Source organism: Ischnura elegans, chromosome X (assembly GCF_921293095.1).
Source record: "Ischnura elegans chromosome X, ioIscEleg1.1, whole genome shotgun sequence".
In the NCBI taxonomy this organism is placed as follows: domain Eukaryota; kingdom Metazoa; phylum Arthropoda; class Insecta; order Odonata; family Coenagrionidae; genus Ischnura; species Ischnura elegans.
The window spans coordinates 71,629,784-72,206,499 of NC_060259.1; the positions used below are offsets into that span (position 1 = coordinate 71,629,784).

General features: G+C 38.3%; 11 protein-coding genes and 1 long non-coding RNA gene across 17 annotated transcripts in view; 6 read left to right on the forward strand and 6 right to left on the reverse strand.

Moving 5' to 3' along the window:
* The first annotated feature begins 74,736 nt into the window (after positions 1–74,736).
* On the forward strand, positions 74,737–84,178 carry LOC124170994 (endoribonuclease ZC3H12A-like). The gene is made up of 6 exons (XM_046550106.1): positions 74,737–74,928; positions 75,660–76,291; positions 77,946–78,085; positions 79,906–80,140; positions 81,079–81,332; positions 82,214–84,178. Exons 1-6 carry the CDS (start codon positions 74,884–74,886, stop codon positions 83,395–83,397), a joined length of 2,490 nt encoding a protein of 829 aa, XP_046406062.1. The 5' UTR covers positions 74,737–74,883; the 3' UTR covers positions 83,398–84,178.
* Positions 84,179–86,083: 1,905 nt separating this feature from the next.
* LOC124171462 lies at positions 86,084–99,495 on the forward strand. 2 transcript variants are annotated; one of them, XM_046550634.1, is made up of 7 exons: positions 86,084–86,337; positions 90,268–90,312; positions 90,385–90,525; positions 91,006–91,222; positions 92,485–92,785; positions 97,928–98,217; positions 98,759–99,495. In XM_046550634.1, exons 1-7 carry the CDS (start codon positions 86,225–86,227, stop codon positions 98,843–98,845), a joined length of 1,194 nt encoding a protein of 397 aa, XP_046406590.1. In that variant the 5' UTR covers positions 86,084–86,224; the 3' UTR covers positions 98,846–99,495. The 2 variants fall into 2 exon arrangements, with proteins under 2 accessions (XP_046406590.1, XP_046406591.1); XM_046550635.1 differs by having other exon boundaries at positions 97,928–98,205.
* Positions 99,496–102,862: 3,367 nt separating this feature from the next.
* Positions 102,863–112,092, forward strand: LOC124171452 (estradiol 17-beta-dehydrogenase 8). The gene is made up of 6 exons (XM_046550626.1): positions 102,863–103,240; positions 103,325–103,441; positions 109,358–109,551; positions 110,997–111,181; positions 111,298–111,425; positions 111,929–112,092. Exons 1-6 carry the CDS (start codon positions 103,198–103,200, stop codon positions 112,018–112,020), a joined length of 759 nt encoding a protein of 252 aa, XP_046406582.1. The 5' UTR covers positions 102,863–103,197; the 3' UTR covers positions 112,021–112,092.
* A 3,495-nt stretch (positions 112,093–115,587) lies between these two features.
* On the forward strand, positions 115,588–198,648 carry LOC124171020 (xaa-Pro aminopeptidase ApepP-like). Of its 4 annotated transcripts, none has more exons than XM_046550155.1 (14): positions 142,471–142,560; positions 168,375–168,601; positions 172,795–172,974; positions 177,339–177,450; positions 183,834–183,956; positions 186,862–187,144; positions 187,997–188,117; positions 189,774–189,920; positions 190,417–190,630; positions 192,501–192,743; positions 193,117–193,158; positions 194,213–194,286; positions 196,735–196,830; positions 197,729–198,647. In XM_046550155.1, exons 2-14 carry the CDS (start codon positions 168,380–168,382, stop codon positions 197,855–197,857), a joined length of 1,986 nt encoding a protein of 661 aa, XP_046406111.1. In that variant the 5' UTR covers positions 142,471–142,560; positions 168,375–168,379; the 3' UTR covers positions 197,858–198,647. The 4 variants fall into 4 exon arrangements, with proteins under 4 accessions (XP_046406110.1, XP_046406108.1, XP_046406111.1 ...); XM_046550153.1 differs by lacking the exon at positions 142,471–142,560 and adding an exon at positions 158,785–158,891 and having other exon boundaries at positions 197,729–198,648; XM_046550154.1 differs by lacking the exons at positions 172,795–172,974; positions 177,339–177,450; positions 183,834–183,956; ... (7 more) ...; positions 196,735–196,830; positions 197,729–198,647 and adding exons at positions 115,588–116,086; positions 116,223–116,393; positions 118,998–119,274; ... (2 more) ...; positions 129,156–129,396; positions 136,274–136,603 and having other exon boundaries at positions 142,361–142,560; positions 168,375–168,491.
* Positions 198,649–199,917: 1,269 nt separating this feature from the next.
* On the forward strand, positions 199,918–200,544 carry LOC124171184 (tigger transposable element-derived protein 4-like). The gene has a single exon (XM_046550323.1). The coding sequence runs from the start codon at positions 199,918–199,920 to the stop codon at positions 200,542–200,544; it is 627 nt and encodes a 208-aa protein (XP_046406279.1).
* Positions 200,545–206,432: 5,888 nt separating this feature from the next.
* On the reverse strand, positions 206,433–368,486 carry LOC124170686 (sialin). The gene is made up of 11 exons (XM_046549587.1): positions 368,289–368,486; positions 321,531–321,607; positions 269,657–269,868; positions 251,600–251,848; positions 230,621–230,705; positions 222,534–222,757; positions 222,036–222,185; positions 220,228–220,360; positions 212,564–212,719; positions 210,272–210,357; positions 206,433–208,091 (listed from the first exon to the last, which is right to left on the reverse strand). The coding sequence occupies exons 2-11, from the start codon at positions 321,580–321,582 to the stop codon at positions 207,876–207,878; spliced, it is 1,563 nt and encodes a 520-aa protein (XP_046405543.1). The 5' UTR covers positions 321,583–321,607; positions 368,289–368,486; the 3' UTR covers positions 206,433–207,875.
* Positions 368,487–462,780: 94,294 nt separating this feature from the next.
* On the forward strand, positions 462,781–486,617 carry LOC124171734. Of its 2 annotated transcripts, XM_046551010.1 has the most exons (5): positions 462,781–462,868; positions 463,053–463,269; positions 480,716–481,003; positions 481,496–481,822; positions 485,971–486,617. In XM_046551010.1, exons 3-4 carry the CDS (start codon positions 480,716–480,718, stop codon positions 481,817–481,819), a joined length of 612 nt encoding a protein of 203 aa, XP_046406966.1. In that variant the 5' UTR covers positions 462,781–462,868; positions 463,053–463,269; the 3' UTR covers positions 481,820–481,822; positions 485,971–486,617. The 2 variants fall into 2 exon arrangements, with proteins under 2 accessions (XP_046406966.1, XP_046406965.1); XM_046551009.1 differs by lacking the exons at positions 462,781–462,868; positions 463,053–463,269 and adding an exon at positions 479,952–480,108.
* Positions 469,721–474,187, reverse strand: LOC124171733 (torsin-1A-like). Its single transcript, XM_046551008.1, has 6 exons — positions 473,960–474,187; positions 473,407–473,681; positions 472,401–472,528; positions 472,180–472,328; positions 471,997–472,099; positions 469,721–470,724 (listed from the first exon to the last, which is right to left on the reverse strand). Exons 1-6 carry the CDS (start codon positions 474,129–474,131, stop codon positions 470,607–470,609), a joined length of 945 nt encoding a protein of 314 aa, XP_046406964.1. The 5' UTR covers positions 474,132–474,187; the 3' UTR covers positions 469,721–470,606.
* Positions 476,567–479,721, reverse strand: LOC124171735. Its single transcript, XR_006867940.1, has 3 exons — positions 479,623–479,721; positions 477,133–477,334; positions 476,567–476,708 (listed from the first exon to the last, which is right to left on the reverse strand). It is a non-coding gene; the product is annotated as an uncharacterized LOC124171735 (long non-coding RNA).
* A 6,608-nt stretch (positions 486,618–493,225) lies between the features above and the next one.
* On the reverse strand, positions 493,226–497,413 carry LOC124171689 (torsin-1A-like). Its single transcript, XM_046550932.1, has 6 exons — positions 497,175–497,413; positions 496,448–496,722; positions 495,421–495,548; positions 495,192–495,340; positions 495,011–495,113; positions 493,226–493,563 (listed from the first exon to the last, which is right to left on the reverse strand). Exons 1-6 carry the CDS (start codon positions 497,344–497,346, stop codon positions 493,452–493,454), a joined length of 939 nt encoding a protein of 312 aa, XP_046406888.1. The 5' UTR covers positions 497,347–497,413; the 3' UTR covers positions 493,226–493,451.
* An 8,416-nt stretch (positions 497,414–505,829) lies between these two features.
* On the reverse strand, positions 505,830–546,392 carry LOC124170943 (kinesin-associated protein 3-like). Its single transcript, XM_046550018.1, has 14 exons — positions 545,932–546,392; positions 543,484–543,612; positions 539,449–539,568; positions 539,109–539,222; positions 538,383–538,503; positions 532,107–532,285; positions 531,753–532,022; positions 528,699–529,016; positions 521,188–521,353; positions 519,885–520,016; positions 519,588–519,686; positions 514,377–514,465; positions 511,887–512,057; positions 505,830–507,352 (listed from the first exon to the last, which is right to left on the reverse strand). The coding sequence occupies exons 1-14, from the start codon at positions 546,100–546,102 to the stop codon at positions 507,308–507,310; spliced, it is 2,124 nt and encodes a 707-aa protein (XP_046405974.1). The 5' UTR covers positions 546,103–546,392; the 3' UTR covers positions 505,830–507,307.
* A 9,138-nt stretch (positions 546,393–555,530) lies between these two features.
* Positions 555,531–576,716, reverse strand: part of LOC124171185 (serine/arginine repetitive matrix protein 1-like) — a 22,887-nt gene continuing 1,701 nt past the window's right edge. Inside the window, exons 2-11 of the mRNA XM_046550324.1 lie at positions 572,289–572,448; positions 569,302–569,417; positions 565,886–565,990; positions 560,919–561,059; positions 557,864–557,995; positions 556,992–557,117; positions 556,644–556,781; positions 556,217–556,351; positions 555,936–556,064; positions 555,531–555,620 (exon numbers count right to left, since the gene is read on the reverse strand). Of these exons, the coding sequence (XP_046406280.1) occupies positions 555,531–555,620; positions 555,936–556,064; positions 556,217–556,351; positions 556,644–556,781; positions 556,992–557,117; positions 557,864–557,995; positions 560,919–561,059; positions 565,886–565,990; positions 569,302–569,417; positions 572,289–572,448 (1,272 nt within the window). The remainder of the gene's footprint in view (positions 555,621–555,935; positions 556,065–556,216; positions 556,352–556,643; positions 556,782–556,991; positions 557,118–557,863; positions 557,996–560,918; positions 561,060–565,885; positions 565,991–569,301; positions 569,418–572,288; positions 572,449–576,716) is intronic.

The following is a 576,716-nucleotide window of genomic DNA, read 5'->3' on the forward strand; positions in this document are numbered from 1 at the left end:
TGTAATGATTCACACACACTGAAACTCATATTTTAAAAAATCAACGAAACAACAATGCACAAGGTAACACATAGAAATTAACATTGATGTTGCATTCATATGTATAGATATATATGTATATAGCAACACTTTTTGCGGAGAGATGTCGTGGAACAACGTATCTAATGATGAACTAAGATATCTTATTCCTCACAAATTTTATTATAACAGATTACTACTCGTGCTTCGATTGTTACACAATCATCATCAGGTACTAACGTAAAAGCTATTTAACATTTGAAGCCTATTCCATGAGAACGCCTAATCATGTTTTATGTACATTTTAGTGGTTTGTACTTGATATCGCCGATGGATTTCATTTGGCAGGAACCGCCATACTGAACATTTTACTGAACTTCGAGCGAAAGCGATTTCAGAATTTAAATGAAATTCAGTATTCGTTAATTCGCTGTCGGATTTGAAAGAGGGGGTGAAGATGGCATAGTATTGATGATAACTAGTCTTGTCTAGCCAGCTATCTGTTGGCTGCCTACTAGTTCCTCGTCAGTTACGAATTTATGACCTCTGTTTTTGTCCATTCCTCAATAATTCGATACTGTAAGGATAGCACAACAGCGATATAGTGTAGTGCTAAACAGGTTTCAGCAGTTGAGTGCAATTGAAAATGGAATCGCGCGTCATTTAGGAAGATACTTTCCCTTTCTGCCTTTGGTAGAGCTGGAAGACATTTCTCCAAAAATATCTTCAGTATTGTACTTATTGACCACTGTTATTGACTTTCAATAGCAAATATTAAGACCTACGCATTAGTGGATGCATTTGCTTGACCGGTCTTTTTCGTGACGTTGTAATTGTTTAAAATGTTATGCTTTCATCTTGAAATATTTAGGGTAGATAAAAAGTACATTCTAATATTAGAGCATTTTATCTCTTTATTTTTTCAGTTTTAACATTTATTTAGCAGAGGTACAGACAAATGTTGACTATAGTGTATTTTATATCCCTTGAAAATTTTTGAATGATAACTAAATTTGTAAATTAGTGCGTCACCAAAAAAAGACAAATTACACCTGATTGAGAAGGAGTGATGCGTCGTATTAAGATTTACTTGTAATGCTAAAAAAATTATCGCAAGTTAAGGCTGTACTCCCGTTTGTCTCACGCAATCCAACGGGTGACTTCAGTGGTTCGGAACTTGACCGTCGTAGGACCACTTACTGTCCTGGTTCTATTTCCGAATTTTCGGGTGGCGTCTTAGGCTAGGTTCGCTATTCGCGGATGGGATACGCGTTCTGTGAAGTCCACGATGAGAGAAGTTATTTTCTTGGACTGAGATTCGAACCCGGATGTTCTCTCAGCGCCAACCGGTTTTACAGTTCAGGCAACCCAAGGTTCGATTTCGAATGGTAATTATTCAAAGGGCGCTTTTAACGAAGAAGTAGTTTTAAGTTTTCGTTTTACTTTCCGTCTCAGAATTATAGATTGCACTATTTTGCTGTAAATGAAATTAGAAATATTTTTATCTCACTTTCCAGAATAGCTAATTTACTTCTCTTTCTTAAAATAAACCATTTCATCCCCCGTATTCGTAATTTTTACCTTTCAGTACGTTGTCAAATTAAGCTGTCATTAATATTTCTCTTCTCCTCCTGCTCGCTTTTCCCGGATTTGTCATTTACATTTACGTTGTCATTTTCATACCCGGTGTGACCTAGTTCTCAAGTAATTCATGATCCAATTTTACCATTATTAGAAAAATTTTGCTTCTAAAAGGTTAAAAAATAAGTCAGCAAAAATGTTTCATATTCTAAGTATTAATTTACAAATGTTTAAAACAGTCATGTAATAAAAATATTTTTAATTGCGTTTAATAGCAGATTATAGCATAGCAATAGAACAAATTTGAGAGGATTCAGTATTCATGATAGTTCAATTGTACTGTGAGGGGATATTAAAGTAATTTAAACCCAATTTTTTTGTTAAGTATATTTTAATAGTGCCTTTTGTGCTGGGATAGATTTTTAAACTATTTTATTTTTTTAGATAAATAAACTACAATAAATTATGATATTATGCTATTTGGATAATTTAATGCACTTATTATCAATCAGTATATATTTTTCACTTCTCTCATGGAGAATTATATTATGTTTATAATTATTGTTTAACAGTGTTGGATCTATCATTGTATATGTTATTGTAAATAATCCATGTTATATATGCAAATTTACAAATGATGATATTTAATTTCACTAATTCTTGATTTACTTTGTGGTATTCCATTATAAGTAATTGTCTGATATCCAGGAAAACTAATATTTAATTTTAAAGAAAAAGTTCATTTGATGCTACTATAGTTATAAATTCGTCATCCATAACTCAGTACGTGTGTTCATTTTTATCGCGGCTTTCACGGCCTATGCTTTCCTTCAGCATGCGCTTTTTTCCAACCTTCCCATAGTGTCAGGGTTACTCCATCAGTTGATCCAGATCTCCTAGCAGCTGTCAATAACTATGTTGTGTAATAATCTGGTATAATTGCCCTTGTAGAACTTCGGACCGGCAGCACTGAGGAAAGCACTGAAAGTAGGTCGTGTTATTGACATATCATTTAGACCCTCTTGCCGAATTAATTTTGCTTGATGTCCTGATCCGTTTGACGTCAGTTCGTGATAATGTATTTGTGTTGTATCACCCGTTCTTATTCAGAATCTCTATAAAGTGTGGGAGTTTTTATCTAGCTAGCTTCGGATGGTCAGGTCTTCATACTAGTACTTGGTTCATAACTTCATACTATCGAAACGAAATTATTTTGCCGGAACAGGTGACTTCACCGTCCGTTGTGGCTGAGTAGTTCTTTTAACTAGCTTCCCTTTTGCGTCACGAGCAGTGATACTATGAGCTCAAGTGTACCGCCGAGCAAGGTCGTTACTACTTATAACTATTGGGTGAATAAATGTTTCACACCGAACAACATTTTTATACAAAAAAGTTTTTCCACGGAAGTAGTGCTTTTTTGTTTATTGCTGTTTCCCCTTGTACCATTTTTTATCGCAAGACCACTTCTAGTCCCAAGACGGCGTTGTCAATGAAATGGAGATATACTGCACGTGGCTTGCTTAATCAGAAAAGAATGGTCAGTCCATTATGTTTTCCGTTCTAATCTCATAGCGAATTCCCCCTCGTTCTCATGTAATCTCCTACGAATTCCCCTTTCCTCGCTATTTTTTCACTCTTTCCGGAAAGTCGATAACGTAGTTATCAACCCGGAAAGAGCAAACCAACTTTGTAGTCTTCGCGGTGTAATTTTCTCCTGGTCGACTGGTTTCGTCACGTAAACGACATTAGGTGGTGAATATACCTAATGATATCGAATTCGCAACGAAACCGGTCCCCAAGTTAACCGTGAAAATTACAAAATTAGCTCAATTTTTTCATCCAACTGAACCATAAGAGGAGAAAATAAAATTCCCAGTTCTTCAATATTTTCTCAGCTTATATTCTCCTCATGTATGTGCATCATATTTTATGTCTTGTTCCCGACCCATGGGACTGATATAAAAAGAAATCTTGTGTCAAGTAACCACCAAGGTCTCTGAAAAGATTAATTTTGGCGCAAAAAATAAACTTCAATTGGAACTTTACCGGGGCTAGCTATCCATGGTGATGAATATACGGAGTCACCCGTAGTGCACAGATTGTGGGAAAAATTCACATAGAATCATTCGCATTGTCCGGGATTCGAACCCGGATCTCTCGATTTCCGATCAAGTGCTTTTGCCAGTTAAGCTACCGAGGCGTGATTCTCGTCTGTGGAACCTCCTCCACTGCGGAGCATGACGCCTCGGTGCCCTGTCTGAAGCACTCGACCGGAAATCGGGAGATCCGGGTTCGAATCTCGGTCAAGGCGAATGATTTTTTTTCTGTGTGGACTTATCGCAGAACTTAAGTTGAGATAATTTAAGCTTAAAAATAATTATCCTGACAATGATTATTCTCTCCTAAATTCCTTTCTTTTTCCAATATGCTTAAAATTATGAAAACTTCATTATTTATACAAAATTCATCAGTGATGTTTGTCTTGTCCTGAATAGCATATCCGTCTAGAGTTTTTCAAAATTGACCACAGGAGAAAGATCTATATCGATTAAAAATGTTAGCCCATCCGTCGCATTGCCCAAGATTCCACTTCTTCTTTCCTTCTAATAATAATATTCTCTAGCCCAGCCACTGGAATGTCTCTGTATGTAACTCATTTAAGCTCTAAACACTTCACTATAACTTGATTTTCCTTTGCCTCCGCTAGTTTTTAATTTCTGTGTAGATTTATACGCCACGTGTGTATGCGTGTAATAGAATTATTTACGAAATTTTTATTGCGTCCGCAGTTGATTGAGCTGGAAATCGTTTGACTTCCTTTCGTTTAGTCGTGATCGGAAGGAAGTCGGGTTGGTGAGATTCTTTGAGAGTTGGCTTACCACCCTGAGGGCGGGGGTTCGAACCCCGGCGGTGGCGGAGATTTTTCAGTGCCCAGCCTCACCGTAAGTGCTTCGTTGAGGGCACTGAAGATCACCTCGCCGTCCGTAGGATGGGACGTTAAGACGTTTAAGAAGATATTTTCAGGTACCATAGGTTTCTGAAAACATTTATTGGCTGTTAAAAAAATAAGTTTTTCAAGCTTGCGTTTCAATTATTTAAGAAATGTATTTTATTTTCATTGAAAATGTCCACGCACGGCAATATTGTCAATTTACAGCGGCCTAATAACGAGCAAATACATTAAATATAACGAGAATCTAAAGCATAAAATATAATGAGAATAAAATGTCTAAAATACCGAAAACAGGTGCATAAACATGAAGAGAATCGGAATATTTGTTGTAAATTTATGGAAAGCTATTGATGATCATAGAGGTAAGATAGAGCCGAGTTTGTAAACATGTTCGGAGATCGAGAAAAAGGATGAACACTTGGAGAAATGGACCAAGACTTGGCGACAATAGTGTGTACTATTAATATTTTTGCAATAGCCAAAATAGTTATCCCGATGCAATACTACGTACATGCAAGAGTTGCGTAAAGTGTTGAGTATTTACATCCACCCCCTTATGTACTCATTTTAATAATTCGAAAATAATGTTGGAAGTGTTACTAAATGGGGAAAGCAAATACAACTAACGTTAGTTTCATAGATTAGGTTTTCCGAGTGTTAAGCGCTACCGTATTTAGTCCTCATTAAAGCACAGGAAACGGAAATCGTTTTAATTAAACCACTGTCCGAGAAAATATTAATCAGATCACATATTTTTGCGTCGGATCCCATGTATGCTCTTCTATATAGCATTCGAGGTGCAGCCTAACGAGCGCAATGCGTCTCATCTCTTCCACGTTTTCGTCTGAGGATTTTCCCGATATCCGCCAATGACATTTGTGAGAGCACAATAAACTATGTGTTTTCGTTTTCATCAGGAATGCAATTCCACCAAGAAACGCGTGAGAGACTTAGGAGTTGATGGGAATCAGTGGGATGGGAAGTTGGATGTGCGTTTTCAGCGACGTCTTTCAGTGGTCCGGCGTGGGCTTGGGACGCCGAGTGGAAAGGTGAAGAGGAGGATACCTTCGAAGCGGAAGCTCGCTTTCAAGATGGAGTCGAGGAATTCGGTGTCAGAGGTCAGGCAGAGGTGGGGGGAGGCGTGCTGGCCGAAGGGAACGCAAAATATCTTCTCCGCGTCGAGTGTGAGCGTGATGGTCGAAGAGGAGTCGATTGAGCAAGTTTAACTTGGCGGGACGGACAGTTGGCCTTATGGGTATTGTTATGGGAACACGTAGCGCGCGTTATCTCCCCTCACGCCTTTCCCTTTGGTCGGAGGCGTAGTCGAAGTTCTCATTTCCTCGTGTTGAGTATGGGAAACCTTTTTTAAGCGATCGAGCTTGCATTATATTGTAAATAATTACGTTATAACGCATTTAATTCGAATAAAATTCGATAGTTCCATGAAATGGAGCGTTGAAATATATATTGTCGCCTCGAGTTCCGCTTTTGGTGGTTGCGTTAAGATTTCATAGATATCCATTTTTATCGGGTTATATTTGTTATAATTGATTTTTAGTACCTATTTTTCCATATTCGACCTTAAATGGCAACACTGCTGTATGTGGTTATCAACCTTAAACAAATAAATAATACTTATAATAATTTCGTGGTAATGTATTAAATTCATAAGATATTTTTCAATATCTCGAATCATTTCCACAATCAGTGCATTCTTCGACTTTATCCGGATTGCCGATATTCTTATCACTGGGTTACAATTACTTTAAAATAAAAATTAAAAAGAAGTTATAAAGAATACATTTACAATTCTACGTTTTTGTCATGGAAACAAGTGATTTCTTAGCAGCCATACAACTTCGGATGAAAGCTTCATAATTTTTCAGAGCTGCTGCCTTAATTGGTATCGGGTAGAATTTTTTTTTTTAAACGACTGGTCGTTTCAGTGAATATAATGTGGCGTTGAAAAATTTATTTTTATTCGGACAATGGAATAATTTCTTGTAGTAGAGCATGGTAATGTCGCTATCCTGTGGCTTCAAGTGCCTATTTTGGTTGTAGCATGATGATCTCATTATAGTGAACTTGCTATCTGGTAATGTTCCATGCATAATTAATTTTTAGAAATTTTGTGTATGTGTTTGATAATATGACGGACACAAGCGTTGTTTGGAATGTTTCATGGAAAGTAAGTAATCGATCAGATTGATCGGTTAATACAAGTTTCCATGGTGTTTCTGCCGTTTTACTTCTCCTTGGCGGTTGCAAATCGTCATCTTCTAATTAATTTTCATTCTTGAGGTTCTGTTACGTTCTATCCATCCTCCCATCTATGCTCCTCCTTTTACTCCGCTTTCCGAACATCTTCGCTTTTCTCGTATTACTGCCTTCAGCAGTCTTTCGTCCATTATTATCGCCTTCGTCAACCAACCCTTCCTTATTTCACATTAATTCTTTCTTTTTGCGCGAATCGGTTCACACAGTCTCGCACCAGGTACACCTCTTTTCCCATTTCCGCCCACCGCGGTGCACCGTAGCCATATGGCTACATCCTTCCATTCTGAGTATGTGAGGCTCTTTATGAAAAACTATGCTCTATTTTGTTTTCAAATTGCTACAAATGTGCTTCTAAATGCTTTGTTGACCTTATCCATATATTAGTTTATTTTTGAAGCTGGTACAAGTAATCCCACTTGCTTGAAAATATGGGTTCAAATAGGAATTTCAGACATTATTCTGGGCGGAAATGGGTTAAATCTTAAGGCACGATTTCTGTCTTTCCCCTTTATATAAGCAGAGAGACGCATTATATTGTTGTGTATAATTTTTCGGAGCAGTAATCTCTGTTTCGTTTCATCACACAATAATATATTCATTTCTTTATCCCTCCTATTTTAATCACGAGTGAATTTTAGATATTCATTCGTGGATAGTTTTATTCACCAGGCATTTTGGGTCACTCTTGATTCTGTAAATTGTTGCCGAAACTTTCTAATACATATCAATACTTATTCCCTAAAGATTCTCACGGTTATATTTCCAATATTTAATTATCGAAACTCTTGGTTCAGTGTACGCAGCGACACGAATGATTTAGTTAGTCGCCCCAGAACTCGTTGAAATATTTTGAGCGATAAACTCGTTATCGCCTCCCATCCAAAACGATTAATTGCTTGCTGAGGATATTTTTGGACCAGTTCTTGGTTTACTGGGACTTGAAGCCTACTCTTCAAGATGTGACAAGGGCACGTCGTGTTATCTATGTATTTTTTTACTTTTTGCTTGGCATCTGGCCAGGCTTGTGTTATCAGTGACTAAACTGAAGTTATTGCCTCGTTACTTCCCCCAAGTGGTATTGGGTTGTCCTTAAGAGAGTACCTTTTATTATTGCAATTCTATGCAGCAATGGTGAACTCGATTGCTGTTTGGTATATTTAACATACCTTGTTATCATTGGTGATAGGTTAGATAATAATTATATCCGTTAATAGCCCATTTATTCGATAATACATCCGTTGAATAGCCCATTTTCGCTGCCCTTATATTGAAGTTTGTCTATGCAATTTTAATTTTGTTAAATTTAGTACCGAAAATCTGTGTAGTGCTTCTGTCTGCTTTTATATCCTATTACGGAAGAGAAGTCATGTAAAGTATACTAGTTGAATTGCCCATGTTCACTGTTTTTATACTGAAGTTAGTCGGTAGAGTTTTTATTTTGCTAAATTTACTAGCGAGAATCTGGCGTGCAATGCTTCTGTCGTCCGGCTTATCCTGGGAAAAATAGTTTGATACTATTTTTAATCGAGCCGCGTGAAGTTTATGTACTGGCTTTTATACGTCACCTACTTCATCACGCACTTAGTTGATAAGTTCAGTTGATAAGTAAGATGAGTTTGGAAGTAACAAGTATTCAACATAACGTATTTTAATAATTTTCTATCTTCGGAATCCTTAGTGCACTTGCTCTTATGGTTTCCGGGTTTCCACCACGTTGATTGATTCCTGATGGCGACAGTTATGCCGGAAATCCCGGCAGCATCTTCTGGTCAGAATGCTTTGGTGAAAGTGGAAGTGTCGATAGTTACACTCATGAGATATCTTGGCCTATTGCTTTTTTAGTGATGTAATGACATTTCGTGTGACTAGTTTAGCAAGGGAGATAAAAAGTTCATTTATCGTGTAATATTTTGAAGTTCGAACTCATGAATTTTTTGTGCAATATTCAAGTGGTATCAGTGAATTTATATTGCATTCCTTCGCTAGCAAGTGTTGTTAATCTCAACCTTTTTAACGCATAGTTTCTATTAATATCACCATATATTCTGCACATTTATTCTCTTTTTTTACACGCTGAGTCCAAATATTGAGAATTCTCTCAAAGCGTGTATGGTATTCCTCAGGGAAAATTGACGCACCTGTGTGGGAATGGATGGATGAATGATAGTATGAAAACATTTAGTCCTCTATGTACAGAATCAGAGGGCTGAATATGGCTACATGTCTGAAATGCCCTTAAATCGTGTTGATTAATAAAAATCTTGTAAGCGAGGATTATGTAAGTGACGTGATTGCTGGAAAATAGTCAATGGGAATGAATATTTATCAGTTATTTTGCATAATTATCGACGAGTCCTTTATATCTTCTATGTTGTTGTGCCCCATAAATTATGCCTAAATATCAACGAAGGAATTCGTAAACTGTAAATTTTGGAAGATCACATTTGTAGGCAGGCTTAGAGATATGCGGATATTTCATTATGTGAAGTAATCGAATCGGGTGTACGACTCACTTAAGGTCATGGGTGAATCGTTCACCCAAGGCATGTTCTTGATCTGGAACGTTCGTAAACTCGTTCTCCTTATCAATCTGTTGTCCTGCTTTTGCGTGCAGAGAGTGATTCCGCCATAAAATTTTGATGGTGCGTCGTTTCACTCGTCTGTAGGTATCTCTTTTGGAGAGCCCTTGTGGCCATTGTTTCCGTCATGGAAGGAATAATCCGGTCGCGTTCGCACTGGTTTCAAGCAGGAAAGAGAAACTGCGAGAATGAGGAATACGGAAAATGTTTTAGTCAATGGCTCCCAGAACTCGAATGGGAAAACACACGGATTTTATGGTATTAGAATCTCAAATCATGTCGTTCGCAATAGTCTAATTTTAAAACGAATTTCATATAATAGGGTAGTTTCCTTCATCAAAGAAAACGAAAGGCATTGATTGCGATTCATTACCCACCATTAGTGTATTCATAATACACAAATTATTTGGTTTTTGAAATACCGGTTTAGACGAATGGCAAGGGTCAAATTTTATCCTCATTTGAAAAAGGCCAGATTGGCGCCCATGCGATTCCACTCCGCGTGACGTCACAGGGACCTAGTTTCTACACGAGAGGATAGGAGTTATACATCGTCTGAGGTTACCAATGCGTGCATGAGGCACAGAGCTCAGGGAAACATGTCTTAATAATCACCTAGTAAAACTGGCTAAGGTCGGAAAGTTTTCTTCGTTTGATAAGGTATTGATAAACCTTTTTTAAGCCAAGCGCTACCAGACAGCAAGGTACTCAGCTACCCGCTGGCAGCCTGCGACGTATCAGCGCTAAGCCTCGCCTCAAGGTCACCTCACCGGGCGGGAGGGGGAACCAGAAATACGACGTACGGAGATATTTCCCGGCATTCATACTTGAGCGTCGCGTTTTCGCGCGCTTGAAAATTTTCACTTTTCATTTAATCGCGAAAAATAGATATTCTCATTTAAAAATCTAAAAGCGTGAAATACGTACTCCAGGAGTAATAATCTTTCGATTAAGGCAATAAAAAAATTATAGGAAACCACCCTATTATCCTAAGATCCTATCCTACTAAAACAGTTAGTGCATTACTGTCTTTTGCGCCTAGTATGCCTCCATGGCAGTCCTTCAACTTGTCGTTCGAGGTTTTTATGTATATTTGGATGATATGTATCGGTGTATTGCGTGTCCTGATGCATGGTACGTGGTACCACGTAATGAACCAACGCATTGATTTTTCTACAGTCAATATCCATCTTTTTACTCGTGTTAAAAGCTTCGATACCGTCTCAATCTTAAAATTTTATGATTAAGCAAGTTTTGGACCGCCGTAAATATGTGCGCTATAAAAATCAAACTGGCTTTCGGAGGTGGAGAATTTTAGTAAATTTATGTTTATACACATTACCGTAAATATTATAGGTTTCTTTTTGCTCTCCTCTTCTATTGGCTTGATTATATGCGAAGATCAGAAAATAACGTATGAGCTGAGGGATGGACTAAAAGTAGCGGTACGCGTGGTAATTCCCCCTTTGGCAGAAGGCTATGAGTGTGAGTTTGTAAGACAGAAAAACATGAAGGAGAGGAGGCGAACACCTTTTTAAACACTTTTATAGCGAACAGTGTGAGTAGAATTACTGATGGATGAAATAGATAAGGAGCCGCGGGTACTCGCTAGAATTTTTGAGGCACGAGGAAACCATCGGGTTTGTCATCAGTATTGGCTTAAATCATGAGCTATATCTATGGATCTGATTAAGCTGTTATAATTGAGAAGGATAAAATACTGAACTGGGAGGAATTTAAGTAACACTTCTTTCTAAACTATATTTCTTGAAATGTTAAGCAACCAGATCTCGAAAAGTATTGTCGATTATTTTCAAGTAATCAGCACTTAAAATGTTGGTATCAACGTGTGCGTGTGTGGTAGGTTGAAGATTTAGGTTACTTATATTGACTATACATTATATTATTATATTGACCGTGCGGTGTGCATGTGGCGGTCCTCTTGCATGCTGCATGTTGGCGATTTGTCACCCCCTGCCAAACACCTTAGAGGTGACTCGCAGGGAATTATGTAGATGTATATCCTGCGGTTTACCTCAAGTTTAATCCCCTAATTGAATATCATCATTGGTAAAATATTTTTTATTATATAATGTTTTACTTACGACATAAAGGTATCTTCCCTTTGGATTTATGATCTAAAGTACATTATAAATATTTACAAAAATATTTTTTTAACCCTGCCTATGTGGGAAAGCAGGCTTTACGTTAAGTTAGTTGTCCACAAAATTGTGCAGATTGAACTCTTAAAAAATTTGGGCTGCTCGCAAGAGGCATTGGGCTGTCACACGAATATTAAGAGGTGTTAAACGTTGCCGAAGGATACAAGAATTGCCATGAGAAAAAATTTTCTTGTATATTTCACCGCCGTTCACGCGGCAGGGTTTGAAATATTACACGTTGCCGAAGGAGGCAACAATGAACAGGGAACCGTTTAGGATAAGGTCGTGGTATAAGAATGAATGCGAATATTGTGTAGGAGTGAGAGATTAAGTATGGGGATACTCTTATTCAGAAGCAAATGCTATGGCGCAACGAGGCTGCACAAATTTAAGTATATCCCCGCTTGGAGTCGCCCGCAATTTTTTGACCAAAAAATCCACAGTGAAAAAAACATTCGCCTTTGCCGGGATTCAAACCCGGACCCGGTCGAGTTCTGTAGCCAGTTAAGCTACCAAGGCGTCATTCTTCGCTGTGAAAATTTGAAGGCAGGACAATTTGTGCATTGCGTGTGACTCCGTAAAGTTATCACCGTGGCTAGTCCCGGTATAATTAAATTAGTCAATAGCGAACACCTCTATGTGTTCAAAGTTCGGGCTTTGCTCTCCGGCTGTGGCACTGTGCGCACAATTTGGACTGCTATGCTCAGCAGTCCAGACTATCTGGTCCGTTATAGTTCATAAATTTCCACAGAGGGGAATGACGCCTCAATAGCTTAACTGGCTAAAGTATTTGACCGGAAATCGGAGGCATCAGGGTTCGAATCCCGTTTAAGGCGAATGATCTTTTTCTATGTAGAATTTTCTCACAATTTGTTGCAATGTTTACTAATTGTAAGTTGGTTGAATCGGCGGAAGTACGTTCCGATGGCTGGTTGCTGGATCGCTTGCGTCACTGCGGAGGTTTTGGGCTCGCAGTCTGTTATTAGCTGTATGATAGGCTCTTTCTATGTGCATTGGCTCGTGGTTCATTCACCGCACTGATTGTGAGCATGGATGACTGAAAATCTTCGATTCGCCGGGAAGTGAAGAAAAGGGCGTCCGGGGAGGACGCTAGCGGAAATTGGGAGTTGTGCCGAAGTGGAGGAGAGCGGCCGAGCATATTAATGAGCGTCAAGGCCGTCGTGGCGGTAGTGGGGCAGGCGGCGGGCGCCCACACCCATGCCCCCGAGGGGTCGCGGCGACGCCCCAAGGCCGCCCCCGGGGGCCGCGTGGGTAGGAGCGCGGCAGGGATGGTCCGCCCAGCCCAAGGGTTTTCCCCAAGGACTGCCTTTCCCGCCGATAACCTTCGCATCGGATAACTCCTGCAGACTACACGCTCAATTATTATTTGCGTTATTGTCTTATAGGGGATGCTATGCCTTTTATGAGATCCTGGGAATAACTGCGATAAGGGAATTGTGCAACTCAACGGTGTAAGTCAGTGTTTTTTCCTAGCGTCGCGTCGTGCCTTGTCAGTCGGGCTTGCTGCGTACGCGCCAAACGTGGTGACCATGTGCAGGCTGCAGTGCAAATGTAGACGACGATTCACTGCCTCTTGGCCAATCGTATATTTTTTGTTACATATCACTCGTTTATATCTGACGTAATCATATTGAAAATTTCAAGATATGAACGAGTAGACCTTCATCAACTTTTAATGCCTCTTTAATATAAAAATATGGCTAGGGTCTACTATATATATTTCCTGACCATGTCAAGCTGGTAGCGCAAGTTTTAAGCTAGTAATACGCCACTTAAAAGACCGGTAGAGCGGGTGATGCTTCCTCTCCATTTGCATTGCGATTCACCCAATTACGGTGAACTATGCTTTTGTAAATTCAGGGACGTAGGAACACCCGAAAGCGAGGGGATGGGCAAACACGTTGAGAAATATATATAATAATGCTGAGCCTCTTGGGGAGGTTTTTATATCGGGAAGTGTTCATTTAAAATTGATACAAAAAAAACTTTTTAGTCCCTACCCCACAATCAGGGTTGGGGGAGTACTGCTTTCCCCAAAGAAAGGAGCGAAGGAAGAGGAATACTACTTACTAATTTAGTTAATGTCGCAGTTGTTGGCTCATTGCATTGACTGGAGAAACTATAAATATTCTTTCCGTATGTGTAATAATTCGGCCGCGTGAACGGCGGCGAAATTACATGAATTACCGTGAGAAAAGGATACCCTGGACCGGAAATCGAACCACGGATAATTGCCATACTAGTTCAGGACACTGGATAGCTTAGTGGTCTGCGCAGTGGTCCGAAAGCCTAAGGTCCGTGGTTCGATTCCCAGATCAGGGATTTTTTTCTCCTGGCAATACATGTATATACTTTATGTAGTTGAAACGAATTTTAATGTTATTTGATTAATTGTTCATGACTATTTTAGGTACCGCCCGTGCCCACGCCAATCTCTACACTCTCTCCTCCGTTCCTCGCGCAACCCTTTTCTTGACAGCTTACCCAGCTATCCTTAATGACATCAGTGACCTCGGCTTTTGGTCGCCTCCCCAAACAACCAACCAAATAAGGATTGGTCGTCCATCATGTTTGACCCGATGTTGAAATGGCCAGCGAATATTCCTGCTCGGTCTCCGCCCTTGTTGTCCATTCACCAGTGACGCAAACGGCCGTGGTAATCGGCCGCGGTCTCTGATAACAGCTTGCGTTTTGTCTGTCACGCCAGGGCACGCCGCGTCGGGTCCACCCGAAGAACGAAACGTGGTTTTGAGAATTCATCGCAAGAAACTGAGCGACAACGCGTTGAGAGAACACATCTTTCCCACTCGAATGGTCTTTTTTGTCACTTATTGCTCGTTCAAGATTTAAGCTATAATCTTGTTATACACATGTTTATTTGAATTCATAAAATGTTTTATAAATTTTTGTAATGTAGGCCCTGGTCAACATTTTCTTGTATTGGTGGAAGAAAATAAGTTAGCTCTTTTTCCACGAGTTTTACTTGGTATCATATGCCATGTGTGAGTCATCTTGTTTTCTTCAACCAAAATGTATTCTTTCCACTACACTTCGCCTGCTTCGTTCAATTTTATTTGCTTCTATCTCAAATTTGAAATTTTACCGCAGTATTTTCTCAGATAGGTAAAAAATGTTTGTTACTCAGATACATGAGATTTTTCACAAAGTTCGGCTGCATATACCCTGAAATTTTCATATGATAGCTCGAGCCCGATTTAAGAAAGCGTCCGGGTTACATAAAAATCTATAAAAACAAATTCTTTTGTTTACGTAGAACACTAAATACTGTAGAATAAATACCATTTCATTAGAAGTGATAAACATTAATGTAATATCCATTAAAGAGTGAAACTAACTCAAAATATTATATGCAAGCATTTTTACATGGGATTAGAGATAGGGATAAGAAGTGAAACTGCGTTAAGTTCAAGTCACTCATTGAGACCACAGGGCTTCAGAAAAATTCTGAAATTATAACGAGACATAGAAAAACTGTTTAAATAGTCTTGAAATGTCATTCAAATCATAAGTGTGGCACTTCTCTATCGTTAATTCTAAATTTGATGGAAAGCTGGTGGTATTGACTTCTTTGAAGTTAAGCTGCTTGATAGTCTTTTTCATCCTCTCTAGTTTAATAAAACTGTGAGAACGCCACTGCGTCCATATTTAAGACATCTTAAGTCCCTTGCATAGATTCCTTTCTGCGTTTCTGAATTCGGGTGGTGCCAGCAAATCTTAATGTGCGCTTGTTTGAATGCATTCAAAATATTTCTCAGTTGATTCTTTACCATTGCAGTAATTATTTCCATTAAATTGAGCATGATCGTAAGGGGAATCTAACGTCCTAATGTGCAATCTGTCCACAATTATGGACATTGAGCACAAAATTTACCCCGCGAAAAATAGCCAAACGTTGTGGCTCAAGTGTTCATAAGAACATAATGAAGGTTACATAACACAAAAATAGTTTACATCGACGTGGAGAAAAATGCATTACTGAAATGGTTAATCTTTTCTTTAATCGACGTCACCTTGGTTATTTTTTTAGACCGTCTCAATCCCTTGCCTTTGTTTAATTGAAAAACGTCGAGCTTAAATTTAGTTCTCTGCTTTTGTCGAGTTCGCCGAATCGATCTTTTTTATCCATCCCATCCATGCAGAGGCGGCAATTTCGGGACTTTATATCCTGAATGCACGCACAGAAGCCAATCACAACTCTTGCCCATCCTTAGTCCGAGGAAAAAATGCAAGGTCAAATCATTGTGACGCTCGCTAATGCGGTTTCCCCGTGCATCTAATCCGTAGGAGGAATTTCCCCAAGATTTCTCTTGGGAGGAAAGTGGGATTTAGAAGCTTCAAACTGCGTGAAACCCTAGCCAACGTGCGGATTGCGAAACAACTAGTTTTGCTATTACCTGTGTGAAATTATCCTAGAATTTTCCGCACGTTCAGTTACACGCCGTGGTGTCCAGGTGGCGCCTCGTTTTGCGAGGTAGCTTAAAAGGTAGACATTTTTGCCCTTCAACGCTTCGTGCAGTAATGACATCACCTTGATTTTTGTCTATTATGACCTCTCCGTTCCAATGTCACTATTTATCACGGTGACTCGGCCCCCGAGCACTCACCAAAATGACGCAACGTTCTCGGAATGTTCTCTCAAAATTCATGCATCGCTTTTTCCTTCGCGGGTGTGAGATAAGCGTCAAATAAATGGTGCGAAAATAGTGAAGGGAGCTCAGTGTATGTTAGCAGGCTTCATGGGTGATTGGATGATCAAACAATCTCACTGCATTGAAAACGAAGATATGCATTGATGGAGTAACAGCCTACACCCGAGGATGACTTTTTTTTCGATTATCTCCCTCTTCCATCATCATTACGGCATCCTTTCGGGAAGAAATTACATATTTTCTCTCCGATTATCTCCTTAGGTAATTAATTTCATTTTCAGTGCGTACCAAAATTGTCCCTCTTTGCTAACGCTGCTTTTTTTACTGCTTTCCAATCCTACTTAATCGTAGTCTCTTCATCTTCAGTAATTCGAGGATTGATTCGACAAAGCTCTCCAATCCATTCACTTCTCTTATAATATTTCCCTGTCCATAAATTTTATGTTACATTTCTCAACAACAATGTCTTCTAATTGTGCTTTCCGCTTTAGAGCGTAACTTCTTATTTGCAAAATGTATTTAAAATTTACTTAATATGCTTAGTTCCAAACACTCATAAAATTTTATTTTTCGGAACTAATTATTAAGTCAGATAAATGTGTTTTAAATGCAAAATAGTAATATCGATTCAAAATATTCTTACGTAATGTATTTTATTGTGATTAAATATTTTTTAAAATTATACGATATATCTCCAATGTCAAAAAATGCCGCGATAGTGATACAGATTTGTGAATGCTTGCTTCATCAATATGCGTTACTCTGCTGTCGTCTGAATAGAATATAAGTAATACTTCAAATTACTTCAACTCCCTCTTTAGCAGAGTACTTGACGATTTTATTCGATTGAAAAATTTAATTAGGAAGTAGGTGAGTGGTGTCTAGTGGGGTAATCGGAAACATATTTTATTTTGCGTTTACTTGAAAATTAAATGTACTTTTTTAGTATATTTTATTTGAAAACATGCTCAGGCAACACGTTTCCGAACAAGTTGCAATCTACAATTTAATTGAAAATTCGTGTTTCAATTCTTTTTATGTCGATGCTGACCCTCTCAGCAGGTAGGTTGGCATAGTTGGATGATGTGGCCGATTTGGAGTCAGTCGTTGCTAATCAGGCATTTGCAGCGTCACACAGTGTGCGAAAAAAGCGATTGGAGGCCTTTTGTGTCTGATACTCGTTCAATCTCATGTGGTACCTTTCTTTGCCTGCCTTCGGCAATTTACCCGCGTTTTATTCTTCGACGAAAGGATTGTTTGGGGAAGATTAAGATCCCAAGGTGATTGAGACAGGTTACGCGAGTCTAAAAGACTGATGCATCCGAAATGGGCAATTAAGGAGATGCCATGGCGGATATTGTTGGGAAGGAAATTCATTTGTTTGTTATAGTGCCTGTTCCCCCATTTCGAGGAATCTGGTTTTCATCGCTAAGTTTTTCTGTTGAAGTCTTATTTAAAATATCACAGGGTTTTCAAGTTCTGCACATGGGATGATGATTGAAATGGCAAACCCCGATTCACGTTATGGTCTGACGAGTCTGATTGGTTGGCTACGACGATAGCATTTTTTTCAATTTGTATATTTCGATTTTAAATTTTATTACCGTTAAATTGAATATTCACAATGGAGTAGCATCTGTATTTTAATGTAATGTATTTTTAAGAATTCACTTCGGTACATTTTTCAATTCCCCTTATTCATACTGAATTTGGGGTTTCAATGTTGGCCTGCTTCCTTGGTTACTGCATAGTTATACATTTTTAAGCTGTAATTCCTTTAATCTTTTGCTGTTCACGCGGCAGCATTGAAATTATCGCAATGAAAGCCAAGTAAGACTTCTGCAATGGTAGTGGATTTAAAAACAACCGTGGCTTTGTAATGGCCTGTAATTCCATGAAAAAGATCTCGTGATGTGCCGCAGGGTCATGGGTTTTAGCACCACGTGTCCTCGATTTAACACCAAGAAAATCGAAATTTCTGGAGAGCGTAGTGATCAATGTATTGGCCCGGATCGCATAAGGGTCGCGGTTCGATTTCCAGTCTAGGTGATTTTTTTCTCATTTATAAATGTGAAATTCATTTGAAGTAACATATGTGTGCGTATTAAAATGTTAGCAAGGGGCTCTAGTGAACGATATACGCTTTTGGGAGTCAGTATCCAACGTTTGGCTGGATATTCACCGCGTGAAGGTTTAAAAATATGCATGTGTCCCAAAACACGAAATCAAGACTGCGATTCAAAGTCAGATTGACACGTTGAGGTAGACTATTTACATCATAGTACTGGGTCAAGAACGACATCTCGCAATTGTCATCTACACAGACTTGTCCCTTGCGTCCCAATGCACTTCATGATGGCATAGGTGGAAAAACAAAGGAAGTGGTAGTTCCGAAGTAGAAATAATTTTATCTCCTCTTCTTTTTGAGGAAATAAATCTTAGTTTGGCTTACCTTTGATCCCTAATAAGAAATTAGTCGAAAAAACTCGATTTATATTATTTGCCTGCGTAATTACATCAACGATTTCTGCTGACGATATATTAATGGGCATCGATTTCTACTGTGTTCAAAGTTGATCTTCTTCAACTTCGGTGATAGATCGAATCAAGACCTCAATCGATTCTTGATCTCTTCGCGGTGCTTCGCAGTCACTGTCCACACGCACTTGTCGAGCCTCTTACGTTATGTAAACCCAGCTTAGTACTGTCTGGATTGAATAGGAGCAAGTGGAACAGTTTTCATATCCAGGAAATATCGTGATCTAGTATCCATTGAGAGTGATAAATTAAGTGCTGATTGTGGGTGGGGTGGAAAGGAGATTCCTTGAGGGAGATACAAAGGAGACTATGAAGTGGATAGAGGTCGTATACGGAGAAACGTAATTGCTTGATGATGATTATGGCGGGAAAGATTCATCGGTGAGCGGGATGAGAAATAAGACTTCTGCTTCCACATGATAATCTTTTTGCTTGCTGCCGGTTTTTGGCAGGGGGTGAGTGATACCCTACGAGCTATAAGCAAGTGTATCTACTCACAGTGTTAATACTCGCATCTTAATCTTCATACCTTTTCTTCGTTTGTCGTTGATGCTGACGCACTTTTAACCTTCACTATATTCTGACGAAAGTATGAATCCTCGTATTGATAACACGGATTTGTTCATTTTGGCGCTGATTTTGATTCTTAAAATTATCGTATTTTCTCCATTTTAGAATTTTCTATCCTTAAAAAAATAATTTTTAAGGTTTTAAGTCTTTTAATAGCTTTAAAGATTTGATAAACAATGTATATCGGATGTTATGAATTTAAAGCTAGGGTATGGAATACAGGAACACGTTTTGAGTTTTTCCAGTGGTTCATCAGCGTTTAAAAAATGTGAAATAAACGTTCGTACATTCTCTTCTGCGAATGGATTTGATGAATGCAGCACTACATAGTTTTTTTCTGCTATGAATAAAATCGCTGGATTTACTTTTCGACCTTTACGCTTTCCACGGACCCAGTGTTACCCTCAATAATTTTATTGCGAAGAACGAAGTATATGTCATTCTCATAAAGTTTTCAAAATAATCGCTACTAACTGTATTTCATCGTCTCACGCCGACAAAAAGCATGGTCACTGTGCTATATATTATGGAAATTGCGTTTGAAAATCTGGAAATAACATACAGGCACTAACGACGTTATTAGGGATGGGATGGTAATCTTTTTATTTCTTTAATTGTAAGATATTACATCTATGGGTGTAGATTCAATATGAAGTTTTATCCAAAGCAAATTGATCGAAATATTCACTAATTTAGTCGTGAACTTTACTAAATTAGCTTAATAGTTGTTCCATGAATCCCTAAAATGAGTCGTCACTTTACATAGATGTGATGGATTAAGGGATCATTAAGAATCAGACTTCAACGTTTCAGCCATATGGGGAGATGAATGTGTCAGTGAGTGATTCTTATGCAGTTAAACAGGACTTATAATCCTTCGTAGTATAATTTTAGGATGTGTCTTTTGTACGGTGAATTCTGTTTGAGGGTGGGTGTTGTTTACTGTGATTTTAGCGGATCCTGCAGCTCGCTGAACCAGATGAGCTGTCGGAAACATCAAGCCATGCTGGAAGAGCATTCTTTTATTTGGTCTCGAAGACTGGACGAAAGAATTCCAAAAAAATGGTGGGAAACGGGGGAAGGACGTTTTATTGGCGATCGGAAACGAATCAAACGTGCTGAAAGGATTGCCAAGGGATGCCTACCTCCGATAAAAGTGAGAATATGATGAATAAAAGTCCGAGAGACAAATTTACTAGAGTCCTCTGCCACATGGCATTCTCTTGGAAACACCATCGGTCGAGAAAAAAAAGAAAACAAGAGGGAAGGATTGCCCGGGCAGCCCAAGCATGGAATACATCAGGCTGGAGGCAGACGTGTGAATGAATACTTATGAAGGAATAAAACGGCTAGCGGAGCGGAGAGCGGAATGGTAAACTCGCGGCAGACAAGTGGACGAATTGATGAGTGTGGATTGTCAAGTGTGGGAACGTTAAAGGCGAGCCTCGAAATACTGCAGTTGTCGTGATCATAAAAACCTGCCAATGAGTTGGTTGAATGCTTAACGATAGGTATGCGTGCGTCTATCCTTGTGTCTGGTGTTTCCGGCCGCCAAGTGCGCGACCTTCGGGGCCTTCAGTCCACGGCCTCGTCGAAGCGAAGGGGAACCACCGCTCCCCTCGCTTTCAATTCTAAAACACTGTTCTTGAGATCAGCGATTCTTGATTTTATGGTTCTACCGCCTCTAAGCAGTAGATAACAACTAATTCTGAATTGGCTCGTCCGCTGTTTTTTTTTGTTGACTCTGATAGATTGGATAATAGAGGGACCATTATTTGTCCTTTTCCTTCGCCTTCTTCTCGTGCTATTTGCGGCGATGAATCGACGGCATCAGCCCTTTTGCAGATGAGTTGATGCAGTGGCATAGCTAGGAATAGGTTTTTTGGGTGGGGGATGGCTCAGATTACATTGCACACCACACCGGATAATATTACACCAAATTTTGCTCTATAAATTGAATTTATTTTGTATTAACAAAAGATAACTGTTAGAATTTGTTAATTATGGAAATGGACTGGTAATTTGTTTAAATTAGAGGTGCGAGGCAAAAGAGAAAGCATATAATTACTCTAATTCAAACAATTAGGACTATTATGGTACGAAATATTTTTATTTTTAGGGATCAATGGAGGTTCTAACCCGCTCATACCCCCACACATATTCTACTGAATTGATGGCGTCACGAGCTCATGACGAGCGGGTCAGCGCTTCCCTGCTACTACTCGGCTTGCGCATCGAGTGGTTCTTTGTTGTCAACACCCTTGTGAGCGATTCCTTCTCTCAATGAAAGGTCCTCCTTTAACGAGTTAATGTATCAGAACTCCAATGACAACACCAACTTATGAAAAGTGGGCGGCAACTTTTGCTTATTTTCATTGGTTACTTGTGAGAAAATGGCTGAATCAGTAAGATATTTTTCTTAGTAACTTGTCCTTCCCTTCCACCCATCGAATTCTTTTATTAAATTGCCATTTTGGGTTTTGTTTGGACAAAATTTCCTGGCCAGGACCCCTCTCCTAGGTCCTGTGTACTACTTGGAAAAATCTTCTCTCTCCGTAATTGCCTTGGTTCCTCAGCTGCTCACATTGGGTATTATCCACGCTTTGTCACTTTCCTAGCATTCATATCACAGAGAGCTCTCTCGATTTCTGCTTCTAAGAATGAATGACTCTATTTTGTTATGGACGGATGGTCAAATCAAACTCGTAATTTCTTAACCTTCGCGAAACGTTTCACTTTTTAATCAGAGCATCTTCAGTGCTTCAGTTTCAGAATTTGGTACACATGAAACTGTAACATGTGTATATTCTGGAACTGAAGCCTCAAAGTTCCTCAGACTGAAGAGTGATAGGTTAGTTGAAGGTAAATAAGTTAATAATTTGGTTTTACCAACCTACCATAATTCTGTATGTTAAAGAGTAACTCAAAGAAACGAATAATTCATTCCATATTTCTCTTACACCATTAAAATATAATGCTTTCTTCTATATCCTCCTTCGACTTTGAATTAATACCGAAACCTAAAAATCTGTATGAGAATTTACAATTTTAATTTTATATAGCCCATTTATTTAAAATCGATTTGAATGATGCCATTACATTATGAGCACCAAAGGGAGAAATTCGCTCTGAAAATCATTTATATTGGCCGTGTACGAACCCGGATATCCCGATTTCATTTGTTTATATTCGTTATAAATAATCATTTCCTCATATAAATCAATAATTTATCAATACCCTTATTAGTAAACTCTACCATGAAATGTGTTTAGGAAATACATTCGTTTAAAATGAAGTGGTTGTCTTAGGTAACATCTTAAAGTTTCAAATAGCATATTTCGAAATTATGAAGCTAAATTAAGGCAAATGTAATGTAGATCTATCAATAAATATTTTAAATGAGCACTTCTTCGAGAAATTTTCTGTTGACTTTATCGGCATTTTCATTTAACTTGCGTATTTTATCAGAATTTTCTGTTAATAACGTTTGCACTCAAGCTTTTTTCCGATTTTTTTTCAGCATCAGCAATCATTGTATTAAATTACCAAGGAAATTTTCCGTTTTGAAATTTCATGCTAAAATTACCACGTGCCTAATTATTTTAATTGCTGTCGAATAAGTTGAGCGTAGAAGGGAATATTTTGGAATTTTCACGAAAATAGCATTTTCTTCACATCTCGGTTGGAGTTAGTTGAGCCGAGACCTCGGGAAAAGCAGTGCGAAAGTGGATATTTTTAGCGGCTAGCACTCTCTTCTTTGAAGGGCGTGGTGGCATAGTGGGTTTAGCGCTTCGCTTTAGGCAAGGTTCCGGGTTCAAATCCGGTTGGAGGCTCTGGCAACTGAACCGTAAAGCTATCGCGTTACGATTTTCGTATTGGTAAAACTATCATAAGTTATAACTGGCGGCTCGGGTTATGTAATACATTGGCTTAGTATGTGGTGATCTCGATCTTAACCTATCACCTTACCTTTCGGTTGAAATAATTAGTACAATTGATTCGATCTTTGCATATTTGGTCGCCAATGGGGTAGTTTCCTTCATCAATGAAAACGAAAGGCATTGATTGCGATTCGTTACCCATTATTATTGTATTCATAACGTACAAATTATTTGGTTTTAGAAATCCCAGTTTAGACAAATGCTAATGGTTACTTTTAACCTCATTTGAAAAAGGCCAGATTGAAGCCCATTCGATACCACTCCACGTGACGTCACTGGGACCTAGATGCCATACGAGTATATAGGAGTTTTACATCGTCTGAGATTACCAAAGCATGCATGAGGCACGGAGCTCAGGGGAACATCTCTTAATAATCACCTATTAAAATTGCCTAAGGTCGGAAAGTTTCCTTCGTTTGATAGGGTATTGATAATCCTTATTTAAGACAAGCGCTACCTGCCAGCAGGGTAGTCTACGCTACCGCCATGCTCGGTAGCAAGCAGCCTGTATCGTAGCGGCGTTCATAGCCTCGCACCCAGGTGGCCTCACACAGCAGCATCCAGACGTCACACGGGCATTTCCCAGCATTCATACTTAGCCGTCGCCTTTTCGCGCGCTTGAAAATTTTCACTTTTCAGTTAATCGCGAAAAATAGATATCGTCATTTGAAAATCTAAAAGCGTGAAATACGTACTCCAGGAGTAATAATCTTTCGATTTAGGCAATAAAAAATAATAGGAAACCACCGTATTAACGGGAAATTAACGCTGATTTTTATTGTTTTTACGAATTACGGTGGCCCTAATCCCGCTTCAGGCTACTCTAACATATGTAATGGAGGGAATTTCTTTGGCGTCCAATCTGCCTCAAGCTAATCTCGTGGTGTGGCTTGGGTCTCCAGGAGGAGGTATAATTTACTATTTAGCGTACATGTTGAAAATTTAACCAAGTTCCCCTCGAAAACACATGGAATCTTAATTCGAGCAGAAGTAATTAACTCTCCCTCTTAAAATGAATTTATATGATTTAAATACGCATTTCTTTTGGATTCTTAGCTTTGTTTCACCTTGTGCTTTTAACCCTGGGACTCTTATTACTCCATTACTATTCAACTGTCCTGTAAGTGTCATAAATTATTCTATAGCTGGTATTTTGGCATTATGCTTCGTAGCTTTGGTGTTGCCTGGAGGCATGCGTAGTCATTGGATAGAAAAAGTGAAAAATAGGCTCAATCGCTCTTGACAACTTCAAGTATTGAGAAAATAACGGTCACTTGACATCCAACCAAGAATTGCATGCATAAAATCAGTGAAATTGTGAATAGAATTCAGAATTTTCCGTAATAAATAAGAGGAAATGAACATAATTCCGCTATTAAGGTACTTGGAACTACAGATAAATCGAATGTATCACACCTGCTAGACTATTTTATGAGGTTGTCCATAGAAAACGCCGTAGGAAAACTAGCTAGTAAGGAATTTTAAGTGCTTCGAATACCACTCCTATTTGACTAATAAGGTTGTACCAGAAAAAGTCTGCTTTTATTGGTATAAGGAATGTAATGTGCCAAAACAATTATTCTGCGACTTGCTGCGTATATCATTCGAATACGATCTATCTGGAGGAATACCATTCCCTAGTTGTGTCTAGTTAGAAAAGTAAAGGAATATTTTTAATAAGGCGCCTGCATTTTGTGGACCAAATTAATGTAATTAATTCGTTGTGCGAATTTCTGTGATTGCATGGACCGTAATGCGGATACGGGTCTAATGTTTTTACCTTATCTAATATAATTTTTTCCCGAAATAAGTTGCTTCTTTTGGCGTTTTAGTTCGGGAAACGTAAGCAAATAACGAAAGTACATGCCGAAAAATTTTGTTCAGCATAGGGGCCTCAGAGATCTTCTGGAGCTGCAGATCCGAGTTTTCAAATCCGTTACTGATCATAATGACAATAAAAAGAATGAAATGACTTAATGTATGACATGTGTATCCTTTTTTCATGTAAGTCTCGGCTACCGTTAATGTGCAATTACTCTTATGGAATGGTTTATGAACTAAGTTACCGTTATAATTGTTTTTCGCCATTCCCCTCTTTGGTGACGACGGATGAATTTTTCCCTCTCCTACCAATAAATAGTCCCTTGTTACCTATTATACTTTCGATTTATTACTTTTTAAATTTTGTTCTAACTGCTGCAAGAGTAAATTTAACTTTCCCAGCCAGTAAGAGTCATAATATTTCTTTGTAATTCCTCTGAGGGACAGGCACTTGATAGTGACATAAGGCGTAAGTTGAAACTACTACTTCATCGTTACTATGAAAACTGGAAAAAAGTTAGCCAATGAAGTACTTACAAGTACAATAAAGTTTTCTCGGGTTTCGCACCGGGCCAGGTCCTCCTCATTTCCTCCTTACGTTTCCATGAACAACTCGCCCATCGTCATCAGGGATCCAGGAATCCAATGAAGTTGGATTCGTGGATGAGGAGGTGTGCCAAATGGATTTTGTGACCTCATCAGGGATCCAGGAATTCCGTGGATCCAAGGCCATGGATTCCTGGATCCCTGTTGACGATGGGCGAGTCGTTCATCGAAACGTAGGAAGGAGAGGGAGGACCTGGCCCGGTGCGAAACCCGAGAAACTTTTCTGCAACTGATACGCCGGGGAAACCTAAGATCATACTGTACTGCAATTGTTCGCCGGGGAAAAAAACAAATATTTTATTACCTGCAAATAAATTTTATCGAAATCCTGCTATTTCTCTGTTTTCGGAAGTATTAAATTTATTGGAAAAAACATAATGTATCTGTTCGAAATAAACAACATCAAAACCAACGCTTCGCTTCCTTTGAAGTCAGCGAGACCCATCATATCCGTTAGGTGTCTTGGGTTTTGCCATTTTAATCTTGCTCCCTTGGCGAGAGGCTAAAAAACGCTCTTTTACATTGTGAATATTGGGTGCCAACACTAATTTATTAATTATTTTGCAGAATAAACGGTTTTAATTTCTCCAGGTGAATAATATTGAGGAACTCTTCTTGGGTTCTCAACCAGGTTACAACTCGATACCTATATTAGACCGATAGGACTCAGTTAACCCTATTGAGAACCCGAGAAGAATTTCTCAATGTTTTGCAGAAATTTGCCATTTGTTTTTATTTTTGGCTCACACCTCAACACGTAGGTTTGTTGGGTTTGGTGAGGGTAGATTATACCCCAGACAAGCGTGCGAATTGACAAACTAGATGTGGCCAGTGACTTTACCTGGGTCACCTCGCACTTAGAGGATTTTTCAGTGGGATGCCCAAAGGCTTCACCCGAGATGTGAATCCGCGACCTTTCGGTCAGCTGTCGTGATCGACACGATCAAGGAGGGAGACTCGAGTGGCTGCGTCTCCCGAAACCGGGTTTAGGGCACCAAAGAATTGAAATCCACGCGAATCAGATCTCAGAGAAGTTTTAATGACTGAGGTTGGTGGTGATTTTACAAATGTAACTGCGACGGGCAGGCACACCCCGTCGCTCTCGTGTCTACCCGCAGATTGCCCCAAATTCCCGCGCTCGTGTCGTCAGGGCACCGGTCAACACCTCCAAGACCAAGCTTTACTTGACCCATCCTAGGAAATGAGCAACTTATCTTCGTCAGCGAGATAATGACCATTTGTCCAGAAAATTCAGACGTTTACGACTGGTCGAGGAGACGCTGACTACATATGCCTCGACGACCGATGACCCAAATTTATGAGCGGAAACCCTTGCCTTCGACGAATATGGTGACGAGACGACAGCTCGAAGGATCGTCTCGCACCTTGGGACAAGAACATACCATGCACATTGAAAATATCTGACCCTTCGTCATACACATAACATTAATGATACACAGAACACAGTCAAAGACACACAGTCATTACACAGAAGCTAAGCGATTTACCCATTTTCGGAAACGCGATTCCTATCCTGGTGGGTAAAGCACTTGGTTGCAGAGTCCCAGGTTCAAATCTCGTGTGAAGCCTTCGGACACCCCCAAACATAAATGTTGGAGGTGCGAGGTGGCTCTGGGGATAGGAACTGGCTCCCTACCTTGGCTGTGCAAATTTCTCACGCTTCTGGGTAAGTCCGAGTTGAGCGTTAACCAATGGCGGATTTAGGGGGGATCACAGGGGTCATGACCTCCCCAATTGTTAACATATATTTAAATTTTTATTGATTAACTAGTTTTTCTATCTGTAAATGTCCAAAATTGTTCACTTACATCTGTCGTTAAGAATAAAAATGAAATTTTCGGCTCCAAAATCCGAAAAAATAGGTATATTAAAATATATTACAAGGGAAAACGCCCCTCTCCCGGTGGGTATTCCATACGCCCCGAACCCAGGTCATGACCCCTCCGAATTTCATGCTGAATCCGCCCCTGGCTCTACCCTCTTCTCTCCAAACCAACCTTGGGGTTGAATCACTGAGTGCGTGAGTTAGTTTTAATTTGGGCATGGACGCTAATAATTTCCTCAATAAAGAGCCTAGTTCACCTTTACGCATGCGATTTCGGCTCGAGGCGTTTCACGCACGGGCCCAAACGAAGTGTGTGTGTATCCGGAGAAGGATGGAGTGAGGTAGGTGAGTCAGCATTGGCCAAAAAAGAGTATCCCGCATGGGGCAAGGCCAGGGGGCGGGGCGGGGAGGGCAGCGATGGTGAGGGGAGGGGGATTTGAGTGCGACACGGCCCAGTTTATTGGGCGCGCCTTCGTCGGATTATGTTGTGGTCCATTGGTGTGAGCGAAGGAGCTTTGGTCGGCCGTCTAGGGTGGAACAGGGTGCGGACATAAGGAATCGGATACTTTTCAGTTTGAGGTGTGCCAAAAGTAGATCATCACTCTTTGCTATTTGAGTAACATAATGATTTCTTGGTTACTCTCTTGATTGCTGAAGTACATGATTGAATACATAATTACCCCAAATTTATTCAATACGACTATTTTGACGTAATTCTATCATGAAGTTGTTAACTGGGGACTCGAGGTATTTTATATTCTGTGCATTATTGGTCTGTAACTGTAATTTGAGAGAAAATTTTGATTTTCATTCCGTAGATACTCTGAGCACATGTAATAACCTAAAAAGATTACTAATAACGTCCGAATGTGTTTTATTCTGTTATATTATTTTTGTATTGTCGTATTTAATAAACCTATTCTATTATTTGTCTATTTTAAATACTGTAGACACAAAATTTTCACGTATTGGAGAATTTCTTTGCATCTTATTGACTCACTAAATCGTTCATGAACGAATATTATGGTTTGTAAATAACAAATGTTTTTGACCTAGGTTGTTTCGCAACATTATTTACTTAAGAAAGAAATCATTCTTTAATGCCTGGTTATTTTTTAAATTACTGTTTATTTTAATTTGCAGGATTGGCTTGAGTTTTTAATTTTTCACCATTGTAATGCGTTTGGCTGTGAAGATATTGTTGATTAAGGAGAGGTTTCGTTGCTGTATTTGTGGGAATGGAAGAGATAGTGTGACGGTACAAATCTCGGGATTTTTAAAGTTATTAATTAATCACTTCAAAGTCACTGCCAAGTTTGAATACCAAAGAAAGAGAGAAAATATGGGTTTATTTGTCTAGTTTTGATTACTAACCTAGTAATTTTAATGAAGCAGCGTAATGGTAATAAATGATAGAGAGTGGTATAAATATCTGGTATAAATAAATGGAATATTGGTAGAGAGTGTTCGAATAACTCCTGGCTTTTAATTATTGCAGTCCTTTATTTTCCTTGAACCAATGCTTACTAGGAATATTTCCACCACATTACCTCACATGTTTTACGGTTACGCGTTTAACCATTTTTTAAGGCCTAGTGATAAGCGCATCTTGAGGGTTATGAAATTGAAGGAGAAACAATTATCTGTATGACCTCGAATCTGCTCACCTACGGTTAATGCCGTGCATAAATTTTCTACGCCCATCGGCTGCTAAAAACCATCAACTGCAGTTCCTTCTGTTAGATTTTTCAATGTAAAAGAACCGAGCCCTTTAATCAGTTTTGGTCATTTATAGCCGATGTTCAGATGCTTGAAAACACGACGTGAGCGTGACGTCACGGTACGGTATCCAATAATTACAGACTGACGAAGTGGAAAGGAAATCGGTCTATGCAGGGGCTCAAACGCAAATTTGGCGAAAACAATTGCTCTTTTTACTTCGATATCTTGCATCCAAGGCTCTACCGCTCTACTCTTAGCAAATTGAATGTTGTACCGTCCGATGACGTCATAAGGCGTTTCAGGTCACGTGACTTCAAGCGATATTCGAGCACATTTAATTATCATTTAGTGACGTTTGTGGAATACTAGGAGAGTTTTGGCTTATATATTTTGACTCGTGAGATAACTGTCTATTCAGTGAGACTTACTAGCCTGATGAACAAATTTCATTCATGTTCCCCATTCATAATCAGAATTCAGTTCAATAATAGCCTCAAACTAACTCTGGTAGCAAGAATTCAGCGTGAGAGTGATGCGTGCATTTTGAAAAGGCGGAGAAAGTTCCAGGCTATGGAAGGATGGGAATGAAAGAGTTCTTGGCTTGGTATGTGTGGAAAGAAAGTCCCTCGGGGAAAATCGTGCGGAGGTGAAGTAAGTTCTATTGTGCTGGTGTTTAGTTAGTACCCTGAGAGGATGTAAAGTATGTGCCACGCATGGTGCACTCTAATCACGAAGCAGACTACCTGTGTTTTCACTTCTGGTTAGTTTGCTGTTTCACATACATCATCAGCAACGAACTAGAAGCATATGTACCTAATTGGATCGAAGTTAGGATTGTTGGCGCATTTCCAATTTCCTGTTTTATTTCTTGCTTTGGATGAAATGTCCAAATTTTAACTTTAAGGAAATTTATGGAAGGATTTTTTTCTTTCGAAGCAGGTTATTTCTTGGTTAAGGAATGGTGCTCGAAGTCTCGTATCATTGGTGGACTTAACTAAATAGATCACGCCTGCGTTAAGAATACGATAATGTTCTTGCCTATTGAGTAGTTACTGTTTCGTGTATTTTTTATTTCATTTGCGTTTCAACAAATGCCACTAGTGAAAAACAAGCCAGAGTATGGAGTTATTCTGCAGCTGCGTTCCATGTATATAACAGCTGCACCTCTTTCATTTAGAAATTGCACTTCCAAATAACTATTTTGAATTTCGCATTCTTCATCACTTCGCTTTAATTATATCTACTAGTACTTCTTACTTTGAATTTTATACCTCCTCTTACTACTCGCTTTATGAGTGGTTTATGGGTCACCCTATTAGGTTTGCTAAATTTTTTTTTTGATGAGCTTATCCACGAGGTAGCCTTATCTTGGGATTTTAAAGTTCCTGAACTAACTTCTTTGACTTCTGACTAACTGCCGAGCAGCACATCATGCTAACGACTACTCCATTGCGATTCCTGTATTTTTGGGAAAAGTATGGCATTTCAGCCTATTTTTATTTTATAAATTTTTATCCAGTGTTTGAGGTAGGTAATTCCTATTCAATTCTTGTGCATTTTAATCTCATTGTAGGTGTTAAAATATGAATAAATTCTGCTGATTCTGTAGCATATGACCTAATCATTTGGCGAAAATTCTATTCTTTTTGCAGTACCTTATGTTTTACGAGATAATTATTCTTATTGATTGAAGCCGAGCATTAGGTCTTATTTTTGTAACGCATAATAACCCTTAAGGCATCACATAATGATAGTGTGAATTTTTATTCTATAATTCAGGGATCGTAGCGAGGGACATGACATCGTTTTGAATGCACCCAGCGCGGCGACGGACACGAGGGGTCTGGGTTCGAATCCCTGTGGTGTCGCCGTTGTCCCTTGGCTGTAGTCCAAACCCTCGGGACCATTCGGACGCCAGTGCTCCGCTGGACACCGCTGCTGGCTCGGAGGATGGAATCATTACAACCTGAGTCGATTACGGTGAAAGTGAGTATCCCATATAAATCATATTATTTTTGTTGAATTCATTTCAAATGCTTATCCGTATATGTAGCTAAATATAAACAGCTCGGAAAGAGGGGTTGAAGACTCGAAATAGTTCCGTCTTTTTCGCGGGTATATATTCGCTACTATGGAGCATCCCTGCTTTCCCCCCTTCTACATGAGGAAAATTAAGTAGCGATATCTAAAAATGTCTTTGATGTGCGGCATGATGTAGTGGAAGTTCTAAATATTAGTTAAATAAAACATTGCAATATTTCCCCAGGATTTATTCAAACACGACGCGTTTAGTTGTTACAGCAGCATAATAAAGCTCTTTACATAATAAGTAATGTTGTAACAGCGAAACGCGTGTTATTCGAGTAAATCCAGTGGAAATATTATAAAGTTTCATTTAAATAAAATTATCTGAAATAGTTCAAGGAATTATGTACTTGGGCATGGCCACTGTATTTAGTGGTACTCCGTAATAAACGTTTGCCGTTTCTATTTAAATATTAATTATCATAGCGTGTGGGGATCGGGTTGATGTGGTGTCCATAGTGTTGCCTTCCCTCGTAGTAGGTTCGGGTTCGAATCCCGGCCGTGGCAGAGATTCGTCACAGACTGTCAGATCCCTGATTGAGTGCTTTTTGGAGGGTATTTCAAGAACATCACTCTGTCCGTCGGGTGGGACGTTGAACCATGGTCCACTTTCTTTAAGAGCAGTCGAACAACGACGCCGGGTTTCTATCCACCCTTTCGTCCCTACCCTACCCTCATAGCGCCAAATACATCAGCTGTCGGTCGCCTTCTCCAAAAATGAACTTATCACGGCGTGCCACAATTCAAAATAAAGTTAACCTCATCATACATTGATCTTGGCCCCCAACTATAATTTACTGATTGAGTGAGCGCCAACGTTATCGTTTTCTTATTTTAAAATTACGAGAGAATGGCTGAAGGGAAAGATTTTTGCTGCATAATTTACCTTTCAAATTTACTTACCGATTTCTTGTAACGATTTGCGAAATTAGCTCTTTATAAACGACTCCATTATGAATGATAGTTTGGGAAATTATTATTTTGTCTAACTGCACTCTTATTTAAATAATGTAACCCTGTGTGCTCGTGGTTTCCCGTCGAAATAATGTACCGTATATTATCATGTATGCACCTAATACCTTATGTACGGTAAACGTCTTTTTTTCTCTAGAATTTTAGGGAAAATACTTTTTCGAAAGAGATGCTGAGAAGATAATTGTTAATGATGAATGTAATTAGAGGAGCTCGAATCCAGAGGAAGGTACCTTTCTTTTATGCTAAACGAGTAGACCAATGTATTTGGACATAGGTAACGATTTAGGTCCATGATTAGTTTACATATTTACGATTGATTTCCATATCTACATCGCAAACCCAATTGTTTACGCAAATATGAGTTTTATTATTTTAAAAGTTTTTTATATGGAAAAATATATCAATTAAGAATTCTAAAGAAATATTTCAGCCTGAAATACCATTTAATTTTATGTTCTGGTGTGCTTCACTAGCACAATATGACGACGATATATATTTTCGGTGAGGCTGTAACGAGCTCGGGAAATATGAGTTGAAAAAAAATGCAGCAGAGCTGCTGGACGTTCGAGGAATGACGGATGACGCAACTTGGTGACCGTGCCAAACCAATCGCCAACTGCCAACCAAAATGGCAGCTAAGCGTCAATTTGAATTTAAAGCGTTTCTCTCCGGCCAGGGGGCTATATAGCGGAGGCCCCAGTCCGTCCCGTGGTAGCTTCATGTATGTTGCCACTTACGGCGCATTTTAATCGGTTTGCAGTAATGTCCGCAGCGCGGCGTTGCATGTGTATTTATTCTCCTTTTATTGTATTCCATTTATTCATGTTAAAATAGTTCTTGGAGTGTAGGTCAATATATGTTATGCAATAAAGTTTTAGCCAACGTTTCTGTTTATTTTAAACTGTCATCAGGGCTTAACTTTGTACATATTTATTGATATTAGTAAATAATAATAATAATATCAATATATATGTACAAAGTTAAGCTCTGATGATAGTTTAAAATAAACAAAAACGTTGGCTAAAACTTTTTTGCATAACATATATTGACCTACACTCCAAGAACTATTTTAACATGAATTAAACGAGGCCAAGATAAGGATAAAAAATAATTCCATTTATTCTCAATATATTCCATGAAGTATTTGAACTGTTGAGGGATAGGATTGAAAGGTTATGAAGATGATAATTTCTATTATCGTGAACAAAAATGTTCGTTAACAGCCATAATTATGGCTTATTTTCCTGTCGAATTCAGATCGCTCTGCTGTCAGCGACGTAGGTGGCGACTTTATAAATCCATGTAAATGCGCGGTAGGTGAAAACACATTTAGTTGCCAAATGGATCCATTACTGTTATATTCTTGCCCTCGAGCTTAGTTCGAGCCTTAGTTCGCTCCGTGGTAGCAGTTCCAATTGAGTGAGTTTATAGTGTACCAGTAGCCAGTGGCGGATCCAGGATGGGGACAAGAGGAGTATAAGTGGGGGTCGAAAAAAATCACCATTCTATCTAGTGTAAATTGCTAGCGGGCATTCTATCTAGTGTAGCTAAGGGGGCTATTGCCCCCTTAGCCCCCTCCCCCATAGATCCGTCACTGCCAGAAGGAACTGAATGTAATTTGTAGACCAGGGGTGGTTCTACAAGTTTTTAAAGGGGTTATTTGTGGGGAGTATGGAATACCCCTTGAGAAACGTGGGCCCGGGAATCCTCTCGTGAAATCATTTTCACCCTCACCGGCCTACAGTATTAAGATTGGCGTCAAGTCTCCTATCAGCTATCCTTTTCATATTTAGTAGTGTCTAGTTTTTCCTTGATGCTTTCTCTCTTCGATCAAATACAGATATTCCCTTTGATACACCTTTCTGTTGGGACAGTGGGTCCCAAAGTCAACGGAGGATACTGACGTCACACTGGTTATATTTTCATCTGAGGGTATCATTCATGACATGTTCGCTTTTTTTGGGTCGCGAATGAGCAGCGTGACCTTAAGCTGCGTTTGCACTGTGTAACATGTTTTATAAAACAAGTTGCATTTAACATTTTTTACGAAAAAGTTAAAAATCCGTGTAACATATTACCATGTTTCCCACACGAAGCGGGAAACCAAAAACTTTTTGTATAACACGATATTTTGTTTTAGAACACAATGTTACATGGTATATGTTACGCGGATTTATAACTTTTTCGTAAAACATGGAAAATGTAACCTGTTTATATAACATGTTACTCAATATGAACGCACCATAAGACACATTTTAAAGGCAAGCTCCTCACAAAACGTCATGTAAAAGTTTGCTTGTGATTTTAAGACCAATACTAAGCCATGGCAACGCTTCTGCTATATACATGATCGAATACTTGGTGTGTGTATACCTAAAATTTCCTATCTTAAAATGTTGTGTGTGATTAATGTTCTCATAGTGGCTGTAATGAGACTATAAATTTTATTTTCTACTACTTAATGTGGGCTAGATAATCCATGGGCATCGAATATTAAGCCCTGAGTTAATCGTAGTGGAAATTCTGGTCTCGCACTTGTATGTTGCATTCTCTGATACCCGAGCCACGATGAGGAAAATCCTGCTTATTGTCGTTGTGAAGTCATCGCTCATATCAGCGATGGATGTCACTACCTCTCAGTGGCGTTCTTAGCCCTGTTCCCTTCAGCGTAGACACATTGGATGGTCGCAAATGCTTTTAAAATAGTCTTTCCGACTCTTAAGTGCGTATAAATCGATAAAATGGCTCTAATGAGTAGTTCAACCATAGTATATTTCCAGGTGAGAGTACATAGTATAGCGCTGATGTACGGTGTATTGTAGCATGTGATTGGTATGAATTTAATATATAATTACTGAAGCAGATTTCAATTCAATAATGGAGAATTTAAAACCATTGACTCAGCTTTCATCTTGTGGAATTTTTCTATCATGCTAATGGAAGAAAAATACTTTAAACTTTTCTCGTCGGTAATTACTAAAGACGGTTTTTTCGTCAATTATTAAATTGTGAATTGATGGCGCTAATGCGTACATTCTTCGGGTGGTGTGTTTTGAATGTTTACTATTCGCTTTTAGTGTCACTTGATTAAGTCCAAACCCTGATTTCTCAATTGCCTGTCAGGTAGGCTACCTGGTACTCCGTCGGGTTGTCACTGGTTGCATACATCCAGGGCCGCCGTGTTCACCGCGCTTCCAAAGCTCGCCAGCAATTACTTGCGCCCGATATCGCGCACCCCATATCTCGCAGCGGACCTCAATAACTGACCGGGATACCCGTCTTCGTATCCCAATCAGTGGTGGAATAAAGGGGGCCTCCCGTCTCCTCAATAATTTGTGGAGCATTTGATAAAGTAATCTTTGAGGTATGGCATGGTATTTGGAGGAGGCGACCGACAGCCGAGGTCATTTGCGCCATGAGGGAAGGGTATGGAAGGAAGAGTGGAGAGACACCCGGCGTCGGCATTAGCCTGCTCCTAAGGAAAGACGCCTAGGGGACCAAGGCTTAACGTCCCATCCGAGGGACGGAGCGCTGCACTTGGAGTACCCTCCACAAAGCACTCAAGAAGGTATAGGGCAGCATCTGAAAAATGTCTGCCACTGTCGGGATTTGAACTGTGAGAAGCTAACACTTTTTCCACCTAATCTATTCGATCACCTAAAGTGTCTTTCTGATCATTTTTTTTCACCTGCTCAAATAGTGATGTTTTAAAATTATTGATGAATATATACAATCAATTAAGCATCGCGTATGAGACCTATCATTGCTAAGTGAGACATGCTGCATACCACCAAGGAGTTTTGAAAAGTAATGAACAACCCCCAAAACAACGACCTTAATCCGCTCCTGATCCCGATCTGTTCAAATGATTTTTCACTCTGAACCTTATCTTTGGTGTCTAAATATGTGCACGCTTGCACTTGAGAGCGTACAGTCATTTTTCATGCAATGTTTTAAGAGAAATTGATTATTTTGTGTTATTGGAGTGTTGATAGGTTTCATTGTGAATGTTGATTATCGCATATCGTCTGTGAACTCGTCGATCTCTGCTGTGAAGGCGTGTATGATTCGTTTAACGTAAATAAATTCATTGTTGTCACAAATTTCATACGCAGGATGTATTGCCATGTGGCAAGGTCATAAATATTTTACGTAAAAGATACTTAAATGCATATGCAAAAGATAATTAAATGCATAAACTACGCTGAAACTCTGACGAAGAGAAATTATCGACACGTGGTGAGGTTTGTCAATCTAAGCGCTTGGCAAAGAAATGCCATATGAGCAGAGCATGCTGCTCCTTTGCCAGAGAAAATTCATGTTAATAATTTATTGAGTATATCAGAAACTATATTTCAGAAGTTGCCAACTGAAAATGAATAAAAATGCAGTACCTAAGCTGGAACTACTCATTCAGCGTAATGGTAGTTTTATTGTTTCTTTTTACAACATCGTACCTTCGAGCGAACCCCATGTGATCCCTTGAAAATGAAACGCTCTTCAGGATTTGCTGGGAGCTATCAGGAAGCTATAAGAGTGCTAATTTTGCAGCTCACCTAGAAGCTCAGTGAGTGTATAGACCAGTTCTTAATTACTACTCGGAAGGCTCTTTTTTACACGACTGATTATAGGAAACAACCGCGGGCTATCCTTGGGTGACCTGTAGGAAATCATTCTCACCCGCCGGCGAGCTCTAAATACATGCATGACGTAGAGCTGTTAATCGAGCAGTAAGTTGTTAAAATCAAAAATAATTACCTTATATGACGTCACGAGTACGCATATTTCATTCAGGGATGGTGAACTCCGTGATTAAATGGGGGAACTCCAATTTCAAATTCTACCAATTCCAATCGCGTGTCCAAAAGAAGGTGACACAGGAAGATGCATTTTGCTCCGGTGACCAACCCCAAGCATTTGAGGCAGTGGCGTTACTATGGGGGGAATTAGGGGCATAGTTCCCCCCAAAGTCTCAGAGAAATAAAAATAATATTCAAAACCATTCTCTAGTTTTGACTCGTAGTAAATTTCAACGCAAACTTTTAATGAAACCCTAATTTTAAGGGCTTAAATTGTGTAAAATGTATTTGCAGCCAAGTATTTTTTCAAAATTTTCCTAAAAGGGGGGTGGGAGATCGCCCTCCGCCCATCCCCTCTCATCCCCCCCCCCCCCACCAGAACATATTCCTAGTTACGCCGCTGATCGGAGGGTTAGCCAATATCACCTCTATTAACTGCATACTCTAAGGGTTTACTCGTAGTGTTAATGGGATCGAGTTGATGTGGCGGCTACAGTGCCGGCTCCCCCACCCCGTGGGCCTGGCTTCAAATCCTGGCGTGGGTGGAGATTTTTTCGGAGATCGTCCAGTCACCGCGTAAGTTCTTAATGGAGAGCATTTCATGCACAGCACTCCGTCCGTCGGATGGGACGTTAATCCGAGGTCTCCTCGGCGCCGTTCGTTATACTAGGAGAGTAGACTAATGCCGCCGTCGGGTTTCTCTCCTCCCTTCTTTTCCTTACACTTCCCTCATGGCACTAATGACCTCAGATGTCGGCCGCCGCATCCAAATACTATACATTGAAACCTCGGTTAGCGAACGCCTCTGATAACGAACAATTCGGATAACGACCAAATATTTCGCTAAACATTTGCCTGGGATAGCGAACAATATTTCGGTTAGCGAACAGATGTGTAGCGGTCATGTTTGTGTTCGGTGCTGTGCGATCCCAAATGGATACAAAAGTAATACCTCCATCCACTCACGCCATCACATGGCAGTAACAACGGTTAGTGTTCCTATGTTTCCTTATGTTTAAGTGCTTTCTATAATGTTTTATTTATATTTAACTCAATTTGTACCGTATTATAACAATTCTCATTTAAAAAAGCATACCTATTTAGCCTGTAACATTCATGTAATAGCGAGTCAATAGGAGCTAGGAACCAATTATTCCTATTTCCTTCATTTCTTATGGGGAAAATTGTTTCGGATAGCGAACATTTCGGATAACGACCAGCTTTCTGGAACGAATTGTGGTCGTTATCAGAGGTTCTGCTGTACTATCGAAGTCTGAGCATGTTGTCTTGATCTAATCTCGTACCAGGATACCCCAAAGTCGCTTCGAGTCCTTCGCCGTTGGTAGATGAAGCGATCAGAGCACTATATGCGGATTCTATGGATCCTAGTTCGAGTCTAGGTCAAGGAAAATCATCTCTGTGGAATTTTCGCTTTTCGTTGGAACGACTGGAATGCTATCACATCCTTTGGCTGGGCATTATGTCGCCTGTGACTGTCTTTGCGAATGCAAAGCGCGATTTTCAAATGACTGCCCACCCGATGGTCGTAAAAGAATATGAACTGCCTCAAACTTTCAAGTACGAGAGAGTGGTGATGGGATCTTGGATAGCTTCCAGAAGATTGCCAGCGTGCGAGATGCGGAGCAAAGACTAGCCAGGAATAGTAGAGTGAGGAAGAATGCGGGGAGTGCACGGGGATGGGCAGTGGCCGAGTTGTAGAAAGTTCGAAGTACACACTTGGGATGACAATGGTAGAGAATTTGCTGTTGCTCCCGAGGCGTATATTTATTTAATCCAGTCCAAAAACAGCACGAGGCCAATGGGGTAGTATCCTTCATCAAAGAAAACGAAATGCATTGATTGCGATTCCTTACCCACCATTAGTGTATTCATAAAATACAAATTATTAGGTTTTAGAAATCCCAGTTTAGACGAAGGGCAATGGTCAAATTCATCCTCATTTGAAAAAGGCCAGATTGGCGCCCATGCGATTCCACTCCACGTGACGTCACAGGGACCTAGTTTCTATACGAGTTGATAGAAGTTTTACATCGTCGGAGATTACCAATTCATGCATGAGGCAAATAGCTCAGGGAAACATCTCTTTATGATCGGCTATTAAAATTTTCCATGGGCGGAAAGTTTCCTGCGTTTGATAGGGTATTAATAATCCTTATTAAAGCCAAGCGCTACCTGCTAGCAGGGTAATCTGCTACCTGCTAGCAGCCTGCATCGTAGCGGCGCTCAAAGCCCTGCACCAAGGTCACCTCACAAGGCGGCAGCGGGACCAGAATGACGTCACACGGGCTTTTCCCAGCATTCAAACTTAGCCGTCGCGTTTTCGCGCGCTTGAAAATTTTCACTTTTCATTTAATCGCGAAAAATAGATGTCGTCATTTAAAAATCTAAAAGCGTGAAATACGTACTTCAGGAGTAATAATCTTTCGATTTAGGCAATAAAAAATAATAGGGAACCACCTTATTAGGTTAGGGCGACAGTTGATTTCCCAGAGCCACCTCTCACTTAAGAGGATTTTGCTGGAGCGTTTCCTAAGGCTTCACCCGGGCTTCGAACCTGGGAACCCTTGATCAGCAGTCTATTTAAGTGTAGTTATTTTGCCCAACATCATAGCCTAATTCACTCTGAATCACGAAAATGTGCCGCAGAATTGATCACAGGTCGTGGCTATGCGCATTTGCGTAGGCGTGACTTTGGAACCATGATGTGAATGTGACTGAAGCTAGAAAAAAATGACCGATTCTCGTCCTTCTAGTTGCTGGCAAACTCCCATCCTCATAGTGTAAAATCTGTCATGTCTTAAGACCACGCATCACTCCCGCTCAACCTGTTGTCATTGCAGTTACTATATGGAAATCAAATGACTAACATGAAGATAAGAATGGATAGTAGATATGGTTATGTTTGATTTATAAGTTTTCTCGGTCTTCCATCCTGTCTAAATACCTATTTCATGAGCGTTTTAATGACCGTCTTCGCGATCAACCTGAAGGAATGAACTTTTATATTACCTTGTTCACTCTCGCGGACGAGTTCCCCGAATTTTATGGCGTCAAAGTGGAGGCAAGTTTTCCTCTTGCAGTGGCTCTGTTCTGATGAGTGCTTCATTATCCAGCAGTACATCCTTGTCGCTTATCGTGTCTGCGTCTGATAGTGCGTAATCTTTTCATTGTCAAGGTCGTGGCTGTGCGCATGTGCGTAGGCGTGACTGTGGAACCATAATCTGAAATGTTAACATGAATGGACTCGGTCGGGACTTCGTGGAAGGACAGCACTATTATCTATCTAATAAATACACTGCATAACGTCTGCAATCTCGTTCACAGCATGTATTAACTCGTGATTTTAACTAGTTTTGCTGGCTTGGCATCACCCAGTACATGCATCTCTTGATTCATTTGCATTTTGTGCTTAAAAAAAGTGAAAGTTAGTTTATTTCTTTGATGGCTTATTAGTATTTAAGTGCTTAGTCGTTAATCTCAGGTTTTCTCATCTATTCCATCCATCTCGCCAGTCTATTTATGACGAGTTACAGCAATTTATATTATATTCCCCCTATTATTTTTCGTCCCGCGGTTAGTTGAAAAATCACTGAAAGTGTCTCCATTAAATATTTTTCAATTAGGTAATTTTTGATTTTTATGTAGGTATTTTATTGATAAGTAGTCAAAATTCAAATTAAATTATATAGCTCATTAAAGAGAATATTTTCATTACAGCCTTGCCTCAACTCTGTTTTGCATGGGTATTGTTTAGTACAGCACTCTGCTTTATTAAAAATTATGGAAGTTAACTTAGAATATTATATTTTGAGTGAGATCTCTATCTTTCCCGAGTAGAAGACGAAGAATACGTTTTAAATGAAAGGTATTATGGGTTCATGTATGGTTTTGTTGAGTTTCAGGCTTAGAGATTGGTCCCTGAAAAAGTTTTCTGGCTAAAGGCAAATGAAGAAGGAATATTGAATCAGTTGTTTCGGAAGTTATGTGGTATGTAAAACAAAATTTAGTGTTGATTTTGGTATCTATCTGCTACAAGTTATGCGTGTGAGTTATCACTCGCGTATTTCCTGTATTCTTTCCCATCGAAATCCGTGCTAAAATTTTGTTACTAATCTTTACAGCAATCCAACTTCAGGGAAAGAATGTGTTTCGCCCATAATTTTTTATTATTTCCTTGAACTGTTTAGTTTTTAAAATGAACGTTTGTAATTTAAGTAAATTTAAATGCTGGTTGAGTGAATATATAAGCAAGTTGAGGGTATAACAAATTCTAAATAGAAGTCCACATTGTGGATTTCTCCTCTTTCATAGTTGGGTTGGAGCTTCATGCCTAATGACTAATAATTTATTTGTATATTTCAGTGAATTGTTACGCATATTACGGTTTTATTAACGCCTTAGTTTTGGCTGCAATGATGGATAGTTTGAATGTCTGGCAGTACCTTGGCGTCAAGTAAATAGTAATCAAATTATAAGTGCATTATGTTTCTTGAATCGCATAAAGTTTCACCTCCTAGAGGGACAGGACAATCGATCGTCTTTTGATCGTCGTTTGTTTTGCCCTCATCAAGTGAGAATCGTATTCCACTCTACCCGCTTTCCTCATTACTGCCTCAAGTTATTAAGACAAGCGTTAATCAGAGTTATGGTGCACGCAGGTAATTTAATGGAGCACAGGCAGATTGCCGCATAACATTTAATGTCAAGTGTTGATTACATTCAAGAAACTATAGGTTATTTATTGAGTTTCAATTGAAAGAATATCAGTTGTCTTACCTGCATTTGTGCTCATGGGCGTAATTATGATTTGTAGGTATTTTATTCCCATTTCAATATTCAATCGGCCATTGAAGACATTAATCGAAGGAAAAGTGGAAGGGAAGAACGGCCGAGTGAGAAAAAAAGATCTAGTGATGAAGAGTTTATAATAGAGGGATTGTGCTAGTGTTAACAAATTAGCTAATAAAACATTTGTGAGAAAAGCTGCGTTAAACCAATCTTTGGTTTGCTGACTGTTGATGATAATGCTATTATTCGATGAATTTATTTATTTGAATGCTTTATATCCATAATTTCAGAGACAATGGTTTAATTTTCTCTGTTGATTTGAATCCAGAAGTTCTAGGCATAGGTCCTGTGTCTTCGTGTGTCTCCAGGAATATTTTTGGTGTACGTCATTTTAGTACATGCTAGACTATTATTCAGAAGTTACTATAAATATTTATGGAATGGTTGTGTACCGTGAATTATAAGAATAGTGCTGCTTATGTCACTTCTAGAAAATAGATTTTAGTGACTGATGCTGCACTTAATTTCGTCAATCAAAGGCCGTTCGTGTTGTTTACTTTTTGCCTTATCACTCATTTAACACAGCACTTTTTGCGGGTTTGTTTACCTCTGAAACGATTGGCCTTTGCGTGTCGTTAATGATTACTCTTAAGCAAATATTAGTAGGTCAAATCGGTATCTTTGGTTACGCTCTTCGATTTTATTTGAAGTCGCATTGCTGTGGAAGTGCCTCAAGCAGATTTTAACATAGGTATGGGACAGGTATATTGTCTTAATTGTTTCAGTAAGAGCAAGTTTTTACTTCTTTAATACTTTGAAGGCACTCTAGGAATTGCGGTCTCTTCAGACAGTTTCGAGTTTTCGTTCAACGTGACCGATAACGGTAGTGAGTGTTAATTATATTTGTGGGATTCGAAAATGTGTTTCCATTGCCTTATACGGATTCTCTTTTTGGAAGATGTATCGTAAATATCTCTTCGTAATTATTGTATTACACTTTTTTCCCGGAATATCGTTAGCATTGTAGTGTCGTCTGCCGGCTGATACGTTCACACGCTAAGAGGCTATCCTATATCTCGTCCTCCAGCAAACATTTTTCAACTGCACCTATCGAGAGAATTAATATCTGGAATGGTCAGCTTTTCTTCTTTGCGTGGTAGATATTGCTGCATTGAGCCGTTGAGTTGAACAGTAACATTCGATATCCGATAACGCTAATTTCAAGTAATGAATGCTTAATGCGCTGTTTTGTAGAAGTTCCTCTTTTCTATGCGGAGTCAGTTTTCTTTGCAAATCCTCTCACTGGTAAACTGTACGCACAGCCATTCACGGTCACTCTTAATGGGGTACATCCGCACTATGGTATGTTATTTCGCATATTACGTGATCTATGATTATGACGTCATAAATAGGCAAACAGTTTATTTATTTTTTATCGATCGTTGGTGATTTATTGACCCTCGTGTCACACGTGATATGTGGGAGTGATCAGTCGTTCACTTTTACGCAAATCTTTGCTTATCTAGGGATGTTAAAATAAGCACACACAATCGCTCTCTTCCCTCTCTCTACCAAAATACTTATATCTCTTACTAACTTTGCTATTGTAAAAATAGCAAGTACGTGTATTCAATGTGGTATCAACAATAAAAATTATTTGGGAATCCTTTTTTTAATACTTTCTGTTATGGAAGCAGAATATTTATTAGAATTAAACTTTGTAATTCCAATTTCGTCTTTATTTATTTGGTTGCATGTATTTCCCACCATTTTTACTCCGTTTACATTCCATAACTTCACATTTGTTTATTTTTTATCTACTCGTATAATTTATTCCCATTTTCGAATCGAAAATAATTCTGCTTCCATATGGTCTTGATTATCCTTTTATTCCACTCTTATTTCTATGAGTTTCCTACTCTGTAGTTAAGTTTTGTCACCTATTCACTTCGATAAAACCGATTATTTTGTCATAATTTAGACAGCGATGAGGCATTAAGTGACCGAAGTATTGAACCTCTCATTTCCTTTGCTGGTTGGGCCTGTGAGATCGCATATCTTCAGGCATGGTTCGACAGTCAAAGGCGTGTTTAGGAATGCGATTGCTTCGCACGCGCCTCACCCCCTTTTCAAAATGCCGCAATTCATCGCAACCGGTTTTGTTTTATGTAATTGATTAGTCGTAGGATTAAGTTTCCTTTTTCATTATCCCCTTGTTAAGATCATCATAGGTCAGTGGTTTTAGAGCTGAGATATGTTTTAGTATCTTGCGCTGCATTGATGATTCCGTAGGTGGTCTATTGCCTCCCGGATATTCCCTAGCTTATTTTATGAGCTAGTTGCCAGGAGATAATCCATATGCAATTAATTTTAATACATTTCATCATAAATTAGAAAATTATTATAGCCAAGTTCTTTCATTTTTTGCAGCTGTTCTACCGCTGCCCCTTATATTTGAAGTTGTGGATAATTATTTATTTGAATGCATGCGGCTTTGTTATTTTTACATCAGGTTTTAACGTATACCAACGTGTCTTTGTTTTCCATGACTGCTATTTTTACCAAGCTTTGCCTAATTTATCCGCATGTTTTAATCCTAGTTTAATTTCTCTGAAGAATGGCCACACGTTATTCATCTTTCTCCTCTTTCGTGAAAGTATTCTGTTAAATTTGGGAGATATATTTTTCGCTGGAAGCGCTCAGTCGAATCCATTCCAAATTACCATAAATTCTAATCCGAAAAGGTCATGGAAAGGAGAGGCTCGTATAAAGGCTCCTATTATGGAAGCATTGTTTGAAGCTGCTCGTAATCGCCTGAACGGCCTGATTCAGAACGGCCTTCCGAGATTTTAAGACCGTTCCCGGATACGCGTTAGTTGCTGTGTTTTCACATGCTAATTTTGAAGGAAATAGGTGGTATATCAGTGAATCAATGTGAAACATGTCAGTGAATTGATGTATTATCATTTGTTGTGTATATTCAAATGATTTTAAAAATATTTTTCGATTATAAATAACCGATGGAAGAACTAAACCTATGCAGTGGTCAGATTCAGGTTAATAAGTGCAATATGACCTCCCCTGTTTCATGTAGCATTATTTGGTTACCATGAGTCTTATGAGAGTTTTTGATTGTAACTCTTAACTAATACATGCGTTACCAAGTAGATAAAACTATCCTAAGAAGACGACATTGATGTTACGTTATTTATGATGTGAAGAGAATAATGTCCATTTTATTCGCACAAATTCAATGTCATTAGTTCGCTTATTTCGTGTGGCCATGGTTGGGTGCATAAAGCCGTTCGTTCTCCGCACGCGCATACCGGCACCGGGCGCACTGGTCCAAGTGCGAGGTTGGGAAAGAAGTGTTTAGCTCATCTCCGCTCCGCTGACCCAGTTGCTAGCATCCGCCGCCGCCGGGAGAGCAGCAGCACCAGCTCCCCTTGTTCCGGGATCTACGTACGTGTCCCTCCCCTCCTCCTCTCTCTTTTCGTCCCCCTCCACCGCGCGCACCCACGAGCCAAGCCTCCCCTCCCCCCGCATTCCTCGGGGCCACCTCCCCTCCCCTCCCGCCCGCCCACGGAGCGCCCGCGCTTCCGGATCCTCTTGCCGCGGGAGGGGAAGGGATGGAGGGGGGGATCCTCCTTCCCCTATTCCCTTTGTCCCTTTCGGTGGCGCCGCGAGAGATAAGCGGATGGACCTCAGAATAAATCTGTGCGCCCGTCTAGCGTCATTTGTCCAAGGAGTGGAGTGACAGGTCGCCGCAACGTGTCACTAGTTGTCGTTATCGCCATCCAATCGCATCGATTGGCGTTTGAAGTATTTCAATTGATGGAAAATTAGAGAATTTCACTTTATGACGTTCGCTCGTGTGTATGAGGCGCGAACTGGGTTTCATAATATGCTACGTGCGTGTTAAATGTGCATGCTTTCACTAAATGTAGTTATTTAGTTCCCGTAAGGGAAGGTTCCCCTTAGATGAGCTTGAAGGTATCAGTGATGTTTTAATTGATTTGCCATTTCCATGATTTTAGCAGATTTTTATGGGCATGTTGTGGCTATGACCCTCGTCTTGCCGGACCATTTACATGTGTTTACACTACTTACCTGGTTGAGTGATTTCTTGTCTTCTCGTAATTGTCAAGGAAATGGTAAATTTTTATTTGAAATGTTTGGTTTGAAAATTCAATCTGATTATTCACAGCTGTAATTCTCTCCAATTATAAACAGTACGTAACTAAGGTCGTGTTACCTTTGCGTATTCATTTTAAACTCTACGCGGTACCCAAACGGGTGGCACCATGACTTTCGTTAACGATAAACATCCCATGAAAGAGGTTTTTCTTTACATACATTTATTTACTGATTATAATCGTGCTTGTATTATATCACTTGGAATATGGATTCTGTCCATGTGAAAGGTGTGAAGAAAAAGGTTTAAGAAAAGTAATTCTTCCTGACTTCCTAGCGGTCCATTGGACCAATCATGAAACATTTTTACTGCTGGCAAGCGAAGCCTCAAATATCTATTGCTTAAGCTATTTTGCTCGTGATTATCACTGATCTGGTTCAGTGTCTAACATTTTTATCGTAAATCTTTACGGTAACGAAATGTTGCTTTTAATACTCAAGCAGAACTGATGCGCTGTGTCAATTGGACAAAAATGCCTCAACGAATCTTTCGCGGCTATCGGCTCGTATTTTTCATCATATTTGGTCTCTTTCTTCGGATCTGCTCACATCCTGTCTTCTTTCCAACCGCGAAGTTTCTCTTTTTATTCCCACTCCACCGTTTCCCCACGTCATCCCTCGATCGCGACCTTCAGTATCCCATCCGCACTTCATATGTGCTTCCTAAAGTTGCCTTGCCCTCTCCTATTGTCTCCGGCTGCTTGCTCAAAGGTAGAACATTCTATCGACTTAAATTTTTCTGGCAAAGAAAGTCTAGTGCATTCCAAGCCACTAAGTTATCAATAATTGGGTCTTTCCTGTACGAAATTAAGTCTGTATAGACATTACCTACCTGAATCCCACCGAGCATGGAAAGAAAATAACACTAGAATCAGATTTTAAGGTATTAATTTAATTAGTACTGAACGGTGCCTCCAGAAAATCTAGTGTGTTCCAAGCCACTTAGGTATCAATAATTGAGTCTTTCCTGTGTAAAATTTAGCTGCGTTGACATTTCCCGCCTGATTCTCTTTGAACATGGACAGAAAATAACATTTCAATCAAAATATAAGGCAGTTTTCTAATTAGTACTGAATACTGGCTCCATCAAGGGTCTAAACTTGAAAGTTCTGTACTTAGCCCTTCAGTGAGAACTGAAGCATTTGGCTAACCGTGTTCATGTTGATGGATTCTTTGGCCTGTTTATGTTAACTAAATCCACCTATAAAATCCAATCATATCTCACTTGAAGTATTTATATGTATTTGAGAAAGCCATGTTTTTCTCCAAAGTTGCAAGTTGTTTTGCTGGGCCGCATAAAATATGCACTGCTACCAGCAAAAAATAATTCAATTGTTTGTTAAAATCATATTATCCGTAAATATCCTTTATGCTGTTTTACCAATAGGTATCATTCTATATATATTGAGTAAGAAATAGAGAATTTTATTCAGATAGCAAGAGAATTTTCTGCTGGTGGAGTTAACTATAAATGAGCCGATATATTCTATAGGTAAAAGGCCGCCCAAAATTTAGCTAATGGTTTGGAGAAACTCGGGCTTAACGCGGTACTTAATTAGTTGGCCTAACTTGTTCTTCTTTAAATTTATATTTTACAGATTTATATTTATATAGACCCTAGCGTTTTTCTTTAGATGTCATAGTTTTATGATACATATTCAAGTTATCCATATCGTTGTGAATTAGATGAATGCTAACTCGATGCAATATTCTTTTTTACTTACCTGCGTTTTGTTAACCTGGCGAATTTGGTGCGCTGTTCTTTATCCTCATGTTGTTGCAATTTCTTCTTGATTTAGCTCGTCATCTATAAATATTCCTTATGTTTGTGTTGTAGATGCGTGGGTCATAAAATTGTATTCACCGTTCCTATTTCGTTGTGTCTGAAGCTCCCGGATGAAGAAATGCATGAGAAAGTGTTTGACTCAAATAGCCAGACGCGTGACCCAAATAGTGCCGTTTCTACCGGATTCTCATCGATTTTTATTCTTGCCTTTATTACTCGGTCGTTCCGCCTACTGCAGTACTCGCATTGAAGTTTTTTCTTCAAACAATACCCTCACTGCTCCCGTAGCGTACATTTATAAAGATAGAAGTTTTTCATTATCCGTTGGACTTCCCGGCATGTCTCGGGTGAAAGATTCGAATCTGTGTTGAAAATATCTTCTATTTTATTGGGGAGCCGGAAAGTTAGTGCGTGGGATGGGAAGGCGATGTACTGTGGTGCAAATAAAGTTGACGGTGTGATGGGCATAGTTGGACCGCCGCTGGATCCGGCTTGGCTCCTAGATCTCTCGGCGATAAACGCAGCCCGTTGCTTACCTCAGTTGCTGTGCCCATCCTTTGAGCAGCAGCCTCGAGGTCTTCGGCGCATCGCTCTTCAAGGTTTTATGTAATACGAAAAGTGTTGCTAGAAGCAATCCCTGTCAGTGCTTAATATATAAAGTGTAGGTACCGGGACACATACCAGCACATTTTATACATCCTATTTTCAAATATAAGCCGATTCCCTTATATATAGAGCCTTTATAACTTCCGATATAAGCCGATATAACCCTTATAAATTCCGACTTTTTAAAACTTGTTATAAAAGAAACAATAAGGAATCATGTTTTACCAATTATAAAAAATGCGATAAAATTTTTCTACGAAGGCCAAATTTCCCGATATGCAAACGCCGCGGCGTCCCGGCCGAAATGATCTCTATCATTGATTCAATTAGGCATTGTGTAATATTGAAAAAAATATTTCTGCACGACCCGTTTCGTTATCACTACAACATTCTCAATCTAATTTAATCAAAGTTAATAATTTCCACCTCATCGCCCCACAAATCGTACATAACGTTTTGGTGAGTTCACCACCGACGTTGCGGAAAATACCAAGCTTAACCAATTTAAAGCCAAATCAATTGTCTTCGCCCCGAAGTATTGCCATGTGCCATTGGTTTCAATTTGATATAAATTTACCAGATACTCGGTTTCCTAATCATATCTGCTGCTTGAGGTTTAGGCACTCATTACTAAACGTGGATTCTTGAATTAATATGTATAAATTATGAATCTAATCTCAGGATTCCAGTAGAATTTTAGTCTTTCTTTATAGTCTAGTGTAACTGATAGATGACGTAAAAATTATGCTGTTTAATTCTCGATTAGTATTCTTGTTAGTTACATTTCCGCATCTGTGTGTGCATATTTACGGGATGCTTCGGATAAATGGGTGTGAAGCTTAATCGAAGCATTATGTACCTACCGGTCACGCTGTGGCCCAATTCACCGGAATGTACTGTAATTACGAAATAAATGAAGATTTTGTTCTCTTCTCTAATATTTTAATAAACCCCGGCCTGGATATCGAAGTGAGTCGTTTCTCAAGTCTTAAAATATGATCATAAAACTCTTGATATGTTCTCAATGGGAAGAAAATGTTATTTCTTTTTTCGTTCGTTTCGTTCTGGCAATCGCAATTTTCTGCCCACGCGGAGTGATTGACGCGCATACATTTTAAGCGCGTCACATCTCTCGGTTAACTGCGGAAGACAGGAAAATGGAGGCCAATAGGTAGAAGTGAAGATCACGAAGAGGTCAAAATCGCTTTGTGAAGCATTGCCGCACGAGATCCGGGTACCGGGGACAGCGGACGGTAAGTCCAGCCGGATTGAACCCCGGCGGTGGCCTGGGTCATGCCTCCTTGCCGCCTATGCGTACGCCACTTTCTAATAGTGCAGAATTAAAAATGCACGAGTATATAAAATGACGTTTGCACCAATATTCGATATCAATACATGTACTCTGACACAGTTTCGCTGATCCCCGTGAAAGTTCTCTGATCCCCAGTGATGCATATTTTAGGACGTTTTTAAACAATCTAATTTGTCGTAATTACCTGTCAGGTCCCTCGAATCCCCCCTTCCTTGCTGGTTCATATGCGAAGTATTAGGTTCACTGAAGTGATTAAAATTTTCGCTTTATGAAAGTGCTATAGTTCCTGATTTAGGTTTGGGGTCTTTTATTGAATTGCTGAATAAATAAAGTTTCTACTTCTTTTGCGCGTAGCATTTTTCTGCAAAAATCATTTTATCTGAAAAATCACGCATTTCTTTCTTAAATGAACAAACGATATTTCCTTTACAATCGGATATGACAATAATAATAAATTGTGATTGAAACTTTGAAATATCATAATTTTTCCCCTCCGAATTTTTTGGCTGATATATTCTGGCCACCCTATCTTGATACTTGGCAATCAATGTATGCACATGTTTAGCAGACGACGATCGTAGAAGTTGGGTTTCAGCTAGAATTGCTGGTACTTCAACGTGTACTTCAATTTTTTCCCTGTGATTGAATTTCGATTGTTAATTATATAAAGTTAATACGTTAATTTCCTTTAACCCGGTTTTTTCTCCATCGTATTTATTAACCGACCGTAAAAACATTTGGGATAACATTGATGATTTCATAAATTGTTATTTGTCGAGGTATTGAAGCTTTAATGAAAGATGGAATGCATTCTAAACTGTTGGAGAAACGTCGATGAATATATACTTCTACGTTAATTTCGTCTTATGTGGGGGATGGCAATATCTTTAGCTGGATCGAATCTCGAATGAGTGCATTTCGTTAAAGATGATTATGGCCGATACCTCGTGCAACCTTCGTAAATTGTACCTGTTATATCTGCCATGTTGATTGTTTATTTTGCTGGGTACGTTTTTTTATCTGTTGTACCCTAGACAAATATTGAAGATTTGAATAGCAGATTTTACAATTTGAGCTTCTTGAATACGATAATCAATGTAATACTTTAAGTCATGCGCAAATTAGTCGTGGCATTGTTATTATCATTATTGCTTTTCAAATTACTTGCCAAACTCTCCGCTTCACGATTTCTTTTCACGATGACGATGTCCTTGAAGAACGACAAAACTTGATTCAAAGAGATATATCGCGATACGTGCAATATTTCGCGGGTAATACAATTTTATTGCTAAAATTACGGTAGTTTATTGGATAACAATCAGATTATCGCTTAAACCATTTGTCTGCATTTACTTTTGGAAATACGAAGCAAATAGGAAAGTTTGAGTGTTATATCGTAGGGCGCCAAGTTTTGTTTTACTTTAGCGTAGATTTTCAGGAACGCCACAGTAAAAATTAAGGTAAGTGAAATCAGTTCTAGTACTACCCACCTCACTTAGGTTTAGAGGCACCGTGACGTCTGCTGCAACCGAAGAGCTTGTGTAATCCAGCATTCGATTGGTCGTTGGTTTCAGTGCCCTAATGTCAAATTCCTTCTCTTTTCCGTGCCCTAATGTCAAGTTCCGTCTCTTCCTTTTTTATTTTTTATATTTATACTGAGGTAAAGAAACATACCCTGGCTGGACAACCCCTGCCAGGGTTGGCTGATGAAGCATGGATAGTAACGGTGTTGCTTGACAAATCTTATACTCCATCCTTTTATTTTAGTTTTATTAATGAAATGACCGGTCTTCACAAAGAATTTTTGCATATTCGATGGTTAACCTGTAATGGATTTGTAAGAAGTACCCAGTGAAACATAAATGGGGTATGTTTCTCTAATGGACAAAGAATATCTCTTTCCTATTCGTCAGAATGAAAACAGGCTGTTTTACATTCGCCGGTGATATTCTTAGAATTGTCTCAAATTTTCAAGTAAAGACTTTAATATTGTGTTCTGAAGCTATCTAATTAAACGTGAAGCATTTGTGGGAACAGTGTACCTTTTTATGCACGATATGAGTTGTAGAGGGTAGTAGAATACTACATAATAATTTCTGTATTAGGGCGTTAAATATTCCAGTCTGTTTTGCTCCAATCATGGTCTCGACAATATTTGTCGTTGCTTTGTGAGATCCGGGTCGAAGCGCGTTCAACCTCCTGCTGATCTTCACCTCTACTCATCGGCCTCTATTTTCTCGTCTTCAGCTGTTGACCGAGAAATGCGACGTGCGAAAAATGCATACGTGTAAATCTTTCTCTGTGAGGAGAACAATGACATTTCCATGGAGAAGTAAAATAAATTTATAGCCCTTAATGTCCACGATGATTGTTGAAACCATGTTAGGAAGTAGCTCCTCGGAATATTGAAAGTGTAAGTACCTATTAATGGGCAGAAGTAAAAAATAGGGAAGAAATGAATGCTAAGATTGCATTTTGGGTAACTTTTACTTGTAATTTATCTTCCTTTGATAAATTACTTGTAATTTGAACCTAATTCAACGAGAATAATTATTAAATTTAACCTGGTAAGGCACTTTGCTTTACAACTCAATTACTAGTTATGCGGATAGGAATTGTTGGTACGTGCTCATTCTCAGTTTTCACGAGCGTTGCTAGTCAAACAATGGGAGAAGTACTGACCTGCTCCTCCTGAAGTAAGGTGTATAGTCTGAACAATGTTTTTCATTTTCAAAATTAGTTTTATGTAATACCTTGCTGTTAATGTTGCGGTAATACTTGTATAATAATCCCGAGAGTAAACATTTTACGTTTGGCTGGTGGAAATTAAACAGAGTTCCGTCGAAATAATCCGTCGAGATCCTTAAAAATTTCCCACCATTTCAAGTTAGTAAGAGAATTGAGATTAGAAAAATGCTGCTATAAGTTGGGAAATTGAACAAGTAATCCAACTTCTTAAGGGAAGTGCAGTGTCGCTATGTTGAGTCGAGAACCCTCACTTTCATTGCAAGACACTTCCTAGACGTCCGTGGCGGACGTGGGGGATATTTATTGACATTTCGTGTGTTCTGCAGGTGAATGCCTCTCGTGACATTTTGTGTATCTCTAATGCTCCGCGGGTGAAAACTCGGAGAGACAGTTCCGGCTGCGGTTTGCTGGAGAGCGTGCCAGCGGCCTTGAGGTGTGTCTACCTCTTATTGTTAGCTATATCGTCACAAATACTGTGGATCAGCAGGGTGCGTGGAGCCGGTATATTTGCAAATCCGCTCCATTAAGAGGAATCATCTCTCCATTGAGACCGGTGGTACTTATTTTATCCTTTTTCGAGGAACTACTCGTTCTTAATATATTTCATCAACTCCAAATGTTAAGGGTGCTAAGTTACGCATTCCAAAATTTTCCTGCAATCAAATACATATATAAAAAATAGCTGACCCGGCGAACTTCGTACCGCCTAGTAAGCAATGAACAGTTAAGTTATACCATTTATAAATCATGGGTGGCTGTACTGATTTTAATAACGTTTAACTTATTATTATAAATTAAGAAAGAACAATAAAACTAAAAATAATAAGCATTAAAATGGCTTGTTAAAAATATATTTTCTTTATTCAATCTGCATAGGGTAGACCGGGGCACGTATACGCAGACTTTTTTCATCGAACTACCTAATTTTTATGCCTTATCAGGAAATTTTTGACATTTTAGTTTTATAAAGCAGCAAATTAAGTCAAAATTTTATGCATTCAGTTGTTGCCCAATTTGTGTTTTTAACCGTAAAAAACTTGCCCCGGTCTTGGGGCAAGTATACGCAACAAAGTTGGTTTAGTTTATATTTAAAATCGGTATAGTCGTTCTCGAGTTGTAAAGGGTGTAACTAACGCGATTTTTGACGTTGTTTTATACATGTTTAGATTGTGCTTGACAAAATACTGAGGTTAAATTTCCATTTAATCGAAACTTGAAGCACGTACGTGGTGTAAGGGCTCCATATTAATAACGAAAGACACTTTCATTATTAATATGGAGCCCTTACTGATTTGACATTGGTGTAATAGCCGAAACCGGTAATAAAATAGAAATTTTTATAAACTTGTGGAAGAAACAAAGTGCTTTTCATTATTGATAAAATTTCCGTATTTGAGATTCAGGTGTAGGTTAATACTGTGGTGTACATCCTGGTATAGGGTACTACTGTGCTCGATATACACGGTGTAACTTACAAGATGATATCGTAAGTTGTGGATGAGTAGCACATCACAGGTAATGGTGAAAAAATATGGCCGGTCGAGAGTGAGTGACGTGTACACTAAAGGAGGCACCACCACCGAGAAAGGAAGTAAATTTCATGTTCGTAAAAATTTCTTAGTATGCTTTCCTAATTTTCCTAAATACTTGATAGACTGCGGATTGAAAATATGAATTATTTATTGCCGTGATCTAATAATTTGATTTATCGCCAAAATATAATTACCTTTTTGATGAAAGAACTTATATCAAATGCGTCAAAACATAAAAATAACGAAAAAAATAACGCTTAAGCACCTAACTATACTATTTTAGTTTTCATCAAATTAATGTCTTAATTTAGTTCAAAAATACATTTTTCTATGAATTAGACTTTATTATTTATTCATGCTGTAGGAAAAGTATGGATCGGAAAACATATTCGTTGGCTAATCAGCATGCTTCGTTAGTCTAGTTTTAACATCCAATGATGTAAGATGTATTATTTTTCAATTTTTAATTACAGGAAGGTGGAATCAAGCATTTGATTTGAAGCGCTTAGGCTCGACTGAAATTCTTTAACGGCACGTAGTGAAATTCTCGCGAACGGCCACGCTATAATATTTACCTACTAGTTGGCCACACCTTGACGGCCCCCAACGGTCTACGGGTTTTCCATTCGTAGATATATTTGCTAACTCAGCTTCCTGAAGGATTGTTTTTCATGGTAACAGCCCAGTAAATCAGTAATGCCCTTTGTTTTTTACGGAATTCTATTTCGACTATGCTGATACGTCACTTTAATGTCAGCCAAATCCTTTGTCATAAGATCGTGGACGGGATGAAAATTACGATCAAAAGATTACTAGAGTAATGGTAAAAAACAAAACATTGGCTCTTCACCTGGGCCCAAGCTATATTGTGCATTAGTAGGTAATTAATGTTGGTATTTAAGTCAATGAGTTTCAGTGAACTAAACGGCCCTCAGAAAATCGAATTTATCAGTTTAAAATTTTGTTGATATTAATCACCTTCGGCGAAGCTTTTTGTATGTGATTTTCATGGTGAGTCATCATCTTGCTTTAATCCGTGAATTTAACAATTTAAAACTGGCCATATTTAAAGTATCAACGTACAATCATCGCGGTATCAAATATAAATTAACTCACTACGGTTAAGTTGTACGCTATACTCTTCAATTTTGCTTTTTATTTTATACTTATTTCATCTATGATGCTCCTTGCTTATTCACAGGACAGTGACTACCGATTACTATATTATTTCGAGAATGGCTTTCAGTAATTTTCATTTAGGATCCCGGGTTAGGCCTTCGGAATCTCCTAAATGTAATCTTCGAAGTGCGAGGTGGACCCGGGAAAGGAAATGGTCCCCTAACCTGAACATGTGAAACTAATACGACTGTAGCTTAGTCTTGGTTGAGCTTTACCCTCACCTTTTAAAACCAACCTTCGGGTTGAATCACTGAGTGAGAAAGTGAATAAAAATGGTACGGTGTGCGTGAAAACGAAAATTGTTTCTAAGATAAGGCGACTGGATTCAAAGAAAATTTGTGGAATGCGAACGTTTTAAAGTTGCCTCAATGTGTGGATACTCTAATTAGTTCACTGATTAATCTGCGTCTTATGTACCCCCAACTTTACGTTTTAACTCCGAAGGATAGATGTAAATATAGTATTTCTTTAATTATAAGAAAATAAAATATGCAATTAATCATTTCTTAGACATATTGTCGTGGCGGAACTCCTTTAAGATTGAATTTTTTTTACTTTTAATGCATGTTAGGTACCGCAATGGCAGGCGTAGCCGTGTGAAACTTAATGGTGTTGAAAAATCAAAATAAATCAGCATCATACAGTTGATTGTATTATTTATGTATTATTTATGACATGATCAGAGATTTTCTGTGTTTGTTTGACAAATGGTTGTAGTGCCTTCAGAACCTGGGTCAGTGTCATTAAAAATCAATGTGTTTGACCAATAATGGGATTCAGTGGCGTAACTAGGAATATGCTTTGGGGGGGATGATCGGGCTCTAGGGGGGGATGAGAGGGGTTAGTGGGGGCTAGCCCCCCAGGAAACAGGGAGGTCAGGAAAAATTTTGAAAAATAACATGCCTGAATATGCATTTTACATCATTTTGGCATGTAAAATGCAACTTTAACCATATAAGTTCAACAGAGTCAGGCTTCAATTGGTGGAAGTTAGACATATTTAAATGAATAAAAGATCGTAGCTTTTTTCCACAAGATTCTTGTGGAAAAGTGCTACGATCTTTTATTTATTTAAATCAACTTTAACCCTTTATAACCCAATGTTGCTTCCAAGCAACATCAAAAATGTTTAAAATTTCAGCTCTATTTAGGAGATAAATTTGCCGGCCTCGATGGCGGTGGGGTAAACTCCTCGCCTGCCAAACCGTAGGCCCTGGGTTCGAATCCCGCCTGGGTAGGTGATCCCTATCCAGGGCATGGATGTTTGTGTTGTACTTTGTTAAAATTGGAAACCGTCGTTGTAAAAGGCCGTCATGTGCTGTTTACTGGGAAATTGATAATAAATAAATAAATAAAATAAATATCGAAACTAAATATTATTTTGCAGTGTAAATTTTAATGACGAAACATTTAGCTGCCAGGATAATTATCATTGAGGGTGAAATTTTCAAGATTTCAAAATGAAAGATCTTGAAATTTGATTTATCCCAGATGCAGCTCTGGGCTAGAAAGGGTTAAGCAGATGCAGTTATTATATATCAAATCCAGACAAGATATTTCAATATTTTTTTATTCCTCTGAGGCTTTGGGGCAGAGGCTGGGGGGTATACATCCCTTCATCCCCCCCATAGTTACACCACTGCTGGGATTGATAATATCCGAATTCACCTGAGGCTGTTGCTCAGCAGCGAAACGTAGGTCGTGGTTTCAATAATAATAATAACTAAGAAGACGGAGCAACTTCATCGGTCACATGATGAGACGCGATGGTCTGATAAAAATAATCGTTGAAGGATTAGTGGCGGATTATGGGAGAACGCGGCCTTCCCCCCTTTATTTATGGAAAATTAAAAATATGGTTATATTTAAGGTGGCTCTCTAATGAAAGCTTTTCCTTCACTAGCTTTAACCGTGATGGACAATAATCGATGAATATCTAAAAGCTACTTCTCTACTTATCAGACCTCTGTCGCAACATTGCAGAGAGGTATTGCGTACAAAAAAGCGCTGCGGATATTAATGAACCCCCCTCAAGGTGGAAGGGAAGAAAAGCAAAGTATAGCCCGAGGGGAGGTACATTGAGCAGGTGATGAAGTATGTAAAACAGAGGAAATGAGAAAGTAGCTGAAAGGAGAAGTGAGTTTGGAGTTGCGCCTAACCTTTCTTCAGATAGATGACTCGATGATGATTTTGAAGCTGCGATTGTGTTTTATTTCCCGTTTTAAAATGGCCAGCGATGGAATGCATGCGGTGACAATCCACTGATTGAGCTGCGGGAAGTTGATAAGGCCAAGGGAACAGTTCATGTTCATAAATACCGTATCGTGCTCCGCCCCTAGTAACAGAAGTTGGGGTAAAATTTAATGCGCGGGAACCGTGTTCAAATTAGGACTGCTGCTGCTACCTTGTGGGGCCTCCTGTAATAATATAAACTCTGCGTTCATGGTCTAGTGAGAGTCTTGTGGATGGAGAGGCGGATATCGGTGCGGGGAGGGCAAGACCGCCGCAAATGGTTATGGGAAAGGCGTGACGGGAGTACTACTTATCGATGTGCGGCCACTTGAGACAGATCTAGATGCGACTTCGCACGTGCTGGGTGACTTCTATGGAGGAGGCCGGAGTCTCGCGTGGCGATGTCTGCTAGGTGTCGTCACGCACCTCGCGAGGGCTTCGAACAAGCTCCACCCGTGTGTTTCTTACGAATTTAACGCGAAAAATAAAGACGGAAGTTAGCCATGTATCTTCTCGTTGCCGTCGTGTTTCTTTTGTCTTTCTGCGTCTATATAATGTCCCGAGTGAAGTCCGAGGACCGTGTTGCGAGTTATTGATTTATCCGCGAATGTAAGGAGAAAATATGGATTTACGTATTTGCATCTAAAATTTACCCCACAAACCGCCTTAATGTGTGTGTGGCGGGAGGTGTTAGGACACCAGCCGTTTCCCTGTACTAGAATTTAAAAAGGATTAAGTGTGCTTTAGGAGATATGCGACTTCCTTAGTTCGACCTAGTATTTATTTTTTATTTATTTTTTATTTATTTCACACACCACCGAAAACAGCACTGTTCGGCCTTTGCATCGGGGTTGATAACATTTAACAATCACAAACATCCATGCCCTGGATAGGGGTAACTTACCCAGGCGGGACTCGAACCCGCGACCTCCGGTAGGCGAGGACTTTACCCCGCCGCCACCGAGGCCGGCGTTAAAATTTATTAAAGTTCTTCATAGTTATAGGGAAAAAACGGCGTAAGTGATAAGTGCGTTTAGTACTTCAGCTATCTGCGCATTTTCGGTAGCAGTCTGCTTGTGGACCTAAGCTTTGCAGATATACTATAAGGCCATGCTTGGTATTTTCTGACATTACTGGCTTGGATGTCTTGCGTCAGGCATAGTGGGGTGACAGGTTCAGTAGGCTACCTTGAGCTCTCCGCAGTAACTTGCATCTGCACGCGATTGGTACTTACAAACTCAAAACATGATTTGCCCTGCCAGTCAGTAAGCTACAGTGAATTTCATACTGTGGTTGTAAATGAAAAAGAGGGGAAAAACTTCGAGAGATGTACCAGTACCATTTTTTTAGTTGATTTAATTCCATTGGAAAATAGTTAGCGATATTTTAATTATTGTCAAGAATTTTATTAGGAAAGAATTATTGTTGGGAATATTATTAGGAAAAAGGGTTTTGATCATTTCTGGAAGTGCTAAATACATCTCGGATTACAAACTCAAAAATTTAATATAAAATAGGCAAAACGTAATAAATACGATTTCTAGGCGTTTTCGGACTAAAAATCGTATTTATTACGTTATGCCTATTTACATTAAATTTTTAGTTTGTAATTCGAGATGTAATTTTTCATCTATGACAAAGATGATTTAGTTCACCTGAATGGGTAAATGAATTCTAAATTGGGAAGGAAATTATGGCCATTCTCCTGGGGTGCGGAGACCCTGGACCAAACGTCATCAATGACAACTTCTGCATTGAAATTGCTGTTAATGAGGGAATTTATACGTCCTGAAGATACCTGTGCGTAGTAAATATGGCATATTTGCACTTTCGGTTGCAATCTCAGGTGGAAATTTGCGTTCTGAACTCCCTTTGGCTCAATGTCGCCGCAAATGTCCTATTTGGGTCGAACCCTCCATGTACCATCTAGGACTTGGGAAATTGGGTCTGAGAGGCGGAAAAAAGGCAAAATTTAATTCGCTCTGAGGTAACTCTTGTTGTTTTCATATGTTCCCAGGATTAACTCTACTGTTACTTTAAGTTAAGGTATTATGTGGATATTTAAATAAATAAAAGATCGTAGCACTTTTCCACAATCTTGTGGAGTCTGACTGAGAATGTCTAACTGCCACCAATTGAAGCCTGAATCTGTTGAACTTATTATGTGGATGTGAAGTTTTTTTCTGAAAAATGTGCTAAGGAACAAAACTTAAACGCTATTATGAGTTGACATGTCCCTTAGCCAATTTTTAAACTCCAAATAAGAGGAAATATTTAGCTCTGGAAAGGTGTAGGCGGTTATACTGATATGCTGTCTATACTGATTCCTTAAATGGGCACCCAAAGGTTTACTGTCTCCCTCGCTTATGGTCTGAAGCCGGGCCTACTCGCACAATGCTTGTTCTCTGCGAATGTCACGTCAGAAGAAAATGAAAAGGCCACTCTTTCATTTGCGTCTAAGTTAGGTGTACAACTTTCACTCGTGGCATACCTCATCTGCTAGAAAGGATAAGTGATGTGGTCTAATCTTCGGTTGTATTTTTATTCATATAGTACCCAATGGAGTACCGAATTTAATCGTTTATAAATTCGTTTTCTTGTTTAAAAATCAAGTTTAAAGAGTATGGAAATTTTCAGGGTCTTTCACTTTCACTTTCTTTATTTCCCATAGTAATACTGAATTGTGAGGTTTCAGTATTGGCCTCTGCTATTGGTTCCTGAGTAGCCACCGTGAGCGCTCACGTATATATTTATTCTGGTGCCGTCGGCCCCCTAACTAATCAGTCTTTTGTACCATCTACCACCGCTAAAGTTCGTGGACTGATGGACGGAAAGAACTCGTGTCGCGCGCTCTTTGATTATCGGCTGTTTACGGGAAGGAAAAGTCGCGCTGGCTGACGCACAAATACGTCAGTGCCGTTTACCTCGTGGGAAGACTCCGGGTCCTAGTCCAGAAACGGATATTTTGGCCAAACAGCCTAGAGATACATCTTGGGGAAAAATAAGTGAATATCCGCGGGTCTTTGCGCCGGAAACACATTGGCGTCTATTCCTGCTCCAGTTCTCGCTAAATCTTTGGTCCTCCTGATGCGCGGAGGAGGAGATGTAGAAAGTATGGGAGGGGTAAGGGTAAGGAAAGGGAGGGGAATAAGGGCGAATGAGAACCAGCTTGGCCAACTTATTCCGAGTCATATTTGGCAATTTAATTCGTCTTCAGAAAGAATGGAGCAGTATCGTATCCGAATTTTCCCCGCTGTCCATCTCACAATTCTATGTCATGAGACCCTCTCCGTAACCCACTGTGGCGATTAACTAGGAGAATGCAAATTCATTGAAGGCATATGACAAATTTCATGGTGGGACACGAAAATCGTAAATACGATCTCGCCGGTATTACCCATTCACCGTAGACAGGTATTGGTTTACCTTTGCACCGTAGACAGGTATTGGTTTCATTACGGTTAGGAAAGTAGATTCCTTCAATCTCGATATTGTCTACTGAGCATCGCCATTAGCTTTCGCGCGGATTGTAGGTGCCACACACTCCTTGGACGAAGTCAAATTCCCATAGCACCACAGTTTTCAATGTCGGATGTAGTCATTGCCGCTCGTTGCATTATTAGCCGTTGAAATTTGTATTATTTCATAAAATAATTGTAAAAATCATCCGTCAGTTTAAAATTATTCTGGGTGATACATAATATTTTTATATATGTATTTATTGAAAGCTGCGTATCTTTTGTCAGATAAAAGAGTTGGTGGAGCTCAGCTGATGTGCTAATGAAATTCAGGTAATAATATTTGAATTAAAATGAAAGTTAACTTTCAATGGAATATTTTATCAAGATGTAAGTGCTCGGTCGCGAGATTACGTTTATATTCCGATATTTGGTGGTTTATGTGTGAAAAACAAATTTGCTCTTGTAGGTTTTATTTTATTGCTGAAAAATCCCGACAGTGAAGTCATGTAGATTGGACCTGGTGTTTCACTATTGACCTTTGTTTATGCATTTAGTATTTTTTACCGCCAGTTTTATGAGTTCTAATTTGCTATAGGAAATATATAGCTTTTTAAGGTTCTCCATGATCATGCGTTCCATGCAGGAAAGGGACGAAAATGTAGATAAAACTAACTTGAAGTTCACGTAATCTCGAACATGTTGTCTGAGCAAACATTGTGTGAGGGATTAGAAAGGGAGTCCAAAGATTTGTGTGATCCTTCACATTGAGGATATTCTGTGCGCTTGGTTTATCTCGGTGGTGGTACGTTGATTTCTATCATTCAATTTTTTGCATAGGATTGATTGTTTGAGGCGTAACTTGGTGAAAGCGATTCATTATTAAAATTAAAAATAAGAACTTTGTGCTATCACATTAATATTTATTCACACATTTACGACAATGGTTTCAACGTTAGACGTCTAACGTTGAAACCATGGTCGTACATGAGTGAATAAATATTAATGTGGTAGCACAAAGTTCTTCTTTTTAATTTCTTGCATAGGTTTCATTGTAATATTGCATTTCGTCCGCATAATGGCTGTTTTAATTCTGATCTTTTGTCTGGGTGTTTAAAAAACTTTCCCATTTGTCTTCGCTTTTCTTAGTTAAAATTGATAGCACTTGAGCTGAAAGAATTAAGGTAGTGGGAAGAAAAAATATATTTTCTTTGCTTTATTGCTAAAAGAAATAGGTGCAAAGAGTGAAAAGCTGAGATATCACCATTAAATTAGACGCTTTAAATTAACTATTGAGGCAATTTTTTCTTTTTATCATAAATTCACTCCCTCAAATTATATTCATTAAATATCACAGCTGGCTGAGGTAAGTATTATAGCACAGTGAAATATATTTCATGACTTAACTAATTGAATAATTTATTCGGCTTTGTTAGGCTTCCGATGTTGTGTACATTGTTAGCCGTTTATTCCAGCTGCGAAGAATCTTTTATTAATTTTTGACGGGACTACCTTAATATGCGAATGTTAATGTGCATACACTCTTTCAACATATATCGTCATTAGATCTCATTTTTAAAAAATTCCCCGGCGTTTCAATACAATTTCATGAAAACATTTTTGGTGAAACGCAATGCTTCAAGATGGCTGATCTCATCCTTTTAGAGCATTATAGGTTGAGAAAATTTTCAAATTTTCGCGGCAATAAAGTTTGCTTTGTTCCTCGGTGTAACCTATTGGGACGCATCAACCTCGCTACCTTAAAACCTTTAGTTAAAACCTTTGTCAACGTTCGGAAGTATTCCAAGTACGAAAATTTTACGTTTCAGAAAATAATCAGGTCATAATAATTTTAAATATGGTCTATTCTATGTAATCTGGTTTTAATAATTGTCAAGCCGATGTTAGAAGTTTTTAGCTAGTAATTATTCAAGGAAAGAGACCGATATAACGTGAGTGACATATCCTTTCAAATCCGACTTTTTTTAGTTGCCATAAGGTTCTTTTCGATTCATTTCTACTGTTTCAAAGCCCGTGGCTGAAATAGGGAAAGTAAGTACTTCAGCAAATCCCCATTTCAATAGCGGTAAAAACTAGTCGTATGACGTAGGCATAGAACCCACAGTAAATTACTCCTCTTAGCTGCGTTAGTATTTCATTTGCGGGCTCTGTGAAGCATGTCTCGCCGTCAAATGTCGAAACAAGTCATCTGTAGGCAATCTGTGAACAAGTCGGAAGTGTTTTTACCACCATTCCCCATCCCATTGGGCCGACAAAGCTTTGCTGCTTCCTCGGGTGGTTAGGAATTCGTGGATCGTGTCTCTACAAAGAGCCTCAGTAGCCGACGGAAATCTCCTCCAAAGGATGAACCAGCGTAAAAAACTCTTTCTCCTCTATTAAGCTGAATCATATTCCTTAAAACTCTCTTCGACATAATGTTTATGTTTGGCTGGGGGAGCGTGGTTGGTGAGTGCGTTAGAGCTTTGAGTTCTTGATCTAAGGGATCCGGGTTCAAATCCCGAGTGAAACTTTCGGATACCTCCAAACATACACTCTAAATGCGAGGTGGCGTAGGGAAAGGAAGTGGCGCCCCTGTCCTGATTTGTGAAATTCACACGCTCTGGCTTAGTCCGGTATGATCTCTATCCACACCTATCCAAACCAACGTTCGGGTTTAACCCATGAGTGCATAAAGTTATTTTTGTAAAATATTCATTTAGAAAGTAATTATTCCGGCTAATAAGGTTCATTTTAATATATTTATGCAATTCTTAAATTTTTACAATCAATAGTTTAAATAATACAGTCCGTCCGATATATTGGACGGTCAGTTGTCAGTGTTGAATACGGATTCAAAATAGTACAGAAAAACTTGATAATATTGAAAATAAAAAGATCAACCTTTAGAAGAAAAATGAGATCAAAGTTATCAAGATATTGAGCAAAATTTTACAATAAAAAATAATTTACTTACCCCGTGCGGGTGACTTAAATTTCTTTCAATGCCATGTCTCACATAAATGCTTCTCAAGTCGATAAATTCAGGGAATCAACTAAAATATTAGCAGGGCGGTGAATACAGGCATCCATCTGAACTTAACATAGTATCAAAATGTTGCACAAGTCAACTGGAGCCCAGAAAAAAATTAAATACGCGCGTCCGATATATCGGACGCTATTCGCTAATGGGTTAATCAGTAAGTGAGCATGGTCGGTCGGTAAGGTGGATATAGAGCTGTTATTCCATCACCAGAAGTCTTAGTCTAATCAATGACGATGTTGAAGTCGAAACCCTCATCTCCAATGGTGATCGATGATGGCGTGCTAAAGATGGAAGGCAAGCTCAATAATGGGATGCTATGGAGAAATCTTATAGAAAAAAATTAAGCATAATGATAATGAACATTTAAGACCTTTTCCCTTCTTATCGTACTCCATTGACGGCCTTAAAATAGATTTGGCTTTTTACGTTATATTTAATTGTCATTGCATTTAAATAATGGTACCCCTTCTCTAGGTTCGTATGGAAATGCTTTCCTGTGTGTTGAAATATATTTATGTTAAAATTAGGATATAATGGTTGCTATAACAAAAACTCTCGTCAAGTATCTATATCATGAAGGTAATGCTAAAATTAAAACCCAATCATTTTACAGTGCTATGCTATAGCAAATAAACGATTTAATTTATCTGAAACTTTTCTATCATAATATCGATGATTTTCACGCATATTAATGGTTATAATGTGTGAATTCTTTGACTAATAACAATGCTATGTGCCCTAATTTTGATTTTTATGTATTTAATTTTGTCACAATAGGGTGGTTTCCTATTATTTTTTTATTGCTTTAATCGAAAGATTATTACTCCTGGAGTACGTATTTCACGCTTTTAGATTTTTAAATGACAACATCTATTTTTCGCGATTAAATGAAAAGTGAAAATTTTCAAGCGCGCGAAGACGCGACGCTTAAGTATGAATGCCGGGAAATATCTCCGTACGTCGTATTTCTGGTTCCCCCTCCCGCCCGGTGAGGTGACCTTGAGGCGAGGCTTAGCGCTGATACGTCGCACGATGCTAGCGGATAGCTGAGTACCTTGCTGGATGGTAGCGCTTGGCTTAAAAAAGGTTTATTAATACCTTATCAAACGAAGAAAACTTTCCGAACTTAGCCAGTTTTAATAGGTGATTATTAAGACATGTTTCCCTGAGCTCTGTGCCTCATGCATGCATTGGTAACCTCAGACGATGTATAACTCCTATCCTCTCGTGTAGAAACTAGGTCCCTGTGACGTCATACGGAGTGGAATCGCATGGGCGCCAATCTGGCCTCTTTCAAATGAGGATAAAAATGGACCATTGCCATTCGTTTAAACCGGTATTTCAAAAACCAAATAATTTGTGTATTATGAATACACTAATGGTGGGTAACGAATCGCAATCAATGCCTTTCGTTTTCTTTGATGAAGGAAACTACCCTATTGAAATCCGTACTCTCATGAAGGCAACAATATCAGAGGCGATGAGTGCGAAAAGATGGAAAAAGTATTCTTTTTGAATTTCATAATAGCACAGACTTCGGATCTGAGTGGACGACTTCATTGCCCCCTCTCAAAGAACAGCATTTCGTAGGGTTGCTCTTTGTCTTCTGTCATATTTGTGGTGTATCTATGGGCGCTTATTTATAAAACTATAAAGTATCATAGAAATGTATAATATTCAATCGCCATATATGAATATCTTTTAGCATCAAGTACTAGAAAATCGAAATTTCTCCTCGTGAAACCTAACTTATATTAATACGTCTCGATGGTCATCCAATTTTGGCTATAATGCATACAATAGACTAGGGATTGGCAACCCCACTTGTTGCTCTCGATATAGTTTTTTGCTGCCTGCAGTACTCTGAAGTATTCTTATTAAAACAGTTTAAATCGGTGGAAATACTAATGAAGAGTGTTTGGTGCTTAATTTTAGTACATTTATCTAATGTTAAATGACGAATATCTCGTTAAAATAATAATATTTTCGTCACAGATAGCAGTGCTGATTCGAACGGGAATCGGAGAGTTAGAAAACCCGAACATTCCTGACAACACTTAAGTATAATTTGATTATGATAAAATTTGTAAAATGGAGGAATCAGGTCATGAGTAACGTGTGATGTGAGTTATCGATATCATATTGGAAGTGCCGGGATATCGATTGGGGAAAGCTGCCGAGGAGTGTGAATATGTTGGTTCGGAAAATACTGTTTGTGTCCACCTTCCTACCGATAATGACGATAATGGACGAAGAGTGCGCTACCGTTGGCGGGGCTTTGTCTAGCGCGTTGAGTTCAATCGATTTGCTCGATGCGTTGAGCTGTGTTGCCACCACTTCGGGTTTTACCCACTTATCTCTCTCGAGCTGCGGCCGAGCACGTATTCTAAATTGCTGTCTGTGATCTAATCAGGGTGGCCAACTCACCTTGAACTTTCTGTAAACCGTGGAAAACTCGTTGAAACTGTTACATACTAGTGAAGCCCGGATAAAACTAACAAGAATAAACACCCTCGCGGAAATTCGTGGAAAGTGAGGAGGATAAGTCATTGTAAGAGTTGAAATGTGGATATTTTCATGCTTTAGAGTACATTCCCTTTAAGTGTGACATTATGGAAAGTTGTCTTACTCCAGTACCTGTCCTTAACATGTGTTCAATTTTAAACTTATTAAGGAATATAGTCTTTTTACTTTCACTGAAGTTGCCAGCTGTTTTCTATTTAAGATTTTCGATGAGTTTCCTTAGGCCTTCACTGCAGAACAAGGCGTCTTTGCCAAACGGTTGGCGTTTTATATCTTTATTTTCTTACGGAGATAATGGGTGATTATTTTTAGATATTTAATTACCCGGTGATAATTATTCACGTTTCGTATTATAAAACCATGGACTGGTTCAAAATATTTCAGGAATTTATATCATCTACTAAAAATTAGCTCATCTTTGCCAAAAACCGTAAAATTTCTTTCATGACTGGAGAGAAGGGTTTAGATTTCGCCAGATCAATAATTTTTTTATCTCACCGATATTCAGTTCTGTATTCTCTTTTGCTATTTCATACGTTGATAAAAAAGTATTTTGCCTTGAAGGCTGCTAACAAAATTGCTGTGTCATTCATCTATCTGCCAGCCTAGTGCTTTCTTTAGACTCGCAACGTAGGGCAAACTGTCTAATTTTTACGTTAGATATCCCCATGATTGTTATTTTTGTCACCATTTCTTATTTTTTAATGATTTTTATCTCTTTTTCATCTGACTTTGAACATTTTGAAGCGTAATCGATTGCTTGTCGTGAGAAATACTCTTGTTAGACGTATGAATTTCATTAAAAGTGTTGAACCGGACAGACAGAGGGTGTATTTTCCCTCCGCCCCGTGAAGTATCTTATGTAAATCACGATGGTGCTCATGTCACTTGTTTCGAAATGGAAGCCTAAACAGCCAGTCTTTGTTCACCCAGAGCCAACGATTAATCCATGGGATGACAGCTGAATTACCTTTTATCGAATTCGGCTGAGTACCCGTACAACTTTTTCTTGGAACAAGTATCACCTATCATCGACAAAGAGGATGTAATTCAATGAGACATCCCTGCTAGCATGTCTCAGATTATTTCCTTGAGTTTTGAATAATTTTTAAGCCCTTGCATTTGGTGTTTAAATCCAATTCAAGTTGGTATTTACACCCCAAATGACTTTCGCCTTCGCCTAAATATATTAATTTCTTGTTCGTCTCAACTATGTCCCCGAATTGAAAGGATTATGCGCTTCATTGCTATGGTAATCGGGAAATTTGAACTGTAATTTTCTGTTGTAGTTGATATAAATTGAATTTTAAAGAATATTATTTAACATTATTTGGTCGAAAATTGATTGAAAACAAGTTCGATTGATGGATGATTTATAATTAAAATAGTGTGAGTTATAGGAGCTCTACTGCACCTGAGAAAACAATGGAACGACGAAGTGCTAGACATTGTGGGCGAGAAAAGGATTCTTCTGGAAGAGATACGGAATATTTTAGCAAAATCCTCCTTTTAAACCTACCTTAACTGGTGGAAGACTTTAATAATATTAACTGCGTATCCCGCAGGATATTTTGAGAAGTAGGTATCCCATGGGTGTTCCTACTAAAGACGTTGACTTGACTTTAGTTTATTTAACCTGGGTTGGGTGAGGCCAGATGCATCTTCCCCAAACCCAGGGCTCTCTGCACAGAGTTTCATGTCATGACAAAGGGGTGGCTCGCAGACCGGTAAAATGTCTGGCTTTCAACAATAATTTAGATTTCAGTTCATCTCTGGATCATCCGGCGATTAGCAGTCAAGCCTTTCGGGCAACGTGGTGTTTCCGTCGCTGGAAAGCCCCAGTTTTGGCCATATGTGAATAGAAGGCATTAGTGAATAAATAAATAAATGAATATTTGAACATATAAATACACAAATTAATAAATAATTAGTTTGAAAACATTTAAATGAGTTAGAAGAAAAGGATGAAACATTGTATAAAACTTTGGAAAACTTTAGATAGCTAAAAACAAAATGACAAAATAAGTATTGCATTAAATCAATAAAGGGAAAAACAAAGTACCAATAAATAGATGTAAAAAACTACAAAATTTTTGTGGATAAAAAGAAAATTTAAGTAAATAATGTTCTACAGGATATTAAGAACTGTAATAAAAACTACTTCTGGATAAAGACTATAAGAATGGTAAAATGATTAAATGTAGGCAAAAATTTAAAAAAAAATTACTTTGAAAATTACAAAAGAAATAACAAACATTGATTTGATTGATCAAGGATATGTAAAAAAGGAGTATAACATTAAAAGATTTTTTTGTAATTAGGTAGAATAAGAGAGGTGATTTCAGATTTGTTGAGTCGCCTTCATAGTGATACACTGACGACCGCGGCTTTGGCTACTACAGCCATCGAAACGTTTGCAGACCAGCATATAGGCCGATAGAAGACCCAGGGAAGAATGTGCCCGACTGGCTTACTTTTCAGCTTCCCTGTCACTCTCATTTCCTTGTTCTTCCCACGACATTTCGCTAACAATTCGCTTCGGTGAGCGGAATTATTCGCTAGTCTAATACTGCCACCTGCGTCTGAATTAATCGCTCATTCTTCTCGTTGACCTTGCCGAAAACCGCCTCGTGGTTATTTTACCCATTCACCTTAATTTAGATAATTATGGTAATAAGGTGCGGTGCTATTTCAGGATAGCGCTTGAATATCTTTATTTTCAAGGGTATAATTTGGATTTGGCAAGTGGCCTGCATTGAAAGTAAACGTGTGGATTATGTATGAGTAGTATCGAGCTGGAGCACCATTTAACTGTTGTATTGCCTTTCCTGCCGTGCCGAATTAGTCTCGAGACTGGATTTAATCTGAAAATATTTTTCGAGTTACTTTCTGCTGGCGACTTCCGATGTAAATTGCAGGAATTTTCATATTCTGCGAGAGAATTTATTTCCAGTTCCAAGCAACAGTATTGAAGGATGTAGTGCTTTAGTACAGCGATACTCGGGAAATTTGAATTTTTGATTGGTGTTGTCGATAAAAATGACAATATTTCTTTTGAAAATCATGTCGTTAAACATTGTTTGTCGAAATTCGCCATTCGCGTGTGTGCGTTATGACAGGTAGCCGAATAAATATGGTCGTGCAATTTAACATGTTTTCTCAGTCAATGTTCCAATCAGGTTGGCTTTGATAGGTGTGGGTAGATAATATAGAACATCGCACGTTCGGTGAAGAGTTGTATTTCTTTGGGTCGCCTACAGTTCTGACATGCAGAAAATATAAATTCAAGGGTATGATATGGGGGTGTCCTAAGGCTTTACCTAGATTGTAACGCAGTTCTCTGTGGTCGTAGCCCTATGATTTACACACTGTGCCACGACCCTTCCTCTTATTAAACGTATGACATTTTTAATTAAGTTGGTCCGAGAGGTAGGTTGGATATTTCATTTTAACGGAAATTTCTTATTTTCCTCTACTAATTTTTCTTCGTCGACCAAAAATCCACAAAATGTAAAATCATCGTATCTCGATACTAATTTTTCGGCATTGCCTAGGCCTAGTTTTTGGTGACAGCGTCGTGGAGGAGGAAGCCGGTTTGTTACGCTTTGAAGTGGAGTGCAATGTCAGTAGCTCAAAACTTTATCTCGCTCCTGCTATCAAGGAAGTGTATCAAGAGTGCCAATACGCTTCGTGATGGCAGAGGTACTAAAACTCCAAAAGAAACGTCGCGATGGCGGTGGCGAAACAGAAGAATTTACATCTCCTTTTGTTTGTAAGGGAATGTGATTTTGAAATATCTGTTTGCTCATAAGAAGCAAATGGAATAAAACTCAAGCTATATTTATACGTGGGTAAACTCTTCTCGGGATTCCCACCGGGTTAAATTATCCATATTAGTCAAAGTTTCAAGCTCTGACTCGGGGCTCATCCTCAGGGCTGCTGGATGTCTTTTTATTTGTTTAAGGTTGCTAAGTCTCATTGTTGCAATAAATTTAGTTTATTAAGCTGTGAAAAAAAAATAAAAATTATTATGCAAGTACCTTTTTATATGAATTTTTGAAAACAATCCATTTCCTAGTATGACCAGTCACTGCAGACTCCTACATTGCAGGAGCATGTAAAGTGGCTGCATTTTTATTGAAATTCACTGGTCCACTATTGTAAATGTAGTAGTCTTAGTCATAATTTTTTGTTAGATATTTATATGTGTATGAAGAACATTCTGTAAAATTTTCACCTGTTTTCATTTAGTCCCTTTTTAGATATTGATCTGCGCAATTCGACGTTAAAAGGCTTTCGGCAATGTTTGACAAGCTCTAGAAAAAAAGAGAGCATTCTCAGTGCTAAAACCTATATTGCAAGGAGTTTTATAAGTATTCAACTCAGAAATAACATTTTATTAGTGAGTCTCGTTTCCTTCATAAAAATTTATGGCGTTAAAAAGTTAGTATTGACAAATTTTTCCCGAGTTATCACGGAAAGATTTTGGCTGACTGTATTTATGTTAGAATTATTTAAAAAAATGGTTTCCAAAAGCTCTTTTCATGATGAACACACTGATTTTTTAAATAATTTAATATCTTTTAAAATAGCTTCGAAATTAAACTTTTTGCAAACCACGTTTTTCATCAAAATTTTCCCGGCCGCCCTTTTAAAAATGGCTGCCAAAACAAAAGTATGGCTAGTAAATTTTTTTCAAATGCTGTTTTGTGATTACTCGTAGATAAACCAATGATAAAAAAATCAGGACAATTAAAAATGTCGAGCAACAAATTTTATTCATATTGGGTGATTTGAAATGGAATGACCCTGTACCCAGAAAGTATGAATAAAAGTGCTCTCTGTTGTGGCGCACGTGTTGTATTTAAAATCCATTTGCGAAAAATACGAAAATAAAAACCTTAATCCGTGTAAATGTGCCCGGATCTCCCCTAGTTATGGGCTAGATTATAAAATTAATATTTATTGAGACGTAAAATTTACATATTTAGTAGCCTGAAGCTCCTTAAAAATAGGTGTCATATTTGGTTAGGAAAAGCATTCAAAGTCATAAATATCGTTAACATATTTTGAAATGCATACTTTATTGTCAAATCTCAACATTATCTGATTGATTGTCAACACAATTTAACTTCAAATTCAATTTCAGACGCAACAATCTGTATCCACAAAAATTATTTAGAAAGTATTAGCAGTCATCAAATAACATATTTTTATTCTTGTCTCCGTAGTTCTTGCCTTGCCACCATTAAAGATTTTTAGCCTTTAACTAATGATGTTGTTTATTTTTATGCCCATGTAATATTAAACTTATATTCACTTAAATGTAATATTAAACATATCTTTGTTTTCTGTAATGCCCAAATTGGTTCAAAATATTCTATAGAGTTCCATTCTACATAGTTCTGCTCTCTTGTGCACGAAGAGTTACTTATGTATGAATTAGTTTTTAAGGTTTTGAATGTGTATTCTGATGGTAGTAATTTTAATCGCCAATTATCGATGTTAAAAGATCGTCATATTTCGATGATATATTTTCAATATCGCTCCGGCCTAGTTGTCGCCGTCGGCGGCGCACAGGTCTAAGCGGCGCAGCGTGTAGTCGGGGGAGGGGGCGTGGCTGGATCCGCGTGGCGTGGGCCCGCACGTAGGGCCATGAAAGTTGCCGGATCTTCAGGCGGAACATGTGAGTGGGTCACCCAGTGAGTGTGACCGAGACCCATCCTCATTTTTTCACATTTAAATCATATCCTTGACTGACGAACCAAAATTTACGCCCGAGTGGGATGTTGGCGTCATTCATTGTTTGGTTCCGAACTTTCAGTTCACGGTAACCGCAGGGATAATTGAAAGCGCTTCTTTGCTTATCAATGAAAATGTAATTATCGATAGGGATGCGGTTAGTACAAGTAATCGTTTTGGGGGAGTATTGCTCTAAATAGCATTTTGAGTATTCGACCGTTGGGAAACAGGAATGAATGGGAATGAATGAAAAATAGAATATTTGAAATTTGACTAGTGACTTATCTTTGCCAAATAGGTGGGGAGCAAAAGATATTAGGAATTTTATTCGAAGGTGGAAACATAAAAAGAATGCGGAGCAGCTTTCGGCAGTAAAATATCCAAATGGATACGCTCTGGGATATTACGATTTTTAAAGTACACTTTGATGTGGGAAATGGGAAATCCCGTAAGATAATATATGAGGGGAATAATTTTGACCGAAAAAACCGGATATGGTACAATTAGCTGTAAAGGTGTATAGACATTATCATGAGGTGTATATTTAAAGAATCGCGTGATCAATTGATTTCGTTTGGAGTCCCGCATGTGAGAAGGCAATGATATTCTCTCAGCATGGAAATCGCCGCTAAAATGTCGCTTCACAGAACCGGGATTCGAACCCGTATCTCCAAATTGCTGTACTAGTATCCTGCCAGCTTCTCAACTGGCCATCGTCCTGCGAAGTGAATTCAGATATTTCGCAACTACGTAATTTTCAAGTGGGAGGACTTCCAATCTCGGTCAAGGAAAATTATTTCAACGGCTTGCTTCATCAATCGTGAATGGTATCATTGTTCTCTTCATTGCGTATTTGTGTGCGTGCTGTTTTGGCATTAATTCGAGCGATGAATGTGTTTGAACTATTATCGATTTTTCCTATAACTGTTTATCATAATCTAGTTAGCTCGTGTCACAAGGCATATCTAGTCATGAGGTAAATCACTTTTTATCCTATCCCTATTCATCTCCGTTCTCCTCATATCAACCTATTTCTTTCCTCTAACGCTGCCAATCATTTGGTATCTTCCTAGTCCTCGACCCCTTTTGCCTTTTACAATTCTTTCCATCCTTTCATTCACTAAACATTCATTTCTCAAATGATGCCCGATCCTGTTAATTTTTTTTATTTTATAACTTGTATACTCCTCTCTCGTCTCCAAATCTTTCCATTGCCTCCTCATTCCTTAACCTATCATCCCAATCAACTTTTTATTTTCTCCTCACTCTTCTCATCTCTTGGACATTTTATCTTTTTTATCGTCCTCACATTATGTCCAAGTCTCAGCACCGTACAATATGATGCTCCAAACGTATCGCTTCGCAAGCATCTCTCTTAAATCTTGATTAAAATCTCCACATATTGCGCAATTGAAGCCCTGATTCTGATTTTCTTGCGAGTGGATGTTGCAAAAAGTAACGTATCTATAGATGGTTGAAGTTGAAGTGTTGGCTTTGGTAGCTTTTGATGATTTACAGAGAACGTCCGTCTCAAATATTTGCTGAATGGAGTTGTTCTAGTTGAAATTGTAATCAACAAAAAATTAAAATTTTGCGATATATCTTTAAAAATTGTATAGTTCCTTGATTTACTAAAATGTATTTTAAATATCTCGGGCGTTAGCCAAAAAGCGCCCGGTTTTCGGGTAACAAAAGCACCCCGTGAAGAATATATTAAATGGAATCACTCGTAGAGCGACCAGGGTAGACCCTCTCGGCTCAACAGAGTAGAATTCATCAACAAAAGGAAACTTCATGACCCGGACTTAGCCGAGATACGGAGTACCCATATATTTTTCCCCGCATCTTCCATCCGTGCCACTTTCGGCGTCGCGCACCGGGCCACTGATGAAGAACAGGGCCGTAATCCGGCGACAAAAGGCGGATCCGAATGTGGGTGAGCGGCACCCTCCGCGGTTTCCCCGGCCGCAGTAGCCGCGGAGGGACCAGCAGACTCTACGAAGAGATGCTCCTTTGTTTGACCGGCCCTCCTACGCTTCCGGTTTCCTTTCCTCGCGACCTCTTCTCTCTCTCTGCAGCCCCCACCTCCGCCCCCCCAGTCAGGGGCCTTCCCCCGCCGGTGAGGCGGGCAGAATGGGGCCGTCGACGACATCCGTGTTCATCTGGGATATGCCCCCTACCGTCTCTTGCGCCGCTCCGTAATTGCCTCTTCTGCTACCTCCCCTCCCACAGCTACCTCTCGTGCTCTATTTTCTTCGGGTATTGACGGATAAATTTGATAGAGGGAAGGGGGGAGACGATAAGACCTTCATACCCGGAAGTGGCGTCACGAGGTGGGATATTCATATATATACACAGTCAGCTGGCTTACGCGGCTGCGGCGGCGGGGAGAATCAGGTCAGCGGCCTGCCCGCCGTCACACTCGCAGGTGGCTCCCTCCCGGATCCGCGGCGCGGCTCGCCATTGGCCGAGCGCGGAGTGGAGTGGGGTGGCCGCGAGGGGGCGGGGGCCGAGGTCGCGGTCGCCCGCTCCGGCTCTCTTCAGCCGCTCTTCTCATGTCGGATCGCGCGCATGGGGCCATTATGACAGTGACTGGAAAGGTGGGCAAATCTCCGCACTCCCTTCAGTGTGTTCTATAGTTGATGGTCGGTCGCACTCGCTAGAAGACGAGAGATGTTCAAGTGACCCTTTGCCGTGACCTTGTGTGTTTGGTAGTTCGTGTCCAGTGCCTGCTGCTTGTTTCCACCCTCGCTGCGCGTGCCTACTAATTTTTTTGGATCTTAACCATATAAAACATAGTGATATTCTCTCTGAAGCGTATTGGATTGATACCGCAGTATTAGTGATATTCCGTCCGAAACATATTTTTTCCTACCGGATTACAACCGTAATTGCTTTATAAGTTGGGGCCAGGTATCTCTGGTGTTTTCTTCTTTCATCAACTCGCGTGATTTATTTATCAGGGGATTTTTCGGTGTGCGTATCGGACCCTTGTTATTTTGATCGCAACTTAGTGTGTGCAGCCCTTATTTCTTCGTGTTCCCCTAGATTCTCTGTTTTGGTGATATTTCGGAAAGTGTGACGAGTCTCTGAAGCGGCCGTGGTTTGCTCCTCCGCGCTATCTCCCTCAATGTGAGAGTAGGGCGGGCAGGGCTGCGGCGCAAGGGTGGGGGAAGTAGTGCACACATCCGGGAATTGAGCCTTGGCGAGCCGCGAGCTCACTCGCTCCCCACGCCCTTCCCCGCGAGCCATGGTCTTCCGATCGGCGAGCTGCTTACTCTGGCCCTCGGCTTGCATTCCGCCTCACGGTGATTTTCCGTTTGGGTTTCAGAGCTATGTGGATAGCGTGGTTTGCGCGGAGGAGTGTTCTTCGGCCCCGGCCTGCCCCACGGGTGGCGGCGGGGAGGACTCGAGCTACGACTCGGACTGCGAGCATGAGACGGCGCCGGGGGCGGCGTCGGCCTCCCCCGCCGCCTCCGCCCACGGTGGCGTCTCCCGCACCGCCTCCGACACGCTGGGCGCCGAGTTCGCGGAGTACGTGACGGCGCCGGCGGCAGTGACGCCTGACGACGCTCCAGCCGCGTCCTCCTCTCCCTTCAACGCCCGCGTCGAGTTCGGCCTCAAGCTGGGCTACTCGGAGCGGCTGGTGCTCGCGGCCCTCCAGAAGCTCGGCCCCAGTCCCGCGCAGAACGAGCTGCTGGCCGAGCTCATCCGGTTGGGGGCACAGTCGGGGGCGGCGCCATCGTCCCGGGCGGAGGCGCCAGGGAACCCGGGGGCGGGCGTCCCGGCGCCTGCAGCACAACCAGCCGCCTCCCCGCAGCCCCCAGCGGCCGCGTCACCCTCCTCCCCCGGAGGAGACCCCCGCTGTGCGGATGACGCCGACCTAAGCAAGGAGTCGGCGGCCCTCGAGACCTCTTCTCGCCTGCGGCCCATCGTAGTGGATGGGAGCAACGTAGCCATGAGGTGAGACCTTGTTCCTTGAGATCTCCCGCAGGCCGCATGCCTGGTGGATGTTGTCAGTAGCATGTTTGGTGTCGGCTGTTGTGGTACCAAGTGCAAGCCTTGGAGATGAAGCCCTTTTTACTCTGCCGGCATATTCGTTATCGTACATAAGTCCTTAAGTGCTCAACCCTTATTGTACAGGCATCTTTTGTTCTTGTGTTATTATTGTTCTTGAGTTTGAATCCGGGTTGTGTCTTCATTTTAGGATTTCATTTTAGATTGCATGACCTTTAATTGAATTTGTGAGTCCCTTAAGTATCATAGTTGATGGTAGATGTCATTTCATCACACTATCAAGTAATGAGAAGGTTTTCTTTTGTGCTTGGAAGTTGTATTGGAAGTTACCTTGCAGTCTTGAGTTAGGGGAAAGGTCAAATGCTCGTATTTGCCTCCTCACCACTACCCTTTGCAATGGCTTTCATAGATTTTACTTTTAGCTGCTATGCCTATCCTTTACTTCAAGTCTCACCTTCTGCTCCTTAATTGCAAGTTGTAGCCGTGGACAGTGGCAGATCTATGGGGAGGGGAAGGGGGGGGGTGGGGACGAGCACCACTCAATACAGTTAATCTTATTCTTACTGAGTTTTCTGAATACTGAGTGATTATCTCCACTGTCACCTAGTTGTCATTGGAAGACTTTTCTTCCGGGATGATGATGGTTATTATGTCAGAAAGTTCTCTAGCATAACATTAGCATATTTGGAGGTAATAACTTTATGGGGAAGCCCAATAGGAATGCATGAAAATTGACCCCTTGAAAGCTTATCTTTCATCAAAACATTGTGTCACGAATGCACCCTCTGTTGTGTATTTATATCCTTGCATATGCTCTTTGCTTATCATTTAATTTTAATGGACTACTTATTTAATTCTAAATTGCCAGAGCAATATTATTCAAGCATAATCTTATTACTCAGCCTACTGAATGTTATATGGCTACGTTAATATGTATCACTGAGCACTGTAGCCTAACGTTCATTTTTAACTGAATATGTTCTCAGTATGCTATTGGCAATATACCAATTCATGGAGCAATAGCGTATTGAATTGTTAATTGGTGATTCTAATTGTATTGAGGCTATTATTTGCTGTAATTCAATATTTACTCTATGATAAATACACTCATATTGTTGAATTTTATTATTTACTAATAGTGATATTACAGTTGATCGGATAACATATAGATAATATAGATAGATTGATAATAAAAAATTATCTATCAATTTATATTATCTATCTTTTAGTTCTTATAGTGTAAGTAATGGGTTTTAGTTACTCATTCACTGTGAAACATACAGCTTTAAAGGATATAGTCATTGCCTTCTCCACAAAAATAGTCATAATAATCCTTCACTCATTCAATACAGATGTCTTGGAGCAAGGCCTTGTAGTTTTGCCTTAGCACTTCAGTAATGTGTTGTGGCAAGCTTGAATGTAAAAAGCTTTAAACTATTTTTTGTTCTTTGAATCAATGCTAGTGATCTAAATAAAAATTATTTTTTCATTGGTTTTGTTTAATATGTACTATCTCACTGATGTGTTATGCAATGTAATTATGAATAATGTGTGTGTCTTTCATAAATTAATAAATACAATGTATTTTTCACTTTTGCAGTCATGGTAACAAGGAGGTTTTCTCGTGCCGAGGCATAAAACTCTGTGTGGATTGGTTCAAGGCTAGGGGGCACAAGGAGATCACTGTTTTTGTTCCAAAATGGAGGAAAGAAGCTTCCCGTCCATATCATCACATAACAGGTAAGCACTCGGCAGTCTACATTATAGTGGGTGAATAATTTTAGCTTTGAAATGTCATCATAAGCAGGCTTGTGGCCATGTAATAAGTTGCTGTTGTGTGATTGTATGAAGCAGGTTACTAAGTCAGCTTAAGGCATTTATTGCAGATAATCATCTTCTGGATAAACTTAGAAGGGGTTTGAAAGTTGTGTAGTTGCCCATTTCCTCCTGGTATAGCATCTAATTATGTTTGTAATTAGCATTCAATGGTATTCATTATAGTATAATATTTCTTATGGGGACATTTTGGAACATCTACCATGAGGGAGTAGATAGATGGAAAGGAGCAGTTTATTAGTGGATATTTTGGGATATTCTTGTATTGGAAGTTGCAATAGGCAGATTTATTTTGGTGAAAGCGATCATTCTAGGAAACTGAGGTTGTTGAGTGTGACTCCAAAGCTAATTTTTTTCTTATGATGTATCTATATTTATTCTGCTGAGAAAATTTGCTTGAACCAGAATCACTCCTCACTCCTCAGATTTTGTGTGAAGCTATCATGCCTTCAACTGTTTCATTGTAACCCTTGAATATTATTCCTCACCTCACTTGAATGAGAACCTTCGGTTTTTCTCATAGTGGTCTTTAGGTGGGACAAGTGCTCTAAGGATAGGCTTTTCAATCATCTCGATTCCCAGAACCAAACAGGGTTGATCATTACATGCTGTGTTTGAGGTTATCCATTGGTGTGTAGTGATCTCTGGTGTATCAACGAGAAGAAAATTTTTTTGAAGGATTATTGTGCTTGAGCATTCCACTTGGGAGTTGAGTGGTGTTTGGATTAAAAATTCAGTGGAGACCCAGGATGATCTCTTGGACAAAGAGCAGCAAGTCAAAATTTTGGCATCCTTTTTATGAATCATTTGGAAAATGGTTGGTGTTCTTGTTTGCGTATTGAAATGGTTTGCAAAGACCAAAGGGGGAATTGAAGGTATACTCACAGTGCTAATTATTTTTCCGAAGACTCGTATCACCTAAGAGTAACATAAATATTAGTGTGGGCCCTTTTTAGCTAAATAGAATGTGCAATTAACTGTCACTGAGAACAATGGATTAGGATTTTCATCTTACCTCCTTCCCTCGTGATGTTATTCTACTGGATAAGAGAAGGAATTAAGAAATTGAAGTGGACCCAAGGAAAACGCTTGCCACCCAATCCATGATTAAAATGTGTTATCATGTTTGATTATAGATGTTGAAGAGTTTTCATTTTTCCCAGAATCACTATTTGCTAATTTGTGGTGATTTGTGTTATGGCCTAAGTTGTTAATGAATTTCAAATGGATTAACAACCTCCTGAAGGCAAAAAATATTTCAAGACATTTTTGTTGGGAAAATTATGATGTTAATTGTTAAAGATATGATCTTCCGATTCAAGAAAAACTAGGATAAATCAAGTGTCTAGCTGGTTGGTTCAAACAACCTGCCCCATAGCAGAATGTGTTTTATTTTTCTGCAGTGGTTGCTTTTGAGATGATGTGCTTACTTTTAGTGTAGGCAAGTTAATTATTGTAGCATAATATCTTTCTCAATCACTTGTTTTTGTATTGTGACAGTTTTTTGTCATTGCTTTATATGCGGCACTGAGGCAACTTGCCAGCTTAAAATTTAACTTTGGAATTTGTAATGTTGAAATGTTTGGGATCATCTATGCATCTTTATTGTTCTTAATAATACTAAGGTTTTAGACAACCAGTAGATTTTAATTATTTATAATTTATGTGCATTTTGGGTGAAATTTGTCTGACGATGCTTATGACCCCTTATTTGTTTCTTTCAGACCAAGAGATTTTGAATGAACTTGAGCGTGAAAGGCTATTGGTCTTCACTCCTTCCCGGCTGGTAGGAGGCAAAAGAATGGTCTGTTATGATGATCGTTACATACTTAAGCTGGCAGCTGAAATCGATGGCATTGTTGTTTCTAATGACAACTACCGGGATTTAGCACAAGAAAACCCCGAGTTCAGAAAAGTTGTCGAGGAACGCATCCTGATGTATTCCTTTGTAAATGATAGGTGAGAACCCATTCATTAATCATAATTTATGATAATAAATGGTGCTTTGCCATCACTCTAATGGTACCACATTTTTGCCCTGGCTTGTTATATGCATGGATGTAGCTTGTGGTCCCCCTTCCCCAGAATGCTCATGGCGGGTGCAATTTATTGTGTTAGCCCCACTTAACTCAGGGGTGGTAATTTGCTTGATAATCCTGGAGTTGCAGTTAGTTAAGTCCCGCCAGAGGGGTTTGCTCACTTCTCAAGACATGGGTATGTTTAAATTTCTTCTGGTTCGTTTCCTGGAAAACCTAAACACAGGTTAAGCCTTCTGGTATTCCAGGGGCAAAACGGGCCAAGGACAGATTTGTCAGATAGCATAAAAAAAGTCAGTAACTCGTATATGCTAACACTATAGTCCTGTTGTGGTCCCATGGCTGCCTCCAGCCAAATGCCCTGGCTACAACCATGGTTATACATATGGTGAAGAAGGGCTTTTTTGCTGGTTGTCTACAGTCATAGATGAGATAGGACCTTGAAAATGTCCATAATTCAGAACTGTAATGACACTAAATTGCTGCAGCTTGATCTGCACTGGCTGCCTTACCTCATATATACCTGAGTGTGATTGAAAGTCTCTTTTTTGCCATTTCAATACCAACATGTATTATAAATGAAGTTTTCTGTGCTGTTTTTCTTTCTGGCAAATGTTGACAAAGATTTTAATTTAATTTTTAGTAACCATGAATATTGCCACTGGAATCAGGGACTGAATGTATTTAGAAGCCTGTTTTTTTTATTTTTGACATTATTGTCTAATTTGTATTTATAAAGGCAAATAAGTCTTTATTAACTTTTGATAGAAGTGGAAGTTTTGTATGTCTTAATGTCTATATCGCATTTATTTTTACCAGTGATCTTACAATTGCTAATAATTATGTACTTTGCATTCTTAGGTTTATGCCTCCAGATGATCCCTTGGGTCGCTCTGGTCCCACTCTGGATAACTTCCTCTGCTATCAACCTGCAAAGCGGCTGGAAAATCCTCCTCCATGCCCATATGGAAAAAAGTGCACATATGGAAATAAGTGTCGATTTCACCATCCTGAGAGAGGGCCTCTGCCCCATAAATCTGTCACAGAGCGGCTATTGGAGCATGCACAGAAGCAGTTGCAAGAAGTTAAGGCCAGGGCTTCAATGGGAGGAGCAGGTAAGAAGGATTATCTTTTAGAGCAGCTGGAATTGAAATTTCCTTTTTGAAAAACCATATGCTATTGGTAAATTCCAAAAGAGGTGTTCTGTGTATGCCAAGATAAGCTGCTGTCTATCTAATGAGATAGTTTTCTTTGGTAGTGCTGATGAGCTCTTTTTGTTTACATTGTCATGTCCAGTTAAATTTTTTCTGGTGTTAAAAATGTTTTACATGAGTTCAAACACAATATCCTCCTCACCAGCAGTTACTCGAAAGACTTATCTTGAAATTTTGTGGTACTCTTCTATTTTTCAGTGCAGCTCAGATCATTCCTGTGAACATGTTAATTTTAAGGCCTTGACTGAACATGTTTTGAATCCTTGGCTCTACAAATTACTGACCATACTCTAATTTATGGTTGTTTACTGTACATGACTAAATTTCAATGTCCTTGTCAGTGGAGCACTGACTGTTTTTCTACTTAGCTGGCAATCTTATTAATTATATAAATGTTTTTTTCCCTCCATATCACGATTGGATTAATTAATTTTCTCATGGTCAGAGGAACAGTGATCATATATACAATAGATTTCTGCCATTTTTATAATCATGTCTGTCCAAATTTTTTGGTAAACCTATCAGATTGATTTTATAATGAAAAAGCAGTTCCAAGCTTGGTTTTCAATGAGGCTGGTATCCTTCCAGATTTCTCCCATGTTCTCTGTTTCCCTAAAGATGTTTTATATGCCATCTTGCTGTGCCCTAAGGCCAGCAAATTGCTGTGGAAAAACTATGAACTTAGGCAAACCTGGAAGGATATTTATCTCGACCATCCTCTGTTTGGACACCTATGGTGAATTTTTTTTATTTAATAGGAATGAAACATTTCAATTTTACAGGTGGTGACCATATAAAAGGGAAGTCATTGAGTCTTCCCCTCCAACCTGTGAGTACAGAACCAGAATCACTCGGATCAAAACGGATGAGCCGCAAAACTCCATTGAGCCGTACACGATCAACTGTGCTGAACTCAGGGCCACCCATGGGATCGACGAAGGAGAGTGAAAACCTCCAATCTCAATTATCTCGGAGTACTGGTTTAAGTTTGCCCAACTGTGGTGCTATTGACAAGCCTGGTGCAGAGAATGGGCGCTTGACATCCTCCCATAAGCACAATAACATAGCACCAAATCCACAGGAAGTGCAGGCATTTGCAAGCTATCATTCCCCCTCTCCTGGCTTTAATCCTCTTCACCACCATAGCCAGGTTCATCCTCTCCACTGTCGGCAACAGCAGTGGGGTCAGTTGGTCAGCTCTGAGCCAAGTAACTCTGCCCCTTGGCCCCCGGCCAATCTCTCGTACGGAGAGCGTGTGAACAGTGGGGAAAGACTTTCTGAAGCTGAGAGGGGTGGGGAGGAAGTTAATCTACACAGGAAGCTTCAAAGGCAACTTACCCTAAATCCAAACTGTGATCCGCGGCTGTTCCAGTTGCAGGGTTATGTGCCATCGCGTGACCACCGCCCTTTGTCAAGGCACGCAAGTGGTGAGGCCCATTACCCCTCGTCCCCCATACACCAAACATCTGCGCATCAAAATGTGACTCGGATCGCCTCTGCACCGGACTCATTCCAGAGGTGGCCACCTGTTGGTGCGTCGCGATCCCACGGGCAGCAGGGTCCACCCCTACACCCACCCCCAGCCTCCCTCTCCCGGCGGCATGTGCACACGCAGCAGCGTCTGAGCAGCACCTCGGACCCACAGCTTAATCTCGGGGGAGAAGGAGAGACGAGTCTCGGTGGGGATCCATTTGAGGGTGGACCATGGTTCCCATACACATCGGAACCCCCTCCTAGTATCTGGTCCCCAAATGTGATGCAGTCACCCATTTCTGGGGTCATGCCCCCCTTGCCCCATCCTTCTTATTCATCTGATGGCTCGGAAGAGTCTCGACGGAGGTTACACTATCACCTCTCATCCATTTTTCCCGAGGACCATGTTAAAATGGCTATGGATCTGTTTCCAGATGAAACTAATCCTCAAAAGATATGTGCCGCTATCCTTTCCATGTTTCCCAAGTCATAGTTAGGGAAATGTGAAGATTTATATAACCACCTTGGATGAAATTTCCAAGCCAGCTTATCAAGGATGTCTTGGATATCACTGAGTTGGCTAAATGAGTTGGTTTTAGTCGTGCTTGCATAGGTTAAATTAACCATTCGACTGATGTGAATATGCAAATGTGATAAATTAAAATCCTTGCACTCGTTATTAGACTATAAAGTTGTATAGTTTAATATGCATTCCTTGTAAATTGTTGCCATTGACAATACTATGTATTGCTGGACCTTTGGGAAGCTCTCCTGTGATTCTGGAAGGAAAACTAGTAAGTTTTTCCCTCAGAAGTGTGTAACAAGAGCATGTAAATATTGTGGTTGTCAAATGACTGACCCTATGAAGCCATTTTCACTGAATTGCACATTTGGGCATCTTTCCAAGCCCATGCATTTGATACTCAATGGACATTGATTGCTTCTTGGCAAAAAGTACCAAGTTGTGAGTACACATTTTGTCAAGCACTCCATGGACAAAATGAGTGTGGTGAGAGAAAAAAGCAAATTTCTGGAAATAAATATTTTATCTTTGATTATGTTATCAATGTGCAATATATGAAATATATATATTATTACCTATATATTTTACCTTTCTGGTTTTTGTTACTCAATCATTGGTTATGACAATAATTGTTTTCCAATTGTTGTAAATCATTTGCATAATTCATGTTGTGGAATATAGCTAATTAGAAGAAGAAAATGGCTTCTTTATCCCCATCAACACTGACCAATAAATATGTTAAAGGTTTTAATTTACTTGGTTTCTTTCTTCCCTTCAAATTACACTTGGTTGCTTATTTTGGCAAGTCCATTATGATTTACGAGTAAGCTTAATTTCTAAATTTCCACCATTCCTTCCTCAGAAGTGGATTTGCTACTAAAAGGCGTGTTCTATAAATGGTTCGTCTGTGTAATTGCAGATCCAAAATGTAGACTTAGGGAAGGAGTCTGAAAAAAGTTAGATGGACAGAAAGGGGAAGGATTGCCGAAGTACTAATATTTGAGCCATTCAAATGGGGTGGTTGGCTGCGAGTGGAAGCTAGTCCCTGACACCGTTGCAGGGGAGTGGTGCCTTTTAAACCTTTTTCCACATTTTCTGAGGTGTTATGGCAAAAGTGCAATGGAATTCACAATTCGTCATATATTTTGAAAGATAGTGGGCGACCACTATCAAATGGTCTCGTTAAAGTAAGCATTCAAAAAAATCCTCAAATTAAAATTTTAACATGCGATTAGTTTTTTTATGTTTCCCATTAGCACCGACTTCAGTGGAAACCTACAAGGCTTTTTCCTGAGTTTTAAGTACATTGATATGTATTTGAGGATAAGGAGTTGGGATAGATATTTATTAAAACAAATCAAGGTCTTAATTACAACCAGGGATGGCAATTGAAACAAAATGAAAATGTATCATTTCGACCCAAAGGGAAACGAAAATACATGGCCTAGGTTTAGTTTCGTTCCCGCGGAAATTAAAGTCATCAAGGAGTAAAGTTGCAACCTAGGACAAGACTTTAATCCCGAGAACTATACTAAATTAATTGAAACTTGCTACTCATATAGTTAAGTTACAATCCCAGAAGTTGAGAGAAGGGAGATAAGAGGGAATAGTTTCAATCCATTACGTTTGGCATACGTGTAGAGAGGTTAAAACACTGACCTTAAAAATCAAATGTGGTCAGTTTGCATTCACTGTTCTCTTTTAGTGGTCACAATATGAGTGCCCATACATCTAATAGCAGTAGGCCAAACCACTACTTCATTCAACCATACTTTGTATTTGCCGTGTGGGTTGAAAGTAAAGTGTTTGAAGGTGAAGCACGTGGTCCCTCCGGTGTGAAACATAATTTCTGTTTGCTTTCGTTCCAGAGGTTTAGTTAAGTTTTGACCCAAAGTAGTTCTGACTCCGACTTCATTTTGACTCTGAGTTTAGCTCCCCAGGCTTAACTCCTTTTTGTTTTGTTTCCACTCCATTCCATTGCCGGGAACAAAACCATTGAAATTTTACTGGCTGACTTTCGTTTCGCTCGATTGCCATCCCTGATTATAACTTGATTTTAGCAAGGCTACCTCCATGTTTCATATTATGCATTGTGTTTGATAGCAACAAAATATTAAAAAGCCTTTTATAATTTTTGGTGATAATCTGGTACAATTACCCTGAAATCATTTTAAGGTGAAGAAGACCTTGTCTCCTTAATGGCAGAATGCATTTCCAAATATTTCATTCTGTCATGTGACTTTCCTTTAACCGTCTTTTATCTCACCCCTTAACAATTACCTTCATTCACCTCTGCACTTCATTATTTCTTTGGTGACCACTCATTTTTGCCATCAAGGATCGCTTGATAACAAAATCATCACTTGATAACATAAAGGATCACTTGACAAGGATCAAGTTTTTGTAATAAAATTGTTGCCACCATGGGTCTCCATTCTAACTCTCCTTTCCACCCTCTTCATTTTTCTCAGTCTCAGTGATCCTCCTACTCTAAATTATTTTGCGTAAGGTGAGATATCGCGTCATTACTGAAAGTGCGAGTATGTGTTTGCCCTTGAACGCCTATTTAAAATGCCGCCATCTGACCGATGTCAGCGCCATATTTTCCCTGTGGGAACAGTTGAAACTACAAATAAACAAATGAAAGAGCTCTAGCGCCTTCTGTCACACATGCGGTCACCAGATTTGAATTTGCACGTCCCCAGTTTTATTAATGTAATGAGTGTGTGTTGGTTCTTGCGTACATCGGTGAAACATTGAGTCATTTTTACGTTGCTCAAAGTGTTTAGTGCCGAAAATGGAAGTGCCGACAGTCTCGGCTAAGGATGTCAGATCATCTTTGTCTAAAAAGAGTCCCATGCCGAAGAAGAGTTTAAGGAAATCTTTGCTGTCACCCTATGAAACGATAAGGTAATAGCATTGGTATCGCCATGGTGGTATTTCTTTTAGAACTAGCATTACATTTTGGCCATTTGCGGTAATCCGAACACTGAGAAGGGTAAAGCATGCTCCCTCGATGTTAATTTGCTGGTGTTTTTCTAAGATGTTAAATGTTCATTTAACATGTTTCCTAAAGCCATTCCCTCCATTTTTTTGCAATAATGAGTGAATTTTAACATGAATCAACTTAAAACTCAATTTCAGTGAGAAATTTACTTACGAATTATTTAATGAGAATCCAATAATGGTCTAAATTTTTTTTACGTATATGACAGTATGTACCCAATCACTTCTCATATTTTATGATTAGTGTATCGATGATAGATTCATCTTTTGGTTATTCGTGCATATGTGCTGTTGTAGTAAAGTGTGTGATAATAGTTTAGAATCTGGCTGTCATTGTGTGCAGCACATCGCCTTATTGTGTGACAGACTAAAAGGTCTTCTAAGTAATTCTAATTTACTCAGAGCTCACTGGTATGGTAGAAATCCTTGCATTTTCTGTAGAAAGTTTTCGTAGAATTATGGTTATATATTAGCATGGTTTCCTGTCCTTTTCTGCATCGGCCCTGTCTCAATGTTTAGTGAATGCCTCACGCCATTTGTCATTGGATTTCTTCTCCAGGATATTTCATGGGTTGTTTCAGATTTCATAGAAATGGAAATACGAGTTTGTAGTCTCTCCTTGTTATTTAATGTCCATATTTTAGAAGATATATGGCCTGATAATTGATGATAAATAAAGGGAAACATCATTTGTGAGGTGAATATGGAGTTAATCTGACTTCATAGCTTGGTCATTATGAAGGGAACCCATTGAGTCCAATTGATAACTGCACAAGCCAACCAAAAACCTGTTTTGGGTATATTATTCCCTTCTTAAAGTGGTTTTCTAATACCTATTGTCGTATCACAAAATCGAAATATTCTCATTGTTTATTTCAATTGGTCATGTAATTTTTCATAATGGTGGTGTTTTCCTGAAGACATGAGTTATTGTCCCCCTTAATGAGCTAGATATGCATTATGAATCCAAATAGCCTAGCTCATCTGCTACATATTTTTGTTTTTCTGATATCAGTTTAAGCAGGCATATAAAATATGTATATGCAAAATTGGGGGTGCCTGATTTCCAAACAGTGATTTTGATGCATACAATGCTTCTCAAGTTCCTATGGCTATTGCCTATAAGGGTAAAAAAGACAGCTGATGCCACAAATGCTTTTTATATGGGTTGATAGGTCTGTACTTGACAAGAATTGTCTGTAAAGGAGGATGGGTTGCGGGTATGCCTCCTCTCTCCTCTTCCTTATTTTGAAAATTCAGATCTGTAATCTTCTATTTGTCATTTCAGAAAACAGAATGAATGTCAACCATCAAAACTCTTAGAAACTTGGGAGGTATCCATTAATTACGTAAGGCGTTTAGGGGGGAGGGGTCAAGCTGATTCTCACCTTATCTCACATGGGGAACATAGCCTAGCAAGTATCTAAGCTATCCTATCGAGTATCTAGCTAAGTCCTAGCAAGTATCAATAATTTTTTTCTGCAAGAAAGAGTGTGAAATTGTGATCTTATAGAAATAATTAAACAAATTTTTTTTGTGTTACAAATCCAACACCATAAAGCATAAATAAACGTATTTACAATGAAATGTGAATTTTGAACAATATCACTTGAGATAGGGGGCTGGGGGTTAAGCCAAATCTCACCAACGAGGGAGTGGGGTACCAAAAATCACCAACATACTTAACGTGATTAATGGACTCTTCCCTACAATGGATACCTTGATGGTCTCATTTGTCAACTCACCAGAACAACCCAAATATACTGCTATTAAGGAGTGTGAATTGAACAGGATATTGAGAAGAGAGATGTAGAACATAAGATTTTGAGTTACCAGAATAGTCTAAAATACCTTTCTGTTCCAATGCCAATGTTTCCTCTCTCGGCCAACACCTCTTTTCTGCCTTCCCCACTACATGGATTGTAGTGAATAATTCTTGTGCTGAGATGTAATTATGTCCGTCATCAGATGATACTACTATGCAGTGGCATTGTGGTCATGAATTATGTCTCATACTGGAATTTGAATGTTTTCTTTGCCCATGAGATCTCCATGTGGAAATTGTTGTTCAAAATTAATGAGTGTCAAATTCCAGAGCTGGCTGATGATGACAAGATTAAATGCCATGCATGAATGTAAGGAATATCAAGTTCATGAGGACAAGGCTCAGATGAGAAACCCGCTCAAAGCTAGTGCCGAATGAAGTTGTCCCCCATCAAATTGAATGGGTTAAAATTGGAATTTCACTAGTGATAAATTTTTTTATTCATTCACGTGTTGATGATGGCTATGATAAGGGAAAATCTGAATTTTCAGAAGTTTTTGATTGTCCGAAGAATTCGGGGGTCTTTTAAAACATTGTTGTCCCAAGATGTATTAATCCAATGAGTTCAGGGCCCGGTAGTTTTTTGTTTCTCTTTCGACCAAAACTGAGCACTAGCAGACTGCTCACTATGTAATAACCTATTAGTTCATTCATAAGTAACTTTTTGTGGTGCCATCCATGTAAAGAAAGTATATGTGGTGTTGTTGACAACGTCAAGATCCTCAGCTTGAAATAAAAACTGAAATTGATTTGTTTTTCATGAACAAGGAATATGTGTCATAAATTCATGGAGCATTATTGTTGTGAATGCTGTTTTTAAATATACAATCGTTCATTTTGTAAAGATTTTCTTGAAATATTTGCGTTGAAGCTGGTGTTTAAATCCATCACCGCAATGCTTCATCTTCATCATCAACATCACTGGTCAACAATCGTATGATAGGTTTGATGCAGCTCTCCACTCAATTCTCCTATCAGCTTATCTTTTTACTTCTACATATTTCTTCTCTTTGACATCTTTTTTACCTGTCCCATATATTTCATTTGAGGTCTTCCTTTTTTGTTCTTGCCATCTACTTGTCCCTCGACAAACGTCTTTATCAGGCCATCATGTCTCAAAATATGGCCTATAAGGTTGTTCCATTTTCTTATCAAGGTTTTCATGAGGCTTCTTTTCTCTCCTATTCTTCATAGGACTTCCTCATTACTAACTGTCTCGAACCCAATGCTTATCCCAGTGAATCTCAAGGGGAATGGAAAATTTTCTCTATCCTTTCAGCTTCTGAAGCATTGATTTAGGAGATGTGCTTGAATGAAAACTTAGCCCTTTGTACTCGGATTTTTTCACCATGTATACTAGTGTGCCACTTGGAATTTGAATTTTGAATGTAACTGGATTTAAATGTAGTGTGTTCAGTGACTTTCGACCTGCAAGTTGTAGGTGAGCCACGTTGTGTTGAGTATCACTTGAAATCATCAAGGATAGGGCTAAACTATGGCATTTTAAGGTGTTTTTATACTTATTTCAGTTATCATGTATGTACCTATGCACATAAATTTATTTATGTTGTTAAAAATGTTTGCATCCTTTGAGGGAAAACGATTTGGCTGAAATAAAATTTTATACTAATGGGTGACATTTTAAGCAAACTGTTGTTTAAAGGGAAATGTTAATTCAGTGATAAGAAGTAAGAAAATTTGCTGTTGTGTATCAATTGCCACCCTAATTGATGTTTACGATCCTTGGTTCAGAAGGAGACATTAAAAGTATTTGATGGAATTTTTTGCTAATTTTGGAATAAATTTAACATTTTATAGGTCCCAGTTATATCCGTGAGGTTACATATTATGGGAAAAGAAGTGGAATAGGGTCATGACACCAAATTTTTAGATATAATAATAAGGATTCCATTAGGATTATATTGCTGTCTTAAGTTTCTCCATGGTTGTATATTTGTGCTTGCTTAATTTTTTCTTTGTCATATTTAAAAATTTTTTTTTTTTTGCAGGCCAATTTGCTCCGATACCACAGAAATTGAAGAAATAATGCAAAGGTTTTTATGTTTTATTCATTTTTTTATTTGGATGCCACTAAATCATGTATTAACATAATGAATTTTTATCAGGCATCTAGTTCATTTCAAACGGGAGAGGGTTAGTATTCCATGGGCAGAATTGAAGCTATTATCTAAAGAAGAGAGAAAGAAATTAAAAGAAGAGAAGAAGATGAAACATGCTGAAATTGGAGATGCTGAAAAGAGTCTGAGGTAATTCATTAATGTTGAGAATTAAGCAGAAATATGCAGCTGGTAGATTTTTAATCACATTAAATTATTGACTGTGGTGATATGATGGAGCTCCTCAAAAGTATTGAAACTTTTATTGGCAATGTTGGGCTTGGGAAGTTAAGTTTACTTCAATTGATGCATAGAAGTAGGTTACTAGTTGTACTAGTTACTGTTACTGTATTTTTGAAGAGTATATGATATGATAAACAAACCAATCATTGTGAAAATAGTTTATATCCCTTTTTCACCCACTTAAAGCTGATTTCAAAGTTTTAATTAATGGTGTAAGAATTAACTGAAGGACTTTCCACTCTTATTCAGCATTTGTCCATAAATCAAGATCTTTAATGATTTATAAATTCTATCATTTGCCTTCTGTTTGGATATTTCTTTGTTAAATTTTATTGGGGTATAGCATATTTTCTTAATTCACATGTTCTCTGGTTTTATTTATTTTAGAAAGCAGTTAGTATTCGGTATGAACGGAGTTATGTCTTCAATAGAAAAACACAGTCTGTCATCTGCCGTTATCAGCGAAGATTTTGTTCCGTCATTTCTGATGAACTTCGTTTTAGATCTTGCTACTATTCATCATGTTCCAATTTTAATTTTACCTGAGCTGAGAAAATTAACCAAGGAAATAATGGGGTTTCCAAGTTCCTGTTTTGGGATTAAGGTGAGTTTTGGTCACATATGTATATGTGTTCATAAAAATGCTCTGTAAAAATTATCTGTTTGTAATACTTCAGACAGTTTCATCGTGATTAACTTACTTTGTTTAATTGTTATCCACATGGACAATATATGTACCAGTTTCAATCATCATTTCCATGTATCACCATCATCATCATTTGTCAACAATGCAAAAGTAGCTTTGATGGAGCTCTCCACTCCTCTCAGCTAGCCGATTCATATTCCTGTGTTTCTCCTCTTTTTTCATTCTTAATAACTTATTCAGGGCCAGTCTTTGCATATCTTCCCATCCCTCTTTTCTTCGATGATTGTCTTAATCCAGCCAGCGACCATGCCTCGTGGTATGCTCAATTAATTTGTCAGCTTTTCTCTTATTTTATTCTCCACTGCTTCTCATGTAATTAGTCTCTCTCCACTCATCTCTTTAAAAACCTTGAGGAAACATTATTCGATGTTGAATGTCTGCTTTGTAATTCCGGTGGCATCATAGGAGGCACTGGTCAATGCCTTTCTTCTTGAATGTGGACTTAATCTATGCATCAAATTTTAATTTTGTTCTTTCTCTCTGCTATGTATCATTTAGATTTATGATGCCCTGTGAAGAACATGAATTCCGTTTTTGGTCAGCAAACCCTGGAATGAGTTTAATCAAAATCCACTTTTAAAAGCCCTAACTATTGTTATTTTGGTAAAGAGTTCTCGGGATCGCCACCGGGTCAGGAACTCCATATCTGCCAACGTTTCGATGTCCGACTCGGTCATCGTCCTCAGGGCTGTCAGGGCAGGGCAGGTGATTCACAGCCCTGAGGACAATGACCGAGTCGGACATCGAAACGTTGGCAGATATGGAGTTCCTGACCTGGTGGCGATCCCGAGAACTCTTTACCAAGTCCATTCGCCGGGAAAGCACGAAATCTTTCTATTGTTATTTTGTAATGAAGGTATTGAACTGGTATTTTAATTGGATTATGTATGTATTTTTCAAGGCTATTTCATGGAGTTTAGGGATCCTTTTTTATTCTCATTTAAATAAATTGTGGGCCAATGTTTCAGAACTCTATTTCTCCGTTATCAAGGAATCTAAGATCAAGATTAAAAGGTATATTTTGATATTTCAATTATTAATTCAAATAGAAAAATAAGATAACTCCTTCTTAATGTATAATGTAATTAGGAAAGAGATTCATCATGTATTTCATTGCCTGCTGGAGAAGAATTCATAAAAATATTTCCTTAATTCTGCAGCATGATGGTGCAAATGCTGACTCCTTCTTCTATCCCTTACACCAAAAAATTGTGGAGAAAGCAAAAGAATTTGAAGTTCCAGAGCACAAAATTTTGTGCCAATGTCCAATGGAGTCGGTGGAGTCTGATGACCAACAGCCTCTAATTTCAGAAGAGAAGGATTCTGATAGTGCTTCAAAGGCAAAATCAGGTTGGCCTTGCATGGAACTAAAGGGAAAATCATATTGGAAACTTAAGAAAGAGAAGATGGCCAAGGGAAAAAGGGTGAAGAAGGGAGAGAATCAAGCTGGAAAAGAATCAGGTGAGAATTGTTTCTGCCCTATGCAACTGACTTGCATATTTCTCATGTCACTTCAATTTTACTTCTGCCTAGTGAATCATAATTATAATATTTACTGGATTAAATTACTATCATGTTACTTATTTACGAAGCTGTAAAGAATCATCACAATGTACTTTGCTCTTGATGTTATTTAAAACTTTTTGGTATGATTTCCATCGCACACTGGAAATAGGTACGTTAGTGTGGTGCTATGGATCCAGCACTTTCTGGAATATCTCGATGGATTTTATTTGCAGTTTTATTAATACCCTTGCAAAAATCAATATGTATTAGCATTTGAAAATCGAGCTTTGGAAGTTAAACACTTGGTTGACACTATGAAGAACTGGGGCTAAGAACGTATGGCAAGAATGGAACCCAAATAGCCAAAAAAATTTGAAGCGACCTATTCTTAGCTTTTATACTTCATAAAAATTTGGGAAATCGGAGACTAGTGGAAAGTAAATAATGAATACCATGTACACATTAACACACTCAATGCGGATGCCTTGAATTCAAGGCATGGCCCCGTTAGGTTTCTCGGCCCGCCATCTGCCTCCGCGTCTTCTACTAGACCCTGCAATTGTGCCCAGCATCTCAGTGTGTCTTCTCCTGTTACTGGATACAAGTCATTTGCTTGCAGCAGATTTTTTGCCCTCTTTTTATTATAATATATTTATTATAATTTTATTATAATATTTAATATTTTCTTTATTAATAGTGCAAATTTTAATAATTTTGAACTATGTATGATTGTATACGATTAAGGAAGACATAATATCTGATATTATTGCAAAATATTTTTTCCGCGTGTCGGTGTGTTATGATAAATTTTCTCAGCATTGAGTGTGTTAAGTGGTGGGTGAAGGGGGTAAGTGTTCAGACAGACAGCCTTTGTTGTACATTGTTCAGTCCCTTCTCTGCCTGATGGGTTAGTAAAATAACAGCTTAGAAGCTTGGAAAGACATGTTGTCTCTTTGTCCTTGGCAGGCATGCAGCTGGATATTAGCTTCGAGGGTATTTGTGTGTGGGTTGTGGGCGGCCTATACTGGTGTTTTTTTTAACAACCATCATATAATTTTTTATCCCCATGATATCAGAAATCCATAAATTTAATTACATCAGCCCCTAATTTCTTTTGAATAGTGCTGAAATTTGTACTTACTGTATGAATTTTACCAGTGTGGTGTAGTTATTATAGTTGGTGGCCGTAGCTATTTCCGAAGTGAACCTAATTTAAAAAAAAAAAATTGTACTTGTGCTCTGGCAGCAATAGTTCATGTTATATCATTTTAAGCAGCCTTCATATCTAAGACCCTGATATCAGGCAACAACTTTCTGTAGGTCAGAGAAAGACAATTCGATAAGTGCCCCTGGAATAGTTGTCTCTTAGGACCTTATTAGACGAGGTAGCCAGGCGACGTCGCCAGCGACAAAACTGGCTACTCAGCTTGTCACGGGTCATTGATTCTTATGGGCCTTATTACACGAGGGTAGCCAGCGACGTAGCCACACTTTGGCGACTGACTGGCTACCGAGCCCCGTCGCCACTCCGGTCGCCACTGGCTACCCGTACTGGCGACGCTGCGTTGTAGCATACGGAGCTTATTACACGAGGTCGCCAGGCCACTCGGTCAGTACACCTCGTTTGGTAGGTACTGCTCAAGGTTGTGTTGTGTTCTGTTGTGAGTGGGTGAGTTGTTCAGTTTGTCCACGCCAGTTGAGAAAATGTCTACATCTTCTGATTCAATCGAAGGGATACGTGGAGTGAAGAAGAAAAAAGAAGAGCCGCAGAAATACGATCAAAAGAAAAAGCATGAAGAGCTCATGAAAAAGTGCCAGAAGCAGGCCGACACAAAATTAAACACTGAAGAATTGATTATTGAAATCGAAAAACACCCTTGTATTTGGAACTGTGGTGTAGAGGAGTACAGTAACAAACACGTTAAATTGTGTGTGTGGAATGAAATTTTATGCACCTTCGTACATGATTTTGAGAACGGGAGCTGAAAAAATCACCCTCAGTAGGTATTGTGAGGTTACAACTTGTAGGCCTAACTTATAAAAATAGCTGATCATTGTATATGTCCACTGAAAGCAATTTAATTTTAAATGAAAATATGGCACTTTAGGTAATATTAAATTGCTCAGTTTCAAGTATGGTAAATTTAAAACAGAGTTATTAAACAGAATAAATAAGGAGCACCATAGTATGTTGACGGAAAAAATATATTTCAGGGCACACATTAAAAATTGTACAACAGCTGAAAATGTGGATAAATATTTTTAAAAGTATTATTTTCTGGGTAATAAACTTATTTTGCAAAACAACAATTGAAAAGTAAGGATAAAATAGGTTTGGTTATTGCCTAAATAATTTAGTTATAAATTTACAATCTTGAAATGATTTAATTTTATTTCTTTATGTTTTATATCGCACTAAGCTAAATATTTCTCCGGTGATAGTAATCATGACAACTTTAAAAATTTCCCCAAATGTTAAGTTGACAAAATATCATTGAAATTTTTAGAAGTACACGTATATTCAAATGAAAAAATACAAAATCTAGAAATTCAAACCATTTCTCAACATTCACGTACTGTTACTATTTACCAACTGTTACACACTAGTGCCTTTGTTTAAATATTCCCCATTTGCCATGATACAGCTCCTGCTTCACTGACGAAGTAATCGCAGAACTTGTCCCTGAGCTGTGTAGATGTTTTTGTTGGTGTTGTAGCTGTTTCTGAAAAATTCTGGCTACTGAATTGGCTACACAACTGGCTACTAGGTTCGGTAGCCAGTGCGTCGCCAGCTACCGTCGCTGGCGACGTCGCCTGGCTACCTCGTCTAATAAGGGCCTTAGGGAATGCATGGCAGTCAGTTGCTAAGGGATAAAAATATGGGGAGGGGACTGAAGCCCCCCTGTGGCCACGTGCATGGTCCTTAGAAGAATATTCATTAGAACTGATCAGGAATACATGTTAATTTACTTACATATAGGATGTATTGACATGGCATTATTTTATCCTACTCCTGCAAAAATTATGGAATGACATGTGACTAGGTAAATATAGTTCATTCTCAAGGGTGATGCCCTATATAGTGAGTGAATTAAACCACTCTGTCCCTTACAGGATTTAACCCTTTCACTGCTGTGAGCGTACCTAGTACGTTCGCACGGCAGAATGCTGTGAACGTACTTTTCCTTCCTCCCTGCCATGCACTTTCGCAAAAGCACTTTGAAGGGTCCTTAATCCAGGACCCTTTCCATGACAAGCTCACCCACGCAGGTCCGTCTCATCGACCCTACCAACCTCCCTCCCCCGAGGGATGCTGGTCCCCATCCATGGACCCTATCAGCCTCCCGAGGGGGACCTCCCTCCCGGAAAGTGGCCGCTCTGACTGCAATTTGAAAATCAACCAATCAATCCGATCATCAAAATATGATTGTTTTCATCGCACTCCTGCCAATCAAGCAAACAAGTACGTCTTTGAACCGTGTTTCTGCGATGAAAAATAATGATTTTGTTAACTTTGATATAATGGCCATTTTCTGGTGGTCCGCAGCCACGTTTTTAGAAAAGTTAACAAAATCGTTATTTTTCATCGCAGAAGCACAGTTCTAAGATGTACTTGATTGCTTGATTGGCAGGAGAGCGATGCAAACAATCATTTTTTGATGATCGGATTGATTGGTTGATTTCCAAATTGCAGTCAGAGCGGTCACTTTCCGGGAGGGAGGCCCCATGCTGGTAGGGTCGATGAGACAGTCCTGAGTGGGTGACCAGGATAGGGTCCCGGATTAGCGACCCTTTGGAGGGTGTACCACGCTCATTATTGAAGTACCTGCTCCATGGGCCCACGAAATGCATTTTAACCTTTTCGCCGCATGTGAGGAGAAAGTTTTCGGAGATTGAACAGCGAGGAAAGGGTTAATATCATTCATTATGTAATGCATTGGCAATCATGTTAATGCCTATGCTAATTTTGTAAAATACTTAAGTTGAAATATTGTTTCGTTTTATGTTTCAGCTCATGCATCACATATCTGTCAGCTGTTTTAGAATAAATTAATATATTTTGGAGGTGCTAAAAATGCCTTGTTTGGTAAATCCATCTTATAAATTAAATGTCCTGAATGATATCTAATGACTTAACCCTTTTAGTGCGGCGAGGTGATATATCAGTTTTTGCCAGAAATATCAGATTTTGCAGATATATCAGGCAAAAAGTGCAGCGGGCTGATATATCGGCTCTTACGTAGTCCATTATTTCATTTTCTATAACTTCAGTTAACGTAAAAATATTTTGTCAATATTAACCATTTTAACCTCATAAATTTAAGAAAACCACGTATGTATATGTAATAAAATAGCTTTGTATTTTTTTCCTAGTTTCTACATTTTATGAAAATACCCTCTGCATTTCTCACCAGTACCTCAGGAGGAAGGATAGCACTAAGAGGGTTAACCAACTATGTACTAATTTCTTTCCTGAGACAGCTCACACATTATTCGAGCATCCCTTGCATCTCTTGTTTCAAACTACACTGCTGCCTGAAGGCCATAGGATATGTATATTCCATGGCGTTAGGCACTTAGACCTGTCTTGGTCCATTGTGCCAACTCCATGGTTACCTTGTCTGCCACTTGCAGACTGTGGACAAGAGTTAAGATATGAATTGTCTTCCATCTAACTAGTCCAGGCCCAACATTGCTTGGGTTACCAACATAAGGCCTGGCAACAAAACCCCCTGGGGACATAAGGTGCCATTGATGGCATTTTGTCGCCGCAGGGATTTAGTCTCAGGCTTTTTGTCGCGGCAGGGATTTTGTCTCAGGCGTTTTGTCGCCGCAGAGATTTTATCTCGGTCATTTTGTTGCTGGGGATTTTAGGAGCGGTCCTCAGGGGCCTTTTGACTGCGACCCACATTGCTTTACATTGATGATGTTATGGAACCCCATGTGTTTATGAGGCTAGGCCCTTGAGCAGAGTGTGAAGCATTAGGGCGTATGCTTTTATAATTTGAGTATGGGATAGAGTTATACAAGGTGATTGTTAAAGCAAATATGTCTAACCTGAAGGAAGAAATAAGCATATATTTTATCTTTCAAAAGGGATGGACACCTCATCTGCTTCTAGTGATGAAACAATGGAATTCGGTGAAAGCAAGGAGAGCAGTAAGACTTTGCTAGTGAAAGCATGCAAAAGGAAGAGTTCAGCTGTAACCATCAATAGGAAAAGGCGTGCTAGTCATCCTTACTTAAGGACATTTTCATTAACTGGATTGAAGAAGTGGAAAAGTTTGCATGATCCTCCTGGAAGTGCGATTGCAAGTACAAGTGGAGAACATTCCAAGAAGAAGCAGAAGAGTGACACTGATGGCGATGGAGAGGTAAAGGAAGCTGTGAGTACTGTAGTACATATGAAGTTCTCCTCCTAAGAAATCTGAGTTAGCTTAGTGTTGCATGTGGTAGCCTTGTTACTTTAAAAGTGGCCTCACATGGTAAATCCTACACAAGTGAATATTGTATTAAAAGTTATACAAGCTTTTTATTTTCAAATGACTGTGGTTGTTTGTGCATTTTTTTCTTATGTATGGATGCATACTCAGGCATATTTTTACTCTTTACCTTGAGTGGTTTGGAATATTACTATGAAAACTGCACATTCTCTATCAGTTACATTGGTATCAGTATCATTGGTTGCAAGGTTTCATTATATATTTGATTCATCTCAGCTTCAATCCCATGAATCTGTTATTCTGTATTGCTTTTAATATTGTAGGAAATGTAGAGGAGAGTGGCCAAGGAGTATAGAAATTTAAAATTAATATGATGGTTGACTTTTATGACTTGATTAAAAAACCTTTTGCAGAATTTTTCCCACTTCTCCAGATTTTAGTCCTAAAGTGTTTTATTTCTACATGTTCTTATCTTTTTTTCCAGGGTTTCAAATATGTTTTGCGGAATCCTATGGACAAAAAGCATAAGAAGGTTGATCACTTCAAGCCTCTTAGGCTAACTGATGATTAAAATAGTGAAAGTTTACAATTTTAATGTCTTGAAAGAATATTTGAACATATGCACTTGTTAAATGTCTTCAAGTCCAAGCTTATTGAGTATATTGGAGAAAACTATGGAACAGTTGTCGGGATTGGATCCTCATTAGTTTTCCACTGTGATTTGACTAGAAAACCAGTGGATTGTTTACAATTGAATACAATCAAAGAAATTCTTGGAAAAAAATTCCTGTGTGAAATGCAGTCTTAATAATTTCATCTGGCAGGGGAGACCTATTAAGTTCTATCCATCTATTTACTCCTCCATTTACTTTATCATGCTTTATCTCATTGGTGAGCTGCAGTTAGGTACACATCTGCAGGCCTCTATGAGTAACTTGATTTACCTAAAACAATCCAGGTCCTGTATTGTTTTAGGGGGAAAAATTTATTGAAATTTTAATTCCACATGTCATTACTGCAACAGTACAAAACAAACTACATACACCTTATTTATAGGGCAGAGTTGTGAAGCATCTGAGTGAGTTAGCTGCATCTGTGATCTTTTGAAATTATTTGTATTATTAAAAAAATATTTATTCAAAGAGAGTGTAGAGGCTTTTTTAAAGCTGTACTTAATTCTTATTTTAAAAAATAAAAAAAATGTTCTAACCATGAAAAAAAGAGTTTCAATTATTCAAATGGGCAGTTTCAAGTCGAATCATCCTCTAATCCTCTGGGTAATAAGAACTTACTCCATCATTTGTAGTAACCAGGACATGATACATTCTCTGTCCTATATTTAGATTTAATCACTTACCAGAAAATATCCTCATTAATTGAAAAGCATAAGGTACCCATCGCATTAAATTAGACTTTTTAGACCTAAAAGTGAAAATTGCAGTCAGAGTGGTCAGTTTTCGGTAGGGAGACCCCTGCTTGGAGGGTTGCGGAGAGGTGGCAGTGAGGGTGAATTACTCGAGGCAAGGGTTGCAGAATAGGGAACCTTCTGAGGGTGTACCTTGTCCAACTCGAGACTTCCTGAGACATGGCTGGGGGCCAGCAAGGGTGAGTGACTAAAGGAAAGGGTTGCAGAATAGTGAACCTTCTGAGGGTACATACTATCTCCAACTCGGGACTATCTGAGACATGGTCCCCAGTTAATGCACTTCCTAGCAGAAATAAAAGTATAAATAACTATTATCTCAGATTTGGGAAGTAGATGGTCCAAGAGAAAATTTAATGGGAGCACCTTGAAATGTGTGAATCTTCTTGAGTAATTGCTAGTATTAGTGCATGCAGTGAAATTCCTGTCTTTGCTTTACTTTAAATGGGAACAACAGTTTCTGCATGGGCGACATGCATTTAAACGTTAAAATTTTATTTACAAGTATTAAGCTTGATTTACATGATAATTTTACTGCCCCTTAGACTGATAGCTCCAGCGATAGGTTTACAGGGACCAACATAATGGTCACTCAACCCATCATATTCTGAATCTGACAGCCATTCCGCTGTACTCTTTTCAAACACTTTTTCTGTCGCTTTCCATATTTATGACTGCCATCCCATTAAAATAAAAATGTGGCTTTGCAGTCATTTTTAGTGGCTGTGTGATTCTTTTGTCTGAAAGTTGCCGTCAAGGATGGAATAAGGGAGGTGCTGAGTGGTAAGAAAAGGATGTTATTTCCATCCCTCGAGGCATTGCAGAAAATGATCGCATGAAATGTTCATTTTTCTATGGCCATCATTGGAATGATCAGTGGAGATAGCATCCAAGAGTGACGGAAAAAATTATAGTGTGACTCAGGCTTTATCAAGTACATACACAATAACAAGCTAGGTAAATGGGCATAAATAAAATTTAATCGAAGGTAAATTCCCTCCCCAAAAGGTTTCCTTCCGCTGGCATTTTTGCATATGAACTATAAAATATGCACCGTGAAGTAATCTACCTTCAGAATGTTCCTAGAATGCATCTTTACGAAGTCGGAGTCAGCCATTGCACAACAAGCACACCGTAAAAACCTTTTAAACTATTCACAACCGTTTTTGACACCCCCTTAAGTTATGAATCAGTATCGTCATAGATGTTTGTTATCGTCGTTACGTTACTTTGAAGTTGCGTAGCAACAAGAATATTTAGAATTGTGTAGTCATATTTTGCTTACGTGAATATCTTACTTATCTAGATATGTAAAAAGTTACCTTTTTAATTCTATGAGAGCACCCCATTATGATTTGTAGCCGAAATATTTATTTTTACATTACATTATACTTATCTATCCTTCTATAGTCTAGTAAAAAGAGCAAATGAAATGGAAATGGAGGCCACTGGTAACAAGGGAAGTTACTAAAACTTAGTGATAGTTAAGTATTTTGGGTTTTCTTCAGCAGAGTTTTTTTCATATTGAAGGAAACTTATTTCAGAGGGTATTCTTTGGCCTCTAGTAAAATTGATGCTCAATGTTTCTACTTAGAGTAGACCCTAGTGCATCCTGTGGACACTTAATTTATTTGTTACCTAAATTGCATTTTCACCTTTACATTGACCATAAAAGTGTTCTGACCAATCATGTTCTGAATGTCACAACCAACCACTGTCACTTTTTCCGGGTTTACAACTGCCCTCTGTTAAAAGGCAAATATGGGGTGGAAGAGAAGACACTGTAAGATGGAAAGAGAACACCCCAGAACTTTTAAACCTGGTATGAGATAGGAAGATGCTCCTTTTCCACTCCTCTTCAGTGTAGCACTGGAGGAGGCCTTAAAAAAACCTGGAGTAGATCTGGTGGAGGAAACTTCCAGAAAAGATTAATCTGCATGCTTTTACAGGTGATGTTGCAGTAGTAGCTGAAAACAAGGATGACCTGAAAGACCTAGCAAAGGTGCTATTTGAAGAGCCGGATGAAGTGGGTTTAAAAGTAAATGGAAATAAAATATGAAAATTAGCATAAATGAAGATTAAGGGAATTCTCCACGAGTATTGCATAATAAATTAAAAGAAAAAACTAATAAAATATCTAGGAATGTTGATAAAAAGAAAAGAGAGAAAAACACCCAAATAGCAGCTGCTGATAGGTCATTCTTAATATAATATAATTGGCTTAAAAAATTGGTCAAGAAGAACAAATTATGATTTACAAAATAATACTCCTGCTGATAATATTACAAGGTTCTGAAGTGTGGGCTTTTACAAAAATATCACAAAAGAAAATCGTAACGTGTGAAAGCAAGGCTTTAAAAAGAATATTCAGTTAAAGAATGGGAAACGTGGAGAATAAGAAAGCAAAGAGTTGAGAGGATCAGTGGCGCAGCGAGTGGGGGTTTTGGGGGTTAAAATCCCTCCAGAGCTCAGAGAAATTTTTAAGTTTAATCCATTTTACTTAATTGGATTGATATTACTAAAAGAATAGTGTAAGGATTAATGAAATAGCCCTCAGAAAGCCGTAAAACTCACCATTTTGAGCCGTTTATCTTAAAATTCCACAATTTATTACATAATCTCGCTCCTACCATTTATCCTGGTGGGTATTCCATACCTGCACACACCCCGGTGTTAGTTGCACCTAAACTCCCCCAGCCTTAATTCCTAGCTGTGCCCCTGAAGAGGATTGTACGAAGAACCAAATATCGTGGGAATCCTGAGAAGCGGGCGATTAAGATGGCTGGGACCTATCCATGGAAGAAAGAAAGTGACAATAAAACGAGTTCTGAAAGGGAAACCAGAAGGTACAAGACCGGCAGGAAGACCAAGAATGTGATAAAATTAAGTAAAGAAAGATATGAGAAAGATGAGAGGACATTACAGGCGACCGTAGAATGAGGAGGCGCTTGGTTGGTGAGGCCAAAGATCTTATAGGCTTACAATGGGCACTGGAGTAAGTATAAATAAGTGAGTATTTAAGAGTAAGGCCACTAAAATATAGGGGACAGACCCATCCGCTTTTCAAATTTGGCGGTAAACTAATAAACGCTACCTATCCGGCATCAGTGGAACTAATTGCGCTCCACCGCCACCGTGATCAACGCCATCAGCCGACGGGAACGTTGACGAAATGCATGGCTTGTGGCAACATTTGTTTTTTATTGTTTTAATTGCGTGCGCTTTACAGTCTTGAGATGATTGAGATATGGAATGATAAAATCTAGTCATGTGCATGTGAAGAGACAACTTAAATTTGCTCGCTTAATGCTGTTGCCCCCTTGTTTTTCGTGCCAGTTGCTTTATAAGTTTTAAAGTCAGTTACTTTATATTGTTTTCACTAGTACAGCGTCATATTTTATTACCCTTCGTACTAATATGTGTTAACCGAAGTTGTTCTTCTCAGAATGTGAAGCAATTGCTTATGGTTGTTGAGAATCTATTCAGCTAATTCAATTGCAATGGCTATTGGCCATTTTGTTGGCAGAATTGCGTTGGTTACAGGTGGGCTATTGATAACAATATTTGACGGCGTACCTTATTGACGTCTATCAACAATTACTACGATTATTACCATGTATCTTGTAGGCGCTGGAAGTGGTATTGGCCGTGCTACTTGTGCAGCTTTGTCAAGAGAAGGTGCTTCAATAGTGGCCGCCGATAGAGATGAAAAGAATGCTAAGTTAACTATTCAGTCACTGAAAGGTATCAACTTCGTTTCTTTGACTAAAGGTTTGGTAATGTTGCCTTTCTGCTTCCGGGGTTGGTGGTACCAATCTAACCACCACTTCTTCCACTAATATATCGATGATTCAAATGGATGGATGATGAATGGTGGCGGGAAAGTATCACTTACTTGTGAGAGGCTATTCTAGCCTTATAATAAAGTCTGCTATTTTACGTGTCTTCATGGGCGTACCCAGCGAGGGGAAGGGGGGGCAGCTGCCCCTCCCCCCTAGAAGCAAAAATCGCCTAAGTCTTTAAGCAAAATCAGTACTGAATCGAAACAAAAGTATTCAACAAATTTTATTTAAACCCACGAAAGATGATACGTAACTAAAATAAAACAATTTTTTCAAGGAAATAAACTTATAAAGCACTGTTATAATTTTTTTAAAATGTCGGTTTCATTCACCTTTTTCATGGTAAAATGTCACAACTTGGCTTGCCCCTCCCTAGTTAAGATCCTGGGTACACCCTTGCAAGTCTTCAATGGTTACAATACTTAGCTGGTACCTCCAGCAGCTCAAGGAAGTGTTAGGCCTATCCATGACTTGCACCAAGTACGCACACAAAACCAGGGTGTTGTTATTGAAAAGGATAATGCTTGGGCATCTGCACTTGCCCATTCATGAAACACTGGTACATTTCGAGCAATTCAATGAACCTGAATTAGTTTTGGAGAATATTAACATTGGTAAATGGAATATTGTAGGTGGGCGTTGTGACATACATTCTGTGGAGTTTTCAAAGAAAATTGTGTATGTCATAATCGTTTATGGGTTAACTCAGTGTACTGCCTCTTAAAATATTGGCTGATGTGGAACGTCTTTCAATTTTCTGCGTGAGAAAAGTTCATTGCAGTTTTCTTAGATTTTTTACTGCTAGATTATGTTTCACCATCACTAAATTTGGGTTTGCTCCTACCACATAGGTTAGAGCGTACCCGAGTTGACCAGGTAGTTATGCATCCTTCAAGGGAAATTCTTCACCGACTCTCAATTAACCCTTGCAAGCCTATTGTTGGCTACAGCTGACATTTGTGTTCCTATGCAAATGATGTAATGCCAGCTATAGCCAACATGGCTTTTACTACATGAAAGAATGAAAGTCAGCTATATCTGACTGTGAGGACAAAAGTGGCCTATGTAAAAGCAGCCATAGCCCAGGCGTGCTGCTATCCCTCATGATCCTACTTAAGGGATTAGGCTTGCTTTGTGGGACTTATACTCCACCCTTCGACTTCATTTTCATTACTCTAGGAAAATTAAGTTGTGCTGAACTAATAGTATTGGCAATGTTTTTATGAACAAGTACTTAGCATGTAGAGGAAAATACGAAACATGGAACTGAAAAAGTCCCTAAAATTTTCAGTCGAAATTCTAGAGTAAAAAGTAATTCATATCTAGGCATTAGAATCTAATTCAGTAAAAATAGAAATTTTTATTCGTGCAATTTTATTCATTCAATTTGTAAAAAAATTCTCTTATGTCAAAGAACTTAGGATACCATTTTTAAACAAAAATCATTTTTAAGTACAACAAATATTTGTTTAAATAAAGCTATTGACGCATTAGGTTAACAACCTATCCATGCTGTGTAAATGACAGCTAATCCATTTAAGGGTCGAGACTAATGGATGGGGAAGAGCACAGTGTCCTGCTGAGTTGGGTATCAATGATGAGGTATGGGTAGACCCACTCTTCCAGAGAGCCCCTTACAGAGAAGTAAAAGTGCTCCTAAGGCGCCTGTAAATGGGGAAGCATTTTCCGTGGCAGTGCTCCAGTGCAAAAGGGATAAAAATGGAAAATTAACGTCAGGATTGGTGGTTTATTCAAAATTATGGACAATTATTTATTTCCCTGTTCTTGGCCATGGGTTCATCTTTCTGCTTTGCATCAGCATGGAACTGGTAATTCAGGCTTGATTCTTAGTTGACCAATGAGAATTATATGTTCATCTCTTGAGAAAAATGCAGTGCACATAGAAAATAGGCTCTGAGCTTGTGGGAGGCGGGGCAGTCTTCACGAGCTTATTCCGGAACACCAAGTTTGAATCTCCCCTGCTAGGGTTTCTCCCTATGTATATTGGGCGTTGGCACATGTCTAGTTCAATTTTTTTGTCTGCAAGAAAACAATCTTGGTTAAATAGGATCTCATGGACATACTTAGGAACCAACTGATTCGTCTGAAAGTTAGCAAAATGATAACCTAAGAAAGTAAATTAAGTAGGTAAATCCATTGTTAACCATACAGTGTTTGTTCATGAATGTCATCAATTACTTAGAGCTATTATGCTAATAGGGTAGTTTCCTTCATCAAAGAAAACGAAAGGCATTGATTGCGATTCATTACCCACCATTAGCATATTCATAATATACAAATTATTTGGTTTTAGAATTCCCTGTTTAGACGAATGGCAATGGTCAATTTTAACTGCATTTGAAAAAGGTTAGATTGGCCGCCAATGCGATGCCACTCCACGTGATGTCACAGGGACCTAGTTTCTATACGAGTAGATAGGAGTTTTACATCGTCTGAGATTACCAATGCATGCATGAGGCACAGAGCTCAGGGAAAAATCCCTTAATAATAACCTATTAAAACTGCCTATAGTGGGAAAGTTTCCTTCGTTTGATCAGGTATTAATAATCCTTATTTAAGCCAAGTGCTACCTGCTAGCAGCCTACATCGCAGAGGCGCACAATATCCTCGCCCCAAGGTCACCTCACATGACGGAAGCGGGAACCAGAATGACCTCACGCGGGGTTTACCCAGCATTCCTACTTAGCCGTCACGTTTACACACGGTTGAAAATTTTCACTTTTCATTTAATTGCGAAAAATGGATGTCATCATTTAAAAATCTAAAATCGTGAAATGCATACTCCAGGAGTAATAATCTTTCGATTTAGGCAATAAAAAAATAATAGGAAACCACCCTTTTGTGAAGATAGCACAACTCTTACCTCATGTCTCACCTAATTTCTTCCAAAAGGAATATTTTGATTGATACATGTTTTGGAACAATACAGGGAGTATTTTTTAACTCAATCAGTCGTGCTCTTCCCATCCCCTTAATCAACTATTTAAATTAATCTGATGAATGCATCATTGATGTATTGGAAAAATTTAATTAAACGCACAAATACCACATGCTAAGAGTATACCTTTTCCGTCTAAATTATGAATTAGTGCAGCTTGCTCCCAATGTACCCTTACGGTTTGTCATATGATTGCTGAGCCATGACCAGGGGTGGCCACATCGGGCGCCACTTGGCCTGGACAACTTGAACTGCACTGCTTACTGTTCAGGATTCGAGAAGTCTTTATCTTATTTCATGGTTTCCTTAACCATATTATCCAGTTATTCTTCCATCTTTACTCTCTCTGATGACAGCATTTCTATTCTTTAAAATAATGAGGTTATTTTCCCCTCTTATCTGTGCTAGTACTTCTTTGATATCTCGTGAATTGTCTGCCACTTTTTCATTTTTAAAGTTGTTAACATGTAGACCTGCCTAGGTGCACAGCTAGACATAAAGGCTGGGGGGGTTTAAGGCTCAACTACAGTCCAGCCGCCGAGAGTTGTCCGATGACAGTTAGAAGGGGTAGGGGGCAAGGTTGCCAGGTAAGCAAAGGAAACACCCATGTTGCTTGTAAACAAAAGGGTTCCGTGAAGAAAGGAGCCGGAAGGGACGACATTAGTGAAGGACCCAAAGGAAGAATCCATACGGGCCATGGAAGAATACCTTGTTTTGTGGTTCGAAGAAAGGGCTTGTTTTGGTGGTTCAGGCTTGTTTCAATGCTTCATATGCATGTGACAACGTTGTATGACTAGGCGAGGGTATGAGGTGCGTTTGGGGGACAGCGATTGGCTGCAAACCGTGCTGGCGAAGGGTTCTTCACCCCTCCTTTTTATCAGTCATCGGACAACTCTTGCCGGCCGGACTGTAATAATGGGGGGTTGGAGGGATATGGGTAAGTAGAGGTGTGGATGCCCTCCCACAGAAAATTTTTATGATATACAGTTCAAAATGGTGAATTTTACGGCTTTCTGATGGGCATTTTATTAATCCTTACACTATTCTGCAAGTAATATTTATCCAATTAAGTAAATAAGATAACATTTGAAAATTTCTCTGAGCCATAAGGGGGGGGGGGGGGATTTTATCCCCCAAAACCCTCCCCTTGCTGTGCCACTGGACCTGCCGCACTAAAGTATCTGAAGATTTGGTTACAATAGTCACTATCTTTATCCTTTTATTATACTGCTGGAAGATTTTCCCATGTATGCCATCACTCTTTCTAAGCAATATTCCCACTATTGCATTGACTTTTAAAAAGCCTGTAGCTTCCTTTCCAAGATATAATCCTTGTATACTTAGATCTAACTTTGTGGATTCTTTCCATGTTAGATAAAATAAGAGCACAACTTTGTGTTTTCCACTGGTTATAGTTGTTACACCATCATCTGGTCTTACATTAAAAGGAATTCCATTGAGCTGCAAAATCTATGCATGAGTGCGAGGAAGGGGGAGGGAGGGTTGGGGAGGGGGTTTGTTAATCTAAAGTGGTAGGTCAAGTGGTGGAGGTTGGGGATTCGGGCTGGGGTGAGTTGGATCCTGGTGGAATAGGTGTGGGATTGATAACAATGGAGAAAAATATAAGAAGCTTGTACCATTGAGTAATGAAGTCTTTAGCCTGCAGTCCATTTTCTCTCTATTTTAATAGGTCTATTTTGCATCCTTTGGATCAAGGTGTAAAACCTAGAGTTGAATGGTACTGCTGTTATCTTCATTCCGAATGTGTTTGACAAAGTGTTAAGTGATGTTTTTACTGTGAAGGCAGGGTTTATGTTCTTTACACCTGGTTGAGAAACTTTGTCCTATCTGACCAGTATGAAAACATTGGAAATCATCACATTTTAGGTTGCTCCCACCACTCTCCTTTAGGGAATTACGTAATGATATCCCTATAATAGCACAGTTGGTATCCTTGGGTATTGGGATAATAGAAACAGTAAAAGCATTTGGACAATAAACATTTTTTAACCTTGTCCTTGAATGCCATCACTCATAGAAGCTTTTACATCCTTAGGGAGCTTATTATGAAGCTTGAAGGTCATAGTTCAAAAGCCATAGATGGCTTTCATGGTATGCAATCGCTGTGCTGCCTAGTACCCTGTTCGTGAATGGCAGAATTTAGAACAAAGTCATGAAAGTTTGACTTGGCTTATATTGAAACAGTAAATATGTACACATAAGGAACAGGTAGCACACAAATACATTTAAATGGCTCGTGAGATGGAGTATGTTAGGTAACACATGAAGGGAAGTTTGCACCACTTTGATTTTTGCAATCTCAACCGGCAGCAGAGATATTGATTGTCTAAGAGATAGCTGATTAATCCTCTTAGTCAAAATCTCATCAAGAATTGAGACTTTATGGACGATGGAGACCATTTTTTGCAGCTATTTGTGTTAACATTCAACCCCTTACCTCACAATTACTTCTTCCCGCCCTTAATCCACTGCTGGCTGTATCACTGTTGATACTTTTGTTCTATTATTGAATAAATGTGGATAAACCCATATAAGCATCAACCGACACACCTACTGAATTTATTAATAAACTTCATGAATTCACTAGTTTGAAGAGCAATGGATTTACCTATAAATTAGGATCTGCAACAGAATTCCAATTGGTTTTTGTATAGTCATATCATAGGAGGCTCTCTTAATTCTCCAATTTACCAATCTTAGGATCACTTGTAATTTATTATGTTTTTAGTCTAGTTTTTTCACTGTGCAACAAAATATTAGAAATTATCAGGTACAGAATCATTTGATATTAATAATTAGGAAATATTTTTGCTAATTTTGGCATTTTAATTCCTGCAGATAATGCCAAAAATATTAGTGTTGAAGTGGATGTGAAGGACTCGTCAAGTGTGCAAAGAATGTTTGAAGAGGTAAAGAAGCATTTCCAAAAGCCTCCTTCTGTTATTGTCAACTCAGCAGGCATCACAAGAGATTCCTTTCTTCTGAAAATGGAAGAGTCACACTTTGATGATGTCATAAATGTCAATTTAAAGGTGAGAAATGCAGTTTGAAAATAAAGACAATATCTTAGCGTTTCCTTTAGGTATTTCTGTAATGAAACATCCAACCTCATTTGATTATAAAGCCTGCCCTGGAATGAATTAATATTTGTGTGTTTGGTTGATGTGGATGAAACATCTTGAAATGATTAATAGCTGACAGAATTATGAATATTGAGGGGTAGCCCCCAGACATATATGCAGTTCAATTCTGCTCAACTCCTTGGATGGAAGCCCACTCACTTGAGCTCTACGAAGTATGAAGACGTACTTCCAAGTACGAAGAAGTCCACTTTCTTTGTCAGTCATACCAATGTGGACTTCGGTGCTCAGTCTGCTAGTCCAAGTTATTAGCTTGGCTGTTATTCAAGGTGATTACAAGTGGGGTGCCACTGAGCACATCCAATGCAGTACTATTTGACCCCTTGTAAAAGGGGAAAGGAGTGCAAGGCCAAAGGTGGACAGATGTACACTGGCCCTGCTTCTGCAGCACTGAATGTAACTGTAATTACAATAACATTTATAGTCACCAATATAACAAAGAATATGTTATCAATCTCAGTAGTTAAACACAAGACTTGTGGAGTAGGAAAAAATAGAAGTAAGAAAACATATTTGGACTGAAAGTTTCATATCCATTGACTGTTACTTGAAGAAGGGACATTTCTTGCTGGGAAAAATACATATCTCAAATGTAGCTTTGGGGAGATGGCATAACTCCACCAAAAATTGCAACCTAGTTTATTCAAAAAATATATAACTATTTGCTCAGTTCTGCAAGTTTGTTATCACTCAACAATGACTTATTTTTATTTGGAAGTAAATAATAGTTCATGTTTAAGATATACTCTCCCATGTTGAATTAAAAGGTAGTTGTACTTTTCCGGAATTATTGTAATTGTGGAAAAGTTCAGCTACCTTTTATTTCAATAAGTCAATCTTCCTCTATATCATGCCTGACTCAGCTGAATTTATATAGGTATGTATATACTCTCTCAATGGACTTCCTTCTATCAAGGGCGATGAAATCTCTAATTTCGAGATCATTACTGAATATTGTGAATTAAACCTTCTCGCTCCACAACTGAACGATAACTGAAAAGAGCCTGCGGTATGAAAGAGCTGAAGGGTAATGTTTTGAATTTGCTTTGCTGGCTAAGGGTAAGTGAAAAAGCAATGGTTATTTGCATCTCTCGCCATGCAAAACTTAGTTCATTTATATTATTTGAATAGAAATTTTCTCTCCAGGCAGTTGAGCCATGACAATACAGGAAGTAACACTGAACAGATGAGGAAAATAAAACTTGACGAAAATAGAGGGATGAATTTTCCACACAAATGAGATGTGATTTAAAATTTGGCATTCAAGACTTTGATGCATGATATTTGTGAGTATGTAACAATTTGCAGCAATCACTCCATGTTAACATCTATTTCAGGGAACATTTCTGGTCATTCAAACTGCTGCCAAAGCACTCATTGATGCAAATATGAGTGATGGAGCTTCTATTGTTAACATTGCGAGTATTGTTGGTGTGCATGGAAACATAGGTCAGGCAAATTATTCTTCCAGTAAAGCTGGTGTTGAAGCATTGACAAAAACGGCAGCTAAAGAGCTAAGCAAGTATGTATTTATGCAAATGATTGGTGTTAGTTAAACTGAAAGCTTATATCTTACCACATGAGGATTAAAGGCCATCAGAATTTTGGGCAATATATGTTTTATTTTCTCTCATTGAGGTTTGGTATTCGATGTAATGCAGTTGTTCCTGGCTTCATTGAAAGTCCAATGACAGAAAGTGTGCCTGAAAAAGTGAAGCTAATGGTACAAGCTCAGATAATGTTGGGGAGGTTTGGGAAGCCTGAAGGTATGTACATAATTGTGAAATGAGATTCTGCATTAAATTCTGTGGTGCATTGGAAAGGGCTTACCCTAAGCCAGAGGTCTTCAACCTCTTTTAATACAAGGGCCAAAAATCGATTTCACATCGTCCGTGGGGCTACAATGTTCCATGTACATCACTTTACCACCTCATCAATAAAATAAAATAAAACATAAGTTCAAAGTGCAGTAATCTTTATAGGTTAAAAAGTTCAAGCAGTCAATATGATTTTTAACATTATTTAATTTTTATGAGTGTGTCGATATAATGTCAATATTTTCTTTAGCCTCAAGGGGCCACAAAAAATTAGCTGGCAGACCTCATGTGGCCCAGGGGCAACAGGTTCAAGACCCTTGCCCTAAGCAATTCATCTGCTGGAATGAGAAACTTATGAATAAAATATTTAATTTTCTGATTCGATGTATAGATGCTATTACTGAGACCACAGGAAATATGTTGACCAATGGCTGTTATTTTTTTATTTGCAGAAGTAGCTGAAGTTATATCATTTCTTGCTTCAAATCGGAGTTCCTATATAAATGGTGCCAGCATTGAGGTGACTGGTGGCTGTAGGCTGTAAATTTTTTACTCACATCAGTTTTTGAAATAAATAGAAAGTATGAGTTGGGTATATCTCATTAGTTGAATTATACTTCAGTCTTATCTGGTTTATTATTACCATGCTTGTATGAGTGACAGCAAATGCAGTACATTTTTTTCCTTGAAATAAAATTCAATTCCAATCCTAGGCTGTTTTACACGGTACACGGAATTGTGCAATCTGACGTATGTGCGAAGGCGCAATCAAAATTGCGTCGTGCAAAGCGGTGAATTGCTAGAACACATATGAGAATGCTTGGATGCAAGACGGCAAAATAGCCCCTGTTCTAATTTCATTCATTTATTCGCGCAATTCCACGCCATTTTAGAAATTAATGCAGCTCTAACCTGCGCAATTCCGTGCCCCGTGTAAAACGGCCTAAACAGTATACATACATTATAGAGGTGGTGATGGGATATAGCTGGTGACCTGATGCTCTTTATGTTCCTGAGATGCAGATCTCAGGGGTAGATTTGTTCCAGAATGTGACTTGAAAAGATAGTGGGCAGTAATATATGGATTAATCTCCATTGCATTGATTAATTTATTACATATTCACATAATTGATGCATGGGTAATTTATATTATACATAAATCATTTATTTATATGTGCATTTCAATCTCAGCTGCATACCGTTTCCATCAGGAACAGCTTGCGACCATTATGTAATTTCTTAATGCAAGTACTATATTTTATGTATTTATATTTTCTGGGAGGTAGCTATTTTTATGTTGCCTCAAACTTAAAAAAAAAGAATCTGGCATAAATTTAATAACAGAGTTTGATCGAATAAAAGCTTAGTTTGTGAGGAATGAGCAAAAGTAAAAGAAATTCTAAAAATTTAATTGATTTTTGGCTCATGTGCATAGGTCTTTCAGAGCTGTAAATCAAGATTTTTCCTACCAGTACTTATCCAATAACAACCTACCAATTGTTAAAGTACTGAAATTAATGCTTAGGAAAAGTCCTTTTGCTAAAAAAAAAACAGCAGTAATTGATAATAAGAATGGACCATTGGAAAAATTAAACAGAAATAAATGTAAGCCATCAAGACCTCATTGTAAAGGATAATGGTGAAAATCAAATGGATGGATGTGGTGAGAAATGAGATCGTAGGATGAAGAATGGAATCAAAGGAGTCATGGAGTGGTATGCTGCGGAGAGGAATGTGGAGGACTGGCCAAGTCATAAGACATCATTTAACTGTCAAGGAGGTTACGGGAAAGAATAAACATACAGAAGAAAAGGGTCATGGTATCTGTGTAGGGAATAATGGAGGATTTAAAATAGAGTAGGCTGAAATGTTGGCGATGTTATCACTTGAGGGATGGCCACAGGGGTGGTCTGGCCAGGTGAGCTTAGGGGGGCCCATAACACATTTATCGTGAAGCGTGTATGAACTAGGTGTAATAAAAAAGACTCTGATTACTTGAACTAAAATTTATTTGCAATTATAAAATTCAATGCTTTCATGTATTTGTTGCTTTATTTAGAACATATTCAGAGTAAAAAGATTATATTAATAATGCATAAAATAAAGGTGTTAGAAGATGAAATAGAACCAGATGCTGTTTTAAACGAGTTATTCAAAAAGGATATTTTATATTTTTTTAGATTTCAGTGCAGTTTCAAAGGGAGAAAATTCACTAAATATACAATAGATCCATAATACATAAATAAATTTTATTAGCTGTAAAATTATCACTTTTCATATTATTTTTTCTCACAAAATTGCTATTTTTATTTAATTTATCTAGTTCTTATGAGCTAGAATAGCATCAAAATCCACTTCCGAACATGCAATATCGAAAAAAATTTTGGGGAGGACCCACAAATCTCTCATCATGAGCCCCAGCCAAGGGTGCCCAATGGATATGGGATCCGGTGCAGACAGGCAATCTTAGAACTGAATAACATACAAAGGAAAGCTGCATGATAAGTCAAAAACTGCAATGGGCGTACAAACAGCTTTACCCAGATGTTAAGTGAATTAGGCTGGGAGACTCATAGGCTGCATGCTTGGCTTAGATTGCTTGAAAAATTGAGAAAAGATGTCTTTAAGAGCAACACTGAGAACATCATTTTAGAGCTGCTATATATTTCCCGTACAACAGAATGGGCATAACTATAGGAATTAACCCCTTGGTTGGGGGCAGAAATTTCCTTATCTTTCACCTGGTGGGGAGCAAATCCACCGATTTTTGGAGATGCTGTTTTCAAAAAAAATTATAGTAAAGCTATTGCACAAAAATGGCAACATACTTAAAATATACTGGTATAGAACCTCTGAAAAAGCAAAAAACATGCAATGATGCATACAGAATGAATATTCACGCCTTCTCCGTATAACATTGCGACGCGATGGCACGTGCGACTATAGTCGCGCTCCCCACATGGGGAGCGGAGTCCGCTTGCGACTATAGTCGCTCTCCCCAGTTAAGGGATTAAGACTAGGAGGGGTTTTAGGTGCAACTAATAGTGGGGTGTTTGGGAGTATGGAATACCCGCCAGGGTAAACAGGAGGTGTGAGGGGCCTCCCCAGAAAAATTTTAGGATAAATAGTGAATTTTACGGCTCTCTGAGGGGTATTTTTAATAATCCTTATGTTATTATCTAAGTAATATTAATGCAATTAAGTAAAATGGAGATAAATTTATAATTTATCTCAGCTCTGGGGGGGGGTTATTATTATTATTAGGGGGGGTTTATTATTGGGATTATCCCCCAAAACCCCCTCTCGCTGTGCCACTGCAACAGTAGCGTTAAATTAAGAGAGATATTTTGCAGCACAGACATAGATATGGGAATTTGTTCTTCCCCTGAGCCATGAAGGACCTTAATAAATGCTAGTCATGATTATGTGTGAGCATTTGCTCTTAATATGTAAACGGCTGTTGTCCTAATACCCCATGCCAGATGACTTTTTAAGCAGCCAGGGGGGGTAGAAAGATACGGAAGAAAAAGGGATTTTTTCTACAACTGATAGCAAAAGTTGCACATGTCTAGACTTCACGAAGTAATCAAGAAAAAAATCAATTTTGAGAAGGAATCTTCAAAACTGCTAAGAAATACGTAGTTACCCTTTGAAAAAACTTTTAAAGGACGTGAAAAGAAAAGAAGACAGGGAGAATAAAATTGGTAGTCTAGGATTGTTGATTTTAAGGAGATGAGGACCCCTGCAGAACAGTTACTACTTTCCATATTAAAAATCATATGTTCCGTAAATAATATTTTATCTTTTCTGGCCATTATGATACGCTTTGCTGAAGTTGAGTGACATATCATTTTTAAATTAGCGGGTGATGGCTACCCCAACTTTCCACTGTTTTTTGTGAATTACCAACACTTCCACATTGATAGTTTTTGGAATTGGATCGATTGCGCTAAATATTTTTTTCTTATTGCGGATAAATTTTGGCTATTTGTTAAAATTGAAAGATTTGGGTAAATTAAAACAGGCAGTCAAAAGTCTTTTCCACGAGCAAGTGATTTTCGGGGTTGATTGTGGGTTGTGATTAATGGTGATAGGTAAATATCGGAAGTGTTGGTGAGCATGATTAGCCAACTTCTATCACCGGGACGACGAAGTTGACTGAAGTTGACAGATGTAAAGAAACGCATCATGGCAGTAGTTTTCCGATGCATGTACTGCAAATTTCTCGCCTAAAAGATTTCATTAAGCTTGCATTACAAAAATAAAACGAAGCATGGAACTTCCAAGTTGAGTTTATCTTACTGTTGTGGTTCATAGGATCGATAATGTTGAGGGCGACTTAAATATTTCCTCATATTTATGTCAGAATGATATGTTTTCATTAATCTGTAGCTAATGTTTATTAAGTCTAATGAGAACCCTTACATATACTGTGTGTATTTATAAAATACGTAATGCATCCTTTGAATTGGCGTGATAGCTCGTCTGGTTTTGGTTTAAATGTGTGTCGTTTGTGTGCTACTGTTAACGACGTTCTGCTGCCAATATATTCTGAGTCGAGTGAGGTGGATAAGATTGAATTCAAGATTCGGAAGTGTCTACCCATTACGGTAAACGAAATTAGTATATTTGCTGAAGGTGTATTTTGTATCTATCATTTTGTAGTTCCTTTCTCTTGTCAGCATTGTTTACTGCAGTCTTTGGTGGTGAAAGTAGAACTTATGGGTGTTACCTCGATTTTTTCAGATAAACAAGGATGATGACAAGCCTCAGCAAGTTTGCTTAGATTGTGTTTCGAAACTAAATGTCTCTTATGAGTTGTTGGAGCAAAGTGTGGCGGCAGAATATAAATTTGAATCTGTTTTGGACCCGAGGCTATCGAATGAGAAAGAAACAAATGGAAGTATATCTGTACAGGTATGATGATTTCACTCGTGCATTTACTCGTCACATCTCTTGTTGTGGTTATCAGGTACTCCATTAGAAACCAAACATTTGTACCTCTGAAACAACATTAGGGTAACAAAATACCGAGGTCCGATAAATAGTGTTGGATATAAATTTTTAGTGGAATTGCGTATGCAAATGAACCTATAATCTCATCCAGATTGATCATTTTAATATTTATTAACAAAATGATTAATTTTTAGTTGCTGGAGAATCCCAGTCAGATGTGTTTGTGCCTTGGGAAGTTAGCTTTCAAATTTTTAATCATTTGGAAGGCCAGTAGTCTAGCCTTTTTTAGATCACCAAAGGCAAAACATTTGCGCTCTACTATTACAATAGACGCACAGAGGATGATTTGCTATTTATCAATTTTTTCAAATAGTGTATTATTATTATTATTTTAACGTCAATAAATGTATGCAACATTAGTGAGTTTGTCCCACCAATTCTAACACATGGTTGGGTTTGTTTTCTGCTTAAATTATTTGCTGGTATTAATTCAATGGGGACCATTATCTCCATGTCTATGAGTTCATGATCATCCTTATACTTGTAACCTTTTTATGCCCTTAAACTTGCGAACATGCTCTCAGTGTATGGAGCTTCGTTGGAGAGGCATTGGAGATCTGATTTGAGGCCTTTCAAATGAAAAGTCATTGGTGTATAGGCCATCTTACCCTTCCGTCCCCTCTCTGTGGAACCTCAGCCCCATTCGCAGGCTAAGGGTCTAGACTCATCAGCCATTCATCCAACCCTCTCGTAGCACGTGGCTGCGGTATGTCGTTTGTACACAACTACAACAGAATGAGATTTTTCAGTTGGTCACTGAATGTGTTGTCATCCACTGTGAATTTAAATGAGTTTACTTAACCCTTAGAGAGCGGTAACGTTTTTATGTGCGTTTCTCGCTGACTGTGGCATTTACCCAAAATTTTAATTGCTACCTGAGTATGTATCTTGCACTTGGGCACTTTTCCTAACCATATGAATCACTAAGGGTCTTAACTCTACCAGACCAGGCCTCATGGCAGGGAGTGCCTCCTTCACAGGGGGTCTCTTCTGCACTGGCTGGCAGCTAAAATCGTGAACTCCTGTAGCCCAAGGGTTAAGATACTATTGGAGGGCAATCCAAACTTTGTAGGGAATAAACTATACTAGAGATGCTAGTCAATGCTAATCCTTGCTAGGGCAAACACTCTATGGCAAACATTGGGATTAAATAATAACCATAATTTTTATTTGCCCAAAGATCATGTGCTCATGATATCAGACACGTCAAGATATGTACAATGGAAATTGGTAGATGATAAAACCAAGCACAAGGCAAATGGTTGAGAATGTTACACAATCAGGTCCTGTTAAAATGTTAATCAATACAGGTTCAAGTTATCCATGTTGGTATTCATTTACCAATTAAAATAAGTTCTTGTGCAATAAATTACAAACCTTTTGTAATGCACAAAGTAACGGAATGTTTTTTATTTGATTGGGAAGTTTGTTAAAAAGTTAAAAACCCATTTCCTGTGGGCCAAAACTTGACGTCCTGGTCCTAACACTACCTTGATGTGGATGTTAAATAGATTGCGCTTTGGACATATTTGAAAAAAGATTAGGTCGATAGACTATAAATCTCCACAGACCCATGATAGAGTGGTGAAATTTTTTAAGTATCCATCATTGATGTATTAGGATAGCGAGTTGAGGTTCTTACTACATAATTCTCTGTTGTTAATATTTTTGGACTAGGTCATCTTTTCAACTCTCTCATGACCAGTTTCCTTTTGTCATATGTATACACATCTGGGATTTTGCTGGCCTCGAAAGGCATGTCAGAACCTCATGAGAGTGATAATTAGTAGTAGGCAAGGATTTGCGTTGCAGAACTTAGCAATAGCTTTCAAGATTCCTTCTCAATGCTGCAATTACATGAATAGTAGTGGAGTTGAATCAAAAACCTTGGATGGCCATTTACTGCAAGTGGCAGATGGTGTATATGATGGTGGTATGTCATGGTGCATGTATCTAATGGTGGGATATCATGGACATTTCGAGGATCTGAGTACATGTGTTGGAACTATAGGAGCAGGTTACGCTGTATCTGACTCTGCTCAGCAGATTTGAAATGGAATTTTTCAAATACATTTCATACTTGGAGGGGGAAGGTGCCCCCTCTTGGTTAACGCATGGGATGGTCATTTGCGTTAAATAAATGTGGAGGTCTTCATGGATGGAAAATGGGAGTCATTTTTGCCAAGTGTCTTCTTACTGTTTCATGTTGCTGACACTTGAAGATATGTGATATCCTAGGCATGCTTTCAGTGCTTCTAAACAGTTGTGGATTCAAATGATTCTTCCATGGTTATTTTGAAGCTGTAATACTGGTCCTATACGGTGTTTTGGTCGACCTAGCCCTAAATATTTGCGTAAATTTATTGTAAAGAGACTTATATTGCATTTGGAGTATCATTAATTAGGGGCCATTGGCTCGAATAATGTCCTTTCATTGGTGCCAATGCATTTAATTTATTTTTCTGGAGCTTAATCCATGCATCTTGTGATATTTTTCTATCATAGTGTACATCTCCTCCTGTGAATGAGTCTGCTGATGGGGCAGTTTCTGGAGATATACGTTTGCCATCGGAGCAGCCTGATGAAGATCCTCTTACACCTGAACCCCTACCCAGGCATCTCTTTCTACCAGTTGCTCCGCAGCCACCTCCTCTCTGGGATGTAGATCCATTGGGATCAACCCCACCACCTTGTCATTCCTCTGATGAAGAAAACCACCCACTTGTTTCATCTCCGCAAAAGATCTCTACCTCAGTTGATCCTAAACCAGGCACAGCAACAGGTAAGGAACAAATTTATACTTCCCTCTTAGTAAAATTAATACTTTTTGGGTTTATTACTGAAGAAATTCTTCTTATTCACTGTGGTTTCGCATTTTGATGTACCAATATACAATGTATGTATTTAGCTGTATAATGACAGAAGAAATTTAAACCTTAGGTTCGTAAACGTTTGTTTACCTTATAGAAATGAATCCCCTATCCCTTTTTATCCCCTATTAAATAGATTTAATTTACTTGATTTCCTATGCATGCCATAAATTTATGTTGCCCTTAATTGTGTACTATTACTGACTGGGTGGAGCTGGTAACTACTTGTATGTACATGCAATCGGGGGCGCAGCTAGGAATCAAGGCTGGGGGGGGGGTTGTAGGCGCAACATAGGTGTGGGGGTATTGCATACCCACCAGGGTAAGTGGGAGTTGCGGGGGCCCTCCTCCAGAAAATTTTAAGTTTAATGGTTCAAAATAACTAGTTTTACCGCTTTATGAGAGACGTTTGATTAATCCTAACACTATTATATAAGTAATACTAATCCATTAAGTAAATTGGACTAAACTTAAAAATTTCTCTGAGCTCTGGGGGGGGTTTATCCCCCAAAACCCCCCTCGCTGCGCCACTGCATGCAGTACTTAAATTAATTAGTTCCAAATGTTTAATATTCATTCAACGGTTAGAAAAAAGTTTGTCCCCCAAGTGATAAAAGTATTTGGCAAGAAGATGATTTACTATTTTGCTAAAACCATTATTATAACGTGAATGGTAATGAATGTGAAGTATTGCACTGCAAAATAAATTTTTGTATGTATTTGTTGGACAGAGATTGCCAAGCAAAGATAGAAATTATAGCTAATAAATTTAAAATCAAGTGTATAAAAGGCCTTGAAAAAATTAATGTTGGCCTTTCATAATAAATGTTGTAAAAATGTAACATATGATTAATTCCAATGCCTTAATGGTGTGCAAGTAATTGACAAAGTTTTCACTTACTTTCAGGGACCAATGCAGCAGAGGTGGAAGGAACACCGGCTGCATCATTAACAGTGCATACAGCTCATTTGTCAAGCGATGGTGTGATTGTGCTTGGAAAGGCAGAAGGGCTTCAAAGCTCCTCCATGAACCACACAACAAACACTCACAGGGTTGATTCCACTCAAGAACAAACGTCTACTCAGCAAGTGCCTGATGGTGATTGTCAGGTTAGCCTCTTTTCACCATGGCAGGCTTGCCTGTTACTTAAATCCGGTCTCCCACGGTCAAATTTGCATCAAAAGTTTTGGACCAATGAATTGCATCAACAAATTTTTGCATCAAAATTTTTGGACCAAAAATTTTGATGCAAATTTGTATGCAACTGAATGGGGGTCTGAATAAACAAATGTGGAAGCTTGTGAAGTGGAGGTTTCTGTCATTTTTAGCAGTTGAAATTGTCTGAGCAGGCCTCTTGAACATTAAAGAGTCGAAAGAAAGACAACGGAGGGAGTGTTGGACTTGGCCTTGGCCAGAAAGGGGATATGAAGGCATTGGAATAGGCGTGCTAACCATGTTGAGAAAGAGTTGGTTGCCAAAATTCCAGTAAATTATTGACATTAATTGACGACGTTTGATGATATTTTCATGTCCCTTATCAGCAAGGTTGAGGGCAGAATAAAATACCAGGATACAAACGTGAGGCAGTTCATTCCTGCAAGGAAAATGTTATTAATAAATGATGGATATTGTTGTTGAAATGATGTTATGAATAGTGCTGTAAACGTGTATTGAAATCACATTTTTTTCTCTCCTATTCGAGCAGTTGCTAAAATAAGGTCCTTATCCTATAATCGTAGTGATCGAAACGGGCAGCTGTAGTGTTTCACGGGTGGTCATTTCTCCAGCTGCTTGCTCGCTCGGAATCGCATATGCCCTCCACAAAGCTAACCTGTAGAATTCAGACTCGATACCTTAAGTAAATCCTTTATTCTTTCCAAAACACCCCTCCTTGTATTGCGAGTCTAAAAGAATGCTTCATTCTTATTAATCATGAACTCATTATTATGGATTTCCTAGTTGAGAGTTTCCAATGTTCGCTCATTTTTACTTTTAGAACCACACCAGGCGATGAAATAGATGATCAGGAATGTATATATATACTTGAAATAATGTTTTGTGAGTTCACTTCACGGCATGGTGGCATCATAGATTCAAAACTAAACCTTTTAATATGCCATACATTATTTATGAAAAAACTTAACCAGTTTCGACATTTTCAGGTCTTATCAAGAGGTGAACAATAATGATCATGACATGAAAAGATGGAAACCGGTTGGATTTTTAATGCATACTGTGTGGAATACAACAAAGTTTACTTTTGTGTCCATAATAATTATAATGCTCATGCAGACAATAAATAAGTTAAACCTGTGTGGCCTGTGTGTCAGCGCTTGGCGATGCTTTTTTGTCAAAGGCCCCGATTGGTTGGTTTCATCCAATTGGATGAAAATTTAGAACCTGTCCTATCCATTTGGACAAAACTGAGTTTGGTCCAAGTGATAGGACCAAAAACCAGCAGGATGAAATTTTGACAGTAGGAGATGGTGCGCGTCAGTTGTATCAAAATTTGATGCAAATATTTTGTTGCAAATTTGACCATGGGACATCAGCTTAATGTTTTTCCTAAGCATTCTGAAGTTGAAAATAGATGAGAAATCAACCTGGTTTTGATTTGTTATTGTTTGGTATCTTGTAGAATGTAACGATTCATTCAGTCGTGCTCCCTAGATATCAAACAGAATTTTATTCTGTAAGGATGTCTGTAGTTTTTGGCACATGGGTCATTCCTCCCAAATTCGACAAAGTGTTTGCCCTTTGGGTGTTCGATTTTGTCCAAATTTGGCCTATCGTCTTCATTATATTGGGAAATGAAAAAAGTCTTTGAAATGCATGCAATGGTTTACCACATACTGCCATGTTGTAAAACTGCAAGTTTACGAAAGTGCCTTTGAATTATGTTTCATGTATCTCGAATTCATTTTAAAGTTGTTGAATTGAAAAAGTTTATTAATGGATCTTGTTATGAAATTTAAACAATTCAGGAATTGATAAATGGGATGCATTATGCCCAAAAGCCACTGTGGCATCTTCCTTTGGAGCTGAACTTGAAGTAGTCAGTTCTCCAGATCTTACCAGATTGCTTCATTTTCCCTCTTTTTTTCACCAAATTTGGCTTACTAGCCAATGGGTTCAGCACACTCCAGGTAAGGAAATTTACTGAAAACTAAATGGGGAGTGAAACTCCTAGAATCAACTAATGTTCCAACAAAAACCTTTCACCGATCAAGCCAATGCCCGATGAAGAAATTAAAAAAGAAAAATAAAACTGCCTCTGCTTTGGGACCATTTCTTTGAAAGGTTACATAGGTCAGAACTGAAAAAGATAATCCAGAATTAGAAGATGACTTTCACCAACCTGCAAGAAAATAATTATTTAGTTGAGGAATAATGTACTGCAGGGAAGAAAATTGCATATAGTAATGTATGTAATGGGTTGTACTTACAGCATATAAAAAATGAGGAAAATCGAAGACCAGTGAATGCTTTTATATCTTCCTTATTTCCAGAGATATGACGTCTAATGTGAAGATACTTTTGTAAAATTGCTGTTTTACAACATTGCAATGTCTTGTAAACCATTTCTTTTATCACAAGAAGATTCTGGGGTTTTTGTTTTCTCATCAAATGGATATGATAGGCCAAATTTGGTTGAAATCATTGACGCAAGGGATAATAACGTGGTGGAATGACTTGCATGTATACACTGCACTTTAGGAACAATTAATCCATGTTGCTCACAGTGGTATTAGCACTAAAAATACTAATTTGAAGACATATTTAGTTTAGTTTTTGCTCTTCTATTGGTTTGGTTTTTGTTTTCATGCCGAATGAAAGTGCAGGTTTAAACAAAGTTTTTCATTTTTTGCCAGGATATTTTGGTGATGGTTGAGCTTAAGTACAAAGATGTTTTACTGAGTGACCCCCATGTTGAAGCTACAGGAGCCAACACCCATAGTGTGCCTACATTCATATCTGCTGAATCTGGAGATCAACAGAACTTGGCTACTGTCTCTATTGAAGCTAATGCCTCTACAATCCCTTCTGGTTCCGGTGGAGGCAACACCCTAGTCCCTCAGGCCACTGTGGTCCTGGATGCATCAGGGTGAGTTTACATTTATATGGGATTCTAAAGTGTATGTGTTAATGTAGTCCATTCAATGGAGGTTGTAAGATATTTATTGCTTTGGATGGAAAACCAAAATTAGGGACTATATTCAGAGGAGGACTATATTCGGAGAAATACGGTTTATTTTTAACCTCAAGTCCTTGCCGAAATGACATTTAACTCAAGGTCTGTAGTTTTGGACCTCAATGCGATATTAGAAGAGTTTTGTGTCCTATAGCCTAAGGTTTGGGATTAAACCAGTGCAATTTATTCCAGAAAATATTCTTAATTAAGTTCAAAAAAATTCTAGTTCTTCTGGTTTCCATGAAATTTGGTTGAGACATGATGAAAAGGCTGGTTGGAAAATGACGCACAAAACTTTTATTTTAATTTTGTTTTTCAATGGAATGAAAATAATGTGGTGTATTTGTTTGGAGGTGCCATGGTTTTAGGGTCATTTGTGGAAATACCACTCTCAATCAAGGAACAACCCTTAGGAACCCTATCTCCTGCCTCCATTGCTAGATGCAGCATGAGATGATTTGGCCATTAACCTCATTCCTCACCTCTTTTCACCACAGCCTACCTATTAAGCCAGTATTGCACATAGTATCTCCTCCATCCTTCTCCCTTTACCTTAATTGTTCCTGTTAATGTTGGTTTTTCCATTTGACTGTCATTATCTGAGAAAGCCTTGCAGCTATCATAAAACATCCCACCCATAAAACATCCCACCTTGCAGAAAATCCTATCCTCTGAGACCTGCAGGGTGTGTAACATCAACCCTTCTCCCTGGTACCACAACCATAAAGGTTTTATTGGCTCCAAAAACAGGCGTTTTCCATGCACTGGTGGCTGAAAACTTGGTGTTTTTTTCTCAGCCCAGTTAAGTGGCACAATGTGACATAATCCTCCAAGAAAGTTTTATTTACAAGCTACCAGGCGTTATTTCTGTCATAAAAGAGTACCTCATAACTATGGAAACAATGGGACATTGTTCAGGGGAAAATGAAGCTCATGAGGTTCTCACATGCTGCATCCCCAATCATTGAATTGCATTATCAAAAATAACGGCTCTAAAGCAAACAATCGGGAGGATGAGAGGGAATTAGGGAAGATATATTATGGTCTGAGATATGAATACCTTCTGTTGATATGCAAGAAATAGAATTTGCTTTATCTATTTTATCCATTAAATAAGTAACCCTTCCACCAAAAGGAATCATACCTATGCCCTTGGTGTGGTAGGGAGGCTGAAGTTAGCATTTACAACTTACTGGTGTAGAGAAAATGAAGTAGTATGTTATTTGGTTTCAATATCTCTGAATGTATTTTTGATATTGCAGCCTTTGAATATTTGAAGGACATTTTTCTTGTAAAAATTGTTGTTATCCCATACATTTTCAGATTCAGATAGAAAAAAATGATGTCCATAGTATAAAAATATTTTGGTAATATACATGGAGCTTTCTATGAAAACATTGCCACTTTTTCTTTACAATCATAGGGTCGCCATGAATCAGTACTTTGAATGCATTTGTACCCAATTTCACAGCTCATGACCCTTTGAACAGAAAAACCCTTAAATGACATATATTAGTCAATTTGTGTGTTTGCAGATCTGGGAGACATGGATGAATCGGGAAATTTTTTCATTATGGTAAAGCCTGGGGATTTCATGGAAATGCCTGGAAAATGTTCGAATCCATAGTATAAAAAATGTGTAGCTGTGAACATTATTAAAAGAGCATTTTTAAGCGATTTTCATTTAACTAGAGTGAGGAAATTTTCTGTATTACATTAATAACCTTTTAGTAGTGTAATTGGATAGATTATTATGTTGTATTATCTCAGTGACTGTTTGGACACTCTTTTGAGTAGAAACGACACTGAAACAGGTCCTTGGTGAAGCCCTTGGGCATCCATTTGCAAAAATCCTCTTAAGTGCTTGGTGGTACTGGAAAGGAACTGGCTCCTACCCTAAATGTGTGAAATTCTCTTTGGCTTAGCCTGGGTTGACCTCTAACCTCACATATCCAAACCAACCTTGATCTCTCTACTTGGATGTTATAAGAGAACCCGTGAATACTTGGGCAATGATTAAAGGTCACACATTTGGTTAGCATACCTAACTTCATTTTGGACAGAGATTTTGACATACTGGAAATCAATGTGATTTTTACAAGAATTATTAAATTTTTTTGTGACAAAAAAAAGTATTCGCTGTTACTCAGATTTGTTTTTGTGTTTGCAGAATAAATTTTCTTGTTGGTGGTATTTTATTGGGATGTTGCTGTCTGAGATAGAAAAGTGCTTCTGGTGATGGAAATTACTGTAGATAATAAGTTGGCTATAAATGTAGTTGAATAATTTCTAGCCAGTAATAAGCGGATTTGAAGATTATGCTCCGGCAAGATATTAAATTGATATAAGAGTTAAATTTTTCATGTGTATCTCAGAGGCCTTATGTTATCCTTTTAATATTTCATGGTGGTATTACTCTGAGAAAATTAGTAAGTAAGTATGTAGAAGTATTAAATGCTTTACAATCAAATTGACAATGAAATTACCTTTTGAATATTTTCCTGCTATGGATGTATATTCCACAAGTGTGTGCCATCATAGTGTCTAGCTGTACTTTTTCATGCTTAAGTGCAGTGGGATTTGTGATGGAATGTCAGAGTTTGTCGCTTTGGGTGGGTTAGGTCATATTTGGCAAGTGTTGTATGCTGTCCACTAAATTAGTACCTTGCGTGCTTGCTTCGATTTCTGACCAAATCAAGGACCCCAAGAGTATCCTTGATTGCAAGTATGTCATGTGACAATGAACACTTCAGTCACTAGATGCCAAAGTTTGAAGCCGGAAAGAGGCAAACTTTGCTTTGATGATCAAAAAGGTGTCTGAAGTATCACGTTGTTTGTTAACGAAGCTCTTTGTCATCTTACTGCCCAATTAATTCCTCCGACATTCCTATTGAAGCAATGATTCTCTAAGCAATGCTTCAATATGCTAAGACTGCCAGTTGTATAAAAAATCACAATTTTTATTAATTTCCTTCAGCACAACCCAGTGCTAAGGGATTTATTTTGGTTTATAGAGTGTTGATGTTGGCATTGGTGTACGAGAGCTTCGATTGTTCATTGACAGGTTCTGGTTTGTTTGTGTGCCCCGAAGATGTATTCGAGTTAGTACATCATGTATACTAAGGTGGATGCATATCTGGACTGGAATTCGGCCCTAGTTCTCGTATTGCTAATTGTACTTTAGTTCAATGAACTAATTTAATGCTTTTGCAATATATCATCAGTAACAAAATGAGGGAAAAGTGGCCGATAAATAGGTCACAACTTAAACCAAACCCTATTCCAGCTTTAAGTATTTGCTTAAAAATAGATAACTTGTAATAGGTCAAATTTTAAATCCATAGGTTTGATAAAATTCAATTCCTTGTCTATATGTATTAATAAAATTTTATTCCTTAAATCACCCTAAATTTTCATAAGAACTAACGATTCTGCATGGAGTGGGAGACCAGCAGATAGTTGAATTGTGGCTCATACTCAAGTTTGTGGCAGTATATTTTCATTATAGGCCTCTCATTCATTGCTCTTGAAGTTTTTACCTAACTATATGACATACTTTGATTTTCTTGTCATTAATTTTCATACCATATTGCCATTGTTACAGTGGAACTTGGTTAGTACGTTCCTCCTTAGTACGTTTTCCTCCTTAGTACGGCGATTTCTTTCGGTCCCGGTACCATCCGAACAAAATACAGGTAAAAGTATTTGGTTAGTACGTTTGAAAAAATTGCGCTTTCCTGGTTATTAGCTCAATTGCTTGCCGTGACGCAACCCGCAATTCGTTCTCTAGTATCTTCTTAAGGGTCGTAAACCTCCGAATTCATGATTTAATTTATTATTACTAGCCATTAACATTCTTGTATTCATTTAACATCTCTTTCTTCGACCGTGATTTATCCTAATGCATTTCTCAATTCTTATGACGTGATGAATGATAAAATGCAGCCATTTATCAGGAATGTCTGACTATGCAAAACTGCAGCCAATGAGAAGCCCCAATTTTCCCCACCCCTAGCTCCTCACCTTCTGTTGCCTCTGGAGTGCCCACTGCGCACTAATTTCGCGAGTGGGCAATTGTTGCTATTGCACCAGTTATCATGATGAAGAAATGAGTCTTATCCAATTCCAACTTTATCTAAAGCAGTACTGCATGTACTCCATAAACTCGACGTCAATGCTTCGGAGTACGTGCGTATTTGACTATAACTGCTGCGGGAGCAGACGATGCTCTGAATCTCCTCGCAAAGCTTAGCTTAAAATACTTGATCTCGGCACGAAAGCAGACGTCATTATACAATTTTTTAAAGGAAATTTCAACTGTATAATATAAAATCTTCTTGTAATTACGTCGTAATCTTAAAATCTTGCATGTTATTAATCGATATAACAATTGATATGGTTTTATTCCAGAAGCGATTGTGTACGGCTGTCGCTGTAATTTAAGGTTAATATAATTTTGTCCAATTTTTATGATGTTTAAAAATAACCAGTTGACATACTCAGGGTTGTTATATTTTCCGAGTATGCTGTGAGAAAGAAGAAATGACTTAGTTTACTTGTCCTCTTTCTATAAATATATATAGGATAAATCACGGGAGATAGACGCCGTTTTCATGTAATTGTCTTCGGGAAATCTATGAAACATGGTGATTTTTATTCACATGGTATTTTTTCAATGTAGCACTCATTTTCTTGATTTTAAAGGTGAAAAGAGTTCAGGAAGGCGATCCTACGGGAACTACCGTTAGTAGTTGTAATTATGACGACTTTTTCACAGATTGCAATTACCCGGACTGCTATTATTTACTTTCCTCGTTAGCACGTTTTCCTGGTTTGTACGTTCATTTTTTGTGGTCCCTTCAAAAACGTACTAAACAAGTTCCACTGTATATGCTAAAAGCATGAATTGTTCGCTCAAGACCTGTAAGTTTTTGGCTATCTGGCTAATTAAGACCTATCTATCTTCAAACTTGACTTAAACCTCAATCTATCCTCTTCGACGAAAACCTCTGACTTTTCCTACACTTCTCTTATAATGTCCTTGGACAGCACATGCAAATATGTATAGCCTTGTCTTTTATTCCAGATGAGTGCTCATTTGATTCTCCATCGACTACCCTCACTTGTGCAATTTGAGCCTTATACAGATTGCGTAGAAGACTTTTGCCCTTTCAATCCACACCTATGTTCTTAAGAATTACCATTGCCATGACATAATTTGCTATGTCAAAAAAATCGTCAAAATCCACAAAGTATGCATTTCTAGTTATACTCTTGGTTCCTTTCCACTGAAATCCTCATTACCACCATCACATCCCTTGTTTGCAATTCATGGGGGCTGAACTTCGCTTTCCCCTCGACTTTATTTGATGCATATTTTTTCTTGTTGGTTGCCATTGCAAATTGTAGCTAGCTGAAGTGCGTATTGAATTGGATGGATTATTCTCATAGCACTTTTTGACAAAAATGCTTTCACTTGATGTAGTAACTCATGAGAATTTCATTTCTGTTTTTTTTGATAATGTTGAAATTGTCTCACTCTCTTCAAAGTGCAACTTTTCCTCAAATAATGTTAAATTATATGTACGCTCTCTTTAAAGCCTGAGGGCCAATGTGGCTGCCAAGAACCTATCCAGTGAGACTGAGATTGCTGCGAGGAGTGAGCCAAGGGAGCCACCTGCAGAATCCTTGGCAAGTGGGTCTGTGCCTCCCTCCACGGATCCTCAGGGCAGCAGTCAACCAGGGCAGGGGTCATCGGGGAAGCCCTTTTCGTGTGACGTGTGCAGCAAATCTTTCATGAGGAGGAGTAATCTCAATGCCCACATGGGCATCCACACTCAGGTATTAACAAGTATACAAGACTCAGTACACATGCCATGCACGCCAACTCCCCAATGAAGGCTGTTATATACACACCCATAAAAAGCTACTTTTGAAGACTATATTGATGTTGCCAATTGTGAGTTTTCTGATAACTCTATAGAGTTCAATTTTCATAGATCATTGGAGGACAAATGAATGAGTAAGGTGAATCCATAAATTATTTTGTTTAACGCTAGAATGACTGGGGGCGGTCAATTGACTGTTCGCGTTTTTATTTTGTGCACCATTTCGTTATTTTCCAATCAATATTGCTGAGATTTTTTGACTATTAATATTTTTGAAGAAGTAACCTGAAAGTTAAGTTTGTTTTGGGAAAAAAATTCATGTCCCGAGAAATGTCAGCTTTTATCTAGAATGACCGCGAGCAGTTAATTGACAGTTTTTGTATTTTATACTGTAATTTAGCTCTGTTTGCGTATTCTTGGTGTCAATATCTTCAAATATCATAGCGTGCACTGTACCACACACGAATACTACTCAAGTTTGGCTCTCATGTCTTTATAACAGTTTTTACATGCGGTTTTACAGTTTATGTGAAGGAGAGACACATAAGCAAAACCATGGTATGTTGCTACTAAGATTCGCTACTAAGCCTACTAGGCATTTTGTGGGCAGTGATGAACATTCATTTATCTGAAATTCATGGTTGCGTTCGTGCGTAGCTGCTGTCATATCCAAGCCACGGGCTGCCACACCCCCGCTTCTCCTGCGCACCATGTTGCCTGCGGGGCTGCCCGTGAGCTCACGGGGAATACCCTCCCTTTCGGCAGTGTTACCACTGTGCTACAACTTTTCGGCGGTGTTACAACTTGCATGCCGGTGACTGTCTCGAAATAGATGCTGCAGTCACCCATTCCTGTAGTTCAGGAGGGCTTTCAGAGTCTCATAGGAATGGTGGCATCAGAAATGGATTCATTCCAAGTTGATCGAGAACCTATCCTACGCTCATCTTCCGTGCGTTTCACACATACTATCGGAAGGTGTTCCGCTTTTGGTATGACGTCAATAGTCATCCTAAATGGGAAACGATAAAACGTCACAATTTTCAAGAGACAAGTGAGCAGCGAAAACAATGGAAGCGAGAGGTATCATACATAAGTGCTAATTAGATTGTCACATAATTGACGTTATTGCGGGGTAAAATTATTTTAGAATTGTCCTTTGGTAGTTTTTTTATTGTAATCCCCTGTCTTTTTGTGCAAATTATGGGAATGAAGGTAAATTTTAAACGAGTTTGTTCTTTCATTCTCTTGAGAGCACGGTTGATTGTTAAGGTCATACTACATAATAACTAAAATACAGGTAGTCGTGAAATCCATCCTTTTTTCCAACAACTTATGGTTTACTTACTCAATGGTTTAACCAAATTGTATATTTTCATTGTGTATCTCATTTCTACATGAATATTGACCTTCTTCAATAATATTATGGCCTTCATGGTATGCCGTAAACATCCTACAAATTTTCCGTAAAAGTGGAGGTATGCTGGAAGGAAACACAGTGATTAAATTAGGTTGAATGGTGTCCATATTATCAATAGCTCGAGTATGTAGGTTAAAATAACAAAAATAATGTGGTTAGATTGTTATCTGTTTTGCACGAACTCTGTTATTTTTATAACACCATTTTATTTCGTATGAAAATGACAAACAGTTACTATTGTTGCACCTTTTAGTATATCTTCTAAATTATATTTCAGTGTGCGAAAATTCAACAGAAAAAAAAACAATTGCCTTGTTCGAGAATCAAACACTTATCAGTTACTTCACGAACTAGTGCTTTAACCAATTGCGCCACCGACGCTTCTTATTGGAGAGCAGAAATTTGTGGATTATAGATGAAAAGATGGTGTTAGGGTGACTCCGTATAGTTTTTATCTTGGCTATTCCTGTTGTGCTTGAACTAATATTTCATGCACAAAAGTTAAGAAAAAGACTTCGCTGTTCCACAAAATAAAATATATTTGCGACCGGTTTCGATACAGCGTATCATCATCTCGCTGTATCGAAACCGGTCGCAAATATATTTTATTTTGTGGAACAGCGAAGTCTTTTTCTTAACCTTTGTGTATGATGAAGGAGTTCCACCATGTTACGCCAACCATCATCGCATTTCTAATATTTCATGTTAAAACTAATATTTAGGATGTAAACCATTGGAATAAACTGTACTAGTTACATTACCACTAATATAACTTTGGCATGAATATTGGGGTATTACAATCTGCTGCAACATGGTAATTTTGCTACAGATTGTAATACCCACTTTCGGCGAAGTATGACCGTTTTCTTAAAAATCTGGGTGGCATTAGTGACTACAGGCGGTCCTCGACTTTCGTACACTCGACTTTCGTACAATTCGCACTTTCGTACGTTCAAAATTGACACCTTTTACTTGACTTTCGTACACTAAATTCGGACTTTCGGACATTGGTCTGTAATTTTTTTAAAATTCCCGCGATGTTTATTGCGCATCCCAACATTCAGTTGTTTCAAATGGCAGTATATGTGAACAATACGAACGTATATAATGAAGGGAATTGTTGGTAGTTGACTCTAATCTAGGTGATTTATTTGGGAGAGGGACTGCCTGCTATAGGCTCCTTTATCAAGAGAAGAAGAAGGCCTTCATTGAAGATATTTTTCAAAAGAAGTTGACTAGACATCATGAAGTAGCTTTCAATAAAACTAGTAAGATCTTTCTAATTGTGTTTTTTTGTTTGAGTGCTGTTTAATTCATGTACACCTTCAGCAACGATATTGCACGAAATATCACCCGAATTCCGTTCGTCTTTTGTCTTTTTTGAATAACATGCGAAATATACGCGATCACGAATGTCACCTGCCAAATGTCGAATTTTGGTGTAAAAATTAAAAGTTATCCAGAGTGCGGGTTCAACAACTACATTTTGTTATGCTTCTTGATATGTCTTTTTATTTATAATGGACGTAATAAGTGGAATATCAACTTAAACGCCAAGAGGAAGTTTCAATCGATAGCCAACGGAGTTCTTGTTTTTTAAACTTTTATTTGCATTTTCTGTGTATTTTCGAAAGAAATTAGATGATTTGAGGAGTTTTATTAACATATTATTAAAATTAAGTCAATTTAAATGAATTCCGTGGAAAAAAAGGTTTTAGTACTTATATTCCACTCTTTAGGAACGTAACCCCTAAATAGTATGGAAGTCCATGGTTCGACTTTCGTACATTCGACTTTCGTACAAGTTTTCGGGAACGCATTGTGTACGAAAGTCAGGGACCGCCTGTATAGCTGCACTTCATACCAAAATTGGCCCATTGCAAAACATATGAATGGAATATTGTGAAGCAAAGTATGTGAGGTCCGAATAAAAGTTGGAAAATGTATGTGTTTATATAGCATAATTCATAATAATGATCAGTTGAAAAGGGAAGTGGTGTGCTATGCTTGCATAAGTAAAAAAAATGACAATACATATATAAGTTTGCTAAAATAGAAATTTAGTATTATATTTGGCAATTTTATCACAAGTTCATCATCAATGAGCCACCACCCACTTATTTCAAGCTTTTCTACCAAATTGATTTTAGAAGGCATAGCCTGATTACATTTTTAAAAGAAAACTCACTTAGGGTGCTAGTCTGAATTACAACCAAGATTTTCACCAAGATTGCAGAAAAAGTCTTAATGCTCAGGACTATTACCTCCCAGTCGCAATTTTATAATCTGAATTACTGCTGAAACTCCACCAGAAGTTGTAATTCTCTAGATATTCAGAGGTGAGGTTGCTGTTTGCTATTCTGGATGGACCAGGGTATGACTAATTTGGCAGGGTTTTAATTAATTGCACGATTGAAGAACCAGGCAATCTATTGTGACCACGAAAAACATGTGCATAGCTACAAACAATTGTGTTACACAGCTTGTATTAACAAAATTACCCAAACAAAGTATAAAATAATGGCTAAAATGAAAAGAAATCAATGTGATTATGTTTAAAGAGCTGTAAAAAACGTGCTCGGCCATTAGCCCAGCCACTGGACTCGATCAGACCCGTGCTGGGCCGCCGGGACACTGGGACGAATCCTGGTGTGCCCTCCAGCCTGCAAATCTTTGGTGCCCTCCTGTTTGAAAACTGACAAATTTTACAGTGAGAATACCAACATTGAGCTGTTAACTTGATTTCAATGATGTATCATTAAAAAGCATAATCAACGCCATCTTGAGTAAACAAAACAATAATTAAAATTAATATAATTCATACTGGATCATTCCAGTAGTCCTCCCCCTGTATAGTGCTGATGCCCTCTGGCCATGGCCATCCACCGCCCTAAGAAGGGGTCCAACATGCGCCTGGACTCTACCCTCTAATCCTTTCTTAGCACGACTCCATGGTCAACACATTTCATTCACTGTGTTTTTAAAAGTAAACATTGTTTATAATTTTCAGTAATTTACACTTATATAAGAGAAATTAATATTTTGTTTAAGCATTCTACAATTTTAAACAGATTTCTAGAGTGGATGATTACAAAATAACGACAATAATATTTCTATTATAACATATTTTTCATAAAATATGACAACACCAGGTGCTAGGGCTTTCACACCCAAAGTGTGTTAATATTAATGCCAAAATTTTGTTTATAAATTGCTTATGCTCTGAACAAAGCAAGGAATTCATTTCAAAGTATAAAAACAAGGAATATGCAACATATTTTTCTCAGCAAAAATCATTGACAATCCAACCAGTTCCCCACAGATTCCTGCTGTGAGGAGGATTGTAAATGAGTCGGAGAGTTGGACCCATTGGCCAAGGAGTGGCACTAAGGTCTTGTTAAGCTGAGTCTCAGGTTGGGCCTGAATACCTCCTATGATTGCTACCTCAGTGGTCACTTCCTTTTCCTTTCATTGGCTATAGCTGACATTCGTTCATTTGCGTTGAAATTTCATATTGGCCATAGCCAACCTTTGGTCATTTGCTTGTGAAAATGTTCTTCAGCTATAGCCATCAAATGGGTAGTTTCCTTCATCAAAGAAAGCGAAAGGCATTGATTGCGATTTGTTACCCACCATTAGTGCATTGATAATATACAAATTATTTGGTTTTAGAAATACCGGTTTAGATGAATGACAATGGTTTAGACAAATACCAATGCATGCATGAGACTCAAACTTCAGGGAAACATCTCTTAATAATCACTTATTAAAACTGCCTATGGTCGGAAAGTTTCCTTCGTTTGATAAGGTATTCATATTAATAATCCTTATTTAAGCCAAGCACCACCAGCTAGCAGGGTATTCTGCTACCTGCTAGCATCCTGCGTCGTATCAGCACTCAATGCCTCGCCCCAAGGTCACCTCACATGCCGACAACCAGAAATACGTCACACGGACTTTTCCCAGCATTCACACTTAGCCGTCACGTTTTCGCGCACTTGAAAATTTCCACTTTTCATTTAATCGCAAAAAATAGATATGTATCATCATTTAAAAATCTAAAAGCGAGAAATTCGTACTCCGGAAGTAAAAATCTTTCGATTTAGGCAATAAAAAAATAATAAGGAAACAACCCTATTGGGGCAAAATGGTAAATATGCAGAGTGCAAGCTTAAAGCTTTAATAACCGTGTGTAAATGATAATGGTTAATGCAAGGGATTGCTAGGGATAGCAAACTATTTCCACAATGCATTCATATTAACTACACTATTTTATTGTAACATGTTATGTGCAACAAAACGAGCCTCAATGTGGGCTCTCAGATCAATTCTTCAATTTTTCCAAGCTTGCATTAGCAAGCTGACGCATGTTCTTGCCAAAGAAAATAAGTTTTCTTGCGTTCCCTATGATTGCATTCCACATAACATTGATTTAGTTTATGATCCATTTCATCATCCATTGCTTTTAGCAACAATTTATTACATTCCTGTGAGGAATATTCCATCAGTTTTTTGTCGCTCTTATTATGATGATCCTTAAACTGACATTATTATTTTTTATAAGGGAAAGGTTTTCAGAAAGTGTGATTACTGGCTTTAGATGCTGGTTTTATGAAAGGAAGTTCAAATTAACTGGACTTCGTGGCTTCAGAAACACTGCAAAATGTCATATGTGATGTTATATAGAACTGCAATGTGATGCTAGTGGTGCACTGTAGGTTCCTGGGTTTGAATCTGAGATGAAATCTTTGGAGATCCCTACTATTCCTTGTGGTGCACGGTGGCCCAGGGAAAGGAACTGGTTTCCCAAACATGACTGTGTTGAATTCATGTGCCTGTAGGTTAGTCAGGAGTGAGCTCTACTCTCACCTTGGTTGGGCAATATTTAGAATTCAGTATGAGAACACAATGATTATTGGATATTGATAATTGGCAATTACAATACCTAATATCGGGACAATATGTAGCTATTATAATAATGATCCAGATAAAAAAGCACCTCCTGATTAAATATATGTACTGATGTATTGCTTGAGTAAAATATCGCCTCCCAGTAAAATATCACGATATATAATTTTTAGCTGGAAAGATATATATTTTTACCAGAGAAAGCTGGTGACAATTTTTATGGGGTAATGCATTACAAAATAATGTGATGATATTTATTGATACATTTTTATCTAGTGTGATGTGTAATTTTTCTGATTGGGTGATAAATCACAATTTTTACTGGACTAGCATTTGTAATCACCAATGGTCAAAATTCAATTTCAGAATCCCAGTACATATATTAAATAATTGTGATGTATACCGATATTTCTACTTATATATCACCCAGACCTGTCCTCACTGACCCAAACCAATCTTTGGGTTGAAACGTTGAACATGCAACCTCTCCCCTCCTCTTGTGCAGGTGAAACCTCATAGCTGTGACATTTGTGGCAAGAGTTTTGTTGTGCGCTGGGACCTGACACTCCACCAACGGATCCACGCTGGCCTCTTTGCGTGTGAGTTTTGTGGCAAGGCATTCTCTGTGAAGGGGAAGCTGGAGAGGCACCGCCGGGTCCATACTGGTGAGCGGCCCTTTTCCTGTGATGTCTGCTCCAAGGCATTTGGGGACAAGCGCAACCTGGAGGCACACAGGCGCTGCCACACTGGGGAGCGGCCCTTTGTCTGCCTCGTGTGTGGGCGCAGCTTCCGTGTCAACTCACACCTATCAGATCATCGGCGGGTGCACTCGCAGGTGGGATTTGTGATATGTTGTTGCTGAATGTGTGCATACCATCAAACTATGTATAAAGTTAACCCTTTCGCTGCTGTTCAATCTCCGAACACCTTCTCCTCACATGGGGCGAAAAGGTTCAAATGCGTTTTGTGGGCCCATGGAGCAGATACTTCAATAATGGGCGTGGTACACCCTCCAAAGGGTCGCTAATCTGGGACCCTATCCTCAACGAGCTCACCCTCGCAGGGCCATCTCATCGACCCTCCCAGCTTGGGTATGATGATTGGGGGCCTCCCTCCCGATTGATTGATGACCTCCCTCCCGAAATGATTGGGGACCTCCCTCCCGAAAAGTGACCACTCTGACTGCAATTTGAAAATCAACCAATCAATCCGATCATCAAAAAATGATTGTTGGCATCGCACTCCTGCCAATGAAGCAAGCGATTTTGTTAACTTTGCTAAAAACGTGGCTGCGGACCACCGGAAAATGGCCATTTTAGCAAAGTTAACAAAATCTTTATTTTTCATCGCAGAAACACGTTTCAAAGACATACTTGATTGCTTGATTGGCAGGAATGCGATGAAAACAATCATTTTTTGATGATCGGAGTGATTGATCGATTTTCAAATTGCAGTCAGAGCAGTCACTTTTCGGGAGGGAGGCCACCCACTGGTAGGGTCGATGAGACGGTCCTGAGTGGGTGAGCTCGTCGAGGAAAGGGTCGTGGATTAGGGACCCTTCGAAGTGCTTTTGTGAAAGTGCATGGCAGGGAGGAAGAAAAAGTACGTTCACAGCAGTGAAAGGGTTAATCATTAGGCTGCGGGAGTTCTCAATTTTAGCTGCCACCCAATGCAGAAAAGCATGAGGTACCCCCTGCCTAGTGGGCTGTTCTGGTACTTTAGCCCTTTAGCGATCCTTATAGTGAGGGAAAATGCCCAAGTGCAAGATATCCAGGTAGCAATAAAATTTTTGGGTACATGCTGCAGTCAGCGTGCAAAACAAAAACGTTCCCGCACTCTAAGGGCTGAAATAACTTTTTCCCTACTAAAGACGTAAATATGCGTCTGGACATTTCTTGACCCAGGAGACAAAAGCCGCAAATTAACGTCAGAGATTTTCCTATGGAGGTGGACGAATGCTGAAAATATACGTTTCCTAGCTCTCCCCCTTTTATGACAGTTGCGGGTGTGCGATGTCTTTGTTTCGGGACCCAACACTGCAGGGCTTAGGCAGTACCCTTGAAATTCGGGAGCAGGTACCCAGACCCCTTGTCTTATATTACCCCTCTTAGCCAGTCATTTTGCGAAACAAATATTTTTTCCTATCTCAAAAAATATAAACCAAGAATTGAATTATTTGCAGGGTTCCCACTCAACCTTGAAAACCTTAAAACCGTGAATAAGCCGTGAATTTCGTATACCGTGAAAAAACATGGAAAAAGCCCTGAATCCTGTACCAAACTTAAGCCTGTACCAAAGCCGGAAGAGTGGTAACAAAAGTTTATTGACACTTGCAAAAATTCAGACACTTCTTAACTCCCTGACACCCTGGTCCCTCTATTTTCCCACTCACAACCTTTAGTCGGAGCTGAATTTTGCGAACGATATGTGACGCCAGGAGAGATAGCACTTTCATTGCTGCGCTTGCATTCACGGCATCTGTCGCGTTTGTTAAATTTTTAGTTAACCTGCGGCCGATGATTGTTAAGTAGTCAATATTTCTGCCTAAAATGGTTTATCTACAAGCCGTGAATTCGAAGACATTTAGACTGTGAAAACCTGGAAAAAACCGTGAATTTTATAATTTAGATTGAGTGGGAACCCTGATTTGTCTTTTGAGCAGCGTTTACAAATTTTAAATGAAATTCTACGATAAATATTAACTTATATCTTGATTTCAGTATAAACATCAACATGGAAATTGTTGCTGCATGAAATGCGTTAATATTGACGGTAGAGCTTCATTCAAAATTTGACAATTCTCAGATTAAAACGAGGAATTCAATTCGAAGTCTGCAATTTACGTTGAAGCAGCAATTATTCATATAGCTAATTCATGTAAACAAAGCATGATTGACCGCGAACCAATGGCGCTGGTAGGGTTATAAAGCCCAAAAGGAGCAAGCCCAACTACCCACGGAGTACGAGATAATGCAGAGTCCCCGCTAGGAAGGGTCGAAAAAGGTTGGTGCTGGGAGCAGTGGCGGCTTGCTCATGAGGACTCTCGGACGCCGCCCCTCCCAAATATTTGAAAAATTAAAAAAAATAAATATCCATCAATTTATTATTATACATCTAATTAATCAGAGCATTTTTCCAGTCGCATGCATCGAAAGTGTAGGAAAAACACGAAAAGATATAGCGCGAGAAGTTTGTATTTGTAGCCGTGGGGCGCTGGCCAGAACGTCCCAATCCATCCCCATGCAGTTATATGGAGAGTGGTGGGGGCCGCTGGTGCTATGACGCGTCTAACGTTGTGCCTAATGGAAGTCTTGGGACGTCGTCCGAGAATGCGCAGAGCGACGAGTGAGTTGACATCGCTGCGCAGCCCGGTGGGCGTATAATCTGGCATCTACTTGGTGCTGCCACAGAAAAGGGATCTACGGAATCAGAATGGTCACTGTACTGGGTGTAGTTGTACGATTTTAATTTTTAATTACTGGTAGGTATTGCTACAGAAAATAAATTATCCCATTATGCTTGCGTTTTTGGGTGTTTGAATTCCGGATCACATAAAATCCAACCAGTTAAAGGCCGTATTGACGTAGGAAAACTATTCTCGAGTATTTGCCACAGTTCTGTTATGATTACGAATTTCAAGAACCTTGGGGAAACTAATATTATAATATTTAGGCCTCAACAATGTATTCATATCTTCCCGACGATTAGAAATGCGGAACCTATTTTTCAGATAAATTTATCAAAAGACCTGCAGTATTGGGAAAAATCAGTTAACATTCCCCACTGATTTATAATTTAAGAAATAGGTGTGTGCATGATAGGGTGAAGGATTGAACATGATTTAACCCGTAAAACGTGACTTTAAATAGAGTCATTCAATGAATGTCAAGAAGTGCCGCATACAATGCACCTTGTGTGTGTAGGCTCATCATTTTTCTAGCCGTCCTTGTTCTATTAGTTCACGTTCACCTAATAGGGTAGTTTCCTTCATCAAAGAAAACGAAAGGCATTGATTGCGATTCGTTACCCACCATTACTGTATTCATAGTATACAAATTATTTCGTTTTAGAAATACCGGTTTATACGAATGGCAATGGTCCATTTTTATCCTCATTTGAAAAGGGCCAGATTGGCGCCCATGCGATGCCACTCCACGTGACATCACAGGGACCTAGTTTCTATACGAGAAGATAGGAGTTTTACATCATCTGAGATTACGAATGCATGCATGAGACTCAAACTTCAGGGAAACATCTCTTAATAATCACCTATTAAAACTGCCTATTGTCGGAAAGTTTCCTTCGTTTGATAAGGTATTCGTATAAATAATCCTTATTTAAGTCAAGCGCCACCAGCTAGCAGGGTACTCTGCTACCTGCTAGCATCCTGCATCGTATCAGCACTCAACTCGCCTCAAGGTCACCTCACAGGGCGGCAGCGGGAACCAGAAATATGCCACACGGAGAGATTTCCCGGCATTCATACTTACGCGTCGCGTTTTCGCGCGCTTGAAAATTTTCACAAAAGACTCTCGGAAAGAATGGAGTGAAATGAGTTCAGACATCATTTTTGAGGAGTTAACTGTGCGTAATTGCCGATTAAGAAGTTTCTTAGTGCTGTGTGTACATTCAAGAAGACAATTTTAATTAATCAACAGTGCTCGTTTTTGTTTTAGGGAAATATAGGGAAAAATTGTCCCAATTCTGTGTCCCAGCACCTTGTTATTTTTGGTCGTATTTTTCGTCGGCCTATTTTGTGTCGTCCCTTGTTTATTTATGGACTAGTGCCCTTGCCATGTGTTCAATTGGAAATAAATTGTTGTCCGGCGCTGATTTCAACAAACGTGTATTTGATCACTTTGCTGGACAAAAGGAAAGAAGGATGGACTTCTGCAATATAACTAAAGGAATGTGAGTATTTCAGATTTTGTTAAAAATGTGTGAGAAATGTTTAATTATTGATTTTAAATCATATTGTATTCAAGAAGCAACACAAACACCGCAATCAAAGTTTACATCTGCCATAGCAAAGCGCGTGCATTCTAGTAGTGTTTGTTGCCTAGTGGAAGTCAGTGACACTCCCCTCCCTCCGCAGGTGTTACAAGTGTCATTGCTACCTAAATCATTGCAAATGTTGAATAGATTTGACAAATAACGCATTATGATTGCAAAACGAACAACAGAAGTGTATTGCGGGCATATCCGCTCAAAGAATGTAGGTGCTAAAACCTAAAGTTACGTATTTCCGTTTGTATTTGCAAAATATCGCTGCAAATATATTTTTGTTCTTCAAGATCATTGATCAGTATAATCTAAGGTCCGGACTAAGCCGATCCGTATGACCGAGAATCTACTGCATTAAGTATTTATTAATCAAGCTTTATAAGGAAAACTAGGTATTTTTGTTGAAAAAAACGGAACATATGGCATTACAAAATTTAATTCCTAGATTGCCGTAAAAACTTAAAAAGTATGAGATTATCTGCGACACCCTCCTTCACGAATGTCCTGCAATAATGCTCCATATGAAAGGGATGGAAGAATCTCTTGGGGCTCAGTACAGCAGTCACGCTAAGGCGACAACTTCACCGTCTCGAAAAGGTTAAATTATAAAGGATGGGTTGATCTCACCACTTGGCAATACTGATTCCTGTTCTTTTCCTACCTTTGGTTCTTTACCTCAGCACTCAGTTTTGATCCTTAATTATGTGATTCATTTTGATTGTATAATGCTAATGAGCTGTTGACGATTTGGATTGATGTGCTATATGAACTGCCAAGAATAACATATCAAGTTATCTCATAGCTGATTGGATCCATAGTATTTATCTATGTATTTAAAAAATGTTTAATAAATTATACTTGAGCAAAGGTCCAAAATTAATATTTCAGCAAATTATTCCAGTACCATTTCTTTTTGGTTTTAGTTCTGATTCTAGTTCTAAGCTCAAAAACCAGTGGAACGGAGAACTAAAGAACCAAACTGACCTATCTCTATCAAATATTTTAATGTTACAAAACCCATGTACTAGGTCACCGTTGGCACAATCAGGCTATTTATACTAACCAACATGTGATTTCCCTTTCAACTAAGCAAGCTTCCCAACTCCAATGGCAGCAAGTGAATAATTTTGATGAATGTGATAAAGAATGCCAGAGACAGTAGTTCATTTACTCAATGCCTGTACGGTGCTTGTAATCTTGGTAACTTTGGTGCTCTGTAATCTTCCTAACTTCTCATGAGACATGGGGAAAGAGTTCCTCTTACCTCTCTTAATGGGAGTTTTACTTCCTTGTGCAGGCTACATGTGTGCAAGGTTAAGAAGGAAAACACAAATGGTCGTGATGATGAAAAGATTTTTTCATAGTTTCATTCAAATTGAGAATATTGAATTGAGATACATTTATGTAGATGTTGAAAAGGGTATACTCTACATATCCTTGAAATTTGAAGAAGAGGATACATCTACGTACTCATGAAGTTTGAAACAATTAGTGCTTCATGAATACAGGCCAGTTGAGTGGGAGTGATGTATCCTGTTAAGAGACAGTATGGTATAATTATTGTTTTCATGGTCTTTTGTTTACACAGGAGAAGCCATTTACCTGCCACATTTGTGGTAAGAGCTTCAAGTGGAAGACTAACTTGAACATCCATCTGCGGCTTCATGCTGGCGAGCGCTTTCCATGTAATGTCTGTGGGCGGGAGTTTTCGCGTCGAGCAGACCTTCAAAAACACTCTCGAGGACATTCAGGCGAGCGGCCCTTCCACTGTGACATCTGTGACAAGAGGTGAGATTTTTATTTATTATTGTATGGATTGCATGAATTATGAGAGACTTCTCTTGTTGATATGTAGTTGAAGACTACTTTGTAAAGAATTTTTAGTCTAGTCAGTGTGCATTGCAGTGATTGTGCAGTTCTATTTAGCTACCTCTTAGCAGTATCAGTGGTGATTTATTTTTTTGGTATGTACATGGCAAAGAAAGAGAACGAAAATGATCGTGATGGCAAAAGTTCAATTTTTTTGTAGTTTGATGAGAATTGGCTTTGTAGAAATAGCAAATATCCGTTCACTCTCAATTTCTTATTCTTCATCAATTATTGGGAACTGATTGATGAGAAAAAAGTCATGGGAATGAGCTGCTGGACTGACTGCCAGGTTTGGGATCCCCTGGCCTCTCTCCCTTACAGGTGTAATCATAAAAGTTGTTTGGTTTTAGGTGCGGAATGTTGGGAATAACTTACAGAAACACTTTGTATTATTTGGGCAACCAAAGAATCACCTCTCCAATATCATTGATGGTGATAAAGTAGTCATGTGTTATGGTATTCATATTTTGTCCTTTTGACAGGTAACCTAAAGATAAAGAACTCCCAAAAATGTTTAAAATTGTTTACCAAATGTTATTATCATTTGCTTCATTTTCCTCACTATATCCCTTTTACACTTGGAGTGGGATGTGGAAAGGCTGTTTTCAGTAAGTTTGTCAAATCTCATATTTTAAATTATATTTCCAGTATTTTATTTTATAGATTTTCCCAATATTGCAAGTATGTACAGGGCTTATTACCATCTAGGTATAATTGGAATTGAGTGCTATATTTCTGAAGAAAAAGTTACGATGCAATTATTATCCTTAAAAAAAGTTGTGCATTTAATTGGGCAGTGGCAGTTTTTGTGCGCCCAATAAAGGTCGATATAGTAGGTTGCTAGCTGTAAAAGAGATGCGCAGTACATGAACCAATAGTAAAAGGCCTCTCCCCTATCCTTAGCCACTAAGTGTGCTATAGAAGGGCTTGCTTAGAGGTGAGAAATCAAGTGAGTGGTATCATGTCAATACGTAATTGGCTATTTCCTAAACATCTCATGTAATAATAATAATAATAAGATGTCTTTATTCGGGCGAGGTTGAGACTTAAAAGTCCCCTCTTCCACCTAACCCCTCAATAACGTCAATGCGAGCATGATAAAAAATGGTAGACAAATGTTTACAATACAAAGAATATACAATATGCGCTGTTTGTGAAATGTCAAAAATATAAACAACAATATGTGAAAATTTAGTGTAAAAAAGATTTCTGACTGTGGGAAAAAACATGAGGATAAGGGTGTAATATCCTTCAGCGAAAAAACCCACTGCAGGAAAATGCCCACACAAGAAGGGGGGCGTGAAAAACCTGCGAAAACCTACTGAGTGAAAGCTAATGTCATGTTACATGCAAAATACAACATAGTTCATGAAGTACATTGAATACACAAATATTGTACATGCAATTAAGATATAAAATATAACATATATATACAGGCATTCAGTGATAAATATCACATTGTCACAGGCGCTGCTCAGTGTCATGTATATTTACCTATTAGTTGTGAGGTGAAAGGTGCTTTGTGTAGCCTCCTCATAAAAGATGCCAATGATGATGAGTTCCTAGTTGAAAGGTTTAGATTATTCCATTCCCTACATGCAGTAACGGTAAATGATTTGTTGTAAATGACGGTTCGGTGATGAGGTATAACAAGATTGTGATTCCCTCTTGTGTTTGTCATATGGACAGTGTCAAGACTCCTGAACTCGCATGATAGGTAAGGGGGTGTTTTTGTGTTTAGAATTTGATATAGGAGAGAAAGAGTATGCAGCCGGCGTCGAGAGTCAAGTTTCAGCCATGACAGTTTATTAATATAATCGGTTATATGGTCCGATAATTGTAAGTTAAATATGAATCTTATGCATCTGTTCATGGAACGTTGAAGCTTAAGACTAAGTTCTTGAGAAAGGTCCTGGTAGGCAATGTCAGAATAGTCAAATAAAGGTAATATTAAAGTAGATACTAATTGCCCTTTAAGAGATGTGGGGATGACATATTAAAATTTTAATAGGGGATAAAGTGATTGATTAACAGATTTAGTGATTTTATTTACATGTGATGCCCAAGAGAGATTTTGATCATTAATTAATCCAAAGTTTCTGACTTCATCGCAAAAAGAAATAGGGGAATTGGCGATACGTAAATTTGGCACTTTATCCCTTTGCACTCTCGCTAAAATTCTTGGGTAACCAATTAGTATTGCTTGGGATATACGGACAGTTCATAACCACGACATCTTGTGACCCCAAAAATTGGTAATCAGACAGTTTGTAACTGACTATTTCTTAAACATGACAGTGAATATAAAGATCTTCCGTGAATGGAAGTGATGAAGTCATCTCATGGAGGGTATGAAAAATATTAATACTCCAACTACCAAGTGTGCTACAGTAGCTTAAACTTGTGAATGTTTTCCATCCTGTTTCCAGTGTTTAAAAATTATAAAATAAGACACATCTATTTGTACATGCGTTTATGATGTTTTTGATCCGCTGAAGCTGAATATGCAGTCATTTTTCTTAATAATTGACATTTGCTTGCGTATAACCAAATCATTTAAATCATGCTCTTTATAAATGACTTTATTCTGCTAGAGACAAGTTCGATATTATTTTTTCTATGCATTATTAACTTTGAATGTATTTGTTTACACCATGTAAAAATATAAACAATTGAGTGTTCCAGCATATAAATAAATTGAAAAAGATATCAATGAATCCTTCAGATCTGTTGAAGCTGAAATCAGTGTTATTTTTGGTTAATAAATGACGTTCACCTTTATGCTACCATATTATTACCAGAATAATAGAACCATGCACCAAAATTTTTCTAGTGGCTTTACGATCATCCCCTTATCATTCCTGCAGGGGAAATAGGTCATGTCAAAAGAATTTTAAAGTGTAGAAAGGAGTGCTGTACAGGGCCTACATTGCTTATAATAGGTAGAGAATGTGGAGTTCTTATTGAAAAAAAATGTTAATGCATTCTGCAGCTTGTGATCATGTTCATTGTTGAGTAATGACCCTCAAGAATTGTTGGTGAGTGTATGACCCTCAGTGCACAGATTAACACAAAGGTGGATGACCACTTTCCATTTTAGTCGGATGATTGACATTTATTACCAAATATCTAAAAAAATTCATAAATTTAATGACAAATTATTTTTTGCTGAAAAATTAATTGCTGTTGCTGATGGAATGTGGTGAAGGATGAATAAGTTGTTGCTTCACTGTTTGCAAGTGATGTCTGTAGATTAGTGTAAACAACACCCTCTGAATGGTCAAATTGTTTGCCATAATGCCTATTCAAACTGATGGATTTTGTTGATTGCGTTTGAAGTTGTGTTCTCTTATTGTCATCATTTGCTTGCCCTTTGTAGTTTTCTTTGTCTGTCATTGCTAAATCAAGTTATTGTACCTAGCATGTATACTTATTTATCTTCGCCTTTTGAGAATTTTCCATAAGTATTTGGCAGCACTGTGATTGTTTCATCTTTATTTGAAAGTCATCAAGAATAACTGTCCACGCTCCTTGAAACCTAAGGTGTTGGAAACCAAAAAGAGTTTGTGTTTATTTTTTGATCCTCTCATTAATATTCTTCACAAAAGTTTGTGCAACTTTTACCAAGCAAATTTTCTGTCTGTAAGCTTGGACTCATGAGAGCCAGTGGCTTCCTACTTGCTTTGTTTGCTTGATTGGTTGTTTTCTTCCTGCGAAGTTTGCTTTGAGCATGCATTTCTTTGCTAGTTTCTAATTATATAAATTAATTTCTACAAATTTCTGAAACTTTAATAATTTGTGTTTCGTTCCATAAGACATTGTTCTCTTGTTTTCTGGTCAGCAAAATCACCAAACTACTGCGAAAAATTTGTGATTCTATGAAAAGGGGAGTTATTGGTGCTTTGAAACTAACAATAAGTAATGTTCTATAAGTCCATTGCTCTCAAGCATGAACTATTTGTCTTTCTGTACGCTGGATTTTCTATTAATTTCAACTCCATTTAATGCAGTACTCGTCGCTGGGTTTTTCTGTAACCATTCTTGTTTCCAATGCTGCATCACCGTCTTGAGGTGCTGTAATAAGAGTGTTGAATGCTCTTCCAGGTTTGGCGAACGTGCATCCCTTCAGAAGCATTTAAAGTTCCACAGTGATGACAAGCCTCACACCTGTGATATATGTGGCAAGACTTTCCTCTTTCTATGGTATTTAAATGCTCATCTAAAGACTCATCATCAAAATGAGGAGCTGGAGAAGGCTTACTCTTGTGCGGGTTGTGGAAGTGTTTTCAGCAAAAAAGGGACTAGCTTAAGTCACAAGAAGTGGAGCTTGACTGATAAATCTGTGTTTTGTGATTCGTGTTTTAAAGAGGACGAGGGGAGCTCTGTAACTTCCTCTTAATATTTAATTAAATTTTATTTCTGTTCAAAAATCTACATGGTTGAACCTTTCCTTAATATATTTGAGCTTAAAACATGTTCCCTTGTTTTATTGCCTCTTTTCATGTTGCTTCACTGAAATTTGTCTTAATTGGATGGATGTTCATTTTTTTGTCGTTATGCTGGTGATCTCTATGTGTTGTCCAGTTCTCTGTCTTCATTTGGGAGTGTAAAACATTCAATATGGAGAAAAATATGGAGCCCGGTTCCTCTTTTTCTTGATACTTTTATGTTGAATCACTGATCTGTTCATGTGAGAATGAATTGGAGCATCCATTAAAAGTATTAAACTTGTTCTATGAAGAAGTTTATTTGAAGGAATCTAATTTGGCATATTTTCTTGCATGAGTTCATTTACTTGCTTGAATCAGTCTTGTTGATAGAGTTTGCTAAAAATAATCACATACATAATTTACTTGTATGCAAACTTTGATTAATTATTTTTCTTCTAATTTATTCCTATATTTCTGGTGTTATGATATTTTTTCTCTGACCATCCGCAATATTTTCTATTTCCTTTGTACCTATATCTCTCCTTCACTCCTCTTTGTGTAAGAGTGAATAATCACCTCTGGAGGTTAAGTTGATATGTTGGCTACAACGTTCTCTATGATCAAATGAGTAAACTTGAGAATGTGTTATAATCCTTTAACTTTAACTTATTGTTATGGTATGTCATTGAAGTATGGTGGTAAAAAGTTTTTGTGTGAACTGGGAAAAAACTTGTTAGGTTCCTCTCCATCCTTATTGTATTCCATACTGTTCTTCCAATATCAGCCTACCCACTCTGGTGGTGAAAATAGCCGTGGCTTATGATCACCTCTCTTAGTAGCCAACTCGAGAAAATGATGTTCTGGCTGGTCAGTGAAATTTCATTTATGGCTTTATAGTGGCAGATTAAGAGGAGGTGGCCGCCCCCTCCCCTCTGTTTATACAAAAATTAGAAATATGCCAACCTGTTACGTGGCTGTCCAATGATATTTCATATTTTACCATGCTAAAAAACAATTTTTATAAATTATCGATGGACATAGAAAAGCCACTTGTATACCCAAATTAGACCATTGTCTAATATAACCATGTGCTGGGTTATTGCTGAAAGGTAATATAACTACCAAGGTGGCTCAGAAATTAATGAGCTGTTCCCCCACAAAACAACAACCTTAATTCTCCCCTGGTCAAAAGGACTGCATTTAATAGGCAAATATGGGTCCTGGCTTGTGATGGTTGAAGCATTTGCTTCTTAACTGGCATTTGCGTCTTTTAGATTGCAGGTGAGTTCAGGATTTTTTGAATTGTAACGGTATTTACAAGAGTGGTGGCATGGTAGCTTAATTAGTCTAGTCTTAGGATACTGACAAGATGGGTCAGTCCATACCAAATGATTGCCCTACCATTTTAGAAAAAAAGAATCCTTTTTGAGTGTGCATAGCCTCATGATTTGATAGCTCCAAACTGGTATTATTTTATTTTTTTATTTCCATTGTAACAATAAAGTGGCCTTTTTCAATATTGGTGCAGAGCTTCTTTTGTGTTTGCAATAATTGTGTGCAATCCCTGTTTCTGGACTGATAAAAAAATAGGAGTATGAATAAAAATAATTTACATTGCTACTTTATAGCACTACAAATTCACATGTGATGTCACCTGGAATAATTATTTTTGCGTGAATAATTTTATGGCCAAATTTTATTGTTGGAAATACAATTTTTCCAACTTTTTGGATTTTTTTTTCACGAAGAAATATATTGGTATAAACCTTCATACTTTAAAAAAATATGCCCCTTTGCTATTGCCCTGTGCTGGAATGATTTGGAGTTGTTTATTATGTTTGTTTAATTTTACTCTGCCATCAAATATATGTATTGTGGCATCCCGCCCCTGGCTCGCCCGAATGTCTAAATAGAACCAGGGGGAGATGTCTCACAAAAACAAAAATAAATATATATAAATCTGCGTGGATCCCTCCCGCATGGGACCTACGGGACCAACCTATGTCACTCTCTTTGTACAATTTACGGAAAATGAAAACATTCCCCTTCTTTGGAGATAATTGTGGGTGGGGGGTTCCCGATCCGACCTGATGGGTAATGTTCGGATGCTTATGCCCTCTTCCACAGCGCATTCAAGAAAAAGAAAAATGACCGGACCGATAGGAATGGCGAGGGATTTTTTTTAAGATGACCCGTGAAGGAGTTAAAAAAAAACACTTACTCAAAACTTTCAGCGAAACAAAATATTTATTTAAACAATAAAACTGCATGTAACAAACAAAAAAAAATCCTCTTATGAACTAGTGACGTATGATGGGGTGAAAACAATTTATGACACATCAATGATAAAACACAGCAGTATAAATTGATTTTCAAAATGAAATACCGTATTTGCACGAATCTAAGACGAACACGATTCTAAGACGACCCCCCCTTTTTTGGAACTCCACTATGGGAAAAAATTTTTCTAGGAGTAAACAATCAATGCGCGAATGTTTGGCTATGTTGCCTATGTCCCAGGAAACGCAGGATTTTTGGTGCGTAATGACAGGAATAGTGGTACTTAATCGAGACACTTAGGTCTTATTGTTGATTCGACTAATAGTTTCTTCGGAGGGGCCATGGTCCGAAGACGAATAAAATTAAACTAGTGAAAATGAAACCTGAATTTATTAAACCCACACGGAAAATACTCCGTGGTATGAAGGCAAGCCACCCTGGAAAGTATGTAACCACTCGTACGAGCTATGCTATCGCGTTCGGCGTACACAGAGCATACTGCAGGGGGTGAAGCATGACCATATGACTGCGCCATGAAATTTTTTGTCCCAAAGATAGGGCAACTTACCCATTCTTCTCTAATTAGCGTAGCGTCAGATGAGCAGATGAATTCGGATTGTTAGTAGGGAGGAACAAAATATCCTGAGAAGATATCCCTTCCTCAGTAACTCTGACAAGTGAGACTTATGGTATAACTCGTAAATTGATAACTGATAATAACCTGATATCCTGTTTTCGGACAAAATGCTGCATTAACTGCCGAGAAGATCAGCAACGAGGATATCGAGTTTTGCCAAAAATCACCATCGTATTTTTCCAACTAGTTCCTTGCTTAAAAATGCTTAAATAACGTTAGAAATACGTCGTGTTTGGTCTCGTTCTTTTTTGAATAACGAGCACATTGCAAATATTCCAGCGTAATAAAAGTATAATACCAATTGCCGAAATTCATTGTTAGACACCTTTTGAGCTAATTGGTGATTGGATGCAGCGGTTGACCTCCAGAAACCGGGAACTTTAAGCAGGTAGGCTGAAAAAGGTCAGTGGGTGAGAAAATGGGGGCGTGAAACGCGTTTCTATTGTTCTCGTGTAACTTGATATTTTTTTCGAAGCTAAGGTCTTCGTAATACGATCCCTGCGCTAGCTGGGACCTTTTGTTTGATTTTGGAGAAGAGGAAAGCGTCAGAGGGGGGAGGCGAGAGATGTATGGAGGTGGATAGCGGATCTTGGGAAATGCGCTTATGCTACTACCCCAAGGCTTTTAGCTTCTCCCAATGGTAATTTCATTTCGTGGGGAATATTTAATCTATGTGCCTGTAGTTATTAGCCATAAATGACACATTGTATTTATTTCGTCTCATTTTCGTCAAAAGATTGATGTGGGAAAATTATACGTCGGGACCACGATCTTTAAACAATCAATGCGGAAAAACGATACTTTTGAGATGCGGGAAAAAATTACATTGTCTATATGGAACCTTATTTGTGACCAGAAACGGCGAACGATGAATGCGGGAAAATGATCAATACGGGTACGATAGATCGGAGTTCCACTAAATAACTTTTCTTTTGAAAGCGGCAGTGTAATAACTTCTTTTCTCTGCCATCGTAATACTCTGAAAGGCACGGAATCACAACTAAATCGATTTCTCTAATCAGAGGCAAAGCATGTTGCCATCTTACCGTTGCTCTGAGAAAAATGCGACGATTTTGTAAGTTTATCCCACTACGGCATTGAGGCTTTAACGTTACAATTTAGGTAAATTGTAACCAATCACACGAACATTTTGTGAGTTGATCTAGTTTTAACTTGAATGGAGCCGAACCCAGGGTAAAGCAGGCAATCTCGCGGACTCGGCAGAAATGCACCCGGCGACTGATCGGCACGCGCCGAATCTTTGCCTGCTGCCCAAAAATGGAATTTTTTTACTTGAACGCAAAATTAAATATGCTAAATTACTGTTAAGCTATTTTTGACGTTGATTTTTCGTTGTATTGCTATCAGGTGGCAACCTCAGGTGTTCATAATTTTTCCGATGTAAATTATGCGACCCGCTTGACGTCAAACATTTTGCGTCCGATTCTAAGACGAACCCTCTTTTCCGCAGGAGTTACGAGGGAAAAAAACCTCGTCTTAGACTCGTGCAAATACGGTAATTGAAATGGAAACCAATAACAACAAAATATAGTTTGGTTGTGAACACGCAATAAATGATACACTTTTTAAATTATTTCTTGTAAGGAGAGGTAAATGAAAGTCCATCCCAATGAGTATTATTTTGGATTTGGTTATTAATTTCACTTTCACTGAGTAACTGATGCGTTTCATGACTGTCTGTCTTGAAACTGGGCAGGTGACAAGAGGGGGCTTTCGGGAGGGGGGATAGTTGCGATCTTACTTGACCATTGTCTGTGGTTAGACCAGGTGGGATCCAGCAAACTCTCGTGCCTTTTACTGCAAACTCCTCTTTCTCCCGTGTTGGATGAAGCTGCATCCGGAACGTAAGGAATGCGTCCTTTCTAAGCTGGTCCTTGCTCCTTCGGACAGGGGGGGGGGTCTCTTATTTCAGACCGTGATTTCCAGGAATCAGTCAATTGCGTGGTTGATAGGCCCCTTGTCTTTACTGCCATGTCGCACCAAATTCGGGCATGGGCTTCGCCCAAAACTCACTTCGATCTGCTTTTTTTCTGACACGCGCACAACCTGTTGTCGACGCACCCCTAAAAATGCATCTCTAAGCACGGAAACACCATGACGAGTATCCTACCTTGATGGAAAATGTGTGGGTATGAATTTTGCAACTATGCGGGAGTACGGTCTGTGAATATAAATGATTTTTGAAGAGCATTGATAATTTGGAGCCAGCCAAACTGTTGAAATGTGCTCAAGTCTCAATTCTAAGTATGCATGACTTACTTTATTTATGAGGCATATCCACGAGTGACCTTCCATTGAGGTTTCCATTCTCTTAAAAAAAGGCATAAAAATTGATACGGATAAATTTAAACAAGGTCAAAGCGAGCAGGGTCGTCATGGGATTCAAACTCACCTGAAATGCTTGTGAGGTACGATCTTGAGTGAACGCCCTCTGAACCTCCTACCCTCCCAAAATTTACTCATTTTCCAAGCACAACTTCAATTTTTTTCTGGCCACAGATCTGATTCAACAATAGATGATACTGTGTGTATTTGGCATAAGCTACTTTCTTTCTCTTAATGGTATCGTTCTGCAATCATCTCTGTGAAATGCTTAAAAAAAGAAGCTGGATTTTTACGGATTAAAGCCAGTTGCAGCTTTGAATAGTATTTCTAAATTCTGCATCGCCTATCATCTATTGATCAAAGCATCATAGGCCTTATTATCATCTTGATAGAACCTTATCCAAATTGGCAAAGTATCTCCTCGTTATCTTCGTATTATGAAGCTTTTTGTGTGGGTTAGGCTTTTGACCATTGACAGCTTTTTAAATTGCGGAGCATGGTTATCTGAGTTTATGCGCTAATTCCAGTTATGCTTGTAACTTGCGATCACACAATACAGGTAGCGAAAATGGTGAAATATATTTATTTATGAGGATTTTATAACTCATAAGGATAAGCTGAAGGGAAAAATGTTTCAAGGTGTGTGTTAGCCGTGAAGTTCAGATGTAGTTATGTTATTCACAGTGTACTAGTAACTTATGTTATTTTGAGATGCAAAAGTTTTACTGCGTTTCAATTTTAATTTATTAGGTTCAGGTATGTCCTACCTCAGGGAATGTATTTTCACTATAGATGGGTCGGTTCCGGTACCCGGTTCTCAGTACTGCCGGTTCTTGGCCTTTGGAACCGGTATAGAGAACCGGTCTCAAAAAGTCGGTATTTTGGAGCCGGCTCGGAACGGTGGCGAGGATTTGAAATTGGCGTCCAAAGTCGAAATAGTCTGCGGTGTATTCAAGGCCAAAAGGTGGAAAAAAGGTTAAAAAACGCATATAATACTTTCCGATTGCATGGCGTCCACGTTTTTTTTCTTTTGAGAGTTGCTCGCTAACACGCACATTTAAGGGTTCGTCAGTTTGCCGCTCTCGCGTAACATTCCCGTTGCCGCGGCCGCTTTCAAGCGAGCTGACTTTTTGCCTGCCGCCGTCCACGGCCTGGCGCCGTTCTTTCAACTTACCATAGGTATCTATCAAGGAGGTTGTAAATATTTATATTTTCGCGCCGTTGACGGCATGACGCTCATTTCAATCCGACCCGTCTAGCCGTTGATGCGCCGTCTACGGCGATTGAGGCCGCTCTCAGACGAAACGACTTTTCACCGACCACTGTTCACGTGAAATTCAGGCCGTTTTTAGACGAGAAGACTCTGTACCGGCGTGTTGAGCAGTTTATTGTTGAGGTCATAAGAATTGTATCATTGAAGTTGTCAATCAAAGTAACAATTTCAGCTGCATTGGAGAATACCAAATATATTTTGAACTGACTCACAAGTTACAAAAAGTTAGCGGATGATATCGTCAGAAGTTGGGGAGTGTCATATAATATTTCTGCCTAAAAAAGAATAGATTAGATCCAAATAGGGTAAAAATGTTGAATTTTTAAAATCAAAACCTGGTGAAAGAACCTCGGAAAGGGAGATCCCCTGAGGATGATCAGCAAATCGCGGACCGAAACGTCGCACAGTGGGCGGAAATCGGAAAAAGCCGGACAAAATTACAAAATAGCTTTTTTTGAGTTATAAACTTGAAACTTCGCAGGCATAGTAAAAAAATTGAAATTTATGGATACGTAATTCATTTGACATAGATTTTACCCGTTACTGAGATGCAGAGGCTCAAACGTGAGCAAATTTCCATAAAAACGCCCGTCTTCAATTTTCTCTGAAAATCTTCCAAAGTAAGTGAATGGTGAAGTTATGGGTGGATTCTTGCGGAATAAAAAACCACATAATCTGTTGGCATGGTGTTTTTTCTTTAATTTTCCGTAATCTTAAAGAATACCGTCCATAAATTCTTACCGTGCAGTAACAAAATGGCGGATACTGTTTTTCGTCAAAGTTTTACATTTAGGTAGAGTTTCAAATGAGTTTTCGGCAAAGTCACGCGGAGTAACTTATATGAGAGAATTGTTTGAAGATTTCTTGAGGTTTTCATGCAGTTTTCTTTGAAATAAGTTTGCGTCGCCGGAAATTACATTGATTTTTCGATCGCGCGGCAGGGTTCGTCTCCGCGCGTCGGGAGTTTGATTAGCCGCGACGCGGTAAGGTTATGGAAGCTGTATGGGTTTTAACGCTCAGCATTCACCGTTTTTATGTTTTTGTTCTAGACACCGATTCTCAAATGGTCTATGGTGAAGAGAGTGGAGGTTTTTCATGCGATGTAAGTGCACGTTTCATCGAAGTTCATTTCGTTTTCTTCGGATACGATCGAAGACCATACTTCTATTAAAAGCGTTCAAACCTCGAAAAAGTGAGTTGTTTTCCTGGGACTCATACAAAAAGACCTACCAGAAAGATACCAGCTGAGACCCTTATACCTCCTTCACTCTCCGATCCCTGACCCTCAGGATTCTACTTCGAAAACGGTCGTTTTATGACACCGCGGAGCGGAGCCTTTGACCGTCTTAACGGGGGTATTTCCACGGGAACTAGCTTTTTAAAAATGTTTATCATACCCTCAGTTCTACTTTGACTTATAGATTACCATATCTTTTACCCATTTACCATACGTTCTTCCCCGTGTACTCATTAGGACATTGGATAACCATAGGTTCGACAAATTTATTATTTATAAATTTTACATAGCCTCCATCCGCCATTCAATAGAAAATGCCACCTCACATTATTACACGACTTGATATTTATAAAATAGTATTGGAATTGGGAAAAAAATCATTCACTCGGAAAAAAAATATTTGCTGCATTATTTATCGCGGAGGCTGAATTTAAGACAAGACCCTGATGCTCTGAAATTTCTCAATGACTTCCTGACAAAACGCATCCTATGGCCATACCTTAAGAAATGGGCAGAGCATTCTCGAAATAATGAACGATTTTTGTGTCGATACAAAAGTTGGCTCGCTGAATCCATAACATTTACAGAATTTGTTTTGCATCACTTTCCCGATACTTCAACGACAGCCGGTTGGTATTGTATTTTTGTAAAAATCTATTCCTCTCAAATTGATTGATTAAATAAAATTCCCCCTGAATCTTCATGCTACAAAATTCATATTATATTTGCCATGCATTCCCGGGCGGCCAAAAAAAAATGTCGCACCTCATGTGTGAAATCACGCAGAAGAAAATTCGATATCAACCGGTGGTAAACCCGAGAAACTTTTCTGCAACTGATACGCCGGGAAAACCTAAGATCATACATCACATTTTCATAAGGTTTCCACAACGGAGGCAGTGGAGAATTCTACCGCATACTCAGTTGCCCTTTATTTATTCTTAGTCAATGGATATTTTCATCGAACATGAAAAATTAATTAAGGTGTGCACAAAGTGACCCATAGTTACCACGCCATACAGATAAAAATCTTGTGAAGAGTTCTATAGGCTCTCTGGGTAATATAAAATTTTCATGTTTTGGTCGAAAATGTCATACTCAGAACTAGATCCTCTTCTGTTTGGGCACTGGAGAAATCACTGTCAATTTACAGAATACCGGTACGAGTTGGCAGAAGATAATGCTGAGAAAAAGCCGAAGCTCCGATTTACAAAATCTAACCCCGGGTCTCAAGTCTTTTCGGCTCTCATTTTCCAATAATCAATGCCTCTTGCGCGTCGAGTGCCAAATGCCCAACGAATGTTTCCATCCCATTTCCTTGTCTACTTTCTAATGCTCTTGGAGCTGAGCAGGACTTTTTGTCATAAATACCATATTATCTTGGGCTTTGCAATACTTCTTCTAAAAATTGTATGTCATATTTGTTTTATCATAAATTCTTTATCGTTTTCGACCGTGCTAAACACGGAAGGAGGCGGTGTGATAATTACTGATGAGAATGTTGCCAACAGCGTTGTTGACTCGGATACGAAATTGCTATCGATTAAAAGAACAACGAAAAAGTTGCTGCCCAACTTTCATGAGTTGGTGGCGTCATTAGAGTTTCAACGCATTTACTCGTTCAGAAAGGGAAGGGATCGTTCGCAAGAGTGTTGAGACCAATGATTCACGTGAGTACAGGGAGTAGATGAGGCGCGTTATCGCACTTTCCCGGCGTACGTGACGTTATCAACTCATTCACGGAAGGGTCGAGGCCATCGATATTTTGTTGCAAACAGCTCAAGAATTAGGCGGAAGGATCGGAAAACGGAAACAATATGGGTCTCTTTATTTTTCTAGCTATATCACCATGGAGAGTAAAAGAAAAAGGTGAAGAAGCGGCAGGACAGGCGTCACTTAGGTGTGTTAGCATAAAAATCAGACAGCACCAGTGACCTATAGATAGAAAACTTTGCCTAACAAGACTTGAACCCCTTTAATGTAAGAGGCAATCGAAATTAAAAAAAGGCTATACAAGCAAAACTAAAGTGCGCTTATGCAAGAGAAGACAGGATGCAATTAGCTATTGGTCTATCACAGGGGTGGATTAAGGTCGTTGTTTTAGGGGGGGGGGTTATCTACTTTAGTTTTATGTTTTAGGCGATATCTTGTGCAAGAGCGTACCCAGAATCAAAACTAGGGGGAATGAAAATTTATACGCTTTTGCTGTATCCCTTAGGAACAACTACTTCTAGTATGAAACATATCCCCGCAACAGTTAGTAGAACGAAATTATTAAACCGGTATGGAAGAAATAAATTATTTTGTCGAAGCTCATACACTCACAAATCACTTCACTTGTCGCTTAACTCTTTACTTCATCGTCTATATGCAATCAATTCACTTAGGGGTTCACTAAATGCACAAATTGTATACACTTACGCTAGATGCACAAGTTCACTGCAGGTCGTAGTTTCCTTGCAGCTATAAAAATAAACTTTCAATTCCTGTCTACAATTACACTACATACGTTGCCTTCCTCACTTGAACAATGAATTTTCGTGCTCCATTTTGGCGCGAATTCGTATAAAATATATAAGAGTACACAAATAAAACCTGAGTTCGATCATCCACAACGGCCCGCCATATTTAGTAGCTCCCTTTGACAAGGCAGGTAGGCGACTAAGAGCCGGCAACTAAGATAGTTGCATACTAAGCTTAGTAGCCCTTAGTAACGATCTATGAATACCATTCTGCTAGTATGCTACTACTTAGAACGCTACTTAGGCGTTAGTAGCTTACTAAGGAAACTATGAATACGGCCGTGTGGAAATAAAGCTACTGTTTTATCTTTCTACTTTCTGCGGCGCCTTGGTGCCATGCAATGCCTCATTGCGATAATACATCTGTTTGGACTAGATGCGTTTAGGAACTATTCAATTATATTTTAGCAAAGTTTGCTGAGCTGGTGAGGAAAGAAACTTGCGTTGGAGAGCTACCTTGATAATTGCCATTTTTACAAATATTCCATGAATAGGGTGGTTTCCTATTATTTTTTTATTGCCTAAATCGAAAGATTATTACTCCTGGAGTAAGTATTTCACGCTTTTAGATTTTTTAATGACTATATATATATTTCGCGATTAAATGAAAAGTGAAAATTTTCAAGCGCGCGAAAACGCGACGGCTAAGTATGAATGCTGGGAAAACCCCGTGTGACGTCGTTCTGGTTCCCGCTGCCGCAAGTGAGGTGACCTTGGGGCGAGGCTTTGAGCGCTGATACGACGCAGGCTGCTAGCAGGTAGCAGAATACCCTGCAGGTAGCATTTGGCTTAAATAAGGATTATTAATGCCCTATCGAACGAAGAAAACTTTCCGACCTTAGCCAGTTTTAATAGGTGATTATTAAGACATGTTTCGCTGAGCTCTGTGCCTCATGCATGCATTGGTAATCTCAGACGATGTAAAACTCCTATCTACTCGTATAGAAACTAGGTCCCTGTGACGTCACGTGGAGTGGCATCGCATGGGAGCCAATCTGGCCTTTTTCAAATGCGGTTAAAGTTGACCATTGCCATTCGTCTAAACTGGGATTTCTAAAACCAAATGAATTGTGTAATATGAATACACTAATGGTGGGTAACGAATCGCAATCAATGCCTTTCGTTTTCTTTGATGAAGGAAACTACCCTATTACGGTTGGGGTCGCCTCTGGTGCGTCACAGCCAATAAAATAATAAATAAATATTGGTTTGCGAGCCCATTGGCTTCGGCCTCAAGAGGGGTGGCGTTCGATTTTGGTATCAGGCTCCTTTACCCGATGATGGATTTTTGAGTGCCTTGGAAACGACGTCTCATTAGCGTCTCTTCGTAATGACCGCCATGTGCCGCGAATGGGGGTTGCCGGCAGATAGCGGCGTCCCGCGTCTATATAAGACTCGAGGCAAAAGGCACTCGCCCGTATTCTATCCCAGCATCGCCAAGAGAGGAAAGCGCGCCTACTCCCTGTGTCAGGAATGCCTCGTTTCAAATCTATTGCAACTTCATGCGCGATAGCCGCTGTACTAGGTGAGATTCATTTTGTCTCTTTTGAACCCCCTTTGCGTATGAGGATGCAATATTTATCAATTATTTCCAATGCTGGTATTGCGTGTTCACTTTTGCCCTCATGGAGACATTTTCAGTACTTTTTTTACACGCGATGGATAGTGGTTATTTTTTATAGGAGTTTACGTTTTTGAAAGTATCAGGAACTCAAATTTCCTTTGTGCTAATGGAGGCCATGATGTATATTTTCTTTGGAATTGTTTTGTCTTACCTTATTTTATTATAATTATTGCTGAATTTTCTATAAGGGAGTTTTTTTTTAAGCTTTGTTGCTGGTTCACATAATCTTGCATTCGATCAAGTGGCTGATTCGAGTGATGGGGTTTCGCTGTTCTAACATTAAGGCTTACCAACTCTCTAGCCTACCAGATCCACTGGTATGAAATGGAAAAGGAATTATTTTTTTCTTTTGTTAGGTTTGAAACTTTTCCGTTTTTACGACGACCAAGAAGTTTATTTTTTATCGAATCGGTCAGGATCCGCAATTTTAAGGCTTTGGTTACTTCAAAACTTAGTAGCGCTCCAAGCTTCCTACTGAAGCCTATCTAACATATGTGTTTAAATAAATTTTTCCTACCAACTAAAGCTTTGCATAATAGGAAATAATAATATTATACCATCATCTTTTTTAACCTTTTCCCCACCCCAATGCGAGGAATGGAATCATTTGAAATTTAGGGTATATATCTATACATACATACATACATGTATATGTAAACGTTCTCTCTTGTGATATAAATCACTTATATTTTCAAACGGTCGCTCCTTATTCTAGTGACTCTTTTCCATATCTCTATAGTTTCTCGTTTAATAAATGAAATTTATCCATTCTTTGTGTATCCCAATGAAAAGATGAAGTAGTTGAAATTTTACTGTCTAATTTGATCTCCAGATAATACATAACCTTTGTGAAAATCCATGGTGTTGTAGGTGGACAAATGCAAAGCGGTTCTCTGATCGAAAGGTGCCTTTTTTCTTAAATTGTTTGTTTGTTTCGCTACGCTTAACTACCGTGAAATTAATTTCTCCAATGATGCTAAAGTGTAGCGAAAGTCATGTATAATTGATATATTTAAACATTTTAATTTATCTTCAACGTTCCGAAAACAGCGCATTTAAGGCCTTCACTGCGGGGAATTTAACAGACAACAACGTAGGACGATCACAAACACATGTGCCTTGGGTAGGGGCGACCTACCCAGGCGGACTCGAACCCGCCACTTTCGGTACGGCAGGCGAGGACTTTACACCGCCGCCTCCGAGTAAAATAGTAGCGAATTGCCAAGTATTTTTTTAACCTATTAGATTTTGGAACTAGCGAAAGTTGTTGCTGGATGAAGAGAGCTTAAAGTTGCGCCCAACTTCACCTGATTTATTAGGGATGTGCTTGTCTGCTTTATAAGCTGCGGAGCGACTGACCTAAAAATTACCCGGTAGAAGGCCGCGTTTGAACGGAGGGAACGGTGAGGGAGGCCGTGGTTATGGGGGATCGCTCGCATACAGTCCCCAACCATATACGTGAGCAGATGCGTCGCTTCATACTCTGTATCATTCAGGCATTCGGTCCCTAAATAACCTGGAGCACAAATGTCACTCTGTTTATATTTTCGTTGGAGAAATCTCTCCAATTTCGAATTGATTCGGGATTGATTGAAGGATCTGATTCTGCCCAATTCGAAATGATAATCTTTGATTTCTTCCGCTCTTCAAGCATTCAATTTTGCTGGAAGGAATTGTAAAAGAAATTCATTAGCACGTTCCTGACGATACATTGATACCTGGTTGGTGTATATATTCTCTTCTCCACAGTTACCTTTGTTCTACAGGTTCCTTTTTCTCGGTTTCTCTCATGTTTGAATTAATAAAATGGTGGGCACGGAGTGATATTCAGTACCGGGCAGAAATTTAAAGGCCATATCTTGAGGCATGTAAGAATATAATGATGGTGCGTGATGACGATAATTGTCGAGGGACAAGTAGATGGCTCGAACGGAAAAGGAAAACCTCGAATAAAATATATGGAGCAAGTAAAGTAGGATGTGAAAGAGAAGAAATTCGTTGGTGTGAAAAGATAAGCTGATAGCAGAATTGAGTGGAGAGCTGTGTCTTACTTGTTTGGATTGTTGACCAGTAATGATGAGTCTCTTCAAGGGGACTACTCAGAAGTGGAAGCCCCAGTCCGTCTCGTATTAGCTTGATTTATGCCGCTACTTACGGCGCATTTAAATCGGTTTTCAGAAATTTCCTAGTGCAGAGTGATCCATTTATTCTCAATAATTTCCATGGTGAATCCACACTCGAGAGAGGAATAGCATTGAAAAGTTTTGAATTCGATAGATTATATCAAGGTGACTGCATAGAGGAGGTCAAATTCCATCCCATAGAAGGCTGATTTCTGTTGCCCCTTTGGTCAGGGCCAGGTTTACCAAAAGTTACGCAATAGACACCTCTGAATTGAGCGCCCCTCCTCACTTGAGCCCCCCCTCCCCGATTTTTATGATAAGGCATAGCCACTCACATGAGGTACATGGATTTTTACGAAGGGAAAACATAGACAATTCAATTAAAGAAAAATAGCTTGGAGTATAACTACATGCAACAGTTTAACTTTTATGCAACTAAAACACTTTATGAATACCCTTTCCAAAAATAATGGCTAGCCTTAATCCATACAGCAAAAAAGAAGAGTAACTTCAAAACTAAAAACATTACATACTGCTGTAACTGAATGAACTGCCGCCCTTGAAGGCGCCCCTTGGACTGCAACGCCCCTAGGCACGTGCCTATTTTGCCTTACGGTAATTCCAGCCATGGCTTTGGTCGCATTTTATTCGGTTTTCAAAAATGTCCGCGGCGCGGTGATGGGTGCAATGCGATCCACTTTTATCCAATACTTTGCAGCACAGTGCTTTTAATTGCTAGGAATAGCTTTGAAAAGTAATGAATATGATAGATCACATAATCATGTGTATAAATTTCGGTTAACATCCCTAATTATACCCTAATTCCCCGTGAACCTCGGATCACCTCGTCCCTCAGTTACGCGAGTGGCGACTTTTGTAAACCCATTTAAATGCGCGGTGGGTGACAACACATTTAGAGGCCGACTTGAGGTTCCTCTTTTGTAGTATTCGTGGATTATATGATCCTGAATATAAATTTAAGATGACAGTCTAATTATAGCTTATTCACCCGTGATATTCGGATCGCTGTACCATCAACGACGCGAATGGCGACTTATGCGCATGCGTTGTGCGACTCTCGAGTCGTGTGACGCTAGCGGTCCAGGGAAAAATCCTCATGCCTCAAATAAAAATCTTTTGACGTTCGGGCCAATATTTTGCCATAGCGAAGGATCTATTCTTTACCTGATCGAATAATGCAATTCTCAGAAGTTGAAAATCAGTTCGCGTCGTATTCTTTGTTGCAAATATTTTGTGTCTTAGATCTAAGAAAATGCGAGGAAACAATAAGAGCCGCAGTGTATTTAAATCGAATCGTCTCTGGTCAGAAGTATTGCGATGCGACAGCCAATCGGAATGCGTTGATGCGGAGATTTAGGAGGATACGTCATCCTGTACTAACAACTGGCATTCTCTCCTTCATATTTTATTACAGTAGCTTTTTTCAAATGAACAATCCATCCCAAAAATCTATTTTTAAGACCCTAATGTATACTCATTTTCGGCATGACTATTTTGAGTTAACCGCGCAGATGATACCATTGTCAATAACGTATTCCATTTACTGAAATTATAAAGTTAATTTCTCTCTCTGTTTGTGTTAAAATTTGAATTGTTTCAAAAATAATATTTTCCATTTTATTGTATTTGATTTGAAATCTCGATTGATGAGGGATTGACTTAAGAACATCTGATTCAGTCCAATTCGAAGTGAAAATCTGTGATTCTTTAAGCTCTTCGAGCATTCAACTCCGAGGGAAACGTGAAAAAAATCCCTAGTCCTTTTTGCTGCTTAAACTGTGGATATTGTGTATTTACTGTCTGCATAGGAACCAAGTAAGTGCATAAAAATTTTAATAGCTCAGAAATATGGTCAGTATTTTGTTATTCCTACCGATTAAAAAACAAATCCTCGTTTACGTGTCTTAAATGCCTCTCCAGTGTATCGATGAATAGTTAATAGTAAAAGTAATTTATCGCTCAAGCAATTAAGCTCCATAGAAGCGGCCCCCATTTAGTTTTCCCGCAATTTATAAATTACCAATGAGGAATCTTGTGATCGTTAATAGCTTGGCGAGCGTCAAAATCTCATTTTCGTTAAAGTTAGTTGGATAGCATTGAATCTGCAAACCAGTTCTCGGGAAATACCACGTTAGCAAGCTTCTGCCTCTTTTTCCTACCCTGGCCTTTCCCTTTATCCTTCAGGATTTAATGGTTTTTGTTCGACTGATTGGCGGAAGGGAAGAGAGGTTTGGAGCACCACGTCATAAAAATAACTGGTCAAACTCTCCCCCTCCCTGGGCTTAAAAACTCTTTTTGGCCGGCAGGGAAGAAGGCCCTAGCTTTACGTTCCGAATGTTTGTTCTTATTTGCTGCGGGGAAGTGGTTCAGCGGCATTGCCAATTCGGGACTTAAAATTTTTTTCGGCTCCGGGTCGTAATATTTTTCTGTCCAGGACTGTACCTTCCGTATCCCTAATAAAAAACCATTGCAATGGGTGAGGAGTGGATGTCGCTGTATTTTTTGATTAATCTTAGCATAGGCGGATCTAGGGGGGGCACGGGGGCACGTGCCATTCCTCACCCTTAAAAAAATATGCAAGATTTTTTATACGGTCCCATTATCATTGCGTTCGTTTTGTATTACGAGGTATCCTTGTGCCCCCCCAGAACAAAATCCTGGATACGACCTTGCTTGTGCCCCCCCCCAGAAAGAAATCCTGGATCCGCCCCTGAATCTGAGAAGTATTTGGGACGATGCAAATTCTGGGCGACTTGAATCGTTACAGCAACGCTCACTCCTCCAAAAATATTTTACCAGAACTCCTTCGTTTGTCGACAATGCAGGTAGAAACCGATGTTGGCCTGGTTACTGATAAGTCTATGGGTTCTACTGTTACCTTGAAAAGGATATTGAATTCATTACAAGTATAAAGTACATCTAAAAAGGTAATTGGTTTGTAGTGGATTATATAGGAAACTCGCAAGGCCTTCCTTCTCTGCGGCAGTAAATTCGTTAATCTACAAAATGACCCTGATTGTAAGTTATCCGCTATTTAAAAAGCGCTTCCTTTTCCATTTAATATCTCTTTGGCGTCAGAAATAAAGTCATGAGTGTCGGCCCACAGGCTGGAATAATTAGATACTTCACCCATGGATCTATTCTACACCCTAGGACCGTCCGGAGGGGCTGATGGCATAAACACTAGGATACCTGCAGCCAAATGGAATTGAGTAACGTATTTACTCGGGTACTCATGCAACTTTTTTCCCGAAACACCGCTGCATAAAGGAAGTGGTCGGCATGCTGAAATCCTCTGGATTTTCTCTCTCTTAAAGTGAACAATTGTAATACCTACTCATTCAGAAATGGCAAGAGATTGAGATATTTTTCCACTGGAATGTAGGACCAAAACATTAGTTTCCTGTTAAACATTCACTACTGCTGGAAGAGGGCAAGATATTCCTTGGTATCGGGTCGATTTATTTGATCGGTATAAGAGAATTATTCGCGTGCTTTTCTTACTTCTCATTAGCTTTTTGAAGGTGTGTATAACACTGAGATGTGCATTCGGTACGTTTTAGCGATCCTTGTCTGAATCCAGGAACTTTTTTATGGGTGGCACGTAGTGTTTCAGGACTGTAGACAACAAGTCCACTGATCTTCTGCAGCGTATTTACTTAAAAGTAATAGACATATGTGCCTTCTTCATAGCATCTGAAATCATTATGAGCATTACATCCGAATTATGTGTATTAGTAAAATTGGCCTTGCGAGAATATGCCGCCTTATCGGTAGTTCGCATGATAGTATTTTTTCTCGCTATTAAGTTTTCATTTCATTTCGATTGCCTTAATTTTTCATCCCATAAGATTTAATGAGGGGGTGCGGTGTAAATTCTGAAAATTTATCTTGCTTTTCCTTGCGTCGATTCATCCTCACGCATACATATAAATCAATGAAGTCAATATATGCTTGTTTTACATCTAATGGAAAAACTGTTCGAGTATGAGACAAAATATCGACGTGGAATTTTTTTAACGATCTTTAAATTATTTTAGCAATGAAATTGAATAGAAATATATTCCTAATCAAGTGTAAGCCGTGCATTTGGGAAATACCTATATACCTTTACCTTTGGGTGTATTACCTATAAGAAATCTGTTAAATGCCATTACGACATTATATCAGGGAATAATTTTCTGAGTCCTCTGATATTCTCTTGTCTTGATTATGGCTGTAATGAGTACATGCATTGTCCATGGATTTGAGAATTGCTTCATTTTCGACCGGCTTAATCTTACTGGCGACCTGATAATTTATACTGTTTGACCTAATCGATCGGAGATTTATTTTATGATACATAGACCACCTTTTTCAAAATGTCTCTGGAAAGATTATTTTTCTGGCTATTGAATACATTATATTGGCTTCTGCCTTCATTGAATTTGTGAAAAAGTTTTAAATGTTAAAAATGGCTGTGTGACATCGATAAAAATCGCCGAGCATTTTAAATAAATCATTCTTAATTCGTTTGATGCAAGAGTTTGTGTGGATGAATGAAAACATGGAGTCGATTTTAATATCATTTCATATGATACTTGTTACCAACTGTAATTCATGCAGTACCTCGTATATGCTTGTGGACCTAAGAACACTTACGTTGAATCGTATATGGATCAGGCATGAAAGAATATTTTCCATTATTTTAATACCGTGTATGCTCATCGTTATTTGCGATAGTGCTTCATTAAATAAATAATCTTGTAAAGATTTGAATATAATTTCAGGAAAATGAAAATAATCAGTCCTTTTGATTTAAGAATAAAAAATCGGATCCAAATTTTGGGGCATTGAAGTTTCACGAGAATCCTGGGAAGTGAATAAAGAGGATTTTCTGGTTTTTGTGCAAATAAAAAATTCACCTTTCTGATACTGATGACGAAAGTAGTAACCTATTAAAATAACTAATACTTGATAAATCTCAAGATTTAATTTTTTTAGATCCCGTAAACGGGGATATTGATCAGAGGTTTAATTTTGGCCTGGTTTGAGGTGCTCGAAGGTGGAATGAGGCTCTATATACCCCACTTGAAGGGGTCCATGTTGTTAGTTTGACGCTGTTTGACGCTAATGTAAGAATTGTCATTCCTGTGGGTCTCCAGTTGTAAAATACCAATCAAGCAGGCGACCAGAGAATCAGTGAAGGGGAAAGAAAGAGAAATTGTGACTATGAGCGTGAAAAAGGTTAGTGTACAGCAACTACTTTTTTACTGAGATCGACAGATGGAAAGTTATCTTTAGAGGTCGAATCACCGCAAACGTATTACAAAGGCTTTCGAGTGTCGTAACTGATTCTACGTAAACCCAAGGGCATTTACCATTCAAATCTTTTACTGAGTTTTGCTCTTTACACAAACATATCTTCATTTAATTGCTTCTCCTAAATACCAAAGCGTGCCAGACATCTTTATGAATACTTTGTTGAAGTCCTTCCAATTTTATTCTTAGTAAAATCAGCTTTCTTTGTGCGTGAAATTTCTTAATTTCAATCCCCAGAACTTAAAATTTTAGAGTGCTTGTAAAAAATTAGTTATTTTTGCACGACATCCAGTTGAGTAAGTTCTCCATTCTCCCCTGGTCTCGAAGGGTAATATTCTTTTCTGATAAAATTTTCGACTAGGGCAAAGGTAACTTATAACTCGCTGTGCTGGCGTGATTTGCCTTCTTCGTTCGGGCATCATGGTGACCAAGCCAAGTTGGTTGCATTATATAAGGATACGGCCTTTTCGCCGGAAACATCTGTGAAACTTAGTCATCAACGCTCCAGGCAAGGTGCGCCATGATTTTCACAATACTTTGAGCCCATGCAGAGACCTGCGGCACAAATACGGTCGTAGTGCTGGCTTGCCTACCTTTCCCTGGCATTTTAACCGTAGCAGATTTTGCAATCCGTGTCTATTTGTTACCGCATTGACGTCTAACGCAGGCACGCCTTTAGCGCGACGTAGCTGTCTTATCCAGTGGCGCAGCGAGGGGGGGTTTTGGGAGATAAAATCCCCCCCCAGAGCATAAAATTTTTTTAAGTTCAATCTATTTTACTTAATTAGATAGATATTACTAATACGATAGCGTAAGTATTAATAAAATATCCCTCAGAAAGCCGTAAAACTAACAATTTTGAACCATTTATCTCATAATTCCGCAATATACTAATATCGCACCTACCGCTTATCCTGGTGGGTATACCATACCCCCACACCACCCCAGGTATTAGTTGCACCTAAACCCCCCCCCCCAGCCTTAATTCCTGGCTGCGCCCCTGGTCTTCTCAGATGTTTGTTCACGGTTGGGTGCGAAGAAAGGCGTATTACATGCACGTGATGAAAACGTGATATTAAATTGTCTTTATGCTAAAATAAAAGCTTTAATCAAGAATCGATCCAGACTTTCATTAGAAAAGCACAGACCCAGGGTCAATCGTTGAGCGTCATTTTCAAGGTTGAGGGTTGACCGTTGAAACTTGGATCCCTCTGTCGTACAGTGAAGTGTTGATCACTACTCGATAAGTGTTTTTCTTCTCATCATCAAGTCATCAATCCTAAAACTGTTTTGAAGCAGCTCTCCACTCAGTTCTTCTATCAGCTAATCTTGTATCACTTACAAAATTATTCTGCTTAACATCCTTGAATACCTGCTCTATGCATCTCATTCAGAGATGGTAGTAACTGAGTAAAAGTAACTCAATTACCGGTAACGATTACATTTCAGGAATTTTTACTTGTAATTTTTACATCGGAACAAGTAACTAGTACCTGACATTGAAATTGTAATTGGTACTTGTAACTGATTAAATTAAGAAAAAGCAATAGTCACTAGGGCCCATTTAAATTTTTTAGTACTCCTATTATATCCAAAGCCATGTGAGGCCTACCTCTGCCGCTCTTCCCTTCTAACTATCCGCCAACGGTTATTTTAATTTGACCATCGTGTTTTATGATGTGGCCGATTAAATTATCCCGTCTTCTACCCAAAGACTACTCTCAAAAGACTACTCTTCACTCTACTTAACTTCCCTTTACTCACACGATCTATCCATTTGATCTTCATAATTTTTCTGTTACGCTACATTCTGATAGCTTCAAACCTTGATTTCTCCGCCTGCTTATCTTTTACTGTCATGGCAAAAAATGTCCGCTGAATAAAAACTGAATTTAAATTTGTTTTAATTTTGAGTCTGTCATATTATGTAAATTTTTAGTGACAATGACGGTGTCCGGGGTTGAGATGGAAGACGCTGGTGGCGGCGGGCCGATGGATGCGGTAGCGGCGCCCCCCGCACCCGCCATCACCGGGCTGGCGAGTGCGGCAGCGGCGCCCCCCGCACCCGCCATCTCCGGGCTGGCGAGTCGTCTGGCAGCCCTGCGGCGGGAGATGCGGCGCGAAGGCATCGCCGCATACGTCATCCGCTCCTCCGACGATCACCAGGTGATTCTACAAACAGTTCGAGACGCTGATAAGCCTCTCTCTAAAAACATTTTGTTGTGTAGGTGATATTTTGAATGGTACCTTCCATGTATAGTGTAGTCAGGGAACTAGGAGTTTTGCCGGGGGGCAAAGACCAGTTTCCCGTCCCCCCTCCCCTGAACGCCACAAACTCCCACCTACCCCACAACTAAAGTATAATACATCCGTAAGCTATATTTATGAGATACGGAAGTTGAAATTACTCTCTCCACTTAAGCTGTTTTATTAATATAGCCTGCATCGCAGCGGCGCACATATCCTCGCCCCAAGGTCACCCTACTCAGCGACAGTGGTAACCAGGCTGACATCACACGGGCTTTTCCCAGCATTCATACTTAGCCGTCGCGTTTTCGCGCGCTTGAAAATGTTCACTTTTCATTTCATCGCGAAAAATAGACATCGTCATTTAAAAATGTAAAAGTGTGGAATGCGTGGTCCAGGATTAAGAACCTTTCGATTTAGGCAATAAAAAAGTAATAGGAAACCACCCTATTATCCCATGCGAAAAAAATGAAAATGTTTTGGACCGATATCAGGGTCTCAGTCGCGAAATTTTTACGCCGTCGGAGCCCTAATTTTTCAATATTCGCGGATGTTTGCAGTAAATGGCTTGCTCTCAGAATTTGCTACCAATTCGCGCGCATTGTGAAATATACATTTCATTAAATAAACTTGAAATGTCTTTGACATAATGCCGAAGGTTATTGTACTTGATCGTTGATAACTACTGAAATTTTCGCGTTTAAAATGGCTTTGTCTACAATGGTATTTGGTTCCTATACCCGCCTGATTTTTTTTCAAAATCTTAAACTTAAGGGCTCTGGCTGCAATGGTTAATATTTTCCGATGTGAAAATATCGCATCTGAGACCCTGGGATTTCAGTCTACAACTTCGGAAGTTTGGCTCCTGGAGAAAGTTTCATTTTTCGGCCTAGCCTACTCTTCCACTTCCTTTTATCTCTGGGCCATAAGCAGGCCCGGAACTAGGACGGGGTAGAGCGGGTAGAGGCACTTTCCCTGACAGAAGATTTCAGGGGACGGAAATTTTTGAAAAGCTTATTTAAAAAGTTATATAAATTTTCTTATTGCATTTTTAACGATAATTATTAATTTATAAATTGTTAAACGATGGTATTAATAAAACCTCTTAATTGCTTAAATACGGTGTGTAATTTCAAGTACCGCATCTCAAAAAAATAGCTTAAGGATGTATTTTATGTTAGTTATGGAGAGGGAGGTAGCGAGGGGACCTGCAGGGGGGTCTTTGACCCCCTGACCAAACTTTTAGTTCCGGCCCTGGTCATAAGATCTTCAAACAAATCCCGTGGAGAACTTTTCGCGGAGCGTTGATTCTTGTATTCCTGGGCGCAAGTTGATTTGACAGCTTGAATATTTCTACCTCGCTTGGAGATGTGATTGTTCCTTGTTGATTTATAGCCTAATCTGTTCATTTTCCATTATTTTATCAATATTCGTTATTATTATCCTATAATTATTTATTATTTTATAAATATTCTATAATTATTTTTTAGTTTCCCACGCCAACACAGTGCTTTCATTTGACTCGAAATCGCAGTATACGTTTCGTAGCCGCCAAATGATGGAGAGGAATATTTATGGTGGACGAAGGCTCCGTGTCGCATGAAATGTTGCGTTTATGAGTGCTAAGGAGATAAGTCCGATAGGTAAAAGATATGTCATTTTTGTCTTGTTGTGGGCTTTAATAGAAAAATGCCATCCCCCAAAATCAGTCAACTTGAACATCCACGCAAGATCAGTGCTACTTTTTCCATTGATCGCAATCGACGTGACTTTCGTTTCATGGGGAGACTGGCAGTTATTAATGAAAAAGCTCTTTTTTGTCATTGCGGTCAATTATCATTTAATTCTAAAACTGCTACAATTATGGCAGTATTGTATTCCTAATGTGTTTCTCGGAAAAATTCACATAATAAGAAATACATTAGAAATTATCCGTATTAGCTTAACGATATGAGCTATTTTTATAAATTTATTAGCGACCTAAATTAGTTTTTCAAAAACTATTTGGTTGAATTACCTTTGAATTTCGTTAACCTGCTAAATTAAAATATTATGGCTGTGAGGAAGTGGCGCAACTATCAGAGGGTGCGGTAACGCGGGTTGGTCCTAAAGTAATTTAATTTCAGGTGGACTTTTCCTTGGACTATTTCGATTTGTGAACCAGTGCTCGAAATAAGAGGAGTGTTGATGTTTATTGACGTATCGAAACACGCGCGAGTGCTGTCAGCTTACGCAAGTCAACTCTTATCGAATGGCATGCGGGCGCTTCGGGGTTGATGGGTAGACGTGGTTGAGGGCAATGTATGCTGGCTCCCGGATGGGTTCCTCTGCCCTGTGAGCACAAGGCGATTCGAAACCTTGGGGTCATTTGCTTTCCTTTCCCAGCACCAAGGATACCGCTTTACTTCCCGTGGAAGCTTTATTTATCCTGCCGCTAAGGGCGCATTGTTTTCTTCAAAAATGTCCACCCCGCGACTATGAATGCATAGAGATCTCGTCATTCCCAATATTTGAAATAGAGTATTTTCAATCGCGAGAAATAGGATTAACGACTTATGACTTCGATAGATGATATATTCGTGAATATAAATTTCGGTGAACTGCACTAATTTAAGCTGATTCCTCTGCGAAATTCGGATCACTCTGCCGTCAGCGACGTGCGTGGCGACTTTGGTAAAATCCATTTGAAGGCGCGGTGGGCGACAACCCTGGGTGATTTAAGGCCGTTGTAGGTGGGGGAGAGTTCATTCATTTCCTCTGCGCCTCGTTGTTATGCAACACATGCTAGCGATGATTTTTCCATGATCATATATGCCTAAACCGGTGACTTTTAGACGATCATAAATTATTTTTAACCCATTGCATAAGAAGTCAGGCAGCCCGTATGCCAGTGGTCTTCTGTATGGAAAATTGTGCTGGTAGCGTGTAACTCGACATTATCTACAGAAAATCATAGGGTTTCTCTTCCTCATAGGGGAATCTTTTCTTTCTGTGGAAACAGCAAAGCATGGTTTTGCAAGTAGTGGGCCCTGCCGCCCCAATGACGGTGTGGATGTTACCCTATCCCCTCCCTTACATCCCTATATCCTGTCCCTGGTGGCGTCGTCGGGCTCTCATCTCACTGGTGCCTCCCATCCTTTTTTCCCTTCCGCTGTCCTTTGTCTTCTGAGGTGTGCGAGTTAAAAGCAAAGACTTACAGACCCTGCCCTCGAGACTGTAACCTTGTGAACCCACCCATGGTCCTCACTTCACCTGTCACTCGACGTTTGGGAAAATTTTTTGTTAAACTAATGAATAATAAATTTCATTGGAAATCAACCTTATAGATTACTATCTTTTCAATTTTTTCCAGAAATTACAGAGGTCCTGACCCCGTTTTCTCTACTTTAATATTTTCGCCCAGCACACTACCCTTAAAAGTATTGCCATCATGCGGTCTTGTTCATCCCTGTCCAAATAGGGGAATAACCCTTGATGCATTAGCTCAAATTGAGTTGTGAGCGGTAAAATGCGTGGGTGGAAATTGGAATTTCATAGTACTGAGGCACCTGTGGTTGTTCTTTCAAGAAGACATCACCCTTTTTGGCTGGTCTTATTTTGCTTTTTTTGATGACTCCTCACTTAATTATAACTTATTATTTATAGGCTATTTATGTGTTAAAATTTTAGGTATTACATTGAAATTTTCAGAGCAAATAGAACTTTTTTTCAAGACTTGCCTATTTCTCAAGTATGAAAAATGTGGATTTGAGAAAGTTCATGTTCATATGATTACTTTATTTTATGTAATTCTCAGGTTAAAAAAAGCTTTTGGAGCCTCTGATACGCTTGAATATTTTTATGTGAATGAGTAGCAGTCATTTCCCAATGTAAGTGAATTCCAATTGCTTCACCTATGTAAAAATTAATGTAATTTTGTACTCTTGTATACTCTTTTATTTCGATCGCTATTTTTCACTTTTAGTTTTCCATAATGGTCAACCAGTGTACAAATGTACTTAATGTGGGAGTGCTAGCTCCATTTATGGACCTTGAAACTGTGGATGGGAAATTGCAGATCCCAGAGAAATTTTTACCAAGTGAGGAATTTTCAGAGGTCTTTTTCATTGCAGAGTGAATACTTGCCTGATCACGATAAGAGGAGGCAGTTCATAAGTGGATTTGCTGGAAGCAGTGGTGATGCAGTTATCACATTGAAGAAGGCTGCCTTGTGGACAGACAGCCGCTACTACTTGCAAGCACAAAGACAGTTGGGGGTGAGCTGGGCTCTAATGAAAACAGGAGAAACTGAGGTGAGTACATGCTAGTGTGTAATTTATAGAATCTCTTTGCTCTGAGCCCTGTCTCTATAGAATCTCGTTACTCTGCGCCCTGTCTCCTTGTCATCTTTCCTCAACTTATCCTCTCAGAATTACTTTCTGTAAATCAAGGATGGGTCGGTTCTACTTTTTTTAGGTTGTGGGTTGGTTCTTGGCTTCAGCTCTCAGTTCCCATTCTTAATTTGACACTCATATAGGTCAATTATTGATAGGAGAACAAGTATTTTTGTCTTATTAGTTTGCTTATCTTGGATATTTTAATAGCATCTTTGAGAAAGTTTCCTTTTCCATTTCCTGAAAACATTGTTGGGTAATCAAAGCCATTATGGAGAGCATTTGCAGAGCCAGTCCTGAGAAGCTGTCACTGGAATGATTCCTTTAAAATAAATAAAGAGAGTTAAAAATTCTTGTGCCGCATTTAGCTTGTCTGAAACCTTGATTTTTTACTCTTAGAACAGCCGGTAATTACAAAGATAACTAAGGAGGGTGTTTCAGAGTCACCCGTTCTGAGTGGATTGGGAGACTTGACACGGATTCTACGTCACTTACTATCGGCAAGACAACCGGTGCATTTCAGGCTGCTTCCTATCAACTCAAGGAAGGCTTTGCGATAGGATAGAAGTCGATCAGGCTAGAGGTGTTGGAAAGTCATTCCGGTTGCGCAGGGTTATCTGTTATGATGATTTTTTTTATTATTTGGCTCTAATTAAATAATACCGCTTTATTTCATGAGTGCTGATATATGTGGATGTTCTGCTAGAGTAATAAAGGTGTAAGTGAATTTACTTCTCATTTATATTAGGCAATAAATGCACAGGCTGTATCACTTTTGGCACAAGGTTGTTTGCATTTTATTTGGATGAGTAATTTGGTAAAAAGAAAGTGAAACAAGTTGGAATGTATGGCGTAATGACTTACAAATATGTAGCTAGCATAATGTATTGGAACTGGGTCCTTGGGTTTGGAAGTGTAACAATTTGTCTAGTTTGATATGATTGTGTGCTTGACTTGACATCATAGTTACATCAAAATTAGATGTGGTTATGTACTTAATTTGGTTGATCCCACAGTATACAACCTAAATATTCGTTTTAATATGAAATATTAGTTTAAGCATACCGGGAATAGCCACGGTGAAAACTATATGGAGTCACCCTCGCACCATTTTGTCAGGTACATATATTGCTCAAATTACCACATATTCAGAAAGCACATCAGTAGCTCAACTGACTAAAGAACTTGACCGAATGCCCAAAGTGTCGAGTTTGAATCCCGCTCAAGGGTAATAATTTTTTCTCTGTGGAATTTTCGCACAATGGAATATTATTTTAAAAATATATTGAAGGGTGCAACAATAGTTAGTGTGTGTCATTTTAGTGCCTAATAAAATGGTGTTATATAAATAACCGAGTACAAATGTGCAAAACAGATAACAATCTAACCACATCATTTCCCGTTATTTTAACCGACAAAAGTCGAGCCACTGATAATAATCAATGCCATTCAACCTAATTTAATCACTGTATTTCCTTCCAGGGTACTTCTACTTTTACAAAAAATTTTTCAGATGCTTACAGCATATCATGAAGGCCAGGTTAATATTCACATTGAAATGAGATAAGCAATGACAATATGACAGTTTGGATAAACCATTGAGTAAATAATGCTGAGTATCTTTTGTTGCAAAAAAAGCATGGGTTTCGAGACCACCTGTATCATAATTCTTATGATACTCGACCTTAACATGTTGCATATGAATGGCGAGAATTCTTGTAATTTTTTCCCCGAGCGTTCTGGGTGAAATATGAAGATTCTCGTCATTTAGGTGTGTCAGCTTAAACAACTTTAAAGCATACTATAGGTATTTGGTTGTAAATTTTCAGCTGTTGTCTGTTATGTACTTATTATGAATGGACGTATCTTGAAGTTGATTAGTTAAAGTTATATACTTTAAATATTAGCTTTTTAACGATGTTTAAACCAAAGGTAATTCGCCAAAATTGTTGCATTAAAACATTTTAATTTTTAAATGAGGCATGGCATTAAAATATTGTGGAGGCTTCCGCGGTGAGTTGATTGGTGATTGTTTTTCGGGTTTATTCCGCGTTGACTCATATTTTGCGGACGACAGTTTCGGGCGCGTTCCAGCTCCTGTCTTTGAAGACGGACCCAAATATGAGTCAACGCGAAATAAACCCGAAAAACAATCACCGAGGCATGGAATTATTTCTGATGAAAGGTTTGCTCAGGGATGGAGGTTGAAAAAACCGTGAGAGCAAAGGGTGGTTAAAAGGAATTTAAATACCCCGGCATGCAACGTGCTAACAGTCAACTGTGCTCTCACGAGAATGAACGAACAAACTCGTTTAAAAAAACCTTCATTCCTGTAATTTGCACAAAGCGACAGGAGATTAAAAACAACTACACACGGAAAACTCTACCCCACAATAAGGTCAATTATGTGACAATGTATCGATTAGCACTTATGAAACCCTTATATACCGTTCGCCTCCTTTATGTAGTGTCAAACCAGGTGGGAGGTTGTTTTTGCTGCTCACTTGTTTCTTGAAAATTGTGATGTTTTATCGTTTCCTGTTTGGGATGACTATTGACGTCATATCAAAAGTGAAATGCTTTCTGATAGTACATAAGTGTGAAATGTACAGAAGACAAGCGTAGGATAGGTGCCCGATCGACTTGGACTGAATCGGTTTCCGATCCCGCCAATCTGATGAGACTCTGAAACACCCTCCAGAACACCAAGAAGCGACCTCATATGGTCTCAAAAGTGATATGTGCCGTGGTGAATTGTATTTCTTTGTCTCTATTGTTTACCTTTTTTAAATTTGCTATTCTCAAATGAGGAAACCCGATATTTATAGCACATTTAATCTTTATATCCTTCCTTTGACCCATTTAAAGGTCAGTCTCGGCATAAGAACCCTGGAGTTTCTTCTGAAATTTCTTTGATCTGTGATCATACATATTCTTCCTCTGTGTAATAATATCATGTGAAATCGTTAGGAAGGTATTGCATATGCCATTTTATGAAATGTGGAGTGTGAGAATTGATATTTATGAAAGGATATTTATCTGCTTTTTATTTTACATCAGAAGAGAAGGACAATCTGAGGTTTTCATGAATAAATTATCGTCCAGATGCTGTCACTCATTGTAGAAAAAAATAATACCATTAAATACACCTCAATATAAAATAAAAGACCGTGGAGAAATTCAACAATTTGGCTCAAATTCCTTGATACGGTATAGACAAATTTTTGCCACGACTCCCTCTTTGCTGAAGAAGTGTATCTCTTTGTTGAGTTAAGCTGATAGTTCTTTATTCCACCCTTTTTTATTTTACCTCATATCATTTCTAATACAATGCAAGTTAGTTTTTATCAGTGTTCTACAGAAGCAATGTGGCTTTCCTCCATTCTTCCCTAATGGGGGTGGCCTAAGCTTGTGAAATAAGGCAATTCATGCTGCTACTGCCATCTTATATAATCACCATTGGCTGTATTTGCGTACTAATTTTAAGATTCTTTTTTTTTTGATAACATTGGAAGCCAGGCTGGCTTTTAAATGACTCATGAGGCCATCATTTCATTGGGGTGACATGAAAATCACGTTCTCAAAATCCTAGAAAACCATTATTGAAGCAAATACTTCTGGGGGTTCAATTCATGGATTAAAGATCTTCAACTGTGTGTCATTTCACGATTGGTTTTGCAAAACCTCTACTTTCAACTAGTGGATGGGCTTCAAATAAGTTTTTCTGCCATTTATTTCTATACTGGTCCTTCTTGGCATCACTTTTGATTCCAGAGTCAAGATCCAGTGTGACCTAGATCAGAAGAACTGAACCGACCCATCCATATTGTAAATAATTTCTTTGTTTGTTCTTGATATTTATTACACTGATCTAGGTGCACTGATCTTATGGTATCTGATTGGACAATATGGAAGAAAGACTGTATTTAAGAATGAATCAAAATTTAACTGCAGGTTGATGTCTTTTAGGAGATCCGAGTATGTAGAGCATTTAGTTGCCGATAGACGGGTTGCGGGATTCAAATCCTTGAGGAAGCCTTCTGACACTGCAAAACCAAAATGTAAATAATGTAAATTTTTAAATGTTATCTCTTAATTCTTTTTCAAAGTATAATTTAATCACAAATGTATGCATGCATGTGAATTAAACAACCAGATGGTCCTGTAGCTATGTGGGGATACTTATTGTTTCCTCACATAATACTTCACTGCTCTCAGGTTTAGTTGAATACAATGCTCCTCTGTTTTTTATCACTAACAAATAACAATATTCACTCTATCAGACACCCACCATTGAAAACTGGATTATTAGTGAGCTTAAGGCTGGAGATGCTGTGTCCACTAATCCGAGAACTACTTCTTACTCTGATTGGTCTTCTATGAACAAATCCCTGAGTAAGTTTTCAGCATATTTTGCTTTTACAGTTGTGTCTCTATCTTTCTGTCAGCTTTTTTGCCAGGTGTAATTTTATGCTTGTTTGGTGTAAGATCACTTATGTGTGTTTTCGGGATGTTTTTGGTGAGGATGTTAGAGGAGAGATGATATTGGAAATCTTATGATATGTGATTGGACAATATGACTATATTTAAGAATGAATCAAAATTTAACTGCAGGTTAATGTCTTAAGGCCGCTATACATGGTGAATGATCATGCAAATGATCATGCTGAATGATCACGTGATCATTCACAGGATCATGTGAGCAAAGTAGAACATGTTCTAATTTTCACTGAATGATCATGCCCATGAATGTGAATTCGCAAATTGTTCCGTCATACATGGTGAATGATCATGCCGAATGATCATGCACATGAAATCATTCGCTGTGTATAGTGGCTTATATAGGAGATCAGAAAGCTATTTCCTCTCAAAGGAGAGTCCAAACTAATGCCAGTGTGCCAGTTGCAATCTTGCAATACCCTTTCATCCGGCCCGTGGAGGTCTTTTTATCATGGAGGAAATAAATTACAGAAAACATCTATCCTGCTGAGATCAGCCCCTGCATAATTTGAGGCTACATCTTTCATTAAAATAGAGGCATGCAGAATTGTCCTATATATTTCAGCTGATCACGGCACTACTAAACCTTATTTATTGCTCACTTTTTCTAATAGGGTGGTTTCCTATTATTTTTTTATTGCCTAAATTGAAAGATTATTACTCCTGGAGTACGTATTTCACGCTTTTAGATTTTAAAATGACGATATCTATTTTTCGCGATTAAATGAAAAGTGAAAATTTTCAAATGTGCGAAAATGCGACGGCTAAGTATGAATGCTGGGAAAACTCCGTGCGACGTCGTTCTGGTTCCCGCTGCCGCAAGTGAGGTGACCTTGGGGCGAGGCTTTGAGTGCTGATACGACGCAGGATGCTAGCAGGTAGCGCTTGGCTTAAATAAGGATTATTAATACCTTATCAAATGAAGGAAACTTTCCGACCTGTTCCGACCGTCCGAGGCAGTTTTAATGGGTGATTATTAGGACATGTTCCCTGAACTCTGTGCTTCATGCATGCATTGGTAATCTCAGATGATGTAAAACTCCTATCTACTCGTATCGAAACAAGGTCCTTGTGACGTCACGTGGAGTGGCATCGCATGGGCGCCAATCTGGCCTTTTTCAAATGAGGATAAAATTGACCCTTGCCATTCATCTAAACTGGTATTTCTAAAACCAAATAATTTGTATATTATGAATACAGTAATGGTGGGTAACAAATCGCGATCAATGCCTTTCGTTTTCTTTGATGAAGGAAACTACCCTATTGTAGGAAACCAAAGGGAATTCAACTATAGTTTATAAGATGGTGGCTGTTAAAAGTTTTTGGAGACCTGAGAGGGCATGATGTGTGTCAGATCCAGGGATCTGGTGTGTTGTATGGCAATGTCGAGAGGCGGTCTGGCCAGGTTGGCTGGTCGGCAATTACTGAGACCTCTGAGCTTAGGGGGCTCCCACAATGCTCGTGTACATTTGGAGGAGGCCGGCATGCACTGGGGTGCTGGTCGCGTCTCTTCTCTTTCTCTCACCTGTCACCATCAGAAGGTTATGAAAACCAACTTCCAAAATATTTAGGAGAAAGTCGCTTACAGGACTCGAATCATACATCCTGAGAGTGGCGAGCCAGGCATTTTGCCTTGCCACCACCAAAAACCATCCTCAACTGGATTACACCTCCCTTGATGTGGTAAGCCTAGGAAAGTAGGCGGGGTATTGTTAGGCCATTTCGCCGATAGATGGGAAAATGTAAATGTTTTGGCACCATTAATCATGAATCACAATTTCTTCATTTCAATATTGAAAGTCTTTTTATGGATTATGGACCTGGGTTCTCTACAAGTATTCTCTATTAGCTACATGATTCAAGTACTCCTGCTACGTGACTTATTATTTGTAAATATCTCTGAAATATGCCTTCCGATATGCTATATTCCTCTTGTTGTATTCCCACCTCTACGGATCATTTCCAGTGCTGTATTCTCAGAGCCTCAAAGGCTTCATAGATTTTGTGTCCAAGTGACATGTACAAACTGTTTTGTGATCAGCATGCATTGTAGAAAGGTTAAAGGTACAGAATGTGGTACGTATAATTAACTTATCATGACATGTGTGGCCAGTTGTTTGCCTGGTAATGATTCGACTCATGTGATTTGATTCGTTTCCATGAATAGGTCATTCAATTACAGTAAAACTTTGATTTTACGCAGTTGGAGGGACCGAAATATGGGCACTGTGTAAAATCAAAGTGTGTAAAATCAAGAGTTGGTATTGAGGAGAAGTATAGTTTTCAGGATAACTCTTGCTCATTATTTTTAGAACCCCTTTTAGAAATTTTTAGAACACTTTTGTATAGTTCTGATTTGAGCCAGAACCGGATCCAGAAAAAGTCTCATTATGTGTGGCTTTATGGTAAAAGAGCATGAATTCCTTTTCAGTCGTATCAGATATATGTTTCCTGGATTAAATTATACTCATTTGGAGGCAAGAAAATGAAGCCTAATAATCTTATTTACTCACAAGCAACACCACAGATGACGTGTTACCTTGAGAAAAACAACGTTGCATTCCAGAACAATGTTTCCCATGGTTGAATAACATGGTAGAATTGCTAGAATTTCTGGCGCTAAGATTACATCTGTTACCCAGGAGAAATGTCGCAATGGTGATACTAAATGCTCGCAGAGAAGCTAATTTTCGAAAATATTCTCATTAAAAGCAGTTTTCAGGAAATCCATTTAACCACCTGCAGACAAACAAAGATTGGAGATTGAAGAAATGAGATATCTGAGGATAGTCATCCAAATTAACCCCAGTAACAGAGAGCAAAATTGTGCTAATACATCACAAAGGCTTTACACCCTGTGGGCCTGGGTTCAAGTCCTGGCAGTAGCAGAAACTTATCAGAGATGGCCCTATCCCTACTTGAGAGTAATGTGGAGGGCACTTCCAGTGCACCACTCTGTCCAGCAGATGAGACGTTAAGCCCTCGTCCCTTTAAGGCCTATCATTACAACTTGGCTAATGCCAATATAGGGTTCCTATCCCCCCAGCCCTTACTTCATGGCTCTAATGACCCCAGCTATCAGTTACCTCCTTCCAAATAGCATACCAAAGATAATACGTAGCACATAGGACCCGGGATATTAGGAAAATCAGATTTTTCCGGTGTTTAGATCACTTTTTTAAAGTGAGCTATTTAAATAACCGCGCAACTACCGTCATGCCGCCAGTGATGAATAAAAAAATTATTAATAGTCCGGAACAATCTTCCTTCTTTTTAATTTTTACGTATTAAAAAACCATTTTCCCATGAAAATTTAGTATAAGTAGATAGAATCTACCGGGTATAGCTCCTCTGTCGGCATTCTTCCGCGAATTCAGCGCCGGGACCTTCGGCTCACAAGCCGTGTGACTCATCTTAACGTAATATTTTGCTTCCCCATAGCTGATAACAACACCGGACACTTTTTGTATTTCGATTTAATGGTACTAAGCCATTCCTGAGTTTAAAGGGACTGCCTTATCACTCACGTCTTGATTTGACTTCAATGATTGTATGACGATTGTCGACGCGAGTTATTCTCCGAGGGCATAAACTCCCGTTCCGTTAAAAATAAACGCTTGCCACCTAGCGGAGTTAAGCTAATATCTATTGAAGTTCCAACAATGTTTCATTTAAACCCACTGAAAATGAGATACAAGTTGAATCAGCTCTAATAAGCACGCCGCGCAATCAACTTTCCATCGCCTCCATTCGTCCCGCAGATGTGGGGTTAGCCCGCGGAATGAGACGTATGCTTTTACCATCGTGTTGAATCACCATCGACTTACGTCCATACTAGAAGTACGACTATCTTTTTTGGATCACCTTGGAAGCCAAAATGTTGGCACGGGAGGATTTTTAACGGCTAATTTCGCCGTTATATTTCGCTGGGGCGAAGGAAAACATCCCGGTCAAGGCGAATGATTTTTTCTCTGTGGAGTTATCGCACAATTTGTGCATTGCGGGTGACTCACGTAAAGTTATTACCGTGGCTAGTCCCGGTATACTTAAATTCGTTCTTGTATTCATTTTTGTAACTCATTTAGACGAATAAATAACCTAACTTCATATTGCTCTAGTCGGGTTTTTCAAAACAAGTCGAAAGACAACTGCGTAAAATCAAGATAAGCGGCCTCTTTGGGGCTGGGGTTATGCTGCGCAAAATCGAAAAAACTGCGTAAAATCAAGAAAAGATGTAAAATCGAAGTTTCGCCATTGGAATTCCCTATGCTTTCCGGCCGGACTTGAGTGTCGCTGCGTAAAAACGAGACTTGATGTAAAATCAAAGTGCGTAAAATCGAAGTTTTACTGTAGTTTAAAATGAACACAATGCACCATTAGAACCTAATGCAAATTGTCAATCAAAATAAACACTGCGAACTCAATGAAAACACAATTCAAAGCGCAATAATGAACAAACTATCCAGCGAAGATTGATCATATTAATTTGTATTACTATAGGTTATATCAATGGGGAATTGCAAAAATTTCAGGAATAACGGAGAATTTTTAGTTAAAGTTTTATATTGCATTTCCGAGAGAAAATTTTAAACTTGTTACTAATTACATTTTTAAAATTTGTAATGTTTCACCTCATTTAAGTATGTAAGTCAAAATTTACCAATTTTCACTTCCTAATGTCATATCATCCTTGAAATTCTCCTAATGTCGCAAATATAATTGTTGCTATTTTTCAACAATAACCCCATCAGGCCCAGGATCCCCATGGGCCATCTTATTTTCCATGTGATTCTATGTGCCTTAATGTGACGACTCGTCATGATACACATGATTGGAATGAACCAAATGCTCACCACGAATCACATGCATCACACGAACCATTTGATTCTTTATAATCCATTTAAAAAGAATACTGTTTTCACGTTCATATGATTCATGGCAGCGAATTCTTCTAGATGAATGATTCGGTCATGAGCAACACACCTCTAGTGGGAAGTATTATTACTTAAAACAGAGAACGAAAGGTACAAGATGAATTCAATATAACCCTGTCAAAGTGGAATGAATTTCCAAGAAAACTACGTAGTATTACTCCAATGAATAACAGAGTAAATCCCGGCTCAAATTTTTTTAAATACATATTGGCATTCCTTAAAATATGATACTCCCCCCTGATATGGCATGCTTTAACTGAATACAATATGGGCCATCAATTCCTTACCCATTTGCATATTTTGCGTCCCATCATGAGCCCCAGCCGAGGGCCCCCAATCACCCCAGACCCCCCTGGCCATGTCGCTGGAGTTTGTGTTATGAGTTGAAAGTACTATCTGTGTAATTGATCCTCTAAAATTTGGTGTCACAAACGTGGCGGGAGGGAAGAAATTTTTTGTGGAAAAAGCTGTGAGTAAATAAAGAAATTCTTCCCCTCTCATGTAAAGCATTTAGTATTCAGAAAGCTACTTTTTACTATTCTTATCATGGCCTACTCAGCTCATTGGTAGAAATGAAGCTCAACCATGTATTTTCATGGTAAATTTGTGCCTTTATACCAGGCATTTGTAAAATAAAATTTACCACATATTGTAAAAAGCGACCGCTAGCACCCAAACTTGATCATTAAGATGTGGATGTAAAAAATGTTGTCAATGGTATTTGTGTTGAGGTTTTTGAGCAGGTTGCTCAGGATTTTACTTCCACTTATCGTGCTTAAAATGTGCGGTGACATTTAACTATTTCTTGTGGCTATTTTTACTGTGGTCTTAGGGCCTCTTTTTTCTCATGGTCATTAGAGTCACTTGTTCAATTATTTTACTTTATGTATTGAAGCCATATTTCTAAAATTCTATATTAATGTGTATCTTTGGCCAAGTTGAAATTAGCATTTCTAATGTAGTTTTTATTTTTTTCGTATGCTAATTACAGTATTTAATATTAAATACACCAAAGGGTGAAGTTCGCCATGAAAAAATATTTGACTAAGCCGGGATTCGAACCCGGATCTCCCGATTGCTGGTCAGGCGTGCTACACCACCAAGCCATTTTCTCAGAGCAAACTTCGGGATGGGTTTTACCAAACAAAGTTCCTTCAGTGCTTTATTATTTAATATATTCATGCCTGAAATACTGACGCTGACATGTTTTCATTTGCTCTCCCAAATGTTTTTTCTATTCGTATAAGTTGCTCCCGCAGTTTTGGAAACAGCCAGTCTCCTTGAAATAACTTAAAAAAGAGTGAAAATTTTAATCTGGTTGTCAATTAAACATGTGTTTTCCAGGTGATGCTGGAATCCTGCTTGCTTATCTTGAGAGTGACTTGGTGGACAGGATATGGAATGAATCAAACGGCAGGCCTCCATATGCATGTGATCCCCTCATATGCCTTCCTATGCAGTATTCTGGTGAGTCTATCCAGCGGGCCAATGCATGTTTGCCTGGGCTGTATTGCAAGCACTCTTGAAGCTGTAACCAGAAATAAATTTGGAGTTTAAGGGAAAGTCTTTGGAAAGAGTGGTCACATTTCGGCTGTGTTCATTTGGAGGGTTTATGCTTAAGACTGTACGACACAAACATTTTTGAGGGTTGTGATCCCATGAAACTACCCCAATCATCACAGCCTTGCTCACTCTTTACAAAATCAGGTTGAATGTTATAATGCACCTTAATGGTGAGTGTTTTATTATTAAAGATGGTACAGGCATCCCCCGAGTTACGTAAGAGATGCGTTCCGGCAGACTATGCGTAAGTCGAAATTTACGTAAGTCGAACCTTTGCGTTGGCGCTTCAGAGATTGCTGTATAACAAGTTGTATCGTACAGGAATGAGCGCAACCACATACGCCACCACATCCATCGCTAGAACTGCAAATTTTCACGTTGATTATTGACTTGGGATTTATAAGCGATTTTTCTACAGAAATTAATGAAATTTCCTTCGAGGAATGACAAAAATGGGTCACTTTGTTATTTTTAGCACGTAAAAAACTCTATAACTATTCGATATTTTTTCTACCATAGGTTGTACAAGCGAATATATACTTCTTCGCGCTCGCATTCGAAAATTAACGTAATCATTTGAAATACGGTTATCGCTTACGTAAGTACGGATTTACGTAAGTCGAGACATACGTAACTCGGGGGATGCCTGTACTGTAAACACAGGCTACTTGAGCCCAAATTTTGAAACCTTTAACATTATTTTCAAAAATGGGCACAACATATTGTTTTCTTTGGCATACTCATTTTATATGTTTAAAGTATAGTTAATTATGATTATGTAATTAAACATACAAAATGCATTGTTTGTGACATAGTAAATTCTTTTATTTTTAAAATTTTATTTGGGCTCAAGTTAACCTTAAGATTGGGTTTTGGGACTTGACCCCAGGCCATAATTCCCATAGGAACAACCATTTGAAGGCAGTTTGGGTTTAAATAGAGCAACAGTTATTAAAATAAATAATTTATAATCATCCCGTTAGCTTCAAAATGTAAGTTTAAAGATAAATTATTATTAAAAACATGATTTAAAAATATTAATTTCAAAAATGCACTTGAAACATTAGTTTGAGCAACACTGCAAAGACATTGTACAAACAAGAGTATATTTGCATATGGCAATGTTTAGAATCCAGTAAAACAAAATAAACTTCTTTTTATTGATTATGAGGGTTCAATTTTCATGACCACATCTTCGAATTTGTACGACAAGACACCTTGTTTTTGAGCGAATTCCAAGCATAGATCGTGGGCTCCATGCAGTCGAATCTCACTCACACACATTCTGCTCCTATAGCAAGGATGATTCTTGGATATCCTTTCTCATTCCATATTTTGCCGGAACTGAATTGCCTATTTCTAGGTCATCTTTCGTTTCAGATTGCGGTGTTGATGATGATTTGGCTTTGAGAGAACACATAGGCACGCGTCCTATATGCTCCTCATCACTATTTTAGAGGCTGATTTCGCAGTCGCCTCCTGATCTTAAACTGAATGCGTCATCTTCTTCTGATGCAGAGTCTTCCAATGTTTTTGTTTTTTTGTCGAATGTTGGTCTTGGTTTTTTTTATGGTGCCTTCACTTTTCGACCTTTTTCCTGTTGGGCACAGTTTTCCACAGAGGCACTGGTAGAGAAGAAGTCAGGCACTCTTACACTTTATGCAGGTGACACTTGGAGTTCTTTTCTTAAAAGTAGTGTGAGGTGTAACAAACTCACCTCTCTCCTCTTGCAGTCGTTGAAGAAATGCATTCTCAATCATAGACAACTCTGCATTTGCTTTGGATTTTTATTGATTTGGCAAATGGCTTGTAATCTGATTTTCGTCTATAGGCACTACTACAGCTTTCTTTAAGCCTGCCTGAGGTTGCTTTCTATATTTGCGCCAATTTCTTCTAAAACAGTGTGCAGTAGCGTTTGGAACTGATTCTTTGGAAGCACTGATCCTTTTACCAGCATCTTATTATTTCCATCGGTCAAGAACGCTCTTCCACTTTATTTTGAGTGGCCAAAAATACACCATATGGGCTCAAGTAACCCGAGTTTTTAGATAATGTGTACTAGTTGTACTTAACAACATAATGCACAGTTAATGAGCTATTTAGGACATAAAAAGGCCTTGATTTGCTTTGGCAATAAACCTAGTATGAAATATATGCACTTATCTCCAGTTTTAGGCTATTCCTGATGTCTATACAGACAAAAGTTTGCAGAGTGAAATAAGAAACAAACGCGTGTGTAAGTTATATAACCAGTACTGCTCTTGGTTGTGACTTCCCTAACCTCCTAGACTCGATGTATTGTCTATTTACTGCCTAAGTCTACTAGCAAAGCACTGATTTATGTCGCTATACTGATGTTGAGAGCACGCAGAGATCCAAACTTCATGTTTTAGTTTTGGGCTCAAGTTAGCCCACAGGGCTCAAGTAGCCCGTGTTTACGGTATTACTAATCAAAATGATCATTCAATGATATTTTTTGCTTTAATTATTAATCTGTATTGAAATTAGGAGAAATAATTTTCTTATAATTTCTGTTCTTGTGATAAGGAGATGAAATGATATCCAGTGATCGTTGCAATTGAATAGTTCTGTGCTTTTGTGGTAAGAGTTTTCAAAGTCTTTTTTTGCTGGAATTACAATCATAGAGGTGTCCTAAAGATTTCTAGGTAATTTTCTTGAAAAAATTATGCGTAGATTACGTGTGGTTTTATCTGCTATTTTCCTTTCACTTATTGTAAGCTAACCATTCAGTGCAGAGGAATATGATTCTTTTAAATTGCCCTTGAAAGTCAGAATTTTTTATTCACAGGTGTGTCGTGGGAAGATAAAGTAAAAGCAATACAAAAGAAGATGCTGGAGTTGAAAGTTGATGGATATGTGGTGACAGGCCTTGATGAAATTGCTTGGCTCTTCAATCTTCGAGGAAGTGACATTCTCTACACTCCTGTTTTCAGATCTTATGTGATATTTGGCCTGGACAGTGAATCCATGAGCAACTTCTCAATGCCCATCCTTTACTTGCCAGATGCAAATACCCGATTAACTGAAGAGGTTAAGGAGCATTTGAAGGCTTCATCAGGTCAACACCTCCTGTAAGTCCTAATGCTCTAATGAAAAAGAAAATTTGTGGCGTATTCTTCTTGGTTTAGTGGCCATCAAAACGGTGTTGTATTAGGAAGAGGCAGCCATCATCTAACTGCTCTTTTACCAAGGAAGGATGAGGCCAGGAAGGTGGAGAAGGAACCAGGGATTGGCATTTTTCCAAGGGGCCATGATGTTAATCAATTTATCATTTAATATGATATTCATTGCATTGTTGTGAATAAATAATGGATATGTTTTGGGAAATATTGTAGATTACAAAATCTAGTCAGGCAAGGGTACAATATCTAGGACCTGATTCTTCGTTAATATGTCTTCATGATTTAAGGATCCACCATTGTATAGCGATCTGTAATTGGATTGAAAAGCTAAAGATTCATGATTTCGTTCCTGGTCCAGGTGATTTTTCTAATGTGGAAATCCAAGTATATCTGTGTGGGCAGACATTGAAAAACAGTCGTAGTAAGAAGATGATAGATTTTCGATGGCATAGGAGGAATCCCGCAGGAAGAGAAGTATGATTATAGGTTCCTTGTATAATATATGCGAGAAAGAATTTGAAAATACCAAAGCTTTAAGGATTTCAATCCTGAAGAGATTCAATCCTGGATTTTCATATCCTTAATCCTGGGATTGGTGAAAAGATGTACAACAGGGAAAAATTTACCCAAAACTCATTAGGGTCTAATAGAACCTAAGAATTTAGTGGTTAATGATTTTTAGTTTGTTAGTGAATGAGAGTGGAGAGCAGTCACCATCTCATTCCAAATTTATTCATGTAAATTTAAGCAATACATCTACATCAATAATGAATGGATATAATGCTGATGATAACTTTTCAGGGTGAAGAACTATGAAGAATTTTGGATGGACCTAATTACTCTTGGTGCCTATGCAGAGAAAATACTTTTGCCATCACCTTTTAGCTATGCAAAAGGAGTAAGCTCGGCAATTGTCTTCAAGGTAATTTGTAAAAAGTTTTGAATTGAATCATTTTTATCTCAATTCATTTAATGAATATGTGAAAGCAACTTATGTTTAATTTCCTAGACATTACACCAATTTCAAACGATAGTTCAATATTTGTGGTGAAGGAAAAAGCTAAAAGGAAATAGGAAAATAGGAAAGAAGAAAAATAGGAAAAACTTGGAGCCTTATATATCTGACAATAGTAGGGGGGAGGAAGACCAGATGGGGGAAGGGGGGGCAGGTTAGAGGGAGGGTCCAAGCATAAAAGTATAAAATCTGGGAAGGGAGAGGTGAATAGAAAATCCGGTGGTGATGAGGTTAATGGGGGAAGGGGGAATTGGCAAGGGAGAAGTCAGATCATAAAACAGTTGACAAGAAATAGGAACACTTGAATTCAGTTGTGTCATTTAAAATTGTGGCATTAGGTGCAAGAGTGCATTCAGTGATTTTGAGAATTTCTAAAACATCCAGTTTAACGCTTTTGTTGAATATATGTGAAAATTTAATGCTAAAATCACGCTTATGGCGGGATTCCATGAGATGCTTGGAAAAATGTGACTTGAAGTCTTTCAATCTAGCACTTCTTTCATGTTCGTCGACACGAGTTTTAAACTTATGAAACGGCCCGTTTGACCAACGTACACCCCATTGCACTCATCAGTGATGCAGTGAGTGCAATGTAGTGAGTGTAATTGTATGAGTTTATTTGAGTATGAGTGTATTGTTGTGAGTGCAATGTAGTGTAGTGAGTGTAATCGTATGTGCAATGCATACGCAGATTAATTGGATTAATATTACTTATAGAATAGTGTAATGGTTAATAAAATATCCCTCAGAAAGCCGTAAAACTCACCATTTTGAACCATTTATCCTAAAATTCCGCAATTTATTAATCTCGCACCTACCGCTTATCCTGGTGGGTGTACCATACCCCACACACCCCGGTATCAGTTGCACCTAAACCCCCCCAACCTTAATTCCCAGCCGCGCCCCTGGCACTCATCACATTTCAGAGCACAGACACCACTTTTCTCATCAGGAAGCACTTTGTCCTTTGAGTTGAAAATCACTTTTCCTAGGGAGGTCGGGGAGTAAAAACACACTCAGTATTTGTCTTTTGGAATGAGATTACGAACACTGTAGGAAAGGGAACCAAGAAAGGGTAGTTTGCAACAATGTTTGGCTTCTGCTTTGGGAAGTGGCAGGAGACTGGTTAGGGTGGGTGATTCTCTTTTGCAGGTGCTTTTGGCTAGTAGTTTTCACACGTGGTGATCATTATAGCCGTTATTCAAACATATTGATTTAATTACATCGAGTTCCTAGTTGAAACTTGAATCAGTCATTAATTTTTAAAAATGTGTGATTTTTGCTTTTAAAAATATGTTACTAAATTATTTATTGCTCTTATATACATTTGGTCTTGGAGTTTACTCACAATTTCTTTTGTGAATTATTGTACATATAGTCTTGTTTATTCTCTGATGCAGTGGTTGATTATCTCATGTGATCTTGATTGACTCCAGTAGTTTGTAATTTATTTATATATTGTGAAAAGGAAGTTGATTGATTTAACATTTGATATCTGCTATCTAATGAAATAATTATTTTAAGGAAAAATAATAAATAATATTTCTGTTGTCTTCTTTCAAGGTTCCGTCTGAGAAGATACAATTCCATCCATCTCCCATTTCAGAAATGAAGGCCATAAAAAATCCTGTGGAGGCAGAAGGCATGAAGTCAGCTCATGTGAAGGATGGAGTTGCTTTGGTTGAGTTTCTGTACACAATTGAAACTGGGGTAAGTTTCAAAAGTAATCACTGAGCATGAAACTAGAAACGATTAATTGTATCACTTTCATGTGTACCCTTTATTTTTCTGATTGGCTTTGCCATCAAGACTTGCATACAGGCATAGAGTTATAATACTAGGAGATTGATTTAATTTAGCCATCAATTTCTCCCTATCCCAAGCTTGTTCCTTTATATTCTTATTGCTTTTCTCCCTCATACCCTCCATAACTTGGCAGATGTAATTTGTTTCATCATCTTCCTTTGGAGTCAAAACACATACCTTCTCAAAGAATGAAATCTTATCTTGAAAACTTCCGAATGGTTTTTGTGTGTCAGCTGTCTTCAGAAAGAGACCATATATTACAAAGCCACATAGCATCACAGTTACGATTCTGTGCAATATTTTATTTTGGATAATTCTTTATTTTAGCCAATTATTTATCCTTATGATGAATCATCATTTTTAATACATGTTTCCATTGCTTTGTTATGTGATGAAACAGGTTAGAAATGGTGAGCAATGGGATGAGCTTAAAGCAAGCAGAGTAGCCACATACCTAAGAACAAAACAACCACAAAGCCATGGACCAAGCTTTGAACCTATTTCTGCATTCGGTTCTAATTCAGCTTTGCCCCATTATGCTCCAACAAATGAAACCAATAAGAAAATTGATGGAAATCACATTTTTATGTTTGACTCTGGAGGGCAGTACCTTGGTAAATGATATTGTTTTTTTTGTTTATTTGTTCCTTATAAAACTCAATATTTGTTTTATTTGCATAAAAACCTGTGAAAATTTTTAATTTCATTAAAGTATTACCTAACCTCTGTGCCAGTAGGGTTTTAAATTCTTGCTTGTTAACTCATGGGTTTGCATCCCTGCCTAAATAGAATTAATGACACCTTTGACATGGTTGTATGTCATTGTCCCACAAATGCATTGCAGGACAGGACCTAATGGTCCTAAATACACGTGATGAAATTAAGACTTACAATTAGCAATATATATTCAGCATTTTCTATGTGTTAGTGTGGCTACTGCACCACTTGCAATTGTTCATTGTGATAAAATTTTGCTATTTGCCTCTTGATGAGATTCGAGGTCACTTGTTTGATAATGTGGCATTGAAATACTTGTACCTAATTTTAATAAAGGTTACGTCACAGGTAGCAATGTGGAGGTGCATCCACTCCAAGGATAACCCAGCCAATAGGGTGGTTTCCTATTATTTTTTTATTGCCTAAATCGAAAGATTATTACTCCTGGAGTACGTATTTCACGCTTTTAGATTTTTAAATGACGATATCTATTTTTCGCGATTAAATGAAAAGTGAAAATTTTCAAGCGCGCGGAAACGCGACGCTTAAGTATGAATGTCGGGAAGTCTCTCCGCGTGACGTATTTCTGGTTCCCCCTCCCGCCCTGCGAGGTGACCTTGAGGCGAGGCTTAGGGGTGATACGACGCAGGCTGCTAGCGGCTAGCCTAGTACCCTGCTGACTGGTAGCGCTTGGCTTAAATAAGGATTATTAATAACTTATCAAACGAGGAAAACTTTCCGACCTTAGCCAGTTTTAATAAGTGATTGTTAAGACATGTTTCCCTGAGCTCTGCGCCTCATGCATGCAATGGCAACCTCAGACGACGTATAACTCCTATCTTCTCATATAGAAACTAGGTCCCTGTGACGTCACGTGGAGTGGCATCGCATGGGCGCCAATCTGGCCCTTTTCAAATGAGGATAAAAATGGACCATTGCCATTCGTCTAACCCGGTATTTCTAAAACAAAATAATTTGTATATTATGAATACACTAATGGTGGGTAACGAATCGCAATCAATGCCTTTCGTTTTCTTTGATGAAGGAAACCACCCTATTGTCCATCCTGGACTGTCTTTCCTCCCTATGCCACCTTGGCCAGTCATTGGGCTCATGTGCGGGGTGGTATATAGATAGAGAAGTAACCTGGGACAGGCAGTCGGTTGGAATTGTCTGAAGGAAGCGGATGTGCTTCTTCACATCTCTTATCTAAGCATTGATTGATGTGTAGATAAGATATATACATAGATGTCCAGATACATATCTATCTTATGCGTAATATTAAAAATTGCTATTTGCTAGTGACCACAAATTTCTAAGATTAAATTCTTATACAAAAATCTTCAGTTGGATATTTGATTACGTTTTCTAAAATGGCCGTGAATTTCTTTTGCGCTAAGATCCTTTAACTATGTATAAAGAATGGGAAGTTTAGGGTGGGAAATTTTCACTGCATAAAATCCTTAACGAAAAGCATTTCCTAATAAATTGAGCGTGAATAACCACTGAAAATATTAAAAAAGGCCACTGAAGACAAAAAAAGAGTGGTGGAAACAAGAAAACATTTTTTCGAGACTTATTAAAAAGGTTTGATGTTGCAAAATTCATTACTACAAAGTGCCAATTTTCCAGCCCCGCTGACTTCATATAATCAAGAGTTTACCGTAGATAGATATACATTATCTCCTATGATGCTTTTTCTTATTTATCATAGTTTAATTATCCAAGAACATAATTTTGCTCATCATATTTTTTGGGATCATTTAGATGGTACCACTGATGTCACAAGGACAGTGTTTCTTGGGAGTGCAGATAATGTTACTGATGAAATGAGAGATATATACACGCGACTTTTGATGGGAGTTGCTGATCTTGCATCAGTTGTCTTTCCCGAGGGAACCACGATGCAGAACTTGGAGATTCTTCTCCGGCAGCACTTGTACTCCAAGGGATACAACTATGGACATGGGAGTACCCATGGAATAGGACACTTTTTGGGAGTCCATGAGGGTAAATTTGTACTCAGCAGACTCATAAATATTAAATACCATGAAAATGATCTTGGACCTAAATGATCTTACAATTTAATATTTAATTATTCGAAATAGCCCCTGATAGCAGATAGTATTCGAGTGTTTATGAAATTACATAATTTTGTTAATATGCATGATCCATGCCTATTTCACTCCTTCATGTAAGAATTTCAAAAACAAAATATTATTGTAAGCACTCATTTAAGCATTTATTGGCTCTAAAACATTTGAAAAACCTTTAATTATTGTAATACATGTATGTAAGTAATTCAAATATTGTTATCAATACTGGACTTGGGTTCTTTTGTCTGGCATGACACCTTTCAATTATTTTCCTTTTGTTGTTTCAGCATTCCATTATACTTATGCGGAGAACTTTTTTGGATCCCAAGGTAGGATAATTGTAATACTGTGTTATTAGTGTACTTACTCATTGAAGTGGATACTCTTTTCTTGCACATGAAAAAGTATTAAATTCTTCATTCGAAAAACTTATTTTTAGCTCTCAAATGGAAATATGGGCAAAATAAAAACCTCAATATTTATCAACTGGTGTTAAAAATATTATGTGGGAAAATTTATTAGGCTTAAAGGTAGTTGATTCAATATCCAGAGAAACCTGTGCAGGAAAATAGAAAAGAGGCCCCTTAGTGAGCTGAGGGCTGAATTTATGTTAGTCATGTAAGGTCTTCTGAAATTCAAAGGAATGTTACTTTTATGAATGAATCAGTATCTGCAATATGTCTGATTACATCTCTCCAAAGGGGTTATCCAGCCACTATGCTACAAATCATGCGTGGTGGAGATGGTACAGGGAAAAGAAAAAAGTGAAAAAAGAGATGTCTTGTAAACAGTAATTCTCTGCGTTAATAATGATAATGCAATATTTTTATCTTCTCCACTGATTGAAAGTCAAGGGTACTTTTGGCCTGTATTTAGTAATACATATGTATATGATTGCACTGAGCATAATAGAGCCATGCTGAGAAAAAAGAACTTTCAACTATCAGTCTTATCTTGGGAAAACATTTTTTAAGCTTAGTTATGTGGACTGTTTTGTATCGTCAAGTCATAACTTTCAAATTGCATCAATATGCACTTCTTAATTAATAATTTTGCTGACCTATTAAAAATTGGGATCATTGTACTTACTTTTGGGGGTTTTACTATTAGCATTATATATTAATGCTGCAAGAGGGTACAATGACTCAACCATTTTGAAGCTTACACTTATCGTGGCATTTGTTTTCATGAAAGCATGAGAGTGCAAGTTTGTAGATAAATGGAGGAAATTCAATGTTTTGTGTACCAGGTATAAAGTACTGTATTCATCTGAATGGCAGTAATATTCAAACTGGCTGCCAACATTTAAATTTGCTTGTTTGCAATAAACTACATAATGACCTTTTTACTTCATAGTGATTTCTCCTTATTTTGTGATTTTAGAACCCGGCTATTACATACCAGACAAGTTTGGAATGCGCCTGGAGAATATAGTTGGAGTGGTTAAAAAAGAATTAGTAAGTTGTATGACATAATATATATTGACACAGTGGTACAGCGGGGGGGGGGGGGGGGATGGGCGAGGGGGAGGGGGGGGAGGAGGGTGTAGGGAATAACCTCCTCCCAGAGCTCAGAGAAATTTTTAAGTTTAATCTATTTGACTTAATTGGATTAATATTACTTATAGAATAGTGTGAGCATTAATAAAATATCCCTCAGAAGGCCGTAAAACTCACCATTTTGAACCATTTATCTTAAAATTTTTCTGGGGGAGGGCCCCTGCTTATCCTGATGGGTATTCCATACCCCCCAGACCCCCCCACTATTAGTTGCACCTAAACCCCCCCCCTAGCCTTAATTCCTAGCTGCGCCCCTGCACCCTGATTATGTAACTGTGAGAAGGGTGAGAGCGATGTCGTTGCCAGCGGCAACGCGATTCCCATGATGGAGGGCGATAGCAGCGATTATGGAACCATGATCGCACTCTTTATCATTCTGCTAGCATCATCGGCCTGTCACGTTTGAAACCGATGGTGACAAGCATATGCTGAAATAAAAATGAGCAATAAATGCAAATATTTGCAAAAAATTATTGTTTATTTAATTTAAAAATGCCCTATAATTGAGTAAAAACCAATATAATTCTTAATAATTCCTACTGGAGTGCTGTCTTGACGTTATTAGTTGTCCACGTTGTTCAATTGTTATATGCGCATGGTGGTGAATTTGATTGAGCAGCTTTATTTGCACACAGCAAATTGGAAAATTAGTACTGCTAATTGAAGTACATCCGTGATTTAAACGTCAATTACTTTATATCAAAGGTTTATTGTCAATATTTGCCAAGAACATTCTCCAGTATATCAATATCGTTAAACTCCTTTTCTATTTTCAATCATCGTAAATCAACTAATGACTACTTACATTCAAATCGCTAGCGCCTTGTAAACGACTTTTACACATCATTTCAACATTAATTAGTTTCCATCCAAACGTTACGACTTTTCGACCATTCTCTATGATGTAGCAAATATATGTAGTGACTGCAGGCACATTCTCGGCGAGCAGTAGCTTAATAGATTACGTGATCACACATAAAAAAGTAATGCTAGACTTTCCCTATAACTTTACTATAATACTTCAACATAATATTACGTATAGGCGAAGTGAAGTACTTAGCCTTGCACTGCCTCCATTTTATGTTTTCGTTGTTTGTTATTGTTATTTAAGTTCTTTCAAAGACACCACAGACGACACATTCTTGGACAGAAATGTGTCGAAGGATTTCATTGGCTCTTCAGGTTTCCCAATGGTACCAACCTAGCGCGCTTGTACCTATATGATACGAACGATGACTGTGGCTTACATGATCGCTCGATAGAGCGGAACATGATAGGAGAACGTGATGGTCATCTATCGCCGTCGTCGCTATCACATTTACATAATCAAGGTGCTGTATAGACATACTAGGTGGGTCATTCTGCCTCAAAGGAAAAGTCATTTGCCTTGACCAGGATTTGTGAAGCACCTGATTAGGCAAATGATTTTTCCTCCATGGAATTTTTGCACTTGTTTTACCATTGTTTGAATTTACCTCCCCTTTAGTTATGAAATTGGAGAACAAAAAATGTACCCATCATAAGTACAGTAATTACATATCACATAAATACATAGTATCAATAAGTACATTGTACCTATCATTGTCTTCTCCCAAATTCACATTTCACTCTTGCTATGGTAGCTAACTTTTATAATATCTTTCTTGGTATCTTCATGAAACAATTTGAAGCTTATACTGCCAGCCATTCAATTGTTTTTTTATTAACTGAGCCTACTCTAAATTGAGTCAAAAACATACTATGTACCTGATATGATTCCTTTTTTATCTTTCCCGGTCTTTGTAAAGTTTTAACTGCTGGTTCAAATGGGCTTTTTGGTGTTTTTAACAGCCATGTTTTATCCTAAATTCATTGGTATAATTTTGTTGTCAAAATGATTTTAATTATTATCCATTATTTTATTTTAAAATCATATTCCAGGAATAATTTTGGGTGATATTATTCAGCTGTTGTATCAAATATTGTCTCACACACTTAGTAGTTGAACCAGAAACTTTGTTTGAATAGACGAGGGTCGAGCTCAACCAGGATGAAGTCATTGGCTTGTCAATTTTTCTGTATGCTTCAAGGTATTTGGGTTATAATTTTCTCATGGCTCTAAGGATACTATTAAAAAATGCATCCTTTTTTCCATAATATTCATTTGGTCATTGAAAAAATTTCCATTTTGTAATGATGGATCAGGCTGTTGTGGAATTTATTTCCAGACAATGAAAATGGAATGGATTTACAGGTGATGGAAATCATAATTTTTATGTCCTATTTTTTAAAGTTATAAATCTTACTTGAAAAACTTAAGTTTTGCAGTTTGAAAACATAGTATGTATTATTTTTTCTGATTTATAGCCAAATGCAGACAAACAGTATTTGGGATTTGAGACTGCTACACTTGCACCTTATGAGAACAAACTGATAAATCCAGAATTGATGTCTCGTTCTCAGGTGAGTTGATCTTCATGTGTGTCATGTGGGTCATATTTATGCATATTTATTTTGAAACCATTTGAACATATGTATATGTAAATACGGTTTAACATTGTTTAGTTGGGAAGGTCAAGGTCAAAATCTAAGGTTTTAATATTGTCTAAAATGTGATGGAGTGTTGGATAGGAGAAAAAAATTTTTGTCAATTTTATATATTTGGCCAAAAATATATCCATTATTCAGCCTATGGTGGTTAGACTTGAGTCTAATTCATGTTACAGTCAACTTATTGTCTGAGTGCACTACAAGTTGAATTGAAATTTTCATCTGATCTGGAATTGTTTTAACAACTTCAATCAAAATGGACGAGTAAAAATATTGATTGCAGTAATTATTATTAATCAACATTAATCAGGAGTAAGATCTTTAAGTCTCACCTATCATTTTAATAAATGAGACAAAATTTAGTTGGCTGTACCAAAGCACCAATTATTTTGTAAATTTGTTATTTACCCTCTTTGTAGTGCATAGTAATAATGCATGGCATATTTTTTGGAAATCAGTAAAATTTGATAGCCAAATTATTGCAGCTTTTCACATGCTGAAATATTCTACCCAATTTGGCACTCCTTCAGTTTTTGAGCTCATTGATTTGAAGAAATATAATCTGTAAATATTTTACTAAACTCTGAAGAATGTAAGGTATTATGTCTGCAACATTTATTTTACCTACTTAAATGGTTTCATTGGATGTATGTACTTTGCTATCTGATACATTCAGAATAAATCTATGAAGGAAAATTACATTCTGAAAAGAAATAGGATACCTTCTTTCTTTTATCCTGTTATTTAAATATGGTAAGACTTATGATGCTAGGCTCTGAGTGAAAAATTGACAAGATCTTTGCCGTTACAGTTGGAGTGGGTCAACAGCTATCACCAAAGAGTCATGGAGGTTATAGGTTCTCGGCTGTTGGAACAAGGGAAGCATGCTGTTCATTCTTGGCTTGAGGATAAAACACTACCTATTGAAGCTGTATGTTGATAGTAGGTATACATGAATCTAGGGAAGGTCATTAGACTGAGGATTAGGAAGTGTCCTGAACTTCAGAGACTAGTAATTTTTCAGTTACAGTGGATATAAATGACTTCGGGAGTTTCTGACCTCAACCTACTTATGGGACTTTTGAGAAAATGCTGTACGTTTAAGTATTGTATTCAGGCCAATGAAGGCCTACTAAGTTAACTACTTTGTCGTCATAATTTTGAACCATCGATTAATCAAAAAATGTTAACCTTCCAATGGACATTGCATATTTTCTTGTGAAGTGATAGTCATTCCTGATTGAATACTCCAATTTGTATACCTATAAATAATTTCTCTTAAATCATATATGGTTGGTGATGTTTAATGGTTGGTGATGTTTAAAGTATAGTGTAAGAAAATCTCAAATTCAAAGGAGACATCTGTGAACCAACTGCATTTTCTCACAAAATTATGAAATCGATCAGTAAATCACACCCCAATTGTGTTTAATGTGTTGAATGTGCTGAATATTCTCTATGACCTCTTATCACTTTAAAAAAATGTTGGGGTGTGATTTACTGATCGATTTCATAATTTTGTGAGAAAATGCAGTTGGTTCACAGATGTCTCCTTTGAATTTGAGATTTTCTTACACTATACTTTTATAATTGGAAACCTTTACCCTCACATACCCTACCTACTGTTTAGTTGAGGCATTGAGTAATTCCAGTCCTCAGGACATATGTATAAAGCGTATGAAAATTAAGCAAATTAAACAGTATTTTGAAGTATTTAGAGCTAAATTTTGAACCTTGTCAATTAAAAAATAATGAGATACACTTATGTATGAGAAAATCTGGTATGCAATTGTTAAGTACTTTTCAGAGAACAGGTATATCTATGTAAATCCTGACTGAACAGTTTTAGCTGCCATCTAGTCAAAATACAGCGGAACCCCGATCTATCGTTCCCACATTGATCGTTTTCCCGCATTCATCGTTCGCCGTCCCTGGTCCCATAAAAGTCCTATAAAGACAATGTAATTTTTTCCTGCATCTATTGTTCCCCGAAGTATCGTTTTCCCGCATTGATCGTTCGCAGATCACGGTCCCGATGTATATTTTTCCCGCATCGTTTGACAAAAATGAAACAACGTATTTACAATGTAGCATTCGTGGCTAAAATCGACAGGCACATTGTTTGAATCTTCCCCAAGAGATGTTACCACCATAGGGAGAAGCTCAGGGCCGTGAGATGGTCTACCTAATATAGTTCTTGCAATCCGCTATCCCCCCTCCCATCAGCACTCGATCCATCCCTCTGACTCTTTCCTCCTCTCTGAGACCAACCAAGAGGCATCTAACATCCCAGGTCACGTTTCGTGCCGGGATCGTGTTACGAGGACCATTAATCATTAGCATCGAAAGGAAATATCAAGTTACACGATAATAATAGAAAAGTATTTCACCCCTCCTCCTTTCTCTCCCTCTGACCTTTTTCATCTTAATTGGCTTCAAAGCTCCCATTTCTGAGAGCCACCTGCTGCCTTAGTCACCTAATGGCCCCAAAGGTGAGTAACAATGACTCTCGGCAATTGGAATTATACCTTCATTAGATTGAAATATTAGTAATATGCTCGTAATTCAAGAAATAATGAGACCAAACACGATGTATTTTTGACATTAATTGAGCCTTTTAAGCGAGGAAATAGTTGGTAAAAGACGGGCAGACGAAACTCGATTGGCGAAATTTTGGCAAAACTCGTTACCCTCGCATTTGAGCTTCTCGTCGGTTGATCCAAAATTTTTTTCGGAAACAATATCAGGTAACAATTTATGACATACTGGAAATTTCTCATGTCAGATTCACTAACAAACGGATATTTCAGGATATTTTGTTATACAAGGATTGGTCGCGCTTCACCCTCGACAATCGGCTCTGCGTCAGTTCCGAACTTCACCTCATACGAGTGGTTCCGTATTTTCCTGTGTTTGCTGACTTCAAGCCAGTGTTTTCGGTATGGCTTTGTGAAGCCTGGTGTCATTTTTATTAGTTTAATTTTTATTCGTCTTTGGGCCATGGCCCTCCCAAAGAAGCAAGTGAGAACTTTGAAAGATCGTCTCCAAATAATTGAAGAAGTGGAAAAAAATCCGGGAGAAAAGCGAGTTGACATTGCAAAACGTCTCAGGTGGTCTGCAAGTACATTAAACTCTATAATAGCCGAGAAGAGGGAGATTCGAGAGCAAATAGAAAAATGTGGGAGTGCATCCAAGAAGAGAAAGACTGGAAAGGAGTCCACATTTGCTGAATTGGAAACGGTGCTCTTCAATTGGTTCCAGCAGGCACGGGAATCTAATATTCCCATTGATGGAGTGATATTAAAGGAAAAAGCGAAGATTGCCACCCAATTGAACGTTGAAAATTTTAAGGCTTCCAAAGGCTGGATAAGTCGATTCAAAAATCGACATGGTCTTGTATTCAAGAAGCTAGTGGGAGAGAGTGCAGAAGTAAATGCTGAAAGCACGGATGACTGGCTGGAAAGTCTGCCATTAATTCTGGAGGGCTACGATCCACGAGATTTGTATAATGCGGATGAGACTGGTCTGTTTTTCAATGTGCTTCCAGATAGAACATTGGCCTACAAAGGAGAATGCTGCCATAGCGGTAAATTATCCAAAGACAGGCTAACGGTTTTCTTTGCGTGAATAGTGATGGCAGCGACAAGCGAGTGCCGATTGTGATAGGGAAATCTGCAAAATCGAGGTGCTTCAAAACTGTTCGAACATTGCCAACAAAATATTATGCAAACAGTAAATCATGGATGACGACAGAAATTTTTATTTCATTCCTCCATGCATTAGACACGCAGCTGGGGGGGCAAAATAGAAAAATTATCCTCTGTGAATAACTGTGGGGCACATCCCAAAGACACATCTTTTTTGAGGAATGTTAAAGTGGTACGGTTCCCAGCAAACTGTACAAGTATGCTCCAGCCACTTGACTTAGGGATTATACGCAGTACTATAAGCGATTAAAAGCGTACTATAGACAACGCCTCATACAAAAATCCATGTGCCTTAGGGAGTCAGGAAAGGCAATGAAGAAAAAACTTAACGTACTTGAAGTACTCCACTACATTTTGGCAGCATGGAAACAAGTGAGCCAGCACACTTTTCAGAATTGCTTCCGTAAAGCTGGGCACAGATACCGGATTGATAATAATGAACTTGCAGACGGTGATGTTGATGATTTCGGTCAAGACTGGGAAGAACTCTGTAGAGCCCAGAAATACGATTTTCAGAGCTTCGTTGCAGTAGATCATCATGTGGTTACAAGTGGCACTGAAACCATTGAAGAACTGTGCAAGGCGTACACATCTACTGGGGCTGTAGAGGAAGAAGAGGAAAACGAAGTAGAAGTGATCCCAAGCTTCGTCGAGGCTTACGAAGTTTTACAAAAAGTGAAAGCGTTTTTCTATGCACATAGTGGAAGCGACGAGGATCGTGAAAACATTTTAAGTCTCGAAAAATCATATTTTCAACTACGACAGAATACCGCTAAGAAACAGAAGACAGTGCATGACTTCTTTGAAAAGCGTAGTAATTAAAATGTGAACAGTTTTAATAGTGTTTATCCTAGCCAAAAGTAATTCAATACTATTATTTAATGGGTTTTATAAATTATAATTTGTGTGTTTGTTTGAAAAAGGGTGTCTGGTGAATGCAACCAGTAAAATTCCAATATGTTTGAGGTAATGCCATAGAGTAAGTACATACTCCGTTAGTTGGATCATTATTTTGGGTTGAATCCAGTACTCCTCATCCCAAGTAGACGACCGACGTTGGGCCTTGAAAGGCACTGACGAGGGGAGATGGCGTACCTCGCTATGCCTTTTTCAATGCCATATTTTAATGGCTATCGGAATGCCGAACGCTTCTTGGAATGGGTACGGTTCCATGGAATGGGCCTTGGTTTGATTGTATTTTTCATGCGGTACATTTAACATGCATTACATAATATAAAAATAGCAACCCTCTCTCCATGAGGTATGGTGGTGTAATGATTATCATTGTTATTATCCATTGGGGGGGTTTGCGGCTCCGTGGGAGCGATGTATTTTGTTGCCTTCTAATAGATCATTTTTGCCCAGCTTTAATATAATTTAAATTGTGGCCAGCCTAGGCCAGAGGATAAATTTTTTGTCCTCGTAATGGCTTTTGGGTATTGAAGCAATCTTATTCCAAACGCGGAGATAGGAAGACTACACTAGAAAGTGTTGGTCCCCCACCGGCACAATTAGTCTTCGGAACTCTGTCAAAAAAACAGGCCTGCAACACATTTCCGAAAACACTTCTGGTGTATACAAGTTTTGATGCAAATCATGTGTATTTTAGCATGCAGTTGAATTTCGGTGGTGATAGATGGTCGTAATAAGACTGCCGAATCCGTCGTGGCAGTGTGAATGCTGGAACAGCGAGCAAACATTTTTAGCAAGGTATCGTATTCCTTAGGATTATTGAAAGAGATATTAGTCGAACCATGTATATGCCCAAAATGTTCACATAAAATTCAAATATTCCTGTAAATAGCTACCTTCCTACATTAATCCTTTATAGAATATCACAATAGGGTGGTTTCCTGTTTTTTTTATTGCTTAAATTGAAAGATTATTACTCCTGGAGTACGCATTTCACACTTTTAGATTTTTAAATGGCGATATCTATTTTTTGCGATTAAATGAAAAGTGAAAATTTTCAAGCGTGCGAAAACGCGATACCTAAGTATGAATGCTGGGAAAAGCCCGTGTGACGTCATTCTGGTTCCAGCTGCCCCCGTGTCAGGCCAACTCAGTGCGAGGCTATGAGCAGGTAGCGCTTGGCTTAATTAAGGATTATTATTACCTTATCAAACGAAGGAAACTTTGCGACTATAGGAAGTTTTAATAGGTGATTATTAAGAGATGTTTCCCTGAAGTCTGTGCCTCATGCATGTATTGGTAATCTCAGACGATGTAAAACTCCTATCTACTCATATAGAAACTTGGTCCCTGTCACGTGGGAACGTCACGTGGAGTGGTATCGTATGGGCACCAATCTGGCCGTTTTCTAATGCGGATAAAATTGACCACTGACATTTGTCTAAACTGGGTTTTCTAAAACCAAATAATTTTTATGTTATGAATACGCTAATGGTGGGTAACGAATCGCAATCAATGACTTTCGTTTTCTTTGATGAAGGAAACTACCCTATTACTCGCCAAAATCCTGAGCTTCTTTCCACATAGGCAACCGTGCCGAACATTCCCGTATTCCTCGTTTTCCCGCATTCATCATTTATTTCGTCCATCCCCTTGAAAAACAATAGATCGAGGGTCCACTGTAGGTCGCCTAAGTACACTCCAGATCTACTCCTAGTATTGCTATTGAAAGCGGTGAGGAGTTAATTTTAGGTTGCATATTTGCATCCCAAACTTGAAAAATTGTGGGATGGAAAGAAATAAAACCATGAAATTTTATTCGGGAATCATGCTAAATATTAAAACACAAATGATTGAGCGGAGTAGGATTTAAGCATTAAGTTTAATATCACTCACTGATCAAGGAGGAAAATTTTGTGAATTGGGCTATTACTGTATTATTTGTGTAGAAAAGATTATGCTGATATAATATTCAGCGAAACTTTTAGATTTGGGTGTTTTGTATCTTTTGGTGTTAAGGCATTCCAATCCACCATTGAATTAAATCTAAATATGCTATTCCAATCTTCTATTCCATTTCAAAGAAATTGCCCACTCCTCCTGTTGATTACATGGATATTGATACTAAATTTTGACAAGGATCCAAGACTATACCAAAACATTCCTCAAACCTGCTACTGTCAATAATATGTGGTAATGCCATTAAGGTGGGGCTGTTAGTGGAAGGTTGAGATTCAATTGGAGGCATGACCATTCTACGCTTTTCTGTGACAGTTATGTCAATACAATACAGACATTCCTCACTTAACAAAAATTTGCTCAGCATCAGTGGTGTCATAGCAAAATTTGAAGTGCCGAAATGCACTTTCCTTGACTTTTTTTACCAGTGAAATATCACTCTGTGTGTTTTTTATTACAAGTTATTATTTACATCTTATTAAAAAAATTGTTTTGGTTACGATGTATGTATTAGAAATTTTGGGGCACCAAAATTGATAAAAGTGTTATAATAATAATAATTTTTTATTAGCCCTGTTGATCCAAGAAATTGGATATAGGGCAAGTCAAGAATACAAAATACTACAAACTCACAATATGTACACACAATCAAGGTCATATACAGAAGAATGGAGAAGTAAAATAATTCATTTTAAGCAAATATCAATCAGTACAAACTCACTATAAAAAGATTAAAAAAAAACAATTATTTTACAAGTACAAATTCACATTATACACACACAATCCAAAACTCTAACGATTGAAATACTAATTCACAGTGTAAAAGGCTCCATCAATCAAAAAACCTTTTAGCAGTTTTTAAAATTGCAGTAAAGATTTAGTTTCCTTAATCTCTTTTGGTAGAGAATTAAAAAACAACACACCAGCATACACTGGGCTTTTGGCATATAGAGAGAGGTTATGAGAGATCACTCCAAAGTCTTTATTATATCTTGTGTTGTGATTGTGAATGTCGTTGTTTACTAGCAGCTTGAGGGACATGTGCTGTTCTTTTACGTATAAAATTGAGGAGTAGATATAAATGCAAGTGAGGGTCATGAGGTTCTGCTCCTTAAAAAGGATTCTGCAGCTACTGCGTTTTCCAACACCTGCCAATATCCTCACGGCCCATTTCTGTAATCGAAACAATCTCAGGGTGTGTTGTGAGTGACCCCATACAGCAATGCTATATTTGAGCCTGCTATAGATATTAGCATAATAGATTGATAAAGCTGTCTCCATACTGGAGATAGGAACAAGTCGTCTTAGCAGGTAGCACCCTGAGGTTAACTTGGAACAAGCATTCTGACACCATGACACCACAGCTTGGCTTGGCAGGGTTCCCACTCAACCGTGAATAAGCCGCGAATTTTGTCTACCCTGAAAAAACCTGGAAATAGAATCTAGATAAGAAGTTTTCCCCTTTATGTTTGATTTTGATGAACCAGCGGCAGCCCGATGTAATGTGACATATTGGTCAATCATGCATTCTTTAACAATGCGTTATTAAAATTTTTTTACTTGGCAAATGAAATTATGGAGATATCTTAATTTTTTTTACAGAGCTTTCCTTCTAATTTACATCTTTAGTGATATTATTTTCATTCACTTCTTATGGTTGCTCATTTAAATTAACCATTAAGACAGACAATAAGAGTTCATCGTTGGAACTGAGTATCGAGAACCAATGGGGGAGAACCGGACTGGTACTGAGAACCTAAAAAAATTAGAAACCGGCTCATCCTTAGTTAAAATAAATTGAAAAATAAGTTTTGTGTCTTACTTACTCTTACCCCTGTGGCCAATCGAAACCTAGAAGGTCTTTGGCCTTACCAACTAGGCACCTCCCTGTTCTACGGTCCCCTGCCATATCCAGCTGGGTCCCTTACCATATCTTTCTCACATCCTTCTTAACTTCATCGCCCCAGCGCATTCTTGGTCTTCTTTCCGCACTTTTGCCTTCAAGTCTGCCTTCTAGAACTTGTTTCAGCATTGTGTCCTCACTTCTTCTATAGAGGTGGACCAGCCATCTTATTCTCTTGCTTTTGATTATTCCCACGATATATGTCTTAAGTAAAGATTTATCAATGGAAATGTTTTAAATTTAACCTAATTTTTTGGTTACTACCTTCTAATTCAATAGTACCTCAGAATAAGTTCAACCAATTCTGGCATGATGTAGTGGAAGGTCAGCATACTAAAATAAAAGTGTAACTGCCTTTTATTTCATTTAATAGTGTCTTTTTGCACCTTTGTTTGTAACAGAGTAAAAGTTGGTGTATTGTTAAACTGACTTTAATGAGAGTGTCAGCTTCCATCCTGTACGGATTCAGACATATTTATTGGAGCTTTTCAGAGCTTTATTGTTTGCACAGGTAGGAAGCTAGGGGTTGACTTGCCAGGGTGGTTGGAAGTAAAACCCTATAGGGGCCCAAACAGACAAACCCCCTTAAACCAAATTAGAGAAAAACCTAGGGTAGCCAGTCTGCTGCTGTAAGAGGCATTCAAATTCACAGGAGTGAGGGAATTAGGATTAATATTCTGTGGCCTTGAGTTCAATTATGTCCCCTAAAATATTAATGGAAAGTGCTGAGTCTGTACTTGTTGTCCCTACATCACTCTTATTTGCTAGAATGAGGTAAGAAAGATAATTGATGCTTCAGTTTAGTGTGAGTAAAATATTACCAAGCATCTCAATACATAAAAAATTTACATCATAAGAAATGTACAGGTTTTTTTTCCTAAGGCCACAGGCCATTCCAACATTTCCAAGAAATGTGTTTATTTCACCATTTAAACTTGTATATTTCAACATATTTTTGCCAAAACTGCATGTAAGCTGTAATGAGAGTAACTTAAAAGTAATTTGTGGATAATGAAAAAAGAACTCTGTTTGAATTGTTGCTAAAAATTTTATTTTCTCAAAAGTTTTTTTTAACTATAATGGAGAATTTTCTTTATACAGTTCGAAAATCATCCTAAATATGAATGTAACGATAAACATACAAAAAGTTTTACCTCTCAAATTGTAGTAGTCCTGAAAATGAAAAACAACTGGAGTTTGATTGTAAGTAGAGTACGTTAACTTTAAACTTGCCAGTGCATTCACATAAAATAAGACACCAGAACATGAACAAAAATATAATCATCATAAAATTCAGAAGTAAAGTCTCTAACGATAAAATTAAAAACTGCATGCTTCAAAAACTACTCCTCTTTCATGAAATACCTCATCTAATAATTTGCCATGGTAATATTTCATTACAAGCTCCATGAATCATCACAAAAATCACACAAAGGGAATGATGGTAATATGAGGATTTCCATTGGTGCTTGAGTTCAGTGTGAGTGAGAGTAAAATATTACCAAGCATCTCAATACATAAAAAAATGTACATCATAAGAAATTTACAGGATTTTTTCCTAAGGCCACAGGCCATTCCAATGTTTCCAAGAAATGTGTTTATTTCACCATTTAAACTGGTATTTTTCAACATATTTTTGCAAAAATTGCATGTAAGCAGGCCAGCAACATTGAAAATTCAGGGGAATGCTGTAGGATTGGAATCATATATTGGCACAGATAGAAACACAACTCAGACACACACTGATCAGAGATTCTTAATTTTCATTGGGTACACTTTAGGAAAGAGTGACTATCATACTTCTTTGCTATTGGCAAATGGAAAATGCTGATTAAATCAGAATGAAGTGAAATCTTTCAGCCATTAAACATTGATGGCTTGAGTTATACTCTAAAATGAAATATTGTTTATGCATCACAATATCATTTAATTGACATTATGCATGAAGTTGAGTATCACAAATGACACTTCGCTCACACCTTGCATATTACACTTCCACGATGCTCTTGACGTCTTCTCTGAGACTAAGTCAATCAAGCTAAACACAAATTTTATTGCTCTCAAGGATTTTTTCTTCCGGATGAATATATTGCTTAACAACTAAAAACGTTTATTTCCACAACATAATTTTAAGCAAGCGTGTTCAAAACTCGACAGATATTGGAATGGAACAGTAACATTTAAAACTCCACCCATGATAATGTTTACATGGCTTGTCTCTGTGAAAATGAGTTAGACCCTAATTTTCATTCACATACCTACTTCCCATCGAAGTCTCTTCGCTCCATGAATCTTGAGTTTTGTACACTCACCACCTTTCCCAGAGATGAATTGATTTACTATACTGCACATAATTGCAATATCTCACATAACGTTTCGCATCTTACATCTGATTACTCCTATTTCCCTACATGCTCATCAATTAACTTCAACTTAACAAGCTCTTAGACTGCCTTGATGTGACTAAGTTATCTTCCTTATGTTTTACTGCGAATCGGCACCATTTCTTCTCTAGCTTCCTCAACATCATCATCATCATTAACAGATACCGCTGTTGGCTTGCCTCCTTTCAAGTAATCAGGTGAATTCCATGGCTGTAACTCTCCAGTGCCGAATATCAGGAAAACTAGAGAACCAACTCCATACACACCAGCCAAAATCCAGAAAACTATCTTCCATTGAGCATATGTTTGCTGAAAGAAGACAAAAAAATTGTAAATAATTACATTCTCTTGCAAGTTCAGATACTTCAGGCCATTAGTAGTATAAAATCAAGTGTACTTTGCTCAAAGTGTTAATGAATGCAAAAGGAACCTATATCATACACATCACAAAACTGTAAAATAATTGCCTCTGCGAACTGCCAAAATCCTGTATCAGTATCGAAAAAGAAGCCGAATATATTATTAAAAAAAGTTTATCACCTAGATTTTGCTAACACCATGAGCAAAAATGGGGCACTTATTAGCATTGAAAAATATTCCTGGTTCTTGCCATCTTCCTCAGAGTTGCAAATGAAAAAGTTTTGATATCCGTGGAAGGAATTTTCAGTTATCCTACCCTGGAAAAATTCCCACCTCTTGATGCTGGAATTCATTTTTTCATCTGCCATCATCAAGGTTGACTATGGCCTTTGAAATGAAAGGATATATTTAAGGAATTTCACCCAAATAATATTTAAATTTTCATGAGTGGAAACACCACTTTGTCCTGGGCAAAGGCTTTGCCGACTTATACCTTTTCCCATTTTATTCTTAATTTTATCTTGTTTTCTCAATTCTTATTTCGGCTTCGGAGACCACCACTCAATGAAATTTGACAATCTAATGACATGGATTGGGAAAGGGTATTAACATCACTAGTTTGAAATGCTTGTTGACTTAGAGGGAACTGGCAAGTGGTGCTAATTTATCGCCTGTAGCTGTCCTTTCTTTAGGCTGACACAAGGGGAAAATTGAATCACAGTATCACTTTCAAGTGATGGAACTTGTAACACAAGTCAATGATTGAAATACATATTCAAGATTTTAACACTGTATTTAGATTAATGGGGAGTGATTTTTTGGGCACTGCCAGGTCTGATCTATACTACACAATATTACATAGTATATTCTGAGTACTGAGCTTCAACAGAGTCATAGTTTGGCTTTGTACATTTCAAAGGCATACCCTCTCCAGTCATAGCGATCTCAACTCTCACCCCCCTCTTGTCTGTCACTTTCGTATGCAACTGGCCTGGACCCCACAAATTGTAAACTGACACTCTTACAGCATGTGGGTGCCATCAACTCATTTTCTTATAGTAGTTTTTTCAAACTGTCTTCTAGAGTAAAGAAATATCCTGTAAAGTTATTTGTGTCCTCCCGTTTAATATAAAAAATTTTAAGAATATCTATTGGTTGAATTAGCAATTTATGGGCATTAATTGGTCTATATATAAAAACATTATCATAAAATTTAATGAGATAAAAATGTATACACAACTCATTAGTGACAGAGCAAGATTTTCTCTTTCAATTTGTCAATTCTCTGCAAAATATATAAAATGCATGAGTTTCAGTGTTTCGTATTTTGCAATAGTTACCAACCAGATATATATACATAGAGGAAACATGCAACAAAAAATAGAAATGGCTATGCACTTGCTGTCACTGAGTTTGAACTCAAGTAGGTCGCATCCCACATAGCACAAAATATCTTATACATATGTCTTCGATATCTTAAATATCATCCAGATGTCTAGAAAACATCTTCAAAGTCTGTGACGTTTTAAAAATCTACTAGATGTCTAGTACATACATGTCTTTTTGAGCGGAGACTTTTTATATACGTCCAGTGAAATTAGCCAAAAAGCACCCAAATCTTGAAAAAAAAAACTGTAACTGCTATGCTTTTTGGTGGATGGATAGATAAAGTCATTGTACGCATGTGCACTAAAAAAGCAAAGGCAACTCTTCTGGTAAATGTTTATAAAAGCGATTTTATTTTACAGTAGCTTCTTTTTTAAATTTCGACTAGATGTCTAGAATATGTCTGTTCTATGAAAGTATGGCTACTGTTTAGCCTTCAAAATTACTTGAATTTTAGATAGTGAAAGTAATGTAGCAAAACGATGAATTTAAAGAAATGATGCATATTTCAAAAAACAATAATATTTGTGATGAAAGAACAGACATCAACTATTTAAACAAAATTTATTATTATTTAATTAATCAAAATTGATAGGTAACCATGAACTGTCTCAGCTTAGTTGCCATCAATAAACAAATCCAATTCAATGGAATAAGAGGTATGTCAAAATTCTAGTCTGCTTTTTATAATTTATCTTTAAAATGTATGAAAACATTAAATATCAGAAAAATATGTGACTTACATTGTTAAATGTGAGTGATCCCACCATAAATGTGGAAAGGAAACCACCGAGAGACGACAAGGTGTTGGCCATTCCAAAAATTGTACCTAAAATATTGTAAGAAAGAAATAAAATTCACAACTTATCAACAATCATGTAGAAAATACATCACATGCAATGTATGTACATTGAAGCTTCCCTGTGTGCAGGGATTGCAGTCCTTGATGATACCCCATTGCACAAATAGACATTCAAAGGAGAATTAGCCTTATGGAAATATGAGGGTATCAAAACATAGTGTGATAAATAAGATTCCTAGGTTGAGAGAAAAGGGATTAGAGGTATTTTCCTATAAATATTATAATTGAACTTATGACTCCAGCGGCTACTCTCACTTGCCCTGTCTGAGCTTTATACAGATGGTGAATGAGTCGCATATCCTCTAATCTATGCCTATTTTCTGAAGAAAGGTCATTAATATCACCCAGTCCACTCCATCAAATACTTTTTCAAAATCCATGAAGCAAGCACGTCCTGGTTATATTCCAAGGTATTCATGACTAGAGTCCTCATTACTGCTTTCTTATCATCCCTGAAACGGAATTGATCGCTGCTCAAACAATAATTTTCTCTCACCTCCATGCATCTATGTATTTATTATCCTAAGGACAACTTTTCTGGCATCTGATGTTATGCTAATAGTCCTACAGTATCTGGATTGTGAAGCTTTTTTCTCCATCAGTAGTGTAATTATGACTCTTAGGAAACTATTTGGCCAAGACTCCTCATAGATCGTAAAAAAAAGTTCTACAATGTTGTCTTCCCAACATCCCACTCTGTAGGAGCTCACACAGTTCCATATCCAGTGCATTCCTTGCCTTCTTATCCTGAAGGGCAGTCTTGATTTCTGCATCATAGGCCCCAAGTCCAGATCATCGTCATCCACCACATTGCCCTCATCCATCTCCATAGCTTTTATCTGCTGACACACAGGGGCGCAGCTAGGAATTAAGGTTGGGGGAGGTTTAGGTGCAACTAATACCGGGGTGTGTGGGGGTATGGAATACCCATCAGGATAAGTGGTAGTAGCGATATTAATAAATTGCGGAATTGTAAGATAAACGGTTCAAAATGGTGAGTTTTACGGCTTTCTTAGGGATATTTAATTTATTCTTACACTAATATATAAGTTATATCAATCGAATTAAGTAAATGTATTAAACTTTAAAATTTCTCTGAGCTCTGGGGGGGGGGGGGTTTTAACCCCCAAAACCCCCCTCGCTGCACCACTGCTGTCACACATATCTTCCACATATTTATTCCATCTACTCTGGACCTCATCCTATTCTGTTAGTATCCTTCCTATATTATCCTCAATTTTTTGTATGGCTTGCTCACTTTTGCAGCTCACTAATGACTTAACCTTGGCAGACAAAGTGCCAACCTCTTTTTTTTAACTTTTCCATGTCTTCAAACCAACTTTTCCACCAAGCCTCTCTTGCCTTCTTGATTTTCTGCCTTAATCTATTATTTATTTCCCTATACATGCACTCTTTTGCCTTGTGTCTACATTCGACTACTTCCTTCTGTCCTTCATTTTCTTTATCATTTCTCCCCTTATGTATCCATGGTTTCTGTCTACTCTCTATATGTCCAATTGACTGAAACCTTGTATCAATGTCTACCACCAGAATCTGACTATCCTCCCCACCACAATATACAATTCTGTTCATATCACTCCAGTAGTCCCTGCTATCCTTCCATGTGGATCTACTTCACACAATCTTAAAATATGTATTCTTTCTTTGTCCATCACTCTTTTTTATTTTCTAGCTTACCTACCCTCATCATTGTCCTAACATTTCTTCTTTCTTGGATGTTGCTGATGATATGTCTCTCCAATGATTTCGCATTATGGCAACCCCGAGGACCTTGTTGATCTTGCTGCAGTGATGATTACCAACGTAAAGAGCTGGGTCTCATTAGATGAGTTTCCAAGGATCATTTGATCGCACTCCATGAACTCAGGGAAGACGTAGTTGGTTAGATTTCCCGAGCCCATCCCAACATTGTTTTTTACTTGACATCATGGCTACCTTTCACCTGGCTCCTACCATTTGACCTATTTGACATGGGTGGATCTAGTGCGAGAATTGGAGAATTAGATGCTGGTACACGTTAGGGGTGTTCGGAATGTGCAAGCCTTCCAACCACAACAAGGTGGTAGTTCCAAGGAAACATTATGTGTTTTAAATAGTCCAAATCATTCCACTTAACCTTATTAATTTGAATTCAATTCACTAATTTACTTACCTGAGAAATTTGGTGCAATATCTAATCCATTTCCAAGATATCCTGCAGTGACAGCTCCATTTACTGTCAGAGCAGTAGTAAAAATAGCCACAGAAGCTAATCGATCACAGCCAACAAATACTTGAGTCAGCATTAGGAATGAAGGAAGCATCACAGCTGTAAATATAGAAAAAGAAAACAGAAATTATTTAACCATTTATTTCTCTGTTAAATTATTTAAATGAAGGAATTCACATTTATGTCATTAATTTATTATGGGGGAAATATATATTTCTCCTGACAAAAAAACTGCTACAAATATTAAATAGTGAATGTGATCATATTTATTATATGAATTTTCTTTGAGATTATCCCTTTTTATAGTAATGTATGTATGCAATTAAGTTTGCAGGAATATGACGTGTATTATAAAACCTTCATTTTATACAGTTGGAGGGATTAAAATAGGAAATCTCAGTTAAATTATGAATTTGGAATATTTAAAACATTGCGTACCGGGGTATTTAAATTTCTAGGAACGCCAATTTCGAAATATGTGCCTATTAGGGCGTAATTCCTTTGGTTTAAACATGATTAAAAAGCTAATGTTTAGAATATAACTTTACCCAATCAAATGTTATGATGCATCAATTCATGAATAACGAACAACAACTTAAAACGTACTAACGAATGCGTATTGTACGCTTTAAAATCGTTTAGGTTGACACGCCTATATGACGAGAATCTTCGTCATCCGTCCGGAATGTTCGGGAAAAAAATGACGAGAATTCTCGCCATCCGTACGCAACGTGTTAATAACTGAATTCATGTTGTACATGAAATCATTCATTTGGATGAAAGTAGTTGCCTACTTAAGCTTCTTCACATTATCAAAAATTTGACATATGTATTGCTATCTCTTTAGCATAGGAGCTTATTTTCCTGGCATTCACCAATGAAGTAAGTCATGAATCTTCAAGTAATTAAAAATTTCTAAACAAATGATGATTTCTCCTTACATGAGGAGGGAAAAAACCTTTCTCTTCATTTCAAAAACTGCATTTGATATTGACCACTAAATCCTAATAATGGGCAGTTTGTTTTTGATAGTGACTTTTACTCCTCATCATCAATCCCAGTTATAGTCAAAACTCTGCTAGTTCCTATTCAGTGACATCATGGCAAAATTGGCAGTGCCTGAATGTACTTTCCTTAATTTTTTAAGAAGTGAAATATTACTGAATGTTTTTGTTATTACAAGTTATTATTTACATTTTATTAATTTTTTGTTTTGGTTATGAGTGTGTACATTGGAAATTTTGAGGTAACAAAATTGTTATTTGACTATTACATCTTTTATTAACCAGTGGCCGAACGGCATTCGGGCACCATGACACCACTGTTCCTATTCCAATGACAGACCCTGCTATTTAGGAATTAGAGGAGCATGCAGCCAGTAAAGAAATGAGTAAAAGGTTGAGACATATGACTTTGGACAGTTGTTTTGCACAAGAATAATTTTAATAAAATAATTTCTAAAAAAGCTTGGATCTGCTTTTTATTTTTAAAGGAAAAAAAATCACTTTCACTGAGAGATATCTTTTTATCTAGTAGTTTAACTCTCTGCTGTGTATTCATTTTCATGTGAAGGAATGTTTTGACCGAGAAAAGTCACAATAAGAGCTGACTCAGGGTGTATGATTGGGGTGGTAGATGGCCATGTATTTACATGTATAAGGAGGTAGGTAAAAGTAGGAGAAATTGGCAGCCAGGTTAGATATTTCAGCAATTTTTTTAGCTTGACTGCCTGAATTAATGAGAGGGATGCCATTAGGCGACTCTGCCACAGTTGATTGCAGGGAAATGAGCTGTCAGTTGGTGAATAGCGAGTCATCATGGATGAATGTATGTGGGAAGGGAGCTGCGGTAGTGAGGGCATAGTTTTTATGTCATTACAACGGGAAAGTTTCATAAATAATGAGCAATTTGGAATATAAGGTTCAGGATGAGTGAGATGGCAACCCACTCATTAGGGTGCATACTCACAACAGTATTTTTTAATGTGTCCAACACATAATGAAACCAAAGTGTCAGCATGCAATATTATCAGTACAACTTCAGAAATTTTAAATAAAAAATGGTCTTTGCCTCCTTGGTGTCCATAAGGGTTATTCTACTGTCATGCAAGGTGTAAAAAAGAGAGGGGTTGAGATTCCTTTATAAATGCTTATTCTGTGTTGCTAACATAAGACATTTTTAGCTTAAGAGATTGTACTTCAGTGACTATTAATTGTATTACACCCATGTCTCGTATAGCCCAAGGGATGCGTTCCTTGGGGTCTTTACGCTATACGAATTTGCGTTATACGAGAGCGTTTTAACATTGGGAAGATAGGGATGCATTCCTGGTAGCATAGTTGTTGGGTATCTACCCAGACGGCACAGGAAGTTTTCGTACCTGAACACGAGGGTGGACCATCAAGATACAAAAATCGCGCTTAGGAAGTTACTAAAAAGGTTTTGTTTCTTTATTTCCTATAATGACGAAAAAAGATGCAAGAGGACTGGCAAATTCATATGCATCGATAAAATTGTATCTCATCGATAAAACTGTATTTGGTCTGGGACTATTTTCTTTCGCGGGTGGTGCCATCTGGTGCCATCGTGCCATATCCTCCTAGAAAGATCACATGTCTTCACAAGCTAGCACAAGCCGTTGGAGATCGCGTCGTTTACGTAACGTCTTACCACATTTCAGGGATTTTTGTGGTTCTTACCACATTTCAGGGATTTTTGTGGTTAAGTTTGTGAAAAATAGAGTGTCTGGTAATAGTGAAGTTTCCCTTATTCTTTAATTTCATTCACTGGGCTTCAGAAACGTGTTTGTGAGATATTTTTGTTAAAAATGCCTTTCGTGTGTTTATTGTCGGGATGACGTAATGGAAACTCCGGGACATGGTTCAAGGTTTTAGCTTTCCAAAAGATCCTGAGTTGAAGAAGAAGTGCTTTTGGGCGATAAGAAGAAAACATTTCACCCCTACGAAAAGCTGTGAGGTATGTACTCTTTCTCGCTGTAATTATTTGGATGTAATTTTAAGTTAGAAGTGGCTTCGGGATGTTGATGCATCAACATCTCGAACTATTCAGTACTATAGTACTATTCAGTACTAAAAATGGTGATTGAAAATATTGTAGCAGCAATTCTTTTGAAAATTCTTGCATTTTAGTTGTCTTTTTTGTATTAATTCATTTGGTGAACGTGTGGTTAAAAGGAGAAACTAGGAATAAGCTGCCAAGTTTATAGGATCGAATATTGCTTCTTAGCTTGCCCTATGGTGTATTACACGTCGGCTTTCATCATTTCAAATTATCTTATGCTATAGTGTAAAACAATAAAAATATCAGGCATACAAATATTTACTATATTTACGAGCCTAGTAATTTGATTTCTCATGCAGAAATACCAAAAATTGGAAATGATTTGACCTAATAAGTTACATGGTATTTTATTATTTATTAATTTTAGGTGTGTGAGCTTCACATCGCACCATTGTGATATCAGAAAGTAATCTGTGGCCTTGGACGAGAAGACGAGGAGAAAATTCTTGCTGAATAGAAGGTGCCCAGATTGGAGGAAGGTACCATTGCTTCACTGTTACCTGTCGCCAAGAAGACAGACATTGTGGCAGAAGTGACATATTTGTGGATGTGGATTTGATTTGTGCAAGTTGATGCTGTGATAGTGGACGTTCATCGGAGAAAGTATTGAAGATAGTTTTTATGTATCGACCAGTCCTCTTTTAAATAATTTTTTATTCGAAAGAGAATAAGAGTAATTGTTTCGCTAAATTAGATGTGGGATAGAAGAGAAAATTGGAAATATTATTGTGGTTGACAATAGAAAATACATAATACAGACATTGTGGCAGAAGTGACATATTTGTGGATGTGGATTTGATTTGTGCAAGTTGATGCTGTGATAGTGGACGTTCAGCGGAGAAAGTATTGAAGATAGTTTTTATGTATCGACCAGTCCTCTTTTAAATAATTTTCTATTCGAAAGAGAATAAGAGTAATTGTTTCGCTAAATTAGATGTGGGATAGAAGAGAAAATTGGAAATATTATTGTGGTTGACAATAGAAAATACATAATATATGTATTGTATTTCTGTGGGTTTTTTCTTTCCTGCCTCTTTAAAATTTCTTGTGGTGGTGACTTCATGCAAAGTAAGTATAAAATCGGAGGTGTGATCTAAGAGATACCATGTTTTATTTTACAAGTGTTTATGCTGGTGATTTGGCAGGACTTTCATATTTTTAATAGGTTGATACATTTACTGCAGTGACCTAGAGACTTTTACTCATCCCAAATAATTTTTCAAATACTTTAGCGCCTGATATGGGTAAGTTTTAGTAGCTGAGACTGAACTATACGTTAATTTTTGCTTGCATTTTGATGAATTCGATCATACTAATAGCAGATGTGTCAGCAATCCTGTTTCATCGGCAATTTTTATTTAAAAATTTTATTTCGTCAGGCTTTAGGGTAAGCTTTTTAATGCTCGTGGGCTATGTGATGTCTTATTTAGGGTCAAAATTAATAAGAATTTACTCTTATTAACATCTCAAGGTTTCCAAGTAAGTACGAGCCACTTAAGAATGCTGGATGCTGGGGATGCGTGAATTAGCCTTGAGAATCTCATTTTTCGCAGTTATTTAAGTGGCCGAATAAGTTTTGTAAGTTCTCAATGGGTAAATAATACTATATCATGAATTCTAATTACCATGAAAAACTCACAACCGACAAAAACTTTGTCGGTCGTGAGTCTTTCATGGTAATTAGAATTCATGATATGGTGTTATTTACCTATTGAGAACTTACAATTCATAATGATTCGTATCAAGGTTCTCGCTACGGTCGGTAGCTATCGATTGTGTTGCGTTCGATACATTTTTCGATCGTGCGAGTTACGATAATTTCGACCTAATCGATTGAGATTAGCCTGAGTGCCGTGTTCCTGCGCGCTTCGTATCCAATCGTACGTGCTTAGTAGCGGACATTCACATGCTGCGTACGCGCTTCGTCGACAGGCCGCGAATGGAAATTATCCATTGACGAAAAGCGACGGAGCGGCACAGTATCCCCTTAGTCAATGGGTACTATGTACATACGAATTAGATACGGAGGGTTCTGTGCCGTCTGGGTAATACCCTCTAAACCATATATATTCCCATAAATAGCCTTAAAATACCTTATTTATAGAGATTTTAAAGTTGATAGTATCTTTAAAGATATTGGTAACGCATTCAAAGACTTTTATTCACGTTAAAAAAAATTAGTACGTGCTTTTGAAATTCCCTCCTGTCGTGCGGGTAGGCTAACATCTGCTATCTCAGGGGTTCGTAATGCATTGCCGGCAGTTGATGATTTTTCATACCAGTCTAAAAACAGCTATTGTGTCACCCAGGCCCTTTTGTCGCTAATCGAAATGACAGGAAAATGCTACTTTGAATGCCATTTCATAGCTAGCGGAATTTATGAATGATAAATCATTTTAATTTGAAGTCCTCCGAGGCATTAGCAGCTACGTGAAACAGTCTTTAAATGCCTTGAAACCTGACCCAGGTTTTCCTTCCCTGAAAATGAATGAACGAGAATGCATTCTTTTCCAAAACAATATCGTCTCGTCAACACTAAAAACTAGTTGAGGGGGAAAGGAACCACTTTCAATCACAGCTTGGAGTTAATCAGTAAATATTGCGGTGACTGCGCTATCAACACTTCCAGATTCACCTGATATCGCCGCACTGAAAATACCGGCTTGCCGTTTAAAATTCTGGTACCAACCGGAGCTTTCACTAAATTTCTCGGAGCGATTACCACCCTCGTCTTTTTGTACAGATTCACTATGAACTTTCCGTATGTGTAGACCGCTAGGTTGAAGTTGGTGCGGCTGAGGTCACTGATGTTTTAACTTCGTCTTTATTCAGAATAAGGCATCGTGAGTTTAAACTTCCAAGCAATATCGCTTTGACGCTCTCCATTTTCGAAGCAATCGACCTCTTCCAATTTCTCTTCTAGGTTTATGGTTTTTCTTGATAAATTCTTGATTTTTCTACCCGCACTCCTATTTTTTGCCATTTTCTCTTGGTTTTTACTCTGTATGGCTCTATCGAAATCACCTTCTACTGCTGAACTGTATTCCTGAGACGCAGAGGGCCTAAGACTGCAGGGAGGGGACGAAGTCATTGTGTTTGAGACTCTATAGCAGATCCTTTTATGTGTTGATGCTATTCATACGCAACTCGGCCACCGCTCCACTTCTCCCCCGTGAATACCGATGACCTTGAAGGCTTTAGCGTAGACCCTCTACCTGGAAGTCAACCGCCCGATAACCTATGACGGCAAAAATTACGTCTCAAACCGTATTGCTTAACACGTTTCGTGCTCATGACGTAACATCTACGTCATGGAAGCCACTAACGAGTGGATGAGAAAGTAAGCGTATTATCCAAAATAAGGAACAAAACCTTCGTAAAAATATCGGTAACACGGGTAATGTTCACTTTAATTTAATAAAACTTATAGAAACGCACAAATTAGAATCATTTCACGCTATCAAATTAATTTTGGCAGTATTATGGTGTTGTTAAGAGTTTTTTCCAATCAAAATAACTAGGCTTAATTCGATTCTCTTCACAATATTGACGAAGAGCGAAAAAATAGCAGAAATAAAGACTTGTATTGCGGGGAAATATCTCAAATTTGATAGGTATGCTTACAAAATTGTGATATCATATTTTTGAAAAATGAGGGATTGTTTAAAAAAGAACGAAAATATGGTCCAAGCATCATATCTCGCGAGATCACTTTGTTAATATAAAATTTAAAAAATATGTATTTTTTCCCCAAATTTCACTTACGCAGGATTGCCCTTAAAATATTGTGAGCGCGGAATGTGTTTAAAAAAAACTCATTTCCACTAGCCCCACGCTTAATTATTGATCTAAATTAACTATTATCATTCTGTTAAGGAGACGAGATAAATTACTTCGGTAGGCCGGCTATCTGGACCCAATGACAAGTAATACTTTTGGCCATTGCACAGCAATGGATTTAGATAAATATGTAAACAAAAAAGAAGATTTGAGGCAAGCAATAATAGTACTATGCGTAAAATGATAGCAATTTCGTGCGTACTTAGCGCAAGTTCACATTTTATCATGTGAGCGTTGAAGTATTTTGATTAGGCTACACTGCGTTTCGATGTTTCCCCGAGGAACGAATTTCGCTAAATCGAAATTGCGCTATACGAGACAAGGGTGTACAGTTTTTGCCTGCAAAGGGCATGCAATTTAAAATGAGGAAACATTCACTAATGGCTTAAAGTTGAACTTATTAGAAAAAACACTGAAAGTATGAGGTGGTTACTTCTGATTCACATGATTATGGGTATGTGCGAACTATTGAGCCTGAGGCCTAACGATCAAATACAATACTTGATGTGGCAATGGTTACAAATATTGCCACCTCTATTCTGGGATTTTATGCACATATTTTGTCACTACAGAACAGTTTCTGTCAGCTCACTGCTAAATCTGATTAGTTTCCACAAAAACCAGTATTAAAGCATAAATGCTCTCCTTGACTAGATGATAGTAATATTTTTGTGGAATAAACTTACCAAATGTGGTGAAAATTTTTCTTGTGGCTGTTGTTGATAATTTTCCAGTTTTACGGAGGTAGTCTGCCAAGCTGCTGGTAGCCAGAGCAAAAACATACTTTCCCAAGTATGGTAAGCTTGACAGCAAGCCATTCTGAAAGGAAATTACGTAACTCAATTGATAACACTGACGATTACATGATGTACTCATATTTACATAAAGTTCAGGGTGAGCTTCCTACTGATAGTAATAAAGATTTGCATTCATCATTTTTAGAGAAATGTGGCAGGTTATTTAGGGTGTAGGAAAAATAAAATTTGATAACCAAACCGCAATTCTTAGGAAGAAGAAACCAATTTTTTTCAGGATAACAGAAAGATTACTAGTAAATTTAACACATTTACACAAGCTTTAAAGTGGAAAAAAGTATCTTCTTTGTACAGTAGATTCCGGTTAATAGGGTAGTTTCCTTCATCAAAGAAAACAAAAGGCAATAATTGCGATTCGTTACCCACCATTAGTGTATTCATAATATACAAATTATTTCGTTTTCTAAATGCCGGTGTAGACGAATGGCAATGGTCCATTTTTATCCTCATTTGAAAAGGGCCAGATTGGCGCCCATGCGATGCCACTCCACGTGACGTCACAGGGACCTAGTTTCTACAGGAGAAGATAGGAGTTATACATCGTCTGAGGTTACCAATGCATGCATGAGGCGCAGAGCTCAGGGAAACATGTCTTAATAATCACTTATTAAAACTGGCTAAGGTCGGAAAGTTTTCCTCGTTTGATAAGGTATTAATAATCCTTATTTAAGCCAAGCGCTACCAGGCGGCAGGGCACTAGGCTACCCGCTGGCAGCCTGCGACGTATCAGCGCTAAGCCTCGCCTCAAGGTCACCTCACCGGGCGGAGGGGGAACCAGAAATACGACGCACGGAGAGATTTCCCATCATTCCTACTAACGCGTCGCGTTTTCGCGCGCTTGAAAATTTTCACTTTTCATTTAATCGCGAAAAATAGATATTATGATTTAAAAATCTAAAAGCGTGAAATACGTACTCCAGGAGTAATAATCTTTCGATTAAGGCAATAAAAAAATAATAGGAAACCACCCTATTGGGACATATCGGGACTTGTGCACTTTGCCCCAATTAAGCGGGTGCCCCAATTAGGGGAACTATCCTGCATATGGGCATAACACAAACGTTGAAATGATATAAAGAATGTTTATAATGCAACATAAGTTTATTAAACTATTAATTTGATTAATTAATCAGCGAGTTTAGTTAATTTATTATGATTTTGAATAATTATAACAATTTAGTTAAAAATATTTTTCACAGCCTTGGGCGACGCTGAATGAATATCTTTTACTAAGTCCTATAAAAGAAAAGTCCTATCCTCTTGCGGATAGTATAACAACAAGAGCTTTCAAAATAGGGCAAGAATAGGAACATTAGTGAAAAATAAGAGTAAATCAACGGAGGAAAATAAAAAAAAATAGTATTCAGAAAACAAAAAAATTTAATTTCGTCGCGAGTATAGAGTCTACGTCGCCGACTCATGGCCCAATTAAGCGGAGAATACTCTGGGGTATTCCTCTATTGGGTTCTGTTCTTCAAGATCTGCCCCAAGTAACCGGTGGACCCATTAAACGGAATCTACTGTATTTATTTAGTGCTCAATAGGTGATATGATTACGAAATTTTATAACCTAATATCTTCATATATGGAAAAGAATTTTTAAAATTTACATGTCCAATGACTGGAGGCAGACTTGATTTTATCTCCTAATATTAGCTTTAAACATGATGTTACCTTACCTCCTTAATTTTGAAATGTAAAATGTACTTCATGTAGGTTGGTAACTGGTTGACGACAGTGAAGTAGCTGAAGACACTGGCACCATGAGTGATGATTATGGCCCAAACTGGTGGAGAAGACAGAAGTGGCTTCCATGGCACGGTAAGGGGCTGCAAGTAACATGATGATCATGAATTAATATGTACCACATAAGTAAGAAAGTCATGCATATTAATGGTACTGTTATGATACATGGTTCAAACCACATAAAACAAGTAGTTATTAAACATTTTTGGGAATATTGCCTGTCTGTTGTGTAAATACTGCACATATTTATGCCTCCACAAACCTGCCCCTCCATCTATCCCTGTGCCAATTTCAACATCTATCTTAAACAATTCAGACCTCTCACTCCGTGTCTAGTCCAATAAACCGTCAATTCTCTCTAACCTCTGTATCAAATACAAAACAGACCTAAGGACCTCGGCTCCGTGTGGTCCCTGTGGCACAGCACTCACCTTTCCCTTGTGTGTGGACGAGGGTCCAATGGACGTTTCGATATATCGTCTCTCCTCAGCTGAGATCCTTGGGTGCTGTGCTGGTGTGTCGTACACGAGCAGCATCCATGCCACGCTCCATACCAGCCCCACAACACCTGTCACATAGAACACGGACTCCCAACCCAGGGATGCAATCAGAAAACCACACACAGGCATCGTGATGGCCGCACCCAGGGAAGATGCTGGAAAAATGAAAAGCACATACATATTACCCAGGGTTTGCACATGCAGTGCTAATTTGCATAGTAAAGAACAAGAGGTTGGCTGAGCTTGAAAAAGCTCCTATACTGAACACTCAAATGGTGTAAATTGACATACTATTTATTATAAGAGCTGGCTGAAGCCACCTTGACTGAACCCCCGAAAATTTTAGTCATTAAAAATTCAGTATTTGGCAGAATTTTGTCTCTGTAGTTACTTTAAAAGCACGGTTACATACCAAAAATTATATTCTAGTATTCAGATTTAAGGGGGGCACGTGCCATCCCAGACGCTTAAAATATAGACAATTTTTCAATATGTTTATCATTACTTTCATTTTGTTTTGTGCATGACAGAGCCTCAATCATTTTATTCCATTTTAATGACTTTCATATTAAAATAAAGGGAATATTTTGTTCAGTAATTGTTGTATCTTGTTTTTAATATCAGGCATGAGAAGATCGTTTGCCTGTCAGACCCTTGTGCCCCCTAGAAAAAAATCCTGGATCCCCCCTATCTGTCTGTGATGGTGTTACACTGTGTACCTGTGAGTCACAAAAAGGAGCAGATTTAGGTCGTTGCAATGGGGGGACAGCTCAATATTTTCCACTGTGCCTTGGTGGTATGCAATTCCTCTCATAATCAGCTATATTGCATCTGAGATGCGATATGCATAGAAAAGTAGCTTTTAGATACTCATCAGTTATTTTTAAACATTATTTTTTTAAGCTGGTGGAATGAAAAATTTCATTAAAGAGCCATGTTAAAGATTGCCGTCTTTTCAAAGGTGTGTGGGGGTATTGAATACCCACCAGGATAATCGGTAGTTGCGATATTTATAAATTGCGAAATTTTAAGGTAAATGGTTCAAAACAGTTTTTCGGCTTTCTGAGGGATATTTTGTTAATCCTTAAACTATTCTATTAGTAATATCAATCCAATTAAGTAAAATGGATTAAACTTAAAATTTTCTCTGAGCTCTGGGGGGGGGGGGGGTAATAATCCCCCAAGACTTCCCCCTCGCCGCGCCACTGGTGACATCCACAGGCTGAAATTTCACAATTGTGTTGGGAAACATTCGTCATGGGTATGAGAAAGAGCTTTCTTCATCACTAGCAATCCATTATTGTAATTAGTATTCTTTAAATGACAGGGCAGAAAAGTCAAGATAAGTGATTAATTTCCATAGAATTGAATTATTCCGTCATGAATATGGAGTCAAACAATTATCACTTATTTGCTAACTTATTTTCAGGGGCGACATAGCTCAATCCGTGGACGATTCAACAATAACACTCTTCATAAATCAATAACTATTCGCATGCTTTTTCCTAAATTTCTTCGTTATTAACCTGCCTATTGTTTAATTATTATTTGCCATTAAGGAATAAGCTATCCACGTGCGAAAACTTAGTTAAACTTAAATTAAATGTCATTTAATTTTCGGCGAATGTGTCTGCAATAAATTTATTTCACGACTTCGCATACTGTGAATATTTTCCTTAAAACTAAAGAAAATCGACTTATCTTTCATTGGCGTAAATATTTGTTAGCGCGCGTTATTTTACGCATAAGAGTTCACGCCGCCGATCGCTAGTCCCCAGTGGCTTCATCTGTGTCGGCCATTGTACTCGTAACATCGCGGTTTGTCTGAACTAACTGGCCGTATATCGGTGCAAATGACCCCTCAAGTCGATCACAGTGACAAACGACCGACGGAGCCACTAGCGAATCCCTTAACCCGTCCGCCATTCCCGGGCCTCGAATGGAAAAGCTTATTGCGGGATCGAATGTGTAACGTCGCAAAGGGGGCCGTTTACGAGCCATCGGCGAGGAACGGGAGAACAAACTACCTCGTGCCGCTTCGTGTTTATGTTGACTCGTCTAAGTATAGGCGGAGTAGTTATTGCTCGTGATCGAAGTGAATAGGAAACAAGTGATTTGACCCGATACGGAAACAGGCGCGTGCGTCACGGGTCGAGAGGTCACAGCCGAGCCGCTTCGAGCGCAGCGTCGCGAAAAAATACTCGGGCTTCACTGTCTCATGCCCGGTTTACTAGAGTAGGTACCGTAGTAGGCACTTGCGGCACTTAAAATTTCTCGTAAAGCAATTTATGGTAAACAAATCCAGTCAGTTAAAAACTGCTTAAATACATCGTGCAGCGCTGTTATTACATTTGTATTGATTTTCATTTGTAGCTACATAATTTTTTAAATAAAGGCACCGAATACGTAAGGGTATGAACTGTAAGCAGGGGCGGATTAAGGTCTTTGTTTCGTGGGGGGCTTTCCGCGGCGCCTTGATGGAGTGAAAAACATCTCACCGATAGCTGTCATCGGAGAGGCGCCATTGAAATTAACATCTTTTCATTTTTCCAAAAATTACTGAGGAGCGGCCATCTCCTACCCCGTACATCCTCTTTATTTCGCAGAAGACTCCAAGTAACTAATTTGAAATTATCGGAAATTACACTCACTGAGAAGGTTAAAGTAACGATAGATCAGCTCTACCTTTGAACCGATAAATTTTTTAAAAGAGTAAACGATTGTTTGCCAGGCACTAATGTCTTTCAATAACAAATTTTCTCTGAGATCTAAAAAAGTAAGACAGGAGGAAAATCGCAAACATCGCAAGTCTGCTGCAAGCAGGGAAATAATCACGCATGACAAGCTATAAGTTAACAATTTCTGAACAATGCTCAATAGAAAGCTTCGCTAAGCGTACAAAAATTGATTATGAGGGTGTAATTATAGTTGCATAGGAAATTTTCAGTGTAAATACGTGCTAGAGAGCCAATTACCACGTTCAAAAATACAAATAATTACATTAACATGTCTAAAATAATAAATTGTCTAAAACGATACTTTGCGGAAGCTGTGAATCATTTAAAACAGTTTACAATAAAAATTAATACTCAGTAGGAATGGAGTGTTTCTAGTGGTACTTAAAATAGCTGATTTTATAAGGAATTTTCAAATATTCAACCTGAAGCCCGCACAAATACTGCGGTTATTGATTTTGGAATCTAAAATGTGAGCATGAAAAACTTAAACAGACAAATTAATACTCAGTAGGCAGAAATATGGCCCAAAAATTTTGTGAGAAGGTCGTTAACGAAAGATAAAATTTCATCATTCAGGCCCATTTTCACCAACACGGATAATAGTCTTTATTATCTCAGTTTTCAAAAACTCGGTTAAAATTATTATCTCAGAAATGTAAGGATCATGTTTCACCAACGACGTTTTATCTTAGTTTTAAAAAACCGAGATAATCAGAATAAATGATTTGGCTCGTACGTTTTTCATAACTCTGACGTGGGAAAAATAAATGACGCTATGCAACCGTATGACATGGAATCAGCTTTAATAAGCCGGTAAGTGTACAATCAAGTACAGAGTGATAAAATGAACAGCAACCATGTTAATGTTGACAATTAGAGTTAGAAAAGCTCAAATATTACGTTTTCATGGAAGGATTCATTAATTTGCCTTACCGAATACTACGAACGGGTAATAAAAAATAAATAAAAAACAAATAGGGGAACCGCGTTTGGCAAGAGCAAGGAATGCGAGAATATTGCGGTAAAAAGCTTGTAAGCACCTTTGCTTAATGCATCGTTAATTAAAAATGAAAATTTTTAATTTACCGAGACTCCCAATTTTAAATAAACACAGTTATTGGTTATTTTGTGCTACAATAATTAATTACGTCTCACATTGGTAAAATTGCGATTTCGAAGATAACGATGCTGTTACATAGGTATTAATTCCGGAAGAGGACAGAGATTAAAGGTTTTTGTATATATATATATGTAAGAAAATTCATAGAAAGGCTTGTAAAATTTATGAATAAGAACATATTTTGGCAAGAGTTGTCGGAATCATTGGATCAAGAGGAGCATAGGCATGGAAAAGCTCAAGTTTAAGAGAAAGAAACGTGAAATTGCTTTGACAAAGGGAGATCATGTGCCCCATAATAATGATAAAAACATTTTCCTCATGCCTATGCTTGCTTCAATTAAAATTATTCATATACTTGTCGCCGCATGATGATCAAAATGAAGACGACAAAAAAAGCTATGCAAAAGTTGCTTTGGCGAAGGCCCGAACTCTCCTTCTAGTTGAGAGTCGTCGACGGTACCACTATATCAACTGCCCGACTCTAAAGTATTCGCACTATTTTAGCATTATACATTATTATTGTATAAGGCTTGTTAAAAGTACTGCATGAAAACTAATTAATTACAGCCAAAGTAAGGCCCTATCATTAGAACCACTGCCAGTTTAGAGATGTGTTCGCCATTCCGAATGCTATAAAATATACGGTATTGGAAACCTCCACCTCCCCTTATGAGTAAAATTCGTCTTCTTCAATGAGAGCGAGAACTGCCTTTGCAGTTTCATTTGCCATTTTGGGATGAGTAAATAAATGTACTTTACCATTTATGTTAAAATAATCTGCACGCTCATTTATCCATAATGAACGTGGTCTTCGAATAGAATATCGATATTCTTCATCGCTGTCATTCGTATTTTCCGAGAGCTGATGAAGCTGCATGCACGCCATGCCACGCTACATCTGCCCTCAGATTAACTCGGATAATAAGCTTTGAACGGCGGAATATCGCTAGTAAAAGTATAAACCGAGATAACAGCCCAAAACCGAGTTAATGCATCTGGTGAAACGCGATTGTTTTAATATCTCGGTTTTTGGTTGTAGGATTAGAAAAATTTGCCATGTATTTCAGGTTTTAATTAAACTGTTGATTTACTTTAATAAAAAAAATGAAAAAAATTGCTACTTGCATTAAATAAAAAAAAGATATAACAATAAAAAATATTAAAAAAAAATAAAAAGATATATAATGCAAAAATGAAAAAAATATATTAATAAAATGGAAAAATCAACTTAAAAAAATATTTTATATATGTAAAAAATTATTTATTAAAAAATGAATGTATTAGTCTTACTGAAAAATCTATTTTAGCCTTAAGTTTCTGCTATCACTAACAACACACTACACACACAACATATACAATGGCGCAAAAAAATTATTATTTTGTCAACTGGCTGGTTAGGGTGAGTTTGGCTCACCGGGAAAGCAAAATAGGCGCGGAGGAATAATGATCTGAGAATATTATCCGAGTTAATTCAAATATCCTCGTTGGTGAAACTGGGCCTAAGTCTCATCAGCGAATGAACTTGAGCTGGGGGCAAAATCTTGCAGAATCATCCGGGCTTGAGGAATTCGAACTTGGGTCACGACGTCTTCGCGTACGTTCAAGGAATTACCATTCGACCTTCGAGTCAGACCCGTAGATGCTTCCCGGAACCTCGCTCCGGGAAACTTGTTATCGAGAGATTAACGACGCAGCAGAAATCTGGAGGTCTTCCTCGATCGAAAGACACCGTAGTTAAGTTAATCGCCAAGGTTATGGCGCAAATGAGAAGAAGTGGTCGCCGACAATAATTCCATGGCGGCGGCGATGACTTTTATCGAGTTTGTTTTTTCATATTATATTGGCACTGCCATTCAAATTTAAAAGTTATTACCATAAATAATTTCAATTTCATTCACCATCAAAAATAAATGTTACTCCTCAAATACTCTTCATCAGGGGTCAACAATCCTAAGATTGGATTGACGCAGCTCTCCACTCAATTCTCCTATCAGCTTCTCTTTTCACACCTACGATTTTCGTCTCTTCACACCTGTATTTAAGTGTTCCATATATTTAATTCGAGGTCTTCCTCAAATGCTACGAAGCCAAAATTTCAGTATATTTACAACAGTCTTTCTGATTTGGTTTGCTCAACGACTATACTGTTTTTTACGGGTTCGAATCCCGTCGATTGAATGTCCCAGGTTCTATCATGGTATTAAACCAATATTGATTTATCTGTTTCCTTAAAATGTTTTATAATGCCAGGTTAGCGCTAACAGTAAGATGATAGTCTTCAACTTAACCATACCGTGGCTGAAAGTTCTGGTTAGCTTGAAGTCTGAGCTTAGAAAGAAGCCAAACAGAACTTTCAACCACCTCCAGGTAAATTGAAAGGTTGTATCTTCCAGTGGCGCAGCGAGGGGGGGGGGGTTTGGGGGATAAACCCCCCCCCCCCCAGAGCTCAGAGAAATTTTTAAGTTTAACCCATTTTATTTAATTTGATTGATTTTACTAATAGAATAGATTTTGCTATGACCGTCGTGAACTGGACTCTAGGGAGCAGTTAGAAATTTTTAAAAATTATTGAAAGTCAGGACAGAACTCTTATAAATGAATATCTCTACCCATCCTTTTCCCCTATTCTGGCGTCCGTTTTAAAATTCATCAAGTTACTAGGTAACAATAATAAAATAAACAAATCATAATTAGCGCCTGAAGATGATGATAATTCATTGAAACCCGGGTCGCGCTCTGATAAAAAGTAAGTGTTATAAGTAAATGTCTGATATCCAGGAAAACTGTGAATGGAATCAATATTTTAAGGAAACTGTAACAGCTCTTTATTAGTTTTTAAAATTATTTCTCGAAAAAATATTATTTTCCTTAAAGATATTTGCGATTTTTGCTTCCAGGGGGGGGAAGCTGCCCCCTCTTAACCCTCGCTGGGTACGCCTATGGCTTAGTCGAGTAACTCAACGACGTTAATAATTTTAGCCAGCTTTTTTCGATTTGGGACCACTGTGAGAGGTCCAATTGGATGGTTTCTACGCCGCGAATTGGTCGCAGACGAATAAAAATTGAGTTCCTTTTGAATTGAGAAAACTATTAAAACCTGTATGCGACTTATTTTTCATTACGATATAAGTAAAGGTAGGTAGCTCAAGATATATTTCGCGCCCCCCTTGAGTTTTTTGAGCATGTTAGGTTTTGAATTACCGATATCTTGAGGATATTCGTTTTCTCTAAAACACTTCAATGACTATGTCTCCGGAACTCATTCGTGGGAAACAGCTTAATGTCCCGATTTACCACTCTCGGAATTAAAGTAGCTATAATAATGAGTCGATTCAATAGGTAGCAAAAGCATTAACAGATTAACAGGCGGATTAAGAGGGAGGCAAGAGAGGCGGCCCGTAATTTTTCGAAATATGGAAAAGATGGTGACTGTCCCTTATTTTTCCGTCTCTCGATCCGTCGCGGCCAAAAATCAATGGATTTAACCCTTTCACAGATAAATTGATAACATCACCAACTCTTGCCGAGCGGTTGTAAATTTTTCGGCTACTACTAGACCTAGCAAATCAGCCGAACGCAGTTCTTGATTGTTTACACTCTTGTGAACAACTCCTTCCCCCACTGACAGGGGTGCCGACTTACAAAAAATATTGGGGGGGGGGCCAAACCGGGGACCTTGCCCCGGTAAATTTTATAAGTAGTGAATTTTAAGTTTTTTAAGCATTTTAGAAGAGTCATATGATCAACATTAGAACCCTGATCACTCGAATCTCGATATCTGGACACTCCGGGGAAAATCGACAAAACTGACTCATATTTTCCTCACATCTGTAATGAATTTTTGGGGGGGGGCTCGGGCCCCCTCAGGCACCACGGAGTCGGCGCCACTGCTCACTGAACGGTTATCCCTGAACGTGTAAATGAAATAATAATCTAATGAAGTCACCAACTCATGGAAAGTAAATGGCAAACTTTGCAGTCCTTATTTTTTTACTTATGAGAGAATGTCTGCGTGAAGATTACGTGTTTTCGTCTTATATTTCTCTTCCACCTTCCGCATTCTTGAAATGAAATGCGAATTCGGGTCGGAGAGAACGAGGCCATTTAGAGACACAGTTGAGGGTGGACCGGATTTTCGTGGCCACTTGACCATCACTCACCCATCATGTTCGAGATGAACTTGCTCCTCTCCATGGGCGGAATCCACTTGGCAGCCATCGGGTGCATCGCGGGCCAGGTCGCGCCCTGCAAGTACACCGCGGGGAAAGGAAAACAGTTTAGAGTCGGAAAAAGAAAAAGACATGCACTAGGGTAGTTTCCTTCATCAAAGAAAACGAAATGCATTGATTGCGATTCCTTGCCCACCATTAGTGTATTCATAATATACAAATTATTTGGTTTTAGAAATCCCAGTTTAGACGAATGGCAATGGTCAATTTGAACCTCATTTGATAAAGGCCAGATTGACGCCCATGCGATTCTACTCCACGTGACGTCACGAGGACCTTGTTTCGATACGAGTAGATAGGAGTACATTGCCTGAGATTACCAATGCATGCATGAGGCACAGAGCTCAGGGATACATCTCTTAATAATCACCCATTCAAATTAACTAAGTTCGGAAAGTTTCCTTCGTTTGATAGGGTAATAATAATCCTTATTTAAGCCAAGCGCTACCTACTAGCAGGGTACTCTGCTACCTGCTAGCAGCCTGCGTCGTATCAGGGCTCAAAGCCTCGCCCCAAGGTCACCTCACAGGGCGACAGCTGGAACCAGAAATGCGTCACACGGACTTTTCCCAGCATTCCTACTTAGCCGTCGCGTTTTCGCGCGCTTGAAATTTGTCACTTTTCGTTTAATCGCGAAAAATAGATATCGTCATTCGAAAATCTAAGACCGTGAAATGCGTACTCCAGGAGTAATAATCTTTCGATTTAGGCAATAAAAATAATAGGAAACCACCCTATTGAGGTTTATCGAGCGATAATATGACCCATGGATCATATACGTTTACAGACACACCTTTTTTTTTAAGATTACCGTTAAGGCAGTTGATCCCAGAATTAACGCTGACTTCTGACGTTATTTTTTAGTAGGTTTCACCTAAGGAGCCCATATATATAAGGCTAGCTGTTTCGAGTTGCGCACGCTACTCAGGAGTTGTGCAACGTTAGTGATTCAAGTAAAGCACCTCAAGACTCATGCTGATGTTTGGACCAGCGTTAATAGTGGCGGATTAAGGGGTACGGGAGAGGCTGACTTCCCCCCACGTAATTTCTGGAGAAGTTGAAAAGATGTCAACTTTTAATAAGGCCCTCCCATGAAAGGTTTTATTTCAGGAACTTTATCTTAGATTTTATATCATTGGCTAAAATTTTACTGTTAGATTTTATCCAGAGCACGTTAGAATACACGTTGGTTAAAGAGGCGACGACGACGTACCATTTACGTGCAGGCAGTCTTATTTCTTCTTTTTTCATAGTTTTTTTTATTTTTCATGGGTTTCGTATTTTTACTACTGGTTTAAAACTAATCGGGATCATGTTGAAATCTTACGGCTTACAGAATAAATCTTCGCTAGCCTGTGTACGTATCTGAGGTATAAATTAGTTTTACAATTGAGAAAATATAGACGTCAAATTTTCAAATTTGTAATGCAGAGAAATCTAGAAAAAGGTTAACTCTAATAAACGCAGAAAATATCCTGGCGACAGCTTTATTTTTAAACCGGCAATACATAACCATAATAGTGATGCGTCCGCTTAATAGGGTGGAATAAGTCGAAGGAAAAGCCGTTTCACACCACCGTTATATCTCATTCCGTAGCTTATAGCTTGCTTAATTTGCATCATCCACAGCAACTTCATCACTGGAATTCCCAAAGACTGGCCATTATAAGAGATCATTTGTGCGTTACAGAGTCTGTCAATCAGCGAATGCTTTAGATGACCTTTGGATGAAGTAGGATTTGACACCGGAGAAACAAAAATAACATATTTTGTTTACATGATGTGATAGTGTCAGCATAGTTAAGTTTTCATATTAATTCATTGAGAGCACGAGAATATATCGTCGTTATATCATTCATTATTGAGTAAAGCTACTTTGCATACTTATGCCACTTTTCATGACTGCTTTGACATTGTGATAAACATCTACTAGAGATATCGGACTTGGGAGTGGAATTTCTATTCACTTTTGTGATAATTTCACTAAATATTTTCGCTTTGTCTACATTGCTTACTTTTTTAAATTCATATTTCTAGGTGATGCGTGAATTTCCCTTCCACTAAGTTTAAAAAAATATTTTATATGGTATTAAGGCACTCATCTCTGATGGAATTGATATCATCGTGGGTACTCTCACTATTTAACATTAAATAATCTATTGTTTATGTCGACATCGTACAAATTTGAATGTCATAAACTTTTTATGTGTCCTAATTTGCATCAGTTTGTACAACCGGCGCGGGATTTACCATGAAATGTATTTCAAGAAAACGGAAATAGTGCTTCTGGGAGGCGATGCAAGTTGTAAAAAAAACACCAGGTACACAGATATGAATAATAAATCATCTGCATCTTCAGTGAATATTCAATTTTAAGTAAATTTCGTTGTGTAAAGGGCAAATAACGATACCTTGCCTGCAGTGGCGGATACGGGATAAGGACAAGGGGGGGGGGGTTAAGTGGGGGCTAAGTGGGGGTTAAAATAAAGCAGTAGTGGGGGTCGGAAAAATTACCATTCTATCTAGTGTAAATTGGATACCCAAGGAGGGCTATATCCCCTTACCCATCCCCCCCATAGATCCGCCACTGCTTGCATGAGAATTAATTTCTCGCAAGAAATTATAATTATAGACCGCACCGTTGCACTAAAATTCCGATTATGTACAGCCAAAACGTTAAAAATCTACATATGTAGAAAAAAACCGAACTACCCTTTAAGATTATTCTTTCAAATAGACATAACCAAGGGCATATTTCCACAGTTACAAGACGATGAAACAAAGGTAAAATCCTGGAAGACTATCATTGTAAATAAACATAAGTCATAATGAAAGCCAACGACATAAAGACGTTCAGTTAAGACAGAAAACCGAATGCCATCTACTACAAAATAATCGTACTAATTTTAAATACTGTGGAAACCTTGTTAATCACAAATTTGCAGTCTATCTTCCTTACAGCCCATCTCTAATAATTCGCGTATAGCGAGTAAATACAGTATAATTTAATGAACCGTAATATCATATGATACAATTTAATATAGTCTACAATTCCTAAATTAATTTGATGCTGAAGTAAGTATCACGAATAGAAAATCCACCGACATCAATGGGTTCAACAAAGCGGGCAGACCGAGCGCCATCTATTAGTTACAATGGTACCAACATCTATGGCTGCGTTTACGTCGGTGAATATGAAATTTTTGGTCAATCGCCCATCGTCCTTGTAGTCAGAGGCGTCTGGTGGTTATATTTCCAGGGTGTGCATTAGAGAAGGTGTACGATGATAAAAAAGGGCATGACGCCGATGATGAAAAAGGGCATGAAGCGTACTACGAAAAAGAGCAATCGTCTATCGTTCTTATAGTCCGTCTCTTACTTCGAGCGTTTCAAAATTCACTTTGCTTCCAAATAACGCTTGCCATTATTTCATTTCACATTGCATCCGCGATCTGGCCCATTCTGATATTTGCTCCATTCAAACGGTGGCGAGTGACGCGAGAGCCCTCTTGGCCGCATTCACAACGTCCTTACCGAGCAGCTCCATTCTCCTTTCCGAAATGGGAATAAGAGAAAGGAGAATGGGGCTCTACTGAGCAGTTGCTCCATTCGTTCCTTACCCCCTTCCCTTTCAAGCCCCCCCCCCCTATCTGAGGGAGGGGAACTTGAAAATCGAGTTCCCATATCGACCGCTAGATGTAGACTGCTGCCATCGGCTGAATACAACGCATTTACCTTTCACTCAACAGATGGCGCAAAGTGCCAGCTTCCAAGTGATTGAATTCTCCCCAACGATTGTTTTCAATTAAATCTAAAGATGCTACTCATGAGGCATTGCGAAAATTTGGAACATAGTTGCTGTAATTGGGTGTCAAAAATCAATATTCTGTATTCGATTTTCTCCTCAAGTAGTTTCAATATTCATCCTAAATGTCCTAAGCGATTTTTCTCTCGCTAGCTGGCGGGAAAAGAAGCATATTTGAATTAATAGAAGTGAGCTACAAATGTTTTAAAAGTATATACTATCAATTGAGAAAAATGAAGTTCCTTTCAGGGAGCGGGTACCGTTGTAAAATTATCGTGTGGTTTAATAATTAATCGTCAGAATTCGAAAAACGGATTTTTTAACTTTGAAAAAATATTTTTATAATTAATTCTGCTGAATACCATAAACTGACAAGCCATAGAAAAATGAGCCTGAGTTAAAACATTGATAATATCCCTGAGTGCGACGAATTTAGGTAACTGCCTTATAGTATTACTCAAATGACGACGCGACGTGACGTTAAAGCCTCTCTGAACTTCCTTCGGATATTCCTATTGGGTTAAAAATATGATATTATAGCACAAAATCTCAATATAATTGCAATGAAACGAATCCAGAAGTATGCGAACAGGATGAGATCTTTTGATAATTAAAATTTATCTTGAGTAAAGGCTGATAAAAATACCATAAGTTCCACATAAAAATCAAATTGAAAATAATGAGCAGCAATTTCAGTCTCCCATTAATTCCCTAGTTTCCTGTGCGAAGATGTCGCATATGTTTGCTCATATAATAAGTAAAAAAATTCCAGACTATAGAGATTTTTTTCTCGATGTGAACCCCATTATCCTGCGTTAATTTTAATAACGCGGGATGATTACACTTCCTAGATAATAACGTAACATCTGGGAATGGAACCAATCATTTGACTGGTTCCATTCCGCGGACGAGACCGAAATTAACGGATCCTTCAAAGGAACGAAATCCGCCAATCAGTCGACGGCCTCTCTCTCCTAGTAACGTCACTTGTGTCGATATGTCATGCATCCTCTTTGCTCCAGGATCCCATGCATATTATTTGAGATAGTACGCGCGCTATGCGCGTTCTATAAAGCGAAAAGATAGGGTCTATATAATTTTATAATTTTTTAAACGGCTGGTGCCGTAACACCTCCGCCACACGCCTATGTAGGTGACTTGTGGGATAGTATGAGGACTTGGTTATAAAAATCTTACCTTATCGAGAGAAGTCCCGTATTGACGCCGCACAGCGGTCCAGATCGCGAAAAAGTTGGACAAAAATCAGATTTTCGTTGGATGTCTTTGAAAATGGCTACCTTAATGTTTTTTGGCGTGCTATTTTCATTTCTGCGGTTATTTTTACGAAAAAAACATTATTTTAGGCGAAATCGTGGAACTTTAACTTATTGACTGGCTAATTGTAACGCCGACTGCATAGACAAAGGGTAATCATGATAAAATATTAAAATAAATGATAATTAGGTACGTAGCTTGAGTTAATGATCTTTGAAATTAGACAATAAATAAAGAAACGGCTAAAAGGAGGGTTGTTGGGCGCATTGACTTACGTTAAAGAGGTGCGATTTCCAGATATCGTGAGGTTCTTCTGTATGGACTAAAAAGTAATTATTAAATGAGTGTCAAAATATTATTTAAGTGACTCTTTTATTCTCATATAAGCAAGGCTAATGCCTTATAATTTTACAATTATGTGTTATGATTATTTAGCATAAGATTCTTCTGAATCCCACCCATCCTGCTCCTCTTTGCATTCGCTCGCAGAATTTTGAGACTCTTGCAAGACCAAGAGATCACTAACCTCCTGCGGAAGATCTTTAAGGCCCGGCATTTGTTGAGTTCAGTTTCTAATGTGCTAATAAAAGGATACGATGTTAGAATCAGTCTCCAGAACATATCCTCATTCGTATGAAGTCGAGATATTTTTCTAGCGTGATGCTCGCGAAATTTTCTACTAAGTATCTTTATTTCGACTTCCTATGCCTCCTCCGACAGTTCTCCGAAGGAAGATGAGCAGACTCGATGACATCAGCAAAATGCATTAAAACTTTGTGCACTGTGGGTGGCATGTAAAGCCATCCATAATGTCTCACAAAATTTTCCGCTGTACCCATACGGAACTTTCAAAATTTTACTGGATCAATCAAAAATCCGTAAGACAGAAATTTCAAAATGGTTGAGAATTGAAAGATTAATTCTTCCTCTATTCCTGAAAATTAATTGACTCCAAGCAACTTCGTTTTCCTCATTTTGGAGCGCGTAGTGATGTCAGTGAATTGTTTACTTGGCCTACCCCTTCTTATATCGGAGGTATCTATTAAAAAATAAGACTACTAGAACAATATCCCAGGGGACCCCAAGTCACTATTAGAATACTAGGAAAATACGAACCTGAGGTGCTTGGAAGGTTGCGAAATACAACACCAGTGAAATCAACAATTTTGTCCAACCAAGTACCATTCCTCTCCAAGAAAAAAGAGTTTGATCGCGAACTAGCTCGCCATCTTCTCTTGAGGGAATAAAAAAAATTATATTTAAAAAATTGATAAGCTCAAGTTTTGCCTCCTCATCTCCGTGTAATCTGAAACACCTCTAGATATGCATTCAAATTCCTTTTTCGTGCATCCATAGTTTCGTCTTTTTTCTCAAGCATTTTTTCGGGCAGTTCTCGCCGCGTAAATTCCCATGACATTTTTGACAGTCAACAATTTTTCAAAAAGCTACACAACAGTCTTCTTTCGAAAAAGTTTTAATATCAAATAGAAGGGAAAATATGGAAAATTAGTGCGGTGCCTCGTCTCAGACCAATTTTTAAAAACGGAAACTAGAAACGGAAATAAATGAAGCATAGTACACCTGCTCAATGATCCTTATTTCTGTGGTTGACAGGAACTAATAAATCACTGAATCACAATTTTTTTTGTTATCACAACACTATAACTTCTTTGCGAGATCACTGTAAATAACAAAAACTGTAGCCAAAATAGGACTTCTCAATTAGTGATGGGTATGTGTTCACATCGACAGAAAAGGAGAAACTGAAGGGTACCAAAATGCTTCGACCGAAGTTTAGATGGGGTTAAAAAGAAGAGTAATCTTTACCCATGGAAATGTGAGTATTCCCCTGGATTGCTTGTAGGGGTAGGGTTGGACCCTGTAAAGAGAAAAGTGAAATGCTAGGATTTTGTGCGAAAATGCATACTAGCGGCGGACCTGCAATAAAGCCCGTCCAAAAGGAGGCAGGTGGAGGGTAAAGACCTCATCTATTAACACGTGCAGCTTCACTTGCAGGTCAAACCTCCCCTATGAAAGCAATAAACTCAAGTTGGGTGGTGCGCCAAGTTAAGATAGCAAAATGTCCCGAATAAGGACCCCTTCCCACTTCCCTAAGGTCCGGCATGTGTTCGGGTAACGGGTCTCTTGCCACTTTAGATTGAAAGAAAGGGAAGCCGGTAGTGGGTTTTCCCAGTAGCAGTGCATGTAGCCTATCTTATTTACTTCAATAGATTACCAAAACGCGATTAAAGTCGCTCTTATAGGCGATCGAAGAAAATATTTTTTCTCCTCTCCCAGCGTCACAACTGCGCTTAACCTCGAATACCGAAATTACTCTCTTGGTCCACAAATAGATAAAGTTTGGATGATAACAAAGTATAAAATAGCATTTAAAATGCTAAACTCCTTATTTTTGTAATTCTGGCACATGAAACATTCGGAGACACAATTTACCATGTGCCTACAGTGAGCTGATGCTAGCGTGTCGACGCTAACGTCTATCTTGGCATAAGAACATAAATAGTTGTTATTCGCTTGCTTGCAAAAACTTGCAGCTGATTTATTTGCTAATATCTTTATGATACTATACTTTATTGTCACCAATAGCCGTATCCGCGCAAATCGACGTCACTTTTTTTTATAACTCAACATTTATGCGAATTTTTCCGAAAAAAACTACTCCTCTTCAAATAATTCTACAGCAATCATTAACGTCTGTAAAATGTTGAAATCTATATTTTATGATAGTAAATGTCTATTTTACTATATTGCAAAGTTAGTTTACGAATATAATTGGCGGCGTAAAGCCAAAAATAAATGAAAAATACGTAATTTTCGAAAAAACGGAAATATCAAGTTTCCATTAGAAATAGTGCTACTTTGACGCAGTGTATCTAAGGAAGCATTTTTTTATAAAAAAGTAAGCATGAAGGCAGATACCCCAGACATATTACTATATAACTTATATAGTCAAAGTGAGTTTCAAGAAAATCGAAAAAATGATTTTTTCCACCTTTTTCCGGATCCGGACCACTGTGCGCCGCAGCGTCCAGCTCCAATAAAAAATACACAATAAGCTCAGAGGAAAGGCTCCGCAAGGGTGAAGGCCGGTCGACAATGAGTTTTTGTTTGAGGTCCCGTCGGGTGCACAGCCTTCACAATACAGTCGAGCAAAGGTGCTGTGCGAGAGAATAAAGGTACCATAAAGAGAAAAAAGGGAAGGGACCTGCTCTATTTTCGAAGGAGTGCCCTTCAGCTCATTTACCGCAAGGCTACGAATGTTCTCAATAATCTTGCAAGATATTGCGCTTTATTGCAGATAAATGTTTCCTAAGTACTTAAATAGTCACCACAGACAATTCACTTTTCTTTAAATATTGATGAAGGGCACGAATCCGGAATGTTTTTTCCGAATTACCCTCTCAAGAGAATATTTGTGAATTTACGTTCTCTCAAAGTAAATATTAATTATTTAGCTATCAAATAGGTTACTGTGCTTCCAAATATGATATCTATATGTATTCCAAGGTGATGCCAGTGGCAAAATATACGCCGCGCGGTCATATCGTTCACGGAATCATTCAAGCAAAATAGAACGTATTTACTCTAAATTTCATTGAATGATCATACGGGATTTCCCCTGACTCATGGAGGAAAGGAAATATTGTTATTTCATAGGTGAGCTAATAAGATATAACGGCTCGTTTTTGCTGGAATGTGTTCACCGAATAAATAGAATTTTTGCTATTAATTGGAACCCTCACCTCAAACTTTAGCGTTCAAATCATGACATATAATTTAATAATTGCAAATTAAACAAAATATCGACGCAATCTATAAGAAAAACGACGTTTATATCCATTAAAATATCCTGTGTGGACTTACGTTCTCTCAAAGTACATATTAATTATTTGAGCTATAACAAGGGTTATTATGCTTCCAAAGTTTTTATATGATCTTAAAATCAGAGATGGTGCCAATAGCAAGATGGACGCCGAGCGCTCATATCTTTCAGGAAAATTATTCAAGCAAATTAGAACACGCTAGAAAATTACATTCGAATGATGATCCGAATGAAAATTCACCGTGTAGAACGGCCTTTATAAAGCGTACCAATTTCTCGGGACGGCCACCGGTTGAGGACATAAAATGCTGTCGACGTTTCGAATACTGATTCGGCCATTGTCTTACGGGCTATCTAACGATTTGATCGCTGGATCATTCTTCCTCATAGAATGATCCTCCAAGGTCGTTAGAATATTAATTGCGTAAGCTTGGTCTCGCTGATGGTAGGACCCGCCCGCCTTGTGACGGTGCGGGACTCCTCGTCCCTTCCCTTCCTTCCCCGTCCTTTCCCTGGAGGTATCGTCGGGCTCTCATCGCGGCGATGCCTCCAATCCCTTTTCCTTTCTGTCCGCCCCCTTCTGGGTGCAGAGGTAAAAAGCTCGCGCTTATAGACCCTGCCCCAGGAGTGTAACCCGCAAGCCCGCCCCAAGGGTTTCGTTCACACCCTCTTAAAGGCTGATATCGTCACCATCGACCCAATCAGCACGGAAAACGATGTCCCAGTCGGTCGTCGAACATAGGCGATAAGTTCCTCGACTACTGGTAGTCCCGAGCAGAGCTAAAGTCAGCAATCAGAAAAGTAAAATCCCGGAAAGATTTCTTCGAAAAAAAAAACAAACATCAATCATAATGAAAGCCAACGACATAGAGACGTTAAGCAAAGACAGAAAACCGAATGCCATCTACAACAAAATAATCGTACTAATTTTATATAGGTAGTGTTGGTACCTTGGTAATCACAAATTTGCAGTCTATCTTCCTTACAGCCCATCTCTAACAATTCGCATATAGCGAGTAAATACAGTATAATTTAATGAACCATAATATCATATGGTACAATTTAGTATAGTCTACAATTCCTAAATTAATTTGATGCTGAAATAAGTATCACGAATAGAAAATCCACCGACATCAATGGGTTCAACAAAGCGGGCAGACCGAGCGCCATCTATTAGTTACAATGGTATCAACATCTGCTGGGCTGCGTGTACGTCGGTGAATATGAAATTATGCGGTCGATCACTTACTTCATGCGGTTCAATATTCTCTTAGCTTCCAAATAACGCTAGCCATTATTTCATTTCAAATTGCCTCCGCGATCTGGCCCATTCTGATATTCGCTCCATTCAAACGGTGGCGAGTGACGCGAGAGCCCTCTTGGCCGCATTCACAACGTCCTTAGCGAGCAGCTCCATTCTCCCTTCCAAAATGGGAATAAGAGAAAGGAGAATGGGGCGCTACTGAGCAGATGCTCCATTCGTTCCTTACCCCTTTCCTCCCCCCCCCCTTTCAAGCCCCCTATGTGAGGGAAGGGGGGTTGAAAATCGAGTTCCCATATTGACCGCTAGATGTAGACTGCTGCGCTCGGCAGAAGACATCGTATTCACATTTCACTCAAGAGATGGCGCAAAGTGCGAGCTTCCAATAGCAAGGTCGGTTAAGGACCTTGTCCAATAGTAGTGATTGAATTCTCCCCCACGATTTATTCAATAAAATATAAAATTGCTACTCATGGGGCATTGCATAAGTTTGGGACATAGCTGTGTAATTGGATGTAAAAAATCAATATTCTTTATTCGATTTTCTCCTCAGGTAGTTTCAATATTCATCGTAAATGTCCCAAGCGATTTTTCTCTCGCAAGCTGGTGGGTAAAAAAGCATAGGCATAATAGATGACAGCTATAAATGTTTTATATGGATATGACATGAATTGGGAAAAATGAATTCCATTTAAGGGACTTTCAGGGAATGGGAACCGTTGTAAATTAATTGTGAGGGTTAATAATTAATCGAATTTAGCTAACTGCGTTATAGTATTACTCAAATGGCGACGCGATGTTAAAGCCTCTCTAAATTTCCGTCGGATATTCCTTTTAGGATAAAAATATGGTATTATGGCACAACATTTCAATATACTTGCAATGAGTGGAATCCATGACTATGTGAACATGCTCATATCTTGTGGGAATTAAAATTAATCTTGAGTAAAGGTTGGTAAAAATAGCGTAAGTTCGACATAAAAATCAACTTGAAAATCATGAGCTGCCATTCAAGTTGTAAATTAATTGTGAGGGTTAATAATTAATGGTCAGAGCACGGAAAAATTATTTCTTAACTTTGAAAAATTATTTTTATAGATAAATCTGCTCAATCACCGTAAATTGACTAGCCATGGAAAAATGAGCCAAGTAATACAATACATTCTGGTCTCTGATTTATTTCTTAGTTTCCTATGCGAAGATGTCGGATATGTTTGCTCCTGTAATAAGTAAACAAATTTCCAGGCTAGTTTTTTCTCGATGTAAAGCCCATTTTCCCGCGTCAATTTAAATAACGCGGGATAATTACACTTCCAAGACAACAACGTAACATCTGGGAATGGAACCAATCATTTGACTCGTTCCATTCCGCGGACGTGACCGCAATTAACGGATCCTTCAAAGGAACGAAATCCGTCAATCAGTCGACGGCCTCTCTCTCTCCTAGTAACGTCACTTGTGTCGATATGTCATGCATCCTCTTTGATCCAGGATCCCATGCATATTATTTGAGATAGTACGCGCGCTATGCGCGTTCTATAAAGCGAAAAGATAGGGTCTATATAATTTTATAATTTTTTAAACGGCTGGTGCCGTAACACCTCCGCCACACGCCTATGTAGGTGACTTGTGGGATAGTATGAGGACTTGGTTATAAAAATCTTACCTTATGGAGAGAAGTCCCGTATTGACGCCGCACAGCGGTCCGGATCGCGAAAAAGTTGGACATAAATCAGATTTTCGTTGGATGTCTTTTAAAATGGCTACCTTAATGTTTTCTGGCGTGCTATTTTCATTTCTGCGGTTATTTTTGCGAAAAAACATTATTTTAGGCGAAATCGTGGAGCTTTACCTTATTGACTGGCTAATTGTAACGCTGACTGCATAGACAAAGGGTAATCATGATAAAATATTAAAATAAATGATAAATAGGTACATAGTATGAGTTAATGATCTTTGAAATTAGTCAATAAACAAAGAAACGGCTAAAAGTAGGGTTGTTGGGTGCATTGACTTACGTTAAAGAGGTGCGATTTCCAGATATCGTGAGGTTCTTCTGTATGGACTAAAAAGTAATTATTAAATGAGTGTCAAAATAGTATTTAAGCCCTAGTGAGAGGACTAAACATGGGCAAGATGGTATGAAACGGGTGTTAAGGGAGCAGAGGTAATGGAAAAAACAGCAAAAAATGGCCAAAATCGCATATTTTATTGTTTTTCGCAGTGTTCCACCACCTAAGTGTTCCTTTTTCATTACATTAGCCAAAAGGTATTAAAGCACTCATTTGAAACGCAATTTTTCGTTGTGGCCCTCTCAAAAATATTTAATGAAAACTAGCGTTTGAAATTTTCAAATCGACGCCATTTCTCCTTTTGCTACTGAAAAGTTGTGAAAAAATTGGGCATCTGCTCCATTAAGAAAGCCATCAAATGGCGTAAATTGCATTGAAAAATATGCTTTCTATCCCGAGATATTTAATAAATAGTGGAAATCGAATTTTCGAGCTAGCCGGCCCTGGTGGGCCTCGAAAGGGCTGGAAGTGTGGGGAGGTTAGTCCTTTTTGATCCAAAATCCTATGCTCCAAGTCCGAGAAAAATGCCGAAGGGGGGACTTTTCACCCTCTTATTCGGCTATGCCCTTTGCAATCTATGTTCCCTACAGCCCATCTCTAATAATTCGCATATAGCGAGTAAATACAGCATAATTCAAGTAAATATAATATCATATGATATAATTTAAATTAGTCTACAATTCATAAATTAATATGACGTTGAAATAAGTATCACGAATAGAAAATCCACCGACATTAATGGGTTCAACAAAGCGGGTAGACCGAGCGCCATCTATTAGTTACAATGGTATCAGCATCTATGGCTGCGTGTACGTCGTTGAATATGAAATTTGTGGTCAATCGCCTATCGTCCTTGTAGTCAGTGGCGGCTGGTGGTTGTCAATCCAGTGTATGCCTTTGAGAAGATGTATGATGATGAAAAAGGGCATGAAGTTCAAATGAATTATGCTAAAAGGCACTGATTGCATTGACGGACTAGGATCCTGAGCGCAGGTAGTGTAGGTGGCAGCTACACCACTGCACTACCTGCGAGTTTACTCACCAAATATGCGCGTGCGAAATTGCGTCGTTTTGAGACTGCTCCGAGCACTCATTTGAACATACCCCCCGATTACCTCGTCCTGCCCGAACACCCACAACTGATCGCATAGACCGATAATGCGGCCGGCGTGATGTCACGGGATCGCACACTTGTAGAGCGGTGAATTCGCCAAGGAGATAGCAGCAGCATTTGAAGCTTCATATACCATCTCTGTGTGGACAGGATTTTTATCTTTCTCTTAACAAAGGAATACATAGTTTTCTTTTATAATTCGTTCATCTTTGGGTGTGCAGTCGCTAACTTGCGTATATGTACGCGCCGCCACTGCTTGCAGCCCATCTCCTACTTCATGCGTTTCAATATTTTCTTTGCTTCGAAATAACGCTTGCCTTTATTCCATTTGCAAACCGCGATACGGCCCATTCAGACATTCGCTCCATTCGAACGGTGGCGACTGGCGAGAGACGCGTTAACCCTTTTGGCCGCATTCACAACGCCGCCGCGAGTAGCTCCATTCTCCCTTCCAACATGGGGAGATAAGAAAGGCGAATGGGATTCTGCTGAGCAGCTGCTCCATTCGTTCCATCACCGCCCCCCAATTTCAAGCCCCCTATTTGGGGGAGGGGGACTTGAAAATCGAGTTCCCACGTCGACCGCTAGATGTAGGTTGCTGCGCTCGGCTGAAGAAAACGTATTTACCATTCGCTCAACAGATGGCGCAAAGTGCGAGCTTCCAATCGTAGTGATTGAATTCTCCCCCGCGATTTATTCAATAAAATATAAAAATGCTACTCATGAGGCATTGCACAAATTTGGGACATAGCTGTGTAATTGTATGTCAAAAATCAATATCCTTAATTCGATTTCCTCCTCAGGTAGTTTCAATATTCATCCTAAACGTCCTAAGCGATTTTTCTCTCGCATGCTGGTGGGAAAAGAAGCATGTTTGAAATTAATAGAAGACAGCTATAAATGTTTTATATGAATATGACATGAATTGGTAAAAATTAATTCCCTTTAAGGGACTTTCAGGGAATGGGTACCGTTGTAAATTAATTGTGAGGGTTAATATTTAGTCGTCAGAGTTCGAAAAACTTAGTTTTTAAATTTGAAAAAAAAATACAAAAAATAAGTGCTCTGTTCTTGGGTGCTACGAATTAAGCTAACTGCGTTATAGTATTACTCAAATTGCGACGCGATGTTTAAGTCTATCTGAACTTCCGTCGGATTTTCATATTCGGATAAAAATATGATATCATGACACAACATTTCAATATACTTGCTATGAAACGAATCCATAGGTATGTTAACAGGCTCAAATCTTGTGAGAATCAAAATTTATCTTGAGTTAAGGTTGGTAAAAGTACCATAAGTTCGACATAAAAATCATCTTGAAAATCATGAGCTGCAATTCAAGCCTCCCATTAATTTCCTTGTTTCCTATGCGAAGATGTCGGATGTGTTTGCTCCTGTAATAATTTAAAAAAATTTCAGACTAGTTTTTTCTAGATGTAAAACCCATTTTCTCGCGTGAATTAAAAAAAGCGAAGGATGAATACACCTCCGACGTAGTCCAGTACACGCACCCAATGCTACTGAGTGCTCCCGCGTCAGACGATACACATTCGTGGTCCACTTACGCTCCTATCGCTCTCTGTACTACCCTACTGGATATCGGCTGGAGCAATTGTAGTATTTTTTTAGTTGGTTGTTTTACTAGTATCGCCGGCACGGATATTAGGTCGTCATAATAAGGGATTGATACTTTGTACTTGTACTTTACTTAGCTTGTTAGAGAGGTAAGTAACATAAATGACAAAAAGAATATGACTATGTGGTACACCACAAGAAACCTTATTAATTTAGATCTGCATTGGATACCATGATCGGAAACCTCAACAGACCGATGCTTGTCCTGAAGATTTTACCCACTGGTTTGAAAATCCTTTAACACCGAGGTGATAAACTTTAACTATGAGCAGATCATGATACGTATGAAAGAACATAAGCCTGATCAATAGCACTGATTAAATACCTTATTAGAGAAATTTCAATGAAACCAAAAATAAGCCTAATCCGCGGCACTAAACTCATCTAAAGGACTGTTTACAAGTACAAGTTAATGACTGTTAGCGTGAATGGTTTTTGTCGCCCGGAACGGAACATGTGCGAATGTATGAACCAAGCTAGAATAGGTTCTATTTTCCTTTCATGCATTCGCACAAGTTGAGTGATTAAACGGTACATGTCGTGTTCATTCTCGCGTTCATACATTTAGACTCGTATGGGTTTATGTACCGTGCAAAAATGGCTTAGGTGGAGTATCCTTGCTACGATTCATCCATTGCACTCATGAAATTGTATGATACGTCTCAAATGCAGCTCTATACTCGAACCCATCTCGTCAACAGCAATCCTGAGGCATAATTGCAATGCGTGTCAACCTGCCCTTAAAAAAATACACAAGTAAAATGCAACCGAACATCAATAATTGATTAAACTTAAACTTAAGTTGAAGATTAGAGGGAGATATATCCCACATCATTTAACAGAGAATATAATCTTCGCGGAGAAAGGTTGGCCGTCAAACAATGCCAAAAACGGAATGCTTTGACCGGGAATTTCACCCACCACGTACCCTAACCTTAGAAGTCGTATTCTAACTCAATTTCACGCAATCTCAAGTTGAAATAACTAATAATACATCTAAATAACAAATAAATCAAAATAACTTATAAAAATACTATATAACAAACGGAATGCTTCGACCGGAAATTTCAATCACCACATGCCTTATGAACTCCGAATGTTCATTTTCTATCTCCACTTCTCGCTAGCTAAAGCTTAAACTACTAATAATTAATTACCACATCAACAAAATCTATAAGATATCTTGGACTTGCCGCTCAATTTCTTCCTCAATCAGGCCTGTGGTGAACATCGACTTTGAATTGTAAAACCATTGAATGACAGCCATTTGCCTAACCATAATATCCCCCGAATAGTTCTATAACCAATTTTTTTTAGCACTTACCATCCCGGCTCTCTTAGCGAATTCTTCCGTCAACTCCAAATGGTCATATTATTACTGGCCTGGTCAACAATTGTAATGAACACCATTTTCTTTTGCCTTCCTTCCCGTTCAAATTCGCGGTAAAGACCGTTTCTCTCCAGCTCACCCACCTATTTCGCAGGAGCGTTTGTAGCGAGAGAGAAGCGAATATAGTGACGTCATGCGTGACGTACGAGAAAGCTACGGGAGCTTTTGTAGCTTCTACTGGACTACGCAAAGACTCGTTCCCAACGCTCCGGAGCACTGGGATCTTGTACTGCACTACGCTCAAAAACTGGGTAAGGAAGCAATCCTTTAAATCGTTCCTTTCGGCGAATGAGACCGAAATGAACGGGCCGTTCAAAGGATCGAAACCCGACAATCACTCCACGGCTCCTCTCACCAAGTAACGTCACTTCTTGCGGTAGGTCATGCATCCTCTTTGCTCCAGGATCCACGCATATTATTTGAGATAGTACGCGCGCTATGCGCACTCTATAATGCGAAATGTTAGGGTCTATCCGATTTTATAATTTTTTAAAAGGCTGGTGCCGTAATACCCCTGCCTCACGCCTATTTAGGCAACTTGTGGGATAGTATGAGGACGTAGATATACGATATAATAAACAGTCGAAAAATATTTAAATAAATAAAAGATCTTAGCACTTTCCACAAGAATTTTTAATGCGTACAACGAGTTTCGGCTCACTGAGCCATCGTCTGGTATAAGACTGGTACAAGGTCTTGTACCAGATGATGGCTCAGTGAGCCGAAACGCGTTGTACGCATTAAAAATTCTTTTGGAAAAGTGCTACGATCTTTTATTCAATTAAATATGTCTAACTTCCACCAATTGAAGCCTGAATCTGTTGAACTTAGTCTAAAAATCGGCTCCGCCTTAAATAATGCCTCCTCGGAGTGCATCCATTCCCTTAAATTAGATCGGGAATGACTGATTGCCAATCCAACGCACTGAGCATCAACTATGACCCCAGGTCCTCTTTCCTCTCCGCCCATAAACCGCTTTAATCATAAAATTACGTAAAAAGACGATTGAGAGTCGAAGACATTCTAGATGGGAGCAGGGGTGGAATCAGCATAAAATTTGGGGGGGGGGGGGGGAGAGTAATGACCTGGGTTCGTTGAGTATGGGATACCCCAAGGAGAGAGGGGCGTTCTCCTGCGTAAAATGTTTTGTAGGGAGTACTATGCTCCACGATTAATACATCTCAAACATCTATCACGTTTGGAGCATCTAAATCTGAATTTGCAAATACACGGTCTTTACTCTTTTACAAGGATAAAATAACTGTTAAACAAATAAAAATTACAAATCTTTGATAAAATTTTGGGGGGAGATCATGGCCTCTGCGATCCTTACCCTAAATCAGCCCCTGAATATGAGGAGATGTTTTTATGTGATGACTATTCAAATACAGGGCCGCAGCGAGTGGTTGAGGGAAAGGGTTAGGGGCTGGAGCTGAACTTGTGCAGCGCTGGAAGTTTTTGCCGCGCAATCAATCGGAGCAAGCGGTTAGTCACGATTGACAAGGGATTTTCGAAGAATACATTTCTCTAACCGTGTCACTTACGTATGAAATGAGCCATATAATTTTCATAAGAAGCATCATTTACTTGAGAACAGTTATATGAAGGCTAAAATTTATGCAATGTAAAAAGGGAGATGCTAGAAGTAGTAATAAGTTTTTATAAATCGTCTATTTTGGAGGAGACTGCCATGAGTGAGTTTGTTTTTGGTGTGATTAAGGCTTTTCTCTAATTCTTGCGTTCACTTATGTAGACTAAATGGACTGATAAACAATTGTAATGTAAATATATACTTTATTCGTCGACAATATTAAAAAAAACAAATTTAAAGTCAGATTTCAATACAATGTCAGAGAGTCAAATTTGGCTATAAAATTTGAATATATCAATGGCGAATTATGGAAATATATCTTTCGTTAAATTTATTCTTGTACGTAAATATTTTATTAATTTATTTCATGAATACACACCAGAATAAGCGCGTGAATGAGTTTTAAGTCCTCGTACAGTTCGCGGAAAACACGGCGCCTAGTCTAGACAAAATAGCTACCCTCACCGAGGACCGTCGCGACTGTCGTGCCATGGAATAGGTAATACGATAAACCAGTTTCCTCAATGGGATCCGATGAGGAACCGCCCCCCACAAGGAGTAGTTAGGCTGCTCTTGAGGCCGTTTTACACGGCGAATAATCATTCGAATTAAATTCATTCGTCTTGACCGCTTTACACGGTGAATAATATCGGCGTTCTGCGCAGAAATGATGCGCAATGGTGCGACCATCGATAATGCATGTCGATTTTAACGATATTTCCGACAGTATTTTTAGGTCTTCCTTTGAAAAAATCATGACAGAGGACCGTCATGCCATGGGATAGGGCATACGATAAACCAGTTCCCTCAATGGGATCCGATGAGGAAGTGCCTCCCACAATGTGTAGTTGCTCTGCTGCTAGAATGCGTACCAAGCTCTCGGGACGGCCACCGGTTGAGGACCTGAAATGCTGTCAACGTTTCGACGACTGACTCGGCCGTTGTCTCAAGGGCTGATATTGTCCTTATGGACCCAATCAGCCCTGAAATCTTTTTTGAACGAAAAATTAAACTTTGTTTTTCCACAGACTATTTTTATTTAACACTACCATGGTTTCGACGCTCCACGTCATCCTTAGCCGTGAAATCGATCGTCCAGTTGGTCGTCGATACGTGAGCAACAAGCTCCTGTACTACTGGTAGTCCCGAGCAAAGCTTAAGTCTGCAGGGACGGTTGCTTAAGGGTCTTAAATCTCCCACGAAACGTTGGAAGATAGTCTAAAGGCCCAAGGGCTCAGCTAGGAATTAAGGCTGGGGGGGTTTAGGAGCAACAAATACAGGGGTGTGTGAGTGTATGGAATACCCACCAGGATAAGCGGTAGGTGCGAGATTAATAAATTGCGGAATTTTAAGATAAATGGTTCAAAATGGTGACCTTTACGGCTTTCTGAGGGATATTTTATTAATCCTAAAACTATTCTATTGGTAATATCAATCCAATTAAGTTAAATGGATTAAACTTTTTAAAATTCTCGGAGCTCTGGGGGGAGGGGGTTTATCCCCCAAAAATCCCCCCTCGCTGCGCCACTGTAGAGACCTGGTTACACGGTACATTGCACGTTCGAGTTTATGTGTGAATGCATGAACGATTTTGGTGGACCGAAACGGAACATGTACGAATGCTTGAACCAAATTAGAACAGGTTCTGTTTTCTGTTTATGCATTCGCTAAAGTTAGGTGGTTATACGGTGCATCTTTGAGTTCATTCACGCGTTTATACGTTTAGACATTAACTCGTACGTGTTAAAGTACCATGTAACATGAACTTAAGGGCACCCTTCCAAATTACCGTCCCCCCCGAAAAGCATGCCGACTCCGCAACTTCCTCCAGAAGTTAGTGAAGGCTGCTCGGGTGCTACACCGGGTAATTCCTCCATGGCTACCGACGTTTCGGGGTACGAGTCGTGCTCCATCCTCAGGGCTGAATGAGATCACCCTGTGGAGAACCCGAGCAACGATCATTACCAGCATACGCCGGGAAAGCATCAGATCTTTGTTCCTCCAGTTTTTTTTTGCTTACGCCCTTGGTCTTGGGAGCTTTTTACGCAGTCTAATCGCCGGGAAAGCACCTAATTGTTAAGTCGTCTTCTCCGACGGTAAAAGGGTTCGGGGGAAACAAAGCAGGGAAAGAGTCCAAATGCTCACACAAAGCAACTCCAATTTATGCAAACCAAGACTCCTATTCCGCTGCCCGACTACGACTGCCTCCCCTAGCCGCCGTCAGCCCACGTCCGTGGAGTCGCCGAGAGAGATCGTTTCACATGCAACTCTTCCGATGACAACAGAAACGTGCTTAATGGCTGGGTTTCAAACGAAGTCCGTTCGAGGCGGCTTCCCGTCATCTCGCGGCTTTTAACCCCTTCCAATTCGATTAATTTTCCGAATATCGTGCTCCTATACTCTATTTATTTTTTCTGCGATTCTCTTTTAAATGGTAGGTAATGAACTGATATTTTGTAATTTGTAATACATGTAGAACCGTGAAATAAAATGTGATCATTAAACACGGAGAACACAGCTATCGCTACTCGAATAAAATCATTTTAATCCTTCCTATGCATCATTTTTCATGAAATACAGATTTTTTAAATGTATACTATGTATGTTTTAAAACTTTTAAGCTTTCAAAGTAATTATATTGTTCCTCTAAATAGTGCTACAATTATGAAAATCCGATGACGAGATACACTCGTTATTGCGCGGTTTGGCGCCGAAAGTTCATGACGAGCTAGACTCGCCATTACAGCGCAAGGGGTTAATAAACTTAAGGAAAGCCGCGCTTACATAATGCAAAAATAATCCTGGAAGAATCCTGGATACCAAGAGCGACACCCATTCAGCGCCATCTTCGGCGGAATGTGGCGGAAAGCCTGAAACAAGTGACCCCGACTTGTTTTTTTTGCCACCGTGTTGGACTCACCAGCATGAATCCGAGGATGACTCGCAGAACGATGAGGGCGACGTAAGATAGCTGTGCGGCCGGTGGGGTGAGTAGTGTGAGGGCTGAGGCGGAGAGCATGCTGTAGCCGAAGACGCGCCTGGCACCAACCACCTCGGCTAGACGACCCCCAGGCAGCTCTGTGCAGATGTAACCCCAGAAGAAGCAGCCCAGGATCAGGTTCTGCGTGTACTCGTCCCATTCGAAGCGACTGCCATCGTCCACTGGAGGCTGCAAAACACAATCATACGTGCATCACCATCGTAAATAGCGAAGTAAATAAAAGAACTGTAAGCAACGCTTTAAGAGGACACATTACTTCGGCTCAACCGGCCGTATTGCCTCTCTTGCACAACCATAAGATTTACAAGTTTACCTGGATATCAGAGAATTACTTATACCACTTATTTTTTATCAGAGCGCGACCCGGGTTTCAATGAATTATCATCATCTTCAGGCGCAAATTGATTAAGATGATGATAATTCATTGAAACCCGGGTCGCGCTCTGATAAAAAATAAGTGGTATAAGTAATTGTCTGATATCCAGGTAAACTTGTAATGGAATACCACAAAGTAAATCAAGAGTTAGTGAATTTTGTTCATAAGATTTACGCTACAAATTTTACTTGCAGCCAGTGGCGTAGCTAGGAATATGCTTTGGGGAGGAAGAGAAGGCTTTGGGGTGGATGATCGGGCTTTGGGGGGGATGAGAGGGATTAGTGGGGGCTAGCCCCCAGGAAACAGGGAGGTCAGGAAAAATTTTGAAAAATAACATGCCTGAACATACATTTTTACATCATTTTGGCATGTAAAATTCAACTTTAAGCAGATACAGTTATTATATATCAAATCCAGAGAAGAGTTTTAGATATTTTTTTGATATCTCTGAGGCTTTATGGGAGGGGGATACATCCCCTCATTCCCCTAATATTACGCCACTGCTTGCAGCAATCGAGCCCATCACGTCAACACTTATTCAAACAGCCCGCTACATTGCCCATTCCAAAGTGCTGTTGCCATTTTCCGGTGGTCCGCAGCCACGTGTTTAGCAAAGTTAACAAAATCGTTATTTTTCATCGCAGAATCACGCTTCAAAGACGTACTTGATCGCACAATTGGCAGGAGCACTATGCAAACAATCATCTTTTGATAATTGGATTGATTGATTGATTTCCAAATTGCAGTCATAGCGGTCACTTTTCGGGAGGGAGGGGCCCCGCTGGGAGGGTCCAAGACACGGGCCAGCGAGGGCGAACGCGTCGAGGAAAGGGTTGAGGATTAAGGACCCTACGGAGGGTGTACCACGCCCATCTTCGGACTACCTGCTCCATGGCCCCACCAAACGCACTTTAACCAAAATTAGAACATGTTCTATTTTGCTCGCATGATCCGGTGAATGATCACGTGATCATTCAGCATGATCATTCGCATGATCATTCACCGTGTATAGCGGCCTTGAGCACGTAAGTTAGATTGCACAATAACATGCCCCATGTAAAACGGACTCTAGAACAGGGACTATTTTGCCATCTCGCGTTCATGCATGCCATGCGTTCTAGCAATTCACTGTTTTTCACGACGCAATTTTGACTGCGCCTTCGTACTCGCGTCAGATTGTGCGAGTACTTGCCCCGTGTGAAACGGCCTCAGGCTGCCTTCACAGCTCTGCGTTGCGTCGACGCCACGAGAGCTCCCACCCCGCCAGCAAATTTTGCCCTTCACAGCTCTGCGTTGCGAAAACAAATGAAATGCAAAAAGCGTCGGCTCCTAAAAATCGGCCTGTGAGCATATCATCCTATGATTTCGAACCAAACGCACAATACATATGTTGTTTTCTGCATTTTTACTCAATTTCATTTCTTTAAGTATTCTTCTTAGCTATAAATAGCATTTGAAGTTAATATGGCAACCATGCATGCATATAGTGATGGCCCTTGCCTATGCATTATTATGACCTTTACATTTTATTTCCTAACTCGGAATGTTCGAAAAATAACAAATTACATACACTCAGTGAACATGAGTAACGTGGAATGTTATCAGGAATATTTATTAATGATAAATGCCATTCAAACAGATTGTCCTAGTCATGTTATCTAAATAGTTCCAACTGAGCAGATCATGAGGGCGCAATTATTATATTTCCATTGGAATTGAAACGACCGCAGTCACCAACAAGGAGCTCTCACGCTGTAATTAGCTTGTAATACCGTTGACGGGTATGTGTTATGCTAATCTATGCTCCTCAGTGATTGTAATCTAATTTAGGGTTAACATTTATCTATCTATGCTTAACACTTCAAAATAATAGTAAATAATGAAATAAATAGCATTTGTCACTCCCATTAGAGCTAATCTTGCATATTTGTGTACCCATAAACAAACACCAATTCGAAATCGTCGGCTTACTGCCGCCTTGACGCAGAGAAAATCCGACAGGTTCAGTTTTTCTGCGACGACGCAGCGAGATGGAGACGTGACGTCATCAATTCTCAAAGACGGGCTCTGATTGGCTCGCTAGCCGCGGCGTCAACGCATCGCCGAACTGTGAAGGCACCCTTAGTTTAGGGAGGTGACGTCATTACATTAGGGGTCAATGGAACCATGTCAGTCTCAAACGCTCTATCGCAAGATGCTTATTCTGATAACAGTGGAAGTGAGCGTATGGATAATCAAACGCATTGGAGAATTGTGGACGCTGCTTTTTCAAGGAGCCAAGAAATCCCATCTCGGTATCAGAGAGATGATATGGTGATGGCCGTTAAAGACCCAGATGTGGGATTGTTGTCTCCTCTCATACCCTTTCTTTTGGTCACGCTATCGCTCGACCACTCAACTCTTCCTTGCCTGGTCATTCAAAAAATATTGGTGCCAGACGTCTTAATTGCCTTCGCTGAGTCGTTCACTTGTGGTAGGAGGTTTCGATAGAGTTGGGGAAAAACGGAACCCATACCAGTGACGGCTGGGATAACTGCTGCTGAGGCCCAGCAAGTGCGACCGAATGTCCTAATAGATACCAAGGAACACACTAAAATCTCGAAATTGTTTTCTCAGAAAAAATGGACTATTGGATGGTCCACACACGATAGACGGCTTTTGTTTGGATGATTATAATTAAAGGAGAGAGGTGTATAGCAAGTGTGAGAGCAATGACTTCTTCCAGTTGAATATTCTGAAAACTGAACAGTTTCCTCCAACTTGACAGTCCGGAGTCGTGCCATGAGGAAACCTCCAGCATTTATGAATTTATTTATTTATCATGTTTTATGTTCGCCCAGCATATACATAATTATAGGGTGAACAGTCCAAGGATGTAACTACAAAAAAATTGAAAATAAATTGGTCACAGCCATAAAAATGGTAAAAATCATGATAACAAATGCTGAAAAATATTAACTAAATACTATCACAGTCGCGAAACATATTCTTAACATCATTTACAAAGCGGACTTTCTTTTGATGCAAGTATAGATCGTTGAAATTTTTGTTATATGCTACACAAATCCTTCGTATTGGCGTATTGGAGCAATAATTTGTTTTAACCATTGATATGTAAAATGTTCTTTTCAACCGGCTATTAACATTTGGAACTATTCTTCTTATTTCCTTCAGTAACTCGTAACATGGGCCCTTATTGACGACATCAAGCAGAAACTTTGAATTAATATGATTCCCGAATATTTGTGAATGTCGTTATAAATCACCATATAGATCGTGAGCAGAAATGTTTGGTGAATCAAGGCTCGTTAGTTATACTTATTTATTAGCCCTTTATTATTCGGGGGAAAAACGAATTCCCATACGGCAAAGTATCTCTCTTAATTTATCGTTTCTTTCGGACCTGGAAATATTGTGGGGCTCTAATGTGAAATTATCCATCGCTCTCAAAGATATCTATTCTCATTTGATATCGAAAAACATTTTACGGAGATATTTTTATTACCAACTTTGATTGACATTGGGATTTCCTTTCTTCAGACTCATTCACTGCAGCCAATTAGTAGTATTCTGTATGATAAGCTTCAACCCGAATTCTGATCCAACATGTAGCCTCATAGCCACTTATTAGAGACTTAAGGGGGGATGGACATGTCGCCAATCGATTAGCAATATTCATCCTTGAGACTTCATTCAGCCAATCTAATTTACACTCGGGATGATCAGATCAGTGGCAATTCCAGACACAAGCAGTCGGTGGCAAACGGCTGTGGAGAATTTTCGTACGTCTGGGACGAATAAAATACAGAAATCCAGCTGCACTATTTTGTATTCACAAGGATAGAGGTGAACGATTGCAGGGACATCAACCAACCCGGCGCTCATTTATATTCAATTTGTGGGACTGATTCAAGTCCAAATTTGAGGAATGAAGCCATTAATACAAAATGAGTTAAGTTTGAAAATGACTACGTGGAGTTTTTAGAGAGAAAAATGGAAAAAGTTCTTTTATTATGAAACATACACTCAAAAAGATCAAATGGATAATACATAGAGCATAAAGAAACAATAATGAGGAATAAATTTTTCAGAGAATTTCAATTTTAAAGACCTTCATCGACAGCAAATTTGTCTCTTGGTGGGTTAGGGTTTTAGCAAACCAAATGTATTGAGGCTCTGATGATAATTTTTTGTTTTCTTTATTATCTATTTCAATGGTTTCTTCCCGCTCTGATTCAAGAGCATTTCACCTTCGTGGATGAAGATCGATATTTTATTGCCATACTATATTTACTTCATAAATTCATTTTATAAATGTGAGATGTTCCCTCATGGAAAAGAAGGTGTATCCTTAATTATTCATTCAAAATTAATTAGGATGGTTGACTACATCGTCTTGAGGTAACGTTTTTCGATACCTAGTAAAAAATTCCTGAGAAAGGCAATTTTATTCTCATTCCGACTTCAAAATCGATTGACCGATTCGTTTGGACAAAATTTAAAAAGTACTACTTCTAAGAAAATAATTTTTGATCGCCGCTCAGATTTTCTATGAAATTCAGGTAGTTGTTGACATTAAAATTCCTAGTAATAACCTCTTCCTCGTTTTTAGGGAATTTAATCATAGCTTAATGTCACTGAATAACATACTCGGCTTTGATTCGATCTCCAAAACATTCCCAAGCTTTCGAAGTATCGTAGGGTTACTCGCTGTGGGCGGAAAATTTTTAGACGTTATCCGTTTCCCAACTTCGCCGATTCGAGGAAAGAATATGCTTACATAGAGATACACTGGAGAGTGAAATCGCAGTCGTTGTGCTGTCTTAAGGCTTATCTAAACATTAGGGGTTTGCCGAACCGTTCCCCTTAAATCCCCCAGGCCCTTTGATCTGATGATATCGCTTTTACAGTATGCCTCCGTCAGATACCTCTTTGTCGCAAATGACTTCAGCTCTTTCCTCACAAAATGGGTGTATTCTTGATTCAACATTAATTGGGTTGGTTAACTGCATCTTCTCGCGGTAGAGGTTTTCAAGAGTTACAAATTCGTGTGCAAGGTAATACTATTCTTATTCCACCTTACAAAGCATTTCAACGCTTAGCTTGGACAAAATTTAACGTACAGCGCTGCGGATATTTAATAGAACGTCGATACTGATTCGGCGTGTAAACAAGAGGCAGAGTATAAAACTTAAGCATAACTCTTACAATTAGCTTAAGAATGACTGACTCACTGATATAGGATTGGCTCCACAGATGGGTCAGGGTTTAAAATTTCCCGCCTTACGATGACTCTGAATTGATAGAAGTCGATCGCATATCCTGTATCTTCGCGTTCCGCTAAAGCCGAAATCGTCGTGTACCCCAGGGGAATATCCCAGCATCTCCAAATAACATCATTTCCCACGAATAAGTTCTCAGCATCGGCTCACGAAACTTCGGGTCAATCTCCGAGTGCATTCTTATAATCATAATCAAGTTTTTACAAGTAGGCCATTGGCCTGGTGAGCATACATACGTATTATAAATATATCATTAAAACAATTGAAAAAATTAGAAAACAACCCTTGAAACCTATTTATTTAGAGGATTTTTAAAACTACTTAACTTTTTCGGGAGGGGCTAAAATATTTTTCCCGATTAGTCGTTTCAGTCTCGCATGGCCCTGTTCAAGAAGGAGAACTGCTTTACATTTTTCCTTGGGGATAGGCTCTTTATCTTGAACTGGCGATTTTTTTTCTCACCAAGTTTGGTTTCATAATGCCCTTCACGTGTGAGTGAGGAAAAATCATGAAATTCATTCCATAATTTTTCCTCACTCATTATCACGCGGCACACACCCGTACGTCAATTTGGTGCCCTATTCGTTATTAAACCATTATTTTTCATTGAATAGTTGGATACCAATGTCGAGAACTTGCCGAGAAAGTGAAGAGTCACAGCCCTGCGATAGAGGTGAATCAATTCACCAAAACGTTCCTATTATTAACTTTGGCATGAAGAAAGAAATAATTTCCCCTCCAGCACTCAAGGAAGAGCACAAATTTAATTTTTGGAGGAATACAACGCCATTACCGGGGGAAGGGGTCCTCTGATTTTTAAAGATAAAACATTGGGGTGAGGGGTATGCGTCATCATTATTAAGGGGGATGAACACCCAGTACAGGGGTTAAGTAATATAATCGTTAATTATTTTATCTAGCATGCATCTACTAACAGTGGAATTGATGACATCATATGTACCCTCGCCTCAATGCCTTTCCTCCACACAGTACAAATTAGAACGTATTAAATAGATACTTATGCTACCTTAATACTTTGTGTAACCAGTGGGAAATAAACACGAAATATATTAGAAGAAAACCCTCTCGAATGTAATTGATTTATTACGAGAGATATGCCCATACATAGCCAATGGGAAAGAATTGAGACGTACATTCTCTACGAAAGCTAGTTCCTGAAACCTTGGTTAGCTCAAATGTGTGAATGGCAAGGTTTTCATCGGCAAATGGCCAATTGGCAAAACTTCTGCCTTCGAAGTCTGCGCTCCGAGAATTATGCCCTTGTGAGCGAAGTCTTTCAGAAATATCTCGAGGACATCTTCACGAGAACACAGGTATGAAAGCACGGTAGGATAAGAAAGTCAATGAGATAAAATGATGAGTCAATAACCAAAAATAGCAGGACAGGTGGCATTCCTGAAAAATGTAACAAAAATGGAACGCGATACATTCAGACACCAAGCTACAAGTGACCTAAGATTCGTCAGGCAGAGCATAATATGGAAAAGGGAACGGTTGTGATAATTTCTCTTCGCACTGTTCAGCAATACACAAATATTTCTCTCTCTCTAGGGAATACAGGTAGCTATCTACACTATCGTCGATAGCTCAAGACTCATAAGACCAACCTAGGGTTATTTTGGCAGGACGACACCAGGTGATTTAGGTAGAATTTTAATAAGCCGTTTATTCAGGAAAGCACTAAATTCATTTGCTATTTCAAATTACAGACTGTGCATAATTAACCCTCAATAGCCCAATGTTGCTTCTAAGCAACATCAGAAATGTATAAATTTTCAGCCCTTTTAGGGGAATATTAAAACTAAACATTATTTTGTGGTGTAAATTTTAATGAAGTAATATTTAGCTACCACGATAAACATGATTTGATGGAAAATTTTCATTTTTTTTGAAAATGAAAAAATCTTGAAATTTGATTTCTCCCTGAAGTAGCTCTTGGTTAGAAAGGGTTAAAGCATTTTTCTTATCTTCTTTGGCTTTAAATAAAGTACGAAAAATTAGCTCTAATATTTCAATGGACTCCTTAGGTCCCAATCTTTTACTTATCTTATTAAAAACGAACCCGATTTACCCAACATTATCAATTAGGACAACACATTAGAGGAAAACGGATGCAGCAATGATGACACCGGGAAGAGAATCGCGTTGGGGAAGGTGTTTATGAATATGAAAGAGCGGATGAGTTGAAATGTATACAAGAGTTTAAATAAGAGACTAGTGAAGAGTTTGATCGGGAGTGTGTCGCATACGGGTGGGGAAATATGAACACTTGCAAGGAGGCGACGCGAGATTTATGTTCGGGATTTGAGCGGTGATGTTATTTCCCGAAATTGTAAAGGAAGTTTAGGAAAATTGTCGCGTCTTTCCTCGCAAAAGGCCCGGGTTCGAGAGATTTTCGAAAGTAAATATTTCGCGCGGCATCACTCCCCTACCCTAGTAGCACCAAAAGGATTATATATGTATATTTTTAATATTTCGAAATACATCGGTAAACATATTTGCAAATCTGTATTTTATACATATTTTATACATGTCTGATGATCCATGGTCCTTGATGTATCCCAGAATCTTTCAAATATACAAAATAATATCCTTACGGCGTAACCAGGGATCATTCGACATGTATAAGATATGTTTAATATACAGATTTACGACGAATTATACGTATTTAATGCATATAAAATCCATATCACGGCAGCAGATATAATACGTATAATATCTAAATATTATCTGCGTGGTAGAGGACATTTGCATGTATTTTATACAGATATAATATGTTTACAGTGTATACTATGATACGTATTAAATCTAGATATAATCCTTTTGGTGCTACTAGGGTAGATGAAGCGCTCCTCTCCAACAACCACCGCTGTGGGGGTACGGTTAGGTGAGCGGTCGGTAGCCGTAGCAGCAAATCACCTGAGTTTGACTCCCTATGTAAGTAGCTTTATTTTATATCTTATAATTTAAAGAATCACGGTTACAACCCTACTATCCAACGATTTGATCGTTGGATTATTCTTCCTCATAGAATGATCCTCCAAAATCGTTAGAACATTAATAGCTTTGCTTGGTTTCGCTATTTAGTGGGCCTTCTTCGCTTCTATAGCGTTGAAGGGCCGTATTCTTAGTCGACCCTGTAGGGCCAACCGACCCTGGATACGTCATCAGCCCCTACATAAACCGATCTCACCCTACATACGCCACATCAAGCCCTACATATGACCGTTTTTGGAACTAAACGGGCCCTACTTGACGTAGGGTAGCTGAACTAGTCCTACACCCTACAAAAACAATATGCTCGGTCATAAATTTTCGGTCGTCTTTTCTTAGTTTCATAGTTAGATCCATTACACCACCAGAGTGTAAAATTAGCACTGCGCCATCATCTACGTCATCTCAGAGAACTTGACGACGGAATTACCCCCCACCACTTATGTAGGGTCGACTGAGAAACGCATGTAGGGGCCTTTTGGTATGTAGGGACGGATATGTAGGGTCGACTAAGAATATGGCCCGAAGTGTTTTTCCCCGTCCCATCCCATCCCTTCCGAACCTATCCTACCCCAGAGGTGACGACGGGCTCCTATCGCGCCTCTTCCCTTTTCCCTTCCTCTCCAGCCCCTCCCCGGGTGATCGGGCGTATAAGCCACTGGCTTGGTTCCCGGCCCCGGTGCGTTGTATCCTTCGAAGGGTTCACCTTGAACCCTCATACTCTCTTTGTTACAACCCTACTCCATTAATTAAAGTCAGTTGCATCAGTATTTTTTTTTCCTTCTTTCTTAGTTTATGGATTTTCAGTGCACCTCCGAATGGGTTCGAAATTATTAGGAAGAAGGGCAAAACAAGACATGAGGCGTTCGAGATGCGGGCGTTGAGGAAAATGGGGAAAGTGAAATGGACGGAGAGGAAGAGCAATGAGGAAGTGCTGGACATCGATGGTTGGTGAGGGGAAGAAGATTCTGGACGAGATACGGAGGAAGCAGAAGGTGAGGATAGAGCGAATACGGGTAGAGGGTGTGAAAACAGTGCTGGAGGGAAGAATGTTGGCTTAGCGATCAAGAGGAAGCATGACAATAGGATTAATATGTAGAATGAAAGGGAGTAGGCCTTACTGTGAACTGAAGAGGGAATCTTAGTTGAATGGAGGAACAGGCCGGAGTAATTTTCAAAATGCTCCATGCAAACATTTCATAAAAGTAGCATACTTTAAAGGCCGTTTTACACGGTACACGGAATTGCGAAATCTGACGTACGTGCGAAGGCGCAATCAAAATTGCGTCGTGTAAAGCGGTGAATTGCTAGAACACATGCGAAAATGCATGGATGCGAGGCGGCAAAATAGCCCCTGTTCTAATTTCGTTCCTGCATTCGCGCAATTCCACGCCATTTTAGAAATTAATGCAGCTCTAGCCTGCGCAATTCCGTGCCCCGTGTAAAACGGCCTTTATAATCAAATACTTCCCATTCTTACATTCAATGCTTGGTATTCGCGCAAAGAAAGATTGCGCCAAAATCCAATAAAATCTCTGCAACATTTCTCTTTCAATATCATCAATCTCCAAGTAGTAAAGGTATTTATTACATTATCCGACACTCATATGCCCGTGTGAATTTATGGGAGTTTCAGGAGTCAGGAAAATTTACGAAAACTTTTTTTAACATCCCTTGAAGAAGTGTCGTCGAGCGTGTAATGAGAGGAAGCTCAGACTTAAAAGTGAAATAGAGGTTGCGCTCGTAAGGTCGCGTTCAAAGTATGCGGCACGCATATTATAGCATCCGGCGCAGAAAGATTAAGTACATTAAATACAATACGAAGCAAAGTGGCGCGAGTCGTCCAAAGTGCTACGAGCGAGCCACAGATTACATTAAACCACAGAAGTACCTACCTAGTAATTCCTATCCATAACATGCAGCCATTCTTTTTATGTAAAATACGCATCAGATAACTTCGAGAATTACGTTGGATAACCATGATTAAAGCAAAAATGGTAATATCCACTCTTTTTATCAATTAACCGACCATGATTTCGACACTTGGTGTCATTTTCAAGGAAAATCAACCTTGAAAATTACACCAAGTGTCGAAACCATGGTCGGTTAAGTGATAAATAAAATAGTGTGGACATTAACATTTGTGCTTTAATCATAGATATATCATTATTACACAGAATGAAGCCGGAAACGATTTTATACGTTGGATAACCATGTTTAATGCTACCGTTAACTTGAGAATGTTGGGCATGTAGGTTTAGATTTCTGGTTCATGCTGTTGGGCATATGTTTGTCGGTCCCATATCATGCCCCCTGCGCTCCAAACTTGCACCCCTGGGGCAATCTCTTTTTCTTCCACAACACATGGCCCTCGTAATTTTTTTAATCAATGATAGATTAGGCTATCACATACGCTATCGCACAAGTTCAAGGAATTCCGCTCTTTAGCTATCCTTACTAAACATTTTTTTTTATAAATTTTGAGTGAAATATTCTGAATCATTTTATATTTTCCATCGCCAGAGCTTCTTTTGCTACTTCCATGGCGTATATAAGGACCATGGCTACTTCCAATATTCCATAATCTCGAGTTTGATACTTTCCGCTTTCCCGATTGCGCAAGTCACAATCCTCAAATACGTAACAAAAAAATTAAAAAATATTGCGAAAGTTTTGCGCGGCGATTATCATGAGTGAAGGTTCCGGAATCCTACAGTCGCGTTCGTTGACTTAAGGCCGTTTTACACGGTACACGGAATTGCGCAATCTGACGCACGTGCGAAGGCGCAATCAACATTGCGTCGTGTAAAGCGGTGAATTGCTGGAACACATGCGAGAATGCGTGGATGCGAGACGGCAAAATAGCCCCTGTTCTAATTTCGTTCATGCATTCGCGCAATTCCACGCTATTTTATAAATTAATGCAGCTCTAACATGCGCAATTCCGTGGCCCGTGTAAAACGGCCTTTACAGTTAGTGTGACTACGCACAAACTTTTCATCCTTTTTTTTTGTTCATGAGACTGCTTAGGAGTAAATTACTTTTGTTTTGGAACATATTTATCTTAGCGGACTGCAAATTATAAATCTTAGGGTCAGAAGGCAATTGGCTTCACTCACTCAGCGATTCTAACCTAAGGTTGGTTTGGATGGGTGAGGATAGAGCTCACACCGAGTCAAGGCACAGGCATGTTAACTTCAGAAATTCAAGGTTCCTCGGCCACCTCGCACCTCGAGGAGTTTGCTTGGGGGGGGGGGTTCAAAGGGTTCATTCACCAGGGGTTTGAACCCGCGACCCCTATATCAGCAATCAAGGTTATCTAAACATGGTCCAAAATAAAATTAAACATTGTTAGGGGTGTTATCTTAGTTATCCCCGTGTATGGCAGTCTTAATTGATAATATTTCCCCGTCTCGAGGCCATAGATAACGACAGAGCTTCAGAAAAGAGCACCAGCTAGCTGGAGAAGCGAATGAGAGCCCACGCACGAACTAATGCTGGATAGCCTCTGAGGACGACCCACGCATCGGAAATGCCTCCCGCCTTCAAAGAAAATTAATTCCCCAGGGCCGTACTCTTTGGTGGGGAAAGTTGGAGGTGAGAGGTTAAAAGGCTGACAAGGGGCGTAATACAAGGAAACAAGCTAAAACACTATGACATTAAACAAACGCGCAGCTCACTCACGCACCTAGCGGATTTGCTCCAAGGAACAAATGTCCGCGTAGGACACACGCACGCACTCACACAGGTTTGTGAAGCTCTCGCTTACGACAGTGACCCACTCACAAACAAGAAATATACAAAATAATAAAATTTATTTTTAGGGATGGACGAATCCAGGATTTTTTTCGGGTCCGGATTCGGATCGGATCCTTGATTTTCGGTGCCGGATCTTTCGGATCGGATATTATCGGATCGAAATGCATTTTCAAATTCCTGACGCTGAGATTCCCCCGATGATTGTTCAATCTCTTGGGAAGAGTCGCACGATATGCCAGTCGTATTTTGCCTTTTTTTATTTTCCACGGCTGAAATTCTCCTACGTAACCTCTGCTAGAGCTTTCAAACAAAACGGTTCATGGGTAGGACAAGATTCGCTTGCGACGGCGCATCCGAAGAGAGAATCGGAACTCTTTCCACCCTTACGAGGAGTTGAATTCACTGAAGCTATTATTTAAAATTTCGGATCCAGATGCGATGTCTTCCGTGACTTTGGATCCGATGTATCCGATGAAGGGCAATATCCGCGGATATTTGGATTCGAGGTATCCGATCCGACCATCCGTATTTATTTTATACATAATTTTATTATTTAGCCTATTTCTTGTGTGTGAGTGGGTCACTGTCGTAAGCGAGAGCTTCACAAACCTGTATGAGTGCGTGCGTGTGTCCTACGTGGACATTTGTTCCTTTGAGCCAATCCGCTAGGTGCGTGAGTGAGCTGCGTGTTTGTTTAATATTATAGTGTTTTAGCTTGTTTCCTTGTATTACCCCCCTTGTCAATCTTATAACTTCTCACCTCCCACTTTTCCCACCAAAGAGTACGGCCCTGGGGAATTAATTTTCTTTCAAATGTTCAACGGCCGTAGTTCGTTCATTCACTTTTGCCTCCCGCCTTCATTCTTAGTGAGTAGACATTTCAGACTTGAATACTCAAACGCACTTCAATCAACTGATTCAGTTGCAGAACTATTTCCATACGCCATTTGTCTCTGCAAGTAATTCAAGCACCATCTCGGAAGTGATCAAGCAAAACTTTGGCGAGAAACATTTCCTCTGAAATTATTCTCTCAAGGGGGAAATTAAATGTTGTACTGTCTTCAATACCACGTTCTAAGCGATTGAATACACGACGATCTGAAAAAAAGGCGAGACGATACCCCTATCGTTTTCCAACGATATTATAGTCAGTCAAAATGAATTTCAAGTAAATACAAAGGGTAACACCAAAATAAAAAATATTGGTCCACACAGAGATAAACATTGCTGTGTGATGATATTAATGTTGATAAGAGGCTGGTGATCATTACCTACTCCAAAAAATATCATGACCAAGAGGACAAGACAAAAACAGATTCAGTTCAAAAGCGTCGTTTCGTGATATCGGGGAGAACGAAGTCCGATCGACAAAACTTCCTTTGACAAGATATGATGCGTAGTTGAGCTGGGAGAGATAAAAAATTATTGCATCATTTCACTACGGACGGTGTCCATGCTCCCCACGTGCGTGCTATCCGAATTAGGGAAAGATAAAAGATGGAAAAGGTGGATTTGAGTTACTCTCGTGACGTAGAAGCCGTCCAGCTTCTCCCTCGGATACAAAAATACCCAGGCCTCGCCCATTTGCCCTTGCCTGAATAAAAATGTGGAGAAAAACTGGGCGTAACTAACGGTCTCATTAACGTGGACAGGATTTTTTAGAGAAATATATACATTAGCTGAACTTTTTGCCACCAAGCCCACTGTATACAAAATAATGAAAATAGTTTTCTCATCCGGCACGGAGCGAAGGGCTAAATATCGTCACGTAAAATGTAACACCTCGTGAATAAAAAAATGTCATAAAATTAGACTTTAAAGCCATTAGTAGTAAACAATCGTATTTCGTATAATACAGCTGAAAATTTTCTATTTTAATTTGAACTTAGTGAATTTAAAAACAAAAAATTATTTAAATGCGTATGGCAAGAAAAAAAAACTTTTTTGTTCAGACCGTTAACATAGATACGAGGTTTTACATTTAAGGTGACGATATATATATTTATATACAACACGTAATATTTCTCCAAACTATTAGCAATGATGGCTCTTTGCTGAAAAAAATTTGCCATAGTTAAGGATAAGATTTCAAAGGATATCAGAGAAACCAAAATTATAAGATATACTTTTCCATAGTCGCTCGATCTTTAAATGCTAAAGCAAATTTTACGAACATAATTCGCTATTTGTAGAATTGCGGGATAGGACACCATTTCATATCAAATTTAGATAGAGTTATTATAATTTTTGGCGATGAATGTACTCACTTATCTAAAATACTAAATGCCCAGATGTAAACAGAACACTTAATCGTGAATTGGGAGCTTTCAGAGATAAGTATTGTGGTAGCCGGGCGGGAGATTACGCGATCGTAAAGAACAACCTCACTAGCACGTGCACCGAATATTAATATCAAGGCCATTGATGACGAATCAATGTTAATCAGCTGGATTAATTGCGATAATCATCCACACAGGAGATAATAGAGAACGTCCAAAACACGTTCAGGATAAAGATCACGCAGTGACGATTTTTTTCGGGCAACACATATTTCAATCACCAAACATGTTATCTCTTCTTTTATCGCTATCACAATATATCGCTAGCACAAGAAGGCAGCTAGAATTTGGTCTCCTATGACGAAATATTTAATGCGTTACGTCCAGATACGAAAACAGAAATATTTGGTAAAAAAACTCAGGAGTCTACAAAAAGCCGCAACTTGCGTTGGATAATCGAATGATTGGGAAGTGGGTTGCCATGGAGAAACGATCTGAAGTGGCTCATGGAATTTCCCTCCCACATACCAAGGGATTAAATTCTCGAAGATTTGAAAACAAAAAGTAGAGATTATGTCCATACGCCTTCTTACGATGTGATGAATGTTCTTGATAAAAATTATGAACGAGTGATAGCCCGCAGCGTGAAACTCAGGAGATTCCAATGACGTCAGTCAGATAAAAGTCAAAATCGCGCGTTTAAAACCACCAATCATAAGTTGATACCGTGAATATATGAAAAGCAAACAGTCTCTGGAGATTAATGACATAAAATTCCATAAGAAGGGCGTTGAGGTAAAGCGAGCCGACATCCCTTTAGGAGTTTCATACAAATTATTGGTGCATCACTATGAGAATTATATTGCTGAGTATATTAATGACATCATTATACATATATCTTTGTACACATACTTTCAAAAAGGCAGTTGATTCTCTTCGCAATGATCGGTATCTCTCCTTCTCTACAAATTCGATATTATTTGGGTCTTTTTGCGATGAGGACATGAATACTACGTCAAAACTGGTTCCAGCTCCAATACACTAATCAATCATTAAGGCTCATCCAAATAAAAAACTTTGCCTCCCCCCTATGTGGAGGCGCTTCAAAGGGGAGGGGGTGGCCGCCCTCGTAATTTCTGGTAAAATTGTAAAGATGGTAATCTTTAGGATGACTCTCCAATCTCCAATGAAATTTATGATTTCAACAGCTTAACAAAATATGTTTGAAACTTGATGAATGTCTAAAATAAACTTGTCAACATATATCGGACCTCAGATACATTATCTCTGAGAGGTATTTCATACCACCAAGGCGCCGCGGTAATTAACGAACAAAGTTGATATATTAGGAAAACAACGATCTTAATCTACTCATCCCACCAGGATTGTCCCAGAAGGTATAACATCGTGTTTTCCCCGATATCAATAAGGGTCTACTGTGTACATGTACACTCGGAAAGTTTCCTCATAATTGCGTAAGTTTTAAACAAATGATACGTCAGCAAATCAAGACAGAGTACGATCGGTCGTGCGAGAGACATGCATCCTCAGATACTACCTACATTAGCGAGCCTTAAGGCCGTTTTACACGGTACACTGAATTGCGCAATCTGACGTGCGTGCGAAGGTGCAATCAAAATTGCGTCGTGTAAAGCGGTGAATTGCTGGAACACACGCGAGAATGCGAGGATGCGAGACGGCAAAATAGCCCCTGTTCGAATTTCGTTCATGCATTCGCGCAATTCCACGCCATTTTAGAAATTAATGCAGCTCTAACCTGCGCAATTCCGTGCCCCGTGTAAAACAGCCTTTACTGTCTATATCAAAGAGGGAACAAATACCGCAGTTAATAATGGAGGGTAAGATGAGAGTCACCAAAATGGTGAAGAAGCAGAAATGGTCTTTGATGAGTTTCACAGTATCTAGCGTATGCTAATTATGGAATGAGAAATAGCGCTTGAGCAGGGAATAGAACTGGGAAAAATCAATCCGCTTGCAGGCTATTTATCCAAGCTGTTCATATGCCAAACATTCGAGACCGATTGCGAATTTTTTCAGGACACAGTGGCCACGGGGTAAAGACCTACCAAAATGGCTTAAACCCCGATTTATCAAATCCCTATAACTGCCATGGCTTGACTTTTTATGAATGTTCTCCCAATTTTTTTATTTATTTCCAACTCCCCCGTAAGCAGTACGTAACGGCATTTCATTTATTTAATTAATTTCATATTATTTATTTTTTTACTTAAAAAGATCTCGAATGTCACCCTCGGGCCCTCCTCGCATGCTCACTTACTTACTTCTCAAACCAATTAGCCAAGCTGCTAATCGACTAAATACACCAAAAGCAATTACATATACCAAAAGAGCGATTTTGGACTGAAGATATAAGCTCATGTTTTTCTCAAATTGTCGATTGTGATAAAAAAGGACTCGAATTTTAATGTTTTTTTTACAATCCGTCCCCTACTCCTTCAATTATTCACAGTGAAAACAGAATGCCTTAAATATAACTAATAACTTCAGGCTTTACTTTGTGAAACCTCTCCATATTGGAAGTAAGGAAATAAAACATTGTAAGGTTCACTGTTATTTAATTATGGGCACGACTCGGGTTTCGTAACTTGGTTACATCGTCAGGTGACTGATATTGCATGCATCATAAATTTATACACAAAGTACACAAGTGACTGTGAGGACATCTATCGGAAAGGACCAGTCCTTTTCCTTTCTGATAGATGTCCTCACAGTCACTTGTGTACTTTGTGTATACATGTATGATGCATGCAAGATCAGTCACCTGACGATGTAACCAAGTTACAAAACCCGGGTCGTGCCCATAATTAAATAACAGTGAACCTTACAAAGTTTTATTTCCTTACTTCCAGAATGTCTTAAACTTTTCAAAGATAAGTTGATGACGACACGCGCTCCGGCCGAGCGGGTCAAAATCCTCCACCTCCAAAATACGCATTTTCGTTTCTCCGGTCTATGACCTGAAGACGTCGGTTGGAATACCGTCGTCGAGAAACTGTCGTCGCAAAGAAAATCCACGCGGTGAAACCCAGAAGCATGGAGACATCGTCTAGACAACGCCGCGGAAAACTACGCATCAGATATTTGAGATCTTTGTCGTCTATAACACGCTCAGACATTTAGAGTCAGATATGATAACTATTGAAACGATGTTTGCTATTTCAACGTAAATATGCAGCGTCCTCAATAAGGGCCCAACTTTAAGGTACGTGAAGATCTTACTCACTGCAGATTTGACTGAGCTGTTGGTGATTTCGGGTGGCTCGACGAAGCAGTCGGTAGAGTAGAGGTCCGCTGTGCTATTGTCACCGATGTCTGTCTTGTTGGCTGGTTTCACCATATCCACAATGGCAATGGTGAGATTCACTCGAAGCATGTAGTTGAACATGAATCCGAGGAACACCATAATGTTGAGCACCTGCCGACAATTCAGGCGGTCTGTAAGAGAAATAAAAACTTCATTAATCGCAAGCCCTCTCTTTTTAAAGTACACAAAATAGGAGGCAGCATATTTTAGATCCAAAAATCGATTAAAATGTATGCTATTGACAGCACTGTCACTATTCACATGGAAAACATCCACCAAAATGATAAGTGTTCACCATTTTTAGTCAAGAAAAATACAGGGAAAGGGTAATTTACGCATATATCAGAATGAAGTACTTTACCTTAAACAATTGCAAATCAGGAGACAGCACTATTTAGCTCTAAAAATTGATTAAAATGTATGGTATCGACAGCACCGGCACATTTAACGTGGCGACCATCCACCAAAACGATAAGTGTTTATCATTTTTTAATCAGAAAAAATACAGGGAATGAGTCATTTTCAGTTATATCAGAATGCAGTACTTTACTTTCCACAATTGCTGATACATATATAATGTTAATTAAGCGTCCAAAAAAGTCTCATGGCCAATGGCATAAAATGAAAGAACTCCTAGCTCAAATAGAAACGAAAACCTACTTAATCCACTCTTCCCCTCTCCTCATACCCCACGAACAAGGAGGCAGCATTTTTTAAGCTCGAAAAATATTAAATTCCAACTATTGACTGGTCATAAAGTGATAAATATCTCCAAAAACAATATGTATCTATCATTATTGGATCAAGAAAAACTGGCAATAAGTACATACTTTACAATTTATTGTTCAAAAGCATAATGTAGCACTTTACTTTAAACAAGTGCTGATAAAAGTAACAGAAGCAGGCGAAATGTAGTGAAATTACATCTGGCAAGTATTAGAAGAAAATAGAGATGGCACTTTTCCACTGTTTTATGTAGAGTACGACGCGTTTCAACCGTTTGGTCATTATCAAGTAAATTCTGTATCTGTACTTGATAATGACCTAACGGTTGAAACGCGTCGTACTCTAAATAAACCTGAGGAAAAGAGCCATCTCTATTTTCTTTTAATACTTGCAAGTGCTGATAAGGAAACAAATATTTATTAAGTGCCTACGAAAGTTCTAGAATTTTTATAAATACAGAAAGCTCCACCTAGACCAGCTTTAGCGTGACCCGAGCAACATTTATGCAACGTATTTGGGAGAAGAGGGGTAACAAATACAACATATGGCCAGGATATCTATGGCAGAAGCATCACACCCCATCGGCCGTTCTAATTTCCTGCGTGTAAAATGTTTCAATGTACGCTATCAACTTGAAATGTTCTGGCCGTATATGTTTATTTGCAACCCAATATGCGGCATTTACCCTACGAACTTTCTCTGAGGTTAAACTTTCATTCAGGTAAGTGTTCATAAAACCGCTCACTTTATTCATCCTGAAATTTCCAAAATGATAGCGGAAGTTTAAAAGTAGTCATGGAACAAGGCAAAATACGACCGATAGAGCACCTCTTCTTAACGACGACTTCTTTGATTGTCAACACCATTGATTTAAAATAAAACTATAAAATGAAATGGACAAAAAATATTTTGAAAAACTTGAGATGCTCTGATGGCTCAACATTTTCTGATCGCCTGATTACAACAACAGCGGCTTATCCAGTTATCTGCTAAAGACCGGGTTCGAATGTTAAAGAAGGACTCAGGCCACGTTCGGCATATTCTATGTACGTCATTTTCCGAGAATCAGATTTCCATGGAAAAACCCGGGCAGCACAAGAGGAATGAACTCCTTCTTTTTTCCCCTGATAGCGTGATTTGGATTACATGGGATTTGCCGTAGGCTTTGGAAAATAATCAATCGGAACCCAAAGGATTTGTGAGGAAAATAAGATAAAAATATAGATAATCGAAGATGGAATGTGGGATGGGGCGCGCTATACCCACCACACCCACCAGAACCTAGATAAACTTTGAAAACACGCAACTCATCATTAAAAATATTTAAAATATCTACTTATTTGATCTTAGTAGCGTATCGTGAAAGATTATGTAGTAAATGGGATCCATATAAGGTGTAGTGATCGAAATAAAAATATTTTCAATATATGACGAGGCCCCAGGCAACTCATTCGGAATTGGTGAAGATCATCAAGTGAAAAACAAGCGTAAATAAGAAGATAATCCCATTACCCCCCTATTTTCGATGGCACTGTAGGAGGTTTTCTTTCTCTATGATCTACTGAATCAATTCACTGCTGAAGATTTTAGGCAAAATCTTGCCTGTGAAATTCACATTCAATGTCACCTTCACTTTAATATATATCTACGATATCCCAACCGTTTTGAGATCATAATCGATATTAATGTGAGAAGATTAAGTAAGATCCAATGAATGCACGTATTACTTACATTATCCTCCTCATGATTCAAATTCATTATGCGTATCACATAAGACTTAATGAAGGTTATCACTTTTTTACCAAAGTCACAATACTAACATTCTTCAATCTCTTTTCTTTGTACAGGGGAGTGATCAAGGAAGAAATAGAGATACTGCCCTGAAATAGAGATACTGCGAATATTAACGACAATGTATAAACCGAATTATTTGCACTTTTTTGAAGTGATGGAACAATTAATGCTACCTAGAATTACCTACTAAATGACACATCCATGTGCAATACGTTCTTCATTCACTCAAAATTTTCAATATGATATGAGTACTTGATTTTTGGGACTTAATAGCTCTCTCTCCAGTACAATGTCCTGCAAAATCCATAAGCTAATTACATCCATTGTTTATGTAATGGATATATTTAATCAAAACTGCCGTTAAGTGCTATTTATTTTTCATTCATATATATTTCATTTCATTTCACAGACAGAATCAGCTGCCATGACACTATGCTAAGTTCGCCTTAACACCCTGCCTGTTGAAGACTACCATGAAAGCGTGAGAGTCGCGTGGATCGCTCTTGGTGAGCAACGAGAGCACTGTGAGCATTTTAATTATTTAATTTAAACGCCAAGTGAGGCGCTGTCTGATGCTGACGTTTATTTTCTAGAACCTCTTCTGAATCAATTACATATTACTATCAAATCGGCTGATCTAATTTTTTGTACAAGGATGAAGTCAGGTAGTTGATGCCGAAAATGAGCGAAAGCCATGGACTCTCGATAATGCCCTCAACTCAAGGAACAAATAAATTATTTTTATATTGCAAATGGCTAGGCTAAATAATAAGTAATTACCAAGCACGCTGATGGTGATTGGAAGATTAGTCGAAAAATTTTCAAGTTAAGGCATTGCCATTGCCTATTAAATGGGAAAAAAATCACCGATACCTGTATTCTGATCTGATTCAACGATCCTTTACACCAGATTCATCACTTTTTGTCAAATTTTCGACACCCCTCTCTTCTCTAGGGCGGACACGTGGTGATGGCGTCCTTGGAATTGGGACAGAGGGCGCGCTAGGACTTGTCCGCCCTGCCCCAGCGACTAAATCGCCTGAGAGGGATATCAAGAACACACGCTCTTTATCAGCCGCATGATAGCCAGAGGTCATCAAAATGGAGATAACAGGACACCGCACAGCAGCAGCGCGCGGTTTTCTCACGACTGCAGTGACATTTTGGACTGATCCATCCGAGAATCGCTCCAGTGGACCTTGGGTTCTGCGCTGACGAGAACAATGACTGATTCCTCCCCTGATGTCGTACTTATTGGTGATAAATGATTTATTACTTCATACAGGTTAACTGCATCTCCTTGCATATTGTCTTTGTAATTGCTTTCTCTTATTTACAAACATTTGTGTAAAAGCACTAATGAGTTTTAACTGATCTACATCTAACTAATACCCCGCGACTAATCCCGGGTTTTTTTCTAAGAGGGTGACAGTTCAATCAATTCATACTACACAAATTTTGAGTCTAACCCAGCCAGATCCCAGCCAAACGCAATGGTAATGGTGCGTAGAGAAAATTATAGATATAAATGATATTTAGTAGGTCTTCACTACATTCCAAAATGTATTATTCACTTTATAACTTATACAACTCGGCTATGAATTGATGAAATAAAGTGGCTCGTGTTTTCATTAAATTCGCAGGAAACGCCCACTTTCACTCTTCTACTTGCTTGCCAAATTCTTTTACAAGATTTCTTAGGAATCAAGATCGGTGGGGAGTTCTGAATTCAGTCAGCCGAAACATACCTTCTCATATTCCTCTCCATCGTGCTCCTCGCCCACATATTCTCTGTAATAATTCAGAGGTGTGCCAATAGTTGCGCACAGGTGTAAAAATCAATTAAATTCGGGTGAAAATGATGTTTTATGGAAACGCCTTACTTCTTTTCATAGATTAGAATCATTTACAATAGTTAAAATCTGATACCATCGATTTCAGTAAAAAACATCAAATTTGCACTTAACAGTGGAATTGGACAAAACAATAATACCAAGTAAATGAAGTAAGCAAGGAAAAAAGTTTTTGATTCAAGTTGGAAAGTTACCCACAAATATTGAGTTGGGGAGGCTCAAACGGTGAGTAATACAATATACAATTAAATAAAAAATAAAATATAAAATACAAACTAAAGGATTGACATCTCAAGGGGTTCTTTCAAGTCCAAGTCTCCAAGTGTTTTCTCTGAGGCCCTCCTCACCGTTACCTCCAAATAAGCTTGCTTTTCTTGATTGTGTGAATCACCTCAACAGCAGGACTAATCCAGAAACAAGCAACCTGCCGAGCAGCTTAAAAAAAAACATTTCCCCTCCACTCATTCGATATGCTGATGTTGTGAATTACGTCGATCGCACGTTCTGATTGCGGGATATGGAATACGAGAAAGGAAATAGGCGCGAGTGAGTGGGAGGTTCAGCTAGGATGGGGGAAATGTTTGTTCATTGGCGAGAGCAGCATTGCAGATCACTCGACGCGTGCTGTCTCTGGGAAGCGGACACTACGCTCCTTAAGAGGGATGAGCACCAGACGACCGTTTAGGGAAACAGCCAGAGCGGCCCCTCCGGCGACGCCTCTTCGCCCCGTGAGGGTCACCGCACCGCAAGCTGGGAATCCTTCGCCGCCATGTTTGGGCCATGCCGCGAGTTTTCTCGATCCACCCCGTGGGAACGCGGTAAGGATAGGGAATGCGAGACGCGAGGGTCCATCCGACGTATGTGCGCAGCGCAGTTAACGCCAACGCATGAGTAAGTGATTTGACGAATAAGGTAGTTAGTCACAATCGTGAGGAGGAACATTGTGGCAATCGCCTGCATAGTGTGCGATGTCATGAAATGGAGATCATACGATGGGAGAGAGCGGATAGGACAATGAGCTTGCTGAAAGGCTCTCGGGATTTCGTTCGCGCGAGGCAGGGCCACACAGAGGGGGAGTGTACACTGTACAGCACAAGTTGCGCCAGTTAGAAATTTAGAATTTTTGGTAAATCTAAAATTTTGAGATAGCAATTAAAATAAAATGAAGAAATATTCACTTCATATAAAAACTTTTGCCTCATGAAATTGATTACATAATCATAGGAATGGTGATGACTATTAACAGTCAAATATGGCAGGTCCTTGGGTCACTATCAAATAAGATTTCAGTCGGTGGCAGTATGAAGAGGGGCGGAGGTAAGCATTGCTGACTTTTAGAGGGAAAGCGTCACCATAATCGGGAGGAGAGAATTGGGCATCCCAAAGGTGAGGTTATCCATTGATCTATTCTTATTACGAACTGAGGCGGATCGAGCAACGATAGAAAAGTTTGCGGTGACGGATTACCACATCTGGACGGAAGCTCAAGAACTGTTCACCATAGAAGCTAAAGTCTCTTCTTTACATCAGTATCCTCTAGGCCGATTATATTTGTTATGTACGAGGCTATTTGTACATGTTGGTGTAATTTTTTCATCCACGCTCCTCCAATTTTCCAAACTTCGCGATACCTTTTTTCCTCATTCCCTTATCCAATTTGTCCCAAATCATTAGTAGAATTCCTGCATATACCACTTTCTCCTATCTACAAGTAGGTCTTAATCCTTCACCCTTAGATTTTCAAGGAACTTTCCTCGAAAGGCCTTTTTTTACGGCCTCCTGTGGTGCTCTTCCAATGTTTTTCCAGCTACAATACAAAAATTTCTCGGTCAGATCCTCTCCGATTTTTATGACTATTACTTGTTGAAATGCCTGCTGATGGTAACCTTCCCTCAATTTTCCCACCTCCCCTTTTTTCTTGATTTTTTCTGCAGTTTCTTGTATTCGCAAGGGCATTCGTCATGATTCATTTAACATCGGCCACGGTCGATGTCTGCCCCAGGATAGATTTTCGACTCCCTTCATTTTTTCCCTAAATTTCTGATTCAATCAAATGTTAACTATGCCTATGTTAACTATACCATCTTCTGTCTGCAGGAGAATTCTATGCGCTGCCTCTTCGGTTTGGATTTTAAATGGTGAAAACAATAAATTGTGCCACTCGTGGAATTAAATTCAATATAGCAAAATTATAGTGACGGAAATTGAGGCTAATTCTGTACAAATGTGATTTTTTTCGTGGAGTAGGCAGTAAAATATCATTATAATCTCTTAAAATAATTCATTTTGCACAGGAATTGGATGCCTTTCATGGTAAACCACGAAGACCAAGACCTCATAGTGAGATGTTAAGAACCAATATCTTCAACACGTTACTGATATGGATGTGAATAAACGTCAGCATAAGTTAAAATGCTGACCTTACGTCTGCAGCCATTTAGAAACTTAGTCTGAACCGGATTGCTCAAAATAAACCGTCCAATGAAATAATCCATCCTGTGCGTTTAAGTAGAACTTAGAAAATGGGCAATTTAAAAGAGTCGGATCATAAATATTAACAGTTAAAAGAAATGACCTGCTAGAAATCGTATTGATTGTTTTGCACCACGCAAGCCAACCATAAACTGTATATTACCAGCTCAAATGAATTTCGAATAGGCGGAAAACAAGGAATTTCATCAGGTGCCAGGAGTACTTGTTTTATTTTTGTAGGTGATAGAAGGAACTCAGGTGACAGAATCGATAAATTAAGATAGATTTCTTTCCGAATGGATAGCAATGGAAATTGGTTTTTCTCTCGAACAATGGGGACTTTAACGCATGCTATGTAAGATTAATAATCAATACGCAGTTCTCCTTTTTCCTTCCCCTTTTTTTTTAACGGCTAGTGTACTAACAGGGTCTAGTGAGGCGACTTGCAGGCTACTATGCAGATGAGCGCACTTACTAAATACAACCCATTGATATTCAACACGTTTAGTTTTATTTTTTATTTGTGAAATATTAATTACTAAATCAATTAAATACTCACGGAATTCTTCAAAGTCAAGCTGACCAAGGGTGTACCCAGGATCATCTGTCATCGTCCTGTATTTATGTTTCTGTCTCTTTGTTTCAATTTCTATCAGTTATTATGATAGTATTTTAAGAAAATTTGTTTATTACTTTCGTTTCAATTCAGTACTGATTTTGCTTAAAGACTCTTGCGATTTTTGCTTCTGGGGGGGCAGCTGACCTGAAGAGTCATAAATATTAAAGCCTTCTTTTTTCAAATATTTCAACTCGCTAACTGATGTGTCTTGTCTGTAATCTTCATTGTAAGGTACATAAAAACGTTTTGTCCTTTATATGAATAAACTACTTAAATAAGAAGAACCAAGCTTAATGCGACATTCGGAAGAGCGTTATTAAAAATACCATGCATCTAGTCGCCACAGGTAATTGATAGAAGAGGGAGGCAAATTAAGTCCTGAGTTAGAATTAGCTCGAGTGAAGAAAGTAAAATATATTCTCATGAAAGAAAAGCTTTGTGCAGTATTTATTTATTAAATATTGGCTAATTATAATATACAGCATGATATATCCATTTTTCTCACAGTCAATATAGAAATAGTTATCAATAGCGCCTTGCCACAACGCTCTTCTATATATCTTGCATGAAAATATATTCCTGACTGTAATGCACTAATTTAGTAAAATCCCTGTTTTTAAAATAAAAATTCTGTTTTATTAAGGAAAATGACATGATATACTTTGTAGGGGTTACTAATATCCAATATATGCATAAGTGAACCTTAAAATGTAAATATAAAGTAATACCAATAAAGTAAGATAAAGTTTTTTCCTCTATTTTCCTTAATGGAAAGGTTTCACGCAGTTAAGCATGAATTAATCAGTTATATTCTATTTATTGATTTTATGCGATTTTTAAATCTGATTGCAGTCATATATGCATACCCGGGAGCGGATACTAAATGCATACCTAGAATTCCCAACCTTGCGAAACATGAGGATAGAAGCCCAACGGATGGGAATACAAAAAAACCTGGCCTCATGCGATGCAATTAATAACAATCAATGTTGTCGATGGGCCGCTGGAGAATTGTCATCGAGACATGTGACTCGTTAAATCTTAAGAGCGAATAACTTCAAAGGTCGGTATCAAAAATGATTGTTTCGAAGGACGATCGAAGTCCAATTAAACGGAGATGAACTTTCACCATCGTGCATCTTTGGACGGGATGAAATGGGGCTATGAATCAGTTGTGCATCCGCTATGATCACAAAGAATCTCTGGAAATGAGAACAAATTAAAAACCCGATAGGTTAAACTGTAATGCGGAATAGTTGATATACCGGAAGAATGTTACAGAAATCAGTTGCGTAACGATGCATGTCAAAATCCAATATTGTAGCATTTAAAAATTTATCTTAACCAAGAGATCCGGGTTCGCAACCCACACTGCCGTATGATATTTTCACGAAGAGTTACATCCTTGTTGAACGTCCTTCTGTTAATTTACCATGTAACTCTGCTGGATGAGGGCCACTGAAGACTAGCCCTTGCGTCATGTGTCATTTATGTATCTGAAATACATCGATTTAATATCAGCGATCAGCGTGGCCGCGAGACTCGAGACGAGACCGTTGGGTAGAATTCGAGACGAGACCACTTTTAGACGAGACGAGACTATACCACTTCCACGAGACTCTCGAAAGTCTCGAACTACAGATATACGTCCTTAATTGGTATTAGGTAGAGCTTTTTTCCCAAAACTATGTCTTTCTGTTATGACGAAGTAAATATTACCATTTTCTTAAGTATGAAATTTGAATTTTAATTCCATTTTAATTTCTCGATAAATTATCCTACCATGAAAATGAATTTTTGCCGAAAAGTCACTTTCTGAATGTATGAGCGTGACTTCTGGAGCCAAGTAAGGCAATATTACCACCTCAACGCCGTCATACGTACTCAGTCCACTTCCTCTTCTTCTTTACCTAAAAAATTTCCCCGTCAGATATTGCATTTTAAATTAAAAGAAATTACTGTTTTTTTAAGGAATTTTTTTTCTTACCAATAAAATATTAATTGAGATTTTATGTCTGCAATTTTTTTTATCGATAGAATTCCCTTTTAAACCGGCGAGTTTATGAATTTGGTCTTAAAAATGAACGCCTTTCTTCAACTATACTATCTTGAAAACTGCTGCCTATTCTGCTAGTGAGACGTCAAGAAGGGCCAGTTCCTTCATCATGAGATACGGCATCTTATTAGCTCTCTATCCTCCCTCTGATTTTCCCTTATGTGTCATTACCTTGAGCCCCAAGTGTGTTCGGTTGGCCTCGTTAGCCCAAAGCGAAGGGGCCATGTGCTTCGCTCTGCATTTCTTTTTTCTTCTTTCGTGGACAGTAATCAACGAAGATAAGAGTCCTTCTAAACAGTCAACGTTTACTAGAGCCCCTTCGAGATATTCTCTTCATAGAGTTTCTAAACCACGCGTTTCAGTCCACGAGATCCATTAATGCTGTGTGGTGTTTAACTTACAGGTGGTGTTTTGTAATTCTTGTCGGGTGTACTTCCTGTGCGTGGTTATCATAATCGGGGATCCGCACTATGGCTTCAACCAGAAGCAAAATATTACAAATTCCAATTGACGAAATATTGAAGCATTACTTGCTAGTGATTCAGACGAAAGTCTAAGTTCGGCAACTTATGGAGAAAATTGTATCTGCGAACACTCTGAAATTGACGCAAAACAGCTGAAACACTGCTACATCAAGGACGCTGTGTTTTAATGGAAATAGGGTAGTTTCCTTCATCAAAGAAAAGGAAAGATATTGATTGCGATTCGTTACCCACCATTAGTGTATTCATAATATACAAATTATTTGTTTTTAGAAATACCGGTTTAGACGAATGGCAAAGGTAAATTTTATCCTCATTTGAAAAAGGCCAGATTGGCGCCCGTGCGATGCCACTCCACGTGACGTCACAGGGACCTAGTTTCTATACGAGTAGATAGGAGTTTTACATCGTCTGAGGTTACCAATGCATGCATGAGGCACAGAGCTCAGGGAAACATGTCTTAATAATCACCTATTAAAACTGGCTAAGGTCGGAAAGTTTTCTTCGTTTGATAAGGTATTAATAATCCTTATTAAAACCAAGCGCTACCCGCTAGCAGAGCACTCAGCTACCTGCTAGCATCCTGCGTCGTATCAGCGCTCAAAGCCTCGCCCCAAGGTCACCTCACTTGCGACAGCGGGAACCAGAACGACGTCACACGGAGTTTTCCCATCATTCCTACTTAGCCGTCGCGTTTTCGCGCGCTTGAACTTTTCATTTTTCATTTAATCGCAAAAAATAGATATCGTCATTTAAAAATCTAAAAGCGTGAAATACGTACTCCAGGAGTAATATTCTTTCGATTTAGGCAATGTAAAAAATAATAGGAAACCACCCTATTTTTATAGTTCTCCTGCTCTTGCAAGACTACTGAAAAGCAAATACAAGACTGACTGTGTTGAGACGTTGAGGTTGAACCGAAAGGATGTCCCAAAATATGTGAAGGAGATGAAAATGTAGAGGGACGAAATATGTGGACAACATTCTGAGCCTTTTTTTGTTTTCTAATGGAGGGCAAAATATTGAATTCATGATGGGATAAAACGAAACGGGAGAAAATGAAAGGCAAAAAAATACTCGGATGTCTATTTGTGTGTTAGCACATAATAAATTTACGGATGGGGTGGATCTCACAGGCCCTGTTATTGCATTCGTACCTAATGGAAAGATAAAGCCATAACACGTTGTGTATGAAGTTATTTAGGAGACAATTGAATGCCGCAGTCCTAAATTCATACGTTATTCACAGGGAAAACATGTATGAAAGTTGGCCCTCTAATCATTTCGCGTGCAGCTGGTCAAGGGAATATTTGAAATATGCAACACCATTCACGAAATAATTTCTTTTTCGAATTTACGTGGTGCCCAAATTTTGATCTAAAATAGGAATTACTTAGTAATACCTATTTTAGATTAAAATGACATAACAATAAAAAGTCACTTTGGTGATAAAAAAGAAATAATTTTCGACCCATAAAAATATCATCTGAGATATGCGTTTGACATAAAATGCTGCTCGGGAATGGTCTTAGTGCAAAACTCGCGAGGTACGAGGCGGAAAAAATTACCTGCGGTCTCCTATGATGGCCCAAGATCCATGTATTACGACACAGTGTCGGATATCTTGTCATATCGCGTGTCCGAAAAAAAACTACCCCGGACACCAAGACTGAGGTTCACCACGATGGCATCATTTGGCTTGTTAGCCAGGATACTAACCAAAATCTCCCAACTGCCGCTCAGTTTTGCTATAAATTTACGCCACCGAACCCATGGTGGCGTGACATATAATATTAATATCCAAGAAAGTGTGAGGGTGACCGCATATAGAGTCACTTGTTACATGTAGTGTAAGTAGTGTAGTCAGTCTGGAAAACCTTCCCATTATTACGTCTTGATCAAATCATTAAGTTAATATAATGATTGCTTCCTTTCTCTGAGACGAAAGGTTATTTCAGACGAGACCTTAATACAGCTTGATTTCCTAAAGAGCCCTTATTTTTTACTTCCCTCTTATATCATTAATCTACGACTCTTTAGATCTATCTATCTCATAACTATCGGGGTTTCCTAGGTTGTAGGAACGCTTTAAAAATTAACCAACACATCGAATGAACACAGCACTTTCGAAGCACCATAAAATTTGATGTTTTCATTTGTATTATGAAAGAACTAATTTTTTAACAAATGGTCGAAAAATTTAAAGAGTTAATAACGTGATTAAAATGTGCGTGACACTGATTAATATTTAGTGGGATTGAAAATGAACGTGAAATTCCATAACATAACAATCCCTCGATTTTATGTTCACTAAGGACCACTAACGTCACACGCCTCATGAAAGTCGTCTTGCGGCAACCCCAAGCACCGGACTCAACAGGTAAAAATGTAAACATTTTGACGTCAGTAGTCTGAGTTTACGTTGGCACTGACTACCTCAATGGTAAAATCCATTAATTGTCGTTTATGTATATCTATACGCTCGAAGATCACAGCATAATACGAAAAGCGGAACGCCATGAAGAAGAGCAGCGTTTTCCGGATTCAAATAGAGGAAGTATTTGGATGGAGCTTTTCTTGGATCGTAAACATTGTCGAGCAACGAGAAGCTGGCATTTTCCCACGTTCAGTGCAATAATGTTGGCAGTGTGGCTTACCACGTCCCGTCCTCTCCCTCTGTTTCTTTGCCAACTCAAGAGCCTTGATGGACAACAAACTTTCAGAGCGAGAACTATCCCTAGTAGCACCAAAAAGATTATATCTAGATTTAATTCGTATCATGGTATACACTGTATACATATTATATCTGCATAAAATACATGCAAATGTCCTCTACCACGTTGATAATATCTAGATATTATACGTGTTATATCTGCTGCCATAATATGGATTTTATATATATTAAATACGTATAACTCGTCGTATATCTGTATATTATACTTGTCTTATACATGTCTGATGATCCCTGGTTCCCAGACAGCACACTTGGTGAAATACACATGTATTACAGTTGTATGTGAATTACATGTGATATAGTTGTAATACATGTGTATTACACCAAGTGTGCTGTCTGGGTTAAGCCGTAAGGATATTATTTGTATACTTACTTTAAAGAGTCTGGTATACATCAAGGACCATGGATCATCAGACATGTATAAAATATGTATAATACAAAGATTTGAAAATCTGTATACCGATGCATTTCGAAATCTTATAAATATACAGATACAATCCTTTTGGTGCTACGAGGGTAGCAACGCGGCCAGTTCATGGGCGTCAGCATAGAGGCTGAGCGGGACAGCTGTGTGGCCCCCAAAAAAAAACGATGAAATATTTCACTTCAAATCTGTTGAACAATACCGAAATAAAGGGTATCCTGCTCGCAAAGGGTATCATTTTTGGGCGTGGTAATAGGGAGTAATTTTTAGTGCTATTTATAAAATGAGGCTTTTGTCCATGGCTTGAACAAAAACCCAGTAACAAGGTATCGACGAATATTTTCAGCGTTCGCATTCACCAATATCTGTTTTTGGGTTCAGTTGATTCATTGATAACAAAGTAACTTTAAAAAGAAATCCCCTTCGGTATGCCTCGGAGGGGGTCGGAGATTTCGAAGCGCATATATTGCATATATTAAAAGTTATTAGTGACTTACAATAAAACTATCCAATTAATCTGGAAATATCGTGTTTTTTACAATTTTCCAATGAATAAGCGAGTCGGGGCCGTGTGCGACTCTCGTAGCATATTACAGGAATACTACTGGCGATTGACACCTGTTGTTTTCTCTATATGATGAAGGAAATATTATTCTTTGTGTTTTAAGCGAAATATTTCATCCTGACTGATTGTTGTAGAAGTATACTCGAAATTTGTCTTACAACTACTCCTTTTATAAGTGAGAAGTAAAAAATGGCCCATCGGTAAAATTAATATGCAGCAAAAGCGGAGCATGCAAATTGAAATGCGGGTGCTCTGCAGTGTATACAAAGGAGCAATGAGAAAATTCATGGAACGGGCGAAGGAATACGAGATGTATGAAAGGAATATAGGCGCAGCTTCGCTTTGTCCAACCATGAGCGTGGCTTTGAACTAGAGTGACTTCACGTGGAAAATAAAAGACGCATGCTGGATTGGAACGGTTGGGAATTTGGCAAATCGTCCATTGCGTTGAAAACGTTGTCAAGGAGTTTTCCCAATCCTTCCACTCTTCACTCCTGGACCTTACTCTCTTCCACTGCTTAATAAATTCTATTATCATGCATCTTAATAAAGGAAACTAACTCATCCAACCCTTTCCAAATCACCGATACCTTACGCTCCGTTACCACCACCATCAACTTCCCCCAATTTTTTTCTGGCATATAGTGAACAGCCTCTTTGAGTTGAATCTGATGATGGCTTAAAGAGTCGAATCTGGTTGCAAGTAAATTTTACGTGGCAAAAAAAAATTCCTGCGATTTCTGAAACATATCGTGTAGAACCTTGCCAGCACTTGCTGAAAACAGTACGTTGTGATGAAAACGTGAACAAGGAGTTAAATAAAAAATAAAGTACATTATCAAAAAAATATGTAAAAAAAACGTCTAGGAACATACTGTGATAAAATTATTGCGATTGGGATAGAGGATAAAATGAGGACACCGGTCTACTCTAGAAACCCTGAAAATTGCTAGAAGCGTGAGCTAAGTTGGAAACTAGTAATTCGACACTCAAAATAACCTCATGCGTCCTCTTGAGGTAGTTACATGACTGCGGAGCTTCAGCCGCAGAAATCAGTCAATGAGAGCTTGAGTGCGTGAAGTCTTGACGTCAGGCTGATAAGTAGCGCTTACCTCGCATGCTGCCTCTGCAAAACTTTACTCCGACTGTATTACGGGGCGTCTAGGAGACGGAGCCTGGTTCCACTAGTTGGGGAGTGCAGAACGAAGGCGGGAAGCCAGGTCAGTGTGCACATGATGTATAACGAAGAACAGAGGGGATAGGGTTGGTGTGATGGCTTCCCACCCGGTGGGCCCGGGTTCAAATCCCGGCAGCAGCAGAGAATTTTCAGAGACGGCCCGATCCCTGCTTGAATGTTGCGTGGAGGACATTTCAAGCGCAACACTCCGTCTATCGGATGGGACGTTAAGCCGTGGTCCCCTTGGCGCCTTTCGTTAAGAGCAGGCTAATGCCGACGCCGGGTTTCTCTCCACCCTTCCCTCATGGCGCATATGACCTCAACTGTCGGTCGCCTCCTCCAAATACCATACCATACGAAGAACAGTGCTGTACTAAACTGTTGAAATGGAAGTTAATATGCATGCAATGACACTATCGAGGGGTTAGGTGAAAGAGAGGACTTTCAATTTCAACCTCGCCCGAACAAAGACATCTATGTATTCAACCCCAAGTCCCTTTATTACGTTTCATCTTGATGTTTTGCTACACACATTTTTCTCTGTAACTTTTTATTTATTAGTTGAATTTTAGCCATTTCAAAGCTTTGGTAAATTTTTTGGTAGTAAAAATAAGTTAAGAAAAATCAGTCTTACTTAGGAAATAAAACAAAATTTTGTCGCGAAATTGTGAGTTTTAACCTACCTTATTTCCTCTTAAAGTATCCTATCCTTATGATTAACACTAATTGTAAGTAAAAAAAATTGACGAGGCAACGGACTCCAAATGGGGAGGAAGAGAGGTTACCGAAGCGGTAAAGAAGCAAAAGTGCTCTTCGATGAGTTTCCAGGTTTCATGAATTTAGTGATGTAAAGAAGTAATTTTATTTATTTATTAAATTATTCAATAACAGCCAAAATGGCCTTTACATTGAATACAAAACATAAAATCGGCAGCTTTAACAAATATAAACTATAAAAAAAACTATAAAAAGGATATAAAAAGAAAAAAAAGGGATACAGAAGATGGCTTTTCGAAGCCGCCTCTTGAATACTCGAAATGGTATTGAAGGAGGTAGGGAGTCAGTAAAAAAAGTGATCTCTGAGAGAGAGAAAGACGGAATTTAGGTTGGCGTAGTAGGTGGTTATTACGGAAGTAGCGGGTGGGAATGTGGAGTGAAAAGAAAGGCAGCATATCTTAGGATCGGAACTTGCCATTTAAGGCATTGTAAATGAAGGAAATATCATGGATATTCCTACGGGAGGGTAGTGGGACCGATGATAGGGCAGACATTACTTTAGAGCGAGAAGAATTACGGAGGTGAGGAACACGGTGTGGGACTACTGAAATAAAGAAATTAAGTGGGCGTTCAAGAATTGTAAGGTTGAAGGGAGAAAGGCACGGAAGGAGAAATAACAAGTGAGCAGGGAATCAGGGTGTCAAAAAGAGACCCTCGCGGATTTTTGTTGAACCGGTTCGACTCGTGAATCGCCGCGACGTTTGTGACACACTGGCGATCGGCATATGTTTCTCCGCGCTCCATTCAGGGCGACCGCAGAAACAGAGCGTGACGCAGACCTTCGCCAAACCAGCAACGCTCCCCCTTACACCCACTGCCACACGTGGCGAATGCCACCGTATTACGCAGGCGTTATGGCATGGTAGTTCCCTTGCGGCGATTTTTCACTTCCCCTTTCGACGGCCTTAGCGTCGAGGACGGGAGTATAAATACACACGGCGCAGAGGGGCGCGTGAGCCGATGCTGCCTTCGAAGCCCCGGAGCGCAATGGAGCCAATTCAACTATAGATGGACAAGGCTCGATCAAAACTCGTCTCATCAGTTTGGAGTCCATTTCACGTGGGTTTTGAAGTGACATGTGATGAATCTAACGTGTTAACATAAAATGCCGGAAATTTTGTGATGACACAAGACTGTGATACAACTAGGATCTGACACTGGGCTTAGATTGAATAGCTCACCACGCCAGATATTGTGTGATATTCGAAATTTTGATTTTGCTACATGAAATTTTGCTTTGTGGCACGAATGAATGTTATAAAAACATGGCTAAATGTTAATATTTGTCAATGAAAGTTGAAATGATCAAGAAACGTGTAATTCAAATTGAAAAAAAAATTGAAAATGACATAACGGTATCGAAAATATGGTCTGTGCCAAAAAATAATCAGTGTAAAACGTTGGCAGTGAATTTTATTTCGCTTCATCGTGTTTCTACAAAGTTAGGCAGAAACAGCGAATGAACATAATTTTCCCTAGATAAGTACGTAAATAGTTTCAATTAGGTTAAATAGATTGGATGAATAGTAACAAAGAAAATAAAAGGAATAATATTTAGAACTTGTCCAGAAATTTCTCCGGCGATGTTGATAATTTAGTGAAGCTACTGAGTTGTAGTGTTCTGAAGTAAAATAAATTCAAATACGAAATATAAAATCTTGATAACAATTCGCTGAGTAGTACGAGACAATTGTATGGCCCTACGCTATCCCTAAAAAACAGGCGTTCTAGGTATGCCGGAGGGTAAAGGCCTTATTCAACGGAGTCAGTCCTTGTCAATAATTGAAAGTAGTAAGGTAATCATGAAGTAGCTATCGATTACATGATATTGACGTAATTTTCTACCAGCTCACGGAGTTAAGAGGACATTTTTTCCACTTTAGCTAACGGCCTTACTCTAGTCGTGATTATTTTTTCACGAAAAGGTTTCATTTAGCAATCATCGCAGCAAAGAATCATTACCCAAAATGCTATTATCGTATTCCTTCACGCTTAGGTTGCCGTGGATTTCAGGAAAATGGTTGAGACGCTTTTGCTCATCCCTGAAACAGGAGAAAATGTTTCGGAGGCCATGGGCAAATCAAAAATATCCAGGGCCATTTTATAATTGACTAAATAACCATAGGGCCTCGTGGCTACCATCACCATTTGATTATTGAGGAGCCACTGAAGCAACATGCATCTTTAAAGGACGAATAGAATTCACTCAATGCCATTTGAGAACAACTATTCCACTAGTTACGAGGAGACGTACAACATCTCATTCATTGACAATCCGACAGGTTTGTAATTTCTCTTAAGTAGGCTAATTATTAGCTGTCATATATAAGTAGAAGATGAATGATGATCTTCCGAGGAAGATGCAAAAATATATATGCCACCTCATTCTCAGCAAAATAATTTCTTTTTGATCACTTCAAATATCTTAACTGTTAACTCGAACGGAATTTAGACCAAGGCATTTCATACCCCACGATTAAACAATAATGACAGCGGGCAGAAAAATTACCGCAATGCAGACGTGAACTAGTTTTAAAATGAAGATCCACCATTATCTTATAATTTTTAAATCCTATAAATGTAAGTTCTTTATGTTATCTGTTCTGTATGCTGTCTGTTCTGTAATGTTCACTGAATATTTTACAGAACTTACAAGTATGATTCTAGGTACTCGTTTTATCGTTCACATTTTGTCTTAAAGAAGGCGAAGGCAAAATATAAAAAGTTCCATATATATCATACATCCCATTATGTAATTTTTGAAATCCATTGATGGAATACATCCAATTTCATGTTAAGTTACTTAATTTTTGCTTTATTGGACTCTTTTTCATCTTATATCCATGAATCAATATCGTCCTCTTTTGCATGAAATATCCAATCAATTAAAGAATAAATTATTCATTCAATCTTTTAATCAAATCAATAACGGGGTGTTTGATAGCTCCTATAAAAAATCTAATACAAAGTCACGTCGAAAATCCCAAAAAAACATTACAAGCAACATGGGAAAAGGCAAAATTAAAGTACAACTTTCACAAATTACACATCACCAACTAGGTATAGAACGACGATATCAAGTTGTTTATGCATAAATATTCAACATTAAATTCCGTCATTGAAGCCTTCAGGAACAGACAGAGGCTTATACGAGCAGAACTTTTACTGAGTCACCCGTATGTGCATATCAAGTGCGGAAATCCCCCTAAATAAAAATCGTTCACCTTCACTGTACCGGAATCCTCCACGGATTCGATGGATCCTGGTTTATCTTCATGTCGAGGAGAGTGCCCCGCTGAATATTTGCTTTTCAATAACGATACGTGTAAGTCACCAAATGCATTCCAAGCCTCTATAAATTAACTGAGTTAGTGGAACAATAGTTGAAGCGTAGTAGGGCACCGATCAGCAGACACAGCCAGTTTGTGTTAGTAATATTTGCTTCCAGATGCTGAAAGGGATGATAGACGATGCGCTGGTAGATTCATCCATCAACTGCGAGCGAATTTGAATCGATAGAAGATTTTCTATTAAGATTTATGAGATCGGGCATCAATTGCTTTGAAGGCTCGAACTTCAGTAACCAGAAAAAAAGAACATGTGATTAAATTGGAACGACAAGCGGACGACTGCGGGACGGGAAGACACGGGTGTGGCAGTGTTATTACTTTTCAGTCAGGAAACCGGTATTAAATCTTTATATTGTTAAACGTGCGAACGAATTCATTTCCAATTTTTTAACTTATTTCAAGTACAAACATTAAGGGGCACGAATAATAACCCTCTGTACCACGATCCAAGTACCACGATAACATATCCAGTACCTCATCAAGTCACTACTCTATGAATCCGTCCTCTGAATCTCATGATTACCACCTCATTTTAGTCTTTGGGTTGTTATTATGTAATTTACAATGAAAAAAAGAGAAAAACATAATTTAAATAAACGGGAAATCTATTTTTTATTGAGAAAATTATATATGAGAAAGGAGAGAAGATTTACTACCAGGATGGCCAAAAAATGACAAAATAATTTTACGAAGGATATAAAAATTTAAAAATTAAAGAAATGTTTAAAAAAATGATAAAAACAGCTATTTACTAGATTTTGGTTACTTACATTATATGTTTATTACAATATCCTTTCCCAGTGACGATAATATTGGATGTAAATTTCCTTTTCCTAGAAAAAAGTACGCGTAACTGGAAACGCAAACATATACGCCCAATAATACATGGCAATTTTTCATTCGGCTCACCGGAACAGCTGATAATAATTCGTGCTTTCGCCGCGGACATCCTCAACGAAGGCGAGTGTTTCCGCGGAAGAAGAAAATTTCTCTCATCGATCTTGCTCCAATAACTGCGTATAATTGATACCCAGCCCAAATAGTCAGCAGTTCACTCTCAGCAGCTTGGATGACAGTTCACGCATTCCGCAAAATAGATGTTCATTATGTAAGATATTCATAATGTTATTTAATAGATGTTCACTTGGCTATCTTCCAACGCTCCAATTCGGCATAGGATGCATGTTACTTCAGCCCGTTCTACGAGTCACGCACTGGATAGTTTCTCATATTGAATCGTGTGTGGCGTGTTGTCGTTGATCGTAGTCCATTGGTCGGCTGTCGCAGGAATTCACTGATCGTGTGGCGCAAATTATCACGTCTGAGTGACTCTCATATGAAAATCACGATTCGTATTCACGACTTCATGGGGTGATCAAATTGGCCGTGGTCACCCCATCTTTACTATTTCACTTTTATCTTTACGTTCATTACTGTTATGTTAGTGAATGCACAATTTAAAGAATTTAATCGTGGAATATTTGATGGGCTGCTCTTAACGCGTCGTTATTACGACTATTGCAGAATTTGCTCGATAAGTGAACACATCTGAGAAATAATCGTACTAATGGATAAATGTAGCATATTTCTTGCCTTTTAATATTCATTTCATGCAACGACGTAAGAATGTTCAGAGAGGTTTTAAAGAACACGATGTAAGACAAACGAAAGATTGGATAGGCACAGGATACTCCTGTGTGTTAAACGTAGGCCATTACTACCATTCAGAAGATGCAGAATCGATGTCAGGCTGCGGAAAATTTATTTGAGGAATAATACTTTCTTAATTCTAAATGATGAGAAATCGAGGTTTCCCGGAGGCGATGGAATACCGTGACTGTTCCGTAATTTAACACCTTTCATTAGTCAGCATGACGTCACTAACACACTCATGACAACACCGACTCATGAAAAGTGGGCAGCAAATTTCGCCTTTTTTATATTTAGAGATTGCAAGAGATTGGCCGAATGAGGAAGATTTTTTTTCGTCATAATTTATCCCTATCTCTTCAATCTACCGAATTATTTTAATGACTTGCGATTTCATCGGGGGGTGAACGATCCCATTGTATGCTGGGAGCAGGCACTGGGGGTTGATGGTAAGGAAAGTGAAATCCGTTTTAAAGTACGTTTTAAAAAGACAACGGCTTAACGTCCCTTCCGAAGAACACAGTGCAGTCTTTCAAGTGCCCTCCATGTACCACTCAAGCAAGCACGTAGCCCTAAATTTGCTCAAAGAAGGAGCATGGGTAGTTCGCGGATTGCATACATTGATATTTTGTTGTCAATATTCACGCATCGGAATAACATACATTTCCTTAAATCAGCTGTATACATAGCTTAAATAGCGCTGAAAAATAAATCCATCATTGAAGGATCTAAAGTTTTCCCGGCGAATAGACTGGATGAAGAGTTCTCGAGTTTCCAGTCGGGTCCAACGGAATTCAATTGATTCGGCTTTTACTTTGTGAAAATCCATGTTGAAATGAAAATACACAACCTTGGTAACTTTTCACTGGAAAATTATTTATTGGTACGACGCGTTTCGACGCTGAGGCGTCATTCTCAAGTACACTGTTTATAATATCGACAATCCAATAAATACCCAAGTTCTGGCAGGGGGGGAGGGAGAAGGGTTATACAGGGTTATATCCCTTACCAGCCCTCCCACTCCTCCCCAAATTTCCCCCCTGTAAAACCCTTCTCCCGCCCCCCGCGGCCAGAATTTGGGTATTTATTGGATTGTCGATATTATAAACAGAGTACTTGAGAATGACGCCTCAGCATCGAAACGCTTCGTACCAATAAATAATTTTCCAGTGAAAAGTTACCAAGGTTGAGTATTTTCATTTCGGGTCCAAGGGTTTTTAAGGTGCTTTACCCTTGGACCCGGCTGGAAACCCGAGAACTCTTCATCCAAATCCATTATTGGTAGGCATTACGAAATGAAACTATATCGAAAAATGGAGTGATGGAGGATAGATGTTTCTGGGATAATAGTGGTCTCCTCAGCATTTGTATCGCGGATAGTCGCCACAACGGAAAATTTTAGGGGGGGCACTGAATCCCCTGAAGTACCCCCTCAGGCTACGTTCGTGCACTCTGGAAGGAAAAATCTCTGCCACCGCTGGGATTGGAAAGATCTGGCGCACGGGTTAGGAGGCCCACACTCTAACCACAACACTAAACCGATCCCGCGTCTATTAGCCAGGGCCAACTTCGTCTCTGGGGGGATTTAACCCCAAACCATTCCTCCCTGTCGACACCACTGAGCATAAGAGGAGATCTACTTATCGGTGTCGGCACTTCTTGCATTTTTACCGAGCACACCGCCGTCTTTCTAGGGTTCCGACACGTCCATCGCTGCCCTGCGGTCGAACGCCGAAGAGCGGATTAACCTGCGGGGGATCGGTTCACGCGGTTGGGAAACATGCATGCTAAATCGTGGGAAAGTGAGACGAAAAGGGAGCAGGAGGAGGAAAACCAGGACAGCAAACAGCGATTGCGACGCTCACCGCGGGAGACTGTGAAAGAGACAGTGTGTCCAACAGTTAATATCCTTATGATGTGCATCGTGTAGTCCGGTCGGGGACTTTCTCGACGGTGGCGAATACATATGGGGGCGCAGGGAGGACTTACCATCAAAACTTGAGAAAAGAAACGATTTAAAGGTCATTTCTGTTTAGTGGACTTGAGAAAAATAATACCTTGATCGTTAAAACCTTTACTTATACTTATCAGACCTATAGTAAGTTTTTTTCCTAATCATAAAGTTACCATTTTATGACGTATTTCTTTTTGACGTTATTCATTTTCAATTTGCGTGGCTGCCCGCATTGCCGAACCACATTAGTAACTTTTTTATATTATTAGATTACATTGTCTTGCGTATGTGTATAATCAGTTTGAATATAACTTTCTTAAACTTTGCATGCGACTTGATTATTTTTTATAACCATGAAAGTGAAGGTAGCTCAAGATATATTTTGCGCCCCCCAACTCCAGTTTTTCCTGTATCCGCCACTGTTTCTTGACGATTTTTTCGCTCAACCTATCCTCCAATTGCCCTTTTTAGTACACTCTAATATCATATTCCATATATCGACAGAGACCCCTTGTTCCTTTATGATATTTCATAAAATGTAAGTCTTTATTCTTGGATATTACAGTTATTAAAGCTGGTCTCCCTCTACGATTGGTCACTCAACCTATCCTGCTATCACTCTTTATAGTACTCTCTAATATCATCAATCATATCACAACAGTGAGCCCTTATTCCATCTAGATATTTCATAAAATGTAAGTATTTATTCTTGGATGTTACACTTACAGTTAAAAGCTGTTCTTCCTCTACGATTTGTTCACTCAACCTATCTTCCGATGACCATTTTTAGTACACTCTAATACCATTAATCGTATCCAAACAGGGTTCCTTATTCCTGCAAGTTTTTCATAAAATGTCTTTATTCTAGGATATTATCAAAAATCTCTTTATTTCTTTCCGTACTGTCTGCTCGGCTGACTTTCTACATTTTTATGCAATATGAGGTTACATAAATTATTCTTCCATTCTTAATGTTGCTCACTGAAGAGAAGTAGAACCTTTAATGTGAATATTCCGCACTTATTTTTTATGACAGAATACGAAACTTACCTTCAAAACTTGAGAAAAGAATCGATTTCAAGGTCATTTCTGTTTAGTGGACTTGAGAAAAATAATACCTTGATCGTTAAAAGCTTTACTTATACTTATCAGACCTATAGTAAGTTTTTTTCCTAATCATAAAGTTACCATTTTATGACGTATTTCCTTTTGACGTTATTCATTTTCAATTAATGTAGTTTTGTTTGACTGTGCGCCACATCTCTCTGTCAATAATTTCATTCCAATTATTTTCTTCTTTTACCATAAATATTGGAAAGGAAGGAGCTTCTGATAGGATCTCTGTGTAAGAGTTTGAAAGAAAGGTTAGTGGAGAGTTTGATCTGGAGTGTAGCTCTCTACGGTGCGGAAACGTGGACACTAAGGAAGGATGACGAGAGGAGGTTGGAGGCATTCGAGATGTGGGTATGGAGAAGTATGGAGAAGGTGAAATGGACAGAGGGGAGGAGAAACGACGAAGTGCTGGACATGGTGGGTGAGGAGAGGCAACTTTTAGATGAGATACAGCAGAGACAGAAGGTTTGGATGAAGCGGGTACATAGCGGGGAGGGGATGTTGAAAACGGTGTTAAAGGGTGGAATGTTAGGTAAACGAGGGAGGGGAAGGAATATAATAGGATTTTTAGATAGATTGAAAGGGAGTAGGCCTTACAGTGAATTGAAGAAGACAGTGCTGGAAGGAAAGGGAGGCTCCTAAATTTCTTCTTTAGTACTCCATGGAAACCTACCTTAATCGGTAGAATACTACCACCATAATAATAACTCCATATATTACCGCTGAATTTGTTCTTATAAGGTAAAGAAAATACCACATGATCTTCAAGTTAAAGCATTTCTTCGCGACGGGAGGTGTAAAGTATCCTTAGTACCCGAAAAAGTGCCTAAAATGTTAATCTGAGTACATTTTGCATATGAAAACATGTACACAGAACACAAAGATAATGAAAGGCGAGGTATTGGGAAAATTATATCGAAATTAAATCAAGAAATTGATTTCATCTGATGAAAGTTCGATAATTTAGAATTCAATAAAAATATATAATGATGACTTTAACTGACGGGTGCGATGGCACTCTTTCAGTTGTATTTACTAGGTCGCTCATTTCCAAAACTTTCCCAATAACCATAAAAAACTTATCAACGACTTAACCAGTAATTTTCCTACGTAATTATCACGGGAGAAATCATGGGTTGGCAAAACTCCGTTTTTCCTTTCAAGCATAAGAAAAACGTCGAGATTACGGTTGATCCAGTAGAAATGAGCCGTAAACCTAGCCCCAATCATAAGCGCCTGAGCAATAGTTGCCCTTTCTCCCCTATACTTAGCCTCACCAGCGGGCCAACTCACGGTAATTAAATTAAAGTGGCGAGAAGGTCGGCTAAAATAGCTGAAAATGAGTCAATTATAAATGCATTCTTTCTAACCACGTTTTACTCTTAAACATCGAAGCATGAAATTTTTCGGATTGTGCATTTATAACGGGGTAGTATGTTGGTCCAATGGATAGATAATTGTGCTTGATCGAAAGGTCCTGGGTTCAAATCGGATGAAGCCTTCGGACATCCTAAGAAAAGAAAAAAGAAAACATCGAAAGGCTAGAGAAAAGAAGTACAGTAGACACCATACCCTGAAATTCGCACACCTGTAGCTTGATCTGGGGCGAGGTTTACCCTCATTAATCCATACCAACCTTCAGGAGGAATCACTCAGTGAGTGTTTGGCGAAAATTCGGTGTAATAGACAGGCTGTTTCAAAAAGAATATACGTATTTCAAATTCATACATACATTAAGCTTTAAGATCTACGAATATGAAACTTAACGCAGATATTTACGAACCTCTTTAGTTTAGATTACAGAGGTTGAATACGTCCCCCTTCAGCGATACAAACAATAACGCATCGATAATCAGTCTTCCCTTACTCGGGATTACTCGTGTTTTTTTATTTCCTTGTAGATCTTGCTAACGTCCGCATATAAAAGAGTGTGTATTTGGGAGGATAGGAGGTGGGACGAAAGATCATTAATTTAATTATATTGGGAAGCCCCAGAGACATTCACAGCCAGAGATTAATAGGCCTTAATCTATATTGCGGTGCGTGGCAACCTGATACGTGACAAAAGGGTCTCAGGTTAAATTCCTGGGTGAACCCTTATGACACTCAAGCAAGATAATTACTGTTGCCCACGCTTAATTCCCGGAAAAGCGAGGTGGCACATGGAAAGGAAGTGGCCCTTCTCCCCTGAATACTAGGGGAGATCCAAAAATAACCGAACGGAAATCGCTTAAATTAATCGGTATATGATAGCTTAATACTGTCCAGGGAATGTGTGACACAATTAGAAGAACTCTAAACAATAAAACGAGTAAAGAAACACGAATGAAATTATCGTTATCGGCGCAATGATCGGTAGTTTGGACAAAATAATACTTTGTATTACTTATGTTCGTTATTAAACACCCTGTAGTATTTGAAATGATTCGAGTAGTCAAAACGAGGCTTCTTCTCTCACCCGATACAGGGGAACATAAAGGTCGTTGTTTTGTGGGAGGGGAGTTCATTATCTACTGTGGCACCTCGGTGGCATGCAATACCTCACAGTGACAATGCGTCTGAGGTCTGATACGCGTGGAGAAGTGGCTTTTAGATATTCATTGATTCTTTAAAAAATCTTTTTCCAAGATGGTTAATCAATTCATTGCCAGATATTAGTGATCCGTTTTTTCTGCCCTTAAACTCATTTGTCAATCTCGCCATGTCCCATTCCCTGGCGAATAAAGAAACCTCCTTCTCTCCCTCCCTTTCCACGTGTCTTGTATTTTTGTTCCTCAATATCTTTTGCCTGTACTCTTTGTTTTGATTGATTCCGTTTACATTTCATCTTTTTTACTGCGTCACTTTAAATAGGTAGAAATGCTGCCTGAGTGCAGCTGCTGAAATAAGAAAAATAAATAAATAAAATCTTAAATTGGAGATCCGCTTAAATAATTTCCATCTTTTCATTTTTTTCCAGAAATTCCTGGGGAGGAGCGACCCTCGCGCTCACATTCCACCAATTGCCAAACCCCAGTGAAAGTGATGTGAAGCCGAGAGGGATATTTCCGAGGCGGTGATTGAAAAGTAGACAGCTGAGTGGAGCAAATCCTGATTTGATGGCAAAATGATGGTGAGGGGAAATGGAGGGGGTGTGGCGACAACCGTGGAAGGGGGAGCATGACTCGCGACCATAAAACAGTGCAGCGCAAATCTCCAGCATTTACTCCAAGAAGCCTACCACTGTGGAAAATGAAAGGATAACAAAGGTATCATCGGGTGTTCCTAACAAATTGGTAGTAGGAAGAGTTCTCTGGCCTTGAAGACGATGGTAGAATACGCCCTGGAGGCGTCGCGACGGGAGAAATGACCCCTTGGACCCGGTGGAAAACCCAAGAATTCTTCATATTAAACCTATATTACCCTTAGTAAAGTTCACAATTTATGCTCAATGGGTGTTATCTGGGTTTTATGTAGCAACATATTTAGGTTGAAACGTGAAAACGAAAAAAGCACTAGTCCATTCAGCAAAGCTTTGAGGTAAACCACATTATAAGCACATATTAAAAAAGATCAAAGACCTTATTGGTATTCACACCGGGAAGACGGAAGATAACGGAAAACTCCTCTTGGTTTTACCTGAAGATGTAACTATGTCATGAAACCCTAGTCGTACCCCTTAAAAGTAAAATGAGAAATGGAAGATTTGAAGTACCTGATTTTATTTTACGAAAACTAGTTCAATACCATGGAAGCTAAATTTAAGTTTTTACTTAACTTATAGGGGCCCATAAGAAGCTAAATGAGAACCAACTGAATTTAATCACGGTTATTCGAGATCCCGAATGTAAATTTGGATACAGTCGACGACGTGAAAACGGAAATATCACAAGACCGTTTAGCAAAGATTTGAGACAAATCAAGTTCTCTATACATTCTCCAAGCTACCAAAGCTAATGCACAATTAATTACACCTTATTGCTATTCACCCCCGGCGTGAGGATATTAGAAACCTCCGTTTGATTTCTATACACCAAACTATGTTAAGATATGGCTCCTACCCAGACTTTGTTCGCCCATTAAATAACGTAAGCGGTCAAATTAAGCCTAATGTGCGAAGATATTACGTCTCGTGGGGCAAGAAGAGTCACTTCAACGCCAAAAAGGTCGACAAAATTAATTTACACCGACTGTTTATTTATTTGAAACTAAAAATGTCTTGAGTGAAACATATTCAATTTATTGGATCAAATTTTCAATATTCGGCCTGTCTATTATGGATTTCAGGTGTATACTTTTTGTAAGTATCGATTTAGCCGATTCGCTAGTTTATTGATGCAATGGATAGTGATCCATACAGTATATCTGCCCCCGCGTCTTCTTACCCCTCTCTACTCGTCTACAACTGCTGCACCCCTCGGGTGGCCTATCTGTACCAATAGCCTACTTTCTCCGCAAATGGGTGCGGAGCGCCGATAACCTCTAATAATAACCCCCATCTGACAAATTGCAGTCGTAACATAAATCCAATAGTGCAGCGCTCGCAGACTATAAATAGTGACATCACTGAGAAATCCGGAGAGGAAATAACTTGTATTTTTCCGCTACCTCTCACTGCCTCTAGGCTAGGTATATTAGAAAAAAACATAAGTACTGTTATAAAAATGAAAGCGTGAAAGCAGGGAATTTGAAGCATTGTTCATGTACTCGCCAGGCTGTTTAATGGTATGGGACTTGCTCACTATAATTCTATGAAAAATAATTTCCCCATCACAGGGAATGCAATTCAATCTCCATTCGTGTTCTGTCAGGCAACATTGCCCAAATTTTATAATCCAGCGGGTAAGCTAATGGTAAAGCATTCAAAAATTGTTGTCTTATTGCCAACAGTTTGATTTACCTTTAATTTTTAAGTTTCGACCGTGCACAGAACCGCATTTGTTTTTTCAACATCACCAAACTCAAAAGAATATTATATTTTTTCGGCGGTAAATAATCTAAGCATCATCTCTCGGATGGCAAGAGCCAATATTTCTTCGCAGCCCTCGAACTTCTATTATCCGAATGATGTGTCTTCTATTTGTTATATCCATCGCGTGCTGCAAAATATACTACACAAATTCACCTTCACCTTTTAATTTATTTAATGTGTGCATGTACGCGCATGTTACTTCCTAAATTGAAACCGAAAATGTTTTTTAAAAAAATTAAGCTTTGAAGTACATAAAGAAGCTTGTCAAAATCGTATACACACCTATCTAAAATTTTGACTACGGCCGTGGGAAACGAGTTTTTTGGAGGTTGAAGGAGCATTTACGCGAGTGAATAGATAACATAATAGTCCTATTTTTTCAATTCTTTAAAGAAACGATTCAAGGCCGTAGTCAAAAGCATGTATCCGAAGCATGTATCAATAATTATTTAATAATGAAATATACTATATTTACTTGAAACGACAGTCGAAAGCAAACAAAAAAGAGTAACAGGCATCGAAGAGAATTGTGCGCACGTAACGCGACTCGGAAAGTAGATGCATGTAATGGATGTGGTAGAACAGTACCGTGTATAAGCGGAAATAGTTTCGTCTCTTTCACTACAACTAAACTGAGTCTATTGATTTATTACAATCCATACCAATAACAAATAACTACAAATATACCAATCACAGCCAGACTGAGCCACAATTACGAACGATTCTTCAAATCCCATAGGTACAAGCCGCATAGCTCTCAACCCTGGGAAACCATGGGTTTAGGAAAGGCGACTACGTCCTACAACTCACGAATTTGTCTCGAGTTACATCAAGTGCATACATACAGTTTCCCTCCTCATAAAAACATCCGCATAAGTGGCTAGTTATTCGATATAACTTGTCAGATCGTACCTCATCAAAAAGTAATTCCCCAATCCTCGTCCTCCAGAAAAATGTTACAATGGGAATGTATGCGTATTTTTATTTCTAACCTGACGTATGGCTTCCTTTATGTCCACAGCACCTACAAGTGAGCTTTGGAAGCCTTGATACATCAATAAATGACCGTTAAGACGTAAAAATGCGCGAAGAAACCCGTAATATTCATTAACTGCCCATAAAAAAATCTCGTGGAAAAATTACGACTCATTAAAACACTTTGCCGAGAGGTATTACGAGGAATTAATGCTTCAGTTACACTCTGATGAGAGCAATGAAAATATATTTCATTATTTTTCGACGATAGCTAACCTTATCTCGTGAGAAGAATTAAACACTCCGCATTAAGGCCTGTTCCTTTTGATTTTGGTACTAAATGCCAACCCGGAGCTATCGGGGAGACAAATTTACGGCTAACATAAAAGACAGCATGCAAATTTGGAGCACGTAAGAGGTCACACCCTCCAATATCTTCCTCTATCAGCCCGTAAGACCGTCGTAAACATGTTATCGCCTATTCAGATGGAAAGAAATGGAATGAAATTCCACCGCAATCCATTGCGAAATAATTCGAGAACTCAATCGGACGGCCACGCCATTACGATTCGAAAAACTGATCATGTACTTTGCGTCGCAAACAGTCGCGGAATTCCTCTTTAGATTCAAACATAGACACACTTAAACGCACGCAATACTTCCCCACGCTTCCCCATGTAAGCTACATCGCGACGCTCGTCGAAACTGTGAACAATTTCTCAATATATATTTAGAAAATTGAATAAAACTAAGTGCCGTCAATTAGATTGGTGCCTATGAATAAAAAAAAAACATTCCTGAACAAAAGATTATTTAAATTATCATTAAAAATCATTTAATAAAACGTATAATTATTTACTCCAGAGAATATTAGAATGGTTTATTAGGGGCGCGTGATTTTGATAATTCTGCGAGAATGCCCGGAAAAAATTTAAAGTGGACATTATTTTAAGTCATAGTGTTACTTTGATCGAAGTTATGCTCCGTGTGGCACTTTGCCAGGACCAGCGATTTTCCGATCCAAATTCTCCTTTTAAATTCATGCGAAAAAAAAAATTCTTTTCATATTTAATGCTAAATGATTATTATTTTCTTCAAGAAAATGAATGTTGTACAATCACACAGTGCATATAAAAATTATTTCAACAACATTAGAAACAAATTTTGATTGATAAAAATTTTTATGGAGCTATAAAACTATTTCAGGCAATAATATTATGCAACCCATTCAATATTCAAAGTATATTACAACAAATTAAGAAAAGCAATTCTGTAAATTCCGCAACTCTATCACACAAGAAAGAACTACAGACGGTTCAACACTACCATTTCTTCATATCTTTCAGCAAAGAAGTATATATGATGGATGGTGTTCCAGGGAAGCACTCCGAGTAATGACATGTTAGTGTTAAAACGTACCCAGTTCGTTTCCATGTAGAAAAATTATGGGTAGCACAAAACGGCAAAGTTTTTTTTTTTGCGTAAAATACTGCTGCATCAAATATTGCCTTACATGATTGACATATTTTTTTCACAGCAAAATGCTATTATCATTACCCATTATTTTCTACAGAAAAAAATCTAAGGGTACATCAGGGAGAGATGCAGCTCATTTTGTAAAATAGCTATATTTTGTCCTATTTTGCTTATTCGATTAAACTAAAAGGGAAACATGGTGACTAGTATTGTTTCTGACGTACAAAAAAACGTATACTTATATCCTTCTTCTCTCAGCTGTAAGAATTATTTTTGCAAATCATTATCTCGTGGCATCTATCCTGTATGATACGAGTAACACGCCGCACTGTAAGGGTGATTCGCCGCATGTTATTACGACTAAAACTGATTTCTGTATTCTGCAGCTCCATTTAAAAGAAAAATTGTCGCATTATTGAAATTTTGAGGAAAATAATATATGCAAATTCCTGCGTAGTTTTCCGCGGCGTTGTCTAGATGATAGCTCCATGTTTCTGGGTTTCACCGCGTGGATTTTCTTTGTGACGACAGTTTCTCCGGTATTCCAACCGGCGTCTTCAGGTCGATGCCGACCGGAAGACGCCGGTTGGAATACCGGAGAAACTGTCGTCACAAAGAAAATCCACGCGGTGAAACCCAGAAACATAGAGACATCATCTATGCAAATTCCTTTATATTTTATCTCATTAATAGTACATGTCTACGATTTTAATGCAACTGAAATAGAGGTTGTAAAACTAGAGCGGCTGAGCTTAAAGCCACCGAGTGCGTCCACCGGGTTGCGGATGGTGGGTCGACCTTTAGATATAGAGGTTAGCTGCGAGATAAGCGAGTTCTCTCGTCGAATAAGCAGTCGTGGACAAAAAGCGGCGGTGATCTGAGGGGGTATTGGGCTACCCTTGGGTAAGGTAGACCGTTTAAATGATACCAAAACCTGTGAAGATACCGTGACTTGGCGACTGGGGGCCGCCAACAATTATGCCTCTCAACACCCGGGGAGAGGGTAGCAGCTCTTCCTCACATGTGCGAAGGTGGAGGCCATACTGGTCGGTACAGCGACGCACATTCCACTACGGGCGTGGTAACATTTACTTTAACGGCTGTAGCACTGCGATGTGGAAGGCAAGGGGAAACCACCACATTATCATCCCGAGGAGTCGCAGCTACTCCACTCAATTTATATAATGACATGATGGAATTCTCTCGGGTAAAATATTCCGGAGGTAAACTAGTCCCCCATTCGGATCTCCGGGCGGGGACAACTCGAGAGGGTACATCGGTCAAAGGTGATAGAATGTTACGGATAGGAACATGGAACGTCAAATCACTTCGCACCTGCGGTAAGCTGGAGAACTTGAAGGTGGAGATGCGAAGAATGAACCTCGATGTATTAGGCATCAGCGAAATGAAATGGCCCCAGGAAGGAGACTTTTGGAGTGGATGCTACAGAATGATACACACAGGATCGCTAAATGGTAATGCTGGAGTGGGCATAATGCTTAGAAAGAGCGCCGGGATGCGTGTTAAAAGCTACCTGCAGTTTAATGAAAGGATAGTAATGGTGAAAATAGATACTAAACCCGTAGCTACCGTAGTGATACAGGTTTACATGCCTACGTCAGATTATGAAGATGAAGAAGTAGAAGATGTCTACCAAGATATAGCGGAAGTTATCAAGCAGGTAAGAGGGGAAGAAAATCTTATTATTTTAGGTGACTGGAACGCCGTCGTCGGCGAAGGTCAAGATGGAATAATAACTGGGAAATATGGGTTAGGTAACCGAAATGAAAGAGGAGAAAGGCTACTTGAATTCTGCACGGAGCACAGGCTAGTGGTTACCAACACTTTATTCAAAAATCCCCTGCGAAGAAGATACACGTGGAAGATGCCAGGAGACCTTAGAAGATTCCAAATCGACTACATTCTAGTGAAACAAAGATTCAGGAACCAGGTGAAGGACTGCAAAAGTTATCCGGGGGCAGATATCGATAGTGACCATAATTTAGTTATGATGAAATGCCACCTTAAATTTAAAAAGTTGAAGAAAGCCGTGAAAAACATATGGCAGGTTGAAAAATTGAGGGAGGTTCAGCATCAACTGGCTTTTAAAGAGGCTGTAGAAAATAAAATAGGAGAGGATACGGCCAACAAACCAATGGAAGAGAGCTGGAAAACCATTAGAAGTGGTCTGCAGGCAGCAGCTGAGGAAGTTCTTGGTAAAAGAAGAGTCGTTATGAAAAAACCATGGATCACGCAGGAAGTATTAGATCTCATTGAAGAAAGAAGAAAATACAAGGCTGCCAAAACAGAGGAAGGACAGAATCGTTACAAGAGAATAAGGAATGAAATATGTCGTAAAGCGCGGAAGGCTAGAGAAATGTGGATGAAAAGTATTTGTGAAGACGTGCAAAACAATCTTAAGCACGGAAAAGTAGAGGCCGCCTCTTTAAGGAAAGGGGCGTAAGATGTAATACCCTTGGGGACAAAAACGGAGAACTAATGATTGAAAACGAAGAAAAAGGGAAGAGATGGAAGGAATATCTGGAAGATTTGTACAATGGAAGCAGCCTCAGAAGGAATGCTATCGAAAACGAGAGGGAAGTGGATACCGATGACATGGGAGCCCCAATTTTAAGATCGGAATTTGAAGCGGCTGTAAGAGACCTCAGGATAAATAAAGCGTCTGGCATTGATGACATTCCTGCAGAACTAATTAAAAATTCAGGAGAGAAGACGTTGAACCAGCTATACAAAATCATTAGTGAAATGTATTCGACAGGTGAGATAGGATGCGTCGAAGATACTGACAAGGATCATCTATAGAAGAATAGAACGAAAAGCAGAAGAGTACTTGGATGAGGACCAATTTGGATTCAGAAAAAACAAAGGCACAATAGAAGCAATATTGGCCCTAAGACTGCTCATAGAGAAGAGAATGGAAAAGAACAAGCCAACGTTCATTGCGTTTGTGGACTTAGAGAAAGCATTTCACAACGTGGATTGGAGCACAATGCTTGGAATCCTAAAGGAAATCGGGGTTCTTTATAATGACAGAAGAATCATCCACAGTTTATACAAAAACAGGGTAGCGGTGATAAAATCAGGGCCCAGCTGTGAAGAAGCAAGAATTAGGAAAGGAGTGCGACAAGGCTGTGCATTGTCACCCGTAATTTTCAACGTTTACATTGAGAAAGCCATTAATGAAATCAAAGAAAAGGCATTGGGAGTAAATATTCATGGAGAAAAAATTAGCATGCTAAGATTTGCCGATGACATAGCCGTTATAGCAGAAACAGACGGATTTGAAAAATATTCTGGTTAATATGGGTAGGGTAATGGGTAGATATCATCTGAAAATAAGCACAAAGAAAACCAAGATCTTAGTATGCAGCAGAAGAGAAGAAGTCAAGACTAACATTAAAATAGGGAAGCAAAAACTGATAGAGGTGGATGAATTCTGTTATTTGGGAAGCAAGATAACTAGTGACGGGAGAAGTAAGAAAGAAATTATCAGCAGAATAGCCCAGGCGAAGAGAGCATTCCACCAAAAGAGAGACCTGCTTACAGCAGGAAACTTAAGTATGGAAGTAAAGATACAATTTATAAGAACCTACATCTGGAGTATGCTCCTATACGGAAGTGAGGCATGGACAATGACCGCAGCGGAGAAAGCAAGGATAGAGGCCTTCGAAATGTGGTGCTACAGAAGAATGATGAAAATCAAATGGATCGACTGAGTTTGTAACAAAGTAGTCCTAAGAAGAGTAGGAGAGTAGAGAAGCCTCTTGAAAACCTTAATAAGAAGACGGAACAACCTTATAGGCCACATCCTGAGACATGATGGCCTGATGAAGACAATCGTCGAAGGACAAGTGGAAGGTAAGAATGGAAAAGGAAGACCTCGAACAAAATATATGGAACAAGTGAAGAGAGATGTGAAAGAGAAGAAATACGTAGGTGTGAAAAGATTAGCTGATAGGAGAATAGAGTGGAGAGCTGCGTCAAACCAATCCTAGGATTGTTGACCAATGATGATGATGAAAACTAGAGCCATATTTATGTCATTATATTATAAAAATACTAATGTAAAAACGAAGAAATATAACTAACATGGGATATATTTATCCAATTTTATTGAAAAATACAAATACATACAACCGAAGAAGTTCAATTCACAGAGACTTAATTTTTTTAGAATTCCAAAATATAAGTTGAAAAATAAATTAAGGCAATTAATATAAGCTAAAACTTCCTGAAGTCAAAACTTGCTGTTGCCTACAAACTTAGCATAGTAATTTTCAAAATATGCGAACAAATAGTTAAATACCACACAACACAAAAACAAATTTTAGTTTTAGCATAAAAACTAAAACAGTTATAACGTTACTAAAAAAGTTTTATAATTCATTTTTCATTCCGTTCGGCGTCTCTCCCTCTCTCTACGGGTGAGACGCCGCACTTCGTGGCTCTGTGGCATTTAAGGCCAATATGGCGAAACTAAACTGAAAAAATTCCGAGCAGAACTTGGCAGTTGCTGCAAACCCCAAACAATCGTAACATAGAAATTGTTCAACGTCCGATGCGAATTCAGTGCAAGGCGAGGAAAAGTTTTAAAGGTGATATACCAGACTTACAGTATGTGCGAGTTTAAATCTGTAAAACCAATTAAAAACAAACGATATGTGCTCACTTATTCCCTAGCATCTACTCTGCCCCTGCATCGCCCCGCAATCTGTCAGGAAACGCCGAAACTAAAATGGGTGCGCAGTCTATCCCAAATTCGGCGTCTCTCCCCAATGGGGTAGTTTCCTTCATCAAAGAAAACGAAAGATATTGATTGCGATTCGTTACCCGCCATTAGTGTATTCATAATATACAAATTATTTGGTTTTAGATATCCCAGTTTTGGCGAATGGCAATGGTCAATTTTAACCTCATTTGAAAAAGGCCAGATTGGCACCCATGCGATGCCACTCCACGTGACGTCACAGGGACCAAGTTTCTATACGAGTAGATAGGAGTTTTACATCGTCTGAGATTACCAAAGCATGGATGAAGCACAGAGCTCAGGGAAACATTTCTTAATAATCACCTACTAAAACTGCATCTGGTCGGAAAGTTTCCTTCGTTTGATAAGGTATTAATAATCCTTATTTAAGCCATGCGCTACCTGCTAGCAGGGTACTCTGCTACCTGTTAGCAGCCAGCATAGCAGCGGCGCACAATATACTCACCCCAAGGTCATCTCACACGGCGATAGCGGGAATCAGAATGACGTCACACGAGATTATCCCGGCATTCATACTTAGCCGTTACGTTTTGCGTGCTTGAAAATTTTCACTTTTCCATTAATCGCGAAAAATAGATATCGTCATTTAAAAATCTAAAAATGTGAAATTCGTACTCCAGGAGTAATAATCTTTCAATTTAGGCAATAAAAAAATAATAGGAAACCATCCTATTATCCTAACATTTTTGACCACTTTTTGAAATAAATATTTATTTTTCAATGGGAAATTGGCGGCATCTTTGGTAGAGTCACTGGGTGATAAAATCCTACCCATATATATCTTCCCACCACCTACGGAATGACCTTATAAAAGGACAGCCTATGTGTCACTCCCACCACGATTCGGCAGAATGCCGACCGATGTAGCCGCAAGCAAAGCCTCACGGGCACCGTCGTCGGAACAAACAGCTCCACGGGAGGCAAACATTGAGCAATGATTGATTGACTATCGGTTTCCCGAGTCACCCACTCTAACCCCCTCTCCAATGCCTTCGCCCCTGATGAAGTAACCGAGACACGGCCCCAGACGGATAACGGTGATCCCTTACCGACACACCCTCATGTGGCCGAAAATGAGAACCATTTATTCACATTTATTTCAAAACATTTTATGCCATGGAATCAATAAGAACTTTCTGTTTGTTTATATTTTATTATTTTGAAATTCGTTAGATTTTTCCCCTTGTTCTCACTTGTCTTGTACTAGCTAACTAGCGAGACTTAAGCTATTAGTTTACTAGATAACACTTGTGGCTTCGATAAAAACTTTAGATTTGTATATATTGTAGACATTTGCATTTGATAATACTTAAATTTAAACCGTAGCTTATCTGAATTTTTATCTATTTGCTGCAAAGTATAATAAAAATTACGACGTAAAAGAAAAGTGAATAACCACAACTATTAAAGGCATTCTAAATGTTAAGGCTGGTAGTTCATAATATTTATAACGCAGAGTTGACTTTCATTGATGACTTCCTTTCTGAAGTGTCTTTGATAGTTTCACGTAAGTTCAAGTTCCTTGTGCAAAACTAGGAATGAAGGACAAGATAATATACAAAATTCTGTCCTGTCAAACTCTGTTTTTACAATCGTGCCAGCACCCACGTTCAGACTTCCGGTCAATATCGCCAATGCTTTGCTTCAGCCAAAATTAAGGAAACTAATGCGAGGACTGTTACTCCAGTCGGGACGGAGGATTTCATACGAAGCTATTTTCTTTCTATTCATCGAAAATTTCATGGCAACATGAAAAAGCGAACGATCATAACAATTTTTCCTTTGTGACAGCAGTTAAGTCAGATACCAACAGTGGAGCAAAAGCGGCGAAATTATGAGAAACCATTCTTGTATGATGTTGGGCACGATAAGGTGGAAGTTCTAAATATTAGTAAAATTAGACATAGCAATATTTCCACTGAATTATATTATGACACTTCGCGTTTTTTCGTTACAAACAACATTATCAAGTGTAACAAGCCATAAGAGTTCCTCCTTATAGCTCCCTTGAAGCACCGAGACATATAATATAAGGAGGAACTCTTAAGACTTGTTGCACTTGACAATGTTGTTTGTAACGACGAAACGCGTAGTGTCATGATAAAACTCAGTAGAGATATTGCAATGTCTAATTTTACTAATATGAGAGCCCAAACATAGTTATGGTGACCGAGGGAAGTGGCGTAACTAAGCGGAGAATAAGGGGAATGCAGCCCCCCTGGAATCCTAAAAATAAATATATATTCGTATCACAGCAATTCATGTTTTAGATTGAGTAATTAAATGTTTTGATTATAAATTTGGTCCCTAATTTATTAAAATTAATGGTTCATTTGCATAGTTAACAAACTATAATAGGTTTATTTAAAAAATACCCCTTACTAACAAAGCGAAATTTCGAGGATTATTTCCCGACGTGGTGTGCTATTCAATCTGATCCAATCCCCCCCTCCACAAAGTCAAGTCCTTGTTACACCGTGGACTAAGGGTATAATCCCAAACTTAGATTGTAAAACGACAGCCAATACAATTTTTTAGGGGACACTTGCATGTAATATATTTTTGAATTCAAATACCCTCACGAATTCTAACAAACTAAATCACTTCATGAGCCCGTAGCCCGCGGGAAGACGCAACGTTGGGGCTGTCCTCGATCGCGCCGCAAGGATAGTGAATGACGCACATTGAGCAAGGTCAGTTGGCCTATAAAAAGATGCCAATGGGGAGCTCTTTCCGAAAAGACTGAATTCTTTGGGCCAAAAATAAATCAATTAAGATGACTGAAAAAATGCATGCATGCGAAACTGTGGTTCATTTCTTTTACTCAAATTATTTTCACTCGCGAAACGAAGTGAATGCATAAAATATTAGGAAGTGACATCTGTTCTAATAAAATGAAATCAAAATATCCAAATTCGAGAACGCTACGGACGAAGCTTAAAATCATTCTTACAAATATGTAAATATTCAAGCATACGTATTCACTTATGAGTTTGATGCAGAATATAAAACACGATTAATTGAAACCGACAGTGCTGTCAAAAGACTTTCGCACAAGGTCTTCAGCGGCAATTTTCTAAACAATAATGAATTAAAATTGATTTTCCTCTAAACTCTTAGTACAGAAAAATTAATACGATACTCCGAAGAGGAAAGGAAAAATTGCGAAAGGAAAACATATGAACGTAATCTTTCCGTGATCGATGGCACTTATCTCGACCAGCTAGATTCTCCCTTAAGGAAAAATAGTGTTGATTAATGCACAGTGGAGCAGACGGGATAGATGAGGACGTGAATAGGGTGATGAGACGAAATTATTTTAGGCCTCCATCAAAAAGTAGCGCCGCCGTCATCACTGCTCTGACCTTCCATTTTCCTCAATTTCTCGTTGAGTTTCAGACAATTTTCCTACACGTTTCCCGAGTCTCCTTGAATATTCACGCATCCGCCGGTGCGGTTGCCAACAAACAATAATTATCATTAAAATCCTTTCAGACATTTCTAAAGGCGTCAACCTTAATTATTTTAACGAGGCCACGTCGAAAGACTAACGGAGAGATTAAAATGAATAGCCTTAATTTGCTAAAGCTTATTTTTATAGTAATAACGTGATGTTGTTATAACTATGGCTATTTTGCTAAGAGATTGAACGTCCTTTATCGTTTGGTTCTTCCGTTTGTATATAAGTAACCACTTTTTGTTCGGACTAGTTAATTTTCTTATATGGGCAAATATATTGGCACGAAAATAAAAATTGCGTGGTATAATTTAGGTATTGATTGATTATAGCTGAAACTTTCGGCAACTGCAACTTAAAAAACCGCTTATGGGAAATTATTTGAATAATTATTATATCCACCCTCAATATTTGGTAGATTATCATAAGAGGTAAATTTTTCTTAAAGTAAACGTTTTCGCTAAACGGCTGCATTAAACAGGTATCGTTGTGTAAGTAATTTTTCAAATACCACTTATGGGCGCTTTTTGTAGGTATTTAAACCGTGCAAACACGTCTTCAGAAACGGCCTTAACATCACGCTATCAAAGTGCAAACAGAATTCCTCTGAGAGTAATTTATAGCATGCATCAAAAATTTGTTACAGAGAATTGTTTAAATTACTATTCCATAATCAGAAAAATATTACAATGCACTTGAAATTTAAGGAAATAATCTTCCATTGTGGCGTTTGATTCATGATGGTAATCACCTGACGTCAAATATTCGTTGAACAGGAAATCTGCAGCCATGAATAGGTTCAACGGAGTGCACTGAAAGAGTTTGAGCGTTATTATAAATTGAAATACATATTCGCTAACGGTAACTCAATTATCCCGAGGCGAATGACAAAAAAAACTTGGGAAACGTAACGCAAATAATAAGGAATTTTGATTCCGACCAGTATAATAAAAACATCCACCGATGTCAAGGGTACTCGGTAGAATAAAGGCTGGTGCAAGTGGAGATTCTCATACTGTGGGCCCATGTTCAAATCCTGCGTTGGATGGGAGCATGCACGGAGCCTGATACCTACTTACGAAGACGCATACCTCCTACTCGATCGGTATTTTTTGGAGATGGATAATTCGCTTAAAAAATTAAATCATACACTTGTAATTTTCTTGGCCCTTAAATTATGCTCTCTTCAAAGTTTAACTGTTTCGATTTTAAGATTTTACCTCGGTATTTTCTCAGATGTAAATTTATGCAGTCGGGGAACAGAAACATTTAGGCGAAGGTCTACGCTAAAAAATTTCAAGATTATAGCGTAAGTTTTAAATGAGCAATGCGCCACCAAAAAAGACAAAATACGATCGTTCTAGAGGGAGGTATGCAACCTCTTTAAGTGCTCTGTGATGAAACTTCAACTACAGCAAGATAAATTGGTCGTAAGCCGTGTTCCCATGGCGCATTTCGTTAAGAGAAGGCTAGTGCCGACGCTGGGTTTATCTTCATCCTTCCGTCCTCACCCAACCATAAGATGCAAGAAAAACCTAAGCTCTAGGTCACCTCCTTCAAGAACACCCACCCACCAACAGTGAAGAAATACGGAGGCAAGTTCATATCGGTCCCACTGTATACACATGTGGCTGTCCGTGGCTTCTCCGGATGAGTAACTCACCAAAGCATAACCAACCTCTTGCAAACCTCAGTGTCATAGTGTTGAGCATAAGGCCGAAGTTAATTAGAGGTTTAAGCAATTAAGACACATTAGAGTAGTACACGATTCTTGATGAAGATAACCTTGCGAATTATGATTTAAAGTCGTAATAAACTACACTCGATTCACGCAATTACGTGTTTGGATTACAAATTATGCATGCTCCAGAATTCCAATTCTAAGATGAATACTAAATGATCAATACTCTATGAATGCACAGCTTTGTTTAACTGTCACTTCTTTCATCTTTTTTATACCTAACGGATCAGACAGTGCCAGAAAAAGATATTTTATTTTTCCTAGAAAAATTCTAAGGATAAAAGCTAATTTCACGGCAAGGGTGTTCTAGATGATCGCTTTCAAACCGGTTTCCAGAAAAGATATTCAGGAATCTTTACGTAAAATCATATTGTTCAATCTAGTAAACTTTTCCAACTATGCTTTGCCTACAAAATACATAAACCACAATGGAATTTAACAGATTTGATTATCACCAACTTAGCACGTAATATTTCGCAGAGAAACTGCAAATTAAACTTACAAATAACATTGCAAATGAACTTATGGGGCCGAATAGGCGACTTTTTAGGTCTAGGTTTCGAAAGTAAATCAGGGTCCATAATATGACCCTTGTTCCACGGTAGTACAAGATTATAATACTATGACTCTCACTGAAAATGTAAAATACGATCGTGGTATCAAAATTATATGGATTAGTATACTCGAACATAAGGGAAATTCGGAAAGAATGGAAATTTAAGACGACATAAGAGGGCGAGGAAGATGCTTCGTATCGACTGAAGGATATGAGAGAAGACAAGGGCACCACCCTAACCTTTTCCCAATGTCCACATACGCTGCATTTCCACATGCTGTTCTGTTTAACGTAATCATAAATCCACTGCGCCACCTAAAAAACTCAGCGAAAAAATTTCCTATGCCAGAAATTTATATTGACATATTTATTTTTCCGGAAGAGGGCTATTTACACCCACTAAAAAAAGATACTCCGGTCTAAATGTCATACAACTCACTCCTTTGTATTACAACAAAGATTAATTATATGGAAGGTAAGCACCATGCATCCAGAATTTTTCACTCAGTGTTTTTACTGTCAGAGTAATACTGTGCTTGTTTGTGTAGTTAACTAAAATAGTAAGATGGATTAAGCCAAATTTTGGCCAAATACGTCTTTCGAACGGCATTAATGACTTTTTCATTTATACATTATTTTAAAAATGTATTTCCTTATCGTTTGAGATACTTTTGGTATGCCCGCAAAGCGGTAGCTTTTCCTTTTATAGAGTGGAAAATGATGTATTTTTAAATTTTATTTTTATTTCATTAATTAATTTTTCCTTCATTTCAGTAATTAATTTTGCATCATTAATCCACGAAGAAGCTTTGGAAACTGAAGTAAAAGGTATTATTAACACTCGTAGGCACAAGGGTGATTTGTTGAGACACCGTGCATGTGACGAGGACTCTGGAATTGTGGTCCTAAGTGATGAGTGTCTTACTAGTTGCCCTCAGCCTGCACTAAAAATTCATAATGAGATGATTGATGAACTTGTGTCCTGAATAACCATTTTCGGCGACTTCACTTCCATTTAGCGATTCTCTTTTCGGGATTCTACTAACAGGTTTTGTCTTAGGATGTTCACACCAACAGTAAGTAGGAGAACTTCATAATAAAGCACAGTCGTGAATTCAGCACTTATTTTAAAGTTTACCGATATTAATGTTTAAGAGTCGAGTCAGCAGCTTAGTGCAATCGGTTATTAACTGAAACGAAAATGACCCTAAGCTGCTGAAACTGAATCTGGCGTTTATAATTTTGTTTTATTATGACGATTAACAACTTCCACAAAGTATCGCCTCTTATGTTGGAAGGAAACCAGCAGGGAGCAATTTGTCACGCCATTGGGACACGCGAAGGAAATATCGAAGCTAACGGTCACCTCAGGAATGGGCACCCGCTGATAGCGATACATGCCACTTCCTTCTGAACAACCAAATTCGCTTGTTTTGGTTTCATATCGACCCGCTTTGGGTTCCCAGGGAGTTTCCACGCTCCGATCCCCTCCTCAGAACCCTAGTGTGTACCTTCCCATCGAGTGGATCGATAATTTTAGACGACTTCCATAGAATGGGAAAGTCAATAGAAGAGGAATGATGGAAATAAAATTTAGCACAAGAAACTTGTTCTCATCTTACAATTAGCGGTGTTATGCTGTGATTGTTAAGAACAGATGAACACGCGGTTCCGCACGTGGCTTACGGAACTGGTCCTCCCCGGGGTCGTTGACCCCTCCCGCAAGAGGGTCCTGATCGCCTGAATTTCTTTTCAGGGTTGCCAGCATGGGTTTGGGGTGTAGGGGTGTGGTTGGGGGATTGCCTGCTGACATCTGGCGGCCAAGTTCAGAAGTGTGGCAATCGTTACAGGTCCTAAGACGAAGGGGATGTGGGCTGAAGAAGCTTTATGCAGCTGGTTGGATGCAAATGCATGCCTCTATCCTGCTTCGTCCCCTTGCGTGACGATTGCAATTTCATCCAATCGGCCATGAAAAAGCATGAATCGGGCACGTTATTTTTCGCGTGAACGATCAAACAGCTCGAATTATGAGTAATTGGAGGTGTCAGGAAACAAAAAATACATGCAGTGCCTAAAATTTTGGGCTAAATACATCCTTTGTTTCATTCAAATAAATTGACAGCAAGCGACGTCAGACAGTATTTTATTTCTTGATTTTTACTCGGCTTCCCAATTGCAAGGATAGTTCTCGAGTCTCACGGGGTAGGAAGTAGCAGCAATGCAACTTTATAGAACGATCCGTCCCCAGAGCTTAAGATAGATTCAATATGTTATTACCTGGAAAATGGACGATAATACCTACTATTTAATTTACAATGACTTGTAAACAAAAAAATAGAGCTCGTCAGTTACATACGTAAAATATTATTAAGAGAACTTAGCAATAAAAGGTTTATCAGTTTGATTTTATTCACAAAATACCATTCTGCAGAGCAATAAACATATTTTAGTTAAAGCCTTAGATGCACTTTTAAAGTCATTCATGTTACTAACGTTTTTATTACTGGAGGAAGAGCATCACATATTTTCCAGAGCATTAATTTGGGCCTTTCTGATAGGTAACTTGTGGGCATGGACATGTATTCATCCTTCTAGTGACATGTGGATGAATGGAATTGTTTTCCTTATACTTTTGCGATAGGATATTTACGGCCATTTTATAGTAAAAATACCAATAGATTACACGTAAGGAGCACTAAACGTGATTTTTCGTACCCTTTCGGTCAATGATAGCGTTTAGGGCGTAAAATTAAAAAAATACCTTACAGGAAAATAAAATTTTACGGGAAAAGTGTGGGGTTTGGTCCATTTTAAACAGGCATTAACTATTTTGAGCGTGTAGTGTCGTAGTCATTTTTTCGTGGCTTTTATTCCCTGTAATGCCAACTCCAACCTAAAATAATGGAAGAAGGCACAACGGGGTGAAAAATTCATGGGTAGGTAAAAATAAGATTAAGAAAAGGCTTCAAAACAGCTAAGAAAAAAATCAATGCAAATGCAGGACACTTGCAGAGGTTTACAGCGAAATCTCAGTTTAAACGGTCCAGTGGTATGAAAATAATTTTTCGCCGAGCACTAAAATTTAACTTCTCTAATTTAAATGATGAAGATTTATCCCAAGAAACGTCATAAACTTATCTGCGAAGGGCGTCGATTTTTCGTCGTGTGCAATTTTAGAAGTAGGAAACGGATAGAAAATAAATAAGTACCTTCATTGATCATACTCGATCACAACCAAGGAAAAACAAAAATATTGAGCGAGTCCGTTATGACGCCGGGTTTCGAAAATGGGAGAGTGAATGAAAACTTATGAGCGTTTATCCGTCTTAATCATAATTAAAACACCGTGTACAATTTAACGAAGATTTTAATGCTGTCTAGCGTTTTGACGTCTACAGCGTTATTTTCGAGACCAAACAGCGTATCACAAAGTACGACTCACTCCTTCAACTCAATTTTCGGTCATTACTGATCTCGGTATACGTTCTTCCCTCCAAAAGAAGTTATGCCCTCTACTAACATGTTCGCTCATCGCGAAAGAGATAAATTCATCATTGTTCTCCAATGCGAATAGGCGGCCAAAAGGTCATTCGCCTTAACATCATAATCAGGGCGATACAATGATTCACCAATGTGACAAAAAATCCTGAAGAAGGACAGATATTTTTCACAACGCGATGAGTACTAAGCTTCTGGCACAACGAATGCGGATTTACTCGATATGAAAAGAAGCAATGAAACTTACGAAAACCATGCGACTTCTATTCGAAAAGCATCGCAGGTTTCGACCATGTCAATAACCAATGCCAAATAACTTTCCACACAAATGTAATAAAATGACCGACCACGATTTGGTACCGCATGTCTTAATTAATGGCTCCGAAACCTGATGAAGTAATTCCCTTGGTATGGTAATTTACTATTGGTTGTTTGCTCTGAAATATTTAGGACCTACTTCCGCAAAGGCAAGTTCCGAGGCTGAACGTACATCTTTCTGATGATGGATTTAAAAAATCTACAAACAATCTTGTTTCCATAAAATATCCATGGCATCACTTAGCTCTTTCCGTATTCCGATTCAGGGTTTATCCTCATAATCGCAGATGAGAAGATATCGCCCAAAGATTAACTCAGTTAACATATCCAGGACGTACTGAGTATCCGGGCGAGTGATAGAAAAGTTAAGAGCGAATAAAAAATATAACAATACATTATGTAATAATAATAATAATAATTTTTCATCGTCTTCAGTATATTTTCAAGGCAAAACAGCGTTCCCTAACGTAACGCCTGATTCCGTTAAATTGATTTTCCGTCTTTACAAAAAATTGCTTGTTGTGAACGACGCTAAACCAAGCAAATAGTGGCAAAGGTTATTGCAATCAATGTAATCAATGGCTATATCAAAGGAAAAATCTCAATTTCCCAAGAATAATAACCATGAGAAGCCAAATCGATAATTAAAAACCCAAACAAATTCCACGGAAAGAACGATTACGCCATATTTTCCATGAATTAACGACTTCAGTCGAATCAGCCGATAAGTTCCAACGGCAACGCCTTGGTGGTCTCCTCGCGAGGAAATATTGATACCGATTTACTGCCATTGCGCCATGTCAACATTTTACTAGCTGCAACAATATGCTCAGTGAGATAATAAGGACAAAATAATCATCGGGAGGAATGAGCATAGAGCCATTATTGGAATGGAGAGAATTATTGTATTTGTGGATGAAATAAGATGCAACATTCTTTAGCAAAATCATAACACCCTGGAATTCCGTCCCATGTTGAACTCTTTCTTCGCAGGCTTTGAAAAAATTGAGCTTCATTACGATACTTAAAACTGGCCATCAAAGTAAGGAAGCGAGTTGAGGAATTACCATTGCAGTTCAATAACTTTGGTACTGTGATGCTTTTGACTGCGGAACAATATGGACAATTAATGACTAAAAGTCTCCGGCATTTTCTCTGGGAAAACTTGGTTGGTTACAATGACAAAGAGAATCTAATGAGTAGACGATTTGGCATCACGATATAGCTAAATATAAGAACCCTACGAGAGGTTATGAGACTTCACAATTACAAATAGGGTGGTTTCCTATTATTTTTTTATTGCCTAAATCGAAAGATTATTACTCCTGGAGTACGTATTTCACGCTTTTAGATTTTTACATGACGATATCTATTTTTCGCGATTAAATGAAAAGTGAAAATTTTCAAGCGCGCGAAAACGCGACGCCTAAGTATGAATGCCGGGAAATCTCTCCGTGTGACGTATTTCTGGTTCCCGCTGCCGCCCTGTGAGGTGACCTTGACGCGAGTTGAGCGCTGATACGACGCAGGCTGCTAGCGGGTAGCTGAGTACCCTGCTGGCTGGTAGCGCTTGGCTTAAATATAGATTATTATTACCTTATCAAACGAAGAAAACTTTCCGACCTTAGCCAGTTTTAATAAGTGATTATTAAGACATGTTTCCCTGAGCTCTGCGCCTCATGCATGCATTGGTAACCTCAGACGATGTATAACTCATATCTTCTCGTATAGAAACTAGGTCCCTGTGACGTCACGCGGAGTGGAATCGCATGGGCGCCAATCTGGCTTTTTTCAAATGAGGATAAAATTTGACCCTTGCCATTCGTCTAAACCGGTATTTCTAAAACCAAATAATTTGTGTATTATGAATACACTAATGGTGGGTAACGAATCGCAATCAATGCCTATCGTTTTCTTTGATGAAGGAAACTGCCCTATTACATTAAAACAATTCTCGAAGAGACTAGAATGCAGCTTCAACACCGGCAAAGAACAGCTATCTCAATTCTTCACAATGGAAAACAAACTATCGAATTCGAAGAGAAGGTATTATGTGATGATCTCTCTTAAAAAGCGAATGAAACTGGATCATACTTGCTCAAATCAATAAGCCCAGAGGTTTTCAAGGAATTTTGATAGCAAAAAATCTCAAGCCTTCATGCTAAAAACATAGTCAATAACTTTCACCGGGGACTATTATCTTCAGGAATCAAAGGAGAAGAGGGATATAGATAGAAGACAAGGGAGATAGAAGGAAGATATATATATATATGAGGGCAAATGAAGAATAAAGGAGAGATGGAAAGGGCTAAAATAAGGGAAGAAAAAAGTAAAAGTGATAAATGGAGTCAAAGTTCTCCCAAGAACAACTGTCGTCAATGAATCCGCTGTTTCATCACCCATCATTTAAGCGAGTTGCAACGTGATTGCACAAGTTTTAAATGAGTACTTAAAAATTTACGCCCGCGTGTCGCTTACGTTTGGTGTAAAGAAGTTCCATTCATGTGCACAATGACATCGTCAGGAGTAAGTAACATAATTCGCCGATCACGCCGTCTATGACCTTGTCACAGTTTTTGAAAATAAAGTTTGATTAAATGCTAAAAGCTGCCAAAAATATTGAGTACGAGAAATTACGATACGATAAATATATTTTATTTTAAACGGAAAACATATCATTTGTTCAGTAAACAATATTTAAATAGTTGCATACTTAATGGGAACAATGTCATTCTCCGATATCATTTTTATTTCCCAAAATGACATAGAAAATGGCGAATCACTGAAAGGACATCGATGATTTTCACGTAGATGAGGAAACGAATGACTTTTCAATATCCTTTTCAATTGATAAAGGTAAAGGCGCTGAAATTGACATTACCTATATTAATGAACCTTTGTTTGAACTGCATAAAATACCCCTTTCAAATATATGTACAGTTCAATTTTTGCGCTTTTACGCGTAAAATTTGAACTATACATGCAAGTAAAAACACCACAAGGCCGATGAAAATATGAAATTTCACATGCTATTCCCATACTTTCCAATTAATTCTCATACCACCATAGGTAGCTCACGTATCTGAAGATAAAGTGTGACATTGACATTTTGGGCGGGAACTGAGCACAAAATGATAATATTTGCACTGCCTTGATACGGAACGCCACAGTATTGATCACAATCTGGAGGAGATTATATCAATATTATGCCGAAAAAATTAGTCATCCAAAGCAAGCGATTATCTTTCATGAAACTTCAGTGAGTGAAATTTCCATGCACTAAAAATGAACTTCTCTCGGATTTGCAACCAGCCCGGGAAATCAGGCACAAACACTTCCTTTTGGCTGCCATATTTTCTCTTGCCAGCGCGCAAACCCAAGAGAAGTTTATCCATTCTATTCGCCGGAAAATTTTTAAATATTCAATGTAAAAATTAAATATTACTTCCTAAAAGAGGAGGGGATCGGAGGAAGCAATTTTAAGGAAATACATTCCTCAGCGCGCGACGTCAAAAATTAAACAAAAAACTATGATTCCAATGATAGCCTTCATAATTAATTTTTTTAAATTTATTAATATCAAATTCCCCGTAAACAGCACATGACGGCCTTTTACAACGAGGGTTTCCAATATTAACTAAGTACAACACAAACATCCATGCCCTGGATATGGATCACCTACCCAGGCGGGATTCGAACCCACGACCTACGTTTTGGCAGGCGAGGATTTTACCCCACCGCCACCGAGGCCGGCGATTCACTTACTTGCAAGTGATTGAACCCAAAAGTTCGTTAGGATACCATCATTTTGAATGACCATGAAGGTTTATAGCTCACTCTAGAAACGACCAAGCAGTTACACAGTGATTGACTTCCCGGAGTGAGAATAATTTTAATGAGAAATCTCTATCATGTTTTTAAAAGGTATAACCATGCCACAAAGCAGTGGCGTAACTAGGAATATGCTTTGGGGGGATGAGTAGGATTAGTGGAAGCCATCCTCCCAGAAAACGGGGATTTCAGGAAAAATTTTGAAAAATAACATGCCTGAAAATGAATTTAACATCATTTTGGCACTTAAAATTTAACTTTAAGCAGATGCAGTTATTATACATCAAATCCAGACAAGATTTTAAAATAACTTTTTGATTTCTCTGACGCTTTGGGGGGATACATCCCCTTACAGTTACGCCACTGCCACAAAGTATGGGACAAGCAAAAAGGAATATAAGTCGATTCCTTAAATTTGACGATGGAAGAGGAAAAAACTCTGCTAACAATACATAGAGAGTTAATATCAGACCCCTGTAGCATATAGTAAAAGAGCAACTTTAGCTCAGCGGAATTCAACCAGAAATAAAAATGTTAAACATTAATATCAGCTATTTGTTTACAAAACTTATTACATTTCACTGCTCGGTCAGTTAAGAACTGAGGCAATAAATACATCACGGTTTTCTGAGAAAATTGGAAGCAAAAGAAGACGAATTAAATGCAAACAATAAAGCCACTGAATAAATTAGATTTTACTCATTCTGAATCGGAAAAACAATACGTATCAAGCGAATATCGCATTTATTCTTAGAAGGCCTGCGACAGAGCATAAAAAATGCATATTTATTACTGTAATAATGAGGACTAAGGGAAAACATGATAAGAGGAGAGGTACAACTTCGCAACTGTCAGGTTTCAGTCCGACCTCGAATATTAGGCAAACCTATGGGATTCGGGATAGGAATCAACTTGAGGCTGGACGGCGATATTTGGTGGAACTTAGTGACAGGAAACATAATAAAGGCACACTGTTCTGTGTTCCACAGAAGTTTTCGAAAACTTCGGGACAGGAAAACTTAACACATGAGCTAAATAGAATATTCCGGAAAATGGCGCGAATAAGAAACTGCTACGACCTAACAGCATGTTAGACAACATTTATTTAGTTTTTGATTCTTAGAAAATTTAAAGATAGGCATGTTTCGCTTGGAATAATTTAACTTAATGCCCTACTCAAAGAAAATTGCAACAGGTCATTTCCCATTGATCTGCCCTTCTTTACCAATTATGCACACCTTGCTCTAAAAAGCTGTGTAAAATATATTTGTATTGTGCACGTACGTAGAGGTATTTGAATGCGATGATAATTCACGAGCACGTGCTTATAATGAAACATCATACATAAGAGTGGAAAAAATGGCTCGCATTAAATTAAATTTATCGAGAGAAGTCGGTGGAATAAATTTTTGCATCAGCTGGAGGGTCCACAAAAACTATTAATTTAAAATAATGAAAATTTTGATGCAGCCTCATAAAAATTAAATGGCTTGGCATTATAAGATTATAATTAGAAATTTTGCCTAAAATGATAAGAAAAAGGATGAATGAGAGGCAGATTTCTCTAGATGAACGCGCAAAAGTCATCATACCACATGCAACTGGCATGAATGCACTTAAAAGCTAAGGTGCACTCAGATTCAAATTTTATTCATTCTACCATCGAGGTTCCGAGTGATGGCATTCCATCTTACGAACATGCACTAAACCTTTACTTTGGATGGCAAATAAAAGCAGTTAATCGGGCAATGATTTAACCAAAAGAATATCTCGTGAATAAGTGAAAGAATCGACTCTATCTTGGGAGGGAAGAAAATACAAAATTATGCCGAGTAATCAGCGTTTTAATTAGCAATGAAAATAAGAGCTACATTATAAGGAAATAAAATTAACTTTGTACGTTCCGTACAGAATAATTATTAACAACGAACGGCTATCATAATGCTAAAACTTTTTGAAGTTACCTTGAATATTATTTAACAGTATCAAAACTATAACTATTCGAAGTAATACGTAAAAAGTGAAATTTATTTCCCTGTATCGTGGTCTCTCAATGTGTATCCCGGAAACCATTTAGAAAGAGTAAAGTGAACGTGAGAATTTCGCTTTTGAGGAAAAACAGACACAAAACATCCCTTTTAACGTTCATATTGTGTACATCTTAATGGTTGTTCATCAAATACTATTGTAAGCCCAATGTCGATATTTCGGTGAACGATTCGGTTTTACACACGAGTTGATATATTATGAGTTGGTTGAGGATAATTTTTAGAAATTAGAGTAGATTATATAAGTGGAATACTCTACTATTACTATTGTCCAAAATATGAATAGATTTACTGATAATCTAATCGACAAGGCCTGTGTTGTTTCACCGCTGCTCCCACATAAATAACTCATAGCCCCTTCCATTTAGTTCTCAATCAATACTAGTACGACAAAGTTATTCACTCACCGGAGAGTCTTTGGAAGAAGTTCCTCTTGCTCTGGTTCGTCGATGACGCCATGGCTGGTTAACTGAGATATCCGTCACTGTAATAGAAAATAAATCAGTTGAAACCGCATTCAATTTGGTATGTCAGAATGTGACAGTGAGAAAAGAATTCCAAAAAAGGAAGAGATATAAATTTTCCGTCATAAGTTTTCAGGGCAATAGGTAAATACAGTATTTGAGCAGAAACCAATTTTCCTGTTATTTGACACTTTTTATTAAACATGAAAATCTTGTTTAAAACTTATCTCTATCTTTCAGGACTTGGCCTATCACGACTAAATCCTTGCCTCCAGCAATTTCCATTCCTGCCACTCCATTCAACTACTAATTTCCAGGAGCAATCAACGAGACTGCAGCCAACGTATGCTGTCCATTAATTCCAAATTTAAATATAAGCTGATATTTTCTTTGCCATTGCATATTATCCTGGATGTGGAGATATATAAGGAGGTAAGGAGGGAGGAGGTAGGATAATTCTACCCGAGGTAAATCATACAAAAAGCTCAACAATGATTGGAGATAGGAGCTTGGCTTTTTATAAAAATGTAAAAATAATAAAATTTTGAATATTAAAACATTATGCACGTCAATGTAATTTATGGCTCAAGAAAGAATCGTGATATATACAACATGGAACTGCTTACTGCGTACTGTGAACCTATCAAATTCGCATTTTATGATATTTTATGCTCAATAATTACACATAAAATATTTAGATCAGAAAAACTTTTCAACTGTAATGCGCGGGAAACTATAGATTTGCATTTACAAAGCTGACATGCAAATCCTGAAAAACTTTATGATTGCGGTCCAGCCAAGAGTGAGTCATTACACATATATATCACTCACGTAATCACTAGGTGCTCCAACACGAAGGTTATTTGGATAGGTTAAGGCAAAGCTCCACCCATCATACATTTCACGCATTCAGGAGAATAGAGGCCAATATATGTCCTTGGACAGTAAAAATTAGACATCAATTGGGTAATTAATTGAAAGAACTTCATCGAGTCCGTTCAGAGAAAATATGAGCAATTGAAAGAGGCTCAAATCAAAAAGCTAGGACCAACGAGGACAATTGCATAAAAAGCCCTCGGTGACACGGGGTTATTTGTTAAAATCTTAGGTTTAAATCCATAGTTATAAAATTACTTTTTAATACTCTACACCGAAATGCCATATAAGTCTTAAGTCTTCTTCTACATTTTGCTCTAGCTTTTTCAAATCAACATCATTATAAGAGACCTGAATAATTCTAAACTTGCACTGTTCTTGAAAACTCAATTTTGTTGATGACATTTGCCTCACAATTTCACTATATTCATTTGAAGTAAATTATCTTGTAGGCGGTGAACATTAAATCTCAACGAAAATAGCTGATCGGTTGGAAGTGGTTGAACTATGCAAGGTGATACTAATCAACATGTCCTGGGTGATAGTATTAGTAATCTTAGATTTTTATGACAGTATTAACAAAATTAAGATGAAATGGATAATGGTAGTGAAGAACCTGAATCATAAAGAAGTTGTCTAAATAAAATAATGATGGTCATAAATATTTTTTCAAACCTTAATCAAATAATAGGATAACAACAAATACCATAACGCTGATACATATTTGAGGCTTTTTCGAGGCCAAGACCACTGAAACAGTCAATCACCAAACCACCGATTTTTAGGCATACTAAAAAACGCAACGAAAATTAAATTTTGTGTCGCACAACAAAACTCATTCCACCATAAACTATTAGAACTATTAGAACACTCTGAGTTCCACTTCCTTAACTGATACCAACCAGGTATTTGCATGAGAAATCATCCTGGAGTCACCACTAATTCCTGCCTGCCTTCAAGTGCTTATTGAGAGGAGGGGTTCACGAATTATAATAAAATTGCCATGCGGTTGATGCTGACATGGGTTTACTGACAGGATATTTCTCCGAAAATTATCCCTGATTTACGAGAAATTTTCAAATAATTCCTACTTCCATTAAAGTACCCCACATACTTCCCGACAAAGAAATAGAGATACCCGAGCTATTATCTTAGAATTTTCAATAAAATGCATTAATAAGTGTAGAATCACATGATTTCGTAAGATACAACAATATTTAAGAAGCGCGGGTAAAACATTATACGTTTTCCGGCTAAGCTTCGTGGAATAGTGAATTGAGAAAGAAATTTCACATCGAACATTTCACCCTCATTATTTTTCCCAATTATGTTTCAGCATTATGTATCATTCTCGAGGATAATGTAACGACACTTTGCGTTGAAACCATTGCCAATAAAAGGAAATAAGAGGAATGCACAAAGTGAAATGCCAACTGATATAAGATAGGTTATAACATACAAATGATAACAGTTATTTTGAATTGAAATTAGAATGCATTGTAAAATGCGATTTCCGAGGAAATAGCAAAGGAATTCAATTGATTCAACGGATATTTGGCAGAGAGCAGAAAGAAGGATAAATTTTGATTCTTTTTAATACATGACGCTTACTTCACGAAGGATCTTATTAATTGATAAATCCAAGCCTCCTTCTCCTACGGGGATTGATAGCGGATTGGACAAGGGCATTTTGGCACGAACACAGGACACAAAATCAGAGGAATAAATTCGTGAGCGTAGAGGTTAAAAAAATTCAGTCATACGGAGATCGATCAAAGACCAAAACAGAAAAATAACATAATTCACCGCGACATAATAATTGACAATTCAGTAACTTAGCTGGTTTTTTACTCGACATTACCGAATAAAATGCCCAGAAGTACTAACGGGTCGTCACGTTGTACGTAGATATTCTTACTTTCCTGTATATACAGGCAATATTATCGTAGCAGAATGAATTTTTCATGTTTGGTGAGAGTCAATCCCTGCCACATACGTGCATATGTCACTGTGGTAGCACCTGCATATGTCACTGTGGTAGCACCTGCATATAGCGTAGGACAAGACGGGGAGTAACATTCTTCGCCAAACACACTGTAAGTGCCTCGCAGCATACAACATGGATGTAAGAAAATAAGCAGACGCTTTCTATGACAGATGCGCAGATGCTGTTGAAATAAGGACTGAGTGAAGTGTGGCAAGGTGGGACTAAAATGTACACATGACGACAAAAGATCCATGGCGTAGGATGAAATCATGATTTATCGTACAGAAGTTGCGACTTTGTGAAAGCAGTTGATACGCATAATAAATGACTAGAAATACGTAATTACTTCCACTCAATATTTATGAAATATTAATTGATAATTGAAACACATTACATGACACATACTGCGTCGAAATCTTAGGCTTTAACATAAAATTTTGTGAGAAAGTTAATTCGAATTTTTCATTCTTCATGATGCATGTATTACTATGCCTAATACTTGGAAAAATTAAACTAAAGGCAAGGTTGAAAATTTTCAAAAGAAGTGCGATATTTGAAAGTTACTAACAGATGACACCATTGACCCTATCAGATGCACATTATTTGGCGTTAAGAGTTTATTTTCCTAGCGGTTTGGGAATCTTAATCGTAGTAGGTCAGAGGCTGAATCTTTGTATCGAATAAATTTACGATCAATGTAGGAGCGCGCACATGATCGTTCGATTCGTTAGTCTATTCGCTTGAGTAATGATGAAGGCGTGCTCGAGGCACATGATCAACCAATGGTAGCCACAACAAGCTGCCTACATAACTTCAGAAGCGTGAATAGATTCACCAAGTAACTCCAGTTGCGTACACTTGGATAAGCTCCAGGAAATCTGCGGACACTTGCGCTGTGCAATAATAAATAAATTCAATACATTAAGTTATGTAGGTTTCCGCGGGCGGTTGCTTGTGAGGATAAAGGTCTTCCGGGTTTGAATCCGCGTAGGGAGGGATCGGATTGGTATGGCAGCTAGAGTGTTACTTCACACTTCATGGTCACGGGTTCGAATCGCGGCGGTTGCAGAGAATTTACAGACACTGCCTGATCCCTGCTTGAATGATGTAAGGAGGGCATTTCAAGTGCAACACTCCGACCGCCGGATTGGACGTTAAGCCGGGGTCCCTTGGCGCCTTTCGTTAGGAGAAGGTTAATGCCTACGCCGGGTTTCACTCCACCCATCCTTCCCTACCCTTCCCTCGTGGTACAAATGATCTTAGCGGTCGGTCCAAATATCCAAATATCATAGCATACGGAATGAGGCATGGACAATGACAGCAGCGGAGAAATCGAGGGTAGATGCCTTCGAAATGTGGTTCTACAGAAGAATGATGAGGCTCAAATGCAATGAGGAAGTCCTGAGAAGAGTAGGAGAGAAGAGAAGCCTCATGAAAACCTTGATGAGAAGACGGAATAACCTTCTAGGCCATATCTTAAGACTTGATGGCCTGATGAAACAATCGTCGAGGGACAAGTAGACGGCCAGAACGGAAAAGGAAGACCTCGATTTAAACGCATGGAGCAGAAAAGGAAGGATGTGAAAGCAAAGAAATGCGTATGTGTGAAAAGATTAGCTGATAAGAGTGGAGATATGCGTCAAACCAATCTTAGAATGGCTGACAAGTGATGATGACCGTGCCGAGTCCGCGTTGGTCCATTTCTTCGGACGACAGTTTTGCCTGGGTTGAAATCGGCTTCTTCCCCCACTGTCACGCAGCATTACTAGGACGGAAAGAACTTATCTTTCGTCCCCTTTCTAAATGCATATGTAGTTCGTTGGAATAACGAATATAAATCACCCGATTGCATACAAATCATCGAACAAAAACCGAACTTAGTATTTTCACACTTTTTGATGGACTTTCAACGGTTCAAGCTCCTTTGTGATACTCTCGAGAACTGACGTAGGTGCGATCAGTATGAATGTGTGAGTTAATATTAGGGAGTGGCAGGACTCGGGACACAAGAAAGGGCGATTGCGTACAGAGGTAGACGGAGGGACAAAGGTCAACTATGATTTGATTTCATAAGGTATGAACCAGCTGGAGAGGTAGAAGAACAAGCGCAAGAAAAGTGTGGGCAATGTGCTATAATATAACAGATGGCTTCAGGCTTAACTACGTGAAACCTTTCCATAATGGAAAATGAAAGAATAACTTTGTTAGGTTCACTAATATATTTGAAAAAGCACGACCCGCTTTCATAACATAATCTGACGATGTTATGAAACCCGGGTCGTGCTTTTTCAAATATATTAGTGAACCTAATAAAGTTTATTCTTTCATTTTCCATTATAAGCTTTGCATATGTTTTCGAGAATACGATTCTATTTAAAACGAATACTATATACAACGGCAGGGGCGCAGCTAGGAATTATGCCAAGGGGGGGTTTCAGGCACAACTAAAACTGAGGGGCTTGGGAGTATTGCATACCCGCCAGGGTAAGCGAGAGGTGCGGAGGCCCTCCGCCGGAAAAAAATTAAGATAAATGGTTCAAAATGGTGAGTTTTACGGCCGTCTGAGGGATATTTTATTAATCCTCGCACTTTTATATAAGCAATATTAATCCAACTAAGTAAATTAAATTTAACTTTAAAATTCTGTGAGCTCTGGGGGGGGTTTATCCCCCAAAACCCCCCCACGCTGCGCCACTGTACAACGGCACCTATAAAAGACGGCACGACGGCAATCTTCTCTTCCGATTCCTCCATCCGAGATGAGTGGAAAAAAGTCATTGTACAACTCAAATGAGCTATGCTGAGAACTGAAGCTGATATACTGAGAACCGTTCACATTTCAAATCTCCAATAGATGAATTACGCTTGTCTTTGAGATAAGAAATGCTCGTGTATTCACCGCCAACATAAAGACACCTTTTAACGAATGCATAAACGGGTAAACCAATGCCTTGGGTAAAATCTCACCAGAGACGTACATATCTCGCTGCATTTGAAACAACTATAACAACGCAATAAAACCGATAAAGACCTATTTACATTAGCATACATAATAACCGTAACGCTTCGGACAAATGCATCGTAATTGCTACAGCTCATAACCGTAGCTAAAACATTTACTAGACTTCCTACGCCGTCTCCGCACGGCCATCTGAAAAACAATCCATCTTCCACGTTTGTCACTCGCACTGGCGGTTTAAGGCATATCCAACCTCATTAGGGAGATTAGACGGCCATAACCATGCGTGGGAAGGAGGGGCAAAAAGAAACATCAATGTATCCTTAACCCGTCCATTAGCCCCAATAAAGACTTACGCGAAGACGAGCAGATAACAACCTAATAACGCGGCCGGTCTACGAGAAAACAATCTCCAGGCGAGACGAAAAATATCCTTGAAAGAAAGCGCTCGATGTTCTCCATGGACTAAAAAATATGGCATAGGTACGAGCTTAACACTCGCCTCGTACATAAACTTCTTCCTTGTTCTTCAGTAACATCGCCACGGCTACTATTTTAAAGACGGATACGTAACTTAAAGCTATAACTCTGACAGCAGAGTCAAAATTTCGACTTCGATAACACAGCGCTGAGTATTTTTTTGAACACTCCATCGCTTTTTCGAGAGTAGGTACATCACTTTTCCTGAGTTATAAAATTGTGAAACCGATCAAAATTATGGCATCATAGCGGGATGAGTGAAATTCTCAATGGTAAACTGTTAAATAGCTCACAATAATTTAAGAAAAAACCCGCTGGAGTAAAGAAGCAAATTATTGTTTCGAAATAACTTCATGATCTAATAAATGGCTGTTGCGTAAGTATGGCAGTTGCTATAGGATTCATCAGAAACCCTTTTTAAAGCAACGAACTTGGAAAGGGCAAAGGTTGTTCAGTTCTTCACGTCTTCCGTTCTTTCTTGAAATCCTTCTTCAGTTCTTCATGACTTCTTTTCTTCAATTTTTGCATTCCTTAGATACTTCTTTACTTCTAAATACCAGGATGCATTTTTAAAATGCTTTTGTTGTCCCCTTTCCAATAAAATTCATCGCAAGTAAACCAGGTGAAAGGAATCGAGAAAGAACTTCAAAGACAAATACAAGATGAGAAGCGTAAAGTGGCCACTTTTAAATTTCACTAATTTCTCAGCACAGAGTATCCCACAAAATATCATAAATAAAAATAATGAGGAAAACATATTCAGGGGAATTTAGATATCCGGGAAGAAAGCAAATTCCAGTAAGCTGTTAAATGTAATATAGGCATGCGCAAAGATTCTAGTTGGAACCTCTAGACAGGAGATGAATCTTTTGAATTAAATGATCAAATAATTTGTATTTCTATATTTTGAATGTTTTTCCGAGAGAAATGAAATTTCGTGTGAGAATTTTAATACTTCGTGGCAAATTTGATAAATGAAAGTGAGACTGAAATGAGCTTTTAAATGTATGTCGCAGCAAACAAGCGACCTAATATCTATTCCTTTGCAGCATCTTTCTGTAACATTGCCATTTCGTATGTGCGACCAAAGAATGTAACGCAAGGATATTCAAGGTCTTTTTACCCCGATACGCTGTCCTATTCTACGATGATTTAGTTTAGGAATTGATAAATATTTTGAAAGGCTGCTTAAAAAGTGGAAATAATTTTAAAAGTGTAAATAATTCGAATCAATTTTTACGATCACACGCAGTATGTTACTGTTAAGTTTGACTACAATTTTACCTCTGTCGCAGATGAAAATTATGAGAAAAATGAGCTACAATGGAGTTCAAAACTTACAATCCCTACTTACTCGTATTATTAACCATATTACGATAAACAAAGAGATCCAATTAGTCCTGTATAATCTTATTACGTCAACAATCGAACCAAAAACCTTGCTTTACCTTCAATACGCATCCCCCTTACGTATTCAGTAACTTCGACAACTTACTTCCAGTAACGGAATAGCATTTTTAAATACTGTTGTATCTCAGGATAAATAATCTCGGCATAAAAAAATCACTCTAAGCAATTCTAAAGCACTGCATGAAACAAGTGACTTTGTACGCAGTCATGCGCACGGGTGCAAATTAATATGCACCAAGGATGAAGCTCGATGAAGCCTAATATTTTGTTACTATGTATACCTACAGGTCGGAGAAAAATTGTGTCAAGAAATTTTAACCCTGGATAGACGATGCCAGTAGGAAACAAAATTACAAATGATGCTTAGGTCTAAAACGCGCCATTTTTTAAGTAGAGAAACTTAAAGCCAAGCGCTCCTAATGTCCGCAACTTTGCTCTGAGACCAGACGCTTAGGACCAGTGGCGCAGCGAGGGGGCTTTTGGGGGTTAAACCCCCCCCCTCCCCCCAGAGCTCAGAGAAATTTTTAAGTTTAATCCATTTTACTTGATTGGAATGATGTTACTAATAGAATAGTTTAAGGATTAATAAAATATCCCTCAGAAAGCCATAAAACTCACCATTTTCAATCGTTTATCTAAAAATTCCGCAATTTATTAATCTCGCACCTACCGCTTATCCTGGTGGGTATTCCATACCCCCACACCCCATAGTTGCACCTAAACCCCCCCAGCCTTAATTCATAGCTGCGTCCCTGCTTAGGACAACTCATGGCTTCGAATACTTCGTCTGGTGGAGATCGCGATGTATCCAAGGCATCCTGCAAAAATTCGTGCGGTTAAAAATTCGTGACAAAGTTTTTCTCCAATCTGTATAACTACTAGTAGTATAACTAATAGTAAGCAAATCTGGTTGCATTAGTGGGAGCATTTTGGAAGATAGAATTCTCACGAGTGGAGGGGAAGAAAGGCAAAAGAAAGTCTCGAATGAGAAGTATGAATCAGGTGGTGAAGGATATAAAGCAGAAAAATTAGGTATCTTTTAAGAGAGAAGCTGATAGGAAAACTGAGGGGATAACAGCGCCAATCTAATTTTCATATCCCTGAACGTTGATTTTGAAGATTCTAAACTGTCATTCATGAAAGATACTTGACACCTAAACTTAAAAAATATATTTCCTATGATTAATCGCCTACAATCATCAATAACCTCATTTTGGATATATACGCACACCTCCATCTCGACTGGTCCTTTTTTGGTGACGGACTTCTCGCGTAAAACTTATGATATCATCTTTAAATTTTCACGGCAAGCAGAGTATACCTTGATCAACATTTTCGTGTACCTCAATTACTTTTAAAAAATCATCTCAGAAAATAAGTCAAAGGTAACATAATGAAATATAGGATAGGTTGCCCCTACCTAGGTCACGGATGTGTGTGATTTTCCATTGTTAATTTTTGAAACCTCCGATGAATGTCTCATTATATTGTTTTCGGGGGTTATTGAGATAAATAAATTTGAGGTAACGGCAAAAATGTTGATGATCGTCTACATTATATACCTACCCTGAAAATTTTAACAAGACGGCAAAAGTTTTAAGCGAATGATCTGACACCAAAAAATACCGGTCGAGAAGGAGGTAGGCGCCCTCAACAGCCATAGGTAAATGAGAATAGGATTTAGGATAGGAATAGGGAAATAGGAACGTAAGCTCTCACCCACAGGCTATATTCTCATCCTACAACACCACCACATTGGCCCTCTGGTAAAGCTGGAGGTATATCCCACGCATCAACTGTAATCACTAACGAGCAAAGGTGATAGAGACCATTTTCAGCATTTTGTAAGGATGCACGATAGTGAGATGAAACGTGGGTTATCGCATGTCCTTGAACTGGCGGCTGGATAGCGAGAATTCCTCGACCTCCTTCAGTCACTGAGATGTCTTCTTTTTTTACCCCAAGAGCACATGCTATCGAGTCTCTGCAAATGTGCAAACTCTCAAGCACATGAACCATTACGACGGAGGGTCACTAGCAAAACGAAGACGATCGTGAAGAAGAAAGCGGTTGAATCATTTCAGAGATACAGCGTAGATTTATTGCAGGAATGATCTGAGTTAGGGCTCAACGAGATTTTTAAGTACACTGCAGAGGGCGAATAAAAGTGCTCATTGGTTTTGATGCATCTACTCGATACAACACGGAATGGACGGAGATAATCATTTTAGAATGCAGCCGTTACTCGGGACGTTGGATCCACCACCCCGGGACACACTTCTACAACCGCCCAAGTGTAAACAGGGCTGGGAAAAATACAGGCCGAGGAGTATTTAAAGTACAAAATACCGCTCAAAATATATTTTAAATACAAAATACCACTCCAAATACATTGTAAATGAAACAAACAAAATACCTTTGACTTAGGCTTTTGAAAAACAAACTACAAAATATTATTTTAAATACCTTTTAAAATACAAAATACATTTGTATGGGAACTAAGAGGCCTTTAAAAAATGTAACCGGCCATGGCATGGTACAGATAGTTGCAAATATGAAGAAAACGATTTTAACGAAAACGAAGTAATCTCTGAATCATAATGTTACAGAAGTGTAATCAGAGCTTATAAGTATTTTACTAATGTATTTTTTATTTTAGAATGGGAAAATACCAAAAATATGTATTTGAAATACAAAATACAAGAAAAATTTAGTCCGTGTATTTGAAATAGCAAATACCAATTACAAACGCATCTGAAATACTTATTTTAAAATAGTTTTATCTTAAATACTGCCTATCCCTGACTATGCATATGCCCTTCTTTCTTATATCAACATTGCAAGTTACTGGAACGAAAATTACCTAGTGATCAAAGTCGGGCAACTTGATTTTACGCGCAAAAAACGGGCACTTTTTTGAGAAAAAATTAAGAAAAGCAAATGCAATCGAGCCCAATTTTTTTAAAGTCAATGATACAACGTAGAAATAAATTTTCTTTCGTATGCTTTTTGTTGCATTGAAATCAACTGCTTAGCTTAGTCGCTAGGGGTCCTAAAACTCGAGTTCTTGCTTATCTTACAGAGAGTAGGTGCTATCAGCGGCGTATCAAGTCTCGCGGGATGGAGGGTGGCAGCTATATCTACTTGCATGCCATGCTACCGATTTGGGAAAGGGAATGTGAAACGCCTCTCTTCTTATACTAAAAGTTATTTAGTAGAAATCGAAATATTTCAGGGTTAACGAAAAAGTGATGACACTTTTCCGCAAGTTTATTGCGATCTGTACTAATGTACTTGAGAATAACCTGACAGTCGAAACGCCTTGTACGGTGCGCAATAAACCTGTGGAATAGTGCAATCTCTTTTTCGTTTACCCAGCATGTCCTTCCACTATATCTCGCTTGCTTCAGTTTTTTTATATTTCAATTGAGTTGTTCTGATTAGTATTCATTCTCCATTTAAATTTTAACACGGAGTTTAATGGCAGCTTGGGAACAATTTTTGAATTCATCTGTCATTTTTTTTATTTACTTAACGTTACGTTACTTAACTCAGCGTTAAAGCATTCATTCCTCGGACTAAGTAGCATGTGTCTTTTAATAAGTTGCGCCATACTTAATTTTACATCTCGGAGATGCAGTTCCCCTATCTGAATTCGCTACTAAGTTAACGAGAGGGCATGACAAGAGGTACACAAGAACTATGCAAAATTCCTATAAACTCCATCGAAGAGGAAGTACAACATATTTGGTCGTATATACTTCAAGGAAAGAGAGATGAAAGAATACGTCAATGACTGCCTTCAAGACGAAATCGAAGAACTTCATGGGAAGATCATGGATAAGATGTATGGAGCAATTAATAAAGAGGTTCACAAGGAGGCAACTATACAGAAAAAAATCGACAGATGAAAAAACAGAAATCAAAGCTTCAAATATTTTTTGAAAAATCTTAAAATTTGAACTCCCAACGAAACTAATAGCGTGACATTTTTGGAGTGAATATGTTCAAAATTAAAATAGTCCTTTTTCAATAAAACTCAAATCCAAACAATCATTGCAGGAATAGATACGTGCGTGACCGGAGTTACGAAAATGATCACGAGTATAAGGGAAATGCTGATCAAGGGAGAGAAGTTTTCACTGCCAACACTGACTTCACTCACAAAAGAATGAAATTTCAAAGATATATCTGCTTCAGATGTGATGAAAAACTATGATGGTGGAGGTAAAATTCACAATTGAAAGAGATGAAGACTGCTCTTCTCAAATGGATTCCTTCCCAGACTCGGCATTGACTTCACTAAAAATTACACTCTCGAGAGAAATAACTTATATTTCACTGCGATTTTCTCGTGTAGCCACGGTGAATATGTGGTAGCGAGTGATTTACACATTTAACTGACAGAAATATAATATGACCCATATGGATAAGCGCGATCGCATATTGCTTTTTCGAGGACGCATGCAAATTGGATATATAGTATTTATAGATCAATTATAAGGAATCATTCGGTTTGATACCTCACTCTAATTTGGTTGCACAACCGATTCGACCTTAGCAGTTTATTATCACAGATAAACTTGACAAGGTCATTATCATAGATCAACCTGCCAACGGCGAGAACGGTTGGTTGTTAGTGTGGAATTAAAACACGAATTTGATTCATTTTATACGTCATTTCATGAAGAAATACATGCTTCGCGGGTTGATATGATCGATAAATTTGGCGTTCTGCATTCCGAAATTTGCCAAACGGTAATGTATAAACCCAAGGATACCTCCACGAAGCCAACATCACGTTTTTCAGTTCTCAAATCCTCCTGTACTCTAAACTGTCCATCCGAGGCTTTATTGATTTAAATTTATGTAAAATTCCTCATCCTTACTATTCATGTAAATGGACCCGATTATGAGCAACTTAATAGCTACCTTTCGTGCTCGCCATTTAATCAGCGCTAAAATCGCCAATTCGTCAATTATAGCCCTCTGTCGACTACTCCAGCCCCCATAATTATCACCTTCTCTTCACAGAGTATCACATAATTTCGCCGCCGTTGAGACGCGACGGAGCGATAATCATGCCTCAGGGACAGTTACAGTTTGAACAACATATTAATGGGAACAGCAGATGTGGAGGGGCTCACGGCGGAGAGAAAGTCAAAAGCAGCACGGGATTAATGCGACCCAATCAGTTCGCACGAATTGCCATGGGAGAAATTTGCCCTAGAACAGGAATCGAACCACGACTTTCCAAGCAAATGCGCAGACTACTGCGCCTTCCCTGTTTCTTGATCTCAGAGCAATATACCAAGGTGTATGGCGATTGGTGTTGTGGCCATTCGATCCACTATGGGAGGCAACACTAGGCAGAATGGGCTTCAAAGGAAATACTACGAAACTGTATCTGCGCCTGGTGGTGAAAGTGGTATATTTAATTTACTCGCCGCAGTGTGCGTGACAGGGTTGAGATACCAAAATCAGCGCTTCACGAGAAAAGAAAAAAAACTAGCTTCTCAATATTAAAAGACTGGATTACTTGTATATAGTATGATATCGTCAGAGATACTGACTTATAAAAAATATTGGGGGGGGGGCTCAAACCGGGGATCTAGCCCCGGGAAATTTTATAAGTAGTGAGTTTTAAGTTTTTTTAAGCATTTTAGAAGAGTCGTATGATTAACATTAGAGCCCTGATAACTCGAATCTCGATAGCTGGACACTCCGGGGAAAATCGACAAGCCTGACACATTTGTTCCTCACACCCATAACGAATTTTTGAGGCGGCTCGGGCCCCCTCAGACCCCATGGAGTCAGCGCCACTGGATATCGTAGTATTTTATTACAGTTCGACCAACAACCCAAACAGAGTCAAATTATTCATCCTGTGCGTAATACGAATCACTTTTACCTGCCGGATTTAAATATCTTCGTAGGATTTAAATTTTTACAGCATTAAAGTATTTTGGACGAATATTTATTATTTATGTTACCACTTCTTTTTTCTTTATCTGGATTTATTACAAAAAAGAATTGGTAAAAATAATAGATACTCGTCCAAAAAAAACCTTAAAATAGAGTACCACATAGTTAAACATGAGTTAGTGAATTTGGTTCACACAGCATTTTCCATGGTAAGAGTTGGCTATACACAAGCCTATCACCTGATGATAGCATTAGATGCTGAAACCCGGGTCGTGCTATTTAAAATAAAGAGTGGAATAAAACAAAGTAATTTTATTTGATTTTATTCTGTAATACATTTATTCCCAATATCGGCAATAAAGTTCTTGCACACGCAAGGAATAGCATTGAAAAGTTATGTACTTGGGTTACGATATCATCAAGAATATAAATTTTGGAAAACAATCCTAATCGCTGGCTTCGGTCCTTGCCTGCCAAACCGAAGGTCACGGATTTGGGTCTTGGGCAGGTTGTCCCTATCCAAGGTATAGATGTTAGTGTACGCTTAATTTTTTAATGTTATGAAAATATGTAAAGGCCAAATCGCGCTGTTTTTGGCGGTGTGGCAGTAGATTAAAAAACTATTGTTGATTTCTGCGTGAAATTCGGATCGCTCTGCCCATCAGCGACACGAGTGGCAACTGAAAACAACATTTAAATGCTCGGTGAGTGGCAGCTCATTAAGTGGGCCACTGTAGAATTCCCTATTATGATAGTTCCCGTCAGCGCCAAGCACACCCCCTAGACGATAAACCTGTGTTCCCTGACCGGGAGTCGATCCACTTCCGCATATCGAGGCCCAGACGAGTGCCGAGACAGCGCAAAACAGCCGCTCCCCCGACGGACTCCGCTGCAAATAGAAACCGGACAGCGCACATGGGAGGAAAAAAAATCCAGTCCGGCAGTGATCTGATTTTGCCGTCTACCCGCCAAATCCGAAAATAACTGCCTCGAGCCATCCGCTATCCTTGAAGCTTGTCTGCGGGTTGGGGTGGAAACACTGCAGACAGCAACAGTGGAACACGAGGACGGAGGGAAGCGTATGGCAGCTCCCCATGCCGCGGATACAGGTTCATGTCCCGACTTGTTGAAGACACGGTAGACACCGGTTAACTGAGGCATAACTGGACCGCGGATCTTGGCTCAAATTAAGCGGCTGGCCCATTTATCCTAAGTATCCTGTGCGTATGAGTACACACGTAGACGTAAGACAGAAGAATAGTAATCGAGGATTGTGACGCCATAGTTTCATTATTTACTAGTTCAAAAACCTACTGGTCGATCTTCTAGCAAAAACAATGAGGGTGTATACATGGAATAATCGATCCAAAGTATTTTTATGAATTAAGATAATCGGTAAGAGAGCAATAAAAGAAGATATGCCCATCCATATTGAGGATTAACCCTTAGACGCTCAATGTGCCGATATATCGGCTCACAGTTTTCGCCTTAAAACGCTCAAGGTGCTGATATATTGGCGCCGTATTTAATCCCATGTTAACATGCTTGTTTACAATATATTGTGTTATCTTCACTTCTACACCGGAAATGATGTTAATGCTATCACTCTTGATGAAATGTTATTTCTATTACAGTAGTTAGTGTTCTATATAAACAAAAGAATTTGATAATATTGATATTTATCTATAAGACGCCTGACGCGTTCTTGAATCGGGCTTGAGTTTTCTGGGATTGAAAATGGTAATTGCCGTGAAAGCGTAAGAGTTAAGTAACATGGTACGCGGGGATTGAAAAAAATTCAGTTTCTTGTGTATTAACTACTGCAACGCTTCTATCGCGCTGCCCGTATAAACAGCCTTCTGTCCCAATTAACCGGAAATATCTCAATACTTAATGCGGGGTTTGCTCTTGTGAATAAATTAATTGTCTGATCCTATTATCAGGTGGCGCCAATAAACGGAATCTACCGTATTTCTCGGTAGTATCTCCGTGTACCACGTACGGAATGCGTCCGTGTAAATTGCCCCGTCCTTCGGGTGAGATGAACCCCTCAGGCCCTTCCTCAGGGACCGTAATGATTTCATTATGTTACCTTTTACTTATTTTCTAAGATGATTTTTTTTAATAATTGAGGTACGCGCAAATGTTGATCAGAGTATACCCTGCTTGCCGTGAAAATTTAAAGATGATATCATAAGTTTTACGCGAGAAGTCTGTCACCAAAAAAGGACCAGTCGAGATGGAGGTGTGCTTATATATCCAAAATGAGGTTATTGATGATTGTAGGCGATTGATCATAGGAAATATATTTTTTTACGTTTAGGTGTTAAATATCTTTCATGAATGACAGTTTAGAATCTTAAAAATCAACATTCAGTGATTTTAAAATTAGATTGCCGCTGTTATCCCCTCAGTTTTCCTATCAGCTTCTCTTTTAAAAGATACGTAATTTTTCCGCTTTATATCCTTCACCACCTGATTCATACTTCTCACCCGAGGCTTTCTTCCCCTCCACTCGTGAAAATTCTATCTTCCAAAATGGCCGATTTTTGAAGCAGAGTTACCCTCCATTCATTCTCGACTCCACAAATGACCGCTCCATTCCCTCATTCTCCGTAATCCTCATTTTGGCTCCACGGGGATTATTCTGTATTCCCAAACAAAATGATCACATTCGGAGGGACGTATCTTCAATTGAATCGTTCGACGAGCCACTCTTTGATCCAGGCAACGACAATGACAGGATGAAAATGAACCGTGTTGCATACATGCGAAGAGAGAGACGGTTAAGATTATACAGATACGTCCAAATTACTCTAAAAATTATTTGAAGAGAACCGTAGATATATATTTTACAAAATATCTACATTAATTTTCGTGTATGATTAGTAATTAGAACGCAATGGAACAAAATTTCAAATGTCTCATAATTGAATATCATATTGCCATCATAAGCAAGCAAGTGTGCAAACCTTCAATCCGATCCAACGATGGGAAGGAGGTTAATATCAATTACAAGATTCCATCGATGAAACACAGAAACAGGCAAAATTCAATAAAAGCGGGTTAAAAAAGACAAGAAAATAAGGCTATGGACATTTAATCGAGGCACTACTGATCAGAAGGAAGAGAGAAACTAAGCGATTGGCTTATGAACTGAGATATTTCGTAATCAATTTCAGGTAACTCGGCAGATGGCACATAGATTCTTGACGACACCCACATAGCTCATAACGGTGTGAAAATCAGTATATGGAGGAAAAATCATGCACTTTGAAAAAAGAACACCAATGAAGGCGGAGGTACTTCAACCAATCTTACCATCTACTTCTGCTAATGCTCAAACTACTCATGTAAGGATTTCAAACCATGGTGGTATATTGTGTATGGTGAGTAAAGAAATAGAGGTGCATTAACTGAGTCCGGGAGAGGGTGAATAATTTTATTTTAGCAATCTGTCTCAAAACAAATTCGTAGGCTTGAGTGAAGTGTAACTTCGATTCAAACCTTAGGGAGGCGCATAAATCTAAAGCCATCATGGCTCTCAACGGAGGACGGGTGACTAAATCTATACAATCACATTTTTTCCTTCCCTCGGGGGATAGACCCCGCAATGCCTCACAAGATCACAGGCATTATTTCTATCGGTGGCCATTTGGATTCCCAAGTTAATTTTTCTCCACTATATATCTACCGATAACCACCACTGTTAGCGTAGTGAATAAACATTGTTTACTTCATATGCAATAAAATGCCAAATTTAATTATAAAAATAATAATCATGGTATTTCATTATCGTAATTGCGATTTTAACTTCCAGACGACAACTTAGTAAATACGATGGTGTAGCGTTTGGACAATCAGAAAAACTAAAGTGTTATGTCATTTTTTACGGCTTTAATTTGAGGACTTATCCAAACGCAGTTTCGCGTTAAATGTAGGAAACAATGAACATGTAAAAAATAAGACTGCGTTGATTGAATTGACGACCAAACATACTCTAATGAAACGGATTCCATATTTGAGGAAAGATAAAATGGAATTACTAAAATTGGAAAATTTAGAATGCCATAATGAACCAGGAAGTGTTCCTGTGTAGTTATCCGCGAAGTCATACAAATGATTATCAATACAAATAAGCAGATATAATTGTGTTTCAATAATAAATACGAGCATGAAAAACTTTGTACACTTCTACAGGATTTATTTCACGGCCTTGGTTTCGCTGAACAGTCGACGAACACCAACATTGAAATAACCGATCATCCCGTTTTACTACTTATCCTAAATGTTAGTTACGAGACCTAGTTACGAGAGTGGTAGTGGCATTCAAAAATAGTGACATTCTGCAGCTGCCGATCTACCCAACCCATCGCTAACATACACATATTTCGTCAGTGATATCAAACCGAAAGTAGACAAACAAGCCATTCGGGCCACATACTTTCCAATAGATAGTGTCAAAAATCCCCGGAAGCGGTGTGCTTGGTCAAATAATGAAGAGGAGCTGAGATAAGAAAGGATTGAATACTGGGATATTTCTCCATCTGGGGTTCACTAAGGTCTCCAAATGACCACGAAACTCGTCGAAAACCCACAGCCAACATCCCTAAAATGGCATCCACGCGCAGACTCCATGGGACGAAATGTAAATTTGAAAAAATCTAGCGTCTGTTGGCAAGTTTAAATGGGAAAACTTTATTTGTGGAAAGTTACTCGGGATTTACACCGGGTCAAGTTCTCCAACTCCATCTCGGCCGAGAACGAGTTGAACAGTTGATTTCGATAATCGAGTTGTCCATCGTCATCAGGGCATGATGACGATGGACAACTCGTTTATCGAAACGTCTACCGAGATGGAGAAGGAGAACCTGACACGGTGGAAATCCCGAGCAACTTTCCACAATTCTAAACGCGGGGAAAGCCTGCGATCTAAAATTCTATTATTTGTATTTTTTATATTCATAAGAACATATCCTTCATGATCATCCGTATAAGAGAAGGGGGAAGGTCAGAATTACTCTTGGAACCCACTTGAAAAAATCCCAGATAAGCCTATGCCACTATTTCATTTCAGAAAGCAATTTAAATACTTTATTAATTATGCATACACATCCTGAAAGGTGTACGTTGACTGGCAAGATAGATTATGTAAGACACAAGGCCACCGCACTGGCGAGAGATATGCAGATGCTGATTATGATACAAACAAACATGACTAAGCTGTACCGTTAGTATCGTGTTTCACTCGAAACGGAAGAAAATGAAAGTTTAAGATGACTCGATAATGTCACACAAATACTCTAGGCCAAGGGATCAATTTTCAGGAGTCGTTTATTAAGCCCAAATCAAAGACCATAAATTTTTAAATGGTCTTGAATCCTTACACACAAAATATAGTCCACTAATATCCTCTGATACTCTTCTGCTGTTATCTATCGAGAAAAGTTGAGAGGGCTAACGCAAAATTATTCGCCTTCTACTTCGGGAGATAAGGTTAAATATAGACGACGCTAACAATGGATTTTCAGTATCGGACTTCGATAGACCTAGAGAAGGTTACTTCACAAAGAGAAATTACACTGCAATACGATTTTTTCGATGCATTAAAAATGGTGTCTGTGTCCACACAACCACTGGAAGTAATATATAGGTCTGAGGCAATCCACAAAAATTGTAAGAAAATGATTTTAACGCTTAATTTAAGTATATTTTTGCATATTTTTTCTCACAAAAATCACAATGGATATTTATCGAAGAATATCCTCATAATTTGACTGCCGCGTGAATTTTTCACGTGAATGACAACCATGACCTTTAGTTTCTTAAAAGGAAACCTGAGCACTCTATGTCGACTTCAAAGATCAATATCATATAACTACATTGCGTCAACTGTTAATCAGACCAATTTTCCGTTCTCAGAAATCATTTAATTCGATAAATGTAGCCTGGAATCAGGTTTATGTAATAAAAACATGACTAATTCGAACATTCTCGCAGTAGAATATTAAAATAAAACTTTGAAGCAAAAACTAAGTCCGTGCTAATGACCGGCATATAATTAAAACAACGATTCACGAAGCATCGACAGGGTTCTCAGAAACAAACGCTGGGAGATAAACAAGGACTGGCAAGAACTTCAATAATTAAGTATCCACAAGAAAATATGAGAGGCTTTTATGAAAAGTAAATGGTACCCGACACAATTTTATCGCCGCATAGGTAATATTTGGGACGCCAAAGGAGGCCGTGGGAGAAAATTCTCCAATCAGCCCATTGCACCTCGAATAATTAGGGTTAGCATTACAGCTGTAGAATATGCTCAAAAATCGAAATATTTCGATCATGCCGTGATCCGATCCGATTAACAAGCTGATACTTGCTTCGATACCGAATGATACGGATAAATTCGGGTTTTCCCTTTAAAAGATAAAGATATTTATTTCACTGCCCCAAAATATTACAACATATGCATACATTAACAGTGAAATTAGACACCCCTTAAGATAAGTCTTGATTAGGGGTTGCCATTACATACAAATAAGGCAATGCTCGGCAGTACATTTTATAATAACCTTTAAACAAAAGTGGCTCTTCTATGAGTCCTTCATAGAAACATTTGTCCATGTGCATGTATACAATCTTGAAAACATACAAAATACGATTAGAATACAGTAATAGGAAAATTAACATGAAATGAAATTATAATGAATTTTAAAACAAAATAAGTTTAATCAATTAAACGAACAGATTATTTAATTATTTCATTGTCTCAAATAAAAATTCAATATTTTTATTTTTTTAAATCATCAGGCATTAGATCTTTCGTATGCGTCTTCAATTGCAGCATTGACCGAATCGAGAAAATTTCACTGTGCTATCGTAACATAACATGCAGGTATTGCATATATTCAAATGCAACCCCACTATCACATAAAGCATATCAACATAAAAGCGATCGTAGCCAGATGTTACACCTTTATTCAGAAGCATTGGAGATCGGGTTGATGTGTCGGCTGGAGTGTCGGCTTCACTGCTAGTAGGCTTGATTTCAAATCCCAGTGGTGGCAAATAATTTATTGAGATTGCCCGATCTATGCGTGAATGTTGTGTGAAGGACATTTCAAGCGCAACACTCCGCCCTTCGGATGGGACGTAAAGCCATGGTCTCCTTATCGTCTTTCGTTAAGTGCAGCCTAATGCCGACGCCGGGTTTCTCTCCATACCCTTCAATCATGGCGCAAATGACCTCAGCTGTCGGTTGCCTCCTCCTAATACCATAGCCAAGTGAACTCCAAGGCCCAGGAAGCCTAAGAACATGGCGGTTAAGCGTTATATCTGTTACCGCTTCGCGCGCATTTTATTCGGCGGCGCCACTAGGCAACTGTATCTCGTTCAGTGTGACTTTTGCCATTAGCCGTAGTAGAGTGGTCTTTTGTAGTTGAAAATCGCCTCGCACGCGTTCAATGTGTGATTTATATTATTTATTTGCTCAGTTACGTATGACTGTCGTGTGGGAGTGGATAGTGAAAAGTAGATACGTACTGTCTATAAAAAAAAAGCAATACACCCGAGTTTGAGGGGATCTATCGTCTAAACGAGGCGATGAATTTCAACGCAACAAAAAGCATACGAAAGAGAATTTATTTCTACGTTACACCATTTACTTTTTTAAATTCTGCGCCATAGTATTTCCTGTACTTAATTTATTCTTAAAAAAAGGACCCGTTTTGCGCATAAAATCAAGTTTCCCAACTTCGAGCGCTTGTTATTCCCGTAGTTTTCGTTTCATCAACTTGGAATTTTGATACAAGAGAGCCAGATCAATTCTTGACAATTTCCAGAAAACAAATTGTTTATACCACAAAATGTAGATGCCTGGTAGCGCCGCGAGAGGTGATTTTGAAATATGATTTTAATGCGCACGGAGCGACAACAATTCTAGCGGTGGACTTGAAAATCCTCTACTGTAATATTCGTGATTTTACCATATCTGCACACATACATAGTTTACCTGGTGGTTTAATAGGGAGAGTGTGAAATTGGGTTAAATGGGTAAATGTTCATTTTTAGATGTATTATATTAGAATTAATGTATTTAATGGATTGTTTGAAATTGGCATATTGGGACAATGTTAAATTCTTATTAGTATGATATTATAATTAATGTATTATTTTTTACCATAGGTGTTTTTTCTGTTTCTAAACTTTGTATTAGATAGGTAAATTTGTTATTCATGTGTATAAATATAATGCTGCCACCAGGCGATAGCCTACTTGTAGCAATATGTAACAATAATAAATGATAATAATACCATCGGAAACATTCATGGAAAGTCGATGGAGAGTATAACCGATGGAATGCGCCGGATATCGGTGGTTTCCCTGCGCATCTCCGCTGTGGTCACCTGCAGCCTTCCGCCTCCTGTACGCACCTCCCGCATCAGAGATATCCACCACATTCCGGGCTGCTCGGTTCCACCAAGCTTCCTCGCGACGCGATCATTATCATGACTACAATGAGTATTACACCATAGCATAGCTAGCTCTCACCCCGAAGGCCTCCCTCCGTCACTTCCTGGCTCAAAGCCCGATTCCACACGTGTACGAGCACTGATTTCCTGATGGACTCCTCCCCATGGCATCCTCGTCCATAATTCCCTCCCATTCATTGCTGTCCTCTCACCAAGCAATGGGACGAGCACTGGTAAACAGATGAGCTGCCTCACGCGTCTACCACCCTCAATCGCTTTACAATCGAATTAGGCTCGGAGCCGCTAGAGACTCGTAATGGAGGCTACGTACCTACTAGATTCCTTGAGCAAATAAGAATAGATATATTTCGGAGAGACACGGAGAAAATCATCATAAAATTAATTGATCAAAGCTTTCGCGCCCAATGATGATTTATGGGTGATATGCGTGTGTATGCCGCGTGGTATGTCGGATTTTTCAATGTTTTGCGACCGACTGCAGGTCACTTTTTAAGAAAATCTTTTCCCTTGAAGAAGTGACCAGGAGTCATTCACGAAACGTCGGGATAAAATCCGATACACAACGCGAATGTCACTCTTTAATCATCATCATCATAGACCGTCAATACATTTCTAGGTCAGACGGAAACGATACGCTAGATATTTTGCCGAATGAATAGGTATCTGAATTCGTTTTTTGCCAGAACAATAAAAGATTTTATGATAGTTGGTACTGAGTGCGCCCACCTCCATCTCTTTTATTTCTTTCGTTTTTTCTTAATCCCTGTCATTGTGATGGTCCAAGTCGGTCGTTTCATTGATGTCAAACATAGTTCACCATTCACCTGGCTAAGTCAATCGTGAATGGCCGATCGTCGGTCATTACCTATATCAATGTGGACTGATATCGGCATCACCTATGTCGGTCGCTACCTAAGTCAATCACGACCGCTGTCGGTGATGACTGATGTCAATCGTAATTGATTTAACTACATCATTATCGGTCAAGACCAATATCAATCGCAACCGATATTATTCGAAGCATCAACTTCCGCGGGATTTGGTCGCGAGTGACCGAGGACCGAAATCGGTCACGTATGATCGACGTGCGGCATCAATTGCAAACGGCCGTAAGGCTTGTATCATTCATTGGAGTGAACCGGCTCATCACTCGATCATAGAAATCATTTTAATCGCTCATGTCAGTCGCTCACGCTATTTTGAAGGGAGGAATACGTTAGCCTTGTTCTCATTTGCGAAATAAATCAACAATAGACCGATTTAGGAAGATTTGAGGAACTAGCCATGAAAAGCAACTTGATTAATTAAGATTATGAGGATAAGCATTATGTTTCGAATCTCTTATCTGTGAAAAATACCGTATAAGCAATGACAAGATTAAATTGAAAACAATAAACGTGTACTATTAGCGAATTTCACCGCCACCATGATAAACAAAACCCAGTTCCCAGCTCAATAAAAGTGAAAGCATTCTATGAAATGATACAAAACTCTTCTAAGGATAAATGGAAACAAATTTTTGTGTAAAAAAATGCTACCTATAGATGCCACAGAGGGCTTAACCGGCCTTATGCATCACCAGTAAAAACTATGTGGATGGAGCAAAGTATAATCATTAATAGTTGATGCAACCAATCAGAAAATATACGTGATGAACGTTGCATTTGTGAAATGCAATAGGGTGGTTTCCTTCATCAAAGAAAACGAAAGGCATTGATTACGATTCGTTACCCACCATTCGTAAATTCATAATATACTATAATAATTTGGTATTAGAAATCCCAGTTAAGACGAATGGCAATGGTCAATGTAACCGCAATTGAAAAAGGCCAGATTGGCGCCCATGCGATGCCACTCCACGTGACGTCACAGGGACCTAGATTCTATACGAGTAGATAGGAGTTTTACATCGTATGAGATTACCAATGCATGCACGAGGCACAGAGCTCAGGGAAACATGTCTTAATAACCACCTATTAAAACTGCCTGAGGTCGGAAAGTTTCCTTCGTTTGATAATGTAATAATATTCCTTATTTAAGCCAAGCGCTACCTGCTAGCAGGGTACTCTGCTACCTCCTAGCAGCCTGCATCGCAGCAGCGCACACATCATCGCCCCAAGATCACCTCTCTTTGCGGCCGCGGGAACCAGAATGACGTCACATGGGCTTTACCCAGCATTCACACTTAGCCGTCGCGTTTTCGCGCGCTTGAAAATTTTCACTTTTCATTTAATCGCAAAAATAGTTATCGTCCTTTAATAATCTAAAAGTGTGAAATTCGTACTCCAGGAATAATAATCTTTCGATTTAGGCAATAAAAAAATAATAGGAAACCACCCTATTACGGTAGTTAATAACTTATCGGGCTATGCTCCCGCATCAGTTTTTGGGAGGCTCCAACATTTCCCGACCGATGCTGGTCGCTTTATCAACTGAATCTGGCGAGGGAGGAAATTTTTATTCATATCCATAGCGTATCTGTGTCGGTGGGTGAGGGAATAGGAGCGGGAGGTGGGAAGAGGTGGTTGTTGAGGTGGGTGTGTTTCATGATTACAGGTTGCCAAGTACGGCTTATTTTAAAATGCAATCATTTTTATCACTATTAAAACTGCCTAAGATTCATATTATAACTTCACAAATACTGTTTCACAAAATTAATAAAACCCCAGGGGTTTAAATGAACTTTATTTTATCTAAAAGGGCAAATAATTTCAAAACCCAGATCATTTAAATAGGTTTTTAAAAGCGCAACACGTAAGCATACCGCTCCTATTCCCGTGACGGATGGATTCAACCGGATCGGCTAACTATAAATATGTCTTTCATGACATTATTTTTATACAATGATAACATTCACGCCAATTAAAGCTAAACTTAATAAATCGCGCTTTGTTAGACCGGTTCAATTTCCAGTTCCGTGCTGCCTGTATGGCTAAAAAAAATCCAAGACATTTTGTATTCCCAAAGCGTTAAAGGGGAGGTAAATTCGATTTCATGTCTGACTAAAATATTACATAACATGCCGTTCGACCCAATCCACTTCGAATAAATGCGGTAGAGGAAGACCTCAACCTAACCTTTCCAAAATATCTTACGTAATAATGCAATGAACTCAGAGGACGAGGCGCACCGTCAAAGCTTTTCCTCGCTACCCTCATCGCCCACCCAAAGCACCAAAGGAAAACAAAATTAAGGGATCAATATTCCTAGAAACGACGTCATTGCTTTTCCAATGAGGGAATGGATTCATTTATACGATAGTAATTTTCGGCAGAATATTACAAACTGGACATGTTATGCATATAAAATCCTTTCGAATTAACACGTAGCGAACGGATGGCGAGAATTCTCGTCATTTAGGTGCGTCGACTTAAACAATTTTGAAGCATGCTATAGGTATTTGATAGTATTTTGTCAGTTGTTCGTTAATTATTATTAATGGACTTATCGTAACGTTTGATGACGAAGATTCTCGTCATTTAGGTGCGTCGACTTAAACAATTTTGAAGCATGCTATAGGTATTTGATAGTATTTTGTCAGTTGTTCGTTAATTATTATTAATGGACTTATCGTAACGTTTGATGACGAAGATTCTCGTCATTTAGGTGCGTCGACTTAAACAATTTTGAAGCATGCTATAGGTATTTGATAGTATGTTGTCAGTTGTTCGTTCATTATTATTAATGGACTTATCGTAACGTTTGATTAGGCAATGCTTTATTTTAAACATTGGATTTTTAAACATGTTAAAACCAAAGGCGGTTCGCCCAAATTGACGGATATTTTCAATCCCAACACCGCTAATCAGGCACGTTGTTCCTTTGGATTTAAATACTCCGGCAAGCAACGTGTTAATAATGCAAAAATGACTGTTAAAATTCTTGCCATAGCTTAAAGATAACAATGCTCCTCTATCACTACTGCACTAAATAAATTAATCACAAATAAAGCGGAATAAGATGGTCGCCACGAACGGAATCAAACTCAAGTCACTTCTGAGTTCATTACTTTATGCTTACAAAATATTTCTACATTTCGATATACGAAACGAGGAGTATGAAAAAAAATAGAAAAAATAGCAGGTGTGGCGACGGGTCGAGAATTACTTTCAAGAAATCTGAAACAACCTGAGCTCCCAAACCCAGCTGCCTCTTGTCAAGTTTTCCTCTTACGCCTCGATATGGAAATAACTGGAAGAGATGTACTTCGTATGAGGAGAGGCACCAAAACTTGAAACCAAATCGCAACGGTTTATTATTTATGAACATTTTTTTCATAGTGGCGCCCAAAATAGGGAATCACCTAATGATCAATAAAAAGACTGCGAGAATATTCCGAACTGCATACACTTAGAATTCGACATAGGTAATGAAAATGGGTCTCAATTTTGCAAATGCATCTTTCTATAAAGCGTTCAGAGTTGTCAGAGAGGTGGAAATTATCCTTTATGGGTCTAAAAATGTTATACTCATCGTGTTAGACTGTATCTTCATCTGTGGAAGCTGGAGACATTCCACCTGTTTTATTTTTACCTCATATTTCTTTTCTTTAGGAATTGGATGAAACACAAATTTTACTTGATTTTTTTTTATTTTGGAACAAAATTTTTCTTATAAGACAATGTGGTACATTTTTTTTAAAGAGCTTCGACGGTTTTCGTTCTTCTTGTGGTATAGTCATTCAGTTTTTCACCATACCATTACCTCGGTGCATTTAAGAAGCCCCTGAAATTTCATTCCTAAGATGCCCTTCAATTTGTTATGTGATCAACTTCATGTCTTAGATCGTCGACATTTGGTGGTATGCACTCAACATCAGTTACTTCATGCACAGAATCTAGTGTTTCTCCTAGACTGGCTAATATTTTTTGAACGATAAATCTCTCATATTTATCCATCTAAAGAAAAAAAAACATAATGAATTCCTGATTATTCACTCATTAATTTATTACATGTTGAAGATATATTTAAACGCACTCACCAATCCAGCTTTTATTTGATTCACTAACTCAATATCGTAAGAATAATAGAGAAATTATTAATTATTCATTGCGGCTTCCGCAGTTCATGGTTGATAAAATAAACTTTTTCGGGTCTTACCGCGTAGTTCAGGTTATCTCAGGCGGAGAAATTTTTATTTTAAGATGATCATCTCAATTTGCATCGCAAGTCCTCAATGTTATCAACACGACACTTTGTATTTTGATCACAGTTGTAATGAAAGACTTTGAACGGAATATTATTGTGGCAGAAAACTTGAGGCATATTCAAGCATCCCTTTCCCTTGATGGGATGGGGAGAGGGCTTGTCATGTCCTATCTTACGAGCGGCGGGTCGGGGGAGGCTTTAGCCGGCCTCGAAGTCTTGACCGTTTGGCCGGCGACAGAACCCCACGCGCTCTCTGAAAAAATAACCCAAAGGGCACGTTAACCCTATCTCGACGGGGAGGAGGGCAGAAGAAAAGACTTTCTTCCAGTGGGTCGCCAACCTAGGGCTCACATGTGGGAATCTGGTATTTATATCGCCAAAATGGTGAGGCTGTGACCGCAAACAATTGTTCGGTCAGTAACAAAGGTGTGCTGCCCCTGATGTTCCAGAAAAAAGGGCGAAGGAAGACTTCTGCTTTGGCTGAACTTGGGGCCATTTCCTTTGGCCCCTATGTTCAGCCAAAGCAGAAGAGGGTTATTGTGGGCTTTTTCTTCGGGGCCATTTCCCAGACGTAAATTGTGTTAGGGGACACGCGTGTCTTCCGCACCAAACACGCTGTTATGCCAGGCTGCTGGTGGAATGGAGTGAATTTCGACCAAAATATCAGGCAGCTGTGATAAACCAAATGCTGGTGAAACGCGAGACAACTGCCTATGGTTTGATATCGTTCACTAAGTTCCATCTATCAACAATGGGACGCAACTTTTGCATTGGAGAGCGGTCAGTGTAAAAAAATATATGAATAAACCTTACTTAGTAAATTTAACCTAATCAATTTATACGCTCCAAATGGAAGTGGAAGTCGTCCCAACATCCAATAATAATAATAGTATATATTGTTAAAATATCACGGGTGTAATTCGTTGCCTCAATACCTGCGCCTGCTACCGGACTCTCCTCTCGCAAAAGGTAGAAAAACGCGTCATTATATTCAACTAACAAAATGTTATGTTTAATGAAAATATAAATTATTCAATAAATCATCATGTAGCGTACCATTATCAGAATTACATTTTGGCTACTTCAGAAATTCTTACCTAAGCATTGTAGTGTTATAAAAGAAATTTTTAATCACCCTTCTTTGAACCTGAATTTTGGAAAGCTTAAAAATCAATAACAAAATGATATTTATAAGGATCAAAAATAAAACACGATGTAAAATAAGTATAGTACTATATAAAAACATACGTTTAAGAAAATAAGGATAACACATCATAATTAATTTGTTATTAACTAAAACAAAGATTTTCGCACTTTTGACCGAAATTAGGTAAACCTCCCACTGCAACAAATTAAGAGTATCATTCATGCTATAATTACGAATTGACAGCACGTTAGGGAGAAGATTACGACAAACTCATTAAAACCTTTCGCAAGAGAGAATAGCTACATAAACGTTACCAAAATTAACATGAAATATATATGAAGATACTAGGATACCGGCTAATTCCTCTACGGAGCCTACCGCCGTTATAAAAACGTAAGAGTTTCATCCATGCTGCAAATACCAAGTGACACCAAAAGAATGAAAGCCCTGACTTTATGGAAATGAGACTGGGCCCCAAAGTCACTTCCGCCAACCTTAACACCAGAAAAAAGTATTCTTTTGTCTCATGAGTTCCGCTCAATTACCACCCCGCAGCCTGTGTCCTGAAAACTCGCTTGTCATCTGTCTGTTGGAGGGGCGCCACTTTCGCGCGTCCTTCACCGAAATGTTCAAGAGAACGAATGCACTTGTTGCAGCACTGCTTGTCCTCCCAATACCCATCCCATTATATCCACTCCTCTCCCCCCACCCAACCAACAAGACACAACAGGCTTCGCCCGAGCACGCGATCGAGTCAGGGAGGCAGTGACACCAGGCGGGCGAAAGTGGAGCATTTTTCCGCCCTATTTTCGCAGCGAGCGCGAAAAAATATTGCCGAATGAAACCAAATAAATACCTATTCCGTTAATCACGGCTTCTGACTTATGGTATGCATGGAGCGGGAAGTGTTTTGCCTACCCTCAACCCAACAATCTGTTCCACGACGTTCAGAAAAACGTATTTTTTTCGTAGCTAGAGATACAATAATTCAAACAGATAAATTATTAAGTACGCAAAAAAATGTGCATAATTTTGGCAGGAAGAATTTATTGCCAATATTTATATTGCTGAATAAATATCACAATTATCATAATTAAAGTCCAATAATATAATTCCCAAGTAAATTTTCTTCATCAAAATTTAGTCAATCCGAAGATTGGTTTAACGCAGCTCCCCACTTTTTATATTAATTTTTTTTCCTTCACATTCTTAATAACGTGGCCTGCGTAACTCGATCTAATTTTTCCTTTTTCTTTCTTCCTACTTACTTTATTCTCTTTTGAATAAAAGTAAATTCTAAGAATTTTAAGGCCCAATAAATGATTCAAGCGAATGCTGGTGTGTTGATAACACTGGTTGAATATCTTAAACGTACATGCTAATGCTGCTTCAGTCATCGGACACTGGTCATTGATTGTCACGATAACCGTTCGGACCCTCCGTAACATTCTTGTTGTATCACAACATCTCGATCGCAATTCCTTGGCCATTCATGCACGACATTACGGTCTTCACAAAAAGGTTTTTATATCTATTTTTTTAACTTGCAACGGTTTTCCCGGCGGGTGACCTTTACTGGCTATTTATACGAGACTCAGAAAAAAATAATGACGCTACTCAATTGAATGCCTACGGCTTAACACAGCGTAATACATTGAAAAATACGGCAGGAGAAAAAGCATACGTAAAATGTTCTGAGTGATTTCCGTGGAAGCCGATAAATACCCTCGGTTTCCGAACAGAAATGTATTAATAAATGCTAATTACAAATATATATATTCAGTCATCGGTTTTCCTCATCACACATTTTCCCCGTTTGCTCTATGCAATCAACTTTAATTGTGAATGAGAATACACCTGTTTTCATGTCCGTACTATTGGAATTGTTCCAATTCCTATAAAGCTGGTGATTATAATGTCCTTTAATTTACCATGTAATGATTACCCAACTAAAATGTTGAATAAATTGTCGGCGTTGAAACTAAACTACAAACAACAAAAATAGTAAGCAATAACAAATTAGCTAGCAAGCGTAGTCATGATAGTCGATATCATCTTATGTGGAAATGAATACTATGTATCGTATGCTTATTAGACTGCTTTATGCGAGAGATAATTAATTAGACTTATTAAGAATGTTTCCCGTTCTTCAGCGGTAAATACTCAGGACAGATTTGACTGAATATTGAATATGAACTGACATGTAAAATACAATTATGTACAGGTGTCATTTCGAATGTCCATTAATCTATTTTGAGTTTATCCATTATTATTACTGCTATTAGTTATTTGAAACTTTTCTTTTAATGACGAGAAAAGTTATCATTTTCTTTGACTTATGGCTAACGCATTTGTGCGATAATTTCAATAATTGTGTTATTCATTACGGCGATAGCAACGAGTAGGTGGTGAGCGTTCAAGAGCGGATCGTAGAACCCTAAAAAATTATGTGCTCATTAAAATTACTTGAAGACCTTCCTGTGATGTTCGTGTTAAGCCCATTATCATTCGTAAAAATAATTTTCAGTTTTGTTACCAAGACGCCGTTCAATCCCTTCTTTATAATCTGTAGTCGCACCGTGGCGTTGTCTTGCTAAGCTCGTCCTGTTCGCGAAGGCGTCTCGACTCTCCTTGAATAGCAATCGCTGGATCCGTCGCTGAACTTGATACGTGAATTGCAATTATGTTTTTCATCTTAAGCTTTGCGTGGACACTATGATGGATGATGGAGTACGTAATTATTGGCTCAAGAAATAAATACTCCTGAATCGGTGTTAGGGTCTCGGTTTTCATCTTGCAGCGTGGTACTGCAGGAATGTGGTAAAAAAGCTATTCCATCACTTTTTATTACTAAGAAGAACATATTTCATTGGAAAAAAACTTAAGAAAGCTTACGCTATCGTCCTAAAAATTTCATAGAATGTAAATTATACCCTTTTATTCATTTACCTAAATCTCAAATTTGAAAATTTTATTTCGGCATTTTCGCTGATGTTTTGTTTTAGCCTCTCATTCAGGAAAATGCTTAATTAGGTATATTATATTTTCCATTTTAATTTAAAGATGATAAAATAAATTTTATATGAGTGAAGTGATGCGAAAAAAACGATGCGTTATTTTACTAAAAGACGTTTGAAAAACTCACGCTTTTTTCGTGAATTAGAAGATTGGTGCGTTTGTTGCGGGTTGTGTGCCGTTTTTTACTTAAAATAAAGATATTTTTATTGTAACGACCATAATTTGTATAGATATTCGGGTGGTAGATGCGACGGGCTTAGTAAAAGTTTTACTGTTATATTTAATTTTTTTATTAAAAAAATTATTTCTCTAGCACTGTGTTCGGCTTATTCAAATTAAAACTTACTTTGATGTGGTGCATACACGCGCGGTGTTTATTTTATACGGCGCATACACGTGGGACTGTTGATTGAGAATCATGGATCTCAGCAATAATACGGTAGCCTATTGCCATGTGGCATCAAAATTCTCTTAATACTCCCGATACGGGTACATAAATGAGTGATTTTAGGACGGTCGTTTATTGACGCCGTCGACGAAAGGGAAAGGCCCGAAGGTCGTCGTCAACCCACAAGTGTTTACCCTGTCTCATGCGTAAATAACGGCAGTCTGGCAAAAAATAAAACAAAACAAATGCGTTGGCGCGGCCGACTTTCTGGAGAGACGAGACAGGAATGTGGCTATATGAATACTTCCTTGCGACGAATAGCGAAAAGATCGTTGTCAAAGTAACATGCAAGGCTATATCACGTGACATTCATTAATAAAAAGACGAGAACGGACGTTAAGAAAGAAAATCAAGCAAAGGAGACAAACTAAAAGTATCACTACACCAGGCTTTGCGGCTCATAACATTCTTCAATCAAGATTTCGAGCATTTTTTCTTTGTAAATACATGCCCACTCGCTGCTGTTGTTTTTGCTAATTGACATGGAAGATGTGGGATCGCTCACTTGCATTAAACCATACGATGACCAAGAAACATAGAAAGAAGCCTTCTCCATACAACGAACATGGATAATCTCCATGCTAACTGCTTCAACTGCATCGGATTCTCGAGATCATCTACATAACCATCTTTAATTTATGCGCAGGACGAATGGGCGACACTGCTCTACGAGCTGAGCGATGGCAAAACGCTAACATATTCAGTGGCTTTTTAGGGAGTGAGTGGCAAAATATGGACGCTTAACTAATGCACCAAAATCCGACCTAAAAAACTGAAAGCTCGTAGGGCAGTTAACATATACGGTGAGGCATACACGATTTTCCAGGACAGATCGAAATGACAGGCATAGAATAGGGAGAATTGGAGGGCTGTGGAACAAGGGCGTACCCAGGATCAAAACTGGGGGGGGGGGGGGGCAAGCTATGGTTGTTCGAGTTGTATCATTTAAGCATGGAAAAGGTGAACGAAACAACACTTTCAGAAGACTATAACAGCGCTCTATTAGTTTTTTAAATTATTTGCTTGAAAAAAATATTTTAGGTACATGTCTTATCAGTGGCGCCGACTCCATGGGGCCTGAGGGGGCCCGAGCCCCCTCAAAAATTCGTTATGGGTGTGAGGAACAAATGTGTCAGGCTTGTCGATTTTCCCCGGAGTGTCCAGATATCGAGATTCGATTTATCAGCGCTCTAATGTTGATCATATGACTCTTCTAAAATACTTTAAAAACATAACTCACTACTTATAAAATTACCCGGGGCAAGATCCCCGGTTTGGGCACTCCCAATATTTTTTGTCAGTCGGCATCCCTGTGTCTTATAATCATATCATCTTTCGTGGGTTTAAATATTTTTTTGAAAACTCTTGTTTCAATCCAGTCATGATTTTTCCTAAAGACTTTTGAGATTTTTGCTTCTAGGGGAGGGGGCAGCTGCCCCTTCCTGCCCCTCGCTGGGTACGCCCATGCTGTGGAGTACCAATCTTAGGTTGGAATACCAAGAATATTTATGCATAAAATATTATGGGGTGCCCTCGTTTAAAACGAGTTAACTAAACTTCGACTACTTCGACCTGAAGACGTATGGTCGAATCCCGGTTAAACTGTCGTCAACCTCTCACAACCAACGCGGCGAAAGCCCAAGAGGATGGAGAGATCCCCCAGTCCAGAACGCTGGAAAAATACGAGCTAACACACAGCGGGCTACTTTCTTCACCGAAGTTAAGCACCGCGTGGAGGCCAAACCGATGTTTATAGTTTCTAATGGCAGTCCCAACATGAATACACGGTGAATATAAGGGGGTTCAGCCTCCACCCCGAAATGAGGATCTATATATACGCGTATGCTCACGTCGTATATACCAGTGGCGCAGCGAGGGGGGGATTTTGGGGGATAAAACCCCCCCAGAGCTTAGAGAAATTTTTAACTTTAATACATTTTACTTAATTGGATAAGTATTACTTGCAAAATAGTGTTAGGATTAATCAAATATCCCTCAGACAGACGTAAAACTCGCCACTTTGGACAATTATTCTTAAAATAAAATTCTGGAGGAGGGCCCCCGCAACTCCTGCTTACCCTGGCGGGTATGAAATACCCCCACACCCCCAAGTATTAGTTGCGCCTAAAACCCTCCCTAGCCTCAATTCTTAGCTGCGCCCCTGGTATATACGCCTCTATGCATAACACCGTGATAAAGGTTAAACCAGGCAGAGCTCGCAAGACAGCTTTTGGAGCCCTTCGCGCAGATTGAAGCTCACAGGAGTCACACCAGGAGATAAGGGAGGATATCAGGAAAAAAGAATTTCGAAAAAGCTCGGCTGAGGGCGCGGGGAACATATTTATAGGAGCTGATGATAAGTTAAGCAGACCGGATGTGGATGACCGATTCATCGCGTAGACAGTTTTCGGCTCGCGTGGGACGCCACTATGGGTATCTCTGGAGTCGTGCGACTCGCGCCAGAACCGTTTCCGCTCTGGTTACCCACTGCTGGGTGTCTGCCCACTCCGATTCCACTGGAATGCAACAGGTAGACTACACTGAAGCACAGATGAGACGCGTATCGAGGCTCATGGGTGAATACAGGGAATAGGTAGCAGAACTACTATGGATTAACGAAAGCCCTACTGGCTACAAAGAATCGCTGATGCGAAGCAGTGGCGCAGCGAGGGGGGTTTTGGGGGATAACCCCCCCAAAGCTCAGAGCCCAGAGCTCAGAGAAATTTTAAGTTTAATCCATTTTACTTAATTGGATAGATATTACTAATAGAATAGTGGAAGGATTAATAAAACATCCCTCAGAAAGCCGTAAAACTCACCACTTTGAACCATTTATCTTAAAATTCCGCTATTCATTAATCTCGCACCTACCACTTATCCTGGTGGGTATTCCATACCCCCACACACCCCGGTATTAGTTGCACCTAAGCCTTAATTCCTAGCAGCGCCCCTGATGTGAAGAGCATCATGGGACACTGACTGGCTCCAGGTGCGTAGCCAAGGGGGTTTGAGGGTTATAGACCCCAAAATTTCTTTCCTTGCATTGACTACCCGTGATACATCTGCTTCGGGGACCATTAGCCCAGGGGCATCTATGATTTGACATTCCATTTTTCTTTTACGTCTTTTGTTCGTTGCAAACGAGTTATTTACACTCCATTTCATCCTCCTTTCTTTAAATCCCTTATTATCCTTGGAAGCTCACCCCTATATATTCTTCTAGATGCACATGACCATATAATCAGGGATGGATGAAGCGATATTGGTTGCATGACAGGAAAGAGGGGCTGTGTTGTTTTAAAATTCGAGCTCTTTAGAACGTATAGTTTATATTGTCGGAGGAATCCATTCCCGCACGATATTCCAATCAATTTTGTGGAAGTTATTGAGATTTTTTTAGAAGATATTGGTCGCTTAATAATTATTAGCCGTTAGCCAAAAAAAATATAGTGACCTGGTCGCTGAAGTTGGTCGCCGCTGTAACGCGGTGGTATTTGCATTTCCCAAACGAGAATAAAGTTAATTTCTGGGAAAAAGAGCCCGATTACGAAGGTGGCCGCTGAATAGAGGTAGTCTTTTGGGCAGGTGTCACCGTACTGATAAAACGTAATGATAAAGTCAACGGTTTCCGGATGATGCCAAACCCAGGTCGTGAAATAATTTTCTGTAATACGGGGTGAGTGGTGTCCAAGTAGTTACAGCGTTGGGTTGACGTCGTTGATCGAAGGATCTTATGGTTTCCGACGCAAGTGAAGCCTCCAACGTCCCTGAACTAAAATTTCATCGCGGCGCGAGGTGGCCCAGGGGAAAGAACTGCCCATCCTAAAAAGAAAATCGCTCCCAGCGACAGAAAGCCCCTCACACCTCCTACACGAATTACTAGTATTCGTAGCATGGGCGGCTAGAGATTCGGAGGCCTAATTTGCTCGAGCTACTAGGAATATATACCTTTCAGAGAGACACGGAGAGCACCGTCTTTAGAACCTCACTATTTTCTCGGTCCAATAGGAATGAAAAATTAAAAGAGGTATTTTGTCGAAGAGATAAATAGGTATTAGAAGTAGTTTTTCCCCATAACAATACAGGACTTTAATAAGTTGTAGGTGGGACACTGACAGTTAGTCTCCTGTTATTTTTTTCTTTCTTTTTGTTAACAGGTGAAGTCCTAACATCACTCGCTACACGCCTACTGTGGCAGCTTGGGAGGGTAGTATGTAGATGAACGTGTGGAATTCACTCGCCATCCACCTACCACCTTCTATGGGAATCAAACACGGGCCGGAGCAGTAAAAAAGCTGGGAAAAGTGAAATCACCTTCTCAAGGCAATTTGAGCGACTAGAAAGGTGCTTTAGCCTTATTGACAAAAACTGCACGTGTGCTTCACACTCGTGGATTGATATCTCCTGGTCAATTACGCCGTGTTATCAGCCAGACGCTCCCCACAACAGATTTACCAGTCAAATTGATTCCACAACCGTAGAGAGGGACTGAATCCCTGACACGTCGGCTTGCTGGTGAGTATTCTACTATGAGAATACTTGATTTCTAGATGAATGCTGAATAATACGACAATCGCTTGAACGTAGTAAGTACCCCCTAAACAAGGACGCCGACTTACAAAAAATATTGGGGGGGCCCAAACAAGGGATCTTGCCCCGGGAAATTTTATAAGTAGTGAGTTTTAAGTTTTTTAAGCATTTTAGAAGAGTCATATGATCAACATTAGAACCCTTATAACTCGAATCTCGATATCTGGACGCTCCGGATAAAATCGACAGGCCTGACACATTTTTTCCTCACACCCATAATGGATTTTTGAGGGGGCTCGGGCCCCCTCAAGCCCCATGGAGTCGGCGCCTATGCCCCTAAATCTACCCCGATAGTAGTAGGCTCTTCTCAGATTGCGAGAGCTTCAGGAGCATCAATGTTCAGAGCCTTAGAAGAAGAAGGCAAAGCGATGATTCGGACTGAGGGTGCCAGAAAATATAACATCGAATAAAAATTTGTATTCTTTCTAGCACTCACTACATTTTTCTATATCGATGGTCCAGAAAATGGAATATTTTTAACCTCACATGCTGTTCCACCAGAAAATGGTATAACGCTTACTTAACATATATAATGATAGGTGGTCCAGTAAAAAACTGCCAAAAACTAATTTTGATTACTAGGTACATATGCACTCATATTGATAAATGGAGTAGATAGCATGCTTTGGATATCTGCCTTCTCAGTTTCTAAGAGATAAAATGCTATGCGTATTGTTTGGATTTATGGTCACATATCGGGGATTTGTCCCCACTGAGTGCCAGAACGTCTCCCTGGGATACAACATCAGCGATATAAACACAGAATATTTCGACAAGGGTTACCGATCTACCAACCAAAATGATAAGAAGCCTGAGTAAACGGAGCAAACAATAAATATACGTTTTATAGGAAAAGGCCTAAGTTAAAACCACTAATGAACACAATTTCCATGAAAATCCGTAGGTAAAAGATAGAACTGATTCCAAAAGCAACATAGGGAGTCGTCGTTAGGGTTCTTGAAGGACAAAAACGAAAAGCACGTAATGCATGTCGAATTACCATAAAAAATGAAGAAAGCTGATAGAATGGCCGAGGTAAGAAATACCGAATCAAATGTCATGTATGTACTTTGTGAGAACAAAGGCTTAATTAATAAGAGCCGATTAATTTTTCATCATCACTTTTACTGTTAATTTTCATAGATAGTCAATCGTTTCAACTCAACTTTGCTCGACAAGAATGGAAAATGGACGCCAATTATGGACATATATTTAGCAATGATTTCCCTTACTTAGCTTCTGGTTTGCGAGGAAATACGCTCTCATTTCTGGGTTATGATACCTCACTCTTTTGTAATGAATAGGTAAAAAACAAGCGATAGCTATATTCTCTGCCAGTGTAATCAAATCAATATGAAACACCAATTGAAATCTATGCATTACCATCGATTTCCTTTGTAATATGGATTCCCTCAATAGGTTCTGATGGGTTGGCTAATTTGAACTCTGCTATAATGCAACGTTCGTCATTCTACGACAATCATAATAAAATCAAAATATAGGCACTTTACCGGACTAAATTTTGAGTCATCAGTAAATTAATGCCGTAGGAGAAGTAACCTGACGTTTCTTAAGATGAAAATGGTCCGAAATTTGCCTCAATTAGCTTAAAAAGGTACCAACTTTAAAGAATAAATAATGACTAATTGTTCGAGATGACCAAGATAAGAAAAACTGAGTCAAATGACAAGCAATTATGAAATTAAAAATTCCAAGTAATCACCATAGTTGCTACAGTATGGTTTCAAGTCATCGCAGAGTGAAAAGCTTGTTTGCAGACTTGTTCAGGGTAACCTAATTTTGATTTCCAACCTGGATGGATGCAGTCCATAATGACAAAACCTTTTTTTCGATTAGATATGTAATTTTTATAATTTTGAAAAAGGAGAAAAAAGAAATTTATATTGTTCTGTCCATATATTATACTTTGTTCTTGTTTATTGTAAGTTATTGTCACATATATGTTTCATAATGATAATGTTTCAAAAAATTATATATACTTTCTTTTTGTTTTCTGGCCTTCCTTGAATTTAATTTTTAAGATGGTAGCTTCCATGCTGGTTTTTTTTTTATTTTAACCATTGAAGCTACCTAAAGCTCCATTAATTTTGTGTTGTTAAAAAAAGTGTACATTCAAGGTTGGAGTAATAAATTCATTCATTCAATTAGTATTTGTTTTGGATAGCGCAGTGGTGATCCCACATCTTCAATAGTAGACTGCCACATAGAAGTCAACTTTGACGTGTGATCTCGGCCTGAATAGTGGGGAAATGGATTCGAACAATCCGCGAGTCCGACCGTCTGTCTTTCTGTAATTATTCAGAGCGGTCCATCTCGCCGACTGAGCGAGGGATCCAAAGGCTATGAACTTGGACCCAAACGATCAAGCAATTGGGCAATATCCCACATTTTGAGTAGATTGTGGCTTTGAAACCGTCACTTCACCCAATAGACCGACGATAGCATACGTTTGCATCACCCGATAGCACTTTGATTCCAAAGTATTTCAATGATATCAGAGACGAGTTCGTTAACTCCAGGAAGCGGGTCAATTTCTTCATAAATCTGAAGCAATGAATTTAAAGGTACTCGTTAGGTTTGGCATGCAATCTGACTTTGTAAGAATACAATGGCTTAAAATTAAAAACTATTCACCATTTTTAAATTGGATAATAGGATTTCCGTGATCTGGACATTTAAACAATACAAATTGAAGAAGATTAGCCATTAAATCGTAGTATATAACAGTAAAGTTGCGATAGCAAGTATTAAACTAGCTGAAATTCAACTACCATCCCAGAAAGAATACAATTTATATTTTGAGTAAGCATTAAATGAAATTATATTAGAAATTTCTTAAATTAAGTTTATCTTTGTTCACAACTTTGTCCATTTCATCCATTCCACTTCTTACCACAATCATTTCGCTTATTGATGGCACGTTATCCAGCTATTTTAGTTTATAACGTTAAATATTATACGGTTTTTATTCTATCCATGGCTTTTTATATGATTTTTATACTTTTCTATCGCGGAAATGTATGAGTAAATGAGGGGAGTGAAAAATAATCCTTTTCGGCGTAGAAAACAAACATTTTTTGGCGTAGGAAAAGCTATCGCTTCATCATAAGCACTAATAATTTTTTGCGAGAGGAAAATAAAGAATTGTACGCTTGTAGCAAATATCTCGAATGCAAGTAAATCAAGAGTCAGCGCGAAAAGTAAAAAAAAATACTATAAAATACAGGAATGATGGGCAGTTACATTAGAAAAACGTGCTGCTTATTAATAAAACGAAAAATTCGTCAATGCATTCTCCATCGTTGGATCATTTACACATTCTTCCTAACACCGTTTATCAGAGAGTGAATAATCAGTCATCATGTTTAATCAATTTCAATGTCTTTCATGCGATATAAGGTGGATACCATTCTGAAAATATTTAATATCGCTCGAAGAAGATAATGCATGCACCAAATACTAAAACTATAACAAATTCAAGCAAGCATCACTAAACTCAATCAAAGACGAATTTTTGCAATATGGAAATCGGGCGTACACTCTGAAAATGTATAAGTGTACACTTCACTACTGGCCGGCTGAATATAGACAACGTTTTTTACGCCTCTTCATTGAAAATCTAATTCTCTGGAAAGGAAGCTATGTTAATCTTGAAAAACAAATCAAAGGCTATTCATATCACCAAGGAAATGCTAACAGGTCACTGGGGCCGCTACTACGTCGTCACTTTTTCCATCCGCTTCAAGCCATCGGCTGTCCATCCATCGGCATTCCAACGGGACATTTCATTTTCCTTGTGACGAAAGGCGAATATCCTTCACGTCTTGACATGGCTTCGGAGCCGCTTTTGCTAGTTGTTTTTTTCTGCCGAAACCGCTGCTGTCGTCACACGATTATCTGGCGGACCCTATTAAGATGATTTAAGGAGTTGGGAGTTGTGTTGACACCACAGCGAAGGGTTTGGCTTTTTATCGCTTTCTCGGGAAAGCGAGTGAAAGTCCTTGACCTTGGCAATCAATTGTTCCGAACGACATGTAACCGACTGGCTTCATTAAAATGTCCATTGCAGAAGTCCATGAGGGCGAGTCATCCCTCGTTCCAGAAGACAGGGTAACTAAAGGGCAAATTGAAACGTTTCAATGCATTCAATGAGTATTTTACGACTCAATAGATACGGGGACAGGAACCAATATTAAACCACTTGTTTAATTCCGTCTTCAGCAATCAAACTACGGGAGAGTGGTCACAAGCAATCACTTCTCAAGCTTTACTTCTTTCAAGCATCGGTCAAAGTACAGGGAAAATTACGAAAGTTCGTTGTAAACTCCAAGGGCGTACCCAGGATCAAATCTAGAGGGGGTTAAGCCGTGGTCGTTCAAGTTGTAACACAGAAAATGTTGTGGAAACCAAAATTTCAAAAAAAATATAACAGCAATTTATTCGTTTTTTAAATTATTTGCTCGAAAAAAAGTATTTTATTTTAATTACATGTTTTATACTAATATCACTTTCCTTGGATATAAAAAATACTAAATACTTTTGCTCCTGGGGGGGGGGGGGGGGTCAGCTGCCGCCTGCTGCCCCTCGCTGGGTAAGCCCACTTATTATTACGGCGAGAAAGGTATTGCATTGAAGAATCCTCCCACGGGTCATTCACATCGATACTCATTCGTTATTAACCAATATTTATTATTATATTCTGTACTATCATTCGCTATAATGGTTATCATCGTATCCTTTGGCATTTAATCTGATAAAATGGTGCATCAAAGAATATTTAAACACAAAGGGCAACGGGAAGAAATCTGACCCAATAGTGTCGGAAAAAACATCTTTGGTAACCCGAGAATCTGGAAATAATTACATCACCAAATTAGTAACGCAAAAATGTGGGCTGAAATATAATTAATTGCAATTAAAATCACAGATTCGACAAAAAATGGCATGGTTTCACGATGACCGTGAAATAAAATTTATTTCAAAAGATTCCCAGTTCAGCGTAATACATTTTAAGCCTGATTTCCCACCAGGAGGAAAACTACTGTACTGTGAAGGCTGAACTATTTTTAGCATCCTCTTGGTCGGGCCGGTCACAAATTTGCATAAAAATTCCTCCGCGTCTTTTAACCTTCGGCCCACCACAAAACCGAAGAAAGAACGAATCATCGATCGCAAATCATTACTCGTGGGCTGATTAAACGTGCATCTTGCGTCTATCGGTCGATGGGGATCACATACATTGATTGACATCTACGTCATACCGTCCAAGCAGCCGGAAGGGCTTAGGGCAAGTGCCGTCGACACAACATGAAAATATGTCAAACGAGTCGGCGACATCTGCACAATTGCTCTCTCTTTCCCAAGTCGCTACGCCTATTAGGACAAGAGCTTCGGCTTGTGAGGTGGCTACGGTATCAACTTCCCACCCCGTGGGCCCGGATTCGTATCCCGGTGGCGGTGGAAAGTTTGAGAGAAATCTCAATCCGTTATCATGGTGTGATGTCAAATACACTTACCATACAACTGTGTAAGGATCGCAAACACCTGATTTTTGACCAGTGTGATCACTAGGGTTTTATCCTCCTCGGTCCTGGCGTATTATAAACAATCCATCTACATAATACCCTGCGAGGGGGTTTGGCAGGGGGAGATACATCGACGTTTGAATTTCTTCCCGCTTTGCTAAGTGGAATGTCATTATTACAACGAGTTCAGTACTTCCTGACAAAAGAAAGCATCATTCAAAATCACGATTCACAGATGTCGCTAATGTTTGTTAACATCTAACTAACCAGAAAACATGAAATTCAGACAAAAAATAACGGTAGATGGTACGGTATATATCCCAGGACTGAAGAGGTTATCATAGTGATCACATTGGTGTATTGATCTCAAAATCAGGTATTTGCGACCCCTATAATAAATTGTCCGCTGATTGGGATGCTAAAGTGTGAACGTATACGAAGCCGCCTATCATTTTAAGACAAACCTCCATAAAAGATTTACTCATCGACCACTCCACAAGTAAACCTTACCGCACTATCACTGCCCTCTTCCAATAATGAAAATCATATCAGCTGCAGATGCATTAAGTTGCTTCATGTAATTATAAAACGACATAAGACAGAAATATTAAATTTTACTGCATGCTAGCTCTAACACGCGACCTACAAAGGGTCGATGATCGCGAATGCCTATCAACCTACTCCGTACTGTCCTCTCGTTTAATTAATGTCTTGAGAGAAATATGCCCGACTTAACCTAAAATGTCACTAGGAAGTTTAAAAGAGATTTCTATCATGATCGTTGCGTGACCATAAGAACATTAGTTTTATTCAGGGAAATCCTGGTTTGGAGTGAACTAAATAAATGTGAAAATGAAAACATGATAATCAAATAAACACAATTTTGCAGTCAAATCACAAAAGCAGAGGAACTAGGGTTAAATGAAGTGCAGGTTCATTCCCATTCAAAGAAATAAGCAAGGGACCCTTAAAAATAAAAAATAATTCCTACTTGCCTCAAACGGAATTTGAAAATGCGGATGAAATGAAAGAGGTTTTAGCGATAAATGTAAATTTCGATATGTATTTGGCAACGATTTTGTGATACATCAATGGCATCAATAATAATAAATTTTATGACATTTAGGCGACTAACTCGTCGATTTTTTTACCTTTTCAACTAAATAATCCATAGCTATTTACATCATGGCGAGTATATCATTCTTCTTGTTTTGGATCATGAGCGTAGAAAATCACATAACTTTTACTTACAGGTCTGTTTTACGAATGGCTCAGAGCTACATGAAATGAGCTAATAATGCATCAAAAATAAAACTACGAATATAGTAGGTATCTTTCAGAGATTTAGAGATTCCACGATTTCATTTCTGGCAAAATAAAATACTCTTTTTTTTAAGAGACAAACAATGGACGTAGTTAAATCTATTGAAATTTCTAAATACTATGCATTTTAATACTTAGGACTGTCAGAATTCACGCTAATGTGAATGATGACCTCAATAATTATGCATAATTTATGAAAATTTCTGCCATAAGTTATGTGGACATTGTGCCATTAAGCATCAAAAATAGCGTGAATATTACATGAATACACACAGGCAAACTCACTAAGACATTTAGGGGCCAGTACTTCGGAGATGCTTCGTTATGAACGCTTATTGTTCCGAGACACTAAAAAAACTGAGTTATTGCTTTTTAATAAAATGTTTTCGCGCTAATAGAAATTTTCATATTCATTTATTGCTATCCAAACCAGATTTCCCTGAAATAAAACTTCTGTACCTTAGGTCACGTAACGATCATAATATTAATCTCCTTTCGGTTTTGAAGATTCCAATTTATTAAGTGGGGATATGCTGCTCACAGGAAACTATCTCAAGACGAGAAGTAATCTCCTCTTGCGCGTTGGAGGTCGCTTGATAGCGGCGCAACCGAAGGAGGACATCTCAAAGAGCGATTTCAAGAAGACATAAAAATACGTTATTAATCGCGCATAAAATATCATCTTTAAGAATTTAATACGGAATTATTTATTATCAGCATTACAATTAGGCCTTTAATGCATCTCTATGGCATCCATTCAAGGCAATAAATACGGAATGCGTATAATACGACAAAATTTATTTATTATTATTATATACATTTATTGCCCCAGAGAGTTCCCACAGTAGTGTGTCCAAGCCGCGAAGAAGTGATGGAGCAATACCGAATAATATACAGCGAGGTGGAAATGAGGGAATTGCAATTTGCTTGACCGACATAACACAGCAGTATTCCATTATTTCGGCTGTGGTCGAAGACTACGATTTTGAAAGACGATTCTTGAAACAATTATTCGGAGCGCGAAATCATCCGTTTGTTTTATTTTTTCCATCTCTCAGTTCCAGAAGGGTTAACATAATTCCTCTTAGTAATTCTTACATGTTTTCCTAAGAATTTCTCGAGTCACGTTTGGATGAAACCAGGCTATCTTAGCATCTTTATGAGCTACCAAATTTCGAAACAAGAAAACTTCGCAAAATCCACAGAAGAATATTTGATAGGAACAAACATATCGTTCTGTGGGTTTTAAAGAGTTTTAATTTCACGATAAAGGCTAAGTTCCACAAAATTAGGGCTGAGAATGTCAAATTATATTAATAATTGAGCCAGTATGGAGATGTACCGCTTATTAAATGAACGATTCTAAGAGGAAACAACTAATTCGATCATGGGGGACAAAACAATATAGAGGATGACACTATTGAAATGGAAAAGCGAGTCCCATCTCTCCACTCCCTATCGTACGGCGACCATTATTGGCGGAGGAAATACAAAAACGCACCGCGCAGCGAAATTTGCGGAGAGCGAGGACGTGGCGCCACATTTGAATCGCACGTAGAGCGCGACCTCCCTTGTCCGCCCACCTCATAGACGCCAAGGCCTCGAAAAAATAACAAACGCCGATCTGAAAAGATCGAAAGAATAAAAAAATTCGCGTAACAAGGCGGTAAAGGGCCGGCGCTGGATCCCACCGAGGCCAGACGGAAAGCGCTGAATAACCAACTTTGATCGGACACAAGTTAGCCGTCGGCGCGACTCAAATGCATTGTTTGAAAAGTCACCAAACATAGCTATAATTTTTGAAATGGTTAACTAGCTGGAGGACTGTCAACATTAGAACATTACGATAATTTCTCTCACAAGTTATGTAGACTTGGTGCCAAAAAGCATTAACGAAAGCAATTGAATATTACGTGAATACACACAGGCTAACTCATCACGACATATAGGCCCCGGTGCACTGGGGAAACTTCTTTATTACCGCTAATTGTTCCAAGACATCATAAAAAACTAAATGATCAACCATCAATAAAATTATTTCTTATTTAAATAAAATTAAACGACCAAATCGACTTGCAATTTGAAATAACTTTTTCAGTCACTTGTGGGGAGGGTATTTTCGATCACAAATTTTTTAGTAAATTCATGTGCATGCTTTACATTTAGCTCTTTACTTTCCACGGATTTTGAAAAAATATCGGAAACCACTATATTTTCTCTCACGACTGTTTAATAGACTCAATCAGGTCCCAAGTCGGCCAGATTGATAATCATCAATTGATTGAATTGTAATCGTCAATCTCAAGTATGCCACGTTACAGCTTCCGTACAGCCCAAAATCGAATGCAAACAGGTCTGCAACTCTCCCTTGGAAAGTAAGCACAAGTGGTTTCTCGCTGGGAGAATTGTATGCGCATTCCACGGCGGGCAATTCCGGCAGGCCGTGTGGGGTGGCTACTTCTCACCGATTGCTTGATAAAAGCATAACCGGTCTATAGTAGGGGTGCCGTAAACGACACTTCATAAAAGGCTAAAAAAAGGCTGGGAACGCCACGCCTCCTTTCCCCCTCTAATTCATCAGTGACCCAGCGTCAAAAAGTGAAACTGTGTTCAGTAGCCTAATTTCGATTTATGTAAGGACTAGTCCACTTTAATGCTTGCTATATAAAAGACTTTTGGTTCCATGAGACAGGGAGCATTGAATGGAACGCAAATTTTACCCAATAGCATGATTATGGAATCAACACGATTTTTTATCGAATATTACCGATGGCAGAAAACATAATAATACTGAAACCTGCCCTGTAACTTTACCCTCGATATTATGATTGGAATAGGGGTACGTTTCACTTGATTCAAATAGAGGCTTCCTCTTTACACTTGTTGCTTCCAATAATTACACAACACTTTATTCAGTCTTTTTTTTACTTCCACGGAGCTTGGTCCTATGTCACGACCTTCATCATGCTGTTGACTTCACATGGTACACACCCCCCATTCTCTCCACCGCGGTAGGTTCGACGAATCGACCGCGGTATACTACACATGCTTCTGTTTACTCCCCAAATATTTAAGCGCCATCCCCAAGCCCGCGAACGAAAAAGGAAACCCTTGATACTCCCCGAGGGAAAGGAGGGGACTAAGGCTTAGACGTCAGAGCGTCAAGGGTTGTGGAATTAAATTGAACGCGCGGCCGAAGCCCACGAGACCTTATCGACGACACCACGCCCTAAAGGCGAGCCGAAAAACTAGGCACCACACGCTGCCGCGGTTCCCCGAAACGGAGATACGTTCTTCCCGACGACAGTTGACTCTCCGGGCTGTCTTTTCCGGACGGGGAACGGCCTACCTGTGCAAGGACGCCGCTGGCTGCTTCCCGCTCCGAAGGCCGCCTGAGGAGTCTCCCGTTGAGTGGGGGTGGGTGCGGCGACCCTGATAAGCGCGGGGTCCGACTCAAAAAACGAACGTGTAGGGTAAAAGCCACCGGTCAAGTTTCACTTCACTTTCGCCCGACGAGCAAGCCACGCGACGACCAACTGGAAGAGTAGGGCCCGCGCTCCCATTATATTCGAGTCGGGAATTCTTGCGACGCCAGCGCCGCCTGGCGTGACTTCCGCGTACCAACTTCTCTCGACTTTTTCCCCACTCCACACCCGTGCGGGGGACGCCAGCAGACGGGGAGGGGGCGCGGCAGGGAAGGGAAGGGGGAGCGGAGGGGAAGCGCGTTGGCCCCAGTCCAGCGGGACCACGCCGATGCGTTGGGGAGGCGGTCGGCGGAGTGTTTCGTAAGCGGCTCCGTCGGGAGAGGAGCAGGCGTTTCCATTGAGATGTGATGTGGATGCGACAATTTCCGCGTCCCTTCCGCCGGATCGCGTAACTTGAATGATTATGCGGTTACGACGATGTTGGCGCGAGGATCGCGAATGGAATCAGGCGACCCGGAAAGGCAGTTTTGCCACTCCCACACCCATTGGTGGCCCCACAGCTCTATTTTTGGAAATGGAAGGCCTAATTTGCGAAAGTGATAGGGGGAAAGCAAGCCGTCGCGCCCTCGTTTAATCGAACTAAGCGAATCAACACAAACACTGCATTTCGACGTTAATAAGCCACATCATTCTAGACAGGTTATTTTCTTGGTATATCACTCGTGTAAAACTTTGGTGAACGCTATAACATAAAACGTAAAACGCTACCATTGGTGAAATCTTCCTCAGTTTTCAACCGGTTGAGTTGCTTGTTGGCCGACGTTTCAATGGCTGCCTCTGCCATCCTCAGAGCATCACCCGGAGGAAACCCCAGGAATACTACAGAATACAAGAGAAATATTTTACTATTTTTTGTAGTATCATGCGACGGGGAAGAAAGAAATCATATTACGCTATCATTTTCCTGCATAAAGCTTTATTTCGGGGAGGGGGGGACCCTAATATTCGCTAAAAATGGGGGCATGTAAATTGCGATATTACGATTTTTAACGTGAGTTCGTGTGTTTTCCCCGCACATATGCGACTTTCAACAATTTTAAAGAGATTTCTATCATGAAGAATCTGAGCTTTTCCCGGTGAATAGCGTGGATGAAAGCTTCTCGGGTTTCCAACCGGGTCAGGGTCTGCATGGTGTAGGCCTACACCATGCAGACCCTGACCCGGTTGGAAACCCGAGAAGCTTTCATCCCCGATTTCTATCATGTTTCATTCGTCTGCTCATACTGTTGCTAGGGAAATTAATCTAACACATATTTAAGCCTTATTTTTCCGTTTAACTGAGGATGCGGACGGTGTCTTTTTAACAATTTTCCTATAAGATGCCTCTACAGAACATTACTGTACTATAGTAGTATTCATTCCCCTTTTTTCTTTCAACGAAACTCGGGGGTTGGTGACTAGAAGTGACTAGAGAAGAGGCTCATTTTACGCCTAAAATATCGTGTAACGGAAAAATGTTTTTTCCATAATCAATTCAAGATGGCATGCACAGGGTAGAAATGTAACTTCTTTGGTGGCTGGTTCTTCTAAATGAAGTTAAACCCCTTTGTTCCTGTTTTTTCCTTGGAAATTACAGAATGTGCATTCCTCGTGTACTGCATGTATTTATTACTTAAAATTTTAGAGCCAATAGTATTAAAAACTAACGGCCGTATACATAGTTTCCTTAGTAAGCTACTAACGCCTAAGTAGCGTTCTAAGTAGTAGCATACTACCAAAATGGTATTCATAGATCGTTAGTAAGGGCTACTAAGCTTAGTATGCTACTATCTTAGTAGCCGGTTGTTAGTCGCCCTCCGGCCTTGTCTAAGAGAGCTACTAAATATGGCGGACCATTGTGGATGATCGAACTCCGGTATTATTTGTATACTGTTATGGATTTTTTACGCATTTGTGCCAAAATGGAATACGAGAATCCATTCTTCAAATAAGGCAGGCAACGTACGTAGTGTAGTTGTTGACAGGAATTGAAAGTTTTTTGTAGCTGCAAGGAAGCTACGACTTGGAGTGAACTTGTGCCTCTAGTGTAAGTGAACACAATTTGTGCATTTAGTGCGCCCCTAAGTGAATTGATTGCATTTAGACGATGAAGTAAAGATTGAAGCGACAAGTGAAGTGATTTGTGAGTGTATGAGCTTCGACAAAATTATTTATTTCTTTCATACTGGTTTAATCATTTCGATCAAAGATATCTACTAGCTGTTGCGAAGGGAATATGTTTCATATTTGAAGCAATTGTTCTTTAGGGATACAGCAAACGCTTATAAATTTTCATCCGTATGTACGCTTATAAGTTTTTTTTGATTGTATTACTTATTCTAGTCACTTCATCGTGAGCTTTCGCCAGTGTTTACATTTCGCGCATTTCGTTGCTCTGTTGTTTTTGTTTTGGTTACGGTACGAGTGATCGCGAGTGATAGTGGAGAGCGAGATTGGAAGTTTGTTGATGTTTCAATTTCTGGTTTAGAAATTTGTTTCAGCCTTTTCATTTCATTGTCTACGTAATGGTAATGTGAAATAACATCAACTGATTCTAAAACATTAGTGACGAGTTACGTTATAGTGTTTTAAATTAAGTGTGAGTCAAGTTTTTCATTGAACCAGTTGATTTGGAATGTACGGATTATAAGTGTCATAAAGACAGCTCGTGAAATGTGAAGTGAAATGTTGTGTGCGTTGTAGTGCTATTCGTGATATGATCAGCAATAAATTAATAAAACAAGTTACGTTAATTATGCTTTGTTTTTTACATTAACCACCTCTAATAAACTATATGCCGTATATTTCCGCACGCTGTCAATGTTTGAAATATTTAAATGTAGCGAGGCAGATTTTTGTTTCCTTGACTAACATTTAAGGAGTTGCAAACATACGTTACTAATTGCTCGCACGTATGTGTTTGTAACGTAATAAATGTGTATCATTCACACATTTATCTTAACGTTATTTTCTTAACGATTCATTTCTGCATTGCAAAATTTTTCGTTTCTACTCCGGCATTGAGGTGTATCTCTGCTTTCCGAATACAAATGTGTATAATACTGACGTTGCTAGTTATGTTTTTCCATACTAATCACGCATACACTAATGGAAACAAATATCGGAAGTGCAAATAATATGCAATGTATATGATCGATGAATACACGGCCGTTTGTACAACAATAACTGCATCTCAAACAAACAAATGCTTCGGTATTACTCATAAATCTACCCTTTCCCAATGGTAGTATTGCATAATGTTTGTGTACAGCAATCAAAAATATGTCTGCGATGCGACATCACATCGAATTATCCATTATGAAGTAAAAATTTCGATGCGTTTTGCTGAATCAATTTCTTTTGTTTGATAGTTTTACGAATTTTCCGCGCCGCGGAGGAGTCAGATGCAGTGTTGTCAAGCGTAGCCTACCGGGTTGTCCCAAATCGCTACCGAGTATCGGCTGCCGAGCTGGCTAGTAGCATACTAAGTTAGTAGCTCTTAGTAGCTCACTTAATAGAATCCATGATTACCATATCTTAGTAGGCGACTAAAAGGTCTTAGTAGCCGACTACGTTAGTCGCCCTACTTGCGTGTTTTAGCGGAAATCTATGAATACGGCCGTAAGTGTTTACGGGTGGTCCTTTAACGAACATGTCTTCATTAACGCCTATTATGTGGTCGTTGAAAAAACACTGATTTCAGAGTAAAATATCGCCACTTTTGGAAAAAAATAACACCACTTTTGGTTATGAAAGGACCCATCCTTTTGCATATCTCTAGCCATAAGACTAGAATTCTAAACAGAGGCACCCCATTAATATTTTGTATTGAAATACATGCCACGGCCATGAAGGCTCATTCAATTCTGTCAACGGTGCTCAATTTTCTCTTGATTTTTTTCCGTCGATTTCCTCCGTAAATTGCTCAAGGAGAGGGCGACGGGTCGAGAAACAAAATAGAACGCAGTCTGTGCTATAAACGCTATGGTAGAGGAAATTTTGAAATAATCGAGAACGAGCCAATCGGGAAATATGATTAGTTTTGCGGTCTAATAGGGTGGTTTCCTATTATTTTTTTATTGCCTAAATCGTAAGATTATTACTCCTGGAGTACATATTTCACGCTTTTAGATTTTTAAATGACGACATCTATTTTTCGCGATTAAATGAAAAGTGAAAATTTTCAAGCGCGCGAAAACGCGACGGCTAAGTATGAATGCCGGGAAAACTCCGTGTGACTTCGTTCTGGTTCCCGCTGCCGCAAGTGAGGTGACCTTGGGGCGAGGCTTTGAGCGCTGATTCGACGCAGGATGCTAGCAGGTAGCAGAGTACCATGCTAGCTGGTAGCGCTTGGCTTAAATAAGGATTATTAACTAACCTTATCAAACAAAGGAAACTTTCCGACCTTAGCCAGTTTTAATTGGTGATTATTAAGATATGTTTCCCTGAGCTCTGTGCCTCATGCATGCATTGGTAATCTCAGACGATGTAAAACTGCTATCTACTCGTATAGAAACTAGGTCCCTGTGACGTCACGGGGAGTGGCATCGCATGGGCGCCAATATGGCCTTTTTCAAATGAGGATAAAATTGACCGTGTCCATTCGTCTAAACTGGGATTTCTAAAACCAAATAATTTGTATATTATGAATACACTAATGGTGGGTAACGAATCGCAATCAATGCATTTCATTTTCTTTGATGAAGGAAACTACCCTATTATCTCTGCAATAGAATAAATGGTGCCCGTAGACCTGTGCGCCGCCGACACCGAAATTGGTCCATGCTGCGTAATTGAGTTTGTTCAAATGAACATCGTAAATTTTCCATAATTTAGTGATTCGAGGAAACATGTTCATTTTTTAACCTTTATTTTTCATTTCCTAACGATTTTTCACGTTTTTTTTTGTGTTCGATTATTTGCTACCGTCGACTTCTTCACTAAGGAAAGAATCGCACCAGAGAATGTAATCATCAACGAACCATAAGAGGCCGATACACGGAATCGGAAAGCGGTGACAAGCAAGGAGTTCATGGCGTCATTATCGTGCCTGTGAAAGGGTCAAGGATGTCAATTTTTCGCCAAGAATAGTTCGACAAGCAGACCGCGGATCGAGAAACGGAAAAGTAAGGAAAATTTTCCTTAAAATGTATCTCATTTGACATTTGAAAATTTTTTGAACTTCATTTTGCTTCATCACCGGACTACCTCACAAAATAAGTATTCCCGGCTCATTTTCCAGGAAAATTCATTCTTAAATCCCATTTTTTTACAAGTTTTTATCACAATACCTGCCAAATATATGCACGGGAAAAATGTTAATGTGGGAATATGCATGTCATATGAACAAACAAACTTGCCTAGTGTTCTCAATGACTTAAGTATAATGAAAAAAAGAACTTTGGGAGGTCACCGGACTATTTTCTGAGATATTAACAAATAAATGGTGCGTTGAGTTGAAGTCAAGTCACTTTGGTAACAAAAACTTTCAGACAGTTTTTGCCATAAGCCGGAAAAATTGTCGTATTAAAATATTGGAATTCAATTAACTACATCCTCTGTTCCCTTATTTGATTTTTTATTCTCGATGGGTGTCATTCATGGCGGCAGAACGTTTTTTGTCACTTACGTGAGAAGTATTTGTTTTGATTCGCGCAGTCTTGGACCGTGCTCCTGCTGGCGGATATATGGGGTAGGAGGGGGTATCGAAGACCAATTTAACGACCAATTTAAAAAATTATTTATGAATATCTAAAACCCACTTATATACGCGCATTTCAGACCTCAAACTCAGTATCGCTTGTTAATGGTATTGCATACTATTAAGGGGCTTTAATGAACCGTTTTCCGGACATCCAAACCCGTAACTGTGTTGATGAAGCAATGAAAGATAGTGACCCAGAATTTAACATTTCACATCTTACTTTAATCTTACGTATATGGGCAACTCCCCCAAAACAACGGCCTTAATCAGCCCCCGCTATCTCCTAAAACTGTATCTACACGACCATACTTTAAGGCTTCGAACTTTCAAAAAAATACGCGACATTAGTGACTCACTTATTCACAATCACTCAATCAGAGAAATTTCAATAAGAAACCGTGGGTACTTTAAGAACTTGGAGTTAGGGAGTCCAATGCATGCTGCATGCTGGTGATTGATCACCCCCTGCCAAACACCCTAGAGGTGGCTCGCAGGGTATTATGTAGATGTAGATGTAAGAGTAAGAAATGGAGCGTAAATCATGATGCATACCCTTTATAGATATTCAAAATACATTTATACCTACTTAGAGTTAAAACTAACACAAGGTAAGATACTATTCAACCTGATACATTCAGGACCTACCGTGATCTCTTCGTAAACTTCACTTTTGTTTCACAAAAGTGTATTATTTCACTTTGTACAGCATCGCCATCCATGGATGGTTCTACCAGTGGCATTTTCGTTCCGGTAAATATGCGCTCTCTTTCAATCAACACACATGATCAATGTACGTACTCGTGTTGGTTAAAGCGACAGAAACTGAGCGAGAATTTACCATTACATATCAAATACTAATCTTAGTTCCATGTACGCCGTTAGGGTGGGCAATTCCTCACTAACAGCTTGGTTCGGGTCTCTAAAACATGTGCAAATAAACGGTTTACCCAGAACACAAAATTATTAGTAGCATGCCATCATATAAACTTAAGAAATTGAGTCACACAGTTAAAAAAGATATAATAGTGCCATAAAAAATGTAAAAAGTAAAAATGTAAAAAGAGTCATACATATTAAAAAAGGTGAAAATAGTCTCATTGAAAAACATACAAGGAATTACACGAAGTAATGGATTAGATGCCATTTCGAAATACCAAAAGAAAGATAAAAACTTCGCTATACTTACCACCCTGAATCAATTACTTTGCGATGTGCTTGCTGACGACAACCACACATGTGGCGCGAATGATAGTTGTTCTATGTGCTGTAGGGGTGTACACTGTATTTCATGAGGAACGTAGAGATACAAATCGTCTGATTTCTCGTCAGTTTAATTTTCTTCGGATGAATTGATGAAGAAAATTTTTGATACTATTTTCCCATACAAGAATTGACGATGTTGACTTGATGCTCTCTGACGATTCCTTTTTTTTCCTCAGTTGTCGAATTTCTATAGGATTCAATCCAGCAGCCATTATTATCTTTCGTTTCGTCCGCTTGTCTCTCAAAATAATTCTTCATTAGGGGGAACCTTATGCTCCTTTTTGCACACACACGCAAAAAATATCGCATAATATCAAATTTTCTTTTAAAAATGTTTGAGTTTTGTACTTCCCCGTAATAAAACCCTACTTTTGGCATACTCGCATTCTCCCTAAGTTTTAGTACTTCCTGCGGTACCGCTATATCCATTTAGTCACACACATAATGGAAGAGAAGTGCGTCAGCATTGTTTGTACGCCTTTATAGCCACTCCAGTGGCCTCTTCATAGACCGTAGGCTACTTTCTTGCGTTCTCGGGTCTAAAAATATTTCATCACTTCTCTAAAAGCTGATATCCTCGATTTGTTTAACGCCGACGAGGCGCCAAATAAGAGACAAGTCGTCTCACTACGCATCCTTTTTTACCTTCTACCATCTTCCGATTTATATCATCAAAGATGAACGCCCTCCTAGCAGCACACGAGGGATGAATTTTGCTGTATTCGAGGCGTGGGAGGGGAAGAGGCGAGCGGGGAGGGGACGGGATCCGCCTGCCGTTCTTGTATCCGCGACGCTGCGCGGGCGTTGGAATATTTTCTTCGCGGACGCGGACTAAAATTAGGCATTTTGTGGCTAAACGGTGGCAGATACGTCAAAATGCACGAAATTTTCGTCCCAAAGGACAGTAACTCGGCAAAATCTATAGGGAATGACCATAAAATATTACACTTTTAGACTTTTGACCCTCCCCCCCTAAATCGCATTTGAGCGAGGGTCAGGGGTTCACATAGAGGTCTCAAATTTTTCAGGCCTTATTTTTGATCGGTCCCACAACTTTTTTTCATTGGGCCAGATGGATTTGAAAAAAATCGATTTTTCCGATCCGCCCTAATGCACACCATTCGGTCATACAAATGTTACACACACCATTAAAATATACTTCCGCATTCATCCAATTGAATGCAAGGATTACTTGTGCGTTGAATTATCCACCTAATAATAAGTTGGCTAGTAACTCCAAACACTCGGCTAACCTCCATTTCTGACCCCCATATTGTCAGGGACAGAGCGGATAAGACTTCTTTCAACTTTGCATTGGCTACCAATCTTGAGGAAAAAAATTTTGAAAATGTCTAACTCTACCACGTACGTATTCGCTGAAAAATCCCTATGCCTGAGTTATTCTAGAAACCTCAACCTTCGGAGGAACATCTGAGTCCTTAAAACCTAAACCGGTTCTTCTGATAACTTTGTCACACCGTACCTTCCCACGTGGTTGGTTTTTACCAAATCGTTGACCTTCTTTTATAACTCTCTAAGTCTACGAATGAAATATTTCTGCTATGATCATTAAAGATTAAAAGAAAAGAGTTGAGGTTGTTTTTTCTTTCCTTAAATAAATCATGGCCCTTTTTTGTTCTTATATATTCATACAACTAAGCGGCGACGGACGTAGAAATATCACCTGTCCGCCTGACACGAAGGAACCAGTATGGGAAAGGCCGAGGACACTCAAGTGTGCTTCAGACTCCAAAGCAGTCGTTCATTGAGGAAGTTCTATCACCACGAATGAGGAGGAAAAAATTTCATTCCATGGCTAAAACAATATTAAATTACTTTTTTCATTGATAGCATAATCAAAACAGCAATTACACAGCAGTAGGTTGGCGTAGGGATTTAATTTTTTTAAATTTTCAATGAGCACTCACATTCTTACTAGAAGGTACTTCCCGTCTCTATTTAACTGGAAATGTTTTGCACCAATCTTTTCAGCATTTGCTCATCCCCGTACTCGTATGTAATTGGAAAGTTTTTATCCAATTTTTCAGCACTATGATTATATTTAAAACGTAGAATACTCAAGGTCTTTCTTCCCAATCGTCGTTCGTGAAAACAGTCGCGAAAATCGACTTGGGAGGAGAAATTGCTCAATATTGTACAGACACACATAACAAAACCGTAGAATTGGTACGATCTTAGCGTACGTACCCCCATTTCCATCTATTAACAAACCTAATCAGGGATGCCGACAAAAAATATTGGGGGGCCCAAACTGGTGATCTTGCCCCGGGAAATTTTATAAATAGTGAGTTTTAAGTTTTTTAAGAATTTTAGAAGGGTCATATGACCAACATTAGAACCTTGATAACTCGAATCTCGATATATGGACACTTCGGGGAAAATCGACAAGCCTGACACATTTTTCCTCACACCCATAACGAATTTTTGAGGAGGCTCGGGCCCCCTCCCGCCCCATGGAGTCGGCGCCACTGAACCTAATTCACCTTTCACTTTATCTCCAAAGATCGCAGTCATGAGGAATTTCACATCATCATCAGTGATTGATAACTATTTAAGCCAAAGAAAGCTAAATTCAAGAGTGAAATTCACTCTGAACAAGTCATTTGGCTTACTTAGCCGAATATCCCGATTGTCGGTAAGGTAAGCTTTCAGTTACGTTGTAGTGCTATATGCAGCGCTTTCAGAATAATGTTCGCTCCATATGCGTTCATTTCCCAGGGAAATGTATCACCATAAGTTTTGCGTGTAATAGCAATGTTTTCTTCTTGCTCTGAGAGATGGGAGACGGTGAAATCGAATGCTCTTCATTTCCAGGCGGTTCCCTCGCTGCAACCCAAATTTTCTAGAAGGCCCTAGGTCACTTGAACAACTCGACCTTGACGACGTCGAAAATTTCCCACTTCATTTACGCTGACAGCGGCCTTTTTTTTTGGGACGAATACAACTTTCAAAACATGCTGGCATTTCTACTAGGCGAAACTCAACCAGGCCTGTATATGAAGAGAGGAGACCATGCGAGAAAGGAAGTGAAGTATTAAGCTAACCTGTCACACTCAGCGTTAATGTGTAGGGCACGCGTGATCTAATCCGCAGTGTTTCCTACGGTATACCATTAGTTAAGGAATTAAGGCTGGGGGGTGCTTACGTGCAACTAATACCGGGGTGTGTGGGGGTATGGAATACCCACCAGGATAGGCGGTAGGTGCAAGATTAATAACTTGCGGAATTTTAAGATAAACGGTTCAAAGTGGTGAGTTTTACGGCTTTGTGGGGGATATTTTATTAATCCTTCCACTATTCTATTAGTAATATCAATTCAATTAAGTAAAACGGATTAAACGCCACTGCCATTATTTAGCATTATTTTAGGGTAATGATTTTCATAAAGTAACAGAGAGAGATAGATTGCAAAAAATTTAGTATTTCACAAAAATATTTCATGGAAACAAATGAACAACCTAATACTTTTCAGTGTATGTTTTGACGCATGCCGTTTTTGACGGATTACTTCCGCTTAACAAGATGAAGGGCCTCAAAGTTTAACAAATTTCGCCAAAATTGCCCACATTGAATTTTTTTCCGAAATTCAGCGTGTTAAAATTAATGGCACCTCTTTTGTATTAATTTTATAGTAACAAACATTTAAAATGTCATTAAGCACTCTGTTTTTCGTGAATTTTTTAGTTAAAGTAGGATTATAAAAATTTATCACCGAGTTACCTCGAGATATTTACACCACATATGCCGCGCAGTCACTGGGCGCATGGAATACCGTGTCGCGGCATAGATTACGAAGCGCTATGGATGTATAGTCTTGTTGCGGATATGTTAGTTACGGACTTGTATCCCCATTTATCCAGCAATTCTCAAATGCAAACCAGCCGACCAGCCTACAGGTGGTGGGTATTTTCTCCTCCACCCCGCTGCGGTAGTCATGAAAAGGGTCTGTCTATGACCCCTCGTTCCTTATGTGTGGTCCCTTTAACCCTTTCACTGCTGTGGACGTACCTAGTACGTCCGCACGGTAGACTGCGGTGGACGTACTTTTTCTTCCTCCCTGCCATGCGGTCAGAACTTTCGCCGAAGCACTTCGAAGGGACCCACTAATCCAGGACCCTTTCCTCGACGAACTCACCCACGCAGGGCCGTCTCATCGGCCCTACCAGCGGGGGCCCTACCTCCGGAAAAGTGACCGCTCTGACTACAATTTGAAAATCAATCAATCAATCCGATTGTCACAAAATGATTGTTTTCATCGCATACCTGCCATTCAAGCAATCAAGTACGTCTTTGAATCGTGTTTCTGCGATGAAAAATACCGATTTTGTTAACTTTGATATAATGGCAGTTTTCCAGTGGTCCGCAGCCACGTTTTGTTGCAAAGTTAACAAAATCGTTATTTTTCATCGCAGAAACACGGTTCAAAGACGTACTTGATTGCTTGATTGGCAGGAGTGCGATGAAAACAATCATTTTGTGATGATCGGAATGATTGATTGATTTTCAAATTTTAGTCAGAGCGGTCACTTTTCTGGAGGTAGGGCCCCCGCTGGTAGGGCCGATGAGACGGTCCTGCGAGGGTGAGTTCGTCGAGGATAGGGTCGCGGATTAACGACCTTTCGGAGGGTGTACCACACCCATCCTGGAAGTACCTGCTCCATGGGCCAGGAAACGCATTTTAACATTTTCGCCGCATGTGAGGAGAAGGTTTCCGGAGATTGAACAGCAGTGAAAGGGTTAAGCTATTTTTGAAAATTCAACTTCCGGACAGAAATGCATTTTTGAATTTAGTTTCGAACATGAAGTAGAACTGGTTAGTTGTGTTACGGTGATTTTTGGATGCACTCGGATACACGTGTTATGGTAATTGAGAACCCCGGGGAATCTCATCAGAATTTTGCTCTTGCTTCCTTGGCTTCATCACATCAGTTAGTCATTACCATGGTATCATCGAAACTTGTAAGAGATTTTTATTTGGAGTACTTAAAATTTTGTCTTGTTATGTAAAGGCGGAGCTGGTGGTTTTCTTTTGTCTTATGAACGCCTATCGAATTGGCCCTCTTTGAAAAAATTGAAATTGAAGTTTATTGCTTGTTAATGGTTACTCGTTCGCCTGAAATAGAACCGGTGTAAAACAAAAGTATTTAGAGAATTCATAAAAATGGCTTTTTTCGAGGTCCATTGCTTGATAAAAAATTTCTCCTCCTAACCCTGCATTCATTAATATCAAACTCCGCACACCGAATGACAAAGAAATCCCAACGCACGCGAGTGAGGAATTTATGACAATGAGCAAGAAATCCTACAATCGATTGTAGTAAAATCCTACATGTGGACAATTCTTCTACCGATTCGAGGAGATGCAATTTCTTCTGAACGTGGTATTTCCAACAGCTATGTAGCTATTCCTTGATAATCCTTTATCAAAATAGAGAGAGACTGAGGAAATAGGCTAAAATTTGTGTAACATATTTAGTTCATGATAAAACTAAACATGTCCGCAAAAAAGACGACTATATTAATGACGCCTTTCAGCCGGAAGCGTTCTTTTCTAATTCATGGCACTTAATAGATATTTCTGTAGCACTCACCCAATACATTAGCAGTGAGGGAAAGGGTATGTGTAAATTAGAAAAGGTAAGAAAATCAATTAGGCTATAATTTCCTTTTTAGCTTAAACTTTCAAGTACACCAATCAAAAAATAGTGGGCAATCCTATTTGCTGGATAAATGGAGTAGTTTCTGTTCAATATTTCCCTGTTTCTATATTTTAAAAAACACATCCGAGAAAATAATTAAAACGTAAAAGGTAAATGTTTCAAATTTGAAACCTTACTCTTGGGGCTTCCCGGGGCCAACGGGTGAAACATTTTTGCCATATAGACAGAGAAAGGTGAAGTTCTTTTCAATCAATTCGAATTAATGTGACTCGGCAAGGTTGACGGAAAGTCTTTAAGTTTGAATTACAATTAATAATTATTAAACAACTTAAAATCAAAAATTTACATTTTATAAACCATAATGATTGCCATTCTCAAAAGTATACAATTAAATTAAGTACTATAGAAGAAGAAATATAGATTAATCGCATTGGGAAATAGAATGCACAAGAATTTAAAACTCGCAATGAACAGAGCCACCCGGTGTACTTCTCGAGAAACTCTGGATACTCTTAGCAACTCTCCAGTAAACCCAGCTGGCCCTTAGAACTTACGTCTACATCCACGCGATACCTTGCGAACCATTTCCAGGGTTTATGGCACGGGGAAGGGTTTTTATCCCCACCATGCACTCAACTATATGCAGTGCTTGAGTTCGACCGGAGCGCGTCAATTTAGCGTGCCGACACCTCTTAAGAAAAAGTGGGTACTGTAAATCAGCGTTGCGCCTGCAGTTTTAAAAATTCCTTCGCTTTTTTACTACTTGGTAAAACATGACTCCTCATTGTAACTATTATTATCACAAGTTTAAAAAATCTGAAGTTTTAGAGAGGTGGCATCAGGGGGACCTACACTTGAAAACCATGTGTGGTTTAAATGCGTGGGTATGCGTATAGGCGGATTTATGGATGTGGCAGGGGAAACGTGCTCCCTCCCCTAGACACTTAAAAAGTGGACAAGATTTTGAATACGGTTATCATTACATTCGTTTTGCTTTTTTATTACGGAGCCTAAATCATTAAATTTAATATTAATAACTTTCATATAAAAATAAAGAGAATATTTTCCACCGTAACTGTTGTATTTTGTTTTTAATCTCAAATATGAGATGACCTGTCAGACCTATGTACCCCCACTCCCAGAAAAATATCCTGGATCCGCCCCTGGGAATGGGCTCCGGTACCTCAAATTTTAGAAATTAAGCTCTAGCTACAAGTAGTTCCTAGCGCCAATACACGAGCAATAACGTGGAGGACCAGGGAAACTTACAAGTTGCCCAAATGGCTGGTTAATACAAAAAAAACAGAAATAAATTTAAATCGAGCTCTTAAAGAAAACTTAGCTTCCCACATTTGAGGCGTCTACTTAAAATATAACGCGTATTAGGGGCAACGTGCCATTTTTCTCCAGAACTAGCGGTAAATTGCCGCACACAAGCTATAGAAATTTAGTCAATTCATTTCTTGGCAACATCTTCATCTTCCGGTGATTACTTCATAATTTCGTATTGAAGACATGTTCTTTTCTATTCCGATATGCCTCCTTCCATGATGTACGGTGTTGAGTAACACTAAACCCAGAAGAAGAGCGCATAAGAATAGACTACAATACTGCGCGTCCCAAAGTTTCACGATAATTTTCCACTTCGCAGTTTCCTAGTCTTCTTTTAGCAAATTCCAACTTACGATTACGGATAACTTGTTGCAAAATATTTTCTATAACCCGCCCCAAAATAAAAAACAACTTTTTCTTGTGGATTTTTCGTGGCAATACGGCGGTTTCCTATTATTTTTTTATTACCTAAATCGAAAGCTGGAGTACGCATTTCACGCTCTTAGATTTTTGAATGACGATATCTATTTTCCGCGATTAAATGAAAAGTGAAAATTTTCAAGCGTGCGAAAACGCGACGGCTAAGTAGGAATACTGGGAAAACTCCGTGTGACTTCGTTCTGGTTCCCGCTGCCGCAAGTGAGGTGACCTTGGGGTGAGGCTTTGAGCGCTTATACGACGCAGTCTGCTAGCAGGTAGCAGAGTACCCTGATAGCTGGTAGCGCTTGGCTTAAATAAGGATTATTATTACCCTATCAAACGAAGGAAACTTTCCGGACTTAGGCAATTTTAATGGGTGATCATTAAGAGATGTTTCCCTGAGGTCTGTGCCTCATGCATGCATTCGTAACCTCAGACGATGTAAAACTCCTATCTACTCGTATAGAAACTAGGTCCCTGTGATGTCACGTGGAGTGGCATCGCATGGGAGCCAACCTGGCCTTTTCAAATGAGGTTATAATTGACCATTAACATTCGTCTAAACTGGGATTTGTAAAACCAAATAATTTGTATATTATGAATACACTAATGATGGATAAGGAATCGCAGTCAATACCTTTCGTTTTCTTTGTTGAAGGAAACTACCCTATTTCCCCCATTTCGCTCACCCTGGATACTCCACTGAGACTATGCCATGAACTGACCTTTCCACGCTGTCCCCACTCCTTCTATCTCGCATTTAAAATACGTAAGCGCATGGAGAGAGAAAGAAGAAGAGAGGGAGGCTGAGTCCCGTTCTCTGCACCGTCCCCCACCCTCACTGCGTTCCCTCAGCACAGAAAGGTTTATTGACGTACCTCATAAAACTCTCCCCGAAATCCTATCCAATAGGCGTCTCTCCTCCAGCAAACAGTTTACCATTCATTTTTATTGCCGAATATGGAAGGGATCGAATCATAAGTTATGGCCTGTTCATAGAAAAAATAGGAAAAAAATTAAACCAGTTCAAGCTCCCCGGATTAACTTTGTGGATCCACGATGAATGGAAATAAAATTGAATTTATGCGTTTCACACTGAATATTTATAAACATCATCCAGGGCTTCGAAACCATGAACCGCGCCATTAAATATTCAGTGTGGAACGTATGGAGTGAAAAATTAAGGTAAATACTCGAATAAAAATTAATTTCACGACTTAGGGACGCATATTAAAAGTTAACGTGGACAATATATAATCGTCATTTAGGCGAGAACCCAGAGCTGATGCATAATAGCAGGTAAAATACAGAAAACATTTCATTTAGATTAACTTCTCTTCAAATGTCGTCTTGCTATATTTCTCTAAGGCAGCATATATTTCAGTTTTCATCTGATGTGAATAAGTAGGTATGGAGCCCCACGGGGATGAGCATATGGGTAAGAAAATCCGGATTTACACCCAAGGGTTTAAAAAGCTTTCTGCGACTCTAATTCCTCAAAAATACCCTCCCTCATGATTTATCTTGTAGTATATACTAAAATAATTTTTTAAGCAATCTTTATTTATGTAGAAAAACTAATTGTTTGTGTTTAAGAACCCTTCCGTTTTCTTTTCTTTCTACTCCTGCCTGAGCCACTCCGATGATACGTGAATATTATAACGGCAACGAAGCTCCAACAACGCATGATTAAACATGATGAAACTTCTGCATGTTTGACCGAAGTTCGGTCAAACAGGCAGAAGTTTCATTACCAGAATGAAAGAAAATAGAAGGTGCTGGGAAAAAGGGGATGAAATGTCACTTCTCGTCAAACACTTACTACAGACTTTGCATTGTTGTCATTTTCAACCTGAAATTCTACACTTCGAAAGTAAGGGCACAAGACTTGATGTTTTAGAGCAATTCGAAATTGTACAGGGTGATATGAATATGCTCATGAATGAACTAGTATTTTTCACCCACTCTCCTCTCCTTAGGATACCCTTCCCGAAAGTAAATGGTCAAATTCTTTCTTCACCCACGCCTTAACTGACCCCAACATCCACAGGGTGTTTTTCTCGTCCGCCCACCCTCTCTCTTCGCATTGTATTTGACCATTTTCTTTGGCTGGCAATTTCCTCCCGGTACCCCCGCTAACTTTCACTCCTCAGCTAACCCAAAGGGAATCCTCACCCCCGCCTCTTTTCCTGCGTCGCTACCTACTCCTCTCCCTTTCTAAAGACACGCGGCCTCTCTTTTTACCCGAACCCCCCCCCCCCTTTTTCACTCTTCTCAACCCCCCTCCCGTTTTTCTGTGGTTATTCCCCACGTGTTGTTATTTTACAGTTATGACTAGAATCTTCCTTCCAACGTGGGTTCTCCACATCCCGTACTTGCATCTTTTCCCACTATGTCTACTCTATACGCTCCTTTCTCATGGGTATAAAGGAGATTTTCAAATGTTTTGCAGTGTCTTGTACCAGATGATGGCTCAGTGAACCGAAACGCGCTGTACGCATTTTAAAAAATCTTGTGGAAAAGTGCTACGACCTTTTATTTATTTAAAGAAGTCACTTAAGTATGTAGTGTAGACAAGGCAACTGTTGAGTATGTAGTCGAGTGATGGTTCATCGTCTCTCCGCCGCTTAGAAGCAGACACTCATGGCAGTTCTAAAGGCCTGGTTACACGGTGCATTAACCCGTACGGGTTAATGTATGAATGCGTGTCTGTTTGCATGTCTGAATTCATGGACGTTTGCGTGAACGAGAAGCATGAATGAGCGGTTACACGGTACATGCGTTCGCACAAGTTTTCACACATTTTCTCGTAACGCGAGGCGTTTAGTTTTGTGTATTCCCTTTATGGTGCGCAAAATTTATATGTGTAAACAGTATCATTAGGTAGGAATCAGACGATACCTACCAGAAAATAATTCCCTTTCCGTTGTTTCCTGTAGGACCAGGAAATTTCACATACTGGTAATATATTTGCGCTGCCGTGTAATGAGTGGTGTTCATTGTAGTTGCCGAAGTTGTTTCATTTCGTGCCGGTAATATTTATTTATATTTAATATTTATCGTTATCGCTCGCTTAATGTTATCTCAATAGTACTCTATTTATATCAAAACGTTATCAAAGTTAATACTTAGGCTGAAAATTTGTTGACGCATCTTGTTTTTAAGCCGTGTTTACTAGACATTTTTCTGTCAAATGTTTCACTGAGTGTAGATGATGTATGAGAGTAGATATTTTTAATAATTTGTTCTACTTTTGTCCGGGACGGTTATAAAGTTAAGAAGATATTTGCTGTTGATGGAAAAGATGTTGGTTTAGAGATCTGGTCGATTTATGAATTTGCTAATGTTAGTCGTCTTTTTGTGGTGGGCCAGTGCATTCCCACCTCGGACGTATAAAAGGTAGAATTGTCGTTAATTCGTATGATATAAATAATGTTTAAATGTGTTCTATTAGTCGTATATGATAGCCGTTGTATTTCACAAATGTCGTGTTGAAAACTCTGTCATAACCTCATCGATTGTTTTGTTCCGGCATAATACAACCAATAAGATACCATAGGCTTAATCTTGATAGGTCCGGCATACATACAGGGATATTCTATATGAATATTAGTGTAAATGGTGAGTTTGTGGTAGGATTCAAGCTCTTACGATACAGTACAAATACGCGTAAAGAGTTACTGAATAGCCCTGCAGATGACAACTAATTGTGTCGTTTCCCACCAGGCGGCTCTGTTATCAACTTGTGCGAATGCATGAACGAAATTAGAACAGGTTCTATTTTCCGTTCACGCGTTCATGCATTTGTACATTTTGGGGTGGTTACACGGTGAATTTTTCCGTTCATTCTCGCGTTCATACATTTAGACATTAACCCGTACGGGTTAATGCACCGTGTAACCAGACCTTAAGGCTTGGTAGAGAGATTTTTTACAGCCTGAATCGCACGATCATTTTTTTGTCCCTCGGAATTATAGCTCCAGCGATAGGTTTTCAAGGACCGAAAGAGTGATCGCTCGACCCATCATTTTCATAATCTCTTTGTCGTTCCCATCATCCTTTTTTCCATCTCTTATTCCGTCACTTCCCGTATTTACGACTTTCATTGAATTAAAAAGCAAGTGCGGCGTTACAATCGCTGTTTGCGGGCGTGCGTCCTTAGTGGCCGAAAGACGGTGCCATGGATGGTTGCAATGCAATGGTGTTGGAAAAAAAATTGGGCGAATGATTAGCTGCATTAATGTGGAAACCCTGCATTAGTAAAATCTAGGAATGATGCAGGACTAAAAAATATGTTATAACTAACAAAAATATATAGCATTTTGGGTTCGGGATTAATTTAAATTGAATTGGAATATGGTTTCGGAATAGCAAAGGAGCAAGAATGGAGGTTTTCCATACAACTCGACTGAACGTGCTGTTTTAATCTCAAGTAGGTATATACCTACTTGAGATTAAAACAGCACGTATATATGACTATTAATGAATTTAGGATGCTTGTGTGTTTATTATTTCCAGCGTTATGGAAAAGCTTAACGGGATAACTTCACTTTTACTTTGAGATATTGTAGAACTTAAAGTGGTTTCCTTTTTCGCACTATTCAATCTGTACCTATTACAGAATAATGATACCCAGGCTTCCCGAACATTCATGTCAACTTTCCGTTTCAGCGACGGAGAAAGGGGTGGGATTTTTTTCCCTCGAGCCTTCGCGGAAAATGATCGCGTGCTACATTAATTTTTTCCGCCACCATTGGAGCGACCGCAGGAGGTGTCCCACGAAAGGGATCGAAGAAATGATCATGTGATGCATGCTTTACGGAGGAGTATTGAACAGAGACTCGACTTTTTCGCTACATAAACTCCCGAAAGTAGGTACTCGAAGAAAATTAAAGAAAATTACTGTGATAACTAATTAATGAAATCTCATGTGGTAGTGGGCCAACCCCGTAAAAAGGCACGCTATAATTTTATTAATAAATGCTTTTGTTTAGCATAGGGTGGTTTTCTATTCTTTTTTTATTGCCTAAATCGAAAGATTATTACTCTTGGGGTACGTATTTCACACTTTTAGATTTTTAAATGACGATATCTATTTTCCGCGATTAAACAAAAAGTGAAAATTTTCAAGCGCGCGAAAACGCGACGGCTAAGTATGAATGCTGGGAAAACCCAATGTGACGTAATTCTGGTTCCCGCTGTCGCCATGTGAGGTGACCTTGGGGCGAGAGTATGTGCTTCGATGCGATGCAGGCTGCTAGCAGGTAGCATTTGGCTTAAATAAGGATTATTAATATCTTTTCAAACGAAGGAAACTTTCCGACCATAGGCACTTTTAATAGGTCAGTATTAAGACATGTTTCCCTGAGGTCTGTGCCTCATGAATGCATTGGTAATCTCAGACGATGTAAAACTCCTATCTACTCGTATAGAAACTAGGTTCCTGTGACGTCACGTGGAGTGGCATCGCATGGGCGCTAATCTGGCCCTTTTCAAATGCGGTTAAAATTGACCAATGCCATTCGTCTAAACTGGGATTTGTAAAAACAAATAATTTGTATATCATGAATACACTGATGGTGGGTAAGGAATGGCAATCAATGCCTTTCGTTTCTTTGATGAAGGAAACTACCCTATTTCTTAAATTCTTTGCGGTGCACCGCGGTGTTTCGAACCGTCAAAATGTGACATGGAGTTAGTTGGTTGTCAATGAAAAATATTACTTCCGATTAGTAGAAATATTTATTTCCTACCTTTTTCCAGTTTTCATTAATTGGGGTAAAATAATTTTAATCTCTCCTGCATGTGGTATTTCCATTAAGCCTCTTACAATTTTTCCTAAAATAAAACCATGTGGGGTCCAAATTTAAAATATAAATCTGCACGAAGTTAATTTCTTTCGACTCAATCATTTTTTTAAGGCCAATCTTGGTCGATTTTTTTTGCTATCATAAAAACTATAATAACTCATATTGTTAGAAATTTCATTATCTTTAACAGAAGGGTTTGGTGGAAATTTACGTCAGCGGCATGCATGATTGTGAGGTTGTATTCCTCAAACAAAAGAACGACTAAAAATTTAACAATAGCAACGACACTTTGGCAAAATGGAAACATTAAGGCCACTATATAATGTTTTATTTTCTTTTTTGATGTCCCTGGCTGCGAATCCTCGGTTACTATCGACACCCCTGACAAAGGCTAAAAATAAAAAAAATCTATTCAGAAAATAACGATTGACAGTTTTTTTTAAATCAATTTGAAAGCAATCTCCGAAGATAAATGATTATTTTAGACTAAGTAATGCTAAAATTATTGCTAAAGTGTTGATGACCAAGGCTTTTGAATCGTCGGTATCGCTGTCGGATGCGTCAAGTTACAACGGAGAAAAGATCTGGCTCGATTTTACGCAGCAGAAACTATGCATAGCTGAACACTGCAATTATTCTTTGCGACAGCTCCTGTCTTTACTTGATGACAGCCGGAGAAGGTGATTGTCCTCCCGTCCATACGCTCTGATTATGATTAATTTTTGGCATCAGCTACGGAAGCTAGCGTGAGAACCAAAGTTCATTACATAAGTCTTGCTTTGTTGCATTTGATAAGTAACTCTACCTGAAAGCCCGATATAATGTTGAGACTTGTTAATATTCTGAGCTGGGGAGTCTTTCTGAGGCTTGGAGGCCTTAATCTTTCCATGACGCTCATGGGTAGCATTGGTGCACAAACCTCTGTGAGTGACTTGAATGAGTTATTTACGGCTATATACGATGGCCATGGCATCGAAAAATATGCCGACTTTGCCACTCATATTCAAGAGTGGTTGGAGCGCTTACTATTTTTTACAAGAATCCTTACGGAAAGACAAGTCTAAACATGCATAACCTGTTCACACGTGCTAGATTACGTACGTCATTTTGAAAAAATATAATTTTACATATACCTGAACAATAGAGACCAAAAAAATCTTATTAAGTCATTAGATAGGGTGGCAGAATTTTTCACTTTTGAAGTGGAGATTAATGAAAGATAAAGTTCATGAGCGGGGATGGCTCATTAGTAAATTGAAAACATTATAATCTCGTGAAATATAAAAAAACAAAATATTTAACGCAAAAATGTGTAAATAATATCCCCGGAAAATTCCACAGCATTTTTCAAGTCAATTCTCCGGGAGACTACTCTATGGAGGCTAAACAAGTAGTTCAGGAAAAAGACAAGTTCATTTGCGTTATAATTCCTTTACTAATATTCTACTCCAATTTGCAGATATTCATGGCACAACACAGCTAGGAAAATTGATGATTTTTAATTGGAAACTATTTTCAATATGTACACACATAAGTAAATCTGTTATGCACTTCGCATAAGGGCGTTTTCCATTTTCTAAATTCATAATTCTAGCTTTAATTGAGCCACGCCTATGCACTCAAAAACGCAGCGGCATGTAAAAAAATTTAAAAAATCTTGTGTATTTCCGCATTTATTTCAACCATCCCAGGTTTCGTCACATAATGCCATTTTGATTGGCATTACTTATGTGGTGAAATAAAAAGGTAATTAAAAATGGCATTATTTGCCGAAACCTGGGTCGGTTTAGATTGACAAATGTGGAAACAGACAATTACTTCATTGCGTTAAATATCAAATATTTCCACCATATTATGCCGGAAACTGTATCTTTTATCTATCGCGTATGCTTTTGCTTTAATCCTGATTGAAAATATTAGCACATCAACTACTTGCTTGCAGCTTTTTCTCGGGCAAAATAATGCAATTGTGCTCTATGGAAATACATCACAAAAACACCGCTGGACGACTCAGCTATCATCAAGGGACTCAAGAGTAAAAAGACATTCAAGATGGGGACAAAGTCTACGATTTTTTATCAGCGGCATTGACGATTTATGCGTCGTAATTAGTGGTGCTAAAATTATAATGAGATATATCCTCATTAAAATACGGTTCGCGAATAACTCAATAAAAATGAATGATGCAATTCGAATGACCAGATTATCGACGATGAATGATAATGTGACAGCAAAATTTAATCACTGCGTCGCTTTATGAAATAGAGCTCTAGTAGGAATTTTCTTAAATGCAAGTGCATACAGCAGCATTGTGTTAGTAAATTGGAGAAAATACAAGAATTCTCTCGAGTAGAGAATAATTTAACCTTCGATATTCGTAGCTATTCAGTTTTTCGACTCTCATTCTCCCGGAATTGAAGTCTGATTGTAATGTTTTGTGAGCACAAGCGCACAAAAATTTTTAATTTACAGTTTCATTTCCGATTTTCTTTTCCAAAAATAATTTCTCCCTCAACCATCAGTATTACGAAAACACGTTGCATCTGGAATGTTCCTGCATGACTCTGTTGACTCAAGGATAGTGACAAAACAATAAAAAAATCAATTTTTATAATATTACTAAACCAAAAATATTACCAAAATTAAAATTGAAGTAACGGATGTTGACATTAAATTTATAATTTCATATAGCAGTGAATTTTTAATAATAGAACGTATCGGTAAATAACAGCAGAAAATATTCTTCGACATTATAAAACCATCGACAATTGACGACCAGAATTCAGAATTCGATTATTGGGGATCCATAATCAGTCCTAACCATTGAAAGCCGTTGGTGGAAATTGTCCATTATTAAAACGCACAGAACCAGGTGGATCGAGAGTCACATTAACGGTCGTATACTAATCGTATATCGTTAATTTCACGTAAAAAAAGCTGTCCTAAGTGACGTAACCATGCGGAAAAGCAGGCGAAACTGACAACGCAATGATAGTTACGGTCAATGGGATTGCATTGAGGAGGCACAATAGGGTAGTTTCATACAGAATTATACAGAAGAATACATAATATATTCTCCATGGATTCGATATTCACATGGGCTCATATTTCTGACAGTTCACTATGAACGATTTCTAGATATTATTAATTGTAACGAACCAAAACCTATGAACCGAATCCATTAATTGTATGTGAACCATAATTTTCATCTCCCGTACAAGGAGGGCCATATCCCACGACTACGTGGTCATTTCACAGAGGCATAGTATGAATTACTGTTGTAGAGTACGGAACGAATATTTCCAGAGTTGATGGGTGTGAGTACAATGAGGAGAGGTAGCGTTGAAGTAAGGATTAAAGCAGTCAAAACATGGCATCTCGCGAGATAAATTTTGAGGTGTAATTTTATAGAGGAAAACGCATTGAGAAAAGTGTTATTGCTAATTAGCTTATAATTGATGCTCACCAATAATGGTCTTATATTTAAAAGTGGAATAATAGCGAAAAAAAGCTTTTAAAATGAAGATTATGGAATCAAGTGTGTAAAGTATTCAATACTCCCATCTATTGGCTTTAAAGAGAGGTAGTCATTCTCAATAGGGTAGTTTCCTTCATCAAAGAAAACGAAAGGCATTTATTACGATTCGTTACCCACCATTAGTGTATTCATAACATACAAATTATTTGGTTTTAGAAATCCCAGTTCAGACGAATGGAAATGGTAAATTTTAACCGCATTTGAAAAAGGCCAGATTGGCGGCCATGCGATGCCACTCCACGTGACGTCACAGGGACCTAGTTTCTATACGAGTAGATAGCAGTTTTACATCGTCTGAGGTTACCAATGCATGCACGAGGCATAGAGCTCAGGGAAACATGTCTTAATAATCACTTATTAAAACTGGCCAAGGTTGGAAAGTTTCCTTCATTTGATAAGGTATTAATAATCCTTATTTAAGCCAAGCGCTACCAGCCAGCAGGGCACTCTGCTACCTGCTAGCATTCTGCGTCGTATCAGCGCTCAAAGCCTCGCCCCAAGGTCACCTCACTTGCGGCAGCGGGAACCAGAACGACGTCACACGGAGTTTTCCCGGCATTCATACTTATCCGTCGCGTTTTCGCGCGCATGAAAATTTTCACTTTTCATTTAATCGCGAAAAATAGATGTCGTCATTTAAAAATCTAAGAGCGTGAAATACGTACTCCAGGGGTAATAATCTTTCGATTAAGGCAATAAAAGAATAATAGGAAACCACCCTATTATACTGTATTTCCTCGTGAACTTCGGATCATTTTATCTGTCAGGGAAGCGAGTGGCGACTTTTGTAAACCCAATTTAATGCGCGGTGGATGACAACACAGCCGACTTGAGGATCCTATTTTTAATTATTCGTGGTTATGGCCACTGACAAGGAATCGCGTCATTGGATAAGACTACCCCAGTCGGGAGAGTAAGAGCCTATTTCCAAGAAAAAAATCCGTTCATTTGATTTTTTAACAAAAATTTCCGCCTTTGGAATAATTGAGAAGTGGATAGCGAAATTCAACCTCGAAAAGCTTATCTACGCCATTGACATGAATAGTCACCCTTATTTCATTCGTGTGCATTTAAATGACTACCTCCGCGTGGTAATGGCTTTACAGGTACAAATCAAGCAACTGCTCCGATTTCCCTAAGCTGTTTCAGTAATTGGTCGGCTGAGTCATAGCATGTTAGAAACAGTTGCTGTTTCCCAGCATATTTTTTGCACTACACCACATGGGTAACTCAAATGACTAGTTACGCGCCACGATAACGGATAGCTTGAAAAAAACTGGTACAGTTTATAAAAGCATACGGTGCACTGAGAGAACAGGTTTGGATGTTACACCCTAAACCCTTTTGGGCGAGGAGGTTTGGGTGCGCCATCAAGAATCATGCGACGTCAGAACTAACTCTTTGTATGTGAGAACCAAAGGCAAATAATGTCACACCAAACACGTCCAGTCAACGTCCTTTGGATGGGAGAACCAAAGTTATGGTTAGTGCACTCTACCGGTTTAGGTGCGAAATCTAAATCTATTGTTACGCGCTCTGGTGGTAATCTCATGAAGCTCTCTAGCACCCGCAGTTCTGTGTTCAGCCGTGGAAGCCGTAGACACGTGTGGACTTGTTGTGGGCAAAACGGGCGAACTCTGCTGCCTCTTGTGCTTCGTTGCTCTTGCTGCTCGAGATTATGGACGAGCGGACGGCGAATTTCTTATCGAAGGCTGGACTTGGAGCCTATATCCATATGTTCGCTGGTAAGTTGCGAGTTGTTGTTTATTCTCACGGCCATTTTGTGTTTATTCTCACCGCCATGTTGCATTAATTCTCATGCCCGCACTACCACCCTTTGCTTATGAGTTCTTCTGATTCCTATTGTTATCTCTATGTGCTTATTAAAACAAAGTTCAAACTCTCAGATCATATTTTGTCGGAAGTGCTGCTGTGCTTATTAACATTGACCTTTATTTATTGAGGTTAAATTGTCTCACGTTTCTTGTATTTCCCGATGATATTTATAATATGTTGTGATTGTATTTTAGTAATATTTTATGTTATTGGCATAGAATTTGATAATGATATTAATTCACTGTGTTTTGTGCACTTTTTTTGATATTATAACGGTGGATTCATCGAGAGTCTTGCGGAGTAATCATCGAGAGCGTTGGCACGGAGGTTATTGACGAGGAAAGGAGAATGAACAAAAAGAGATTCAGAAAAATTGTGTGTTTGGAGTGAATTTTATGTAACTGTGTGTTTATATATTGGAAATAAATGTTCCTTCTATTGTTCTACAAATGGGGATATTTATTTTTCCACCCACGCACATTACAATATGTTGAATTATGTGATAATAGATAGGTATTATGACAACTACAGAGCTAGGTTTTCTCATTTTTTAGTTGCACTGTTAGAAATGGGTTGAAAAAGAACAATATTAAAGTGTAGTGGGGCTGAATAGGAGGGAGGAAGGAGTAGGGGCGCAATCCTTTGGGCAGGTGATCTAAACTTTTCATTCGGCATCCAAACATTGTTTTGATGAGCTACCCAACGCTTTGGTTCTCACACCCAAAGTACTCGTCATCTTCTTTGGATGTAGCAACCAAAGGAGTAGTTGGAACATCCAACTCCTCATCACCAATTCCCTTGGGGTGACACAACCAAATGTATGGACAAGTCCTTTCCTTCACCTCAGCTTTGGGTGTGACACCCAAACCTACGATTCTCATATCCAAAGTGTTTTTTCAGTGTGGAGACAATTCTTGTTTCACTTTTACATACTCTAATTGCTCGCTTCGCTAAATCACCCATTGCTTGAGAAGTACTTCAGCGTAATTTACCGCAAGTCCTCATGAATCACGCCCATATTACAGCACTAATTTGAAACTTTCGCGTGAGAAACGGATTCCAATATAAATATGCTCCAATATTCCTGAAGGACAAGTATGAAATTGAAAGTTGTGCAATGGGCGATTGGCTTTCATACTGTGCCAATTGCTCTCTTAGTTCCTCCACGTGGAATATCTTCCTCTGATAGAAAATTTCCCCGATGAGATTAATGATAGGTAGTCTTGTTTAACTCTGGAGCAGATATGAATTCTTAACATTTGCCTCCAATAACCTAACTCCAGTCTGTGCAGAGTAAAAATAAACATAAGTTTACGAGTCTCTTCAATTTAAAAGTAACCGAACGTGCTTAATCAACTAAAATTACGAAAGAATGTCTTAAAAGAACTCAATCTCAATGAATTGAAGACACGTAAATGTGTACTCGATCCGTGTATACTGTCGTATTCTCATTTCTTAGGAAATCTTACTCCAAATGCATGAAAATGTTGTAAAATACTAGACCTTAGATAACTTCCAATGACATTGAGATATTGGGTTCGCGTATCGTTCGTTCATCGTAATTTAGATACGTAATCGGAAAGAAAACGTATTTCATCAGGCCCAAAGAGGTAATCCCTGGTAATTCTCGATTACTCCTCTACATAAATGGATATCGATCCAGGATTTTTATCAACGCTCCCCTGAGAAAAACTACACGATGTAAGATTGGAATTTGAAGGGTTTTGTTGCCACTAAACGCATTAATATTGTTAAGAAAAATTGGGGAAAAGGCGTGCACCTTATTAAAGATTATATACCTAGTGACGGCAAAACTAGAAAATCCTGGATGTGGTTTTTAAATCATATAGAAACACAATATTGACCACCAAGAGCTAATATTAGGCTTCCGCTATGAGTACTCGTAGGTACACAGGCAAATAGTGGCCAATTGGACCGCGCTCTGAGAAATTACAGACCGCTCACGGTGAGCAGCTACGGAGCGGTCGCGTTCAGAAGGAAATTCGACAGCTGTAATGGTAGCGCTCTGAGTGGTCACTCCCCATGAATGCGCCCAATCTTTTGACAAGGATAGAGTATTGTCATTCACAACGGCTAATGTGCTCGTCTATTCCATAAGATACCTAGCTGTTATTATGATATAAGACGTCTCACCCCATTAGCGCCATATCCACTCTCTTCTGTCACTATTTCTCTTATCTCCACTTGAAAGAGATATTATCTTTGGCCATTATCTCACAAATATTTACTGCGGCTTGTATTTGAAGAGTGCAAGACGTAAAAACAGTACTCCGATGGCCCGACCAAGAAATGGCGGGAGTAAAGACATGGGGGTAATTCCCTTTTTCTGAATCCGGCCTCCAATTTGGATGGTGTTACAGATTTAAGCAATAATTTATTTGATGTATCCATGCTTCTGGGTTTCACCGCGTAGATTTTCCTTGCGACGACAGTTTCTCCGGTATTCCAACCGGCGTCTTCAGGTCGATGTCGGGATTCAATTTTTGGTGACTTGGTATACCGGAGAAACTGTCGTCGCAAAGAAAATCCACGCGGTGGAACCCAGAAGCATGGAGACATCATCTAGACAACAACGCGGAAAACTACGCATCAATGATTTATTTGTTTGGAAGTTTCATAAGTGACCGCCTACGGTGCGCGAGTAACGGCTCACTTCCACGGGAACGGTTCATTGACGAGATCAATACCGTTGTCTCTTCCAATGACTCATGGAACGATTAATTTGAATATCGAATATCTTTCCGTATTTGGTAATTTTCATTCGGAAATACAGAATAACTCACTAGGAAGGAGGTTTTGAGTCACGAGTAGGTTAACAAAGAATTGTACCTATTCAGCGGAGTCGCTAAGCTGCCAACTGCCAACATATCAACGTGAGCCCTCTAGGTGGCTGCACGGAAACTGAAAGCTGAGACCAGTTTTGAAATTCCAACTTAAATATGATCACAGGAAATGGAAACGAATAGCTAATGAAATCATTATAAAAGCATTTTATAAAAAAAACCGTGATGCTAATCCTTCGTATTCCACGGGACCAGGTTCGGATACCGGTGTTGATGAAGTTTTTTTTACAGAGACTTCCTGAGCCCTACTTGGGTGCTTTTAGGGGGCGCAATTAGTGCGGTACCCCGTCCGTGGGATGAGACGTCAAGCCATTGCCCCCTTGGCGCCTTTTGTAAGGAGTTGACTAATACTGACGCCGGGTTTCTCTTCTCCCTGACTGCGTATTAATTACCCATGACGAAAATGACCTGAGCTGCCTGTTGCCTCCTCCAAATTCTCAATAGGGTGGTTTCCTATTATTTTTTTATTGACTAAATCGAAAGATTATTACTCCTGGAGTATGTGTTTCACGCTTTTAGATTTTTACATGACGATATCTATTTTTCTCGATTAAATGAAAAGTGAAAATTTTCAAGCGCGCGAAAACGCGACGCGTAAGTATGAATGCCGGGAAATCTCTCCGTGTGAGGTATTTCTGGTTCCCGCTGCCGCCCTGTGAGGTGACCTTGAGGCGAGTTGAGCGCTGATACGACGCAGGCTGCTAGCGGGTAGCTGAGTGCCCTGCTGGCTGGTAGCGCTTGGCTTAAATACAGATTATTATTACCTTATCAAATGAGGAAAACTTTCCGACCTTAGCCAGTTTTAATAAGTGATTATTAAGACATGTTTTCCTGAGCTCTGTGTCTCATGCATGCATTGGTAATCTCAGACGATGTAAAACTCCTATCTACTCGTATAGAAACTAGGTCCCTGTGACGTCACGTGGAGTGGCATCGCTAGGGCGTCAATCTTCCCTTTTTTCAAATGAGGTTAAAATTTACCATTAACATTCGTCTAAACCGGGATTTCTAAAACCAAATAATTTTTATATTATGAATACACTAATGGTGGGTAACGAATCGCAATCAATGCCTTTCGTTTCCTTTGATGAAGGAAACTACCCCATTATGACGCGCGCGTTATTAATGTTTTTTTGCAGAATTTTCGCAAAAATAAATTTTTGCAAAAATAAATTACGAGAAAAAAACAACTCTTTCTTTGCAGAAGCGAATTATACATAAGGTGGAGGAGTGCGCGCTATGCATGAGAATGTACGAATATGTACTTTAGATAAATGAGCGTTCAAATATTAAACCAATTGAATGATGATATTGCTTGCGAATTTCAATGGTTCCCAGGGTATGAATTTCAGCAGTCAAGGTTTTGTAGGTGACCTGCGTGTTATACTTGAAATTTTGGAGACATCCGGATATCAGCCAAAGGTTTAACTGCGTACTATACTTGGGAATTTAGGGTATCTACAAGGACAAGTTGAGTTTTCTCTTTCCCAAATAGTAGACGCAAGGGTTATCCAAACCTCTCAATCGAAAAAGGAAATCAGGTGGGGTTTTCGGTGCCCACGCAGAACATTTTCCGAGGCCTTAAGTACCAGGCAGACTATTTATCACCTCATCATCATCATCATCATTAGTCAACAATCCTAAGATTGGTTTGACGCAGCTCTCCATTTCTCTCTCCTATCCGCCAATCTCTTCATAGCTACATATTTATTCTCTTTTACATCCTTTGTAACATGTCCTATATAATTCATTCGGGGCCGTCCCTTGCCCTTTTTCCCTTCCACTTGTCCTTCAACGATTGACTTCATCAGGCCATCATGCCTCAAAATGTGGCCAGCTATGTTGTCCCTTCTTCTGCTTAATGTTTTTAGGAGGCTTCTCTTTTCTCCTACTCTCCTTAGCACTTCCTGGTTACTCACACGGTCAATCCATCATTCTTCGGTAGCACCACATTTCGAATGCTTCCACTCTTGACTTCTCTGCTGCTGTCAACGTCCAAGCCTCGCTTCCATAGAGAAACATACTCCATATGTAGCATCTGATGAATTGTTTCCTTACTTCTTAATCTTCGCTAATAATTTTTCAATTTAAAAACTAGAGCATGTTTAGGTAAGAGAGAAGATGGGGTTCAAGAATTAATCGCCAATTTTAAGGAAAGAAGACTAGTAATGTAACGAATGAACTGTCCAAAATTAATGATAGAAAAGTTTCATGAATAGCCATTTTAACGTAGTAATTACATATCGATGGATAAGGTTTTACAGCACATATCTCAAATTCGGCCGGTTTGAGACAGGTATCATAAAGAAAGTGTAATTACATTAAAAAATAAATTACGAGCAAAAAACAACTCTTTGTTTGCAAATTAATGCTCCTTTTTCAGTTTTATGAACTTTTGGTTTTTAATTTCAGTGTACAAGTTAATAAAATTAACCGTTTCCTTGCTCTCCAGAGAAGTTGCTATTTTTGAGATACGCGTTGTTAGAACTTAGCCATCGATATGTGAAAAGCATACCAATTTAAAACATTTGAAGTTAGGGTATATTCATTAAATTAAATAAGTACAAATTAATTTGCGCATATTGTACGTTTCCATTTCTATATTTCTAGTGTTGAATATGCTCCCATTATCATTTCACTAAGGATTTTATCAGATGATGAACCGAAATCAGGGTGGGATGGGAAAATGTTATAAATTTTTACATTATGATTATTTTGCTGTTTGGCGCAGCATATATGTTTTTGCTTGTACGGCAGAATTTTTTTAGCTTTACTCTTTAATTTTTGTTCGCGTCGACAAGCATAACATGGGCGTACCCAGCGGGGGACAGGAGGGGGGAGCTGACCCCCCCCCTAAAAGCAAAAGTAATTTTAGTTCAACACGAAATTTTTGACAAAATTTCTTTGAATCAAAGAAAAGTGATATTTCTATAAAACATGTAATGAAAATACTTTTTTCCGAGCAAATCATTTAAAAAATAATGAATCGCTGTTTTGGTTACATAACCTTTTCTGTGTTACAACTGTGACGACCACGTCATGCTCCCCTCTAGTTTAGTTCTTGGGTACGCCCTTGGAGCATAACCATAATAAAATAGATAGAACAACATTTAAAAAGCAGTATGGAATAGAAAAAGAAGCATTTTGTTAGAATGTGCAAATTAAAAGCGGAAGAGCATATTTTTAAATATCCTTGAAAGTGGACTTTGGTTTATTTTTCTTTGAAACTTCCCTCGTCGTGTGAAATAGACAAAGTTAGCTTCCTCGCACTATCATTGGTTCTAAATGTTGTACATCGTATAATATGAAGGTGTATGACCTAGGTTATTAAGTCCACACTTCTACTTTTCACTAATTGTAAAATTAAAATAGACTCGAATGTGGAATAAAGGCCTACTCTCAATCTCATGTGCGCCGAGAAGGGTAAAAGCATCTACATCTACATCCACACAATACCCCGCAAGCCGCCTAAAAGGCGTGTGGCATGGGGTGTTAGGACACCAGCCGTTAACAGCTAAAAAAATGAAGTGCTCTAACGAATTTGGGACTAGCGTTTATTAAAGTCCTTTAGTCCTTTAAGGTTCGGGGGAAAAACGAATTCCCATATCTATCCGTTCGGCAAAATATCTCTCTTAGTTTATCGCTTCTATTGGACCTGTTCTCTGTGTCGCTCTTAAAGATATCCATTCAGGATATGTAGGTACCAAGGTCGTGGATACCTATTAGACCACTTAAGTTATAACTGGACATTTCAGGGCAACACGTATTGGAAAAAGACCACGAAAGAATGCTAGAACAAGCTAAAATGGCAGCAGTACCAAGTGGCTGAGCGATCACGCGGGGACGACCAAACAGGACGTGAAGAACGAAACTCGTTCACACTCTCTAGATCAGGCAATACGAAAGCACTCGCGACTTAGCATTAATTTGTCCACGAAAAAGACACACTTATGGCCAGTTTTATAATGTCTAGTTAACATTTTGCATAGCATGAAAAATGGATTCAACGAACCCTTCCATTTAAAGGGGCGAGTTTAATAAAACGCTGCTCTAAATTGCACTGAAGTAATGAAACTTTCTAATCTAAGCTACGCGTAATTTCTTTAGAGAATTTTCTTTTTATGTGTTAAACGGCTGGTATCCTAACAACCCCCGCCACATGCTATTGATGGGCTCGGGTTCAAATCCCGGCGGTGGCAGAGATTTTCAGAGACTGCCCGATCCCTGCTTGAATGTTGTGTGGAGGACATTTCAAGCGCAACACTCCGTCCGTCGGATGGGACGTTAAGCCGTGGTCCCCTTGGCGCCTTTCGTTAAGACCAGGCTAATGCCGACGCCGGGTTTCTCTCCACCCTTCCTTACCTACCCCATCCCTCATGGCGCAAATGACCTAAGCTGTCGGTCGCCTCCTCCAATACCATACCATACATGCTATTGAGACATACTTGCGGGGTAGAAGGTAGCTGTTCACAATAAAAGGTTTTCCACAGTATGCATCACTTCCGCTCAACCAGTCTTTTTCCTGACATAGTACTTGTTTAATACTTTTGCTCTCATCTTGAAATTTTCAGGGTATGTATGGTAGACCCCTGTAGCCTGTATCTCAAGTTTGAAACTTTCACCTCAATATACCATCAGGTGTAAAATGTTTACCTTTGAGATGCAGATAAATGTCGAATAAGCTCTTCTCAATTACACCGAAAATCTCAAGATATTAACGCAACTTTTAAACGAGTAATGATGCGTCTCGACAAAAGCATGCGAAATGCGACTGGTGAGAAGGAAATAATGTTCTCTTTATTAAGGGAGGACAGGACACCACTCAATTTCACAGTAAAACTTTATGTAACCCGCTAAAAAAATTATCCCGCTACGCATATCAGATCTCAGACGCAATATCGCTGCAATATATTTGGTACCATCAAAGCGCCACGGTAATTAATGAGCCGCCCACCCGGATGGATCGACCAAGTGAGCAAAGACGGAGTCCTAAGAATAGGGTGGTTTCCTATTATTTTTTTATTGCCTAAATCGAAAGATTATTACTCCTGGAGTACGTATTTCACGCTTTTAGATTTTTAAATGACGATATATATTTTTCGCGATAAAATGAAAAGTGAAAAATTTCAAGCCCCCGAAAACGCGACGGCTAAGTATGAATGATGGGAAAAGCTCGTATGACGCCATTCTGGTTCCCGCTGACGCAGAGTGAGGTGACCATGGGGCGGGGCTCTGAGCGCTGATACGACGCAGGCTGCTAGCAGGTAGCAGAGTACCCTGCTATCAGGTAGCGCTTGGCTTAAATAAGGATTATTAATACCTTATCAATAGAAGGAAACTTTCCGACCATAGGCAGTTTTAATATGTGATTATTAAGGGATGTTTTCCTGAGCTCTGTGTCTCATGCATGCATTGGTAATCTCAGACGATGTATAACTCCTATCTACTCGTATAGCATCTAGGTCCCTGTGATGTCACGTGGAGTGGCATCGCATGGGCGCCAATCTGGCCTTTTTTCAAATGCGGTTAAAATTGACCATTAACATTCGTCTAAACTGGGATTTCTAAAACCAAATAATTTGTACATTATGAATACACTAATGGTGGGTAACGAATGCAATCAATGCCTTTCGTTTTCTTTGGTGAAGGAAACTACCCTATTGTGGGGTAGAAGAGGAGCCTAATGAAAGCTTTAAAAAGAAGACGGATCAACTAAATCGGCCATATCTCGAGGTATAACTTCAGTCGTCGAGGGATAAGTGGAGAGAAAAACAAGTGGATAAAATGTTTGGAACTGGTTGTGAAAGAGTGAAATAAAAGAAATGCCCGGGTGCGAAAAGATTAGCTGATTGGATAATTGGATGGGAGAGCTCCATCAAATCAATCTTAGGATTGTTGTGAGTTGACGATGGCATCTATTTCAAAATGCCCCAAACAGCTCGAATGATAATGTTGCCGTCACGGAGCCCATTAGTTTTATTAACAAAAACGATTTTTCAGTGAATTTTACTCGAAAAAAAAGACTGGAAATTTTCCGATCGATAAATTTTCATTTAATATGAAAATACTTTACATGTGATGCAATAGTGCCTGGATAATTTGCCGGCAAATTCTTAAATGGGGGTTAACAGATTAGCTTATTGCGTAATAGAGAGTGGAGCTGCATCAAATCAATTCTAGAATCGTTGTGAGTTGATGATGACATCTTTTCCAGAAATGACCCAAAACAAAGATCTTATTCCGCCCATGGTTGGCGTAGAGCGTGGGAACCTTCTATTTGTTGGGCTCAGTGGCGCCGACTCCATGGGGCCAGAGGGGTCCCGAGCCCCCTCAAAAAATCGTTATGGGCGTGAGGAAAAAATGTGTCAGGCTTGTCGATTTTCCCCGGAGTGTCCAGATATCGAGATTTGTGTTATCAGGGTTTTAATAATGATCATATGACTCTTCTAAAATTATTTAAAAACTTAAAACTCACAAGTTATAAAATTTCCCGGGGCAAGATACCCGGTTTGGGCCCCCCCAATTTTTTTTGTAAGTCGGCACCCCTGGTTGAGCTCCGTCCCTCACGATCGTAAAAAAGTGAGCGCCCCTCATCCCACGCTCCTTATCATTCGCGGCTCCTACACGTACCTTAAGGTTAGCCCATAAAATAATTATAGCCCGTAAAACATGGTTGAAACTGAATGAAAAAAAAATGAGAAGGCTAGTCACATGCAAGACAAAGGAGTGGTGCCTCACGTCAAATCACACTTGAAATAAAAATTAACCTCACCATTTCAGATTTTGATGACACTTGATCCCTTCAAATCAAGGGCGTACCCAGGATCATGGTCAAGGGGGGCGCGGACAAAACAATATTATATGACGAAAACTGATATTATTCTTCATTATGAAAGGCATAGGAAACCAGTTTCATCAGAAATTCAGATGGTTTGGTTGAGTGCGTACATAGTTGATCTGATGTGAAATTACCCAGGGGTGCCTGGCAGGGTACCATCAATATATGTAGCCAGTGAAAATGGTTTGATTGCTTAATGATTTTTAAAATGGTTGTTTGGAGATCCGATATCAATAGGCTCCGTTATCGTTTCGCCGATCTCTAAGAAAGATGGTACATTTAAGGCACTTTTACTATGGTGAAGGTATGTAGTATATGCTTTGTTATGACTGATCTTATGTGCCTGCTATGGATTAGTATTTGGTTCATTTCAGCGCTTTCGCTTTTTTTTTCTTTCCATTCAAGACGGAGGGCTTAGATGTTGTTATCGGACCCTATAGTACGTTGTATATGAATTTTCAAATTTTTTCCGACGATTTTATTTTTACCGTTCCATTTGACTGAAAATTTGTCTGAATCTTTTGCTAAAAAAATCTTCCATGAGCATTTCAATTAGTCTCTGATATCAAATGTAGCATGTTTTTGACAACCAGAGATGATAATAATCACACTTTCAATGACAATTTCATTCAAAAACTGCAAGACTATATCACAGTGAAATGAAGACCTTATGAAAAATGTCTATAAAACCATTAATAGTCCTATTATTTGGCTAAAAATCACAGAAAACATTCTCTGTGTAACCTTAGGATAATAAGAAATATATAAATCATAAAATAATATATTATTTAACATTTTATGTTACCTATGGCTTCCGAGAAAAGAGTCGTTTTGTACGACACCTAAACTTCAAGGAAAAGTGACGATGACGATGGGAGCGAAGTTGGTTCGTTAAGGGGTAAACTGCGATTCCGAAATTGACAGTTAATGCATTTCGATCATAATTTCGTTAAGTACTGAATAGAAATATGAAAAATCCTTCACTTCCGATCAATTTTTATGCATGTCCTGAGGGAAAGAAATATACTCGGGAAGGACAAAATTGGCCAGGTTTTACAAATAAACAACTAAAAATGAACGCATTTCAAATCCATCGTAGTCGCTAGTTTAACTTTCCCACCCTATTCCGAAGGTATCCCTGGGACTGCCTTTTCGAGAGTACCTTGTCATTCGTCTCGATGCATGGGTAGACCTAAATACTCCGAAACTGTTTGGACGTCGCGGGATAGTCGTGATGGGGGCATCGCTTTAGCACTATGTAGCTAAACGCGGCCGAGATGATAAGTGAGCGAGGATAATCCGAGGCAGCTACAGCCATGATGTTTGACGGAGCAATCGGAGGCAGGAGAAAAAAAAAAGAAGCGCCCCTGGTTCGCCCAATTACATCTCCGACGCTAATTCTGCACTTCCGTTTAGCGTGGCTCACGAGGAGCCATATGTCAACTTGAATTTTTTTAGCCCGACCGCTAATGACGCAAGGCGTTCGTGATGTGCATGTCACCTTGTATCGTCGCCGGATAATCGAATTACACTAAACACGAGACGCATCTCATGATAATTCCAAGTCCTTCAATGAATTCCGCGAGTAATAGAGAATAGACCTATAAGAGAATTAACCAAAGGTTTGAATTTCCCAGCCTTTCATATTTTATTTGAGTGGATTTTAGTTTTCTAAACTTGCCTAATTTATTTTAGGGCGGGGAGTGGAAATCGTAGAAGAGCCACAGCCACTACTCAAAGATTTGCATGTTATCAATTATCGATATTTTCAGGATACTTTCAAATTTACCTTGCCATAAAAGCAATTTCGAGACGTTTTAGTGAGATTCAACTCACTACAGTCTCTTATTGCTTACAATGAAGGTTCCACACGACATAAATGACAAATAATTGCATTCGATGACAAGTTTCCCCCTTGAACATAATATTTTTGTACCTAATAGTGGTTTTTTTCAATTCATCGGACGTAACAATAGGGTAGTTTCCTTCATCAAAGAAAAACAAGAGACATTCATTGCGATTCGTTACCCACCATTAGTGTATTCATAATATATAAATTATTTAGTTTAAGAATTCCCAGTTTAGACGAATGTTAATGGTCAATTTTATCCTCATTTGAAAAAGGCCAGATTGGCGCCCATGCGATGTCACTCCACGTGACGTCACAGGGACCTAGCTTCTACACGAGAGGATAGGAGTTTTACATCGTCTAAGGCTACCAATGCATGCATGAGGCACAGAGCTCAGGGAAACATGTCTTAATAATCACCTATTAAAACTGGCCAAGATCGGAAAGTTTTCTTCGTTTGATAAGGTATTAATAATCCTTATTTAAGCCAAGCACCTTCTGCTATCAGGGCACTCAGCTACCTGCTAGCATCCTGCGTCGTATCAGCGCTCAGAGCCTCGCCCCAAGGTCACCTCACTTGCGGCAGCGGGAAGCAGAACGACGTCACGCGGACTTTTTCCCGGCATTCATACTTACCCGTCGAGTTTTCGCGCGCTTGAAAATTTTCACTTTTCATTTAATCGCGAAAAATAGATATCGCCATTTAAATATCTAAAAGCGTGAAATACGTACTTCAGGAGTAATAATATTTCGATTTAGGCAATAAAAAAATAATATGAAACCACCCGATTGTCGAGGGACAAGTGGAGAGATAGGCGCGTGGAAGAAATATATGGAACAGGTAATGAAAGATTGAAAAAAAGAAATTCCTAGGAGTGAAAAGATTAGTTAATTTGATAATTGAGCGGGAGATCCGTTCAATCAATCTTAAGATCGTTGAGAGCTGATAATGTCATCTTTTCCAAAAATGCTTCAAATAACTCAAATGACAGTATCACCGATACGGAGCCAGATAGATACCGGCATTTTATTTTAATTATATCGATTTCTCCGCGAATTATACCAGCAAAAAGCTTGGAATATGGCCTAAAGGATTTCATGGGAGACTGGAAAGTAAGTCTGGAAATTTTCCTTTCCATGAATGTTGATTAAATATGAAAATACTTAACATGCGATGAAACAGGACCTGGATAATTATGCGGCAAATTCTTACATGAGGGTTATCTTTTTTTCCTAATATTTTTATTTGAATGTGTTTTTTGATCACGATGACGGCCTGCGAAAATTTGAATGAAAAAGTTTGAGTTTCATGTTCAATTTTTTCGCGTATTCTAAAAAAAAACCGGCAGAAGCACGGCCACTCCGAAAAAAAGTTTGGATTACAATGTTGCAACTTGTGCCTGCTCTGCTCTGCATACGTCCCATGGGCTAACGTTCCGTGAATTCCTCATTTTACTTAAATGTTAATGGGCTTTCGGAGGAAACCGTTTGCGACCCAAATATACTCGGATAGGCATGCGTGCATATAAGAATATGACGTAGTAGGTTAGAGTCGGTTAATCGAGGGAATAGATCTCACAATCATCTACATCTACATAATACCCTGCGAGCCACCTCTAGGGTGTTTGGCATAGGGTGATCAATCACCAGCATGCAGCATGCAATTGGACTCCTACATGCACACCACACCGTCCAAAAAACGTCACGTATACTAACAAATTATACTACCATATGCAGTTAGAAATAATAATAAAATTAAGAAACATGCATTATCTTTTACATAGGTTAGTAGGCAACACTACAAGTCATGCAATCTATTTATGTGTTCTATCGCTGCCGTTATAATCTCTTATTGATCGTGGAAAAAAAGGCATTGTGAATCTGTCTGTTCTACAGTCTATCTCTCTATTATTTTATTTATATGATCTGATCCTCGCGGCTGAGCTTAAAGCCACCGAGTGCGTCCACTGGGTTGCGGATGGTGGGTCGACCTTTAGATATAGAAGTTAGCTGCAAGATAAGCGAGTTCTCTCGTCGAATAAGCAGTCGTGGACAAAAAGCGGCGGTGATCTGAGGGGGTATTGGGCTACCCTTGGGTAAGGTAGACCGTTTAAATGATACCAAAACCTGTGAAGATACCGTGACTTGGCGACTGGGGGCCGCCAACAATTATGCCTCTCAACACCCGGGGAGAGGGTAGCAGCTCTTCCTCACATGTGCGAAGGTGGAGGCCATACTGGTCGGTACAGCGACGCACATTCCACTACGGGCGTGGTAACATTTACTTTAACGGCTGTAGCACTGCGATGTGGAAGGCAAGGGGAAACCACCACATTATCCTCCCGAGGAGTCGCAGCTACTCCACTCAATTTATATAATGACATGATGGAATTCTCTCGGGTAAAATATTCCGGAGATAAACTAGTCCCCCATTCGGATCTCCGGGCGGGGACTACTCGAGAGGGTACATCGGTCAAAGGTGATAGAATGTTACGGATAGGAACATGGAACGTCAGATCACTTCGCACCTGCGATAAGCTGGAGAACTTGAAGGTGGAGATGCGAAGAATGAACCTCGATGTATTAGGCATCAGCGAAATGAAATGGCCCCAGGAAGGAGACTTTTGGAGTGGAAGCTACAGAATTATACACACAGGATCGCTAAATGGTAATGCTGGAGTGGGCATAATGCTTAGAAAGAGCGCCGGGATGCGTGTTAAAAGCTACCTGCAGTTTAATGAAAGGATAGTAATGGTGAAAATAGATACTAAACCCGTAGCTACTGTAGTGATACAGGTTTACATGCCTACGTCAGATTATGAAGATGAAGAAGTAGAAGATGTCTACCAAGATATAGCGGAAGTTATCAATCTGGTAAGAGGGGAAGAAAATCTTATTATTTTAGGTGACTGGAACACCGTCGTCGGCGAAGGTCAAGATGGAATAATAACTGGGAAATATGGGTTGGGTAACCGAAATGAAAGAGGAGAAAGGCTACTTGAATTCTGCACGGAGCACAGGCTAGTGGTTACCAACACTTTATTCAAAAATCCCCTGCGAAGAAGATACACGTGGAAGATGCCAGGAGACCTTAGAAGATTCCAAATCGACTACATTCTAGTGAAACAAAGATTCAGGAACCAGGTGAAGGACTGCAAAAGTTATCCAGGGGCAGATGTCGATAGTGACCATAATTTAGTTATGATGAAATGCCACCTTAAATTTAAAAAGTTGAAGAATGCCGTGAAAAACATATGGCAGGTTGAAAAATTGAGGGAGGTTCAGCATCAACTGGCTTTTAAAGAGGCTATAGAAAATAAAATAGGAGAGGATACGACCAACAAACCAATGGAAGAGAGCTGGAAAACCATTAGAAGTGGTCTGCAGGCAGCAGCTGAGGAAGTTCTTGGTAAAAGAAGAGTCGTTATGAAAAAACCATGGATCACGCAGGAAGTATCAGATCTCATTGAAGCAAGAAGAAAATACAAGGCTGCCAAAACAGAGGAAGGACAGAATCGTTGCAAGAGAATATGGAATGAAATATGTCGTAAAGCGCGGAAGGCTAGAGAAATGTGGATGAAAAGTATTTGTGAAGACGAGCAAAACAATCTTAAGCACGGAAAAGTAGAGGCCGCCTATAGGATAGTGAGGAACCACTTTAAGGAAAGGGGCGTAAGATGTAATACCCTTAGGGACAAAAACGGAGAACTAATGATTGAAAACGAAGAAAAAGGGAAGAGATGGAAGGAATATCTGGAAGATTTGTACAATGGAAGCAGCCTCAGAAGGAATGCTATCGACAACGAGAGGGAAGTGGATGCCGATGACATGGGAGCCGCAATTTTAAGATCGGAATTTGATGCGGCTGTAAGAGACCTCAGGATAAATAAAGCGTCTGGCATAGATGACACACCTGCAGAACTAATTAAAAATTCAGGAGAGAAGACGTTGAACCAGCTATACAAAATCATTAGTGAAATGTATTCGACAGGTGAGATACCAGAGGACTTTGAGAGGAACATTATAATCCCTATCCCTAAGAAGAAAAGAGCGGAGAACTGCGAAGATTTTAGGACCATTAGCCTGACTACACATGCGTCGAAGATACTGACAAGGATCATCTATAGAAGAATAGAGCGAAAAGCAGAAGAGTACTTGAATGAGGACCAATTTGGATTCAGAAAAAACAAAGGCACAAGAGAAGCAATATTGGCCCTAAGACTGCTCATAGAGAAGGGAATGGAAAAGAGCAAGCCAACGTTCATTGCGTTTGTGGACTTAGAGAAAGCATTTGACAACGTGGATTGGAGCACAATACTTGGAATCCTAAAGGAAATCGGGGTTCTTTATAATGACAGAAGAATCATCCACAGTTTATACAATAACCAAGTAGCGGTGATAAAATCAGGGCCCAGCTGTGAAGAAGCAAGAATTAGGAAAGGAGTGCGAAAAGGCTGTACATTGCCACCCGTAATTTTCAACGTTTACATTGAGAAAGCAATTAATGAAATCAAAGAGAAGGAATTGGGAGTGAATATTCATGGAGAAAAAATTAGCATGCTAAGATTTGCCGATGACATAGCCGTTATAGCAGAAACAGAGACGGATTTGAAAAATATTCTGGTTAATATGGGTAGGGTAATGGGTAGATATCAACTGAAAATAAGCACGAAGAAAACCAAGATCTTAGTATGCAGCAGAAGAGAAGAAGTCAAGACTAACATTAAAATAGGGAAGCAAAAACTGATAGAGGTGGATGAATTCTGTTATTTGGGAAGCAAGATAACTAGTGACGGGAGAAGTAAGAAAGAAATTATCAGCAGAATAGCCCAGGCGAAGAGAGCATTCCACCAAAAGAGAGACCAGCTTACAACAGGAAACTTAAGTATGGAAGTAAAGAAACAATTTATAAGAGCCTACATCTGGAGTATGCTCCTATACAGAAGTGAGGCATGGACAATGACCGCAGCGGAGAAAGCAAGGATAGAGGCCTTTGAAATGTGGTGCTACAGAAGAATGATGAAAATCAAATGGATCGACAGAGTTAGTAACAAAGAAGTCCTAGGAAGGGTAGGAGAGAAGAGAAGCCTCATGAAAACCTTAATAAGAAGACGGAACAACCTTATAGGCCACATCCTGAGACATGATGGCCTGATGAAGACAATCGTCGAAGGACAAGTGGAAGGTAAGAATGGAAAAGGAAGACCTCGAACAAAATATATGGAACAAGTGAAGAGAGATGTGAAAGAGAAGAAATACGTAGGTGTGAAAAGATTAGCTGATAGGAGAATAGAGTGGAGAGCTGCGTCAAACCAATCCTAGGATTGTTGACCAATGATGATGATGATGATGATGATCTGATCTTCCGTAGTATGTTGGCGTCCGTAAGATATGGTTAACTTCGTCAGAAAAGACACTGCTCTTGAATTTATCTTAAAGGTTTAGTCTATTTTTCAATCTACGGTCCGACAGAGATTCCCATCCGAGTTTATCTAAGAGGTCAGTCACACTAACAAGACTATCGTAACGACCTTTCTCGTACCTGGCAGCTCTTCTTTGCACGCGTTCTAACTCTGTTCATCATCACTGGTCAACAATCCTAGGATTGGTTTGACTCTGTTATGAAACTCTAACTCTGTTATGAAACCTTTTTCATGAGGGTCCCAAACACTGGCAGCGTATTCTAAATGGGGTCTAACGAGGGAAAAGTAGCTAATTTCTCTCACTTTGTCGTCGCACTTTCCTAATATTCTTTTTACAAAACCCATTTTACTATTAGCTTGACCGGTTATTTCTCGAATATGTATATTCCACGATAGATCATTATTGAGTCTAACTCCTAGATATTTCACGGATTCAACAGTCTCTAATTGGGTACCCCGAATTATACAGCTACGCTGTAGAGAATTATTCTTCTGTCAGAAGTTACGACGCATTTTTTTCAAATTTAGTTCAATCGCGAAGCACTGTGAGATCATCGAAGCATCGTTACACACTTGGAACAGGAATACCGGCGGATTATACCAGATTCTATTGAAAATTACATTTTTATAGAAAGTACGCTCGGTGGCAGAGCATAAAAAGAGGCATTTTGTATTAGAATAGGTGTGGAATAATTTTAAAAGAAGAATGTCCGGTGCACAGTCAGAATTTTTTTAGGGGGATATTTACTTGGCGGTTCAGATTTAGGAATTTCGTGGGGGAGTCGTACGTAGGGAGATCACCTAAGACTGTATCTCCCAACAATTTCTGGGGGGTTCAAACCCCTTGAACCCTCACGCTTTCTACGGCCTGGATGAGATGACTCTGCTTGTCTCTGAATCGTGTAGACATTTACGATTTCGGCGTAGAAAGCTTTTTAAATTCTTAACAAAAGGTTAAACAGAATCATAATATTTTTCTCTTCTCGTTTACCATACCAATTTCATTAACTTGGTATGAAAAAAGCAGCTAAGGGTTGGTCAATGCAATTATTAGATTCAGAATCGTGTTACAATGATTCGTAAAAACGTTACAGACGAAACGTGCATTAGATTATTAAGACTTAAAATATTAAAAGGGAAAAAGAAACGAAAAAGGATAAATTCCTTTAAAAAAAGCATTTAATAACATTGAAATAATGTGGATCCCACGAAATGAAGAAGAGTTTTTCTCTCAGGCCAGTAAATTTGGAAAGCGTCGGTCATCAAGAAAGCATTGCAATCATTTGATCTTTCTTTAAAAAAATCAGTGAAGGCAATGGCTCTAATGGATCCCAAAACTTCTATGTGTGCGCATTTGTAAATATTTACTACTAGTAATTCATGCATACATTCTAATTAGATTTTTGGGTTGATTTTTTTCAAATTCTAAAGGGGTATTTTGTATGTTTTTCTAATATATAATAAATATGTTTTTGTGCAAACTGTATTTTTTAAGAACCATCGATTTTTTCGATTAATCGATTATTGGCTCAAATTTCGATTTTTGTTGAGAAATTGAGCTCCTCATTTCGATTAAAAATCGATTTTTACAGCCTTATTTCCTACGATACATACGAAGACCTAGGGGTGGATTTCGGTCGTTGTTATGTGGGAGGCGGTTCATTACTTTTCGCGGCGCTTTGATAGTATGCAATGCCTTTCATCGATATTGCATCTAGTCTGATTTGAGCAGAGAAATGGATTATAGCTATGCACCGATTATTTTTAAGCATAGTTTGTTCATCATGTGACATAAAAAATTAATTGGAGAGCCACCTTACCATCTTTTAAAATTTTCCATAAATTACGGGAGGCGCTACCACTGGGAAGGCAGGAAAATGTGTGGTAGAATAGTAACCATTACTTTAATTTTAATTGTAATAGGCCTTATATCAGGGGCGTCGGAACTATTTTCTCCGGGGGGAAATCTTGGTAAGTGCTTGGCTCCTGTCAATGATATAGAACTTGACGATTATACGAATGGAATGCTGTATCGGTATCACTCTAAATTATTTTTCTGGAAAATTTCCACCAGACTAATAAACAACGGTATGGCAAACGGTCGAAATTAAGCAATTTTTGAGAAACAAGTGCCAGTCTCTGACATTAAAAAAATCATTTGAGAGCCATTGAAAAATGATTGAAAGTCTACAGTATTTGGTCATAGTTAGGAGTCTACAGCCGATGGGAAAAGACGAGCATGATTCGCCTATCTTCTTTTAAGGAGTAAAAACAATTCCTTTTGACGACTGCCTGCCGTACACCTTCTTAGGAGACAATCTGTTCAGAGGCACTCATCCTCCGACTTTCTCCCCATTATACATTGAGCAATTCAGACACTGAAGTCTTCCCAAAATCGTTCATCGTTTATCAGAAAGACGGAATTTATGGAACTGCAGACGGAGTTTTTGCATCATTATTATTGTAGTATTCTACCTATTAAGGGAGGTTTTCATGGAGTACTTAAGAAGCATTCTGGGAGCCTTCCCTTCCTTCAAGCAGTTACCTCTCAATTCACAAAAAGACGTACTCCCTTTCATACTTTCCAAAAATCCTATTCCCTTCGTTCCATTCCCTTCTTTACCGAACATTCTACCCTCTAACACCGTTTCCAACATCCCCTCTCCCCGCTAAGTACTCGCTCCATTCATACGTTCTGTCTACGCATCGTATCCAAAAGCTGCCTCTCCTTACCCACCATATTCAGCACTTCGTCGTTCCTTCGCCCCTCCGTCCACTTCACCTTCTCCATTCTTCGCCACACCCACATCTCAAATGCCTTCAGTCTTCTCTCCTCCTCCTTCCTAAGTGTTCATTTTTTTCGCACCGTAATTTCTACCTAAAATCAAGTTTCTTTCAGGATTATTTCATACTTAGCCGTTTATTTCTGTTTCAAAATCTATTATGGATGTTATTTCTGAGTTGGGTGGTATATAATACGAGCAAACTAATATCGATTTAAATTTACCAACTTTAATTGAACGTCACACAGATTCAACGCTGGTAGAGATAGAGATTTTTACTACATCTACATAAAACCCTGCGAGCCACCTCTAGGGTGTTTGGCAGGGGGTGAAAAATCACCAACATGCAGCATGCAAGAGGACCGCCACATGTACACCCCACGGTCATAGAAATATTACGCATAATAGCAAAATATACATGATTATTCATAAAAAAAAAACTTGCTATTGGTTAGTTCCTAGAGCAAATATATGCGAGGTTAGAACTATGAAAAAAACATGCAATGAGTGATCCTATCGAGCGACGCCATTAATCCTATCAATTGAGGCAATGTTGCTATCCTTAATAGTACGAGGGAAGAATGACATTTTAAATCTCTCTGTTTTGCAGTCTATTTCTTTTATTTTATTCTCATTATGACGTCTACACTCCAGTTCAAACTCTTCACTAACCGTTTCTTTAAACTCTTGTATAGCGATCTTCTGATAAGCTCTTTCCTGTTCACGAACGCCTCCTTTGCCGATGCAATTCTCTTCCTGATGTCCTTTTCAATCTAAGGAGTATATATAGCTGTAAAAAAATCAATCGACAGCAAGCGGAAACCGTAACCGAGACCAGCGCTGAATCTGTGTGACGTTCAATTAAAGTTCGTAAATCTAAATCGATATTAGTATGCTCGCTGGGTAATAGACCACCCAACTCAGACATAACATCAATAATAGATTTTTAAACCGAAATAAACGGCAAAATATACAAGAATCTTGATGATCCTGAAAGAAACTTGATGGTAGGTGGAGATTTCAACGTACCTTCTATAAATTGCGAGGCGTATAGCTTCATTCCCGGTGGGAGACATAAAGTGAATTGCAAGGCGTTACTGCACGCTTTTGCATCAAATTCATCGATTCTAGCAGCATCCGTACCTAACAGAGGAGAAAGTAGTCTGGACTTGTTAGAGAAAAATATACCGCATCAGGTAATAAACGCGAGCACCATCGAGGGAATCAGTTACCATAGGGTAGTAACATCAAAGCTTACTTTAAATATTGCTAAACATTTTAAACAAGAACGGGAAGTTTTCATTTTTAAAAGAGCTGATTTCGATGGGTTTAAGAGTCATCGGAAAAATTCCTTCCCTACGTTTCAAGAATCAGTAATAAAGGTAAATGTAGTGTATTTGGAAAGTTTTTTTTTCTCTCAAAACTTCGGGAATCAAAAGCTATATCCCTAGTCAAAGATAAAAAATAAAGTAGGGAACCGAGATAGTATGACGCGGAATTGAGAAAATCATTTAGGCGACAGGGAGCGTGCCATGCTAAAATTAAATAAACAGCTATTTATCCGCTAATGAAGGCGAGTTAATAATTAAAAAATATAAGTTGCCTAAAGACGCTACGAAGGAATCGTTCAGGAATGCATTCACGAATTTTAAAAGGAAAACACTTGTTGAGCTGTTACGGGGTAGCCTAAAAGCATTTTGGTCTTATGTTAGGAAAGTTCAAGGTAAAAGATATACCGTCTGTTCGCTAAGCAGCGATAATGAAGAATCGTTGACAAAAATCCGCTGAAGCCAATTTATTAAATTCCTTATTATTAATTAAATTACGATTATTTCCAGAAGACGTCGTATTTTACAGGGAAATCCGTACCAGTAAAGTTATGGATGAACTAGCGAACAACCTTGCTTCTATCCAAGCGTGGTGAGATGCGTGGCGGTTACAGTTAAATTTGGAATGCGTAGTAATGAATTTAAAAACAAATCCCCATAAAAGAGCTATTTCATTCAGGGTACCTAATTAAAGACTGTAGAATCCGTAAAATATCTAGGAGTTAGATTCAATTATGATCTATCGTGGAATAAACATATTCGGGAAATACTAGGTCAACCTAATCGTAAAATGGGTTTTAAAAAAATATTATGAGGAAAGTGTGACGACGAAGTGAGAGAAATTACCTACTTCTCCCTCGTTAGAGGCCATTTGGAATACGCTGCCAGTGTTTGGGATCCTCATGAAATAGGCTTAAAAATAGACCTCAGAACAGGAAAAATTCAGGACTAGTGGGTAAGAACATTGGAGTAATTTGTTGAACAGAGACCTGAGATCAGGTCGTTCCAAACACTCGATAGGGTGGTTTCCTATTATTTTTTTAATTGCCTAAATTGAAAGATTATTACTCCAGGAGTATGTATTTCACGCTTTTAGATTTTTAAATGAAGTTATCTATTTTTTGCAGTTTAATGAAAATTGAATATTTTGAGGTGCGCGGAAATGCGACGGCTAAGTATGAATGCTGGGAAAACCCCCTGTGACGTCATTCAGGTTCCGGCTGCCGCCTTGTGAGGCCACCATGGTGCGAGACTATGAGCGCGGCTACGATGTAGGGTGCTGGCAGGTATCAGAGTACCCTGCTAGCAGAAGGTGCTTGGCTTAAATAAGGATTATTGATACCTCATCAAACGAATGAAACTTTCCGACCTTAGGAAATTTTAATTGGGATTATTAAGAGATGTTTCCCTGAGCTTATGCGTGTATTGGTAATCTCAGACGATGTAAAACTTCTGACTACTCGTATAGCATGTAGGTCCCTGTGACGTCACGTGGAGTGGCATCGCATGGGCGCCGATCTTCCCTTTTTCAAATGAGGTTAAAATTGACCATTAACATTCGTTAAAATTGAGATTTCTAAAACCAAATAATTTTTATATTATGAATACACTAATGGTGGGTAACGAATAGCAATCAATGCCTTTCGTTTTATTTGATGAAGGAAACTACCTTATTGAAAGTGGACATCACGGTAATTGTTTGCCAAAGATTTTACTCAAAAATTACAAAGGATTTAAACTTCTTTATTTTGAGTAATCTGGCATTTCGTTTTCTATCGCTAACACATATTTTTATTTGCATGGTAGCATGTTCGTATCCTTGGCACTCTCCTATTGTCTGATCTGACCGAATCTCGCTCCCCTGTGTGTTTGGCCTGTGTTCGACATGGGATTAAGGCTAGAATGAGTACGGTATGACTGGAGTGGAATCACCCCCGTGCCACGCAACCTGGTGGTGGATTTCGCGGTACCTCGTACATGTAGATGAAATTTTGACTCAACAAGGTTTGCCTGATGCAATGAATTTCATTGATTATATGAATGTTAAATTTTCTCCATCAACCGCTGTTTTACAAGGTGAAGGTTTTAACCCATTCGGGTAAATAACTGGCGATTCGCCGGTTTGATGCGATTGTTTGCGATGCGACCGGGTTGATGCGACAGCCAATTTAAAGCGCACTTATAACAACAAATATTAAATAATTAAATAAATAATTATTGACTACAAATTTAAATAAAATAAAAAAAGAAAACATTAACCCTTAGCCAGTGACGTGCAATTCTTGTTACACTGCCAGTGACGTGAGGTCTGGGAGACCGCAATAAATAAAAAATTCATAAAATGTTGTAATGCCATTTTTATTGTTTTTTTTTAATTTTTCTTCGAATGCTTAACTATTCTAAAACTTATATTAAAAATTTTACATCCCGAATACGAACCAATTTGTTAATAAAATTTTTTTATTTGAAGCAGGATCACAAAACTGATGTCAAAAACAATTGAGTTATAATTATCATATTTATGTATCAATTTCTCACCAGATTTAAGAATAAGGCCATAATTTTAAAGTTGGAAGGCTAAGTAGTAAGTAGCCATGAAGTTTATCCCGCTTACTCCTTTTCTTGATCTATACTGCAGGCGATCAAAATTACAACTTTTCACAAAAGCACATACAGGCTTTATTGCATTGGCAAAATAAGAAAGAGGTTTTCCGTGTTTTTGTACGGCGGGAAAAGTCTACATATTGTCCGCATCTCAAACCTTTCAACATCTTCAGCCTCTTCGTACGGTAAATGGAGACTTTGCTCAATAATTTATCCTACCTGTCTCGGGAGTCTTACATTTGACTTTCTTCTTCCCATATGGGCTCTTATGGTATAACGATATCTCCACTATTGATTTAATGCAATTAAATCGTGTCATATCTCTCTTATCTTTCTCAGACTGCTGAAGCACAAAAGAGTTGACAAAAGGAAATATTTAATATTCTGAAAAATACTGCCATTGGCAACTTCCCGGATGTGTATCTACAGTACATTTTGTCTAAAGTATCTACGCCACCTTAAGCTGCGTTGTAAAAAGCAATTACCACTGGTTTTCATGGCTCTATACCATCACTCACCCTGTAGTGCATAAATTAAACTAAGCAAACAGCCTTATATATTTCGGGGAAATTGGATATTACTGTCTTGTTCGACGAAAATTCGTAAAATGATGAGCCCATTATGCGTCCTATGGATGACGCAAAATCATTTGGCCCTTATATTTTTTGATCGTACCAACGTATTCAATTGCAAAATTCGCTCATCAAAAATCTGGGACTATTAATCAAGAAGCTCAATATCCCTCGTAATGCTATGTAATCCTTCAAACCAGGTTTGTGATTAACGGTATTATTGAAGGGTATACGAATTTTTCTCTTTGGCTCATTCGATGACCACCTATAGCGATTTCGCCTGTAAAATATTGTTCTTGCCTGCGGAGATCTTTTACTACATCACTTCTGTAATCATCTGTGCTCCCTCCTTCACTATCAGTTGTATTTGTCGGCATTTGTCGATAGATGTTTGCACTACTTCAGAAACTACGCACTCGAGGGTTTTCTGGTTGCTTGAAAAAAAAAACGCTTCGGACAAATGTAGACGTAACGTCACTTGCATTTCTACGTTTTACTCTCCGTATTTCTTGGGCTTTTTTTATTTCTTCTTGCGGTAAAACTCGGTGCTAAGATGTTCTGTGCCCAAATAGTTAGGAGACCGACTACTGAAAGATACCCGTAAATGAATGTTGCGCTCCAGCCGTGGGCGCGCGAAATTTCGGGGTACAATTGTTTCCAATTTACGAAGTACATCTGTGGACTGCCTGCTAGGCGTACGATAAATTCATCTCTATTTTATTTTAATTATTGATAACATCTATGAAAATGTTAGCATTTAATAAACAACATGAGTGATATTTCCAATAAAGCTGGATTTCATTTGTTTTGCGTTCGCCTTCAGAAACTACTTGAATGGTCGTTTATTCTAACGTATTGAATTTTAGAAAAATGAAGAGCTTAAATATCCACTTTGTACAACTAAAGATGCTCTCTAACAAAAAATTAATTATTCTTATGCTTTATAAATCACTTCAAATCGTTTATAACAACTTTTATAATAATTTCTACCAGCGTTACCTTTATTAATTTTTCTCATTTAGTGACAAATTGCAAATTTACAGAAATTAATAAAAGGAACGTTAAATTTTAAAAGTGGGATGTCCTTTTTATGCAAAAATATGAAGCTAATGAGAATTATAGATATTTTGAAATATTAATTTTGATGATATTCTTATTTTTAGAAACGCAGCGGTCTAAACATTTATCCAGCTATCTAGTCATTTATGCGATAAATATGCTGATGCCAGGTGAGTAAAATTTTTAAGTGTCAGATCAAACGGATCAATATCACCGGGCAGAGAATTTATTAGAAAAGAAAGTATCTGGAAAAGAGAGCGCTTAATTACAGATAGCCTGGGCGTAGGAATGTGGAGTAAAGAGGTAGATCGGGTGTGGCGGGAAGGTACTCTAATGTTGAGGAAGGAAACAATGTCAGGGCTGTCGAAGTGGGAGTTAAGGGTATTATAAATGAATTTGATGTCTGATTGAAGTCGGAAGATTTTGAAGCGGTGGTTTAAAAAATAGTGTAAATTTCGGCGCCGACAGGAGATTTTTATTTTTTCTCCGGTTATGCCTTCACAACACTTCAATAAATCATATAAATCAATTTTTCGACGTGTATATTTTTAGTTCTGCTCCATTTTATGTAATAATCGCGTAAAATTAGCGTCCACCTTTTTTGACAAAAGGGGTCCCAAATTAAGTGGACAATCTCTGAAATTAGGTAAAACTAAAGACAAAATATCATGCTGCGAGATTACACCATTTTTTATCTTGTTGGTATTTTCCAAAAGCGTTACCTCAGACTTAATCTGTAATATTTTTCAGGAAAACTGAAAATCGCCGTTCCATTAAAAGTTATATCATGCTTGCGTGCCTGTATCTACACAACGGCGAACTTACATGACAATGGCATCTCGTTCATTGATTCCAATTTATTATTAATAGTGTTAATTATAATTAAGTCTGAAGTTCCTGCCTTAAAAGACGTCAATTTATAATTTTGTCCATTTTTTCGATTTCAGACCTCTGTGTCCCGGAACGAACAGGTTACTAGGGCGCCCAAGTTTTACATACTCCTTAGGGAGAAGAGTAACATCTACTTACTACCGAGGTAGCTGCCTCTATAGGCTTGTAGCGGGATACAGTGGGCTGAATTCGAAGAAAGCTGGCCAAAAATGATTTTATTTCACTTTTAATTTTGGAAAAAACGATTATATTTTACTATTTTAGAATAACCAGTGAACACATTACTGAAATAAGTTTATTCCTAAGGCATATTTTTAATGGAGGAAACATCTGTCAAGCTATTATTAAATGATCTCAATTATTTCCATTGTTTTGAGAAAATTGACTGAATTATTTTGATACAGTTGCGTATTGTTATATAATGCCTAAATTAAAAGCATTCTATGATAAAAATGAACATTTTAAGAGTCCGTCGTAGTGAAAATTTTTATTATATTCATAGTTTTAACCATAACACTTTTTGTTAAACAATTGAAATGTCCTATTTTTCACGTATTTTTAACAAAGTGTAGAGGAAAACTTTATATTTTTCACTTCGCTTAGTAAAGTATTTTTCTCCACATTATATAATAAAGTGTCAACTTAAGTTCTCAAAAGAAAAATCCTTCCCCAATCTGCCACCCAACCTCCCCTATCAAGTTATGTGCGTTAGTGTCCAACCGCCCGACGCGAAATATTTCAATGTTTGTTCTCCAAGAAATGGATTATAATTAATAATTTGGAATTTTTAAGGACAAATTATCATTGCTATTCTTTTAGTTACGTATGGGCAAAATTTTGTTATAGTCAATCCTTTTTTATTAACTTTACGACATGTTTAAAATATCCCCGTTTTTCGCTTATTTTTTACCTTATGTTAGGATGAAAGTAGTTAGCATCGCTTGCCGCTCCTGATATATTTACACCAGGAGTTAGACTGAAGTCTAAATTATTAGACGGTAAAGAAAAATTTTGTTCCAACTTGCACCCCTCCAATTTTTTCGTGTTGAATCAATATAATGTCGGACGGTTCTCCCGGCCTGTGACCCGCAATACCTGGGGTAGACACTCGGGAACTTAGATAATATGTGCAGAAAAGTTTCTCGGGTTTTCCATCGTTTGATGTTGTCCATGTCTCCCGACGTTTCGAGCAGCGACTTGCTGATCTTCCGAATCTCCTAATTACGGAAGATCCCCTGGGGATGATCAGCCTGTCCCTGTTCGAAACGTCGGGAGGCATAGACAACATCAACCGGTGGAAAACCCGAGAAACTTTTCTGCACCTGATACGCCGGGAAAACCTAAGATCATACATTAGCTTATATGCGTTGCAGTACTTTTAAGAGACTGGATTTTCCCAAAACCTTGAGTGCATTTTACTCAGTTTCTTATTATTTGCGGTGCCTTTATGGTATTTACCCTCTTCTGACGGATTTACCCTTGGGTCTTTGCGCGGAAGCCGCGTTTGGACGGCCAAACCACACGGTTCACGTCCCACCCCCCCAGCCCTTTCTCCTCTGCGGCATATTGTTAGTGCAATCAGATATGTTCTTTTACTTTGAACACGTGAAAATGGTTCCATTCTACAAATCGGATTTTCTCAAAATATACCGTCTAAGCGATTGGCTCGCTCATTTCCAGCCGAGTGCTCATCATCAGTCTCCCTTCAGTATTCATTGTTCAAGGACATTCACAGCGTATTTGCCCAGTTTTGGATACAACGAAAGTTACTCGCCAAGATTTACATAGGATTAGGCCTTGGCAAATATAGGGGAGTGCATGAAGCAGATGATATCATTCGTATTTGAGTTTTTACATTTAAAAAACCTAGTACCTAACATAAAAAGGGTTAGGTATTATGGCCTACCATGGTAACTCTGCGCGTTAATACGACGTTTTGAGATTCATCTACATCTACATAATACCCTGCGAGCCACCTCTAGGGTGTTTGGCAGGGGGTAATCAATCACCAGCATGCAGCATGCATTTGGACTCCCACATGCACACCACACCGTCCAAAAAACGTCCCGTATACTAACAAACTATACTACTATATGCTGTTAGAAATAATAATTGAATTAAGAAACATGCATTAATTTTTACATAGGTTAGTAGGCTACACTACAAGTCATGAAATCTATTTACGTATTGTATTTGTGTATTTACTTGTATTTTTAACCACCCAAATGCATTGACCCCCTCCCTAATATTTTCAGTGGCGCATTGTGCCCCCACGACGGCAACTCTGATTGTGCGCCTGTAGACAATTCTCTGGTGCTATTTTTATACTGGTTCAGTTCAGAAACTGGGGTCCAAACATTTATTTTTTCCGTATGTCGAAAAAAGGATGGGAATTTTTTGCTGCTCTACATCTACATGATAACCTGCGATCCACCTCTAGGGTGTTTGCATGCAGCATGCAATTAGACTGCCACATGCACACCAAACAGTACAAAAAACGTCACGCATACTAACAAATTATACTACCATATGCTGTTAGAAATAATAATTGAATTAAGAAACATGCATTAATTTTTACATAGGTTAGTAGGCTACACTACAAGTCATCTAATCTATCTATGAGTTTTATCGATACCGTAATAATCTCTTATTGATCGTGGAAAAAAGACATTGTGAATCTGTCTGTTCTACAGTCTATCTCCTTATTTTATTTATATGATCTGATCTTCCGTAGTATGTTGGCGTCCGTAAGATATGGTTAACTTCGTTAGAAAAGACATTGCTCTTGAATTTATCTAAAAGGTTTAGTCTATTTTTCAATCTACGGTCCGACAGTGATTCCCATCCGAGTTTATCTAAGAGGTCAGTTACACTAACAAGACTATCGTAACGACCTTTCACATACCTGGCAGCTCTTCTTTGCACGCGTTCTAACTCTGTTATTAAGCCTTTTTCATGAGGGTCCCAAACACTGGCAGCGTATTCCAAATGTGGTCTAACGACGGAAAAGTAGCTAATTTCTCTCACTTTGTCGTTGCACTTTCCTACTATTCTTTTAACAAAACCCATTTTACGATTAGCTTGACCGGTTATTTCTCGAATATGTTTATTCCACGATAGATCATTATTGAGTCTAACTTCTAGATATTTCACGGATTCAACTGAGATTACGGTAGTATGGATCGAGGTCGATGCGTGCGTAGTGTAAACGGGGTAAGAGTCTTCCAAAAATAAAGGAGTCCCAAAAAAAGATGGTCAGACGTATGATGCTCACCCCTGAGGATTAGGCGTTCTGAATTATCCCTCACTGTTGGAGGCCGGCGCAACACCTCGTAAAAAGGCTGTGAACACCATTCGAAAAAGGGGGTAATGGTTGGGAAAAACCAGGGACTGATGCCGAGGGGCTACGGACAGTTTCGCTTGCATTCCAGCAAGTTCGTTCATGGTGGCTATTCGGCACTCTCCCAAGGGTGTCATCCTCAACAATTTCTTCCTATTGGCCACGTGGAGTCACATATTGTCTCCAAAACTCCGCCGCCGGCTCATTCCGTTCACTGACAGACTCAAAATGTCGCCAAATCGTTGTTAAAAGTTCTCCGTCAATAAATGTTCATCTGTGGATAAAATTAACTTTGTCCTTAGAATTAAAAATACTTTTTTTGGTTTTCGGGAAATGTTGTGGCTTATTTACAGAGGTTCCCGCGGAATATTTGGAGAAATTCTGTCGGAGTTGCGCAATAACTAAAATTTAAACTTGTTTTTTTCTTTTTCTGGGGTAAATCTGTCAGGTGATGACATGAGTGATAAGCTTTCCGTCTTACCTTTACTTACTTAACCCCTCAAAATAGTGCACCTATTCTCAGGGGGTGGATCCAGGATTTTTTCTGGGGGGGCATAAGGGTCTGAAAAGCAAACAATCTTCTCGTGCTTGAGATTAAAAACAAGATATAACAATTACTGTACGAAAATTTCTCTTTATTTTGACATGAAAATTATTAATATGACATTAAATGATTGAGGCTCTGCAATACACAAAAACAAAACAAATGTAATGATTACAGTATTTTACAAAAATTGTCTATTTTTTAAACGTATGGGGGGGGAATCATGCCCCCGCCCCCCCCCACTAAATCCGCATATGCCTATTCTATTAACGAGCCTGAAAAAATACAGAGGCGATCTAAAAATGTAGGAACGTAGGAAAAAAATAGGATTATAGGTACGTGAAAAGTCGTTACGATAGTCTTGTTAGTGTAACCTACCTCTGAGATAAACTCGGATGGGAATCTCTGTCGGACCGTAGATTGAAAAATAGACTAAACCTTTTGGATAAATTCAACAGCAGTGTCTTTTCTAACAAAGTTTGCCATACCTTACGGACGCCAACATACTACGAAAGATCAGATCATATAAGTAAAATAAGAGATATATACTGTAGAACAGACAGATTCACAATGTCTTTTTTCCACGATCAATAAGATATTATTACGGTAGCGATAAAACTCATAGATAGATTAGATGACTTGTAGTGTAGCCTACTAACCTATGTAAAACTTAATGCATGTTTCTTAATTTTATTATTATTTCTAACAGCATATGGTAGTATAATTTGTTAGTATGCGTGACGTTTTTTGTACTGCTTGGTGTGCATGTGGCAGTCTAATTGCATCTACATCTACATAATACCCTGCGAGCCACCTCTAGGGTGTTTGGCAGGGGGTGATCAATCACCAGCATGCAGCATGCATTTGGACTCCTACATGCACACCACACCGTCCAAAAAACGTCCCGTATAATAACAAACTATACTACTATATGCTGTTAGAAATAGAATATAGAATAGATTTTCAGAAACATGCATTAAGTTTTACATGCTGCATGCTGGTGATTGATCACCCCCAGCCAAACACCCTAGAGGTGGATCGCAGGTTATCATGTAGATGTAGAGCAGCAAAAAATTCCCATCCTTTTTTCGACATACGGAAAAGATAAATGTTTGGACCACAGTTTCTGAACTGAACCAGTATAAAAATAGCACCAGAGAATTGTCTGCAGGCGCACAATCAGAGTTGCCGTCGTGGGGGCACAATGCGCCACTGCAAATATTAGGGAGGGGGTCAATACATTATGGTGGTTAAAAATACAATTAAATACATAAATTACCTGAAATATCAAGGGAAGTACTAAAATGTCTGAGTGCGGAGGTGAGTTTCCTCTGGTTTGAACGCAAGACTTTGCGAGCCGCGGGCAGGTGGAAATCCTTGACATAATTTCCTGCGAGCTACCTCGTAGGCGTTTGGCAGGGGGTGAGCTTGCACCAAAATGTAATAATCTACTTGTGTATTACAAAAAGTGCAGTTTTTCAGAGAATGCGTCAATCAAAAAAGTAATATTTACTTGATACAAAATCATTATTAGAACTCTTCAGCAAAACTCCACTTCTTTCATTTTTAGGCTTTGAAAAAACAAATGTTATATCATATTGCTGGTTCTACATCTACATCTACGTATTACCCTGCGAACCACCACTAGGTTGTTTGGCAGGGGGTGACCAATCACCAACATGCAGCATGCAAGAGGACCGCCACAAGCATACCGCATTGAAATATCATGCGTTTAGCAAAACATACGTGCAAATTCCGGCAAAGACAAAAATAACCAAAGGTTAGTAATTCATATAGCAATTCCATATAGGATTAGAACTATGGAAGAAAAATAAAACATGCAATGAGTCGTCGGTTAAAATATGAAGTAATAAGCGTAAATGAAAGCATGCAAATTGGTTAATTATCCAAAGCACTGCATGGAATAATTAAGAGGTGGCTCGCAAGGTATTATGTAAATGTAGATGTGGCGGTCCTCTTTCATGCTGCATGTTGGTGATTAGTAACCCCCTGCCAAACACCCTAGAGGTGGCTCGCAGGGTATTATGTAGATGTAGATATATGTAATACAGCGTTGGTCACTGGGAAACGCCACCGCCCTCTCTCGATGCACCACCAACGCATTTGCTGTGACTCACGTTCTCCAGTCTCTCCCCTCCAACGTTCACCCCCAACCACCCCGCTGCGGAGCGAACAATAAGGGAAGGAACGGAGGAGCAAAGCCTGACGCATGCGTGAAGCCGTGGTCACTCTGTGCCGTGGTTGAAGCATATGGCATGCTGGATGGGTTGGGGCTGGACGGAAAGGCGGACGATAAATTTAAAATTTAAACAACTGAATTTTCAGTCACCGGAGAGAAAGTGAATGCTTTGATATGAGGTCGTGTGCAGCGCGAAAAAGTTATCCTCGGTACAGGCAGTGTTTCAGGGAAATATGAATTTCCATTGGACGTGTGTACTTGGATCTTCTTTCCGTTGACCCGCTGAAGCAGAAGGTGAAGTTGCAGGTTGGAGAATTGGTGGATGCTGTGAGGTCCTAAGGCTTTGGTGAATATTCGTGGAGTACTTAGAAAAGGGCCCGGGGTATGTTGCGACGTAAAAATGCGTGAGTAAGATTGTTTTTTTTACTTTTTCATTTGGTTTTAAGGCCGTTTTACACGAAACGCTTAAATGCGCCGGTTAGAACAAAATTAAATTCCCATTATGGCGTGCAATTGCGCGAATACACGAACAAAATTACAACGGACTATTTTGCCATCTCACGTCTATGCGGTCCAACTGGTTCTAGCGATTCATGGCTTTACACGACGCAATTTTGACTGCGCATTCGTACACACTTCAGATCGTTATATCACACAGACCTTGTAAAATGTTCTTGTATTTATGTGTCGGTGGCGATATCCGTTGTCTCCTGATGACTATATTTGGGCGTATAGTATAATTTGTTAGTATACGTGACGCTTTTCGGACTGTGTGGTGTGCATGTGGGAGTTCAATTGCATGCTGCATGCTGGCGATTGATCACCCCCTGCCAAACACCCTAGAGGTGGCTCGCAGGGTTATGTAGATGTAAGAAGTTGGATTTTTGTATCATTTATTTCCTTATAATTAATTTACCATGGAAGTACCATTGACTCTCTCTATTGTTTTACTTAATGAGTATAAAAAAGGTAAGTACAGTAAGTACACAAAGGTTTTCGCTATGTAGCTGCGATCAGCTACATAGCGAAAACCATGTTTGGCACCTTAAGGATCGATGGTCAAGGTCATGGCCCTGGTGTGCAAGCATCGTGGTCAGGCGGACAGGGACAAGTAACATCATTGTTGCGTACTACAATTTTTTGTTCGTGATTTTCATTCGAGGGTCCTCAAGTCGGCCTCATAATGTGTAGTGGCCCACCGCGCACTTAAATGGGTTTACAGAAGTCGCCACTCGCGTCGCTGACGGATTAAGTGATCCGAGTTTCACCGGGAAATATAAAATAATTAGGGGTATTACCGAAATTTATGTACAGGCGGTGATGTGATCTATCAAATTCATAACTTTTCAATGCTATTCCGTGAAATTACAGATATTATAATGCAAAATATTGGCGAAAAAGAGGATCGCACAGCAGTCATCACCGCGCTGCGGACATTATTGAAAGTCTATTAAAATGCGACCGAAGAGGAAACAGAAATCAACCTTCTGCGGGATGGCATACTCATTGATACTTCGTTGAACATCGGAGCAACAGGTTCAAAGCTTTCATCTCTGTGGATCCCTCTGCTATCGTGAAAATAATTTCGAGTTTGCAATACCTACATATACCAATAAAATGTACGTAGGTATTTCGCCAGAAGCATTTTATCCAATATTTGAATTGGTATGTGTAGACTCAAAGTTCTTGATATAAATAGCAGTCGATTGTTGGGTGGAAACTGCGGCTTTATTGTGGGCAGTAGCGGATACAAAAAAACTCGACTGGGGGCGCAAAAGATGTCTTGAGCTACCTTTACTTTTATCCCAATTAAAAAATCATCAATTCACATGTAGAGTTCAATAAAATTTTAGTTGAATTTATTATACGCATGTACAAGAGAATGCCATCTTATGATATTAAAAAAGTTATAATTGTGGTTTTGCAATGTTTGGCAATACGGGCAACAGGGGCGCAGCTAGGAATTAAGCTTGGAGGGGTATAAGTGCAACTAATACCGGGGTGCGTGAGGGTATGGAATGCCCACCAGGATAAGCGGTAGGTGCGAGTTTATAAATAGGGTAGTTTCCTTCATCAAAGAAAACGAAAGGCATTGATTGCGATTCGTTACCCAACATTAGTGTATTCATAATACACAAATTATTTGGTTTTTGAAATACCGGTTTAGACGAATGGCAAGGGTCAAATTTTATCCTCATTTGAAAAAGGCCAGATTGGCGCCCATGCGATTCCACTCCACGTGACGTCACAGGGACCTAGTTTCTACACAAGAGGATAGGAGTTATACATCGTCTGAGGTTACCATTGCATGCATGAGGCACAGAGCTCGGGGAAACATGTCTTAATAATCACCTATTAAAACTGGCTAAGGTCGGAAAGTTTTCTTCGTTTGATAAGGTATTAATAAACCTTTTTTTAAGCCAAGCGCTACCATTCAGCAAGGTACTCAGCTACCCCCTAGCAGCCTGCGACGTATCACCGTTAAGCCTCGCCTCAAGGTCACCTCACCGGGCGGGAGGGGGAACCAGAAATACGACGTACGGAGATGTTTTCGCGCGCTTGAAAATTTTCACTTTTCATTTAATCGCGAAAAATAGATATTGTCATTTAAAAATCTAAAAGTGTGAAATACGTACTCCAGGAGTAATAATCTTTCGATTAAGGCAATAAAAAAATAATTGGAAACCACCCTATTGCGGAATTTTAAGGTAAATGGTTCAAAATTGTGAGTTTTTACGGCTTTCTGAGGGATATTTTATTAATCCTTACACTATACTATTAGTAATATCAATCCAATTAAGTTAAATGTATTAAACTTAAAAATTTCTCTTAGCTCTGGGGGGGTTTATCCCCCAAAACCCCTCCCTCGCTGCGCCACTGACGGGCGGGACCGCAAGGCGTTGGCGCGCGCCCCCATCTGTATCCGCCACTGATTGTGGGGTAGCTTCAAATTTGGGAGGAAATTTTATTCTGCGTAAAATTTGGGAGGGGATGTCATGACCTGTGTCCGGGGAGTATGGAATATCACCCGGGAGAGAGGGGCTCACGTTTTTTTTTTATCATTTTTGTAAAATACCCATTCTTTACGCCTTTAGGAGTCTAAAATTTCATTTTCATTCTAAGCAACATATAAAATTAAAATTTTTCGTCATTTAAGAATTTTTAACTATCGAGAAAAAATACAAATACAAACAAAAATACAAAAATTAAAATAGCTATAAAATTATGGTGCTTCATACGGCAGCAATGGCAAAAATAGTTCATTCGAAAATGTTTCGAATGATGATAAGTATATTCATAAAAGTTGAAAACTATGTGTTTAATCAGTGGCCGGATAAAAACTGTTTGTATTGGGTGCTAATATTGGTGTGCGATTTCATCAATATCATTTAACAAAAGAGTTTACAGAAAGCTAATCATCAAGTTATTGTATCAAATTACCAAAGTGGGGAAATCTAGGATATAATTGCGTGCAAAAAATTTTACCCATGCAAATAAAGCAATTCGATAATTAGCACATCTTTACTCAAAACCAATCGGCAGTTATTCAAGATTAACAAATAAATCATGTTAGGCTGTAATGCTGTATCGTAAATACCAATTATAGCATTGAAAATTAAATTTTAAGCAGTGGAAGTGCTATTTTATTTTAGGTTATTTAAGAGAATTTAGAACATTAATTCATCCAAAAGCTGCCTCTCTTCACCCATCTTGTCTATCATTTTGTCAATCCTCCTCCCTCCACTCTTTGCCTCACCCACATCTCGAATGCCTCTTGTGTTCTCTAGTCCTCCTTCCTAAGTGTCCACGTTTCTGCACCATAAAGAGCTACACTTCAGATGAAACTCTTCACTTACCATTTCTTTAACATCTTACATAACAATCCTCTCACAAGCTCCTTCCTGTTCACGAACCCCTCCTTTGCCAATGCAGAGTTCTTCCTGATGTCCTTACTACTGTATCCTTTTTCCTCTAATGTGCTGCTTAATTATAGTCTGAGGTTTCAGGCGAGATGGAGTGGAAACGTGACATAATGAAAATGAAAAAGCAGGAGCAATTTCCACAATTTTACATTTATTAATACTACCGGTTTCGCTTTTCAGCATCATCAGACCTGATGATGCTGAAAAGCGAAACCGGTAGTATTAATAAATGTAAAATTGTGGAAATTGCTCCTGCTTTTTCATTTTCATGCTGCTTAATTATTGCCTTACTCTGTCTGCTCCAGTTTTTCCTCACCTACTTTTATCTTGAGTCTCACATTGCTTGCTTGTGGTGCTTTACAAAACCGCATTACCTTGGTCTTCTTATGATTAATCCTCATCCCATACTCCTCGCAATGCTCCTCTAACGCATCCACTAGAACCTGAAGTCCACTCGTTGACTTGCTAATCAATGCCTGATCATCTGCAAACCTAATTGATATAAACATCAGTCCTTCCACTTTTACTCCAGTTTCCAACCAATCCCATGCTTATCTTACCATCCCATCGGGGTACACTTTAACAAGGAGAGGTGATAGAGGTCAGCCTTGCACCACTCCTCGCCCAATGCTCGCCAACCCATATTCTCTGTTTGCTACCCTCACTTGTGCAGTCTGGGCCATATAAAGATCACAAATGAGTTGCCTATCCCTCCAATCTTCCCCTCATTTCACTGTGTCAAATGCTTTTTCATAGTCCACAAAACGGACATACACGTCCTGGTCATATTCTAGGTTCCTCTTCACCATGGGTCTCATAATTGCTGGTGCATCAGAAGTTGACTTCCATTTTCTAAAACCAAACTAGTCTTCACCCAAATACTCGTTTGTCTACGCCATCATTCATCTGTTCAATATCCTCACTAACACTTTAGTGACGTGTGATATTAGGCTAATAGTCCTATAATCTCTGCATTCCACAGCTTTCTCCTTACTCGGTAGCGGAATCAGAACCATCTTCACAAATTCCTACGACCAACATCCATCCTCACAGGTGCTATGTACAACTTCGAAAAACCTGTTATAACTATCCCTCCTGAGGTTCCTCTGAAGCTGACATGGGATATTGTCCACGCCCGTTGCTTTCCTAGCCTTTATATCACAAAGGGCTCTCTTGATTTCCACACCTAGGATCCCCAGCCCATGATTATCCCCCACCTCTGCACTTTCCTCCTCTAAAGTCAGTCTCTCCAGTCTGCTCCTTTCTTCAATAGATCCTCCATGCATCTTTCCATCCACTCTGTACCTCTTATCGCTTGTTTAGCAACCTTCATTCTTTAGCCTAAAATTTAGACATGGCTTGCCCTCTTTTGCTGCCTGATAGCAACATAACTTTGGTGTACAATGCGCCTACCTCTCCTCCCTTCTGAAACCTTTCCATTTCCTCACACTGTTTTTCCCACAAGCCTCCCTTGCCCTCTTAGTTTCACGCCGTAATCGATTATTTATTTCCCTACACATTCTTTAACCATTGCCTCTATAATCCATAGATTCTTTATCCCTCTACTGTCAACGTAGCCAATTGGCTTCTCTGCCACTTTGACTATTCTGTTTTAATATTATCCCACCCTTCCTGTACATCTTTGTATTTTTAGTCTTCCGTGTACTATTTCCCACTAGTTCCTGATATTCTCTCCTCTTAGTTCCCTTAGGAGCTTCTGCATTCCGTTTCCTTGCCCTCCTAACTTCAATAAGTCTTTTGAGTTTTATGATGCATTTCATAAGCACTAGGTGATGGGCTGAATCCACATCCGCTGCAGGGAAGCTTCAAGAGTTTTTCACACTATTCCTAAACCTCAGTCTTACCATGATTTAGTCTCTTTGATATCTCCCCATATCCCCTGGACTTTTGTATGTGTACCTTCACACTCTATGGTAATTGAACCACGTGTTTGCGATGACTTCCTTCTCCTGCAAAAGTCTGCTGCTTTATCTCCCATATTTTTCCACATTCCTAGTACAAATCTCCTTTTCCATGTCCATCCCTCCCTTCCCAGCTGAAGAATTCTAGTCCCCCATCACTACTAGATTTTTCTTACTCAGAGTTTCTCTTACTATTCCCTCGACCAGTCATACATCCCATCTTCTTTTTCCTCCTTATGATTGCTAGTGGCAGTGGTGCAGCCAGGAATTTCGTTTGGGGGGGGGTCCAAAACCAGGGGGGAAATTTTTTGAAAAACAGGGTACTAAGTAGAGGGTTTTAAACTAATTTTAACACTTTTCATAATCGAAAGAACTTCATTTTCTAAAGAAATATTATTTAAATTTGTAATTTTTCAATAATTTATTTTCTTTTATGCAGGAAAAATAATTGTTTTTTTATATTTCGGGGGGGGGGGGGGGGTCCGGACTCCCTGAACCCCCCCTGGCTACGCCACTGGCTAGTGGTCATGTAAACTTGACCATCACAAGGTTGGTGGGTCGAGCCTCAATTTCTATGTACCATACCCATTGTCCTGTTTAATACTCAAATTACCCCTCGGAGACTTTTCTGCCCAAAACTTTAGATTACCCCAAGGGCGTACCCAGGAACAAAACTAGACGGGGGCAACCCGTGGTTGTTCAAGTTGCTACACAAAAAAGGTTATGAAACCAAAATTTCATGGAAATAATTACAGCGCTTTATTAGCTTTTAAAAATTATTTGGTCAGAAAAATGTTTTTATTTCAATTACATGTTTTATCCTTTTATCACTTTTCTTGGATTTAAAGAAAATTTGTTCAAACATACCATTTTTGGTCATCATGTGTATTACCATTTGTTTGGCTCCTACCCTTTGACCTATCTAGCATGGGTGGGCATAGTGGGAATAATTTAGAATTAATCCCACCAGTGTAGCTCTAGAGGTCATAGTAATGTGTAAGACTTTCCATCACCACAAGGTTGTTGACAAAGGGAAAGAATGCCTACTCTTAGTTACGGAGGATTTAAAATTTGGCATGCATCACGCATTTCAGAGGAAGTTTTAAAAATCAGCTAAATACTGTTCCCAGCTGCACGGTTTGACCAGTAGTATCCTTTTATAATCCTGTCATGTTATATTGAATACTGAATACTGTCATGTTGATTTAGAGAAGAATGGAGAAGGTGAAGGTGATCGAGAGGAGGAGAATGACAAAGTTGAGGACATGGTGGGTGAGGAGAGGCAGATACAGATACAGGGAGATACAGAGGAGAGAGAAGGTATGGATTGAGCGAGTACTTAGTGGGGAGGGGATGTTGAAAACAGTGTTGAAGGGTAGAATGTTGGGTAAAAGAGGGAGAGGAAGGAAGAGAATATGTTTTTTTACATAGAATAACAGGGAGTAGGATTTATTGTGGATTGAAGATAGAAGTTCATTAAGGAAGGGGACAAGGCCAGTGCACCTCATAATTACTCTATGCAAAGCAACCTTAATCGGTATAATACTTGAATAAAAATAATCTGCCGGCCTCGGTGGCGGCGGGGTAACGTCCTCGCCTGCCAAACAAGGGGTCGCGGGTTCGAGTCCCGCCTGGGTAGGTTTCCTCTGCCCAGGGCATGGTTGTTCGTGTGCGTTTAATTATAAATTTGTTGAATACCCCGATGTAAAATGGCCAACATGAGCTGTATTCGGTGGTTTGGGAATAAAATAAAAATAAAAATAAAATAAAAAATAAATAAAAAATCTCTGTACACAGAATATAGAATGGCTGAGCCTGGAAATTTCAGCATACATTCCCAATCTTATATAACTCATCATCACCATCATCATTGGCAAGCAATCCTAAGATTGGTTTGATACAGCTCTCTATTTCTCCCTTCTATCAGCTAACCTTAATATAGCAACGTGTTTCTTCTCTTTTACATCTTTTATAATCTGTCATATGCAACTCATTCGGGGCCATCCCTTGCCCCTTTTCCCTTCCACTTGTCCTTCAACGATAGTCTTCGTCAGGCCATCATGCCTCAAAATGTGGTCAGCTAAGTTGTCCCTTCTTCTGCTTAAGGTTTTTAGGAGACTTCTCTTTCTCCAACTCTTAATAGCATTTCCTCGTTACTTACACAGTCAATCCTTCATCCTTCTTTTACCTTCATCATTCTTTGGTAGCACCACATTTCGAATGCTTCCAATCTTGACTTCTCTGCTGCTGTCAACGTCCATGCCTCGCTTCCATAGAGAAATATTCCATGTGTGGCATCTGATGAATTGTTTCCTTATTTCTATGCTTGTGTTCTCAGCTGTTAGAAGATTCTTTTGTGGAATGCCCTCTTTGCCAGCGCTATTCTACTGACTATTTCTTTCTTGCTTTGTCCATTGTTGGTAATTCGGCTTCCCTGGTAAGAAAACTCTTTCACATCTTCAAGCTTATGCTTTCCTGTTTGCCTCAGTCTCCTCTCTTTTGCTGCCTACTAATTTATTAGTGTGCTTTGTTGATTTTCACCTGATATCTGGCCATTGTCCATTCCATATTTGTCAAAGTCTTCTCTATCTTGGCTATGACTGCTATGTTGCAAGCATATCACAGCATACTAATTTTTTCTCCATGGATTTTCGACACCCCAAGCATTCTCCTTGATTTCACTGATGGCTTTCTCGATGTAAACATTTATAAGTACTGGGGAGAGTGCACACCTTTTTCTCACTCCTTTTCCTATTCCTGCTTCTGTGCAGTTGGGTCCATATTTTATCAGAGCTACTTGATTTTTGTAGAATCTGTGTACAATTCTACAATCATCGAAGAAGACTCTGAATTCTTTCCGCATTCTAAGTATTGAATTCCACTCCGTGATATCAAATACCTTCTCCTAATCCACAAATTGCTATGAAGGTGCATTTTTTCTTCTCCATTCTCTTCTCTGTGAACAGCCTAAGAGCCAAAATTGCTTCTCTTGTGCCCTTGCTTTTCCTGAATCCGAATCGGTCCTCATCCAGGAATTCTTTTGCTCTTCATTCTATTCTCCTGTAAATGATTCTTGTCAGTATCTTCAAAGCATGTGTGTCATCAGGCTTACGGTCCTAAATTTTTTGCACTTCTCTGCTCTCTTCTTTTTTGGTATAGGAATTGTGATGTTCTTTCTAAAGTCACTGGGAAAATCTCTTGTTGAGTACATATTGCAGATATTTTTATATGGTTCAGACCTTTTCTTCTGTATTTTTGTTTAGCTCTGCTGGAATATCACCTATTCCTAGGGCCTTATTCTTTTGCAGGTCTCTTATTGCAGCGTTTAATTCCAATCTTAGGATGCTGGCTCCCATGTTATCATTTTCTACTTCACTTTCCTATTCTATACTTTTTGAGTGGAGTTTGCTTCCGTTGTATAACTCCTCCAGATGTAACATCTTGTACTCCACTCCTTCAAATGGTTGCTAACCATTCTGTAGGCTGGTTTCACTTTCCCTTGCGCAAGGTTATTTTGCATGTCCTTGCACATCTATCACGTATCATCCACGCAACTCTAGCTTTCTTCGCTTTGGGACAGATCATTCTTGTTCATTATTTTCATGTAGCAAGCACCTCCCTCCTCTGTATTCCCATTCCTATACTTTCTCCATTCTTCAAAGAGGTCTATGACTTCAACTCTGATCTATGGCATTTTCTTCTCCCTAAAATTCCTCTAGCAGCCTCCTGAAGCCCACTTCTACTATTTTTACGGGTATTCTCCACTGATTTTTAGTCTGATCTATTCCTGCCTTGCTCTCCACTACTTTCTGTAAGGTCTATTGATTTTTTGTCTCCTTAAGTTTCTCTAATTTCCATGTGTTCTCTGCTGATTTCTTTAATTTCAAATGAGATTTCATTATCACTAGATTATGGCTGCTGTCGATATCTGCACCTGGGTAGCTTTTGCAGTCCTTTATCTGGTTCCTAAACCTCTGCTTCACAAAACATAGTCTAGTTCAAATCTTCTTTTGTCTCCTGGCATTCTCCATGTGCATATATCTTCTTTGCATGTTTTTCTTCAATAATGTGTTCTCAACCAGTCCTTTATGTTCTGTGCAGAAATCCAGAAGCCTTTTCTCCTCTTTCATGTTGATTCCCTCATACACATTTACCAGTTATTCTTTTATCCTGACCTTCACCAACAACAGCATTCCAATCACCTAAAACAAAAAGTTTTTCTTCACTTTGTACCTGTTTGGTTACTTCAGTGATATCATTGTAGACATCTTCAACGTCTTCACCCTTGTAGTCTGCCGTAGGCATACATATAAACCTGTACTACTACAGGTTTATATGTATGCCTACTCTTCCAGCATAGTCTCTAATTTTACCATTACTATCCTTTCATTGGAGGAATCTTTTCACACACCTTCCGGCACTATTTCTCAGCATAATCCCAACCCCAGCATTGCCATAATGTAAAATGAAAAAGTAGGAGCAATTTCCACAATTTTAAATTTATTGGTACTACCAGTTTCGCCTGGTGCCTATTAAAATGGTTTTAAATAGGTACCTGATGGGGATGCTGTAAAGCGAAACCGGTAGTACCAATAAATTTAAAATTGTGGAAATTGCTCCTACTTTTTCATTTTTCATTATGTCACGTTTCCACTCCATCTCGCCTGGAACCTCAGATTATACCCAGCATTATCGTTTAGAGATCCTGTGTGTATAATCCCATAGCTTCCACTCCAGAAGTCTACCTCCTCAGGCCGCTTCATTTTGCTGATTCCTAGTACGCCGAGATTCAATCTTTGCATTTCTACCCTAAGGTTTTCTAGCTTATTGCAGATCCAAAGTGATCTCCTGTTCCATGTTCCTATCCTCATAACTCTATCACAGTTGACCAATGTACCCTCTCGGGTAGTCATCGCCCAGAGATCTTAATGTGACACTAGTTTTCCTCTGGAATGTTCCTGAGAGAACTCCATCATGTCTGATAATTTAACACTGTGACTCTGCTGGATGATGATGATGTGGTTTCCTCTTGCCTTCCACATCGCAGTACTACAGCCGTTAAAGTAAAAGTTACCATGCCTGTAGTGAAATGAGTGTTGATGTACTGACTACCATGGTCTCCACCTTAACTCATGAAGAAAAGCGGCTCCATTCTCCTCCAGGTGTTATTAGGCATAATTGTAGGTGGCCTCTCATCGCCAAGTCACAGCATCTTCACAGGCTTAAGAGGATGTGGGATAAATGTTTCCCCTTCTTCTAGGCCGTCTGAGTTTGGAGATGCCGCTAGATGGATGCCTCTTGTCAGCCGGTAGAGTTGTCTGAGACAATCCACCCTTGCCTCGGCGTTTTTGACTAGGCTTTATTGTCTTCAGAGTGTTCCTCTTTGAGGGAATGAGGCAGGCGTGACTACTGCAAGCTCTCGCTTTTTCTCCTCTCTCACTTTCTCCCGTGGCCACCGCCAAGGGGAATTCACTCGCACCACTTTTTGTCCATGACTACTTATTTGTCAAGTTAACTCACTTATATCGCACTTAACCTCTTTATCTTGAGGTTGGTCCACCATCTGTAACCTAGGTGGATGTACTCGTTGGCTTAAGCTCAGCCACAAGATGCTCCTCATGTATGTCCTTATTTATTACTTCCAACCTTCAGCTCTTATATTTTCAGCTGTGAGAAGACTCTTCGAGGACTTCCAAGAAATTATCTCTACGCTACGACTCTTCTACTATTTCCTTCATTCCATCATTGGTCACTTGGCTACCCAAGTAGCAGAACTCCTTCACCTCCTAAAGTTTATGGTTTCCTAGATTAAGGTTGGTCTTCTCCTCTTCTCTTCTATCGCAGGCCAGGGGCTTATGTGTTCTTTGCATTGATTTTCAGCTCATATATTGTGGTTATGTTTTCCATAGCTTATAGAATTTTTTCAGGTCTTTTACTGAATCTATTTTAAACTGCTATGTTATTGGGTATTAATGTTTTCGCTATGGTTTTTCATTCCTGGTATTTCATCTTTTATTTCGTGGAAAGCTTTCTCAATGAACAAATTGAAAACTACAGGGGACAGAGATCACCTTTGCATCAGTAATTCCCTTAATACTTCTCATTGAATTTTCCTGTAGATAAGTCTTGTGTAGAGTTTCGATCCATTAGTTGATAAGGTGATGGTCCTAAAGTCCTCGGAGTTCTTCGCTCTCCAATTGCAAATGGGAATGATGCTGTTCTTGAAGCCCCTTCTTATTTATCCTTGTAAGCTTATCTCACATTTAACATGGTTCTGAATATATGGAATGGGCTACCATCTTTCCTTCTGCATATTACACAAGCTTTTTCTAACCACCCTCCCATGACAAAATGATGCACTTACATGAAATAGTGTTCACTACTAGGTACATACTCTCAATAATCTTTTATTTTTTCCCTATCTAGTTTGGTTTGCTTCCTTGATTACAATAAAATGCTATGCAGTGATTTACCACAGAATTATGTAGCTTCCAGCATTTGTTGCTCTAGTCATGGTGATGTTTATTTGAGGTATATTGTAATAGCCAAGAATGATATATAGTGATACTTATTGATGATGAGTAAAATGGTAGCATAAGACTCACCATGAGCCACCATGTGGAGGAATTAAACACTCGTTTGTACCCAGACGGCACAGAAACCTCCGTATCTAATTCGTATGTGCATAGTACCCATTGACTACGGGGATACTATGCCGCTCCGTCGCTTTTCGTCATGGATAATTTCCGTTCACGGCCTGTCGACGAAGCGCATACGTAGCATGTGAATGTCCGCTACGAAGTGCTTTCGAAAGGATACGAAGCGCGCAGGAACACAGCGCTTAAGCTAATCTCAATCGTTTAAGTCGAAAATTAGATATATCGTAACTGGCACGATCAAAAAATGTATCGAACGTTGCACAATCGATAACTACCTACCATGGCTCTTATCATGAACATGCATAGCCCTTATATACCCTTGGCCCTTTTACGAGGCAGGAAAGAAAAAAAACAGAAATACATTACAGATATTATTTATTTTCCTCAGTCAATCACAATAATATTTCCAATTTTCTCTTCTAACCCACATCTAATTTGGTGAAACAATTACTCATATTCTCTTTCGAAAAGGAAATTTACAAGAGGACTGGCCGATACACAATAACTATCTTCAAAACCTTCTCCGATGAACGTTCACTATCACAGCATCCACTTGCACAAAACAAATCCACACCCACTTTAGATCTCTATGTCACTTCTGCCACGATGTCTTTCTTCTTGACGACAGGTTACTGCGAAGCAATGGCACCTTCCTCCAATCTGGGCGCCTTCAATTCAACAAGAATTTTCTCCCCGTCTTCTCGTCCAAGACCACAGATTATTTTCTGATATCACAAGGTGTGATGTGAAGCTTGCAAACCTGAAACTAATAAATAATAAAATACAATGTAACTTACTAGGTCACATCTGTCGTATTATTATATATGCCACATTTGCTACACTTGCGAATAGGATGCTGTGTACACATTGAGGCTCATATAATATGCACTTCCACTCTGACTGGTTCCTTGGTATTTTATTCCTTGATACTGATTCCTGAAGTATTTTATTAAACTTCCGCTGGTCTGATGTTTCATTCCTTTGGCTTCGGATATGCTTCAAACTGCGCTACCAGAGGCGTAACTATGGGGGGGGATAAATCCCCCAAAACCTCAGAGGAATAAAAAAAATATTTAAAAGATTGGCTAGTTTAGACATAATAACTTTATCTGCTTAAAGTTAAATTTTAAGTGTCATATTGATGCAAAATGTATTTCCAGGCATGTCATTTTTTTTAAATTTTCCCGAGTGCTTGGGGGGTTAGCCCTCCATCCTCTCCGAAGCATATTCCTAGTTATGCCACTGTGCACTTCTAATGTATTATACTATTACTGCTCTCTGTCATCAAGGTTGAAGTCACTTTTATGTCTGTGGCTTCCTCTCCAGCAACATATAATAATGTGTTAACACGCATTTTGCTGTATGCTTCCTTCTCAGCATATGAAAGTGTGGCTACCATAGCTTGGGTCTTCTTGATGCCACTACCTCCCAAATAAACTTTAAATGACACTTGAATAGGTATATGTAATCCAATTTTCATGGAAGTTTCCTTCCAGCACTAATTTGCTCAGAATATTGAGTCCTGTGGCCAAACTTTCACTTAATCTTGGAAATTTCCCCTAGAGGACTAGTACCTTATAGGATAAGTGCATGTAATTACTCATTCCCTGAGCACCAAATAAGTTATGATGTCCATTAAATTGTGAAAATGACTGCCCCATGCTGCATTGAGGTAATATTCATTAATGGCTTCCTATACTCTTTAGGTTCTGTTAATATTTGTTAAATAGCAATGAGAATACACATTCATGAACTGATGATTACCCACTTAGTCCAACTGCAAAGCTTTGTACATACTAGGTGATCCTTTGACTAGTATGTAATACAGTGATATAACAATTTCAATGTTGGATCATTTTCTCTAAAAAATCTTCTCCCTTGAGTGAAGTATAAGAGGAAGAATGGCAAAGTTACATAGGAAAATGTGAAAGGGCTGGCCAAAAAGCTAACTACCTGATAAGCTTCATAAATTTTGGAAATTGAAAGATTACTTATAGAGGATGAGTTATCATTGCTAAGTGTATGTGATGGGGATAAAATGTTGTCAGAGTAGTAGTGTCCGAATCAATGATACGTTAAGTGTTGGAATTAGCAATGTTGGTCACATGGGCATACAAAAATGTCAGTCAAGGGCTTGACTATGTAAAATTGTTTGTGAAGAAATTTTGCATGTATAGAAAGAACTATCTTGTACTTTATGATGCATTCAGTCAGTGGCGGATACAGAAAAAACTCAAGGGGGGGGGCGCAACATATCTTCAGTTGTCTTTACTTTTATCGTGATAAAATATGATCAAGTCACAGGCAAAGTATATGAACATTGTATTTAAAGTGATTATAAACATGTAAATGACAATGCCATCTTATGATATAAAAAAGCTACAATTGTGGTTTTGCAATGTTCGGCAATACAGGCGGACCCGCAAGGGGGGGGCGCGCGCCCCCTGCGCCCCCCATCTGTATCCGCCACTGCATTCAGTGAATGGTTGGAGATCTTGCCTATCCCTAACAAGTCAGTATACTCATCTACCACTGCTTGTGATATTGTATTTGCACCTTGTAGAAATCCATGCTGAATAAAATTGTGATAATATCCCTTTCACATTCTGAGAATATACGAACTATGCATAGAGAATTCGGGATTCTGAAGTTATAAAATCTAGCCCTCGATGAAAGAAATGGGGGAGCAGAAAATGGGGTAGGCATACCAAGAAGAATAAAAGAAGTCATTTTGAGGAAAAATTAGATTATCACCTCACTTTGAAGGAGTTGCTGAACACTGCTGTTCCATGCATCTACAGAAATTTTAGGGTTTCTCCTCTTAAGAGTGAAAATATATAGAAACGTCAAATTCTGGTTTTGCTAAAGGTGGTCTACACCACCCCAATGATGGTATTAGAATTTCCCTGTCCCCTCCATTCCATCCTTATCCTTTCCCTGGGCTCTCATCATGGTGACACCTCCTATTCTTTCTCCTTCCTCAGTCCTTTCCCTCCTTTAGTGTGGGAGTGAAAAGTCTTACAAATTGGTGGTGAGATTCGAACCCTCTAGAGTAATTATTTCAGGAGTGACTTTATGGTATCTACTTAACATATTTGAAAGTACAGAAAAAAATTTAACTCCACGTAATTCTGTAACTTATTAATTTCAATTTCAATTTTGATCAATTTCAAAAACTTTGAAATTCAAATATTTATGTGGCATTACAAAGTTTTCTTTTCTTAATAATCACAGGAGCATAATCCTGCTAGCCAGCCCTTGGTCCTGGCTTCACCTGTTGTTCCCAGCATAGGAGCTTCACCATCAGAACTTCATAAAATATATGAAAATAAGATTAAAACTACCAACAAAGTCATAAGAGTCCAAGGTGCAAAAGGAGGCAAAGAAGAAGTTATTAAAGCAGCAAAATAAAACCAAAGAAATGGTATGACAAGCACTGTACTACAAGGAGTGAAACAGATTACAGTCCTGGGGAGAGAGTAGCAATGAATTCTGAACTCCATGAAAAGTGAAGTAGGGATCTTTTAGTAAGGATAGTTCACCCTGCGCTTATTTAGTGCAAAATGGGAAACGAATAGTAATGAGGCATACAGTGAAACGCATGTTTATAACCTACACTTCAAGTGATAACAAAGATTTTGAATTTAATTTTAGCCATGAAAATGCTGTTGAACAAATGGACATTTTAAATGATAAAGCACTAACAATATCTTCCGTAGCAACTAGGTGTAAGGGCAGAAGAATTGTAAAACCTGCCCTGCACAAGGATTATGTGATGTAATAAATGCAGCGATCGTCGTAGTGGGAGATGTCCCTGGTGAAAATGGCCACTGGATACTTATGTGGCCACTGCTATGGAGATCCACAGAAATTTGAAGCCACAGCCACATGTGGCATTACAACATTGTGTGTAGCCACTTGCAGCCGTGTGTGATCAACTGAAGCCATATGTGGCCACCTGCATCCTTGTGTGACCAGTGATATATCTAAGTTCAACAGATTCAGGCTTCAATTGGTGGAAGTTAGACATATTTAAATAAATAAAAGATTGTAGCACTGTTCCACAAGATTTTTTAATGCGTACAACGCGTTTCGGCTCACAGAGCCATCATCTAGTACACTATAGTAGGAACGGAAATGGTGTCATATATGTACACTAACAATCTTAAGTGGGAAAGGTGAAAAATTTAGTGGCCGTTAGGGACCCATAGCTGAGGATGTCTAAAGCAAAGTATGCATAGTCAACTTAAACTAAAGCCAAAATATAATTAAATGCAATAATAAATTTGTTTCAACTTCTACTTGTAGGATGTAGAACACACTACCTACTGTTATCTTTTCAACTTTTAAACTGACAGAAGCTTTGATCCTAATACTTATTGATATAATTGGCTATTCAATTGGCGATTGGTATTCAAAAATATTTAATGAATATAATTGCAACCACTAGGCCTTAAGAAATAACAATTTGACAAACAAGAAGTATCAATTTGAGTGAGAATTTGGACGGGATTAGCATCATGTTATGCCATTATTGCATTATAAAGGTTCAATATCTAATATTTGCAGAGTTTCTCTATTACATTGAGTACAAAATCCAGTGTAGAAATTTACTATTCTTAAAAATCTGTTTTGTACTCTCTCTTTTTACTATTTTTTACTTACTTTGTACTTTTATCTATTTGTACTTTGTAATAAGGATACCAGATAACACTGTTATATTCAACAATAGGACATACCAGAGCTGAATACAAGACTTAAAGCAAATAAATGTTTTTTGTATCACTGAGCAGCCTACTTATAAAGCCTAGCATACGTAATGACTTTGAAACAATATGCTAAATATGAGCATTGAAAGACAGAGCTTGGTCAAAATGAACACCCAGGTCTTTCACAGTTGAGACTCTTGGATTGGCTTCATTATCAATAACACATCTAAAACTATGACAAAGTTTCCTCCAATTGAAGGACATAACACTGCACTTGTTTACATTCTGAGTCATAAGATTATATTTGCAACAGTCATTAATCCTAGAAATGCAACTGTTCAGTATTAAACTATCTTCATTGTTGCAGATGTTATAATAGATCTTGATGTCATCTGCGTGTATCAAATGGGGAATGGGATATATGATACTACCAATATCATTTATAAATATCAGAAAAAGAATGATACCTAGATGTGACCCTTGAGGGACACCAGAGGTTACATAAAATTCTTGGGAAGTAGTGTCCTTCACTTTAAGCATTTGTTTTTGAAACAACAGGTAACTCTTTATCCAATACAACATAGGACCATGTTTGCCAATGAGGCTCAATTTATGAAGCAGCAAGTCAAAATTCACCTTATCAAAGGCTTTGAGAAAGTCTGTATAAATTACATCAACTTGCTTATTTTCATCTAAGGAGTTATTTACTAATTGATTAAAAACAGCTAAGTCTGTTTTGGTAGACATTCCTTTTCTGAAACCGTGTTGCTCAGTATCCAGTATGTGCAAGGGCGCACCTATGATCATAACTAGGGGGGGGCAAGCCAAGCTGTGACATTAGTTAATGAGATTATTCCTTGATTATACTTTTATTTTAGTTTCATATCTTATACTAATACATTTCACTTTTCGTGGGTTTAAAGAAAATTTGTTGAATACTTCAGTTCCAATTCAGTGCTGATTTTTCTTAAAGGCTTTTGCGATTTTTGATTCTAGGGGGGAGGGGGGTAGCTGCCCCTCGCTGGGTACGCCCATGAGTATGCGCTTCAACATTGGAGATAAAGAATTAAGAACTAACTTCTCCATGATTTTAGCAGGTACAGATTGGAGGGTAAAAGGTCTATAATTAGTTACATCACATTTATCCCCTGATTTAAATATGGGTATCACATAACTGACTTTTAAAATATCTGGAAAAACACCAAGGGAGAAAGATTTATTAATTAATATAAACAGGGGGTATGCCTACACCAGCGCACAGTTTTAGAAATTATAGCAAGAACATTATCAGGACCACATCCTACATCTGTGCTTAGGCTTTTTAATACATTTTCAATGTCCTTAATAGACTGATAAGGAGCTAAAATTAATATGAGTGGGCAAAGTATGATCATAAAGCATTTTAGGACTAGAGATAGAGTACACAGATGAAAAATGTGATGCGGATAAATTAGCTATACTATAGGAATCTTCACCTTTTACATCATGCAAGAACATTTTTTTGGTATATTGTGCTCATTGCGTAGTCTCTTCACATGCGTCCAAAAACAATTCACATCACTTGGAAGGCAGTCAGCAATATCATTCATGTAATCATCATAACACTCTTTAGCCAATCTTCTGCATTTTGCTCTAAATTGTGAAAATTTTTGATAAATTATTTCAGAGTTTGTCTCTTTGCATAAAGCATGCAGCCTTCTTAGTTTTTATCGTGGAAATAAGTGCCACTGAGTACCACTTAGGGCAAGTTGATGTACTAAGGCAGAATCTCTTAGGAGTAACAATATCAATTGCTTTGTGTACAATTTCATAGAAACAGGAGAAAGCGTCATTTACAGTTGTATTGCACAAAATACTCAGCCAATTAATAGTTTCATGTTGTAAAATTAGCTCATCAAAGTTACATTTGCTGTAATTATATTTTAACAAAGGGTCAGTGGTTAGGTATTGATTGTGTTCAAAAGAAAGAATAAAATTAAGGGCAGGATGATTACTATCTCCAGGAACCAGTGGATGAGGGCCCACAACTGGAGTGAGCATTTCATTTTTGGAAAAATCCAGGTCTAAAATTTTGTTATGTTGATTGGGGATTGTATTTACTCGGCGAAGATCTAAAACATGGGACATTTCCAACATAATTGTGTTAATTAGGGACTTTGCACACACTACATTACTAGCACCACTAGTAAAGTCGGGTATATTGTAATCGCCAAGAATTGAGATATCAGAAACATTTTTACCCAACATTACCATATTTGTCTGAATATAGTTCCCCCTTTTTTCCAAAAATGCCCATGGTAAAAGCAAAGGGGGGACTATATTCAAACCCATTTTTTTACTTTTTCCTGAAACACAAGCCTCAAAATTGGGGGAGGGGACTATATTCAGAGAAATATGGTATATTTTCAACACTGGTACAGTGCCGTGCATAAGTTTCTGCATTTATGCTGGGGGTAAATAGACACCACCAATCAAGATTTTACAATACCAATGGAGATGGAAACCATCAGTTGTTCAATGTCATCAGTCATTAGGCTAATTTCTTTTACTGCAAAATTTGAGCGTACTGCAATTAGTACACTACCACCTCTCTTCTTCGCGCTAGTACCTGGGTTTCTGTCACACCTGAAGACGGTGTAGTTATGAAACCCAAGTTTAGAGGATAGAATACCCAAGGATAACCATGTTTCAACTAAAACAATAACATCAAAAGAAACTGGTGGATACGGAAGTATTTTGAGTTTTGTCTTTAGGCCACAAACATTTTGGTAACAAACCGAGAGGTTATTTATTTTCACTAGTTTTTTGGCTGCAACCCTCTCCCTACTAACTTTGGACTACCATGAACATATTTGATCATCAGATTACCTTCACCTTTTTCACGGCGATCATTCAGTTCATTTTTCAAATCAATACATATAGTAATCCCTTTCCCTTTTTGTGCGGTCCTTGTTGATCATTATATCTTTCAAAGCAGGAGAGGTATTTTTTGCCTTAATGTAGTAAAAGAAAAGTTGTGAGGCATCAATCTCGCTGCCAAAATTAATTTTTATAGGTCTAACACGATCCGACTGATTTGTTCGACTCGGTACACAAATTGGAGATACGCTAATTGACTCGCACGACACATTGGAGATCTCTTGATAGATTTCACATTTTCTAGGTCACAGCAGTAGTAGTAGCACAATTTGTTTTGAGTATGCTGAAGGCATTTTCAACACATATGTAAGATGTGTTTAACATAATTTGAGCACATGCTGAGCATATGTAAATGTCCTGCAAGGCATATGCTCAAAATATGTTCAACACCAGTGGAAAAAATGTGTTAGGCACATTCTCGAAATATGTTCAACATATGTTTTCAACATATGCTCAGCATGTTATCCACTTATACTCAACATATGTGTTTAGCATATGTTCAGCATATTCATCGCTTATGCACAGCATATATTTTTAACATATGATCAGCATGGTATCCAATTATGCCCAACATATTTTTTTAACATATGCCCATCATTCTCCCAAAATATGTTCAGCATACCCTAGTTAAAACCCCTCTGGGATTTCGTTTTCCTATAGTAGTTTGACAATGAGAAACATTTGTTTCTATAGGAAATTTTTATGTTCCTACAGGAAAATTTTATTTTCCTATGACTTTTTCTGTGATGACATTGTATGAGTAGGCAAGGGTGTAAGGTACATTTGAGTAATAGCTACTGCCTGAAAAACATTCATGTTGTCTGGCCCTTCAACATCCTCTTTAGACCTGTCATCGTACAGCTCTCATCAGCTCCACTGTACATGTGCATCTGAAAGTGTTGCACTCCACACTGCTAGATTACAACATACGAAAAATTGAACCAACAAGGCAAAGAGCTAAAATATTTTTTTAGAGGCATTCATAAAAATATTGTTACATAGGTGGAATCATGAGCCATTAATACTTTTACCCCAATTATTTTGTAATGATTAAAGTCCACTGCTGCTTTATACTTTGATGGAGCTCCTTTGGAATATTTAATCAATTGGTAGATAATGGATTAAATAGGATATAATAGGGGAATGAAGTATGACATAGTTCTGGAATTCCATAATGAAGTAGATTTATTTTAATAAAAAACATAAGCATTTAGCATTACCAAGAAATATTTTAGGCCTATTATTTTCCTTGATTTCTCTCGGCCTTCTTCAGGCAGGAGGACCGTCGTAGTCACTCCCCAGTAAACTCTCGAAAGGCACATTCATCTGCACTGCAGTACATAAGACAAGAGTGGAGAGCATCTGTGGATTAAAATAAACAGAAATCGATAATTATCCACTAAACAAGCGCTAAACTACAAAAAATTATTACTTCTTTAACCTGGAAATGGTGAAGATTGACCTCTTTCATGAATGGTAAATTAACATTTAGTTGCAAAATTTAAAATTTGCTTGTATCAGAATAGGGAAATGAAGTAGCAGTGAGGGAAGTATTGCATCATAAGTTTACACAAAATGAGTAATTCATATCAGCTAGTGTGTATACATTGGTTTTAAATATCAATAATCCTAATACATTTCTATAAGTCCATTACCATAATATAATTATTGAGTGCTAGATGCAGATAATTCTAATAGGTTAGTGAGGTCATGAACATTTTAAGACACAGCTTCCTTTCCATACAAAAGGGTGAATTTCTTAAAAAATAAAAATGTCATTTTTTGCATGACTAAAGACATTTCACATTAATAGATTTTGAATTGCTTAAAATATGTAATCAAATGTGGAAAGCAAGAAAATGATGATGAACCTGAGAATATCATGCTTCTAAGAACAAACGAATCAATTGACAACATTTAATATAATTCCACTATAATGTTGTTCCTTATATTCCATAACAAATAGCTCAAGATACACATTGTGTGACTTTGGTCTCTAAGGTCTGTAAAATTGTAAACACTAATGGGCATAAGGTGTATATCTTGAAATCCGTGAAACCCAAGCAAAATATGCCAGATTTGAGTATTATTTGAGGCACGAACCATAGGAATACTGTCGATACTGCAAATCAACTTGAGTATTTTTGTCCCCTTATTTCTGAGTGAATTGTTAGTGCTAAAGTAAAGTTTTATTAATCTGGTGGAAAAACTTACGACAGTCCGTGTCATGCACACCTTTTGAGCCATCTCCATGCCTTCTTTGCTTCGTTCCCACATCTCACAGTGCAACTGTCTTAACACGATTCCAAGTCGAGACTACACATATTTAGTGTTAGCACTTCGTTGCGATTATTATCTTCGTTGCGGTTATCATAATTCTATGGCCTTGTTACACTATTGGCATGAACAAAAAAGAAAGTTAATGAATAAATTCGCAAACGAAATTAGAACAGGCTCCTTATCTTGACCAAGGACTCATTATTTCCCACACATTGTATTGTGGCTCCATGATTGATTTTGATCGAACATTTTCGCACTCATTTGGTTTCATGCATCATATTCGATCCAAGTATTTACACAGGGCAGGAATAACTTAATACGGCATTTTATATGACCACAATTCAGTTCATAAGTAGCCATTGAGAAATTTTACGATGCCACACAAGAACAGTTGGTACTAAAGTAGCAATTTCATATAATCATATAGATACCTATATACTTATATTTTATGTTTCTAGTTGATCCCGAGGTAACTGGGCTCTCTCCTCTTGTATAAAGTTTCCCACCGTAAACAACGTGCGATTTGTGCAATGGAATCACAACATGAACACACACACAACAACGACGACGCAACCCATGGCTAATCGTTCTTCAATTATTTTAAAAGTGTTAAAATTATGAATTGACACACTTGAATTAGAATAAACTAGAACTAGATATATTTCTTTACATTAATTATAACTAGCTTGCAGTATTCGAATCCTGAACGCTCCCTTTATTTAATACAAAACGTGTGTGCTTGTAAGTAGCCTTATAGCGAATGAACCCCATGGATATGTTGACGAAATATTTTTCTGAACGCATATTATGCATATTTTCATGAAAATATGATCAACATATTTCGTTGAACACACGTTGAGCGTATTTCTATTAAAATATGCTCAACACATCGTCGGAACGTATGCTGGAAATATGTCGAGCATATGTTGAATGTGATTTTAAACATCTGCTAAACATATTTTCAGCATATGCTCATGTTGTGATCAAAACATATTTCCCTAAAATAATCTGAGCATATGCCCAACATTTCTTGTTCTACTAGGGTGATCAATCCTGAAATCTCCTTCAAGCCCAATATGACGAGATTTTTTGCCTTTGACTTACGTTCGCGAACCTCAGCAACGATGGTCTCCAAAAAGACATTTTCCACTGACCCGTTGGATGTGGGCGTCGCGCGTAATTTTAACTCTTCAATATCATTTTTTAATAAAAAAATTAGCTATTTTAACTCACTGATGATGCCTAAGCAGGAGCCACATGAATCAGTAGACGCGGCTTGTGACGACGTATTCGGGTTGCATTTGCAACAAAACCACTGCAGCTCTGTAGCAGCAATGAGAGCTTTAAATGAACTGCCCTTCAACTTCGAACACTTTTATGCACCCTTTCTTTACACTGGTTGCAAATAATGTGTTGGCTATTCGGATTCACTTTGCCAAAACACACCACACATGTCATTTGCCGCCATCTTGATTTTCATATATCATAATGTTTAATAATGGCAGAGAAATGATGCTGAGTATGGGAAGACAATTATAGCTGTGAAGAATCCACTGCGTGTATGGAATTAATTTCGTGAATGGGTTGTATAATAACCAATATCAAGAAAGAGGCTTTACAAGATACGGTGGCACACCTCAACCAAGCCTCTTCTGCGTTAAAATTATCTTCATGAATTACCAATATTATAAATCTGCTCGATTCTTAAATTACCTATATGAAATCGTAGTTGCACTTCGGTCATTGTGAAACTGTATTTTCTTCATCAATATTGATGTTCGGCTTCCTCACTTGAGGTTCATGGAGAGAGAGATCACTGGCTTAAGTGTCGTGATGGTTTGAAACAAACATGTTCGCCGGTATTTTGGGCACAATCAAGAGTAATAACGGCGAAGATAGAGAACGTAATGCAACAGTGGTAAACGTATTATACATGATGTTTACTTGCCATTAATAATTTCATGACCAGCAGCATTATCTTCATCAGCATTGAGGTACTAGCATCCTAATTTATGGTTCATATAGAGAAAAATCACCGGCTCAAGTGTCGTCAATGTCTGAAACAAACGTGTTAGCCACCATTTTCTGTACAATGACAAGAAATAACGACGACGGTGAAGAACGTAATGCAACAGTGGTAAACGTAGTCTATAAAATGTTTACTTACCATGCATAATTTCATGACCTGCGGGGCAAACTATTTATTGGTAAAATAATGATGCAATTTACGCAAGCTAAACAGTACCTATTAAATTAATACTTTCTGATTTATTAAGAAAAGCAAACGATTGCCCTTATCTCGGAGTATGGCGACTCTTGATAGCAACATATTGCTAAATAGTCAGTATTGGTAATACATACCGCATTTATTTACAAGTAGAATGTTGTTGGGTGCGTTTGTTCTGCCGGAAGATATCGTATATGCTGGTTACACGTCGGTATTTATCAAATCATAACCCTTATATAATTATTATGCGGATACTACTCTGCTGTTATAAACGATGGGTTTAGAACTGTAAATTGATACGACAAGGACCGTTTTCATTTTAATTTGATGATTAAATTTTGATACCTGTAAGAAATCACGGATGGCGGCCATTGCTCGATGACGTAGCGATAATGACGTATTTATATATCCTTATAAATCGCTGTATCAGTAGGGAGACTGGATAGCCAAGTGGGCACGAGCACCATAGGTGTGGACGGTACATGGTTCTCCTTTGGGGTTGTCTGACAAATACCAGGCCCCCTGAGGGTGACGGGTGCCTTATTAATAGGCACTATCCAGCCCTCCAAAACTGTCCGAAAGGGCAGTTCGCCAGGTAGTTGGGCAACCCCAAAAATCCGGTTTCCATTTTGCTCCTATTGTAGGAGACATGACTATTTTGGGTAGCAGGTTCGAGGCTGCTGGCTGCCAATTTCTTTTTTTCCAAAAAATGTAAACCAGATCATTTTCATTGGTAAATACTTTGCCAGCAAACTAAATAATTTTCTGGGTGATTTTTTTTACTTGCCATTTCTATGTTGGTGTGCACTAGAGCGGATCGGAAAAAATCGATTTTTTTTTCAAATCCATCTGGCTCAATGAAAAAAGTTGTGGGACTGATTAAAAAAAGGGCCTGAAAAATTTGAGACCCCTAGGTGAACCCTTGACCCTCGCTCAAATGCCATTTATGAGGGGGTATGTCGAAAAATATAATATTTAGTGGTCGTTGTAGATTTTGCCTAGTTACTGGCCTGTTTGGACAATAATTTCGTGCATTGTAACGTACCTGCCACCGTTAAGCCATAAAATACCAAATTTGAGCGCGCGTCCGCGAAGAAAATATTCCAACGACCACGTGCATGATCATGACCACGTGCATGATCATGACCACGTGGATAGAAGGGCGGTAAGCGGCTCCCTTCCCCTCCCCGCTCGCCTCTCCCTCTCCCACGCCCGAACGCACCAAAATTCGTCCTGCGTGTGCTGCTAGGAGGGCGCTTACATTTAATAATATAAATCGGTAGATGGTAAAAAGGGATATGTAGCGAGACGACTTGTTTCTTTCTTGGCGTCTCGTTGGCATTTAACACATCGACGTTACCAACTTTTAGAGAAGCGATGAAATATTTTTGAATCGCGATAATTTTAGATATGAGAACCCAAGCAAGGAGCCTACGGTCTATGAAGAGGCCTCTCGAGTGGCTGGAAAGTCGAACTGACCGTGGAGACGTAATTCTCTTCCATAATGTCAGAATGAGCTGTGACAAAATGGATTTTGGAGGGAAACCGCTCGCGTCCCCATCCCCACTCACCTCTTCCCCCTCCAAACCCCAAATACTCCAAAATTCACACCAAGTGCGTCTAACTAGTTAGTCTAACTAAAATTTGATTCTTCAGCATTGTCTTAGGAGGGGCAATCACGAAAGAATTTCACAATAATCTGCTTTCCAGTCAGTGGCGGATACAGAAAAATCTTAAGGGGGGGTGGCGCAACATATCTTGAGTTGTCTTTACTTTTATCGTAATAAGAGATGATCAAGTCACAGGCAAAGTATATGAAAATTTTATTTAAAGTGATTATAAACATGTAAAAGACAATGCCATCTTATGATATAAAAGAGTTACAATTGTGGTTTTGCAATGTTCGGCAATACAGGCGGACCCGCAAGGGGGGGCGCGCGCCCCCTGAGCCCCCCATCTGTATCCGCCACTGTTTCCAGTCGTTTCCGTACTTCGTATATTAGACTCGTTCCTCGTCTTTCGCTGCTGTCAACGAAGTTTGGGTGACCTATTTCACGAATCTTTCGACTGCATGGGTGATAGAAGGATCATTTAAATTCAAAGTGAACGATGCTCAAACAATTTCTGAATTTCCACAGCGGTACAATGTTAGCTACAATGTAGTTAGCACAATGATTCCACAATGTTAGCTGTAACTGTAGGTACTGTGGTCTCTCGCCAATTTGTCAACAGTCCCCTTCGTCGAAATTGAAATGTGGCTATGAAAAAAATCTCGGGTTGCTCGTCAAACTCTTGCCATTAATATTTTTCCACCCATCCCGTATCACCTCCTTACGCTCATCAGCTATTATATAGCAAGCAGTACATTCGAAGGGTGACCGAAAAATCCGTTCCTTGGAATAACCAGATATATGACTACTTTCAGCTCTTCCAGCATGGTTCTCAACCAGTTGATGAGCATCCACAAGCATGAAATCATCCTGGTTTACTAAAATCCATTCGAGCGTATAAACATTTTGAATGAAAGTTATTTTATATATTTAATTGGCAGTTGGATTTCTGGTGGACACGACGGGCCTCAACAACCCATTGGCCGTTTTGAGCTAGCGGGAATGGCTCACTTTTCCTGGAGTTTTTTTTGCCAAATTTCAGTGCTCAGCATATTTAAGTCAATTTCGGGAGTCACTTTCGATGGTATAGGTGTAAACCCTACAACATCATGGTTGTGCTATTCTTGAAGCTACATTGTATGGGCACACTGGTCCTCAAATTTGGGCTCCTAGATCGCCCTTCCAATTTTTATGTTGCAATGATAAGTCAACTTACAACTTGAATATTTAATTTGAAACAGGGAAAATTTTAATATTTCATGGTCATTCGCTATAGATATTGTCGAGTTACTGTCGTTTTCAAGAGGGGGAGAGGCGAGCGGGGAGGGTACGGGAGGCGCTTGCCGCTCTTCTATCCGCGACGCTGCGTGGGTCTTGGAATATTTTCTTAGTGGACGCGCACTTAAATTTGGAATTTAGTGGCTTAACAGTGGCGGATACGTCAGAATGCTCGAAATTTTGTCAAAGTAGGGCAGGAAGTCGGAAAAATCCTTAGGGAATGACCGTAAAATAATACATTTTCCGATATTATTCTTCTTATTATATTCTCCCTTCCCCCATAAATGGCATTTTAGCGGGGGTCAGGGGTACACTTAGAGGTCTCAATTTTCAGGTCTTATTTTTTATCAGTTCCATAACTTTTTTCATTGGGCCAGATGGATTTGGAAAAGAATTGATTATTCCTATCCGCCTACCGGATATGCCTGATCGGCGTGGACCGAATATAAAATATTCTTACATACAGGATTGTACTAAAAAAACCGCGAGACGCTAAGTCAGGAATTCGCTGAGGAGGTATGTTTTTGCCTATGGTGCTATTTTTTGTCAATTCGCACGCATCGGGAAAGCATACACGGCAAAGATACGTATATAATTCGCTTGCATAATGCTGTTTAGTCAGATTCATCGCTAGCATTGGCAAGCATGAGATGCAGGTGGGTAATTCCAATCAAACTCGACCAGGTGATTGCGCGTTGGGTCACTGATTACTACCAAATTTGACATATCGTCTTCATTTGATGTTAGAAAGAAAAGCCTTATTGTATTTTTGTTATGTATACAGCGGTTGTTGTAAAAAAGAAATTTTACGGAAGCGTCTTCGTATTTGACGTCATATCTCCGGAAAAAAGTACCCCGCCAATTTTTTTCACTTATAAAAAATGGTTGTATCTGCTGTTGTTGCAATTTATATTATTGCAATATCTTTTGAACCATTATATGTATTACAAAAATACTTCGACTTTTCCACTCTCTAATGTAGTCGATATGCCAAATTTAAAAAATAATATTTCATATTTTATATTATCAAATTAACTTATTATATTTCCTATTTTGTTATTACTCGTTGAACTTCAGTTAAAAGGCATAGGGAAATATAAAAAAAATAGCTTAAGCTTTTTAACTAACAGCAATCAGTCTTCAAATCTAAATTTCAATATTCAACTGATATGAATGACTCTTTGCCGCCAATCTTAAACGATTATGTTAACTCCGACGCTGGGTTTCATGCGCTCTGCAGCCCCGGGTTACGGTTACCCTCTTTTGCAAATCCCTTATCTTCAAAATGTACTAGTCATTCATATAAATAATACGTCTAACGCTAACAATTTCCTAACTTTTAAATATGACTCATCATCGTTGGCTAAAAAGTATATAAAGTCGTTGGAGCGCATAAAAAAACCATTCGAAACATATAAAGAAATATAAAACTAGTGAACGACACGAAAAAAAGGTATGTGTAAAATTTTCCGCGTCGGGGACTCGACCTTACAACAACCACCATCTTAGTCATGCGCCTACTCCACTAGGCCACGACAATAGTTTGCTAAGAGAGTTTTATAATACGTGATATAGAAACCAAGAGTGAGAACCGGGGAAAATAGGCAGTAAATGCACTCAAAATGATCATCAAATCCGACGGAAATGGAAGCAGAAGGATCAATTTGCGAGTTACATCTCCCTCTGAGTGAATATAACCTCACGCGCAAACGAAATATTTTCGGTGAGTAGGTAACCAAGGAAGACAGAAAGAGTAAGGGAAACTAAAATTCCTCGAGTGGCGCCACAAACTTTGTCCTATAACTTTTGATAGTGACTGTACCTAGTACCCAACGATATAGCTCAGAAGATATCAGTAGGATTACATTGGAAACGTGTGCTTAAGCTGATGCCACTCGGATGAACATATGGTTTTCCAAGTGAATTGCGGAATTGAGGTCCCCAACAGTCAACCGATTTTTTAATCCGTTTTACACAGGGAACGGAATTGCGCAGGTTAGAACTGCATTAATTTCTAAAAAGGTGTGGAAATAGCCTGGCCTAGCCACACATTAAACTTATTTTTAGAGAGGTAATAATGATTTTTTATAAATATTTCAATATTTAAAAAATACTCAAAATGTGTTAATTATCAAGTCACCTGATACGCAAGATAAATATGTTTTCATTAGAGTAACTATTCCCTTTAGTGTGTGTTTTATTCGTCCATATAAATATCAACATTTCATTTAATAAATATTACAGTTTATATTTCGTTTGGAAGTCAACATTAAGCGAAAATCGGGTTTGGAACATGTTGCGTTTTCGCAACTTAGGCCGAATTAGGTATTTTTACGCAGTTATGCAACCCGCATAACTATACATTGCCGTCTCGTAAAAATGTGCCTTTTTACTGCCAGTTATAATCCTATGCCTTTTTATGGCACATATTTGACAGATACCGTCTTATTTGATAATTATAATTTTTAGATATTATGTGTCCAGTGAGATGTACTATTATTTTACCTAAATCTATTATAAAATAGAAATGTATTACGGTTTGAAATAAATGAGTCAAAGCGGATATTTTCTCAGTAGAGCATGTATTTCACAGTTTTTAATTGGAATTTTTGTCTTTCAAGTTTGAATTACGACAAATAATGGCTATTTATGAAATGAAAGCATTTTGGGTGCATAAAAACTTTATGGTACATTCGCATATATATTTTGAAAATGAGGTTGGAGACGTAAATATAGATTTTAAAATTGATGGAACCCTTGAAATACAGGACGAGACATCAGGTGTAGTGAATTATGGCGATCCTCTTTCGAAACGCTCAAGAAAAGGTATTAGTGCTTACTTACTGTACAGCGTTAGCACTAACGGCTGGAAATTGTCCATATTATACCAGTGGCGGATACATATGGGGGCGAAGGGGGTGCATGCCCCCCCTTTGCAGTGCCGCCGCCATTGCCTAGCATTGCAGGACTACAATTGTAACTTTGTTAGTGTATAATCAGTTTAAATAAAATTAGCTTCAAATTTGCATGCGACTTAATTTTTCATTAAGGTTAAATTAAAGGCAGCTCAAGATATAAGGATCTAAGGTTTTCCCAGCTAATAGACTGGAGGAAGAGTTTTCGGGTTTCCAGTTGAGTCCAAGGGTTTATCAGCACCGACGTTTTGAGGGTTTTGATTTTGACCATTTATCTTAAAATTCCACAATTTATTAATCTCCCACCTACCGCTTATCCTGGTGGTTATACCATACCCCCACAGATGCAGAGCAAGTGCTGAAAACAGTTTGATCAATTCAAAGACAGCTAATGACTGAAGATTTGGAGATTCAGAAAACTGATAAAGGAAATAGCCTGGTGTAACTAAGAAGTGCTCTGAATTTATTTATGAATCAAATTTGTCTCTGTTGGAGAAAGACCCTACGCAGAAGTTCCAAAAAGCTATCAGAGATGCCATACGAAGCTCAAAAGAACTTTTCCAACCAAAAGATAAGCATTTCTTGTCAACTAAAAACCCAAATCCTCCTTGGCTTTATGGGCTTGTTAAACCGATACACATACATAATATTGTGCATTTTCAAAGGGAATCTGAAAAATTAAAAGAATACATTCTTGGAGACTTCTCACTGAAGCAATTCACATAGCTGATCATGCATTATTACTTTTTCCTCACACATTTAGTGGTTAGAATTCCCCTTTTTTTGGAGATGCTGAACATATTATGTACTTCCATAAATAATTATTTAGAAATTTTGTCTTCTTCATGGTAGCTCTCCTGGCTGAAGTTCTCCCTAGGGACCTTGCATTCATCCTTTTCAGTGAGCTCTGTAAAAAATAGAGAAAAAATAAGTCCAATTGGCTATCATATCTCGTATATGTTCCAGTGTGATGGGGTTTTGGTGTAGTAGTAGTTGTCCACTAGTACCATCTTTCATGCATTTATCTCCTGACAGTTTCACTATCTATCACAATTTTGGATTTTAATTTAAATGATAGAGGTATATTACCCATTAATTAAATATTCCAGTTGGTAACACTCACTTTACTCTTCCCACACAGCACAAGAATTCGCGTACATAATGTACTTACCAAGGAAATTGATGCATACTATACATAATGTATTTTGTAACTCGTTAATGCTGTATTACATTGTATATTGGTGTATCCATGGTGGTATAATGCATAAACCTGTGAGCTCATAGTAGCAACTGAAGATATTAATTATAACATGTCCCAGCAAATAATATTTTCGGTTTCGGTAGCTATCCTGCTTTTTGGAACATCCAACCGGGTTCAGTAGCTAAACCGAACATCTACTGTAATCAACCGGGTTTGGTAGATCAACCGAAAATCTACTGTAATCAACCGGGTTTGGTAGCTCAACCGAACATCTACTGTAATCAGGTCCGGTGGCTGATGGACCACCTGCCTTAATCAACTTGCTTTGGTAGCTAAAGCAAACACCCACAGTTATTACCCAGCTTAAGTAGCCAACTTTACTCATGCAGTATCGGTTACCATTTAACAACCCACCTTAATTTTTAACGTTTAGGTGAATGAGGAAGAGAGGCTAAAGAAGGGACAAACCGGCGAATTGAAGGAGAATTATTATAAATCACAAATCCTTCTAATGGCAGGTAAGTGCAATGTATTATGTTATGCTCTCTTTGTGAAGGTACAAGTATGCCCTGCAATGTGCCATAAACAGCACCCTTAGTTCACTCTTACCGATACCAATTAGGTAACTGTGCCCTCCAAGAAATAAATTCCAATGTATTATAATGTTTCAATATTAATAACCTATTCCATGAAGTTGAGCGTTAAATATTTTATTATACTATAGATACAATGGATGAGCTAAAGAATAAAGTCACTGCTAATAGGATTCCAGTGGCAAAATTAAGAACTTTAAGTGATGAAGAGAATGATTCTGAAGATGAGCGACTGGTTAAAAAAAAGAAGGAACCGCATGGCGCAGGTGAGGAATTGTAGCATGCATGTTAGTGTCCCCATTGTTTTCTATTTTAAATGATGTACACTGTGTTATTAATGATAGAGTATTGGAGAAAGATGTAGCCATTGATTTAATGAGGTGAAGTGGGGCAATTCATAACCATTAGCTCACTTTTTTACCATGGCAACTAATCTTATAATCTTTGCTGGTTATTTTGTAGCAGTTTTAAGTTACTTGTCTTCCAATGGCCTTTGTTTGATTGTGAGAACACACCTACATGACGTTTTCGCCAAGATCTAAATGTAATGTATCATGTTCATACATCTTAAGGCTGAAAAGAAGATGAAAGCAGCAGCAGCAGGGGAAGGATGAAGTAGTTCCTAAAAAGCTTCTGCTTGATAATAAAGCTAAATATCACAGATTAAAAAGAAAAGTACTTGAACTGAAGAAGAGAGAAGAGGAAAACCAGAAAGTTGTTGAGGAGTGGAAATTGTTGAAGGGGAAGGTGGAAACATTTAAGGAGGAGAACAAAATCCTGGAGAAACTTAATTTTCAACTGCAAGAAGAAGTTATTCAACATTTTAAATCAGGTACATCCTCCACCTCGCGGCTGAGCTTAAAGCCTCCAAGTGTGTCCACTGGGTTGCGGATGGTGGTAAGGTAAGTTAGACCATTTATATGATACCGAAACCAGTGAAGATACCGTGACTTGGTGACTGGGGGCCGCCAACAATTATGCCTCTCATTACCCGAGGGAGAGGGCAGCAGCTCTTCTTCATATTTGCGAAGGTGAAGATGATACTGGTCGGTACAGCGACACACATTTCACTACGGGCGTGGTAACATTTACTTTAACGGCTGTAGTACTGCGATGTGGAAGGCAAGGGGAAACCACCACATTATCATTCCGAAGAGTCGCAGCTACTCCACTCAATTTATATAATGGCATGATGGAATTCTCTCAAGTAAAATATTCCGGAGGTAAACTAGTGCCCCATTCGGATCTCAGGGCGGGGACTATTCGAGAGGGTGCATCGGTCAAAGGTGATAGAATGTTAAGGATAGGAACATGGAATGTTAGATCACTTTGTACGTGCGATAGGCTAGAGAACTTGAAGGTGGAGATGCGAAGAATGCACCTGGATGTATTAGGCATTAGCAAAATGAAGTGGCCCTGAGAAGGAGACTTTTGGAGTGGAAGCTACAGAATTATACACACAGGATCGCTAAATGGTAATGCTGGAGTAGGCATAATGCATAGAAAGAGCGCCGGGATGCGTGTTAAAAGCTACCTGCAGTTTAATGAAAGGATAGTAATGGTAAAGATAGATACTAAACCCGTAGCTACTGTAGTGGTGCAGGTTTACATGCCCACGTCAGATTATGAAGATGAAGAAGTAGAAGATGTCTACCAAGATATAACGGAAGTAATCAAGCAAGTAAGAAGGGAAGACAATCTTATTATTTTAGGTGATTGGAACGCCGTCGTCGGAGAAGGTCTCGATGGAATGATAACTGGGAAATATGGGTTAGTTAAACAAATGAAAGAGGAGAAAGGCTACTTGAATTCTGCACTGAGCACAGGCTAGTGGTTGCCAACACTTTATTCAAAAACCCCCTGCGAAGGAGATACACGTGGAAGATGCCAGGAGACCTTAGAAGATTCCAAATTGACTACATTCTAGTGAAACAAAGATTCAGGAACCAGGTGAAGGACTGCAAAAGTTATCCAGGGGCAGATATCGATAGTGACTATAACTTAATTATGATGAAATGCCACCTTAAATTTAAAGAATAAAGAAAGCCATGAAAAGTACGTTGAAAAATTGAGGGAGGTTCAGCATCAACTGGCTTTTAAAGAATATGTAGAAAAGAAAATAGGGGAGGATACGACCAATAAATCAGTGAAAGAGAGTTGGAAAACCTTTAGAAGTGGTCTGCAGGCAGCAGCTGAGGAAGTTCTTGGTAAAAGAGGTGTCGTTTTGAAAAAACCATGGATCACGCAGGAAGTATTAGATCTCATTGAAGAAAGAAGAAAATACAAGGCTGCGAAAACAGAGGAGGGACAGAATTGTTACAAGAGAATAAGGAACAAAATATGTCGTAAAGTGTAGAAGGCTAGAGAAACATGGATGAAAAATATTTTTGAAGAAGTACAAAACAGTCTTAAACATGGAAAAGTAGAGGCCGCCTATAGGACAGTGAGATACCACTTTAAGGAAAGGAGCATAAGATGTAATACCCTTAGGGACTAAAACGGAGATCTAATGATTGAAAACAAAGACAAAGGGAAGAGATGGAAGGAATATTTGGTAGATTTGTACAAAGAAAGCAGTCTAAGAACGAATGCTATCAAAAAGGAGAGGGAAGTGGATGCCGATGACTTGGGAGCCCCAATTTTAAGATCAGAATTTGATGCGGGTGTGAGAGACCTTAGGATGAATAAAGCATCTGGCATTGATGATATTCCTGCAGAGCTAATTAAAAATGCAGGAGAGAAGACGTTGAACCACCTGTACAAAATCATTAGTGAAATGTATTCGACAGGTGAGATACCAAAGGACTTTGAGAGGAACATTTTAATTCCTATTCCTAAGAAGAAAAGAACGGAGAATTAAAAAGATTTTAGGATCATAAGCCTAACCACACATGCGTCGAATATACTGACAAGGATCGTCTATAGAAGAATAAAACAAAGAGCAGAAGAATATTTGGATGAGGACCAATTTGGATTCAGAAAAAAACAAAGGCACTAGGGAAGCAATATTGGCCCTTAGACTGCTCATAGAGAAGAGAATGGGAAAGAACAAGCCAATGTTTGTTGCCTTCGTGGACCTAGAGAAGGCTTTTGACAACGTGGATTTGAGCACCAATCCTGAAAGCTTGGAATCCTAAAAGAAATTGGGGTCCTTTACAATGACAGAAGAATCATCCATAGGTTATACAAAAACCAAGTAGCGGTCATAAAATCAGGGCCCAGCTGTGAAGAAGCAAGAATTAGGAAAGGAGTGAGACCAGGCTGTGCATTGTCACCCGTAATTTTCAACATTTACATTGAGAAAGCCGTTAATAAAATCAAAGAAAAGACATTGGGAGTAAATATCCATGGAGAAAAAATCAGCATGCTAAGATTTGCCGATGATATAGCCGTTATAGCAGAAACAGAGAAGGATTTGAAAAATATTCTGGTTAATATGGGTAGGGTAATGGGTAAATATCAACTGAAAATAAGCACAAAGAAAACCAAGATATTAGTATGTAGCAGAAGAGAAGAAGTCAAGACTAAAATTAAAATAGGGAAGCAAAAACTGATAGAGGTGGATGAATTCAGTTATTTGGGTTGGGAGATAACTAGTGATGGGAGAAGCAAGAAAGAAATCATCAGAAGAATAGCACAGGCGAAGAGAACATTCCAGCAAAAGAAAGATCTGCTTACAGCGGGAAACTTAAATATGGAAGTAAAGAAACAATTTATAAGAACCTACATTTGGAGTATGCTCCTATACGGAAGTGAGGCATGGACAGTGACCGAAGCGGAGAAAGCAAGGATAGAGTCCTTCGAAATGTGGTGCTACAGAAGAATGATGAAGATCAAATGGATCGACCGAGTTAGTAATGAAGAAGTCCTAAGAAGAGTAGGAGAGAGGAGAAGCCTCATGAAAACCTTTACAAGAAGATGGAACAACCTTATAGGCCACATCTTGAGACATGATGGCCTGATGAAGATAATCGTCGAGGGACAAGTGGAAGGCAAGAACGGAAAAGGAAGACCTTGAACAAAATATATGGAACAAGTAAAGAAGGATGTGAAAGAGAAGAAATACGTGGGTGTGAAAAGATTAGCTGATAGGAGAACTGAGTGGAGAGCTGCGTCAAACCAATCCTATGATTGTTGACCACTGATGATGACATCCTCCACAGTGTTTAAATGGTGGGAATTTTTAGGAAAGATGAAAGAACTATATGTCACTATTACAAGAACCAGATTCACCATTTGATTACGTGCATCCTCTTGCAGGTACTGCAATGGAAGCCCTGGACAAGCAAAGAGACACCAGTTATAACCACAGAAGAGAATTCGATTGCAGAGGATAACCATCCTAACCATGTAAGTGGCTTCAGCATGTGGTAAACATTAGTCCTAGAATTCCTGGCCAAAGCCTGATTTTTTCTGTATGAAATTGCAAACCCGAAATAGGTATTTTTATGTTTATAAGCTCATCACCTATTCTCTCTTGTTGAACCTGAAGGAAATCTAAAGCAAATAACTTCTGCTTATTTTTCACATTTAGGTCCTCTTGGGCAAGAATGTCCATATAAAACAAGAGAAATGGGATGTATGTTCCAAAAATATAAAGACTTTTTTTTTAAAAGATCTGGCTGTGGTTGTTTTGGGGACCGAACATTTAAAGGGTCGTAACCCAGATTGAGTCCCCTGTAACCGACTGAAAAGTCAGGGTGCAGTGAGCAAACCACCTCTGACTCCAGAGAAGCTAAGTGCCATAAAAGGTAAGATTGCTGAACATGACCATTTAGTGTAGATATTCTGAGTAACTGTGTCCAGCTTGAGAATTTTTCAATATTTTATAAGCTAATCAAGCCAAATATGATTAGGATTAACTTATGTAATCTGCTTTAGTACTGATGTCTTACCTTAATGCTCCAATCTATTGAAATGGAAAACTTTGTAAAGTTCACATAGGTGACTTAAATCTGACCAGTTTCTTTGCTGAGTGACATCATCAGGTAGGAATACAGGAAATATACCATGTACACACTTAGTCAATGAAGGTGGAAGGATGGGGCAAGGAGGGGCAGGAGAATATCCTGGATAGAGGAAAGCCAGAAAAATGGGTACGGTGTGCACATGGTCCAGCCATGTTGCTAGGTGGGATGGGAGAATGGATGGTGATGGGAGGTTAAGTGAAAGGGAATGGGACAGGAGGAGCACCCACAAGCGATCGCGTAGACCGAATATGCAGCCGGCGCGATGCCACTTGATCGTACACTTGAAGAGCAGTGAATTTGCGGAGGAGCTAGCAGCATTTGGAGCTTCATATCCCATCTCTGTGTGGACAGGATTTTTATCTTTCTCATTGCCAAGGAATACAAAGTTATCTTTTATAATTCATTCATCTTTGGGTGTGCAGTTGCTCACATGCATATATGCATGCTCCGCCACTGGTGTAATTTTGTAAAGTTTTGGCTGAAAGAAACTTATCTTCGTTAAGTACACCGCTAAATGTTAAGTTATCACCAAAATAATTATATGAATGAACTCAAATCCCATTTCGTAAGTGGCAGGTTCATTGTCTGAGAGAGCAAATTGGTACTGAGTAAGCCATGAAGACTCGAAATTCCAATAATTTCCCATCAAGGGATATAAATTTAAGGACAGCAGTAGCTGCGTTACATTTATTTTGACATGAATTGTTCATTTTTGAACCTTAGCCCTGATCTTTTTTTTCTCTTTTGGCTCTCCCCTCCTTCTTAATCGATGCCACGTTTGTTGGGTGAAACCATCGAAATCCACGATCGACTGTTATCATCATCCCCATCAGTTTGTCGCTGAGCATGCTAGTCACATCATCACCTTTTACCTTATAACACTTTTTTATGTGCATGTTCTTTTTTCGAGGATCAGCTTTTCTATTTGGTGGCATCTCTGCCCCAAAGAAAATAAATTTCAGTCTGATGTCAAATAGGCATATCAAGGTTTTACATATGATGCACAATGTATACACCTTTGTGTGTGCTGTGTGGGATGGATCTCCAAAATAAGCTAAATGAGTACATCCTTCAGCCAAACCATAAAGTGCCGATATTCTTAATTAGCGTGGCTTCCTCCTCCTTGCTGCCATAATAAAATAAGTGTCCATTCAGTCTCATAATTTATCATTGAATTAGCTGGAACTTAGCTTTTTGATGAAGCAATCATATAAATTAATAAAACCACGACAACAGTCAATGAAACTGAAAATATTTGTCGGGAATATGTCGATAATGTTATTCTATTCCATAAGTCTTTGTGATGCAATGGAAGATATTTCTTATTATCTAGATAAAATGTATGGGCTTTTCACTCAATAGATTGAGCAATAAAAAGAGCATCTAATAAAATAATTGAGCAACTACCCCCCAATATGTGGTTGAAGCCACCGAATTCTAAGCTGAGTTTGGTATGAGCTAATTATTCTGAAAAAAAGTAGATTTTGGTCCACTTTATTTATCAATCACCTTATACGAGTCCTGTAGTTACCAATACACGATAACACAAAGCCTCATAGTGTTACCAACCTTTTGCATATGCAGGGATGCCGACTTACAAAATATTGGGGGGGGGGGGATCTTGCTCGGGGAAATTTTGTAAGTAGTGAGTTTTAAGTTTTTTAAGCATTTAAGAAGAGTCATGTGATCAACATTAGAACCCTGATAACCCTAATCTTGTTATCTGGACACTTCGGGGAAAAACTGAATTTTTTAGGGGGCTCGGGCCCCGTCAGGCCTCACTGGAGTTGGTGCCACTGTGCATATTCTAAGCTTCATAGTGTTGCCAACCTTTCGCCAAGTGTGAATAGTATTTCTCTGTAAGCTGTTTTGTGGCATTCAGTGCACTCATAACATATAATATCATTTAAATCATCTATGGTGTTAGGCTGCAACAGGAATCTAATATTGGGGAACATTTTAGACTGTGATAATTATTGGCTATAGTGTTTCTTTATTTTAAAATATTTTTTATTCTTTTGGAATTGAACTCTCAAAAAGAGTTGAATTTGTGGGTTTAACAAAGCAAAGGAAGACTTGTTGGTTGCTTATGTGCTTTATCACAACTTACCTTTTTATTATCATGCATGGAGAATGGGATCATCAATTAACTCCTCCCTCCATCCTCCTCTTCCTTACCTCTCCCAATACCATCATGACAGCACCGAACTTCAGCTTCACCTGCTGAAACTTGCTCACCACTGGTTTCTAGGTTTGAATGTGTTGAATATTTTACAAATTTCAACTGTGGTGTTAGCACTTACCCCTGGGGTTCTCCTGGCAATGGCATTAAGAGAGGCCACTTATGAGAGGTTAGTCTTTGATAGTGTATGTCTGAGAGCCCCCTTTCTTGAGTGCCCACCTACTCAAAAGCCTCCTCACTAATCTCAAGTCCACCACATGATTCGCCTTCGGCTTTTCCTAATTTTCACAGCGTTATTTCACCTGAAGTGCCAGGTATTTCTCCATGTTTAAATGATGCAACATAAAAGTTTGGGATACTGCAGCATGTGAGAGAGAAAGTTGGATGCTAGGGGCGATTAGAATGCCTGTATTGGGAAATCCTTGACAGCTATACTTATCAGTGATTTCATTGCCCTTTTGACACTCTAGACTAGTGATATTACTCTCTATCTTTTGTGAGAGTGTTTTCTATCCCTTGTGGTCCTCAAATGCATGATTTTAGGTCATATGATTTAAGATCATTTACAGCTTTATGTCCCAATGAAACCCTACAGTCTTTGACAAAATGGTCAGATTTTGCTTTAGAAAGGGGAGAAGTTCTACAGGTATTTAATATAGTAGTATGACCTTCTGATCTCTGCAAGGTTTCATTATTTCCCTTAACACTTCCTTTTGGAGACTTCCCTTCCTTCCCTTAGGATACTCTTCTTTCCTATCCTTAAATACAGGGGTACCTTCTGACAGTGGCAGTGATCCAGGCAGGGCCGGCCCTAGCAGGTGTGGGACTAGGGGCGAACCTTCAGTGCGGGGCACTTCACTTAAAATATTAAACTCTATACCCCATCTACAAACTCGAGCATTTTGAATCCCTACCACTCTCTGGCTAAGTATGTGAAAAATGCAATTGCACAATAAAAATTACTGCATTATTATTCCTTTGTCATAATATTATTTTTTGTCTAGCACAGACTTAACAACACAGTAATAGTTGAAATTGCGTTTTCAAAACTATCGTAGATTTTAATTTTTTTTCACGAACGCGGGGCCCCCCAAAGCACGGGGCCCAGGGCGGTCGCCCCACCCTACGTCCGGCCCTGGATCCAGGATAGGGACAAGAGTGAGGCCAAGTGAGGGTTAAAATTCCAGCAGTACTGGGGGTTAGAAAAAATCCATTATATCTAGTATAAATTAAATACCCAAGGGGGACTATAGCCCCCTAACCCCATACATACTTATCATTGCATTGCCTTCTGATGGTATGCATCGTTGCAAGCATTTGAGTATTATTGTAAACTGCACATTTAATATGCGACCATGATCATGTGTCTGCAATAGGTAAATCGATCCCCAGGACATATGTATTAAACATTGAGGGAGTATTGAAGCAGTTTGAAATCTTACTGAACCAAACACATTGTCATATCTGAGGTTTTGGGTTTTACAAAGCAAATAAAACACTTGCTGGTTGCTTGATATGAGCTTCGGAATGAATTTCTTGTGACTGTATTTGAAAGCACACAGTTTTCGATGTTTCTGATGTCTCAAAGCAAAATTTTCCATTTGCCAAGCACCCTGAATATGTGGCCGTAAGTCCAAAATTCATTTTCCCTTCATTATTGACACTAGATTTTTGCATCACCTTGGACGTTGATGTTGAACTAAAATATGAATTCAGAAGTTTGAACTCAAGTATCAATTCACAAGTATTCTCCATTCACAAAAGCTTTAGTAAATGATAAGCTACTGTGTCAATTTGAGGATTAATCCAACGTGCTCAAAGGAGTGTTGTAACATATAGCCTCTGTTTTATTAAAAACCTTCATATCAAGCAAACACTCACCAATAGGGTAGTATCCTTCATCAATGAAAACGAAAGGCATTGATTACAATTCTTTACCCATCATTAGTGTATTCATAATAAACAAATTATTTGGTTTAAGAAATACCGGTATAGACGAATGGGAATGGTCAATTTTATCCTCTTTTGAAAAAGGCCAGATTGGCGCCCATGCGATTCCACTCCACGTGTCGTTGCAGGGACCTAGTTTCTATACGAGTAGATAGGAGTTTTACATCGTCTGAGGTTACCAATGCATGCATGAGGCACAGAGCTCAGGGAAACATGTCTTAATAATCACCTATTAAATCTGGCTAGGGTCGGAAAGTTTTCCTCGTTTTATAAGGCATTAATAATCCTTATTTAAGCCAAGCGCTACAAGCTAGCATGGTTCCCTGCTACCTGCTAGCAACCTGCGTCGTATTAGCGCTAAAAGCCTCACCTCAAGGTCACCTCACTTGTTGCAGCGGGAATCAGAACGACATCACACAGGGTTTTCCCGGCATTCATACTTAGCCGTCGCTTTTGCGAGCGCTTGAAAATTTTCACTTTTCATTTAATGGCAAAAAATAGATATCGTCTTTTAAAATTCTAAAATCGTGAAATACATACTCCAGGAGTAATAATCTTTTGAATCAGGCAATAAAAAAAGTAATAGGAAACCACCCTAATGAAGGTTTTAACCTGATGTTTGTGTTTTTAACAACTTTGTGAACAATCTGAAATTGCAATTTATTTTAAGAATTAATTAGATGTAGGGAAAGATAAATTATGGTAAAAATTTCTTCCTCATCCTTTCATGATTTAAAAAAATGCACTAAAATGTCCAACGCTTCTCATTAGCTGGTGACATTATAAGAGTCCCAGCTCATTTACTTATTTATTTATATCCAACTCCCCCTTAAACAGCACATAGAGGCCTTTACAGTGGAGGATTAACAAAGCATGACATGAACATCCATGCCCTGAACAGGAACCAGGATTCGAACCCATGACCAGATTAGGCAGATGGCAGATGAGGACTTTACCCCACTCCCACCGCAGCCGGCATATTCAGCGAGAACTGCTCATGGAGAAAGGAATCTCTCACACAGGCTGATTTAAGTCATTGTTTCGTGGGGGTGGCTCTGCACTCATTGTAATATGCCTTGATGGTATGCAATACATTCCTGGTGATAATGCCTTTGTGGTTTGATGTGTATAGACAAGAGGCTTTTAGAGTTAATGAATTATTTCTAAACGTTGTTTTTTGCTTGACGATGTAATACTTTCATTGGAGATTTTTCTTAGACACTACCGTATTTCTAACTTTTCCAATAATTTGGAGGGTCGGAGGCAGGACTGGAGGTAGTATTATAACATAACCCTCTGTTTTTCTCAAGAACAACCTAAACATCAACTAAGCCCTCACTATTTCAATGTTTCACCAGATTGCCCCACTCTTCTGCTTACCCTCTTAATGCTATTAATTTGCCACACAAGAATATAATGAACAAAGAGCTACATGAGGCTTACGTGAGTAGGCCAGTAGTAGTTGAGAAGCAGTGACCTGCTATTCAGGAGTACGTGATGTCATCAACTTATCTACAAAAGGGTTGGATGTTTGAAGAAGTTGGTGGTAATTGAAGGAATTAAAATATGTTAATTTCAAAATTTTTCTGACTGAATTACAATCAAAAAGAAAAAATTGTAAATAAGCTTGCTATCCTATTTACTGGTGCTTGCTATCCTATTTAGTGGTGCTTGCTATCCAGGCTATGCTTAATTGCTAACTTATCATAGTTATTACAGGCGATTGACTTAGCATTGGATATTAGGCATACATATCATGCATGCTCTTGTCAATCAATTTATTGAGGGACCTTTGAATAAGTAAAAGTGATCATAAGGATTAGTCATCCTTTCATACTTTGAATAGGGCAGAGCTATTGTTAACCTGTAATTGACTGTATTGTGACACTAGTGGGAACATTATTAAAAGGCTTGGCCAAATTGTTGGAAACCACTTTGAGGTAACATAGTAATTGTTTGTTGTGAGCTATATAATTGAATTAAGAAAAATTTCAAATGATAAATATACCATTTCGTCTCCAGTATCACATATGCCAATGAGAAACTCACAGGTCAACCTTAAACTGTAAACTGCATGTCTACCAAAATTCCATGATATAGTGCACATATGTATTGCTCACAGAACTTCAGCAGGATTGGAACGAAAATAAGGATATTTGGAGAAGTTTCAACCATCTCGTCACATCACTAATTTGAATGCTTAAGTTATTTTTAAGAAGTAACCCACCTAATAACTCTTATGCAAAATGTGCACTCTTTCACTTCATGCATAAAATGCATCAAATACCTTGAAATATTTTGCAAAACTACCACCGACAACCATTTTCATATGCAAAAGACCTAATGCCCACTTTAGCTTAGGGCCACTCCTCGGAAATTGGCCTCGACCCTCCAACTCATTTATCATCCGCCTTGCTGCAGAAGTGCCAAATCGGAGGGATGAGAATACCTGGGAAACTCCTCCCCTAAAAAACTCCCCCCTCTGTATGGAGAGGTTTAAAATATTGTAATGCTACTTGGGACTAATTCCAGGGATGTTGAAGGGGGTATAGTATCATGAATAGGTCAAAGAAAATGACATGGTAATAATTTTTCCGCTACTGAATTTTTTTAATGATTAGAGAATAGTCTTATATCTACATTGTGCACTCACCCCATAGTAAACTTGGTGTTCCAGATAATCAAAAAACATATTTATTAAAAAATTTATACAGAATATTCTTGATTTGTCAACTTATCAATTAAAACATTGATGTTAGAAATGAACATCTATCAAAAATTTAAACTCTTATAATATCATTTTCTGGCTAGGTGAAGCGGGGTTGAAAATTTGCTAGCAGTAATTCTTTCTTGAAGAGCCTTGTGTATGCTTCACTTCCTTTTTCTGTTCATGAATACATACTCCCATGGATATATTGAGATTAGAACAATACAGGTGCATTTGTTGTATCTAATACCAAACTTCTTCTTCCAAAGAGTACAAAGCTTACTGCTGAATATCGCAATTGTTATGGATAACAACATATCTTGTAACTTGTATTATTTCCTTACAAGTCATGTTTGTGTAGCCAACTGTGTCCACTGGAATTCTTTTGTATATGCTTCTGAAAATGAAAGGTTATCATTAATCATGTGATATTCCTGGGGGAAGAAGTGGCATAAAATAAAGTGAATGATAATAAGGTCAAATAATGCTTATCAAGAGTGTGATGCATATGGCCTTTTTTGTAGGAACTCTGGAGGATCATCGAAGCTCCAAAGTGGGAAGATTCAGTTTTGTGCTATGAGTTTGCTACTACTGAAAATATTAGTGAAGTCATTAACCCCTAGGTTAATTACTTCACTATATTTTTGGTAAAGATGTGGTACTTTGATTGCTAAAAATTAATGAACCCATAAACAATGACCTTAGTCACCTCCTGGGCTTGATAGGAAGCCATTATTAATGGCTAATTCTGAATGATGTATGCCATATCGGGTTATTAAATAAAATGTTAAATAAAATGATGTGATAAGAAAATATTTTCATTATTCCAAGCATATTAATACATAGTGCTGTTAAAGATAATGAGAGAGAATTTGGCCATTTGCTTCACAAAAAGGCTCATAGAGACTGTCCATTCCCTAGAAAATATTCCATACATATGGGATTGATTTCTTCCATTAAAAATAGTGTTAGATACTCCAATGCTTCTGAAAATGAGAGGTTATCATTAATTATGTGAAATTCCTGGGGGAAGAAGTTGCATTGTATACGTTGGGATATATATGAAGTAGGTCAAGATTCCAGTAATAGTAGAGGTGCTTTTGAAAAGGAGGGTCCAGGGCCAGGATGTCCTTCTGACAAAATGAAGAAATTATTAATGGTCTAGATTAGTTATATAGTACCAAGGGATTGATGATGGAAAACTGTAGTACTTTTTCATATGCATAAATAGTAATAATTTATATTTTAATATAAAATATGGGTGGTCCTTTATCAAAATGAGTTAACCATCATGAGCTTCTTCTCCAATTCATAAGATGTTAAAAATGTTTTTTTGGTACGTAATTTTGATTTGGGACAATGGAAAGTTGACATTAGTTGTTAATTCAAGAAGTTTAATGCATTGAGATCAAATGTGGGAGTAGTCCATTACTCCAAGCAGGAAATTATGTGAGGGAGAATTCCTTTTACCTCAACTAAATTTTTTATGAACTTAGAATGCTTTTCAATGACAGTTTTAAAAAAAGCAATCCACAGTTTTAAAAAAAGCAATGTAGACGTGAATGAGTCTGGACCTTACACAGGAAGGAAAGGCATGAGAAAGGGATCTGCAATGAAAAGAAATCATAAAACTTGGTAGGTAGATATGAAGAGATTAGATAGTACTTACTCGGTTATGCAGTCAGTAAGAAATGTATCTCCCATTTTTGCCAGCTCATCAACAGCACACATCTTCAGTTCATTTACTGTCATTGGCAAGAACAAGAGGCGTTCTGAAAATGAGTACAAATAATAGGAATTAGGGACTAAATTGGATAAACAGCATAGAGATGAATAGAGAATGTTTGAGTACCCCCAATGTTGAACAGTGGTTTCCTTAGGGCCCGTTCATAGTGTTTGAAGTTCATTTGCCTCTTCTCTGTGCCTTGTGTAAGTAGATGTGCATATATTTCTGAAACAATGGGACTGCTTTCTGTGGTGGTGAACAAGAAGATTCCTCCCCTGTGGGGGTTAAATAGTAATTGTAGAGAGTAAAATTGCATCTAGTGTAGATAAATATTCTAGCATACTTACATTTTTGATAGCATGATATCTTGTATTGGATGGAATAACTCCTCAGGAATTTTTTCAGTATGCTTAAAAATGAATAAACTCTTCTTGCATTTAGTTAAATTGCCACGCAAGTAATCTCTCAGTTCATCCTGAGAAGGTAAAGTACAACTGCATTAAAATTATATATATTGATTCAAATAGAAGAAGAAACAAACGGTATAGCGCCAAACACGAAAGATTTTATCACATATTCCTCCCATAGCGTGAGATTGTCAATGTTGGAATATTTTTAACTTAATTTATTGCAGCTGAGCTCTTTCATGCTAAAAATATTTAGTAATGGATGGCTTTTCAGTATCTCAATTATTACAATCGATTATACTCCTCAATAATTTAGAGCTGCATATGGAGAATTCAAATTTTTATTAATCCCTCCCCAGTTATAACATAACCATGTTAAAGATCTAAAAGAAATATGAGCTTCAATTTATTTAAGTGATGATGACGAGGCTGTAGCCAGAACAGAAATTGGGGGTACTTGGAGGTGATGAAACTAAGACAACAAGCACTTTGGGATGTTAATCAAATTTGATTATGGCATATCCAAAAAGTCTGCATAAATCAATATTGTGGAAATCAGTGCCAGATAATGTAAAACTTTTTTAACTCGGTGAATAATGGTGAAATAATAATAAATCCATGTCAAATCAGCCGGGCCCTGACACCAGTGACTTAAATTTTACATGGACCTTTCTAAGGACCTTCATTTTTTGTGTGAATAGTGATTTTAGAAAACTTTAGCATCCAGATGTCAGTAGTTTACCAGCTATGGGCCATAAAAATTTGGTAATGACCTGTTCAGTTACGTATCAGTCAATTAATGGTTATTTTTATCCATATATTATTACTACTTGTTGTTTGATAAAAATCAAAATTATTTGTGCGACCAAATTAACTCAAAAATGATGCCTTTGCCATTAATAAACATTTCCAGCATAATTATAATGGAAGAATATCTTGCACTTACTGTGTACAAACTTAGTTGCTCCTCCTGTAAATGTAGATCTTCCCCGTCCAACACATTTACAAATTCAGATTTTAAGCCATCATAAAACATGCTTTCCGCCAACAGCTCACAGACATAACTCTTCCCAGTCCCTGATGGTCCATATAGCTCAATGACGATGGGTGAGCCAGTGCTTAGGAAACGGAAGTTTTTCTTAATTAAACGAATTGCCGGAAGTATGGCCAATGGTTGTCCATGAATTTTGGTGTTCAGCCTCCATATTATTCTACCAAAGCCTGAAATAGGGGGGAAATACAGTGAAGATTAATGCCTCTGATTCCACGTGCCACGATTTAAACACTAATGTCTCCTAACTTCAGGATATGATACAATGACTTTAAAGAAATTGAGCACTGATTTCACTTGGTTGAATATAACCGTGCAGATCATAATCTAGCTGCAGATGTTTAATTAGCCGTTAAACTCCAATTATTTGAAATTATTACATAATATGTTTTTTTGGAATAATCACCACTAAGATATCAAATATTACATTACAGCATTCCGTGCTTACTTTTGCGGAAGTCAACGGCGTGTGGTTTACAGCCTTTGAAATCATCCGTTGTGGTTGTGATGGGTGAAGGACCCCTCTCCAGAAAGTGCACGAACATGAACCATGTGCAGTACAGAAACATGAACCAATTAAGCATCATTACTAATCGCATAATTCTGACAAAAGGGTTCATCTTTAGATTCAAAGAAACGTAACCCACACAAAACTTTTCAAACGTAGCCTCGCAACGGTTACCTCTTCTACCAAGCCAGTTCTTAGAAATCCAAGAAACAATTGAGCAATGGAATTCGTGTAAATAACTTGGACTTACGACTAGTTAAAATTATAGGCAATGAAAAACACGGATGACTTATTCAATCTATGAAAAGGGGCATTGGAATTATTTTTATTGAAGGCATCTACGCATTAATTTCTTATATTTTTTATAGGAATCTCTTCATGTTAAAAGGGCCAGGGTAAATTACGGGAGACTGTTTAGCATTCCATCCCTCTACTTATGAAGTCGCTGATCCTGTGAAAGATTAAATTTAATTTGCGTACCTATGCATATTAGTGTGCATGTGTTTTGGAGTAGTTTATTAATTATTGCATAGTTTTCACTTCTAGATGGAGATGAATTTTAAAGATTTTTCGTGAGTGCTGCAATTCTCCTCCAGTAGGAATATCACAAGGAACAGAACCTATTTTCCTTCCCACTAGATTCTTCGTTGCAAAAGTTTGCAGATTAACCCATTGATAACCAAAGTTGCGTCTAAATAATATCACATTATCACCTCTACTCATAAAATATTGAAACTACGAGTTCTTTTGTGCTGTAAAGTTAAATGGCGAAATACGTAGCTGCCACATTAATTATGATTAGCAGGAAATGTTTAAAATGAGAGGTCTTGAACGGAAACTAGAAGGGGAGGCGAATATCTGGTTGTTTCCGAAGGTGAATATCATAAAAGCTAAATCTACTGAGAGGATGCATTAAGAAAAATCTCTTTTCAAATAAATGAGTCGGAGGGTGAACATATTCTCCCGCCGGAACATTGATTTGGCGGGAGATCAACTTCACCCGCCAAAAATTGATTTGGCGGGAATTTAATGCGCTAAAACAACAGCAAATAGCCAGGGAAGGCAATATGAATATATTAGTTAAGGAACAAAATCACAGATTGATCTGTTAAGCGATACTGTAGAGTGATGCGAGAATAAGGGCCTTCGCAACACGTAATTTTATCTCCAAGTATTTCCATTTCCCGTAATAATACTGAATTTGTAATTCTGGCTTGGGCTCTTCATTGCTGCGCAGCAATTTAACGCTCTTGTGTGTATTTTGTTTGAAATATCCTGGATTTACTCATTGATTTTAACGAATATTACAATACCAGATATCGAGGAGGCCTCTAGATGTGATGCCACCTACCGCACATTTTAACGGATAAAAAAAATCGCCACTGGTGGGTAGAGATATACAAATTTCAGGTAGAAAGATGCTGTTGGTGGGCCATTCGAAATTTGCGCCAAAAATAGCACTGTACAATATAAGTTAGGATACTTTCAAAGTATATCAACATGTTCCCTTCTCCGACTCATTCATTTATTCACCCATTAATTACGAGGGGCGTCAAGCCGATCATCACCTAATCTCACGTAGGTGAGAGAGCTCTGGCAAGCTGGGGCGCAGCTAGGAATTAAGTCTGGGGAGGTTGCGATACAACTAATACCGGGGTGTGTGTGGGTATGGGATACCCATGAGGATAAGCGGTAGATAAGTAAATTGCGGAATTTTAAGATAAATGGTTCAAAATGGTGAGATTTACGGCTCTCTGAAGAATATCTTATTAATCCTTACACTATTATATGAGTAATATCAATCCAATTAAGAAAAATGCATGAAACTTAAAAATTTCTCTGAGCTCTGATGGGGATTTTATCCCCCAAAACCCCCTCGCTGCGCCACTGCTGGCAAGTAATGCGTCATTTTTCCACAAGGAATAATGTGAAATTGCAAGAAAACTGGAATAAATTTACTAATATGAAATGAAAGCCTTTAAAATAATTGTTTTTTTTTTTAAATATATTTAATACTATGAAGCATAGATTTCATTATTTACACCGAAAATATGTCGCGAGAGACTGTTCAAAAATGGGTTGGTAAAATATTCATTGCGTGAGAATGTTCAAAAACCGTATTTTTGGTGTAAATGGTGGGGAAGTCGAATGTTCGACATAATCACCTCGCGTTATTAATCCGAATTACCTATGTCAGAAACTCTCACGGACTCCTATTAATCAAACTACTATTAATAACTTCATTTCCCATATAATAACTAACTTCAAATCGACAAAGGGCACTAATAACACATTACTTACAGTTATTTGGGAATACCACCCAAGCATAAAAAAACATGTAATCTGACTCAATAAAATAATCTTCTATGATTTTTTTATTTCCAAACCTCCTTCCAATCGTAGGTTACCAATAATAAATTTTAAATGTTTTAATCTTCAATAAAAAAACAAGGAAAACATTATAATGTCCCGTGTACCTGCTTTTTAATTGCGGTTTTATTATACATTTAAAAAAGAAATTATAAAAATTGCAGTATGGTATTTGAACATAAATTATATTTTTAAAAATAAAAAACGCATAATTTACATTACGTCACCAATATAACAATGTCACTAAGTCGATTCTGAAGTGGCCTTCATTGCTGGGGATTCTCTGTAGCTCCCTGCGCTTCTCCCCTTCCGTCGGGTGCTGCAAAAAAAGAAATAGTAACATAAATGAGTGAAATTAGCTATATATTTTTAAAGTTTATTAGGTGATGCAAAATCATAAACTACATTTAAGTTAAATTATTGACCAAAATTCTCACTGGTGACAGTAATTGATTAAGGATCCAGCGTCTAAATGTTTGGCCCATTCCCGTGTGGCATTTTAATTTCAGAACCTTCTCTGTATTGGCTTAACAGTTTTTCCAAGGGATATTCGGTAAAAACTACTATTTCGGCATGGCTGCTAGTCCCAAACGGGAGAGAAATTGAGTTGCATTTATCGTAGAGGGTGAAAAATACGCGGAGGATAGTATCGGAACCAGGTCACAATTTCCCTAACCCCCCCCAATTTGATGCAGAATGCACTCCTGTGTCCAATGCGTACAATTTAGCCGTACTCTTCTTACCGTTTTGTCCATCAGCATCATCTGGGATTTGGTTCGGATTTCCGTTCCGGATATTTTGTCCGGCTTGAATCACAACCTGGTTTTGTAGTTGGTTTACTATTTCTTCCATATCACGCTGCTCTTCGGGTGTGGGTGCTAATTTAGCTACCGGCTCGACATTTGACAGGTCCTGACCCCGTCTTTTTCTCTTGCCTCCTCCCATCTGTATTAAAGAAGAAAATTCAACGTAAATAACACGAACCATCACGGATGTTCGGGGGTGATAAGGGACCCTCGACGGAGGCTCATTATGGGGCCCTCCTTACTAGGGGCGATTTGGCCCCCCGCCCGGAAATTTTTATGAATTTTCATGGCCGGAAATGGAATTTAAAGCTATTCCGAATCCAAAAAGTAGATTAAAATTAATAGAAAGTAGCAATTTCGTAAAAAATATACCATGAAATGTAAGAATTCCTTATCTTAAAAAGATAAGTAATTCAATGCAATTCTATTATCTATTCAGTTAATTATTTCCACGAAACTGAACTGATAACTGAAAAATCCTCTAATACTATTTTTGAATAACCCTGTCAAAAAAGCGTTAGGTTCTGTTTAATCTTCTGGCACCTTTATTTAATTTATTTTTTGTATTATCCTTTAGACTTAGAGAGTTTTAAGTAAAGCAACTAATGAAAACGTATTATTTTCTATTTGTAAAAAACTTTGGATCAAGTAATCCAAGTATTTTATTACTACGTCTTTAATTTACCCTTCACGATAGTCGCGAGCGTTGTGGGTGCCCCCTAAGCTCGGGACCTTCGGCATTTGTCGATTAGGCCAGACCGCCCCCGCGACCCACATCAAGAAATGTAGATTTTAGCAGATATTTTTTCCTGTCGGTGTCACGCTTGAAACGGTGGAGCACAATGCATCGTCGGTATTATCTTGCTTATTTATATAAGGTAACTCGGGCACGTGGCCTGTGGGTTTGGGGGCTACGGCCCCCCCCCGCTGAATTTTTATCCTCGTGGCCTTCACCCGCGATACTTCTTTACATTACCCGCGAAGACCACTATATTACAACAGTAGCATGGGGCCATTTATGATAATCCATTTTCGATTTAGTTACATTGCATAATTTCTGCCAATAGCGAACTGTGAACTTAACTTCTAGCATAATGCACAGGAAAGTCATTGAAAACTATGGTGTAATATTGTGGGCGATTTGACGGCAGAATAGCAATGAAATAACAAATTTAAAGGACACGGTTTTGGTTTTGATCTTCTAAATTCTTTGCCAAGTTCAGTTGAATTGAAGGTCCTTCGAATCGTCACCTCAAATAGCTTGCTTGTGACGTTAGTTACATGGTCGCCGTGTATTTAAAAAAAATGAGCTTCGTTGAATTTGACCTTCGAATTTAATTAAATCTGTATTTATTTGATCACAATAACTTTCGCTGGATACTTACCTTCATTATTTAACAACAGCAGAAATTATATAATTAAAATTTATTTCGTGATGCAAACAGCCTTATCGTTATGCATCCGGCGATCGATGGTAAATCAAGGAATATTTTGAAGTAGACGAGGATGATATGCAAGTTAACTGCACCCTACCATTCTCTGTGAAACGTGTAATTTAAAAATAATGCATGGTATATGTATATAGGTACTGGAATAATTAGCGTCATCCATATATCCGCTGTGATTTAAAAAGTAATACGACCTCCAGGGTAAATATTTCTCTCAATTTTTTCGTATGGACTTAGCAGCGAATATATTTCTCATTCCGCATCATTTTCGGAAGAAAATTCGTGTTGACTATGCCACACAACAACATATCCTGAGAAACAACCTTTATGTATCCTGGCGATACTCCCAGCCATCGGAACGAAACGTTGAGCTGTGAAATATGTCATAAGGAATTGATTCCATAATAAGCCAGAATATTGAATACGTAAGTAATTAAGCGGTAATTCATAGTTGTGTGTAGTCCATGAGGGTCACATTCATACTAAAGAAAAAGGGAAAAGATAGGTTATACCAAACGGAACAACAAACTCGATGGCTTCAAGTGCATCCGCTAGATGCTAGACACGCTTTTTGGAACTAGATAAATATTTTTGCCATATTCTCAAGAATGTATTACTACGGTGCCGTTAAGCATTGCCATCAGTACCAATACAAACCTTATTAATCTAAATTTCGCTTTTTATCGCCCAATCTCCAACTATTTTCAGTTTCACTGGAGGTTCTTGAAGATCCTTCTCTCTTCATGTACCACAGATATTCTCTTTTAATTCAAATGTCGGAAATGAAACTCCTATTGTAATTGTAAGTTTAAAAATGGTGACTAAATCCTTATTCCCTAACGAGACAACGTGCCCATCCACAAAGTCACATTATAATAATTATGGGATATTTATCGTGGTAAATGATCGTGTAAGTTTTCAGGAAGTTGTTGAGCATCTTAAAATTATCTTAAAGTCATAGTTTCTTTAATTTACTCACGTTATTTTTTGAGGATGACACTTTAATTCGTCTGGCAACCAATCTCGCTGAATGGATTTATTCTTCCTCACGCGCACGGATGTACGCTGCCTTCTTCCACGCGCGTTGGCGGGAATATGCCAATTATGTTATTCTATTTCGCTTGTCCTTTTGATGTAGTGGAAGATATTTCTTATTATTTCCATATAATTTATGCGCTTTTCAGCCTATTATTTTTTAGTATTATTTTTTGCTTATCAGGAGTATATATTTTTTGGCACTATGCCGCCTTTGGTACGCATGGGATAACTTCGCCCCAAACTACGATAACCCAACCAGATAGAGTAATCACATGTTAAGAATAGAAGGGTGGCGGCTGTACATGTACATGCAATAAGTATTGTTATTCCTGAACTGTAGTGGCCATAAAGTTGTTACCTTAATGAAGAGGTAACGCCAGGACTGTTAATTACCCACTCAAAGCTTCATAGTGTTACGCTTACGAAAGTGAGTAGTATTTATCTGTATCTGTTTGGCCGTTTCATTGTTTTTAGTGCAATCGTAACATTTAATATCATTAAAATTATTATCACATCTATGGTATTAGGCCGCAGCAGGAATCTAATAAAAGGTAACATTTAAGACTGATCATTATTGACTATAATATATCGTCATTTAAAAATATTTTTGATTCTTTTGGAATTGAACGCTACAGCCGGGTGAACTTACCCGTGCATTTTTACCATCAACTGCGGGAAAACGATTTGTATGCTCAATCCTGTTTTCTTATCTGGTGTATTTATTTTCAAATCAGGCCGATGACTGTCAGGTTAACGTAGGAGATTTCTCTTTAAGTTTGAATACAAAAGAAATTTCCCCATGTTGAGTTATAATTAATTCTTTAATGGCTATTATGATCAGAATTGATGCCTGAACACAATACTTTATACCTTGTAGGTAACTTTATACCTAATACCATAGGTGTTATTGCGCATTCATGTAACTGATTCAAAATGTATTCATTGCTTGATAAACCATATATTGATATTTAGCATGAATTATCAAGATCTTGATATGATTGCATAGCTCACAGTGAATTCTTGCTGCCTTTTAGATGGCGAAGGAAAATCATCCTCCTCCCTGGTCCTTGATGACGCCGCCATCAACAATTGAGCAACCAATAGCAGCAAATCCCAGGAAGTATTCGGAAGAGTCAGCTGAATCTCTGGCAGCTTTGATTCTGCTTGACATACAGAGAAAAATAAGGGAAAATCAGATCAATCCACCGTCTGCTGTTCCTCAGGGCGATGCTGCTGTACCTTCTGGAGAAGGAGATGCCCCAGTGGGTAACATGCGCATTGTGCCCCCACAAGGGGCCAACCAAGGCCAACGCTACGGCCAGGTGAACTTACCCGTGCATTTTTACCATCAACTGCGGAAAAACGAGTTTGTATGTTCAATCGTGTTTTCTTTACTGGTGTATTTATTTTCAAATCAGGCTGATGACTGTCAGGTTAACGTAGGAGATTTCTCTTTAAGTTTGAATAAGAAAGAAATTTCCCCATGTTGAGTTATAATTAATTCTTTAATGGCTTTTATGGTCAGAATTGTTGCCTGATCATAATCCTTCATACCTTGTAGGTAACTTCATACCTAATACCATAGGTGTTATTGCATGTTGTTAGTACTGAAATTTTATTAATTACCTCGGTAGGTTATCGTAAGTAGTGATTTCTTGGTGAAGAAACAGGAATGTGAATTTATCCATTCCTGTAACTAATGCTAAATGTATTTATTGCTTGATAAGCCATACACAATATATTAATTTTGTAGCATGAAACATTAAGATCTCATATGATTGCATAGCTCACAGTTAATCCTTGCTGCCTCTTAGGTGGGGAAGGAAAATCATCCTCCTCTCCGGTCCTGGAGGATGCCGCCATCAACAATTGAGACAACAATAGCTGCAGATACCAAGAGGGCTTGGGAAGAGTCAGCTGAATCTCTGGCAGCTTCAATTCTGCTTGACATACAGAGAAAAATAAGGGAAAATCAGATCAATCCACCGTCTGCTGTTCCTCAGGGCGATGCTGCTGTACCTCCTGGAGAAGGAGATGCCCCGGGGGGTAACAGGTACCATGTGCCCCCACAAGGGACCAACCAAGGCCAACCGCTCCATACTGACAGAGTCGGCCATCAAGGTGATGGTGCTGGTTGATTAGTAAGTGTTCATTTGTAATGCTTACATTGTTCATTTCACTGGCACAATAGTCAGGGGTACTTTTTAACTGGATTCTGTTGTATGTACTTCTTTGATCAATTTAATATTAGCGTTGAATTTTTGAAAATACTTGAATTGATGAATGTGTCATAAATTGAAGCAGAATAATGGGTGGTGCTAAGAAAATTTTTAACCAAAGTAAAAGAATAGCCCATATTACCTATATTCGACAAATTCTATCATATGTCAGTAGACTAATGGGAGTTATTTTGACAATTCTGAATAAATTAGAGGATGGGGGATAGTCTGTGTGATCCAGAAAAAATAGATAATAATAATAATAATAATAATAATAGTTTATTAATAATAATAATAATTTATTAATTTGCCAGACGACAAGTATTGTACATACATTGTATATGGCACGTCATGAATACAAAATCAAGTTATATACAAAATGGCAGTTTAAATACAAAGGCAGTTACAAAGATAAATATTCATCAACTGAGTAGAAACAATTGGATAATAAAAAGTTTTTACACTTAGTTTTGAAGGTCGACAAACTCATGGGAGCTTTTAGGTTCTTCGGAAGCTTGTTATAAAGCCTTAGAGTCATTGTTTTAAAGCCACAGATAGCTTTCTTAGTACGTACAAATGGGATATGCAAGTCTCCCTGCTGCCTAGTACCCTGGTTATGAATATCCGAGTTTAGCGCAAAGTCCTTAAAGTTTGACTTGGCATATAATAAAACAGAAAGTATGTAGACACAGGGAATGGGTAGCACGCGGAGACATTTAAACAAAGGGCGACAGGGGGTTCTACATGGTTTGTTTGCAATCAAACGTATAGCTCTTTTTTGGATTTTAAAAATGGTCACTGCATGGGGTGAAGAGCCCCAGTGTAGAATGGTGTATAGTAAATGGGGGTAGAATTCCCCATAGTAAATAATTAGAAGAACATCAATGGATACAGTGGCTCTAATTGATCTGATTAGGAAACACTTAGAGCTAAGATGACCAGCTAGATTAGAGACAAGTTTTTCCCAGGAAAGATGCGCATCGATATTCATTCCCAGAAACATGGTGTCGTCAACCTGTGGAATACATGTTCCATTTAGGTCAACATTAAGCAAACTAGGGGTTTTGTTGAAATTAGAGAAGTAAATAAGTTGGGATTTTGTGACATTGAGATTAAGACAATTCAATTTAAACCAAGTAAGAACCTGATCGGAGACAAAGTTGGCTGCTGTATGTAACCCTTTGACAGTTGAGGACGTTATAATAAAATTGGCATCATCAGCATATAATACTGGATGAATACCAGTTGCAGAGGATACAAAGTTGGTGAGGTCATTTATGTATAATAAAAATAGAATTGGGCCAAGAATAGATCCTTGAGGAACACCTTGGGTCAGAAATTTCGGAAGAGAATTGAACTTATGACCATTCGACACCACTGAGACAATTTGAGATCTATTGGAGAGGTATGATTCTACCCAGTGATAGGGAATACCTCTTATGCCAAAAGAGGGTAACTTATTCAGCAAGATACGGTGGTTGACACTGTCGAAAGCCTTGGAGAAGTCATAAAATATGCCAAGTACTTCCTGTTCCAAGACTGTTAAAATTTTGTCGACTACCTGGGCAATAGCATGACTGGTAGATCTGTACTTACGGAAGCCATATTGAAAAGGTGATAGGAAGTTGTTTGACTCTAAATAAGAGGTCAGTCTTCTATAAAAAGTTAATTCAATAATATTGACGGGAAAATTACCCAATTAAAAAAATGTACAATTTGCATAAGATTGAAATATTTTTAAGCTCTTAAAAATACAGGAATAATCGTATAAACTTGCTGTAAAAACCAACAATAGAAAAAATAAACACAGTAGTTAAAAAGGATAGATTGAACAGTCACATATCTCTTAAACAGTGGAAATAGACATTATCCCAGATAGCACAAAGTAAGTGAGTTAACCGTTTCTTATGGTTTTCTTACGGAAAAAATTGATAAGCAGCTTATCGTAAGCTAAGGGATTTATATAAGGCAAGGGTAAGTCGTTAGGGGCGTTTAGGTAAGGAATGCCGTCAAATATCCTCAGGCAATGTAAGTCACTTCTGTTGGAGCGCCAAAGGCGGCTGAACAGCGTACTACACATGCTACGCGGCTCATCTTGACATGAATTTAAAGGCTATTGGGGAAATTTAGCGAGTTTTTATAAGGGCTGAACAACTGATAACAGATTTTCCCGTAAATAGAAAACAATTAATAACTGCAAGCAACCGGCTATTGAAGATATAAAGCATAGCACAAGTACTCTATCCATGCGGCGGAAAGAAAAAAAAATAACATCAGGGTGGATCCGAACGTGCGACCCTCGGAGCTGAAGTACTACACGCTAAGCACTACACCACGGCAGTTGTTGAGAACAGGAGGCGTAGTTACTAATTAAATATCCAATTATGTAAAAAAAAACTTGTTTGGCATGTGCATGAAAAACTGAATTTATTCAAGGTCCATACATTTTAACATTTGTGAATTTTAAATTATGGTTTGATAACCCGATGCCTACAATACGTATATTAGATGTTCCTTCCGGCATTTTTATATTATTCTACGTTGGTATTCTTGTGAAATTGTGTTTTTCTTACGACCTTCGTTAAGCTATCAGTTCATAAATGTGAATGATTTTCAAATTATGGCGGTATGATGTTATTTCTCCTCATAATATAGAAGCGCCAATAATAAAAACATTGTTTTAATGCATAAAGGCCTTAATTAACACTCTGTAACGATGGGATAATAACAGCATCTACGGAAGTGCTGAAAGTTTGGCATCCATTTTGCCATTACTCTGGATGTTTGTCGCCCTGGCCGTAAGAAAGCCATAACAAGCTTACTTGAGAAGCGACTTCCTTATTTCTTCCTTTCACCTTATCTCAATGACTTATAATGTGCTAGCTGGGATCATTATACACAAGAACAAATTATTTAAGTCAATGCACAAACAAAGGTAGTTTTCTCTTTAAATTCTTTGGATTTAAATTACAAAGGTCAATGTTACTACATTTGTAGTTAATGCTCCGCATAGTTCTGGTTAAGGGTGAGTGGAAGGTGTAATTTCTATTAGAATGAGGGAGTGAAAACATGAATGTTTGCCTAGTGTTTAAAATGGGGACATGGAAAGGGATCATTTCTACCAGATGAATAGAGTCAATGTCTCCATGCAGCAGACGGTGAAGGAATGTTATGTCCTGGTGTAATCGACGGGTTGCCAAAGGTAACAGATTAAGAAGGGATAGTGTTAAGTCATAAATAATAGGGAGGATGTTAAATCTGTAGGATACTAATCTTATGAATCTGCGTTGCACACTCTCAATAGCTTTGATGTGAATGTTATAGAATGGGGACCATACAATAGAGGCATACTCAAGAATAGGGTGGATTAAAGTGCAATAGAGGATCTTATAAGTATGAATATTATCAAAATCTCTTGAAATTCTGAATATGAAACCCATTGTTTTAGTAGCTTTTATGACTATGGATTGGATATGATACTGAAATGTCAGGGATGAATCAAATGTAACACCTAAGTCACATATTCTACTAACTCTAGAGATAGTAGCATTATTTAAGCTATAGTCGTACATAATTGGAGACTTAATTTTATGAAAGGTTATTACATTACATTTTAATGCGTTTAGTACCATGAGGTTATCATTACACCATTTTTCAAATTTGTAGAGACAATTTTGCAATTTGTTACAATCCTCAAGTGATCGGATGCAGCCATAAATTTTTAAATCATCAGCATATAGTAAGTACTTGAATGGATGCAGGGGGAAGTTGATATCATTAATATACATTAGGAACAGAAGTGGCCCCAAATGTGACCCTTGTGGTACACCAGAATTGGCAGTGAAGACAGAGGATAGAAAACCTCTCACTTTAACATACAAGTTCCTATCAAGTAGGTAACTTTCAACCCAGGCTAGAAGTTGACCACTGATAGATGGACCACAATAGATGGCCGTTGTATAAAATTTTGAAGGGTGCAGTATTGTTTCATTTAAATTTTTGCTACAGAGGAGAAGGCTTTTCCCAATAGTATAATATATACAATTTTCGTCCCATGTTGTATTTTACAGGTGTGTCCAGTGAATTTTCAACTGCAGTCCTGGAATTTGGATGCCTTAAAGGAATGTAGACATGTCATACTATTATCATTGTTATATGTCAAGATATTGTACTTATTTCACGAATAAAAGTTGCACTATTCAGTATTTTTTTCTGTTTTTTGATAGTATTGATGCAAAGAGCCTATGCAACATATGCAAATGAGGCTCATGGCTTTAAAGATTGCCCTGCGTCCTGAATGTTGAAAGCTATTGCATTAAATGATGACATTTTAAACTGTAGCTAACATTTTAGAATAGAATTTTTTGTGTAAGAAACTGTTGAAATTGGTGAAGTTGCATTTAACTATGTCAGCACAGACCAAAATATTGCTGATCTGCTAACTAAACCTTTTCCAGGTGTGAAAACCAAAGAATGATGCACAGCAATTGGTTTGTGTACTCAAGTTTTGCTAATGAGAAGAAGTGAATAATTTTTTTTCATGTATGATTGTTTTTTGAGAAATTTTTGCAATGAGAAGAGGTATTGGATGCATGGCATTATGGGCGTGTCATTGAAGAAAATGTCTGTTCTTGGTTATGCATATGGTTTATAGTTTGTTCTTGTATTTTGTGCTGCCATCTGGTAAAAAAATTAAAGTTAAGTATTGCAGTTTGTTCCTACCTAAGTAAGTGAGTCAGTTCTTTATCCCATTCTGAAACCAGTGAAGGCCTGTTTAGGAGGGAATTCAGCTGAAAGTAATAACATAAATCTCAAATTGACACAGTAGCTGAACATCTACTAAAACTTTTATGAACGGAGAAAACTTGTGAATTGATACTTGAGTTCAAACTTCTGAATTCATATTTTAGTTCAACATCAACATATAAGGTGATGAGAAAAATCTAGTGCCAATAATGAAGGGAAAATGAAGTTCGGACTTATGGTCACATATTCAGGGTGTTTGGCAGATAGAAAATTTTGCTTACTTTGAGACATCACAAACATCGAAAACTATGTGATTTCAAATACAGTTGCATGCAACTCATTCCAAATTTCATATGAAGCAACCAGCAAGTGTGTCTTCGCTTTGTAAAACCAAAAACCTCTTATACGACAAAGTGTTTGGTTCAGTAAGATTTCAAAGTTCTTCAGTACTCCCTCAATGTTTAATGTGTCCTGGGGATCAATTTACATATTCCAGACATATGATCACAGCCACATATTAAAGGTGCAGTTCAAGGTAATACTGAAATACTGAAGGGTATCAAGTGATGTTATTGATGCATAACATCACAGGGTACCCCTATATCTAGAGATGGGAAAGAAGTGTGTAAGGAAAAAACTCCAAATTATGAATTATTAAGGGAAATAATGAAACCTTGCAGAGTTGGGAAGGTTATACTACAATACTAACTACCTGTAGAACTTTTCCCCCTTTTTTAAGCAAAATCTGACCATCTTGTTAAAGACTGTATGGTTTAATTAGGGCACAAAGTTGTACATGGTTTTCATTGAATTGGTCATTTATACATTGGATTCACATACCACCAACTGTCGTCACATAATACAAATGTCCAACCCTGTGTACTTTTACTAAGGATAGGTCATTTCTGTATAGAGTTGCTACTCCTTTATATGCAACGATCTTCAAACCTCTTCCTTCCAGAGTTCCCTGTGAGATGAGGTTATCTTGCAGCTGTGGAATGAATGGCACTTCACTGAAATCAATGTCCCATCCACCACATTCTTCAGATATCCTTAGGCGAACAGTTCCTTTCCCTTCAATTTGTAATGGTGCTCCATCCCCTACCATAACTTCACCACTCACAGATGAAAACTCAGTAAACAAGTCTCTCCTGGGGGTCAAATGATAGAAAGCTACACCGTGTAAAATGCCACACCTGGACTTTCATTGTTGCCACTCTGCCTTGTGTAAAGAGCTGTGTACAGCCGCATCATCACTGATGCATTTGCAGTTTCTCCAGATCCGTTTTCTGGTTCAATTTATCCTGCCTTCCTCTTTCTTCAGCGGTTTTGGGGCAAGTTGTACAAATATGGGTCGACGATCATCAAGCATAACAAAACCTGATATATTTCTTCTTCTGCTTGTACTCACTTCCGGTTTGCTTATTTTGCTGCCGATCTGCATTCTTTCTTTAGGAATTAACTTTATTATACTCCTTCTCTTCTCGTTTGCTGGCTTTCAGGGTGTGATGCTGATTAACTGCGATGTCTGTTTTAAAACTTTTCTCTTCTTGTAAAAGTTTTGCTTTCATTTTAACTGTGGTTAACTCTCCATTGTCAAGCTCTCCTTCTAAACTTGAAAAATTGATTGGTCAAGAAGTCCGTAATCTGTTGCAAGCTCCTCCAACATTCAGCAACCAAATTCTCATTTGGGAGAGTAATCCTCAAGGTAGGATGATGAGAATCACAGTCCACCAAAGGTGACTAGGAGTAAGTGACAGTAGCACAATTATTTTGAGTAAATACCAAGTCAAGGGTCCTGCCTAATGAGATATGACACTTATGGATTTGGCACCATTGCAGCAGAGAAAAAGATTCAATAATGTACTTAGCTGGAGGTGGAATAGTCAAATCACATTCAAGGCAAGGCAATGCAGGATTTGTTTCCTAACTACACCCTGCCGTTTTGTTTCCTTTGGGCTGTCTGATATTTTTCCTACTCTTCATGAGATGCTGCAGATTTTAAGGAATATGAATTATTTGTTACTAAAAATTAGAGTTTTAAATTGTGGTTCAAGTAAACTCACTAAAATTTTCTTATTAAACTCTACTTATGCTGTTTTATATCATACCTACTACTAATTTTGAAAAGAACTACTCACAACTGTGAGCAGTTAATTTTAAATTTTTAAAATTGGAATTTGTACTGTGCATTCATGTAACTTAGAAGGCAGTGCAAGTTGCTTTCTGCCCAGTGCTATAGGAGTTACAGCAAGGAGGTTGGGGAATCATTAGTTGACAATACACGCTCTTTTTGGTCTTATGTTAATTCAGTTAGGAAAACATGTGGCTTCCCTGAAAGCAAGCATCTGGATGACAATGTTGCCGGTTCAAAGAGTGAAATATCAGAATTATTTGCCAAACACTTTTTGTCTGCGTTCAGTCACACAGGCCTTGTTGTCACTCCTAACTTAAGTTTGAAAATGCAATTTCACTGTCTGAATTGCATTTATATGTTAGGGAAATTGATAATAAAATGAGGTCTGTGGATACAACAAAAGATGGGGGGCCTGATGACATTCCTCCTATACTAATAAAAAATTGTTGTACATCACTACTGTATCCCATATCAGCATGGTTTCTGTAAAGGTAGATCTACTACTTCTAACTTATTAATACTACAGAATAACATTATATGTATCTGATTTTGATCGGGGGGAACAAACTGATGTCATCTCTACTGATTTCAGTAAAGCCTTTGACAAGGCCAACCATAGAGTATTTTCAGCCAAATTAGAATCTCTGGGTATATTTGGTAATTTGCTAGACTGGATTAAGAGCTATCTCTCTAATCGCCATCAATTTGTTAAGTGAAGTCAAGGCAAATCTGAGGAAAGTAACTTCTGGAGTTCCACAGGGCTCCCACTTAGGACCTTTGTTATTCAAATTATTCATTAATGATATTGGTCTCATCATTGGTCAATCACGGCAGGGGCACAGCTAGGAGTAGAGGCTAGGGGGGGCTTTAGGCGCAACTAATAGTTATGGGTGTGGGGGTATTGCATACCCACCAGGGCAAGCAGGAGTTGTGGGGGCCCTCTTTCAGAAAAATTGAAGAATAATGGTTCAAAATGGCAAGTTTTATTTTCTGAGGGATATTTGATAAATTCTAACACTATTCAATCAGCAAAACTGATCCAAATAAGTAAAATGGATTAAACTTAAACATTTCTCTGAGCTCTGGGGGGGGGGTTTAATCCCCAAAACCCCCCCTTGCTGCACCACTGAATCATGGTACTTGCCTTATGCTGATGATCTAAAGATATTTGCCACTATCAATTCACCTGATGACTGCTGTAAGTTACAGAGGAGCTTGAATGGATTGATAAAATGGAGTGAAGACAATGCAATGGCTTAGAATACTGACTAATGTTTTTACATATCTTTTAACCGGGGGTCAACATCCATTACTTACTCATATTCTTTAAAGGGTCATTCCATAAAGGAAGTTAAATTCATAAAGGATTTAGGGGTCACTTTTGATTCCAAACTTCAATTTAACTTACATTACTCCATAATTCAAGCCAAGGCTTTAAAAACTTCAGGTTTTATTTTCAGGTTTTGTCGTGATTTTAGGGATATTAACTGCTTAAAAGTGTTATATGTTTCACTTGTTAGATCTATTGTTGAGTTCTGTTCCTGTGTCTCGTCAACTTATTATAAAATTCATATTAATTCAATTGTAAGAGTAAGCATAAATTTCTTTAATTTTTGGAGTACAGGTTTGGTCTTCATAATTTAGACAACGTGGCTATCCTCTCGATTTTAAATCTTAAATCGCTATATGTGCAGAGAAAGAATCTCGGTATTATATTTCTGCATAGGTTAGTTATGAGTTCAATAGATGTACCTGAATTACTACAGGCCATTACTTTCAAGGTGCCATCCAATGTTGTGAGAAACCCTGCCATATTTGGTACTCCACATCACTCTACCAATTATTCTTTCTTTTCACCTATATCAACCTTAATGCATGATGCTAATTCCGCCACTAAAGACATCGATACATTTAGGCATTCAAGTGACCGGCTTAAGAAGCTTCAGAAAATATTGCATAATACCTATTTTAAGGCAAGCAATGTATTTCACCTCACTTACAAAATATATTAAATATGTGCATTGATGTAATTGATATTGTTTCAGATTCTAGTGTGAAGTTTATTTAATTTTTAATATGTTGAATATAATTGTAATTATTCTCTTCATTAATCTCTTTGAGATCAATTTTCTTTAATGTTGTATGATATTTCTGTGAAATTAATTACTTTCAAGATTTTTTTCCTATATTTCTTATATTTAATATGTTGGTAATGTTTGAAATGGGTTATTAATTACCGTTAATAAATAAATAATAAAAAATAGTGTTAGGTAAGAGTTAAAAATGTCTTTTGTGACTACAACTGTAACATTCAAAAGCTCAAACAATGGATTCACAGAGGAGTGTTGTAACATATAGTCTCTGTTTTCTTAAGAACCTTACATCAAGCAAGCAATCACCAATTCAAGGTTTTGACCTGATGTTTGTGTTTATAACAAAGAGAAGCCTGATTAAAAATGGGGCAATCTCACTCAGACCTGAAATTGCAACTTATATTAAGAATTCATTAAATGGCAGAAAATATAAGATATGGTAAAAATGTCTTTTGTTTTTGTTTTTAACAACTTTGTGAACAACCTGAAATTGTAATTTATTTTAAGAGTTCATTAGATGGAAGGGAAAGATAAGTTATGGTAAAAATGTCTTCCTCATTCTTTCCTAATTAAAAAAAATGCACTAAAATGCCACACGCTTCTGATGTATTGGTGACATGATAAGAGTCCCAGTTCATTTACATATTTATTTATTTATATCCAACTTCCCCTTAAACAGCACATAGAGGACTTTGCAATGGAAGATTAACTAATAACAACAGAAATATCCATGCCCTGATTAGGAACCAGGATTCAAACCCATGACCAGATGAGGCAGATGGCAGATGAGGACTTTACCCCACTCCCCCCGCAGCTGGCATATTCAGGGAGAACTGCTCATTGAGGAAAGGAATCTCTCACACAGGCTGATTAAAGTCATTGTTTTGTTGGGGTGGTTCTGCACTCATTGTAATATGCCTTGATGGTATGCAATACATTCTAAGTGATGATGCCTTTGTGGTTTGCTATATATAGACAAGTGGCTTTTAGTATTAATGAATTATTTCTAAACATTGTTTTTTTATTTGATGATATAAAACTTTCATTGGAGATTTTTCTTAGACACTACCGTATTTCTAACTTTTCCAATAAATTAGGAAGGTAGGGGGCAACACTCGAGGTAGTATTAAAACATAAGCCTCTTTTCTTCTCAAGAACAACCCTAACATCAAATAAGCCCTCACTAATTCAGGGTTTTTCACCAGATTGCCCCGCTCTTCTGCTCACCCTCTTAATGCTCTTACTCTGCCACACAAGAATGTAACAAAGAAAGAGCCACATGAGGCTGATGTGAGGAGGAGGCATCATATCACAAATTTGAAAGCTTAAAGATATTTTTATAAAGTAACCCACCCAATAACTCTTATGCATAATGTGCACTCATTCATTTCATGCATAAAAAGCATCAAATACCTTCAAATATTTTGCAAAAATACCACCGACGTGCATTTTCATGTGCAAAAGACCTAATATCCACTTGGCAATTGGCCCCGACCCACCAACTCATTTATGATCCTCCTTGCTGGATAATGTCAGTGGCTTTTGCAAAGAAACATTTTGTTGAGTATTCCATTTATTTTTATGTTGAAATAATATCTTTGTCTTTTTATGTACTCAAGTGATGTGTAAACAAAATTTTTGCTGTATTACTAATGGATTTCTGTGGTCCTAGTCCTTTTTGTTCACTAACTTTGTTACTATCAGCGGTGGGAATCTGTTTAAAACCCTACAATGGTTAAAAAAATATTAGTTATTGTTATGCAAGGGTAAATTAATGTAAATCAAAAGCAATATTTGGTTTAAAAAACATGGTAATGCAGTAAGTTGACTGTGGACTCGTTCTACGATAAGGTTGAGTCCAGTGGCAGGGGGCCCTGTTGAGTAGGGTCCCAAATCGGAGGGATCAGAATACCTGGGAAACTTCTCCCCTAAAAAACTCCCCCCTCTGTATGGAGAGGTTTAAAATATTGTTATGCTACTCATAGCTAAGAACACATTTTCCTCTCACAGGCACGAAAGGGTTAAAAACCTTCCTAAGTGGAGAATATGAGAAGAAATCCCACAGTTGAAGTGCTTGGGATAAATTCCAGGGATGTTGAAGGGGATGTAAAGGGTGTAGTATCATGAATAGGTCAAAGAAAATGACATGGTAATGATTTTTCCGCTACTGAATTTTTTAAATGATTAGAGAATAGGCTTATATCTACATTGTGCACTCACCCCATAGTAAACTTAGTGTTCAATATAATCAAGACACATATTTATTTTAAAAAAATTATACAGAATTATACTTGATTTGTAAACTTATTAATTAAAACATTGATGTTAGAAAAGAACATCTATCAAAAATTCAAAGTCTTATAATATCATTTGTTGGCTAGCTGAAGTGGGGTTGAAAATTTGCTAGCAGTAATTCTGTCATGAAGAGCCTTGTGTATGCTTCACTCACCCTCACCTTCTCCTTTTTCTGTTCATGAATACATACTCCCATGCATATATAGAGATTAGAACAATATAGGTACATTTGTTGTATCCAATACCAAACTTCTTCTTCCAAAGAGTGCAAAGCTTATTGCTAAATATCGCAATTTCCATAGATTGCCACATATCTTGCAACTTGTATTATTTCCTTACAAGTAATGTTTGTGTAGCCAAATTTGTCCACTGGAATTCTTTTGTATATGCTTCTGAAAATGAGAGGTTATCATTAATTATGTGATATTCCTGGGGGAAGAAGTTGCATAAAATAGGGTGAATGATAATAAGGTCCAATAATGCTTATCAAGAGTATGATGCATATGGCCATTTTTGTAGGAACTCTGGAGGATCATTGAAGCTCCAAAGTGGGAATATTCAGTTTTGTGCTCAGAATTTGCTACTACTGCAAATTTTAGTGAAGTAATGAACCCCTTGTTTAACTACTTGGCTATATTTTGGTAAACAGGTGGTAGTATTGACTACTTTCATTACAAGAAAATAATTGACTCCTAAACAATGAGCTTAGTCATCCCCTGAGCATAAAGGGTTATAGGGTGAAAATGATGGGATAGGAAAATATTATCAATATCCTAAGTATTTCAATATATAGTGCATTTTATGATACTGAGAGAAAATTCTGCCATTTGCATCACATATTGGGTTCATAGAGATGTCATTTCCCTAGGATAAAATTCCATACATAATATGGGAATGAATTCTCCCATTAAAAATAGTTTCACGCTATCTATTGCCAGGGATATATATAAAGTGGGTTCAGATTCCCTTAATACCAGAGGTGCATATGAAGAGGAGGGTACAGGGCCAAGACCTCCTTCCAACATAATGAAGAAATTATTAAGTACCTTCATCTGGATTAGTTAAACACCGAGGGCTTGATGATGGAATACTGTGGTACTTCATCATATGCATAAATAGTAATAATTTATATTTTAATATAAAATATGGGTGGGCATTACTCAAAATGAGTTAACCTTAATCATGTGCTTCTTTTCAAATTTGTAAGATATTAAAAATGATTTTTTTGATATGTAATTTTGATTTGGGACAATGAAAAGTTAACATTAGGTGTTAATTCAAGAAATTTAATGCATTGAGATCAAATGTGGGAGTAGTCCATTACTCCAAACTGGAGATTAGATGAGGGAGAATTCCTTTTACCTTTCCTAAATTTTTCCTTAACTGAGAATGCTTTGCAATGACTCAAGAACTGTGCGAAACTTCCACAGAGAAATTATCACCGTGGCTAGTCCCGGTATACTTAAAAAATGACTCAAGAACTATCCACAGTTTTAAAAAATCCAAGGAGCTGTGAATAAATCTTGATCTAACAGAGTAAGGAAAGACATAAGACTAGGATCTGTAATGCCTTACATACATTGTTTTCCAATTTTACATTGAGAAAGCCGCTGATGAAATTAAATATTTAGAAGTGTTAAGCAATGAACACTCAGATTGAAAAAAATGCACACCAAGCTTGCACATGAGACCGCTATCATAGAAGAGACAAAAGGAATTTAAAAAATGTTTTTTTGATGAATCAAATAAAAATTAATAGGACCAGATATCAGTTGAAACTCCATGAGAATAAAACAAAGAACTTGGTTAGTAGATATGGAGAGATTAGATAATACTCACTCTGTTACGCAGTCAGTAAGAAATATATGTCCCATTTGTGCCAGCTCATCAACAGCACACATCTTCAGTTCATTTACTGTCATCGGCAAGAACAAGAGGCGTTCTGCAAATGAGTACATATAATAGCAATTAGGAATTAGGGACTAAATATGGATATACAGCATAGAGAATGTTTGAGTACCCCCAATGTTGAACAAGGGTTTCCTCAGAGCCGGTTCATAGTGTTTGAAGTTCATTTGCCCCTTCTCTGTGCCTTGTTTTAGTAGATGTGCGTATATTTGTGAAACAATGGGACTGCTTTCTGTGGTGGTGAACAAGAAGATTCCTCCCCTGTGGGGGTTAAATAGTAAGTTTGGACAGTAAAATTGCATCAAGTGAAGATAAAGATTCTAGCATGTAGTAATACTTACATTTTTGATAGCATGATATCTTGTATTGGATGGAATAACTCCTCAGGAATTTTTTCAGTGTGCTTAAAAATGAATAAACTCTTCTTGCATTTAGTTAAATTGCCACGCAAGTAATCTCTCAGTTCATCCTGAGAAGGTAAAGTACAACTGCGTTAAAATTATATATATTGATTCAAATACAAGAAGAAACAAACGCTTTAGTACCAAACACAATAGATTATATCACATATTCCTCCCATAGTGTCAGCTTGGCAATGGTGGAATTAAAAAAAATTAATTTATTGCAGCTGAGCTCTTTCATGCGGGAAATATTTAGTAATGGATCACTTTTGAGTATCTCATGTATTGCAATCGATTATACTCCTCCAGAGTTTAGAGCTGCAGATGGATAATTCAAACATTTATTGATCCCTCCCCAGTTCTTCTCATCCATAACCTTGTTAAAGATCTAAAAAATAGGAGCTTCAATTTAATAAAGTGACGATGACGAGGCTGTAGCCAGAACAGAAATTGGGGCTAACAGAAATTGGAAGCATTTTCGGATATTCATAAAATTTTATTATGGTATATATACCATATATATGGGATATATCCAAAAAGTCTGCCTAAGTCAACTAAGTGGAAACAATGCAGAGTGCCAGATAATGTAAAAATTCTTTAACTCATGGTAAATAATGGTGAAATAATAATAAATAACTCCATGTCAAATGAACCAGACCCTGACATAACTGACTCAGGATTTATAAGGACCTTTCTAAGGACATTCATTTTTTGAATGAAGAGATTTTAGAAAACTTTAATATCCAGGTGTCAGAAGTTTACCAACTATTGGCAATAAAAATTTGGCTATGACTTCTTCAGTGACGTATCGCTGAATTCATGGTTATTTTCATCCATATATTATTACTCCTTGGTATTTGATAAAAAGCAATAATTATTAGTGTAACCTGAGGAACTAAAAAATTATGCCATTGCCATTAATAAATATTTCCAGCATAATTATAATAGAGGAATATCCCGCACTTACTGTGTATAAACTTAATTTCTCATCCTGTAAATATAGATCTTCCCCATCTAACACATTTACAAATTCAGATTTTAAGCCATTATAAAACATGCTTTCCGCCAACAGTTCACAGAAATAACTCTTTCCAGTCCCTGGTGGTCCATATAGCTCAATGATAATGGGTGAGCCGGTGCTCAGGAAACGAAAGTTCTTCTTAATTAATCGAATTGCTGGACGTATGGCCAATGGTTGTCCATGAATTTTGGTGTTCAGCTTCCATATCATTCTACTAAGGCCTGAAATAGGGGGGAAATACATTAAAGATTAACGTCTCTGATTCCACGTGCCACCAGTTAAACACATATCTCTCCTAACTTAAGGAGATGATACAACGACTTTAAAGAAATTGAGCACTGATTTCACTTGGTCGAATATAACCTTGCAGATCATAATCTAGCTGCAGATGTTTAATTAGCCGTCAAACTCCAATTATTTGAAATTATTACATAATAAGTTCAACAGATTCAGGCTTCAATTGGTGGAAGTTAGACATATTTAAGTAAATAAAAGATCGTAGCACTGTCTTGTACCATATGATGGCTCAGTGAGCCGAAACGCGTTGTACGCATTAAAAATTCTTGTGGAAAAGTGCTACGGTCTTACATTTACTTAAATATTACATAATATGTTGTTTTGGAATAAGCATCGCTAAAATATCAAATATTACAATGCAGCATTCCATGCTTACTTGTACGGAAGTCAATGGCGTCTGGCTTACAGCCTATAAAATCATCCGTTGTGGTTGTAATGGTTGGAGGACCCTTTTCTAGATAGTGCATGCACATTAACCATGTCCAGTACAGAGTCATGAACCAGTTAAGGAACATAGCTAATCGCATAATTCCCACTCGAATGTTCATCTTTAGAATAATGAAATGCAAATCACAGCAAGATTTTCAAACGAAAGCTAGCAACATCACCTCTTCTACCAAGCTAGTTCTGAGCAATCCAAGAAACAATTGAGCAATGGTAATCTCGTGAATAACTCGTTATATGGCTGGTTAAAATTAAGGGCGGTGAAAACACGCATGACTTTAATTTTCACAATCGGAAAAGGAGCAATGGAATTATTTTCAATGAGGTCGTGAATCTTGAGAGAGAGCATATTTTTTTGGACAGGAGGGGGAAGTGAATAAAATTTCTCAGAAATGTCATATGAAGGGTTGAAAATGCTTGTTAATCGGGAAATAAAAAGCTGGAAACTAGATAAACTCATTTTTTATTGAAGGCGTCTGCGCTATAATTTCCTAAATTTTATACAGGAATCTCTTCATGCGAAAAGGTTTTAGGGTTAATTATGGGAGACTATCTACCATTCCCTCCAACTTCTTCCGAAGTCAATGATCCTGTGGAAGATTTAATTTGCGCACCTATGCTTGTTAGTGTGCATAAGTTTTGGAGTAGTTAATTAATTATTGCATAGTTTTCACTTCTGGATGGAGATGAATTTTTAAGCTTTTTCGTGACTGCTGCTGTTCTCGTCCGGTAGGAATATCACAATTTATGGTACCTATTTTCCTTTCCATGAGATTTTGCACACCGAAAGGTTGCAGATACCCATTATAAACCAAAGTTGCTTCTAAATAACATCACATTTTTAGCTCTATTCAGAAAATTTTTAAAATACGAGTTATTTTGTGCTTTAAAGTTTAATAGCGAAATACGTAGCTTCCACAATAATAATTATTAAGCAGGAAATGTTTAAAATGAGAGGTCTTGAACGTAAACTAGAAGGGGATGTGGATATCTGCTGTTTCTGAAGGTGAATATCATAAAAGCCAAATCTACCAAGAGAATGCAATTAAGAAAAATCTCCCTTAAAAAAACGAGTCGGGCGGAGATCAACCTATTCCGCCATAACATTTAGTTGGTGAGAGGTCAAATTCTCCCGCCGAAACATTGATTTGGCGGGAGATCAACTTCACCCGCCAAAAATCGATTTGGCGGGAATTTAATGCGCTAAAACGAGAGCAAAAAGCCAAGGAAGGCGATATGAATAGATTGGTTAAGTAATAAATCACAGGATGAAGTTTATTTTTCAAAACAGGCCTTGGTTTATCTCTATGATTGCGTGAAAGTTCTTTCACTTCCGCAGTCCAACACATATTCCTTAGGGTGACTAACCTTTGCAATATTTTCAAATAATTGGAGTTTTATTGAGATTTTAAAAATAACTTGATACATATAATGATGTTTAAAATATATTTCTGGACCTTAGAGCAAAGGATAAATTAAGCGCTTACAGCACCACCTACGAGAAACGAGCGATCTACATGGCTGTCGAAACCTCTTTTCTGCACTCGGTTAAGTTTTTATAATAAAATAGGGTGGCGGTGAATTTAATCCGCATATTCAACCATAAATTATTGCTAAGAACATAACCCTCTACATTCTCATGCTCACACTATTACTCCTCTTACTTTTCTCATCCTCACGTAATAATCGTTTTCAATTATAAACGTTTATATCCTTTTACCATAAACATTTCATTTCTGGGCCTTGCATAGATATTGAATAAAAACTATGTTGATGCCCAATAAGTTCGCATATGTCGTCTGCAAACATAAAACACCGACTGAATCTCGGCGATGCCGAAATCTTTCAGACATCGAACAGGATCTCACCGCGCAACCGCTCGGGGGCGTACATAGTGGCACGGTCATTTTCTCTTTCCGGTTTGTCTTTGAAACCTACGGAAAAACTCCTTTACCGGTCGGCTGAGAGATACAGGCGATGGTCCCGGAATGATACAGAACATAACAACGATCGACAATGTGTTTTATGGTCTCTCAAGATAGGATTCATCCAGGGTATCCTATCACCTTCCACTGAAATAAAGTACTTCGGTCGAAATGTGGAAGAAATCAATTGATTTACGCCCTTCATTTGAGTTCATTAGACTTTAGGTCAAGCATATCATTCTTTGTTCTCCTAGGCGTTGTGCTTAATAAAATACCCGAGGAAAACATCCCAAAGGTCTTCAAAGATCTCTGGGTGTGTCAGGTTCTCTTTTGTCATCTCACAACCTTATTTTATTATTTTTATATTATATTTTTACATTGATTGTGTGTCGTAAAAACAACTAATGAAAGCGTTGAATTTTATAATTGCAAAAAAAACTTCGATTCAAATAATATAAGTCTTCCTTATACTACCCCTTTCATATACGCTTCACGATGGACGCGAGCGTTACGGGCCACAGCCGACCTGGCCAGACCGCCCCTGAATCAGAAGAAGAAATGATGGATGGATAATGTTTGCTTGGGTTCCCTTTCGATGACCTACCGCAACTACTCCTAAGTCTGCTGTCTCCCCTCTACATTGCTTGCAGGCAAATGTCCTCATTTACCTTTCATAGGGAGAACCGGAGGTAGAATATCTAAAAGTTATCGCGGCGGTATCTCTTGCATAGGATTTAATTCGTGAGAAAGACACTCAATTGAACTATTCCCCCTTGTTGAATTAAAAATCAAACCAATATTTTTCACCATCACATTCCTTAAAGATTTTCTTCCAGATGTCACTTAAATTATAGTGTGTCGAAAGCAGTAGCAGTCCGGAACGCTATTTTTTCTTTCTCCTCCTCTACCAACTATCTTTCCCACAATTCAAGAATCCATTCGTACACTATCATCATTCGCCCGTTGATACTTTACCTATGCATTCGAAATTTGCGCCAAAAACAGCACTATACAAAAAGTTAGAATACTTTTAAAATTAATCAATCCGTTCCTTTCTACGTCTCATTGAGGAAACTGGATTGAACTGACTAATATTAAATATACATCTTTAAACAAATTGTTTTTTTAATAAATCAAACGCAATGAAGCATAGATTAAATTATTTACACAGAAAATACGCATTTTGAACTATCTCGCGTGAGATGCCAAACCCCACGACATCTCACTAAGGGGGAGGTGTCGAAAATTCGTCAAAATCACCTAGCGTTATCAATCCGAATTTCCTGTGTCAGAAACCCTCAAAAACTCCTATTAATCAAGCTACTATTAGTAACTTCATTTCCCATATGGTAACTAACTTCAAATCCACTATGGGCACTAATAAAACAGTGCTTACAGATATTTGGGACTACGACTCAAGCATTCCAACAACATGAACACTGCCTCAACAAATTAATCTTCTATGAATTTTTCCTTTGTCCAAACCTTCTTTATCTTAGTTTTGCAATTATAAATTTTAAGGCTTGATTCGAAGACCATTAGGGCCACGGTTTCCAGTTTTAATCTCTCCTTTTATGAAAAAGATTGGGAAGAATATTTATAGTTTTCTCCCTAAAACATGTAGTGAGAAAAACATTTAAAACTCGTGCCCTACAAAAATTCATAGGGAAATGCGGTATAGGTAATAATTGCTTGAGCATAAAAATGATGTTTTGATTCATGTTTACGAATAGGGTGCGACAACCCGCAGGCCTAAGTAGCCTAAAAGAATATTCCATGAGGAAGGCTTGGAAATTATATTTTTTATTATTTTAACGCTGAAGATGATGAAAACATCAACTGTATTTATTTATCAAGTTGTCTAAACCAATAATTTAACTATGCGTGAAGCTTTCTCATGAAAATATTTCTTTGTTATTTATTTCGGAGCCAATGTCGAATTGATCCGCATTGACAAAATTTATAGTGAGCATCGGAATTTTATTTTTTTATCAACAACGGATGTTTTATTTTCGGTTTTCCAAACTCTTGAATTTTGCAAGTTCTATCACGTTATTTTGTTTTTTATTTAGTATTTTTCGCATTCGCATGAGACTTTATTGTTAGGTACATCACCATCACGATGCATGGATGGATCAACATCGTATCTATAGGCACCACCTATCCTCAGCCTCCGCCAGCCTCGGCTTAATCCGCATGAAAAAAATTATAGTGAGCATTGGAATGAGTTATGTTTTTCTTATCACAAACTGATCAGCTATTTATCGTTTTCCACACTCAGAAATCTCGCAATTTCTTTTCCTTACTTTGTTGAATTATTGATCCATCCGCTCAATAACAATCCTTTTATATAACGCTAAACATTTCAAACATTATGTAAATGTTTATTTATTATGTAAATTACTTTAGGTAAGAAAATATCTTATGCAAATCTAAAGTTCCTATCGTTAGGAAAAAAATAGAAAGCGTAAGTGAGTGACCCCAATCGAAGGGTAAACTCGAGGGAAAATATCACTAAGTTGATTCTGAAGAGAAAGTCGATGAAAAAACCTTTGAAAAGTGAGGAATCGATCGAGTAAAGAGGTAGAACATGGTGGTGTATCTTTTAACTGATACTTCATTTTCATTGAAGAAATAAGAGGAATAAGTCCAAGAATCAACTTCATATCTGTTTGTGAAGGGCAAAAGAAAACACTCTGTACCATAGAAAAGGCGGTGACTGGGCATGATCCAAAAGCGATAACTCTGAAGGGAAGGTATTTAAAATAAATATGAAGGAATTAAAATAGAGGAAGTAAAACTAAAAATAATGATTGTAGTTCCCTTGCCTGTGGGAGATTTCAACGATTGGGTGAAGCCGGGGAATCTACGTAGTACTGAGGTCGTGTTTGACATAATATGTTCTTCAATATATCGATATTAAATGGCCGATTTTGAGCGAATTCAAAAGTTTTATGAAAAAATCTAGTGATTTGTCATGAGATCATCATCACTAACTCTAGCATACCCGCGGCTGCTGTCGAAAAGAACATTGTTTTGGATCAGTCTAACATCTTCCATTTCTCTAGGTACAGTTAATCTGGTTTCGATATTTGCAGCTCACGTCACCCTTGAGGAAGGACACTAAGGGGGAGCGGTCCGCGATCAAGACAATGGCGTATCTAGTGACCTCGAAGGGTTCATTGTAACTGGGGAAACGGGGGCGGGTTGGAGGGGATCGGGGGAGCGCTCAGGTAGTCGCCTCCTGTCCATTTTCTGCCTCGCCACTTACCTGGTCGAATTGGAGTTGCCTCGAACGGAAACACTGTTGACTGATCAACACACAATTGATGCAAGTGAGAGAGCATTCAAACAACTCCCCTGTCGCACGCCTTGGTAGAAGTTCAACCACATTATCAGTTATTTTGTAACTTTTAACTGGGGGAAATTTTTCAATCCATATAGTTTAATAGAAGTTGGTTCATGAGTGTTTCATCGTGTGCATATTTATTGAGTTCCCCTAGCACGAATGTTAGTAACGTGTGTAATTTTATAGTGCCCTTCGAATCGAACTTGAGGCTTCAATCCAGAGATCCAATTTTATTGCAAGAATAAGGGCCTTCGTAATACGTAATTCTATCTCCAAGTTTTTCCATTTCTCGTAATAATACTGAAGTTGAATTTGTAAGGCTGACTTCGGCTTTTAATTACTGTGCAGCAGATTTGAGTGATCTAGTGTAGGTATATTTTGTTTGAAATCTCCGGGATGTACCCGGTGATTCTCACTAGTATTAAAATAGCAGATTCTCAAGGAGGCCTCTAGATGTGATCCACCTACCGCACATTTTGTCGGATTAAAAAGATCGCCACTAGCGTCACTGGTGGGTAGAGATACCAAATTTCGCGCAGAAATATGCGATAAATATGCCTTTTAATCGAATTGTACATTCACAATGAGGTGATCAATCAAATTCATGCATTTTCAATGCAATTCCTGACGATCGTTAATAATACAATTTAGTAATATTGAGAAGAAATGGATCGCTCTTATCTTACCGCCGCACTCCAAATATTTTTGAAAACCAATTTAAATGAAAATCATGCAATTCAGACATGAAAAAGACCGATTTTCCGTTGCGTGTGGCGATTTAATCCAGTGGAAAATAAAAGGGACGTCCGCCCGTCGCAGTTTCTAGAACATTTGGAAAGATGGTAATTCAATAAACTCGATTGTTTCTGGCTTTACTTTGTGAAAATCCATTCTTAATAATAAAACGTTATTTTACTTTTCCACACGATTATAATAACCGTTATAATAACAGTTATTTTGTCCTTGTTTAATAAATAAAGAATAGCAACCAGATAAACAAGAGCAAAATAACTGTTATTATAACGGTTTCTGTACCTGATGATGTCGCCTCTGCGATGAAACCGGTCGTATTAATTGTTTATCTGGTTGCTATTCTTTATTTATTAAACAAGAACAAAATAACTGTTATTATAACGGCTTCTGTACCTGATGATGTCGCCTCTGCGACGAAACCGGCCGTATTAATTAAATCGTGTGGAAAAGTACAATAACGTTTTATTATTAAAGATGGTAATTATTAAGGCGACTCTCCGTTTCAAACTTTATTTTAACTAGTTTGTTAAACAACGTTTACAATAATTGATGGCTATCTAAACGCCACTTGCCTGCGTATACCAGGCTTCGGACGCAATATCGCTGCCAAGTATTCCATACTAGCAGAGCATTGCAGTGCGTAAAGAACCGCGCGTCTCCCAAAAACATCGACCTTAATCCGCCGCTGATCGAATCGCATGATTTTCACTCCAGATTCATCGAGGGTTCGGAGTGACAGGATTCGTAGGTACCTAAGGTACAAAATTATTTTTTAATATGCCGGGCATGATATGATTTTCAAAGGATTTTTAATAAACCAAATGGATCGCACTGGAAACATTTTTTCTTACGTCACCTAATGTATTATTTTTAATTAAATTCCAAATTATTTAACGCAAAGGCCAGTCGGTTGATTGCTGCGATTTATTTCATTACTTTTCAAAAGCGAGGAAATGGATATAAAAAAATGTTCGCGGCCTTTAAAGGTGAGGGTATTCATTTCGGGGGGAGGTCATTTGGCGGCATAATACTTTCTACGGTATTTCCTGCAGTAGCGGACACAGAAAAAACTCAAGGTGGGGGCGCAAAAGATATCTTGAGCTACCTTTATTTTAATCGAAATGAAAAAATAATGAAGTCACAGGCAAAGTTTAAGAATTTTTTATTTTAACTGATGATACTGATTTACGAGACAATGCCATCTTAATATTTGAAAAAGTTACAATTGTGGTTCTACAATGTTAGGGGTATCCGCCACTGTAACTTTTGGGGTGACTTGAGGCCCCTTAAATTCCCAATGGCTACGGTCTTGACCACAAGACGCATAAGGATAATAACATTGATATCGAGGGTCAGAATTAGTTGACTTAGAGGAAAGAGTATCCAGTGAAAAAACATCGAGATCTCATACTTATACGGCACCACAAATGGCGAGAGAGAAAATTCCCTCTTAGTAATTTATAAGGACTTATGAATGAATAATGTGTATCAAACCCGACTCATTCGTCTGTTGCATCGTACCTCTAGTGAATCTTTACGGGCTGAAAAAGTTCTCCCAATGTCATTTTCATTTTTCCTCATCTTCTGTTGCGTAATAACTGTTTGAATCATATTTACCGGTTCTGCATCTCCATGTCTCTGCGCTCTACCAAGAAAAATATCCTCCCCTCCTCCTCACCTCCCTGAGTGGATTTATTCCCTGAGTGGTTTCAGCGGAGACTTGACTCCCTGCAAATCTTAAAAAATATTTGTAATTTTTATTGGTTTATTAAATGTATAAAATTGTTCAATTTCATCAATTTTAAAGACAAAAATGAAACTTTAGGCTCCAAAATGTGTAATAAATATGTGTTTAAAAACTATTACGCAGGAGAATGCCCCTCTCTACTGGGGGAATTCCCACACTCCCTTGACCCAGGTCATGACCCCCCCAAATTTAATGCTGAATCTGCTCCTGACCTCCCCTGCAACTGATTTCAAATTCTTTCAATAATGCCCCATAAATATTTCACCACTCTCCAGCACCTTGAATCTCTTTTTAATGGTTTGTCCTGCAAATTTCTTTTTTAATTTTTCTCCGCACATATATATTTATTAGGTGAAGTTAGCCTAAGTAAAAAGCCTTAGAAATGTTTTTGGTGGTGACAATAAATAAATGTCAACACGAGAGGTATATCTTCATGGTACCCTTTAAGCACATAAATTTGATTTTCAAATTGGTCTAGTGGCTGATCAATGGGGGAAGTTCGCCCCCTGTCATTCCAATTCCATAAAAAAAACTGAGTGACACCCTGCCAGCCATTCATACCCTTAGGAGACAACTGGCCCAGGGGCACTAATTCTCTGAATTTCCCTCAACTATTAAAAGTTGTGGACTTCATTCAGGTTCTTAAATCCAAAATTTGCTGAAAATCTGATAATATTAGCAACTGCTGCTTGCAGAGTCGAATACTTTTCACAAAATATGGTGGATTTCAGAAACAATCGCCAATGGAGACCCTTGCTATGATATGGCTGGTAGGGCTGTTTCAATAAAAATATAATATTGATACACGGTTCAAAATGTGCCAACAAATTTATTAAATGCTTATTAAATGAAATTCATGGTTTTCCAAAATATAATATAACAAAAAAACAACCAGCATAACAGGGAGATAACAAAAAAAATTACCAGCATGAGAAAATTCTATACCACCCAAACCCTCCCCAAAACAAATTTCTGCTGAGTGCTCGGCTGTTAGGGAGAAGATCAAAAGCAGAAAGATGTGACATGTAGAGGCAGATGACCCTGAAGGTCTAAAATCTTCAAGATATATAGATCCAACTTGATGGATGGTATATGTTCTGAGTGTGAGAGGAGAAAATGTAAAATATTCTTGATTTCACTCTGAGTGCCAGCCAACTCAAGAGTTTCAAGGTTGATCTGGATAAGTAAGGGTAGAGCTAATCCAAGACTAAGGTGCATGAATGTGACTCTCAAACATTTAGGAAAGGAGAGCCAGTGCTTTTACCAGGGCCACCTTGCACTTCCTGCATGTTTATATAGGGGTGTCCACAGAATTAAGCCAGGATGTGGACTTGGAACCAAAAGATCAGAAGTCTAGTGGTCAACTCATAAGGCCAGAGCACTCATTATTTATTTACTACTCCTAAAGAAAGACTTAATCCATGAATTGAACAAAATAAAAATAAAAGCTGCATGATTCGTCTCTGCTCCTACAAAGTATTTACTGAAATTTTACATTGAGTAGGCTGCGAATGACAAGAGACCATGAGCTAATCTTGGCTTGCTAAAGCATTTTAAAACACATCTTTCAGAGCAGCATGAAAAACATCATTTTAGAACCTAAGCCAACTTCCAGGTCATAAAGAAATTATATAAATAACAAAGATGCTTTATAAAATGGATAGGTGAATGAATTCATTTTCCCCAACAATAAACCACTTAAATAAATACTAGGTTGAAGTGTAATGACACAGTCAAATCACTCACAAGGTGAAATTAACTTTGTTAGTGACTCTTAAATCATTGGTCAAGACCAACATGATCTATCATTGCTTCTACATAAAAGTTCTGTTCAGTAGAAATGCAGCATAAATTTTAAATCTCCATAACTAATGAGCATAAATTTGCTCAGAAATTGCATGAGGAAGTTAAGTTATTCTGCTTCATGCTATTTTTCATTGACCTAAGCCTCCCATAGCAATGTCTTCAAGGAATGAAATAAAAGAGAAGGAATGATATGAAGAACTAAACACATATGTATGCCCATTTTTTTCAGAAGCTATGAACTATGGGTAACAATTAAATTCAATGACCCTTGTTTACATTGCATAAAAAACATGAAAAAGAATACTATGTATTTGTCAAGAAACAACTTAATGTTCTATTGAAATCAATAGTTGATATCAACATCTAAAGAATACATCATTGTGAAAAACACAGAAAAGTTTGAACAGATTAGTTTTCCATACATTTGTTCCATGCAGTAGCATACATTTGAAGCCATTTGAAGAAGATGAGGCACCTCATCATTTTTATAAGGTGAATGGTAGACGCTTGCCCAGTCCTGGATCTTCTGGCTGCATTGGAAGGAATTAAAGAAACTCATATGAATGAAAATATCCAAGAACAAGAAGTAAAGAATGCCTCTAAAGTTAACCTCAAGTTTATGTATATGGTACATGATGAAGCCACACAAATTGGAGGAGATAATGGGTGGAGCAAAACAGGGAAATTTTCCTCAATCTCTTCCTTCCAGGGTGTCACCTATGACCCCTTTCGAGATGATGTAGTTCTCTCCTTAGCATGACTGCTCGACTGATTGTGAGCCCAAAGAAACTCTTCCATCCCCTCTGTATGATGCAATTTTGTAGGACATTTGTAAAGAAGGGTCTCATGGATAATCACACACTCTCAGCTCCAACCTTTTTCAACCGCTCCTAGCAGGGAGTCTGCATTATCTTGGACTCTGAGGGTAGTTGGGCTCCCTCCTCTCCGGGTTTATAACCCAACCAGTAGCATTGGTTCGAGGTCAACTTATGACTTGCTTATAATTGTTAGCTACGTGGATAATTGTTGCTTACACATAAATTGCAGATTTTGAATTGAATTCCTAGATTTTTTCTGTGCATTGTTGAATTTTGAACGAAGCTCTACTGTCAATTTTGATGGATTTAATGCATCAATAATTTCCATGCTGGTATTTATGCCGAAATTAAGATGTAAGTTAATGTCTATGGTAAAATTTCATTTAGTAAATGCAAATACTGCTCAAAAGACAAAGAATTCAATTCTTAATATATATTTTTTGAGAAAGGAACAAATATTTATTTGGCAAAATGACTGAATAAACAATTATATGACTGCAGTCCCTTACTGCAAAGAGGGGTAATATAAGACCAGGGTCTGGGTCCCTGATCCCAGATTTCGAGGGTAAGGCCGAAGCCCTACTGCATTGGGTAGCAAAACTGAGACATACCAGTGACCGTCATAAAAGGAGATGGATATTTACGGCATTTGTTCACCTGTGTAGGAAAATCCCCAATGGATATTTCTGGCTTTCGTCTCCCAGGTCAAGAAACAGAGCTGGATATTGCCAGCATTAAGAGCGAAAGGGTTAAAATGGTTTCTGATGTATGAGAGAGGGGCAGAATAAGGCAACATTGTCCCAACCCCACAATATTTCCAAGCTTAGTGGTAAACCTGGCAACCCACACGTAGCACTAGAGACAAATACATATGGTACATTCAATTATTTGCTCTTAATGAATTATGCTCACTATTTATTCACTATTAATTATTTAATTACTTTATTTATAAATCATGAACATACGGTAAAATAATAAAAACATAACTATAAAACCTTAGACAATGAGGTAGGACACTCTAAAATTTAAGTACATAATCCTCCAGGAGCATATCCCAAGATTTTTGCTTTTCGTTCAAAATACACTACTGCAACTCACAAATCTAGCGAAATCAAGGTTTTTCTTTAAGCTTGTTCTGTAAACACCATAAATTCCCAATAGGATCATTTTACCATAGCCAGGCTCATAGCCAAGAGGGTGGCTTTGGGGGGTTTAACTTCCCCTAAAACTTTTTTCTCATAGAGACTCCCTCCCAAACATTCCCTTAGGAGATAACTAGCCCAGGAGACCATATTATCTGACCTTTTCTCCATCTATTAAAAGTGTGGACTGAGGTCAGGGTCTCCGATCTGAGATTTTCTCAAAATACTACTAGTGCCAGTGCCCAAAAGTTAGAAATTTTGAAAAAAAATCAGGTGGATTTTGGAAACTAATGGCTATATATAAAATCATGGCCAATCCGATAAAAACCACCAAAAACTATAAATTTAAACACTATGCAAATGTAGTTGATGACTTTTTAAAATGGAATTTATGTTCTTTTCCACTGCATGGGAGTTGAAAAAAAATAGTAATAAAATTTCCAGCATCGGCAACTTGCATACCACTATTGCATCCCCTGAAGCAAATTTCTGGCAATGTGCCTCGCTGTATATATCACATTAATAGTGCAGCAGAGGCCATTAAAAAAAAATAATGGCAGCTACTGTTATAGCATCAGAGGATATGCTTGCCAATATTTTCACCAAATCTTTGCCCTGTCCTAGGTTTAAGAAATTTGTTGAAATGCTTGGTGTTGCACCCGTGAGGCATTAATTGGGGTGTGTTGTTTTTTCTTCTGCTTGAGTTAATCCCACCCAAAATGATCTTGTGTGTCGTTTTTTTTGTTTCTACATTCGAAATTGTGGGTTACGAATAAAACCTCACTTCCTGTGTGTTCTTCATTGTAACAAGTTGCGATTCTTTTTGCTGGGAAATAGGTATCCTTAAACAACTGCTGCACTGCCATAAATCTCCACAGCTACACTCTCTTGTTTTGAAGAGCATTGTATGGTTATGTACAACTTAAAGGAAAAAATTTTCCTTTCTTGTAACTTCCCTTATAAGTAAAAACAATGTAAGCTTTGCCCCCACTTTTCATGAGATGGTTACTTCATTAGTTTCGGTTCACTTCAGGTCACTCACAAGGGTGAAGACAATAACCACGCAAGGTCAAGGAGTAGCTGAGAAGCAGTGATCCACTCCACAGGAGTACTTGACCAAAAAATTTTCTGTGAAAGGATTTAGGTAGGCTATTCATTTTTTCCTATGAATAGCTGGAGGAGTAGGCAACAGATCTGTTTCTTTATAAAATACCTATTAAAATTACGGAGCAAATATTCTGCTTCAGTGAAAAAAACAATGATAAGTGAGCTGCAATGTCTCCCTACCACTGGCAAACAAAATGAAAACACTCTCAGTTTTTAAATCATTGTCAAAATATTCCATGGCCACTTTTACTTTTCCTTCCATTCAAGGTTTTTTAGGTTTCAGAGAATTCCATTATTAAAAGACCTGCAGGGTTATTCCAAAAAAAGCGTATGGCTAGCCCATAATTCGAAATCAACCATAACTATGGCCTCGAGACATACGTATGGCTTCAAGCAATTCTCCTCTGAGCGAAGGCCATAAGTCAGGTGGTAGCTATGGCCTAAAGGCCGTAATACTATGGCCTGCCTAGGATGGCATCATAACATGGGCCATATGGAATAACATTGCTCGCCTAATGAGTTATAAGAGAAATTTATGAAGTGTCATCGATTATACAGCGATTGTTTCAAGAAATATATGAATATTGCGGGGAAGCACATACGGATTCAATCGGCATTGGCTGGATATAAGAAAGACATCGATTTCATCTGGAAAGAAGGAGGATACGGGATACTTTGTAATCTGTTTGCATGCGATGATGATATTTTCATTAAATATTTCTGCGCATCAAAAGAAGTTGTCACTTTTTATGTAGATAAAGTGGATAAACTAAATGTTTGCTTGTAGTTAAAATGCTAGAAATGCTTTTGGATGGATGCTCTGTTGAAGTGAATGGAGGAACGGGCTTTTATTTGCTTTCTGTGCTACATTTACTATCAGATTTCTTAATTATTTGTTTTGAAAAGCTGTAGGTAACATGAAATATCCGCCATGAAATGTTTTATATTTTAAGATTCTCATTGCATTACGGTTCACGCGGGAGGATATCAAAGAAACATAGGGCAAGGCATTTTTTTGGCAGTAAGGCAATCTTCAGTAAGTCGACGTGTAAAGGACAAATGTTGTCCACAAATCAAGGAAAGAATGAAGGTCTCATATTGATGTTTTAATTTTATACTGCTACCTAAACATAAACCTCTCATAAAAAAGTAATAAAACTTAAATTTTCAATTTCATCTTTAGATTTCGTGCTGGATTTCTAAGGCTTTTAGGGGTAAATGATTGCAGCCATGAGACAATAGTTACACCATTGGAAGTAGAGGAAGGGGGTTAGAACTACAATAGGATGTCATGTTCTAACTCCATCCATTACATGTAAAATTCTCGAATATTATAATACTGTACAGTACAAATTGTGTTCAAATTTCTTCTGATTCTTCTCGTCTGTGATTTGCGTTCTTCACTCTTTTTAAAGCTCTCCAGTGTCTGCCGCCAGATCAGTGTTTAAAGAAAATCCAAATTTATCCTTTAATAAGACTTCATTTCGGTTAAGGAACATAGAATTAATTTTTTATCCGCATTGGAACAAACTTCCTTCCTTAAAAAAAGTGAACCCAACTTACAGTACCAATTATAATTCTCATGCTTGCCTACAGAAAGGGCGTTAAGACTTCTGGCCAGGCCATACGATATGGCCCCTCGAGAATAGAATCGGTATAGGCTGTAATTTCGGCTCAGGCCATACAAAACTTACGGCTGGCCATATGTATGGCCCCGTTAAGCAGAATAGCCCTGCTGAAGCTTTTCAGACTTAGAAATTACACATAGTGTTGAACCTATTTGTTAATAATCAAAAGCCAAAATGCAAAACTACTTTTTCATTTGCCTATCAGAAAAAAGTTACCACAAGATTTGCAAGGGCAGTATGACCACATTGATTATTTGAAGGCTAATGCTAAAATGAGAAGATCAACGGATTGATATTGCACTACAAACATTAAATTATGATCACCTAATCTGGCTTAAGAGGGTTTTACCCCATATTTGAACACTATACCTTTGAAGTGGTGAGACATCCAGATGCAGCATCCTCAAAATCACTTGTATAATCCTCACCCTCCGTGCCAGTAGCACCATCATCTGGCTTGCCCACCATCTTGAGCCATTTTTTGTTATGATGCTCCAGTGAGTCAGTAACAATTTTGGCTTTCCAATGCTCGTCATAAGCCTTAAAGGGAAGAAGAGAGAAAAACAAATTTTATCACTAATAACTGAATTAGAATTTCCCAAAAGTAACCTCAAATCATCCAAGGCCTAAATGATGAGATACATTCATAGATAAAATTGGAGAAAAACTGGTCACTAGAGTGAATTTTACAAAAAAATTTACATAAACATGATAAAAGTCATAAGCTAAAATATAATACATATCTTAGAATTTTAAGACACTCAATTTCACCAAATTGATGCATTCTAAATAATATGACAAATGATAAATACTCTCACTTGTTTTAAAAAGTTTTCAAATCTGACTTGCATCCTAATTTCTACCACAATATTCTCTCTTCCTCAATTGTGCCCCCACTCCTTGATGGAACCTCTTCTCTCTCACCATCCCCAATGTTTCCAATAAACTATCCCTCCCTCTTATCTTGAGCCTTTCCTCCACTACATGTGGAAATATATACAAGCCTTGGAGGAAATATGTTTTCAGTTGGCTCCCCCATGAAAATGATGCCGAGTCATTAAAAATTTATCGTGGAATATATGTAGCTGAGTGGAATTTACAAAGTTTTCTTCATAAAACTTAAAATTTATATTCATTGATAGTTTACATGATAAGGATCCCTCTCCCATTTCTCATCACTTGAGCATATCCCTTTTTCCCACCCATCATTTTGTTGCCCATCAAATCCAGAGCGATCTGACTTACTCAGCTTGGAACGTAAACACAGCAGCTGAAACGTACTCATTCAACAGGCATGAAAAGTCATACTGTACTCCCTCACTTGCCTGTGATCATAGATCGATCTGAGGTGACTAGGCCTACTTCTATTTCACTCACTCTGTGATTCTGATGTTAGTTTGGTGAGGGTAGAGCTCATTCAAAACTATTTCATGGGTTAATTTAATTCAATCATATGGGATTCAGGCAGGGGCGGATCCAGGATTTCTTTCTGGGGGGGGGGGGGGGGGGCACAAGGAGACTTCGTGATACAAAGCGAACGCAATGATAATGGGACCGTATTAAAAATCTTGCATATTTTTAAGGGTCTGGGGCACGTGCCCCCGTGCCCCCCCTAGATCTGCCTATGGATCCAGGGGCATACCCAGGATCATAACTGGTGGGGGGGGGGGGGGGGGGGGCAAGCCATGGTCTAGTGCGGGGGGGCAAGCCAAGTTGTGACATTTTAGCACGGAAAAGGTGAATGAAAACAACATTTCAAGAAAATTATAACAGTGCTTTATTAGTTTATGAGATTATATCCTTGAAAAAATATTTTTATTTTAGTTACACATCTTGTGCAAATATATATAATTTTTTGTGGGTTTAAAGAAAATTTGTTGAATAGTTTCGTTTCAATTCAGTACTGATTTTGCTTAAAGACTTCTGTGATTTTTGCTTCTAGGAGGGGGCAGCTGCCCCCCCTGCCCCTCGCTGGGTATGCCCATGATGAGATCAGTTCTCTCTAGGTCTCCTTCCTTTCTATGAGTTATGTCTAGGGGTGTCTGAAGGCTGCTGCTTAAGATTTGAACCCAGAATCTAAAATTCAATAGCCCAACAATCTGACCGCTAGGCCATCACATACTGCTTAATTGCTAACCTATGGAGTGAGCTCCTATATTTTATCCATAATTTCAAATTTTACTCAATATTCTGGATTGCTTGGAGGGAGGTGTCTAATAGGGAACGCAGTGACATATTTGATAAAGCACATGATTGCTGATCCAAGAGTCCCATGTTCAAATACCAGGTGAAGACTACAGAAACTCCCAAATGAAATCTTCAAAGTGTGAGGTGGTCCATGGAAAGAATTTGGTGAAGAGTTATTCACACGCTTGTCCCTTAGCCTGGGATGAGTTTAACCCTCACCTATCCAAAACAACAAGGTTCGGTGATTTTCCAATAAATATTAATATTATCATCATTAAGGGAGAGAACAAAAAAAATTATTAATAATAGGACAAGTAACCAGGTGAACACTGTTAAAAAAAACAAACAAGGATGTCGGGAGGGGAAGCTACTGACAGATGAGTCATTCATTCAAAGAGGATAGTTAAATGGCTAAAAATTAGTAGATGGCACTTGAAAGATGTTTTAGAAACTAGCCCAGTCATTATAATATCAGTTGAAATATCCTAAAATATTTTTAATATTTTTCTCAAAAGATTTTTCTTTGAGGAATACATAAGAAGAAAGGGATGGCATTGGAAACACCAAAGAAGCCAAATGTTGAGTAGAAGTTATGTAAAAGTTTCCTTAGTAAATCTTAAACATAACCGTTCAAAAATGAAAGCACCCTTTTGAATTTTTAATCAAACTTACCGCTATGATTCTAAATACTGCATCACACGCTTTGGAAACTTGTTCATTTTTGCCATACCTTTTTAATTGGTATGCAAAAGCAGCTGCATCTAATGATCAGGTAAGAATATGATACCAGAATAATATGAGAATGCACTAATTGTCAACATTATTATAGAGAAAGGTTGACACATAACACAAACTTGCTACTAATCAGCCCTAAAGAAAATTTAACACTACTGTAAAAAGTATACAAAAAAGAAGTTATAAAAACTGCTATATCAGATTAGAAAACCACATTGCTCAATGTTACAAATATATACCTCATTGTCTTCCACATCCCCAATCTACGGTTCAAGCACATTCATGTTGATTTGGTCGGTCCTCTTCCAATGTCCCACGATTGCCGCTACTGTCAACTGTGCACAGGGGTGCCGACTTATGAAAAATATTGGGGAAGGCCCAAACCGGGGGCCTTTCCTGGGAAATTTTATAATGAGTGAGTTTTAAAGTTTTTTAAAGCATTTTAGATGCCATCTGACCAACATTAGAAACTTGAAAACTCTACTCTCGATAACTGGACACTCCGGGGATAATCGAAAAGCCTAACACATTTTTGCTTCACCCCCATAACGAATTTTTGGGAGGGCTCGGGCCACTTCAAGCCCCATGGAGTCGCTGCCACTGACTGTGGATAGATTGCTTCACGTGTTGGCCAGAGGCTTTTCCCATGGATAACATCTTGGCAGAGACTGTTGCATGAGCATTGTTTCAGGAATGGATTGCATTATTTGGTACACCGCTATGCATATGTATGACCTCCAAGCAATACCCATGCTAATCCAATTAATGTTGTAGTTATATCTGTCATTTCTATTTGTAATCAAGCTGAAATGAGTTATTTGAATTTTGGAGCACTTGCACACAACATACTATTTTGTGCACCATTAGTTGTACCGTAATAAAGAGTGTCGTCTTCCGGTGATGGTTTCTTAAGTCCATGTGCTCCTCTTTTTTCTGCTACAAGTCCACATTTATCCAATGCCTATTTAATAATCCCAACAGAATGTCAAATGTGAGAGAAGAGAAAATTAACCGATGCAGGGTTTGTGACTAAGTTCAAATACATACGCCAATCCAAAAAAGCCCCTAAATTCAAATAAAGTCCCCAAACTACCATTTGAGGAAATTGCTGGAGATATTCTGGATTTTGGTCTTGTACCCTTTCTAGTGCTGGTAGATTGCTTCTCCAAATGGGTTGAACAGTGTTCAATGAAAAATAAAACTGCAGGGTCAGTAACAGGTACAATACAATGTGTTCTCCACACATAGGTTCCCAAGAATTTTTAGGCAGACAACATGCTAATTTCATCATTTGAGCATAGTAAGTACTTCACGGAGAGGGAAATAGAACTTAAAACCAGTACCCCTCATTACCCTGCAGCAATGGGATGGCAGAAAAATCAGTTCCCACACGTAAGCATCTTACAGAAAAGCTAAGAGTTTGGAGCAGACTTCAGAGACATTCTAAGACAATATAGGGCTACTCAGTTGAAAAGCCTCTCCAGCACAAATAATGTTTAGTCGACAGCTTCACACTTGACTCCCACCCACCCAAAAATGGCTGACCTTAAACTGTAGGATGGTATCTATGAAGCCCCGTGACAAAGGTGAAGAAGAAATATAAGTCCAGTATGATAAAACAGCAGTTGGTAAAGTGAAGAGGTTTGAGAAAGGGGACATCAAAATCACTAAATGGGATCTCAGGGAACCAGGGGTGATAGTTTACAAAGATCAACCCCCAGTCTTAAATTGTTAAAAATTCTATAGGTAACTTTATAAGATGTAACACCTGTCAATTACGGCCAAACAAACCCCATGCAATATCCTACAATGACTATATGATATTAGAAGACAACCAGGGTAAAAAAGCCATTAGATCCAACATATTCATGTCCAAAAACAACATTGGTTATGATAACCAAGCAAGAGAGAAAAATATGAGAGAAGGAACACCGCTTGGAGTGGGAGAGTTGTTAAGACTCCAGTGCGCCTTGATATGTAACAAATGTACCAGATGTTTCGTTAAAGATTGACATCATGTTATGTCTATGTTCACCTGTTTTGGTTTTGTAAACCATTGTGTAAAAAATGTATATGTATGCAGAATATGTTTACAGTATGACTGGCTCTGGCAGTGTGCAATATAAGGGACACTGTGAAGGGGGGAGGTGTAGTAGAAAGTACCTAACCTTGGTACCTAACCTAACGTGTGCGGACCATAATGTGTTAAGGTCTGAATGGTCACCATCTTAGGATGGAGTTCTCTAAGCAACTGAATTTCCTTGAGGCTCGGCACCACCTATCGCATTTTGGTTGGTTTGCAGGAAGTCCCAATCTCTTCATCCTCCAAAAATCTTGGGCCTGCCTCTCAGTCACAAAAAGATTTGAAATGAACCATAGCAAATATGTATACGAGGAAGAAACGGCAAGCAAAACTGAAACAAGAAAACAGACGGCGCACCATGATGAAAGAGTAATAATAATAAAAAATGAAAATATGGTATCTATGGACTTCTGGTTCATGGGAAATGGTGAAAACCTAAGGTTGGTAACGTTGGCTACTTCCTGTGTTCCCCGATATGGTTAAGTGATATATCTTGTATGGCATGAGCGATCAAAATAAAAACACAGCCATCCAGTGCTGGCTTGCTCATTTAATCTATATCACCTGCCTGGTCTAAAGATACAACAGCAGGCATTCCCGTGTTTTCTCTGAAGACTTCGTCAGTGAATGGAAACAAAAGGCTGTCTCAAAAAACCCTCTTTCCATCATCCACCATGTGGCTCATTCAGAATGGTCGGAAGCTGGGAAAGTTCCTCAGTAGAAGGGATTGACTTTCACTTTCTGCTTGGATGACTTATTTTGACCATTTTCAAGGGCCATTGGAGAGCAATCACCACAGCACAAAAAGTGAACGAAGATGGCAGATGTTTGGCATTGCTGCTAACTTATGAAGCTTAAGGTCTGAATGGTCACCATCTTAGGATGGAGTTCTCTAAGCAACTGAATTTCCTTGAGGCTCGGCACCACCTATCGCATTTTGGTTGGTTTGCAGGAAGTCCCAATCTCTTCATCCTCCAAAAATCTTGGGCCTGCCTCTCAGTCACAAAAAGATTTGAAATGAACCATAGCAAATATGTATACGAGGAAGAAACGGCAAGCAAAACTGAAACAAGAAAACAGACGGCGCACCATGATGAAAGAGTAATAATAATAATGAAAATATTACATCAAAACATACAATAGAGGATTCCAGAGAAATAAATGGTGATCCTGATGTATCAGCTTTCACAACTGTCACCCTTAAAACATGCATAAATCAGCAGTGACCGTGACTCCATGGGGCCTGAGCCCCCTCAAAAATTTGTTTGGGTGTGAGGAAAAAATGTGTCAGGCTTGTCCATTTTCCCCGGAGTGTCCAGATATCGAGATTCAAATTATCAGGGATCTAATATTGATCATGTGACTCTTCTAAAATGCTTAAAAAAATTAAAACTCACTACTTGTAAAATTTCCCAGGGCAAGACCCCTGGTTTAGGCCCCACAATATTTTTTGTAAGTTGGCATCCCTGAAAATCAGCCGAATGTTTGTTAAAACTTAAAAAAAGATTGCCTATAGATTTGAAGCATCCCAAAAGGTAAATTTTCCAGAAATAAAAATCATCCTGAATATTAAAAATAAAAAAATTACTTCAGAATAAAATAGCAAATGAGGGAATGTATCCTATGTTGCCATATGATCTCTCATGCATAGGCCAAACGAAATGCATTCCCACTGTCAGGTTCTAGGAACCCTATAAAAATGGCAGATTGGCTTTGTCTTCATTCAGGAAGAACCTATATATTTGAATCAGGCCACAAAGTCACAGCCATTGATCTCACTTTGTTGAAAGGCACAGAAAACCACAAATTAGATGCTTACTAGAGCTTATTCATTCCCTTTTACCGGAATAAAATATAATTGAATAACAAATGAGGAAATATAGGCAGCAAGTTCTTCCACATCGTCCAATTACGTAGCAAAAACATGCATCAACAAGGCAAATCACTGAATTCTAGGTTTGTTTCACTCAAGGTCAATTGCAAATCCTAACTTTTCCCCACCTACCAGCTTAAATCACCACACCCACCCAATCACATGCACGCAGTCCACCTGTAACATTGCGTCATCATACAACTGCCCAACAGGAATCAAACCCATCACTCCCAAGACCTGGGTAGGTTAACACCTGCTCTCCTCCCTTTTAATGCATGTCTAAGGATGAATTGAAAGTGATATTGAAAACCTGCTTCAGAGTAATAATAGGGCAGTTTCCTTCATCAAAGAAAACGAAAGGCATTGGTTGCGATTCGTTACCCAACATTAGTGTATTCATAATATACAAATTATTTGGTTTTAGAAATCCCAGTTTAGACGAATGCTAATAGTCACTTTTAACCTCATTTGAAAAAGGCCAGATTGACACCCATTCGATGCCACTCCACGTGATGTCACAGGGACCTAGATTCCATACGAGTAGATAGGAGTTTTACATCGTCTGAGATTACCAATGCATGCATGAGGCGCAGAGCTCCGGGAAACATGTCTTAATACTCACCTATTAAAACTGGCTAAGGTTGGAAAGTTTTCTTCGTTTGATAAGGTATTAATAATCCTTATTTAAGCCAAGCACTACCAGCTGGCAGGGTACTCGGCTACCTGCTAGCATCCTGCATTGTATCAGTGCTCAAAGCCTCACGCCAGCGGGAAACTGAACGACGTGACACGGAGATTTCCCGGCATTCATACTTAGCCGACACGTTTTCGCGTGGTTGAAAATTTTCACTTTTCATTTAATCGTGAAAAATAGATGCCGTCATTTAAAAATCTAAAAGCGTGAAAAACATACTCTAGGAGTAATAATCTTTCGATTTCGGCAATAAAAAATAATAGGAAACCACCCTATTCCTTCTAACTTTAAATTAGCAGTTGGATTTCCTATCTTAGGACATTTTCACTTAAGCCAATCAGTAGCTAAACTTCAATATCCATATGCATGAAAATTTTAATACTTAGTCAAGATATTTTAGTGCATGCTAAATCTAAACATATACCACTGAAATACAGTATTATCATTGATATATGAGTGACTAAATCTTGGATCCTCAATAAGGGTTTCAAAGGATACCAGTTTCTTCCAGCACATACTTTCGTGATTTTTCATATTTTAGTAACAGATATATGAAATCCAGAAGATAAAGGATAAATTCTTCATCTTCACTCTTGTCTAAAAAAAATGAAAAAGTAAAAAAAGTCAATGAATATTTTCCTTCAGGTCAAATGATTTCAGAGAATTAATAATGAGAGAGTATACATTTATAACATGCATGAGGATCAAAGAGATTGATTAATGGATGAAATTAAATTAGTAAACTAAAAAGTTGCTTTGTAAATAAAATAAAAAGGCCAGAAAATTAATTGATACCTCTTAACATCCTAACAAAAGGACGTACAAAATCTTCTTTGCATAGAAACTCTGCGCTATTATGGGATTCAGCAGCAACTGTTCCAAGAATTTTCAGTAGTTCTAGAAGGACTACATCATCTGCTACAAATCCTATCAAAATAAAAATTTTTTATTTATTTAACTAATTAGTGTCCATGAATTAAATCACTCACAGTTAAAGCCATTCCTAAAGATAACAATTGCCCTAAAATTTTATCAACAGCATTTTCATAATACATAATTGTAGGGCATTAGAAAATATTATTCCTCATCCTAAACCACTCTCACAAGCAAAGAATTCACGCAAAGGCATACGAAAAATCAATTAAATTTTGGTGTGCATTTGATCTTTTGCAACATGCAAGCTCAGTTTTCAAATTCAGCGACAGAACTTATGGCAATTTAGGGCTTTAAAATATGAATGGATCTTTTCCCAGAGTGAGACCTTGATTCTGTAAATGTCATAACCTTAAAATGGGTGCTAGTTTTCATTGGAGAGAATTGATGGCTATTGCATTCAAGGGGTTCTGTAAACATGCGTCATAGGTAGAGATCCGTGAAATTAGCGAGACGCGATATTGCAAAATAGCACGAAATACCACACATTAACGTGAAATCCGTATATATAAATGATAATAACGTTTTTATTTACTGATTTCGCATTTTTTTTGCGATTTTAGGTGAATTAGCGAAAAAAATAAAATCTAACGAGTGATAATCTATTAAAGCCTAAGCCTTCATTGTTTAACGCTGCTGACGTTCATTCGATGTATCTCATTACGATTCCAAGGTCGATGGGCTTGTTTTGTGTCGTGCATATTGAATTCACGTAATATCGTGCCCTGTAGTGATGCCTTCGCCGAAATTTTCCGTTAAATTAATCACAGCCTCTTTCTTCGCTTCAAATTTATAAATCCTGAAATTCTCGGAATTGTATAGAATGACGTGCTTTCCTTCCTGAAGAATATTAGAAATTCTGAATCAAAGTGCTGAAAGAAATTTAATGCAGCCGCGAAAGGGCGGAGGTGTAAGCTCACGTGCCCGGCACATGTCAATGTAATTCCGGTGACTCACTGTGACACCGTAAACAGCGTTACTGGATAACTTGTTGCAGGAAAAACTAAAGTGTGGGTCTAACTTAACAACTTTGTCGACTTACACATGGCCGCTGGCTGGGAACGGAATGTAAACTTAACAAAACACAGAACTGCACAAGAAACAATAAACAAGAGAAAAACTTTCTTAAAATGGTACAAAGATACAGGGAAGATGATATTCTTACCTGGAATGAGCTTGCTTTTAAAGAAATCAATGACATTGTAATGCCGGAAAAGCCTCTCATAATCTAATTTAGGTATTATGATATTTCCAAAGCAACCTAAGACTTCGGCTACATAATCTTCATTCTTAGATGTCTTACACGAATGTAAGATATCATTTATGTATTCCTAGAAAAAAAATTCAGTCCTGTTAGTCTACGAGCCAATTTTTTGAGCAAAACCCATAAAAGTACATTACTCCGAAAAATGACATTTTTTAAACATAATATTTCATTATCTAGCGAACAGATTGGTATACCTGCATGACAGTGAATAATAATCACAACATACGGCAAATATGCATAGAAGATTACTACAGACCTATAAGAAGGGATATTGATGAATGCCCAATAAATTTGGGGAGAAGCAGAGTAAAAATTATGGCCCCAACAGTGCAAAATATATGTATAACTTATACCATCTATTCTTTACTGTTATTTTAAAAAATGCACATAGGTATGCTCTATACACACAGGGTGGAGAAAAATTAGGTCACAAAATTTTAGCCTTGTACATAAGCTGATGCCAGAAGGAACCAAATTTGCCAATGATGTTAGGTTGAAAACGCATCATTTTTACAGAAACTTTTAGCCAAGCACTCTTTTGCCTGTGAGTTTGCCCTTTGGTCGGATGCCCTGGACAATTCATGACCTCGTATGCTTTGCCTGCTAGAAATTGCCGAGTATCCCAGTGTGAGTGCTCCGAAGTGAAGCTTACCAGTGAATGCCACTGATTTAAGGTGGAGACCAACAGCAAGACCTTTTTGGCTCATTTTCGTACTCTGTTGGAAGACGGGGCGAGGGAAGTTTTTTTGCGTGAACTTACAATCGGCAGTCTGCCAACTTACATGAGTGACCTTACAAGCTGTCAGTCAGCCAATGAACAGTTGACTGAGTTTGCAAGACCAGACTTTTAAGTAAAAAAATTCTTATCAAATGAAAATAAAATTGAATCGCGATCCCTGAAATGGTGAAAAGTTTCTGTAGTTTCATAATAATTTTGGTTCCTACTGGCATGAGCTATACAGGGTTACAATTTTGTGACAAAATTTTTCTCCACCCTGTGTGTAGCATATATCATGAATAGTTTTCCCACTATTGCATGAGCACAATCGATTGAATGGCACTTCCTGAAGAATCATAATGCAAGACATATTTCTGCTGAGTGACGAAAACCTTACACCCCTATGGCAAAATGCAATTTAGTAGCACATATACGCACATATCATGGTTACATGCAGAAAGTGCATTCAATCTTCAAAAACTTTATCTTATTTGCAATGAATCTAAAATAGTTTTTATAAAATCAGTGCTCAATAAATGGATATTTTGAGAGCATCGAAAAAAACTGCCAGTGAATAATGTATGCATTTCAGCAATCAACCTCATGTATGCATATTATGACTTTTCTTTTTATTTTTCTGATTTTATGCAAATTACATGTATGTACTCATGAATCCTATATCTACTTCTTTGTATGCATGGTCACTGGACAATAAATTATAATCATTAATAATTATTACGGATGGACGGATCCAGGATATTTTTCAGACTCAGATCTGGATCAGATCCTTGTTTTTTGGAGCTGGATCTTTGGATATTCTAGGATCCAAATGCATTTTCAAATTCCTGCTATAAAACGAAGCAATCATAATAATCAACAGCGACGAGTTCCTGAAACAGAAGGAGGTTGCAATCCTTCAGCAGTTTCTTCTGGGTACATACAATCAAATGAATGCATCTTAGATTGATGTTCACATTTTAATATTTTAACTGATTAAAATCATTTTTATAAGATTTCAAATTATTAAAAAAACGATAAAATTTACTTTAATGATATACCAATAAAAATGTCTTTCATTGTGTAGTAACATTTTTATTGACATAAAGAGAACCATGTGTGTGCACTTCAGATGCGGTGAAGTGGATTTTGCGATTCCTCACGATAGTTTCATATCACAGTGCACACACATGGCTTTCTTTATGTCAATAAAAATGTTACTACACAATGAAAGACATTTTTATTGGTATATCATTAAAGTAAATTGCAAATGCACAATATGCAACATAATTAACAATTTTTAGAACAACATTAGCATCACCTGCGATGAATTGCTGGAACAGAACGAGACGACTGCTCAGTGAGAGGAAGGGGTGGGCAGCAGAAGTGCGTGAAGGATAGGTGGAGGGGAAGGAGTGTGCTCCCCCTGTCTTTCAAGCAATGAGGCTATGAATGAGGTAGTCAAGAACGAACATGAAAATAGTGTTTTTTGGACAATGTTGAATATTGGTATAGTTTTGCTATAACTAAAATAACTTTGTTTAAATTAATTTGAGCTTAAAAAAACTAAATATGTTAGAAATGCAATGCATTTGGTCTCATTCACTTTTTAATCTCGTGCAAGTCATCCAATTGCCAAAAACTATCGAGTCACCAGTGTGACTTAAATTGTAAGTACATATGTATATATCATGCTTTGATTTGAGATATTAATAATAATAGTTTATTAGTCCAGTGATCAAGTACATGATATAAGACAGGTCGGACATGTTACAGTTTAATTAACAAAATTACAAGAATGAGAAAAAAACTAAAACAATATTATATTCGGTCATTAATGAGATCATCAACTTTGTCGTACATTTTATGGAGTAAAATTTCCTTGATTCTGGTCTTAAATATAGAAGAACTATTAATGCATTTCAATTCATTGGGCAATGCATTGTACAGTTTAAGACCCATTAATTTAGGAGCACATGATGCTGTCGCAGTGCGTACATATGGTACATGTACTACAAAGGTCGTTGGAGCTTCTGGTATAGTTATTGTGTACAGCACTGTTTTCATTAAATTGGTTCAAATTATCGTGAGTGTATAACAATACATGTAAAATAAGGACCCAAGGAAAAGGTATAAGGCCCAGCTTTCTAAAAATTGGTTTGCAAGGGGCAAGATAATGAGAATTTGCTATTAGTCTCGCAGCTCTTTTTTGCATTTTAAAGATTTTGGATGCTTGGGGTGAGGAACCCCAGAATAAAATGCCATATGTTAAGTGGGAGTAAATCTGTCCATAGTACAAGGCCATCAGCACATCTTGAGATACAGATCTTTTGGATCGTATTAAAAAACATTTGGAACTTCTTGGTCAGTACATATATTAATATGAGATTCCCAAGTAAGCGAAGCATCGAGCTGTAGCCCAAGAAATTTCACACATTCCACCTGGGGAATTGGTTTTTGGTTAATGTGAACACTAATAGCACAGTTTGTTTTGTTCTTATTTTAAAAATAGACAATATGGAAAGTCTCAACATTAAGATCAAGGAGGTTGTAGCACCAGTTACTTAGATTATCAGATATTAATTCACATTGATTGGGCACAGTGTCTAAGTCAGTTGATGAAAAAAAGAATATTGGTATCATCGGCATACAGAACAGGATGAGCAACCAGAATGTTTGAGAGAATATAAGATAAATCATTAATATAGGTTAGAAACAAAATAGGCCCCAAAATGGAATCCTGTGGGATACATGGAAGACTCAGTTATATTAGGCAAACATGTATCAACATGAAAATGTCCCAGTGAGAAATGGGTGGTGGAATCCACGTGGAACCCACGTGGAATCCACGTTGAGTGGTGGATATTTGGTGGTGGTGGATATTGAGTGGTTGAGGTTTTAATGGTTTTAGGACAGCACCTACTGCTGTTTTAATTTTTCCACCAAATTTCCATGTGGGTTCCACGTTGATTCCACGACCAAAAACACGTGGTATCCACGTTAATTCTCCACGTGGGTTCCACGTGGATTCCACCACCCATTTCTCACTGGGGTCAAGCACTACATTACTTCTTCAAAAAATATCAACCAGTGAACAGCGAAGGCCAGAACAAGTGCACATATTGGAAGGTGAAGGTTAAGAACACCCAATCAAAAAGCTTGATGCCACTGTGTCCAACATGATTGAGACTTGGAGTTGTCTAGATGCAAAGGTTGCATCAAATATGGTGAAGCATCAAAGGCTTCCATTTCAAGTCATGGTTGAGGTATCAAACACTAATTTATTGTTAGTCATTCAAATATTCAGTTCAAATGGCATTCAGTGATTTTTTGTTTTTATGTATTGTGCTGCCGCCTATGAATAAAGTAAAGCAGTTCTTCTCGTGGCCTCACAAAGTCATGGTGTGTTCATTTCATCCCGTGTAGTTTTAACGCAGAAAGCTACCAAAGTTTGACATTTATTCCTAATCCTGATATGCAGGAGGAAGTTACCACTTGGCATGCAAAAGGAGAGTCAAAGAGTCTCATTCATAAATGTTATTCTGATATTAAAGACTTTCTAAATGGCTATTATTCAAACTTCACCATTTAATAATATGGTGTATCTTGTATGATTTTACACTTTCCCGGCGAATAACTATAGAAAAATCTTCTCGGGATTGCGCGCGGGTTAGATTATTTAAGAGCGCCGACGTTTCGGGTACCGACTCGCTACCCATTCTCACGGCTACTGACTATAAAATTCACTAACTCTTGATTAACTATGTGGTATTCCATTATTTACTGGATATAGACAGTTACTTATACCACTTATTTTATAAGAGCGCGACCCGGGTTTCAATGAGTAATCATCATCATCAGGCGCTAATTATAATTTGTTTATCTTGTTGTTAATCTTGTTGTTACCTAGTTACTTGATGAATTTTAAAACCGACGCCAGAATAGGTGAAAAGGATGGGTAGAGGTATTCATTTATAAGGGTACTATCTTGATTTTCAATAATTTTTAAAATTTCTAACTGTTCCCTAGAATCCAGTTCTCGGCGGTCATTGCAAAAATTTAAAATATTCATTTTAAAATCGCTTCTGTGGCAGTTACACATTAAGTGCTTAGCAAAATTACTCTTTTCATCTTTATTATGTTTGTAAGCACTTAAATGTTCTTTTTTCCTAATTTCAAAACTTCTTCCTGTCTGTCCCACGTATACACCATTGCAATCGCTGCATTTCAAAGAATATACTCCACATCTATCCAATCGGTCTATATGGTCCTTGCATTTAACGATCAGTCTCCTTAAGGTGGAATAAGGTTTAAAAGCCAAGCGGAATTTGTCCTTGGGTAAATGATGAGCCATTTTCAGAGAAAGTGCATCGAGGTACGTCACTGTGCACCACTGCTTCTTTTTATCCTCGTCCGCCGAAAACATTTGGTCGATAGCCAATCTTCTCTGTTTTTTGTAGCCGCGAGAATGGGTAGCGAGTCAGTACCCGAAACGTCGGCGCTCTTAAATAATCTAACCCGCGCGCAATCCCGAGAAGATTTTTCTATGGTGTATCTTATTTCATGGCTGCTATTCTGGATAAGCATTGCAAAAAATAGCATATGCTATTCTGCGGGTCATTATTGCAACGACCCCGTATTCAGAATGACGTGTAGTAATAATTTTGTTCGGAATAGCATCATGCTATTTCTTGCGCGAGCTATTTGGAAGCTCCGCCCCTTCCCGTTCCCGTATGAAAAACTTTCTGAACAGTTTGCGCAACCAATGAGGGAGAAGATATTTTATATATTTTTCTGTATTTTATGGAATATTGACTTGCAATTACAAATAATTGCTTCATTTGCATTTAAAAATTATATTAAACCGTGGATTTATATAATACGCTTTGAAAATCTCGTTTAGGAAATCAGCTGATTGTTGTTGTTTTGATAATATCACAATGGCTTCAGACAGGTGGGTTAGGTCATAATTTTACTGTTATAATGATGATCTATCGGGCATAAATATTGAATCATTTACCTATATCTGATCGGTCCTTTATCGTGAGATATATGTTATGCGAAATAATCATTGAAAGCTAAATATGTTTGATTTTCTTCGTAATTGTCTTAGGCTTCGAAGTCTGTCTGTTCGTTGCATGTCAAAATAAATATGTACCAACTTTTGTTGCTTTGATCGTGACGATATAGCTTTACTGTACGGACTAGAAGCTTTCGTTTTTAATACTAACTATACTATATGAATCCCTAATTTCAGTATTCAAACTCTGTTTAGGAACTGAAGTAGGTGGCAACGTCACAGCTGTGCTTTCATGTATTACGATGGAATAGTATCGATATTTCAGCTGCAGATTTGGAAAAAGCAGAGGGAGGTGATGGTGAATTTGAGGATGATGGAACAGCTGTGAAAAAGTGAATCTAGCAATAGTGAATCGTGTGGAAAGTGCTGTTGTGTCAGTTATCACTGTTTTCTTATCAGCTGATTTTAATGTGCTCACTGAAATTTTTTATAGACCCTGAACTGTGCCGATATACTGAAAATTAATTGTGTGAATAACTTGCTTGGCTATAGAGGAAACAATTTGTATTGAATTCCACATGATATATATTGCGTTTATGATGTACATGAATATTCCATTAAACGTTTGTGGTGAATCATATTTGTTCGGAAACTTTATTGGTGTTCGGAGAAATCCTTTGTTTTCAAGCAAGTAATTCAAGTCGACTGCACCTGTTATAATTTAGTAAATTTTAAGTTTTAATTGTAGAAGGTAGCGAATAGTGGGGAAAATAATTTCGACTCGTTGCATGTATTTGTATATACTGTCCAATTGAGGAAATGAACGGCTGATCAAAGTAAATGGTAATATATGGTTTTCATTGAAAGCTACAACTATTATGATATTTGGCGAGTTAGTGTTAACACAAGCTTAAAAATTTTCAAGAATCGACCTCATAGTCTACATTGAGGATATTTTTAGTAGCAAGTCAAGTGATGAAATAAAATTGTGAGTTGTAAAAATGAATAAAACACGGAAAATTTGGGCTAATCGTAGTAATTATTTGCATTAATTGCTATTGTTTTCGTACTGTCGATGAAGCAAGCTTGTGCTTCATATATTAAGCTCGAATGTTAATTTCTAACCAATTCACTTAATTAGTTAAATATTCATCACTTATGCTACTATTATTTAATTAAAATAAAGCCGATATCATTTTATTTTTGGCTATTATTCCATTTTTCAATACTTGATTATGTTACTTTAACCTCAGAAAAACAATTCGACATCGCAATGCGCACGTTTTCAGGGTTGCAATACCGAATAGCTCGGCCTCGAAGACCGCGTAATATTACAGCAAGCCTACCGGTTGCAATTCGCCGTTCAGAATAGTGAATTGCTACGGGCCTATGCTATTCTGAGAATTACGTCTTCCGGTGTAGTAAAAACACGAATTGCAACCGTTCTGAATACCAAATAGCATAGGTGTTGCAATACGCTATATTATAGCAACATCGGTTGCAATATCGGAAAATAGCATAATGCTATTCCATCCAGAATAGCAGCCCATGTGCCCAAAATCTGTAACCTTTTGTCTATACTGTCCTTTCTCTATGTTCTTGAAGAAACCGTGAATGTACATGCCAACAATGCGATAGGTAAATATTATTATGGATTAGGTAAAAGCGACTTACCCAAAAAAGGTGATGAAGGTCTTCATGGTGGGATATGTTCCGGACAATTTTCATAGTAAGAGGATGTTCTTCAATAGCTGAACAAATAAATAAGTCAACAAGTCCCTGATCCTTATCACTTTTAGACTTCACAATTCCATCAGCATATTTCTCTGGTACAGTGCCCAACAATGCACTTAGATCAGGGTCACCCTCACGGTAATTAAAAGTGCACATTATCTGTGCATTCTGTTCATATAAGGCCAAATTGACTAACAAAGCAGCTGCCAGAGCAAAGGTCTCCCCTCTTTGAGCACGATGTACCACCTGCCTCATGGCCTGAAACCCAAAAATCCCAAATAGCCATTATAAAACAAACAAGAGCATAAATATCAAGATTCCACCTCATGAAAATTCATGAGGGTTGCTCCACAGATCAAGGTTTCAGATACCAACTCTTCCTTTGCCACCAATCCTATCACCATCAGGGTTGGCTCTGTTCTTCGGTTCTTGGTTCCACCACATCTCAATATTGGAACCAAAGCCAAAAAAGAATTGATACAGAAAAAATTCACAAAACCAAGTATAAAAACTTTTCTTCAGTACAAGTTACATTATATGCTTCAAGCCGAGTGATGTAATGGAACTGAACAGTTGTGAAACAACTTGATTTACTTTAAGTATACTATGACTAGCCATGGTGATAAATTTATGGAGTCACCTGCAATGCATAAATTGTGTGAAAAATCCACAGAGGAAAAAATCATGTGCCTTGAGAGGGATCCCAGTCAAGGCGTATGATTTTTTTCTCTTTTTTGTGAAGGAAAAGGATGCAATTCCATGTGTCAACCTTCCAAGTTTTCACCAGCTCGTTAGAGTGGTGTTTTCACCAGATCAGTTAAAGTGGGACTCGTGGGTGCCTACATATTATTGAAAATGATAGTACCATATTGGGTATTTTTCATGTTAACGTTAAAAAATAAGGAGAACATATTCACATCATCAATAGTTTTTTTTCACAAATTAAGCTATGAAAATTAAACAATCGACTAAGAGCTGGCACAGAAATTTCAGGTTCTCCAGCCACATTTGTTGTTTATGAGTGACTTAAGTGTTTAATGTGCTGGAAACCCCAAATTTGGCATTCATCAAAAGCTAATGAGTTCAAATTGTGTACACTTCCCTTCTCTTTTCCCCTTATATTTATCATTCCTGGACAAATGTAGTAATTTTAGTATAGACCGATAGTAACAGTTTAGTAAATGATAGTAACTTGCACCTGACCATAATACTGTTTTAATTTTGATGTAAGGCATTCAATAATTTTCTCTTTTCACATTTCTTGATACTTTCCCTTTCATGGAATTTCATTCATGGAAAGGGTTTTCATGGAATCTCATAAATCAACCTCCTTGGAGTTACCTGCAGTCACACTTTCTACTTGATTAGCCCTGCTCTTCGTAATACACATCAAGGATGAACTGTGACAAAAAAATCATTCCATGGCCAGGTGTGAAACCCTTATCTCCCAGTTGCTAGTTGGGTTCGCCTATGTCATGAGTAGGGACATGCAAAAGTCTGAAATGCGATAACGCAAACGACAATGCAAAATCCGTTTTTTTTCCAATGAATACACGAATTTTGCCATAATCATGATTTTCTCCAATTTAAAGGGTGATTTTCACCAACTCAGATGCGATTTTCATCATCTTTTTCTTCTGCTCATGCTTCTCCTCAAAATTGTTTTTCGAGGCGTATACTTAAGCTACATTGTTCTAATTAACTCAAGATTTTGATAGCTTTCTCATTGTCAGCTAATCTTCAACAATATGTGTTAGAATAATGGTACTGCGCAACAGAAATTGATGATCGTAAATGAGTCATTAGTGATAAATCACGGAGTAATTTTTTCACCTTCGGTATAAAATTTTAAGCGGCTTTAATCCAGTGCATTAAAAATGTTAATTATAATTATATTAATTATTAAGGATCGAAGAGTCTCTTGGAGCTCAGCCCTGCATTTATGCTAACGAGAGAACTCCACCATCTCGAAAGAGTTTAGAGGAAGTTAAAAATGAGACTCGAGAATATTCATAAGAGTACTTTTTTCGATAAAACCACTAATTACATTTGCAAAACATCACAACCTCTAAAGCAGCTGCTGTAAAGTCAATACTAAAGCAGATGGCTTAAAAGGCATCAACCAAACGTAGTTCTCTTATGGTACCTAAGCAGAAAAATAGGTACATATTTGAAAAGATCTGTTTTTGATCGCCAAGAAGTTTCGACTACAGACGTGAACCCTCACTTAAAGACATAAAATTCATGGCCTCTAATCAATGGAGACAGAGAAGTTGATGTTGGGGTTGGGAGAATTACAGAATACAGTTGGGAGAATTACAAAAGCAAAATTCCCGGGGTTCAGTGAATATAATTCAAACAATTCAGGAGCTCAAATTGTCTGAGACATCGTTTGCATCTAAGTGCCTTTTAGCAATTTGGATCCCCTCTGCAAATGTGGACTCAGAAAGATTTTTTCCTGCTACAGCACTGTGTTAACAGATAAGAGAACAAATCTAAAAGAACACAACTTGAGCACAATAGCAATATTTCATTTGAAATTACAGACATTCAAAAGTAATTTCTCTTCTGTGTAAGCTGGATGTATGGATACGCGCAGGATAAAATATGTAAAATAGGTGAATTCAGCCAATACTCCATGACTATTATTGCTTAAATTATCCCCGGTAAAATTATCCCCGGCTAAATTAAGGGCAATGGGTGAGCCATTGAAAGCATGGCTCTCAATCAAGATCAAATATTTTGCCGTTAAAATAACACCGGTTTCTGGGCAAAATAGCATCGCTTTTGTAAAATTGTATTACCACTTTTGGCTATGAAATAACCCCACATTTCGCATGTCCCTAGTCATGAGTTATCATCTTCGAAGAGACTTTATGAGGAGGTTTGATGGCCTTGGTCTTGTGTCCACATTGCAGCATACGAAATACATTATCTGTCATTGCCATATATAGATTATGCACACATTAAAAGACACAAGAGTTCAATACTTACAATTTGGATGCTGCCTGTATCTGGGAACATGGCCTTTGAATTATTGTTCAATGAAAAATGATACAGGATTTTATATACATTGATATGAAGCATGGTATCACCAGCGGCTAATACTTTCACCAAACAAGGTATCATGCCAGTATCAATCATATTCGTCTGAAGGCTTCCATTAGCAGAGAGATTCATTATTAGTTTAAGGGACTCATACGATACATCCACACTGGGCCATGATACTAGCCTCTGTAACTTGTCTACAACATTGAATTTTGCCTGCAAACAAATGTTAGAATCATTTCAATAATAAATTGATATACTATTAACCGATTTGGTCAACAATGAGCACAGCTACCATACCATACTGATGACATGGTCTCGCATTTGAGACAATTCATTTAAAAATGTCAGCAGGACTAGGAGTAGCTCAGTGTTATTTCTATCCAAGAAATTGATGAGCAACCCCACAATATTTTTTTTGGCTATCTGCTCTTCCAGGTTCCATGAATCAGCCAAATTGTAAAGAATACAGAGGGAAGCTGCAAATAAAACAAGAAATTCAGAAGTTAAACTTGAAAATAGATAGAAAATATTATATACAGAGCACTATTCCACACTATGGTGACTCTGAGGTATGACCTGCACCAGTGGTGTAACTATTGGGGGGGATGAGGGGATAGATCCCCCCCAAAGCATCAGAGAAATAAAAAAGTTATTTATGAATATTGCCTAGTTTTGAAATATAATAATGGCATCGGCTTAAATTTCAATTTTAAGTGCCAAAATGATGTAAAATGTATATTTACGCATGCCATTTTTCAAAACTTTTCCCGCCCCAGGCCATCTCATCCCCCCCAAAGCATATTCCCAGTTACACAACTGACTTGCAGTGGCGCAGCGAGGGGGGGGTTTAGGGGTTCAACCCCCCCCCCCCCCCCCCAGAGCTCAGAGAAATTTTTAAATTTAAACCATTTTACTAAATCTATTAGTATTACTTGTATGAAAGTCCTAGGATAATCAAATATCCTTCAGAAAGCTGTAAAACTCACCATTTGGAACCATTAATCTTAAAAAAATTTCTGGAGGAGGGTCCCCCCACAGCGCCCACTTACCCTGGTGGGTATGCAATACCCCCAACACCTAAAAGTATTAGTTGCACCTAAAACCCCCCTAGCCTTAATTTTTGGCTGTGCCCATGCTGACTTGCACCAATTAATTCCGCTGCTAGATACTTCCCCTCCCCTGGCCTAGTCAATGTTTCTGGAGTAAAAATCTGAGTTTAAATATTGTAGGACTTTACTTGTGTTTTCTCTGGTGAAGTGATTAATAATGTGCAGCCCCAGATAGTACAAAGTAAGAGAGTTATTTTTTATGGTTTTCTAATGGAAAAAAATTGATATGCAGCTTATGGTGAGCTAAGGGTGTTTTATAAGGCAAGGATAAGATTTTAGGGAAGAATAGGTGAGGAATGCCATCAAATATCCTCAGATTAACATGAGTTGCTTCTGTTAGAGTGCCAAAGGCGGTAGAACAACATACTACGCATGCTATGCTGCTCTGCTCGACATGAATTTAAAGCCTGCCAATAATTTTCAGTAAGTCTTAGAAGAGCTGAACAACTGATAACAGATTTTCCCGTATAAAGAAAAAATATAACAACCACAAGCGACTGGCTGTTGAAGATAAAAAGCATAAGATACGTACATTTTCCTAATGGCGGAAAAAAATAGGTATGGGGAGAATCCAACTAATAACCTTCAACTCATCAGGTGAGCATGCTAACCACTACACCACTGTGTTAAATATGGATAGTAGGTTCCTATTTAAACTGTAATTGTAGAGAAAAAATGAGATGCTTTGTGCATGAAACAAGCTGAATTCATTCAAGGTCCACACAATCTGACGTTTATGGATTTTAATTTTTTTCAGTTTATCCGATGAATAAATTACTATTGATAGTAGAGCTTTCTTTTCTGAATTTTTACATCCTTCATCACTATTCATGTGAAAACATGTTTCTTTCTTAAGACAGTGATTTTTCTGTCATTTCATAGAAGAGTTACTCTGAAGCAAAATTTTGGAGTACCAAAAGAACACTGTTTGCTTGGGAGCCAAAGTTAAAGTGAGAGTGAAATTAAAGGGGAAGGAATGCATTCTTGTATGGACTGGCATAAAGACTAAGAATTGGATTTTTAGTGATAAAGTTGTCTTAGAAGTTGAGGAGGTATTCAGCAATAAAGGGAAGAGGGTCGGGAAAAAAGAATGCAAGTCAGAAAAATCATGGAAGAACTAACTCAATGGTATATTAAGGATTGTTTTTCGAGGAAGAATCCTAGAGGACCATCAACAAATTCGCTGCATATGTCATTAGTGTTGTGCAAATGACCTTGCTGTCGACGCACCCCTAAAAACTCATCTCATCTCATTAGTGTTGAACACCTGGACTGTATGAATACACGTGCAACATCACTGTGGGAGTGGATGGGTTGGGTTTTCCACGTAAGTTACCGGAGGCATCATCAGGCAACTGAGTAATGTTCTACCCAGAATGAGTACGTAACAATAGGGCATACAATGTAGGTACGGAATTGGCTATACAAGATACATTACCTTGGAATACCGGTGCATCAGTAATTACTTAGGGGATAAATGAATAAATCAGAAAATGTAGGAAGACATTCGGATTATAGAAACATGAGCGATAATGACAACAAAATGACAGCATTTATCCTTTACATATTTTTCATCCCATATGGAAGAACAAGGTACTAAGGCATTCACATAAGCAGTTCGTTAAAAATAGCACTAAAATTTCATTTAAAATTTGCTTACGCACAGAACAAAATGAAGAATTCATTCCAATAAATAAAAAAAATTGAGTATGCAACAAATTATTCTTTGCAAAAATCATTGCTGTTTCAACCAGTTCACCACGATTTCCTGTTGGGGGGAGTGAGTGGGAGGGTCGGGCTTAATTGCCTAAGGGTCTTGCTAAGCTGGGTCTCAGGCAAGGCCTGAATACCACCGACCATTGCTACCCTCAGTGGTCGCTTCCCTTCCCCCGCGACAGCTATACCCGACGTCAGGTCTTCTGCGACTGAAAATGCCCCTCGGCTCCACCTAACGTCAGGCACGAAAGGGTTAATTGTGCTCGCATAGTACATAGCCCTTGAGGGTAACTGGCATCTAAGTTACGCCATTTATTTGTGTAAACAAATTTAAGAGATTGAGCGGAAGCACAATACAGTTTTGCTGATATGATGTGAAACTTTGGATCATACGAAATTTTGGAGAGTATGAAGAAGAGATAATGAAGATTCACTATGATTGGTTGCTAAGAAGAGGATTTCTGGTATCAGAACTAATTTTCTGGCTATTCTGCTTTAACAAAATTTTTTACAGTTGCTTACTCGGCATTGCTAAGTCCTCGCTCGCTAGCCTAAGGTTGATTGCTATTTTACCACCTTGGTAATAACTGTGATTTTCCTACATGGCAGTAGCTGACGGTTTCTTGATCGGACTATATTCCTGTGCATAAATGAAACTATTATTGTGCTATATCAAAATATATCCACTGGAGCCATTCATGCTGTGTGGTGTTCTTTCAGGCAGTGTGTTGAAATTCTCATCAGGTGTACTTCCTGTGTATGGTTATTTTTATTGATAATTGGGGATCCTACAAAATGGGAATAATATTGAAAGGCAAAAAAGAGACCCAGAAGTCTGTTTGTGTGCTAGGTTATGTAAAATTCATTGGTGGGGTGAATTTCAAGGACCTGTAATTGCATTAGTACCTTAATGGAAAGAAAACGCCATAGCAAAGTGGTGCATGAGTTATCAACCCTTACAGTGCCGGGGAGTGCTATTGTGCTCCTTCTATCTCTCGCAAAAAGTGCCCGGAGTGTGATAGCGCTCCTTCTGCCATGTCTCTCTTAATTGCTGATAGTTCACTAATAATTCAATAGTATTAATTTTATTTTAATATTAACTATTTTCATTTAAGTATAAAAAATTAACTCACATTACCCAAAATTCGTCAAATAATACATTAAAAAGGAGAAACCACATATAATTTCTGCATGATGTCATTAATAAGGGCCTATGTTATGAATTGCTTAAGGAAATAAAAATAATAGTACCAAATGTTAATAGCCGGTTCAAAAGAACATTTTACATATCTAAGGTTAAAACAAATTATTGTTCCAATACGCCAATACGAAGGATCTGTGTACTATATAACAAAAACTTCAATGATTTAGACCTGTATCAAAAGAAAAACTGCTTTTTAAAAGATGTTAAGAATATGTTTCGCGACTGTGATAGTATTTAGTTAATATTTTTACCATTTGTTATCATGATTGTTACTTTTTTGTGGCTGTGACCAATTTATTTTCTATTTTTTGTAGTTATAATCATGTATTGTTCGCCCTATAATTATGTACATGTTGGGCGAACATTAAACATAATAAATAAATAAATAAATAATTTAGATTTCTTAAAGTTTTTGAATATATGCCTTAAGCTGTTTTTGAGACCTAATTTTTTTTCCTACCCTACTGCAAAATCAGCAAAAATGCCTCGGCACTTTTGGCATAGTACCTGGAAAACCGGTTAGCACTCAAAGGGTTAAGGAGACTATTGAATGCCACAGTCCTAAATTCATATGTTGTTCACAGGAAAAACACATACAAAAAATGGACACTCTCATCACATTGCGTGCAATTGGTCGAGGTAACATTTTTGAAATATTCAACTCCAAATGGACTGTCTGGACATGGCCATAACTTCTTAGACAATTTAGTACTATGACTCACATAAATACATCTTCTAAGGACAATTCCTGCAGCTGGGAAGGAATCAAAGCCTCAAAAGAGGTGTACAGTTTGTGCCTAGCATGGGAAATGAAGAGACTGCGTGTACTGGTGCGAAAAATGTGGAGAGGGCTAATGCTTGGATTGCTTCAAATCATGTCACACAAAGCAGAATCACTAAGGTAAAGTCATTTGAATATTTACATGTTGACATTTGAAACATTAGCTCGTGAGTACCTATATGAAATGATTCGGTAATAATAGAACAAAGTCAGAGAATTTGGCGAAGTGACGAATTTTCAAGTAGGTGAAACGGGTAATCCTATCAAAAGTATCTAATTGGTAATGAAATTTTCAACCCCAAATTACTGACATGCATCATGTAATTGTATAAAAATATGCATGGAATGTTAGAGATCTCGCAGTTTATTTGAAACAAAATTTAAATCTTAGAAAACTGAAAATTTATTCATTAGTTCATAGAACGAGATTCATAAAACAATAAATATTTATTGAAATTCCTAGAAAAATTATCCTGTTGTAGTGCATTATATTAAGCAAGTTTACGAAAATTTTCAATGATATTGATCGTATATTATTAAAGTTGCAAATTATTGGATGATAGCATGCCAAAAAGGCAAACTAACTAATCTACTTTTAGAAGAAATGTTTTTTCTTTCCAATGAAATATGTACAGCGATTTTTTGCCTTCAGGTTTTTTTTAATGCTTCCATGAAATTCCGTGAATATTACACAAGTTTACAAAAATTTTCAATGGTACTGATTGTATATAATGACCAGTTTCATATCATGAAACTTATTTATTATTTAATGATAGGATGCCAAAAAGCCAAAGTCACTTAAATGTCATTCGGCCACTGCAATGGGATTTAATTAAATGCCTGCGCTTGAAGGGTTACAATATCAAAACTGAAAACAATTCTTATGAAATACTTTCTGTTGAAAAATCATATTATCATAGCATCAAGAGTAAACTAATGTTTAGCCTACTGGGATACAGATAAGTGTATGCCTACTGGCATATACCCAGTGAGAAATGGGTGGTGGAATCCACGTGGAACCCACGTGGAAATGTAACGTGGATACCACGTGTTTTTGGTCGTGGAATCAACGTGGAACCCACGTGGAAATTTGGTGGAAAAATTAAAACAGCAGTAGGTGCTGTCCTAAAACCATTAAAACCTCAACCACTCTATAGCTAAACCTTCTATATATGTGTCTACGATTTTTCATATGCTCTCATGGCTGCCTTTCCACGAATTATATAAAAATAGAATGTGCGATACATTTTCACATAACTAGCGTGGTTTCAGGATGATAAATGACGCAATGTCACACCAGAGAGTTAAGTTCCACAAATTATAAATTCTGTTTACCATTTTATGCTAATCACCACAAATCCACTTGAAATCAACGTGGATTCCACGTGGGTCCAACCACTCAATATCCACCACCACCAAATATCCACCACTCAACGTGGATTCCACGTGGGTTCCACGTGGACTCCACCACCCATTTCTCACTGGGTAGAATGAATAACAGGAAAACTGAAGAGTACTGGACACTTAAGTTGAAGAAAGTATGAAATTCATTAAGTGACACCAATACTAACAATTACACTCTTGGATACTTATCACTTACAGGTTCTATCCCTATCACTATCTATTCCCTGAATGTGATCTGCATTCATATGAGAATGTACTACTGTAAATTGGAACTTCTTTGGAAGACTATCAACCTCTTTGTTATGTTATGTTTTCTCAGAATAGCATGAAAGCTAGAGGGATACATAGAATACACATACCTCTTAGTAATTTGTTCTGCTGCTTCACTAGTAAATCGAAAATTTTTTCGAATTCTCTCACATCAATTCGAACTGATGTGGCATCTTCTATGCTGTCACTGGTATCTAGAGTATGGATCACCTGAAATAAAAATTTCATCTTCATAAATGCAATTTGTGACTGATGTGCATGTTACTAATACCAGTGGTGTTTCCCTGTCTCCCAAAATCTATGCAAATACAGAAGGATTCAATGTTCTGTAGGAAAATTGTTTGACTTGACCAAGATTCAACCCTAGACCTCCCATTTTCTAGTATGCCAGGTCACATGATAGCTGGCCGGAAAATAGGAGCTTTGGGTTCAAAAACCCAGCTAAGCCAAATGCTTTTCCACAATGAATTTTCTCTTTTGGTGTTCACATCATTAAACCCATATGGATGATTGTGTACAGAGTCACTTGCTAATGAACTGCTATGAAAACTGATGACTCCTGTTCAAGCAAATTCACAAATCACGCATCAGATTCTTGAAACGATTAAATTTTATAAGAGCATGACATCATTATATTATCAAAAGCTAATAATCACATAGAAATGGTTACAATTGCATATGGTTATTCCTAACAACTGCAATCATGTATTGAAGCCCTGTGTATTTAAATTCTCCATGCTTAGGGATGTGGGATATCAGTTGATAACTTACTGATATTAAATAAATACATTAAAATATAGAAAAAAATTACTTACCTCAGACAGAGCAGGAGACTGATCAACATCATGACTGGGGGAGGTTTCTGACAAAGTTGGCACTCTCGAGTTCAACTTTCTGGTCACCTTTCTCTGTTCCAATAAGTGCTCCCACTGTTTGAAAACATTTGGGCTAAGAATTACTAAAGTTCCTCAGTATTTCTTCTCAACATTATAGATTATCAAAGTGCCATGCATTATAACAATAGGAGATATTTTTCAATGAAAGGTCATTTGTATTAGTGATAGCAAAATTTATTTAAAAAAATTAAGAGGCATAAGATATTATTGGTAAGTTAATATGTAATTCATTATTATTGAACATGTTACTGAAAATTACCTTTTGTACAGTGGGAGGAGATGAAGATTCAGTTCCTATTGGTGATGTAGCTCCAGTATGCACTTGCTGCTTGCAGTCCCAAGGCCCTGTCGACTTTCTCCTCTCCACTTGAGGTACCCTCTATGCAAAAATAATTAAGGTGAAAGATGATTCTCGACCCAGTCTCAGGTTTTCTAAATGCTATTTAACATTATGAGGGCAAATATACCTTCATTTAAAAAATTATAGTAAAAAATATAGCAAATTTTGTTCAACTTCTATGCTATATATGCTATAGAAGACTTGAAACTAGAATTACCAGTGACAGACAATAGGGTGGTTTCCTATTATTTTTTTATTGCCTAAATCGAAAGATTATTACTCCTGGAGTACGTATTTCGCGCTAATAGATTTTTAAATGACGATATCTATTTTTCGCGATTAAAGGAAAAGTGAAAATTTACAAGCGCGCGAAAACGCGACGCTTAAGTATGAATGTCGGGAAGTCTCTCCGCGTGACGTATTTCTGGTTCCCCCTCCCGCCCTGCGAGGTGACCTTGAGGCGAGGCTTAGCGCTGATACGACGCAGGCTGCTAGCGGCTAGCCTAGTACCCTGCTGGCTGGTAGCGCTTGGCTTAAATAAGGATTATTAATAACTTATCAAACGAGGAAAACTTTCCGACCTTAGCCAGTTTTAATAAGTGATTGTTAAGACATGTTTCCCTGAGCTCTGCGCCTCATGCATGCAATGGTAACCTCAGACGACGTATAACTCCTATCTTCTCGTATACAAACTAGGTCCCTGTGACGTCACTTGGAGTGGCATCGCGTGGGCGCCAATCTGGCCCTTTTCAAATGAGGATAAAAATGGACCATTGCCATTCGTCTAACCCGGTATTTCTAAAACAAAATAATTTGTGTATTATGAATACACTAATGGTGGGTAACGAATCGCAATCAATGCCTTTCGTTTTCTTTGATGAAGGAAACCACCCTATTGTTGGTTGGTGTTTCTGTTCTGTATAACCTTCAAAACTTTACCCTAAATTTAATATTATAATTAAGATTTATGAATTATAATTTTTCTAACTGAAATAAGCAATTTTGGTGTATCAATGCATAGTAGAATTTTGCATAATGCAGTTCGAGGAACCAAAATAAGGGTACCTACCATGTAGACTCAAAATATGCAAAAACAAGTACTATTGCAAAAGACATGGCCACAGCAAAGTCATTATTAGACTAATTGTAAGTGCACTAACAGCTAAGCTAATTAGTTTCCAAATTTAAGCTGTTAGTATAGGGATAAGTGAGGAATATCAAGTAAGCACCCATCAAATAGAAAACTCTTGTAATGGAAAAAGCTATTAGAGGTGAAACTAATGTTTTGCTTTACTCTGGGTGCCTGCTTAAGGTGCATCACAAGAGTTTTAACCACTCAGCTAGTTACCAGCACTATCTCAGTCTTTAGGGAGAAGCCTTGTCAAGTTTTTTGTCGCTAAAATGAATCACTCTATTCTCTGTGGGCATTTCCTCAACTGTAGCAATAAAATAAAAAATTTCGACCTTTTGAATGTGAATTTCAGAAACTTACTATCCCAATCTTCTTCACTAAGTGAGGACGATAACTTGAAATGTAGTTTATACAGCAGGGTGCTTGAATAGTTTAACTCACTATTTCTTACTACTTTTCAGGGCCCCTATACCTGACGCTTCAAATATGCAGAACCGAGGAATTTTCCCCAGGCATCCCACACATCACCTGACCCTCAGGATGGGTGGCAAGTAACTCACCTTAATAATGGCCTATATTTTGGATATATCTCCAAGTATTTTATGAACTATTAGAGTATTAAAGATTAGATAGAATAGGCCATAGATCCACCTCTCTCTAATGTGATTCCCTTCTATTTTTAATTGGAAAATACCAAAATATTTTTTTACTGTGGGATTTGCATCAAATTTGCAATTTTTGAACCACTCGGGCTATGATGTTTTTGTTGCTTTCACTCAAGCTTATTGACCACTTTTCAGGGCCCCTACTGTTAGATGTTGACAATCGCATGCAAGCAGTGGTTACTATAATTCAATACTACAATATTTATGGATACTCGCAGGACTTGATTTTTCAACAGACACCGAAATCGGGGGCCAATCGGAAATATATTCATTCAGTGGTACCAACTCACTGACTGTGTAAGGGGCACCACCCTAAGAGTACATACACTACAACACCCTCCCTTTCACAGAGTGAAAAGCACAGGAGATCTCAACCTTCAGCCACTTCTGGTGGTCTCTGAGACTGGATTGGCAGTCTGAGGTTGTGCTCTTGATGAAGTTGAGTAGTCACTCACAGGAGCACCTAAAGTGTCACTGCTTTCTCCTATGAATTGAGTCCTACCATTATTGTCTCTACTAGATTGCCTCTAACAGCAGGAGAGGGTCTTTTAAGGACACATTTTTTTAATACATTAAAATGTGAGTATCATTATGCCTTACCATGTTAACAGGCTTATTTTTGACAAGGTATGACCTAGGACAACTGTGTTTTCCTGTAATAGCACCAGGCTCCCACCATTCATTATTTCTGTGTTCTTGATTTTGTAATTGTAAATGGTGATTATTAACCCCTTATCGGATTACCTGGGAGTGTTTCCTTGAATTTAGTGAAAAGGGTATTTAATGTTGATGGGGTGTTACCTAAAAATAACTTTCTGAAAATGTACAAGAGTGTATTTGATGGTCTGGGGTGCTTCCTGCAATGTTGTAATACAGCAACAAGGCAAGAAAATTATTACGAAGCAGTTGCCCTAGGTCATACCTTGTCAAATATAAGCATGGTAACACTGTTAGGGGTAATGATACTCACGCCACAATCTATCAAAAAATGTGTCCTTCAAATACACTCTCCTGTTGTTAGAGGAACATCGGGGGCAATCTAGTAAATACAATGATGGGAGAACTCAACTCATAGGAGAAAGCAGTAACACTTCAGGTGCTCACCCTCTGGTTAAACCCTATTGGAAAATTCTTATAAGAAAATTTCCTATCAGAAATTGGGCATTTTTCTTATAACAAAATTTCGTATAAGAATTTTTCTTTTAAGAAAATTTCTTATCAGAAATTGGACGTTTTTCTTATAAGAATTTTTCTTGTAAGAATTTTTCTGATAAGAAAATTTCTTATAAAGCAAGGCTTATATAATATTAACAAGTCTCATAAAAAGAAGCCTCCACTTCGTGGAACCATTTATGTCAAATAACATGCTGAAAACGCCAATAAATTAGCAGAACATTACTTAACAAAGAGTTATACAAAATTTCCAAAAAAATCTTATTAGAATTTCTTAAATAATTATCAATTGCCAACATAAGTTATGGTGACTTAAATGCCTGCCGGATAAAAACCTGAAAGTTATGCGACCTGCGTAACATTCTTATAGAATTCTATAAGAAATACAAAGTTCTTATAAGAATTTATGTAAGACTTAAAGGATTCTATAAGAATTTCTGTAAAACTTATAAAATCCTATAAGTCTTGCAGAATTCTTATAAGAATTTCTGTAAGACTTATAAGAAATTTCCAATAGGGAATACGCAATGATCCAATGTTTCATTAATTTTAAGCGCAATGCAAGACTCAAAGGCATTAAGCACATGTGGCCACTTGCTTTTTTCCATCTCTGACTGCAGAAAAGTCAATAATGGCGCTATTGCACTACCTCCCAACATGTTGAGCAAGAGGGCGATATTTACTTTATCAGTCACTCCATCCCGCTTGGTAGCCGCTAGAAAATTATTGAACTCCCAAAAGCACAGGCAGGAAAGGGTTAACCAAAAACTGAGTTAGTAATTAAACCAAAAATTATAGCTTATTTCATTAACTTTGTGGATTTCTGATGAGGGGGAATTGACAAATAGACTACAAGTGTAGGCAACCCACATTATATACAAGTCCTCCCCAAAACAAATTTCTGGCTATCTTCCTGCTTGGGAGGCAAAGGTTGCATAGTGAGGTTCTATGTTCACGTAGGCCCCTCGCACTATCCTCACTAACCTTGGAAAATGGATATGAAGTCTGCTGCATAACATGAGTAGGTCCTTGGGGTAGTGGAGACGGTTCATATTCTGTTTCTCCAGGCTTCACCCTAGGCTCCAGTTCTTCCTCTGAATCCTGGAAAATTATCTGAGGATAGGAAAGCCATATTCAAAGGTTTAATTATATAAAAGTTACCTTCAAAATTTTGACATTTTTAGGCCATAAAGGCAATATTTATCTTTCATTTCATTAAAAAATCAGTCAGAGTTTTGATGACTGTATCACAGTCCATGACTCTAAATAAATCGCTCACACTGGAAAAAAATCCACTGCATAATTATGGTAAAATTGATGAGCACGGAAAAATATGAAAATCCAGCAGGAATTCCTTGGTGGTCGCCTTCGACATCATAAATCCATCAAAATTGCCAAACTCCAGAGGCAGTGATAATTCCCTCAAGTTCTGTTGAAGATTAAATCTTTTCACTGATCAGAGTTAGCTACATAATTGTTACTCAAGGTCCAACCATGTTTTATTAATAACTGGCATGAAACAAGGTGAGTCAGAGTCAAGGTGATCAGCGTGCTGCATAAGAAACTTCTCCTGGCTCCATTCAACCTACAAGAGGCTGCGGATATATGACAACAAATCTGGTGTAACCATCGTGCTCAATCATCTTCCTCTTGTATGCATACTCGAAATAAGATTCTCCAATTTTGGATGATCTCAGAATCCAATATGTGCAAAATGTGAGGATTTTACGGCTCACTTGGCCCTCATTCCCTAAGGCAATACAATACATTAAGTTGGCAAAATTCCACATAACCTTCCGTTAAATTGATATTCCATAGCGTAGAGTTACAGACTAAGGGTCTTCTACTGTCTCTTTACTGCACTTGTCTATAATGATGCAATGGCGAGGAATTTTTGGGGAATTATGAACATATATTATTTTAGACTTTCTATAGTCAGAAACATGTCACTCTCATACATGGAATAAGTTTTTTTAACTCATCAAGACCACTGAATGATGAGTAAAAATGGAATCAAGTTCATAGTAATATTCCGGGTGGGAATGCTTTTAAGTTTATGTATATTCTAATTTCCTTAAAATATAATCCACTCATTGCTTTACTTTAATTCCCAATTTTTCTAGCTCTTTCCTGAAAATTGTTATGAAACCATCATAGAGGGATTAGAACATTTAATCAATGAATTGGTTGCTGCATATGGCACCAGTGGCATAGTGGGGTCTGGAATTCCCCCCTAAGGAAAACTCAATTAATTTGCTTCCTCATTAAGGAAAACAAAATGTTGAGAGTTCGTATGTTTACAAAAGATTTCTTTGAAAAATGCAGTTGTTTCCATTAAAAACCCTCTGTTTTCTACCCTTTTTTTATTTTTCCCCGCACCCTCCTGGTTTTGGACACTCCCCCAAACTACATTCCTGGCTATTCCACTGTGTGGCTCCTTTTAGTGACTTAAAAATATATTATTTATCAGTAGAAAGCCATTTCAATCTTTACAGATCCTTAAACCTGACAAAAATGGCTGGTCCTCATTTAGTGTTTTTCTGCATTTAGTGTTTTAAATTTAGTCCCCCATGGAAAACGTTAAATTAGGATTCTACTGCATCTAGAAAATTGTTCTCTTTCAACCCACACTTGCACTACAATAGAATTTTCCTATAATAGAATAGTCCCTATAATAGAATTTTCCTACAACTGCATCTTTTTGGCTTTGTGAACAATTGAGAGAAAAACTTAGATAACCAAGTTATAGTAAAAAAGACAGCAGCATTATCAAATTCATAACTCCTGCATATAAGGTAATGGTCTAATTTTTCAGTGGAATGATTGTCTTTCTTTGGAAACTTAAAAATAGATAAAATATTTTAGGACTAGGTTTGTGCCTCTTATTTTTATTTTAAATTATACAGAATATCATTCGTACAATATGCCAATGATTTACGGCTCCATAATTTTGAAAGAGGCAACAGGATGCATGGATGAGGATAGGATCCGTACTTGCGTAAATGCAATCTATGCAACACCGCATATTTTGATGCATAAAAATGCGATAATTTGATGCTCATCTTCCCATTGTATTCACCTCTCATCTATCCTTCCTAACTACCCTTCCCCAACTCCGCTCTTTGGCTGAATAACATTGCTAAGGTTATGGAAGAGCTCATATTACTTCAAACATGGACAGAAACCTGTAATTGAAGCTATTCAGAAACGAATTGTCAGCACAAGATATAAAGAATGCCACCCATGGTAAACCACTTGCTTAACCCAAGCTTCACTGAAGACACCACTTTTAGGTAAGTACATATAAATTTCTCATGTTTAGTGGGAGATAGGCTTCTCTATTGAAAAAAAAATGTAAACCATGTAATTCATTGAGGGAAATATCATGCTAGGATGTTGATTTACTGGTATTAAATATTTCACATCACCAACCTTAGGAAGTAAAGATATTTCTTCCATTTTATCTATTGTGGAGCTGACACTTTGTGGCTGCGAAAATTGCTCACTTTCCCATTTTCTGTTCATTCTCTGCTGAAGATCATAAAGACCTGAATCCAGCTTCAAAGCCCTCTTTCTCTGCTTCACTTCAAGCTCCCACAGCATGTGAAAAATTCAGAAAAAAAATACTCATGTATCTCAGGCTATTTTAACAGCATTTGAGATTATAAAAGCAATATGCATCTTCAGCATCAAATGAAGTACATAAAGTAGCTAATACAATATTCAACTATTTTTAAAAAAGCAATGTACTAAATGCTTCAGAGTTCATTGAGGAGCCAAGGATACAAAATTAGTCATTTAACTGCATCAAATAACAAACCTCAGGAGAAGGAGAGCTTTCATCCTTCTTCGCGGAAGAATTGGTAGCTTGGGCCAGGGGAGGTAGACTGCAATCCAATTTCGGCTTACCCTCCTTCAGGACATGCAATGAAATAATAATGATTTTAAATAAACTACATTTAGGTATATTATATACCTCACTCACCATTACCATCATTTCAGATAATATTAATTACGCATGTACCAATAGTTTTATGTGCTCCTGTTTATTAGGATTACAGTAAAACCTCTATGTAGTGAACCTCTTTACATCATAAATCTGGGAGGGGTGAATCAATTTGCACAGTTGTTCTCTGGGTATTGGAACTTTATTCCAAAAGACAAAAAGGATATGATACACCATACACGAATGGATCTAGCGAACTTCGCACCATGACTGCGGCCAACCGACCGAACCGACACACACGTACTGACCAACTTGGACAGACTCGACGGACTGCTCTAGCCCGAGCAGGCCACACACCTTCTCCCACACCGCAATATCGACAGTCAATTGTCACAGTATATATGAGAAATTGTCTCAACTACAACACCCCTCCTCAATTTCTCATACATCTTAAATTTACCCTATGCTTGCAAAACACTTTTGCTGATAACCCTTTTGTCAGTACATCCGCCTCCTGTTCAGAGGAAGGCACATATTCAATGTAGATAACCTTAGAGTTATACAAGTCTTTTACAAACTGATATTTTATATCAATGTGTTTCATGTGTTTTCTCTTCCAATTTTCTACAGTCTGAATACATGATTGATTATCTTGGAAAATTGTTATTGGATCCTTCATATTAACATTCATTTCAGACATCAACACTTTAAACCATAACACTTCAGTCGCAGCTGCCGCTAAAGCAACATACTCAGCCTCAGTAGAAGACAATGCTACTGTACTTTGTTTCTTTGTGTTCCATACAACTAGATCACCATACATTTTCAATAAATAACCAGATGTTGATTTTCTATCACTACAATTTGCAAAAGCTGCATTGGCATAGCACAACAAAGGTGTACTTGAATTACCTTCATACTTTAAACCAAAATCAAGTGTCCCTTGAATGTACCTCAAGATTCTTTTTAAGCCTTTCCATTGTATTTCAGTGGCATTACTTTGAAATTGACTATAAAAATTCACTGCAGCACAAATATCAGGTCTTGTTCCTAGACATGCATACATCAAACTTCCCACTAGTTCTCTATATGGTTTGACACCAATGATACATTCTTGAGATGTCACATCGTTATCTGGTTGGAGTTCAATTGGAGTACTCACTGGTTTACATGATTCCATATTAAATTTAGTCAAAACTTTCTTTAAGTAATTTGTTTGATTAATAAACAGACCATCACTAGTAAAAGTTACCTTAATTCCCAAGAAATTACTGGTAACACCTAAGTCTCTCATTTTAAATTCACCCATTAACTTTTGTTTCACCTCATTTAACAAATCACTATTATTTCCTGCAATTAAGAAATCATCAACATAAAGCAGTAGGTACATTACATCCACTTCACTTCTCATTATATATAAACATTCATCAGCTTTACTGCTTTCAAAACCCAGTGCTCTTATAAACTCATCAAACCTTTTATTCCACTCAAGGGGTGCTTGTTTTAAACCATATAATGTTTTTTTGAGTTTACACACTAAACCACTTTTGACATTCAAGCCTTCCGGTGGGTACATGTAAATTTCCTCTTTAAGATCACCGTGTAGAAAAGCATTCTTTACATCTAATTGGTTGACAAATAATTTCTCTTTGTTTATGAGACATAGCAATGCACGATAGGTTGACAAACGTGCTACAGGAGCATAAGTTTCCTCATAGTCTATCCCTCTTTTCTGTGCACAACCTTTAATTACCAGTCTTGCCTTAAGTCTTTCTACATTTCCATCACCATCTTCCTTAATGGTAAACACCCATCTACTTTTAATTGGTAATTTACCTTGCGGAAGAGAAACTAATTCCCAGTTATTGTTAAGTTCTAATGCATCAAGTTCATCATTAACTGCTGCAAACCATAAATCTTTATCATCCCTATGTTGTAGTTCAGTATAACAATTTGGAACATCATTGCAGTAATTTGTTGCAAAGAGTGACACATCACAATTATTTTTTAAGTTAAAGTTATCAAGAGTATCATCACTCTTTTCTTTCACAGTTACTTCATTTGCAAATTCAGTCTCGTTAGGATTAGTGGCTAAGGTTACGTAATCTTCTAGATATTTAGGTTTTAATTTCACTCTACTACTTCTCCTGAGTGGTTCCTCACTTTCACCACTTCCCTGTTCAATTGGTTCAATCAGCTCAGTACTCTCATCTAAAGATTTATCTTTCCATGCAATATCCCAATTTTCAGTTACTGAGTCATTGTTAGTTTCAACAAAGATTACATTCCTTCCCACAATAACTTTGTTATCTTCTAATGACCACAACCTATACCCATTATCACAGTATCCCAACATAATACATCTTTTGCTTCTTGAGTCAAATTTACTATGTGTTTGCTCCTTCGGTTTGTGAAGATAAGCCTCACACCCAAACACTCTCAATTTGCTTAAGTCAGGACGTTCACCATACCACATCTCCGCAGGGACTTTACTTTCATTAAGGGCTGTGGTAGGACTTCTATTGATTAAGTACACTGCTGTCATCACAGCTTCAAACCAAAAGGACTTTCTCAACCGACTACCAACAAGCATACATCGAGCCTTATCTAGAATTGTTCGATTCATTCTTTCAGCAACGCCATTATTCTCCGGAGTTCCTGGAATGGTTAGCTCAAATTTAATTCCTTTTTCTCTAAAGAATTTCTTTACTTGGCTGTTCACATATTCTGTACCATTGTCACATCTAAAGGCACATATTTTAGTTGAAAAACGACTCGTGACTCTAGCTTCGTACTGTTTTAAATATTCATACACATCAGATTTGGACTTTAGACCAAAAACAACAGTGAAATGTGTATAATCATCAATCAAAGTCAAAATATATTTAATACCATTATACGCAAGAGGAGTTATTGGCCCACAAACATCACTATGTATTCGTTCCAATGGTCTTGTGGTTTGAGATCTCGTTCTATTAAATGGTTGTTTCGTCTGTTTGCCCTGAATACATATTTTACACACATCTAAATTATCACATTTCAAATCACCAATACCATCAACAATTTTCAAAGATGTTTTAAATTTGGATTGCCAATATGACCTAACCTGGTATGCCAAACTTGATCACTTACACTTGAAAAAGCCTTTCTCTCAATGGTACACTCGTCAATGACAATAGGAAGTTTATAGATATTATCCATTCTATCACCAACAACAATATTTGCATTACCTTTCTTGACATAACATTTCTTATTTCGAAAATTAATTTCAAACCCTTTCTTTTCTAGTCTTGAAACAGAAATTAAATTGAAATTGAGATTTTCCACTATTAGCACATTATTCATTTCTATCTTGTTTACTTTTCCATTCACAACTGCAAATGCTTTTATATCTCCTACTTCTTTAGCAACAAGAAAAGTATCTGACTTTGCTACCGTTATTTTTATTGGATTGTCAAATTGTCTAATATTATAGATCGGAGTTCCCACCTTAACAAGATGATCTGATGCACCGGAGTCCAACATCCAGTCACTCTCAGGTGTTGCGGTTTCGCTTACCACCGCTGATGATACTGCCGTTGTTTGGAAGCTGTAGGCAGGTTCCACCTCCTCTTCTGCCACCAAACATGCATCATTTCTGCCTACGTTGTTCCATGGTCTCCCTCTGCGACCAACTGCTCGTCCACCTCTTCCATTCGAGCGCCCATGAAACGCTCCTCCTCCAGGCTCCCAGCACTGCACCTTCCTATGTCCTCTCAAGCCGCAATTGTGACAATTGAATTTGAAGCTTTCTTTCTTCTCTCTTCCTTCACTTTGGGTCCTCTGGTTGCCCCTCCTGCAGCCAGCAAAGGCCATATTCGGGACATCTCGTTCCGAAGCGACTGAATCTCTTGTCTCTTTCTTGTGTGCCTCGTACTCCTCAATCCTCACTCTAACAAACTCCATTTTCAATTCTGTTGCAGCCAGCGATTGCAGACTAGTTACAACTGTCTCATACGATGATGGCATCGTCATCAGGAATCTTATTACGGCACCGTCATCGTCAATTTTCTCGCCGGTTTGTATTAGGGAACGGATCAGTCTGTCGAATCTCAGGCAGTATTCGCTAAACGATTCCTCTGTTGGGTCATACACAAGCGTATGTAATTGTTTCGAAAGCATCATTCGACTCATCACAGACTTCTTCTCGAATCTATTCTCTAGTGCTTTCCACACGTCAAAAGCGGTAACTTTGCTTTTGACTAGCTCCAGCTGACTATCTTGTATTCTCTGAATTATTAGACTTTTGCATTTCTTATCGTTCCTACGTAAATGCATAATGTCTTTCTGCTTCTTTTCTCGTGCGGACTCGTTGTCACTTGCTAATATTGCGTACGGTTCTGACAGGACATCGAACGACCTTTCAACATGTGACAGGACTTCCTTCTCATCTAAAAACACTTCCATTCTATATTTCCAGTCACTATAGTTCTTCCCGTCTAATAGCGGTATTCTATATCACTCTTCTTCCATATTAGAAGTTCTAATCCACCACGTGGTCGCAAGTCACTTTCTCACTGTTTCCGGGATTTCTGGAGTTCCTGCGCTCGTAACCCCTGGGCCCATAACCTCTGGGAGGGGTGAATCAATTTGCACAGTTGTTCTCTGGGTATTGGAACTTTATTCCAAAAGACAAAAAGGATATGATACACCATACACGAATGGATCTAGCGAACTTCGCACCATGACTGCGGCCAACCGACCGAACCGACACACACGTACTGACCAACTTGGACAGACTCGACGGACTGCTCTAGCCCGAGCAGGCCACACACCTTCTCCCACACCGCAATATCGACAGTCAATTGTCACAGTATATATGAGAAATTGTCTCAACTACAACAATAAACCTCCATACTTCATACCACCCCTGCAGTCCTGTCAGTTTTACATGTAAATTTATAGGCAAACCTCTTTTTAGTGAACCTCTTTATCTCATAAAACCTTCACTTATCATACCAGGGAGACAACCCCGAGATGGCATAACTACCTCCGCAAATCGTACCGAGACAACTAGAGACCATTAATGCAGCCGTGATTATGTACATAGAACGACATTTTCAGCAATAAATGTTTCACCCTTATTTTTTTTTCTTATACACCTTTAATATGCTCTAATTTTCACGTTAATCATAAGTTGAGGCCATTTTGTTCCATATGAGAGCATACCTAACAGTAAATAAGAAAAAAGGTATCCAACTATCCTAATCATTTTAAGTGAATGTTGAACTAAGAGAGATCACATCATTTTCTCTCAAATCATGGTAAAAATCATGCAGAAGTGCTTGCTTTCTGTTATCATTAAATAATAAATATATGTTCACTAATTCATGCATGTTTATTTAAATGCATAAATATAATGGTTTAAAAGACAGTAGCGCCTTTCATTTCAAAGGATATGAAAAAATGGTGCATATCACTAAAACCTCTCTATAGTGAACCTCCATTCATCAAATTTCCCAAATTTTGGTTCCCTCCATTATGGTGTAAAGAGATTTTACTGTATTACATTTTGATCCTCCATTCACAAGTACCATAAGAACCAAACTATTTTATGTTAAATATTGTCAGAGTACCATATTCCTCCGAATATAGTCCCCCTCTGAATGTAGTCCTCCCCCCTAATTTTGAGGCCTGAGTTTTGGGAAAAAAAAAAAAAAAATGGGTTTGAATATAGTCCCCCCTTAACTTTTATCACAGGAATTTTTGGAAAAAAAAGGGGGACTATATTCAGACATACACGGTAATTATCAATGGGCCTATTGTTTGAATGCTAAGATTATACAGTTCTATAGTGTTCCACATTTAGTTGACAGCATGGGCTCTTATGGAGAATCGTTTCCCATGTCAATCTCCATAAGGCCGGGAGTGCGGTGTTATCAATAAGAGCACAAAAATTAATACTGCGCTATGCAATGATTAAAAATTGCATACTAATGTAGAAAGAGATGCTGCATTCATTGGTGCCAATAGTTTTTCGATAAAAATTAAAACAAAATCTATAAAAAACATTTCCTTAAATTTCTGTTAGAAACATGTACTTTTTTACTCTATCTTCCTCTTGCAATTGTTGCCTGAGCATTGTCTGTATTGAATTGAAACTTCTGCACAATTCGTCATACTATTTTCTCTTTGAATGTCTTCACCAGTTTTACAATGATTGAGTTAAAATGTTGTTATGCCAACGTAACACCCTTTACAGAGTGAAAAAGGAAAGCTCCCGTAGTCCATTGATAACTCTCTCAAAAACTAAAGAAATTAGGCAGTCTTACAAAAATTCAAGAGCAGTTATTTTCGACAATTTTATGAGATCAGGAATTAGAAGGAAGGTACCTAACAGCATGAATCCTTCAAAGAGCGTATCCAATATCAAAAGTAGAGGGGGGCAAGGGAATTTTGATGATTCTTTTAAATAATTGTTATTAACTTTTGACATTGGAAATAATATTTGATAATTCTAAAAAGCATTTTAATGAATTAATTTCAAAATTTATACGATAAATATTGGATGAAAATGAGGTGTTTTATTCCAAAAAACATTTTGGGGTCAAATGACCCCTTCTAGGTAGCGTGAAACTCCTATCCTCCTTGTGTTAAGAGAAGGAAACTAGCAGGTGAAGATGAATGCAATTAATTAGGAAAAAAGCTATGGTTCCCATGAAGTAGGCCTTGGATATCTTGCTGGATTATTAGTTTTTCTAGATTATGGAATTCCAGATTTGGAGTGATCAGCAGATCATGAATTTTTGTTGTACTACTAGCTTATGTACAGTTCTGATAGTATCTCTTGTAATTGTGCTCCAGCCCTTTGAAAAGAATAAAGAATTTCTTCCACATAACTAAAAAACAACAAAAGAAACAATAGGGTAGTTTCCTTCATCAAAGAAAGCGAAAGGCATTGATTGCGATTCGTTACCCACCCCCAGTGAGAAATGGGTGGTGGAATCCACGTGGAACCCATGTGGAATCCACGTTGAGTGGTGGATATTTGGTGGTGGTGGATATTGAGTGGTTGGACCCACGTGGAATCCACGTTGATTTCAAGTGGATTTGTGGTGATTAGCATTAAATGTTAAACAGAATTTCTAATTTGTGGTACTTAACTCTCTGGTGACATTGCGTCATTTATCATCCTGAAACCACACTAGTTATGTGAAAATGTATCGCACATTCTATTTTTATATAATTCGTGGAAAGGCAGCCATGAGAGCACATGAAAAATCGTAGACACATATATAGAAGGTTTAGATATAGAGTGGTTGAGGTTTTAATGGTTTTTGGGACAGCACCTACTGCTGTTTTAATTTTTCCACCAAATTTCCACGTGGATTCCACGTTGATTCCATGACCAAAAACACGTGGTATCCACGTTACATCTCCACGTGGGTTCCACGTGGATTCCACCACCCATTTCTCACTGGGCCATTACTGTATTCATATTATACAAATTATTTGGTTTTAGAAATCCCAGTTCAGATGAATGGCAATGGTCAATTTTAACCGCATTTGAAAAAGGCCAGATTGGCGCCCACGCGATGCCACTCCACGTAACGTCACAGGGACAGGAACCTAGTTTTTATACGAGTAGATAGGAGTTTTACATTGTCTGAGATTACCAATGCATGCATGAGGCACAGAGCTCAGGGAAATATGTTTAAATAATCACATATGAAAACTGGCTAAGGTCGGAAAGTTTTCTTCGTTTGATAAGGTATTAATAATCCTTATTTAAGCCAAGCGCTACCAGCTAGCAGGGTACTCTGCTACCTGCTCCCAGTGAGAAATGGGTGGTGGAATCCACGTGGAACCCACGTGGAGATGTAACGTGGATACCACGTGTTTTTGGTCGTGGAATCAACGTGGAACCCACATGGAAATTTGGTGGAAAAATTAAAACAGCAGTAGGTGCTGTCCTAAAACCATTAAAACCTCAACCACTCTATAGCTAAACCTTCTATATATGTGTCTACGATTTTTCATGTGCTCTCATGGCTGCCTTTCCACGATTTATATAAAAATAGAATGTGCGATACATTTTCACATAACTAGCGTGGTTTCAGGATGATAAATGACGCAATGTCACCAGAGAGTTAAGTTTCACAAATTAGAAATTCTGTTTAACATTTTATGCTAATCACCACAAATCCACTTGAAATCAACGTGGATTCCACGTGGGTCCAACCACTCAATATCCACCACCACCATATATCCACGAGTCAACGTGGATTCCATGTGGGTTCCACGTGGATTCCACCACCCATTTCTCACTGGGCTAGAATCCTGCGTCGTATCAGTGCTCAAAGCCTCGCCCCAAGGTCACCTCACTTGCGGCAGTGGGAACCAGAACAACGTCACACAGAGTTTTCCCATCATTCATACTGAGCCATCGAATTTTCGTGCACTTGAAAATTTTCACTTTTCATTTAATCGTGAAAAATAGATATCGTCATTTAAAAATCTAAAAGCGTGAAATACGTACTCCAGTAGTAATAATCTTTCGATTTAGGCAATAAAAAATAATAGGAAACCACCCTATTGCTATGTTAGCAATTGTTTCTTTTTGTTTTTACATTCAAGGACCTTAAGCCCAATCTCAATTATTGCACATTCAGGTTAGTATACATTACATATTTCCTCAGTGAAGCATTCCAAATTCAGCATGGTCATATCTCTTAAGACTCCTTGTTCCACAGATCAAATGTGAATAAGCCAAGACATTATACAAAATAAATGTTTCAAGTCATAGGTATAAATTATTAGCCCAAATAGTGATATTATGCATGCAGTGGTGACTGCTGCTTGTGTTCTTAAGTGTTGGAACACACAAGCATGAGTGATCTGTTGTACATTTACTAAGTCTTTAGAATTTCCCTCTGGACTAGGTGTGGTATGCTACTTGCAATGTGTGCTGGCATGTTCACAGTGAGCCACAATTAGCAAGGATTCTCCTCTTCCAGAAGAAAAAACTGTTTTTGGCATGCATGCTACATGAGCTGTGTTTGAATTGGACAGAACTACGCCTTATCATACAGGTATTTCTCATTCTTCAAGGGGACTGACACCTTCCAAGGGAATACTGTATCACAGGACCAGCTAAGTGCACTGGTGATTCTTTCCATTGAGAAAGAGATGGTGTCTACAATGCAATGGTTTAATGCCAGAGTGATTGATAAAATCTACACATTTGCACATATTCCATAGTGGTATTGAGGCGAGGAAGGAGAATAGGAGGGTAATTGGATGGATACTAAAAATATAATAATATCAAAAGAAACCCTATATATCAATAAGCATGAGTCCAAAAAAACACCTGGCTGTGAGCAGCACTGAAAGAATCATTCGAGCTTCTAGGTCATGAAATCCATCGGGGTTCACTGAGAGGTATTGTCTTTTATGATACTACTCAACTACCATTAATAAACTAGTAATTTTCTTATATTAAATACTTTACCTTACTACCCTTGTGTTGAGTATCTCGGATTGTAGTTCTGGGTTTTGGCAAAGGACATGGGAAACTAGGAGTTTTGCATGGGCCTGATTTTCTTACTAGCTTTCTCTCCTCCAGTCTGCGTTCCCTATGCTATAGAATGATGAAAGGGAAGAAATAACAATATGCACACTTTGCATATGTTCAAATTGTTTATCTAAGTATGTACCATGTGTGTAAATTTACTAAAAAAAATTTTCAAGGAAATTTTGATCATTAGTACAAAAATATTTTACATTACCAACCTTCACGAGTGCCGGTGACCGACAAAACTGAAGTTCAGAAGGAAGGGTTGGTGATGGACGATGACAGTGTTCATCTGACAGACCTACAATATCTGATTCTGATTTAACAATCAGATTTCTCCCTTTGTGTACCCGCTGAGGAAAAAAAATTTAAGTGAAGGCATACCAATACATCTAAAAGTTTATTAGGAAAATTTAAGACAATAAAAACAATGCATAGCAATAAAAAAATACTGAAAGAGAGAAAATCCACTTAATTTCCAGTAAAATACCAGTAACTTCATAATCCTTTATTAATAGATGCAGTAATTGTATCTATTAATAAATGATCACTCAAGCTTTTAAGTATTGACAATTGAGAGTTAATTGAGAGGCATAAAATGCAAATTAAATAATTTACTAATACTGAATATTTTAAATTACTAACCGTTCCACGAGATGCCGAACTGGCAAGATATTTGGCAGCGGTTGGGGGAGAAGGACGAAGAGGTCCAGAATGGGATAATGGCGGGAGACTGGGGTCTGACCTCCTTGTTGACTTTTTCTTCTCTACACTGTGTTCCCACTATTAAAAAATAATTTGAGGTAAGAAATAATACAGTAACTCAGTAGTCATTGATACTATTGTAGATTGCATCAGCAATAAAATTTCCAGTAGGATTACCTATTCCATGCTTAGTAGTTACAGCCAAGTATTAAAAATTTCAATGTAAATTAAGAGGCATATGATTTTAAATTAATTATCAGCTGATACTAGGCATTTAACACAACTAACCTTACGCTGAACCTCTCGAAGTGATGGGCTAGGTTTCAGCAGAGGTGAGGGAGATTGTTCATGGTATGCAGCAGGAATAGAATCTGATTTTCTGCTCAGCATTCTCTCCTCCATGCTGCATTCCAGCTGTTGGAGAATAATTACTAGTGACAGATGTGTATTACCTCAGTGTTCTTCAATACAAGGAGACAAGAACCATGGGAATTTGAATGTGATCAGAACGATGGACTTTTGGAATCAGAATGATGCCATTTCAGCTATTCTGAGATTTTGACAATGCATATATTGAAAAATAGGAATCACTACAGGGCTTATTCTTTCAAAGTCAATTATTATTCATTTTAGTAACTTTAAAAAACTTCATAGCAACAGTAGAGCATATGAATGGGCTTAGAAGTGGGTTAAATGGTATACGTACTTCATGTTACTGCAAGCAATACAAATTCAATTATTAAGCAATAAGAAATGATGGTAATTAAATGACACACAAAGAGAGAAAATTGTGAATAAATGACCTACCATTGTGAATACCCATTCATGATTAATATTTAGGTGAAGTACTAAGTTCAAATTTAGAGGCTGTGAATAGAATTATATATGTATGTGTTTGATGCTTTTGAAAGCACCAATAATCAAGTTCATTAGATTAGTAATTGGAAATCATCCGCTAGTGACTTCATTACTAAGATCTATCAGAAATTATATGCATATTTTATCTAACTTTGTGATAACTGCCAGATATTTTGCATTTGAGGTAGTTTGCAAATTGCCATAAGTGACCATTGTCCTTTCACATCAAGTAAAGTTGAGATTGAGTTAACTTCATCTTTTGTGCTTTTAAAAACATCCATAGAATATTTTACACCAGTTACCATGCGTTGAGAGGGTAAACTGTCATCGAGAGTTACAGTAGGGGTTGGCGGAGGAATAGGGGGTATTTTTTCTGTATAGGATGGTTCCCTCCTCCTCATCTGCTTTCTACCCTCTGGGCTGTGCTCCTGGGCCTGGAAATTAATTCGAGAAAAGAAACATGATAGCAACTGTGATCAATAATAATATACAACCCTTCAGCTGGTGCCAATTAGCATATTTATCATCTAAATTCTTGGCTGGGGAATGCAGTGGCTTGCTGAACTGGGGAGCTACATTCAGTGTCCAGTTCTCCTTATGAGGCTGGAGAGAGTAAAAAGGCAGTCTTTGCAAGATATTTGAAGGTGGGGGAGCACTGTTGGTGCCATGATTTTTCTTTCCAAATTTTGGTGGTGTTCCTGAGGAATCCAACTCGATAAACTGGCTAGCATTAGTATCAGTGTTTATTTCTTTAATACAGGTACCTGTTCTTTAAGGTGAGTGTATACTTGATCAAATTTTTCAATTCAACAGTCTTCCATATCAAGTTTTGAATGTAGCGGCTGCAACCAGTTGGAAAACTAAATGGGTGGAAGGGAGACTCAGTGGTGACTGAAGGAGAGGAAGGGTGGACTTGGCAGGCTGGAGGAAAGTAAACCTGCCAATTAAAGTGGTATTTCAGGAGGAAGAGAAAAGGTCTGTGCTGGGAGAGAGATGTTTTGATCCTAAGTCAGCAATTATTCCTTAGTCTTTTCCAACCCATTATACAACGGTCCTCAAAATGAATAGCAGTGAGGGCACAACGAAAGAGGCTGCAAACCTCGCAAAAAGTAATATCTTATTTTGAATTGGAATATAAATTGAATTTTTTTCATCTTGTGATGTCAAGAGTTTATGAATATTATGTTCAGAATGCAGGATTTTTAAAATTCTCCATATTCACCGCCTTACAGTTAAAAGCTCAAAATTTCTCGATTTATCATGAACACTGGCAGCTGAAGAACAAAATTCTGCCACACATTGTCTCATCTAATACTAAAAAAGTTACAATTGCTGTTTTGCAATGTTTCGCAATGCGGGCTAACCCCCTTCTGTATCTGCCACTGCCACCTAGGCCAATTTCTCTGCACAGAGCAGAAGATTTGCCGTATAGCTGCCACAGCCACAATAAAAATAAATACAACAAAGAGTAATGCCAAACCTATTCATAATCAATAGCTACGACAAAGTATTGAAACCTTCCCTGTAAATTGAAAGTCATAGGATGCAAAATAAATAATACTCTGATATTTAATATTTTACAAAAGAGGATACCCTAGAAGTGGGCCCAGCCCAACCCATAGAAGCTTTATTTATGATGCCACTTACCACACTTTTTAGCTATGTGGGTAGAGTGATTCATTTATTCCCACGTTTGGAACAGAGAATTTGCATTTACATGGAACAGCATTTGAAAGTGAAAAAATTCGATGGATGATATCAGCACAAATATAAGTTTTTGTTCACAGTCCTAATTATAGCTTACTTCCCCATAAAAATTGGATCTCTGTATCACCATCAGCAAGGAAAGTGGAGATAATCATAAACCTTAGAGATGGGTCGAATAGCAGATTTCTCAAACCCCAATATTGAATTTGAAGATTAAATAATTGCTCAAATATTTTAATTCCTTGAATACTAGAATTGCACAGTTTTTCTTCTATTTCGCTGGGTGAATGTATAAATAAAAAGATATATATCAAATACATTTAAAAATCAATCTTTTTATTTTGAATAAATTCCCCACATTAATTGTTGTTGATTTACATCCATGGACTGTTTTCGGTTGCACTTTTGCTAAGGTATCTGTTTTTGTTGGGTGACTTTGTTTAGAAAGACTTGTCATCTCCAAAGCCAACTGATTTTTTATCACCTCAACTGTATTCTAATCTCGTAAATCACTGATTTTGAATGGTACATCAAGAATTGTGGTAAAAGTGAATATTTGTTCTTTTTCCAGAAATTCATACCAACTTTAATAGAAAACAGTGAATCATTGACCAAACCTTGTAGATGATTACGCGAAAACTTCTTAGTTTCTATGAATTTAATAATACTATTCACAAGGGGATGACTTAAGAAACTGTGACTGCACTTCCACTAGCAAGAAATGTTACTCCATCGAAAACATCCAGAGCATCAATCAATTGCTTGATAGCGTTGCACTGCGGTGGTTATGCCTACATTAAAACTCAGGTTAGAGGCAGCTAATATTATGGCTTGCTTCTCTTCCAGAAGACAACTCATCATTTGAAAAAGGGATTTCCATCTTGTGGGTTCATCCTGGATGAGCATAGAATGAGAAGTGGTGAAAATAATTTTTTGAATGTTGGTGTATTGATGCATTCAGCCAGGGGCCCGTGCATATGCCATTTTTTCACTATTATTTTAATGAATATTTTGATCCTTTATCAACTTTGATGCATCATTGCAGAGCTGTCGTTCAGCATTAAGAAACAAAACTGGCGTCAGGGGAAGCCCCCTGGATTCTGAAGTCTTCGAATTCGTGATAATCTTTCTGATGAGTGGAATGGTTCTGGAGCTGTAGCTCAGTGCATAACAGAAGGTACCCAAAAGTTGATTTTTTCCCGCTATTTTTAATTTTTTGAGGGGTTTTGTGTGGGAAACCGGGGATTTTCGGATTTTTTCTCCCTATCATTTTTGGTTCCCCACCTCAAACAATATCTTTACACCACTATAGTCCACGAATTTGATGTACCTAGTTCGTCAACTTGCCTAATATGGCACTACATGCACTACACAACTGGAGTCCTCTACATTTATCCGAGTCAACTACCAACGACGTGTGTGCAATTGTATATGGCGCGAAATTCAATGTATTCGAGGTATTCGAGATTGTACTTTCAGCGTAATTATTCAAGATCTCGAATATCGAATACTTTCTAGTATTCGAGGTATTTGTGGGCACTATTTGCGCACCTCTACTATTTACGTGTGCGGTGGGTGATCGCAGATCAAGGGGCTGCTTGTATAATCCACAGTCGTATTATTGTTGACACAACACCACTCATTACTCACCCCAGAATGAGATGTCAAATTGCCATCAAGAGGTTTGACAGGGGTCGGTGGTGGAGGTGGAGGAGCTCTTGCCAGAGTTAGCGGTGGCAGACCCAAGTTCCACTTTTTGGTCGGCCTTCTTCCCCGCCCTTTAGCTTCCCGCTAGAAGAAAATTTCAAGATGAGTAATACTATGGCATCTCACGGTTCGTATTGCAATTCAAGATAAATATATTTTTAAGTTTTGACTAGGGGCTCTCTCCATGTCAGAGCAGCGGATGAAATATTTAGTTCTGAGGTCTGACTCTTCCTATTCACAAAAGCTGAAAATATGCTACGTAGCAGTCCATTCTTATGAATACAAGCACTCTTGGGTACCTCAGTTTGAGGGGGTGGTCAATATTCAAGGCAGTCTTTTTGACCATTACATGCCTGAAAACTTGTCACTGATTGCCAGGAGTTAAATTTTAGTTCTGATTTATTGAGCAGCTTGAACCTTTTAAAATTAGAATAACAAGGCATTTGCTGATGAGTTCTCAATGGATTGAACAATATCGATGTATTAATAAATTGATATTTGTCTTCTCCTGCTACAATAGCCAAGTAATGAGACAATTTTTGCAAAGCATTGACTTTATTTATTAACGTAATTATTTCTTAAATTAAAATTGAAATATTGATGCATCTTCCAATGAATAAATGAAAGTGTGTAAATGAGCCAAACTTCATAGTTTTATGCCAGTATAACTGGAAAGTAGCAATTTTTAATGTATACATGGCTGTAACAAGTGAATTTCCATGGATCTTCAGAACTCGATATACATACATATTGGATTTCTACTGTATATTTAACTTGCTTTCCTCTCTTTAGAAAACATTCTTACTTTTACACATTTACTAATCAATTTTTCTTCTAAATATGAGTTGATATCTATTACACGTTACAAGCACCACCCAACAATTTTTGAGAGATGATTCCATGAAAGCACTTGAAATAATGCTTTAGCTTTTGTACGAAACATTTCCATGCATGAATTTGTGAGACTTTTTTAAGGAACTCAAAATTTTTTAGCCATTTTTCTTGCTGATTTGGCATTACTGGCTGAGGTATGATGTTTCAATGCATCTGCGGTCGTATACCGTATTTGTCTGAATATAGTCCCCCCTTTTTTTCCAAAAATGCCCATGGTAAAAGTAAAGGGGGGACTATATTCAAACCCTTTTTTTTTTAATTTTTTCCTGAAACTCAAACCTCAAAATTAGGGTGGGACTATATTCGGAGAAATATGGTAATTGGATGACCATTGATTTCAGCTAACTTACTCAAGGGCCCTAATGGGGCCCATATGGCCCTCAAGGGCCCTAATGGGATAGTTCTCAGTAGGATGACCGTAAGTACACAATACCTCTACAGGAAAAATATATCCTGATCTAAAATTAACACAAAGAATCTTGGTTTCTGTCATCAATTAGGCACTGAGACTGCACTAATAATGAATATGTGCATGCATACTTTATTCCTCATTACCTGAGAAAAAAGAGATGGCATTACATTCCCAAAAGAGCAAAGCAAATCAAAATAATAGAATAGAATTTAATGATGTCTTCTAAGATGTTTGATTAGGATGATTAAAATTTTTAATTTGATGTTTTGAACCGCCATGATGAATCCGAGGGCGACTCTTGTATTTGTAGCACTGATTCCAAAGGTTAAGTCAATTCTGCATTTTCATAAAGCCAAGTCCCACAGTCAAATTTGCATCAAAATTTGAGCAACTGACGTGCACCCTGTCCCACGGTCAAAATTTCATCCAACTGGCTTTTGGTCCTATCGTTTGTACAAATCACCGTTTTGTCCAAATGGATAGGACAGGTTCTAAATTTTCATCCAGTTGGATGAAACCAACCAATCACAGGGCCTTTGACAAAAAAGCATTGCCAAGCGCTGACACACAGGCCAAATAGGTTAAACTTATTTATCGTCTGCATGAGTATTTCAATTAATAATTATGTATATTATGGACACAAAAATAAACTTTGTTGTATTCCACAAGGTATGCATTAAAAACCCAACCGGTTTCCACCTATTCAGGTCGTAATCATAATCGTAAACCTCTAGATAAGGACCTGATAAGATCGAAACCGGTTGAGTTTTTTCACTAGTACTGTATGGAATACTAAAAGGTTTAGTTTTGAATTTATAATGTCATCATACCGTGAATTGAATTCACAAAACATTTCAAATATACATATACCTTTGTGATCGTCTATTTCATCGCCTGGTTTGGTCCTAAAAGTAAAAATGAGCAAAAATTGGTCTTGATAGGCGATGGAAACTCTCAACTAGGAAATCTGCAGTAATGAGTTGATCTTTAATAAGAAGGAAGCGATCTTTATAATCGCAATACAAGGAGGGATGTTTTGGATAGAATAAAAGATTTACTTAACATATCGAGGCCGTATTCTACAGGTTAGCTTTGTGGAGGGCATACAATGTGAGCGAGCAGGAGGAGAAATGACTAATATGAACTGACGATTATACCTGTGAAACACTACAGCTGCCAGTTTGTATTACTATGATTATAGGATAAGGACCTTATTTTAGCAACTGCTAGATTAGGAGAGAAAAAATTTGATTCAAATGCACGCTTAAAGCACTATTCATAACATCTCCTCAACCACAATGTCCATCATTTATTAATAAAATTTTCCTCGCGGGAATAAACTGCCTTACATTTGTATCCTGGCGTTTTATTCTACCCTCAACCTTGCTGATACGGGACATGAAAATATCCTCACTTATCGTCAATTATTATCGATAATATGCGGGAACATAGGCGACCAACTCCTTCTCCAACATGTTTAGCACGCTTATTCCAACGCTTTCATACCCCCTTTCCAGCCAAGGCCAAGTTCAGCATTCCTTCTGTTTCTTTTTTTCGCCTCTTTAATGTTCAAGAGGCCTGTTCAGACAATTTCACCTGCTAAAAAAGACAGAATCCTTCACCTCCACAAGTTTCCAAATTTGTTCACATGAATATCGTCTTTCATTTGTTTTTGATCAAAATGAGATGCATCGTGGGACACCCCTGTCCCGTTGCATACAAATTTTTGCATCAAAATTTTTGTCTAAAAATTTTGATGCAAATATTTTGATGTAAATTTTACCGTGAAACACCGGCTTAAGAATTTCTTCAGCAGTATTTTTACTCAACTAATTTATTTTGAATCCAACTGTGTTGATTGTTTTCTTTACCATTTGGAATTAGGCAGATAGAAACTTAAAGTAAAACTACCTCATTAATTTACAAATTTTGGCACCTAATGGTACTGATTGATTTGAAATTTCACAGGAACAATCAATGTCTAGGGCAACAGATGAGCAATTCTTGACATGTTACAGTTAACTAGTTTAAATTAGCTACGATTATTTACAAAATACATCTTTACTGCAAAATACATTTTAAAAAGTCTGTATAATGTAGTTCGAGAAGAAAAAATTAAGTTTCCGGATTGAGAAGTGTTTATTCATGTAAGATTTTACACTTTCCCAACAAACAGAATAGTTATATTTTTCTTAGGATTCCGCATGGGTAAGATTTTGTAAAAGCACCCATATATTTTATGCTGATAAACTTTATGGGTCAAAAGGACACACGACTGTACTTCTAGGTAATGCTAAACTCATGTCTTCTTAGTATTAAACATTGTTTCTAAGCTAGAAAAATAAAAATGTACACCTTGGAGCCCATGTATAATGAAGTTTAGGGCGGTATAAGGTAACTTCATCATATCCTAACATTGCTATTTGTGGGCCCACTCTTGTGAATTTTGAATAGAATTTCGAACCAAGCTTACTTCCACAAAAATATGGCAGTTATTTAATTACCTCGCACAATAAAGGAAAGAAATTTCTGACAGCATTTTGAAAAAGTCAAGCCATCCAAATCAACCGTGAAAACTACTATCTTTCCCCGTTTCAGAGCCAATTGCTTCCTCCAACTTCTAAATAATTCTTCATGATAGATGCTTGAATGAACGAACCAATTCAACTATTCGTCATGCAGCTAAGATTTTAAACAGGTAAGGGGTTATTTTGTTGTCTCATACTCATATATTCAGTGGCATAACCAGACATAAGCTTTGGGGAAGGGATGGGGGATCCTGGGAGGGCAACCCCCCCTTGGCAACAAGGTGTTCGGAAAATTTTTGAAAAATGACATACCTGGATATACATTACCGTATTTCTCCGAATACAGTCACCCTCTGAATATAGTCCCCCCCCCAATTTTGAGGCTTCAGTTTCCGGAAAAGTTAAAAAAATGTGTTTGAATATACTCCCCCCCCCTTTACTTTTTCCACAGGCATTTTTGGAAAAAAAGGGGGGACTAAATTCATACATATACGGTATATATCATTTTGTCACTTAAAATCTAGCTGGAAGCAGATGCAGTTATTACATGCCAAAGCTAGACAATGGCTTTAAATATTTTTTATATTTCTCTTTGATCTATCCCCCTCATCCCCCCATAGTTATGCAACAGCATATATTCATGGAATTACCTGGTCTATCCTCAAGGAGGCCTTCAGACTCACAGAAAATTGTTCAAGTGCAAAGGGTAATGAACTACAATGAGTGAGTGCATTTCACATGCCCGTGCCTAAGTAGGGAGGGAGCTCTACTCTTAATTACCCCGCAACACCATTATGTTGAATCACTGGGGCAGTGAGTAATATATGTATATCATTACTCACTGCCCCAGTATAAGTATCTATCATACACTAAATAATGCAGTAAAATATGGAAAAATACCAATATTAACATTTCAATGCCATTCATAACAATAAGTGTAGTACACACTGAAAAGCCAAGGGTGATTTGAAGAGCATAAGATATGTACTATGTATTTCTTAATTAGTATTTAATTCTTAATTTAATTTCATAATTAGTATGTAAGTTGCTGAGATTAAATATTTAGCATTACTAACCTTGCGAGGAGGTGGCAACTGGTCATCTTGAAGAACAATCGGGGGATTTTCTTGAGGTAGGTCAGAGAGACTTGAGTCTACTTCCTTACATTCCTTCAACAGCTTCTAATGAAAAATAATTTGAGAGCATAAATACCGTAGTATCTCACTGTTCATCATTACTTACTAATGTAACAAAAGCATTGCCTGAATTATGATGAGTTGTGTTAACCGATCTCTCTCATTAGGATACTCAATTTATGGAAACCTGTTGGTAAGAGTTAATCACTTCTGAGACCTTTGAGTAACTTTTGATTCAAGTTTGTGTTCCGATGTGCATATTTAAATCATAATATCCAAGGCACCAGTGCTATTGCAATCTATTAGCTATATTGCTATCTAAAATTTTAGTCACCAGAACACATACCCACAACCCTGTCAATTTCTGTAACAATAATGTCTGTTCGCTCTCCATTTGAAGCCTGTTGATAGCCAGTTGGAGATTTAGTGAACAGAGTACGAACAGCCAACGAAAAACCTCGGGCCACACACAAATAGGAACAACTTAAGAACAGCCTTCCTACAGTTTTTGTACTTTGTTTGCAGCTTGTCCTTAACGGGCAGGCGACAAGCATTTTGGGAACAATAGTGAACAAACTCTTAACATTCGGGGGCTGGTTGGCTGTATGTTTCACTGCACAGGGAACAAACAGACAACTTTGCACAGACTCTCAGTAGGAAAGGGCTCGTTGCGCCATACTCATAGTCAAGCACCGGGTGTTAATTCATTCCCTACAAGCAAAGACTGAAGTAGGGTTGAAATGAGTTCATGCTATGTAGCATTGAAGGGGTTAACCCTCTCCCTACTGAAGTTTAAATGCCTCATTCTCTGCTGTCCTAAACTTGCCGAATCCGGCCGGCCTACCCTGCTCTACTTGGGGCAGCCTTTTGAGCTTCATAGGCATCTGATTTACCTTGATAGTGTTTATCTTTGCTAGCACAAGCATCCGTCTTATCTCTTCTTTCAATAAGAAGAAGCAGAACGTCGTCACCATAAGCTAAAATCGCAAGACAATAACGTGCTTTGTTCCAGCGTGGTATATTAACTGGGAAGCAATGAGAGAAGATTATAATGCCATTACCAAGGGATTTTTATGAGGGCCAGTTTTGAAATGATGTAATGCGAAAACCATAGGCCAGCCCTGTGTTATTTAGAGTGACCATCATACCTAATGGCGATATTTCTTTGTGGGTGGTCACACACACTCTCACACTTTTCCTATCTCATATGGCAAGGAGGCGAAGCTCAGCTCAAATGAAAAGAAAACTAATGCCCCTCAGCACTGACCATGGCTTCATTAAGTGAGGATACTATCGCAGAAGAAGTGAACAGAAGTGAATTTTCGAGTGATTCAGATAGTTCTTGTTATTTGAATGAAGAAGAAGGATACAGTGATAGTGACAAATAAAGTGAAATAGAACTGGAAGATGACGTTACCCCAAGTGCGAGTCATTTAAAAGGTGATATTCAGGTTCATGATTCTTGGAGGGACACCCTGATTTTTGAAGAACCGTCTGAGTTCAAAGAAGAGAGGGGCCTATTCATAATTTGGCAATAGATGACAATGAATTTTCCTTCCTAAAATATATGCTAGAGGGCGAAGATTCTTTTTACAACATTGTCAAGAACACAAACAAATATGCAGAACATCTTCAGCATTCCTCAGGAAAGGCTATCAAAGACTGGGTAGATGTTATATGTGATGAAATGGTAGCATACATTGGAGTGCTTGTATACATGGGAATATTCAATTTACCTGAAAGCAGGGATTACTGGCATAGCCAAGATATTGACTGCTCAATTGGTCGTGACTGTATGACCTTTGGTAGATACACAAAAATTTCAAAATACATATTTATTTCCATATTAGTGATAGAACTCGGGGAAAAAAGGGAGAGGAGGGTTTTGACGTATTGCATAAAATTAAGCCGGTTCTTGATGTAATGGAAACATTTCATCAAAAGTATGTATAAACCAGGTAGGGAATTAAGTGTTGACGAGGTGATGGTTGCTTTTTAGGGACGTCATGCATAAAACAATACATCCAAGGAAAGCCAACTAAGTGAGGATTTAAAGTTTGGGTTTTAGCAAGCTCCCATGGCTGCGTTCTGCAGGGAAATGTGTACCTAGGAAAAAAAGATAAAAGAAATCGTGAAATGTTTCTTGGGACGCAAGTTGTAATGAATTTAATGAAAAACCATTTAGGGAAAAATCATCACGTGTACTTTGATAGCTTTTTTTAAAGTGTGATGCTCATGAAATTATGAATAACTCATATGTACGGATGCGCTACTACAAGATCATGTCTCAAAGAATGGCCTAAGTAATTAAAATATCCAAAAAATACTTACAACTCCAAAAGGGAGAGAGTAGAAATTTATAGAGCAGAAAATGCAATGGTTTGGAATGGTAATCAGGATATTAGTATCCTTCAAACCAATTGTGATCCCAATAACAAAGTCTATGTACAAAGAAAAACAGGAAAAGGGAACAAACACACTATGGTCTCCTGTCCATATTCAGTTGTACTGTACAGCAAATACATCAGTGGTGTTGACAGAGCTGAGAAAAAAAGAAACAACATGGAAATGCATCCGAATGCGATTTACCTCTTTGCAAATTAGGATGTTATCATCAATATCACCAAGAAAATGGAGTTGAAGTAGGGAATTAAATTCAATATAAGGTAAGGCAAACTTTTTTCAATAAATTAATACCTTCAATTTCAATAAATTAATGCATATAAATTGTAAAATAAAAGACTTAAACATATTTCCACTTATTATAAGTTAATGGAAGTAACCGGTGTAAGTTCCTCATTGCAGAGAAAAATAGATCTACCAGTGGGGAAAATGGGTATTTAAACTTCATGCATGACAGAGAAATGTTTACAGCCGTTTTTGGGTCGTTTAGGAAGGGTTGAGCAGTCTCTTTTTTCATCCACTCAACAGCTGCTGAAGTCCAGTCTCACAAGTTAAGGTTTTGGCCATATAAAAATACTTTTGACACTTCACACTCAATTTTAATGCTAAATAGATCCAAAAAGAAACTTAATTTTCATTGTATATGGAAAAGCAATATTTTTCAAACTTAACTGATTTCACCTCACATAAACATTTTGCACTTATTTCTATATTTTGCATTAATGCAACTCATAAATGACATAGATGCATAATAATTGATCATCCATGTTAGTTTTAGAGAAAAATGACAATGAATTTCCAACATTTATACCAAATTTACTGAATACATTCAGTCATCATTACATTTAATACCACAGTATACATATATGTATGTATAGAATATGAGGGTCCCTTGAGTGGCATAGGATGAAAAGCAAGTAATATCCTAGCATTACATTTCTAATATTACTAACTTCGTGAAGAGGACGCAAGTTATCCTTCTTCACATTGATGGTATGAGGTGAAGGAGGGTGATATTCTTTATGGGACTCTGGACTGATGCCACCAACAGCCCAGACGGCACAGAACCCTCCGTATCTAATTCGTATGTACATAGTACCCATTGACTAAGGGGATACTGTGCCGCTCCGTCGCTTTTCGTCAATGGATACATACCATTCGCGGCCTGTCGACGAAGCGCGTACGCAGCATGTGAATGTCCGCTACTAAGCACGTACGATTGGATACATAGCGCGCAGGAACACGGCACTCAGGCTAATCTCAATCGATTAGGTCGAAATTAGTTATATCGTAACTCGCACGATCGAAAAATGTATCGAACGCAACACAATCGATAACTACCGACCGTAGCGAGAACCTTGATACGACGAATGAATTGTAAGTTCTCAATAGGTAAATAACACCATATCATGAATTCTAATTACCATGAAAGACTCACGACCGACAAAGTTTTTGTCGGTTGTGAGTTTTTCATGGTAATTAGAATTCATGATATAGTATTATTTACCCATTGAGAACTTACAAAACTTACTCGGCCACTTAAATAATTCTGCGAAAAATGAGATTCTCACGGCTAATTCACGCACCACCAGCATCCAGCATTGTTAAGTGGCTCGTACTTACTTGGAAACCTTGAGATGTTAATGAGAGTAAATTCTTATTAATTTTGACACTAAATAAGACATCACATAGCCCACGAGCATTAAAAAGCTTACCCTAAAGCCTGACGAAATAAGATTTTTAAATAAAAATTGCCGATGAAACAGGATTGCTGACACATCTGCTATTAGTATGATCGAATTCATCAAAATGCAAGCAAAAATTAACGTATAGTTCAGTCTCAGCTACTAAAACTTACCCATATCAGGCGCTAAAGTATTTGAAAAATTATTTGGTATGAGTAAAAGTCCCTAGGTAACTGCAGTAAATGTATCAACCTATTAAAAATATGAAAGTCCTGCCAAATCACCAGCATAAACACTTGTAAAATAAAACATGTTATCTCTTAGATCACACCTCCGATTTTATACTTACTTTGCATGAAGTCACCACCGCAAGAAATTTTAAAGAGGCAGGAAAGAAAAAACCCACAGAAATACAATACATATATTATGTATTTTCTATTGTCAACCACAATAATATTTCCAATTTTCTCTTCTATCCCACATCTAATTTAGCGAAACAATTACTCTTATTCTCTTTCGAATAGAAAATTATTTAAAAGAGGACTGGTCGATACATACAAACTATCGTCAATACTTTCTCCGATGAACGTCCACTATCACTGCACCAACTTGCACAAATCAAATCCACATCCACAAATATGTCACTTCTGCCACAATGTCTGTCTTCTTGGCGACAGGTAACAGTGAAGCAATGGTACCTTCCTCCAATCTGGGCACCTTCCATTCAGCAAGAATTTTCTCCTCGTCTTCTCGTCCAAGGCCACAGATTACTTTCTGATATCACAATGGTGCAATGTGAAGCTCACACACCTAAAATTAATAAATAATAAAATACCATGTAACTTATTAGGTCAAATCATTTCCAATTTTTGGTATTTCTGCATGAGAAATCAAATTACTAGGCTCGTAAATATAGTAAATATTTGTATGCCTGATATTTTTATTGTTTTAAACTATAGCATAAGATAATTTGAAATGGTGAAAGCCGACGTGTAATACACCATAGGGCAAGCTAAGAAGCAATATTCGATCCTATAAACTTGGCAGCTTATTCCTAGTTTCTCCTTTAACCACACGTTTACCGAATGAATTAATACAAAAAAGACAACTAAAATGCAAGAATTTTCAAAAGAATTGCTGCTACAATATTTTGAATCACCATTTTTAGTACTGAATAGCCACTTCTGACTTAAAATTACATCCAAATAATTACAGCGAGAAAGAGTACATACCTCACAGTTTTTCGTAGGAGTGAAATGTTTTCTTCTTATCGCCCAAATGCACTTCTTCTTCAACTCAGGATCTTTTGGAGAGCTAAAAACTTGAACCATATGTCGCGGAGTTTCCATTACATCCCGACAATACACACACGAAAGGCATTTCTAACAAAAATATCTCACAAACACGTTTCTGAAGCCCAGTGAATGAAATTAAAGAATAAGGGAAACTTCCACATTACCAGACACTCTATTCTTCACTAACTTAACCACAAAAATCCCTGAAATGTAGTGAGACGTGACGTAAACGACGCGATCTCCAACGGCTTGTGAAGGCATGTGATCTTTCTAGGAGGATAGGGCACGATGGCACCAGATGGCACCACCCGCGAAAGAAAATAGTCCCAGACCGAATACAGTTTTATCGATGAGATACAATTTTATCGATGCATATGAATTTGCCAGTCCTCTTGCATCTTTTTTCGTCATTAAAGGAAATAAAGAAACAAAACCTTCTAAGTAACTTCCTAAGCGCGATTTTTGTATCTTGATTGTCCACCCTCGTATTTAGGTACGAAAACTTCCTGTGCCGTCTGGGAGATTTTTCTGAGCATCCTTCCAGGTTGCATTCCTGCTCCTTAAGCCAAACAGTTGCCTGCCGGGAAGCAGCAGAAGACAAATGACATACAGTAATACTTAATACACTACATTCCTCAGCATTGAAAGCGCTAAGCGGTTCTTTTTTTTCTCATTCAATAGCTGCTAAGATATCACCGCATTCATGCAAACAATTTGAATTCTTTTCCATATTTTGCATTGCTGCTATTCATGAATGACATTCAAAAATACAAAATAATGAATCTTCCATGAGAAAAATGACATTTTAAGGTCAATATTTACACAATTTTAAACCTGAAGCAATCAATTTGCTGGATAAGTTCATGCATGCAATACGATAGTATTACAGAATACGAGAGTCCCTTGAGAGGCATAGGATGCTAGGCAACTGATTTCCTAGCATTAAATATCTAACATTACTAACCTCCTGAATAAGAGGCAAGTTATCCTCCTGACCAATGGTGGAGAAAGTTGGTGAAGGAGGGTAATCATCCTTCTGGGACATCAGAGGGATGTCAGAATCTGATTTCACACACGGTTCTTCCAGGCTGCATTCCTGCTCCTTAAGCCAAACGATTGCCTGCCGTGAAGCAGCAGAAGACAAATGACATACAATAATATTGAATACCCTGCATTCCTCTCCCCCCAAAAGAGATAGCCCAGCGAGAAATGGGTGGTGGAATCCACGTGGAACCCACGTGGAATCCAAGTTGAGTGGTGGATATTTGGTGGTGGTGGATATTGAGTGGTTGGACCCACGTGGAATCCACGTTGATTTCAAGTGGATTTGTGGTGATTATCATAAAATGTTAAACAGAATTTCTAATTTGTGGAACTTAACTCTCTGGTGACATTGCGTCATTTATCATCCTGAAACCACGCTAGTTATGTGAAAATTTATCTCACATTCTATTTTTATATAATTCATGGAAAGGCAGCCATGAAAGCACATGAAAAATCGTAGACACATATATAGAAGGTTTAGATATAGAGTGGTTGAGGTTTTAATGGTTTTAGAACAGCACCAACTGCTGTTTTAATTTTTTTTTAACAGCGAGAAATGGGTGGTGGAATCCACGTGGAACCCACGTGGAATCCACGTTGAGTGGTGGATATTTGGTGGTGGTGGATATTGAGTGGTTGGACCCACGTGGAATCCACGTTGATTTCAAGTGGATTTGTGGTGATTATCATAAAATGTTAAACAGAATTTCTAATTTGTGGAACTTAACTCTCTGGTGACATTGCGTCATTTATCATCCTGAAACCACGCTAGTTATGTGAAAATTTATCTCACATTCTATTTTTATATAATTCATGGAAAGGCAGCCATGAAAGCACATGAAAAATTGTAGACACATATATAGAAGGTTTAGATATAGAGTGGTTGAGGTTATAATGGTTTTAGAACAGCACCAACTGCTGTTTTAATTTTTCCACCAAATTTCCACGTGGGTTCCACGTTGATTCCACGACCAAAAACACGTGGTATCCACGTTAATTCTCCACGTGGGTTCCACGTGGATTCCACCACCCATTTCTCACTGGGTTGCGTCATTTATCATCCTGAAACCACGCTAGTTATGTGAAAATTTATCTCACATTCTATTTTTATATAATTCATGGAAAGGCAGCCATGAAAGCACATGAAAAATCGTAGACACATATATAGAAGGTTTAGATATAGAGTGGTTGAGGTTTTAATGGTTTTAGAACAGCACCAACTGCTGTTTTAATTTTTTTTTAACAGCGAGAAATGGGTGGTGGAATCCACGTGGAACCCACGTGGAATCCACGTTGAGTGGTGGATATTTGGTGGTGGTGGATATTGAGTGGTTGGACCCACGTGGAATCCACGTTGATTTCAAGTGGATTTGTGGTGATTATCATAAAATGTTAAACAGAATTTCTAATTTGTGGAACTTAACTCTCTGGTGACATTGCGTCATTTATCATCCTGAAACCACGCTAGTTATGTGAAAATTTATCTCACATTCTATTTTTATATAATTCATGGAAAGGCAGCCATGAAAGCACATGAAAAATTGTAGACACATATATAGAAGGTTTAGATATAGAGTGGTTGAGGTTATAATGGTTTTAGAACAGCACCAACTGCTGTTTTAATTTTTCCACCAAATTTCCACGTGGGTTCCACGTTGATTCCACGACCAAAAACACGTGGTATCCACGTTAATTCTCCACGTGGGTTCCACGTGGATTCCACCACCCATTTCTCACTGGGTTGCGTCATTTATCATCCTGAAACCACGCTAGTTATGTGAAAATTTATCTCACATTCTATTTTTATATAATTCATGGAAAGGCAGCCATGAAAGCACATGAAAAATCGTAGACACATATATAGAAGGTTTAGATATAGAGTGGTTGAGGTTTTAATGGTTTTAGAACAGCACCAACTGCTGTTTTAATTTTTCCACCAAATTTCCACGTGGGTTCCACGTTGATTCCACGACCAAAAACACGTGGTATCCACGTTAATTCTCCACGTGGGTTCCACGTGGATTCCACCACCCATTTCTCACTGGGTTGCGTCATTTATCATCCTGAAACCACGCTAGTTATGTGAAAATTTATCTCACATTCTATTTTTATATAATTCATGGAAAGGCAGCCATGAAAGCACATGAAAAATCGTAGACACATATATAGAAGGTTTAGATATAGAGTGGTTGAGGTTTTAATGGTTTTAGAACAGCACCAACTGCTGTTTTAATTTTTCCACCAAATTTCCACGTGGGTTCCACGTTGATTCCACGACCAAAAACACGTGGTATCCACGTTAATTCTCCACGTGGGTTCCACGTGGATTCCACCACCCATTTCTCACTGGGTTGCGTCATTTATCATCCTGAAACCACGCTAGTTATGTGAAAATTTATCTCACATTCTATTTTTATATAATTCATGGAAAGGCAGCCATGAAAGCACATGAAAAATCGTAGACACATATATAGAAGGTTTAGATATAGAGTGGTTGAGGTTTTAATGGTTTTAGAACAGCACCAACTGCTGTTTTAATTTTTCCACCAAATTTCCACGTGGGTTCCACGTTGATTCCACGACCAAAAACACGTGGTATCCACGTTACATTTCCACGTGGGTTCCACGTGGATACCACCACCCATTTCTCACTGGGTTGCGTCATTTATCATCCTGAAACCACGCTAGTTATGTGAAAATTTATCTCACATTCTATTTTTATATAATTCATGGAAAGGCAGCCATGAAAGCACATGAAAAATCGTAGACACATATATAGAAGGTTTAGATATAGAGTGGTTGAGGTTTTAATGGTTTTAGGACAGCACCAACTGCTGTTTTAATTTTTCCACCAAATTTCCACGTGGGTTCCACGTTGATTCCACGACCAAAAACACGTGGTATCCACGTTAATTCTCCACGTGGGTTCCACGTGGATTCCACCACCCATTTCTCACTGGGTTGCGTCATTTATCATCCTGAAACCATGCTAGTTATGTGAAAATTTATCTCACATTCTATTTTTATATAATTCATGGAAAGGCAGCCATGAAAGCACATGAAAAATCGTAGACACATATATAGAAGGTTTAGATATAGAGTGGTTGAGGTTTTAATGGTTTTAGAACAGCACCAACTGCTGTTTTAATTTTTCCACCAAATTTCCACGTGGGTTCCACGTTGATTCCACGACCAAAAACACGTGGTATCCACGTTAATTCTCCACGTGGGTTCCACGTGGATTCCACCACCCATTTCTCACTGGGTTGCGTCATTTATCATCCTGAAACCACGCTAGTTATGTGAAAATTTATCTCACATTCTATTTTTATATAATTCATGGAAAGGCAGCCATGAGAGCACATGAAAAATCGTAGACACATATATAGAAGGTTTAGATATAGAGTGGTTGAGGTTTTAATGGTTTTAGAACAGCACCAACTGCTGTTTTAATTTTTCCACCAAATTTCCACGTGGGTTCCACGTTGATTCCACGACCAAAAACACGTGGTATCCACGTTAATTCTCCACGTGGATTCCACCACCCATTTCTCACTGGGAGGGAGCAGGAAAACAAACTAAGGAGAAAAATAAGTGCAAAACTAGTAAACTGTAAAAGGAAAATGTGTGGATTTCTCCATTTTTCGGGTTATCGTCGCGTTTCGTGGTGATTACCCAAAAAATGGAGAAATCCACAAATTCTGCACGCCACGGAAGACTATGAGATAAAATTGTAAAAGTAAAAGTAAACTGATGTAGACACCCACACAAAAAATCATCATTGAAACTTTACATGATCCTGTCCACCCACAGGGACACTATTTGCATTAATTTCAACCTAATCATTCTAACTCAACCATTAATCATCAATGCCTGTGAGGCATGAATATAATGTATTTAATGAATACATTACACTATAATATCCACAATTCACATTTCTTGGCACTGGCCTATTAAAATATAAAAAAACTGTCATTACCAATGCATTGGGAGACATGCTCACCAAAGGACTGCATTCACAAATGTAACCTTAACATTGGCAGCAATGTAGTGTTTCAGCATGTACCCTGTAAAGGACTTGATGTGAATTCATTCCCTGAAGCCAATGACTGAAGCAGACTTAACATGAATTCATGCCATGCGACATTAAAAGCATTAAGCGGTTCCTTTTTTCGCTCACTCAATGGCTGCTTAGATTTCACCTCATTCATGGAAACATTTTGAATTCTTTTCAATATTTTGCATTGCTGCAATGCATGAATGACATACATAGATACAAAATAATGAATCTTCCAAGAGAAAAGTGACAATTTAAGTCTGATATTTACGCCATTTTAAACCTGG

What these genes read in the sequence shown, in the direction of transcription:
- LOC124170994 (XM_046550106.1), top strand. Translation starts at nt 74,884, where the DNA reads ATGTCGGATCGCGCGCATGGGGCCATTATGACAGTGACTGGAAAG. An exon ending in TATTCCTTTGTAAATGATAG is followed by an intron (nt 80,141 to 81,078) that starts GTGAGAACCCAT and finishes TTGCATTCTTAG; the next exon opens with GTTTATGCCTCCAGATGATC. An exon ending in GGCTTCAATGGGAGGAGCAG is followed by an intron (nt 81,333 to 82,213) that starts GTAAGAAGGATT and finishes TCAATTTTACAG; the next exon opens with GTGGTGACCATATAAAAGGG.
- LOC124171462 (XM_046550634.1), top strand. Translation starts at nt 86,225, where the DNA reads ATGGAAGTGCCGACAGTCTCGGCTAAGGATGTCAGATCATCTTTGTCT. An exon ending in TCAAGCTGGAAAAGAATCAG is followed by an intron (nt 92,786 to 97,927) that starts GTGAGAATTGTT and finishes ATCTTTCAAAAG; the next exon opens with GGATGGACACCTCATCTGCT. An exon ending in ATGGAGAGGTAAAGGAAGCT is followed by an intron (nt 98,218 to 98,758) that starts GTGAGTACTGTA and finishes CTTTTTTTCCAG; the next exon opens with GGTTTCAAATATGTTTTGCG.
- LOC124171452 (XM_046550626.1), top strand. Translation starts at nt 103,198, where the DNA reads ATGGCTATTGGCCATTTTGTTGGCAGAATTGCGTTGGTTACAG. An exon ending in TCATAAATGTCAATTTAAAG is followed by an intron (nt 109,552 to 110,996) that starts GTGAGAAATGCA and finishes CATCTATTTCAG; the next exon opens with GGAACATTTCTGGTCATTCA. An exon ending in GCAGCTAAAGAGCTAAGCAA is followed by an intron (nt 111,182 to 111,297) that starts GTATGTATTTAT and finishes TCTCTCATTGAG; the next exon opens with GTTTGGTATTCGATGTAATG.
- LOC124171020 (XM_046550152.1), top strand. Translation starts at nt 115,931, where the DNA reads ATGCATCCTTTGAATTGGCGTGATAGCTCGTCTGGTTTTGGTTTAAAT. An exon ending in ACATGGGCATCCACACTCAG is followed by an intron (nt 129,397 to 136,273) that starts GTATTAACAAGT and finishes CCTCTTGTGCAG; the next exon opens with GTGAAACCTCATAGCTGTGA. An exon ending in ATCGGCGGGTGCACTCGCAG is followed by an intron (nt 136,604 to 142,360) that starts GTGGGATTTGTG and finishes TTGTTTACACAG; the next exon opens with GAGAAGCCATTTACCTGCCA.
- LOC124171184 (XM_046550323.1), top strand. Translation starts at nt 199,918, where the DNA reads ATGGCCCTCCCAAAGAAGCAAGTGAGAACTTTGAAAGATCGTCTCCAA.
- LOC124170686 (XM_046549587.1), bottom strand. Translation starts at nt 321,582, where the DNA reads ATGGCGTCATCGACGAACCAGAGCAAGAGGAACTTCTTCCAAAGACTC. An exon ending in ACAGCTCAGTCAAATCTGCA is followed by an intron (nt 251,849 to 269,656) that starts GTGAGTAAGATC and finishes TGTGTTTTGCAG; the next exon opens with CCTCCAGTGGACGATGGCAG. An exon ending in CGTCCACACACAAGGGAAAG is followed by an intron (nt 222,186 to 222,533) that starts GTGAGTGCTGTG and finishes TGTTACTTGCAG; the next exon opens with CCCCTTACCGTGCCATGGAA.
- LOC124171733 (XM_046551008.1), bottom strand. Translation starts at nt 474,131, where the DNA reads ATGAACCCTTTTGTCAGAATTATGCGATTAGTAATGATGCTTAATTGG. An exon ending in GATATCATGCTATCAAAAAT is followed by an intron (nt 472,329 to 472,400) that starts GTAAGTATGCTA and finishes TAACCCCCACAG; the next exon opens with GGGAGGAATCTTCTTGTTCA. An exon ending in CTTACTGACTGCATAACCGA is followed by an intron (nt 470,725 to 471,996) that starts GTAAGTACTATC and finishes TTTCATTTTCAG; the next exon opens with AAGCATATACAAAAGAATTC.
- LOC124171734 (XM_046551010.1), top strand. Translation starts at nt 480,716, where the DNA reads ATGGCGAAGGAAAATCATCCTCCTCCCTGGTCCTTGATGACGCCGCCA. An exon ending in AAGGCCAACGCTACGGCCAG is followed by an intron (nt 481,004 to 481,495) that starts GTGAACTTACCC and finishes GCTGCCTCTTAG; the next exon opens with GTGGGGAAGGAAAATCATCC.
- LOC124171689 (XM_046550932.1), bottom strand. Translation starts at nt 497,346, where the DNA reads ATGAACATTCGAGTGGGAATTATGCGATTAGCTATGTTCCTTAACTGG. An exon ending in AGAAATTAAGTTTATACACA is followed by an intron (nt 495,549 to 496,447) that starts GTAAGTGCGGGA and finishes TTACCTTCTCAG; the next exon opens with GATGAACTGAGAGATTACTT. An exon ending in ACCCTTGTTCAACATTGGGG is followed by an intron (nt 495,114 to 495,191) that starts GTACTCAAACAT and finishes ACTCATTTGCAG; the next exon opens with AACGCCTCTTGTTCTTGCCG.
- LOC124170943 (XM_046550018.1), bottom strand. Translation starts at nt 546,102, where the DNA reads ATGCTGTGGGAGCTTGAAGTGAAGCAGAGAAAGAGGGCTTTGAAGCTG. An exon ending in AAATATCTTTACTTCCTAAG is followed by an intron (nt 543,613 to 545,931) that starts GTTGGTGATGTG and finishes TCCTATCCTCAG; the next exon opens with ATAATTTTCCAGGATTCAGA. An exon ending in TAAAAGCAAGCTCATTCCAG is followed by an intron (nt 520,017 to 521,187) that starts GTAAGAATATCA and finishes TTATTTTGATAG; the next exon opens with GATTTGTAGCAGATGATGTA.